This window comes from Crotalus tigris, unplaced genomic scaffold, assembly GCF_016545835.1.
Source record: "Crotalus tigris isolate CLP2741 ecotype Arizona unplaced genomic scaffold, ASM1654583v1 scf7180000020728.642097, whole genome shotgun sequence".
NCBI lineage: Eukaryota > Metazoa > Chordata > Lepidosauria > Squamata > Viperidae > Crotalus > Crotalus tigris.
Window position 1 is genome coordinate 220,357 of NW_024098154.1, and position 421,741 is coordinate 642,097.

At 41.3% G+C, this 421,741-nt stretch overlaps 8 protein-coding genes and 1 long non-coding RNA gene across 30 annotated transcripts; 5 read left to right on the top strand and 4 right to left on the bottom strand.

Moving 5' to 3' along the window:
- Positions 1–4,687: 4,687 nt before the first annotated feature.
- On the bottom strand, positions 4,688–6,530 carry LOC120319438. Its single transcript, XR_005559761.1, has 3 exons — positions 6,136–6,530; positions 5,020–5,111; positions 4,688–4,801 (listed from the first exon to the last, which is right to left on the bottom strand). It is a non-coding gene; the product is annotated as an uncharacterized LOC120319438 (long non-coding RNA).
- Positions 6,531–6,572: 42 nt separating this feature from the next.
- SLC10A4 (solute carrier family 10 member 4) lies at positions 6,573–23,395 on the top strand. Its single transcript, XM_039368273.1, has 3 exons — positions 6,573–7,596; positions 10,449–10,659; positions 22,259–23,395. The coding sequence occupies exons 1-3, from the start codon at positions 6,677–6,679 to the stop codon at positions 22,778–22,780; spliced, it is 1,653 nt and encodes a 550-aa protein (XP_039224207.1). The 5' UTR covers positions 6,573–6,676; the 3' UTR covers positions 22,781–23,395.
- A 993-nt stretch (positions 23,396–24,388) lies between these two features.
- Positions 24,389–30,562, top strand: ZAR1 (zygote arrest 1). Of its 3 annotated transcripts, none has more exons than XM_039368314.1 (4): positions 24,389–25,604; positions 27,663–27,755; positions 28,376–28,450; positions 29,669–30,562. In XM_039368314.1, exons 1-4 carry the CDS (start codon positions 24,813–24,815, stop codon positions 29,810–29,812), a joined length of 1,104 nt encoding a protein of 367 aa, XP_039224248.1. In that variant the 5' UTR covers positions 24,389–24,812; the 3' UTR covers positions 29,813–30,562. The 3 variants fall into 3 exon arrangements, with proteins under 3 accessions (XP_039224248.1, XP_039224251.1, XP_039224250.1); XM_039368317.1 differs by having other exon boundaries at positions 28,376–28,481; positions 29,669–29,716; XM_039368316.1 differs by lacking the exon at positions 28,376–28,450.
- Positions 30,563–34,056: 3,494 nt separating this feature from the next.
- Positions 34,057–221,849, bottom strand: FRYL (FRY like transcription coactivator). 11 transcript variants are annotated; one of them, XM_039368293.1, is made up of 64 exons: positions 221,594–221,849; positions 156,081–156,280; positions 154,643–154,696; positions 152,289–152,428; positions 151,230–151,326; positions 150,806–150,885; positions 148,470–148,550; positions 147,589–147,757; positions 142,984–143,076; positions 142,351–142,449; positions 141,465–141,566; positions 136,606–136,650; positions 135,843–135,946; positions 135,609–135,717; positions 134,575–134,661; positions 132,626–132,797; positions 128,856–128,988; positions 126,479–126,586; positions 124,737–124,974; positions 124,265–124,450; positions 123,691–123,777; positions 119,290–119,558; positions 118,413–118,608; positions 114,623–114,747; positions 112,755–112,812; positions 110,412–110,503; positions 107,582–107,754; positions 105,947–106,107; positions 104,420–104,530; positions 102,955–103,109; positions 101,022–101,121; positions 99,574–99,742; positions 97,346–97,605; positions 96,855–96,995; positions 93,822–93,990; positions 90,675–90,759; positions 89,671–89,783; positions 87,934–88,084; positions 84,830–84,933; positions 83,825–84,010; positions 81,017–81,218; positions 80,084–80,205; positions 79,689–79,879; positions 78,403–78,497; positions 74,492–75,099; positions 71,754–71,851; positions 69,315–69,485; positions 68,856–68,996; positions 64,641–64,838; positions 62,211–62,372; positions 62,034–62,108; positions 61,105–61,281; positions 59,517–59,525; positions 58,947–59,147; positions 57,266–57,436; positions 53,526–53,776; positions 51,964–52,168; positions 50,696–50,845; positions 49,328–49,426; positions 45,034–45,102; positions 41,815–41,832; positions 39,183–39,293; positions 37,740–37,939; positions 34,057–36,049 (listed from the first exon to the last, which is right to left on the bottom strand). In XM_039368293.1, exons 2-64 carry the CDS (start codon positions 156,198–156,200, stop codon positions 35,794–35,796), a joined length of 9,102 nt encoding a protein of 3,033 aa, XP_039224227.1. In that variant the 5' UTR covers positions 156,201–156,280; positions 221,594–221,849; the 3' UTR covers positions 34,057–35,793. The 11 variants fall into 11 exon arrangements, with proteins under 11 accessions (XP_039224227.1, XP_039224222.1, XP_039224218.1 ...); XM_039368288.1 differs by lacking the exon at positions 221,594–221,849 and adding an exon at positions 189,805–190,344 and having other exon boundaries at positions 81,017–81,197; XM_039368284.1 differs by lacking the exon at positions 221,594–221,849 and adding an exon at positions 189,805–190,343.
- A 10,136-nt stretch (positions 221,850–231,985) lies between these two features.
- OCIAD1 (OCIA domain containing 1) lies at positions 231,986–246,535 on the top strand. The gene is made up of 8 exons (XM_039368279.1): positions 231,986–232,142; positions 235,489–235,573; positions 236,544–236,597; positions 238,077–238,124; positions 239,318–239,432; positions 244,456–244,616; positions 245,709–245,846; positions 246,364–246,535. The coding sequence occupies exons 1-8, from the start codon at positions 232,077–232,079 to the stop codon at positions 246,399–246,401; spliced, it is 705 nt and encodes a 234-aa protein (XP_039224213.1). The 5' UTR covers positions 231,986–232,076; the 3' UTR covers positions 246,402–246,535.
- Positions 239,428–260,687, bottom strand: LOC120319441 (OCIA domain-containing protein 1-like). 4 transcript variants are annotated; one of them, XM_039368282.1, is made up of 7 exons: positions 260,542–260,687; positions 258,465–258,566; positions 258,002–258,089; positions 255,619–255,672; positions 254,718–254,753; positions 252,896–252,998; positions 239,428–239,908 (listed from the first exon to the last, which is right to left on the bottom strand). In XM_039368282.1, the coding sequence occupies exons 2-7, from the start codon at positions 258,516–258,518 to the stop codon at positions 239,899–239,901; spliced, it is 345 nt and encodes a 114-aa protein (XP_039224216.1). In that variant the 5' UTR covers positions 258,519–258,566; positions 260,542–260,687; the 3' UTR covers positions 239,428–239,898. The 4 variants fall into 4 exon arrangements, with proteins under 4 accessions (XP_039224216.1, XP_039224214.1, XP_039224215.1 ...); XM_039368280.1 differs by lacking the exon at positions 239,428–239,908 and adding an exon at positions 249,094–249,652; XM_039368281.1 differs by lacking the exons at positions 239,428–239,908; positions 260,542–260,687 and adding exons at positions 249,094–249,652; positions 260,038–260,138.
- Positions 260,688–269,705: 9,018 nt separating this feature from the next.
- DCUN1D4 (defective in cullin neddylation 1 domain containing 4) lies at positions 269,706–303,003 on the top strand. Of its 4 annotated transcripts, XM_039368276.1 has the most exons (12): positions 269,797–269,862; positions 281,708–281,778; positions 282,488–282,682; positions 285,442–285,481; positions 286,671–286,785; positions 288,128–288,219; positions 288,782–288,852; positions 291,259–291,350; positions 295,032–295,140; positions 296,315–296,419; positions 298,247–298,349; positions 298,470–303,003. In XM_039368276.1, exons 5-12 carry the CDS (start codon positions 286,715–286,717, stop codon positions 298,523–298,525), a joined length of 699 nt encoding a protein of 232 aa, XP_039224210.1. In that variant the 5' UTR covers positions 269,797–269,862; positions 281,708–281,778; positions 282,488–282,682; positions 285,442–285,481; positions 286,671–286,714; the 3' UTR covers positions 298,526–303,003. The 4 variants fall into 4 exon arrangements, with proteins under 4 accessions (XP_039224208.1, XP_039224209.1, XP_039224210.1 ...); XM_039368274.1 differs by lacking the exon at positions 282,488–282,682 and having other exon boundaries at positions 269,706–269,862; XM_039368277.1 differs by lacking the exons at positions 269,797–269,862; positions 282,488–282,682 and adding an exon at positions 270,366–270,431.
- A 4,501-nt stretch (positions 303,004–307,504) lies between these two features.
- Positions 307,505–322,151, bottom strand: SGCB (sarcoglycan beta). Of its 2 annotated transcripts, none has more exons than XM_039368305.1 (6): positions 321,879–322,151; positions 318,109–318,318; positions 314,044–314,229; positions 312,750–312,941; positions 311,972–312,103; positions 307,505–307,960 (listed from the first exon to the last, which is right to left on the bottom strand). In XM_039368305.1, exons 1-6 carry the CDS (start codon positions 322,134–322,136, stop codon positions 307,757–307,759), a joined length of 1,182 nt encoding a protein of 393 aa, XP_039224239.1. In that variant the 5' UTR covers positions 322,137–322,151; the 3' UTR covers positions 307,505–307,756. The 2 variants fall into 2 exon arrangements, with proteins under 2 accessions (XP_039224239.1, XP_039224240.1); XM_039368306.1 differs by having other exon boundaries at positions 318,109–318,352; positions 321,879–321,990.
- A 3,128-nt stretch (positions 322,152–325,279) lies between these two features.
- SPATA18 (spermatogenesis associated 18) lies at positions 325,280–365,303 on the top strand. Of its 3 annotated transcripts, none has more exons than XM_039368296.1 (13): positions 325,280–325,862; positions 328,339–328,444; positions 329,032–329,144; positions 330,637–330,755; positions 337,856–337,951; positions 344,702–344,836; positions 346,566–346,803; positions 350,698–350,856; positions 353,222–353,394; positions 356,266–356,389; positions 359,711–359,797; positions 363,244–363,289; positions 364,338–365,303. In XM_039368296.1, exons 1-13 carry the CDS (start codon positions 325,776–325,778, stop codon positions 364,343–364,345), a joined length of 1,491 nt encoding a protein of 496 aa, XP_039224230.1. In that variant the 5' UTR covers positions 325,280–325,775; the 3' UTR covers positions 364,346–365,303. The 3 variants fall into 3 exon arrangements, with proteins under 3 accessions (XP_039224230.1, XP_039224231.1, XP_039224232.1); XM_039368298.1 differs by lacking the exon at positions 325,280–325,862 and adding an exon at positions 326,453–326,995; XM_039368297.1 differs by lacking the exon at positions 337,856–337,951 and having other exon boundaries at positions 325,282–325,862.
- Positions 365,304–421,741: the final 56,438 nt, after the last annotated feature.

Below are 421,741 nucleotides of genomic sequence, written 5' to 3' on the forward strand. Positions count from 1 at the left end.
ACAGTGAGGACAATTAACCAGTGGAACAGCTTGCCTTCATACGTGGGTGCTTCTTCACTCAAGGTTTTTAAGAAGAGACTGGACAGCCACTTATCTGAAATGATATAGGCCAGGAGTCCTGCTTGAGCAGGGGACTGGACTAGAAGACCTCCAGAGTCCCTTCCAGCTCTATTCTAATTATTATTAAAAGGAGAATTGAAAAAAACCAGTTGAGGTAGATGCAGCAAAGCAAGGAAAGGAAGACTTAAAAGGCTAGAGGAATTTTATATTTCCTAAGAAACAATAGAGGAAGCCACTAAAAAAAGTATGACATAATTACATAAAGCACAATCAGCACAAAATGAAACTAGTAAAAGAGTTAAGGATAGTGTATAGTGTTGAGTTGAATCATTAGAAATGATCTAGAAAAATGTACAAGACTTAACTGGAATAGATATGGAAATTGAGCAAAGAAAACGTACGTTTTTAAGGTAATAGAAGAGGAAGATGAGAACTATCAAAAAACGAGAACAGGAAGCTGAACGATAACAGATGATTTTAGTATAAAATAAAGGACGTGAAAAGAACATTTGCGCTGGGTATAATCAGATGATTCTGAAATGAAAGCTCAATAATCTAAGAAGCCAAGAGATAAAGTATTGCTATTAATGGATATTAGTACCGTATTTTCCGGCATATAAGACGACTGGGCGCATAAGACAACCCCCAAGTTTTCCAGTTAAAATATAGAGTTTGGGCTATACTCGCCGTATAAGACTACCCCTCTTCCAACGCACACCAAATAAATATTAAAAAACATCAGATTTGATTTCAATATGGTACCCCCTTGACTGTTAATCATAATTGTCGCCTACTGCCCATCAGCTGTTCACCGGCTTGCCGCTCGTCAGCTGTTTGATGGCTTGTCCTTCTTCTGCGCAGGCGTGGCAGCGTATCTGCGCATGCGCAGCGTCTAATGGCATCCGGAATCGTCCTTTTGCTGCTCCAGTGCCCAGAACAGTCGCCGGAGGATCTGCAGCTCACTCTTCCTTCCAAAACGGTGAGCTGCTTAGATCCTGTGCTGGTTCTCCTCCTCCGTCACCAGGCTGTCCCCTTATACCCGGCGTATAAGACGACACTCGACTTTTGAGAAGATTTTCATGGTTTAGAAAGTCGTCTTATACGCCGGAAAATACGGTAATGAAGGAGGAGGAGGAAAAGGAGGAGAAAAATCTCAAAATCAGGAACCATAACCTGGTAGCTAATAAACCCAGAAAAACAGAAATAAACATAGAAACTGCAAAAAACCAAAAATCAGAATGAGAGCAAAATAATAACTTGAAATCTAACCACTCACAGGGAGATGTGTAAATATCAATCATTGAGAGAGAGTAGAAACTTTACTAAAGATTGAATGAAAACCAGGGAAACAAGAAATAATAATAAAATAAAATAGGATGATGAAAGATAATGAACAGACCACCTGAAACGAAAGGCAACAGTGCAGGCAGAGGAGAAGAAACAGTAGAACTTTGAATTTGCAAGGAACTGTTTGATTGTGTTCATCCTTGTGTCATTTACCTGCTGAGCACGGGATACTTTCGTTATGTAGTCAAGAAACTGACATTGAACGATACAGCCTTTCCCCCCCCCCACTTTCAAAAAAATAACTCTGGGCTGAAGGCAAAATCTCGACACGGATTTTTGAGTTTCAGCCCAATATCTTGTATGTTGTATTACATTTCTTTTGTGCCCGTATACAAGGAAGGAAATTAAAGTGCATACACACTGCAGAAAATAAATTGGATATTTTTTTTTACAAGGCTTTGGCAAGTGTTTGTTGCCCTCCTAAATCAATCTGATTTATATCTGTCACAAATGAATGAAAAATAGTTGAGCTAGAAATCCAGTATTAAAAATAAATAAATAAATCCCGGAAATAAATGGTGACTTCTCGGTTAACAAATCAACATCCTGTGTCAATTTATCAGCTTCTGACTTTCTGATCTTGAGAAAAGTTTAACAAAAATAACAGTGACTGAAGTTGATGGTTACAGATGACCTGGTCAATCAAAATCCCATGTTTGGTCTGTTGTCATACCAAAACTGCTTTTTTCAGGAGACAACTGGACTTTCTTGTTTTTCTTTGAAGACGTTTCGCTTCTCATCTAAGAAGCTTCTTCAGCTCTGACTGGATGGTGGGGAATGGGGCAACCAGCACCTGAATGACTGAGAATCTCCATAGACCAGTGATGGCGAACCTTTTAGAGACCGAGTGCCCAAACTGCAACCCAAAACCCACTTATGCATCGTCGGGTGCCAGGTGGGTGTGGCCCATTGGGTGTGACCAATTGGGTGGGCATGGCCCTTTGGGTGGGCATGGCTTTGACGGTAACAGCAGACTGGGAGGGACTAAAAAGTTCAATCAATCAATTCCAATTTTGCGAGATCTTTTTTTTCACCCGTGAGAAGTTGAAATTGATTGATTGATTGAAACTTTTTTTTTTTTTTTTTTGCACATGGCAGTGGAGGCCTAAAGCGAAAAGGTTTTATAAAACTCAGCTGAAGGCCCAGGACTGGGGCAACAGTGCGCGTGCTCACAGAGAGCGCTCTGCGTGCCACCTGTGGCACGCGTGCCATAGGTTCGCCACCACGGCCATAGACATTTGGTACTGCTTCCTACCTACTAGATTACAGTAAATCAGATGGGATATTGGTGATGAATAAATAAGGCTTATAACCACAAGAGTTCCGCATACAGAGAAAAACATTATTCCTTCTCCCGTGTAAACACATCTAATGTGGTTCTGAAGTCTGCTTGAGTGAGGATAGCTGCAGATCAACTTTCAACCTGCTTTGTGAGGAATAATTATGAAATCAAGCATCGCTATTTCATATTGCAAAAAGAAATAGTAATTACTCTCTGCGATTCCCCCCCACTACAAGAAAAATCGTAGACGTTTGGCAGTAATGCCCAGTGATTTTAGATTACTGAAATGTGGACCATGCTTAAGTCTTCACACTGCACAGAAATTGAAAGGGAAGGGCATGTGCCCTGGAGATTTTTAAGAAGGGGCTGGACAGTCACTTGTCTGGGATGGTATAGGACAGGTCCTTCTGCTTGAGCAGGGAGCTGGACTAGAGGACCTCCAAGGTCCCTTCCAGCTCTATTCTATTCCAAGTTGAGGAGTATCTGTAGTTTATCCCATGTCAGATACAACACGTTTTTAATATCTTGTGTACATTCCTATGTCAAATCTCCCTTACTCTAAGAAAGGTCCTAAAGCAGTGGTTCTCAACCTTTTTAATGCCGCGACCCCCAACCGGTCATAAGTCAAGGACTACTCAACCGGTCATAAGTCGAGGACTACTCAACTGGTGCAGCACCGTTTGCAGAATGGGACTTTTGGCGGGCTCAGCAGGGCAGAGACAGCCTGGACAATTCCTATTGGCTTTTGAAAGCCAATAGAATTAGACTCTATTCTCAACCTGTCCCGACCCACAGGTTGAGAACCACTGTCTTATAGCATTTAAAGAGAAATTAATATGTTAAATTTCTTAATTTAATGGGTGTCTGTGTGTGTGTGTGTGTGTGTTTATGATGCACTTGGTCAGCCCAAATATGGGAAGAAGAAATCTGATGAGAGCTAAGAAGCTTGAAATAGCTATACAAGCTTCCTTTTAAGTCTTTGTTAGCAATCCAGATTTAACATAGATAGACAGACAGACAGACAGATAGATAGATAGATAGACAGATAGATAGATTTTCATACTTGAATTTACTATTCTGTTTTTCAAAAAGATTTCCCTACAGTGAGCTGGAATTGCATTTATTTATTTACAGCTCCAAGAGCTTTCAAGATCTGTAGTTACATTTAATGTTTCTCAAATATCCCTCTATCTTTATTTAGCAGTTTTTGCAATTCATTATGTTGAACTTTTTCAAACCCAGTTTGTGTCTCCCCCCACCCATCCATCCCCAGGACCCATTGTCTGTTCCTCAAAACCCCTTCGCTATGCCACCTTGGAAATATTCTTGACAGAAAGATCCTTTTGTATTTTAATATAATCATTGCACAACATAAATATATGAAGGATCAGAAGAAAAAGATTACAACAATCTTGTAACATGTAACTTCATCTGTTAAGTATCAAATCTCAACCTTTTTACTGCCGCGACCCCCAACTGGTCGTAAGTCAAGGACTACTCAACCGGTCGTAAGTCGAGGACTACTCAACTGGTGCAGCACCGTTTGCAGAATGGGACTTTTGGTGGGCTCAGCAGGGCAGAGACAGCCTGGACAATTCCTATTGGCTTTTGAAAGCCAATAGAATTAGACTCTATTCAAGAATAAAAGGGAGTAGCACAGCTAAAGAAAAGGGGAAAAAATGGCGGACTGCGTTGTTTGGCGACCCCCGTGAAATGGTCGTTCGACCCCAAATGGGGTCCTGACCCACAGATTGAGAACCACTGGCCTAAAGGAAAGACCTCTCCCAAACTTCAGAGAGTTCATCCTCAGATGTGTGGAATTAAATTGCAATAAAGGGAAGACTGAAGTGTGAAGTTGCAGTCCTGACACGTGAAGCTTAAACTCTTATTACTGAAGCTCTCCACTACAGATAGTCCTTGATTTACGACAGTTCGTTTAATGGCCATTCGAAGTTACATCACTGGAAAAAGTGACTTATGGCTGGTTTTCATACTTACGACCGTTGCAGCATCCCCCGTGGTCATGTGATCAAAATTTGGATGTCTGGCAACTGACTCATATTTATGATGGCGGCAGTGTCCCGGTGTCACGTGATTCCGTTTTGTGACCTTCTGGCGAGCAAAATCAATGGGGAATCCAGATTAATTTAACAACCGTGTTACTAATTTAACAAATGAAGTGATTCACTTAACAACTGCAGCAAGAAAGGTCGTAGAACGGGACAAATTCACTTAACGAACGTCTCACTTAGCAACGGAAATTTTGGGCTCAGTTGTGGTTGTTAAGTCGAGGAATACCTGTACTTTGGGAGGGAATAAACGAAGAGTACCTTATGCAAGTTATCCATTAAGTTATCCAATTTGCTTCACCTTTTGCCTCAGTCGTTCTCCAGCACATCAGATAAAAAGTCTTCCCCATCACCTGCGAATGGAACATGCAGAGTTTAACTCCGAAACTGACAAGGATGTGGCCTTCCACCCCTAAGCTTGTCCATTTTTCAGTCTCAGCATAGGTCAAAAGCACTCATCCATTTCCATATGCTGAGCTTTTAATGTCTTTTATGCTTAAGGCTGTAGTGCCATGCATCTTTGTATAGGGACAATCGTGTTGGATATAATGGGGGGGGGAGACTTGCTGCAGAAAAATCATAGTTGACCCTTTTCCCTGTCAGTCTTAAAAAGGAAGACTCTACAAACCGCGGATAACACCTTTTAATCGGAAACATAGAATTGGAAGAACTATTTTGGCCGCCCCGTTCAACCATCCTTATTTCAAAATAATTCACATTCTTTCCAGAGTGGGATTAACATGGAGCATTGCTGATGTTTTGCAGAAGATCATTTACAACAGTGGTTCTCAACCTTTTTAATGCCCTGACCTCCCAACCAGTCGTAAGTCGAGGACTACTCAACCGTCCGAAGATGTTTCCACAGTCATATGGCCAGCATGACATAATGCCACAATGCAGAGCGTGCAGTGAAACACGGAACGCTGTTACTTCCCATCAAAGTGGTACCTGTTTATCTATTTCAGTGGTTCTCAACCTTTTTAATGCCACGACCCCCAACCGGTCGTAAGTCGAGGACTACTCAACCGGTCGTAAGTCGAGGACTACTCAACTGGTGCAGCACCATTTGCAGAATGGGACTTTTGGTGGGCTCAGCAGGGCAGAGACAGCCTGGACAATTCCTATTGGCTTTTGAAAGCCAATAGAATTAGACTCTATTCAAGAGAGTCTATTCTATGGGCTTTCAAAAGCCAATAGAATAAAAGGGAGTAGCACAGCTAAGGAAAAGGGGGGGAAAAATGGCGGACAGCCTTGTTTGGCGACCCCCGTGAAATGGTCGTTCGACCCCAAATGGGGTCCCGACCCACAGGTTGAGAACCACTGCTTTACAAGGTTTGGCCAAACCATCAAGCCCGTTTGTTCACTTCTGGAAGATACCATTAATCTGGTCCTGGAGAGTGGATCTCATTTAAAGTGAAGACGCATTTTCTGATCTTCTTTCTGCAATCCTAGTCCTTCACAATTTCTTGGAGGAAGACATTTTGTTTTTGTTTTGTTTTGTCACAGAGGATGGACCAAAAGAGGAACTTTGCATTTCTAGCATTGCCTCCCCGTGAGCAGTTGGTATTGCATTTTTTTTTTTCTTTTAACTTGACCGTTATTTGAAGTTCTTTTTATTCCTCCACCAACCTCGGTTCATTCTCAAAAAGTTCCCAATTCCGGGCTTCTTCTTTTGTCACCTTTTTGTTTTTCCAAGTCTCCCCTAAGATTTTGGGGTCGCTTCTTCTCTTCCTTTCTCCTCCATTTTCCGAACAATTGTGCTTTCAACGACTCCGACTCCCCCTCCCCACCCCACCCCGTCTCCTTTCCCCATTGTTTTCTCTTGCTACGAGGCACGCTCGGTTTAGGAAAGCCGCTTTCTGAAGCCCAAGATAGGGAGCTATCTGACACGGTCGCAGTTGCCCTTCAAATCCCGAAAATGGGCTCGCTTTGCTTCCATAAAGCTCGCCCCTTTCCCACGCGGGGCTTCGGCTGCCTCAGAAGGCGCGAGGGGCCTTGCTCCTTATCGGAGAGGCGCAGAGGGAGGCCAGAAATCCACCCTCGGACGGCGGCGGCGTCGGGGTGGGGGCAGAGCCCGGGGCTGGGCGGGTGGCGCCCAACGGCCTCCTCGGGGGCGCGCCCGTTGGAAAACGAAGGCGGCGGCGGTGAGGCGACGGACGGACGGAGGAAGACAGGCGCGGCGCTGAGGCGACGGACGGACGGAGCGGCGTCTGGCAGGACGCGGCGTTCTCCGCAGCTTCACTTCGGAGGGGACTCGCTACTCCTTCCCCGGGCGCTTCCCGTCCAGCTCTACGAAGAGCGCCCGCCCGCCTGCCCGCCCGCCCACCCCCGAACGAGGCGGACGCGCCCACGGATAAGCGCACCCACACCCACACCCGCCGCCATGGACAGCTCCGCCGCGCCAGACAACCGCACGGCCGCTTGGCGTCTCCTGCCTTTCGGCCAGGGGCGCGGGAACGCGACGTCCGGTCCCGGCCCGGCTCCGTCGTGGGTGCCGGGCTTGTCCCCTCCGGGAGGCGTCGTCGAGGCGCCCTTCTGGGACGGGCCGCTGAACCAGGGGCTGAGCGTCTTGGTGGGGCTGGCGCTGTGCGTGACCATGCTGGGCCTGGGCTGCACGGTGGAGCTGAGCCAGCTGGGCGCGCAGCTGAGGCGGCCGTTGGGCTTGCTGCTGGCGCTGCTCTGCCAGTTCGGGCTGATGCCCCTGCTGGCTTTCCTGCTGGCGCTGCTCTTCGCCCTGGACGAGGTGGCCGCCGTGGCCGTCCTGCTCTGCGGCTGCTGCCCCGGCGGGAACCTCTCCAACCTCATGACCCTCCTGGTCGACGGAGACATGAACCTCAGGTAGGCGGGTGGGCGCGGGGGGAGACCGGGAAGCAGGCGGGTGGGTTGGGGGGGGGGGAAGAACCGTCGTGGCTTTCGCTCTTCTGTCGCACCGAACGGCCGTCGGACGTGCCACAAGGTGTAGCGCCCGCCGGGCGGAAGAGAAGCCGCCCCGCGCTGGCCGATCCTGAGGGTTGCGCGGCTGCCAAAACGGGAGGCGCATCTTGCTAAGCCGCAGTGTTTCCCAAACTTGACAATTTTAAGGCATGAGGACTTCAACTCCCAGAATTCCACAGCCAGCGTTGCTGGCTGTGGAATTCTGGGAGTTGAAGTCCTCATGCCTTAAAATTGTCAAGTTTGGGAAACACTGCGCTAAGGGATCGGGAGGAGAACGGTGACGCTCCCGGGGAGTCCTCGACTTACGTTTTGGGGACCGTTGGAAGTTACAAGGAGACTGGGAAAAAAGTGGTGGCTGCATTCCCCAAGGTCCCCTGAGTTACATTTGGATGCTTTGACAAAGGCCTGGAGACTAAAGCCTATGAAGAACTGGCTGCAGGACTTGGGTTTGGCTAGTAGTCGAAAGAAAAGAAGAAATAGGGGAGACATTATAGCAGTGTCCCAGTATTTGAGGGGCTGCCACAAAAAAGAGGGGGTCACGTTATTCTCCAAAGCACCAGAGGGAAGCATGAGAAACAATGGTTGGAAACTGACCAGAGAGAGAAGCATCCTGAAATTAAGGAGAAACTTCCTGACAGTGAGCACAATTAACCAGTGGAACAGCTTGCCACCAGAAATCGTGGGCGCTCCAGCATTGGAGGATTTTAACAAGAGGCTAGACAGCCACTTGTCTGAAATGGTATAGGTCAGCGATGGCGAGCCTTTTAGAGACCGAGTGCCCAAACTGCAACCCAAAAGCCACTTATTTATCGCCGGGTACCAGGGGGGCGTGGTCCACTGGGGGGGCGTGGCTGTGGCGGTCATGGCAGATTGGGTGGGTGTGGCTAAGGTGGGTGTGATCACCTCGATGTTGCTTCGTGGGGAGGGACGCCGTGGGGGCCGGGCAGGGTTGGGGGAGATCCAGGGGGTCTCTGGCAGGTGGGGCGGTGGGCAGGAGGCTCGTCCTGCGAGGTGAGGCGAGGCAGGGTGGGGGTGCCATTGTCACAGGGCAAGGTGAGGCAGGGCGGCTGCTGCCTGACACCATCAGCCCCTGCACACAGAGGCCAGCGAGCGCATGGGTGCTGGGATGCATCCGGCCATGTCGGACCTCGGCGAGTTAGCGGGCGGCTGGTTGAAGAGGAACAGTTGCCATCTCCGGGGCATGGCGAGTGTGCCCACAGAGAGGACTCTGAATGCTGCCTCTGGCACCCGTGCCATAGGTTCACCACCACTGGTATAGGTTCTCCTGCTTGAGCAGGTTGGAGCTGGACTAGGTCTCTTCCAGCTCTATTCTATACATATGGTTCGAATTTAGGACAGTTGCAGCGTCCTGGGAGGGTGTTATGTGATTCCCCTTTGCCCCCTTCAGACAAGCAAAGTCACTGGGGAAGCCAGATCGCTTAACAACCTCATTATTTAGGCGCTTAGGCGATTCGCTTAACAAATATGGCAGCAAAAGTCATAAAATGGAGCAAAATTCAATAAATCTCACTTAACAGCATGTTTTTTTTTTGCGGGGGCTGAATTGGTCGTAAGTTGAGGACTACCTGTGAATGTCTTTCCCACATTTTTCCAGAGAGGAAATCCAGGAACAAGATGCCTAGGTACCGGGAGTTTGGGATAGGAGCTGTCTGTTCGAACAAGGATAAGGTTGATGCTTCTTTCAAAAGTGCTTTCCCACTGGAAACGCATCCCTTGTTGAATACTGGAAGCGCCCTGCCAAATATTACCCAGAACGTTATGGATTTGGGTTTTGCATATTTTACTCCTGGCCTCTTGCCTTTTCCCAAACAAATGAAATATCAGTGAAAATAGGACAAATGAGTAAGGGAGGAGATGCCTCAGATAAGAAGTCTTTCTCCTATTATCTATTTTTTGTGAATTGCTAAGCTGGTGCTTCTCTCGCCTGTTCTCTCTCTCTCTCTCTCTCTCTCTCTCTCTCTCTCTCTCTCTCTCTGTTGAAATGTTTTCTTTCTGATTGTTTGTAGTTCGCTAATGTGCTATTATTGCTCTCATCTTTTATCCTTTTGGGATGGGAAAACTAGGATTGAAATATCTTGAATGGTAAATGGTTTTTTTTTTTAAATATAAAAAAAGATTGGGAGACTTCCAGTGTGATTGTAATGGTCAACCACAGTCCTACCAGATGGAAAATAATGTTCCCAGAGCTGGTCGAAGCAAAAATATTTTCTAGGGAACAAGAGGAAGAAAAAGCGAGTACTGGAAACGGAGGCAGTGCCCCTCTGTAAAACTTTCACCAGAGACATGCAGTAGGGCAGGGGTCTTCAAACTTGGCCCTTTTATGACTTGTGGACTTCGACTCCCAGAATTCCTCAGCCAGGCATGCGTGCCTGGCTGAGGAATTCTGGGAGTTGAAGTCCACAAGTCATAAAAGGGCCAAGTTTGAAGACCCCCTGCAGTAGGGCAACTAATATTTACTATGAGGGCCAATATTAAGCATTGGTTTTGAGCAAAATACATTTTTTTTCCCCTTTTGAAAAATGGCTGCCTCCACTCCTCCTTTGCAGAGCGTACCGGAGTTGGACATAGGTGGCACAGAGGTTACGCAGAAAAGGAGAGCCTGCTTTACTAGCTCCTTCTTGCTAGTGAGAGCAACTGGGCCATTTAGAAAAAGTGGAAGGAGAGAAGCTCCTTCAGGATGCCCCTTATCCTATGTGCTCGACCCACTGCTATCTTCTTTCTTTCCTTCCTGACAGCATCATCATGACTGCCTCCTCCATCGTGCTGGCTTTGTTCCTGATGCCTCTTTGTCTGTGGATCTATAGCCGAGCTTGGATCAACACCCCATTCGTGCGCCTGTTGCCTCTGGGGGCTGTCACCCTGACCTTGTGCAGCACTCTGCTCCCTATCGGCCTTGGGGTTTTCATCCGCTACAGATACACAAGGCTGGCTGACATCCTCGTGAAGGTAAGCTAAGCAGAGACCTGTCTTTCCATTGGAAAAAGATGTGTGTAGCTCCTGGCTGAATTGTGCAGACCTTGGTGATCTTTTCTTGCAGACGTTTCATGACATGACCGGGTAACAGAGTGTAGCATTGATGGTATCTAGTTGGGTAATGAGATGTCTGCAGGCAAACAGCCAAGCTCAGGGAAGCACCAGGGACACCACAGACCTGTCCTTACCTGGTGCAAGAAAATGCTTCTGACTCTCTTATTTGAGTAACTAAAGAAGTTTTGCACATCCCACCTGTCAGATCTTGCACATCCTACCTGTCAGCATCTTTATCAGCCACTCAGAACAGATCAGGGTAGAATCTCAGAATTTTTCGAAGGGATGAAAGGCTTTAGGTATAGAATCCTGGAAAACTGGGTGTTTTAGCCACCTTTTATCATGAGTTTATTCAGGTAGCACCTCTTTGATTCTCTTTCTAAATTGCTCTTCGTGGGAGAGGATACACCCAACCTGTCAAATAATTTAGCTTGGTAAGTTCGGTGTCTGGTCTCATCATTCCAACTTCCAGGAATTGCTGTTATTTTCAAGCAGATTGAAATTTTGTCTTCAAAAATATCCACTCTTCTTCTTAGGTATCAGTGTCAGACTGATTTGAATCCTCTTATATTTTTGAAGTTAAGTACGGCAGGTGGTCTTCCCCAGTCACCCTGGCATTTTCCCCAAAATTTGTAAAGATAACAGTTAAAATGTTCAGGAGATCGTCAATGCACGGGGAATAATACTGTGTCCAGTTTTGGTCACCACGATACAAAAAAGATGTTGAGACTCTGGAAAGAGTGCAGAGAAGAGCAACAAAGATGATCAGGAGGCTAAAACATAGGAAGAACAGTTGCAGGAACTAGCTATGTCAGTGGTGGCGAACCTATGGCAGGCGGAGCCCTCTCTGTGGGCACGCGCCATCACCCCAGCACACGTGGTCTCTAAAAGTTCGCCATCACTGGTCTAAGGCCAGCCAGCCTGGAGCCGCCACTGGGGAGCCCACCATCCCACCCGGCAGAGATCCCCTGGATCTGCCCCAATCCTGCCCAGCTCCCAAAGGTGTCCCTCCCCATAAGCAATATTGAGGTGGCCACGCCCACCCAGGCCATGCCCATCTAGTCTGCCATGACTACTGCAGCCACACCCATCCAGTGGCCATGCCCACCCATCTGCCACGTCCACTGTAGCTGCACCCGAGTGGGCCACACCCACCCAGCACCCAGCGATACATAAGTGGGTTTTGGGTTGCAGTTTGGGCACTCGGTCTCTAAAAGGTTCACCATCACTGAGCTACGTCTAGTCCAGGGATAGGCAACCTTGGCTCTTTTATGACTCATGGATTTCAACTCCCAGAATTCCTGAGGCAGCATGGCTCAGTTTGGAAACCTCTCCCTTTCCCCTCAGCATGGCTGGCTCAGGAATTCTGGGAGTTGAAGTCCACGAGTCATAAAAGAGCCGAGGTTGCCTACCTTTGGCCTAGTCTAACGAAAAGAAGAACTAGGGGTGACATGATAGCAGTCTTCCAATACTTGAGAGGCTATCACAAAGAAGAAGGGGTCGGCCGATTCTCCAAAGCCCCTGAGGGCAGGATAAGTAGTAATGGGTGGAGGGTTATTAAAGAGAGATTCAACCCAGAATTAAGGAGAAATTTCCTGACACTTTGAGCTAATCACTGGAACAGCTTGCCTCCATAAGTCGTGGCTACTCCATCACTGCAGATTTTCAAGAAGAGGTTGAGCAGCCATGTGTTTGGAATGGCATATACCGGTTATTCTACGTTTTCTCAGCACCATAGAATGCAGTTCACCCTGGTCTCAGTGGTTTAAACGCATTTAAAATATATTTGTTTTCCCTGACATGTTTCTGTTAACTTAGGACTTCAAATGTGTCGCTTCATCTTATTCCTCATATGGAACACATACAGTCTTTCAGGAGAAAAATGCCAAGATAAGAGTTGAATATTTTTTGTTTTTGTTGTCAAATGTCAGGGGGTTGCAGTTATCACTGGTCACTTTTTGTTCTTCCATTTATTCAGAATATATGTAAAGTCCTTTTTGCTTCTCTGATACCTTTACCTATTTGTATTTACTTAATGGCCTGTCCTTCCTGCCATGTCCCACCCTGTGTCCTTTCCATTTTCAATTTGCCATCAAGCTTTTTGTAGTCATAATGGTGGCTTATTTTTTCCTGATTTGAATTGCTTCTAACTGAGTCTTTAGGCCATATCCTTTTTAAAGGAATGCCCACCCCCATTCCCCATTAGTTCTCATGCTATGGAATCCTTCATTTTAAAATGATTAAAATCTGATTTCTTGAAGTCCAGGATATGCGTTTGAGTATACACAGGTTTTGTTTTCTTTAAATTCTAAAATTCCAGAATTACATAGTCGTTTCCCGGTGACATTTCTGCAGTTTCCATTTTAATCTCCCTTGCTGATTAATATCAAATCAAGGACTTCTGTTTCTCTTGTGTGTCGCTTTGCTTTCTGAAGCATACAGTTGTTAACAAGGCACATTCACAATCACCTGCAGAGCTCATGCTTAGCTGAGTGCATCTCCCAGCAGATGTCAAGGTAATTAAAGATCTTGTTGTTCCATGTCCTCTTGAGTTACAAATTGATTTTGGAAAGCATTTATCTGTAGCTTCTCCCTGCTGGAGTGATTGACAGTAAACATCAGCCCTTATGACTCTTGTTCCTTTACTTACTTTAAGCCAGGAATTCTCAAAGTGTAATCAAATTAATGCCTTAAGAATTCAGGTGGATGGCCTTTTGTCCTTACCTAGTTGAGAGGTCTCCAACCTTTCTCAGTTGGCAGACCGGAGGGAAAGCATTTTATGGTTGCGCCCCCACACAAACAGGGCCGTGAGCGCGATGCAAATGGGGCTGTGTTAGCGCCCGTGTGACACTCTCTAGCACCGCCCCATTTTTGCTATGCGGTGCCCATTTTCGCCATGTGGTGCCCCGTTTTCATGGTGCTAGCACGAGTGGGGGTGAGTGCGCGTGCGCGCGGGCCAGCCTGTTCTGTTGCCCGGTGGCCGGCGGTCCACAGCCTGGCAATGGGCCGTGGCCCACAGGTTGGGGACTCCCGCCCTAATTGCTAAATTCGAATCATTAAAATGATTTGTTTTCAATCTTTCCTGTTTTCCTTTCCTCTATCCCAGCGGTTTTCCACCTGTGGGTCGGGACCCCATTTGGGGTCGAACGACCATTTCACGGGGGTCGCCAAACAACGCAGTCCGCCATTTTTTCCCCCTTTTCTTTAGCTGTGCTACTCCCTTTTATTCTATTGGCTTTTGAAAGCCAATAGAATAGACTCTCTTGAATAGAGTCTAATTCTATTGGCTTTCAAAAGCCAATAGGAATCGTCCAGGCTGTCTCTGCCCTGCTGAGCCCGCCAAAAGTCCCAGTCTGCAAACGGTGCTGCACCAGTTGAGTAGTCCTCGACTTACGACCAGTTGAGTAGTCCTCAACTTACGAGGGGTTGGGGGTCGCGGCATTAAAAAGGTTGAGAACCACTGCTCTATCCCGACTTAAAAGTTCATCTTATTTATTTCTCTTTATTTACTCTTATTTGTTATTTATTTCTTTATTATTTTATTTTATATTTCATTATATTATATTATTTATTTCTCACCGGAGGCCAAGACAAGAATGCATGGGTGGAAACTCATGAAAGAGAGATCCAGTCTGGAATTAAGGAGAAATTTCCTGACAGTGAGAAGAATTACTCAGTGGAACAAGTTTCCTCCAGAAGTTGTGGGTGCTCCGGCACTGGAAGTTTTCAAGAAAAAGATTGGACAGCCTTTTGTCTGGGGTGTTATAAGGACTCCTGCCTTGGGCAGAGGGTTCGATTAGAAGCCCCTCGTGGTCCCTTCAAGCCTTATGGATCTATAATTTATTCTGAAGGGACCTTGTGAAAAGAAAACAAAGGCAATAAACTTTAGGAGCAGATTTTCAGATTTTTCCATTCAAAAGTAACAGGTTCCAGTACAGCCACTCTTCTCCTCCTAAATAATGGACATTTTAAATCTTTACTTCAGCAGTTTAACTTCCAGCCTGTGACAGGATCTCATTTAATGATTTTGAAATCAAGTTTACCATGCTTTGACAAAACTTAAAAACTCTTCCCAGTCCTTATAACTCATCTTGATCCTGGAGTTATCCATTCAGAAAGTGCAGATCGTGCTTCCAGAAACCAAATGTCTCTTGTGAATACAATTTATTTAGCTGTGAGAACATCATTTGCTGCATCTTTCAGCTCCTTCCCAAATCTTTTAATATGCATCCAAAGAGTGGATGGAAATTATAATCCCAACTGCCGGTTCTTGAGCTTTGTTCTTAAGACCACGGAAGTCCACCATAACGTGGTTAAAGGTATTCCTGGCAATCTTATTTTCAGGATGATGTGTAGAGAAATAGGAAAGGATAATAAGGAATTTGGAATTTATTCCTAGCAAACAGCCAATTTTAAAAGCTAATGAATCCAGTAATGGATTCTATTTATTTCTGTTTATCTCATCCCCCACAAAAAATTAGCTCCTTCTTACCAGTTAACAATCCTTTTATCTTTAAAATACTTTCAAGCTCAGAAAATTAAACAAAAAAAAACCTCAATAATAAACAAATTCCATACCTTCTGCTTTCCCCCCTCCCTTCTAACTGGATTCGATGCCCTTCATCTAGACCTGACTCACGCTTATCTCATACACACTTATAGGAAACCAGAGTAGAATCTGGACGCTTCTCCTGCATTTAATGCATTTAGGCTGACATTTCCTGCTGTTCTTTGTTCAAGAGGAATGTAACGTTAGTTATGGAGCATTAATCAGGGACAAAAATTTGAATTGTGCCAGCAAGCATCCAGATTCATTGAGGGCATGTAAGGTTGTATAATTAACTTTATCTCATTAATTAGAGGTTGCTGAGAAACATGAGGACAATAATGTACTATTTATAGTCTGGCTGAGGTTTGAACAGATACTTCTTTGGATTAACGTACAGGAGAGCAAAATGTAATGTAGATCCGGATATTGGAATATATTAGAATATTACAAGTGAGAATGGCATCCCTTGGGAGGGAAATTGTTCCTCTTCCCAGTCTTATCTAAGATGTTGAGAGTCTAGAACAGTGTTTCTCAACCTTGACAATTTTAAGGCATGTGGACTTCAACTCCCAGAATTCCACAGCCAGCATTGCTGGCTGTGGAATTCTGGGAGTTGAAATCCATATGCCTTAAAATTGTCAAGGTTGAGAAACACTGGTCTAGAAAGAGTGCAGAGAAGAGCAACAAAGATGATCAGGGGACTGGAGGCTAAAACATATAAGGAACGGCTGCTGGAACTGGGTATGTCTAGTTTAATGAAGAGAAGGACGAGGGGGGACATGATAGCAGGGCTCCAATATCTCAGGGGCTGCCCCAAAGAAGAGGGAGTCAAGCTATCCTCCAAAGCGCCTGAAGGCAGGACAAGAAGCAACGGATGGAAACTAACCAAGGAGAGAAGCAACCTAGAACTAAGGAGAAATTTCCTGACAGAACAATTAATCAGTGGAACAACCTGCCTCCAGAAGCGGTGAATGCTCCAACACTGGAAGTTTTTAAGAAGAGACTGGACAGCCATCTGTCTGAATTGGTATAGGATTTCCTCCCTGAGCAGGGGGTTGAACTAGATGACCTCCAAGATCCCTTCCAACTTTATTATTATTATAAGGTCAAAACAGAGGCACAGCAAGGCTAAATGAAGAATGTAGCATGTGTAAGAATTCTGTTCCAGCTTAAAATAAGATTCGTACAACATTCCTTAACTGGGAACCTTGACAATCTAAAACAACGGATACCATTGAGATCAACTAAGAGTAGTACAAGAACCAAAGAGGTTTCCATAATATATGGTATATTTATTGGCCAAAGTATACTCTGCTAATGCTACTGGTGCTAGTGATTATAATCATTATATTGCCTTCCATAAATGTGCTGCTTTATAGAGTTTTTTTTAAAAAAAGGAAAGAGGCAAAAATGCTCACTAAAATAATTCTTCATTCCAAATATATTTTATTACATGTTGCATCATGTCATATAATAACTATCCAGAGGTGCAAAATTCTACTAATAGTCAGAAAATTATAATGCTGCTTTTTTTGAATGTGGCTTCTGGGCAAAGACTACCAGGTTTGTAATATAGTGTCCTCCCTTTCCTTTCTCCTCTGCCATCATGAAGGAAGCTTCTAGAAAACAGAGGCATCACTTAAAAGAAAGAGACCTAATGCTTGAATGATGACAAAATGCCTTCTCTCTCTAGAGAACAGGGTCTCCCAAGTAATAGATTATCCGGTTGAAGGCTCATCTTTGTCACAGGCAGAGTATCTATGCAAATACTCAGTGGATAAGTATTCGTGTTTCAGGAGAACATAGGTATTATTAGTACTACAGAGACTTAGCGGAATGAAAACAGCCCACGGCTGTCTAAGTGTAATCTTCAAATGGAAAATTAAATTACAGAGACATTAATGAAAAAATAGTCCTAATGGTGAGGAACTTCAAAGTTACAGATTGAGAAAAACATGGCCCGGCACGAAACCAAATTAAAATCAATTTCTTTCAGGAGCACTTGGATTTGTTCAATTTCACTTAATGATCAACTTCTCTAAACAACGTTGGCCAGAAATGGCCAGTAAGATGCTGATCTAAATTTGGGAGAGAAAAAAGAGGAATCTGGTGATTTCTTGAGGAGACACACACACCCCTCTTTCAAGATATGCAGTACTTCCCCTTCTGGGGGAGGCATTACTCATTCAAGTATCCTATCCATGGATTGAAGTGAGTCCACCGCTCAAGCATCTGTGAGGGAAAAAAAAACCATGAAGCTTCTATAATTCTCCATCAGGGATATAAGGGGATGTTTCACAACCCATTGAGTGGTGTCAGGCCTTGCACTTCACGGAACAGTTCCCTGAGCTGATCTTCATCAAGCCCAGGGAAGTCTATCCCTATCACAACGTAGGCTCCCCAGAGAGCTCAAAGCTAAACCTGTCTGTGTTTGCTTCTAAGTTTATGCTGTTGTCACTCTACACATTTGCCAGGATGCTCCATGCCCCACAATCCTGTGGAAAAACCAAGAAAATCCTAGGGCTCAGTGGGCAGACTGAGGGGCCAACTGATAGAGGACCTGGGAAGTTGGACATTATCATGATGGCCTTGAGTCAGGGGTAGGCAACCTCGGCTCTTTTATGACTCATGGACTTCAACTCCCAGAATTCCTGACTCAGCTATGCTGAGGAAAAAGGGAGAGGTTTCCAAGCTGAGCCATGCTGGCTCAGGAATTCTGAGAGTTGAAGTCCATGAGTCTTTTCGGAAAACCCATCAAATTCAGAAAGTGTTGCCAGCGTTCCTCAGAACTGACCCATACACCCATGGGAAGCAGCTGATGCCAACCATTGCAACCTGATCAGATCAGATAGATCTGCCCACGGCAAAGGAGATATTTCTGCCTCCCTTTAATTATAGATCACCTTTCTCGGTTCAGAAAACCAGGTCCAAATCCAATTTCCTGCTTAGTGAATGGGAGCAGAGATTACCTGATTGCTCCTGAATGAAAGCCCTCGGTATGAATATTGAATATTGAACCACGACTGAAAATAAAAGGATTTGCTGGCCAGCAAAGTTCTCCAGCAGCCAAAGAACAACAAAAGACGATGGGTGGAACAAATTGATCTTTAATTGGGCCAATTGGAGCCCTACAATGCAAACTGCTCACAAAGAGGAGACATATTCCTTTATCCTGTGGAAAACACGAGTTTCCTACCAGAACTTTTTGACCCAGCTTCAGTTTTCTTCTTCAGCAGAACCCCTATACCAGGGGTAGGCAATCTTGGCTCTTTTATGACTCATGGACTTCAACTCCCAGAATTCCTGAGCCAGCCACGCTGAGGGGAAAGGGAGAGGTTTCCAAGCTGAGCCATGCTGGCTCAGGAATTCTGGGAGTTGAAGTCCACGAGTCATAAAAGAGCCAAGGTTGCCTACCCCTGCCCTATACTCAGATGGATGCTCCACTATGAAGACGTGTCCTCAATGTATTTGAGGCAGGTATGAATGAGTTAACCAACGGCCCCAAATTATTCAGGTAGCAAAATTAAAAAGGGGCATGAACGCTTGATTTCTCTGACTACCAGAAGACCTGGATGCCCCTAGTCTTAGTCCAGCATCTTCATCACTCCACCACACTGTCTCTCATATGCACCTACACATCCACAATCAATGGAGGCCGAGTTGGAAAAATGAATAACTTAGTGAATATGCGAAACACAGTGCATGACAAGCAAATTCCATGTTAGGAATCATTCGAAAAGGGACTGTAAATCTGACATTCTAATATGACTTTTTAGATTTTTCTAGCGCAACTGTGTACCTGTGACATTTTAAAAGGGAAGAAAGGGGCAAATAAATTACGACAAGGCTAAAACATCTTCTTTACCCCAAGGAGTGTCTTTTAAACCTAGAAATGAGGACAAGGAAGAACATGAAGTATTTTCTAACTCATATTAGAATCTGGAGTAATTTAATGAAATTAACAAATTTAGGAAAGAGAAATAGGAAACATCAACTACGTTATACTAAGAAGTTAGGAAATTCCTACCCTCAAATGAGGTGATTGTCTCTAAATTAAAAGGGGACTCCATATATACAGTTATCAAAGCTTACTAATTCTTGACAGTGGCCTACTACTTCCAGAATCAAAAACCTACTAATACCATTTCTTATGAAATAATTGAAGGGACTTTGAAGAGGATGTCTTTGCCATCCAAAATATAACTTTTTAGCTATTACAGGATAGAAACAGTAGTGGCGGGATTTACTTCCTTATATCTGGGAGGCAAAACTCGATAAATAAAATTTCCCTCAGAATAGCAGAACTATACATTCACAACAATAATAAAGACACACGGTTAGAGCTACAGTTTCAACAGCAAGTTTAGGGACTGTTTTTGCCATATAGCTGTAGGACATACGTTATACACTATAATATAAAGCAGTGTTTCTCAACCTTGACCATTTTAAGGCATGTGGACTTCAACTCCCAGAATTCCACAGCCAGCATTGCTGGCTGTGGAATTCTGGGAGTTGAAGTCCACATGCCTTAAAATGGTCAAGGTTGAGAAACACTGATATAAAGTTATTTTATCTATTTCCGGTGCTACCTGTTGAGCTAGTTTCACTCTCAGATCATGGTATCTTTGCTTTAGTTAAACATTTCTCAAACTCAGAAAATTGATGTGTGGACTTCTTGGCCCAGAATTCCCCAACAAAAATTCTGAGGACTTCATAAGACTTGAAATTGACACATCTGAACGTTGCTAAGCTTGAGAAACAGAATTTTAGTTGAATATATTCAAAGAGTATTTGTCACTACCAAATGGTTTTACAGGGTAACCCAGAAATACAAATTACCAAGTTTCTATAAGACAGGAATCTTCAAACATGGCCCTGTTATGACTTGTGGACTTCAACTCCCAAAATTCCTCAGCCAGCGTGCCTAACTGAGGAATTCTGGGAGTTGAAGTCCACAAGTCATAAAAGGGCCAAGTTTGAGGACTCCTGCTATAAGAGAAGCAGAGAAAAATAAAACCTTATCTGTTGAATTTTTGCCTATTAAATTTGACCCAAGGATTTTTTTTTTTAGCTTGCTCTTTTATGTCACTTGGACGTGCAAAATAAGAAAATTTATGAATAGGCAGGACAGATCTGGGGTGGGTAGAAATTATTGATATTAGAGAACAGAGAAAAAAAACCTGGCAGTTTAGCAAAATCCTAGTTTAACATCCTGGTTATAATCACTTGACATTGCAGTGAGGAAATATGAGGCTGCCATGTCTTAAGACAGGGGTCTTCAAATTTGGCCGTTTTATGACTTGTGGACTTCAACTCCCAGAATTCCTCAGCCAGGCATGCTGGCTGAGGAATTCTGGGAGTTGAAGACCACAAGTCATAAAAGGGCCAAGTTTGAAGACCCCCATCTAGGCAAGAACGCTTTTCAAGGTTTCATCAATACGATTAATAAAATTACGCATCCATCTTCACCAAATAAAATACTAGAGTTTAGTATTTCATTTTCAGAATAAAACTGGAGATTAATGCCTCTTCTTTTTCTCCCCCCCTGCTCTCTCTTCATTGAAAATTTGTAAAGTGTTATTAAAAGATGTGGTAGTGAAACAAAGGGAGGCAATGAGTACGAGAGGAACTTAGAGCACGGTTCTGGTGGAAGTTTCTTAACTGCTGACACTTCCCAACGCTGCCCAAACTTGGGCTGTGAAACCTGGGCTACAAAAACTCCAGGTGGCATGGGACATCACCCCATCTCATCCTCTTTTACATCCCTCCCTCCCCCACAGATACCCCTCCCATCCAGAGGTACTAAAATGTTAGCTGGAACCGAACACAGTGTACCTCTTAAGATCATTTCTCTTGGCTGCGATTATCAATTATTTGGATGGTTTTATTATGTCTTCCCTTCTCTTTTCTGAACATTGCCAATGCATTTTAAGTACTCTTGTCTGATGCTAACGGATATAATAAAAAAAAATTGGAAGGGATCTTGGAGGTCATCTAGTCCAACCCACTGCTCAGGCAGGAAACCCTGTACCATTTCAGACAAACTTCCAGTGTTGGAGCATTCACTGCTTCTGGAGGCAGGTTGTTGCATTGGTTAATTGTTCTAACTGTCAGGAAGTTTCTCCTTAGTTCTAGGTTGCTTCTCTCCTTGATTAGTTTCCACCCATTGCTTCTTGTCCTGCCTTCGGGCGCTTTGGAAAATAGCTTAATTCCCTCTTCTTTGGGGCAGCCCCTGAGATATTGGAACTCTGCTATCATGTCCCCCCTCGTTCATTAAACTAGACATAACCAATTCCAGCAGCCGTTCCTTATATGTTTTAGCCTCCAGTCCCCTAATCATCTTTGTTGCCCTTCTCTGGACTCTTTCTAGAGCAGTGGTTCTCAACCTGTGGGTCGGGACCCCATTTGGGGTCGAACGACCATTTCACGGGGGTCACCAAACAACGCAGTCCGCCATTTTTCCCCCCCTTTTCCTTAGCTGTGCTACTCCCTTTTATTCTATTGGCTTTTGAAAGCCAATAGAATAGACTCTCTTGAATAGAGTCTAATTCTATTGGCTTTCAAAAGCCAATAGGAATTGTCCAGGTTGTCTCTGCCCTGCTGAGCCCGCCAAAAGTCCCATTCTGCAAACAGTGCTGCACCAGTTGAGTAGTCCTCGACTTACGACCGGTTGAGTAGTCCTTGACTTACGACTGGTTGGGGGTCACGGCATTAAAAAGGTCGAGAACCACTGTTCTAGAGTCTCAACATCTTTTTTTACATCGTGGTGACCAAAACTGGAACAGCTGTATACAGAAGATTAGTCCTTGATTTGTAATCTTAATTGTGCCAGGGTTTGTTGGTCATACATTGTTAAGCATGTCACCAAGTGACTGTGCCCAATTTTACCACCTTTTTTTTATGGCCGCCAATAAATGCCCCCAATGCAATCATGTGATTTGATTTTCATCGCCTTCTATTCTTTCCTAGATCTCTCTGTGGTCTCTCCTGGTGAGTCTGGTGGTGCTTTTCATTCTCACCGGTACCATGCTGGGTCCCGAACTTCTGGCTACTATTCCCGCCACTGTGTATGTGGTAGCGGTGCTGATGCCCTTGGCAGGTTACGGTTGTGGCTACGGGATAGCAACCTTATTTCGCTTGCCCCCGCGCTGCAAGCGGACAGTATCCTTGGAAACTGGCTGCCAGAACGTCCAACTCTGTACTGCTATTCTCAAGCTGAGCTTCCCCCCACAGTTCATTGGGAGCATGTATATGTTTCCTTTACTCTATGCCCTCTTTCAATCTGCCGAAGCCGGGCTGTTTGTATTGGCTTACAAGATATATGGAAAGGATTTCTATAAGCAAGAGCCTCTAGGCAGAGATAATGAAGAAGACACAGATATTTCTTACAAGAAACTGAAGGAAGAAGCAATCCCAGAAATTTCCTATGGCACAGTAATGGCTGAGGATCATGGTCCAGTGGTTATGGAACCGACACAGACGGTCCTCTAAGAGAAGATCTTAAAACCCTTGTTGAAATAAACTGGTCAGCCAAGTAGAAGAAACAACAGGGAACTCCCTAAGCATTTGTTGTTATGCTGGCTTTTCTCATTGTACTCGGAAATAGTTGTTTTCACAAGCTGCACAACCGTATAAATCTCTTCAACCCATTCTCAAAAAAAAGATGCCATCACCACATCAGCACACCAGAAAAGACAAAGGAACAGAAAACAATGGGACAATGTGGGGTCTTGGAAAATGGAGTAGGAAGGCGGTGGGGGGGGGAAGAGAACATATTGATAAAGCATGCTGTTAAATCTGAAGCAAAATGTCAATAAAATATAAGGGATCCCCGCAAAAACTACAGCCCAAAAAGTCATTGATTGAATGAATCCTGTTAACACCTATGATAGTTAGTATCCTTGCATATACTTAGTATACCTAGTTTCTTTTCTTAAATGCCATTGATTCAAAGCTATCTACTTCAGTTTTGTAGCCACACTTGATCAATATGGACTTCATAAAATTAACTTGATGCAATTTCTTCCTTTTTCATAAATGCCTCAGAGATTTGCAGTCTTTTCATTTTTTCATTTTAATCCATACCTACAAATGAAAGGCTTAATGGGAAATGCAAGATTATTACTTGAGACTCATCATTAACCGCCTTTTCTACTATTAACTGAGGGTATCCCAAAATAGATTGACAACAGGATCCTCCGCCTTATTTGCTCCAAAGCGGGGTTTAACTGTGTTTCCCGAAGCGAAAATCTCAGTAACTGTGGCAATCTCACTTTACCCTTTTGGGAGGAAGCCCTGTTTAAACTAAGTTACTGCTTTTAAAAAAAAAAAAACAGCTGACCCTGACGTAGAGGGGCATAGAATGGGATGGGTCCAAGCCCATGTACGTAGAATAGATTAGATTAGATAACCTTTATTATCATTTTTTCCCTGCGGGCACAACGGCCCACATTAAAAATGAAATTTAGTGGCTCCCTCTCAAAAGTGTACTCATACGTAACACACATTTTGTTGTTGTTAGTTGCGAAGCCGTGTCCGACCCATTGCGCCCCCATGGACAATGTTCCTCCTGGCCTTCCTGTCCTCTACCATCTTCTGGAGTCCACTGAAGCTCACGCCTACTGCTTCAGTGACTCCATCCAGCCACCTCATTCTCTGTCATCCCCTTCTTCTCTTGCAGCATCTTTCCCAGCATTAGGCTCTTCTCCAGTGAGTCCTTCCTTCTCATTAGGTGGCCAAAGTACTTGAGTTTCAACTTCAGGATCTGGCCTTCTAAAGAGCAGTCAGGGTTGATCTCCTCTAGGAGATCAACTAAGTTATTACTTGTTTGTTTGTTTTTTGAAACAGCCAACCCCGACGTAGAGGGGCACACAATGGGATGGGTCCAAGCCCATATACCTGGAATAGATTAGATTAGATCAGGGGTAGGCAACTTTGGCTCTTTTATGACTGGTGGACTTCAACTCCCAGAATTCCTGAGCCAGCCATGCTGAGGGGAAAGGAGGAGGTTTCCAAGCTGAGCCATTGCTGGCTCAGGAATTCTGGGAGTTGAAGTCCACCAGTCATGAGGGGGCCAAAGTTCCCCCATGCTGGCTCAGGCATTCTGGGAGTTGAAGTCCACGAGTCATTAAAAGAGCCAAGGTTGCCTACCCCTGGATTAGATCATCTTTATTGTCATTTTCCCCTGCGGGCACAACGGCCCACGCGAATTAAAAATGAAATTGAGTGGCTCCCTCTCAAAAGGGCACACATACGTTCACACACATTTCAAACATGCGATACACAACCTAGGTACGGATCTACACCCTCACGTATAAATGAACAGATTAACCAGGATTGCGGCTTCCTTCCCCGCGCGCCGGAAGACTCTCCAGCTTCCCCCACCCTCACCCCCGCCCAGCCGCGCCCAGCTGAGCCGAGTGTCTCGTTTGGGAAGCGGCGGGGCCGAGCGCAGCCGGCCCGGCCGGGCCCGGCCCGCCCCGCGGGAGATTTAAACGCCCTCGGCGGAGCGCGCGCGCGAGCGATGGCTACTTTGCTAGACGAGGCCATGGAGAGCTACGCTTACCCCTCGTACAACCCCTACTCCTACCGCTACCAGCCGCCGAAGGGCAAAGGCGGGCAGGGCGCCTGGCGGCCGCGGAGCAGCTACCTATCCAGCTACAGCGAAGCGGTGGCGGCGGCGGCGGCGGCCGAGTACTTCGACAACTACCAGCGGGCGCAGCTGAAGGCCATCCTGTCCCAGGTCAACCCCAACCTGACGCCGCGGTTGCGCAAGGCCAACACCAAGGAGGTGGGCGTCCAGGTCAACCCGCGCCAGGACGCCTCGGTGCAGTGCTCGCTCGGGCCGCGCCCGCTGCTCTTTCGCTCCCGGGCCCGCGGAGGAGGAGGAGGAGGCGGAGGAGGCGAGCAGGAACAAGGCTGCCCGGTCAGCGGCGCCCCGCGCTCCGTGCGCTTCCCCCGCACCATCGCCGTCTACTCGCCGGTGGCCTCCCGCCGCCTCACCACCTTCCTGGAGGAAGCCGAGCGCCGGGAGCCGTCGACGCTCGCCGCCGGTCCGCCCCCGGGCATCGAAGGGGACGCCGTTGCCGCCGCCCGCGCCGTCTGGCCCAAAGGCGAGGAGGAGAGCGGCGCCGAGTCCCAGGAGCGCAAGAAGAAGTCGGCCTCGGTCCCCGACGGGGCGGGAAGCTCGCCGACGAAAGGCCAGGCCGAGAAGGAGTGGAAAGGCGAAGGCGGGAAGGCCGTCGCTGTCCCCATTACCACCCCGCCACTGGCTCGGGAGGAGGCCGAGCCGAGCAAGGCCCGCGTGCGCTTCCAGGTGGGGCTCCCCCCCCCCCGGCTGTCCGTCGACGGAGGAGCTAAGGGCCGAGCCTGAGGAGAGTCCTTGTAACCAGCCCGCGCTGCTTAGCTACAACGCGGCCCAGTCAGCCAGCCACTCCACCCGTGTCCGCCCCCACTCCACCCCACCCCGTAGGGCCTGGTCAAAAACGGTGCAAACGCCCGTGAAACCGGAGTGGAACTGGGATGGTGGCAGTGGCGGCCGCCCTCCTCGCTTTTTGCCTGAAGCCAATTCTGGCTGTATAAACTAGCCAGGGGTCGTCAACCTTGGCCACTTTAAGACTTGTGGACTTCAACTCCCAGAATTCCTCAGCCAGCTTTGCTGGCTGAGGAATTCTGGGAGTTGAAGTCCACAAGTCTTAAAGTGGCCAAGGTTGGAGACCCCTGAACTAGACTCTGCAAGCCGCTTCACCCCTGAATCCTGCAAACACAGAACAGAACAGCCTGAGGGTAAAGAACAGAACAGCCTGAGGGTAAAGCTTAGGCTGCCATAAGTTGGTTATTTCTTTTGAGAACTTGGCTTAAAACCCAAAGCCACTTAGCAAAAGAAACAGTGGCTGTTTCTTCCCTCTGGCTGAGAAAAGAGGGTGACCCAAGAGTGCCTTTAGCTTCAAAACAAAATGCTTTTAAAAGGAAAACCAGAATAAGGATTCAGAGACGGGCTGGCTATTTCAAGCCCGTAATGAGACGTTTTGAACATTTCAGACAGTTAAAAAGATAGAAGCGATTATTCTCGCCTTCTAGGAGTAGTGAATTCCTTGCTACCATTCACACCTTATAAACTCCAGGTTTAGCAGACGTCCTGGTTTATTTCTAGGACTCCCGACTGGGTCTGCACATATAATAAGCCATAATATGCTTTACTTGTTTGTTTCTTAGTGTGTGGTTTGTGAATCCAGCCAATGTGGTTTGTAAACTGTTGCTCATGACATATTTAGGGCATTAAGTTAAAGCTGACAATCTGAAGCAAACTTAAAAGGATTGTTAGCTGAAATAGAGGGTTAAGACTCTTGCAGCATCTGCACAGCCATGTGAGGGCAATCTGGACATTTACAATGGTTGCCGTTTCCTAGAGTCGTGTGATCACCATTTGCCAGCTTCCCAGCAAGCTTCCGACACACACAATCTATGCAGAAGCCGGCAGGAAGATTGCAAGTCATAGTTATGTGATGTCTCACTTAACCACTGCTCTGCTTAACAACAGATTTTCCAGTTTAAATAATGGTTTGTGTTAAGCATTCCTATTGCCACAATTTGAAGATTACCTTTACTAGGTATCACTTCGGAGTGACCACCTTGTTATGTCTTAACTTACCTTGGGAACTTTGATGTCTGGACTTCAACTCCCACAATTCTGGTTGTAGAATTTTAGGAATCGAAGTCCACACATCTTAAAATTGCCCAAACTGAGGATCGTTGCTCTGTTTGGTTTATTGAAGTGTTGTGTGTGTGTGTACACTGCATAGAGCCCTTATGAGTTGGGCAGCCCTAGAAATCCAGTAAATAAAAAACGAATATAGTATCAACCTGCATAAGAACGGCAAAAATTCTGTCTGCGATTTGAAGGAGTTCCGGTCTGAGAACTTACCAGGTCATTGGGTTGAAGAAAGATGTTCTATCTAGGACAGTGGTTCTCATCCTTTTTAATGCCGCGACCCCCAACCAGTCATAAGTCGAGGACTACTCAACCGGTCGTAAGTCGAGGACTACTCAACTGGTGCAGCACCGTTTGCAGAATGGGACTTTTGGTAGGCTCAGCAGGGCAGAGACAGCCTGGACAACTCCTATTGGCTTTTGAAAGCCAATAGAATTAGACTCTATTCAAGACAGTCTATTCTATTGGCTTTCAAAAGCCAATAGAATAAAAGGGAGTAGCACAGCTAAGGAAAAGGGGGGAAAAAATGGCGGACTGCGTTTGGCGACCCCATGAAATGGTCGTTCGACCCCAAATGGGGTCCCGACCCACAGGTTGAGAACCACTGCTCTAGGATGAATATACTTAACAATAGTATTTCTTTTTAACCACTGAGTTTTCTAGTTCCTAGAGCAGAAGTATGGCTATTACCACTGCAAGGACTGCAATATTCGATGGGAGAGTGCCTATGTCTGGTGTGTACAGGGCACAAACAAGGTAGGCTTTCATGACTACAATCGGTTGGGTTAGTGTTTGGCTTCAGGGTTTAGTGACTGTGGTGTAGACCAGAGGCCCCAATCCCTGGGTTGAAGCCCTCTACCGAACTACGACCCATTGGGAACTGAGCTGCTGAAGCGGCGGGCAAGTGTGTGAAGCTTCATTTGCGCAAGCACAGGGTTTAGGTTGTGCGTGTGAAACCATTCCTCCCCACCGCTGAAGCTGCTGAACCAAAAAGGTGGGGACCCCTGGTGTAGACAACAAGTTTCCTGATGGCTGGGATCTTTAGAGGCAAGGTGATCTGCTACAGTTGCTGGCGAAATGTCAGGAAATCTCCTATTTCCTAACATTGGCCAAGGTAGACTTTATTTGCTGGAGCGGTGGAGAGGGGGGATCCTTCTACCTAAACCAGGGGTCCCCAACTCCCGGTCCGTGGACTAGTACCGGGCCGCGGCATGCCAGCAGCCGGTCCGCACAAACAAATAAAGCCCGATTTGCAGGATGCAGGTAGCACACAAAACCACGCACCCTCCAGTCCGTGGAAAAACCCTTCTCCATGGAACCGGTCCCTGGTGCCCAAAAGGTTGGGGACCTCTTACCTAAAACTTCTCTTCCCACAGGTTTACTTTAGGCAGTTCTGTCGAACTTGCCAGAAGTCTTACAACCCGTACCGTGTGGAGGATATTACCTGCCAAGTAAGCAGTGCTTTTTCGGACCTCATTTAAGGTAGAAGGTCCATTGGGCTCCACCGCATGAACTTCATGGTTCCTCTCATTATTTAAAAACAAAGGTATTGGAATCCTTTTCTTCCAACAAAGCCCCTGAAACGAAACAAAGTCCCTAGTAATCTCTCACCCAGGTACTGATCTGGTTTCATCCTGCTTAATGTTGGGAGATGAGTTGAGATTGGCTGATTGCCACCAAGCGCTGCACTTATTGGTGGAGTCAGCTGACTCAATCCAGCTGAGTGACAGTTACTATAATTGGTGGGTTCAGAGATCTGTAAAATAAAATAGATTCTGGATGCGTTTGTAGATGATGAGACAATGTTTTTCATACTTCTTTTCACTTTGATGGTGCATGGTTTGTTTGTTTTTTTGCTCTGCAACCTGTGTTAATATCTCCTTTGGTGGGACCAAGCTGAAAAGTACTCTTAAAATATTTTCGGTTTTGATTTCAGGTGATCTAAGTTTATAGAAACTATGTTTTCAATGAATTGGGAATGGATAAATTAATATATTCCCAGTTAATCAAGTTTTTTGGACTGGAATTACGAATCAAACTACTGAAAAGTGTGTATATAGATATTAATATCCCCATTTTGACCATTAGCATATCGTTGGATACTTTATAACTTTCCTACGTAATAAAATTGAGGTAAATAGAACACCTCAAGTTGGACTTCCTTTTTTGCAGGAATTCTTAAATATAGGAAGCAATCACATAGTTTATACCCTCTTTTCCATATCAGTTTGCTCTTTCTATTGTCACATCCTTGACATATAAATATAAATGTTAAGCTATCTGAGAGCAGGGAAAGATTTAGAGCTTTGTAATAACTGTCTAGATCAGTGTTTCTCGGCCTCAGCAACTTCCAGATGTGTAGATGTCAGCTCCCAGAATTCCCAGCCAGCTTTCTAGGTGTTGACATTCATACATCTTAAAGTAGCTGAGGTTGTAAAACACTGATTTGGATCACCAGAAAATAACCATGTCCTTGGAGTAGTTTTAATAATAATAATAATACTGGTAATATGCAATCTTAGTCATCCCACTTGCAACCGCACAGTATGCATAAATAACAGAAAAACCGTCGTATTGTCCCTAGTCAACATTTTGTTCCTGGGGAATTCATAGACAGATCCAAGTCGCTTTTATTTTCAATTACCCTCTTGCTGTGGTGTCAATTTCAGAACTGCAAGCAGACCAGATGTTCCTGCCCAGTGAAACTGCGCCACGTGGATCCCAAGAGACCTCATCGTCAAGATCTTTGTGGAAGATGCAAAGGCAAACGGCTTTCTTGTGATAGTACCTTTAGCTTCAAATATATTATTTAAGGGAGGACACAGAGAAGAATCCTCCGCTGTCAAATTGTACCGAGCAGAAATTTTGTTTGGAAGTGGGAGGCTGCCAGAGTGGGAAGCCTGCTAAGCTGAAAGGAAGCAACTGTAAATCAGGATGGAACCGTCTACCTCATTTGTTATAATTGCATTAAGGAGCAGGGGAATCTGGCTCGGTGCAATTTTATTTTGGTATGGAAGAAGTTCAGTCTTTGTTGTTATTTGGGAAGGAAATAGTCGTCTTAATTCCTTCATAGGAGAAGCTGCTCTAGAGGGGAATGCACTGTGAGTCAACCTCAGCCAAAATACGCAACTGTTAACGGTAATATTTCACAGTGACAATTGCCAATGCAGGCAAGCAAAGCTTACTGGAAAATGTTTTAGTTGTGATAACACATTGTTGAAAGAACTCAAGTAGGATGGAAGAAGCAAGCACAAGTTGCCAGAATTCAGTTGTACTGCAGCACTGTGTTGTCTCCCAGCTGTGTCCAGCTGAGTAAAATGACATAATTGTTTGGGGTGCCAGGTTCATAGGCATTATTGTGGAGATGGGTCAATTCAATGGGAACATGATCTCAGCAGCACACCTATGAAAGGAATTATTTTGTTGGTCAATCATGATGCATTTAATAGATGATGCCTCATCTGAAGTTTTGAAACAACTAAGACTTCCCTTGCCCAGAATCAGTATGGTAATTTCATTATTTTCCTGAGTACAGATCTCTAATAAAGTGACCATGATTATAATTGTGGCTTATTTCTACTTTGCTTTTTTCCTCTTTGCTGATATGAATGCCAAACCTAGATAAGTCAAGGACTCAAAAGCTCCATAGAATACCACTGATTCCTTCCGTGCAAAATTCTGTGAATAATGGTTTGTGTATGCATTCTATAATTTGGAACTGATAACTATTCAGATTTTGGTTTCTGGGAATGCTCAATTTAAGCATGAGCAGAGGAGATTATTAGTTACTAATCAGCAAGGCTTCTGTCATTCAGATTAGTTGTTAAGAGTGTTTATTTGTGAAATCTATACTAGGGCATAAAGAAGTAATGGGGATCAGTTTATAAGAACTGAAGAAATGCTGAAGGAAGTTATTCTGCAATAGTGAAGATGGTTTTTGGACTGTGCTAGAATAGTTTAAGCACAATAGGAAATGGGCAGTGTGTATTCCAGTTTCACTGGCTGCCGTTTGGTTGTTGACATTCAACCAGGATCTTTCAAACGGGGGAAATTATTTTGGGTTCCATCAGAGACTAAGAGGGGGAAAAGTGTTCACTTGAACACAACCAATCTCCCATCGCCAAGCTTTGCTTCTTGATCTGGGGGTTGGAAAATGTATTTTTTTAAAAACGGGTTGTACAGCTTGAGTGATTAATTTTTATGGAAAACTGCAGAGCATTTATGACGCTTAGTGTTATGTAAAGCAGTATTCCTCAACCGTGGTGACTTTGAGATGTGTGAAATTCAACTTTCAGGATTCCCCACCCAGCATGGCTGTTTAGGATTCTAGGAGCTGAAGTCCTAAAGTTGCCAAAGCTGAGAAACACGGAGATTTAAAGGTCGGGTTTGCGGTATAGATAAAAATGTACTACATCATAGATTTTTCTAGTCCAGCTACCTATTAATTCCTGCTCCTCTGACAATTCCGTTGATGGATATGGGGGACATGTGAAATAGGAAACATTTCTGATTTTGAGAAAGTAACCAAAGGGTTACACTAGGACTGGGAGGACTTGAGACGTGTGTCCTAATGGAACACAGCTTGGACCTTATTTAGTCTTTTGGCCACGGAGGACCAAATCTATGCAAGCAACAGGTGCTACTTCTGGTGGGGCCTTCAGTTGACCATTTCTGTCTGCCAACTTTAAGATGTCTGGCCTTCCAGCTCCCAGAATTCTCCAGCCAGCCATGCTATCTTAAAAGTTGCTAAGGTTGAGAAACACCTTAGATATACATTGATTGACATGATATAATCCAGTTATTGCTGGCTGAAAGGAGAGTCTTCCCTATTCGCTCTCGGCCCTGTCTGGGAACTGAGGACTATAGTTGTCCGTGGCCTTAAATAAAGTGGTAGCCTCTACCCCCTTTCAGGCAGAAAAAGTTCAACCAGAGGTTGTAAAGGAGAGTTGTTCCACTCATACATTATGCTGAATCTCTGAATTACGAGTGACGGAATAGCATAACGTCAGCTTTAGAGAACAGTTGCTTGTGTGCATTGCCAATAGATGGAGAGATTGACTCCTGGACTTGTCCAGATGGCACAGAGAAATTTGGCCGAACGGATCGCTCCTGTTTGGCAAAGCAAGAAGAAGCGGCATGCCCAAAATCCCAAATTGGCTGCCAGCGTTGGGAGCAGTTGCCATTGTCTAAAGCAGCGCTTCTCAACTTTAAGGTATGAAGATTTCAGCTCCCAGAATTCTGGCTGGGGAATTCTCGGAGTCGAATTCCATATATTAAAGCTGCCAAGGTGGAGAAACACACAGATCTAGAGGCTGCCTGAAGCGTGAATCAACTTTATGTTTGTCACCACGCTACACAAAAAAAAAAGGATGTTGAGTGCAGAAAAGAGCAGGTAACATGATTGAAGGCCTGGAGACTAAAACATAGGAAGAACGGTTGCAAGATTTGGGTTTGGCTAGTCTAGAGAAAAGGACTTAGACATGACATGATAGCAGTATTCCAGTATTTGAAGGGCTGCCACAAAGATGAGGGAGAGTTTTTGTGGCAAGTCAGTCTTGATTGTGACAATTACTTGAGGACAAGTCCCTATAGTTTTCTGGAAAGGTTTTGGGGAGAGTTTGTGACTGGGCCAAAGTCAGCCAGCTGGCTTTGTGCCTAAAGCAGGATTAGAACTCACAGTCTCCCAGGTTCTAGTCTGACGCCTTAACCACTACACCAAACTGATTCGCTTTAAAAATCACTATTTTTCCCTTGTCCTTTTAGTAAAATGAGTGCATGTTTGTTCAGTTATATTATAATTAAGCACTTTAACCAGAGATTGGCTTCAGTTTTAGAAAGTAACCATTCCAGATATAATGTGGCATTTGTTTATTTTAAAAATGGTATATAGTTTAGGTCATTTTATGTAGCACCTATGCAAATGTTTGTGAAAAACCTGTATGCTATTATGGCAACTCAAATTTTGCACACACACATGAACACACAGTGAAAGTGAGACCAGGATCTGGTTTTGAGTATTTTCAAGTTTTCATGGTAAAAGGTTGTCGTAATACTCTTAAACACTGTATAAAAATTAGGAGCCGTGAAATTAACATTCATAGGTGGCCAATACGACTCTGCCAATTAACCAAGACAAAGTCTATTTTTCACACTGTTTACAGAAGTCTCAGATAGGAAAGAGGCATTCACACGAGTCAAATCACTGATCTAGGCAGCCGATGATACACTTTTTAAGTCTTGGGGCCTGGACCCATGTCTTTCCACAAGTGGAGAATTTTCAAAGGATGTAGGACAGTGGTTCTGAACCTTTTTAATGCCGCGATCCCCCAACTGGTCGTAAGTCGAGGACTACTCAATCGGTCGTAAGTCGAGGACTACTCAACTGGTGCAGCACCGTTTGCAGAATGGGACTTTGGGCGGGCTCAGCAGGGCAGAGACAGCCTGGACAATTCCTAATGGCTTTTGAAAGCCAATAGAATTAGACTCTATTCAAGAGAGTCTATTCTATTGGCTTTCAAAAGCCAATAGAATAAAAGGGAGTAGCACAGCTAAGGAAAAGGGGAAAAAAATGGCGGACTGTGTTGTTTGGCGACCCACGTGAAATGGTCGTTCGACCCCAAATGGAGTCCCGACCCACAGGTTGAGAACCACTGATGTAGGAGATATGAAATGTAATCTGAAAACATTAGAAAATAACCATCTTGTCAGTACGAATGATCAAGCTAGGGCTGTCAAATTAAAATTTTGCTTTTTAAAAAAGTTAATTCCTAAAAGCCAAATATGATGTGATGCTCTGGAAGCACCAGCCCCCCCATTGCTTCTGGAGATGCTTCCCTCTCCACTCAAGTCCTTCAGTATCACACACAGTTTTGCAGTAGGCATGTGCAAGTCTCTTGCATGCAAATCAGGAACAGTCTGTTTATATGCATGCTCCACTGTTAAAAAGCATCCAAAGGTTTTTTAAAAAAGTATACGGCACTAAACACCATGTCATCAAGTATTCTCCATCAAACGACAACCCCCCCCCAACAAATTCTTTGAGAAAGTACACAAAAGAGTAAATTGACATTTTTATTTGAACAAGCCCCCCCCTAAAAAACAAAACACACACACACAGAAAGGAGAATGATAAAATATGAAAAAAAATATACAACTAAAAACTACATGTATACTTATAATGGGTTATTAAATAATTAAGAACGCAACCTAAAGTACCACAGAACCTTCAAAATAATTCAATTTTATCAGGCTAAAAAATGACTATGAATGTGCTGTATCTTGTTAACAGAGTTATGAAAGGAACAAAATTTTGTGTTATCAGTCCAACAGTCTATAAATGCGGTGCCTTCAAATTAATGCATTTCAGCAGAACTATATATTTAACAGAATCGGTTTCCCCAAAGAAAAAAGCCCACGCTAACTCTTTCGTGTTTTTTTTCCCTGGAAACTTGTTTTATTTTTAATCACAGTGCATGAGAGGTACATAAAATATTGGGGATTTGATTTGTTTGAACAGAGGAATTACATTCGCTCTTTTTGCTTCATTAAAATGTTTTGGTTTGAAATGGAATCCAGTTACTTTTATGCTGCATGCTTGGACAAGGAATTACAGGCTGACTTTTGGGGTCGGTAGGCTGCGTTCTCTCCCTATCATAGTCTCCGATGCCTTTGCTTAAAAGAAAAATCATGAAAAAAACATGCCTGCTTAAACGTTCTCTTGAACTCTGCAGAACAACAGATATAAACACTGTTCTATCTCCCTCCCCCCCCCCAGCCTTGAACACTATTCTCAAATAAAACATCATTGAACATTTATACAAAAAATACTGGATTTTACACTATACAATTTCTAGAATATGTACAGAATAAAATAAGTTATTTTTTTCTAGTGAGTTTTGAGGGACAGTAGGCATCTTTAATATACATTTTTAAAGTCTCTGCAAGCAGCTACCTTTTGGTTAGTTATCAGTTATTTGTTATAAGCACTGATCAGAAAACTGAGCAGTATTCCAAACCAGTTAGAGATATATTATTTCTTTTTTTAAAAAAACTGGTAATTCCAGTTTTAAATATTATTAAACTCCAGAACATTTACAGACTAGGAATTAAAGCTAAAAATATATACTTTTTTCCAAAAATAATCTTGCAGTGCTTTTTTTCGGCATGCTCAAACTTTAACAAACATCCATATCCTCAAAATATGATGATTGGATAGCCATTCATTCCTACTTGCACACATAAATTTTATCATTACAGGCAAAAATAGAATAAATTGTAAATACAATATTGATAAATCAATGGATTTTTGCAGTCTTTTATATTCCGGTATAATACAGCACATTCCTCATGACATTGTCAAAATTATGAATCAAACATTATTTGATTATTTTACTGTCTAAAAGCCAGAATGTTTTCACAGGTCTTCAGCCAAAACAACCACTGTTCCTTTGAGCCTCATTTCACCTGCTTTAATTAGCTCCAAGTTAAGAGGCTATTATTGCAACTCGTGTACTTTCTGTTTTATGATGAAAAAAAAATGCATTTTATAGGCATTGCTTTTAGCCCTTTTCTCTAATGCAATTTTTTTGAAAGAGTTCGTATTACTGATACAAGGTAAAAAAAAAGCATTAAAGGTGATGTCAGCTGTTTCGAGAACTGTTACTAAACTATGCAACTTGTTTCTAGAAAAGGTCTTCCATGGAGAATAGAACAGTTTCATTCGATATGAAAGGTGCTTGATAAAAGGGACCCACCCCCCAAACCCCCTTTCAGTGTTTTTCTGAGGAACGGTGGTTCAAAATCCTGTACTCAGATTTCTCACAGCCGTGTGTTTTGCGAGAAGCTGGTACGACTGCACCACGTGCAGGGATTCTCGAATCTCTAAATTTAGTTCCATGAGTTTGGAGCTGGCTTCTGACATATCTTGTTTGGAGCCAACTATTGCAAAACTACCAGTCTGGCCAAGGCTCTGGTGACGGAAAAATATGTGCAAGAGGGTTTGGATCGGATCTTCTTCGGAATCGCCAAATATGTCGTTGGGCCAAATGCACCTGGGGACACAGAAATTAAGGCATTCGTCATTGTTCTTATCAAGGTGGCGCAGCAGTTAGAGTGCAGTACTGCAGGCCACTTTAGCTGACTGTGTTCAGCAGGTCAGCGGTTCAAATCTCACCGGCTCAAGGTTGACTCAGCCTTCCATCCTTCCGGGATAGGTAAAATGAGGACCCAGATTGTTGGGGGCAATGTGTGTGTGTGTGTATATATATATATATATATATATATATCTTATATATAATATATATATATATATATATATATATATATATATATATATATATATATTGCTTACTGTGTACACCGCTTAGAGAGTGCTTGCACTTAAAGCGGTATATAAGTCTCATAAATAAAATAAATAAAATAAGTTGGCCATTTCTGTTCTAAATGAACACATCTAAGTTTTCCCTATGGAGATGCAACTCCCATGAATTCTGCTCAATTCTGCTAAAACCCACCCATTTCCCAAAACTAGACTCGGTGACTGCATTTCCTATTGCTTGTGAAGCACCTGGTGCACTCTTGAGTTCACTGAAAATGTAAACCTAGTTGGATGTTCAACCTAAGTTCAGGTGTCATCCAAATTATACCAATTCTTGACCAGGATTTTTGACTATTTGAATAAAAAGCGTATTGTAGTTTTTCTGGATTAATTTCCCTCCAAATATCTTGTATTCCAATTTCATCTATCATATTAAAGAATGTCTTAGGTAGTCTTTTTCTTCCAGTTTTCCCTATTTTACTGCTTTTATAGTCAATTGTCCCATCTACTATCCCATTAAAGTCTCCTACTAAACAAATATTTTGATACTCCATTTCTATTATTTTTCTATGGAGGCTTTGGTAAAATTCTTCCTGGTTGTTATTTGGTGCATAGATTATTACTAAGAGTGTTTGCTTTTGGTGTTAAGTATGTGTCTACCATCACAATTCTTCCTTCTTCATCTGAATAAACCATTTTAGAATCTACCAAGCTCAGAGAGCACCATAGTTCAGCCCATATAGCAGTGATGGCGAACTTTTTAGAGACCGAGTGCCCAAACTGCAACCCAAAACCCACTTATTTATCGCCAGGTGCCAGGTGGGCGTGGCCCACTGGGTGGGGATGGCTGTGGTGGTCATGGCAGATTGGGTGGGTGTGGCCACGGTGGGTGTGATCACCTCAATGTTGCTCGTGGGGAGGGACACCTGTGGGGGCAGGGTTGGGGGAGATCCAGGCGGTCTCTGGCAGGTGGGGCAGTGGGCAGGAGGCTCGTCCTGCGGGGAGAGGCGAGACAAGGCAAGACAGGGTGGGGGTGCCATTGTCACGGGGCAAAGTAAGGCAGGAGCCGGTCAGCTGCTGCCTGACACCATCAGCCCCTGCACACAGAGGCCAGCGAGCGCATGGGTGCTGGGATGCATCCAGCCACGTGGGACCTCGGTGAGTTAGCGGGCGGCTGGTTGAAGAGGGAAAGTTGCCATCTCCGGGGCATGTCGCGCATGCCCACAGAAAGGGCTCTGAGTGCTGCCTCTGGCACGCGTGCCCTAGGTTCGCCACCACTGCCATATCGTCTCTTCTATTGGTATTAAATGTTATCAATACTTTACAGTGCTCTTCCTTTCCACGGAAACCAGATTTACACGAGACTCACTCCCAGCTGTATCCTTTTCAAGTAAGGAATGTTAGCAAAAGCCATCTTGCAGTACCTGAACGCTTTGACCTGTGCTATAGCAGAGAAAAAATCCTTATTCCGTAAGGTTTCAATGAGCGAATGAATGGCAGTCTCGGTGCTGGCCTGCGAAGCTTCTGGGATATGAATTTCTTCAGTACTGCTATAAGAAACAGACTCGGCAGCGACTTTCAGAAAGGCTTCCAACTGAGCAAGCTCTTCCGACATGTTTATTACCTAGGAAAAAAAGAGACACCTGCATTTTTTTTTTTGGTAGCAGAGCCATTTGCCCCCTCCTGCTCTGTTACAGCCTTATGCAGAAAGCATGTTTAAATTATTTAAGGCAGTGGTTCTCAACCTTTTTAATGCCGCAACCCCCTCCCCAACCGGTCGTAAGTCGAGGACTACTCAACCGGTCGTAAGTCGAGGACTACTCAACTGGTGCAGCACCGTTTGCAGAATGGGACTTTTGGCGGGCTCAGCAGGGCAGAGACAGCCTGGACAATTCCTACTGGCTTTTGAAAGCCAATAGAATTAGACTCTATTCAAGAGAGTCTATTCTACTGGCTTTCAAAAGCCAATAGAATAAAAGGGAGTAGCACAGTTAAGGAAAAGGGGGAAAAAAAATGGCGGACTGCGTTGTTTGGCGACCCCCGTGAAATGGTCGTTCGACCCCAAATAGGGTCCCCGCCCACAGGTTGGGAACCACTGATTTAAGGCGAGATGAGAAATTAAGCTACCACAATTAAATATTGGCTTACGTTCTCATAAATACCTCAACCATTGATGGTGAATATGCCGGTGCTTAGGTGCTTCACTGAAATCTGATAAAACTGGGTGAGGATCAAGTCTCAAACTGATTTAATGTTTAGCTAATTTTAATATAAGTTTATATTTTCTAACCTTTGATGAGCTATCGAAATTTGTATTTTTATGGGTTATCAGCTGCTTTGAGTGCATCCTTGAGCACAAAAGCGGAAAGATCACAATGCATAGCCATTCTTCTTAGTCTATTTAATCTTTTAATTCAGAGATTTTAGGAGTTGCCTCTCAGGGGCTGCCCCAAAGAAGAGGGAGTCAAGCTATCCTCCAAAGGGCCTGAAGGCAGGACAAGAAGCAACGGATGGAAACTAACCAAGGAGAGAAGCAACCTAGAACTAAGGAGAAACTTCCTGACAGATAGAACAATTAACCAATGGAACAACCTGCCTCCAGAAGTGGTGAATGCTCCGACACTGGAAGTTTTTAAGAAGGGACTGGACAGCCATTTGTCTGAATTGGTATAGGATTTCCTGCCTAAGCAGGGGGTTGGACTAGAAGACCTCCAAGGTCCCTTCCATTATTATTATTATTATTATTATTATTATTATTATTATTATTGTTGTTGTTGTTGTTGTTGTTGTTATCATCAGAGATGTAATTCTTAGCGTTAAATCTTGTAGTAAAAGCAAATCTCCCATTTCATTGGCATTTTCTTTACCTCTGCCTCTTTTTTCACTACATTCACTTGGCTGATAAGTTTACAATAGGCTTGAAATAAAAGGAGCAGCTGGAAATGCAGCTTATATAGCCTCCGACACAGCTCTAATTCCTGCAAACAAACAAATAAATAAATAATGGTTATCCGAAAAAACCAATACATTAACCAAAGAAGTGACAATAGCATACAACTGGCGTCGAGCAGAATTTGCAATATAAAAATAGTTATTCGCTTACTGCAGAGGAGAAAGGTTAAGATAATGGAGGAAGAAGCTAATCAGAGAAAAACAAGTGCTTCTAAGTCATCTGTGGATTTAGCATTAAAAAAAGTAAAACATTCTCTTGCTGGCTACGTAATAAACTTTGGCTTTCAAGAAGGGCAGCCATTTCCAACAAAGAGAAAGGGGATGCTGATGACATTTCAGAAAATGCCATGCTCCAGCAGGGGAAAAAATTGTTTGTATCATTTTGGGTGATCTGTCGCTTCTAATTTTAGAACAGTGGTTCTCAACCTTTCACTGCACATCCGGTCAAGCACTCCATCAAATAATGTCCATCCTACTGATATAATCCCAATATCCTGCGGCAGTTGTTTATTTACAGGCAATTCTGGGGCACGGCAGGCAACATTTCATTCCATCAGACCAGAAACCCTAAAATGAAAACTCTTCCAGCCCTGTCAGGGGAAGAGAGGAGACAAGCTAGCCATTCCATTCAAGCACAATCACGATGCCCTTTCAAGCCTCCTTCTCATCTATCCCAGCCTCTCGTCGATCATCCTTGCCTAGGCCCCTTTTCAAAGCTACTTCCCAATGGCGCAATGGGCAAGCAGTGTCCTCCTGCGTGGGTCTTCCTTCTTTTAGGGCAGTGGTGGCGAACCTATGGCACGCGTGCCAGAGGTGGCACTCAGAGCCCTCTCTGTGGGCATGCGCGCTATCGCCCTAGCCCTGCTTCCCCTGGTGGCCCCCTCCACACCAGTAGCCCCTCCCCGGAGGAGTCACCCCCAAGCACAGCGCAGCCGGGCAGCGGGGACAAGACCCCGCCCTCGCGCCCTGTCATGTGCAGATGATGCGGGGTGCGGGCAGAGGGCGTGGCTACCATGGTGCCGCTGGGCTGCCTGGGTGATCTGCTGTGGTGGGCCATGGAGGCAGTGGGTGGCCCTGCGGGCGGGTGGAGCGTGGATGGAGCGGGCAGGGGTGGGGAGGTGGGGCGGGGCCAGGTTTTGGGCACTCGGTCTCTAAAAGGTTTGGCATCACTTGCTTTAGGGCAGTGTTTCTCAACCTTGACCATTTTAAGGCATGTGGACTTCAACTCCCAGAATTCCACAGCCAGCAATGCTGGCTGTGGAATTCTGGGAGTTGAAGTCCACATGCCTTAAAATGGTCAAGGTTGAGAAACACTGCTTTAGGGCAACTGTGGCTCCCACCCTCCCCAACCGGCTGCCTCCAATCACGGTCTCGGCCTTATGGCCCAAGCCTGAAATTGTAGCGCGCTTAGCCAAGTGAGGAACACTTCCTCAAAATGGCAAGAAGCTGCTGTCTCAGATACAACCAGCACACAGGTGCACGATCTCGTGGAGATGAGGGGATGAGGAAAAGCTTTCGTCCTGCATCTTCAAACGTTAGCGGATCTCGACCTCGCACTGTATTCGATGGACCTCTGTCCAGGTTGCAAGGTGGTGCAACGACTGAGCCCCCAACGCAGAAGGTTGAAGGCTCCATTGGGCCTGAACTCCCATCATCGCTTCATTTCGCCTGACCAATGTACCGAAGCAGATCGGATGCTGGATCCTAGATTACACAGAGAACTATAATAATTTTAAGTGAATACAAGTTAGTCCCCCAAAGGCATGGTGGCTGAAGATAGGTTGGGTCAGGACTACACATGAGCCCCTTCTTTCTCCAGCCATTAGGCAAATGGATAAAAAGGACCGGTGATATCATGAAATCAGATTTTCTGGGACTGTTGGCATATGTGGGCTCCGTCTTACTACGAAATGAATCGCATCAGTTGAGAACCACTGCCCTAATCATATTTCAATCTATTGTATTGCAAATAAAGGTATCATTTCTGTACACATACACAACATATAAACATACATACATAGAGGGTGTACCAAAAATCAGGCCCCATACACAATTTATTATATAAATTAAACAATCAAATTGGTTGCCATTTCCTTCTAAATGCTTCCTTACTCTTTTGACATGTGGCCTTTGAACATTTCTTGTGGCTGGCCGTGAAGCCTGACTTTTGATACAGTCTGTATATATATTCTTAATGTTTTGATTATTTTTAATAATATTTCAACTTCAAAGGTAATGGATTCGTGAACAGAAGCGTAGTTATCACCTCTATTTGTGTATGTAACTGTATTAGTGGATATGACTGTTAATATGGATTTAAAATAAATAAGCAAAACTAACAACGGAATAATTGGCTAGAGCTACAATATTCTGCCGTCTAAAAAGACTGCTGAAGAGTTAGAATTATAGATAAGCAAAGCAACTGTTATTTCCATAATATTTTACAATGAAACACTGTGATATCACAAATGGACAAGAGACAAAAATGAAAGCCAGCTTGGTTACTGGCATAGTTAATTATTCGATAAATCAAGAGCCATCACTTACTGCTAGAATTTCCAAATGCTAAGCAAGAAGGTGTGCGGGTCACAAAATACAAAAAGGAAAAAAAGATCAAGAATTAGTATAGAACTTTATTTTCCACGGGTCTTAGAACGTCCCAGATATAATTAAAGCGAAAACAAAAAAAACCTTCCAAAGAAGAATTTAATGCACGTATAAAAATAATACTGAGTATTTGTAGATGATAAAACAGCTGGCTGTACTACTTGCTTTGTTATCATGCAAAATGACCAAAATATATATAGTGACAAGTAAGTTTTGATAATGAATAGAGAGAGAAGAAAACGGGATAAATAGGTTTAAGCGACAACGATGAAGGCAGACATCAAACTTCATGCATTTAAAGGAACTTCGCGATAAGTACTCATAGGGCATTCCTGGATAGAGGTAACTGTAGCGGGAGCGGGAAAACAGAAAACAACATTTCTGCAAGGAATAAAGGATTATATTCTTAACAGGAAAAAAAAAGAGAGAGATTCCTTCCTGATAAACAAAAAAAAACACTGCAAACACTCAAAAGAAAGCTCACGTTCTACTCTCAACTGGTCAAAGCTGAAAGAAAGCTAGCAGGTTCACCTAGAACAGTGGTTCTCAACCTTTTTAATGCCACGACTCCCAACCGGTCGTAAGTCGAGGACTACTCAACCGGTTGTAAGTCGAGGACTACTCAACCGGTGCAGCACCGTTTGCAGAATGGGACTTTTGGCGGGCTCAGCAGGGCAGAGACAGCCTGGACAATTCCTATTGGCTTTTGAAAGCCAATAGAATTAGACTCTATTCAGAGAGTCTATTCTATTGGCTTTCAAAAGCCAATAGAATAAAAGGGAGTAGCACAGCTAAGGAAAAGGGGGAAAAAATGGCGGACTGCGTTGTTTGGCGACCCCCGTGAAATGGTCGTTCGACCCCAAATGGAGTCCCAACCCACAGGTTGAGAACCACTGACCTAGAAGACTGGGAACTGACCCTGGAGATGGCTACCGGATTCGTCTCTTCCAAGCTCACTCTGTGCTGTCTCTGGCTTTCTCTGAAGCAGCAATAGTGCTGGTCTGTTTCCTTGCCTACTAAAGGACTGTGACCCAATCAAGCAGGCCATGGCCCAGATCTTCCTAACGGTGGTTCTGTGTTCAAGCTGAACAGAAATATTGACACCTTTTAGATCTCTAGCCTGAAAACAGGGCTAGGTCAGCACGACAGAGCAGAGGTTCCCCAACCTTCTGGGCACCAGGGACTGGTTCCGTAGAGAAAAATTTTTTCCATGGACCGGGGTTTTTCTGTGTTGCCTGCATCCTACACGGATGGGGCTTTGCTCGTTTGTGCAGACTGGTTGGTGGCATGCTGCGGCCCAATACCAGTTCACGGACTAAGGATTGGGGACCCCTGCCCTAGAGGATGTCTAGCCAGCTTTCAATCTTTTTGACAGCGGGCTTCTATTTTAGCGTTAGGTGGCCGTAGCCAAGCTTGATACTCTTTTCCCAATTGATATTTCTCTCTTGGAAATAACAGGCACGGTGCAAGATAGCCTTCTGAAACAAGATCAGAATTACAGCTTCCTACTGAATTTTTTTTGCAAGTACTGCTATTTAAAAAAAAAAACAAAAACCCATTATCGGAGGGACGGGGGAAATACTTTTTATCTAGAAAATAAATATTCTAGAATCAGAGAAGTGGAACGTGCCATTTATGCCAAGTCCAACAATCTCGGATAGTGCAAGAATCCAAATGAAAGCACCGTGGACGGGTTACTGTCTAGCTTCGGCACCAACACGTAAAGTACAGGGAATCCCATTGCTTCTTCTGGATCACTAGTTTGAATGATCAAGTGCTCTTATTGCCAGAAAAGTTTCCCCCACACTCTGCCCACACAGTAGTCAGCTAGACCAGGAGTCTTCAAACTTGGTCCTTTTATGACTTGTGGACTTCAACTCCCAGAATTCCTCAGCCAGGCTGAGGAATTCTGGGAGTTGAAGTCCACAAGTCATAAAAGGGCCAAGTTTGAAGACCCCTGAGCTAGACTCTTGATTTCTTGAAACTTACATTCTTTATCTGGGAAAGAAAAAGCTACAGACTTCTGCATAATTCAGTGGTTGAAGATCACCACTACTCTCTCCGCTTCAGTCTTCTCCGTGCTAAAAATGCCCCAACTCTTTAATAGGTAGCTGGGAAAGGCAGTTGCTTAAATTTGCTACAGATTGTTACTTACTAGCATCTACATTACCAAGAAAAACCAAATCTGTTACTGTTTAAAATTTAACTCTCTCTTTGGAACCGCCTTCCAACTTCTTAATAAAGAAAGAAATGAGAGTAAATTACAACAAAATCTAAACATTTTCTAAAAAAATAATAATAATCTGTCTGCTTCTTCTCCAAGTCTGCACAAATCTTCTTAGGAGTAGTATCAGAAGATCTGAGTCTATCCACCATTCAGGATCAGTTGTTTTTCCAGATGCAAAGAAAACTCTGGTAACTCAGAATATTTTTTTTTCTGTCAGTTCTAGTAAACCAAAAAGAATATAACAGCTCCTATGGCAATGCTATAGTTGGCCACCTGTCTTCATCAAATTGTTTAAATCAAACCACCAATACCCCAGAAATAGCATGGATATATTGGATTTTTTTTCCTGTTAACAGTATTTTTATATACTTACTAATACTCTGCTGTTATTGATCCTTTCAAAAATGCTTCAACGTAATTATTGGTTTTAAGAAATCTGTGTTTTCTACGGTGGATAGCTCTTTACAAACACTTCAGATCAGATTTTCGTGATCCAACTAATTATTTTTAATATTACTTTCCAGGCAGGTCACAGGACTAATTAGATTTGAGGCAGCCTAGCTTCTGTGCCAGACAAGCTATTTATCTGATGAAGCGATATGCAGGATACCAAGTTTCTTCCTTGCAATAGCAGCTTCATAACAGACAGAGGAGTGTTTGAACAATGATTCCATCTTTCCTGGTTATCTGTTCAATGTTATTAGACCCAGACCCACAAGCTGGCTTTTTTTAAAAAAAAAATAAGAAGAATCCATTATTTCCAGGCCAATACTTAATAAGTTCTAAATTTCCCGAGAGTTATTTCTGACAGCTAAAATGAAAAAATGTTACTCTTTAACCTGCTGGGAACATGAGGACCTGTTCGTTCTGCAGCATGTATGGTTTCATATTTACGCATGACGTAAACAAAGTGACTGGAAGCAGATGCCTACCTGAGCATCTGTAGTAGCTCCGTGAATACCATCATCTGTGCTAAACGTCCTTTTGCAGTCTTTGAGCCACTGCAAAATAAAATAGAAGCAAGCTGAAAGACTCAACGCAAAATCACGGATGCCTACATGAGCCCAAAAACAGAAAACACATTTTGCTTGAATCACAGAACATTACAATATAACCTATTAATTTAAAGGACATATTCAGAAAAAAAGTAATAAAATATATGACGCATACCTTTAAAACTGTCACTTTTTATAGTATACTTTGATGTGTAGTTGAAAAGAAAAGATGATTGAAATAGCAATACATCAACAAAGAAATAAAATCGAGTCTCTTTTCTAAATACAGATCCATGTATAAAATCCGGTCCACTGATGACTAACATTATTTAACCTTAGTTCAATGAACAAGCCGTGATATTTTAATTCATAACACTAAGCCATTATGGGTGAGTTTTGATAGCTTGCTAAACCTGAAGCAAATCACATTTACATGTAGTGTTGGATGAGAACCAGGCAACCATGGATGCATATGTAGGGATAGACATAAAACCCTCTCAAATTACATACTTGTAGCACCTACTGAATTCAGTGATAGACAGTGAGGAATGTACTTTAATTCACCAACTGCAATGGAATAAAACTTAATTATGTTTTAGACCAAGTTGCAGGCAGCTCTATGCCACAGAATAATGAACCCGACTATGATTATGACTTTTTTTTAACCTTTGTATACAAGAGAACAAAAATCTAATTTTTCATTAGTATATTGAATTAGGGCTTTCGGTAAGTGAATTAGGACCATGCGTTTTCTTGAGAACAAATTGAATTTTCTAAATGCTAGCATGTCAATTAATGGCGTGGAGCCCAACACATCTTTCTTTTTGACATTTTTTTGTTTTATTTGATAGCATCCATGGCTTTTCTTCTTTTTTACTTCCTCTTTTACCACTTCAAGTGTGGAGCGGAATCGCAATAAGTAACATAACCCTGAAGCATAACCTTATCCCTGCACAAAGTGTTCCAAAAGGGTTCCACAGATTCCCCCCCCCCCATTTATTCTTGTATACTTCTAAGACAGTGGTTCTCAACCTGTGGGTCGGGACCCCATTTGGGGTCTAACGACCATTTCACGAGGGTCGCCAAACAATGCAGTCCGCCATTTTTTTCCCCTTTTCCTTAGCTGTGCTACTCCCTTTTATTCTATTGGCTTTTGAAAGGCAATAGAATAGACTCTCTTGAATAGAGTCTAATTCTATTGGCTTTCAAAAGCCAATAGGAATTGTCCAGGCTGTCTCTGCCCTGCTGAGCCCGCCAAAAGTCCCATTCTGCAAACGGTGCTGCACCAGTTGAGTAGTCCTCGACTTACGACTGGTTGACTAGTCCTCAACTTACGACTAGTTGGGGGTCGCGGCATTAAAAAGGTTGAGAACCACTGTTCTAAGAAACACATTAGGGCAGAAGGGAAGAATAGGGGCGCAGAAACATTCTCCCCTTAATCTCCTCTATAGGTGCAAGGACTGACAAGGAAGAGAGCTCAAATAGGATTCTATAAATCCTACTGTAGATTCACATTCACAATGGTGGCGCAGCAACGATCGCTCCTAATTATCTGCTTCCCATTCCCTCTAGAATAAAAATATTTTTCTTGTCTTTCACAAATAGATATTAAATGAACTGCAATTTTCCCCACATAATGTAAGCAGAAATTAATTCTTATCTGTTGATGTACAGGTAGTCCTAGACCGGGGGTAGGCCACAACCCTGGCTCTTTTATGACTGGTGGACTTCAACTCCCAGAATTCCCAAGCTAGCCACACTGAGGGGAAATGGTGAGGTTTCCATGCTGAGCCATGCTGGCTGAGGAATTCTGGGAGTTGAAGTCCACGAGTCATAAAGCGGCCTAGGCCTAGGCCAGAGGTAGGCAACCTTGGCTCTTTTATGATTCGAGGACTTCAACTCCCAGAATTCCTGAGCCAGCCACGTTGAGGGAAAAGGGAGAGGTTTCCATGCTGAGCCAGGCTGGCTCAGGAATTCTGGGAGTTGAAGTCCACCAGTCATAAAAGAGCCAAGGTTGCCTACCCCTGGCCTAGACTTACAGCAGTTCATTTAGTGACTGTTCGAAGTTACAACAGCACTTAAGTGACTTTATGACTGTTTTTCACACTTAATTACTGTTGTAGCATCCCCGTGGGTCAGATATTCAACATTCAGGCACTTGACAACTGCCTCATATTTATGACGGTCGAAGTGTCCCAGGGGGTCACGCCATCACTTTTTGCGACCCTCTGACAAGCAAAGTCAATGGGGAAGCCGGATTCACTTAACAACCGCGTTACTAAGTTAACGACTGCAGAGACTGACTTAGCAACAGTGGCAAGAAAGATTGTGAAATGGGGCAACACTCATTTAACAACCATCTCGCTTAGCAACATAAATTTGGGGCTCAATTGAGGTTGAAAGTCGAGGACTACCTGTATTAGTTTATTATTAGTCCCCAAAGTGGAATATAAAATGAAAATTAAATGTATAAGGGAGGGGAGAACATGGAAATGTAACCCAAGCAAGGTGGGGGGAAACCAATTTTGCCTAGGCCAGGGGTAGGCAACCTTGGCTCTTTTATGACTCAGGGACTTCAACTCCCAGAATTCCTGAGCCAGCCTGGCTCAGCTTGGAAACCTCTCCCTTTCCCCTCAGCATGGCTGGCTCAGGAATTCTGGGAGTTGAAGTCCACAGGTCATAAAAGAGCCAAGGTTGCCTACTCCTGCTCTAAACTAATAAAGTCTACATTAAATTAACATTAATTATGCTTTCATATATTCCTCTAGGCCAGGGGTAGGCAACCTTGGCTCTTTTATGACCTGTGGACTTCAACTCCCAGAATTCCTGAGCCAGCCATGCTGAGGGGAAAGGGAGAGGTTTCCAAGCTGAGCTGTGCTAGCTCAGGAATTCTGGGAGTTGACGTCCACGAGTCAGAAAAGAGCCAAGGCTGCCTACCCGTGGACTAGGCCTACCAGTTTCTGATAATCTACTCTTGTCAGGCTTAATATACTAGGCCAGGGGTAGGCAACCTTGGCTCTTTTATGACTCGTGGACTTCAACTCCCAGAATTCCTAAGCCAGCATGGCTCAGCTTGGAAATCTCTCCCTTCCTCTCAGCATGGCTGGCTCAGGAATTCTGGGAGTTGAAGTCCACAAGTTATAAAAGAGCCAAGGTTGCCCACCTCTGATCTAGAGAATAAGGCCAGTAGGAAGCTCCAGAAACTAATTTTGTTTTCTGAGGTTTACTGTACTTTCTTTCTGCTCTTGCACAGCATCCAATATTCAGAATACCAAAATAACACAGCATCATTATTATTTTTTTTAAAAAAATAGTTTGATGGGCAGGCACTTTATTGACCTTTGTCATTCTAATGCAACAGGAACTCTTAATACGAGTTTTCTATAATGAGGCTGTCAAATACTGTTTATGGTTATAGTTTTGTATTCAGCTTGTCGTTCCCTGCGGTATCTCTGAATGATTAGGGCAGAGCAAAGGTGTAAGGCGGTTCAGAGTGTATTTCTGAGACAAAGGAAGCTTTCAGGAGATGTCAATTACAAGTCAGTTTCCTTCCAGACAATCAAATTCTGGTTCCGAAAGCACAGTGTTCTACTATTATTATATTTGCAAAAACTCATCATTACACTAGAATTCTTTGAAGTTGCTTGAAGTTCTATTCCTTTTGAAATGCTACTTTTTAAAAGATTTTTTTTTACTGTTTTAACATTCATTTCTGAAGCAGACCTAGTGCTGGGGTAGGCCACCTTGGCTCTTTTATGACTCGTGGACTTCAACTCCCAGAATTCCTGAGCCGGCATGGCTCAGCTTGGTAACCTCTCCCTTTCCCCTCAGTGTGGCTGGCTAAGGAATTCTGGGAATTGAAGTCCACAAGTCATAAAAGAGCCAAGGTTGCCTACCTCTGGCTTAAGCCTAGGCCGCTTTATGACTCGTGGACGTCAATTCCCAGAATTCCTGAGCCGGCATGGCTCAGCTTGGTAACCTCTCCCTTTCCCCTCAGCGTGGCTGGCTCAGGAATTCTGGGAGTTGAAGTCCTCGAGTCATAAAAGAGCCAAGGTGGCCTACCCCTGATCTAGTGGATGCATTCTATTTCATATGTGAATATTTGTTACATGGTCTTTGATCTCTCTCAATTCGCACTACATGGTAGGAGAGTCCAATATATGTTATTTAAAATTCCAATGATCATTAACTTATTCAAAGCAGTGTAATACTTTACAAAAATATTAACTACCTGTTCGGCTGCCTCTCTTTTAGCATTGTAAGTGTCCAAATGTTCTTGAAGCTCCAGAACACTGAATTTCAATGTTTCTAGTAAACCACAGGACATTAACTGTAATACAAAAAAAAATGTTTTAAAACCTTAATAATTAGTTCCATGTGAAATATAATATGTACTTATTTATATTTTTAAACATGTTGCAATATCTACTAAGATTAAAGAAGTACCTCCAAATATTAAGGAAATTGCCGGAATTGTTTATACAATACAAATTATATCCCTTGTTAATATCAACTCTATACCTCTGCCAGAAATAATTATTCTACATGACACATGAAAGCACATGTACATCTAAAAAAAGAACTGTCTAGATGAGATGCACCCCTTTGTTAAGTACTGTTACTAAAGAATTATCTATTAAATGATGGATTAAAATATTTGCACACCAAATATAAAAGATGCAATTCATGTATCGCAGGGGTTCCAAACTGGGGGTGTGAGATGATATTCCAGGGGGTACAAAAACTTGGGTTTTCAAAATTATAGCATATATACATAATTCATTGCCGTTATTTCAAACTTTTGTAAGGAGTGCGAGAATATATCAGAAGCGTTCTAGGGGCGCAGGGTATAGAAAAGGTTGGGAGCCACGGATGTATTGTAATAATGCAAGATACTGAACCTGTAGGGAAGCAAATGCATAAAAATTTTGATGTAAACATTTTTCTCTCCTACAGGAAAATCACTCTGCAGAATTGAAAGTTTGCAGATGCCGTATAAACAAGCTGATAGCACAGCATGACTTGCTTGCAGTGCTAATGGGATGAGTAGCTTGGCAATGCAATGCCCGAACTGGAAATATTGCTCTATCTTTTATTTGCGAGTATTTCATTTCCCAAATGCAACTTGAGATGTGTATCTACTTTATGAAGGACAAACTTATCATTATCCTGAAGGTTACTGGAGAATACAGATTGATCTAATACCAATCAGCAAATGAGAAGAATCAAGGTCCAGAAATAATGAATAAGTAAAAGCCAGCTACTATATCTCTCTCTCTCTCACACACACACACACACAAACACACTGGATTAAGGTGCTTGTGCAAAGAATATCAAGCACTTTTGAAAGTTCATTTTCTAGATCCATTTACTTGACATCATGGGGCAATGACTTTTGTCAAAAGAGATAGAGAGAAGACAAGTCTGTTGATCTTGTGGGCTTCCAATAACATGTGTTCCCAACGGAAGAGAATATATGTGTATATATATATGATAGGAAATGTTCTTGGCAAATTCCAAAATAAAGAACTTCCTTACTTTACTAATAAGAAGGCCTAATCAGAACAGTTAGCAAGTAGACATAGATATAAGATATTACCGTTTCGGCATCCACAAAAACAGTCGGGCATTCTGAATACGTGGTCATCACTTCCAATGAACTTTTAAATTTTGTTCCAATTCGCTGCAGATTCTCACCCAGGAAACTGACTGATTCGTGTGTTATAGCTCCAAATCTCCTCTGAATCACCTAAATGCAATAAAATGGCATTTGCATGTGGGAAAAATTATAGAGGCTTTACTTATTTTACTGTAGATTCTTTCATGTTTATTCTTGGCTTGGCAGCAAGTACTTAAAATTGGTTTTTGTTTTTTTTTTGCTTTGGAGGAAACATTTAAAAGAAATGAAAATTAGAAATTGCACAAACTCCCCTCTTTTGCTCTCCCCCTCCCACAAATATTTTATTTGGGCAGGAGGCTGCCCTGTTCTATTATAACTGATGCTTTATACCCTAGACTAAATTCTCCTTTTCCATGTAACTCTATCACCTGAAAGGAAGAAGGGAAGGGAAGGGAAGGGTAAACGAAGAGATGCAAAATTACACTGAGACCCTTTAAAAAAAAATCTTCTCAAAATCTTGCAGTGAAAGAAGTCAACAGGTCAATATGAGTGTCATTCTAGACAGTGAGTTTAGAAATGAATACTGTCCTAATAAGCAGAAGAATGAAGGAGAAAAGTTTCCCATGCAATCTCCACAATGCAGAAACAGATGAGGTGAAAATAGCCATACTCAAATTGACCCTTGAGTGATGATAACAACAACAAAGTTGGAAGGGACCTTGGAGATCATCAAGTCCAACCCCCTGCTCAGGCAGGTAACCCTATACCATTTCAGACAAATGGCTGTCCAGTCTCTTCTTAAAAACCTCCAGTAGTGGAGCATTCACTGTTTCTAGAGGCTGGTTGTTCCACTGGTTAATTGTTCTAACTGTCAGGAAGTTTCTCTTTAGTTCCAGGTTGCTTCTCTCCTTGATTAGTTTCCATCCGTGATTAATATATATATTATATATAGAAGGGCCTAATGCTGGGAAAGATGGAGGGCAATAGAAGAAGGGGACGACAGAGAATGAGGTGGCTGGAGGGAGTCATTGAAGCAGGAGGCGTGAGCTTAAATGGACTCCAGAAGATGGTAGAGGACAGGAAGGCCTGGGGTCACGATGGGTCGGACACGGCTTCGCAACTAACAACAACATAACAACAACAACGTATTTATTCTAAGCAGGGCTTTTTTGAGCACTACCATTTTAACCATGATAACGGGCCAGGTAAGATAGTTAAGAACTAAACATGTGAATGAAAAGGCGTACCTGAAACAACCTAGAGAACACATGAAACGTATAGACAGCAGAAGATCCATCTGTATCTGTCAGCAGCTGATTAACATGGCAGCGCCAAGCCTCCTCTTCATCATCATATGTCTGTGGCTGAAAAGCTGCCAATATGGCAGAAAGAAAAGGTGATGGTGGCGGAGAGGTCTGTACTTCTGGGAAACCATCTTGTTCTTCATCTTGGCTGCAGGCAAAACAAATATGATCATGGCAAAATAAATGTGACTTCGGAACTTTGGTCTGATTACTTCACTCTTCACCATATAAAGATATTATCTTTCTAAGTCAGTAGTAATAAGAATACATTGAGAGATGGTGGACATGTGAAAAAGTAAAGAATTATTGGAAAAAGATACATACTTGGTTAGAAAAAATATTGGGAGAACATGTAGACTTTAAACCTGAATTTTTTTTTCACTAGGTATAATGCCAGAAAAGATTAACAAACAAAGCCTATATTTGATTTTACACGTCACAACAGCAGCAAGAATAATATTTGCGCAATATTGGAAAAATGAAGGAACACCACCAGAGGAAGAAATAATTAACAAAATACTGGAATGCGCAGAGATGGACAGATTGACTATGAGATTGAAAGAAAAAGAAGAAACAGAATATTACCAAACTTGGGACTTATTTTATCAATGGCTAGAGGAAAGAATGGAAGGATTAGGAATTAAATATGTTTTAGCGTTTTTAAATCCAGACAGCACATTGGCTGAAAAATTATTATATGTGTATAAGAAAAAAAATCAATAAAATCTTGTAAAAAAAATACACTGAGAATACGATTGCATTAACATGCCACATTTTCAGTGCAATGTAGTTTCTTTGCGGATTATTGAGGTAGATGGATGCATCCATTATGACTTATTCAACAAGCCAGGACTACAACTTTGAGATTAGTTTAACGTGTGAACTCTCTCTAGTACAGTGGTTCTCAACCTGTGGGTCGGGACCCCATTTGGAGTCAAACGCCCATTTCATGGGGGTCACCAAACAACGCAGTCCACTATTTTTTCCCCCTTTTCCTTAGCTGTGCTATTCCCTTTTATTCTATTGGCTTTTGAAAGCCAATAGAATAGACTCTCTTGAATAGAGTCTAATTCTATTGGCTTCAAAAGCCAATAGGAATTGTCCAGGCTGTCTCTGCCCTGCTGAGCCCACCAAAAGTCCCATTCTGCAAACGGTGCTGCACCAGTTGAGTAGTCCTCGACTTATGACCAGTTGAGTAGTCCTCGACTTACGACCGGTTGGGGGTCGCGGCATTAAAAAGGTTGAGAACCACTGCTCTAGTATAACAGTTTGCAAACTGGAGGTCATTATCCCCATGGGGTAATTTGGGCGTATCCTGAGTGTAATGGAGCAATTTGGGATTGCTTGCCTATGGGTTGAGCATCTGGTTTGGGACTGCAACTGGAGGTGGGCGGGCACTGACAGTATTCGAAACCAGGAAAAGGATAATTGTGTCAAACAATTTCATGATTACTGCACTAGCCCTGTTGGTGGCTTCAAATTAAATGCTAGATAAAACATTTCACCTGGATAAACCAGAAAAATCAGCTTCTTCTTCTTCACATCTTTCATCCAGCTCCTTCAATGCAAGAGTTACGTCCTCTTCAAAAATGGATTCGGTGTAACTCTCAGTAGTCGGATGCTCTTGATTTTCAGGCGCTTCTTCCAGTTCTAAGGGATCTTGGCAGACTAAGGACTCAAACTGTTCTTGCAAAGCAACTGATCCAGTATCCTCACTAGCTGTGCTTTGTTCATCTTTCACTGATGAACTGCCATCCTGGAGAAGAAGAAACAATTTTTACATTTTATTTTGAAAAATATATATCTGTTAAGTATTTGAAAAGACTTGTGCATCAGTTATTCTAAATTAACAAATTCAAAAAAGTATAAACAACGTTATTTTGCTCTGAAAACAATGTTATTTTGCTCTGAAAACAATGTTATTTTGCTCTGAAAACAAATGCCATTTAATGTTTTACAGTTTTGGGTTAAAAAGTCCTTCCTTGTTCAATATTTTAATTTTTTTAATATTAATGTTATTAAACATTACAATTATGGAGATAAAACACCAATACATATTAAAATAAAAGAATAAAATTTTAGAAATTAAATTTAGGTATCAAATTTAGAAATCATCTATTTTAATTTTGATCAAATAAACCAACATTATATTCCTTTTTAACTTTTTAACAATCTTGCTATTTAATCCTGTCATGTCCTAGAACTCAATTTTTTTTTTCATTTCTTTTTGTTTTGTTCCTTCTCACAAAGTTCTTCAAAACTTTTGAAGTCTTTTTTCGTCTCCAGTATAGGAAAATTATCCAGGCTATTCTTTTGGTATTTGTATATCTCTTTTAATTAAAACACCAGCTGGTTTTATTTGTATATCCAGTATAGCATTTTTTTGCATATTACTCTAGTAGCCTGTCATTTTGAAATCTCCTTTTCAAAATTTTAGTTTTGAAAAAAAAATACGAATATTATTTCCTTGGTCAAAATTATTCAGTTCTAACGCTGAATTCTTATACATCTATTCAGAATTAAGCTCAATTGAATTCAGGGAGATGAATTTTTGATGAAAGAATGAAAGAAAACAGCTAGAGCTTAAGGTGACTAACTGTATGTATAATTACTACCTAATCAAATTGGAGTGCTGTGCGGTAGAAATGCTAACAAACTCTAAAACAAAACAGAACACAACTTGCCAATGATTCCACAATGGGATAGAAGAAGATATGAGCAGTACTTGCTCGTTTTGGATTTTGAGATGAGTGTTAGGGGTGAGGAAAAACATTGAAATATGTCTCCCTTTCTTACTAGCCTTCTGGAAAATGATGAAGACCCCCTGGTTTGATCAGACACTGGAGTCAGAAGTTAGTAAGATCTAGGTCAGTGATTCTCAACCTGTGGGTCGGGACCCCATTTGGGGTCGAACGACCATTTCACGGGGGTCTCCAAACAAGGCTGTCTGCCATTTTTTTCCCTTTTCTTTGGCCACGCCCCTGGCACCCGGTGATGTATAAGTGGTTGGGGGTCACCACAACATGGGGAACTGTATTATGGGGTCGCGGCATTAGAAAGGTTGAGAACCACTGGTCTAGGTGATGTATTATTTTAAGGTGGTTTTTTTTTTTTCAACTTTAGGCTACCATTTCTTTTTCTTTGCTTTTATGTTGTTGTTTTTAAAGTTACCGTATTTATATTACTTTAATTTTAAATTCTGTGTGCTTTGGAGAGAGGGAAGAGGCCATATAAATAAAATAAAATTAATCCTCCTATTGCAGTCAGTGGAAGTGAATTTATTTAAAGTACGGTAGATACTGAAAGTACACATTTTCCTTTAATAAATCTTCTGCAGGTTTCCAAAGAGATTGCATTTCACAATCTCATACAAGTGACTGCAGAAGACCCAAGGAGAAAAATCCAATATTTGATTTCTCCTGCCAAAACAGAGCCTGTGGCACACTCCAGGAAATTAAAGATTGCTGGCAATCTCTCTCTCTCTCTCTCTCTCTCTCTCTCTCTCTCTCTCTCTCTCTCTCTCTCTCTCTCTCTCTCTCTCTCTCCCTCTCTCTCTCTCTCTCTCATTCATATCTCTACAACACATATATGTACTTATCATCATCATCATCTCACCGTTATTCAGTAAACGGAGGAAAATGAACTGTCTGAAGCATTAACTTTTGTGCTGAAAACTGTCTGATGTTTGATGTCGTTTCTTTAAATGGTTTGTGAATAGTAATTGGTTGAGTGCAAAGGTAACATAATAATCCTAAAAGATTTTGCATCTTTGGGCACCACACAAGTTGACCTTCCCCTGCCAGCTCTAGTTATCATAGGTAATAGTAAGGGACGACAGCAATTGAAGTCCAGTATCTGGAGGTCTGCAGATCCTCCACTTTGGTACAAGGAAATATGTTTAGTGATTACATAAAAGATCCCAAAAATGACAATATGAGTTATGTGCCTTAATGCACGTAGGTAAAATGTAACAAATGCACTCAAGGTTATTCTCCTCCCGTCTCTTCCTTCCCTGACACAGCTGACAAAGTGAGAAAGAGCCTGTGGCCTAGAGCTTAACACAGCTGCCTAAAGTGCAAGCAGCCCAGGTTCGAATCTCAGAAGGGTATGTTTGGCTGATGAGAGCTAATTAGCTCGAAATAGCTATTCCATTCTCCCTTAATTCTTTGTTAGCAATCCAAATTTTAAAATATATAATACACACACACACACACACACACACACACATTTAGAATGCATTTAGAATGATTTATATATCACATGTTGTAGCAGACATGAGTCAGGAAGGGCTGACATGTTGTTTTGGAAATTTTCAAAATTCCCACCCTTAAACTGTGCAAAATTCTACCCTAAATCTTAACAGCATGAGAGTTCTCTTGACTAGGGATTCAGACTTCAGTCCCATGGCCATGATTCTATTTCAGGAAGTGCTGATAATATCCATATTTCAAAAAGATATGAATTCAGGGAGATGAATTTTTGATGAAAGAATGTCTTCGAACAACACACATACACTTAATCTATCTCAAAACAAGAATCCAACTTAAGACAATTGTAAAGCCATGGTACTTATTTTAGACTTCAAAAGTACTAGAGAAAAGGGCTATGAATGCTTAAGAGCTGAGAGACTTAATTAGACACACACACACACACACACACACACACTTAAAAAAATGAAAAAGGAGGATCACTGCTCTGAGTTTCTGCTGGAAATGGCAAATACATACTTAACATACTCACTGATTTTTTTTTAATCAGCTGGGAATCTTGCTCATTCCATGTATGTATTTCCATTTTTAAAATCATGCCACTAGCACACCGAGGGCTTGGTCAAGACCGCTCAATTGACCAGCTGCTAACAAAGCTGGCCTGAGGTTCAAATCCCAATCAAAAGCACCAATCACAAGAGGCAAAGCGAGGCATTAGAGAAGGATCATAGAAAAGACAGCATCCCAGGAAGAAAATGGACCCAGAACCATCCAGCTTATCCAATTGTTCTTCTGCACCCCAATTCATTAAAAGAACTTCAAAACTTTCTTAACCTGTGATGTGAACATCTTTAGTCTACCAACCCCAAAAAATCATTTCCGGTAAACAATTTTTCAGCCACCACAACAGGTTAGAAATACTGAAGTTAAATTACGTAATCAGCACAATAAAAATTCTTATAGACAGAAAGCAAAGCTTTCATACAGCGCTAGAAAGAGGACAGATCAGCCATGCTTGAGCCCACATTTCTCCCCACCTCAGGCAGCGTGTTGTTAGCATTATCTAGAGAGGCAACCTCCAAACTTGGAGTCTCAGCTCTGATTTGAAGCACCTCTTCCATTCCAACACTGCTAGTGGAATCTTGAGATTGCAGCAGCAAGTTGATGTGATCTGGTGTGGCATCATCAGCAGCCGAATCACTGTTTAGCTTGAGACAAAAAAAAAAACAAAACCACATCCATTCACGTTTCAGAAAACAAATTCAACATATGTTCATACGTAAATGTAAAGCAAAATGCAGACATGAGGCTACCCTTTCTATTAAGTAGACCAGGGGTCCCCAAACCCCGGTCCGTGGACCGGCAACGGGCCACGGCATGCCACAAACTCGGCCATGCAAACAAGTGAAGCCCTATCCGTGGGATGCAGATAGCATGCAAAACCACACACTCTCTGGTCCACAGAAAAACCTTTCTCCACGGAACCGGTCCCTGGTACCCAAAAGGTTGGGGGCCTCTGAACTAGACTGTATCTTGAGTCTATCTACTATGCTTAAAAATAATATTAAGAATTGGAATTCTCATAAGGGCAATGATAATAGAATACCGATGAAGAACGTGCATTAGCTAACTCATCAGAAGTACTGTTTTAGCACAACTAGTTTTACTCAACCTATATGAACAGATGCCTTTGCTGCCCCAAATACTGATTTAACTATAGGTCACCATTCTTCTTTGATTGCAGAATCTCAGATTCCAAAAATGCAAAAAGATTTTTGTTATCAACAGTGTATTATTTAAACCCAGAATAATTTCTAAATACTTTAAAGGTATTTGTTAATCAAATTGCCTATCAGAAACAGCCAAATCATTCTCTTGTTTTAATTTAGTTTAGCTAATCCTAACCCTAATCCAACGTGATTTCAAATAAATCGGGCATTTAATTACTAATCAAATTAAATGTTATTGTATTCCACTTAAACCTTTAAATTCTATTTCTTAAGAGTTTGGGTAGATGTAAATTTTCTACAGTCAGTATGATCGTCCAGTTATAAAAATGTCAGAAGTTTACTTTGAAATACCGGATGTCTTTCCAAGACATATTGGCACATTAGCTTTACAATGACATATACACTCAAGAACCTCCTTATTTATCCTCTATCGTAAGTCGAGGACTACTCAACCGGTTGTAAGTCGAGGACTACTCAACTGCAGCACCGTTTGCAGAATGGGACTTTTGGTGGGCTCAGCAGGGCAGAGACAGCCTGGACAATTCCTATTGGCTTTTGAAAGCCAATAGAATTAGACACTATTCAAGAGAATCTATTCTATTGGCTTTCAAAAGCCAATAGAATAAAAGGGAGTAGCACAGCTAAGGAAAAGGGGGAAAAAATGGCGGACTGCGTTGTTTGGCGACCCCCGTGAAATGGTCGTTTGACCCCAAATGGGGTCCCGACCCACAGGTTGAGAACCACTGCTCTATTGATAAAACCTATTCTAAATCCCATTCTGCCATTTCTTACTTTATTAGAAGCAAGCACTTAAGACAAGTGTCACTCATATTTCGTGGGTAACCCCTATTAATAATAAATCTAGAGACAGAGGATCTAGTATTGTGCCCCAAACGCATAACATGCCCACTCTTCCTTGCAAATGAGAACCCTTGAAGTTTTTAATCCAAGGGCTGCTATTTTGATGCAAAAACAATCTGTGTTTTACCATTTGGGAGCGTGACAGTATCTGACTGGCGCTCAGGCCTTCTTCTTCTGAGGATTCATCCGTATCTTCTTGATTGGTCAGGTTCAAGCTGGGAGTGCTACCTGAATACTGATACTCTTGGAGAGAGGGCGTGTCCCCTTTCTCAATACTGTCCAGTGAACGCCTACGGACTCCCCAGTTGAAGTTGTCCATGCTCTCGCCCTGTAACGAGAAGGAAGTTTATTCCAAAGGGTTTGGGCTACTCTGAGAACTGAAATGAACCACAGCAAAACCAAGCCACACAAATACTGAACTCACTGAGAGCAGAATCTCAACCAGCCCTTCAAGCTAATTGTATATTTAAGTTTTATCAACGTGGTTTTCCCTTAAAGGGTTTAAACACATGGCAACATAATTCTGCTCAATATTTTCTTTTACAGACTCAATCTTCAGAACTAAACGGGCTTAACATTGTCTACAATCATATATTCCTTTGCAGTACTAAGATCCTCTGACTTTCAAGCACAGACAGACAAGTACACTACAGATGACAACAGATGAAACAAGCCACTGCACCAGGCTGCAACTTACCTGCAGCTCCTGGTTCGCAAAAAGAAAAACACACATAATTAGAACGAGGACAAACACTTACAGATAACTTCGTAATGGAGGCTATTTTATATTGCATATGCTTGCTGGCAGTAGAAGACCAATTCAAGCTCTGGAAAAACTTTTTTTTTTGTCAAGGCCCCCCCCCACTATTTAATTGGTTTTAGAAAAATTGGTGCAAAAACATTATGAGACAAACACTTAAAACAGATGGGCATGGCACATTTTTCAGTGTTAACATATATATATATATATATTACAACTAACTTTGAGAACGGCATGAAAGTAAACTGCAGCGAACATTTTAAATGGACTTTGTCTACATGTATCTGATGAAATGTACAGCATGTAAATTTTATTCAGTGCAAGAAAGCATAAACATTTGAGCTAATCAGTCTTGATAAGCATGTTTAGCTGTTGTAGTTTTCATTCCTCTTTGGGTGGCCTTCCCAGATGCTTAGCATTTAAATGCACTCTTGATTCACGACAGGTATTTTTATGGTCACAAAAGCAATCCTGCAGGTAGAACTGGCTTAATTAGCACTAACTCAAAGTCATCCAGAATGAGATCACTGGCTAGGGAGGGGAGAGGGATTGAAATGTGGTTTCATCATTTTCAGAACACCTAAAACACCCCACTGCCTTTGTCCCACTCTTTTATGAGCCACTGAAGCATATGGGAATTGCTTCAGAGATGTGCCAAACAGTTGGAAGTGTTGTTGATGGTGCTGAGACCAAGATGTTGAATGGATTACAGTTCTGTCACTCATTTGCATTACTGGAGATAGGAGAGAAAAGAACCAATTTCTTGGTAGAAAGAGGAACTCAAGAATTGCTAAAATTCCTTATCTTATAGGAGCTTTGTTTCCAGAGTTACCAAAAAAAATTATGTGTGAATACCCCTTCCACCTCCATAGGGATGGTGTCATTTGGAGGACTGTTCTAGCTTTCCCCAAAATCCACCCTTGGATATTTCCATGCACTGCAACTGTGTATTATAAATGACAGTTATTACATTTTACTATTTAAAAACAGAGAAAAATGCAGATAAAGATGATAAATGCACCACGAACCCAGACACAATATGAATGGCTGAAAATCAAATCAATTTCAACATACTCAGGTCAATATACATTGTGCAGTATTAGTTGAGTTTTGATGATACCATATGCTATACTTCAAGCTTGGTATAGTTTCATTTGGCTTTCTACCGTTGTATTCTCAATTATATATTGATACCCTCTTTAATTCACCAGGAAATTTCCAAAATGTCAGATAACGTTCGTTATTTCTACATATCAGATTAGTTCAAAATAAAAAGCAAAGGGAGTAGCTAGCATGAAAGAAAGAGGCTATGGTATGCTAAGCAGCACAATATAAAATTATAAATCCGGTGCTTTTTTTTCTAGGCAGGCAGTGCAAGAGATGTCACGCCTGGATTTTTTTTTTTTTTTTAGTGCTTTGATTAATTACAATACAAGCTTAGAACAAAAGGAAAGGACTGAATCTCAAAGTGGCTACTTTTTCTTGAAGCATAGACTTGAATGAAGCTACCCTTACACGGCCTTACCTCTGCATCTTCCAACTCAACATCTAAAAAGTCAAAATCCTTAAAAACTCCGAACTGTTGTTCACTTGTGCTATCTTCTACAACCACTTCTTCTTCTTGAATTACTTCCTCTGTGGCCGAAATTAGACTCGTTTGCTGGTCCCCAACTTCTAAGTCTTCATTAGAAGAAAAGATAACCTACAGTGTCATCAGTAACAGAGGTAAGCATAAGTAAAATTAGAATACCAATATGGATGTTTACAGATGTTGCATCTTAAGAGGACAGGAGCTGGTTTAGGTTTACTGCATATTCCAGCGTATAAGACGACTTTTGAGAGCACCGAACTCGGGGGTCGTCTTATACACCGGAAATAAGGTAGTTTCCGGCGTATAAGATGACTTTCTAGGCAAGCGACTCAGCGTCGATCGTCTTATACACCGGAAATACCGGTAGTTTCCGGCATATGACGACTTTCTAGGGATGCGACTCGGCGTCAATCGTCTTATACGTCGGAAATACCGGTAGTTTCCGGTGTATAAGACGACTTTCTAGGGATGCGACTCGGCGTCGATCGTCTTATACACCGGAAATACCGGTAGTTTCCGGCATATGACGACTTTCTAGGGATGCGACTCGGCGTCAATCGTCTTATACGTCGGAAATACCGGTAGTTTCCGGTGTATAAGACGACTTTCTAGGCATGCGACTTGGCGTCGATCATCTTGTGACTCGTCATCGAACTTGGGGGTTGTCTTATATGCTGGGTCACCCTATACGCCAGAATATACAGTAAATGCCATGAATCACTAACAAGAGCTTCTGTTACAATGTCAAAGCTTTCTAGTTCTTAAAATTCTTAGGACAGTGAACTAATAATTCACCAACTTTAGTATAGAAATTTCTTTCATTGATGGATACATGCTTCTTTCAGGAATTTAAAATTACTCACAGAAGGATTCTTGGGAATTCCTGATTCTGGACCACAAAGAGCTAATACATTCATTAGTTTCTCCCTTGTCCGTCGCTGGAAAAGAAATCAAAACACTTATAAATATTTCCACAGTGTTTGTTTTCTTTTGCTACAAAGAGATGCTTTCTGCATTTTAAGGTTTAAGCAATAGATCACCTGAGATAACTGTGGCCTTTTCCAGCTCACAGGAACCAAAGCGTTAGAATTTGATCCGGAGGAAGTGGAAGACGTACTTCTTGTAACAGCAATGACTTTAGCTTTGCCATTCCTACCAGTTGCACTGTGCTGATCGCCGTATTTGTTCCCAATAATTGGTGTCTATAAAACGAAGACAAAAATATATTTTTTCAGGTCCACGTATTACCCAATTCCACAAAGGTCTGTAAGACAGAGTTTGTTTACCATGCTGTGCGTACAGTGTGCAAGAACCAGAAAGGCCCATATAACATGCAAAGTCACGAACTATGATCTATAAATCATCATATCCAGGCTTATATGACATATTAATGTGGTAAATGTTTGCAGTAGTGGAGAAAGGGTTTTGGGTTTTTTGTCGTTTCCAGGGTGAGAACATTCTCCTTGCCAGGACCTTTTCATTTCTTTCACCAATCTTCTCATTTTATCAAGCAGAAAATACTGCTTTTTTTTTTTTTTTTGGACACCTAACTAATGGCAAGCTGCATAAAGGGATGTGGGGGTTGGGGGAGGTAAATCAGCTGCCGATAGCCCTTCATGGCTGGCTAGAAACAGACCTAGAAATATTAGAATACTGATGGTGAACCTTTTAGAGATCGAGTGCCCAAACCACAACCCAAAACCCACTTATTTATCACAAAGTGCCAGGGCCGCATCAGCATTATGGTGCCCTCAGGGGGGGGGCATGGGGGTGTGGCCCACTAGGTGGGCATAGCCCACTGGGTGGGCATGGCTGCAGTTTTCACGGCAGACTGGGTGGGCATGGCCACCTTGATGTTGCTCATGGGGGGGACGCCTGTGGGGGCCGGGCAGAGTTGGGGGAGATCCAGGGGATCTCTGGTGGGTGGGGCGGTGGGCAGGAGGCCCAGCATAGATGTGGGGGAGGCACACAATCCTAGCTGGGACTGGGGGACCATGGCACCGATGGGGATCTGGCTTTCCCTGCTTGGGATGGCCTTTGGCATGCTGGGTGTGGGCGTGTTCTACCACCTCTACTTGAGCTTGCTAGCTGGCCGCTTCGCCTCTTTTGTGCTGGGTGGGGCTGCCGCTCCGGGCGGCGGCCTAATGGACCTGCGCAAGCTGCTGGGAGAGGCGGCACGCGTGCCCACAGAGAGGGCTTCTGAGTGCCATCTCTGGCACACGCGCCATAGGTTCGCCACCACTGTACTAGAATTTCTCTTTTATTGACAAAGGCAATAGCAATAGAATTTTGCAAACCTGAGAGGATTTGTTCTTCTCTCACTTTTGTATCTAATTTTATTCTTGGGATCCTGAAATGAAGTGAAGGGAGCAACAAGTTTTTCCTCTGTTCTCACTCTTTCTTTGGCTGAAACCATTGTTCAAGCATTGTTTTGAAATACTGAATAGTGATATTGTTATATTTTCTTCCGTTAAAATGCAGGCAATTTAAAAGTCTTCTGGATAGGATGTTTTCTTTTGAGCTCAAAACAACCCATTTATTTTCCCTCGTATGTGCACACCCCTAATTTCAGCCTAAATATGGGTGTCTGACCTTTTGGCTAACCTGGGCTGCACTGAATGAAGAGAAATGGTTTTGAGCTGCATATTAAATACACAATCACACACACACATATATAAAAGAATAAAACACGATCACCTGGAGGGTTGAAGTAAGAATACTTTACTAAAAATATACTTATACTAAAAAATTGCCAAGCTTTCGCTGGGGGAACTCCCCAGCATCGTCAGGGCTAAAAGGCCATTGCAATAAAGGTGGTTTAAGTAGGTTCAAGTAACGTTTGCCCACGGCTCCTAGACCGTGTTACTGGCCCTGATTGGCCAGCTGATATCCAAGATGTGTCTATATCCAAGATGTGTTTTATTCTTTTATTTATAATTATGCCCGGGAGTCGCATTTTTACCAGTACTCTTGAATGAATATATGTGTGTGTGTGTGTGTGTGTGTGTGTGTGTGTGTGTTTTCTGAGGTTTTCGCGGGTGTTTGTATGTAGGTCTTTGGTTATTCGGGTTTTCTCCCACGTCAAATTGGAAGTGTCTTGGCGACGTTTCGACGAAGTCTCATTCATCATCTTCAGGCTGGTGCTTTCGGCTTCGTGCTCCTAGAAGCATGAAGCCGAAGACACCAGCCTGAAGATGACGAATGAGACTTCGTCGAAACGTCGCCAAGACACTTCCAATTTTACGTGGGAGAAAACCCGAATAACCAAAGACCTACATACATACATACATACATACATACATACATACATACATATATATATATCACACAATAAAGTTAAAAGTTTACAATCTTGTGGGGCTGCCTTACTAGCAGTCACACGTGGCCCCTGGGCCACAGGTAAGACATGCCTGACTTAGAAGAAAATTAAGTGTGCAAAAATCTGAAAGCTTACTTAAAAACTCTTTTACCTCTGATATGTCAAAATGAAAATCTAAGGTCTTCCCAGGCAGTTCTTTGGAGACGTTGTTAAAAATTTTGGTAAACGAAATTTCGGGAGAGCTTATGTCACCGCCGTAAGATTTTGGAATATCATTTGGTACAACCAGACTGGCTGAACGAGATACCACCAATTTCAAAATATTAAGTGCTTCCTTCCAGTAGGGACTCTATTAATAAAGACAGGAAAAGAGACACATGTGCTCCCATTAATCACAGTAATAACTTAAAAATACAAAAATCTACAGTATTTGAGGTATTAATATAAATCTGTTGCAGTTTTGTGAAGTCCACAAATGTCCATTTGCCAGGTCCCTCCCAGCCCTGTGATTCTACGATTCTCAAGAAAAAAAAACTTCTCCCAGAATATAAAATGCATGAAGCTCCTCTTTTTGTTGTTAAGTAACTGTGTCTCTTTTCATGTTCACAGTTGCTTAAGGAACTCCTGAGTTTTTCTGCATAGGTGTGCATGCACAGCTGCCCCATTCTTAAAGAGGTGCTTTGCATACTGTATACTCCTGCACATTCCAAAGTATGTCTTTCAAAGACGTTCCACAGGCCTGCGCTTTACTGCTAACGAGTATGAGAACGTCAATTATGCACGCTAAAGTATTTAGCGTTGTACCCTGCACTTGGAACCTAATTGCCTTTCTCCTAGTTATTTTACAGTCACTTGGTTTAAATGAATAGCAATTTCACAATAGACAACTTGAGTTAAGTTAATCTTAGGTAGAAAGGCTGCCTCGGTTGCTTAATTTCAGAGTAAGTATATGGTGTGTGTGTGTGTGTGTCAGACTCCAAGTTCTCCATTAATAATCAGAGGAAGAGGGCCACGCCACAGGAAGAGAGTGCATTCGCTTTATTTTATGATGAAATTCAAAACAATATCTCCAATTGAAAGGTCAGAAAATGGGATGAGAAGGAATTTTTTTTAAAAAAAAATGCATCAGCACAGGAGGTGTTGTTTTTAAGTTGCTGGGTGATTGGTTCCACTCGATAACATTTGAAAAAGAGTTATCATTAACTGCTCCCTTTTATCACCGCATGATTTATCCTAACAACAAAAAATAAGCCCTTTCATAATATTATATCCAGATTAAAGTTCAATAATGAGCATTTCCCCAACAAATAGCTCCTTCTTTAGAACCTTGCTCAATCAAGAAGGCTCTAATGCAGTGGTTCTCAACCTGTGGGTCGGGACCCCATTTGGGGTCGAACGACCATTTCACGGGGGTCGCCAAACAAGGCTGTCTGCCATTTTTTCCCCCTTTTCTTTGGCCATGCCCCTGGCACCCGGTGATGTATAAGTGGTTGGGGGTCACCACAACATGGGGAACTGTATTATGGGGTCGCGGCATTAGAAAGGTTGAGAACCACTGGTTTAGTCAAAATGGAAAATGATGGTTACATTTTTTTTAACAAAGTCAAAAATCTTAAAACCATGAATTGTTTAATCCTCTGCTTTTTCTTAAAAGTAAATCCAGAAGTGGATACGTTAAATATCCTTATTTCCCTTCTCACTAAAAACCTAATGGCGGCATATGGCATTTCTGCTGATTTAGATTTCATTTTAGTATCGTGACTGCGCAGACTGTCAGGAACTTCTGTAGCTGAAGTATTGATTAAGAAGCAAAAACCCCAATATAAAAGCTTCAAATAGTCTGGTTCCTTAAGTGTTCGTATGCTGTGAATTTATTGAAGCCCGGTATTCTATAAAAGGAAAAATTAACAAGTATATTGATTTAAATCCAGCACATGAACCCTTAAGAAACCAGACCATTTGAATGACCAATGAACAACGGAACCAATCAGACCCTCAGATTTTAAATAGAGCACTAAACCAGGGGTAGGCCACCTTGGCTCTTTTATGACTCATGGACTTCAACTCCCAGAATTCCTGAGCCAGCATGGCTCAGCTTGGAAACCTCTCCCTTTCCCCTCAGCATGGCTGGCTCAGGAATTCTGGGAGTTGAAGTCCATGACTCATAAAGGAGCCAAGTTTGAAGACCCCTCAGTTAGAGGAACATATGAAAGCATAATTAATGTTAATTAATGTAGATTTTATTAGTTTAGAGCAGTGGTTCTCAACCTTTCTAATGCTGCGACCCCATAATACAGTTCCCCATGTTGTGGTGACCCCCAACCACTTATACATCACCGGGTGCCAGGGGCGTGGCCAAAGGGGGGGGAAATGGCGGACAGCCTTGTTTGGCGACCCCCGTGAAATGGTCGTTCAACCCCAAATGGGGTCCCGACCCACAGGTTGAGAACCACTGGTTTAGAGCAAGGCTAGGCATCCTTGGCTCTTTTATGACTTGTGGACTTCAACTCCCAGAATTCCTGAGCCAGCCATGCTGAGGGGAAAGGGAGAGGTTTCCAAGCTGGCTCAGGAATTCTGGGAGTTGAAGTCCACGAGTCATAAAAGAGCCAAGGTTGCCTACTCCTGGCCCATTGCCTGTGGGCTTGGGTTTGTGCTTCTCAAGATTTGTACCAGTAAGTTTGTTGTTTCTTTATTGGAGGGCTCCATTTTTGAGGCAGTCTTGGTCTTCAGAGGAGGACTCTGGGAGTTGAAGTCCACAAGTCGTAAAAGAGCCAAGGTTGCCTACCCCTGCACTAAACAAATGGCCAATCACGCAACCAACTGACCACACTGGCACACAAGACATATATAAGCTAAAAAAGAACAGAACAAGATGCTTCAACCAAAGTCCCGCTGATGGTATTACCTAGTCTGGTAACGAAACATTTGGGAGCTAAATGGCAAGCTCAGAGGGCGACAAGGACTTTTCGATGAATGGTACTAAAAATGGTAATCAAACCATCTACATATGCCCCTCATCTTCAGAAAAGGCATCAGTTAACAAGCTTAAATATCTGCCAGGGATTAAATTTTCAATGAACTACTTCAAAAATGCCCTACTTAAATTCTTTTTCCCATTTCAAGCAGCACCCATAAAAATAGAGGGAAAATTCTTTGGCGATTTAATTGCCTTGGCCTGGAAAGCTATTTGGCAAAGGAAGAAAGCTAGAGTTAGACTTAAAAAACAGACGATCTAACCTACCAGAGGGGGCATTATATGATTAAATATCTGTTTGAATGTGGTTAAAAGAATAGATAACCCTTAGATATAAACAGACTTTTACAATAAGAAAGATACGATTTATAATTAGAATAGCACCTTTTTTGATATGGGAAATATGAAAACACTAGGATGGCTTGTATAAATGAAATTCTTACCTACACAAATGTAAACTAATTTTGAGAAAATAATAACTGACAAAGATATTCCAAATATTGATGGGAAACCAGACTTAAATAAGAGCTTGAAAAACAGGATATTGATTTAACAAGGAGACTTTAATTGCAAATACAACTGAAATATAAACTGATTAGGAAAGAGGTTACAAGCTGATATTATTATTTGTACAACACTAACCTACTTAAGTAGGTTAGATAAATAGAAATGTTAATGTATAAAATAGGTAGAGGAATTTAGAGAGATGCAGCTTGGGTATCTCCCCTGAACTGTATCCGAAGAGGGATGATAGGGGAGGAGGAAGGGAAGGAAGGAAGTAGGCTGGGAGGAAGGGATGAGGGGAGAGAGGTGAAGAGAGGAGAGAGGGAGGAGGGAAGTAAGGAAGGAAGATAGAGAGGGCGGATACAGTCGGGGGGGGGGAGATGGATGAGCGACATCTAAAGTTTTATGTATGAATTTATTTCAAAGGTATTTTTTTTATATAATGTATTGAATGTATCAAATGTATTGAAAAATGAAAAATATTTTTTTTTTCAAAAAAACCCACTAGAAAAAATATGATGAGGACGTGTACATCTAATTTTGTATGTATTAACAGTAGCAAGAACTGTATTTGCATAGTGTTGGGAAAATGAAAACAATATGGGAAGAAAGGAGGATCAAAAAACATTGAATTGTGTAGTATTGAACAGACTTGTATTGAAGAAGCTACGATGTAATATCGAGCAACAAATGGACCCGGACATCACGTTGTTTACTAAGCACTTATGTTTTGTAATAATAAAAAATGAATAAAACATTTTTTTTTTACAAAAATAATACGCTAGTCAAAATGTGGCAGTGGCACACCCTGGTTCAGAGGAACAACAAATCCATTTCTCTAAATGGAAAGATATGACATTTTCAAACGTGTCGCTTTAAATTACTCACCTGAACATATTTGCCAATGATCTTGATGATCTCCAAATTGAACTGCTTCACTGGTGCTCTGGACAGGTCAATGTGGCTCAAAAGGCTATAAATAATTTGCAGCAAAGACTGCTGCATGCTGGAGATCCCCTTTTCTAAGAGCTAAAAACAGATGCGTAAAATGGATTATCCAAAATATCCAATGGCATTGAATGCAAAGTAGCAAGCTATTAGATAACCTATGTCTTTTAATGGACCTGCCCTCACATGCAATAAGCTAAGTCTTATTTGATGTATAACATTAGACGTGTATATTTGGAAGTTTAAAAGCCCCTGTAGTATACTGGTTAAGGTGTCAAACTACAGTAGAACTGGGAAGATCCATTTGGTAACACTACAATATGAGAAAGCAAAATGTGCAACTTCAGAATAGTATCCAATACCTGAAAAAGATACCTAATGTACAAAAAGAATGATTACCTCTGCAAGGTATGTTATCAGATTAAAAGTGGTTTCCGAGAATGAATCATGCAAATATCTGCACACTACGTTAATCCAATTAGAGCAGTCTCTGGAGTAACTGTGCGTACTGTATAAACACATCATATGAGCCAAATTAGCAAGAGTTGGTGACTTCTCTTCTGCACAAACCTGAGAACAAAAATAATAATAATAAAAATATCAGTTAGCGGAATATCTATTTAAACATTTAATTTTAAAGTTCTGACTTTATTACAACTTATAACCACCATTATGTCTGTAGATTTTGTCTTGAGTTCAAAATCCCATTTTTGGAATAATGTGCTTTGTTTCGTTCTGCCTTAAGATTACCTATGAACCCAGCTAATATTAAATTAGTTAGTAAATTGATTACGTAAGCAAAACATGCTTTAGCAAATAACGTGCTGATCCAGTTTTAGATTAGAGCAGATTGACTGAATAGAGTTGTTCCTTTGTTAGTTATGATTGTCTTAAATCCTAGTGACTGCGGTAAATCTATTCACTTGAGTGCCCAGTTTGTGTGGCAATGTAGATTTAGAAATTTGGGCTGAAAGCTGGTGTCTTGGATAAAAGCATCAAGAATCTAGCAATACTGTTTTTTTAAGCTGTTGCTTAGCGCCAATGTAGATGCCCATTCTGGTTGTCACATCGCTCCTGCTGGAGCTCTGGGCTTATTCAAAGCACCATAAAATACAACCCACTTAGATGCCCGTGTTCTGGATTTTCTATATGCAATTCAAAATAGCCAGCTTTCTGCTTTGGTAAAGACCTTCTGGATGCCAGCACTCCAGGCTTTCCTTAGGGCAGGGGTCCCCAACCCCCGGTCTGTGGACCAGTATCGGGCCAAGGCATGCCAGCAACCGGTCCGCACAAACAAAGCAAAGCCCCATCGGTGGGATGCAGGCAGCACACAAAACCACACACTCTCCGGTCCATGGCAAAACCTTTCTCCATGGAACCGGTCCCTGGTGCCCAAAAGGTTGGGGACCTCTGCCTTAGGGGGTTTGGGCACTCGTCTTATCATCCTCAATTAATTGTCACTGCCAAACCTTAAATTGTTGCTATCACCGTCCTTCTACTACATTCCTTCCACAGTGAATCTGAATCTCCTCTTCCTACTGCTTGCTAGAACACTCAAATGTAATCTGTTGAATATATTGAATATATAAGAGCCGATTTTTTCCAGCAACATAGTTTGAAGTACCACAGTTAAGCTGGGATGGATAGTTTTGACCCTAAATAAAAAAACCAGAGATGAGCAAGATTGGACCATAGCTTGAACCTGGATTTCTGACGGACTGAAGGAGTCTTTTTATGATCCGATCTATTTATTGCTAACCTAAATAGACTTAAAGTGAACACCGCAAGTGAAACAACCCATTTTGCTGTGTCTATGGTGTAAACCAGTGGTTCTTAAGCTGGGCGATATTGCCCCCCAGGAGGCGATTTCATTTTTCAGGGGGGCAATGGAACGAAAAGAGGCGACACGGGGGCAAAGGAATGAAAAGGGGGCGATATGGGGGCGATGGAGCGAGATGATTTGGGGACAGTTTTGAGACTTTTTCGTACAGTGAATGGCTGTATATCTGTCGTACAAAAACATCAGATCGCTCGCTATTAGTGGATTGAATTGTGTTTTCAAATGTTCCTCCAGCTAGCTTCAGTACAGAACGCCGTATATATGTGAATATGCATTGCTTATCTTCATGCGCGTTGCGCAGCAGCCTCTACCCATACAGTGGCACGCCATTGGCCAGAATATGGGAGACATGGGGAAAAGACTGGAAATAAATTATTTGCATCGATATGTCCTGATGACAATTTTAAAGAAAAAAAGAGTGTTTGCATACATTGAAGAATTATTTCCTATGTTGTGATTGAGAGGTTATGTTGGGGGAGGGGGGCGATGACAACTTCCTCATTGGCTCAAGGGGGCGATTCGTTCAAAAAGGTTAAGAACCACTGGTGTAAACTATGATAGTAGGGATATTATGCACTCAGAGCCTTTCGTAACGACAGAAGAGGCTTTTGGAGTGGCTTTATTTTTTGTGAAAGTTGACTTCCTCAATTACAACATCCACAAAAGAACAGCTAAGACAGCAAAGGCTCTGTTGATGAAATACTGAGGAACTTTAAAACAAAAGGAGAAGAATGATAGATGGAGTAAAAAAAAAAGGGAAAAAAGCTTATACCAAAGGTAAACTGGATACTGTGATTCTAAGGCAGCCAGCCAAAAGAGATTTGAGGGAAAGACAATTCAGGGATAGCGTTCTGGGAAAAATATTAGTGGCGGAACTCTTTCAAAGTCTATACAGGTTCAAACCCGTGTGTGTGAATGTACAGACAACACATTTGATCAAATTGCCTTCACCATGAAAACAAACAAAAAAAAATGAATTATTTCTGCTTATTACCTACCTTTGCTATTCTGTCAGCTGTTTCTTTGCAGAACTGACTTGGACTATCAAAATGTTGTATTAAATGAGGCAATAAACATAATATGTTAAGAGGAAATCCTGCACAGAAAAAGATGAAGTTGAATTTAGAAAACTAATTTTTATCTTTTCTAGACAACTATTCCAAGGTGTACTAAGCTATAAATACTTTTAATATCAGCAAAAATAAAAATGCCTAAGAAACCTGTCGTATGGAGGGTAGGCAATCTGGCCGCCCCAATTGAACAAGTCCTAAGCAGGACCACCAGGTTATCTATTTTGTCATACGCTATCTGTTTTACAATGCCTGGTCTTTATTTTGCGCCACTACCAAAATCTCTCTTCTTTTTCAAATCGAGACAAAACTGCTTCAATTGATTGTTTTGACAGACGCTTATACCCAAATGTTTAACATCTCTTAAAACTTGCCGTGGTGTCCCTCCTGTTAATAAGCACCCAGAAAATGGATTTGGAGGGCTACTGTTCTGACATCTAGGATATTTAATAAGCTGTGCTGGCACAGTGGTTAGAATGCAGTTTTGCAGGCTAATTGTGTTGACTGGAGACTGCCAGCAGTTCGGCAGTTCGAATCTCACCGGCTCAAGGTTGACTCAGTCTTCCATCCTTCTGGGGTTGGTAAAATGAGGACCCTGATTGTTGGGGACACTGTCAACCGCTTAGAGGGGCTGTAAAGCACTGTGAAGCTATATATAAGGCTAAGTGCTCTTTACCTATAGCAGTGGTTCTCAACCTTTTTAATGCCCCGACCCCCCCCCCAACCGGTCGTAAGTTAAGGACTACTCAACCGGTCGTAAGTCGAGGACTACTCAACTGGTGCAGCACCGTTTGCAGAATGGGACTTTTGGCGGGCTCAGCAGGGCAGAGACAGCCTGGACAATTCCTATTGGCTTTTGAAAGACTCTATTCAAGAGAGTCTATTCTATTGGCTTTCAAAAGCCAATAGAATAAAAGGGAGTAGCACAGCTAAGGAAAAGGGGAAAAAAATGGCGGATTGCGTTGTTTGGCGACCCCCGTGAAATGGTCATTCGATCCCAAATGGGGTCCCGACCCACAGGTTGAGAACCACTGACCTATAGTGTCTCAGAGTTTTTATTTGGTCTCCTATTTGTTTAATGTGAAACTGCTGAGCCAGAACATGGAATGCCGATAATCCTAATTCTATTGCCTCTTAATATCTAATTCTAAGGAAGCAATCATTGCTTGTGAATGTTTCCTAAACTTAATAATGGAAATGAAACCAAACCCAGAAATGAAATCCAAACAAGACTGAGGTGCTATTGGTATGGAGAAAGTTGCATGCAGGGATTGAGGCAAAGTCCGTTTTGGATAAAGATGCATATCCCCAGAAAGAACAGGATGCCAATTTGGGAGTGCTTTTTTTGGCCCCTTGTTATTGTGAGGTTTCCAAATAATAACTACAGCAAGGAGACTCCATACAGAATTACGATTATACAAATGGCAACTCTTCATGAGCTGGACAGTCTTAGCAATGTAGCCCCGTCCATATCCTTTCTTAACTACTGCTTGGTGCATTTTAGTTAAGATTGCTCCAAAGGTGTCCAGAAATTGCAGCTGGCACAAAATGCAACAGCAAAATTGTAGGTCAGAAGCTGGTGAAATTCTAGGATGCCTATACTGAAAGTTTTGCCCTGGTACTACTAAATACAGTTTTAAGATACTGACATTGGCCTTAAAAGCCCTAAATGGCTTAGGCCAGTGGTGGTGAACCTATGGCACGGGTGCCAGAGGCGGCACTCAGAGCCCTCTCTGTGGGCACACGCGCCGTCGCCCTAGTCCTAGGCCTTCAGCTGGGTTTTATAAAACCTTTTTGCTTTAGGCCTCCGCCACCATGTGAAAAAAAAAAAAGCTTCAATCAATCAATCAATTTCAACTTCTCGTGGGGAAAAAAAAAAGATCTTGCAAAGTTGGAATTGATTGATTGAACTTTTTAGTCCCACCCAGTCTGCCGTTACCACCGCAGCCACACCCACCCAATGGGCCACGGCCACCTGGCACCCGATGATACATAAGTTGGTTTTGGGTTGCAGTTTGGGCACTCAGTCTCTAAAACAGTGGTTCTCAACCTTTTTAATGCCGCGACCACCAACCGGTCATAAGTCGAGGACTACTCAACTGGTGCAGCACCGTTTGCAGAATGGGACTTTTGACGGGCTCAGCAGGGCAGAGACAGCCTGGACAATTCCTATTGGCTTTTGAAAGCCAATAGAATTAGACTCTATTCAAGAGAGTCTATTCTATTGGCTTTCAAAAGCCAATAGAATAAAAGGGAGTAGCACAGCTAAGGAAAAGGGGGAAAAAATGGCAGACTGCGTTGTTTGGCGACCCCCGTGAAATGGTCGTTCGATCCCAAATGGGGTCCCGACCCACAAGTTGAGAACCACTGCTCTAAAAGGTTCGCCATCACTGGCTTAGGCACTATCTGAAGGAGAGGCCATTTTTAGATTCCCCCCCCCCTTTCAGAACCTCATCTATCTAATAACATTCCTGTTAGCCTCCCCGCCCCCAGGAAACAAAATGCATTTTAATTTTATCTTAATTTAAATGGGAGCATTTTTATGCTTTATACTTTCTGATTTTGGGAGCAGCCTTGAACAAAACACATAAAAAGAACCCCTACATTAACTCTTCAATTCTGGGCCATATCATTACAAAAAAAAAAAAAAAACATTTTAAAAATACCTGCTACTTGGGATGGATCCACCAACATATGCTTGGACACTGTAATGAGCTTGCTAAGTAAGTGAACGGTCATTTCCTGCGTCGACACCGAGGTAAACCCCTTCAGGAATAATTGCTGGAGGCCTGGAAAGTTGTTCCATTTTAATTTGCTCTGCATCTGCTCGATCTTTTCCCTGCTTTCGGGTTTATCCAGAGGCAAATGAACGAGAAGTTTATTGAGCAGCCTCAGAGCCAAGAGGTATTCGTATTCATAATCGGATTCCAGCAAAGAAGCTGCAATCCAGAATATGGTGGCCATCAGGTTGACGGGATCAGTAGTAGGCTGCACATCGTGCATTCCTCCCTCTTTCAGCGAGGAAAGACTTCTAGTCCTTGCTAGGCTGTTGGAGTGATTTATCCTTCCATCCATTATATCCAGCGTGTTGCTCCTCCGTCGGTCGCTCTTCCTTTCGCCTATCAAACTCAGTCGCAAAGAATTGCTTTTCGGGTGGCTGTAACAGCCGACAAAGTTGCCGCCGTTCGCACGGCTTGTGCTTAGGTTTATTTGACCGGTGCTTTTCCTGTTTGCTGCATATTTGTTCCCCAGTAATGGATCGTAATAGGACGCACTAAAACGAAAAGAGAAGACGGCACGTAAAAATTATATTCCTCGACCCAAGACACGATGGAGAAAAAAAAAAATTACTTGGATAACGTCCCTCAGTTTCAAACACATTTACTTCTTTTTTTTTTAATCAAGAATGCTACACATTAATAAGAAAGACGTACCTTTTTTCATGCATTTCATTGTTTTTTTTTTCCTTTAGACCAGGGGTTCTCAACCTTGGCAACTTTAAGACTTGTGGACTTCAACTCCCAGAATTCCTCAACCAGCAAAGCTGGCTGAGGAATTCTGGGAGTTGAAGTCCACAAGTCTTAAAGTTGCCAAGGTTGAGAACCCCTGCTTTAGACATCATTGTATTATATAACATTATCAATGCATCATGCTCCATCTGGGAGTGTTTTACAGGGCTTAGGAGAGGCTGTATTTTCAATATCTATATCATCCATTTTAAAACTATGACCCCCTAAGGCTGCTTAAGAAATAGACTAGAACATTGATAAAGCAGCATTGGTTAAAACATAATGAGCCAACTGCCACTCTTAAGGACAGGAGTTCAAAAGATGTAAAGTTAGATTAAGAATTCGGAATGTTAACAGGACTACAATTTCTCCAAATATCCTTTTACTGGCCAGTACATATTTCTTGTATCTGTTGTACAAATGAGCTGCAAGGTTTTCTTAAATACGCTTTCTCCTCATCTTGCAAAAAGTGGCTCTCCTCATTATAGGAGAGCTATGCTAACCCATGGTAGTCTAAAATCAGAAGAGTTTGGTAGCATTTTTTAAAGACTTATTAAAACACATTTACCATAAGAAAGGCTGAGTGCCGAAGAACTGAGGCCTTTGAACTATGTTGCTGGAGAAGACTCCTGCGAGTTCCCTGGACTGCAAGGCGATCAAACCGGTCAGTCTTAGAAGAGATCAACCCTGACTGCTCTTTAGAAAGTCAGATCCTGAAGTTGAAACTCAAGTACTTTGGCCACCTAATGAGAAGGAAGGACTCACTGGAGAAGAGCCTAACGCTGGGAAAGATATTATTGCTCTGATATTATTGTCTTTGAGTCCTGATGTTGAATTTGTGTCCATTAGGTTTTATATGCAAAATATTGCCTGTTTCTCCAATGTAGAATCCAGACAGGCATTGCCAGCAAACAGAGCATGTTACATCACATTAAAAGAACAGCATGTAACAGCATCTATAGTCTTATCTGTGAAGTTGTTCAGTCCCAAAATGGTGCTATGCATGTAAATGGAAGAGCGAAGCAGACACCTAGATTTGTTCCCATGCCGGCAGTTATCTTGTTGTTTGTGAGAATCGGCTTCAGTTGTGCGATTGTCTGTATGGCTTACCACCAAGTACTTAAGTAAAGTGTAGTTGTCATTGTCCAGTACAAGATGTAGCTTAATAAGTATGTGTTTGAGTGGTTGGAGCTGATTGTGGAGACAATCAGCAAGGTTTTGTTCTTCTGTTTTTGAGACCTACTGCAGTCAGGTGGCATTATTTTACAACGAATAAATATTACTAAAAATAAAAGGGCTTACAGCCCTTTGTTTGTTTAACCATTTGTTTAACGACAGTTCGTGGTTATGAGTCTCAGAAAAAGTGATTTTGTTATAAGTATCCCCGTACTTATAACCATCACACCATTCCATAGTCATGTGACTGCAATTCAGGCACTTGGCTGTTGGCTTGCATTTATGACTGGTTGCAGTGTCCTGCAGTCATGTGATCACAGTGTGCAATCTTCCCAGCTGGTTTCTGACAAAAAACCATCAATAGGAGTAGGTGGATTTGTTTTAATGACCATTGTGATTCATTTAACAGCATAGTAAACATGGCTGGATTAAAGTCGGATTATGGTCATGTGATGACTTGATTTATGACCACCCCAATTTACAAGAAAAGTTCCAGTCCTTATTGTGGTTGTGAGTGAAGGAGTACCTGTATCACCCACTAGGTACATATAGGATTGAAAATAATTTTTAGTATTCAGAAATTACTATTTTTATTAATTAAGTGGGCCCAAATAGATTTTGCTTACTTCAGAATGTATCAGTCAGAAAGAGGAAGAAAGTATACTAAGACAGGGGTCTTCCAACCTTTCTGGCACTAAGGATTAATTTTGTGGAAGATAATTTTTCCATGGACTGGGCAGGTGGTGGTTTCACATGCAGCCTAGATCGGGTGCATGCACAGATGAAGCTTCGCTTGTTTATCCATCGTTTGTATAGACTGGTTCCTAACAAGCCACAGACTGATACCAGTCCACGGCTTAGGGCAGGGGTAGGCAACCTTGGCTTTTTTATGACTCGTGGACTTCAATTCCCAGAATTCCTGAGCCAGCCATGCTGCTGGCTCAGGAATTCTGGGAGTTGAAGTCCACAGGTCCTAAAGGGGGCCATGGTTCCCCCATGCTGGCTCAGGAATTCTGGGAGCTGAAGTCCATGAGTCATAAAAGAGGCAAGGTTGCCTACCCCTGGCCTAGGGGCTGGGGATACTTGTACTAGGACACTATAAAATTTGCTTATAATAAATTTGCTTCCTAAAATTCATTAAATGCTTCGATCAAAATTTTTTATGTTTGAACTTTCAAGTAGAATAACGCAATGAAGAGCCGAGGTGGCGCAGCAGTTAGAGTGCAGTACTGCAGGCCACTTTAGCTGACTGTGTTCAGCAGGTCAGCGGTTCAAATCTCACCGGCTCAAGGTTGACTCAGCCTTCCATCCTTCCGGGGTAGGTAAAATGAGGACCCAGATTGTTGGGGGCAATGTAAATATATATATATATATATACATTGCTTACTGGTGTACACCGCTTAGAGAGTGCTTGCACTTAAAGCGGTATATAAGTCTCATAAATAAATAAATAAATAAAATGAAAATAAAAATAAAAATGGAATGTTCATGATAAGGCAACTAAACCACTGAAATCATGTACTGCGTACTTATTAAAATCACAGAAGTGTTATTTTCAGCACTGCCTGCATGACCTTGCTGCTTTCACTGTAACAAAAGTCGCATGTCAAAGTAAGTTCCATTCGAGAATAGCAGGGCATGTACAAAAGGAACATGACTTAAGTTATTGTTCCACTGTGGTTGTCATCCTGCCACTCCTTGGAACCTTACTGCACATGCTGGCATTTAAACACTTTAAATAGAGGCATATTTTTAACTTTTGTCTGAACCAATGAGTGAAAGGCTCACATATTTCCAACAATCTGAAAGTCTAGCCCAAATATTGTAAAAAAAAAAAAAAAAAAGAAAAGAATTTCAGATGCATGCTAAAGCAAGCTATCATAAAATCTTACTGGGAAAGTGCCGTGAGAAGATCATAATGCTTCATGGTGTCTGCCAATGTATCAACAGCTGACTCCAACGTCAGAAGCAGTTCTATGACAAAACCCTGTAAAAAAGCAAATCAGTACACAAGCAATTTATTATTAACCAGATATATTTAAAAGCATTACAACTCAAGTATCCATATTAATGTTTTGTTGATAAAATACAACATGCAATATACACAGAACAGGTTAGTAAATGATTCCTGGTCCTCAAAACAATCCTGCCTAGCATCCACTTGTTTCCCCTATTTTTCTACAACTGTATGCACTTGGAAAAGCATTCTTACAGATCTTATTCTATCCATCTAATAAGGTAGACGTGGTCCACAAAAAATTATGTGAAAATAAACTGATCATTTCCAGGGTGACCTAGAGCTGCTTTTAACATTTGGATGGAGAAATCACTGTCTAGAGTGGATGAAGTAACACACACATATATATAGGTGGGGCCACAGTTCTGGCAGAACTTGCTTTTTAATTTTAATATGCATAAAGTTACAGTACAATTTTCATTCATTCTCGCCTCAAAATGGAAGAAAACCATCCTATTGGTTTTTACCAATCACAAAGAGGCTCTAAGGGACAGAAAATAAAAGAGTTTGTGTCTGTATATCATTTTAGGATCATAGATTATTTTCCGACCCTAGTGTAAGAATCTTTTTGATTAGAAAAGACTAGCGATCTATAACCTTCAAAAGTTGAAAATGATTTGTTTTGATACCATGCTCTATAATGCTATAAATAATATGTCAACGTTGCTAACATTGGATGTTTTTGCATTGACAACAGATGGAAATGTAGTCATTTTTTCCCTTTTGCTTTTAGAGTTAGATGATGCTGGAAGGGGGGGATGTGAATGAGAGTCCAGCTAGATATAACAACACTAAACTTAGCGTGAGAATCAAGGTTATTGAGCCCAGAGCTGATAAAGAATTGGCGGGCTAGAGAGCAAGCCCGCTCTTAAGCTAATTGGGGAATGTGATTATGACTGTTAATTGGAGGAGGGAATTGTGCTTTGATACTTGTGCCCAGGGGAAGGGAATTCACTTTTTGGCTTCAATTATGTAAGTGCCGATATTATACTACTCAAATAAAAGATCCTTTAAGGTAAATAATGCCTCGAACTTCTTTTGAAGGGTTTCGTCTGTCGGAACCATGACATAATATTCTTCAGGCACATATCTCCATTTAACATTGAACGAAAGATAGAAATTAAATTATTACTTTGTAATTTTCTTGAAAAAGCAAAATACCTGAGCTTCTTCTCCTGCATCTCCGACAGTTTCGACAAGCCTGGAGAGAATATCAGAAAGTGTGTCTGCGGAAAGAGGCTGTTTCAGTGCCCTGAAAATCTGGAAAGATCTTCCAGCATAGTGTCGAGAAGAGCAAGAAAGGGCAGTCTGCAGAGCAACTTCGCTAAGTTGCTGCTCAAGCTGAAATCCAACTGCAAGAAACAGTGAACATTAACAGGGTGCAAAATTATAATTATTACACGACACGCATTTATTTTAGCAAAACTTACAAAAACACGTCGAACGTTTGTTTTTATTTCGGAAGAGGAAATCTAAATGAAACACGTTCCTTCCTTAAACTGCTAAATTTACAACGTGTACGGATTGTGACAAATTGAAATGTTTTCAAAACATACCTGAGCTTGACTGTTTAAATACAGAAACAACGTGCTTGAGAAATACGGTTAACAGCTCGGCACTCTTTATGCTTGGATTCTTGGCTGAAACATCTTCATGATTCCAAAGTGGTCCTCGTTTTCTACAGATAGGAAAAAATAAATAAAATATCAAACCAGAAACTCATTTGTCAGAAATAATGCGTTATCTGCATTGAAGTCTTGGATTCCTTGATTATTTGATTTATTAAACCTCTCTTTTAGAAAAGAGCTATAGCTTTTCAGATACAAAACATGTTTGCTTTTATAAACATAACAATAACCGCATATATTTAGAATTCTTTGGTAAAAGTTAAATTGTTTACATTATTTTCTAAAATGAAGTCTGCCATTAAATTTAACCACAGGATTCAAGAAACCCTAACCCAGTGGTTCTCAACCTGTGGGTCGGGACCCCATTTGGGGTCGAACGACCATTTCACGGGGGTCGCCAAACAAGGCTGTCCGCCATTTTTCCCCCTTTTCTTTGGCCATGCCCCTGGCACCCGGTGATGTATAAGTGGTTGGGGGTCACTACAACATGGGGAACTGTATTATGGGGTCGCGGCATTAGAAAGGTTGAGAACCACTGCCCTAACCCTAACTTCATCCAACACGGAAGATACGTTTTACTCCTAAAATTTACGTAGTGGGGCAATCCATTCTTAACAGAGCTCTAAAGATATCTCGTAATATATTTTAGGGCTTATCCTAACTTTACTGTGTTTCCAGCAGAAATGTTTACCCTTAAAATTCACTAATTCAGGTGCCATTTCCATGGAACCAAAAGCCCAGTAATGCTGAATATTTCACATTATTACGAAATTATGAAATCTTCCTGCAAAAGCTTAGCAGATTTTTGAAAATATATGCATTTCTATACAGCTGAGTTAAAAGCCATCATTTAAGTGTTACCTCGAAGTAATAAACTCCATAAGGGACTTCATTTTTTCATCTTGTTCTCCTGAAAGGTCAACTTCGTTGAGAATGGTGCTTTGCATCTGGGAAATGGCAGCGCTGGTATTTCCTAAACTGATGCTAGAAGAGGTAGAGCTTGAACTGAGTCCTGAGTCTGTCATTGGAGAGGGCTGGTGATCTGGTATAAAATCATTAACACCTAATTACAGAAAGACATAATTACCATTCTTGAAATCTTCACAGTGGCTTTCCCAAAAATCCCAGAAGATATCCTGATTTCTTTATACGTCATTATTTTAGTCCAGTTGGCTTGAAACTCAACATTAAGAAAACCAAAATCATGGCATGCGGCCCTCTCAATTCCTGGCAAATAGATGGGGAAGAAATGGGGGTAGTGACAGATTTTATTTTCCTGAGCTCCAAGATCACCTCAGATGGGGACTGCAGCCAAGAAATTAAAAGACGCTTGCTCCTGGGGAGGAAAGCTATGGCAAATCTAGACAGCACACTAAAAAGCAGAGACATCACCCTGCCAACAAAAGTGCATATAGTCCAGGCCATGGTTTTCCCGTTGCAATGTATGGCTGTGAAAGTTGGACCATAAGAAAGGCTGAGCGCCAAAGAATTGAGGCCTTTGAACTATGGTGCTGGAGAAGACTCCTGCGAGTCCCTTGAACTGCAAGGCGTTCAAACCGGTCAGTCCTAGAGGAGATCAACCCTGACTGCTCTTTAGAAGGCCAGATCCTGAAGTTGAAACTCAAGTACTTTGGCCACCTAATGAGAAGGAAGGACTCACTGGAGAAGAGCCTAATGCTGGGAAAGATGGAGGGCAAGAAGGGGACGACAGAGAATGAGGGGGCTGGATGGAGTCACTGAAGCAGTAGGTGTGAACTTAAATGGACTCCAGAAGATGGTAGAGGACAGGAAGACCTGGAGGAACGTTGTCCACGGGGTCACGATGGGTCAGACATGACTTCGCAGTTAACAACAACAACAACAAAATTTTAGTCCAGTGTTGGCCAGGAATCTGTATGTGTCTTTTTGCTCTGACTGGAAGCACAAGAGGGACAGCCAGTGATGTCATGGTATTAATGAAGGGGATTCATTTCATCATTTTCTTTTCAAATCATCCATATTTAATACAGTTTGGGGGAGGGGGAGGGGTTATTTCTCATTACTCAGAAATGGTTCATCCTAAATATAATCTTTGAAAAATAGAAAGTGGTAAGATCAGTCTTATTTAGTACACATGGATAATGTAACAAATGAACATGCATGATTAATAACTCTACAGAGTTATTTTAATAGTGAGGTGGTGCTGCCACCTGCTGAAAAATATTCAAGTGTCATGCACCAAACAAGGATTGAAAAATGAAACAAGGAAGAAATTTCTATCTGAACAATGTAGGAGCCCACTGCATCCCTTCCCATATTCATTACACAGAGAAAATTATAATCAAAGTTTGCAATACTATTTATTAAAAACTGACTCTGAATTCATGACTATAAATAAAATATTTTTAAAAACTGTCCTACCGGAACTAGGAATTAAGAATTCTTCAAACTATTCTATTACCAGACTGTGACAAGTTTTTGAAACAGAAAAGCCTACAATATAGCATTAGCGTACTCTTCAAAAGTAAGTTAAATATATTATTAATTCCATCTTCACAGATCTTTAAATCCTGATCTAAATAACAAATTAATGTTTAGAAAATTTCTAGATAATCAACTTAATGATTCTTATATATATACCGTAAATGCCGGCGTATAAGGCGACTTCCGCGAGCGCTGAAATCGGCGCCAAAGACGGAGATATCTTATACGCCGAGTCGTCTTATACGCCGGAAATACTGGTAGTTTCTGGTGTATAAGACGACGTTCTAGGAATGCGGCCCGGCTATAAAGACGGGGGTCGTATTATACGCCGGGTCGCCTTGTACGCCGGCATTTACGGTATTTATTACACACATCTTAAGTTGTTAGATCTGAGAGGCCTGTTACCCTTGATGAAGTTTGTTATAAAAATATTAGAAGAGGTATTGATTAATGTAGCTTTACTAGTTACCTATTCAAGAGACAGAATTTCTAGCATATGGCTGTGAGAGTGTTTACAGGTAGTCCTCGACTTACGATGATAACTGGGACTAGGATATCTGTTGTAAATCATTGCAGCCATACTTTGAGATCGTATGACAGAATCTGATTTTATTGTGGTCTTAAAAGTTGAACCACCCAGTCGTTAAATGCGAATCCAGATTAGCCAATGGCACCTTTTGCTGGAAACCGACAAAATTGCTGGAAACATCGCAAATTGTGTTCAATGACCACAGGATGCTGAAATTGGCTGTTAATGTAAGCCAGCCGCCAAGCACCCAAACTGCAATCGCATGGTTGCTGGGGTAGGGTAACAGTGGTAAAGTTTGAAGTTCGGTTGTAATTGACTTTTTTTTTTTAAAGAGATCACTGTTAATGGAAACCATTGTTAAATAGTAAGCTGAGGACTACCGTACTTTCCGGCGTATAAGATGACTTTTGAAATCGGCGCTGAAGTTGGGGGATCGTCTTATACGCGGGGTCGCCTTATACGCCGGAAATAACGGTAGTTTCCGGCGTATAAGACGACTTTCGAAAGCGTTGAAATCGGCACTGAAGTCGGGGGTCGTCTTATACGCCGGGTCACCCTATACGCCGAAAAATACGGTACCTATAGTTTTATTTTTATTATGAATACAGTGCATTTTAAGTCTTGTTGAACTGTCCCCCCCCCATCAGCATGTGTATTAATTAGAAACCTGAAAGTACCTGTGAAGATGCAATCCAAATGTGCTATTTGTTTGATCGTGAGCACCCGGGGTTCATTAAACTCCTTGTTCCTGAGAAGGATAGAAGCCACAGACTGGACACTACTGTGAGAGCCCATCACTATCAGTAAATGCAACAGGAGGCGTTTACAGTGTTCATATACTTCCGGATGGTGATGATCAAGACCTACATCCAAGGGGGAAAAAAAATGCATGTAGTCAAATTGATGTGCTTGTATGTTACTGTTGCTGATGAGTTAAACGTTCATTTAAAAGGAACATGCCTAGTCCTACTCATTATTTATTGTTGATACGCACTCAAGAGTCAAGGCCATGGTTTTCCCAGTTGCAATGTATGGCTGTGAAAGTTTGAGTGCCAAAGAATTGAGGCCTTTGATCTATGGAGCTGGAGAAGACTCCTGCGAGTCCCCTGGACTGCAAGGTAATCAAACCGGTCAGTCCTAGAGATCAACCCCAACTGCTCTTTAGAAGGCCAGATCCTGAAGTTGAAACTCAAGTACTTTGGCCACCTAATGAGAAGGAAGGACTCCCTGGAGAAGAGTGAGGGCAAGAGAAGAAGGGGACGACAGAGAATGAGGTGGCTGGATGGAGTCACTGAAGCAGTAGGTGTGAGCTTCAATGGACTCCAGAAGATGGTAGAAGACAGGAAGGCCTGGAGGAACGTTGTCCATGGGATCGCGATGGGTCAGACATGACTTCGCAACTAACAACAACAACAAATACACTCAAGAGATAAGAATTTTTACATAATTATTTTTCATTGCTTGCCATGGTATATTTATTTTTATCAAATATAAAAACAATTGTTCTTCCTGAGAGTTCAGTCTTTTAGACCATTGCTATGCTCATTGAAAATTTCGGTATCACTTGTTCTTCAAAAGTTGGGTTTATTTTACACTAACCATCACTTTGGCTGAAATGTGCAAGGCCATAAAACAATGTGGTGATTAGCGATGCTTCCCAATTTTAACAAAAACTAACTTACCTATAAAAATGGCATGAAGCAAGAGATGCAAGTAATTTCCCCAATCTACCTTCACGCTATGGTCAATTATTAGGTCAGTCAACAGAATCACCGCTATGTTACACCTATAAACCAAAGAAATATCAGTTGTGTTAATGGGGGGTCAGTGGAATTGATTACTATAACATATAATTTAAAAATCAGTATCGTAGTTACATAATTATTTACACTAGAATTGCTACTACTAAAAGCAAATTTGGTTGACAATAATATTAAAGGTTTTAGGTATTTAAGTTATACATTATGGTAACTATGACAGCAATCTGCTTCTCACTTAGGAAATAATAAATAAATGGATGGATGGATGGATAATAAAATAAATATTAGCTGTCCCAATAAAGAAATATAGATGCTTAATGCCAACATAGGTTAGATGGAGAACCTTTTAGAGACCGAGTGCCCAAACTGCAACCCAAAACCCACTTATATATCGTGGGCGTGGTCCATTAGGTGGGCGTGGCTGCAGTGGTAATGGCAGACTGGGTGGGACTAAAAAGTTCAATCAATCAATTCCAACTTTGCAAGATCCTTTTTTTTTCCCGCGAGAAGTTGAAATTGATCGATTGATTGAACCTTTTTTTTTTTTTGGGCACATGGCGGCAGAGGCCTAAAGTGAAAAAGTTTTATAAAACCCAGCTGAAGGCCTAGGACTGGGATGACAGCACGCGTGCCCACAGAGAGGGCTCTGAGTGCCACCTGTGGCACACGTGCCATACGTTCGCCACCATGGGCTTAGAACATAAAGAAATATAAAGCAAGGCTTAAACAGCAAGTCTCAAGTTACGATCCTAATTGGGACTGTAATTTCCATCGCTAAGTGAAGTGATCGTTAAATGCAACACCACACGATTTCACGGCCTAGTGAGAGCAGTCCTGGTTCCAGTCGTTAGGCGAGGACTCATACTTCTGATGATGCTGATGTTATACATTCAATCGAGCCCAAGTCTTGGTGACTTCTATGGTTCAGGTATTTCCACTTCTTCTGATCTTGCACTCTTTGAGTTTGTCTATGCTCTTGGCTGGCGTAATCTCTGATGGTGCCCAGTCACCATGTTCTCTGATAGCCTGGTTTCTTTTTACTGCTAATTCTTCCAAGTATGACTGCTTTCTCCAGTGAATTGCCCCCGCACGACACAGCCAAAGTAAGTATGATGCAATTTTGTGATTTTGCCTTCTAGTGACATATCTAGTGTTATATACTCCTGCACCTGCTTTGCTGTCCAAGGAATACATCTCCTACTCTCTGCAAATTGCTTTCGTTTCAACTCCCCCCCCCCCGTCACCCGACCAATCTCTATCTTTTGGGTTGCCTTGCATATCATGGCTGAGATGAAGAGGCCACCGTATGAAGGCAATAAGCAGGGAAAATAATTGATTCATATCTAAAGGTACAGGAGGCATAACATTCAATGTTTATACGGCCTAGATCAGCTAATAAAAGGCCAGAAAAACAAATACGCCTCTTGCGGGAAGATTCTTCCTATACCAGTGGTTCTCAACCTGTGGGTCGGGACCCCATTTGGGGTCGAACAACCATTTCACGGGGGTCGCCAAACAATGCAGTCCGCCATTTTTTTCCCCTTTTCCTTAGCTGTGCTATTCCCTTTTATTCTATTGGCTTTTGAAAGCCAATAAAATAGACTCTCTTGAACAGAGTCTAATTCTATTGGCTTTCAAAAGCCAATAGGAATTGTCCAGGCTGTCTCTGCCCTGCTGAGCCTGCCAAAAGTCCCATTCTGCAAACGGTGCTGCACCAGTTCAGTAGTCCTCGACTTACGACCGGTTGAGTAGTCCTCGACTTACGACCGGTTGGGGGTTGCGGCATTAAAAAGGTTGAGAACCACTGTCCTATACAGTAGAAGTGTGATGACTCAGGGCACAGCACAGACGCAATGGAGTCAGCTGGCAATTCAAACAGTTCTTTTATTGCTCCAAATTTTCCCCAAATGCTCCCACGTTTGGTGGCAAGCCTCCAACAAAAGAACACAGACACCCCTTCAGCCGACTCTGGCTGAAAGGAGGTTCAAATACAGTCTGATTAGCATAAGGAAGTACTCAAGGCCATAGAGACAACAAGGAAGAAACGTAAACTTAACGAGTCTGTTTGAATCCTAGCTTGCCTAAGCAGTTTCCAAAAGAGAGAATCCGAAATACAGTCCGAGGTCTTTAAACATTCAAGTAACGTGGTCAGTCAATCCAATAGTTTGAGTTTCCAAGTTTCCAAACAGAAGTCACAGACCAAGAGATCAGCAAAAATACACAACACTCCAAGAATCAGTGTTTGTTCCTGACAAATGCCTCTCCCCACAGCATCTCCTTAAACCTCAATCTCCAGGTGTTTCTTGTGGAGAAGGGGCGGGACGCTCTCCTCCCGAGTAATTGAACCTGCCTGCATTGTTCCCTCCTTCTCTCCACTCTATGATCAGGTGGGGGTGGCTCTTGCCCTCCTGTTCCAATCCTGGAGGTCCCTGGCCTGCCTTGGCCTGCTCTTCTCCACATTCCTCTGAAGCCACAGACACTTCTCCCTCGGCCTCCATAGGGTCCCATTCCAGTTCATTTTCCTCCGCAGATACAGGCTCAGACAGAGGCATGGCAAGAAGTTACCAAAACAATTAAAAGTAAAAAAAAATAAGGCTTCTGTCTTGAAAGATAAACTGTGAAGGTCCCCTTCTCAAAACACAAGGATAATCATGAAGCAGGATGAGTCGTTTCCCCACAAATCTTATACGTTTCTTGGAAGGAAGACACCCCCTTTTAATTTCTTCCTTTCTTTTCCCGAAAGGAAAGTACCGTGCTAGGATGTCTTTTCGGTACCGTATATGCCGGCGTATTAGGCGACCCGGCGTGTAAGACGACCCCCGTCTTTATAGCCGGGCCGCATTCCTAGAACGTCGTCTTATACGCCGGAAACTACCAATATTTCCGGCGTATAAGACGACTCGGCGTATAAGACGACCCCCGTCTTTGGCGCCGATTTCAGCGCTCGCGGAAGTCGTCTTATACGCCGGCATTTACGGTACTTCATATTCAGAGGGATTTGGGAGGATCTTATTTATACTGCTTACCTGTGAAGGGACATGCCTGGAGATGATGTTTCAGGCAAATAATCCACCAATGGGGACCAACAACCCCCTGAAGGTGGGAAAGGTAACGGCTCCCCTTCGTTGTGTTCCATCACTTTCAGTCGCCAGCTTGAATACAGCGGCATCGAATCGCCTGTCAAAAAGTATCATGATCTTGAATCAGAGATTTCAACTGCATAGAGTTATACTAATTGAAATATATTATTTTCAAATACCGTATTTTCCGGCGTATAAGGCGACTCGGCGTATAAGACGACCCCCTGACTTCGGCGCCGATTTCCATGCCTAGAAAGTCGACTTATACGCCAGAAACTACCGTAATTTCCGGCGTATAAGACGACTCGGCGTATAAGACGACCCCCGACTTCGGCGCCGATTTCAACGCTTTAGAAAGTCGTCTTATACGCCGGAAAATACGGTCTGTATGCTGCGTTTTCTGTATTTCCCATACTTAGTAACATTGTCTTGTATTCCAAAATTTTGGACGCATTCAGGATTCACTACCTAAAAACATTATTTACAACCAGGTAGTTCTTGACCTATGGCCACAATTGAGCCCCAAATTTCTGCTGCTAAGCGAGACATTTGTTAAGTGAATTTTCTTGCCAAAGTTGCTAAGTGAATCCCTGCAACTGATAAGGCAGTGACACTGTTGTGAAGAGAATCTGGCCTCCCCATGGACTTAGCTTGTCAGCAGGTCATAGGATCCCAGGACACTGCAACCGTGATAAATATGAGTCAGTTGCCAAGAATTCTGACCACGTGACCATGGGGATGTTGCAATGGTCATTAAGCATGACAATGGTCATAAGTCACTTCTTCAGTATTGTATCATTGTAACTTTGGAACGGTCGCTAAACACACTTTTGTAAGTTGAGGATTACTTGTATTCCTAAAAGCAACAGGCATCAAAGTCTAGTGCAGGGGTAGGCAACCTTGGCTCTTTTATGACTCGTGGACTTCAACTCCCAGAATTCCTGAGCCAGCATGGGGGAACTTTGGCCTCTTTATGACTTGTGGACTTCAACTCCCAGAATTCCTGAGCCAACATGGCTCAGCTTGGAAACCTCTCCCTTTCCCCTCAGCGTGGCTGGCTCAGGAATTCTGGGAGTTGAAGTCCACAAGTCATAAAAGAGCCAAGGTTGCTTATCCCTGGTCTAGTGCAAGACTGAGTTGAATAAAGAAAAAAACTATAACCATCAGTTCTGAAAATCAAGTAAAAACATGTGGATGTGATTGCTACATCCTCCGTGCCGCTCTTAGATTAAGGGTAGCTCAAATTGTCAAACTATCATAGAAGAAAAGTACTTTGAATATGTTATTTATGGTATGCACACAGTGCTTTTTTTCTAAAAAAAAAAAAAAAAGGTGCCGAAACTCACACATGTCATACAACCCGCCTTGCCTACCCTACAAGGTTCCATCCAAAAAACGTGCTGGAATTCTGTTCTGGGGGTTCTATGAGAAAAAAAGCCCTGTATGTACATATGCCATGTAATATGGTATATAATTACACTATTCTTCGCCAAATAACGTAGTAGTGTCACCAACGTACAGTACAAAGAAAAATGAAACAATTAAGCAAATGGGCTTCAGCTGAATGAACATAACTCTCATTGCCACAACAAAGAAAGATAATAGATTTTTCCACAAAAATTTCGTCCATGTAACTGACAGTTAAACCTTGCACTGTTGAAAGAAAATAAAAGATTGAATTACTTTTTTCCTCTTCGTATGAGCCTCCTGAACTGCTGCTGTATCGAGATTCTAGCCTATGATGCTGGCGGTTGAGATTACTGTTCAATCCACTATAGATGTCCAGGTGGATGTAACTAAAGCAATAAAGACAGGGTTATGAAAGACCACATTTCTATTCATCCATGTAGCTGTATGTTTATCCAATCAAACACGCCATTTAAAATGAGTTACACAGCCCTTTACGTCATAAAAACTATTCAGCTTAAACCACAAATAAATATACTATGAGAACACAAGCATGCTAGGAGTCAGAATCGAAGAATCCTGAACACGCTAGGAGTCAGAATTGCCTTCTGTGTCCTTCCTGTTCAGAACAGACCTGAAAATATCAGGAACCCAGAGTCTAAAAGAGAGTGGGAAACTAGTAATGTACTCTCAAATCACATGTAAACCCCTGAGACAGAAAGTCCAGAATCTGTAACTGCCCACTTGGAGGACAATTCAGCTGAAGTACATTTAATATTTATAAAAGATGGAGGGCAATAGAAGAAGGGGACGATAGAGAATGAGATGGCTGGATGGAGTCACTGAAGCAGTAGGTGTGAACTTAAATGGACTCCAGAAGATGGTAGAGGACAGGAAGACCTGGAGGAACATTGTCCATGGGGTCGCGATGGGTCGGACACGACTTCGCAATTAACAACAACAACATGAGCAAGAAAATTCAGATATATAGCTCCAGCCATTGCTGGTCCACGGACCGAGGGTTGGGGACCCCTGTCTTAAAAAGACAAGTCTCAAATTCTCTATCCTCAGAACAGAGGGTACAAAAAGTGACAAAAAGCCACGTTGACAAGCCGGCACGCAGGCTGGCATTCACAATAAAAGTACATGCAGAGTCATTATCAGCAACTACAACATGTTGTCACCAACATTTAATCCAGTATCAGTTTAGGCTTTATTAGTTAGACCTACGAAGGTTTTATGTAAGAAAACAACCAGTATTTCAAATAAATCCTTCTTACCTTTCATCAATACTATCTTTTGTAAGCTTATTGTTGTGATTACCCACTGTGGGTGCCACCATTGTATTGCTACTGGAAGTAGTTCCTGGAAATGAGAGGGGTATATTTGGAATGAGGGCAGTAATAACAGCAAAACAGAATTTCTGAAATCATCATTACCATTACCACTATTCTCAACAGAACAATAATCCTCCGAAACTAATTTAGAGATATTATACGTAATTCTAAATAAAAGGACAACGAATAAAAAAAGATCTAAGATAAATTCACAAGGCAGTGTGTAATGCAGTGTTTCTCAACCTTGACAATGTTAAGGCATGTGGACTTCAACTCCCAGAATTCCACAGCCAGCAATGCTGGCTGTGGAATTCTGGGAGTTGAGGTCCACATGCCTTAACATTGTCAAGGTTGAGAAACACTGGTGTAATGGCTGGGGAGAACAAGTGAGGCTTCTACTTGGGATTCATTTTGAATTAAAAGTATATTTTGATGTCAAAGGTTGGCAACTGACACAGATCAGAAGGCGTTCCACTTCTTTCTTTCTTTCTTTCTTTCTTTCTTTCTTTCTTTCTTTCTTTCTTTCTTTCTTTCTTTCTTTCTTTCTTTCTTTCTTTCTTACTTTCTCTTCCCTCCCTCCCTTCTTCCTTTCCTTCCTTCTTTCCTTTCCCTCTATATAGGCAGTGAAGCTATTTCCAACATAATTCAGGTGTGAGAAATACTTCTAGATCTTTCTCTTAAGAGTCTATACCCCTCCAGCTCTCCTATTGACTGCTTTACTTCCCCTCCCCCCCCCTTTCACTGTACTCCATCCACTTTCTGGGATTATCAAGAGAGTAAAAATAAAAGAATAGGCTGGATTACTCCTTACGTGTTTTGCCTGGATTTGCTCAACCTATCACTTTCTCCTGTCTTTATTTATTTATTTATGAGACTTATATACCGCTTTAAGTGCAAGCACTCTCTAAGTGGTGTACACCAGTAAGCAATGTATGTATGTATGTATGTATGTATGTATGTGTGTGTGTGTGTATATATATATATACACACACACATACATATACACATATATGCAGGAAGTTTTTCAGACAGATGTCTAATTAATTGCACCTTGACATTTTTTAACTGCTATACTGCAGTTTTACTTTTTACAATCTCTTTTGCCTTGCAGCCCCCATCTAGGGGCGTTAAGCAGGCTCAAGTCGCAACTGCGAAACATTACAAATCCAAATTTCTTTTTCTGACAAAGAGTTAAAGAATTAAATTGGGAGACTAAGATGGCCATTTCGAGCTCATTCTGCTCTCGTCAGTTAGCCACACCCTTTATGGGATTCGAACCTGGGCAGTTTACATACTAGGCAGTGATTTAACCACCAAGCCACAGGCTCTCCTCCCTCTTTGCCAGCTGAGTCAAAGGGAATATATGCAGGAAGTTTTTCAGACAGATGTCTAATTGATATATATATATATATTTACATTGCCCCCAACAATCTGGGTCCTCATTTTACCTACCCCGGAAGGATGGAAGGCTGAGTCAACCCTGAGCCGGTGAGATTTGAACCGCTGACCTGCTGAACACAGTCACCTAAAGCGGCCTGCAGTACTGCACTCTAACTGCTGCGCCACCTCTAACTGCTGCGCCACCTTCCCTGTTAAGGGAAGACCCTTTCTTAGGGTCTCCCGCCAAGTCCAACCAAAGACCAGGACTCGACAACTGATTCCTTCCCCTTCCTGTCTTAGGTGAAGATGTTGTCTCTTTGGGATTTCAGTTCCCTTCCTCCAGGGAAACCACCCGTAGACTTTTCTCCCTCTCTCACCAGGAACCTACACCTGCTCTTCACGCTCCTGTAACTTTACTCTCAATCCGCTCTTTTTCTGTCTTCTTCTCTCTCTCACCCCAATTTTGGGTTAGATTGGCAGCAGGCCCCCTAGAACTGAGAAGGTGGGTGCTCCCTTCATGGTTCCCAACACCTATATATCAGGCTGGACCAATATGACTATTATGTCTACATCTCCTTATAACACAGTGTTTCTCAACCCTTGACCATTTTAAGGCATGTGGACTTCAACTCCCAGAATTCCACAGCCAGCAATGCTGGCTGTGGAATTCTGGGAGTTGAAGTCCACATGCCTTAAAATGGTCAAGGTTGAGAAACACTGTTATAACAGCTCTGGCTAGCAGCCAGGTCAGTTTATCAGCCCTCCTGACAACACAACTGCCCTTCAAAGCCACAACTGAAACTCTTCCCTTCTCTCTGCCTTTGCTGTCTCACACCAACAAAACAGCAGTCATTCCAGGCTACTAAAAACCATGTGCCAAACATTTATATAAGATACAGAAGAAACATTATAGTCTCAAGAGTCAAACAGCCTTGCAATTTGTCCCAACTATTCCAATAAAACTTTTATTTTTCTTAAATCATCTCTTTTATGTCATCGGCTATTCTACGTAAAGCAAGCTGCAGAAAGAAAGCCTTGCTATGGCCAGCAGGAGGAGATCTCTTCAAACCTTCGAGTACAAACCAGTAGAATTATATACTACCGTACTTTCCGGCGTATAAGACGACTTTTGAGAGCGTTGAAATAGGTGCTGAACTAGGGGGTCGTCTTATACGCCGAGCTGTCTTATACGCCGGTAGTTTCCGGCGTATAAGATGACTTTCTAGGCATGCGACTCGGCGCCGATCGTCTTATACGCCGGAAATAACATAGTTTCCGGCATATAAGATGACTTTCTAGGCATGCGACTCGGCGTCAATTGTCTTATATGCTGGAAATAACGGTAGTTTCTGGCGTATAAGATGCCTTTCTAGGCATGCGACTCAGCGTCAAAGTAGGGGGTTGTCTTATACGCCGGAATATAAGGTACTACTTCCTTTTTTTCCAACCACAGAGGTTGCTAAACGTATTTGCAGCCAAGGGAATGGAACAGCTCAACGGGCAGATGGCAAAATTTCTAAATTTGAGGAGCAGGCCCACAAAAAGGCACTGCTTCTTTACCAAAGTGTTGCTGCCAGTTGCATCCAAGCCTGCTCTGAAATATTCATTCTGTTTTGCATCCAAACAACAGTGTATCCTGGGATGTTACCCAACAGTGAAGTAAATATATGTCCTGATAGGTTCAAAACAGTTTGATGTTAAGTGTCTCACCTGAAGTAACAGAAGGGATTTTGTAACTAGAAGTGATACGGTAATATGGTGGATTGTCCATATGGGTCACTCCAGAACTAACAGGATCAGTCAGCTGTAATTCGCTTACCAACTCTTCCAAAAGCTGCATAGTTTTATCTCGACCCAAGTAAACAATTACTTTCTTCACCTGCCATTCAAAGAGAAAATAAGATCATTAACAACACTATTAAGAACATATTATCTTCCTGGGCTCCAAGATCACCACAGATGGGGACGACGCTTGCTCCTGGGGAGGAAAGCTATGGCGAATCTAGACAGCATACTAAAAAGCAAAGACATCACCCTGCCAACAAAAGTACATATAGTCAAGGCCATGGTTTTCCCAGTTGCAAGGTATGGCTGTGAAAGTTGGACCATAAGAACGGCTGAGCGACAAAGAATTGAGGCCTTTGAACTATGGTGCTGGAGAAGACTCCTAGAGGAGATCAACCCTGACTGCTCTTTAGAAGGCCAGATCCTGAAGTTGAAACTCAAATATTCTGGCCATCTAATGAGAAGGAAGGACTCACTGGAGAAGAGCCTAATGCTGGGAAAGATTGAGGGCAATAGAAGAAGGGGACGACAGAGAATGAGGTGGCTGGATGGAGTCACTGAAGCAATAGGCCTGAGCTTAAATGGACTCCAGAAGATGGTAGAGGACAGGAAGGTCTGGAGGAACGTCGTCCATGGGGTCGCAATGGGTCGGACACCACTTCGAAACTAACAACAACAACATTAAGAACACTATTAAATATACTAGAAAAGTAGCTTGTATTTATTTTAAAAAACTGTAAATTTAGATAATTGAATTTTTCATTGGCAGACAAATTACCAAACCAATTCTTAAATTGTCTTATAACTAGTAACTAACCTATAACTGTCTTTTGACTTATAACTAAAGAGACTGGGCAACCATTTTGTCTGAAATGATATAGGGTCTCCTGCTTGAGCAGGGGGTTGGACTAGATGACCTCCAAGGCCTTTTCCAATTCTATGATTCCATGTTCTGTGTTAACTACTAACGGTCAAAGCGACTTGGTGGTAGATAAGAGTCAACGGAATTCACGCTGGGCGGGACTTAGATCTTATTATTCAATGTTCTAATCACGTTTCGTTACTTTTGAAGCTGCATCTGATAGAAAAACGAAACCAAGATATCCTAAATAAATCCGTTGTATATTTAAATATTTAACATTTCACCATCTGAAATGTTTGATCAAATAGAACTCTGTTAATAGATTTTTTTTCATAAAGTAAATTAACTGTATAATTTTTTAGAAATGTTTAGTACTAATGTTTAGTATTAATGCCACTCTACAATGTCTTGGTAAGGCCACACTTGGAATACTGCATCCAGTTTTGGTCACCACGATGTAAAAAAGATGTTGAGACTCTAGAAAGAGTACAGAGAAGAGCAACAAAGATGATTAGGGGACTGGAGGCTAAAACATATAAGGAACGGTTGCTAGAATTGGGTATGTCTAGTTTAACGAAGAGAAGGACAAGGGGGGACATGATAGCAGTATTCCAATATCTCAGGGGCTGCCATAAAGAAGAGGGAATCAAGCTATTTTCCAAAGCACCTGAAGGACAAGAAGCAACGGGTGGAAACTAATCAAGGAGAGAAGCAACCTAGAACTACGGAGAAACTTCCTGACAGTGAGAACAATTAATCAGTGGAACAACCTGCCTCCAGAAGCAGGAAATGCTCCAACACTGGAAGTTTATAAGAAGAGACTGGACAGCCATTTGTCCGAAATCGTATAGGGTTTCCTGCCTGAGCAGGGGGTTGGACTAGATGACCTCTAAGGTTCCTTCTAACTTTACTACTACTATTACTACTACTACTACTACTACTACTACTACTTAAGCTCCTGCTGAAAATAACGTGTTTATTAACTCAGCATAATTTGTATTTAACAGAGTAACTGAAGTAAAGCTTTGCATTTCAGCTTAAAAGTACCACGATAGTTCCTAAATATTTCCCGACATGGTATTACTTTTGTTTAGAAATTCTTACAATGTTTGTATCCTATTTTAGACGTGTTTATTTTTCCAACAAACGTTCCAACTGCTATGTAAAGTCCAACATAGGGCTAAACATAAAAAGGAATTGGCCCAGGAGCTGGAATTTTATTCCATATTATTATCTGCCTGTCCCCAATTCTTTCTCCCTTTCTCTCTCTCCTTTTTATACACCACTCAAGGTGGCGAAAATAGCTTTTTCCTTTTTCTTCCTATTTTCCCCATAACAACTCTTGTGAGGCGAGTTGGCTGAGAGACAGGGACTGGCCTAGTTGCTCAGTCAATTGTCCCAAGTCCTGTAGCCTATTTTTCACCAGATGTCCAGAAATTCAAACACCTAGTGTGGTCTTTATTGACCCAGGCAATGACTGCAATTGGGTTTCTGTATTTATGTCTCATAAATGTTTTATATATTTCCCTTTTATGGGAGAAACACCCCTTTGTCTGACTCCTCTGATGTGACCTGTCCAGCATGGTTGAATTTTGGGCATAACTCTCCTCTTCCTCAGAGCACACAAGCCCCAGAACCACGTCAAAGTAATGCTTCACTGGGAGGTAATTATTATAATAACTATTTATAATTATTATAAATAATTATTTAATTATAATAAATGGATTGTTCTACTTTCATTCTGCTTTGAGCGCAGACCACCACAAGAACATGGTCAGACTAATAGTGATTCTTAAACAAAACATCTTTGCTTATTAACAGGTGGACCTTGAGTTATAACCAGTCACTTAGTGACTGTTTGAAGTATGAAAAAGGGGACTTATGGACCCAAATCAAAGTTCTGAAGATCAGGCCCTCACATCAGCAGAAAAAATATATATATAAAATTGGGTTGGTCCATTTTACAACTGTTACAACTTATGACCTAATGGGCAGGCTCCATTATAGTCATAAGTCCAGGGCTACCTGCATTCAATAGATATGATCGCCTATCTCACCAGTGCAAGGAATAGGAAAATAAGTTCCATGTAACTTACGTAAGGCAAAAGGCTGGGTTCACTATTTACTCCGCAAATGCTGATTAAAAAATGCAGAATTATTTTCAGATTCTTTGGCCAGCTGTCTGCTAAAGTAATCCAAACATTTTCAATCTCTGACCAAGCCACTTCATCACCGTACTAGAAAACAAAGTTAAGGTGTGAATTATTTCTCATATTTAAAAATTAAATGCTCAAAAGAGATATATAATGAATTCACTGGGCATAATTTAATGTATTTTATGCAGAAGGTAATTCCGCAACACTCAATGCATTTTTCTCTCTAGTTTGCTTCAAAAAAAAACCAGTCGACTCTGGCTGCAACATTACTTTTTCCGTGTTTAGTGCAGCTTAAATATACTGGCTTTTCTTTTCTTTCTGTTCTCAAAAAATACAGTTTACGGGCATTAGCGTTCCGCTAGTGACCAACTGAGGAAACAACAAAACTCTCAAAACGATCCATCAATTGCCCTCTGCTTCATTCAACTTACCTTTGCTGTCATATACATTAGGTTGTTTAAAACTAAAGCTGTTGCCTGGGGTGACCCCCAACCTTCGCCTCTCAACCAGCGCCTGCTGTTCACCATCAATTCTCTGTCTTTTAGGAGATCCTCTTCATCTTCATCTTGCCGTCGAATCGTGGGTAAAGGTTTCACATCCATTAATTCAATATTGTTCATCCATGGCAGCAAATAGTGGAGCATCACCTGTCTTCCAGAAGGATGTGCGGTTTGAATTCTCTGGCTTACCTCTGTGTTTAAATAATTTAAAGGTAAGAAAACACACACATATACATATATGTTTTTACAAAACTAATTTGTTGGCAGCCATTTCAGCTTTTGGTCTTCCTGAAATAACTATTGCTTCCATGTGAAAAGAAGGCCAGGTTGAGGAAAGAAAGTAGGATTTCCATTACAGGGTAAAAAGGCTAGAAGGAGGTAGAGCAGTGGTGGTGAACCTATGGCACGGGTGCCAGAGGCGGCACTCAGAGCCCTCTCTGTGGGCACACGCACCGTTGCCCCAGTCCTAGGCCTTCAGCTGGGTTTTATAAAACCTTTTCGCTTTAGGCCTCCGCCGCCATGTGCAAAAAAAAAAAAAAAAAAGGTTCAATCAATCAGTCAATTTCAACTTCTCGCGGGGAAAAAAAAGATCTTGCAAAGTTGGAATTGATTGATTGAACTTTTTAGTCCCAGCCAGTCTGCCGTTACCACCATAGCCATACCCACCCAATGGGCCACACCCACCCAATTGGCCACACTCAGCCAATGGGCCACACCCAGCCAATGGGCCACACCCAACCGGCACCTGACGATGCATAAGTGGGTTTTGGGTTGCAGTTTGGGCACTCGGTCTCTAAAAGGTTCGCCATCACTGAGGTAGAAGGATGGACATTCATACAAATTTTGATATTCCAAATTTTGTGGCTGACAGAATGAGTTAAATGGGAGACTAGTATAGCTATTTCAAGCTCTTTCGCTCTCAACAGCTAGTCTTACCCTTCTGGGATTCGAACCTGCATGTTAGGCAGCTGTATTAGCCTTTAGGCCACAGGCTCCTCCTCACTTTTGTCCGTAGAGGCCAGGGAGGATATACAACTATGTGTTGGGTGGAACAACCGGCTGCCTGCAAAAGATGCTCCTAGACTGGAGTGAAACGCAGAACAGATTGCTTCACATTTGGTAGACTGGGTGTTCCACCCAACACATAAGTTAAATTCTGATATCCATATCTTTTGGATTGGAAAGTCAGTCTACAGCAGTGGTTCTCAACCTTTTTAATGCCGCGACCCCCCAACCGGTCGTAAGTCGAGGACTACTCAACCGGTCGTAAGTCGAGGACTACTCAACTGGTGCAGCACCGTTTGCAGAATGGGACTTTTGGCGGGCTCAGAAGGGCAGAGACAGCCTGGACAATTCCTATTGGCTTTTGAAAGCCAATAGAATTAGACTCTATTCAAGAGAGTCTATTCTATTGGCTTTCAAAAGCCAATAGAATAAAAGGGAGTAGCACAGCTAAGGAAAAGGGGGGGAAAAATGGCGGACTGCGTTGTTTGGCGACCCCCGTGAAATGGTCATTCGACCCCAAATGGGGTCCCGACCCACAGGTTGAGAACCACTGGTCTACAGCTTGATACCACCCCCCAGCACCACCAATGTCTACTGAAAATGGTCCCAGAGAAAAGAGAACGACTGTAACACTGTGCCTCTCACAGGGTACCATAGTTAATGGGAGTCAAAAGCCACTAAGAGATCAAGAAGAACCAGAATGGATGCACAAAAATGATCAGTGTTGTCTCAGTGCTATAAGCACGTTAGAATCCATACTGAAAGGCCTCCAGATAACCATGCACAGAGAGGAATAACCATATATTAATTGCTTTAGAACAAGGCAATATTATTAAATTGAAATGCTTTGTTCTTGGCTTGACAAGTGTAGCTTCACATTAAAATAAAAAGGCAAACTACAGTTAATTGCTGATTGGCGGGCTAAGACAGGAACGATAAGGTGATACATATCTGTACAGTGCTTATTCGTAAGATGGGTTATGATGATTAGAGAACATAATAATTAGAGATTATGGACCAACACCAGACTTCTTAATGGTAAGAGTAATAGATAGCACGTAGGCCAGTGTGAAGAGGGGGAAAAATTAGTTTTGATAGTTCAATAATTCTGAACAATAGGCATTAAGAAATATACTTTTTAAGGAAACCTATACCTGAAAATATTGCAAGGGTTAATTCTGGATATGTTCTTGCTAATTCTTCTGAGAGCTGATAATAGGACGCAGAATATAAATGTGGCAAGGGTGAAGGCTGACTCAATATTCCATCAGTTCTCTGAACCTCCAGTTTATGAGCGTAGCGAAACATCTTGGGCTCTAGGATCTAGAAAACATAAATGTATTCAATATATTCAAATTACTCAATAGTATCAAATTACGGAATCACACACAGAGAGAGAAAGAACGTTAACTATGCATTCTTTCTTACTTTTTTTTTTTTACTGTTGCTAAAAACATGATGCAGCTTCTAGGTCAGTGATGGCGAACCTTTATCGCAAAGTGCCAGGGCCGCATCAGCACTGTGGTGCCCTCAGGGGGGGCAGGGAGGCGCCTCTGAGTGCCGCCTCTGGCACGCCAAAAATGGGGGCGCAAAAATGGGCCACCATACTGCAAGGCACAAAAACGGCCGTAGCTGTGCGCCGCAGGGTGCAAATACAAGGCGCTGCACCCACGCAAGAATGGGGCAGGGCTAGTGAGTATCACACAGGCACTAGCTCCGCCCCATTTGCAGTGCGTGTGTGCTCGCGGCCCCATGCGCACATGCACTCATGTAAAATGCTTTTCCCTCCCTTTTCTTCCACCAATCGACAATGGTTGGTGATCTCTACTTGAGCTTGCTGGTTGGCTGCTTTGCCTCCTTTGTGCTGGGTGGGGCTCCTGCTCCGAGCAACGGCTTGATGGACCTGCTGCTGGCGGTGGTGGTGCGCGTGCCAACAGAGAGGGCTCCGAGTGCCGCCTCTGGCCCGTGGGCCATAGGTTCGCCACCACTGTTCTAGGTCTAACACAGCCTAAGTTTAGGATAGGGCAGTGTTTCTCAACCTTAGCAACATTAAAATGAATGGACTTCAACTTCCAGAATCTTCTAATTAACCAGTTGGGATTGAGAAACACTAAGAAAGACACTTTCCCTATGTGACCACCCTGATGATTGCAAGGGACTTGGCGGCGAACGAGAGGGAACCGTTGAGACCTTTTTTTTTTTCCTTTTGATTTAGGATGAGCTCCAGGGAAGAATTTTTTTAAAAAAATATGTTTTTTCTTGCCAGATACATCTGTTTTGTCTCTTGATTATCTCCTTCCCCACCAAGAAGAAAATGTTTATTTCTGTGAGTATTCAATTTTTAAGTTTCTGAAAGGCTGCCCATTATATTTTACTCCTTACACACAGCCCAAATAAAATACCCTAAAGGCTACGGAGAAAAAAAACAAAACTATTCCCACTGGGCCAATCGGTGGAAACTTTTCTGAAATTAATTGCAGGGATCTACAGTAGCAACATGTTAAATATTGATTTTTATCCCAAAGCTTTTAAAACGGTATTAAAATTTAAAAGCTTCAAACAAAAGTATTTTAGGTACCGATTAAAAACATTTCATACTAACTTGCAAGAGCTGCATAGCAACTTCATAGATAGCTCTGGAAGAATCAGCTGCTTTAAATAATATAAGATTGAGAAGAGTAACCGTATCACACTGGTAATCCCTATGAAGAAAAGAAAGTATTATTAACTAAGTGGCTTAAAATAGAATAAACTAAATACTTTAAAAATATACAATGTGAACCTGTATATCGTATAATAGGGTTCCCCAACCTATGGGCTGCGGGCCAGTAGTGGGCTGTGGCTTGCTGGCCACCGGGCTGCGGGACAGACTGGCCAGTGCGCACACCCCCGCCCACTCGTGCTAGCGCTGTGGCCTCAGAGCACGAAAACGGGATGCCGCCACGCTTCGGGGTGAGAAAACGGGCCATTGCTGCACTGCGGGATGTGAAAATAGGCCACCACCGCACCAAGGGGCGCAAAAACGGGGTGATGCGCCATGCAAGAATGGGGCAGAGCTAGTGAGTACATATGGGGGCTAGCCCCGCCCTGTTTGCATCGCGTGCGTGCTCGTGGGCACATGTGCACGTAAAATGCTTCCCCCTCCCTTTTCCTCCGGTCCGCCAACTGAGAAAGTTTGGTGACCTCTGCCGTATAAAGCTACTTAGAAAGTTCCTCTATTTCTAATCTGATTAGCTCTGTTCAAATGATGCATTTCATTTAGTAAATTACTAAACCAATCTAGGGCTACAAATACTAGCTCATGAATCAATGGTAGCAAAAAGATTCCGAAAATTCTCTTTGCTTCAATGTAGGGGTTACCTGGATTTTTGCATCACAGATATAATAGTCATACGCAAAGCATTATTTCCTTACCAGTGATTTTTGACACTATTCAATCACATTAATTAGGTTCAAGCTAGAATATGGGGGAATGCACAACACTCCCCCAGTTTTTTTCCAGGATATCTCATGAATCCTTGTATCAGGAGACTAACAGGGCTACTCTTCCCCACTGATTAGACTGGAAGTGGGGAACTATGGCCCCTTTTATGAGTTGTGGACTTCAACTCCCAGAATTCCTGAGCCAGCATGGCTGGCCCTGGAATTCTGAGAGTTAAAAGTCCACGGATCATGCCTGGATTAGACAGTGGGCAGCAGACACAATAGCACACAACAAGAATTTAGCACAAAGGAGGTTTATTCTGTGGCTGTCAAGATTCTGCCAATGAATTGTGCAACTCACAGCAGAATTTTGAACTGTTCCTCAGAGGAGTGATTAGACAGAGCTTTAGAATTACCCTTCTTTTGTATTCTTACAATATCCACACAAAAGAACGGAGTAAGTTAATTTAATCCTTACCTCTCCCACAGCAGATCAGATGGTGCTGGTTTATGTCACGCTTATCCCGATAGTAACCCAATTACGCATATAGATTGGTGGGGAGAATCAGAAGTTACCCACATTTTGAATTGCTGTTCTCCTCACCTTTAGCTGTGCTTTTTAAAATTGATTATCTGTAAAACGTAGAGAGCTACTGTTCCCCCACCACATACAATTGCAATTTCAATTGATTCTATTATAGCTAGTCTTTGACTTATGAGCACAATCGGGACTGGAGATCTGATTAAGCACCTACATGTACAGACCCATTTTTCTGACATTTTTTTTTGGGTGGCGATTGTTAAGGCTGAGGCTGTTAAGTGAATCAAGTGTAAGCAAATGGCATTGTCATTAAGTGAACTCGTTCTCCTGAATAATGTGTCCATGGGATGCTTCAACTGGTTGTAAATGCAAGCCGGATTGCCAAGTGCCTGAACTGCAATCACGTGATCATGGGAGGGGGGGGGGAGAGAAAATGTGTGCTGTGACATTTTACAATGGCCAAAAGTGCTTTATGGGCTAAAAAAAAGAGAACCTTTTCTGAGGCAGTCGTAACTCCGAGCAGTAGCAAAATGAGCAGTTGTTAAGTCATTCTAAATTCTTTCTCTAATACCTGTTTTGGAATACGCTGGCTATGGCTTTAAAACATCCGGCTGCTACACGCTTAGAGCCTGTATAACAACGGTCTACAGCCCAATACATGAGGTTACTCTGGTCAGGGTTGAGCTCCAACAGCAACATAACTGCTTCACAGCCAAGCTGATGCACCTGAAGAAATACAATATAAAATTCAAGTTCTACCCTGTTGCTATGGATGTACATTCTTTGTTTCTAGTATCTAAATATACATAAAGAGAAAGGGCTTAATCTATATCAGTGGTTCTCAACCTGTGGGTCGGGACCCCATTTGGGGTCGAACGACCATTTCACGGGGATCGCCAAACAACGCAGTCCGCCATTTTTTCCCCCTTTTCCTTAGCTGTGCTACTCCTTTTTATTCTATTGGCTTTTGAAAGCCAATAGAATAGACTCTCTTGAATAGAGAGTCTATTGGCTTTCAAAAGCCCAATAGGAATTGTCCAGGCTGTCTCTGCCCTGCTGAGCCCGCCAAAAGTCCCATTCTGCAAACGGTGCTGCACCAGTTGAGTAGTCCTCGACTTACGACCGGTTGAGTAGTCCTTGACTTACGACCGGTTGGGGGGTCGCGGCATTAGAAAGGTTGAGAACCACTGATCTATATAATTCCCTCAATTAAGCTGTTGTTAAATAGGGGAAGGAATCTATGGGTCACATGAATTTGCAGCCTCTAGAGCAGGGGTCCTCAACCTTGGCAACTTTAAGACTTGTGAAGACTTCAATTCCCAGAATTCCTCAGCCAGCTTTGCTGGCTGAGGAATTCTGGGAGTTGAAGTCCACAAGTCTTAAAGTCGCCAAGGTTGAGGACCCCTGCTCTAGAGTTTCCCAAGAAGCCAGAAGCAAAATTTTGAACTTTTTTTTTTAATGGGAAGGGAGATTGAACATTTTAAGAGACCCAAATATTCCAAAATCAGCCATTTTTTTTTCCTTTTCTGGAAACTGAGAAGCAAAATAGATTATAATCCCAAATTCCCTCAGTCTTCCAAATTTGAGAAAAGAGGGTTGCTAAAAGGAATATAATACGGCAATATTATTATTTGAATTATATTGTTTGTGCAGTTATTGCTTTTAACCTTGTAAGCCGTCCAGTCGCCTTGGGGCGAGATGGAAAAAAATTAATAAATAAATATCGAAATGTGGGTTTTATCCTGTCTGAACATCAGGTCACCAATGTGACAGCAGCTTGTAGGCCAAAAAAGCTGATCTACCCTTGAAATAGGCTAAATAATTTATGTCTTTCCTGAACTCAATAATTATATTTTTTTTAAAAAAAAATCCAAACCAAAGAGACAGATCTCTCATTCTATTAGGATTAGATGTCCTGATTTTAATTTATTTTTTAGTGTATAGAGAGCTATCTTTCTCTCAGTTTCTCGACATTTAACCTCCTGATTATCTAACTTCAAACAGAGATTTTAAGTTATCAGTATTTTACACAATACCTTCTTATCCTGAGAATCCAAAATATTATCTAGCCATTTGTATAGATAGCCATCCGGTGAAAGTCCTACATTATCCGCAACTGGACCGCAACAAAGCACTGCAGACATTGCCTTAAAAAAATGGATGAAAATATCAGACAAACTGGACTGTTTTTCTATTTAAATCTTTTTTAAAAGTCTATATATGTGTTTTCTGAGGTTTTTGCGGGTGTTTGTATGTAGGTCTTTGGTTATTCGGGTTTTCTCCCATGTCAAATTGGAAGTGTCTTGGCGACGTTTCGACGAAGTCTCATTCGTCATCTTCAGGCTGGTGTTTTCAGCTTTGTGCTTCTAGGAGCACAAAGCCGAAAACACCAGCCTGAAGATGACGAATAGACTTCGTCGAAACGTCGCCAAGACACTTCCAATTTGACACAGGAGAAAACCCGAATAACCAAAGACCTACATATATATCATATTTATAAAAAAACATAGTTGTACGAGGGTAATTTGGATCCGTTTGTTATCAATGACACACACTCGCAGATACAGAACTTTTATTATGCACATTAGAAAACTGCAACGTTACATTACTTTTTGACATAATCACCATTCAAACTGAGGCACTTGTCATAACATCGTACAAGATTTTAAATTCCTTAGTAGTAATCGCTCGGCGCCAAATCTGAGCTATAAGGGGGGGGGATCAAAACCATCCCAACGGAACTGCTTTAATAGTTCTTGGGTGCGTCTATCAGTGTGCGGGCGAGCATTATCGTGAACCAACACCACACCGGAAATGGTGCTGTAGAAAATCCCGCCAAATGTGAAGATGTCAAAGCGGTACTGCTAATAAAGTTCATGGAGCATGGTTCAACCATCAGTTCAGAAGTCTACTGTGAAATGTCCCCAAAACTCAAGACGAGCCATCCATAACAAGTGTCGTGGCAAGCTGACTTCCAGTGTGGTGTTGGTTCACGATAATGCTCGCCTGCACACCGCTAGACGCATCCAAGAACTTTTGAAGCAGTTCTGTTGGGATGGTTTTGATCACACACACACACACACACACACACACACACACACACACACAGCCCAGTTTCAGCGCCAAGCAACTACTAAGGAATTTGAAACTTGCGATGATGTCAAAAAGTAACATAATGTTGTAGTTTTCTAATGTGCGTAATAAAAGTTCTGTGTCTGCGAGTGTCTGTCATTGATAACCAAACAGAGGTTTATTTCCGAATTGCCCTCGTACATTATATTTATATATCATATTTATACAAAAATATATTTGTAAGTTATTTATTATTTCATTCCCCAAGAACGAAGAAAACTGAACATTCTTTTGCATTGCATGCATTTATACTATTTATCAAGGATCATAATTATCTGCAGCAGTAAAGGATTCTAGTTTTGTGCAATTACTGTCCAATTATTTGGCAACCATCACAGAATGGTTACGATCATTGCAGACAACTTGTATAATCATAGGTAAGGATATAACAAAATTCTACAAGAAAGGCTAAGCATGTGATAGCTTATTACCTTTAATGCACAGTACTGATGCCTATTTATCTGCATGTTTCTATCACTGTATCTGTCCAAAGGAGTAAACATGATGCTGAAAGGTCCCGCCCAGTGACTAAACAACATAAACAGACTGTGACGGAGGCTCTGTTGTGGAAAAACGCTCCTTCTCTGATGCACTGCACAACAGTGGAAAAATAACAGAGGAAACATTTTGTAACAATGAAACGAAGTTAAAATACCAAAAGAGACAATATTCCGACTTATTGTTTAAAAATGAACACAACAAATGTTGAGATTTTCTTCGGAAAAGTTCATGCAAGTGCAATAAAAGTCGTATCCCCCTCCCTTCCCATGTAATATTACTTTGATCTGTAATCAGATCAACCTTTGTGACCCTCGTAGATGAAAGGGAACTGTTGGTGCAAGATATTAAAACTGAGCATCCAGATCAACAGGTCAAGTATGCAAGATCTATTAGCACAACTGAGAAGAGGACTCCATCCCCTAAAAAAAAACTGGTTGGGGGGGGGGGAATCCCTCCACCAAGCATGGGATCTGTCTATTTCAGACTGGAGACGCTGCTTGTGGAATATCTCACTGATACACAGATTTGTTTATATAAATTATAGAACACATGGAATGACAACTTATTAGCTGTTCAGTCTATAAAATGTTAAACAGGATTTGGATGTGCACATGCGTGTATGTGCACGTGTGTGTGGACAGGTCCCTGCAGTTTTCTTGGCAAGAAATTTTTCAGAATTGGTTTGTTGTTGCCTCCATCATCATCTTCATCATCATCAAGTTGGATGGGACTTTGGAGGTCATCTAGTCCAGGCCCCTGCTCAGACAGGAAACCCTATACCATTTCGGACAAATGGCTGTCCAGTCTCTTCTTAAAAACTTCCAGTGTTGGAGCATTCAACACTTTTGGAGGCAGGTTGTTCCACTGGTTAATTGTTCTAACTGTCAGGAAGTTTTTCCTTAGTTCTAAGTTGCTTCTCTCCTTGATCAGTTTCCATCCGTTGCTTCTTGTTCTGCCTTCAGGTCTTTGGAGAATAGCTTCACTCCCTCTTCTTTGGGGCAGCCCCTGAGATATTGGAACACAGCTATCATGTCCTCCCTGGTCCTTCTCTTCATTAAACTAGACATACTCAATTCCAGCAACTGTTCCTTATATGTTTTAGCCTCCAGTCCCCCTAATCATCTTTGTTGCTCTTCTCTGTACTCTTTCTAGAGTCTCAACATCTTTTTTACATCGTGGTGACCAAAACTGGATGCAGCATTCCAAGTGTGGCCTTACCAAGGCATCGTAAAGTGGTATTAACACTTCACGTGATCTTGATTCTATCCCTGTTAATGCAGCCCAGCACTGTATTGGCCTTTTTGGCAGCTGCAGCACACGGCTGGCTCCTATTTAAGTGATTGTCCACTAGGACTCCAAGATCCCTCTCACAGTTACTACTATTGAGCCAGGTATCCCCTTCTTAGGGAAGAGAGAGATGACTGGAATTAAGAGGTTTTAATTCAGACCCGTAATTCATCAGCAGTTTTCAAGTTACAAGAAATAACACATTCCCACATGAGATATGTTGAACTCGAAATACCAACCAAAAAATTGGGGGGGGGAGGGAGAAATGTTGCAAATACCTGGAACGTTCTGAATAATATTTGCCACTAAGGCACTAAAATGGCAACGGATATCTTTCAGTGTGTCAGAGTCCTTTTCATTTTCTGCTTCCAGCAATTGTCTGGTAAGATCCACGTATTCCAGTAAAGTGTTGTTTAGGGAATGTGTTTCATTATCGAGGCCGCCACTTGCACTATAAAGAAAAGCACAAGCATTTGAATGTAGACTTGTAAAAAAAAAAATCACCAAATTACTACAAACTATAGGCAGATTTGAGAAGAAAAATGTTAACATTGTCAAATATATGAAAATGGTAGAATCCTGAATACAGTAGAGTAGCAGTAATTTCATAATAAAACTGTGCACATTTTTTTCAGTTTCATTTTCAAGTTTCAATGGCCCATTTTCACCTATAAATAGCTGTTTTTGTAGAAGTGTTTGCTATTGTTCCAACTATATGCCAAAAGTATTTCTGGCTAACAACATCTCCAAGCAGGTCTGTTTCAAGTCTGAGCCACTTCCAGTACAACTGAAACTATCTGTCTGAATTTGAACATTTTGGACATGCTTATCCTATAGTTAAAACTGGATACTGTATCCTGCCCTTAGTACTATGAAAATATGTCCAAACATGCTTTAATATATGGACCTCTTTGGTGAAGACCGCCAACTACCTCATAGTTCCCTTCGGCCGGTTAGATCCCACAGGCTGGGCCTCCTTCAGGTCCCATCGGCCAAGCAGTGCCATTTGGCGGGGCCGCGGAGGAGGGCTTTCTCTGTGATGGCGCCCACATTTTGGAACCAGCTCCCCCCTGGAGATTAGGACTGCCCCCACCCTGTTGGTTTTCCGTAAGCTGCTTAAGACCTGGCTTTTCCGGCAGGCCTGGGGTTTATAAAATCTGACCCCTGGATGACTGTTATTGTACTGTTTGTTTTGTCATGTTTTTATGGTGTTTTCATTGTTAGCTGCCCAGAGTCCTACGGGAGCGGGGCGGTTTATAAATTTTAAAAATAAAATAAAATAAATAAAAGATAATTGTATTATAATTCTTTTTGCCTGCGGGGGAAGAAATGTCCAAAATCCACAACTACATTCTGCCTTTGTTAAACTCAACCAAAATAAAACACAAAATAATTATTAACCAATAAATTAACAATTATTGTCCCTAACATGTTAAGAATTTTCTAAATAGGAGAAATATTTTGGGTGTTCATTTATCTCCCTCTCTTTTTAATACTACTCGTGAGAAAAGGGCCCCATTACTCAAAATGCCAACAGATTTGACATAAGATCTAACTGCTGGAGAACAGAGAGGAATTGAACTCACTGGATGAAATATTTCCTTAGATGGCCTTCCTGGATGGAAATTAGGGATGTGTATGGAAGCCAAGTTGCTTCTCGGGCTTATTTATAGTAGTTGCTTTTGGGGGTTTATTTACAGCGGGAAGCTCCATCTTCACTTCTTATAAAATAAAGTGCAATAAAGATGTTGGGCATTGCACAAAGGGGCAATGGACCATCACCAATAAGAGCTGATGAGCATCACATCCACAAGCAGCTCCTGAAATATAAATGCCTATGGGAGGCGGGCAATTGCTGTAGGAACTTACAGCAGCAATAGGTAGAGAGGAATTTTGATGAAAGACACATTAGTGTAAACAGGCTCTACATGTCTCTGTAATGTTTCTGATATGAGCCACTGTAGCAATGCTAACTGAATTAATCCATTTTTCTCAACCTTGAGGACTTTTAAGATCAGTGGACTTCAATTCACAGAATTAGCTATACTTCTTCAAGTGGCCACAGTTAAGAAACACTGAATCAGAGGAACTACTTCATAATTAGTGCTCTATAATGCTGATATAATTCTAATATAGAGGATGTGCGAGTGGATAAAAGTCATTGTAATTAATTGGACTAACATCAGGGAAATCACCCTTAGCTTGTTGGGTGACACAGGGCCAGTCAGTTTGTCTCAGTCTTACCTATATCATTGGGGAGATTTGTAGGGAAAAAACAAAGGAGGAGGAATATTTTGCATATTGCCTTAAGTACATGAAAGAAAGGTGAGATATAATAATGTCCTATGATCCTCTTCAGCATATCAGCACAGTATTTAAGGTAGTTTTCCGCAGACCACTCTTAAGATAATATAGAGTAGTGGCCAAAATTGTGGAAACTTTTTGGGAAAGGTATACAGTAGAAATGCCACCTTTGGTTAAGTTTCCACCAATTTTTCGTCTAATTTTTTTATAACTGTAGCTTTATTCACTTAATAATACTATTTTACATCGCTTTCTGGACGACCAGTCAACTCTTTGCACCATGACTTTAATTTTATTACGTTTTACAAGCTCACTAAATGAAAGAACACAAAAAACCCCAACCAACTTGATAGCGATCACATAACACACTGACAAATGTCTTCTCAGCTTCAATACATGAGATCAATCACTGAATCCTACTGTGATCTGATTGGCTCATTGCCAAAACAAGATGACACCTGATTGGCTCTCTAAACACTCACGCTCATTGGCTACAATCGGATGAAGGAAAGCTACCTGAGATCAACCTAAGCAAGTTGTGGTACCTTTTTCTGGTTATTTGGCTATCACTTTTCATAGAATACAGTACAGATAATTGAACAAACTTTGTTGCATTACATTCTTGATTAAATTATCTTTCCATTGATATATAATTTTATGGTACTACTCCCCCCCCAAAAAAGTGGTGTTATTAGCCATCAAAGCTCAAAAGTACACTTTTCCCAAAAGGTTTCCACAATTTTGGCCACTACTGTACTTACCTGTTTTTGCTGATGTATAGCTGAATAAAAATTGATTGTTTACCTGTGACTAATGACACCAGCATCTGCCAACAGTTCAAATATTCGTACAAGTTGCACACGTAATATATCTCGCCGCCTGCGTCGTTTCATATTCTGTTGAAGAAGTTAAAAGAGAACAGCATGGTAAAACTATATTGATATTTGACATCATAACACGCCAGTTTGGACCTTTAACTTCCATCTGTTTGCACAGATAAACAATATGATGCTTTGTTTTGGAAAATGGATAATTATTGCACGAATCTGGTATTTTTGCCAAAATGGGAATTTCAAAAGCTAAATCATAAACGTGTTATTTCCTGCCAGAACAATATTAAGGGTCTTTGGTGCTTTCTGAGCTTGGTTGCTTTCTTGCACTCGTTTCATTACCCAAACTAGGTAACATCATAGTTAGTGATGATGTTACCTGGTTGAGTAATGAAATGTCTGCAAGAAAACAATCATGCTCGGAAAGCACCAAGGATCGCTCTTCATCTCTCAGCTACAAATATTCTCCTTTACCAGTAGAACAATATTAGACTTGCATATATTTATACGTGATTGCAGACTATTATTACTTTAATGCAGTGGTTCTCAACCTTTTTAATGCCGCGACCCCCAACCGGTCGTAAGTCGAGAACTACTCAACTGGTGCAGCACCGTTTGCAGAATGGGACTTTTGGCGGGCTCAGCAGGGCAGAGACAGCCTGGACAATTCCTATTGGCTTTTGAAAGCCAATAGAATTAGACTCTATTCAAAAGAGTCTATTCTATTGGCTTTCAAAAGCCAATAGAATAAAAGGGAGTAGCTCAGCTAAGGAAAAGGGGGAAAAAATGGCGGACTGCGTTGTTTGGTGATCCCCGTGAAATGGTCGTTCGACCCCAAATGGGGTCCCGACCCACAGGTTGAGAACCACTGCTTTAATGTACGTAACCTCTACCAAGATAAAGGCCTTATTTTAAACACATTAGCAAAATGGACAGTAAAGGAAATATAAATCCTATGCAATTTAACTGGAGGCAGAAAAAGACTTCTTTTAGGGCAGGGGTCCTCAACCTTGGCAACTTTAAGACTTGTGGACTTCAACCTCCAGAATTCCTCAGCCACTTTTGCTGGCTGAGGAATTCTGGGAGTTGAAATCCACGTCTTAAAATTGCCAAGGTTGAGGACCCCCGTTTTAGGGCAATGCATTGAATCTTACCATATAAACAAGTACTGTGCAATTCTTTTATTGGACAACATAAATGTGTGAAAATTCAACCACGTATACATCAACATTAATTCTCACAACAGATCAAAATATGTTGGGTTTATGTGTGGCTCATAAAGAGTAAAAAAAAAGAAAAAGCTCTACTGGAAACTTCCAAATCACAAAATGTGCAAACTCCACATCATGTAATTCTGAGAATAGTTAAGGCAGAAAATTGAAACAAAAATGTGGGAATCAACATTGGGCAACCCCACCAGCCTTCTGCGATAAACTAAAACCTACTAAATCACAGCTGAGTCTGGGTCAATAAAATTGAGGCCTCCTTTATCTTTTTCTTGGACACTCCAGTCCTATAGGCTGTCACTGACTTTGACATAAAGCTGCTCTCCTGTTGTTTCCAAGGGCATATCCATGCTATTTCCTTGGCAATTATGCTAACATTGATTTGCTAGGGCTGTCTTCCTGGAGGTTTTTTTTTTTTCAGCTTCCAAACCTAGGCTTGGTATTCCTGCAGGTCTTCCACCAAAGTACCCAGTAGCCCTCGACTTACGACCACAACTGAATCCAAAATTTCCGTTGTTAGGTGAGATGTTTGTTACGTGGGTTTTGCCCCATTTTACGACCTCCCTTGCCACAGTTGTTAAGTGAATCACTGCAGCTGTTAAGTTAGTAACCTGGTGGTATGTGAGTCTGGCTTCCCCATTGACTTGGCTTGTCAAAAAATTGCAACAGGTGATCACGTGATCCTGGGACGCTGCCACTGTCGTAAGTATGAACCAGCGGCCAACACATCTGAATTTCGATCACATGATCAATGAGGAGGCTTCAATGGTCATTAATGTGAGAAATGGTCATAACTCACTTTTTCCCGTGCCGTTGTGACTTTGAACGGTCGCAAAATGGACTGTTGTAAGTCAAAGACTACCTGTGCTGATTAGGCACAATCCTGCTTAGCTTGCAATCCCCAAAGAAAGTCACCCAGCTCCTGATGCTTGCTAAATGTCCTGTTTCCTAACCAGGGACTTTACAAATACCTAAAAGGCCACTGTGTAAAATCTTCATGTGCCACAAATGTTACGGCTTTTTATTTAATAATTAAATTAGAAATGCAGAAATTACTGGATACTCAAAACAGTTTTTAAAGTCGTGATTACCTCTGGCCTTCTTTCAAGTGCTTCTTTAATTATAGGATGCAACTCTTCTATTAATTCCCTGTGTAATAATTAAAAATCAGTTTGGCAATAGTTTAATAACTGTATTTCTAAATATTACACGCATAAATAATTGTATCTCTAAATATTACACGCATATTTAGATATCAACCTCATACATTACACAAACACACACATTCACGAACGATAACTATAGAAATGTAAAATGTTAAGTACAGTTGTGGAATTTACTAATAATATATAACAGGCATTATAATCCCTGCCAATAAACAATTGAACATATTCAATGTTCCACCAAAGTGTATGTTTCTCATAAGAAGTACATAGCAGAAGAATATTTAAATAATAACTTTAAATACTAAGATTCCAGCGTTTCGGTAGAATGGGTGCGGCCATCCCCTGGTAAAGTGGTGGGATTTTGTGATGCACATTGCTTACCTTTAGTTTTCCAGACCCTTAAGACCCACTTCCTCAATTATTTGTTTATTTATTTATTTATTTATGAAACTTATATACCGCTTTAAGTGCAAGCACTAAGCGGTATACACCAGTAAGCTGTGTGTGTGTGTGTGTGTGTGTGTGTGTGTGTGTGTGTATATATATATATATATATATATATATATATATATATATATATATATATATATTTTACATTGCCCCCCAAAAATCTGGGTCCTCATTTTACCTCCCCCGGAAGGATGGAAGGCTGAGTCAACCTTGAGCCAGTGAGATTTGAACCGCTGATCTGCTGAACACAGTCAGCTAAAGTGGCCTGCAGTACTGCACTCTAACTGCTGTGCCACTTCAATACCCCTCAAGATACATCCTTGCTCCATCTAGTTTGGCGTGCAGTCCTTGATATATCACACAAAGCCTGGAGCAACCCATTAAGGCAGTGGTTCTCAACCTTTGTGTGACGGCGACCCGTCACACGGCCGCGCCGCCCCATGCGCGGCGCACATGTGCGGCGCCGCCCCCTGAGGAAAAATGGCGGATCGCATTGTTTAGCGACCCCTGTAAAATGGTCGTTCGACCCCAAATGGGGTCGCGACCCATAGGTTGAGAACCGCTGCATTAAGGGGTAGAAATTGGACACACTTCCTTTATGAAGGAAACTAGATGCTTCCTACTCTAGATTTGGGGCCACAAGCAGAGTTTGTCCCCTAGAGCAGAGATTCCCAATCTTTTGGGCACCAGGAATCGGTTCCGTGGCGAGAGGTTTTTCCGCAGACCGGAGTGTGGTTTTGTGTGCTGCCTACATCCTGCGGATAGGGCTTTGCTTGTTTGTTGCTGGCTGCAGCCCAATAGCGATCCACGCACCGGGGTTTGGGGACCCCCGCCCTAGAGGACAAATGTTTGACTTCCTTCTTCTCAGTTTTCCCAGCGCTATGCCTAGTAATATTCACTAGAAGGAAGGTTAAGATTACCATACAGGAATTCCAGAAAGAAAAAAAAAACCCGTTTTCTCCATTTTTATGATGAAAGGGATTGGAAACGTATCTCTCTTATAAAAGTGGGTAACTAAAAATATGCTGGCCGTTTTTTATAATTGCCAATATTTCTTATCAATGTGAGAAGAAACTCCCACAATGTGTAATTCTTGAACAAGAAATATCATATGACTTAACGGGGTCAAAAGGAGATAGGTTGTGTTGCCAAGCGATTTGGCTCAGCTACTAGAAAGTTCTTTCGATTATGGAGTTTTTCCCACTCACTTTATTATTTTGTTTATTTGCATATTATTTGGCACTAGGAAAAACAACATTAGTTTTACAGAAAGATGGGAATGTTGTGCTTTATTCGCTTCCGGGTCAGCAGCAAGAACAGATACTTTTAAAGCATTTATTTACCTAAAAGCTCCTGGGCTAGTTCTGCCAAGGCCCAGCACAAGGGATTCTGTAATTTCCATGCTTTCAGAGCGCATCATCGGAACAATGTGCTTAAACAAGGATGAAGGGGATGGTACACCAATTATCTGGAAACAAAAAAAGGGCATCGAAGTTCACTTAGTATCATAATCAGACTGGAGTCAGGTTAAACAGTAATAATGCTCAAGAAATTAAGGACAGGGAGGAAGAATTATAAAGCATCCTTGCACGTATGAAGATTCTGTGGTCTACAAGATTTCACAAATTATCTGAATGTTATGAACATGTCTGGTATTTCCAATGTTGGCTTTATTTCACTCGTAACATCTTGCTGAATGTTTTTCCTTTTACCATATTAATCAAGCCCAGTGAAGAAATGGTTTTCTTTCCAAAAGCTATATATTTATAGATAGAAGCCAAAAATTACATACTGACTTTGTTGATGCATATTTTATGAATAGGTGCATGGAATCATGGTGCCATAAAACATTTCAATGAACAGTTCTTCCCAAATCTTCAGCTTCAATTATTTTTCTTAAACAGCTTTTAAGGGGATTCTGAAATAGATTTAATCTATTTATTTATTGTTTTGCAGCCAGCTATACTCCTTTTCATAACATTTTACATTAAGGAGATAACATTTATACTGTACGTATTTTACTGATTCTAATTGCCTCACGTTTTTAACCACGTTTTATTGTGGAAAATAATATCCTATGAATTTGGTTTTCATTTTCATTCAGTTAAAAAAATATTTCAGAAAATGGCTTTTAGTTTATGTCTGTCTGTCTCTCTCTCTCTCTCGACCACAAATCAAATCAAAATCTGATTTTCTAAATTTACAGACAAACCATGGTTAAAAAATGTAAAACTTTGAAGAAACATAGAAAAAATCCCCTTCTTGGAAGAGAAAATAAGTGACAATTGAAATAGAGACAATACTTATTTTAAAGCACCATTTACAATTATACAGTTATTTTATCACATTATAAAATAGATGTTATACCACTTGCTTTGCTCATGAAAGTCCCTTTGAAGTATAAAACCATTCCTTCCATAAGTTTGTATATATTGATTGAAATAAGCTTCTTCATTCTTTCATATACTTGATATACGTAAACATTTGATGGAAGTCAAAAGTGCTGACAGGCAGCACCACAGATTGAGCAAATGAGACTTATTAACTTGGCAAAACATTTTGACTTCTGCTCCCCACCTCCTTTTAACTTTTTTTTCCCACGTGGCTGTGGCAAAATGATCATAACTTTTCCGATCAAATCTTGATTGCTGTCCTTTTTACCTTACACTTCTGTGAATTGTTTAGATTTAGAGCCTTGGATAGCTAAAACAAACCACATAAACCAAGTAATTGCAAAGAAACCATGTCGCGCTTGGGTTGACCTGCGTTTGTAATCGGAAAACTAGGAACAAACTATAATTTCCGTTCCGATGTACCGATATTTACCGATTCTGTTCATGTTATCATGCTGGGCCAGAAATGAAACTTTAATGATTATCAAGCATGCATACTTAACCTTGATGCCATCAAATTAATGCATCCAGCAGTCAGGCAGGGAAGGTGGGTTATGGACTCAGTCAGTTGAAGAATTTTGACTGGTGAAGTTCAGAAAGAGAGCCTTCTCTGCCATTGCCCCTGTCCTCTGGAACATTCTCCCACCAGAGGTGAAGTGGACCCCAACTCTCCTGACCTGTTTGGAAGATGTGAAGACCTGGCTCTGCTAACTCACATGGGACTTCCAGGATGGCATGCAATCCTGGGGGGGGGGGTTAGTTCTTTGAAAAAGTCCCTTTGTATTTTAACTTTTTAACTTATTCTATCTTCATGTTTTACTTGGCTCTGATATTACTGAGATATTTTTATATGGTTTATGGTTCCACCCACGCCATCAACTCTTCTAGACACCCGACTCCCCACAGTACTATCTTACACCAAAAGATGTAGTAGCAGTAGTAGTAGGGCTGTATTGCTATTATCCTTCTCATCTTTCTTGTCTTCTCATTTTTCCTACTATCTTCTCCTAGGGCAGGGGTAGGCAACCTTGGCTCTTTTATGACTCGTGGACTTCAACTCCCAGAATTCCTGAGCCAGCCACGCTGAGGGGACAGGGAGAGGTTTCCATGCTGAGCCATGCTGGCTCAGGAATTCTGGGAGTTGAAGTCCACGAATCATAAAGCGGCCTAGGCCTAGGCCAGAGGTAAGCAACCTTGGCTCTTTTATGACTCGAGGACTTCAACTCCCAGAATTCCTGAGCCAGCCATGCTGAGGGGAAAGGGAGAGGTTTCCAAGCTGAGCCATGCTGGCTCAGGAATTCTGGGAGCTGAAGTCCACAAGTCATAAAAGAGCCAAGGTTGCCTACCCCTGGCCTAGGGGTATCTTAGGATTTACCACGTGTTGTTTGTATCTGACTTATCACCTTGTTCTTTTACTCTACACTGAGAGCTTATGCACCAGAGACAAATATCTTGTGTGTCCAATCACACTTGGCCAATAAAGAATATTATATTCTATTTTATGTGCTTTTAGCTAGAAACTATCCAGAGTCTCTCTAAGTGAGATGGACAGTACCTAAATTGGATAAATAAAACAAATAAAATTATTGGATTCAGCTTTGATTATTTCCTCTGCAGACCAGCTTATTTGAGAGCTTGTGTATCCAAACAGTAACACAATCATTTCTAATACAATTTGGAGCTTCACTAACAAAACTGACAGCTTAACTGACAGTCAAATGGAATTAGCTTGAAACCAAAGCCTTAGGGATTCTTTTATTTTATAAAATAAAATGAAGTATGACAAAATGAGATTTCAGATAAGAAAAAAATTCAAGCATCATTTTACAGGAAAACTACATATAATAAATCATTTCTATGAAGAAAAATAACGGCCTTTAAAACATTGCAGCTCTATCTAAGCCAGTGGTTCTCAACCTTTCTAATGCTGCGACCCCATAATACAGTTCCCCATGATGTGGTGACCCCCAACCACTTATACATCACCGGGTGCCAGGGGCGTGGTCAAAGGGGGGGAAAATGGCGGACAGCCTTGTTTGGCGACCCCGTGAAATGGTCCTTTGACCCCAAATGGGGTCCCGACCCACAGGTTGAGAACCACTGATCTAAGCTTTCCCACGCTGACAAATACATGTTTTGATTTTCAAAAGCTACGGGAACAACACTGGATTTCTGAATTTTATTTCCAATAAATGAACAAGAAATTTAAGAAGACCGGACAGTCACTTGTCTGAAATAGTATAGGTTCTTCTGCTTGAGCAGGGGGCTGGACTAGAAGACCTCCAAGGTCTACTCTATTCTATTCTATTCTATTCTATTCTATTCTATTCTATTCTATTCTATTCTATTCTATTTTCTATCCATATTCTATTCTATCCATATTCTATTCTATCCTATTCTGTTCTATTCTATTCTACTCTACTCTATTCTATTCTCCATTCCGTATTCTATTCTATTCTATTCTATTCTCCATTCCGTATTTTATTCTACTCTACTCTACTCTACTCTACTCTACTCTACTCTATTCTATTCTCCATTCCGTATTCTATTCTATTCTATTCTATTCTATTCTATTCTATTCTATTCTATTCTATTCTATTCTGTTCTGTTCTGTTCTGTTCTGCTCTGCTCTGCTCTACTCTACTCTACTCACTGTATACACCTCATCTAGGAGAAAAGAAATCCAAACTGCTTAAGAAGAACAGAAATATAAACTGCTTAATGCACCGGATGAACATACTTTTGAATCAATGCCATAGCCACTATCTGGAGTAGACGCCAGCGTCTCAGGCGGGGAACACCTGACGGAACCTGTGGATGCAGAAGATGGTGTAGACATTGCGGCACTACAACAAAGAATCAGATAGTTTCTCCAGAGCCCAATGTAGGAATCACTGCTGATGGCAGTATTTACTTTCTTGGCATTGACAGGGCTGCTGTTAAGAGAAAGAGAAAAAAAAGAATGGAAAGTTTGAGGGAGAAGATTTTATAATGCATTGAGTATTTAAGGGTAAATGAGACTCAATGTTTAAGCAAGATATCACAACTGAGGTTTATGTGTATACTACTATAATTACTCTGGCCTAGGAGAAGATTTTAAATTAAATCTTTGTATTTCTAAAATATGGTTTCTATTGCAAGGGAACAACAGGGATGGCTTAGCGCGGTTTCTCTGAATCCTGTAAAAATTCCAACATAGGTAGTCTGTGCTAGTGCCCATTTGCATTTATGGTGGTGATGGAAAATATCTTTACAGCCAATTATCATATTTATGACCTTGGCAAGTCTGTAAAGCAAATGAAAACTAAAGCATAGTTGCTGTTTCATTTACTGACCGCTTTGCAGTTGCTGGTCCCAATTTTGGTTGCTAAATGAGATTATCTGTATTATATTCAGTTACAAATTTAGTAATTTAAGTTCAGCTATATATATATATAAACAATATTAAAATATAAATTGATAGCATTGCAAAAATAATTTTGCTTTAGCATCCCACTTTGTTTTTTTTTTTAAAGTCAATCCTACATATTTCACTGAATTAAAATATTAGCTATTTTTTTCAGCCTGTTTTCCTCCATATACATGAAAGTACTTCATTGTATTAAAGGGTGACTTACTTTATGTCAACCTGGGGAGACAACAGTTGGAGCCGGGTATAAGCAAACATCCAAGCGTAGCTCACTGCGGTGGGACAGTGCTTTGGCAGATTTTCCTGTTTCATCAAACTGGAAAGGCTAATAATCCAGGGGTCCTGGCCCTGAGACACATGTGCAAATATCCATATATGTGATGGACTGACGACATCAAATTGGTGGCTGATAGGAGAAGAGCTCCAGTCAATTAATGTTTGTAAATCTATTGAACTGGGACAGTACAATAACATAGTCTGTGTATGGAAACAAAAATAAATGCATTTAGCTCACCCAAAATGCTTTAAAATTGGTATCTGAAGCTACGGGCATACATAAACTAAGGCTATCCCCACTGCAAAACGAACATGGCTTATTTGGCAAAACAAGCACAAAGTACGGGCATACATAAACTAAGGCTATCCCCACTGCAAAACGAACATGGCTTATTTGGCAAAACAAGCACAAAGTACTATATTTGGAGAAAAAAAATGAAAATAAATATTCTTTTAGGTAAATTCAGTCAGATCACAGTTTACAGAGCAACGCACGAACTTTTCTTTTACTACTCCCTTCTCCGATACAAATGCTCCCTCTTGTTGGGATTTACTAATTCTAATCAGTAATCATATTCAACATTAGCAGAGATGACATAGGAACACAGGGATTTTCAAAGAAAAGAAGAAAAGGCTAGAAAACCTTTCACAATCTTACACAATTAAGATACTGATATCATTACATCTCTGAGGGTGAGGACACAAATAAGTGTACAAAATAAGGATTATTTCTCTTAGAAGTGGGGGGAAAGACAGTAATCTTGTAGCTGTTTCAAAACAATTGTGCTTAACGTACAGGCACTACAGAACCCGTTATCAATGCAGGTGAATGAATGTAAGTGAATTAGCTTTTCAAAAATAGCCCCACACTAAAATGGCATATACATCATTATGGATGGGGGAGGGGCTGCTCCTTGCTGGAGCGGCTGAGGGGATAAGAAGCCCTCATTCCTGTGCAGTCAGTCCCTTTCGCCTTAGCTCTGAGGTAACTCTTTTCCATTTCAATCGTTTTTATGTTTATCGTTGCATCATTTGTAGACTTCCCAAGTCATGGTGAGATGGGTTGCATATAAATGTAAAAAATAAAAATAAATAGAATCAAGAGATACGTAGCTATTGTTAGATCAGGCTAGTTCAGAAAGTTCTGTCATGATATACCGAATACCGTTTTATTAAAATGTTATCTGCTTTCTACGCCAACACAAATACCAGGGAACGCCCCTAAATTGTTAACCCGATCTTTCAAAATTAATTAAATCCCAAGTGCAAGAACCTGGCTTTCTACAGTAATACTTTGTTTAGATTTGATTTAACTTGCCCGTTCCCCTGAGCCATTCACGAGCTTAAATTTAAAAGTGTGACTGAAGCTTAAATTGCAATTTTCAAAGTATCTTCAGATTTCAGTTTAGAATGATAACAGCATACTTGAGGCATCTCATTCCAGAGCTTGGATGATCTCTGTCTACTATAGCATAAAGGTTCAAGTGGGCCGTGAGGGGATTGCAAACTGGGCCACAGAAACAGCCAGAAATCGCGTACGCGCAGTCTCACTTGTGCGAGCAGGGGGCAAGCGCGTACGCATGCACTCCATGTACGTGACTGGCAGGCCTGCATGCATGCCGCTCACGCAAAAGGAGCTGCATGTGTGCACGCTTGCCAGCCACTCGTGCACAACCATCCCTTCTTCCCTCTGTAGTCCGCAAAGCCAGAAATATTGGGAAACTCTAGTCTACAGAATACTGTCCCCCTCCCCTATTGGTAATGGCATTCTTCCTTGAATTGAGCAGCAATAGCTATTATATAGACCAGGGGTCTGCAACCTTAAACACTCAAAGAGCCACTTGGACCCATTTCCCAGAGAAAAGAAAACACTGGGAGCTGCAAAACTTGTGTGCGCGCGCACAAGGGGTGAGGACCTTGATTGAAGAATTTAATTAAAAAGAAATAGAGGCTGCTATTCATGAGTTCTTTCTCTCTCTCCATCTTTCTCTCTCTCCCCCCCCCCCTCTCTGATCTTCTGCTCACCTGGCCAGCTGGCTTCAGGCTTTCTCCAACAAGCTGACACACATTATTGGGCTGGCTCTCTCCTGCCCTTCCTGCTTCCTGCAGAGATGCAGCAAAGGGAGGAGCCCCACCTAATAAGCTTGTCAGCTCGTCAGAACAGCGTGAGGCCACTCTCTTTTACACACACACACACACACACACAGAGAGAGAGAGAGAGAGAGAGAGAGAGAGAGAGAGAGAGAGAGAGGAGGGGGGGTGAGAGAAGGGAAGCGCAAGTGCCTCTCTCTATCTCTGTCTCTGTAAATGGCAGAGGAGGCTGGGAGCCGCAGGAGAAGGCTCAAAGAGCCGCACGCAGCTCTGGAGCCGTGGGTTGCCGACCCGTGATATAGACAGAAGACATCTGAATTTTCAGTTTTAAAAAGGATTAGGGATAGCATTGAAGAAAAGCAAACATTCCAATGTCATTTGCCAAAGTAAGCTGTCCCTTACTCAAAGCGATTATTGTATTTACTAGAAAAAAAGACAACCTTAAATTTAATACTTCATCAGCATCACCCGTCGAAGAAAATACAGAAAGGAAGAAATATGAAATATGGATAAAAATCAAGTTTCCCACCTTATCCACGTACACTTGCCAACTTCTATAGTACCCCACTCCCGTGCCAATATGTGGATGTTGTACTTATATGTATACGAATATGTGCTTGAAGCTACATTTAGTAGCCATGGATTAAAATTATTAATTCTCTGTAAAATAAACTACCACGTATAACATTATTTCCCTACATGCATGTAGTAATCATTCTCTCTTACTCACAGAAGCAAAGAGACTCTTCCTTCCTTCCAGAAGAAAACCAGTAAAATATAAGGAAAAAACAGCATGTTGAGGTGGGGAAAGGGAAGGGATAGTTGCACTAGAAGGGAAATGAAGAGAAAGTGATGAACCAAACTGATGAAGTGAGAGAAAGGGGGGATGGGGGAAACAGGAGAGAAAAGGAATGAGGCTGGGCCCGGCTATTCCCATTTTTGAAGCAATGTCTGCAACTATTTGCATTTCCCACCCATTCAGTCCTTGTCAACAGCATCTGCTGTTCTCAATGTCTATGGAGATTCTCAGTCATCCAAGGTCATGGCTGTCCCAAAGGTGCTTTTTCAAAAGACAACTGGACTTTGTTTTTCTTTGAAGACGTTTCGCTTCTCATCCAAGAAGCTTCTTCAACTATATGGCTCAGGGCCAGGCTATTTGCGAGACCGCCTACTACCTCATAGTTCCCTTCGGCCGGTTAGATCCCACAGGCTGGGCCTCCTTCAGGTCCCGTCGGCCAAGCAGTGCCATTTGGCGGGGCCGCGGAGGAGGGCTTTCTCTGTGATGGCGCCCACGTCTTGGAACCAGCTCCCCCCCGGAGATTAGGACCGCTCCCACCCTGTTGGTTTTCCGTAAGCTGCTTAAGACCTGGCTTTTCCGGCAGGCCTCGGGTTTATAAAATCTGACCCCTGGATGACTGTTATTGTACTGTTTGTTTTGTCATGTTTTTATGGTGTTTTTATTGTTAGCCGCCCAGAGTCCTACGGGAGTGGGGCGGTTTTATAAATTTTAAAAATAAAAATAAAATAAATAAGCTTCTGGATGAGAAGCGAAGCGTCTTCAAGAAAAAACAAAGTCCAGTGGCCTTTTGTAAAGCACCTCTAGGGTTACAATTCTCAATGAACACGGTCTCTCCATTCATGTAATCCTGGGAAAGGGTAAATACAGCAATTAAGACTTTTATTTAGCATAGGTTTAAAGGCTTTTTCAGATTTAAGAAGTAGTGCTCAATATTTATTTTGGTGCGTACAAGGCTTGCAATATTGGTAGCTCTCAATTTACAGCCACAAGTAAGCCCAAAATTTCCACTGCTAAGCAAGACAGTTGTTAAGAGAGATGACCTTTCTTGCCACAGTTGTTAAGTCAATCACTGCAGTTGTTATGTGATTCGTTAATTGATTCGTTAAGAAAATCTGGCTTCCCCATGGACCTTGCTTGTCAGAAGCCCTCTGGGGTGGTTACAAATGGTGATCACATGACTCCAAGAAAAGTGCCACTGTCATAAACACATGCCAGTTCCCAGTTGGCTGAATTTTGATCACATGACCATGGGGATGTTGCAGTGGTTGCAAGTGTGAAACTGGTCATCGGTCACTTTTTTCAGTGCCACTGCAACTTCAAATGGTCACTAAATGAATGGTTGTAAATTGAGGACTACCTGTACATGTGTAATGTGAAGCAAAAGATTAATCAATCATTAAGCATTTGTTATTTTTTTCATGATTTCTAAAGAATGAATCTTACCTGGTCAGCACCTGTGAGGTGTATGAAACTTTCAAGGATTGATGAACTCAACCTGTCCATTACATCTATGGCCAACTCATCATCACCCTAAGAACACAAATATCTGATATGTGACAAAGTCAAAGCAGCATTAAGATAAACACAAGACACACATGACAATTTGCTTATGTCAAGACTGCCAACATCGGATGTTCTTGCTTGCCATATATGAAGAAGCAAACCTGTTTTATTTAGCCGTATAGTATTTCTAGGGTTAATACAGATAGCAGTAGTTTAAGGGGTGAGAAAGTATGTAGTTAACCATAACAATGTCTGAGCACAGTGTGGCCAAGGTCAGCTCAGCTGCAACGGGAGGGACACCTCATGCTTCACATTAATTGGAAAATGTGATTGATGACTGTAAAATGAAGGAATGAGTTATGCTTTGTTATAGACGCTTGGGGGAGGGAGGATTCAGTTTCTGGCTTAACTTTGTTAGTGCCGAAGCTATGCAGAATAATAAAAGTTTCTTTTAGAGGAAAAAGTCTCTAAATTCTTTGAAAATCTGCTTTCTTTCGAAACCATGTCAGCTTACCTTAGTCATGTCTAAAACAGTGAAGAGAGCTCTTATTTCCTTGAGACAACTGACAGCTAGTCTCCTAGTGGCAGATCTTGTGCTACAGAGGATAACCAACGCAAAGCCTTCAACCACATGGAACACACTAGAATAAGGGGTCCTTTCCAGGGAAAGGGTGGGAGCACTTCCATTGGCTATGCCACGCTAAAAGGTGAAAAACAGAAATTACTAAAATCAATGGGATCTATTCATTTGTATTTACGCCTTCTGAATATATATAGGGGCAGATAAAAGCCTCATGGGCAATTTTACCTCACGGGACAACATTTTCATCATGTTGTCCAGTGTGGTAAGGGTCAGGCACTTGCAAGAATACAACCAACAAGGATAGCTCAATCTTCCATGTATTCACATATCTAAAATAATGCACCCCATTTGTAGGAATCCATTACTCCGTTAAAACACATACATTCACACAGCATAATTATACCTGAGTTTCCTGGTTCTTGTTTTGTATCTGGACTGCTTGTTTCCACTGACTAATTAGCTGTACCAACATCTTAACTGCATTGTCCAGGAGAGTAGGATGCAAATCGGTGACTTCTCGGACAATAAAATAAACAAATCCTGACAAAACATCTTCCCGCCAATCTGGAAAATCCAGCATTAATGCTTGCAAAGTATTGAAAGCCAGTGCACGCAGTTCTTCATCCATGTGGATTGTCAGCCTGTTGACAACAATGAAGAATTAGCATATCGATTATGAAAAAGAAGTTAAGTCTGAAGATGAAAGGCAATATACAGGATTGGGGTGGTAATTTGCTAATACTTGCATTATGCACATTTAGCAGTGATACAGATACAGTACTGCAGATGATTTAATTGTGATTAAATTACTCCTGAAAGTAGAAGCAAATTATAAGACTACTCTTTTCCCAAGTTCTTCCACTCCCTGGAATGAACTCCTATCCTTTCACTATTAACTTTCAGTTAGGTTTTATTCATCCTTATTCCTTTAGAATTAAATACACTTTGTGTATCACTAGCACAAGTACTATTGATCTGCCTGCAGCCATCCTAGATTAGCAAGTCTACCAGCTCTGAGCCCCTTCTCTGCCAGACAATAGATGAAGCTGTGACTTGTTTAAATCCAATTCAAATTCCAAGGTACAATTTGAAACTATAAAACTAGAGCAGGCCCATATAAATGAAGAGTTAAAAGTGCTCCTCTATGAACCTACTCATTAATTGAGATGTACCTGAACCCAACATTAAGATTATTCGTGAATCTTTAATGAGCAGCCAGTATTTGGAGATGAGCCTTGATCGTGAAATACTCTCTGCTAACCTTTTACATTTTAAAGCAGCAAAAGGAGAATATTTTGGTTTTATCAGTCGTAGAATGTGTATTTTAGCTTGTAACGTATATTTCAGAATAGTTCCATAATTTCAAAAATCGATCTTTGGTAAATATGTGAGGAATCCCCAACCATTCGTAATTTTGATTTTCTAAGAATAATTATTTTCTGCAGTCACGACATAAGCCTAAGACTGAAAATCAGGCTTGTCAGATGCTATATTTTTTCTATCCTGCTCTATGGAGTAGAGAGTTGGTCTCTAACAGAAGGCCACCTGAAGAGACTAGAACCATTTGAAATGTGGATTTACAGGCGGCTGTTACGAATAAGCTGGGTTGATAAGATCAGAAATGAGGAGGTGATAAGCCGCCTGGGAAAGCCAAGGGAAATCATCAAAACAATTAAAAAACGAAAATTAGAATATTTCAGACACATGATGCGAGACCCAGAAAAATACGGCATACTCCATCTAATACACCAGGGAAAGATTGAAGGCAAGCGAGGTCCAGGCAGAAGAAGAACATCGTGGCTTCAAAATCTAAGGGACTGGTTTGGACAGAACTCAGCAGCACTTTTTTGTGTGGCTGCTGATAAAAACAGGATCGCCAACATGATCACCAACGTCCAATAATGGATATGGCACAAGAAGAAGAAGAAGAATTATTTTCTAATGACAACCTGGGGGCTAAAAGGAACTCTTGGAGGTGATGATGATACTGAAATATTCCAGACTCTCATTTTTAAAAATCACAATAATTTTATCTTAAAGTTTGACAAAGAGATAAAACAGAGATGTCTAAGGATACAATGCGCTGTCTAGGGAACTTACCGAGGACCATTGTTTACTCCAGAGTAAAAGCTTGGCTAATCCTACCTTGCAAGCAGTTCAATAAGGTCATTCCTGCTCATTCCATCTGGGATCAGTCTTGGGATAGCAGCGATACAAGTTCTAAACAAATCAATTTTTGGTTTTCTCTCACCCCTGTCAATGAGAACCATATTACATAGCTTATTTCACAGTGACTAGATGGATTGTACATTCACACCAACTTAAGAATTTTATTTTAATTACAACTATGAAATTATATATTTTAACTGAGCGACAGAAACAGAAAAACAATTATATATTTATAATGATTAAGCTCTGATGGAAACAATGGCTTAATACACTAAACAGTAAAACTAAAAACCACAATGACCACAGAAAAGAAAAAAAAAGTTGAAGCAATGTTTTTATTAGGTCAACTGAAAGTTTATGGAATGATTACAGATTTCTACCCTTGTTAAAACAGCTGTTATACTCACTATATCTCTGACTATCTCAGTGGTTCTCAACCTTTTTAATGCCGCGACCCCCCAACCGGTCGTAAGTCGAGGACTACTCAACCGGTCGTAAGTCAAGGACTACTCAACTGGTGCAGCACCGTTTGCAGAATGGGACTTTTGGCGGGCTCAGCAGGGCAGAGACAGCCTGGACAATTCCTATTGGCTTTGGAAAGCCAATAGAATTAGACTCTATTCAAGAGAGTCTATTCTATTGGCTTTCAAAAGCCAATAGAATAAAAGGGAGTAGCACAGCTAAGGAAAAGGGGGAAAAAATGGCGGACTGCGTTGTTTGGCGACCCCCGTGAAATGGTCGTTCGACCCCAAATGGGGTCCCGACCCACAGGTTGAGAACCACTGGACTATCTAACAAGAACTAGCATCCTAACTATGTACATAAACTGACATTGCACAAGTGAGATGTTAATTAGAAAACAGGAATTTCTTCTGTAATACAGCAACAAAAGAATAGGCAACAGGTGTGAATATCATTTTCCCTAAGATTAACTTCATTCTTGTCCCTTGTTTTCTATATGGCCTAAGAACCATCCCAGAAGAGAACCCAATCAAAGCCCAGGCAAAGATAACCACACCTGCCCAGGAAGACTGAACACAACATACAGGTCAAACCTATTATTTTGCTACCTCACTGATAGTTTTCAGTGGACTGCAGCTCCCAAAACACACTAGATGTCCCAGTGGCTAAAGTTTTTTCATAGGATCAGGCTCCGACTTCATGCTCCTGGCAGACTGAGATTGCCTGCCTTAGCTTTTTAAAGGTTGCTTTTTTAAAAAGCTATAGATCCTCTATGGCCGTGGTGGTGAACCTATGGCACGGGTGCCAGAGGCGGCACGCAGAGCCCTCTCTGTGGGCACGCATGCCGTCGCCCCAGTCCTAGGCCTTCAGCTGGGTTTTATAAAACCTTTTTGCTTTAGGCCTCCGCCACCGTGTGCAAAAAAAAAAAAAAAAGGTTCAATCAATCGATCAATTTCAGCTTCTCGCGGGGAAAAAAAATCTCGCAAAATTGGAATTGATTGATTGAACTTTTTAGTCCCACCCAGTCTGCCGTTTCCACCACAGCCACGCCCACCCAATGGGCCAGGATCACCCAACACTCAACGATACACAAGTGGGTTTTGGGTTGCAATTTGGCACTCGGTCTCTAAAAGGTTCGCCATCATTGCTCTATGGTATGAAAATCTGGTTTCGTTGTCAGATAATTCTCTAGTCAGTTTTAAACTAACGGGCAGATGATGTACCAGTTAAATGGACTTATCAAGTTGCCAGATGAATCCAGATAGTTTCTAGAACAGGGGTAGGCAACCTTGGCTCTTTTATGACTCATGGACTTCAACTCCCAGAATTCCTGAGCCAGCGGAAAAGGAGAGGTTTCCAAGCTGAGCCATGCTGGCTCAGGAATTCTGGGAGTTGAAGTACACAAGTCATAAAGCGGTCTAGGCCTAGGCCAGGAGTAGGCAACCTGGGCTCTTTTATGACTCATGGACTTCAACTCCCAGAATTCCCGAGCCAGCCATGCTGAGGGGAAAGGGAGAGGTTTCCAAGCTGAGCCATGTGGCTCAGGAATTCTGGGAGTTGAAGTCCACGAGTCATAAAAGAGCCAAGGTTGCCTACCCCTGTTCTAGAATATGCCTGGGGGAACTCTCAACTACTTTTGCGAGCAAAATGTTATGATTGCTATTGTTATTATTGTTTCATATTGTTATTTACTAAATTTATTATGGCCACCCACTTGACAAGACTCTGGATGGCTTACAACATCCAAATGTTAAATAGTTAAAATGTAACAGCAAAACATGGCAATCTAGACTAAATTTCTTTTTTTTTATTAATGAAGATATCATTCCAATTTTATTTAAAGTATAAAGTAGCTCTGCGCTGAATTAGTTGTAATTAATTGGCTACTTACGTGATCATATCTTCAGGTTCTTTATTGGTCATCTGCACGCTTGTCATACACATTGGCCTCCCAACTTCTTTGTCTAGATGCCTAAGTATGCTATCTAGTGCTCTTCTTACTTGAGGATAGTATATTGACATTCCTGAAAGGATAAGTTCAATATCGTTTGTTTCTTAAATGATTCTGGAATCTTATTAGATACAAGTGAAATCCTGTATACATTACTTAAAACGAAATACGCCGAGTTTTATTTTACAATATTTTTAAAGTCATAAATTTAAATTGGGTATCTGACCACTCAAATAATGGTTAAACATTTAAAAATATTTATTCAATTTATTCTGACATTATTACCGTACTCTCCGGCATACAAGACGACTTTCGCGTTAAAATCAGCACCGAAGTCAGGGGTCGTCTTATACGCCGGAAATAATGGTAGTTTCCGGCATATAAGACGACTTTCTAGGCATGTGACTCAGCGCCGAAGTTGGGGGTCGTCTTATACGCCGGGTTGTCTTATACGCCGGAATATACGGTAGTATCCCTGAAAACCAGCGGTATTCCTTCCCAGTTTAAAAGTTGAAATTGGGGACAGGATGAGAAATAGGTCCTGCAATTGGACTTCAGAAAAGCATTCCAGATTTAGACAGAAGATCCAGGATTCTACTTGTGACTACAAGTGCAATAAAATTGGGTGCAGGGAGCCAGCTACAAAGTCAGAAGAAAAAAGGAGTCAACGGACTTAATTCTTTCAAAAATCCTAATGAATTACTAAAACTGTAATTACTACAATTGTCAGATCCACCACCTTTGGCTTGGCGCCTTGCTGGCGTCCTGCCATCAATGAACTGGGGAAGGGAGGGGGCAACAAATGGGCAATAAAAATGTATACCTCGATGGTGGGAAATTGATAAGATAACCTTCATTGTCATTTTTTTTAATGTGGGCCCAACGGCACACATCAAAAATGAAATTTAGTTGCCTGTTCATTTTTGATGTGTGCCGTTGTGCCCACAGTAAAAAAAAAAAAAAGACAATAAAGGTTATCTTATCTTATCAATTTCCCACTATTGAGGCAATACATTTTTATTGCCCATTTGTTCCCCCCTCCCTTCACTGATGGCAGGACGACAGCAAGGCGCCAAGCCAAAGGTGGTGGGTCTGACAATTGGGAGGGGGGGGAATGACAGCGGAGGAAGAACAGAGCATTTTGGAGTACCGGCATCTTCAAGGCCGTTTACCCTGAGAGTGGAATTTCACCAGCCTGAACACCTCAGTGCAGCACCGTTTGCAGAATGGGACTTTTGGCGGGCTCAGCAGGACAGAGACAGCCTGGACAATTCCTGTTGGCTTTTGAAAGCCAATAGAATCAGACTCTATTCAAGAGAGTCTCTTCTATTGGCTTTCAAAAGCCAATAGAATAAAAGGGAGTAGCACAGCTAAGGAAAAGGGGGGAAAAATGGCGGACTGCGTTGTTTGGCGACCCCCATGAAATGGTCGTTCGACCCCAAATGGGGTCCCGACCCACAGGTTGAGAACCACTGCCTCAGTGCTTCCCAAAACAGCTTGGCGGTGCCAGATTGGCTACACATGGATGGACCATGGGGAGAAGGCTGGGGAAAGTAAGGGGTTAGTTTTGTATTGATGCATGGGAACTTCAGATTCTGCCCAACTCTACGGCAATCAGCATCTCTTAGTAAAAATACCTGTCGCTTCAATCAACTGGAATCGAGAGTTTGACTTCCATAGGGCTGGGGGTTCCCTGGTCCACGGACTAGCTCCGGACCACAGCATGCCAGAAGCCAGTCAGTGGAAAAAAGCAAAGCCCCATCCACAGGATACAGGAAACTACACCGTCTCCGCTCGTCAGAAAACCTCTCTCCACGGAACCGGTCCCTGGTGCCCAAAAGGTCGGTGGCCTCTGCCTTAGGGGATCAGACTGGGTCAGGTCTGACTACAATTCTGAATTTAACAAATCCTAAAATTTGCCTTTCCTTTCTAACTTCCAGCTATAGTAGATGGGCTTGATGGTTCGATGGGTTCTCTCCCAAATATTAACCACTCTGAGGGTCAGAAAATAACCCAATATTTCATGGATATTCCGAGTTTCTGTATGAATGAGCAGGTAAGGGAGAGCCTCCAGTCTTCCTCAAGCTTAGATAAAAGGCAGGATTTCTCACAAAGTTAAAAAATACTTATGCAAATGTTCTGTTGGTGCTGAGAATATTTATAGTATATAAATTGTGTGTGTGTGTGTATGTGTGTGTAGTGTATGTGTATATATATATTCAGATTTCTTTTTGCAAGGCAAAAGAGATTATAAAAAAAGTAGAACTGCAGTATAGCAGTCAAAATGCCAAGGTGCAATCAATCAGACCAGTCTGTCTGAAAAACTTTCTGTGTGTGTGTGTATGTGTGTGTGTGTGTGTACACACACACACACACACACACACACACACACACACACACACACACATATATATACACATACACACACACATACATATACATACATACAGGAAGTTTTTCAGACAGACTGGTCTGATTGATCACACCTTGATATTTTTAACTGTTATACTGCAGTTATACTTTTTACAATCTCTTTTGCCTTGCAGCCCCCCAACTAGGGGCATTAAGCAGGCTCAAGTTGCAACTGCGAAACATTTACAAATCCAAATTTCTTTTTCTGACAAAGAGTTAAAGAATTAAATTGGGAGAATAAGATGGCCATTTCGAGCTCATTCTGCTCTCTTCAGTTAGCCACACCCTTTATGGGATTCGAACCTGGGCAGTTTACATACTAGGCAGTGATTTAACCACCAAGCCACAGGCTTTCCTCCCCTCTTTGCCAGCCGAGTCAAGGGAGTATATACAGGAAGTTTTTCAGACAGACCGGTCTGATTGATTACACCTTGACATATATGTATGTATGTATGTATGTATGTATGTATGTATGTATATGTATATATGTATGTATATGTGTATATGTATATATGTCAATAATATCAGTAAAAACACGATTCCTGGGTATATCCACAAAGACAAACCAAACATGAACACCAGGAAGAATTCAAACTAGAAAAATTTAATAAATTACCAAGCTTTCGTCGGAAAACTACCAACATCGTCAGGGTTCAATGCTAGTCAATGTGAGAAACTTATATAGGGTTAATCAGCGCTTGCATCTGGCTCCTGGACCTCGTTACCGGTCCTAGCTGATTGGACTGCATTCTGGACGTATCCTCAGCACCGATATCCATCCTCTTCCTATTTCCCTTTCCTATATATGCATCACTGCCCGTCCCCTCATCACAAGTTCTTAGGCTAAGCAGAACCTTTCCCCCCCCCTTTTTTGGGTGATCATTACCTCCATATCTCCCCAGTTCCCCCTTACCTTGTTCTCCTCACCAGGGGTTCCTGAATACCGCTTGCTCATTCCTCCCTTTCTCCTATTGCGCACCTCGTTCTGACTCCGATCAGCTATATGTATATGTATATGTATATATTTGTATGTGTGTGTGTATACACACACACTATTCAAAAACTTTACTTTTGATCTAATTTCAACTGAAGTGAAATAAAAATAAGCATATGAAGGACAAGGTCTTTTTTCAGGACTACTTAGTGCTGCTACAAAGCACTGTACTATCCAAAATCATAAGCAAGTGATGTGGTTAATTTGACTGTGCTTAAAAAAAAAAAAAACCAGTTACTTTTCTATCATTTACTACTTTGAATAATAAACACACTATTCCTTCCCTAAGCCATAAATTACTCACCTATAACTTTTGCTTCCTCATCAGTCAGAGTTTTATTAAGAAAAACTTTCTTTACGCGCAGAGTGTTTCCTGATGGAAGTACAACGCCTGTAGTTGGCATAGGTGGCTCTCCATCCTTCTGCTGTAAACTGTCTGCTATCACAAGAAAGACTCTGAGACCTATATTCATTCTCTGCAAAAATCAGAGGAACATCATTCAGGGACCAAGCAAGGATGCAACATACTACAGGTTAATGTTGTAAAATGAGTGTAGATAACCTCTCTCCATCTAATCTTCATCTGCCCTACGCATTATTTAGCAGAATGGCGCTTTTGTTTTATAAAATATTATTCTCCCAAGAAACACAAATGGCATCTCACTTAAATTAAGCACTAAATGACTTTTTAAAAATCTGCTTTAAAATAGATCGGTTCTTGTGTTTCTATTGGCTAAATCAGGGGTGGGCAATCTTGGCTGTTTTATGACTCGTGGACTTCAACTCCCAGAATTCCTGAGCCAACCTGGCTCAGCTTGGAACCTCTCCCTTTCCCCTCAGCATGGCTGGCTCAGGAATTCTGGGAGTTGAAGTCCACGAGTCATAAAAGAGCCCAGGTTGCCTACCCCTGGCCTAGGCCTAGGCCGCTTTATGACTCGTGGACTTCAACTCCCAGAATTCCTGAGCCAGCATGGCTCAGCTTGGAAACTCTCCCTTTCCCCTCAGCATGGCTGGCTCAGGAATTCTGGGAGTTGAAGTCCAGGAGTCATAAAAGAGCCAAGGTTGCCTACCCCTGGCCTAGGCCTAGACCGCTTTATGACTCATGGACTTCAACTCCCAGAATTCCTGAGCTAGCATGGCTCAGCTTGGAAACTCTCCCTTTTCCCTCAGCGTGGCTGGCTCAGGAATTCTGGGAATTGAAGTCCACGAGTCATAAAAGAGCCAAGACTGCCTACCCCTGGGCTAAATAAATGATAAAATGCTTTAAATGTCAGGTTTTTTTTTTTCTCAGCCAACCCTACAAGGAGTCATTTATATGATTAGCAAAAGCTGGCCATGAATATCTACAAGGAGGGAACACCAAATATCATAATGCAATTTGTGCAATGATGTCAGGACGCACTACATGGTGAACTTAGATTGATTTTCGCTTTGCGCAGTATTTCAACATCTGTTATGATTTGTCAATTGCAATTTATGACTTAGTGTGTGTGACGTGACGCCAGACAATTTTAGCTTATTCAACAAATATGGGAAAAATGTATGGCTTTGGAAAGGATACTCAGATCTATCGAAAGATTTTTCAGACACATGTGCTTTTGTCCTCCTTTTGCAGAAAGAACAAACAGGGATTCTGTTTCATTTCAGCCAATTCCAAATGTGTTACTGTATTAAAATTCAGGATTTAAAACAAACCTTATTCAATTGCTAAACAGAAACATTACAAATGCTAGATCTGTGGTGGCAAACCTATAGCACGGGTGCCACAGGTGGCACACAGAGCCCTCTCTATGGGCACGCATGCCGTCGCTCCAGTCCTAGGCCTTCAGCTGGGTTTTATAAAACCTTTTCGCTTTAGGCCTCCGCCGCCATGTGCAAAAAAAAAAAAAGTTTCAATCAATCAGTCAATTTCAACTTCTCGTGGGAAAAAAAAAGATCTTGCAAAGTTGGAATTGATTGATTGAACTTTTTAGTCCCACCCAGTCTGCCGTTACCACCGCAGCCACGCCCACCCAATGGGTCACACCCACCCAATGGGCCACACCCACCCAATGGGCCACACCCAACCGGCACCTGACGATGCATAAGTGGGTTTTGGGTTGCAGTTGGGGCACTTGGTCTCTAAAAGGTTCGCCATCACTACACTAGGTCAAACTAGCTGTAGTATTTCTAGAAGACCCTCAATACAGTGCATGTGTTTATAATCTTATTAAAAAACAAATTGCAAACAATATTTTAGTTTCTTATTTTTACCTCTGGATTAATAGTGAAGGTTTTTGGGGATTTTCCCACACTGAGAAGATCAAAAATTATTTCTTTCATTGCAAAATCCAAACGTTCCTAGAAAAATAAAATCACAACTATATAAAACTTTTTATAAACCAGAGAATATTTTAGGAAAAATGCTAAACTTGACTTGCATGGTAACTGTGGCATATCTAATTATTTTTATTTATATATCTATCCAACTCACTCTCATTTTTCCCATTTATTATGGTAATTGTAAGTCATAATGTAAATTATTTAAAGATATCTGTACTATCGTACGTTGATCAAGGTCCCACAAAAAAAGGATGTATCTAAATTTAAGATTATTTTAAGCTCAAAAACCTTTCCCCTACATAGGCAGTTAGCAGCTCACAATATTTACGTCACTGGATTTCAAATTGTTGGAACTTTTTTTTTTTACCAGAGGTTTTATTAGAAATTTACCAGTGTAGAAATTAGTAGTGGCATACAAACGTATCTAAAAGACAACTATATGTCTTCACTTGATTTCTATCATTTGTACTGTATGTGCCGCTGGGTGTGTTCAAAAATGACTGAACAACAAGAATGGATGACAGGTTGATCTAAACATTAATCCAAAATCCTATAAGCCAGGGATGTCAAACTGCTGGCCCGTGGGCCGGATGTGTCATCCGGAAGCCACGCCTACCCCATTGCCGGCAATGGCAAAACCGTCCCAATACGTTACGAGTTTGACATGTCTGCTATAAGCAATTCCTGCTACATAGGGGAATATAACAACTTCAAAAATCAGAAAGCTATACTATTTGTTACGTATGGCACCTAAACTTCTGTTTAATTAACAGAAGTTAATGAATAGTAGTTTGGGCAGATTCCCGTGTTTCAATTTAATATACGTCACAGCTTTCTTAAAAGATTAAAAATATGTAACTTAAGAGTTCTTGTGGAACAGGAGGGCTTAAACATGGGAATGAGCAAAAGTTAAACATTTCAGGCATTATCATATTTGGGCTAAAGCTTTTATAAAGAGGATTTACCTGAGCAATGAACTGAATAATTTTTACAAATATGTTTAGAGGTGTGTCTCGAGGAACCACACTGCGAGAGCCTTTTGGAAAAAGTGCGGATACTATGCCCATCAGACGGCTGTAGAGGAAAGGATTTAGAAGAGAATATTGAAAAAATCCCATGGGCAACTCTACCAAAAAGCAGCAACAGCACTTTTAACATTATTAAACATTATTTTTAGTACACTGGACCAAATGGCTTACCTCTGCGTTACAGTGTTGCTTTCACATTTTATCCTAATAACGTAAACCCATAATAATCTATATAGCGATTCCAGTGCAACTCGAGACATCTTCGGATCTTTATTCTGTTAAAAACATTTTTTAAAAAACAACAACAACAACACGGTTACTATTTCACATAAGCCTCACTGCAGATACAATTATTTAGTAGTAGCTCTAAGAACTAAGGCATTCCTAAAATTATACTTCAAGTTCCTGCAATGACAAAACACTGGGCACTCAGATTAACGTAAAGACGTTAATGCTAGGTAGAAATTGATTCTCTGTATTTTTTTTCATGAACATAAGAACCACATCAATATTTGTAGTTTTAAGTGTTGTTTCGGAATGTGCTTTGTAAAACCTGTCCCAGAAATAATCCAGTATGATTCCCATCTCATTGCCGTGCTTGTTGCAGAAAAAGTCTTCCTACCCAACATACTACGTAGTCAGAAAAATCAAAGCTATTTCAGTCTTTCTATAAAATGAAAACATGCTTTCTGTGACTAGCTCGGAGGAAATATTTAAAGAAAACGCTATCAAATAGCAATGACAACGTGCTTAACACCGTGATCAAAGTATCTTTTCTCCACAAATAATATTAACTTTTATAATATTCTTTTTATAGATACAATAAGACAAAACTGCTTGTTTTAAAGAGTCAAATAAAATACACAATGAAACAACAGAAAACCACGAAAAGCAAAGCAATTTCTTACTTTACTATGACAGCATATGAACTCACCTGAAGTGTTTCTATTTGTTTTCTGATACTGTTGTTAGATGGGATCTAAATAAAGCAATGCAAGACAGCAAAACATAACAAACATGAGAATGGGAAGCACATGCATGTTAGATGAAAAAATAAAAAGGGCAAACAGAAAGCTCGTTACTGGGGCTCCATTCAACAGAAGTATTTTGACACAGAAAGACTTCCATGTTCATAAGCAATAGCAATAAGCACTTAGACTTATATACCATTCCTCAGTGCTTTACAGCCCGCTCTGAGCGGTTTACAGAGTCAGCCTATTGCCCCCAACAATCTGGGTCCTCTTTTTATTAAGCTCAGACGGACAGAAGGCTGAGTCAATCTTGAGCCTGTCAAGATCGAACTCCTGGCAGTGGGCAGAGTTAGCCTGCAATACTGCATTCTAACCACTGTACCACCATCACAGCTATAAGCATGATTTGGATGCTACAATCCTGTAATTCAGTGTTCTTAATATATTGTATGTTATTTACAATATTTCACAGTCACTGTTTAGAAACTACATGCAAGAATAGTCTACATCAGTGATGGCGAATCTTTTAGAGGCCCAGTGCCCAAACTGCAATCCAAAACCATCTTATTTATCACCGGGTGCTGGATGGGCATGGTCGCAGTGGTCATGACAGACTGGGTGGGAGGGGCCAGGGGCCAGTCCCTCGCCATCTCTGGGGCACGGCATGGGTGCCCACAGAAAGGGCTCTGAGTGCCGCCTCTGGCACGCGTGCCATAGGTTCGCCACCACTGGTCTACATCTAAAATTGGACTGTATCAATTAAGATATGAGCAATTTTGAACATTCTAGGTGCTGGAATTCCAACATAGAAAACTGATCACTCTTAAGACGATCTATAAACTATTTTTATTATTTTCTTTTACAATTCTAAAAACATGCAAAAATAATTATTTTCCTCGTTTTTCTTTCTTTCTCAGTTTACAAATATTTAAAACTATTTGTATTTCCTTTATGGCCTATGTACACACTACAATCCTATGCACCTCTCTCTAGGAACAAAATTTCCTGACTTTAGTGGGATTAACTTCTGGTAGACATGCATAGGATTACACTGCTAAATCTCTTTAATCTAAAAGTTGATCTATACACCCACAAAGTTATTATCAATTCACTTAAACCCCATGATAAGAAATGGAATCATATATCAGGTGCAATCAAATCCAAGTATTATGAAATTAATTGTATTAGGATAAAGATCCTGCATATTCAATAACTGGAAATTCCAAGTTGTTTATTCACATTTTCCTGCACTGAGGTGAGCAGGCTGATAATTAAAAAATTTCGTCAACCAGCATTCCTAGACATATCTAAAAATTCTATGATTACTTCTGAATCTTTATTTATGTAAGCTCTATATTAGTTTTATTCTGAGTTGTGATAATTTACTACTTATTGATGTTTTAAAACCATTAAAACATGTTAAGAGAAAATAGTAGAGAACTAGAGATACGTGGTAGATTTGTTAGCTAATTACAGAATTTGAGCATAATTATGTTTCGATTGTAAAATCTCAGTATTTTTCCAAATCGAATTTTTTTTAAAAAAATCTGTAATATTGCAAGTTTTTAATAAACAAATATTGTAATAGCTTTGATTGTTTCTATTGAACAGAGCCACATCATAAAATGTTATGTTGTTAGGGGAACAAAACTATATTAAAATATGTGATACATGCTATATGATTAAATAAAATCCCGGACAATGGAGATTTTTATATGCTCATTGTCAGCAGTGTGATATTTCTAAATAAGAAAATTAAAAAGATACTTGCATACCCCTTTATATTTAACACATAGCAACAGCAGGTAGACAGAGACAATAAAAGTGGAGATGTTGCAAAAGAGTTGCCATTGTGTAAAGAAATACACACAATCGTAACAAAATATATAGTAAGAGAAAGAATACTATCCTAATACATTCAACTGTTGAATTTTGTTGTTACGCAATTTAAAGCCTAGGTAGTTATGAATTCAAACATTAACAGCAATATTATTAACTAAATCAATCAAGTGCATATGTTATTCAAATGTTACAGTGACAATAATTAAAAAGTGTGTTTGGATTTTCCATTAAAATTGATGCGACTCCATACCTTATACAGATAGACCAGGGGTCCCCAACCCCTGGTCCGTGGACCAGTATCAGGCTACGGCATGCCAGCAACCAGTCCGCACAAACAAGCAAAGCCCCATCCATGAGATGCAGACAGCACACAAAACCACACACCCTCCAGTTTGTGGAAAAACCTTTCTCCTCGGAACCGGTCCCTGGTGCCCCAAAGGTTGGGGACCTCTGAGATAGACAACATCATAAACAAGGCTATGGGGCACACCACATTATTGGAATGGTGAACGCTCCACTATCCTATGACTCCCAACAGATATCGCCACAATAACAGAAACAGAACTCGCAAGAGCAGTGGTTCTCAACCTTTTTAATGTCGTGACCCCCAACCGGTTGTAAGTCAAGGACTACTCAACCGGTCGTAAGTCGAGGACTACTCAACTGGTGCAGCACCGTTTGCAGAATGGGACTTTTGACGGATTCAGCAGGGCAGAGACAGCCTGGACTATTCCTATTGGCTTTTGAAAGCCAATAGAATTAGACTCTATTCAAGAGAGTCTATTCTATTGGCTTTCAAAAGCCAATAGAATAAAAGGGAGTAGCACAGCTAAGGAAAAGGGGGAAAAAATGGTGGACTGCGTTATTTGGCGACCCCCGTGAAATTGTGGTTTGACCCCAAATGGGGTCCCGACCCACAGGTTGAGAACCGCTGCGCAAGAGAAAGCAAGGTTACATCAGAAGTACCATACAACACATAATATTCTGCTCCGATCTCTGATGCTATTATTGTTTTTCTATTTGCTCTTTCCCCCTCCTTCAGCCTTCTGTGCACTTACAGGAGAAAGGGAGATATTCCATTCAACAGATCATCTACATTAGTGATGAGCAATCTGCATTAACATAAGACTCCTCAAGCCTGCTTCTGTATTTTAGAGTACTTTTCAGATTAGGCCACTGAAGTTCAGGGTCAGCACTATTTATTTTGGAATATATGATCCTCCCACCCACTTTTTTTTTTAAAATAAGATTAAGGGGCTGAGCTAGGTAGTTGATTTAAGATTCTGTAATGTTTAAACATCACTTTTTTCCCCATTTTGTTCCATCATGTCCGATACAGTACTTGGAGGCCCAGACCAGTGCCTGCAATTTTTTCAGAAGTAGATTGCCACTGCCTCCTCCCTAGGGCAAAGACATAGTAGCCCTCGGTACCCAGCTGATTTTGTGCCTAAGGCAGGGGTAGGCAACCTCGGCTCTTTTATGACTTTCATGGACTTCAACTCCCAGAATTCCTGAGTCAGCATAGCTGAGTCAGCATAACTGACTCAGGAATTCTGGGAGTTGAAGTCCATGAGTCTTAAAAGAGCCAAGGTTGTCTACCCCTGGCCTAAGGCAAGACTCACAACTCTCCCAATTTCTAGCCTGATGCCTTAACTACTACACCGGTGATGGCGAACCTTTTAGAGACCGAGTGCCCCAAAACTGGCCCCGCCCCCTACCCCGCCCTCATTCTGCCCCCATCTCCAGCCCCGCCTGCCTGCAGGGCCACTCACCGTCTCCAGGGCCCGCCGTAGATCGCCCAGGCAGCCCAGCAGCGCTATGGTGGTCACACCCTCTGCCCGCATCCTGCAGCATCAACTGCATGATGGGGTGTGAGGGCAAAGTCTCATCTACGCTGCCTGGCTGCCATGTCCTTGGCTGCACTGCTCCGCGTGGGTCACGCTCGGGGGCGACTCTCCTTCAGGGGGGCTGCTGGAGAGGAGGGGGTCGTGGGGGGAGGGGAGGCTGGGGCAACGGCACGTGTGCCCACAGAGAGGGCTCTGAGTGCCGCCTCTGGCACCCGTGCCACAGGTTCGCCACCACTGTACTACACCAAACTGTCATTCGTTTGCCCTTAATCTCCCATGAAAATGCAAACAGCTTGATATTTTAGCATCCAACCTGGGGGTAATAAATAAATGTAGAAGCAAAAAATAATAATAATAATAAGGAGGTGCAGCTCCTGGCTGCAAAAACGTTGCTGACCTTTGGTCAACATCAGAGCTGCACTCAAGAAGGCTCTTGGATTTAGGAACCGATATCTCAAGCAGCTTCCACTGGAAAGCAATTATTAAAAAGGACTCGTGACCAACCAAGTCTAACCTCCCCAAAGTAAATTTCTACATAACTAGAACTCACAATGGATAAAAAGAGCACAGGCAATATGAAAAATCAGTTGAGAAATATGCAGGAATAGGTTACTCTGACTTGAAATCGCTTCACATTACAAGCCTTACGAAGAGGCTTGAAAACAGTCTCACAAGTTATTGTGAGCGACAAGCGTTATATTCCTGCCCAGATAATATTACCTAATTGCAATCAAACCCTTTGTTACCATCTATAAACAACAAGCTCGGAGAACACCAAGGACTCTACAGTTCGACCCTGAGTTACAGATATTCTCTTCTATTAGACCAGTGGTTCTCAACCTTTCTAATGCCGTGACCCCATAATACAGTTCCCCATGTTGTGGTGACCCCCAACCACTTATACATCACCGGGTGCCAGGGGCGTCGTCAAAGGGGGAAAAAATGGCGGACAGCCTTGTTTGGCGACCCCCGTGAAATGGTCCTTCGACCCCAAATGGGGTCCCAACCCACAGGTTGAGAACCACTGTATTAGAGCCTTACGTTTATTTTATATGGACATTATTTTTGTGGTTAATCCAGATTGAAAATATTACTTACTAAATCTGACAGGAGCATGACGAAACAGTCCTTACCTTCAAATGAGACAGACAATTTTGTAGGAAGATATGCCAGTTATTTAAAAAAAACTGCTTCTGACTGACACACAACAAACAGGTGATCAATGGATACAAAGCCTGTGAGAGAGGAATAATTTGTTACACAACTTTCAGAGAGACCAAAAATAGTATGGTTGGGTTATTTAAGCATGGAAACTCAATCACTGTATGTTCATATTAGTAAAGTTGGAAGGGACCTTGGAGGTCATCTAGTCCAACCCCCTGCTCGGGCAGGAAACCCTACACCATTTCGGACAAGTGGCTGTCCAGTCTCTTCTTAAAAACTTCCAGTGTTGGAGCATTTACTGCTTCTGGAGGCAAGCTGTTCCACTGATTAATTGTTAATGGACCAGTGAGCTGTATATATCTAACCAACTGTTGTGCATTCAATGAAATATGGTTGAACGAACTACAGTTTGATAAATACGTTTGATAAATACAAATATATGATTCATTCTTAAATTAGCCAGAATCCTGATATATGGGGAGTATAAATGAATCTAAACTATAACGCTCAGCAAACAGCCCCATTCAGGCCCGCTTTAAACCAATATGGGAAAACAGCTTTTCCCTTCAAACAAAACCTAGGTTTGGCACCTGAGAAAAGTTTTCTAAACATTAGTTTACACAAGTGAAAATGCTCCCTTCCTTCAGTTGTTACATCTATAGAGAACCAGTCCACAATATAAAACAATTGGATTAAAATACAGTAACTTCAGTTGTTTAAAGTATCCTATCAAGAAAAAAGCTTGTAGTTCTCTGTCAAATTCTGACACCCTAAATAGCTGGTGATCCCAGATATTTGCTATGTGACATACTATCAAATTGCACGTACTGTATCTTAAGACAAAAAATAAAATACCAATGAATGCTTCTTTCTTGAGCTCAGCTCAAAAGTTGTCTGATAGAGCATCTCCACAAAATTTTTCAGACATGGCACATTCACTTCATTTTTAACAGCCTAGAATCAAAAGAAACAGATCTACAGCATATCTTCAAGAATAAAGAGTCATGTAATACTTTCTCACACATTTAAATCCTGTTAATAAAAGCAATTCAGTTTTACAACATAACACTTAGTCCAAGTCCAAACACTTTAAAGATTTACTCTGAATACTGCCTATATGTCCTACCATAAATAGCAAAGAAATAACAGAGAGACAAAAAGAACAGCCATACATTTACTTTAATTCAACTGGTTCCTCTGCTGTTTGTTTTTTTTAAAAAAAAGAGGGTTTCATTGAATTGTGAGAAAGTGAATTTTGGCCTTAATATTACAAGCAAACCCCATAAAGGATTTTTTTGTTAAAAAAAAACCAACATATTTGGTTGTAAAAAAAAATAGACTACATTCATCGTTATCTGTATGACAAAGTACACTCAAATACAAAAAAAGTGGGTTTTTTAGACCTGCGAATTCCATTTGAGGAGAAAATGTCTCTACTTTGGTATGTATACCACATACTGTATTTGTGAAATAATAAATTATACTTACAGCAGCTACAGGGATGAGAATTTCTACAAACAAACCAGCAAGCGAATGCTTTACGTCTTTATCTTTTACTTCCAAAAAATACTGTGCACATTCCTGCAAGAAAACAGCTATCAAATTTCTGCTGTGCACCATCTTGTTTAGTAAGAATAAATGAAAATAACAGAAAACAAAACCCTGTAAATTGTAGTCAAAGTACTAGATACAGGCAACAAAATAGTCCAGTTTAAACTGGAATGAATTTAGAAACCTTACATTAACAGCTCTTCAATGATTTTATTCTAGAAACATGTGATTAATCGACCATAGCTATTTTACACAACTAATACATCAAATCTGTTTGCATTACTACGCTTTTGCGTTTCAGTATTTAATGATTATGGGTCTCACAGTTTAAGGATTGATATTATAGTATAGTTAGGGTTAGGCCATGCTGTGTTTTGCTGATACGTAACTGACAGATTGGACGCCAAATTGCGATTTTAATATAGATTTTATCTGTTATTTATTATTTTATTCTAGAATTTTTAATTGGATATTCCTTGAGTGTTTTTAACTTGTTCTGGTTTCTAGTCTTTGACTGTAATAAACTTGACTTGACTATATACATAAGCTGAAGCTAACTGAGATATGAACAATTTTTTCCTGTGCAAAATTCCAGGTTTTTGAAAATATTACACCACTTTTGCTAATATTTGTGACGATCCAAATGCCATTTTTTGCTAATATTTGTGATGAATCAAATGATGACAGTGTTCAACTCTTTGTGATATTCAGTTACATATATTAAGGCATATTTTTTCCAAGTCTTGAAGACCACTGCAAAATTGATATTTTGAAGCCACTGAAACAAATATTCAAAACAAAGATTCGGTTAAAAAAAAAAACTATCTGGAATTGGTACTGATTATGCTCCTGCAATGCCATATTCAAAAACAATTTTTCAGAAAAAAAATCTTTTATGGTTTCAGCATGCAAAATGTCATACACAGCCAAATGTTGCCTTCTAAAATTTTATGTAGAGATGTATGAGACGGCTTCAATACTACTATCAAAGTAGTTAATTATGTGATAAGGAAATAATTCTACTTCAGCTTGTTTACTTTCCTTTCTGACGATTAAGTAGAGTGGATCACAAAACTATTCTATTCTATACTGATTTCAGTTGTTGACAAAGAGCAAGATGTTGGGACAAATAGTTGAAGAAAGACACTGTCCCTTTTTTGGAATATCACTGAAAAGACCAAGTGCTTAAAACTTTCAAAATGATGGCTTTTTCACCATTTTTGTTCCTTATGATGTTAATTCAGTGTTTCCCAAACTTGACAATTTTAAGGCATGTGGACTTCAACTCCCAGAATTCCACAGCCAGCAATGCTGGCTGTGGAATTCTGGGAGTTGAAGTCCACATGCCTTAAAATTGTCAAGTTTGGGAAACACTGATGTAATTCAAGAATTTATACCCAATCTCTAGCAATGAATACATGCATTCAGGAAATACTTCCCAGAACTCATGAGTAAAATCCTATTTGGAAACTTATGAGAAACCAAGAGGAATTTTTTGAAGTCAACTTCGTCCACACATTCCCAGAGGATTACACATAGTTAACTTTCTTTGATTTTAGAGTTTTCATAAAGTACTTTTCTTTTCCCCTAATTTATTTCCTGTAAAGAATGTTAATGTATAACCCACTACAAATAGTAATCTAATTGTGGTGGGTTATATATTAACATTCTTTACAGGAAATAAATAATATGTAAACCACTACATAATTGAATCCCTAGCCAGCAGCTTTGTGCTGATAATCAAGTAGGGGAAAGTAACTTTTTCAATTTAGGTTTAATCTGCTGATTTTCTTTTAACTTTTTAAATGGTGAAGAAATTTCAACTATCTAGCACAGTGGTTCTCAACCTGTGGGTCGGGACCCCATTTGGGGTCGAACGACCATTTCATGGGGGTCGCCAAACAACACAGTCCGCCATTTTTTCCCCTCCCTTTTATTCTATTGGTTTTTGAAAGCCAATAGAATAGACTCTCTTAAATAGAGTCTAATTCTATTGGCTTTCAAAAGCCAATAGGAATTGTCCAGGCTGTCTCTGCCCTGCTGAGCCCGCCAAAAGTCCCATTCTGCAAACGGTGCTGCAAGTTGTCTGCAGCGAAGGCGAGCTGTCTGGAAGTTTCCATCCCTCCCTGCTGAGCAACTACTAAAAATGTAAGTAAAAGAGGACCAGGGGTGGAAGGTGGGCGGGCGCAGGGAGGGTTGCTGGCGCGCGTGGGGCCCGGCGGGTGCTTTACTTCCCTTGGGCTGGGCCAGCTGGTGGCCCAGCCAGTGGTCGCCCTGCGCCATCTCTGCCGCTTGCCAGCTACGCCTCAGCCGGCGCAGGGGGCGGCACCACGCATGTGCGGCACTCCTGGGCAGGGGAAGTCCTCGACTTACGACCGGTTAGGGTCACGGCATTAAAAAGATTGAGAACCACTGATCTAGCACGTTACACCTCTACCCCGAGTTGCACTGGTTATCAGAATGTTTCTGTGTTCAATTCAAGATGACAGTATAATTTATAACGTCCTTCATAGCATGGGACTGGGTTATTTGAGGAACAACTTTTCCTTGACCTAATTAGATACAGAAGGAGATACATGTTCTGGATCCTATCTGCTGAAGAGTGCCATCTAGTGGGGCCTAGGAAGAGAGGTTTTTCTCTATTATCCCTCTGGAGATCAGACTGGCCTCCATCCTACTGACTTTCCACAAGGCCTAAAGCAGGAGTCCCCAACCCCCAGTCCATGGACCAGTACCGGGCCGCGGCATGCCAGCAACCGGTCTGCACAAATAAGCAAAGCCTCATCTGTGGGATGCAGGCAGCACACAAAACCACGCACTCTCCGGTCTGTGGAAAAACCTTTCTCCACGGAACTGGTCCCTGGTGCCCAAATAGTTGGGGACCTCTGGCCTAAAGTCTTGGTTTTGGCATTGGGCTTGGGTATCTGGGTGTGTGGTAGAGTCTGTATAGTGGTTCTGCTGATTGCTCTTGATTTTGGTAATCTTCAGCTACTGATTTGTTTTATTGATTTTTTATTTATTTATTATGTTTTTAAGATTAGTTTGTACTGTACTTTCCGGCGTATAAGACAACTTTCACAAGCTTTAAAATTGGCGCCTAAGACGGGGGTCGTCTTATACGCCGAGTTGTCTTATACGCCGGAAATAACAGTAGTTTCCGGCGTATAAGATGACTTTCTAGGCATGCAACTCGGCGCCGAAGACAGGAGTCGTCTTATACGCCGGGTCGCCTTATACCCCGGAATATATGGTATTTGTGTATGTTCTTTTTTGTTTTGTTTTTTGTAGAATTTTAATTACTATGAACTGCCCAAGAGTCATGTATCTGAAACAGGCGGCTATATATATAGTGAGATGGGTGGCATATATAAATTTAATAAATAGATAAAACATACATAAATGCATAAAGAAAGGAATTTATCACAACTCAGCCAATAATAAACATAGCAATTACCACTCCAGATGAAATTACTTCAGCTTTTTAGGCTAAGATAAATAAACCTTCTTGCCATATCCATAGTGCCTTTTTCTTCCATTTGTATTATAATGCAATTTAATTATCATTAATTAAATTAGAAGCATGTCTGAGATGTTACATAGTTTTAAACATGGCAATCATAATTTTTCCAATTGGTGAAGCAGGGCATTAATACGTTTTCCAGTATTCTCTATATTCCTACCCACTTTGACTACTCCTAAATTTCACACAGGTCCTCCTCTTTTACACTCAAAGTCTCACACCATTTTAATAATCTTCTCTCTTTACATATATAGCTATAGCTATATATCTTTACAGCTAATTTTCATTCCTGACTCCTTAAAGACTCCATTCTTGCATATTCTTAGTAAAAGATCTGCATTATGCTACTTCTCGTACTTTCTGCAAACTCCTCTCATACATACTGTATAACTCCCACCTCAACTTGCAATTCCTATGCTTAATTGCTAAGTTACAATTAAACCTAAGAATAATATCATTTGATTATGTGCCATCAAGACATATCGGCACTTTGCAACCACATCGATTTTTTCCCAGGGTGTTCTGTTTAAAGCTTTCCAATGATACACTCATTTCCACTGTTAACTGCTTCCATCCATCTTCTTCTCTTTCTTTCTGCCTTTCCCATCATAACAGGCTTCTCCTGAGAACTAGATTTACATATATGGTGTTCAACATATGATAATATTGTCCTGAGTGTTCATGGCTTGAATAAAGATGCTAGGTTAATTTGTTTAATGAATTTCTTTTCTTGGCTACCCACAGTATTAAGATTTTTCTTCCCAACAACATAGTTCAAAAAAAATCAATGCTACTTCTATCCTGCTTCTTCAAAGTCCAACTTTCCCTTCCAACAGAATGTCACAGAAAAACCACATGCTTAAACATTTCCATGGTCTTTTATCTCTGTGTCCACTTTACTATCCTTTCTTTCTTTCTCTAGTTAATTTTAGGAAATATATAGCAACAACCTGCACTCACGCATTCTGTAAAGTATAAACTAATGAAGGATTCCCTAACTGTAATACAATGAAATAGCTTACCTGCATGAACTGAAATGATGCTTCAAAATCTTCCACAGGATACATTTTAACTCTGAAAAACTTCATCCCCATAATTAAGCTGATGATACTTTGTACCACGTGAGGACTCTGTTCTTTTTGCCTCAGTTCCTTTAATTCTGTAACAAATTTTTTTCTAACAGCTTGAAACCTAAGTCAAAGAAAGGCAGATCGCAAGCTTTTCAAAAAAGAATAGATAAAACGATTTCCCGCAAACAGTAAAATAATTGCACTCATTTTAAAAAAGATAGTTACAACCATACAAACAATACTGGCCCATATTAGATCACATTAGGATATATGAGAAAGTCGGGGTGATTCCTCCTGAAGCTAATAACCAAATTCTGCTTCTTAAATTAAAGTTTACAAAGGACTCCTTCCCAAGATGGCTGCTGAACGGTAGGAATTTTTCCTTTTCCTGCCAACAATCTGCTGATTTTGCTGCCAAAGCTGGTTCTCTGGCAGGGTTGATCCATGGATTTTAATGTGAGCACTTAGGAATGACCCAAAATGGGTTTTGAATAGCTATGGATCCACTTAGGGAGTCTTGAAGATTCCCCATGGGGGCAACTGAAAAACATTAGGCCAATCCATCCTCCTTCAAGCAGTTTGTTTTCTAAGCACACCTGGATTTTTAACTTTCACTTTTTGAATTTGTTTTACTTTGCTTTTTGTCTTTAAGTGATACTTGCAAAACAATTTATCACTGTGGCAATTGATCAGTAGATGGTATTATACGTTAACTAAATAATTATTTGTCATGCTAAAAAAGCACATTACCTATGATCATTAAGCATTTACAGTTATATATAAACATGTGTCAAAGAAGAAATTTTTGAGTGTCAAAAAAAGAAGTTGCTTACTTTGATTGGGCAAGAACCCCTATCACTTCTGCATATAAATCTGCAATGATATGGACATTTCCAGTGTTGGTCCCTGAATACCTACAATGAAAAGAAAATGTACAAAAGAAAAACCACACATTTGATATTAGGATACAATTAACACAAGGCTGCACATACAGGCAGACCTCAACTTACAACCACAACTGGGTCTTGAATTTCCATTGTAACTTCTTGTGGTTGTATAGGTCAAATCAGACTCAATTTTACATTTTTTATGATGATTGTTAAGCAAATCACAAAGGCATTAAACAAATCATGTGGTCATTCAGCAAATTTAGCTTCCCCCATCACCATTTTTCTTGCCGGAAATCGGCAAAACGGTAGCAAATTGTTATGCTGCAGGATGCTGTAACTAGTCATAAATGTAGCATGCTGCAAATGCCCTCTTTCCAAGGCAATTGTAATATTGAACCTTCACTGAATTAATGTTTGTAAGTCTAGGATTGCTTGTAAGTCTAAGCTGCACACTACCAATTCAAGAAAAAAAAAACAGATTTAAAATACATTTTAAAATGAGTTTCAAGAGTGGTATCATACTTGGGATAATGATTCCTCCTGAAGCTAATAATCAAATTCTGCTTCTTCAATTAAGGTTTACAAAGGACTCCACCCCAAGATGGATGCTGAATGGTAGGATTTTTTTCTTTTCCTGCCAACAATCTGCTGATTTTGCTGCCAAAGCTGGTTGTCTGGCAGGGCTGATCCATGGATTTTAATGTGAGCACTTACGAATGACCCAAAATGGATTCTGAATAGCTATGGATCCACCTGGGGAGTATTGAAGATCCCTGTGGGTGCAACTGAAAAATCATTGGGCCAATCCATCTTCCTTCAAGCAGTTTGTTTTCTCAGCACACTTGGATTTGTAACTTTCACTTTTTGAATGTATTGTTTTACTTTGCTTTTTGTCTTTTAAGAGTTGACTGGCTGGCTGAATGCTGATTTACTCTAACGCCCTCCACCCCGCTGAATTTTTTTTCTTTCTTCTTTTGATTTATGTTGCTGTCTTGAATAACTTCCGCTTTTCTATATGGAAACATGGTGGTGAAGTGTTTTTACTTGATTTACATCAATATTGGATTTTTACCACAGGGCTTTTGCATTTTACTAATTTGTCAATATTTGGAGCTTTTTTTATTTTCTTTTAACTTTGGATTGAAAATATCCATACAATATCTTCCCTGCCTAATTCATATAGAGCAGTGTTTCTCAATCTTGACAATTTTAAGGCATGTGGAATTCTGGGAGTTGAAGTCCACATGCCTTAAAATTGTCAAGGTTGAAAAACACTGATATAGAGCAAAAATGTATCAGATTATAGACAAGCATAGTTGGCTAAAAACACCATTCGGTAACATTCAATCTTTGGTTGAAATTTTTTTTGAAAGTTTGATGAAATGATGATGTTTGTGGAAAACATTCAGATGCATCAAGCTTTGGAAAAATCAAATTCACAAAAGGAATGTGATTTGGCATCAATCGATCTGTCACAAAGAAGTTGGGACTGTATAGACTTTCAGACCATTTGTTCTCTGCTACTGACAGCTAGCAGAACTTGAAACAATCATCCATATTGCCCTTTTAATTCACAATGGTGCAAAAATCCCTGTTGTACCAACATGTGCGAAGTTCGAATAAGATACAATTAGAGTCAGTCACTGGGACTAGAGATTTAGTGCCGGACCCATCCTCAGGGAACTTCTCTCTCTACAGTATGTGTCTGAATACCACAATCTTCTAGTAACTCCACTTTCTAGCAGGTAATTCAACAATGACTTCCAGAAATGTAACAAAATTTTGCACCAATCCTATAGCAACAAGCCCAAGAATCATGTAATCAGTACAGAAGAAATGTCGTACATTTGAAACCATCTAGGCAGAATTTTAACCGTTGATAATGTTGACTCTTAATTTTATTGTATCCATTCAGAGTTATTTATTAACTATCGTATCATTTTAGATATTCTTAAATCAGCATTTTAATACGGATACTATTATTTTGCAATATAGGATGGGAAGGGGTGCTTGCATGTTTTTTCCTCGCAGGATCCAGGCCTTTGCAGGCCTCAACTTTATACAATCTCTTTAGGAATAAATGTAGACAAACTCAGCAGGATGGGTATCTGTTAAATCATGAAGATGTTGTTTAGCAAAAAATATAAATAAAACTTAGCTAGCTTTTTATTAAGCTGAACTCAAAAAACACTTGCACCTTCTCTGAGATGCTGGAATAGTCACTACTCACTCAAAAGTCAGAAATATTTAAATATATTTGGTTTCCTACATATACTTACCCTTCCTTGTGTTTAAAGTGCTTGAAAGCCAAATTTAGAACTTCATGAACTAAAGGGTCAGGCACTGGATGAACAGGTATCTGTAACAGAGAGGACATGTACTGCTTATCCTTATGGTTTAAGACATTTTATTGGAATGTGGATTGTCACTGTTACTGGATAAACATGTGCAAATAAACAGAAGGGCGTATTTTTATTTGGGGATCTGAATAAATTAAATGACATGCTAACAATTCTGAACTCTCCTTTTCCCACAGAAATATTGATTTCATTTAAACAGAACTATATTTTGCAGTGCACAATTAAGGAAAAAAGACTAGCATGTCACAGTTTTGGGATCCATCTCTAAGCAGAATACAAAGACATTCAGCTGTTTTTGTAATTTAAAAAATAGTTTATATATAGCAGAAATTAAAGAGCTTACCTGTTTTAGAACTTCTACTAAAACTAAGCAAAAAATAAAATCTACAGCTAAGTCCCTTCGTTCAAGTAGATAATCTCTCTCTCGCTGCTGCTCATCTCTGAAACAAATACAAAATATCAGATATACTTGACATAAGACAAGCTACTTTCTCAAAACAGAAATACATGTAACTTTTTATGTACATGCATACAGTCAAAAAAGTTACACAATTATCTTTCTATACCAATGCCCAACTTTATCCTGGAATTCCATACTGCCCTTACAATCTGACAGCAGCAAAAAGAATAAAAAATAGGGAAAAAATCTATTAGGAAATTAAGTCCAGAGAAACACCCAATTGATCATTATTGCTCAAAGCAACAGTCAGGAACTGCTACTATATTTAACCAAATAAGGAATTACAGTATACCATTTCCTAATTGCTTTTGAGTATCTGAGTTTAGAGCTACTTACATTTTCCTTCTGTAGCTATAGCAATAATTGATCAGCTCTGACTAGCTATCAGCATGTACTGCTTTATTTTTTTTTAGAAAATTTACAATCTTCTTTAAATTATTTTTTTCCAAACAAATTATTTTTGCTCTTCTGTAATTTTAAGTTGCAGGCTAGAATGGTCTGCTCTTGCATGGTGAACTTTATTCATAGTATCACCACGCTTATTAATTCCATAAAACTATATTTCAATATTTGACCACTGATGAGTATTAGAAGAAGGGGACGGCAGAGAATGAGGTGGCTGGATGGAGTCACTGAAGCAATAGGCGTGAGCTTAAATGGACTCCAGAAGATGGTAGAGGACAGGAAGGCCTGGAGGAACATTGTCCATGGGGTCGCGATGGGTCGGACACGACTTCGCAACTAACAACGTGAGTATTATCTGTTATTTAAGTTTATCTATATGAAAGCATGGACTGGGGTTGAGTTTAAAGTTGACAGGTGACAAGCCTAATATGTTTAGACCATGTTAAAGCTGACATTTATGAAAAGTCTAATTAGTCTAGGAATATGTAATTAGAGGATGCAATTATCCACAGATGTTTATCACTACAATGCACTCACCCCTTAGACTTTGTGCTGGACCGAGGTCTGTATTCATAGGATTCGTCTTCAGTTCCATTTTGGCGTTTGTACCAGTCAAACAAGGTGCGTAATAAGGAGGGGAGACAGTGCTCTGCTACTGAGCTCATAGAGCTTATCAACTGTCAAGATAAAATATTACGGGTTTCTATAAAGTAATTAATCTATATCAGTGATGGCAAATCTTTTAGAGACTGAGTGCCCAAAAATGGGCCCCGCCCCCCATTCTGCTCCCTTCCCTGCCCGCTCCACCCCACCCCACATGCTCCACCCCTGCTCCGCTCCCGCGCCACCTTCCCGCAGGGCCACCCACTGCCTCCACGGCCTGCTGCAGATTGGCCAGGCAGTCCAGCAGTGCCATGGCAGCCCCGCCCTCCACACGCACCCCGCAGCATCAACTGCACGTGACAGGCCGTGAGGACGGAGTCTTGTCCCCATTGCCCAACTGTCACAGCCCAACCTTGGCTGTGCTGCTCCGCGTGGGCCACGCTTGGGGGCGACTCTCCTCCAGGGGGGCTGCTGGTGAGGAGGGGGCTGTGGGGGGAGGTGAGGCTGGGGCAACGGCGCATATGCCCACGGAGCTCTGAATGCCGCCTCTGGCACGCATGCCATGGGGTTCGCCACCACTGATCTATATAATATCTTTTCGAGAATCTTCTTAGATATTTGTGGGTGGATGCATAAACTGTAGCGCAGCTGTAACACCATGGCATCATCTGTCATTTTTATGCTGCAGCAAAAATCTCAACATGTATTTATTCAAACATAAACACCAAGCTTTGTACTAAGTTATACTAGTTCTGTGTTTTCAAACTCTGCACTGTGATCCTTAATAGATACATGAATTTGTATGACATATCACATGATTTTTTAAATAAAAAATTAATCTTCCTTTTTTCTTTTTATGACAGTGATTCATTTCTCATTCCACATTTCTCATTTTGATTGGTGTAACAGCAACTGTAGAAAAACGTGAATCACACAATACGGTGCTGCCACCTAACAAAAAAAATTACATTCTGAAAGACTCGACATTTAAAATAGTGAACCATGCTGACTTTGCAATCCTATAATATTCTAGAGATATTCCCAATATTATTAATATATTACTAGAGCAGTTTCTGCAGGTGCCAAGAGACATAAAAATATTTCTCTGAGAAGCCATATATTATATGTCTTATAAATTACAGAATATAAAATTCTTTATTGATGGTTTATAATGTAGAATTCTTTATATGTGATTTAAAGAATCCTTGTATCTAACTAAGAAAAGAAAGCATGTGGAAAAATACCATGTACAAAAGTCTGAGTTTCATTAGCCATACCTGAGGCAATTTTTAAAAAACTGTGGCTTCTTTCAAGAATTCTCACGATCTCCCAACAGATTCACAATCCACAATCTGACATTATAGGTTAACAAGTTTTCCTATTGGTGGTTAACATTTAGGCAGTGATGGTATCCCAGGTTGGTATAAAACCCAAACCTGATATAAGAAGATATAAGAAATTTTATGTACCCCTATCATTTTCTTTGCAATGTTTGGCTGTGAAAGTTGGACCATAAGAAAGGCTGAGCGCCAAAGAATTGAGGCCTTTCAACTATGGTGCTGGAGAAGATTCCTGAAAGTCCCCTGGACTGCAAGGTGATCAAACCGATCAGTCCTAGAGGAGATCAACCCTGACTACTCTCTAGAAGGCCAGATCCCGAAGTTGAAACTCAAAATACTTTGGCCACCTAATGGGAAGGAAGGACTCACTGGAGAAGAGCCTAATGCTGGGAAAGATTGAGGGCAAGAGAAGAAGGGGACGACAGAGAATGAGGTGGCTGGATGGAGTCACTGAAGCAGTAGGCCTGAGCTTCAATGGACTCCAGAAGATGATAGGAAGGTCTGGAGGAACGTTGTCCATGGGGTCGCGATGGGTCGGACACGACTTCGCAACTAACAACAATCATTTTCTCCAATAAACAATTGAATCAGTACAATGTTTTTGACCAATGTGTTTCATTGGGTTCTCTTTATCTAGTTACACGACTTGTGTGGAGAACAGATCATATTTTAAGTAATACTTGTGCAGAAATACTGAAAATTCAAAAAGGTCCACAAACCTTTAAGCACTGCTGTATCTTCTTTGATGCAACTAAATACTTCTAAACTAAGAAAAAAATCTGAAATGTTTCAATTATAAAATATTACAGAAACCTGCTTTTAATCAGCTTGTGCAACAAAATCTGTCAACCAACTTACAGTCCCTAGGAAATGTACATCTGTGATCTCTACTATTTAAACACCCTATCAAATACAGGGTTTTAAGTTTTGAAAAGAAATTTTACCAACCTGATCAAACTGAAGATCTTCACCTCTCTGAAGAGATCTAGACAAGAGTTTTTCCTAAAATAGGAATAATAAAGCACTGAATTACATATAGTGCAGTATTATACGTGTACCCAATATAATTCAAACTGATCTCTTTTCTTCTAGATTTAATTTTTGAAATATAGTTCTACGTTATATTGAAATGCATTTACTACATACAACATAAATCTTTAATTAATGGTGTTGCTAAGAATGTTTATACATACATACTTACCCATCTTATTTTGCAAGTCAAAAATAAAATTATAAATATAATACCACCAAATTTCAACAAAAAAGTGTAGTTCATACTACGAGGGAATATTTACCGTATTTTCCAGCGTATAAGACAACTTTCTAAAGCATGCAAATCGGCTCTGAAGTTGGGGGTCGTCTTATACGCTGAGTCGTCTTATACGCTGGAAATTACGGTATTTTCGGCGTATAAGACGACTTTCTAAGCATGCAAATCAACTCTGAAGTCGGGGGTCGTCTTATACGCCGAGTCATCTAATATGCCAGAAAATACGGTAATAAAAATATATGATTAAATTGATTTAGTTAACCTAAGAGTACAAATAAATTTCAGAAAAACAGATACAATTATAATATAACAATACTGATCAGATTAAAAATTTATATTATGATCCACTAGAAAACCAGGACTGGAAAACAGGGTGGGGAAAAATTAAAATTAACACATTATATGTCCGAAAAATTGTACACTGCCATCTTGAAACACCAAACAGGTCTTTGCTTTGTACTAATGTTTACTATCATTTTCATTCTATCCAACTCAATGTAGCAGTTCCACAAGTATTTTTTATTTAACTTTGGTCCCTTTCCCATTAAAAAAACAGTGAAAAAAACTCTTGCTGAAGCAAAAAACTGAACTCCAACTAATCTTTATAGCTGATCCAACAAGATACACTGTATCAATGTTATATTCAATATCATGTTCAATGTTATTAAAAGCTGTTCAGATCCTATAAGAAACAATTATCAACAGTATATTTCTATTAAAATAGCCTGAACTGCCAATATTTAAATCTAGTTAATACATGTCAGCTAAAAATATCTGGATTTAAGGTATACTCAAATTGTACTAAAATAAAGGGAATTTTAATCAGATACAAAATAAGTCTGCGCTTGGCTAATATAGTTCTGTTTTAAAGTTTTATAACTTGTAAAATCTCTAAGTACTTCCTTTGCTATACTATGTATTTTTATGTTAACACCCCTGTAACTCTGATCTTACTAAGAAATTAGCTACTTGGAATGAGAAAGGAAAGGAGAGGCTATCAACATTTCCTTGTGCTTCATTGCATATTACAGCTTTTCACCGTTTCTTTCCTTCCAAATTAAGATTAAATAATTTAAGGAAAACAAAAGCCGGAAGAAGGCTGCAAACAGAACTCACCAAAGGTTCAGCCATCACAACTTCAATTTTCTTTTCAGCTTGAATGGCAAACTCAGTAAAGAGGCTCTTGATGACATATTCACCAGGTTTGACATCCGGATCAATGGTAATATTAGACATGATGACACTTCTCTTTTCCCAGGTGGAACTGATGGCGGGAGAAATTCTGTGCTTAGCAGTGCTTCTGGCTTGTGCTGAGGCTAGAGGAATAGAAATATGGATCGTTAATAATGAAGTAAATCAAAAGTATCAGCACTTCTTACAAACAACAAAATATTTTAGAAGGTTACAATTTAAGGAAAGCCTCAAGGAGAGGAGAAAGCTCTCAGTGGGGTTCCAATGTATACAATGAAGGATAAGTATCACTGACAGATATTGGGGCCATCTGCAACTAAACCAAAGATACTGGGGATAAACATAGGCAGTTTGTGCTTCCTTGACAGTACTTACTGTGCTATCAATAGACACAGTAAAAACGGAAAAGCAATTGAAAACTACGAAGGATATAGTAATAGTAATAGTAGTAAAGTTGGAAGGGACCTTGGAGGTCATCTAGTCCAACCCCCTGGTCGGGCAGGAAACCCTACACCATTTCGGACAAATGGCTGTCCAGTCTCTTCTTAAAAACTTCCAGTGTTGGAGCATTTACTGCTTCTGGAGGCAAGCTGTTCCACTGATTAATTGTTCTCACTGTCAGGAAGTTTCTCCTTAGTTCTAGGTTGCTTCTCTCCTTGATTAGTTTCCACCCGTTGCTTCTTGTCCTGCCTTCAGGTGCTTTGGAAAATAGCTTAATTCCCTCTTCTTTATGGCAGCCCCTGAGATATTGGAATACTGCTATCATGTCCCCCCTTGTCCTTCTCTTCGTTAAACTAGACATACCCAATTCTCGCAACCGTTCCTTATATGTTTTAGCCTCCAGTCCCCTAATCATCTTTGTTGCTCTTCTCTGTAGGGATTATCTAATTATATTTCTCTGGGTTGATCTATCATTGGAGGATTTTAAGAAGAGGTTGGTCGGCCATTTGTCTGGAATGGTAGAGGGTCTCCCGTTTGAGCAGGGGGTTGGACTAGAATAGAGGTCTCCAACCTTTTGGGCATCAGGGACCGGTTCCATGGAGAAAGGTTTTTCCACGGATGGGAGAGTACGTGATTTTGTGTGCTGCCTGCATCCCACAGATGGGGTTTACTTGTTTGTGCGGACCGGTTGCTGCTATGCCGCGGCCCAGTACCGGTCCACAGACCGGAGGTTGGGGACCCCTAGACTAGAAGGTCCCTCCCAAAGCTGTTGTTCTGTATTCTGTAACTAATAATTGTTTTTTTTCCCCTTTGGGAAGTGATAGTCAAAGAAACAAAGTAACTCTCTTTATGTCTTAGTAGTTTTTATTTATTTATTTGGCTTACATCCACTGCAATCTCAGCAGCTGCTACAGATTATAACCGTGGTGGCAAACCTATGGCACGCGTGCCACAGGTAGCACGCAGAGCCCTATCTTTGGGCATGCGCGCTGTCGCCCCAGTCCTAGGCCTTCAATTGGGTTTTATAAAACCTTTTCGCTTTAGGCCTCCGCCGCCGTGTGCAAAAAAAAAAAAGGTTCAATAAATCAATTTCAACTTCTTTTGGGAAAAAAAAGATTTTGCAAAGTTGGGATTGATTGAACTTTTTAGTCCCACCCAGTCTGCCATTACCACCACAGCCACGCCCACCCAATAGGCCACGCCCACCCAATGGGCTACGCCCACCCGGCACCCAATGATACATAAGTGGGTTTTGGGTTGCAGTTTGGGCACTCGGTCTCTAAAAGGTTCGCCATCACTGGAATATAACAAATATGTTAAACATACACAGCTTAGCTAAAAGATGCCATAAAACTCTAAAAATTAAAAAATATCAAAGGAAGACAAAAATAAAGAAATATAATACAGTAGAGTTCTTAAATTAGCAGAATCCCTTCTGAAATAGCTCAATTTTCAGCGTCTTTCTGGAAACCGACGAAGAGGTCAAGTTGATCTCCAAGGGGGGGCAGTTTAAAGCATCGGCATCAAAACAGAAAAGTTGCATCTTCAAAGTCATTTCCCCCATACATCTTGAAGGCATGGGGCAAAAAAAAAAAAAAAAATGCTCCAGAGAATCCACTTTGATTCCAGTTGGAGCAGGCTAGGTGTCTTAGTCATGAAGGTTTTACAGGTGAACCTTAAACTGAAAGCCAATTGCAGGCCCTGCAAAATTAATGTTATATCTTACCAGCCCCAATAGCCAAGATACCAGCAAAATGGCCACCTGGTTACCAGAATTGGGTGATTCAACTTTAGCAAATTCTCCAGTACACCAAATCAAAGGGATAAGTACATTTTTCTGTTTACTAAATGTAGAGACCACCATCATACTCCAAGCAACAACTGATGGCAGATTGAAAAACTGAAAGGATTCAGTCTGTTGCTGATCTGCATAATTTCCTTTCCGAGTGAGCTAATCCTCATTCTCCAGAAAGCAAGACTCCAAAAGCCCAAAATATCTGTCCTCATGAACAGTATACCAAACTACAACACTGCTGCCTAGTCAACATCCATGTATAGATGAACACAGTACCTTTTGTTCAAAAAGGACAACACAAAAAACAAACAAACAAAATCCGAACTAACAATGGATGAGAAGCCTCAGAAACAGTTCCACCCATGAAAGCCATTAACAGATAAAGAGACAGTAAAGGAAATCTAAATCTTAAGAGGTAAGTACAAGAGATTCAAAATATCATAAAACACACATACCCACATACCCTTGTAATCCTGCATCCTATAAGAAAATAACAGCAGGAAACTTTGGCAGGCTCATAAGTTTATTACAGCCCTAATATATCAAGATTCTATTACATCCTATTCTACCTTATTACAAAGCAAAGTTCCAAAAAGTATCCTACTGTGAGTCAGCATTTTGCATTAGATTTTGCTGGTGAAATCCTGGATGCTCTGAAGATCACAAAAAAGGGGCCAGGGACAGCAGTCAACCCTTCACTTACGCATATTCATGGTAGTGGTGAATGCTTTTCCTCTACAGCAGTGGTTCTCAACCTGTGGGTCGGGACCCCATTTGGGGTCGAACGACCATTTCACGGGGGTCGCCAAACAACGCAGTCCACCATTTTTTCCCCCTTTTCCTTAGATGTGCTACTCCCTTTTATTCTATTGGCTTTTGAAAGCCAATAGAATAGACTCTCTTGAATAGAATCTAATTCTATTGGTTTTCAAAAGGCAATAGGAATTGTCCGGGCTGTCTCTGCCCTGCTGAGCCCGCCAAAAGTTCCATTCTGCAAACGGTGCTGCAAGTTGTCTGGAAGTTTTCACCCCTTCCTGCTGAGCAACTACTAAAAATGTAAGTAAAAGAGGGCCAGGGGTGGGAGGTGGGAGGCCGGCGGGTACAGGGAGGGTTGCTGGCATGCGTGGGGCCCGGCGAGTGCCTTACCTCCCTTGGGCTGGGCCAGCTGGTGGCCCAGCCGGTGGTCAGCCTGCGCCGTCTCTGCCTGTTGCCAGCTACATCTTGGCCGGTGCAGGGGGCAGCACCACGCATATGCGGCACTCCCGGGCAGGGAAAGTCCTCGACATACGACCGGTTGGGTAGTCCTCGACTTACAACCGGTTGGGGTCGCGGCATTAAAAAGGTTGAGAACCACTGCTTTACAGCATGCTGTGATTCGTCTGTCTTGATTAAAATAATCTAAAGAAAATTCAGATTGCGCTGGGGCAGAAAATCTGGAAATGTAATTTTTCTATCTCCAATTGAATAAATAAGCGACAACTGATAAGTGAAGTAACAGAAATTATGGACCCGCTCATTTCAAACTGAAAAGCCTTTCCTAAAGAAACAAAAAAATTTTTTCAAATAGAACAAGCTAAAAATTGTCAACTCCTTTCAAGGCCAACGTAAGCATTATTCAATATATATTTGATGAGAACCAGGAAGCATAGATGAGTAAGGGGGACTCTGCCAACCCAGATAAAAATGGTGACTGCTTCAATAACTGAGGGCCGCAATTCACCGTTGGTAACAAATTGCTGAATTAGACATGATTTTTTTAATATAAATTGTGCCTGAAATTGTTTTGCTGTCAAAATACTGAACAAGGTGCTAAATACTGCTTTGCAAGTAGTTGGGCAGATCTGTATTGACATTCTTTTAAGAACGGAGAAGATTTAATAGCTAAAAAGCAGAAGTTTTCCCCCATTGTAGTTCAGACAAACAGGCCCGTACAAATAATTTCTGCGTCAATAAAACCTAAGAAATGTTTGTGATGCTAGAATAGTGATAGCGAACTTTTTAGAGACTGAGTGCCCAAACTGCAACCCCAAACCCACTTATTTATCGCTGGGTGCCAGGTGGGCGTGTTCCACTAGATGGGCATGGTTGTGGTGGTCATGGCAGACTGGGTGTGTGTGGCCAAGGTGGATACGGTCACCTTGATGTTGCTCGTGGGGAGGGGCTCCTGTGGGGGCTGGCCAGGGATGGGGGAGATCCGGGGGGTCTCTGGCAGATGGGATGATGGGCAGGAGGCTCGTCCTGCGGGGTGAGGCAAGGCGAGGCAGGGCGGGGGTGCCATTGTTGCAGGGCAAGTTGAGGCAGGGCCCCCCGCACACAGAGGCCAGCAAACGGATGGAGGCCGACAGTGTCCATCAGCAGCCACAGCCTGCCGGCCCCTCGACCAGTGCACTCTGGGGCTCCTCAGCCCGCCGCCAGCAATTCAGAGAAGCTGTTCTGAGCTGGAAGGATAGCTGACAGCTGAGGAGGCAATGCAGTGGGTCGTGCCCGGGAAAAGGAGAACATGAGAGGCCAGGAGGGATGGGAAGGGGGGGAGGAAAACCAGCCGTGCTGGGATGCATCTGGCCACATGAGACCTTGGTGAGTTAGCGGGCGCCTGGTTGAAGAGGGATGGTTGCCATCTCCAAGGCATGGTGCGCGTACCCACAGAGAGGGCTCTGAGTGCCGCCTCTGGCACGTGTGCCATAGGTTCGCCACCACTGTGCTAGAAGTTCACTTCCTCTGTAATTACTTAATGACGCCGTTTTCATATATATATCAATACTTCAAGTCTTTAAAATGAAATGCAGAAAGCCTTTTTTAATCATAAAAGGGGTGTTGTCTTACCTGAACGCCTTTTCTCAGCATGATGATGGAGAATCCACGAATGGGATTCTCCATCCTCATGCTGGAGAAACAATAGCTTTCAAAAACACATAGTAGAGACCTGTTTTTGCTAGAGGCAACTAACCTGGACACATTAATGCTTGACAAGACCGTCTACAGTCCAAGGAGCAACTCAAGATATGAAAAATCTGATTCAAGAAGAAAGATAAGATAACCTTTATTGTAATTTTTTTTTAACTGTGGGCACAACGGCACACATCAAAAATGAAACTTAGTTGCCCGCTCTCAAAGTGAAACACATACACGACACAACCTAAACACACTATATACAACCATAAAGAAAGCACGGAGAATTATAACAATGGTGGAGATAATGGCCTTCCTGGCTACAATTCCAGAGATAGAGCCAATTCAGGGTCATTAAACAGAGAAGCAAAGCAAGAAGAATGAATTAGATCGAAGACTTGTGAATAGCAATGATATCTGAGTTTCTGCACCCTTATTCCCTTCTTGCCAATAAGATGGGGCAGTAAAAGTGATTTTCCACAAACCCGATTTAGCCGTTCTGAATGCCAATGTGCTCAGGGAAATGAATTACTGCAAATGAATCAAGGACAAGGTTCATTGCCAGCTAACTAATTTTTCTCACTGAAGAAAAACAAAATGGAAAAATGGGAGGAAAGGGAGTTATGAGATCCTAGAATAAAAGGATAAATCAAACAAGTAAACGGCCACACTTGCTTAGAATTCATTCACCAGTGTAGGATGCTGAATCTTATAAAAATGGATGGAGATGCATAGAATTCTTTAGATAAGCCTAAGACAGGGGTAGGCAACCTTGGCTCTTTTATGACTTGTGGACTGGCTCAGGAATTCTGGGAGTTGAAGTCCACGAGTCATAAAAGAGCCAAGATTGCCTACCCCTGGCCTAAGACATAAGCAACAATCACCACCACTTGTTCAGTCCCTAGATACACAAATTTAGATAACATTTGTGTATTTTTTAAAAAACTTATTAGCATAGGCTTCAAAATTAATTGAAAACCAAAACGTGAGGATTTTAAAACTGGAGAGGATTAAACTGTCCTCTTCCACATTCAGTGCTGGGCAAATTTTGACTTTAGTGAGGGAAGATGTTTTGAGAAACCGGAGCTGAGATGCAACTCCATCTTAATGAAGAGATGCAATTCTCCTCAGTGAAGAAATGCCAGGTCATGAATCTTTCGAGAAGCATAGATAATCTTGGTGAGTCAACAATAATTCACAACCATTGAGGCTGTTAAAACTGCATCAAGCGGTGATGAAGAGGCAATTGGCCAAATCCCTGCAGAACTTAAGTTTCCTTGTAGTCAGTGGATTATACCTCTCCTGACGCAAAAGAGTTGGCCTAAGACAGGGGTCCCCAACCCCGTTAGGAACCGAGCTGCCCAGCTGGAGGTGCACTGAAGGCACGTCTTTCACCTCCGGGTATGAGGCAAGACTGCAAGGGTCTGGGCAGGGGCGGGAGAGTGGCTGGGCAGAAATCGGGAGTTTCCCCAAAGCCTCATTGGAGGGGTTTATTCTGTTGCTCAGAGTAAGAGCATAGTACCAAGGCTCTGAATAAAAGTTTGATAAGGACATCCAAAAGGAACCACTGATGATCTCTGCACAAAACAGTTTGTCATCAAAAGGCAAGCCCACTGTCCTAGATCCTGCTTCCAAAGTAAGCCTAGTACTAATGGCAAAGCACAATTGAGATTGCCATGCCCTCTTGGTTAACTGAGGTGTACTATGAACAAATTTTAACTCTTCTCAGCAAAGCTTGCCACCTCCATCTGGAAAACTTGGACAATCTTTGATATATGTGTTATTTTCCATAAAAAAAAGTTATGGTGTTTGCTGTATAAATGTAATAAATAGCTATGCCGATTACGTTTTTGCAGCCAAACCATCCAATTTTCTGCTCCCGTTGTTGACCAGGCCTTGACCATGATGGAATTCGGAGGCAATGAAACAAAGCTTCTCTCGGGCGAAGACTAAATCGTGACTGGGGTTTCCTAGCTTAAGGAGAGAGGCGTGGCAAAGATTGATTGACTTAGTCTCTAGGGCAGGAAGACAAGATCAACCCATTTGTGGATTCTCCACTCGTCATGCTGGAGAACAAAGCTTTCTCAACAATGCCTGCCCAGCAACAAACAATCTATCCAACCCCTCCAGTGACCAGCCAAGAGGTCACAGCAACAGAGCGATCCCAACCCAGCAACAGCCAAAAACAGAAGACGGGGAAACGGTTCCAACCGAGCAACTGCAACAGCAATAACAGGCTCGCTATGAAACTACAGAGCCAAAAATAAAGCTGTTTTATTTCAGTATCGTGCAGTACATAACAGCAACTTGGGCCAGCTCAGTAGCAAAAGCAATCAAAGAAAAGTTGCTTGGATGCTGCTAGGGCAGGGAGTGAAAAGACTAACTTTCTCTCCTTGTCAGAAAGGAACTGTGAAAAGATGCTCTCCCCCCCCCCCAAAAAAAGTGAGGGAAAGTAATTCTGAAATAACCCCAAAGTATCATTCATCATTTGCTAGTATAAATTCTTCAGAAGTAGTGTAATTAATAGTTTAGTATTTAAATTTAATGTATTTAAAATAAATTATAAATACAGGAGCTGTGGTGGCACAGTGGTTCGAATGCAATATTACAAGCTGATTCTACCAACTGCCAGGAGTTCGGTGATCGGCTGAAGATGGACTCAGCCTTCCATCCTTCCAAGGTCAGTAAAATGAGGAGCCAGACTGGTTGGGGGCCAATAGGCTGACTCTGCAAATCACTTACAGAGGGCTATAAAGCACTATGATGCAGCATATAAGTATTCAGTGCTACTGATATACATTATAAATAGTTAAAAATTTATAGAAAAAGAATGCAGAATTACAAGTAGAGAAATCATGTAGTTTAAGTAAAACACGCTCACTAAATAGAGGTAATCCTCAATCAGGAGGACTGGGAATCCATTGCTAAGCCATGTAATCGTAAAGCAAGAAGTCATGTGACTGCCCCAACTTATGACAACAGTTCTGGCTGTGATCATTAAGTGAATGATGTGAAATGTTATGCGTGATGTCATACAATCGCAACTTGCAAACTGATTTTGCTTGTCAGAAGCCAGCACTAAAAGTTGCAAATGGGGATCAGGTGACTGTTAAAGAGTCTCTCTTGTTAAAGACAGATCCAATCTAGAAATTAAGGAGAAATTTTTTGACAGTAAGAATTAATCAGTGGAATAGCTCCTGGTGGAGCTGGAGGTGCTCCATCGCTGGAGGTCTTCAAGAAAAGATTAGATAGCCATTTGTCTGGGATGCAATAAGGTCTCTTGCTTTGGGCAGCAAATTGAATTAAAAGAGTTGAATTAAAGTCCCTTCCAATCCTATGATCCAATGATACTATGACTGTAGGATGCCACAAACACCATAGTTGTATGCCATTTGTCAGAGCATGCAGTCTTATTACGCTGAGATAACCCAGGAGTAAACACAGTAAACGGTGGTCTATGTTAAATGATGGTTTATCTTACACTATATTATACATCAGGAACAATATACATACATCTGCTAATACAGCAGGCTCCAACAAACCACAATTACAGCAGGAAACAGGAGAGAACAGAGCAGCAGAGCCTCCCCTTTTGTAAAAAGGCTCTTAAAGGGACATAGACCCTGCTGAGTCATTCCCAACATTATCATACATCTCACATTATACAAGCTGGTTAGCTTCTAAATCATTACCATGACACCATTCAACCAAGAAAAATTCTATTAGGAGCTACCAGAAGCAGCAACATATTGAAAATTTTAATCTTTAATCCCTTCAAATGACGTTCCAATTTCTTCTCTTCATCTCCTCTTAATTTTAATTCCATGGCTTACCATTTTCTCTAAAATGCAATAAAAACTCTGATCTTCCCATATCTCTAAGCAAATTTTTAAAGCCTCATCATTCAGTACTAGTCAAGGAAAAAACATTGAAATCAGCTAGAAAAAAATAATATACAGGTAGTCCTCAAACTTCCAACTGGTTGTTTAGTGACTGTTCAAAGTTCTAATGGACCTACCTGAGGGGGCTACATATGACATGGATTCAAAGTTTCAACATCGTATTCTCCCCAATCACATTACCATACTTGGGGCACTCAGAAACTGGGCCATATTTAAGGCCATTTTCAGTGACCCACAATCACATAACCACATTTTAAGATGGTTTTGCTATTAAAAAGGTTGTGAGACTGGATTGGTCCTGTGACTGACCCACTTTACAGCGGTCACAACTTGCTACTATAATAGGCAGACTCCATTATGTTCGTAACTCAAGGACTACCTGTATATTATTACCTTGATCAAATAGAGGAAACTGCTACAGAGGTTATTTGGAGAAATTATTTAATTAATTTTGTTTCACTTTTACTACTTTTACAAATCACTCAAGTTGGCAAATATACCTAAAACACCTTCTTCCTCCTATTTTCCTCACAACAACAACCTTGTCTGAGTTAGGTATTGTCAGAAACATCATTCCTCAGGAGATATTCACGTCTACTTCTTTTTCCAGAGAAGAAAAGGCACTTTTGAGCTGTGGCTACAAGTTATAATGGGATGAGGCTTACATAGAAGGGATTTTGATTAAGAAACTACAGTATTTAAAAGCTCTGTTATGGAAGCCTGTTTGGCACAAAAGGAAGGCCAGAGTTAGACTTAAAAAATGGTTTTCTTTATGTGACATTTAATGGAAGAGCCTTAAATCTCACTTAATGAGATAAGGAGATTTTAAAGGACATTAACTGATTTAATATTCAGGATTTATATCTATAAGGGAAATAAATTAGTTACTAAAATAATAGTTTTGAATTATAATATAGAAGATGGATTCAGAGGATAAAGGTTATTTTATGAGTAAGCGATGATATTAGAATGAGAAGTAGAATATGATTGTGAAATAAACTAAGAATTTATTTGAATAATTAATAAGTGTATTTTAGACATGATAACTATTCTGTAATGAACTAAAGGAACCGTGGGTTATCTGAAACCTAACCTATGGACATTAAGCCAACTGGAATACTATAATTGAAATCAGATAAAAGTTAAAACAGGATCTGGAAACATATAAGTCAAAGGTTGTTGATAAATGTTTTAAATGATTGAGTTATAACTAGCAATGTATTAATTTGAATTTGGTATAATAACTAAGGGAAACAGAGAGGAAATTTTTGATGATGTAAACTGACATACGTATGGATAAGCTTGTTATTGGATTATGTATTACCCAACCACCATGTTGCTTCCTTAATGCCCGAAGCTTTGTAAAAATGGAAAATTAATAAAACTTGTTTTAAAAAAAGAAAGAAACTACAGTATTTGCATTGAATATGAGTTTGGAATTAAGCTTAAATTGAATTTGCGCTATTCTTGAAGGATCAAGTTATACCAGTGGTTGTCAACCTGTGGGTCGGGACCCCATTTGGGGTCGAACGACCATTTCATAGGGGTCGCCAAACAAGGCTGTCCGCCATTTTTCCCCCTTTTCTTTGGCCAGGCCCCTGGCACCGGGTGATGTATAAGTGGTTGGGGGTCACCACAACATGGGGAACTGTATTATGGGGTCGCGGCATTAGAAAGGTTGAGAACCACTGAGTTATACAGTATAGGTCAGTAGTGGCAAACCTATGGCACAGGTGCCAGAGGCGGCACTCAGAGCCCTCTCTGTGGGCACTCGCACCGTCGCCCCAGTCCTAGGCCTTCAGCTGGGTTTTATAAAACCTTTTCACTTTAGGCTTCCGCCACCATGTGCAAAAAAAAAAAAAAAAGTTCTATCAGTCAATTTCAACTTCTCGTGGAAAAAAAAAAGATCTTGCAAAGTTGGAATTGATTGATTGAACTTTTTAGTCCCACCCAGTCTGCCATTACCACCACAGCCACGCCTACCCAATGGGCCACACCCACCCAGCACCCGACGATGCATAAGTGAGTTTTGGGTTGCAGTTTGGGCACTCGGTCTCTAAAAGGTTCGCCATCACTGGTATAGGAATTCTCTTAGTGTGTATTATTCAGGGAAGTTTAGCCAACTGAAAGGCCAAGAATTCCTATCAGTTTAGGCTGTTTACAAGCAAAAAAAGGCTTATGTTAAAAGCACTTGTGTTGCTTCAATAATCATATACCAGTCGTCCAGAATAAATAACTTGCAAAGAATGACTCTCCAATGGCAGTTGATGTTATGTTTAACTCAAATTATATATCTGTGGTTTTGTGCCACTTATTTTTTTAAATTTGTATCCTTCCTGTTCATACAATACTCAAACTGGCTTACAACAAATAAAAATATAAATTGTAAAACAAATACAGAAAAATACAATTGAAATATTGTTTTATTCAGTCGTATTGGTATTATTTTGTATATGTATTAATAGAATTTAGACACATTTACCAATTATAATGAATGTCAACATTACTACATATCATTTGTATATATCTATATACATCTGCACAAATGCATGCACATAAAATATTATACGTTGTATGTATATATACATGTATAACCTGTGTGCATATATAAATGCATAAAGAACTAGGAAGAGAAAGCACTTGATCTTGTAGCTTATTTAATTTTTGTTTTGGCATGGTAACAATGACTAAGGAACAAGCAGTATTCCTAAGGGTATGAATCTGCCTTTTCATTGTATATATATATAAAAAAAATTCAAGGAGAGCAAGAACGAAACAAAGTCAAGAGTCAAATGGTAAGTAAATATGCTTAGTTTTGTTGAAAGAAATGCTTACACATTTTTTAGGGCATATAATATATAGGACAGGAAATGGAAAAGCACAATAGGCATAAAATTTTCTATGAACATTTATACAACACAAGTATTTTTGAAATATAGTTAGAGATAGGTAAATAGATACACCCACATTACTGAGTTAAAATAGAAATAGCTTCTCTGTGCATTTTAGACAGCATACAAACTAACCTGGCCTTTCTCCAAATTTTTATCAATTATAGCAACAACGAGATACATCACCACGATCCTAGCTGATTTTGACTACAAGTTAATAAGCATATAGTAAATATGGTTAGCCACTAAAATAATGCCATGATTCTGTTTACTCTGAGATTTGATTTGTGGGGTTCGCTATCTTTTGCCAAGATTATACTACAATGAACACCACCACAAAATCCAGAATTTTGTAGAGTCCAGAGTGGCAAAAACAGGAACAGTAACCAGTAATTCTGAAAAACACTATTTAAAAAAAATCTAAAAAGCCATTATGAGAGATGATCTAGATCAGTGGTTCTCAACCTATGGGTCGGGACCCCTTTTGGGGTCGAACGACCATTTCATGGGGGTCGCCAAACCATGCTGTCCACCATTTTTTCCCTTTTCCCTAGCTGTCCTACTCCCTCTTATTGGTGGCCACACCCACTTGGGGGTCACCACAACATGGGGAACTGTACTATGGGGTCACGGCATTAGGAAGGTTGAGAACCACTGATCTAGATGCTATCATTTTAATTATATCTTTTCTCTTCTTTGGTCTATAGTTTTCATAGACTTTAACGTTCCCACTTTTGGTTTACTGTAAGCGTATTTCATTTAATCACATTCTTTATTCAGAATTTGATAAGATACTCTTAAATAATCTGAGCGTGCAAGCAAGATGTTTTGATTTTTTTCCCTAGACTTAAATCTCTTATGCTTTTTATATATGGAATTTTGATTTATAGCCTGCCTTTGTAACCACAAGGCAGTCAGGCAGTTTAGTTATATGTAGACACAATTATTAATATATTCTCTATTCTGTGTACATTATTTTGAACTCTAATCTATATGTTATATAATATTTAATATGCAATACAGTTGAATAAAAACTTAGCGTACTCCACAGACTATTTTCCAGCTGATACTCAAAGAATGGTTTTGAGAATAGCTTCATACGTTATGCTGAGCCTTAATGTATTTTGTTCAATTTTGACTTTGGGCATGTTACCGGTATGAATAGTGTTTTCTTCCATAACTTAGGAAATGGTTAATTCAAAAAGCAAGTCTAAAAGAGATCTGATAATAATATTTATTAGAAAGAACAATAAGGTTACAACTCAATAAATTCCTGCAAATGTTTTATTTTCAAAGAAGGTATCTGTAGATATTACGATAGCAGTAACAAATGGTGATAGTATCTGGCAATGGGTTAGGACAGGGGTAGGCAACCTTGGCTCTTTTATGACTCGTGGACTTCAACTCCCAGAATTCCTGAGCCAGCATGGCTCAGCTTGGAAACTCTCCCTTTCCCCTCAGCATGGCTGGCTCAGGAATTCTGGGAGTTGAAGTCCACGAGTCATAAAAGAGCCAAGGTTGCCTACTCCTGGGTTGGGATGTTTGCTGTTATTTTAAGGGCTGGGCAGGCTGCATTTCCTCACTGTCTTGTTAGCTGCTTGTTTCTTTGTTAATGTGAGAACTGCCTCTAGCAGTATAGTATATATAAAATTTTAAATTGTTCAACAACTCTATTTAAATTGGGAGCCAACTCCCCTGACCAAATTAAACGTTATCAGAAATGTCTAAATACACAGCGAACCATTCTTGCTGTGTAAATAGATCAATATTATCTTCTAATAAATCATGAAATGGCATAAGAGCTGAACCAGAATTACTGGATGGACTACTGTATGAGCAGCTGCAGGCAGAGGAGGTAGGGCTATCCGATAACTAGCATGCAAGCCGTTGCTGGTCCCTAAAGATGGAGAAGTTGAACTGCCATCTCTTCCCAGCGCAGGGACTTGCCACCGGGAACGGGTGAGTAGAGCAAAGGAGCTCTGTGATGTTTCCTGCAAGGAAGGATCCTCAACCTTCCACATGAGCAACATTAGAGCTTGTTCCTGTTTAAGAAAGCCTCCACTTTGCCAATTGTTGTTGTTAGTTGCAAAGTCATGTCCGACCCATCGCGACCCCATGGACAACGTTCCTCCAGGCCTTCCTGTCCTCTACCATTTTCTGGAGTCCATTGAAGCTCACGCCTACTGCTTCAGTGACTCCCTCCACTCACCTCATTCTCTGTCATCCCCTTCTTCTATTGCCCTCAGTCTTTCCCAGCATTAGGCTCTTCTCCAGGGAGTCCTTCCTTCTCATTAGGTGGCCAAAGTACTTGAGTTTCAACTTCAGGATCTGTCCTTCTAAAGAGAAGTCGGGGTTGATCTCCTCTAGGACTGACCGGTTTGATCGCCTTGCAGTCCAGGGGACTCGCAGGAGTCTTCTCCAGCACCATAGTTCAAAGGCCTCAATATTTTTGATCTCAGCCTTTCTTATGGTGATATAGATATAGATATTGCTATAGATATATAGATATAGATATTGTTGTTGTTGTTAGTTGTGAAGTCGTGTCCATTGCGACCCCATGGACAATGTTCCTCCCGACCTTCCTGTCCTCTACCATCTTCTGAAGTCCACTGAAGCTCACGCCTACTGCTTCAGTGACTACATCCAGCCACGTCATTCTCTGTCGTCCCCTTCTTCTATGGCCCTCAATCCTTCCCAGCATTAGACTCTTCTCCAGGGAGTCCTTCCTTCTCATTGGATGGCCAAAGTACTTGAGTTTCAACTTCAGGATCTGGCCTTCTAAAGAGCAGTCGGGGTTGATCTCCTCTAGGACTGACCGATTTGATCGCCTTGCAGTCCAGGGGACTCGCAGGAGTCTTCTCCAGCACCAGAGTTCAATAACCAACCATAAACTCCTACTCCATGCACCTTCACTGGACCTGCAAGCCTCCTGACCTTGACTATGGATCTGGATTGGCTGATAGATCTTCTACAACAGGGTTCCCCAACCCCCCGGTCATGGACCAGTACCGGTCCGCGGCATGCCAGCAACTGGTCCATAAAAACAAACGAAGCCCCATTCGCGAGATGCAGGCACCACACAAAACCACGCACTCTCTGGTCCGCGGAAAAACCTTTCTCCACGGAACCAGTCCCTGGTACCCAAAAGGTTGGGGACCTCTGCTCTACAAAGTTTTGACTCTTGGATGTCGCCTGACCATTCTTCTGTCCAGCATTTTAAGACTGGAACTTTTTTAAAGGAAACTTGCTAGCTTTGGGAAACTTGTTTCTCTACTGGTGGGCCTGTGTATTCGCACTGACCTTTTTCTTGCTGTTCATTTATTTTACCGTTTAGTAAAGTTTTGTAACTATCTCTTTGTAGTTTGCCCTGGGAAAGGACACCTACTTTGCTTCTTGCTGCACTCACCCAAAGTTAGCACGGTTTTTGGCATGCTACCCCAAAAGCCCCAGCCTCGCTTAGCGGCCCCATTCCCAAGTGTCTTGAACACCCTGTAGTCCACCTCAGAGGTTTTCCAAAACCTTATGAGAAGACCATGTGCAATTTGCGTAAAGGGCAGGGTGACCTCAGGAAGAAATCCTGGCCCAGTCAGCAGCTACTTCACGAAGGGCCGGGCCAGGTGTGCTTGGTCAGTAGCGGGAACAAGAAAACAACGGTCAGCAGCAGAGTGCAGGAGAGGCCAAAAGAAAAGATAGGAGGTAGGAGATGAGAGATAGACAGATTAGGAATTGTCAAATCTCTAAGTCCTTAAGATCCTAAGTGCGGGCAGGCTACCAAATATTTCAATTTTGATCACATGACCATGTAGGTGTAAGCTGTAATTTTGGGGGCCAGGGGCAAGTACAATTTGTGCAGCACTGCTGTTAACTTCAAACGGTCATTGAACAAATGGTTATAAAATGAGAAGTGCCGGTATATGGCTTGTCCGCTATAAAAATGCTTATCAAATTGTGTCATGTGGTGAAATTTCTAAGTACTCTGTTCTGTAGTGTTGAGATGAGTTGGGCCTAATGTGAAAGTGCCGGTGGAAAAATGCACAACACACTCCTCAGGACAAGGTTCCTTCCAGTAAAACAAAAGAGCAATTTTGGAAATAAAATAATCAATTTGGAAACAATACAAGATTACTTCATAGTTGGAGCCAACACATTGTTTACAATTGAAAGTATAAGGTGGTCATTTGGTGTGGCAACACACCCTTAGCATTGAGGGACTTGTTGCAGTAACACTTTAAACAAACAGAAAATAAACTGTGTATCCGCACGAACAGCAAGCATACATTTGGTACCAGTTTATTAAATGAAACTTAATGATTGATTATGTTGATTGCAAGGTAGAGAAAAAGCAATGTGTACAAGGAAATAAAACTTTACTGCCCATAAAACGATATTCAAAAGTCAACGCTTCTATATAGTTTTAGAGATTCATAAAATATCAGGCTAGAAAATACCTTATAACAAAAACCAAACTTCAAGATAAAATGCAACCGGCTGTAATGTAGTATATATACCATGTCTATTAAAATGGCCTTTAAAAGCAATCATAAAAATGTGCAGTCAAAAATATTTTTAGAATTTTCAGAAAATATATCATTTGATGTTTTTTTTTTGAAGACAATGCAAGATTCCAGATAAGCCACAATCAGGGGTTAGAGGTACAATTCTACACGTGGAAAGCTCAATCTTAAATGTTCTTTAACTGCCTGAAGTATGGCAATTAGCAAGGGCATTTAATGAAGAAGCCTCATCAAGGTGATGTAAGAAGACAATCCTAAGTGAAAACAGAGCCAGGAAAGAAAGAACTAGTCTATGCTATGCCCAGTGTTCACCTCATTAATTCTGAGTGAAACTCGGGGTGGATAATAATCGATAATTTTAAAAAAAATAAATAAACAAACAAAAATGGATTTTTTAAAATTTAAATCAGATTTTTTTTATTTTTATCAAATTTATTTTAATAAAATGCTTTTGGAGTAAAAAATATCTATCTAAATATAGTTTTCTATTTAAGAGACATTCATAATTTAGTTTATTCAGCACGAAATGGAGCTTAGTTAGGTAGCACGAGGCTGTATATTCTGCAATATTTACATTTTTTTGGTAAAACTCATTCAGTGAATCCAAGCTCTCTGCAAGATGAGATAACATGCACTGCATTGATGCATTCACAATTTCACAGTAACCATGAGAATAAATCAGGAAACAAAGTTCAGAAATATTCCTTAGTTTATCCCATTGTTTTGCAAATCTATGGACACTATAAATTTTACGATTATTTGAAGGGAAATGCATCTGTACCAGGCTCTAAGTGTTTTAATTAAATAAAAGAATTTGAATAGTTATCCAACTATGTGTGATTAGCCTATTAACCTAAAATTGGTTCTGATATCGCTGTTTTACTAACCTGACAGCTTATTATTCTAGATAGGAAACCTTCAGTTTGTTTGCAAATAATAATATTAAAGATTCTAAAGATCAGCAAGAATGAATTTAAAGAGCACCTCTGTCATTTCAGATCCATCATGGCAGCGCCTGTTAGCGGGGGTCCACTCACCTGCTGCCCGCCACATCCCTCACCTTGTGTCACTGCCGCATCACCAGCCGTCCCATTAAAGTGAATGGGACTGTTGATGAGTCAACAACGGGTCAGAGGAGGAGCTGCTGTGGGACAGCGATGACAGTTGCTCTTTAAAAAATATGATTTAAGTCGAGTTGATTTATATCAAGCCTTTTTACTAATGATTTAAATCATTTAGTAGTGATTTAAATCAAATCCACCCTGGTGAAACTGGAAGTATATTTTGATTTGAACCTGAAATGAAGATATTCTTGCTTTGGGAGTTCTGCTGAAGCAACCATGGAAGTTTTTAAGAAGAGACTGGACAGCCATTTGTCTGGAATGGTATAGGGTTTCCTGCCTGAGCAGGGGGTTGGACTAGATGGCCTCCAAGGTCCCTTCCAATTTTATTATTATCTTTTATTCATTAGACATGAACCTCAGTCAACTGAACATTCAAATTGGTTGGTGCTGATGGTTGGCACGGGTTGCTACCAGCATCCTAGGTGTCAACCAGGTACCTCCTTAAAATATAAGATGTTCTGAGTAGCGCAGTTTTTTGTAGCATTGCTGGAATTATTGCAGGAAGCTGCAGTTTCTTGATGTATTTTGCAAAGTTTTGGGACATAGTTCCTTGTGCCCCAATGACGATGGGTATCATTGTTACACGTTTCATCCATAATCGCACAGTTTCGTTGGCTGGGTCGCAATATTTCATCATTTTTTTCCAGTTCTTTTTCTTCGACTCTGGCATCTCCTGGTACAGCGATATCAATCAGCTGTATGCTTCAGTTCTCAACAACTGCGATATCTGGCGTGTTGTGTTCCAAATGGCGATCTGTCCGTATTTGAAAGTCCCAGAAGATCATCAAATTTATTATTGTTGTTGTTGTCATCGTCATCATCATCCCAAGGGAAAGCTGCAGTTCAGCAGAATCAAACACACAACATTTTGGTTCTACCTTAGGGAAGGGCTGGCATGCCATTCTCTTCTTCATGTGGCGTGTGAGCTGATAAACCCATCTTTCTAGTGCATGGGTGTCAAACTCGCCGCATCACGTGACGTATCGTGACTTTTTTCGCATTGCTGGAACTGGGGTGGACGCGGCCTCCGCATGATGCAACCGACCCACGGGCCCGCAGTTTTGACACCCCTGTTCTAGTGCCTCCCTATCTCTAGCTTCTCTTAGCTGCTGGTCCTGATGTCGTCCTTGGCTTTACTTGCTGCCTATCACTTCCAGATATAACTGGCAGAACGTTAATATCTGATCTAGACCTGGACCACTTACAACTAATTGTACCATGTTCAGAATCCTTTGTGCACAGCAGGTTTTTCTTATCCCTATAATCAACCCACAGTGGAAGTAAAACCATTATTGGGATTCTCCCCTCCTACCCAATACAGCTCTCTAACGGTAAATGTAGATATGTTGGTATATATCCATTAGACAATACAAGGCAAAAAAAAAAAAGTATTCGTTAACAGATATAAATTAAATGGAAAATAAGGCACTCTGCTTCCTAACTGACCCAATCTCTTTCTATAAACATTTTTCTCTTATACAAATACACACACAAGCACCAATTAAAAACAAAACTGACAGAAAGGGAATATGTAAAAAGAAAGGGAAGGGGGAAATAAAAGAGGGAGAAGCCTTATTTGCTTCAGAAAGGGGTCACATTCTCCAAATGAGCAGTCTCTTGGGAGCAACAACTATTTTTTAGGTTAATTTCCAAGGTATCCTTGCTTTTCAGCAGCTAATACCTATTGCATTTGTCTCTCTTATCTATTTATTTTGTAAGATTATACAATCACTTCATATGTAATTATTTTAAGGTGAAAATTAATGGTAACTTTGTGGAATACTGGCCTAAGAACTTGAATTTGGTATTTTTTGCTTCAGAATTAAAATTTAAAACCAGTCTTATATCGCCAGCCTATGAAATAGATATTCACTAGACAACATTATTGTATTCTGTAGGAATATTTATTCCTGAAAACAAACTTCTGCATGTTACACAATAATTGTGGAAGAACACATTTCATTATTTCATGAATTGTCTTGGCTCATGTGCACTCATCATATGGGCTTATATTTAACATATCAGAAGGGCATGATGTAACATTGCTGCAGCTAATCTGATACCTGCCTAAATTATATAGAAACATGATCACCTGGGAACCCTGGATATAACGTTTCAAATTCTTTCTCTAGCTAGCCTGAGAATGAAGAAAGGGATAACTGGATAGAAAAAAAAAGCAAACAGAATATAACCATTAGTCATCGATTTTTTTTTTTAAAAAAAAGATCGATGTCATTTGTTTTGTTCTAAATGAATAAAAGAATCACTAGGAAATGACATACCACAATTCTTCATGGGCTCTCGATATTATACATAGGGGATAACAGCACACGGTTTTGCATTGATAATCTTTAATATACAACAGAAGGCAATTGTTCCACCAAAGATTTTGCTCCCTTGGGCATGGATGCATAAATCAGCCACAGAAGATCAGTGAATGACCCTGGGCATACCTCACAGGATTGTTGTTATAGGCAAAAAAAAAAATGGGAACAGGAGCAACGTATAGCACTTTTAACCCCCTTAATGAAAAAATGGAATACAAATCCCTTCCCCTTCTATAGCCCTAAAATAGAATTTCAGCTTCCAGATTCATTCTTCAAATGGTTTTAGAGTTTCTCGTAGAAATATTGTTATGTAGTAAATATAAAGTCTGCATTACTTTCACATGACTCTTACAGGATATTTTAAAACATTCAGTGTCTGGGGGGGGGGAGAGCCAAAGGTAGCCTCTTACGGGCCTCATAGTTTTATTTATTTTATTTATTAAAATTTATTAAAATTTATAGACCGCCCTACTCCCGCAGGACTCCGGGCGGTTAACAATAAAAACACAGCATTACATAACAAAACAAACGATGCAATAACATTCATCCAGGGGTCAGATTTTATAAACCCCAGGCCTGCCGGAAAAGCCAGGTCTTAAGCAGCTTGCGGAAAACCAACAGATTTAATGCTGATAGAAGCACTGTTTCTCAACCTTGACAATTTTAAGGCATGTGGATTTAATGCTGATAGAAGCAGTGTTTCTCAACCTTGACAATTTTAAGGCATGTGGACTTCAACTCCCAGAATTCCACAGCCAGCAATGCTGGCTGTGGAATTCTGGGAGTTGAAGTCCACATGCCTTAAAATTGTCAAGGTTGAGAAACACTGTGATAGAGGACTGACATCAACATCAAGCCAAGAATGGAGGACTAGTAGAGAAAATTTTCTGACCAAGATTTCCTATTTGACAATGGTTACAATAAAAACTAGTTAAGACACCACCCTCTTTCAATTTTATGAATGAAATAAAGGGATAGCTTAACTGCTAAATAGCCTCAGTACTCAGCTAAGTTTAACAGAATGTTCCCGACAGAACAGAATTGTTGGCAGTGACACCGCATCCCGAATCTAGGCCTTGTGAATACCACTCCATTGTTGTAAGTGAAAGAAAAAAGTGCAACTACAATCAAACCCACAACATTCTGCCAGCTAAGCAAACTTTTTTTTCTAAAAAATGTGAGGGAACAACGCTATTGAGTATACGTGTATCTTCAGTCATCCTAGCATATATAATCGTAGAATCTGCATAAATTTATATAGCACCTTTACATTTTCAACATAACAAAAATTACTGAGATATTCTGGAAAGACTGAGATAATAAAGTCATAAAGGTATATAAGTTAAAATTAAATCATGTCTCATTTCACACCAGACTGGTCAGTGCTATTTCTTAGCAAACAAAGCTTGAATAAATAGTATGACTGCTTATTGTTATAGTTCTCAAAAGCTAATATTTTGTTTAGGGTAGACAGAATACAGGGAACAAAACACCTTAGTTAAAGGTATAAACGTTTAAGTTAAATGCATAATCAATAATCAACTGTTTTCTAATTTAAAATTAGAAGTTTAGAACACAATAATGGAGGGTGTTCATTAATCTATCGCTGGCAGGAAAACTGTCCAAATACCTTCCTTTTTGAAAAAACAGCAATTATTCTTTTTTAACAAAAGACCCAACAGAATAGACACTATTGTGGGTCATGCAGCTATTCAAACTCCTTGAGACCAATGTTACATTAAGAATTAGTAAATATTCTTATCCTAAATTCTAAATATTAAATTGCTAGTACTCCTATTAATCACAACTCTATGCAAAAAAGGACTCTTATTTTGGATTATATCAAAATCCATTCACTGTACAAAGAAACCCATATCCTTGGCCTTTGTTCCCTCCCAACTATAAGTCATAGATGGTTAAAAAAAAAAAGAAGTGGGTTTGCATAGAAAAGTTCGTATTAAAATTACTTTTAAGGAAAGACTTTTATAAATAGCTTTCCCACCAGCTGGCAATCTAAAATACATCTAAAAGTTATATGCCGTCAATATTAAGCATTAGATTCAAAAATGGAATGAACTGAATTTGTGATATGAAGAGCATCCTTGAAGTGTGGGTTGAAACCCCTCAAGGGAGTCATGAACAACTTAGAAAATTAGAAAACCAAAACCTTGAGTTTTAACAGTACTGCTTTTTCCTGTATGCCTATTTTTGTTTAGTGAATGTTTAAATACTGACTAGAAAAGATGGTACATTCTACTTTCTCTTCTGGAGTTCCAATTTTTTCTGGGGTATCTATGCTGCTCAAAGCCAATGGGGCTATTAAGGTCAAGAGGTTTTTTTTTTATTTCTTCCATTGCTTGATTTAAACAAATTAAATGCATCGCAAGAATTGGGATATAATTGTTCTTTGGAAAACGTTTAACTTCAATTATATGATTACAAACATTTTAACATTGAAAAACAGTACATTTGCTATGCCATACGTTAAGCAGCTGATTTTTGCTACAAACCTCGTTTTATCCTGAGCAGAACTATGGAATAGCATTAGACAGACACAGAACCTTGCAGAGCCAGTCACTTCCCTTTAAAAGAAACTGTGCCACATTTTTTTAAAACACAAAAATATATATACAGAAATTGTAGTGGGTTATTTTAAAAAAAGAATATACTGCAATCATTAATATTTAACTATACGTCCCATTTGCCTCTCACAACAGTCAGCCCTTTCAGCAACTTAACATTCAAAAAGAAGGAATTCTCAGGAGGTGGATGCCTCATCCAAGATAATATACTTACAGCTGCTGTTCCATAACTTTAGTAGGGATTTAATATTAATTTCAAAAAGCACAGAGTCCTGCAGGCTCAACATCATGTTTCAGAGCTGCTGCAGCTGTAATTTTGTTGGTGTATCTTGTCTACCAGTCATCCCTCTTTTGCTCACAGACCAACAGAGTTTTGGCCCATAGCATCAGTATTTCATTACCATGCAGCCTCCAAGTGACGCACAGCTATAGTAGAAATGCTGCTGAATGCAGATGACCTTCAGTAGGGAAAATAAAATTCCCATGCTTGTCACAAGAGGAGGTCTTTCAGGATACTCACATCTCTTGATGACACACACTGGTCCAAATAAGACCAAAAAAAAAAAAAAAAAATTACTTTGCTGCTCAGAACTTCAAGGGGCAACCTACTGCAATAACTCTTATTGCTACTCCGTTTGCAAACTGCAAACAAAACATTTTCACATTATGCGGCTCTAACTTTAGAATCGCTATTCTTCTGTTTCTCAAGTCCGTCCGTTCCAAAATTCTATGCAACCAGCCAATAAATAGGAATTTCTGCCTCCTCTTCAATTATCCCCCCTCCCAACCCACCTATTTCCCCATCTCTGCCCGTTTGGGTGCCCTACACAGCACCGTTCTCTCCATGTTTCAGATGCTATTTGGAGGGTGGCATAAGCCAGGGCTTTTCAACCTTTTCACCCACTGTACCACTTTTAGGATATGGCAACATCCGAGTACCACCAGTTGCCTAGCAAGGTGTCAAAAACTTGATGACCCCCCCCAAAAGGGAAAAAAGTGATAAAGTACAGGTAGTCCTCGACTTACAACCGTTCACTTAGTGACTGTTCAAAGTTACAATGGCACTGAAAAAAGTGCCCCCCAAGCCACAGCCGAGCAAGACACCTGCCTGCCCACCCGGCAGCGCTCTTCCTCCTGTCCGAGGTTTTCATTGTTGTGAGCATTTCTGCTGAGGATTGGCAGCGGAGGTGGGGTGGGGGGGTGTTTGGTTTTTATTCTCCCCTGTCTGCTGGGTGGTTGCAGCAGGTTTTGGTCACTTCACATGACCCTGGGACACTGTGACCGTCATAAATATGAATCAGTGGCCAGGCATCTGAATGTAAATCACAAGATCCTGGAGATGCTGCAACATTCCAGCTGATCAGCGCTTCTTCTGGGCTCAGCAGAAGTGCCAGGATCAGTGCCGAGCTCCAGCTGGAGCCTGGCGCTGATTCTGGCGCTTCCCCTGAGCCCTGTCAGCCCCAAAGCGCTAATCAGCTGGAAAGCGGTACTGATCCTGGGGCTTCCGCTGAGCCCTGACAGCCCTGCAGCTCCAGCCATCTCTCGCTCAGGCTTGTGGGGTGCTGCCACCAGTTCAGCTCATTCCCCTCCCCCACTACCACTTTTCTAGGATGGTCATGTACCACTTGTCAGGTGCCAATGTACCACAGGTGGTACCCGTACCACTGGTTGAAAAGCCCTGAAGTAGAGGCCCAGGCCCTTCAGCACTCTCAGCCAGCCGCCCCAGCCCCTCTACTCCAGCCCGAAACTAAAAATGGAAGGGGAGGGTGACTACTTTTTAAGACCAAACCCCAAGCATAAACCCCAAGGCAACAAATCAGACAATGAGGAAGGGAGCTTGGTCCATGGACTGGTACCGGGCCATGGCATGCCAGCAACCAGTCCGCACAAACAAGCAAAGCCCCATCTGTGGTATGCAGGCAGCACACAAAACCATGCACTCTCTGGTCCATGGAAAAATCTTTCTCCATGGAACTGGTCACTGGTTGGGGGACCTCTGCCCTATACCATTTCAGACAAATGGCTGTTCAGTCTCTTCTTTAAAACTTCCAGTGTTGGAGCATTCAGAGCTTCTGGAGGCAGGTTGTTCCACTGGTTAATTGTTCTAACTGTCAGGAAGTTTCTCCTCAGTTCTAGGTTGCTTCTCTCCTTGATTAGTTTCCATCATTGCTTTTTGTTCTGCCTTCAGGCACCTTGGAAAACAGCTTGACTCCCTCTTCTTTGTGGCAGCTCCTGAAATATTGGAAGACTGCTATCATGTCCCCCCTCGTCCTTCTCTTCATTAGACTAGACATACCCAATTCCAGCAACCGTTCGTTATATGTTTTAGTCTCCAGTCCCCTGATCATCTTTGTTGCTCTCCTCTACACTCTTTCTAGAGTCTATGTTGCTCTCCTCTACACTCTTTCTAGAGTCTCAACATCTTTTTTGCATGATGATGTTCCAGTCTTCAAAAAGGGGGAAAGGGGGAGGGGTGTTCCACGAAAAAAAACAGACCAATCAGCTTGACATCAATGACTGGAGAAAGATAATCAAGCGCCTAGAATGAACAAGATGACTACTAAAAACCAGCATGGATTTGTTAAAAAGAGGTCTTGCTAGATAAAACTTACTGCCTTCTTTGATAAAGTGACTAAATTAGTGCATCAGCAAAATGCTACGGATTTCTTTACTTGGACTTCAGTATCTATTTTTGGTTTTAATTGTAAGTTTCTGTACAAAACAACTCAATTTTTCTTACTTGTCCCCATCAAAAAGAAAGTTAGAAATGAAACTGCTATTGATATAACAAAACAGGTGCAATTATGCATTTTAGTTGGCCCACCAACTGGCAATGGCATATAATATGTTTCCTTTCCTTATTCTGCTACTACAGAGGATATAGCTAAGCATCAGTTTAAAATGTAGAAAATCAGATTTCTCTTGTTTCTACTAACATAGCTAAGGCAGCAGGGATGCAAGGGGATAGGAGAAAAAGGAAAGAAAAATCAAAATAACCATAATTCCTCACACTAGATCTTGGACTTGGGTACATACAGCTGGAAATCAAAGAACACTGTGTTAAACGAGGGCTGAAACAAAGCATCTCTTTTGCAACCATGCTATTGCAAGAAAACAATTCCCACAATAAAGCTAGAACAAAACTGCAAAGCAGGGATAGGCAATCTGCAGCTATCAAAGCATTTTCTGAAAACTGTAGGTAGTTATTCAGTTTTCAGAAATCACAGTCAGAAATATTTTTTATTTTATATTTGTATAAACCAGCAGTGCCTCCAGGATGGGAGGAGCTTTTTTTCCTCTTAATATTTTGGGACTTAGTAAAACTTTGCTATTCTGTCAAACCTAGGAGGATTGGAAGAGAATAACAAGTATGTTATCCTAGGTAAGCAAAGGGTGCTATAGCAAGCTGCATTTAATACTGAATCACTACAGGTAGTCTTCGACTTACAAAGAGTTTGTTTAGTGACTGTTCAAAGTTACAAAGGCACTGAAAAAAGAGACTTATGACCATTTTTCACATTCCCTAGTGTGGGAAGTCAGCTCCCCAGAGAAGGAAATATTAAAAGGGCAGAACAATATATTTCCTCAAAGGATCTTAAAGAGGCAGAAAAGCATGCCCAGTTTTCTTAATAGTCTCAAGTCTCCCTCCCTCAAGCAGAAACCAGCTCTGTAGAAATGCAGATGTAAATAATCCGGGAAGGTTGAAGCTAGATGATTAAGAAGACAAAGACACCTAAAATCTACATACCCCACCCAAACTCTAAGACAGGGCATAATAGGATTAACCCACAGATATCAAAGGGCACACTCAGAGTCAGGTCAAAGTTCATGCCACAGGACCAACTCCAAACAAAAGGCTCCAGAGGGTATAAAAACCCATTCCCTACATGTGCTCGCTCTCTTTTCTTCCAGAGCCATCTTCCTGTCTGGCTCTCCTCTTTAATAAACTGCAACCTTCTTTCTAAAGCAGTCGCCATGTTGTTTATTCCCGGCTTGGATTGAACCATGATGAAGACTTTTCCTTCAATACTATATTGCTAGATTCATCACTGATTATGAGGATCTCAGTGACTGTAACAGATTTCAATGACATTAATGGGAAAATAATCAAGTCTCTCTCTAGAGAAGCAGCCTACGCCGGTAACAATTATTTCTATGGCTTGGAATTCATTTGCAATGTGGGCAAGTTTCAATTATATACCCTTATCAAAAACAGACAATGAGCATCTATTGGAAGGTAGCATTTCTCCACCACATTTCAAATGTATCCCATCAAAACAAATTCTTCATATCTCCGCAAGTCTATGGAGATTCTCAGTCATCCAGGTTATGCTTGTACCAAAGAAGCTTTTTCAAGAGGCAACTGCACTTCCTTGTTTTTCTTTGTAGACGTTTCCCTTGTCATCCTAGAAGCTTCTTCAGATGAAGAAGCTTCTTGGAGGAGAAGCAAAAGGTCTTCAAAGAAAAACACGGTTTTTGCAAGGTTTCGCAATTCTGGGCAGGCGCATCACCCAGATCACGTCCAAATCATCAGAAATCTTTTCCTGTTCCAGACAATTTTAGAAAGCTTTCACCCTGAGAACAGCTGAGGGGGAAATGATTTCATCCCCAGAAAAGGCCATTTTACAACTATTTATAAAAAAGGGAATCAGATACCTAAATGGCTAGTTTACTTTCCTTTATCTAAGGCAGGGGTCTTCAAACTTGGCCCTTTCTATGACGTGTGGACTTCAACTCTCAGAATTCCTCAGCCTGCATATCTGGCTGAGGAATTCTGGGAGTTGAAGTCCACAAGTCATAAAAGGGCCACGTTTGAAGACCCCTGAAGGCTTTTTTTTTTCCTTGAGCAGTTATTTTGGTTCATTTAAAGGCTTACTTTCTTGAACAATCCATTGTTAAAACAAAGCTTCCCTTGATATTCTATGCAAAATATTTGCAGTATACTTTATAATTAATGATATATCTACCAAATAGATAATCATCATGGAAAATCTTCAAGGTATTTATTTACTGTCCTTAAAAATATGTACTGCTTTGAGCTTTTTGCACATTGCTGTCTCAGTTCTGAAGACAATTCTCAAATCATTATAATTTTTCCACATATCTATGTGAAAGAAAAACACAGGGAGAACACAATATAGAGCAGTGGTTCTCAACCTGTGGGTCGGGACCTCATTTGGGGTCGAATGATCATTTCACGGGGGTCGCCAAACAACGCAGTCCGCCATTTTTTTCCCTTTTCCTTAGCTGTGCTACTCCCTTTTATTCTATTGGCTTTTGAAAGCCAATAGAATAGACTCTCTTGAATAGAGTCTAATTCTATTGGCTTTCAAAAGCCAATTGGAATTGTCCAGGCTGTCTCTGCCCTGCTGAGCCCGCCAAAAGTCCCATTCGGCAAACGGTGCTGCACCAGTTGACTAGTCCTCGACTTACGACCGGTTGAGTAGTCCTCGACTTACAACCGGTTGGGGGTCGCGGCATTAAAAAGGTTGAGAACCACTTATATAGAGGCATTTATCTATAATAATAGATAAATATTATCTGTTTATTAATTTATAAGCAATATTCATTTATGGGGCTTGCAAGACTTCTATATTATATCCCTATCCAATATTTAATTCTCATAAAGAAAACAAAATATACAATTGCAATTACGATTTGCAATTAGGTACAACTATTTTTTTCCTACTTTAGAGAAGTTAAAACGATCATTATAAATTTCATGTATTACAAGATTTTGTTTTTCTAAATACAAAAAAAATAGTTAAAAGCTAGATAGATACTGTAAAACGGAAGCTGGTGAGGCAAAAGTTATGATACTTAGTCCAAACAGGGCTATTATATACACATGGCCAGATGTTCACAGTATTCAAGGATGGAAAACAACAACCATCCCATCTGTTGCCCTGCAAAGAAACATGATTTGGATCCTGCATTGGCTCCTTATCAGCTTCTAGGTACAATTTTAAAATGTTGGTTTTGACTTACAAAGCCCTTTGTGGTTTGGTGCTCAAATCCCTGCAGAATTATCTTTTTCAGCGTTATTTGATCTGTCAACTTGCTCTTTTTAACACAAAGTGCCTTGAATTGTCCCCTACTGCAAAGGGGGCTAAGAGTTGCAGGTAAATATTTTTAGCAGAGATGCCTGTGCTATGGAACAACCTTGTGCTTGGAAATCAGATTGTTTTCTACATTATTGGCCCCCAGTAATTTTAAAAAATGAATTGTTTTGGAAAGTATTAATTGTTTTACAGTTGCCTGAATTTTAAAAATTGAAAAATATTGGGTGTTTTACTGTATTATTACATTTTTAATTGACTATTAAAATATGACTACAGCTAAGAAACCTGTTAATATTTAAATAAAGATGGTTGTGATTTAAACCTGGGGTTGGTTCATAGATAGGGTTTGACTCAAAGGTAGATCTCTGTAGAATAACTTCTTCCTGCAATAAAGCAACTCATCTATTTGAGTTAAGACCTTGAAGTTTATACCATTACTTAGTTATAAAATCTTTGGTAACTTCCAAAGAGCTGAAAATTATTGCTATGTCCCAGAGAGAAATTTGACAAAAAATGTTATTTTTTTCATTGCTGCTATTCTACATTCAATCCTGTTTCTTTTTATCTCCACTATTTGAATAAATGCAAATTAAATATTCAAAGTTATAAGATAGTGTTTAGTACTCCATTCACACATAAAACTAATTAACTACAGTCTCACATTTAGAAAATCCTTAGAAAAGATTCTGCGTTCAATTTTATTCATTACCTGTCTCAGGTCCCCATCTTCTAGCAATATTTCATTAGTAATTCGGCAGTTTATGACTGTGTGTCTTAGGAACATTTCATTGCATCATCAGGATACGAAAATAGAAATAAGCAGATAATTTAAAGAGGATTCAGCTTCTGTCCACTATTCTAAAAAGCAGGATTGTAGGCTACAGTTTATCTATGTTTCTAAGTTCACATAGTTTTTGACTAGCAATAATGCAAACTGAATTGGAGAAATTCTAATGGCTTAAGAATTTGGCAGCATTTAAACAGCTCAAATACATGATTAATCTTCAACCAAGCAATTAGAATACTTTGTGCTTTTTATCTCAATTGCTCAACCAGCAAGATTATATCCTATATAAATGTTAAAACCTTCCTTTCACTTTACTGCTTAAGATTGTCACCTGCAGTTTTGTTATACCACCATACAGCCTGAAAATCAGAGATATCAACTATAAGATTCAAAAAGTGGAAAAGAAAGAAAGAAAAGAAACTTAACTTTTTTTCAAAGTTTTCTTGACTCTAAACTGCCAAGGGTCAAAGATATTCAGGAAAAGCTCTGCATAAATTACTATGCTTTTCACAGGCGTGCAGTAGGCACTTAGAACTAAACTAAAAGATTTTTCAGATTAACACTAAGAGCACATGCACATTAAACACAGCCATTTGTATCATGGCTAATCTACAGTGATGAGACACTGAAATGGTCGGGAGGGAGTTAAGACTTTATGTCCATGTTAGTTTCCAAGATGAAAATATTACCCTTCCTCTCCTCCCTATTATTAAGTCCTACAGAAGATTGCTATTGGAAGTAATATATTACTTCCCCTCTGAAATCAGCAACAATTAAGAAGCTGTTCTTTTGGGACTCAGAGAGACAAAACATAAAAATTGGAAATGAGAATCACCTAGTCAAGCCCAGTACAGGAATTTTCTACTAGAGCATCCCCAACAGATGGCCGCCCAGATTCTGCTTGGATGCCTCAAGCAAAAGAGAATCAACATAGCCTGTTGAACTCTATATATTTGGAAATATTTTTATATAAAATCTATTTCATTTCAATCCACTCTTCCCTTTCTGCTTTCTGGAATAGCTCTGAATAATTCTATCCTGCCTGAATTTTTTTTGATTTTTTAAAAATTCCTACATACTCAAATGTGTGGATTTCAATACTCCTGCTTCCAGAGGTCTGGCTAGTTCTTTTAAATAAGTTAAAGCAGGGGTCCCCAACCCCTGGTCCGTGGACCAATACTGGGCCTCAGCATGCCAGCAGCCGGTCCGCATAAACAAGCAAAGTCCCATCCGAGGGGTGCAGGCAGCACAAAAGAACACGTACCCTCCGGTCCGCAGAAGAACCGGTCCACGGAACCAGTCCCTGGTGCCCAAAAAGTTGGGGACCTCTGAGTTAAATCCTTTCATCCTCGCATTCCATTCAAATGTTTTGTGCCACCAAGTTATGAAAAGCTCACATGAAGACATCAAAACGCAGTCTGGATGGGGCAAAACAGACTGTGACTCCATCCTAGCAAGATGAAGTGGCTATGGGTATTTGGACTCCCCAGAGACCAGGATCTTCCATCTCTGGTTCTGGACGGGATGGCACTGCTCCAAACAGACTCAGTGCACAATCTGGAGGTCCTCCTATACTCGGTGGCTTCTGTTCGAAGAGCTGGTGGGAGCTGTGGCCTGGAGGCCTTTGCACACCTTCAGGTTGTACGTCTGTTGAACTCGTATCTGGACTAGGAATCCCTGTTCACAGTAACTCACGCCCTTGTAACCTCCAAATTAGACTACTATAATACGCTGTAGTTGAAACTCAAAGACTTTAGCCACCTAATGAGAAGGAAGGACTCACTGGAGAAGAGCCTAATGCTGGGAAAGTTTGAGAGCAATAGAAGAAGGGGATGACAGAGAATAAGGTGGCTGGATGGAGTCACTGAAGCAGTAGGCCTGAGCTTAAATGGACTCCAGAAGATGGTAGACCTGGAGGAACATTGTCCATGGGGTCACGATCGGTCGGACACGACTTCACAACTAACAACAACGTTATCAACAGACAGTTCACACCACAAATGTTTCTTTCTAGCTCAGTGGTTCTCAACCTGTGGGTCGGGACCCCATTTGGGGTCAAACGACCATTTCACGGGGGTCGCCAAACAAGGCTGTCCGCCATTTTTTCCCCCTTTTCTTTGGCCACGCCCCTGGCACCCGGTGATGTATAAGTGGTTGGGGGTCACCACAACATGGGGAACTGTATTATGGGGTCGCGGCATTAGAAAGGTTGAGAACCACTGTTCTAGCTAGTCATTTAAATCAAGAACTGTACTAAACCTATTACAATGCTCAATGATTCATCATTTCCAAGATTTATAATATATATGACTGGACCATTTTATTTTTTAAGTCCAAGCATATTTATTTCACCAAGTTACAAAATTAAAACGACTAGCCTGAGAACTTTTAAGCTCTCAATTCAAATATTATTTTGGATCAATTTCTAGATTTTAGTGCTGTTAGAATTACCGTAGGAGAATGTCAGGTGATTGTATGTTAAGGGAAATTTGCCAACATTGTATGGTTTGGATGATTCATGGCTTGGTCAGAGTTTTGTTGGACAGCTCTTTCTCAGAAAAGAGCTCAGATATAATAATTAGACTAACAGAAATGGGAATTATATTAATAGTATTACTTGGTATAATCATCTTTAAGAATGGAAAACATAATCCACACACTTTCAGAGCCAGACTCTATTTGCAATACCAGAGTCAGATGAAACATCAGGAAATAACTATTCAATGTATATTATCTACAAATGGAAAAGGAAATTGAACGTATGCTAACTGAAATAAATTAGTCATTATGAGAAACACGTTTCAAGTTGAATCCTGCAAGCATCCTTAGAATAAGAAAAGGGAGATTATATTTACCAACTTCTTCCTTCTACTATAGCTCCCAAGCACTACTTTAGAAAATTGTTCTCTTCCCCAAAATATTGACAACAATACAAATAGAAAAAAAAAAATTTCTGACTTTCATTTTCTTGTACTAAAAAGTTTTGAAAGTTCAAGGTTGTTGATAGGACAATATTGGAAGAAGGAATTTTTGCCTACTTTGGAGGAATGGTTTTTAAAAGTTTCTTACTTATCTGAAATGGCAAAAATTTCGGCTTATTTGAAAGATCAATCGCACGAGAAATACCTCTTGGTGTGGACAAGATGGATAAACTTTATACAGTATAAGTATGATATTAAAAGATGTTATTTAGCTTTTGAATAATTTATGTTTAAAGTTTAAGATAATAAGTATTTTTATTATATATATATATATATTGGACTTAAAGTACTTAAAAATTTTTTTTTTTAATGTAATATTTGTTTGAGGTTTTTAAGTTTAAATGTTTTGTATTTTTAGTTCTAGTTAACCCTGTATTCAGTTCTGGGAAGACGGGGAGAGGGTTTCTGGGAGGGTAGGGAGGCAATGGGAGAGGGATTTTATTGTAAAATTGCAAAAAATTTTAATAAAAAAAAAGTTTTGAAAGTTATAAAATATTTATTTTTAAAAAGTATATGGACATCATAATCAACTAACTGGGCAGCTAACAAAGCATAAAATAAAAAATACATATAAATAGATTAAAAAATACATTTCAAATAAAAATAACCAACTCTTTGTTTGGCACAGAACAAATGGACAAATTGGGCTTTAATGTCATCTTAGGCCCTAAAGCCTAAGGGAACAGCCAAGTTTTTAAAATCTTCTAAAATGCACCCAGGCTCTCTGAATTTTTTTTTCTATTTGAGGATAGAATATTCTGGGTCCAAACTACTAAATTTAAAAATCTTTAATTTTGTAATTGTGTAACTAGCATTGAAAAGTGCCAGTAATCTTTGAATGCGTGCCAAATAAACTGTAATATGAAAAAGAGAAGCAATGCTTGGTCTCACACAAATAATTTCATACTCTGGAAGAGAATTATGTGAATACATAAGTGCATGATTAGCCTAATGCTACTTTTAAGGACAGAACCATCACGAGGATATATTGAGAGGTATTCTGTCTAAGACAGGGCTATGAAAGATGGATCAAGCAAGAAACCTAAAATATTTCTAGTTTCTCATAGCTATTGTATCAATAAAACAAAAACAAAAAGCAGAAAAGGGATATTACATTCAGCATCAATATTACATCTTGTAATTTACAAACTGCAGGCAGATATCTTTCACAGAAGGATGTAGGATTTGGGTACCATGTAAATAAACCAGCTCTTCAGCAGATGGTACACAAATGCATTTTCAAGGCAAGAAAACCGTGGGCAGCAGCACAAAAAGCCACGGATAACAGCACCATCTTTTAAAAATTACACCGGCCCTCAAATTTCCCATAAAATCTAGGTACATCGATACATACTGTAATTGTTGGAAGGCAGAAAATGAGTGACATCTTCTTCAAAAGTCTGTCCTAAACTGATGCTTCTCACTTTCAACAGTTTTGGAGAATTTTCACAGACTGCATTTCCAACCTCTGACCTGACAGAAGGCACCATTTTTTTGAAAAAGTCCATGCTTGAGGTTTTACCATTCCTGGAAGATCTTCTGTTTGAATGGCTACAAGCAGAAGGCCAGATGCTTTGTGCAAACTTCCTTGAAGAACTTTTACAAGCCGGGTCTGTTTGTGCTACTTTACATAATGATGTCATACTAAACTTGGGTGGTGCACAGTTCAAACAGCAGCAAGCGCAACAACTAACTGAGAAAGGTTTTAAAGATGTACATTTTTCACAAACTAAAGCAGCCCAGTCGTAAGAAATACCCTGAGACTATGAACATAAACCAAAAAATAATAAAGGAATGATAACTTAAAGGACATAAACATACTACATGTATACATATAAAGTATGTTTCCTATTATAATTAGCTGGAAAATTTTAGTTTTATCTTGTAAGGGAGGAGTATATTTCTGGAGTCAAAAGATAAGAGTTATCACCGAGAAAATGTTTGTGGCCCTTGCAAATATAGTTACCAAGGTTTCCAATACTCTGTGCTAAGTATCCATTTGGTTTATAACACAAATTCACTTGTAATTATTTCTTTAAAAAAAAAAAGACCATTCTCCCTTAAAAGGGCTGTCCACAAATAGCAATTTAAGGCACAGCATTTTATACAAGGTGTTTTCTGTAATGCTGCAGCTTTTGTATATTTTTCACGGAGAAAATTGGAAAGTATGTTTGCAACTTTTTTAATTCAAAGGAATGCGCAAAGCCATGTCTACTAATGCATATAACACATTTTTTCAAATTAATAAGGCAGTTGTCTGAAAAATTTTAGCCTATGTGTATTTAGGGACTGGTTCAGACCAGTTTTTGGTTAAGTAGGCAGGCAGGCAGGCATTTCAAACAATCATATTTACCATACTTTGGCCAAAAACCATCTATTTACAGTATATTTCTAAAAATTTGAATGAGCTGAATTCTGATATACATGCCATCACATAGGAAGATGAAATCTTAGCCAAGAAAAAGTAAGCATTAATAACCACTAGACAGACATATTGGTATAAATATTTCACTTATTTTTTTCCCCAGATAAAACTTTAAACTTAACATTTAACTCATTCCGTGAGTAAACATAACACGAATCATAGCAAGATAGAAGTGGATAGTTCATATTTTCATGAGTCATTAAGAAAAGTTTGAACGTGAGAAAAATGTTTACTGTATGACTGCTTGTTTGAAAAAGCATATGACAAAAGTTAATCAAGTTTTAATTGTCGAGTGTTTTGTACAAATATGACGTTGAAGATATGCTGCTGAATGAAACAACAGTACGTGATGAAAATAAACCACATAGAAAATAAAACAAGGAAGCTTGGGAAATGGTTCAACATTAAGCAGAGAAATGTGATCTTACCTTGTGATTAATGTATTTATGGATAAATTTATAGGGGAAGTTTGTGGTATGAAGTCAGAGATATGATGGTTGGGGTCATGTGCTTTTGCATGCAGTTAATTTGCGCTGCAAAGGACTCAAAACTATTTGCAATGACTATGAAACTGCACAAGGCAACAAGGAGCTTGGATCTAAAATTAAAGTATCAAGATTAAGGTAGCTGTGTTTGTGAAGTAACAAAGTGAATTGTTCCAAGTTATTCCTAAATGGGAAAACCTAGAGCAAGCAGACAAATATATTTAAAGGTGTGCAAATGTTGGTAAAAACATAAAGGGACAATACATAATCTGCTTCAAGAATCAGTATTTGTGAAAACATATGAAAATGGGAGGTGTACATGCTTCTGCCCGTTTTGTGATGAAAGTGACAACTGGGGATGGCAAGAAAGAGAAAGCTGATTGCAAGGGGAATGGGTTACTTAAGAAGCAAAACAAGGAGGGAGAGAATGTGGACTGGATGCTACAGTGACCAGTACAATTGTCTAATACAGAAAATGAATTAATAATGATATCCCAAAACAACCATGTGAAAGAGTAAATGAAATGACAAAAGGGGGGAGATCTTCAAAAAGAGGAAATAGAGCATTTAAAAAAAAAAGAAGTGTAGGAAGTACAAGCAAAAATAGCTTCTAAGGATGGAAAAGCAGAGAGAGGTGATCGCGATCTTTGCGTAAACTAGGTTTAACTGCATTTCTCTTATCTCACATATTTAATTTCCATGTCTTACTATTTCTTATATATTTGCTTCCATTTGTTTGCAGGTCTTATAGGCCTTGTTTTCTGCATTTACTCCAGTACAGTCTAGTGGTTATGAATGTAAATAGACCAACTTCAAAATTTGTCACTACTAACGCTGATTATACTGCTTAAAGTTACATATCTTTCTGCATTTTATCAGGACAGAAATTCACACAGATATTCAATTCAAAATCTTCAGTGAAGTAAATAATTATACATATACTGGTATTTACACAAGAAGGAAGCAGAGAGAGACATCTGATGTTGGGTTGATATACTTGAATCTAGTTACTCTGACTCAAAAGAGCCTATGCAGGTGGAAAACTCTTTAGCATTCAGATTGTTCACAGATCGTCAGCAATACTCCCCAGAAAAGTAAGGTTGCTATATAATATAAATTCAATGAATGCACCATAAATTGTGATAGGAGACAGGAGACTGAAAGGGAGAGGTGGGAACGAACAAGGAGCAGGTACGTTCCACTAGAAACTATTTTCACACACAGTATTAAAGCAACAGCAATGGGTGCACAGAGGTTAGATCTGGATTTTAGAGTATTCTGAATGTGCATATATGTAAACACACACACACACACACACACACACACACACACAAAGAAAGAGAGACAGAGAGACAGAGAGACAGACAGAATAGGATACCTGAGAAAGAAAAAAATATCTACATTGCAACATATTGAGAATGCTAAGGCCATGTTTTACAATAAATTCTAGGACAGTAATTTCATGTTAGAGCATCTTTGAAATTCTATTAAATTTTTACCAATTGCTATAAAAGGCTATATATAGTACTGTAATGTAACCAATGTCACCTGAGTTTAACCTGATAAAAAGTTGTATCTTTTGTGCTGATAAAGCAATGTTCTTATTTAGCACTGGATCTAACAGCATTGTGCTGAATGCACATTTTAAATAAGAAACACAAGCGTATTCAGCAAACTTTTAGGATACTGCAAATTTTTCACTCAAGAAGTAAGAAAATACAGCACTATGAAGTTTAATAAATGAAAGTCAATGGCAAAACAAATACATAATAGATTTTGTTACGGAAACTTAAGGCACAAATCCAAACAAATCCTAAATTTAGGAATATATGCAAATTAATAATTACGTTTCCTCAAACTTAAAGAGAAACCCTTCCTACATGCCTGTAATACTAGTTTCTATTTCTTAGCATTTTTATTATCCATATTGCCAGGTCTCCTCAGTTTTGTAATACGGTTCACTAAAATAATATCCTTCAATAATGATTAATAGGCTCCAATATTTCCCTTGCGTGATGGTAAATGATAAGAAAGCTGGAACTATAAAATCGGGGAATTCTTTTTTCCTTCCTCAGAACAGAATCTTTTGATTTTAAAGGTCCTGCTTCCCTCCAAATGATAATGTACCACTTCACAAATGAGCTATTCCTTTAAAAAAAAAAACACTCTTTATTGCTACAAACTGTTTGTCCAACAATGTGTGTTTTTCCTCAAGTCTGGAGACACATTAACACAGGGATAGAATCCAGATCACGTGAAGTGTTAATACCACTTTACAATCCCTTGGTAAGGCCACACTAGGAATACTGCATCCAGTTTTGGTCACCACGATGTAAAAAAGATGTTGAGACTCTAAAAAGAGTACAGAGAAGAGGAAGAAAGATGATCAGGGGACTGGAGGCCAAAACATATAAGGAACGGTTGCTGGAATTGGGTATGTCTAGTTTAGTGAAGAGAAGGACAAGGGGGGACATGATAGCAGTGTTCCAGTATCTCAGGGGCTGCCCCAAAGAAGAGGGAGTCAAGCTATCCTCCAAAGCGCCTGAAGGCAGGACAAGAAGCAACGGGTGGAAACTAATCAAGGAGAGAAGCAACCTAGAACTAAGGAGAAATTTCCTGACAGTTAGAACAATTAACCAGTGGAACAACCTACCTCCAGAAGCGGTGAATGCTCCAACACTGGAAGTTTTAAAGAAGAGACTGGACAGCCATTTGTCCGAAATGGTATATGGCATAGGTAGGCAACCTTGGCTCTTTTATGACTCATAGACTTCAGCTCCCAGAATTCCTGAGCCAGCTAGTCACAGAAGAGCCAAGGTTGCCTACCCCTGGTATAGGGTTTCCTGTCTGAGCAGGGGCCTGGATTAGATGACCTCCAAAGTCCCATCCAACTTTGTTGTTGTTGTTATGAATCATCACACTGTCAGCCAGATGTTCAGACTGGATTTGGCATTTTGTCTACCTATCGAGTCCTTACCAAGGACCTGGGATAGGCAGATGTGGAAGTTTGATGGTATTACAGATATCGTCGCAAGATGGAAGCAGTTCCTAGTAAGGCCACCTTTTGCAATTGACTAATGGCAAATTTGTCAGTGCCAATGGTGTTCAAGTGGTGCTCCAGTTGTTTTGGGACTGCACCCAAGGCGCCTATTACTATTGGTACTACCCTTGCTTGCTTTTGCCACAGTCTTTCTATTATTATTATTATTATATATCTCATCTATGAAAATTCTGTTTCCTTCCATGAAATTACAGTCTAAAATGAGATGATTTTCACGTTTGTGTTAATTGGGTCCTGCCACCTTTGCTTTGGTTTTCTGTGTGGGCATTTGCCATCAGTGTTAAAGTGGTACGATGCTGGAAGCATCAGCCTGGTAGGGAGAAGGGATCAAGTGCATGGCTAGTCTACAGTTATTGCGCAACCACAAAAGGCCAACCCCCCCACTCCCACCCCCCACTTTCTTGAAACCTTATCTAATTGTTCCCAGAAGTAGGCTGCCAGACTGCAGAGACTCCTGTATTATAGGCAGAAGATAATAAAGGAGTTAGCTGTATTGAGCGGCATGTGTGTTTGCTCTGATCTGGATGTAAGGATTGACTGGAAATGTGCTAGGCACAAATTAAACTAAGTTTCCTATCAGGAAGCCAGAGTTGGCCTCTGGGCACCTGCAGTACTGCAGTCACAAACAGGGAACTGCTGTTAAATCTGTTAACAGAAAACTATACATATATTGTAGAGTGAATCAAACTTCATGATGAACATTTCTTTTGAGAATATAATTGTCACACCAGCATGAGCTGAAAGAGCCGAGGTGGCGCAGCAGTTAGAGTGCAATACTGCAGGTCACTTTAGCTGACTATGTTCAGCAGGTCAGCGGTTCAAATCTCACCGGCTCAAGGTTGACTCAGCCTTCCATCCTTCCGGGGTAGGTAAAATGAGGACCCAGATTGTTGGGGGCAATGTAAATATATATATACATTGCTTACTGGTGTACACCGCTTAGAGAGTGCTTGCACTTAAAGCAGTATATAAGTCTCATAAATAAATAAATAAATAAATATAAAATTGAAGGGAATTTTCTAAACAAACCTAAAGGGAGAAATATAATTATTTCAACAGAAAGGGGCATATTAAAGTATAATGCAGTTTACAGAAGTAAGACCCATACAACAGAGAGAGAAATGAGTTCAATGTATTAAAAAATATATATGTCTGCATAGGAACTGCAAAACCAACAAGGGGCAGGCAAAGAAACAGTGTTTTCACTGTGCTTTTTGTTAGTTCTCACTAAAAATTGGACATGATTTTGAATTTGAGAAGAAACCAATTTTTGCTGGATAGTGATGCATCAAGACAACATATCTGTAAAAAGGATGTGTTTGTAAGTCTTACCAAGAAAAAGTTAATTTAGTTAATGGATATTGATTGACATACATGGAAAAGGCAGTAGTGAACTAAAATACCTGATAAATCATAATGAAAACAGAAATATAATATTTCAAAAAGTGAATCATCTATCCAAATTGGATGCAAGTTACTTAAGTTTATGTTACCTTAAGTGTTGTGTTGTAAAATACTACTGAAAAATGGACTTTGGACCTCTGGAAAGGGCCATGTAATAAAAGTAACAGAAAAACACAATGAATCTAATTTGCTGGAGCTTATGCAATCTAAAACAAACAAGGGTAGCAGGACACATGAGTAATCATCCTATAAATGGCAAGATTTGATCACAGATGTCATGTCATGAAAATAGAAAATGGGGACTTAGCAATTGGCCTGAAAGTTTGTCACTGCAAGAAACAAAGGGAATTAAAATGTGATTGTGATTGTTGTCCCCATGATGTTCCACCGGGTTGTTCAGTAAATTGTTGCTCTTTTCAATTTTGCAGCTGTTTTTCCCAAGTGTTGTCGGAAGGTTAGGGATCTGTCCAATGTTACCCACCCAAATCCTTCAGAGTTATTACACTGTAAAACACGGCTCCAGAATTTTATTTATTTTATTTTATTTTTAAAATTTATAAGCCGCCCCACTCCCGAAGGACTCTGGGCGGCTAACAATAAAAAACACATAAAACATAACAAAACAAACAATGCAAAGACAGTCATCCAGGGGTCAGGTTTTATAAACCCCAGGCCTGCCGGAAAAGCCAGGTCTTAAGTAGCTTATGGAAGGCCAACAGGGTGGGAGCGGTCCTAATCTCCGGGGGGAGCTGGTTCCAAAGCGTGGGTGCCATCACAGAGAAGGCCCTCCTCCACGGCCCCGCCAAATGGCACTGCTTGGCTGACGGGGCCTGAAGGAGGCCCAGCCTGTGGGGTCTAACCGGACGTAGGGAACTATGAGGTAGTAGGCGGTCTCGCAACCTCAATGAGGGCTGATAATCAGCATGCCTATTGCTGACGTGGGATGTGTCCACTTCTATTTTTATTAGGCTTGGTTGGAGGTGCCATTCTTTGAGTAATCATCCAGTCATCCAGCTTCTGGAGATCTCAAGAAAGGATGTCCTCTGCATCCTCTGCAGTTGGTTCTTTGGGCTATGAGACTGATGTCATTGGCATAAATAAATTTCCGAGAAACAGTTTCAGGCAGGTCATGGATGTAAAAGTTAAAAAGAACAAGGGATAGCACTGATCTTTGTGGTAGTCCATTATTCAACTTATATCTGCTTCTGCTAAGTTCTTGAAATAGCCTCTAACTCAGCACGTTGCCAATCGAAGCAATGATGTTGTGACGAGGTATGACCTTGATTAGTTTCAGGAGAAGTCCTTCTCTCTCCAGAGAAGGCTGCTGAGAGGTCAAGAAAGAGACATTTTTTCATTTTCTTTTGGAATCCACTCCCACGGTAGGAAGTTCATGCAAGGACTTCCATCACTACAATCACATTTGGGACTGAGTCCAGCTTGTTCTACTTCAGTGGTTCTCAACCTTTCTAATGCCGCGACCCCATAATACAGTTCCCCATGTTGTGGTGACCCCCAAGCACTTATACATCACCGGGTGCCAGGGGTGTGGCCAACGAAAAGGGGGAAAAAATGGCGGACAGCCTTCTTTGGCCAACCCCGTGAAATGGTCGTTTGACCCCAAATGGGGTCCCGACCCACAGGTTGAGAACCACTGTTCTATTTGAATGACAGATTCTACTTCTAGCGCTGTTCCGTTAAGTGAAACATTAAGTTTTGTTGTTAAGCAAATCCAGTTTGTCCCCCCCCCCATTGACTCTGCTTGTCAGAAGCTGTCTGTAAGTTCACAAATGGGGATCATATAATGCTGAGACGCAGCAACCCTCATAAATACATGCTGATTGCCAAATGGAGACCAAATGATTAAAAGGGTACTATCATGGTCATATGCGTGAGGAACAATCTTATGTCACTTTTTTCAGCATCGCTGTAAATTTGAATGGTCATAAATGGAGGACTATCTGTTCCACGATGCACTGAGTATACATTTCTTGACAAAAATATTTGCTATATGTAAGTTGTTAGACTGACATCTTCTGGTAATAGGTTGTAACGCCTCAGAGTGAAAGAGAAATACTGAAGGAGGTAATTTACAAGGGCCAATTCTAATATAGCAATTAGGTCTGTATAAGGCAGTGGTTCTCAACCTTTTTAATGCTGCGCCCCCCCCCCAACCGGTCGTAAGTCGAGGACTACTCAACCGGTCATAAGTCGAGGACTGGTGCAGCACCGTTTGCAGAATGGGACTTTTGGCGGGCTCAGCAGGGCAGAGACAGCCTGGACAATGCCTATTGGCTTTTGAAAGCCAATAGAATTAGACTCTATGCAAGAGAGTCTATTGGCTTTCAAGGGAGTAGCACAGCTAAGGAAAAGGGGAAAAAAATGGCGGACTGCGTTGTTTGGCGACCCCCATGAAATGGTCATTCGACCCCAAATGGGGTCCCGACCCACAGGTTGAGAACCACTGACATAGAGCTTATTGACCACATCTTCAATCAAATGCCTCTTTCCAGGGAATATGCTGCTGCACAGCGCATTCACATGGTTCTTTACAGCATGAAGCTGCTTTATAAGGTGCTATCGAAACATTCCAGCTACATCTCCGCCCCATCGCGTACCTTTTTCCTTTCGCTCTCTGATGTGGTGAACAGTATCTACAGAGATACGTGTAAAGTAAGCATATTGTACAGCAAGGTTATCAAGCAATGCCATTTCACAGACCTCTTAAACCTGGTGGTATACAATGAAAGAAACAAGGGTAAATCTTGGCACTTGAATGCAACATTTTGAGATAAGAGAGCTGCAGTGTAAATTAAGCATAAAATAATTATATCTAAATATTCGTTACTTCAAGTTAGATGTAAAATCTTTTTAAAATGTCATGTCTGCTTTTCTTTCAATTGATCTGGTTAGTGGTGGGCTGCAATCCAAATGAGGGCTGCCACGATCCTGTGGATAAATTCTGTTCAAGCAAGATGAAGGACATGATGAATTGGAAGTGAGCTGATTTGACATCAAGGGGCGAATTAGACTATTATGAATTATGTGAGACTCCTACTATCTTTGAGATTTACCCCTTTTTTCTGCCTCTTTCTAGCTCTCAGCATCTGACCCATCCCTTTCCTGTAGGCTCATGGGAGCTTTGTCCAAATATTTTTGTGTCACAATACAAATACACCTCCCTGTATATTAAGACGGTTATTAAGGATTATAACCGTGCTATGTAGAAAGTCTGGCTTCAGTATGTGAAAAAGACAAGACGACAATTGAACAATTCTTTGAAGCAGCTGTGCTACAACAATTAAACATTCAGGTGGTGATTGATGCAGTCTATTTGAAAATTCTGAAAACCGTACAATTTTAAACAAGAATAATGTAAACTACAATCAGACATTCCAGCAAAAAATGTTTTGTACCACAAGCCTTATGTTGCCTGGAATACTGCAAAACAAATAAAACTGTTTAGCACCAATGAGGACCTGGTAAACCCAAAAAATATCCATTTGATGCTCTTGATCTAAGGAATGAATTATAGTTAGTTATCAGTTGTCCTAGTAGTAAACAATTGGCAATGTATGAGAAAGAAGCTCTCAATTAAGGCTCATACTGTAGTCTTTTCTACTCACAGCAAATGAAACCAGTGGAGACATAAAAAGGAAACCAGCTTCCTCTAAGCCAGTGGTTCTCAACCTTTTTATACGGCGACCCCCGGTCACACGGATGCGCCGCGGTGGTGCGCATGCGCGGCGGCGCCCCCTGAGGGGGGAAAATGGCGGATTACATTGTTTGGCGACCCCCGTGAAATGGTCGTTTGACCCCAAATGGGGTCGCGACCCATAGGTTGAGAACCGCTGCTCTAAGCTGAACAAGTCTTTGATCTGGCCTACAGCATCTCTACTTTGTCTAGTTAAATTTAAATTCAGAACCTCAATACAGTTCATCAGTTGTTTTGGCTGAACTTTCTCTGCCTTCCTTTTGTGAATGAAAAAGAAGGTTGAATGGAGAAGAAGCTAAAGAAAAGGGTGAGGGGGTAAATTCTCTGAAAGAAATGAAGCCTGTTAAGTGACTTATAATAAAGTTTTAATTGATTGAAATTATCTAACACAAATTCAGGTCACGCCACCTGTTTTCATTAACACTCTTCTAACATGGGATAGTGTTTTTAGTCAATGAAGGCAAGAAGCTTACCCAAAGTACTTCAATTCACAGTTGTGTATAGTCTATTCCTGTATCTGTATAGTTATATGGCTTTTTAAAAAGATCTTCTCTAGTAAAGGCATTAGTACATTTCCTGTAAAGGTTACTTATCGATATCCAAGAGCTTACTATAAATGTAGCCCTAAATCATAGCACAAATAAGGCTAGAGAAGTTTCAAAATTGCAAGCTACCCCACCCAATTGGCTGTACCCCATCCAAAGCCTCAATTTCTGAATAATCACATCTTGCCACCTTGTTCAAATATTAAAGTGTGTTTAACCATTTACTGTCAGCCATAACAGTACACCATTGTAGATAAATTGCTTCCTTTAGCTAGTGTTAAGATTTCCTGCAAGTTTAAAAAGCCATCACAAGCAGCATGAAATCAGCCACAGTTGTGCAACTTACATTAGAATAAAGAAATGGGAGTATCTGAATCCAAGCCCTATTATGCCTTCTCTTCACAGTAAGGTATTGAAAAGTTTTGTTAGAAAGCAAGAATCTGGCAAAAAAAGAGGTACTGTAAAGGGAAAGAGAAGGGCGAATTAAATTACACAATCACCATAGGAAATGCACAAATTTAAAGTTTAAAATGTATCATCTGCAGTTCTTCTGTGCAATGTACAATCCTTTGGATATGCAGCCAAACAGCTACTCTGCAGAGGCATGCATACTGCATCCATCAACACTTCCTTGAAAAAAACACTGCAGTTTCATACAAGTAGCTGCCTGATCATGGGTGGTCTCTGAATTATGAAATCACCAACCTAATCACTTGTGTCTTAGTCACCTCCTGATTGGATTACTGCAACATGTTCTACGTGGGGCAGCCCTCCAAGAACATCCACAACCTTCCATTGGCTCACCAACCTAATCACTCATGTCTTAGTCACCTCCTGATTGGATTACTGCAATATGTTCTACATGGGGCAGCCCTCCAAGAACATCCACAACCTTCCATTGTGGCCCTGTTATGGGAGTTCCTCATTATACCCATGTGACATCTCTACTTTCCAATGGTTCTCATTAGGCTTCTGGTTGGAATTCAAGGTAATTATCACCAATAGTGTCGCGGGTGGCATAGGACTGGGTTATTGGCAAGATTGCCTGCTTCCTAGAATATATACCTTCCCTCACACTGAGGCAATGTCATCTTATGGGACCTCAGAGGCATTCCCCGTTTTTGGAATAACCTGCCTTCTGATATATGATTGGTCTTGAGGCTCTTTTCCCAAGACTTTGGATCTGGGTGACTGGAATCTCAATTTGTTGCAGTATATTTTAGTCCAGTTGCCATTTTAAGACTTTAGTTGGCTTTTCAAGCAGAATGTTTTTTGCAGGTCATTTTTATACAATCCAGAGTCACATTGTAAATAAACAAAAATAGCACACTCACATGTGCTCCAAAGCAGAGTTTCACCTCCAGTTCCTCATGCATATATTTTCCTGGCATTATGGAGCTATTATGCACACAGAGAATGTAAAAGGCATCATATCCTATCCAGAACCAAAGACAAATAAATAACAACTCAGCCATTCAGCTAAATTATAAATGAAGATATCTTAGTGAAGGGGAGTCACTCTCAATTTCATTGAGAGCCGCATCAGCATTGCGGTTGCCCTCAGGGGCCGGGTGGGCGTGGATGGAGTGGGTGTGGCCTACTGGGTGGGCATGGCCAGCTCTACATCGTTTGCGTCAAGGGTGCCTGTGGGAACCTGGGCAGGAGTGGGACAGATCTGAGGGTCTCTGGCAGAAGGGGGTGGGACCGGGGCAAGTGCCAAGGCATGGTCCATTTCTTCATTCCTCACAAAAGGTGACACCTCCCCAGCATGCACCCAGGGGGTGGGGCCAACACGGCAGGTGCTGGTTCCTCGCTGTTTCTAGACAGCCTTGTGGAGCTAAGACTGAATGTGTTTCAGCATAGATGGCTACCACAAAATTGTACATTGGCTCCCGGCCAGCCTGGGCCAGGGCCAAGGCAGCGGGGGCCGTTCCCTCACTGTTTCCAGGATGGCTTCACGGGCCACATGAAACCACTTTGTGGGCCGCATCCGGCCCCCAGGCCTTGTGTTTGACATGTCTATCTTAGTGAATTTCTTGATGTTCATCTAACCCAAAAGGTAACAAACTATGGATAACTGCAATACGCCTATTTTTATCAGAAGCTGTTTCCTAGAAAATAATTTAAATAACATGAGTTGAGCAAAGAGTGTTTAAATGTGTATTTCATAGATTTATATGGCCACCTATCTTATGTACCATTACTCTAGTCTAGGTATGTCACACCAACAGCAATAAAAACATAGAGAATATAGAGTTGTAAAGGACCTTGGAGATCTTCTAGTCAAACCCCCTGCTCAAAAGCAGGAGACCCTATCTCATTCCAGACAAATGGCTGTCCAATCCAATCTCTTTTTAAAAAAATAAATCCAGTAATGGAGCAACACAATTTATGGAGGTAAGCCATTCCACTAATTATTCTCACTGTCAGGAAATTTCTCCTTAGTTCTAAATTGGATGAATCCTTGATAAGTTTCCACCCCTTAAGTCTTCAGGAAACAGATTGTGTGACAGGTCCTCAGATATTGGAAGATGCTATCATGTCACTCCTTGTCCTTTTTCATTAAACTAGACATATCCAGTTCCTGCAACCATTCATCATACTTTTTTTTGCCTCCAGCCCCCTAATAATCTTTATTGTTCTTCTCTGCACATCTTTTTTTTTTTTTTGTATTGTAGTGACTAAAACTGGGTGCAATATTTCAAGTGTGGTCTTACCAAGACAGTATAAAGTGGTACTAACATATCCCTCGGTTGATGCAGCCTAGAACTACATTGGCTTTTTTGGCAGATTCAGCACACTGCTGGCTCATATTTAAATAGTTAAGATATCTAGGTCCCTTTTCAGAGTTACTCTGTTGAGCCACGTAACACATGGATCTGTGGATCTGGTATTTCTGGCCTAAGGATAAAACTTTTCTCACAGCCAAATTGCACTTTGTTGGTTAAGTGTCCAGTGTTCAACTCTGTCAAGATCCTTCTGGATCCCGAGTCTATAATGCTGGCTATTCCCCCCCCCCGCTAAGTTTTGTCTTTGATGAGTTCCCTGTCTACCATTTAAATCAGTGGTTCTCAACCTGTGGGTCGGGACCCCATTTCACGAGGGTCGTCAAACAATGCAGTCCGCCATTTTTTTCCCCTTTTCCTTAGCTGTGCTACTCCCTTTTATTCTATTGGCTTTTGAAAGCCAATAGAATAGACTCTCTTGAATAGAGTCTAATTCTATTGGCTTTCAAAAGCCAATAGGAATTGTCCAGGCTGCCTCTGCCCTGCTGAGCCCGCCAAAAGTCCCATTCGGCAAACGGTGCTGCACCAGTTGAGTAGACCTCGACTTAAGACTGGTTGAGTAGTCCTTGACTTACGACCGGTTTAGGGGGGGGGGTCGCGGCATTAAAAAGGTTGAGAACCACTGATTTAAATCATTTTGATGAGTTCCCTTTCTACCATTTAAATCATTTATGAAGATGCTGAAGAGTACTGGACCGAAGACTAAAAATCTGTGGTACATAAAAGAAACCATAAAAAAGACAACATCTAAAACGCAATTAGTGGCACAGTAAACCAAATCCTCGTCAATAATTAAGCGATCACAGTCACTGAGTCCCCTAGCCTCACTTTGGCTCAGTGCCTGGAGGAAAACCAGTTATTAAAGGTCTGCTCCGTGAAATGGCTGAGGGTTTTCCACAGGGCAGAAGTTGCAACTGAAAAGCACAGCTCCCCAGGTCCTGCAACATTTAACAGAAGGGGCCCGAAGCACGTCCACCTGATCCCACCTGATCCCACATTGTAGGGAGGCCAATACCCCTCAGGGACACATGGTTGCCTGAGCAACTTGGCCCCACACATGTAGGGCTTTAAAGGGGATAATCAGCATTTTGAATTGCACCGGGAATGAAACTGGAAGCCAGGGCAGTTTGCACAGCAGTAGTGTATAATATGGACAGCGTTTGTTTTTTGTTTTTTTTTCACTCGACAATAATGCATTAAGTCGTAATACAAAGATCCAACACTGGACTTCCTGTTTTTGTCTTTAAGGAACTAAAGGGAAAGGAATGCAATCAGATAACAGCGTTCAATGAAGACAATGACTTCATCTCGCCAATGATGTCACTGCCAAACAAATGTTCGGTTGTTGAGAAACATTGGGGACAGAAAAAGAGCCGCGTTTCCTCGTCGGAGTTAACGGCAAAGGAAAGGGAGCAAGTTCAAATAAGGAAAAGTGAGTAACTCTACCACCTCCTTGATAAAACCGTCCCAAATTCTCATTTAGTTTTAAGGCACGGGCCGTTTGGCCCTGAGAATACAACACAAATAAATATCCCTGCATCTTACATTCAAGGTAGTCCTCGAGTTACGACCACAACTGAGCCCAAAACTTATGTCGCTAGCAAAAACGTGTGTTCGGTGTGTTTGCCCCATTTTACGATTTTTCCTGCCACCGCTGTTAAATGAATCATTGCATTTATTAAGTTAGTAACATGACGGTTAGGCGAATCTGGCTTCCCCCGTTGACTTTGCTTGCCAGAAAGTCGCAAAAAGTAATCACATGATCCCAGGAGACGGCAACCGTCCCAAGCATGAACCACTTGCCCAGCATCTGAATTTTGATCAGGTGACCACGGGGGTTGCTGCAACAGTTGTAAGCGTGAAAAATGGTCGTAAATCACTACTTGCCGTGCCGTTGTAACTTTGAACGGTTGCCGAATGAACTGTTGTTAAGTTGAGGGCTAGCTGTATATTCCTACATCCTATGGCAGGGGTAGACAACCTTGGCTCTTTTATGACTCGTGGACTTCAACTCCCAGAATTCCTGAGCCAGCCTGGCTCAGCTTGGAAACCTCTCCCTTTCCCCTCAGCATGGCTGGCTCAGGAATTCTGGGAGTTGAAGTCCACGAGTCATAAAAGAGCCAAGGTTGCCTGCCCCTGCCCTATGGGCTGTATTCCTTAGGATAGCTGCTAAATAAGTACTTACAGTAAGTCACTCATTAACTTTCCAAAACCTCCTACTTGCTGATGATCATCACTACTGCTGGAAATAAACTGTGCCTGGAGAGAGGCCAGTTCTCCCTGTTGGAGCAGGGATCCCAAGCCCCGGTCCATGGACTAGTACCGGGCTATGACATGCCAGCAACCGGTCCCGCACAAACAAGCGAAGGCCCATCTGTGGGATGCAGGCAGCACACAAAACCATGCACCCTCCAGTCCGTGGAAAATCCTCTCTCCACGGAACTGTTCCCTGGTGCCCAAAAGGTTGGGGACCTCTGTAGTAGAGTCCTGTCTTACTGCAGCTCCATTCTGGCAAGAAATAGAGCGGCAATTAAAGCTGCAATCCTTCACACATTTGTGCTTCGTTGAAACTAGGCACGTTCTTTTATAGACTAGAATCAGTTTACATCATAGTTCTGCTCTTGACTGAAAACATTTCCAAATCTATAGTTGGGTTTAGAGATATATACACAGTATGTTATATTTTTTAAAAGCAAAGTAAGGTTTAGACGAGCTGACTCTATAATGCAGGTGTAAAAAAAAACTGGGGGGAGGGACGTGTTAGGTTCTACATTCTTATTATTATTTTGGGCTTCAGAGACTGCAAAGGCCATAGTTAGAGACATCATGATAAAAAAAATTCCAGAAAGTTTTTCCCCTTTCTGCTGTATAGCATGTTTATAGAAAATAGATTCATTAAAGAACACTGAGACTTCTACATTTGTTTAACAAGACTGAGCAACTGAATTTTACATCCATAATCTGGGACTGTTCTGATAGCTGCAAAATAGGATCTGAAACTGCATGCAGATTCAGGTTATGCAATCCTGCTATGACATTAAAAAAAAATAATCTGTATTTAACCTATGTAATATAGCACCATATTCAATTTTACTTAGCTCAGATTCTTAATACTCTTTTTAGACAGGTAATTCTAAATCTCTCTTGTAGTGCATTTCCTTCTTACCCAGTCCTGCTAGTTTGCATTATAAAAGGGATTATATCCCAAGAAAACTTACAATGCTTGGGTGTTTGCTTTTCTCATATTAAATACTACCGTATATTCCGGCGTATAAGGCGACCCCTGTCTTTGGCGCCAAGTCACATGCCTAGAAAGTCATCTTATACGCCAGAAATTATCGTTATTTCCGGCGTATAAGACGACCCCCATCTTTGGCGCCAATTTTAAAGCTTGCGAAAGTCATCTTATACGCCGGAAAGTGCGGTAGTTTCAGAAATAATTTACTTCCATATTCCTTACTTCGTGTTCACTAGTTTTTAAAAAATCTTCCACTCTCTTCCAAACAACAAACAGTTAACCAGCAAACTATGTTAACCTTTTACAAACCAAAACTGAGCCCAACATTTACTGTTAAGTGAGACATTTGTTAAGTGAGTTTTGCTCCATTTTACAACCTTTCTTGCCACAGTGGTTAAGTGAATCACTGCAGTTGATAAGTTAATAATATGGTTGTTAAGTGAAGCTGGCTTCCCCATTGACTTTCCTTGTTAGATAGGTCGCAAAAAGGGGTTCACGTGACCGTAGGACTCAGCAACGGTCATAAGTATGAGTCAGTTGTCAAGCATCTAAATTTTGATCAGATGATCATGGGGATGCTACAAAGGTCATAAGTGTGAAAAACAGTCAGAAGTCTCTTTTTTCAGTGCCATTGTAGCTTTGAATGGTAACTAAATGAGCTGTGTTCAAGAGTGCCTGTATTTATTCCTATCTGTTCCATTGAACAGAAAGATCTCCTCATACGCAGTTCACTTTCCTGCATAAGACTGCAACAAATCAGGGTGAAGAGAAATAATTTTCATCCATTAACAATGTGCCCTGAAGCAACAGCAACTGGATTCAAGACAAACAGGATTACAGAAAGATAGGTATTTAAGATTTCTGGGTAATGTTTCTAAGATAAAAGCTTGCCTTTTACAGACATTTGTTTTTAAGGCCTTTCATTTCTCCAAAGTAAACAGTGCTGGGATCAAGACCTCATAAGGAGACTTCCAATTTTTCCTTCCCATCCATCCTTCCTATTAAGGATAGTTTTCTACCCTGTTATGCATTCTAATGTTTTTGCCAGGAAACACAGAAGCTGAATGTTCTCTCTTTTCAAAAGGCAAAGAAAGGATTACAAAAAGCAAACACTCTGAAATCAATTCATAGAAGCAGACCCCAAAGGCAAAACTCTCCATTTTTCTTCAGGTTAAACTACAATCCAATATATTCTTAAACAATTTTCCCAAAAGTGTGTATATCTACGTCTGTAGGTAATACTATAAGCAGTATCACAATTTAAAACTTGGCTTGCCTGGATCTTCAGGTGAGTAATTCTAGTTAAATTTGGAGTGAACAACCACAACTCTGGCTGTTTTTCACAGCTGGAGCAAAACCTAATTCCCAGCAAAGAGGACTATTATCTATGTACAGAAAGAGACCTGAAAGAAATCTATCCATAACATTGCTGGTCACAATATATACTTAGGCTGTATATGCTTCTGATTCAGTTTCAGAAAACATTCTTTGGAATCTAACACCTATCTGTAATTCTTTAAAGCAGTCATATCTTTGCATGACAAATGGAGCAAAGGCATATTTTCAAGAATATGAAAAAGATACCTGAACTCTTCCTAGTTCTTCCTAAAGCTGATCTTAAACATCAGTCTTTACAAAAACGACTTTGAGTCTCAAAAAAGAACCTAATATCCCAGTGAGCACTGCCTCTCTTTTTCCCCATAGACATCATAGTATTTGATAGTTTCTTTCCCAATATTAATGAAGAACTCAGAAGCTTTTCCTGAACAGGCAAACTTTTATAAGACTCATGCAGAAACTGTTAGGCAGACATTAAGGTAACAAAATGTGACATTCTTAAAATCCACCAACAGATCTGCATGTGGTGGCTCTATCCTCCATAGCAGTGATGCTAGTGCAGTGGTTCTCAACCTGTGAGTCGGGACCCCATTTGGGGTCGAACGACCATTTCACGGGGGTCGCCAAACAAGGCTGTCCCGCCATTTTTTTCCCCTTTTCTTTGGCCACGTCCCTGGCACCCGGTGATGTATAAGTGGTTGGGGGTCACCACAACATGGGGAACTGTATTATGGGGTCGTGGCATTAGAAAGGTTGAGAACCACTGTGCTAGTGGATGTGAAATAAGGCCTATAGCAGTGGTGGTGAACCTTTTAGAGAGTGCAACCCAAAATCCACTTATGCATCGTCGAGTGCTGGGTGGGTGTGGCCCATTGGGTGGGTGTGGCCCACTGGCTGGGTGTGGCTGCGGTGGTAACAGCAGACTGGGTGAGACTAAAAAGTTCAATCAATCAATTCCAACTTTGCAAGATTTTTTTTTCCCCACACAAAAAGTTGAAATTGACTGCTTGAACTTTTTTTTTTTTTTTACACGGTGGCGGAGGCCTAAAGCAAAAAGTTTTTATAAAACTCAGCTGAAGGCCTAGCACTGGGGTGACGGTGCACGTGCCCACAGAGAGGGCTCTGAGTGCCGCTTCTGGCACCTGTGCTATAGGTTCGCCACCACTGGCCTATAGAATCCTTTTGTCTTCACCAAAGTTTTGAATTTTTGGATCCCATATTTACAACCATGGCCAGCTATTCTTTTTTCTGTAGGGCAGTACTTCTTGAGGACGGTGAAGAATTGGAAGAAATTAACTATTAAATTCTGGTAGAAGAAATGTTTACTATCTTCCTAAATGCAGGAAGACTATGAGCCAAATGTGACTCCCTAAGACAGGGCTTTTCAAACTTGGCCCTTTTATGACTTGTGGACTTCAATTCCTGCCTGGCTGAGGAATTCTGGGAGTTGAAGTCCACAAGTCATAAAAGGGCCAAGTTTGAAGTAGATGCCACAGCCTGAGAGCCAAATGGCAGAAGACCCATTTCTATGTACTCAAGAATTAAACTGTAATGTTCATATAATATTGAAACTGGGGTCACTGTAAGTAGATACCCAACTGTATTTTTTCATAAGATTGCCCTATACTAGTGGTTCTCAACCTGTGGGTCGGGACCCCATTTGGGGTCGAAGGACCATTTCACGGGGGTCGCCAAACAATGCAGTCCGCCATTTCTTTCCCCTTTTCCTTAGCTGTGCTCCTCCCTTTTATTCTATTGGCTTTTGAAAGCCAATAGAATAGACTCTCTTGAACAGAGTCTAATTCTATTGGCTTTCAAAAGCCAATAGGAATTGTTCAGGCTGTCTCTGCCCTGCTGAGCCCGCCAAAAGTCCCATTCTGCAAACGGTGCTGCACCAGTTGAGTAGTCCTCGACTTACGACCGGTTGAGTAGTCCTCAACTTACGACCGGTTGAGTAGTCCTCGACTTATGACCGGTTGGGGGTCACGGCATTAAAAAGGTTGAGAACCACTGCCCCATACCCAGGGCAATTTTGATTGCTACCATAAGTCTATTTTCTGTCAAGTTCAGAAGCTTTGATTCTCATTCGGTTTATTTCAAAGAAAACAATTAGCCTAAGCTCAAAGTAAGCCAAACTCTTATTTCAGTTGGCTAGAACCGCTAAATATAAAACTGAGCTCCTTATTTCCTTCTTTTCATGGGCACAAATTGGAAAATTATGTTCTAAATTTATTATCTCCAGGGATCTTGGGGAATGCACTTGTAACATACCAAGTAACAGGGAAACAACTTCAAAGTAAATAACTGCTTGTTCCCTTAGAAGTGGAATTCAGACATTTAAAGCAGGCGGGAAAACGAAGTTCTATACTTAACTATTTTGGGCAAGCTGAGGACCACAAAAGGGGTGTGATCATATCATGAAGTTTGAGGGAGGTGTTCTGAAATTTTGAAAGTGTTATTTTGATTTTTTTTTTCCTAATTGAGATATACCTGTATTAGAACATACACTTTTTCAATTTTCTACCTTAAAATGATGTGTACTTTTTTGTAAAGCACATCAACTGGTTATTCTCGATTTTAAGGTTTTTTTTTTATATGCAGCACACATACATGCATAAATAAAACACTCTTCAAATATATGATCAATCGATGTAGAATTTGATAGAATGTTCTGGAGAAAGGTTTGTAATACTAAGTTACTGGTTCTTTACAATCCATTCTATAAATGGAAGTATAATCTCATAAGACTAATATTCCTTCATTTTGGAAGGCTTGGCCTAGGGGATTTTTCCCTTTCCAAAGGAATAGCTCTGTCTTCAGTAGGGTTCCTGTAAGAATTACATGTGGGGTTGATAGGTAGGATGTCCAGACATACTACGGTAGTAGACGTAACTGAAGAAAATATATAAGGAAAACTAACAATTTCCCGGCCAGCAGAGATGGATCTGTAATTGAATTATGACCTCAAAAGTCAGGTTTATGCAAGTATTCAATAAAATTGACAAAAGTAAAGTTTTCATGGAAATCTGGATAAAGATTACACTGAATTTATTTAGAGAACTTAGAAAAAACAGTATTAATTAAAATATATTTTGTATTTATTATTTTAAAGGTAGCTTTAATTTAATTAATCAGATTGGTCATCATAAGAACATAAATGTGTTGTCTTTCAATTATCACTTTATTCTGATAGGTCAAATTTATATGGCCATGTCACAGAAGTCATTTTGAGCAGCATACGCTTTCTTAAAAAGTAAGTCATTTGTCCTTAATGCACTCTAACAATTGTACTTAGCAAAGAGCTCATCTATTTTCTTTCCATTTAGGCAGTGCACAAAGAACACAAAACTGCCAACAAGCCTCCTTAGATTTTCAGACTTTCTTATGAGCCTATTCTAGGGAGCATTCAGTTCATAATTACACATACCACAGAATATTATTTATTTTGCATTCAAACAGTGCAAGCAAGATAGATATATTTAATTTTATTTTCAAAATGCGCTAACAGTGATCAATCAGAAAGATACACCAGATCACAGTTCAGATTCCATGGCATACATGTTTATTTGAACTGTGTCTCAGTTTTTAACTAAGTATATATAGTATTTGTAGTACTTGCTTTAATTGCTTGAACTGCAATGTACCTCCTTCGCTATTCCTCTTTTCTATTAGGAGATAAAATCACATTCATATTTAAAACACAGTAATTTCATCCTGGAGGCCCCTCAAGCATTTTGACTGTTTATAACAATTCAGGTTTCAACATGCAACAACAGGATTTACATCTTATTCAGTTTTAAGGAAACAAAACCAGAATACTGTTATTATAAAAAGGCTAAGATATAAACAAAACTATACTCAAAACACTTTTACAAGCATTCTGATATAAGAAATAACTGATTTCCTTTTAACAGTAAACAATGGGAAACAGTTAAACATGGGAAACTGACTCCGTCTTAATCATCCTCCACATTTTATGCACAATTGATTTTACTTCCTGATTGGGGATATTCAGAAAACAAGATAAAAATCTGTTTCAGAACATAGAATAGCAAAAGCTGAGAGTGTCCAAAAAATTATTGTATGTGATCCTGTATTGTTAACAGCTTTAAACTATTACTGCTGAATATAAAAATGTCAGAAAACTTCCAAAACAAAGCAGTTACAGGTGGTACTGAACAGAAAAATCAGATTTGACCAATATTCTTCAAATTAACTTTGATGTTAAAGTCACAGACACTAATTCCATCCACCACCAAACCATTCTAGAAATATTAAAGGATACAATACAATACCAACCTCATTACTGGAAATAAATCTCATTCTTGGGCTTGTGGGAAGAAATGGTGATGACTATGGCAGAATAACGTGGACTGGCTCTTTGTTATTCCTCTCCAAACAAAGAGAGGACTTGGGATCACCCATAAATGTTCCAGAGTTGTTCCCTACGAGGAAACTGCAAAACAGCAGTCTCCCATGGGTTTTGAGTTCTGGGAGATGAGGGAACAACATCTTAGCCCAGGCAAATTTTTCAAAGCACACTGCGCTTGCACACTTGCTGTTCTAATGAACGTTGGAGATTGATTATTAATTGCTTTCTGGCTATTAGGAACCCTTGGATCGACAACTTACAATAGCAATTCTTTAGCAAAAGAATTTCTAAATGTAAATTTTATATATTTTTTTAAATAAACAGGATGATTAGAACGTTTATTTTAGAAAGTTATAAAGCAGTGGTTCTCAACCTTTTTAATGCCACAACCCCCAACCGGTCGTAAGTCGAGGACTACTCAACCAGTCTTAAGTCGAGGACTACTCAACTGGTGCAGCACCGTTTGCAGAATGGGACTTTTGGTAGGCTCAGCAGGGCAGAGACAGCCTGGACAATTCCTATTGCCTTTTGAAAGCCAATAGAATTAGACACTATTCAAGAGAGTCTATTCTATTGGCTTTCAAAAGCCAATAAAATAAAAGGGAGGTAGCACAGCTAAGGAAAAGGGGGAAAAAATGGCGGACTTCATTGTTTGGCGACCCCCGTGAAATGGTCGTTCGACCCCAAATGGGGTCCCGACCCACAGGTTGAGAACCACTGTTATAAAGGGAGGAAGGGTCCAGATGGATTTGAAGCAAGAATATGAAATTATAAGAATCCTTTTCGTGGGAGAATTATTTTATTTTGAATTCTTAGGTTGGACTGTAGGGGAACCAAAAAATCCAACTCCTAGGACATTATTTGATGAGCCTTTCAGGATTTGTTTATAAAGAGATGAAATATGGGAAGAAGTGATCATTTGTTAACATTGTAAAACAAGGCAATCTATTACTAAAACTCGTGTGTTTGCTTATAACCTTAAATTGGGCACAACTGTACGTCATAGGGCAACAAGGTAGCTCAAATGGGCTAGTTTACAGAATGTGTCCACAATCTGGGACCCATGATTCCCGTGGGATTGAAATTTTGAAAAGTTGGGGCCACTTTGTTACTGCCACGCTCACCAATGGGTTTTTCCCCCCCCCCCAAAGGTCCCTACCAGCTTCCTACAAGAAAAATCAATGGGGAAGCCAGCGGGAAGTTGGAAGTCACTCTGCTCCCATTGTTCCTTTCCTGCCTGTGATAAGGAACTATCTCTAAAATAAATGACCCAATGGTCATGGGTCGGTCTAGTCCAGGGGTAGGCAACCTTGGCTCTTTTATGACTCATGGACTTCAATTCCCAGAATTCCTGAGCCAGCCTGGTCTAGTAAGTTACTAAAATTGTTTATACATGTTGTGATAATGGGAAAGCCATTTCTTCTTCTTTTAAACTATATTCTTAATGCTTCTTTAGTATATTTAGTTTGTATTCATTTTATAGCTTTTAAATTGTAATGTTTAATAAATTACTATAAAAAAAGAAACAAATCACATCCTTCGGTATGTTCGTCTATGCTACACTTTACCAGCAAACCAATCTCTATGCAAAAGAATAAATGATTGCAAACTCAATGGGAAAACATTTTAATTTGCAAAGATTTTTTTCAAAAATGTTAATTACAAAGTCTAATCAGGAAATAGTTATGCTAGAATCCAGAACTGTAAGAAATGTATTACCATGTCTCATGAATTAAACATAGATCACATTTAATGTGCATCAATGAAGGAATGCCAGTATCATAACTATTGCTCTAATTACAGTAATTCTATTCCCCTTCTCCAGAAATGGCTATGTCCATAATCTATGAAAAACTTAAAAAGTTAATAAAGTTAATAATTAATCTATAGTGTCCTACAATGGTTGTTTTCAAACAAGCATAGATTCTTTAAAAATGGGTGATTCTGAAGATGTGACATAATGCTTCAAGCATTAGCAAGGAATATGTAAAGAAATCAAGCATGCAAGGGAAAAACAGATATCCAGAGCCAAAACTATTAAAGCAATAAATCCCATCATTTTTAGGCCCATCTGCAATATCTCTGCACATTAGGAGACAGCATTCTGAATTTAATACCATGTGTGTACGAATGTATACAACTTGCATCAGAGAAAACTTAAATTACCAACAGTTTAAGACTGCTCAAATCCCATTAAACATCTTAATGCTAGTTTTGCTGGAACTGCATAGATGGCACTATCAATTGGAAGGCTGTAAAACAGTTCATACTACATAGACTGCAAGACTGTAGCTGTCACATCTGCCTTTGTAGCAGAATAAGATAACCCCAAACCTTTAGAAGCTTATTTTGGGGGGGGGGGTGACAAAATTATGTAAAACGAGGAATTTATTTACGGAATAAACAAACACTCCTCACTCAGCAATTGGCCATTTAATGACCATTCAAATTACAATACACCCCTCCAAAAATCTAGATATGTTGTGGTTCTGCAGTTCCAACAGCAGCACTAGCCCCCAGGTCACATGACCATATTTTGGTCACTTGGCTACCTGCTCACCTTTACAACGGTCACCTTTTTGGCCCATTTCTGGCAAAAAAAACTAATGGAATTAATAGATTCACTTAACAACCACTGCTTTTGTTTAACAAATGCATTTACTTTTTTAAAAAATTGTAAAATCAGGTTGGAATTTGGTGGAAATTCTCAGCTCCATTACAGTTATAAGTCAAGGACTACCTTTATATGGCTACCTATCTATATAGTGATCCTAAGCAGCTCACAACCTCCAGACCATACACCCTCTTAGCTCAACCTCACCTCTAGCAACTCTTATTCAACCACAATATTAAATCTCTCTCTCTAGAGAGAACTTTGGGCTTTTTACTGAGGACTTCTGCTTCTATTTGGCAAGGCAATTTCCAATTGCCATGACTGGAACAGAAAGTATGGGAGTATGGTAAAATTGTTCAGATTTTGTATATGGATATTTTCAAATCGATGGAGAACTGAATATATAACCAATTCATGACCGCATACCATAGGGATGGCCCAAATATCAGGAAATGAGCTTTGTAGTGAGAAAATCTCCGTGTCATTTCTTCCCTTATTTGAAAGGAAGACACAGCCACATACACAACCTTGAGCTGCTTTGAGAAAAGATGGGATATAAATACAATAAATAATCTAGTAAGTATCTGATTAGGCACATTCACTCTCCAAAATACAGAAAGCAGCTTACCAGACACAAGATAGGATGTGAGGAATGCAGACTGTTTATCCCCAATGTCTTTCAAGAAACAGCTATATTAAAAGTTACCGATTATACCTAACTGAAGTTGCTGAACATTCCATTGTAGTCTCTACATAAGGCCTCTCATCTGATCCAGTGTACCCAACAGAAAAAATGAACTTTACTGGGCTGCAGCAAAATGCTATAAGCAACAATTAGTATTTAACTGTATTGTGATGCTATAGTAGTGCTATTTTTTTTTAAAAAAAATATTAATTCTATTCATAGGCTACTGGCAAAATATGAATTTCTTATAGAGTGGTGGCGAACCTATGGTACGGGTGCCAGAGGCGGCACTCAGAGCCCTCTCTGTGGGCACACGTGCCATCGCCCCAGTCCTAAGCCTGCAGCTGGGTTTTATAAAACCTTTTCGCTTTAAGCCTCTGCTGCCGTGTGCAAAAAAAAAAAAAAAAAGGTTCAATCAATCAGTCAATTTCAACTTCTCGCGGGGAGAAAAAGATCTCGCAAAGTTGGAATTGATTGATTGAACTTTTTAGTCCCACCCAGTCTGCTGTTACCACTGCAGACACACCCACCCAATTGGCCACACCCACCCAATGGGCTACACCCACCAGGCACCTGACCATGCATAAATGGGTTTTGGGTTATAGTTTGGGCACTCGGTCTCTAAAAGGTTCGCCATCACTGTCTTGTAGTATTTTGATGCAAAATAAACATCTTATAAAATGAAAAATTTCTGCTCTAAAAGTTGGAGATACTTTATATCAGTGTTTCCCAAACTTGACCATTTTAAGGCATGTGGACTTCAACTCCCAGAATTCCACAGCCAGCGTTGCTGGCTGTGGAATTCTGGGAGTTGAAGTCCTCATGCCTTAAAATGGTCAAGTTTGGGCAACACTGCTTTATATGATCTCCCCCCAACACGAAATTTAAACTACTAACCCTTTTCTTTAGACTGCTAGAAGAGAAATCCAATGTAAGTAGGGTAGGTTACTTAAAGTAACCGGTCCCTTGTACTATACGTACACCTGTTTTGGACAATATTAGTGGGATCAAGATTATGATTAATTGATGCCTATGAAGTCAGCCATTTTAAGCACAAATCTTGCATTTTTCTATAAATCAGATTAATAGCAATAGCATGTAGACTTATGTGCCACTCCATAGTGCTTTACAGCACTCTTTGGGCAGTTTACAAATGTCAGTATACTGCCCCCCAAAATCTAGGTCCTCATTTTACTGACCTCAGAAGGATGGAAGGCTGTCAACCTTGAGCCATTCAAGATCAAACTGCTAGCAGTTGGCAGAATTAGCCTGCAATACAACATTTTAACTACTGTGCCACCACTATCTTAATCATATAGCTTAGTAGTTAAATGAAAAATCTGGAAATTAAAACAGCTCCAAAAACTACAAGCAAACCATATAAGAACTTCTGCATACACACCAAATTTATTTTCATAAATATGATGTAAGAGAAGTCAAACAATTTTCCATAGAAAGCAATGTCCAAAGGAGATACTCATTTAATAGGGAAAATGATAAATGAATTAGGTATTTTGCTTATAGTTCCCTAAGAACTATAGTTTTGCAGGAACCATTGTACTAACACAGCTAAGGTCTATTTTGCATTGCAAATCATTATTGAACAGTATTTCCTGAAACACAGCATTCTTCTATGTACACTAATGCTTTATCAAATGCCTTATTTCTCCAAACGTGTCCACTCAATATCACAGAGTAACCAGAAGTCAATATTATGATGGAATTAGCTTGGCATTTTTTAACTTTGTGAATATGGAAAAAAAACTACTAAGCATTAATACAATCAAAGGCTGCAAATAATCTCTTGATCTCACATTGTTGACTTCAAGAAAAAATAAACCCTGCTATAACTAGACACTATAGTCATTTATCATCTGTAAATGATTGTACCAATATGAATATAGGAAAAAATATAAGAAAAAGTTGATGCTAATACCTTGAGCAGACTCTAACTCTAGAACTGTTAGAGCAGTGGTTCTCAACCTTTTTAATGCCGCGACCCCCAACCGGTCGTAAGTCGAGGACTACTCAACTGCTGCAGCACAGGTTTGCAGAATGGGACTTTTGGTGGGCTCAGCAGGGCACAGCCAGCCTGGACAATTCCTATTGGCTTTTGAAAGCCAATAGAATTAAGACTCTATTCAAGAGAGTCTATTCTATTGGCTTTCAAAAGCCAATAGAATAAAAGGGAGTAGCATAGCTAAGGAAAAGGAGAAAAAATGGCGGACTGCGTTGTTTGGCGACCCCCGTGAAATGGTCGTTCGACCCCAAATGGAGTCCCGACCCACACGTTGAGAACCACTGTGTTAGAGGATCTATAAGACACAAATATTAGGAAAATAAGTATCAGGAAAATAGGATACAGGTAGTCCTTCATTCATTTAGTGACGGTTCAAAATTACAATGATACTGAAAAAAGTGACTTATGACTTATGGTTTTTCACACAACCATTGCAGCATCCCATGGTCACGTGATCAAAATTCGGATGCTTGACAACTGGCTCATATTTATGAGAGTTATGGAGTTGGGTCCTGGGGTTATATGTTCCAATAAGAAATATACAATATAGTTAATTTGAAGATAAAATATTGCCATATGTACTGCAACATGCATGAAAGTAGTATGTGTAACTTCATGATGGCAAACTAAGTTAATAAGTAATTGTGACCATAGCTCAAAGACCATTTTAAGTAGGTAGTACTCACGTTGATGGTAATTAGATGGTAATTAGATTAGATTTTTTATTGCTAAAGTAACACAGCCGTAAAACATGACATCATATGACCACATTACTTAGCAACAGCATTTTCAGTTATCATCCTTAAACAAAGTCGTTAAGTGTGATGACCCTTTGTGACCTCCCATCGGCTTCTCCACTGACTTTGTCAGAAGCCAGTAGTGAAGGTCACAAATGGCAATCACATGACTGTGGGACACTGCATTGTAATTGTGAGCCAGTCACTCAGCATCCAGATCATAATCATGTGATCCTATGGCCACTGCAATTGTTGTAAGTACAAAACCTGTCAGAAGTACCACTCATTCAGAGCCATCGCCAAGTTTAAACAAATAGTTGTTAAGTGAGGAACACCTGTACAAACAATATAAAGAGGTTTCTTCGTCCTTGTCCGATTTTCCTTTTCTACGCTATATTGTTCACATAGTTTTTTTGTCAACTGAAAAAATAATTTTTAATCGTTGGTATGTTATCACCCTAAAAATTAGAATGTCTTACCATAAATGTAATGTCTATATAGTTACATAGCTCTAAATACACTGTATCAATTGGTGTTAACAATATCCAACCAATACATTTCTGGATTTGATCCTTACTATTGTTTTTAGCACTTATGTTACTTTCTGAGATTCTGAAAGGCTGTTATATAGCTTACTGTAGTTACAACTGCAGTAAAAGCATTGTAATATAGTAACATAATGTGCAAACAAAAATCTGCCAAGTCCAAATAAATTCTTGTTTATAATACCTATTTTGTGTGTGTGTGTGTGTGTGTATGTGTGTGAAATCCACTTTAAAACAATTACCTAATGTGCAGTCTCTGATATTCGAAGTGCAGTAAATATATAGAACTCCAGATCTTATTGCACTGGAATTCAAACCTTTCTTCCCATAAGAAATAAAAGCAAAACATCAGGGCATCATTAAACTGAAGACAAGGTGGGATGGGTGGCAGGAGAAATTATTTTTCTCCTCAAAAGAAATGCATCACACAACAGCTGGCAGAGAAAACACGCCAGGTTTTCTTCCATCCCAAGCAAATCTATGAAGAAATATAAAGCACCAACTATTTCAAACATCTGCTTCTCTAGGTGAGAGAAGCAAAAACACTTCAGGGAAATACACCCTATCTCTTATTACCATTTGTTCATATATTACCACCCATATACTGTATCATTTCAATATCATAACGAGAACAGTAATGCCAATAATGGACCTCTTAAAGAGTTTCTAACCGTGAACAAGTTCTACTAGAGAGAAGAGCATCTCCACTAAATGGTAGCATCACTGATGAGAAACAAGTCTGGAAGCAAGTTTTGAGTCCATATTTGGAAATCTTCAAGTCCCTCCGAAAGGTGAGTTGCAGACAGCTGCCAGTTTGTTAGAACGCAGATATCCCTATCAAAATCTGCTCTGAAGGCCTATTGCCTATTTATGCAACAACCACAACCGATTCCTGTTTACTCAGGGAGGAATTTAAACGCTCAGTGTAGGTCAGGGGTTTCCAACCATGGGTGCTCGCCCTGGGGGTGCGAGCCGATATTCCAGGGGGTGCAAAAACTTGGGGATTTTCAAAATGGTGGTGCCTATGCATAATCCGTTGGCGTTCTTTTCAAACTTTTGTTAAGGGGTGCGAGAATAGATCAGAAGTGTTCTAGGGGTGCGGGGTGTAGAAAAGGTTGGGAGCCCCTGGTTGAGGGGGAGGAAGGTGAGCGCTTCCTCAAATGTTTCCCTTGCACTTGTCAGAATGAGCATCCTGAGGTCCCCTCGCACTCGCCACCCGGACCCAAAACAAACCGCACCCTAAAGCAGTGTTTCTCAACCTTGACCATTTTAAGGCCTGTGGACTTCAACTCCCAGAATTCCACAGCCAGCAATGCTGGCTGTGGAATTCTGGGAGTTGAAGTCCACAGGCCTTAAAATGGTCAAGGTTGAGAAACACTGCCCTAAAGGCTGTTTTCCTTCGGGAGGGCCCTGCTTCGTCCCCTTTGCCACTTTCGGAAAGGCGCTCTTCGCCTCCCAGCCAGGCCTTTTGGAAGAAGAGCCCCGGCCCTAAGAAAGCCCCATTGTCTCCGCCGTTCCGCTCGCCCCCTCCGCAGAGAGAGCGCCCTTGTTCTCGCCTCACACGTGGAGCGCGGGACCCCACGCTCCCCAAGCAGCAGCCGTTCACCCCCGAAGCCCTCCTTCCTCGGCTTCCCGGGCGCCGCCTCCTCCTCCTCCCGACCCAGCGGGGCAGGGGCGCCGCTCCGAAAGGGAAAAAAGTCGCCGTTTGGGAGTGGCCGGCCTGAGGCGAGGCGACCGCAGCCGGAACGGGCGAGGAAAGGTCACGCCCACATCCTCACGTTCCGCGTGTCTCGGCGCGGGGGAGCCCCGGCTGAGGAGGAAAGACGTCTCGCAGCCCCCCCCTCGCCCGTCAGCCTGCCTGTCCCCCCCCCCACCGGGAGGAGAAAGTTGGCGGGCGGCGTCTCCTCCTCTAGGAAAGGCAGGGAGGGGCCCGGCCCGGCAGCCCTCACGCGCTCGCGCCAGGGGAGAGGGCGCCCGCGAGGAGGACCGGCGCGCGCCCAGCAGAGGGAGGGGGGAGAGAAGGAAGGAAGGAGGGAGAGAAGGAAGGAGGGGGGAAGGAGGGAGGGAGGGGGGGGGAAGGAGGGGAGGGAGGGAGGGGGAAAGGAGGAGGAGGGAGGGGGGAGGGGAGGGGGAAAGGAGGGAAGGGATGGGGGAAGGAGGGAGAGAAGGAGGAGGGGGAAGGAGGGAGAGAAGGAGGAAAAGGAGGGGGAGGGGAAGGAGGGAGGGGGGAAGGAGGAGAGGGAGGGAGGGAGGGGGAAAGGAGGGAGGGAGGGGGAAGGAGGGGAGGGAGGGGGAAAGGAGGGAAGGGACGGGGAAGGAGGGAGAGAAGGAGGGAGGGGGAAGGAGGGAGGGGGAAGGAGGGAGAGAAGGAGGGAGGAGGGGAAGGAGGGAGGGGGGAAGGAGGGAGAGAAGGAGAGGGGGAAAGGAGGGAGAGATGGAAGGAGGGAGGAGGGGAAGGAGGGAGGGGGAAGGAGGGAGAGAAGGAGAGAGGGGGAAAGGAGGGAGAGATGGAAGGAGGAGGGAGAGAGGGAGAGGGGGAAAGGAGGGAGAGATGGAAGGAGGGGAAGGGGGGAAAGGGGAAAGGAGGGAGAGAAAGAAGGAGGGGGGAAGGAGGGAGAGAAGGAAGGAGGGGGGAAGGAGGGAAAGGAGGGAGGGAGGGGGGAAGGAGGGAGAGATGGAAGGAGGGGGGAAGGAGGGAGAGAAGGAGAGAGGGGGAAAGGAGGGAGGGGGAGGAGGGGAAGGGGGGAAAGGGGAAAGGAGGGAGAGAAAGAAGGAGGGGGGAAGGAGGGGAAGGAGGGAGGGGGGCAGCTGGCTGGACAGAGAGCCCCCCTCCTTCCTCCCCTCCCTCCCTCTCTCTCTCTCTCTCTCTCACACACACACACAAACACGCGCGGGCATTCCCATTTCCAGGGGCAACCGAGGGGCGGGGGGAGTAACGGCCTCAAGGCACACACACACACAAACACATCTTCCAAGCCGGCCCTGCGAACAAAAGCCGCGGCAGGAGGAGGAGGAAGCGGGCAGCCTCTGAGGGAGACGCGGCGGAGCGCTACTTGCCTGGCTCCTACTCGGGGGTGTTGCTCGCTCCTGAGCAGGTGGGCCGACTTCCCCATCGCGTCGCCCTCTACCTCCCCCCCCCCTTGGAAGGTGCGCTGTCCGCTGAGGTGGCGCCTTACCTGGCGGCGGCGGCGGTCCTCCCGCGAGCTGCAGAAGGCGCTTTCTCCTCCTCCTCCCCCGCCTCCTCCCGGGGTGGTGGATGCTTCGGGGACTTAGCCCAGAGACTCGCCCTCCATGTCGGCGACCAGCATCGGCCGCCCAGCCCACCCGACGCCGCCTGTTGCTGGGTCCGAGAGCGACTGAGAGGCTCGGGAGGTTTTTTTCCTTCTCTCCTCGCTCCTTCCCTCTCTCGAGAACTCGGCAGCCCCAGCGCCGTTTCCCCGCCCCCGGCGCCTTCCCAATTGGCGGGCTCCTCTCAAACAGGAACAAACCTTCCGCTCGCTCATTCGTCGAAAGCCACGCTACTCCTCTGTCGCCGCCTCCTGACTGGCTGGTGGGCCGAGGGAGCCTCGCCGCCCAGCCCGTGCGCAAAGGCGGGGACGCCTGAACCTCCAATCGTATCAAAGGGGTGGCAGTGCTCGTCGCTGATTGGGGTTTCGAGCATGTTTCGTTTCCTTTTCGTTGGCCAGCACAGAAGTCACTCCTAAACTTCACCAGCCTGTCCTCCAGCTCTTGAACCAGTAAAGGGACCACCGAGCAGCCCCTGTTGTAAAGCAGTTTTTTTCCCCACCTTGGGCAACTTTTAAAGCAGGGATCTTCAAACCTGACCCTTTTATGACTGGTGGACTTCAACTCCCAGAATTCCTCAGCCGTGCTGGCTAAGGAATTCTGGGAGTTGAAGTCCACAAGTCATAAAAGCCAAGTTTGAAGACCCGTCTTAAGGTGTGCGAATTTGAAAGTTCCAGAATTCCTTAGTCAGCAGCTGCCCAGAGAATTCTGGGAATTATATTCCAAACATCGTAAATTTGCCACTGATGTAAAAAAATGGAGATGTCTTTACTGATTTGCAGCTACCTAAACAATAGTCCCTGTTGACAGGCAATGTGTAAATTACCTAATACTGTTGGTTTTCTTTTTTCTTTTTCTTTTTTTTTTTTTTACAGATATTTATCTCCTCTTTTGCCGAATTCCTGAAGGGTAGTTGCGGTATTAGACTTTTGCAGCAAAAAACAACAAAACACTAATATACAGGCTTCCTTACAAACCTATTTATCCAACCGAACAGTTTTATCCAAAACTCTGAAAGAAATTAAAGGCAAGAGATAAGAAAATATAAACACATTTAGTTTAACTTAAACTCTTCATACTGTCTGGCAAATAATCATGACTTCCATTAAGTTTATGCACACCTTAGATTTAGAACCTTATTTCTTCCGTTCAATTACAACTTCCTCAGTCTCTCCCTCTGGAAACTGCTTGTTTTCTTCAGATATTTGTTTTGCCATTTGATATTCATTAATTCATTCTTGACTAAGCCACTTCAACATACTGTTGTATTCAAACATTTAATGAGCACTTGTTAATTCTTATCCTACCATACAAAATCCGTAAGCAATTATTTCCACTGTATTGAACTTTTAAATATTTTTCTTTATGAGTCATACCCCACTTTGATAGTTCTTTTTGTTTTGTATTGCATCAGAGAATTTGAGAATTGGACAATAACCAAAATAAAAATGGAACTGTGTATATGTTATGAAGAATGTTCCACTGTCACAATTAGAACAAGCAGTATTCCATGCCGAGTTTCTAGTTCTATTTTCCAATGGAAGGTTCACATATCATGCTAAATAAACCAAAAGCAAAGCAATCAACGTGATAGGTGAATCAAGCTGCTATAGCTTGTAAATCATGATTTATGTATTAGGGTTTTGAGCTGGTCAGCCAACTGTGGCATCTTTATTAGTTCATCAGCAGCTTAAGGTCATGTGAAAACTAAGTTGGACCTTATAAATAAGTTTTATAGCTGCCTCCCAAAATGATATAGCCATATATACATGTATACATATATATGTAGGTCTTTGGTTGTTCAGGTTTTCTCCCGCGTAAAATTGGAAGTGTCTTGGCGACGTTTCGACGAAGTCCCATTCGTCATCTTCAGGCTGGTGCACGAAGCTGAAAACACCAGCCTGAAGATGACGAATGGGACTTCGTCGAAACGTCGCCAAGACACTTCCAATTTTACGCGGGAGAAAACCCGAACAACCAAAGACCTACATGCAAATACCCACGAAAACCTCAGAAAACAAATACATATATATGTATATATATATATGAATCAGAGGACTGAACAGCTACGCAATCAGGGCAGATTAGACAATCAGGGCAGATAAGACGAGAATCCAATAATTTATATCACTGAGCATCCAAGGCAATAACTATCAATTTATTGGATTACGTTAGGGGAAATAAAATTAATGCTACATGATTCCAGGATATAGGAAAGTCTTGTCACAAAGCTTTTGTCAGTTCACTCATGAATATGGACAATTTGCTGACTTGTACTTAAGCATAGTCCCAACATGATCTGGCAACATCTTTTTTCTCTGTGTCCCCATAATGTTGCTTTCCTCTGATCACTAGTCTATGAATGAGACAGATTTAAATTAGCTATACTGGTATTGAAGTCTTGCACCTGTCTTGCATTATCTTTCAGGGAGAGAACAGGTGAACAGAAGCAAGTTGTGAAAGAACTGGGATCAGCAACGGGTACAGCTATTGATCTGTCACTAGAGTTCCTCTTCTGTCTATGAATGAAATAGTTGATGAACGTTTCGTTAGCAGTGCAGAAATTCCTGTCATGGTAGTGCCGTATTTCATTTATAAATTCAATTATAGAAGATGAATAAATAAATTGAGGAATTGCAATAATAATAAATAACCAAAATAACAGTCTTAAATGTGAAGTTTTTTTAAATAAAAGTGAAAATAAAAGAAACTAATAAATACTCTTTTTTTAAAAAAGAAAGTATTTTCTCTATAAAAGGATATATAGACAGTAGTAATACTGCAACTCACAAAAGCTTGTCTTTTAATAAAACACTTTAGTCCAAAATGTGCTACCAGATTCCTTGGTTTTTTTTAACCTTTTCTGAGATAAGACTTCTAAAACAGAGCTGACGGAAGAATTTGCCAACAATTTTATACTGCTTTCCTCGTGCTCTCATACCTGAAGCAGGTAGTTTGCCTTACTTATTTATTAGATTATTTATATAGCTACCTTAGCTGTATAAATAACTCTATAGCAATTCAGATTTAAAAACAGCAAATAATCAAAGCGCATTGCACCTTTTATATAATAAAACATATTGCCCTAGAGCAGGGCTTTTCAAGCAGTGGTACGGGTACCACCTGTGGTACATTGGCACCTGGCAGGTGGTATGCGACCATCCTAGAAAAGTGATAGTGGGGGAGGGGAATGAGCTGAACTGGTGGCAGCATCCCACAAGCCTGAGCGAGAGATGGCTGGAGCTGCAGGGCTGTCAGGGCTCAGCGGAAGCGCCAGGATCAGTACTGCTTTCCAGCTGATTGGCGCTTCGGGGCTGTCAGGGCTCAGGGGAAGCGCCAGGATCGGCGCCAGGCTCCAGCTGGAGCTCGGCACTCATCCTGGTGCTTCTGCTGAGCCCAGAAGAAGCGCCGATCAGCTGGAATGTTGCAGCCTCTCCAGGATCTTGTGATTTACATTCAGATGCTTGGCAATTGATTCATATTTATGATGGTCACAGTGTCCCAGGGTCATGTGAAGTGACCAAAACCTGCTGCAACCACCCAGCAGACGGGGGGAATAAAAACCAAACACCCCCCATCCCACCCCCACTGCCAATCCCCAACAGAAATGCTCACAACAATGAAAACCTTAGACAGGAGGAAGAGTGCCGCTGGGCGCTGTCTTGCTCGGCTGTGGCTTGGGGGGCACTTTTTTCAGTGACATTGTAACTTCAAACAGTCACTAAGCGAACTGTTGTAAGTTGAGGACTATCTGTACTTTATCACTTTTTTTCCTTTTTTGGGGGAGTCAAGTTTTTGACACCTTGCTAGGCGACTGGTGGTACTCGGATGCTGCCATATCCTAAAAGTGGTACAATGGGTGAAAAGGTTGAAAAGCCCTGCCCTAGAACAGTGGTAGGATTCAAATATATGAACAACCGGTTCTCTGTGTGGATGCTGCTTCCAGAAGTCCATTCTGGGCCTGGGCAACAAAAATTTAGCTACCGGTTCTGCCAAAGTGATGCGAACCGGCTGAATCCCACCACTGTCCTAGATGCAACTTCAAAACCTAAAAACAGTAAAAAAACAAAACAAAACACCAGTCCGTAGAAGTGTAAAACCTTCCAATCAATTTCCTGGGAGAAAAACAGTTCTTTAAGGTATTTTGAAAATAGTATGGCTTAAAATGCCTTACTGCAAAGGGTCATCAAACTTGGCCCTTTTATGACTTGCGGACTTCAACTCCCAGAATTCCTGAGCCAGCATGCCTGGCTGAGGAATTCTGGGATAAAAGGGCCAGGTTTGAAGAGCCCTGTGGCAAAGGAACAAATGTATCAAAGCAAATCAAATAAACAAACCAGCTGATTTGGTAAATGAAAGTTTAGGGAGAGTTGCTAGATGTAATGTTTTGAGGCCAGTAGCAAACAACTTCAACTGAAAAATCTCAGGATACGAATTTCATAATTAGCATGGTGAATTCACTGTTGGAAAAGGAAATTCCTTACTCATATCAGGCACATCTGTCTGCAGCTTTGTTTTTTCATACTATTTATAGGTATTCTGGAAAGTGCGTCACTAACTGGTTCCTTATTAGATTAGTATTTGTAGATGTTCTCAGGGTGATTTCAAGTAATTCTACTAGTTTAAACAGCCGGAATATTTGTAACTTCTAATTACAGCCTCAGAATTATGCTTCTGAGGAACCTGAAGGTATATTTTGCAATAGTTCATAAATAGTGAGCAGCTTTTCCCATCACCTAAATATATCTGGATGTACACATCAAAGTGTATCCTTTCGATATAATAATAATAATAATAATAATAATAATAATAATAATAATAATAATAATACAAGAAGATCACACAGACTGACTACAAGCAGCGGCATGACAAAATAGCAGCTATGGTGCATTGGACAATCTGTAAGAAATATCATTTGCCTATAAGCAAGAATTGGTGGGATCATAAGATAGAGAAAGTCATAGAAAATGATAAAGCTAAACTGCTCTGGAACTTCAGAATTCAAACAGACAAGCACCTGCAACATAACACCCCGGACTTAACAATTGTCGATAAGAAAGACAAAAAAGTCTGGAAACTGGACGTGGCAGTGCCTGGAGACAGCAGAATAAACGAGAAAGAATTGGAGAAGATAACAAAATACAAAGACCTACAAATAGAAATAGAAAGACTGTGGCAAAAGCAAGCAAGGGTAGTACCAATAGTCATAGGCGCCTTGGGTGCAATCCCAGAACAACTGGAGCACCACTTGAACACCATTGGCATTGACAAATTCGCTATTAGTCAATTGCAAATGGCGGCCTTACTAGGAACTGCTTCCATCCTGCGACGATATCTGTTATACCATCAAACATCCACATCTGCCTATTCCAGGTCCTGGGTAAGGACTCGATAGGTAGACAAAAATACCAAATCCAGTCTGAACATCTGGATGACTGTGCGATGATCAATAATAATAATAATAATAATAATAATAATAATAGTAATAGAGTTGGAAGGGACCTTGGAGGTCTTCTAGTCCAACCCCTTGCTCAGGCAGGAAACCCTATACCACGGGTGTCCAACTCGCCACGTGACGTGATGTGTCATGACATATCACGACTCTTTTTGCATTGCTGGCAATGGGGTGGGTGCGGCTTCGGTATGATGAAATCAGCCCACGGGCCGGCAGTTTGACACCCCTGTCCTATACCATTTCAGACAAATGGTTGTCCAGTCTCTTCTTAAAAACTTCCAGTGTTGGGGCATTCATGACTTCTGGAGGCAGGTTGTTCCACTGATTTAATTTAATTGAAATGTGAGGTGACTTTATTAAATTTATGTTCATACTATGATAATAGCACGAGGTAGGTTTGACACAGCTATAAGGATTTCTATTGGATCAATATGAAGAGGGATATTATACAGTCAGGAATTAACAAGTTTTGATTGGTTCTCGCTGTATAATTTGGTTCTCATTCTTCAGCTATGTAATTTCTCATTTTTAAAAAATACATTGGAGCAAAGAACTGTTGATCGCTTGTTTTTAGGCAAATCTGCTAACTGTATGCTATGTGTAATTTTTCCTATGATCCAAAGAACAGATGCTTGAAAAGGGCTTTTCTGCAGTAAACCATGATTAGTAGAGGTTATTCTGGTTTGTTTGTTTATTTAAAACATTTATATAGCTACCCATCTTATATCAAACTCTGGGCAGCTCCCAATAATCTATTGCAATAATATTTTTAATAAAGCAACATTATGAATAAATATATTTTTTAAAAGTATGTGGCATTTAAAAGTTAAACTTCCAACACACGGTTCCTCAAAAATAACTTCACCACCACCTCACCCTATCCCAGAGCTTGGAGAGGAGGGGGGGACCAGGTCTTCAGTGATTTTCAGAAGACTAGACCATGGTTAGGCAACCTTGGCTCTTTTATGACTCGTGGACTTCAACTCCCAGAATTCCTGAGCCAGCATGGCTCAGCTTAGAAACCGCTCCCTTTCCCCTCAGCATGGCTGGCTCAGGAATTCTGGGAGTTGAAGTCCACGAGTCATAAAGCAGCCTAGGCCTAGGGCAGTGGTAGGTCACCTTGGCTCTTTTATGACTCGTGGACTTCAACTCCCAGAATTCCTGAGCCAGCATGGCTCAGCTTGGAAACCTCTCCCTTTCCCCTCAGCATGGCTGGCTCAGGAATTCTGGGAGTTGAAGTCCACGAGTCATGAAAGAGCCAAGGTTGCCTGTCCCTGGACTAGACAAATAGAGGCCTACCAAACTTCAGGTGGAAGAGAGTTCCATTGAGCCCGGGCTATCATGGAAAAGGCATGTTTCCTGGCTCCCACAAGGTGGCAATGATTAAGGGAAGGGACTAGGAACACGCCCACCTTTTCTGATCTGGCAGGACAGGTAAGATAACCTTACAGGGAGGCAGTCCTGGAGATAATCTGTGCCATATAGGGCAGCGGTTCTCAACCTGTGGGTCGGGACCCCATTTGGGGTCGAACGACCATTTCACGGGGGTCGCCAAACAACACAGTCCGCCATTTTTTTCCCCCTTTTCCTTAGCTGTGCTACTCCCTTTCATTCTATTGGCTTTTGAAAGCCAATAGAAGAGACTCTCTTGAATAGAGTCTAATTCTATTGGCTTTCAAAAGCCAATAGGAATTGTCCAGGCTGTCTCTGCCCTGCTGAGCCCGCCAAAAGTCCCATTCTGCAAACGGTGCTGCACCAGTTGAGTAGTCCTCGACTTACGACCGGTTGAATAGTCCTCGACTTACGACCAGTTGGGGGGTCACGGCATTAAAAAGGTTGAGAACCACTGATATAGGGCTTTAAAGATGATAACCAGCAGCTTGAATTGCACCTGGAAGAAACTGGGAACCAGCACAACACACAACGGCGGTGTTATATGGGGCACCCATCACTGTGCGTGCTGTTGCATTCTGGACCAGTTGTAATTTCCAGGTGGTAGTCAAGGGCAGCCCCATGTAGATTACATTGCAGTAAGTGATCAAGGCATGAGTAATGGTGAGCAAGACTTTTCGGTCCAAGAAAGGGTGCAATTAACGCATCACATGAATCTGTAAAAAGATCCTCCTAGTCACAACATGGAAGATTCCCAAATGACGCACTGCTCAGGCAACCTTGGCTCTTTTATGACTTGTGGACTTATTTAGAAAATAAGAATATTTTAATGAAATAATATGTTGTTAGATAACTTTAATAAATAAAATAATTCACCACTGCAGACTACAGAATTTTGAGGAATGTTTAGTTTTAATTTGTTCATTTGTCATTTCTTCCTTTTCTAAATGCTTAAAATTAATGGTACAATAAAGTGAAAGATAAAAACTAATTATTTGTCTATGTCCTTCCTTCCGTCCGTCCTTCCTTCCTTCCTTCCTAGTTCATTCTGGCAATCAGGATCAATGAGTGGTATTCCAAAATGGTAATCAAGAATCAAAAGGGTCAGAAGCAGTGCACAGTTTAAGCCTGTACAAGGCACAGAGGCATCCTCAAATTGTATTAGATGTCCTGGTGTTAAAGTAATTTTTTTTTCATTTCTATGATGACAGGTTAGGATCTATCCAGCTGAAGTTACAAGATGCCCCTTGAGGTTTCACAAACCCATGACAATTTTAGCTTTAAGGCCAAATACTTAACTTCCACACACTTGTTTACATATTCACATATTCACTTGTCTGTTTTTCAAGCCAGCAGAAATTGGGGTGTTAATTTTAAATACAGACCTTGCCTGTTTTAGAAAAACCACCAGATTCTCTCTGGTTGTCTTAAAAAAAATATACAAGAGATTTTTCCCCATCTGTTGCCTTTTTTTTTAAAGCCCGGTGGTAGGAAGTAGGGAAAGGCATTTTTCAATACTGATATTATGGGCTTTTCAAAGACTGCACAAGGTGGCTTTGTTGGGCAAAATTGCTCACACAGATAAGATCAGAACAGCACATCTATAGAGATTCTCACTCATCCAGGTCATGAAAAGAAAAAAAAATCCTGCAGAAAGCACAGCTCCACAATACAGTCCTTTCAGCAGTTCCAAGATTCCACACCCATTTGCACTAGTCAGGTGACCCCAGGACACAGATAAATCTCCAAGTGGCCTCAACGACTCTCCAAAAGAATGCAAATGCAAAGGAGTATAAATCCTTCCATTCCCCACCATCCAGTTGGAGCTGAAGAAGCTTCTTGGATGAGAAGCAAAATGTTTTCAAGGGAAAACAAGGGAATCCAGTTGTCTCTTGAAAAAAGCACCTTTGGGACAGCACCTAATCTGCCATGTCGTTATGGTCTGCCTGGCTTAATCTGCTCTCGCAGAGGCACTAATTTTGGACCAGGTGTAGACAGGGGAGTTAGTGATTTGTCCAAACTTGCTTGGTTTCCTAGCAATTTTATTAAAGATTACAGCGATACACCCCCACCCCGAATTTTGTATTTCTGTTTCAGTAACTATTAAGGGAATGGAATGGAATAGGAGCTGGAAGGGACTTTGGAGGTCTTCTAGTCCAGTCCCCTGACTCAAGCAGGAAACCCTATAACATTTCAGACAAATGGCTGTCCAGTCTCTCCTTAAAAACTTCCAGTGTTGGAGCACCCATAACTTTTGGAGGCAGGTTGTTCCACTGGTTAATTGTTCTGTCAGGAAATTTCTCCTTAGTTCTAGGTTGCTTCTCTCTTTGATTAGTTTCCATCTGTTGCTTCTTGTCCTGCCTTCAGGTGCTTTGGAGAATGGCTTGATTGCCTCTTCTTTGGGGCAGCCCCTGAGATATTGGAAGACTGCTATCATGTCCCCCCTCGTCCTTCTCTTCCCAATTCCAGCAACCGTTCTTTATATTATTTTAGCCTCCAGTCCCCTGATCATCTTTGTTGCTCTTCTCTGACCTCTTTCTAGAGCAGGGGTCCTCAAACCTGGCCGCTTTAAGACTTGCGGACTTCAACTCCCAGAATTCCCCAGCCAGCGGCCAGGTTTGAGGATTCCTGCTCTAGAGTCTCTACATCAGTGTTTCTCAACCTTGACAATGCTGGCTGTGGAATTCTGGGAGTTGAAGTCTACATGCCTTAAAATTGTCAAGGTTGAGAAACACTGCTCTACATCTTTTTGACACCGTGGCGACCAAAACTTAAAACCATGCAATCCCCAAAACGACCATTCGGAGTCGAACGTGCACTTGACTGAAAAAGCATGCCCCCCCCCCCGCCCGCAGCAGGATGGTGGGGAATAGTAATAACAACCTACGCCGCCTCCCTAAGCTTTTACCTCTCGCGGGGGAGACTTCGCAGCGCCTCTCTTGCCCCAACCTCGATGCTCCCTGGGTCTTTCTAGCCGCCTTTTGTCTATGGCAAGGGTAGGCCACCTTGGCTCTTTGATGACTCGTGGACTTCATCTCCCAGAATTCCTGAGCCAGCCTGGCTCAGCTTGGCAACCTCTCCCTTTCCCCCCAGCATGGCTGGCTCAGGAATTCTGGGAGTTGAAGTCCACGAGTCATAAAGCAGCCTAGGCCTAGGCCAGAGTGAGGCCACCTTGGCTCTTTTATGACTCGCGGACTTCATCTCCCAGAATTCCTGAGCCAGCCTGGCTCAGCTTGGCAACCTCTCCCTTTCCCCTCAGCATGGCTGGCTGAGGAATTCTGGGAGTTGAAGTCCACGAGTCATAAAAGAGCCAAGGTTCCCCACCCCTGGTCTAGGGAAAAGCACGGCACGCGTCCTTCCTGGTGCCCTTCCGGTTTCTGAACCGGAGTTCCGGTTTCTGGGCTTCTTTTTCGTTTTGTCCTCTGGCTTGAGAGTCCTCTGAGTGGGGCTTTGGGGAGGGGAGGGAAGGGGAGGGGGCGTCTTTTTTTCTTTTTCATCCCGCTGTTTTCTGCTCCATAGACCGAGTTATGGAGCCGTCTGGTCAGCCGCGAGGTCCCGGAACCTACGGTCCCATGGACGGGGTGGTTGGCAAGGTAGCTTTTTTCCCCCCTTTCTCAATGCCCGGGAAGAAGGCGGCGGTGGGGGGAGCGAAGGATTCGAACCGTGTCTTCTCCCGCCGGGTTCTTCCATCTCGGACGAGCAATTGGAAGGTTGTCTCTGCTGAGGCTTGACGTTGAGGTTCTTGCTCTTTTGGGGGTCCCCCCTCCGCCTCCCCCCCCCGTAGGATGATAATGATTGCTCTCGATCGGACCCAGAAGGAAGGAAGAACGTTAGCGCAATCCCAGCCTTCCTAGGTTTAGAGCAATATTTAGAATAGAATAGAGCTGGAAGGGACCTTGGAGGTCTTCTAGTCCAGCCCCTGCTCAAGCAGGAGACCCTATACCAGGGGTCTTCAAACTTGGCCCTTTTAGGACTTGTGGACTTCAACTCCCAGAATTCCTGAGCGTGCCTAGCTGAGGAATTCTGGGAATTGAAGTCCACAAGTTATCAACGGGCCAAGTTTGAAGACCCCTGCTATACCATCTCAGACAGGTGACTGTCTAGTCCAGAGGTAGGCAGCCAACTTGGAAACCTCTCCCTTTCCCCTCAGCATGGCTGGCTCAGGAATTCTGGGAGTTGAAGTCCACGAGTCATAAAGCAACCTAGGCCTAGGCCAGAGGTAGGCAACCTTGGCTCTTTTATGACTCGTGGACTTCAACTCCCAGAATTCCTGAGCCAGCCATGCTGAGGGGAAAGGGAGAGGTTTCCAAGCTGAGCCATGTTGGCTCAGGAATTCTGGGAGTTGAAGTCCACAAGTCATAAAAGAGCCAAGGTTGCCTATCCCTGGTGTAGTCCAGCGGCTCCCAACCTTTTCTATACCCCGCACACCTAGAATGCTTCTAATATATTCTCACACCCCTTACAAAAGTTCGAAATAACAGCAATGAATTATGCATATATACACTATAATTTTGAAAACCCAAGTTTTCGCACTCCCTGGAATACCGTCTCGCACTCCCAGGGGGTGTGAGCACCCCTGATTGGGAACCCCTAGTCTAGTCTCTTCTTAAAAACTTCCAGTGATGGAGCATCAAATATTTCTGAAGGCTGGTTAATTGTCCTCACTGTTAGGAAGTTTCTCCTTAATTCCAAGGTTGCTTCTCTCTTTGGTCAGTTTCCAACCATTGTTTCTTGTCCTGCCCTCTGGTGCTTTGGAGAATAGTTTGACCCCCTCTTCTTTGTGGCAGCCCCTCAATACTGGAAAGCTGCTATCATGTCTCCCCTATTTCTTCTTTTCTTTAGACTAGCCAAACCCAAGCCCTGCAGTCGTTCTTCGTATGTTTTAGTCTCCAGGCCTTGGATCATCTTAGTTGGTCTTCTCTGAATTTTTTCCAAAGTCTCAACATCTTTTTTGTAGTATGGCGACCAAAATTGGTTGCAGTAAATAGCAGCTAAACTTACTGCGTTCCTGCATTGATGGATAACTTTATGCAGGCCGTTCTTTTAAAAGGGTTCAAATATCCAGCCTTACCCAGGACAGGGAATCGGTCGATCTGTCAAACATCTGGAGTGGCAATCAAGCCAGGAATAAGGATTTAAGGAATGGAATAATACATTAATATCGACCTTCTAAGGATGAGCAATATGGAATTGTGCCATTTTATAATGTTTATAACCACAGCAATTGCATTTACTGTTTATATTTTGAAGATTGAGGCAGGGCAGCACAAGATAAATCCCCCCTAAAACAGAGCGGCATGAAATAAATAGCCACCAGATCAAACAACCTTTTTATGTGACGGTAACTTTATTTGAGCAGGAATGCTATTTTATGGGTTTTAATGGAGCAATAAAATCAATGGGAATAAAATATTTTAAATATTTTTTTTTACTGAGCCAGTTTGGTTTAGTGGTTAAGGCACCAGGCTAGAAACAAGAGACAAGTCCTGCTTTAGCCGTGAAAGCCAATTAGGGCCAGGTACCTTGGGCCAGCTACCCTCTGGAGATGACCACCTGATTGCTAAACTATATATAAAATGTTGCTTAAGATGAATCTGGAAGAAAAATTTGTCAAGGATTGCATGGTAAAATGACAAAAAAAAAAAGTTTGGGTATAACATAACGCTAGCTAAATGGGAGAATGTACTTTTAAAATTTACTTTGAATTACAGATTGAAATTTTTTTTTCTTTGTTTTGTAAGAATAATAAGGGCGGGTTATAAGTAATCGGATAAATTAATATAAATAAATGTGTATAACCATTGCAAGCAATTAAAAGTGTCAACTGCTCAGCTGCATGGATGTTTTGATCAAAGAATAATTGAAAGTATTATACAGTGAGATGCCTTTCTAAGGATTTTACGAATTTCTTTGTGATAGACAATTGCAATGTCTGAAAATAACTATAATGTCCCTGGTATGTAGATTGTATTAAAATACTATTCTTGGATATTCTCTACTTTCTTTATAGTAGAGAAAAAATTACCTAAACTTTGGCTAAATCAGTATTATAGCAAGGATGGTTGCAGCTTCCGTGGCATGCTGTAAGACAGTGGTTCTCAACCTGTGGGTCGGGACCCCATTTGGGGTCGAACGACCATTTCACGGGGGTCGCCAAACAACGCAGTCCGCCATTTTTTCCTCTTTTCCTTAGCTGTGCTACTCCCTTTTATTCTATTGGCTTTTGAAAGCCAATAGAATAGACTCTCTTGAATAGAGTCTATTTCTATTGGCTTTCAAAAGCCAATAGGAATTGTCCAGGCTGTCTCTGCCCTGCTGAGCCCGCCAAAAGTCCCATTCTGCAAACGGTGCTGCACCAGTTGAGTAGTCCTCGACTTACGACAGGTTGAGTAGTCCTCGACTTACGACAAGTTGGGGGTCGCGGCATTAAAAAGGTTGAGAACCACTGCTGTAAGAGAAGAGCAGACTAAGCTAGAAGGTGGGGTTAAATGAGTCATCAGTATGGAGTCATTGTGTTGCCTCAAGATATCTAAATTCAGCCCCCCCCTGAATTCTATTGATTCTTATCTAGTACCAATTTAGCTTTGATCATTAGTTGACTAGATTCTTGTACAGGGGTAGCAATAATAAACTCTTCTGTGCTTTGAACTCAACGAATGCTTCTAGTTACTTGCGCCTGACACATAGTCACACATTTATCACAGCATGTATTTGAAAGTACACAAATCAAATAGTAAGAAATAGAAATTGTGTCCTAATTCCACACTCCAGTTTTCTCTGGCGGATACAAAGACATCTCCATGAACATGTTTTTTAAATTTTTAATTTTATATACACTATTAAAAACATTGATATATCTTGGTGCTGATATTTATTGCAGCTGAGATAGTTCAAACTCTGATGCTTAGTGTTTTATTTTTGTTTTCTTTTTAATCAAAGCACAAGCTAGATCATTCCTATGAACTCACACCAGAAGAATACAGAGTAAGCCGAGAATGCATTAGAGAGAGCTTCTTATACAGATGTAAGTAAAATGTTCCTTGTTTGTGCTTTTGTGGTTAAACAATGTCTCTTTTGCCAAATAATAATTGATATAAGTAATATAGCTTACACAGATGTATACGGTTCAGATATGTTCCTGGTGCTTGTTGGTGGGGGATAATTCCATATACTGTATTTTCCGGTGTATAAGACGACTCGGCGTATAAGACAACCCCTGACTTCAGAGAAGATTTGCATGGTTTAGAAAGTCGTCTTATACGCCAGAAAATACGGTAATTCACATATCTGTGATCTGTTGGCCTTACAAAATCTTCTTTCAAGAAGAGATAGTGAAAAAAATCTAACACCAGTTATAAAATACGTAGGTTCAACACTGTGTGAAAATATTTCTATGTCCCATATTGTAATTTAATATGTGTGTCTTAGGATTTATGCAGTAGTGGATGAAATTATTGTACAATTTTTCACGTGAAGCAGGATTCAGTTCAACTCTCCATTGCTGAAATACAGAGATTTCCGAGTTATATGTCTCCTATTCCACACTTACATATGCTGAGCCATAGACTCTCATTACTAGATTACAATGACTGGATTCCCACAAGACGATAACCTGAATTAAGCCACATTATGGCTTAGCAAGTATATGAACCCAGTTGATGTGTTGTACTTTTATTTCATCTTTATTTCACTTTCTAGAAGCTAAGAAGAAGGTAGACGCTTCCAGAAGCTTAGATTTAACAACTGTAAGATTCTTACTGTAACTCTGTGAAGTAATTTGATTGAGAGAGAAGTCATCTAATGGACTTGGTCAGAGAAATATTTGTAGTTGGGTTCCCTTGCTTTAAATCTACTATTGACTTGAAAGTTTTCTGATTTGACTGGATCCTGTTTTGTACTGTCATAAATATTATTTACAGGTTTAGTGTTTTTTGCTCAGGATGTACTGAAATTTCACCTCCCCACGAATGTTTATTTTCCCCCCCTTTTCTTAGGTTTGCCCATCTCAGGTTTTGCCATGGCGATAACTCATATGTTAATTAATAAAGGTGTGTTCCAAATACCTTTAAATTTGAAAGTCTGTCATTTTTCATGTTTATTTTGTATTATTTTGCCTTCGTATGCTGCTCTTCGTTGTAGCATTGTTTTATATAATTTTCTTTTCTTAAAACAGTGGGGAATGAAATACTATACTTTTTTAAAATGACCATATAAATCAGTGGTTCTCAACCTGTGGGTCGGGACCCCATTTGGGGTCGAACGACCATTTCACGGGGGTCGCCAAACAATACCTGTAATACCATCAAACATCCACATCTGCCTATCCCAGGTCCTGGGTAAGGACTCGATAGATAGACAAAATGCCAAATCCAGTCTGAACATCTGGCTGACTGTGCGATGATAATAATAATAGATCATCGCAGACTCAGCCAGATGTTCAGACTGGATTTGGCATTTTGTCTACCTATTGAGTCCTTACCCAGGACCTGGGATAGGCAGATGTGGATGTTTGAATTGATGATATTACAGATATCGTCGCAGGATGGAAGCAGTTCCTAGTAAGGCCGCCTTTTACAATTGACTAATGGCAAATTTGTCAGTGCCAATGGTGTTCAAGTGATGCTCCAGTTGTTTTGGGATTGCACCCAAGGCGATGATGATGATGATGATTATAGATTTAATCTTCAATTTGATTCACAGTCTGGGACTGGTATAAACTTAACCGTTCAAGTCCTAACCAAGGACCTGAGAGCTGTTAAGATAACTTGTGAGTATATAGGCAGTTCCGAATAAGGTGGTTTTTCGCAAAGTCAGAATATTCAGTTCTAATAAGTTCAAAATTTCTATGTGTCTGGGCCAGGGGTCCCCAACTTTGGCAACTTTAAGATTTGAAGTCCACAGATCTTAAAATTGACAAGGTTGGGGACCCCTGGTCCAGACAATCCTTTGGGGACAGCTCCAAGGACTCTATTACTATTGATACAACCCTTAATTTCTTCGTCCACAATCGCTCAACTTCAATTTGCAGATTGCGATATTTCAGTTATTCTTTCCAGCTGTGTTGTTTATTATTATTATTGTTATTATTATTATTACCACCTTGCAATCTGTATATCTTAACTCCGTGGTTCTCTGCCTGTGGTCCGCTGGCCCCTGGGCTGATTTCATTGCGGCGTCCGCGAAGGATTGAAAGAAATGTTATGATTTCAGTCTTAGTTAAGCCTTGGGGGTCCGTAGCCACGCTCCATAAAAGGTATTTAAAGAGGGTCTGTGGTAAAGAAAAGGTTGAGAACCACTGTCTTAACTGATATATGGTGTTTAGAAATTTTGGAAAAAAGAATCCATTCCTAAGTTAACATATTTTGCAAATCTTTAATGATGACGTTTTTATTATATATCTAATTGGGGGGGGAATGAACCTAAGTGATATAAACATGCTGAAAATGAAATAATTGCCTGGCTATTTTTCTACTTAATAGTTTTGTATAGTAACTTCCCTTTTTTTCCCTCTTAATGTTGATTATCAGGAGTCCTTACAGGTCATCCAAAGTTCGGTGCGATACCAAAAATGGCATGTGAGTTTTCATTCATATTGGAATTCAGTTGTACCTGATGGCCTAAAGTTGAGGGTGAGGGTTCTCGTTATTTAGTTAAGGAGAGAAAATATTAAGCACCTTTTAATAAATGCTATAAGAAATGTAATAGCTCAATAGTATGAAGGTTCAAAATTTAGATGCAAGTGGGCCTGTTTAAACACTGTCTATACCAGGGGTCTTCAAACCTGGCCTTTTTATGACTTGTGGACTTCAACTCCCAGAATTCCTCAGACTATATGCCAAGTAAAGTAAGGGCAGGATAGGTAGGTAGGTAGGTAGGTAGATAGGTAGATAGATAGATAGATATGAGGTAAGTAGGTAGGTAGATAGATAGATAGATAGATAGATAGAAGATACAGTACATATAGTACATAGATATAGTAAATAGATATAATGTAGGTAGGTAGGTAGGTAGGTAGATAGATAGATAGATAGATAGATAGATAGATAGATAGATAGATAGATAGATAGATAGATACAGAACATACAGTAGATAGATAGATACAATAGATAAGATGTAGATAGATAGATAGATAGATAGATAGATAGATAGATAGATAGATAGTAGATACAGTACATAGATACAGTACATAGATATGAGGTAGTTAGGTAGGTAGGTAGGTAGGTGGATAGATAGATAGATAGATAGATAGATAGATAGATAGATAGATAGATAGATAGATAGATAGATAGATAGATAGATAGATAGATAGATATTTCTCATTTTCTTCAAGTTCGGAAAAAAATAGAAATACAAATATGAAAAGTAGGAGAGCAATAATATAACCCTATCCATGTAAACTTGCCTATAAACTTAAACTATAGTAAAGATTTTGGCTCTAGACTTGTAATAGTGATCTCATCAAGAGTTTATCATCTTCTTGTTGAAAAAGAGATAGAAAATAGAAATGTGCTTAAAAGTCATTGGTAGTTTACTCTGTTGTATTGAAATAGATCTGAATGTTCTGTTGCTGACATCTTTATTTAGCAGTTGTATAAGTTCTGTCATCAAGAAATGGGGTCAAATGCTTAGACAGTTAAAAGCATGTTTTAAGCAAGGGATTGTTTTTGTGTGTGTGACTATCATGGATTCCATTTTAACTGTATTCTTTTGTTTAAAATGTCATTTTGTCAAACATCTTAAAGAGTATTTGCCTTCCTTTATAAATAAGTTGCAGGAATCTGTGGATGGTTTGCTGGGAAGATATCTTATATAAATGCATGCAAAGAGAAGTTTATGAACCTAAAGGATTCACCTTTGGGAGAAATGTTGAAGAATGAATCACGGTAAGAATTTTTATTGAGTTAGATTTTCTGTTCTAGAAAGAAAACCTGCTTTAAAATGCTGTTTACTTTTCCCATTTCAATAATACACGATATGTCCTCAGAAAATGAGTATAGTCTACATATGAGTGGTATCAGCTTGAATTCCAAGACTTTTAAAAATATTAAATTGTCATTTTCTTTTAGACTGGGACAAAATCAACTTGGTGATCATCCTGACTGTGTTTGTTTATATTTGCCTTTTCTTTAGAATCAGAAAAGAAGGTTGTGAGTTTAAAAATATATATAAATGGAAACATTGGGACGTTTATTCAAGTCTTCCAAAAGGCAGTCTTGCTTGAAAGAGAAAACAGTTGGAACACATTTAAGTGTAACATTGCCAAACTTAAGTACTTGAACTTTGTCTTCATGGAGAGATGTTTATGCAAGTACTTTGATTGAAGCTGGTGGGACTTCATATTGTTTGAATTTAACCAGAACTTGTATTTGATGATGTTGGTAGAAGAGAAGCATATGTAGAGGGGAAGAAATAAGTGCTTTTGAAAATAATAAACAAACAAATGAACAAACAAATAAAAACACAAATAGGCCTTTTAAATAATCCATTTTTCTTGAACCTTAACTATGAAAATTTAAAATCTCCATTCCTTTTAACACATATCGGGAATTTTCTTAACTGTTTCCTTTTTCTGGTATACTGTACAATTAAGGGAAAAGGATAATTCAACATGATAGGACTTGCAATAAACAATCTGCAATAGCATTGTGTAAGACTTTAATTAGGCCATGTGATTTTAAATCATTTAGTGATGGTGTCTTTTTGCACCTCACATTGCTATGAAAATAATAGTCTAGCCCAGGGGTAGGCAACCTTGGCTCTTTTATAACTCATGAACTTCAACTCCCAGAATTCCTGAGCCAGCATGGCTCAGCTTGGAAACCTCTCATTTTTCCCTCAGCATGGCTGGCTCAGGAATTCTGGGAGTTGAAGTCCACGAGTCATAAAAGAGCCGAGGTTGCCAAGCCCTGGCCTAGGCCTAGGCCGCTTTATGACTCGTGGACTTCAACTCCCAGAATTCCTGAGCCTGCATGGCTCAGCTTGGAAACCTCTCCCTTTCCCCTCAGCATGGCTGGCTCAGAAATTCTGGGAGTTGAAGTCCACGAGTCATAAAAGAGCCACGGTTGCCTACCCCTGATCTAGCCAAATCTAGTGTAATTTTTGGTCTTGATTCAGCATCTTAGTTTATATTTCTTTCTTCTTTTTCTTCAGCTTTCAAGATCCTGAAGCCCATATAACTTTCCCCAAAAAACAAAGTAACAATGAGAGCTTCTTCTGATACCCTTTCCACATAACAATTAATGTTTATTTTATTTATGATTTTTCAACCGGTCTTCTTTTTTCCCCCAAATAACCAAAGGAGGCAAACGTACCTAATATTCCTATTTCCCCCACAACAGTGGTGGCGAACCTATGGCACGGGTGCCACAGGTGGCACGCAGAGCCCTCTCTGTGGGCACGTGCACCATCACCCCAGTCCTGGGCTTTCAGCTGGGTTTTATAAAACCTTTTTGCTTTAGGCCTCCACCACTGTGTGGAAAAAAAAAAAAGATTCAATCAATCAATCAATTTCAACTTCTTGCGGAAAAAAAAATCTTGCAAAGTTGGAATTGATTGATTGAACTTTTTAGTCCCACTCAGTCTGCCGTTACCACTGCAGCCACATCCACCCAATGGGCCACGCCCACCCAATGGGCCACGCCCACCCAGCACCTGACGATACATAAGTGGGTTTTGGGTTGCAGTTTGGGCACTCGGTCTCTAAAAGGTTCGCCATCACTGCCCCACAGCAACCGATCCTATGACCTGCCACAAATTGAGTCCCAGTTGGAGGAGGATTTGATTTTTTTTTAATTTGTTTATTAGGTTTTTAATCCACAGATTGGGCAGAGTACAACAGAGTGAAAATGCCATTTTTTTTTTTTGAAAGACATAAAATTAAAATCCTCCACATGTCTGTCCTTCATGGTTAAAAGTGTGATGGAAAGAATGTTTTTAACGGTTTACGAAATGTGAGGAAGGAAAAGGGTTGTTTGAAATTTCAGAGACCAGGAGTTACAAAGCAGAGGGACCGCAACAGAGAAGGCCTACTGCTTGATCTGTGTTCCTCTCGTATCATATAGTGTGGGACTCAAGTTGTTGCAGTTTGCTTAGGACAGATTTTAAGTATGGCAAAGTGACGATGTAACCTGGTTTTAGGCACCAATGGGTTTTGTGGGTCATCGCTAACATTTTGAGTGACATTTAAATAGAAGATTACATCTAGCATTGTTCCTCACAATGGCAGGACATCCTACTGAATTCCAGCTGGGAGGACAAGATTCTTAACTGCTTTTAACTGTAAGCCATTAATAAGTATTAAAACATTGGGCTTGTTCAAACAGCAATATCATTTAGGCTTACATGCCATCCATAGTTCTCTCTGGGTGGTTTACAACGTCGTCATTATTTGCTCCCAACAATCTGGGTTCTCATTTTACTAATCCTGGAAGGATGGAAGGCTGAGTCAGCCTTGAGCCCTATCAAGATCGAACTCCAGACTGTTGGCAGAGGTGGTGGTTGTTGTTAGTTGCGAAGTCGTGTCCGACCCATCGCGACCCCATGGACAACGTTCCTCCAGGCCTTCCTGTCCTCTACCATCTTCTGGAGTCCATTTAAGCTCACGCCTACTGCTTCAGTGACTCCATCCAGCCACCTCCTTCTCTGTCGTCCCCTTCTTCTATTGTCCTCAATCTTTCCCAGCATTAGGCTCTTCTCCAGTGAGTCTTTCCTTCTCATTAGGTGGCCAAAGTACTTGAGTTTCAACTTCAGGATCTGGCCTTCTAAAGAGCAGTCAGGGTTGATCTCCTCTAGGACTGACCGGTTGGATCGCCTTGCAGTCCAGGAGACTCGCAGGAGTCTTCTCCAGCACCAGAGTTCAAAGGCCTCAGTTCTTTGGCGCTCAAACTTTCTTATGGTCCAACTTTCATAGCCATACATTGCGTCCTGGGCTTCACAATCATTTGTTCAAAGTTACAGTGGTATCGAAAGAAAGTATGAATGACTAGTCCTCGCACTTATAACTACAGTTAGTCCTCGATTTATGGCCGCCACTGAGCCCGGAATTTATGTTGCCAAATGAGAAATTGGTTAAGTGAGTTTTTGCTCCGTTTTACGACTTTTCTCGCCCCGTTTGTTAAGCGAACCCCTCCGGTTGTTAAATTAGTAACACAGTCGTTAAGCAAAGCTGGCTTGCTTCCCCATTGACTTTGCTTGTCGGAAAGTTGCCAAAGAGGATCACAAGACCTCGGGACACTGCAACCGTCATAATTGTGAGTCGTCAAGCATTCAAATGTAAATCATGCGACCAAGGTCTTAAGTGTGAAACATGGTCATAAGTCACTTTTTTCAGTGATCGCTTCAAATGGTCACTAAATGAATTGTAAGTTGAAGACTAGCTGTATTGTGGTGCTCCCAGGGTTATGTGATCAAAATTAAGGCAACTAGTATGTAATAATAATTAATAATAAATAATAATAATAATATTGAAAGGGACCTTGGAGGTCATTTAGTCCAACCCCTTGCACAGGCAAGAAACCCTATACCAGACATGTCAAACTCACGACATCACGTGACGTCACGCAACGTATCGGAACTTTTTCCCCATTGCCGGCAATGGAGTGGGCGCGGTTACCTCGTGACGCATCCCGCCTGCGGGCTGGCAATTTGATATCCCTGCCCTGTACCATTTCAGACAAATGGCTGTCCAGTCTCTTCTTAAAAACTTCCAGTGTTGGAGCATTCACAGCTTCTGGAGGCAGGCTGTTCCACTGGTTAATTGTTCTAACTGTCAGGAAGTTTCTCCTTAGTTCTTAGTTGCTTCTCTCCTTGATCAGTTTCCATCCGTTGCTTCTTGTCCTGCCTTCAGGCGCTTTGGAGAATAGCTTGACTCCCTCTTCTTTGGGGCAGCCCCTGAGATACTGGAACACTGCTAACATGTCCCCCCTCGTCCTTCTCTTCATTAAACTAGACACACCCAATTCCTGCAACCGTTCCTTATATATATATATAGCCGTTGTTTGCATATTTAACTGGCTAAACAGCACTTCCATGATATAGAAATGGAAACAGAGGATCCATAGGTGGTTCAAAAAGTCAAGCTGGAGATCACAATTGTGCAATCAAAGTACAAGTGTTATAAAACGACACAAGTTTTTTGTGTTTGAAAACACTGTTCCCGCACACAGAGTTTTCTTTTAATAATAGTATCAAAACGATGGCAGAGGATAAGAACAACCTGTTTGCTCCTGAACTACTGAGTTGAATAAAAACTTCACCCACTTCAATACTGAAATTGGCCCCATTAACTTTCCTCCCCATTTCCATGTCCGTTAAGTTCCTCCTGAGTCATGTATCTCCTTTCCTTTCTCCTTCCTTCCTTTGTTCCCGTGATTCATTTAAATCTGTTTCTCAAACTTGGCAACTTTTAAGAGGTGTGGTCTTCAACACACGGCTGGCTGGGAAATTCTGGGAAGGGAAGTCGATTAATCTTACGGTTGCCTTGTTTGAGAAATAATGATTTAAATTGTTGTCTTCATTGTTACAAATTTCCATTTGTGTTATTTTGAGGAAGAGGTTCCAACGGATATATATGTCACGGTTCCGACAGATGAAACTCTTCAAAGAACTTTGAGGCATTGTTTACCTTAATCTTTATTTGAGTAGCATGGCATCAGAGTCAAAGTCAAAAACTGGATTCCTCTCCCCTGAGCACATAGTATCAAAGCACAATTCCCTCCTCCAATTAACAGTCATAAATCACATTCTCCAATTAGTTTGAAATGCAGACTTCCCCTCCAGTTCTCCAGCCCGCCAATCCTTATCATCTCTTATTTCATTAACCTTGGTTCTCACACTAGTTTAGTATTGTTATGTCTAGCTAAACTCTCATGCACATTCCTCCCCCCCCCCATCTCTCTTTCTCCACAGATCTAAAAACCAGCGCATAGAATCTTCAAGGGGGTCCTACTTTTCCGAAAGGGCTCCAGCGACAGACACGGCACAGGCTCCGAGGTTCTACGAAACAGTCCCGTTTAGCTCTTCCATGAACGAATCTACCCCAAGTGGAATTACAGACAGTGTCCCTCAAGGTAGTTCTCCTGTAGTTATTTGAAAACTTAAGTCTTCTTTAGGTTGTTGAAAGACGAAGTATCAGTGCATGATAAGTAGCAGCACTAAAGCGTTTTACAACAGTTCATTTAGTGACCGTTCACAGTTACAACGGCCCTAAAAAAAGGGACTTAGGACCATTTTTCACCCTTACAACTGTCACAGCATCCCCGTGGTCACGTGATCAGAATGCAGATACTTGGCAACTGACTCAGGTCTATGACGGTTGCAGTGTCCCAGGGTCATGTGATCCTGTTTTGCAACCGTTTGACAAGCAAAGTCCTGCATGTATAAATATGCCAAGCTGGGAAGGGCATTAGAGCAGAGGTCTCCAACCTCTTCGGGCTTGCGAACCAGAGGGAAGGAGAGCAGCTTTAAAATTGGCATGTGCGCGCACACAGGGCCACACATACTGGCGCGGCACTAGCAGCCCCATTCGGCATGTGGCATGAGCTGGCGACATGCGCATGTGTGAATGGCCACGCACCCCCCACGGCAGCTAGCAGCCCGTTTGTGCATGCGCAAATGGGCTAGCCAACCCACCCAGGCTAACGGTGCATGCGCAAATAGGCCACGGACACCCATCCTGCACTAATGTCTCCGTTCGTGCGCATGCAAAAAATGGGGCTGCGGGCACTAGCGCGAGTGGGGGAGATGTGCGCCCATGCGTGCGCACACCAGCCAGGCATTTCCGTGGTCGGCTGGCCAAGAGCCCGCAGCCCATAGGTTGAGGTCAGAACCAGTACATACACAGATACCGTAAAAATGAAATCTGTTCCCCATCCCTATACCTCTTTGAAGTATGCTACTCTGAAAATTGATCAACATCGAAATAGACAGTACGTATGACATACTGAAAATTTTAAACCGTACACGAGAGTTAGAACATTTGAATTTACCTCAGATATCATTTCAAGACTGTCTAATTAAATTTCTCCCAAAGTCAAAGCTCTTGCTGAAATCGTGAAGGCTGCTAAAATAAATATATTTTGCAATCTATACCTTCTATCCATGTGCAGCAAGACCTATTAATTTATTTGGTGGGGGGGGTGGTATTTCTTCTTCACTTTAAGAACCTGAAACTGTGGAAGAAGCTCCTAAAAAGAAAAGAGTCACATATGAAGAACTCAGAAACAGAAACAGAGGACAGGAGGCTGGAACGGTGCAGAAACCTGAAATTCGAACGAGCTCGTTACCAATAAAGGAGAAAGGTAAATATTCAAAGGGAATATAGTTGGTAATGGCACATTACAGCCAAAAGCCAAAATTTTATATTGTGTATTTTAGTTGTGTTTGGAATACACAGCCATGAACTGGAAACAATATTTTTTGAATTTATTTTTACACTGATCGTTTCCTTCTGTTGGAAGCATTGCTTTAAGTTAGTTGTAGGATTTTAGCATTTTTTAATATATATAAAAAATCTGAGCAGCCAATAAAACAGGTATATTACCTTGCACTATTTCGTCCAGCGATCTCAAATTAAAAAAAAAAAAGGGAGCACTGAATCGCTAGCTTTCAAGGCACTTTGATTTAAATCAAGTTATTATAATGAGAAAACAACATTGTTTTGAATCATGTTTCCCAAGCAATTACTTTCATAAACAGTTATAAAATCTGACCAGTACTTACTCAAGCAGCCCACCAAGTTCTTAACTTTTGTTGGTAAAATGGGCTGCAGGATTAGATCTTCTGTATGTGACTCTTTTCTTTTTTTTCTTTTTTTAGCTAAGATTAATAAGTATGGAGATGTTTGGGAAGAGTGAAAATGCTGAACTTCCTCAATACCTGTCTTTGTTCCACTGTTTCAGCTTAATCATTGTTGGTCAAAGAGCTGAGTATTCTGTGAAATGGACATGTAATACATCTACAATAAAGATATATTTGTTTTCCATTTGCACTCATTGTTTTCATGAAAGAGTTTGTTACATGAAGGAGTTGTGTATAAAATGGAAAATGTCTTTGAACCCAGAACAGAAGTTCTGATGATCTGGTCTGGAGTGGCTGCAGTTAGACAAAAATAAAATCTGGAAAGTTTTGGTTTGCTCCAGTTTTCAGTTAAAGCAAAACTTACAGAAAGCCAGGAATAATTTTACTGGGTCACATCTCCGCTGCCGTCTCCCTCTTCCCAATGTGGCCTATACCTCCAGTCCAGTGGTGGGATTCAGAAATGTGAACAACCAGTTCTCTGTGTGGATGCTGCTTCCGGAAGTCCATTCTAAGCCTGGGCAACAAAAAATTAGCTACCGGTTCTGCCGCACTGGTGCGAACTGGCTGAATCCCACCACTGCTCCAGCCCAGTGTTTTTCAATCTTGGCAACTTTTAAGGTGTGTGAAATTCAACTCCCCGATTCCTCCAGCATGCTATCCAAATTGAGAAATACTGCTCTACAACAGGAGTTGGGCAGTCCCAACACTTCTGATTCATGAGCTCAAGTAAAGGCTGGTGAGGTTTAGAAGCGACTTCCATCTTGATTCCAAGCGATCCTTAAGCCATTTAGGGCTTTAAGAGCTATGGGGCGCAGTAACTAGAACGCAGTATTGCAGGCTGATCGGCTCCAGATTGACTCAGCCTTCCATCCTTCGGAGGTTGGTAAAATGAGGATCCAGAATTGTTGGGGGCAATAGGCTGACTCTGTAAACCACTTAAAGCAGTGGTTCTCAACCTGTGGGTCGGGACCCCATTTGGGGTTGAACGACCATTTCACGGGGGTCGCCAAACAACGCAGTCCGCCATTTTTTTCCCCTTTTCCTTAGCTGTGCTACTCCCTTTTATTCTATTGGCTTGTGAAAGCCAATATAATAGACTCTCTTGAATAGAGTCTAATTCTATTGGCTTTCAAAAGCCAATAGGAATTGTCCAGGCTGTCTCTGCCCTGCTGAGCCGGCCCATTCTGCAAACGGTGCTGCACCAGTTGAGTAGTCCTCAACTTACGACCGGTTGAGTAGTCCTCAACTAACGACCGGTTGGGGGTCGCGGCATTAAAAAGGTTGAGAACCACTGGCTTAAAGCATTTTGAAGCAGTATATAAATCTAAGCGCTATTGCTGTTGCTATTTAAAGGTCAAAGCTACCACTTTAAATTGGGTCCGGAAACAGATTGGTAATCACTGGTAGGTGGCAAAAAACTACCATAATATGTACTAACTAGTCTCAGTAAGCAGACTAGCTGCTATATTTTCAGTTAATTGACACTTCCATGCATAACAAATTGCAATAATCCAACTAGGAATTTATCAGAGCATGAATAACTTGGCAGGGCTATCACAAGTTGGTAAATAAGCCAAAACTGATAAAATGCACTCTGCCTAGTGACAGTGATGGATTTAGGACTCCAAAAAGTGAGCTTACTTTTTCAGGACAAACGTGGACCAGTCCAGATTGGCAGGGCACCAATCAGCAGGACAGATGTACAACCTACATACAGTATTTCTCACTTTTCTTGATAGAATTTCATTTTAAAATAACTTTTATTGTCATTTTTTTATACTGTGGGCACAACGGCACACATCAAAAATGAAATGTAGTTGCCCGCTCTCAAGTGAAACACATACATGACACACACCTAAACATACTATATACAACATATGTATAGACCCACACCCCTACATATACATAACATAAATACTAAATACTGTCCATCTTGAATATATAATGGAAGGAGGAAGCTTGAGAGTTCACAAGGTTAATGCTGTATGGAATGAAACTATGGCTGAATCTGGATGTTCTGCTGCGGATACCACAAAGCCTCCTCCCAGAAGGTAACAAGGAAAACAGGTCGTGAAGAGGATGTGTAGTGCCCCAGATAATCTTAAGGACCCTGCTCAAGCAATGTTTCCATCTGTCTGCTGTGCTAAATAGCAAGCTTCTGGTGCAGCCCATCAAGAAGGGTAAGGCTTTCTCCTCGCAAGTAGTTTGGCTGATGTTCTCTGCTCCTGCCTTTTTTCTGCCCTACGTGTTCCCAGATTAGGGCAGAAGGAGCAGCTCCTCCTCGTTGATCGGCTGCAGCCTCATGCTTTCCCCACCTGGAGCCTCAGCCAAATCTTTCACAGACAGCTGCTTGGAGCCATCAGGCAATTCAGCTCCTGATGTGCCAGGAACTGGTTCATCCTTCCCCGAACTGACATCCAGAGAGGCATCTGGGGAAGAGTCCGGGCAAGTCGTCACAGAATCCAGCTTATCTAAATGAGATTTTTTTGCCAGAAAATGGCAAAAAAAAAAAAGCAAAATGTGATCATGTGACCTGCAACTGGGTGTAAATGCGAGGTAGTTGCCAAGCACTTGAAATGTGATCATGCAATTGCTAGGTTGGTATGGCAATTGTAACTGTGAGGATGGGTTGTAAGTCACATTTTTTTGAGTCTGTTGCAACTTCAAATGGTTACTAAGTGACCTATTGTAAACTGAGACCTTCCTGCACGTAAATTTCTTACTCCCAAAAAATTTGTAACCACAAACTCAGTACTCACTTATACATTTATTTACAGACAAGCAGAGCAGCAAATCATTTGAATCACCTGATGCACGTATTCCCAGCTGACGCTTCAGCATTTGCTAATTCAGTATTCGCGGCAATTTTACAGAACACGAATACTGCAAGTAATGAGAATTCTCTGTATTTAGCGAAAATAAGCAGATTTTCTAACACAAAGGTCCCCAAACCTTTGGGCACTAGAGAGAGATTTTTCGGCGGACCAGAGGGTGCGTGGTTTTGTATGCTGCCTGCATCTCGTGGATGGGGCTTTGCTTGTTTGTGCAGCCCAGTTGCTGGCATGCCACGGCCCGGTACTGGTCCACAGACCGGGGGTTGGGGACCCTTGTACTAATACACAAAAATAATCATTTTATTCCAATATTCATCATAATTCTGTACAGTATATTCACACAGAGTGGAGAATACATTAACATTGAGTAAAATATTAATTTTGGTAATGTGTGCTTGTTTTAAGAATCAGAAGTATCTGTTTTTTTCATTTGAGGATTTACTTTGCCTTCTTCATCTGTAGGAGAATATTTCCTAAAAGCATTAGGAGCAGATAAAAAGACTGAATTATAGTTTATTCAAAAAAAAAAGTCACAGTGTTATAAAACCATAAAATCATAATTTTACTTCCGGAATTACAAAATGTGTGCCTTAAAATAGCAGGTTTGTGGAGCAGTGATAGGTAAAGGGGTTGTCATTCATTCATTATATAAATTTCTATTACACTGAATCTGTTCACTCTGAACAGTTTATCAGATCAGTACTATGATTGGAGTTAAAAACATACTGTACAATACAGCACAGCATAGAAATAACATTAAGGTCATCTACTCATCTCCACTCTGGCATGATGCGATTTTGTCGGGATAACAGCCACTAGTCAATTTTCCATTCTTTCTCCACCAAAGAGCCACTGTCTATATACTTATCAATTTCCTGAATGCGGTACATTGGCCTCTGTATGACACAACATGTTACACTAGGTAGGTCGCTGCCAGGCTCAAACAAGTCTGGTAAGTTATTCTCAAAAACACAAAATAAAATATAAGATAGATTCAAGATTCAGAAGGACCTTGACAGACTTGAGCAATAGGCCCTAGCCAACAAGATGCAGCTCATTGGGTTAAGGCAGTGGTTCTCAACCTGCGGGTCGGGACCCCATTTGGGGTCAAACGACCATTTCACGGGGGTCGCCAAACAACGCAGTCCGCCATTTTTTTCCCCTTTTCCTTAGCTGTGCTACTCCCTTTTATTCTATTGGCTTTTGAAAGCCAATAGAATAGACTCTCTTGAATAGAGTCTAATTCTATTGGCTTTCAAAAGCCAATAGGAATTGTCCAGGCTATCTCTGCCCTGCTGAGCCCACTAAAAGTCCCATTCTGCAAACGGTGCTGCACCAGTTGAGTACACCTCAACTTACGACCAGTTGGGGGTCGCGGCATTAAAAAGGTTGAGAACCATTGCTGTAAGAGAAGAGCAGACTAGGCTAGAAGGTGGGGTTAAATGAGTCATAAGTATGGAGTCATTGTGTTGCCTCAAGATATCTAAATTCAGCCCCCCCCCTGAATTCCATTGATTCTTATCTAGTACCAATTTAGCTTTGATCATTAGTTGACTAGATTGACTTACAACCGGTTGAGTGGTCCTCGACTTACGACTGGTTGGGTGTCGCAGCATTAAAAAGGTCGAGAACCACTGGGTTAAGGTCCTGCAGTTAGGCAGGGAAAACTAAATGCACAGGTGTAGAATAGGAGATACCTGGTTCAACAGCACTAACTGAGGGATCTAGGTGTCCTGGTAGATCACTGCTTAAGCATGAGACATCAGTGTGCTGCAGCTGCCAAAAAAGCCAATACAGTCCTGGACTGCATCAATGTAGGGATAGTCTCAAGTGATAGTATCATTCTATACTGCACTATTAAGGCCACACTTGGAATACTGCATCCAATTCTGGTCACCACGATACAAAAAAGATGCCGAGACCTTAGAAAAAGTGCAGAGGAAAGCAACAAAGATGATAAGGGATCTGGAGGCTAAACCATATGAAGAATGGTTAAGGGAATTAGGTATGTTTAGCCTAACGAAGAGAAAGCTTATGGGTGACACAATACTTGAAGGGCAGTCACAGGGAAGAGGGTATCAACTTATTCTCCAAAGCACCTGAGGGCAGGACAAGAAGCGATAGATGGAAGCTCATCAGTGGGAGATTCTGGAACTAAGGAGAAATTTCCTGACCATGAGAACAATTAATCAATGGAATAGCTGGCCTCCCAGAGTTGTAGCTGCTCCATCTCTGGAGTTTTTTGAGAAAAAACTGGATAGCTATTTGTCCAGGATGATATAAGGACTCCTGCTATGAGCAAGGAGTTGGATTAGGGGACCTCCAAGATCCTTTCCAGCCTTGTGATTCTGATTACCCTCTCTTCAATCCTGTAAAAAGTATTCAGACTAGGAACATAAACTGAGAGGATCTGAGATGGATTCAGGATCCCCTTATTGCACATCAACAGGGAGTCATCTTAATCCTTTTTCATTAGTTCCATTTTTACTTATATATTCAAGATGGACAGTATTTAATATTTATTTGCTATGTATATGTAGGGGTGTGGGTCTATACATATGTTGTACATAGTATGTTTAGCTGTGTGTCATGTATGCTTCACTTGGAGAGTATGCCATTATGCCCACAGTAAAAAAAAAAATGACAATAAAGGTTATCTTATCTTATCTTATCTTATCTTACATAAAGTAACACTTGAAAAGTTCTTTGAAAACTTACTATGGTATTATTCCGATGTAACGCTAAATCACATTTTTACAATACAAGAGCTAAGCCCAAAGCTTGGATTCATCCACTGTTTCCTCCTTTCACATACAATGGCACAAATCATAAAATATGTGATTGTTGAATTCAAAATCCCTTAATATTTATTATTAAAATAGGAAAAGGAAGAAGAGAGAGCAAGGGAGATGATGAAGACTCTTGAACCCAGGACTTTGAATGGTAATACCGTGTTTCCCCGAAAGTAAGGCCTACACCAACAATAAGCCCTAGCTTGATTTTTGGGGGTGGGCCTAATATAAGCCCTATCCCCAAATAAGCCCTAGTTTTGGGGTGAGGCACACATCTAAAACATCCAGCTAGGGCAGGGATTGGGGGGTGGAGCTGTCCCACCCGCCCCGCACCCGCTTGCCTTGCAGCCAGGCCTCTCCTTGCTGGCCCACTTCTTCTTCTGAGGCCTCTTCTGCAGCCAGGTCTGTGCAGTCAGGAATCAAGCTATGGATTCAATCCATAGCTCGGTTCTGCAAGACCTCTGCTTAGGCCTTCTGGAAAGGCCTGACTGCAAAATGCAGGCCCGAATGCAGCTGCAGAACTTTGGTCCCAGAAGAAGTGGATCAGCTGGGTGGGGCTGTCATGCCGGAGGTGAGGTAAGGCCTACCCTGAAAATAAGACTTGGTGCTTTTTTTGGAGGCAATAATAATAATAATACCCTGTCTCATTTTCGGGGAAACACGGTATTAACTATGGTCCTCTAATTTTACTGAAAGAGCACACATAATCCACATAAATATCTGAACTATCTCATTACTGTAAGGCAGTGTTTCTCAGCCTTAGCAAGTTTAAAATGTGGGATTTCAACTCCCAGAATTCCCTAGCCAGCATGCTGGCTGAAGAATTCTGGAAATTGAACCATACATCTTAAAAGCTGCTAAAATTGAGAAACGCTGCTCTAAAAAAAACCAAGTTATCATTGTAAGTACAGATTCCAAACAAACCTCTTCTGTTCTGGTCCAAATGGCACAAGAAGACTTCCATACCTCTGGATACATTTTTTAACGTATAACATTTTCCCAGCAAAAAATGCCAAAACACCAACAACTATAACGAAAAAAGTAACAGAATCAGTAACCTCTGATGAATTTTCCTCAGATTTTTTTTTGTTTTTGTTCTGCACTGATCTATAATATGGGAAATCTGCTTTAATGGTGTCTCATTGCTTGTCATTTTGAGAGTTGGTGTTAGAAATGCCTTGGGCTATTTGTCTTTTAATGTTAAATTTGGATACTTCTCACAATTAATGAACAGTTGCTGGAATTGGGTATGTCTAGTTTAATATAGAAAAGGACGAGGAGGGACATGATAGCAGTGTTCCAATCTCTCAGGGGATGCCACAAAGAAGAGGGAGTCAAGCTATTCTCCAAAGCGCCTGAAGGCAGGACAAGAAGCAACGGATGAAAACTAATCAAGGAGAGAAGCAACTTAGAACTAAGGAGAAACTTCCTGATAGTTAGAACAATTAATCAGTGGAACAACCTGCCTCCAGAAGCTGTGAATGCTCCAACACTGGAAGTTTTTAAGAAGAGACTGGACAGCCATTTGTCTGAAATGGTATAGGGTTTCCTGCCTGAGCAGGGTGTTGGACTAGATGACCTCCAAGGTCCCTTCCAACTTTATCATCATCATCATCATTATTACCTCACTGCACGAAGCAACAGGCCTCACAATGCAGAGGCCATAAATATTTTTAATGAAATAGGCAAGAAGCACGGGCTACAGATCCTTAATTTATACAAATAACAATTGTTTTAAAATTCTCAGTACAACTATAGGCAGTTCTCGACTCATAACATTTTGTAACACTTATGACCATGGCAGCATCCTCACGGTCGTGGAATCAAAATTCAGACTCTTGACAACTGACTCATAATTTATGACGATTGCAGAGTCCCGGGGTCATGTGATCCCCTTTTGCAACTTTGAGACAAGCAAAGCCAATGGGGAAGCTAGATTCATTTAACAATCATGTGACTAACTTAACAACTGCAATGCCTCGCTCAGCGACTGCGGTGAGAAAGGTCATAAAATGGGACGAAGCTCTTTTTAACAACTGTCTTGTTTAGCCACAGAAAACTGTGGTTGTTAAATGGAGGACTACTTGTATACCATCGGCTGAAATTTAAATGCTTTTAAGTTCTCTCGGAATAAAGGAATGTGTAGTAAACCTCGGAGAAAGTGTGCAGGGACAGTTTGGCAAATGAAAGACCGTTCAGTAGTGGGAAAGGAAAAAGTGAGAGAAAGTAACTTCAGATAATCTTGTCTTGGTTGTGTTTGGTGGAAGAGGGACAGAGGGAAAACTTGCTAAAGAGTCTTACTACATCCTATAATGGGTCTTCAAACTTGGCAACTTTAAGACTTGTGGACTTCAACTCCCAGAATTCCTCAGCCAGCCCTGGCTGGCTGAGGAATTCTGGGAGTTGAAGTCCACAAGTCTTAAAGTTGCCAAGTTTGAAGACCCCTGTCCTACAACAATTTTGGCATTACTGGGATCTTTGTCCTATTTCCTGACTAGGCCTTTTTTGAAGAACTGATATCTGCATTCTCCACATGCTCTATGTTTGTGTGCAAATATAGGAGCAGTGTTCCTCCACCTCAGCAACTTTCAGACTTCAACTCCCAGAATTCCCCAGCCAGCCATAGTTATCTTCTAGTTTTCCAAGGTTGAGAAACACTGCATAAAAGAGATGTTCCTTTTACTCATTATGGATTAAACCCGTGTCCTTTTTTCCTGCTGCAACTTCGCAGTCTTTCAAAACTTACCCACTACTGTATTCAAAGAAGCAGTCTTGATAATCCCTAGAGAAAGAAATCATTTTTAAGAAAAGATTTTTAGGCTCAGAGGAAATATGGACCAGGTTTGCGCATTTCATTAGAGAGAAATCTTGATCTGGTTCATGGATCAACAACTATGTTTGTATCATCAGGTTTTGTTGATTTCTGGCAAAAAACATCAATTGGATAAAAATGGATTTGCTTAGTGACCGTCAAGAAAGATAATAAAATCAGGGGCTGTCACATGGTGACTTGCTGAATGACAGCAGAATGACAACCATAATTCCATCCAATTAGATCATAAGTCAAGAACTAACTGTAAGCCACTTTAAAACATCAAAATTGCTCTAAGCCTAAATAAAAAAAAATCAAAATTGCCCGAAACTAAAACCAACCTTGCTCGGTTAATACATTTTTAAAAAAGTACATTTTACCTCTTCTAGCTGCAACAGCTGTCACAATCAAAAATCAAGACATGAGAAATATTTTCTCTTTTTCCACATGCTTTATTTTTCAGATTAAACATGAAAATGAAATAAAAAATTAAAAATCGCATATATTTTATTCCTGAAAAACCTCTTCTGCTTTCTCTACCTACTGAAGGCAATATTACAGTAGTTCAAAATCTTAAGTGACAGATTCACTGCAGAAGTCATTTTTTCACGACTGATATTAAAAAGTGCCTCTGAAAGATAAGTTTTCTCAATCATGGGAGAAAAACGCAGAGATTTCACATATTCTGCACATAAAATTTGTATATGCGTCCGGCTTTTTACAGTTCCACTGTTATATAGATTAGGGATTTTCTCCTAATACTTACTGCATGGAAATGGTAACTGATGGTTTTTGCAAAATTCACCACTTATTTTATTTAAAAAAATCTACTTACCTTTAGTAATTAGTCCTTGAGTAATAAGCATACTTCCAAAGGATAGAGGAAGCGCTGTAAACAAACATTGCAACAAACAATTTCAGCCTGGGTCTTCATTCCCACGATCCCCTACTCCCAGTGAAGCAGCAGATGGAACTTTGTAATATCCTGGCCTTTTCTGAATCTGCTAATCATAGGCGCCCAGTTTATAAAACTAATGTAGGAAACTAATATTAGAAATTTTCATCTGATTGTCTGCATCATGAAGAGAGAAAGTGGTAAGTATCTGAAAGCAATATCTCCCTCTAATTCAGTGTTACATCTGCTTCTAATTCAGTATTTCTAAACCTTAGCAACTTTTAGATGTGTGGACTTCATGCTAGCTGGGAATTCTGGGAGTTTGAAGCCCACATGTCTTCAGCGTCCCAAGGCTGAGAAACACTGCTCAACTTAGAAAAATGAAAAAGCAAAACCATCCAAATTTATCACCGATATCATTGGGGATAGTAATTGCAGCTTCCTTTTTTGGAAATGAGTTAGATAAGACCCAGAGTCATCTTTTTTTTTTTCATTTACCTTCTACAAATAGGACCAGAGACAGATTTGAAACATTTCCTTCCAGTTTGATTCTTTAATTTTTATGTTTGAACCGAGACTAGTCTTAGCTACAGCCCGCTAAAACCAATCAACTTCAAACTTTAGTCAGTGAAAAAGAGTTTGTTTAAATAAATTACCTTTTAAAGTAAGAATAAACTGTGGTTAATTAAAAATGGAAGCAAACATTTCCGATCTTGCGGTTCCACCGCAGGTGTGAAAAAATAGGTGGGGGGACCTGCGAGCATTTTTTCTGACTCACAAATGTAATTAAAAGCATAAGCTTTTGTGGGTTGCAACTCATTTCATCAGATGTACAGAGAAGCTAGACCAGTGGTGGCGAACCTATGGCACGGGTGCCAGAGACGGCACTCAGAGTCCTCTCTGTGGGCACGCGCGTCGTTGCCCCAGTCCTAGGCCTTCAGCTGGGTTTTATAGAACCTTTTCACTTTAGGCCTCCGCCGCCATGTGCAAAAAAAAAAAAAAAGGTTAAATCAATCAGTAATTTCAACTTCTCACGGAAAAAAAAGATCTTGCAAAGTTGGAATTGATTGATTGAACTTTTTAGTCCCACCCAGTCTGCCATTACCACCGCAACCACGCCCACCCAATGGGACACACCCACCCGATTGGTCATACCCAGCCAATAGGCCACACCCACCCGGCACCCGGCAATGCATAAGTGGGTTTTGGGTTGCAATTTGGGCACTTGGTCTCTAAAAGGTTTGCCATCACTGAGCTAAACTGATGTAGGATTTAAAATGGGGTGAGGTGGTGGGAAGTGGAGCAGAACAGATTCCTTAAATCTAACATCATTCCTTGTAATGATAAAGACAATATGTCTCCAAATGCAGTCACTGAAAATATCATTATGGGAATGTAATCTTGGTTTGGGATTTAAATCCTGTGAAATATGGAAGGATACTCAGATTACTAGGGATCGGGTATGGGAAGGAGACAGATGTTTATACAGGAATATGCATGTGGAGAGAAAGAGTAACTGGTTGAGTATAACATGGTTGAGTATAATAAACTAAAGTTATTATTCATCATATTTTGGGTTTTCAAATTATTTTCAGTGAGTAATTTTGGTTGTTTTAAAAAGTGCAAGGGTTATTTTAGGTACCGTATATTCCGGCGTATAAGACGACTTTTGAGAGCGTCGAAACAGCCTCCGAACTCAGAGGTCGTCTTATACTCCGAGTCATCTTATACGCCGGAAATAAGGTAGTTTCTGGCATATAAGACGACTTTCTAGGCATGCGACTCGGCATCGATTGTCTTACCCGCCGGAAATAACCTAGTTTCCAGCATATAAGATGACTTTCTAGGCATGCGACTCGGCGTCGATCGTCTTATACGCCGGAAATACCGGTAGTTTCCGGCGTATGACGACTTTCTAGGCATGCGACTCGGCGTCGATCGTCTTATATGCCGGAAATAACGTAGTTTCCGGCGTATAAGACGATTTTCTAGGCATGCAACTCGGCGTCGATCGTCTTGCAACCCGGCATCAAACTAGGGGGTCGTCTTATATGCTGGGTCGCCCTATACGCTGGAATATACGGTGTTTTCTTATTACCTGCGATACAGAGTCTTACCAGATTGTAGCAGATATCTATGGAAGAAATAAATAAAAGACATGTACATTTACAGCCCGCTAAGTAACAAATATGGGCTTTGGAGCGAACATGTTGTCAGTTCCAAAAATTAGTAATCCTCAGGTAGCCTTGACAATAGCAGAACAAAGAAATGTAGACAAAAATACAATTATATTTATTTTTGTATCTATAACAAAGGAATATACCTCTGTACCAGAAGCTTTCTTCTTTACATCGTTGACTGATATTTTCAATCTCTTCCACAGTAAGGATTCTTGCATGACTAAGTAAATTCTGGAAATAAAAAGCTAAATAAATAATAGTATGAGAACAGCATGCTGAACTACAAAGAATAAAATATTGAGGGTTTTTTTCCTATGCCAAAAAAGAAAATTCTTGAATGTGTAGAACATTACGGTCTATAATTCAGTTGATCATTTCTTCAGTTGAATGTTATTAAAATCTTATAAAACAAGTCAATTAAAAAAAAGTTAAAGTTTCGGAAAAAAATACCTCAATTTAGAGTTAACATAATAATAATTTGTGATTGTGATTATATTGCTGCTAAAATACTGAATTACAATTGTAGGACCCCACATAGCAAGAGAGGTTGATCAACCTTTGACGCAGGGCAGAAATTAATCTCTACAAAAAAGAAAAAAAAACAACCTGGGTCTTATTTTCTGTTGAAGAGAATTCGGTATTTACTGGAGTAGAATCCATGTTTCTTCAGTCAGTCCAGCAAATCTGAACACCCGAAATGTGAGTGTCCTACAAGAAAAGAATTCACAAAATAATCAAGTGCATTTCAAGAAAACATCAAATGTCCTTTTTACTATATGGTTAATATAATGCTGACTTTGAAGACCATCCAGAGGCTTTAATTGATCACACAGACAATGAAGAGCATGCCCAGACGGGAGACACCATATCACACCTCTGCTTTGGAAGTTGCACTGATCTCCAGTCTGCTTCCACGTACCATTCAAGGTGCCTGTTGCTACCTGACATGCAACCTAGTTACTTGTGGGACCACCTGTCTCCCATACAATGGATGGAAGCAATAGATGGACACTGACCAAAGAGAGAAGCAACCTAGAACTAAGGAGAAACTTCCTGACAGTTAGAACAATTAACCCAGTGGAACAACCTGCCTCCAGAAGCGGTGAATGTGCCAACACTGGAGGTTTTTAAGAAGAGACTGGACAGCCATTTGTCCGAAATGGTGTAGGGTTTCCTGCCTGAGCAGGAGGTTGGACTAGATGACCTCCAAGGTTCCTTTCAACATTATTATTATTATTATTATTATTATTATTATTATTATTATTATTATTATTGTTATTCCTGCCTGGCAGATTCCATCTTGTACAGCTGGCAGGACCTGGGTCCCTCGGATTAAATGCCATCTATCCAGGCCTGCCCTTTGAAATGTGATTGCCCTCAAGACAAAAACCATCCGGGTCTGATGGCAGGTGCAGCCATTCTGGAATCAGGACAACCTCTGGGGGGAGAGGCAGGAATCCAGGCCCCCAGCTACCATCAAATGTTCTGCTTAGAAAGCCATAGGTGCCATTTAAGCAAATGTTTTTTTTTAAATTTTATTTTTAACCCACAAAACAAAACAAAGCAAAACGTAACACACATACACACACAGTATATACTCCCCCTTTTTTTTAACAGCGATTACGTAACGGTAATCTATTATTTACATTTTCCCCCTTATTCTTCTTTAGAGTATTTGTCCTTATTGCCCCGTTGTTTCTTATTTACATTTTTCTTCCATATTCTACTTCTTACTAAGAATAATTCATATTATTATTATAATACGTTATTATACACATATTTTCACTTTTGACCTTTCCATATTTTCCTTCATATTCTACTTCTTACTAAGAATAATTCATATTATTATTATACGTTATTATACACATATTTTCACTTTGGACCTTTCCATATTTTTTTCTCCTCTATTATTTCTAGTCTCCAACCAGTCATACCACTTGTTCCATGTTATATAGTACTCAGTGTCTTCCTTTTCTTTTATCTCTTTTGTTAATTTGTCCATCTCAGCACAGTCCAGGCTTTTTCTTATCACTTCTTCCTCTGATGGTGTATTCTCATTTTTCCAGCACTGGGCATAAAGCAAATCATGTTGTTGTTGATGCCACCACATGTCTCACGCCTTTTTTTTTTTTTTCTGCAACACATTCACAAGCCAAAGGTCTTGCAATCGTTCCTGTACCTGATTTTAACGCAACAGCTGTGTTCCTCAACCCTGGCAACTTTTAACATATGCTCTACAGCAGGGGTCCTCGACCTTGGCAACTTTTAAGACTTGTGGACTTCAACTCCCAGAATTCCTCCCTGAATTCTGGGAGTTGAAGTCCACAAGTCTTCAAAGTTGCCAAGGTCGTGGACCCCTGCTCTACAGCAGCGGAGGGGAAACGATGGCGCCTTGTTGACTTGTGGACTTCAACTCCCAGAATTCCTCAGCCAGCGGGCATGGCTGGCTCAGCAGGAATGGCTGGCTCAGGAATTCTGGGAGTTGAAGTCCACAAGTCATAAAAGGGCTCTCGTTCCCCAGCCCTGCTCCACAGGGATAGATATAATATACGTCCTATATATTGGCACGTTGGGAATAAGCAGGTGCCACTCTCCAGGCGTGCAATAATGGCTCTCTCTCCACTCAAGCCTAGTCCTCGCCTCAAAGGAGGAGGCAGGAAGGACGCTCTAGGAACAGGCTTACCCGGGCGGCTGGTCAACCCCCTCGCCGTGTCTCTCCCGGCTCCCCCGCCTTCCTTCCGGGCGCCCGCCAGCTTCTCCCCGCCTCCTCCGCCCCCACCGCTCGGGGTCGGCTGGACTCGCAGCAGAGCTCTGGAAAAGGGGCGTATTTGCCACTAGGCCAGGCCCCGCCCTCCTCGTAGGGCGCGCGGGGGCGGAGGCGGGGCCGGAGAAGAAGCTTCGTCTCGGATTGGTTGAGAGGGTCGCTTGCAGCCTCTCTTTGTGAAGGGGCGGGGGGGGGTTGGCGCGGGAATTGAAGAGCGGGCTGAGGGAGTCGGGTTGCAGGTTGCAGGTGAAAATCTGCAGCTACCTATAGGTCGAGGGTAGGCAACCTTGACTCTTTTATGACTTGTGGACTTCAACTCCCAGAATTCCTGAGCCAGCATGGCTCAGCTTAGAAACCTCTCCCTTTCCCCTCAGCATGGCTGGCTCAGGAATTCTGGGAGTTGAAGTCCACGAGTTATAAAAGAGCCAAGGTTGCCTGCCCCTGCCATAGGTCTTGCAGCAGGTATTGAGCATGGGGTTGGACTAGAAGACCTCCAAGGTCCCTTCTAAGTCTGATGGTCTGTGTTCTACATCTAACCCAGGGGTGGGGAAACAATGGCCCTGGTTTTATGACTTGTGGACTTCAACTCCCAGAATTCCTGAGCCAGCCTTTCCTGCTGAGCCAGCTATCCCTGCGGGCTCAGGAATTCTGGGAGTTGAAGTCCACAAGTCATAAGGGGGCCATCGTCCCCCACCTCTGCTGTAGAGCATATCTTAAAGCGGGGGGGGGGTCTTCAAACTTGGCCCTTTTAAGACCTGTGGACTGCAACTCCCAGAATTCCTCAGCCATTGTGGCTGGTTCAGGAATTCTGGGAGTTGAAGTCCACAAGTCATAAGGGGGCCATTGTCCCCCATCTCTGCTGTAGAGCATATCTTAAAGCGGAGATCTTCAAACTTGGCCCTTTTAAGACTTGTGGACTTCAACTCCCAGAATTCCTCAGCCATCGTGGCTGGTTGAGGAATTCTGGGAGTTGAAGTCCACAGGTCTTAAAGTTGCTAAGTTTGTAGACCCCCTTGTCTTAAAGCATCTTGTGGATGTCAACTTCCAGAGTTCCTGAGACAGCTGTGCTGAGTCAGGAATTCTGGGAGTTGAAGTCCACAAGTTATAAAGGGCCCATCATTCCCCACCTCTAACCTCTCACATTTGGGATAAGTTTACCGTACAGGTAGTCCTCCACTTATGACCACAGCTGAGCCCAAAATTTCTGATATGAAGTGAGGTATTTGTGGAAGTGAGTTTTGCCCCATTTTACAACCTTGCCACAGCTGTTAAATGAATTGCTGCAGTTGTTAAGTTAGTAACTTGGTTGTGAAGTGAGTCTGGTTTCCCAATTGACTTTGCTTGTCTCAAGGTTGCAAAAGGGGATCACATGACCCCGGGACACTGCAACAAGTCAGGTGCCAAGAGTCTGAATTCCACGACCATGGGGATGCTGCCATGGTCGTAAGTGTGAAAAATGGTCATAAATCACTTTTTTTCAATGCTATTGTAACTTTGAATCATCACTAAATGAGGCTCATCCTAGTTTCCTCATTCATGCTTTAATCTGCAGTCATTAGGCCCCACACTGAACCCCAAACAAAGTGGGGGACAAAATCATCAGAACGGTGACTGTGCAGTGTGGCATTCATGCAAAAGGGACAAGGCTTTGATCATATCTCATAGCTCCCATCTTGACTTTCTTGACTTCTCTCTCTCTCCCCTCTGTGGATAACTCCAGAGCTGCTTCAAAGTGTGTTGTATTTTTCTGCACAGTTAAGTAACTTCTAATCCTGGTTCGTTGCTGATGGAGAGTTGAAGCCCAACACCTCTGGAGCACATCTGTGTTTGGGAATGCTCTCAAGAGCCTGTAACTCGATTCTAATTTGGGAATTAAATTGCAGTGGAAATTCCAGTCATTCTGCATATTTGGCATTTGAAAGAAATGGTGGTATTTTAATGATTAAATTCCAAGCACCAGTGTTCTCAAACATTTAGCCTTATTGCCAAGCTACACACCTGACGTTGGCTTTCACTCATAAAAGCCAAATTGGCAGAACCACCTCCTCAGATGTAATGTTATTTTTAATTACAGTCATGAGGTAAGTAAGTGCTAATGTCTTGAAGAAGTTTTCTCTTGAATTTAAGGGTGCTTAAATACAACAGGCCTATATAGTTAGTTGCAAAATCGTGTCCGACCCATTGCGACCCCACAGACCACATTCCTCCAGGCCTTCCTGTCCTCTACCATCTTCTGGAGTCCATTTAAGCTCATGCCTACTGCTTCAGCAACTCCATCCAGCCACCTCATTCTCTGTCGTCCCCTTCTTCTATTGCCCTCAATCTTTCCCAGCATTAGGCTCTTCTCCAGTGAGTCTTTTCTTCTCATTAGGTGGCCAAAGTATTTGATATATTAGTTGTACTGAATACAAGTAATCCTTAACTTACAACCTCGAGCTCAAGAGTTCTGTTGCTAAGTTAGACATTTGTTAAGTGAGTTTTATGACCTACCTTGCCACTGTTATGTGAAGCACTGCAGTTAAGTTGTTAAGTGAATCTGGCTTCCCTATTGACTTTGTTTGTCAGAAGGTCCCAAACAGTCATCACATGACCTTGGGACACTGCAATCGTCATAAATATGAGTCAGTTGCCAAGTGTCTGGGTCAGGATAATAATTTAATAACTAAAGAGCTTATGTAAAGAGGTAATGTAAGGGAGATGATACAATGATAAGATGATGCAATAATAGGAACGACTCAGCAGGTGTGTGTATCTCTTTAAGAGCCTGAGTATAAAAGGGAAGCTTTTTGCTGGAGTTTCTCTCTCTCATGCGTTTGACTGCTGTAACTGCTGTGTATTGGAGTTTGCTGAATTATCACGTGTATGTATTTTATTTCTAGTGTATATTTGTAGATATAGTGTAATATAAACCACTATTTAAATACAAACCACTGTGTACTGTATTTACTCCTGGGTTTCCTCAGCGCAGTAAGACTGTGCATGCTCAGACAGTGTGAATTTTGATCACACGACCCAGGGGATGCTGCAATGGTCATAAGTGTGAAAAATGGTCATAACTCACTTTTTTACTGGCACTATAACTGAATGGTCCCCGGAACCTGATTGACATCCTTCTCGGTCCTAACACTGACATATGTCCATAGGAAGTGAAAGGGGTGGGTGGGAAGTCAACCCCAGAACAGAACTACAAACATGCAACAACTTGGAATCTGTTCCTATGAAATGTTTAACCAATAGGCATCTAAATATAAAAAAAGGATGGTTCTCCCCTCACATAATGGCCTTTTTTGTTTTTCTTTTCATAAGCTCAGTAAGAGGGGTTGGTCCGTTTGGCTTACAAACATGGTAGGCAGCCATTGCTGGCAACCTTCTTGCTGTTTTTACAGTGTGCGTGTAGCTCCACACTGGAAAGGCCGATCTATTTGGATGAAGTCACAGGCTGAGTTGTTTAACATTACAGTATTTGTATCCTTGGAGAGGTAAAAAATCAAAAAGCTGGAAGTTTTTATATGCCAAACATGTCCTCTGTTGCTAAGCATTTCATTTGCTATTAGAATAACAGTTATTTCACATTAGCTGGAGGATTGAAGATGTTGCTGCAGCAAATGATAGCTGCTGTGCTGGAGCATAGTGGAAGACTATGAAGACTGCTAAAAAGCTCAGTCCTTTGTTTCAAGCAGCTAGCCTTAAACTGTATTATTTTAATTATCCTATTGCAACTGATTGCAAAATCATTTGGGATACTCCATGGGACTCCTCTAACATACAATCATGTTAATTATATATATTATTAATTGTGTGTATAATATTCATTTTAAAAATAGATTGATAATAGTCTCTGAAGAGTCAATCATCCAACTGAAATGATTTCAGAAAAATATTAACACATTTTGTTGTTTCAATATCCTTAGACTAGAGCAGTGAGGGCGAACCTTTTAGAGACCCAAACTGCAACCCAAAACCCACTTATTTATCGCCAGGTGCCAGGTGGGCATGGCCCACTGAGTGGGCGTGGCCGTCGTCATGGCAGACTGGTTGGTGTGGCCAAGGTGGGTGTGGTCACCTCGATGTTGCTCTTGGGGAGGATGCCTGTGGAGGCCGGGCACGGTTGGGGGAGATCCAGGGGGTCTCTGGCAGGTGGGGCGGTGGGCAGGAGGCTCGTTCTGCAGGTTGAGGCAAGGCAAGGCGAGATAGGGTGGGGGTGCCATTGTCACAGGGCAAGGCGAGGCAGGGGCCAGGGCGGCTGCTGCCTGACACCATCGGCCCCTGCACACACAGGCCAGCGAGCGCATGAGGGCCCCTCAACCGGGGCATTCTGGGGCTCCGCAGTCCGCCGCCAGCATTTCAGAGAAGCCGCCTCTGAACTGGACGGCCGGCCGACAGCTGAGGAGGCGATGCAGTGGGTCGTGCCTGGGAAAAGGAGAGCATGCGAGGCCAGGAGGGATTGGACGGGGGGGAGGGAAACCAGCCATGCTGGGATGCATCCAACCACGTGGGACCTCGGCAAGTTAGCGGGCAGCTGGTTGAAGAGGGACGGTTGCCATCTCCTGGGCATGGTGCGCATGCCCACAGAGATGGCTCTGAGTGCTGCCTCTGGCACGTGTGCCATAGGTTCACCACCACTGGTCTAGAGTCTAGACTCTAGCCCCGTGATGGCGAACCTATGGTACATGTGCCACAGGTGGCACGCAGAGCCCTCTCTGTGGGCATGCACGTTCTAGGCCTTCAGCTGGGTTTTATAAAACCTTTTCACTTTAGGCCTCCGCCATGTGCAAAAAAAAAAAGGTTCAATCAATCAATTTCAACTTCTCGCGGGAAAAAAAAAGATCTCGCAAAGTTGGAATTGATTAAACTTTTTAGTTCCACCCAGTCTGCCGTTACCATCACAGCTATGCCCACCAATGGGCCACGCCCACCTAATTGACCACGCCCACCCAGCACCCACAATACATAAGTGGGTTTTGGGTTGCAGTTTGGGTACTCGGTCTCTAAAAGTTTTGCCATCACTGGCCTAGGTGGCCCAGCAGCGCCCTGGTGGCCACCCCCTCCACCCACGCCCCACAGCATCTGCGTGCGACGGGGCACAAGTGGGCCATGCCCAGGGGCGTCTCTCTTCTGGGGAGGCTGCTGGTGAGACGGGGGCTACGGGGGGAGGCAGGGCTTGGGTGACGGCGTACTGCCCACAGAGAGAGCTCTGAGTGCCCCCTCTGGCACACGTGCCACAGGTTCACCACCACTGTCCTAGACCTTGTGGGACCATAGGATGCAGAAGACAATATATTTCTGTACTTAGAAATCTGTTGCATACTTGAGAAGCCAGATCATAAGCTTTGGCTCCAACCGATGAGAATGCGGCCAGCTCTCCTCACAAAATCCTTGCTGTAAGAAGAACATTTTGTTTGCTGTGTTTTCTGTTTTACTTCATTTATGCTTGTAAAAGCAAGACATTGGTGCTATGAGTGTGCAGCTGAATCTCCCAAAGATCTTCTGAAGCCATTCCAGCTGGCAGGGGTCTTTGGGAACGGTTTGCCAGCTCAACTATTCACTAACTGTTTAGATCATGTCCTAAAATGCCCTCTTCTGTCCCAGCACAACTACAGCAAAAACATTTTAAGACATGGTATCTTTTTCTTCTGGCTACACAGAAGATTCTAAACATTTGCCCTCTGCTCTGATCACACATGGTATAGAACAGAGGTCCCCAAACTTTGACCCTAGCCCAAAGCGAGCCCTGTTTACAATGTTGATGAATTTTATTTAGGTCATGAGTTTTCTTTCAAATAAGCCCTCAAAGATCATGTTGGAGTGAATCAGTGACAGAATACATTTTAACGGGTCACAGTCTTGTTGTATACATGATATTTTTTCTCAAACCTGCAGTTAATATATGCAGACCAAAGATAAATTGATAGTGGGAAGTGAGGCTATAAGTCAGACATGTCAAACACAAGGCCCGGGGGTTGGATGCGGCCTGCGAAGTGGTTTCATGTGGCCCGCGAAGCCATCCTGGAAACAGTGAGGGAACAGCCCCCACTGCCTTGGCCCTGGCCCAGGCCAGCCAGGAGCCAATGTACAATTTTGTGGTGGCCATCTTGGCACTTGCCCCAGTGGACCATGCCTTAGCACTTGCCCCGGCCTCACCCCCTTCTGCTAGAGACCCTCAGATCTGTCCCACTCCCGTCCAAGCCCCCATAGGCAACCTTGACGTGAACGATGTAGAACTGGCCACACCCACCCAGTATGCCACACCCACTCCATTCACACCCATCCAGTAGGCTGCACCCCTCTGGCCACACCCACCCGGCCCCCTAAGGGCAACCGCAATGCTGATGCAGCCCTCAGTGAAATTGAGTTTGACATCCCTGCTATAAATCATTGAAAATTTTAATTAAGAGAAACGTATTGTTTGCATGCTGTTCTTTATAAATCTTTTTTCATTTTGATGAACATGTATCACCTATCTAGAAGTATTTTTTTTTAACCTAGGATACTATCTCACACATTGCCATTAATGATTATATCGCAGTCACTATTTCCCCAACTGATATTCTCGATGTCTCAAATTGCAACTCTTTTGCCCATTCCCCATAGCCAAACGCCACACTGGCTGAAAAACTATAGGACAATGGTTCTCAACCTTTTTAATGCTGTGACCCCCAACCGGTCGTAAGCCGAGGACTACTCAACTGGTGCAGCACCGTTTGCAGAATGGGACTTTTGGCGGGCTCAGCAGGGCAGAGACAGCCTGGACAATTCCTATTGGCTTTGAAAGCCAATAGAATTAGACTCTATTCAAGAGAGTCTATTCTATTGGCTTTCAAAAGCCAATAGAATAAAAGGGAGTAGCACAGCTAAGGAAAAGGGGGAAAAAATGGCGGACTGCAATGTTTGGCGACCCCCGTGAAATGGTCGTTCGACCCCAAATGGGATCCCGACCCACAGGTTGAGAACCACTGCTATAGGAATTGGAATCTAGCTTGTGGATACCTGGATGGCAACAGCATGCGGAAGCCGTAGTACCCGTTTACAATCCACCCTAATACAGTATATTATAAAGTTAATGGTAGTTACTGCAAATGATTTTTAATTAAGCCCAATTACGTATCTTTTAGGACAGGGGTCCCCAATCCCCCGGTCCGTGGACTGGGACCAGGCTGCGGCATGCCAGCAACCGGTTCGTACAAACAAGCAAAGCCCCATCTGTGGGATGCAGGCAGCACACAAAACTACACACTCTCCGGTCCGTGGAAAAACCTTTCTCCATGGAACTGGTCCCTGGTGCCCAAAAGGGTGGGGACCTCTGTTTTAGGACATCAAACACAATTCTAAATACTAGAAGAAACCTGCAATTATATAAGCCAAGATAATCTTGTTTTGTGTATGCATCACAATTACCTGTTTTGTGTCCAGATTAAAGTCTATTATCTACATGCTTAACGATGAACATATATTTTATGCGTTATCATTTCATAACTCAACAGTTTCTTGCCAATTCTCCTCTCTTTCTTATGTCTAATTGTCTCTCTGATCTGGTGTTCAATTTCTCTCAGCTTTAGACCAAAGAAAGATTGGTTGTCCACACCCTGAGTGCCATCTACAGGACACACATTATGAATACTTAAGGTTCAGCTAGGACAGTGGTTCTCAACCTGTGGGTCGGGACCCCATTTGGGGTCGAACGACCATTTCACGGGGGTCGCCAAACAATGCAGTCCGCCATTTTTTCCCCCTTTTTCCTTAGCTGTGCTACTCCCTTTTATTCTATTGGCTTTTGAAAGCCAATAGAATAGACTCTCTTGAATAGAGTCTAATTCTATTGGCTTTCAAAAGCCAATAGGAATTGTCCATGCTGTCTCTGCCCTGCTGAGCCCGCCAAAAGTCCCATTCTGCAAAGGGTGCTGCACCAGTTGAGTAGTCCTCGACTTACGACCGGTTGAGTAGTCCTCGACTTACAACCGGTTGGGGGGTCGCGGCATTAAAAAGGTTGAGAACCACTGAACTAGGAGATCTGGTATCTCCTTTCTTCCAGCGCTTTTCCAGTACTCTTATCAGGTTCTTAGAATTTTGACAGGAATAACACATTCAGGTTCTTTTCCAGTGCTCTAACGTTCTTAGCTGGTGACAGAAATAGCACATTCCAACTTTTGATGGGGAAAAAAACCTTCATATCCTCAAATAATCCCACAATTATGCCTCTTTAATGCAAATTTTAGATGACTGTTCTTCAAAAACACAGGAAGCTGGCAACAAGCCTCCTTCAAAGCATGCTATGAGTTTTCTGGCTCCTGGGGAGTTACATGGGCCATGGAATCAACTTACAATACAATCAAATTGGTTTTTCATTATCTTTCATGTCTGAAAAGTGCTTTTTCAAAAGGCAACTAGCCTGGAAAAAAACAGTCCAATTGCAAAAGCACTTTTGAGACAACTATGATCTGGATGACTGAGAATCTCCACAGACATTATCTTTCTTTTTTTTTTAAAAAAAAAAAAATCTAAATTACCCTAAAATGCAGCAAGATTTAACTCAGGGGACTTCAAACTTGGCCCTTTATGACTTGTGGACTTCAACTCCCAGAATTCCTCAGCCAGCATGCTTGGCTGAGGAATTCTGGAAGTCCACCATAGGCTGGGGAATTCTGGGAGTTGAAGTCCACAAGTCAAAAAAGGGCCAAGTTTGAAGAGCCCTGAGCTAGCTAGAAAGTGATCCTGCGTATTCCGCCTAAATAAAGTCTTCTTCTTAATTCCATCAATGGTCTGCGGTCTTTTCTTTTTCGCCAATCAATTCACGGATTGGGCGCGGCCTCCGGTCGTCCCTGTCCAATCACAGCCGAGCTCCCCGCTCCGTGTTACGGGTCCTCTTTCGCACGCGCTTGCTCCGCTGATTGGCGGAGGCGGCTGCCCAATGGGCGAGGCGGAACCGTAGAGTCAAGAGACGCGGCTGGCTCCGCCCGACCAATCAGGAGGCGCGACATCCCTGCGGTGGGCGAGCCGGATAGCGGGAGGGCGTGGCCGCCGAGAATGCCATCGGGACGGCCGGGGCGAAAGAGGCGGGGCGAGGGAGCGGCGTCCAATGGCAGCTGGCGGGGGGCGGGGCGGACGGCCTGGCGTCTGCCTTGGGGAGAGCCGAGCGGAGTCGAGAGGCAGGCGGTTGGAAGCGGCCGCGCGGGGCAGGCTGTGTGGGTGCGCACACGCGCTACGGCCGCTGCCCAAAAATGCACTCGGATGCCGCGGCTGTCAGTAAGTGGGTCGCCGGGCGGGAGCGGCCTGGCAAACGGCGGGCGAACCGGCGTTTGCCTTTTCGGGAGGGCGGCGGAACGAGAACGGCGGCCGGGGCAGAAAGCGACGGGTGCCGACGGAGAGTCCGGGGATGCATTGCAGGGGGGGGGGAAAGGCTCCCTGTGACGCACTTCGCCCGAGGAGGCTTCCGGTTACGGCGGCCCCCTTAGTGCTCCGTTCCCCCCCCCCTTCCTGCCCTTCTCAGCGGCGGCCAGGATGAGTCGGCGAGCGGGGCAGGGATCCAGGGCCGGCGGGGATAGAATGGGGGGGGGGGTAGATGTAGAAAGAAAGGAACACCCCGCTGGCCGCCTCTCCCCTCACTGCATGGTGGGAGTTGGAGTTCCCGTCCGCCGTGGCTACGCGGCCCGGCCTGGCCCGCGGACTACAATTCCCAGAGTGCATCCCGCGGACAGCTGTCTTGCCTGTCTCCCCCCCCCCACACACGCCCCCTCCTTTCTCCACCGCTCGCTCCTGTTTGGGTCAGGGGTGCAACTGGAGCGCGAAGCCAGGCACGCCTGGCCTCTCTGCAGGTAGAGGGGGGGGGTCTCTGCAGGGACTCCCCTTGAAGGGGCAGCTGCATGGGGTCGAGGGTCCCCCCCTTTTTTTGGGGGGGAGGGAAATGAAGCTGGGGAGGCGATCCCCTAACGTGTTCTCCCCTCTTTGGCTCTTCCTTCATCACGTTTAAGCTTGGTTTGGTCTGCACTGGACAAACTTCATCATGGTTTGATTGACATTGATCAAAGAGAAAAAAAGGGGGGGGGGAAGGACGCATTAATTCTCTGTCCTTTTATACAGGAGTCCCCAACCTTGGCGACTTTTAAGACTTGTGGACTTCAACTCCCAGAATTCCCCAGCCAGCCATGCTGGCTGGGGAATTCTGGGAGTTGAAGTCCACAAGTCTTAAAAATGGCCAAGGTTGGGGATCCCTGCCTTAATACCTTTCTTGGAGGTCAACAGAAGCCGGTAATTTATTTCAAGATAAGCTTATTTATGCAAGTTGCTGTTTGCAATTTAATTTGTTGCTGGATAGCCATTTGGAAAGAAAGAAATCCTATTGGATTGTTCATGGATCGGGGCCATTCTAATAGTTGGGTAAGTTTTTCTAGGTCAGTGTGTGTGTGTGTGGGGAACTTACATTTTTGATTTTGTAAAGAGGCTTACCTGAATATGCATGGTAGCCACAGAGGAAGGGGTTTTCTCTGTAGCTGGAACAGAATAACAAGCTGCTAACGGTTATTAAAGGTTAGTCAGTGATGGAGAAGGGAACAGAGTGGCAGAGAAGAGCCAAATCCCTCTATTCCAGGGGTCTTCAAATTTGGCCCTTTTATGACTTGTGGACTTCAACTCCCAGAATTCCTCAGCCAGGCATGCTGGCTGAGGAATTCTGGGACTTGAAGTCCACAAGTCATAGAAGGGCCAAGTTTGAAGACCCCTGCTCTATTCCTCTCTGGAGTCTTGTCACTTCTTGTCTGTGGTGATCAGTGAGTTTTTAAACACAAGGCTATTACTTGAATCAAGCTTGTCTATGCAGAGTACAGCACATAAATATTCTTGCGCATTATAGTAAGTAATGGATAGTTCACACTGTAGCCCATAATGTATTTTTCAGTGTATGTGAAATTCAGAATTCTCTTTTGTTTGTTCTGGGCTGAAAACTCTTATCTGACTTTAAAGGTAAGAATGTAATTAAGCTAGTCAGCTTGGTGGCTCCCATAGAAAGATGAAAAGTTTTGCAAAAATCTCCCTAATTCTTGTTCAAAAATAATATTATTTCTCCATGACATTGCTCAGTTTATTTTTATGAATATTCTGTATTCATTTTAAAAATGTATGGAGTGACAAAAAAAAAAAAACCTTGGAAGAAAGTCCTGTAAGAACTAGCTGCTTCGAAATATGTGTGATTTAGTTACGCTTCACTAGATAATTTTGACCTATTCAAAGAAGGAACTTCTTAAATTTTGTCTGTGTATTTTATTAGTAAACAAAATTATCCACACCTATTATTAATACATTAGAGATTTATATCAAATTTCTTTAGTTTTTAAAACTAGGCCCATGTCTTCAAAAATTCAACAATAAGTAGCAGTAAACTAATTTAACTGGCATCCATTGAACAGTTGAATAAGTTTAGAAGTGCAGACAGACGTCTGAAATTATTGCTGAATGCTTGGAAATTGAGAGGACAGTAGCTATGTTGTAAGATTAGAATGCAGAATACTTGGAATTAAGGCTCACTAAAAAAAACAAAACAGATTAATTCCAAATAAATTCTCTTAAGAATTCAAGCTGCAGCCTTACAGGTTTTATGAAGGGATAACCCCTACTGAATTTCAAGGATAGACTGGAAGTAATTCTGTTGCGTGATGGTATTTTCTTCTGAGTAGGCATGTACTGTATAGAACTGCATCTTCATAGTAACATGTAAAATTGCATTTCAGTGTGTTTATTAAAAAAAACTGAACTTAAATACGACTAGAAGTAAAGTACTCTATTTAGTCTTGCTGGTCTTTAATTTGAGGTGCCATTTTTAACACATCCCATTTAAATATTTTAAGCTAATTTATTAATTTTGTTTTCTATTAAAAGAAATAGGTTGAAAACCACTTCTGCAAAAGATCTCAAGGGGGAACTTTGTTTTAGAGGGCAGGTACTGCTGTAGAGAAGGCTTACATCCAGAGTCCCAATTGATGTCATTGTTTAATGGAAGGAAAAAAATTGGTGGCTTAAAGGTATTGTAGGCTTATATGTAAGTGTGAAAATTCCCCCCCCCCAAAAAAATTCCCTGGTTATCTGGAGACTTAGCATATATAGTACTTGAATAGTTCAGTTGCTATAACAAGCTTCATGTAAAATGATAAAATGATGACAATGGGAATGGCTTTGTGGTAATTTACATTAGTCATTTCATATCTATATTGATTTGTGATTAATATATGTATGTATATATTTGTGTATATGTGCATGTGTGTGTGTGTATACACACCATATGTGTATGTATGTGTATGGTATATGTATTTTCTTTTGAGAGCGGGCATCAGAATTTCATTTTTTAATGTGTGCCAGTGTGTTTACAGTAAAAAATGATGATAAAGGTTATATGTGACCTATAAAAATTGGAAACTGATTATTTTAAACTCTATCCCTCGTAGTGGCTAGTCTCAGTTTCATTTCAAGAATTTTCAGAAGCTGCATTTCTTAAACACCATCATCCACGTTAAGTTGGAGCCTGTTCGTGGCTACTCCTAGGTTCTCAAATTGCTTGGCATAAGATGCGAGAATTTCTCCTCATTTTGCATCTTTCAGCTTTTAGTCCTTCAATTTTGCTGCAAATGGGTTTTAAACAAAAACTTTTTAAACCTTGTCTTACTGATATTTTTTGAGCCTATTTGCTATTCAGTTATATTCTTGTATTTTAATGTTATTTTACTGTAATATATTGGTTTAATAGTAACCTCTTGAGCACTGCTTGTACTGGAGCACCAAGCCATAAATATATTAAAAGTAAAATGAATAAGTGGAGTGCAAGCTTGTTGGCTCTGAAACTAATTAGGGTTTAACCTTGTTAGTATTTGGAATAGAGTCCTCCGCACAATACCAGTGCTGAAGTTCGAAGTTGAGAAAAACACCTAGAAGAAGGCAGTGGAACACCACTTTCATAATATCAGGAAATTACACAGACACAGCCAGATAGCCACCAGCTCAACTGAAAGTTTTATTTTTGTGCCTTTCTGATGCACGGGTTTGACTTTGAATCAGCACCTTTCCTGATTCATATACTGCTCAAAAAAATAAAGGGAACACAAACGTATAGGATCCTATACGTTTGTGTTCCCTTTATTTTTTTGAGCAGTATATTTTGGTTTCAGGGCTGTGAGGTGGAGGAATGTAATAGCAAACCAATTATTATTTTTTTTTTACAGCTGACAGAAAAATATCATGAACAAATCCATGAATCACCAGGGCCAAGCTCAGTTTGAAGGAGCTATGTTTAAGACTGATTGAAATAAAAAAAAAAAACCATTCCAAGCAGACATGGTTAGGCAGGTAAAGATAGATGTAGACAGCATTTCAGAGCATGTTTCAGAACTTCAATAAAATGTCAGAAAAATCTTTTCAGGAACATTTGTTGCATGTCGACGAATGAAAGTAGCTCAATATAAGAAAGCAGTGAAGCTTAACCCCAAGCGAGCTTGAACCAGATGGTAATTTCAAGCAATGGCCTTTGCAGGAAAAGTTCACCACCACCCTCAATTCCCCTAGTAGGGAATAACGGATGTTTGACTTCCTTAGGGAACTCCTGAGTCACAAGTGGGATGCTGGCGGGCCGTATATTTACTTGAACAGTATATAATGCAGGGGTCTTCCAACTTGTCCCTTTGATGACTTGTGGACCTCAACTCCCAGAATTCCTCAGCCAGGCACACTGGCTGAGGAATTCTGGGAGTTGAAGTCCACAAGTCATCAAAGGGACAAGTTTGAAGACCCCGGGTATAATGCATCGGTTGCCTCAGGAAAACTGGGAGAACTTGAATTTTAGGCTGCAACCCGCTGATCACAGAATTGATTGGATTTTTCCTTTTTGAGAGCAGAGAAAATGGCCTAGTTTTGGAGGGGCTGATGTAACATTGAATTATTTTTCTTATGCTCCTTGGAAGTAGCTGCAGCTCTCCCTCGTTGTAAAGCTCTGGTTTTAGGAGAGAGAAAAGGGGAGGAAGAAAGAGAAATCATTGAATGTGAAGTATTGAGAGGTTTCTCATCTGAGCCCATCCTTGAACAAAATGTAAATCAGTTCCTGAGGTGCTAAAGTTATTCCTTTCCTGTTGCTTGCAATTTGTCTTTCCACCTCATTTCAGCCCAGCTGGCCTGTTGGCGATGAAGCATTTAAAATGTGGAAGCCCTTTGACGGGATAGAATAGAATATAGAATAGTCTTTATTGGCCTGGCCCTAGGCCTATTTATTTATTTATGAGTTAGAGTGCAGTACTGCAGGCCACTTTAGCTGACTGTGTTCAGCAGGTCAGCGGTTCAAATCTCACCGGCTCAAGGTTGACTCAGCCTTCCATCCTTCCGGGGTAGGTAAAATGAGGACCCAGATTGTTGGGGGCAATGTAAATAAATAAATATATATATATATATATATATATATATATATATATATATATATATATATATATATATTTGTTTTCTGAGGTTTTCGCGGGTATTTGTATATAGGTCTTTGGTTGTTCGGGTTTTCTCCCGCGTAAAATTGGAAGTGTCTTGGCAACGTTTCGACGAAGTCACATTCGTCATCTTCAGGCTGGTGTTTTTAGCTTCTTGCTTTGAGCAGCTCAAAGCAAGAAGCTAAAAACACCAGCCTGAAGATGACGAATGTGACTTCGTCGAAACGTTGCCAAGACACTTCCAATTTTACGCGGGAGAAAACCCGAACAACCAAAGACCTATATATATATATATATATATATATATACACATACATACATACATACATACATACATACATACATACATACATAGCTTACTGGTGTACACCGCTTAGAGAGTGCTTTGCACTTAAAGCGGTATATAAGTCTCATAAATAAATACCCCTGGCCTAGTGTTATTGGACTCACAAGGAATTTGTCTCTGGTGCATAAGGCCTCAGTATAGGTACAAGCAGCAAAGTGACAAATAAATCATAAGATACAATCATAAATCACAAGATACAACCAACAAAGCGATAGTCACAAAATACCAACGAGTAGGTAATAGGAAAGATAAAAATAGTAATACAGGCCTGCTAACATGGTTAGATATCCTTTGGTGTAGGACAGTGCTGTGGGAATTATGTGTTTAGCAGAGTGATAGCATGGGGGGAAAACTCTTAATTGTTTTGGCATGCAATGCTCTATAGCAGCGTTCTGAGGGGAGAAGTTGAAATAGATCAGGGGTCCTCAAACTTGGTCACTTTAAGACTTGTGGACTTCAACTCCCAACTGGCTGGGGAATTCTGGGAGTTGAAGTCCACAAGTCTTCAAGTGGCCAAGTTTGAGGACCCCTGAAATAGATTATGTCCAGGATGTGAGGGATCTGTAGATATTTTTTCAGCTCTCTTTCTGGCTCCTGCAGTTATACAGGTCCTCAATGGAAGTCAGGCTGGTAGCAATTGTTTTTTTCTGCAGTCTTAATTTTCCGTGGAAGTCTGTACCTGTCCTGTTTAGTTGCTGTACCAAACCAGGCAGTTTGATTTGCCCAATAACAATTCCTGTTATAGTTGACAATTTAAGCACACAAGGAATCCTGTGTGTAAACATTGACATCTTCTGCTCCTGTTCCAGATGCCTGCAGAAACCATTTAAAAAAAATATATAGCACATTCAGGATGCTTCTGGTACCTAAACAGTGGTGGGGGAAAAAATGTCATTGGCTATGGCAGTACCTGCATTTAAAATGTGTTAATCTAATTGAAATAGATTGTATTAAGCCATCATTTTGTTTGTTTGATTCATACATCTTGCTAATCAAAACAATCCGTTTCAAATTAGACTTACGATGAACTAGGTAGGACATTTTGCTTTACTCAGTCAATTGTAGTAAAAACCCTGAATTAATCCGTATGAACATAGATGTATTAAAGACATCTTTAGCTGTGGCATCAAATCTGTAGACTCTGTAGTATCCTTATAGTGTAATCTGTTTTGGCATGATCAAAATGTCCTTCAGGGCAGAATAAATTAACACAAGTCGAGTGTTGTTCTGATTTAATCTTCCATGATTGCATTGAACTTGATGGAAAGATCTGAAGTGTGGAGTCCTTGGTGTATATGTATATGTAGCTTAGGTTGAATTGTGAGCCCTTGATGGTCTCTGAGCTTGATTGTTTGCTTGCAGACATTTCATTACTCAAATAGATAACATCATCAGTGCTAGTGAATGTAGGGTTTGTTTGTATACAGTAATTTGCCCTGCCAATGTTGGTGGGTTGATCTGAAGTTGTGGATAGTGAAAAATATCAAGGAATATGAAAAATTACACAACCACTTAAGAAGACTCTTAGATTTCCTTTCTGAAAGCATGTTTTCTTATTTGAATAAAGATTGCATTTGCATAGTGCTAGAATTTATTTTTCAATCTATTTCAGAGTTTACAATTGTTTTTATTGCACTGTATGCATTTATTATAGTTTTTACTTACACATAGTTTTCTAGTGTATAGTATAATCATACGTTGTATGCATGTGCACTCTCTGAGAATACATGTATGGGGGAAATATTCGCACTTTGTAACAAATCATGATAGATTGCCAAGTGTGATGCATAATAATGGTTTTAACATGTAAAGTTCTATGTTTCTTGGTGCCAAGGTCTTTTGAGGGCCACTTTTTTCAATCTCAATTGACCCATCCAGTACCTTCTTCACAGGAGATGGTCTTGGCCAGGGGTAGGCAACCCAAAACACTTAAAGAGCCACTTGGACCCATTTCCCACCAAAAACAAAACACTGGGAGCCGCAAAACCCTTTTGATATCTAAAATGAAGATAACACTGCATATATCCTTTTTTACCTTTATTATAGATGTGTGTGTGTGTGTTTGTGTGTGTGTGTGTGTGTGTGTACACATATATATGTATATGTATATATATATATATATAAAATATACATACATGTACACATACACACACAGGTAAAAAAAGGATATATGCAGTGTTATCTTTATTTTAGATCTCAAAAGGGTCTCTCTCTCTCTATCTTTCTCTCTCCCTCCCTCCCTCTCTATCTGCCCTTGGTCTGCCACTCCTCTTCCCCCACTCTCTTTCTCTCTCTCTCTCTCTCTCCCCCCCCTCTCCTATCTGCTGCTCACCTGACAAGCTTCAAGCTGTTGTCCAACAAGCTCAGGGGTAGGCAACCTCGTCTCTTTTATGACTCATGGACTTCAACTCCCAGAATTCCTGAGTCAACCTAGCTGGGTTAGCTAGCTCTCTCCTGCCCTTCCTGCTTCCTGCTTCCTGCAGAGATGCAGCAAAGGGAGGAGCTCCGCCCAGGAAGCTTTTCAGCTCCTCGGAGAACACTGTGAGTGCACTCTCTTTTACACATACACACAGACACACACAAAAACACAAACACAGAGAGGGGGGGGGAGAGAGAGAGAGAAGCAGGGAAGCGCAATTGCCTCTCTCTGTCTCTGTCTCTCTCTGCAAAGGCAGAGGAGGCTGGGAGCCACAGGAGAAGGCTCAAAGAGCCGCATGCGGCTCCGGAGCCGCAGGTTGCCGACCTGTGGTCTTGGCGATCCCACATTTCTAGGAGATACAGGTAGTCCTCAACTTACAACAGTTCATTTAGTAACCACTCAAAGTTACAAAGGCATTGAAAAAAGTCACTTATGACCATTTTTCAGACTTTTGACTATTGCAACATCCGCAGGGTCATGTGATCCAAATTCAGAAGCTTGGCAGCTGACTCATATTTATGATGGTCGCAACATTCTGGGATCATGTGATCACCTTTTGTAACCTTCTGACAAGCAAATCAATGGAGAAGTCAAATTCACCTAACAACCGTGATTCACTTCAGCACTGTGGCAAGAAAGGTGGTGAAATGAGGCAAAACTCATTTATCAAATGTCTCACTTAATGACAGAAATGTTGGGCTCCGTTGTGATCGTAAGCCGGGGACTACCTGTGTAAGGGCTGAAACCAAGCAACATTGGTCCTAACCCAGGGGTAGGCAACCTTGGCTCTTTTATGACTCGTGGATCTCAACTCCCAGAATTCCTGAGCCAGCGTGGAAGTCCACGAGTCATAAAAGGGCCAAGGTTGCCTACCCCTGTCCTAACCTAATGGAACTGCTTCCCTTTGGACATCAGATGAACCTCCATCGTGATGATCTTCTAGAAAGCATGGAAGGCAGAATTAATTTGGAGGGGCTCTAGTGATTTAGTGTTTTCTTTCTTACAGTTTTGGTTGGTGAACACTGGAAGTGTTAACGCAGTGGTTCTCAACCTTTTTAATGCCGCGACCCCCCAACCGGTCGTAAGTCGAGGACTACTCAACCGGTCGTAAGTCGAGGACTACTCAACTGGTGCAGCACCGTTTGCAGAATGGGACTTTTGGCGGGCTCAGCAGGGCAGAGACAGCCTGGACAATTCCTATTGGCTTTTGAAAGCCAATAGAATTAGACTCTATTCAAGAGAGTCTATTCTATTGGCTTTCAAAAGCCAATAGAATAAAAGGGAGTAGCACAGCTAAGGAAAAGGGGGGAAAAAATGGCGGACTGCGTTGTTTGGCGACCCCCGTGAAATGGTCGTTCGACCCCAAATGGGGTCCCGACCCACAGGTTGAGAGCCACTGTGTTAACGTGTTGTTTTTATAAGTGATTCTTTATAGGTAATGATTTTGTAGCTCTGTTGAAATATTGTCATTCTGTTTTGTTTCTTTCTTACTTTTCCCACCATCTACTTTGCTTTATGTTCTTACTGTGGACATTTAACTATTTATTTTGTGTCATGAGTACTATAATATTTATTGCCTTGTAAATTGCCATGAGTTTGAATTGACGACATCCTCCCTTTACAGATAGACACCTCCATATTTTTGTTTCTGTTCATTGTTTTTTATCTAATTGCATGGTGCCCAAGTTGCTTTCGATGAGATGGGTGGTTATATAAGTTTGATTAATAAATAAATGTATAAATAAAAGACTCTAAACCCAGGTTAGGGTAAACCGTGGATGAGAGCTCAACCCAAGGTTGCCATAACTTATAACCTAGGCATCATGGCTTTGTTGACCTACCAGTTTCACATAACAAGCTTCATGATTGGTTTACTTTAACCATGATTTAATATTACATATTTGAGTGTAGACTCAATGCGTAGCATATTTTGTCTACTGGATCTGTATTTGCACAATAGAGCCTTTTCTCAACATTGCTGATAATTAGGAAGTTTAATCTCTTCTAGTAATGCTTGTCATAGTTTTATCTGGCTGTGGCTTACGGTTGATTTCTGGGAGATGTGGTATTTTAGTGTTTTGTACTGTTTTGTACTGTAGGACTATTTATCATGCTTAGTTTATCTTAAAAGAATGTGAAACTGACTTGCTGAGTTAAATTAGAGTCTTCTCTAACTGGGTAGGCCTGAATTCTGTGGTTTTTAAGGGTGCTTATTTTTAATAACACTGTACTCCTTTGCAACTGCTTGTTTGTACTATCTGGAGTGAATGCTCATGTGTGTCAGTTCTTCCATATCTACCGTTAGTAAATGAAGCGGTGTAATTTTATTTTGATACAGTCTGTTAAATTTTGCCTTCCTTTGATAAAGAATGGAACTTGGGTGAAACCAATGTGTTACGTGAAATATTAATTTGTTGGTCTTGTTTTATAACAAGACTGTGAGAATTATTTCTCTTCAAGCTGATATTTTCTTGTTCAGGAAACCTCTTTGGGACTGAAAAGTATTCAGGCTAGCAAAATACTTACAAAAAGCGAATATGGCTGTTCAGTCTTTACAGAATGCAAGCTTCAGAGTGCTGGATGAAAAGAAGAACTTATGCAGTGGTGGGATTCAGCCGGTTCGCATCATTTTGGCAGAACCGGTAGCTAATTTTTTTTGTTGCCCAGGCCCAGAATGGCCTTCCAGAAGCGGCATCCATACAGAGAACCGGTTGTTCACATATTTGAATCCCACCACTGTTGCAAAAAACCCCCCTTGCTTTGGTATTTTCCCACTGTTTACTTGCAATTAAGCCGTATGCTGTTTATTCACATTAACATTTTTTTTTGTACCCAACAATTTAAGATTTTCTTATTCTGTGCAATGAGGCCATGTTTTGCTTTGCTAAGGAAATCTATTCGTGGCATAACTGGCTATTTAGAGGAGACCACGTTGGGATTAGGGCTCTTTTTGGAAATGATTCAACCGATACTTTTTGGAGTTATAGTGGGCTTTGGGGGGGGGCGGTTGTTTCAGGGAATGACTCCAAATGTATTAATGTTGCTTTTAATGTTAAGGATGTATCAATAATCCCTTTTGCTCCCAAGTTCATACTTGGCTCTAGAGCAGTGGTTCTCAACCTGTGGGTCGGGACCCCATTTGGGGTCGAACGACCATTTCACGGGGGTCGCCAAACAACGCAGTCCGCCATTTTTTCTCCCTTTCCTTAGCTGTGCTACTCCCTTTTATTCTATTGGCTTTTGAAAGCCAATAGAATAGACTCTCTTGAATAGAGTCTAATTCTATTGGCTTTCAAAAGCCAATAGGAATTGTCCAGGCTGTCTCTGCCCTGAGCCCGCCCAAAAGTCCCATTCTGCAAACGGTGCTGCACCAGTTGAGTAGTCCTCGACTTACGACCGGTTGAGTAGTCCTCGACTTACGACCGGTTGGGGGTCGTGGCATTAAAAAGGTTGAGAACCACTGATCTAGAGCTTCCTGGCTAAAGACACCAGCGCCTCTCTGGATCAAATCGGGTCAGAATCTTATGACTTTCTCTTTATGACATCAATAATAATTTGACCATTGTCCTCAGTTCTAGCTAGCCCAGGGGTAGGCAACCTTGGCTCTATTATGACTCGTGGACTTCAACCCCCAGAATTCCTGAGCCAGCATGGCTCAGCTTGGAAACCTCTCTCATTTCCCTCAGCATGGCTGGCACAGGAATTCTGGGAGTTGAAGTCCATGAGTCATAAAAGAGCCAAGGATGCCTACCCCTGAGCTAGCCTGTACATTTAAAGTAGCTGTGCAGAAAAAAAAAACCCCAATTATTCCACATATTTTTTTTGCAGAATTAATAAAATACAAATTTTATGCCATTTTTTTTTTTGTTTCATTCCTAGATTTTCAGCTGAACTCTCATCTATCAACACTGGCAAATATTCACAAGATTTACCATACTCTTAATAGGCTGGTAATTACTTACATTTTTGGAAAGTCATAGTTATTTAATGTGAAATAGACCTTTGAATATTCTTCCTTTTATTATTTTGCAATCAGCGATGAAGACCTGTGTAAATTCAGCTGTGCATACTGTCATTTGTGCTAATTCTTTTTTCTGTATTCATCTTTAGATTAATATTCAAACTTTATATGCACAAGTGGTATGTTCCTTCATTCTTCCATTAAACAAATACCCATCTGATTCTACATATCTTAGGATTCTTATCCTGCTCTTCCTATTACCTTACATAGTCTTACCCATATAATAAGCATGCTGTAGGATTATCAGAAAAGAATGAAGCCAGAACTCTTGGTACTGATTTTGAAGGGGGTCCCAAAGTTTTTCTTAGTAAGTTTTAATACTTTGGGGTTTTTGGTATAATGGGAATAGTTATATTATTTAGATATGTACTTGTTTATGTGTTTTATAATGATAACTCAATTGTATTTCTGACCATAGGACCTTAATTAGATTATTTAGAGCTGTTTATCCTTGTCAGTATAAATGTATAATTTGCAGGGCATAAATATATTAAAACACATATCAAGCTATTTCTCTGCCCCCTTCTTTCTGGAAGCATTAGGAAGCTTGCCTATCACAATGATACGGTCAATTGTTGAAGTACTTATAACAGGAACTAAGAATTAGTAAGTCGTTGATTTTTGTCATGGTTTCACAGATAGAGAAATGAAGCTAACTCACAAATTACAAATGGGAGAAGATGGCAAGGAAGTGATGAGCACAGGGAGAAAGCAGAGCTACTTAATTCATTCTTGCCCTCAGTCTTGCATGTCTTCAAGCCAGAGGGAAAAAATAGCACAACTTGCCAAAAACAGAGCCGTAAAAGACAGACTAGGAATACAATTTAAAATAGGTAAGAACATAGTAAGAGAATACCTGTCACCCTAGATCAGTGGTTCTCAACCTTTCTAATGCCGTGACCCCATAATACAGTTCCCCATGTTGTGGTGACCCCCAAATGGGTGTGGCCACCAATAAGAGGGAGTAGGACAGCTAGGGAAAAGGGAAAAAAATGGCGGACAGCATGGTTTGGCGATCCCCGTGAAATGGTCATTCGAACCCAAATGGGGTCCCGACCCACAGGTTGAGAACCACTGCCCTAGATGAATTCAAATCACCAGGACCAGATGGATTACATCCCAGAGTTCTGAAGGAGCCGTCAGAGGTGATCTTGGAACCATTGAACCAATTCTTTCAAAGATCCTGTAGCACTGGAGAATTACCAGAGGACTGGAAAAAAGCTGATATGGTTCCCATCTTCAAAAAAGGGAAAAAAATAATCCAGGAAACTATCAGCTTGACATCAAACCCTGGGAAGATCCTAGAAAAGATAAGCAATAGATCTGCGAATTACCTTAGAACAGTGGTTCTCAACCTTTTTAATGCCGCGACCCCCAACCGGTCGTAAGTCGAGGACTACTCAACCGGTCGTAAGTCGAGGACTACTCAGCTGGTGCAGCACCGTTTGCAGAATGGGACTTTTGGCGGGCTCAGCAGGGCAGAGACAGCCTGGACAATTCCTATTGGCTTTTGAAAGCCAATAGAATTAGACTCTATTCAAGAGAGTCTATTCTATTGGCTTTCAAAAGCCAATAGAATAAAAGGGAGTAGCACAGCTAAGGAAAAGGGGGAAAAAATGGCGGACTGCGTTGTTTGGCGACTCCTGTGAAATGGTCGTTCGACCCCAAATGGCGTCCCGACCCACAGGTTGAGAACCACTGCCTTAGAAGCAAGCGAAAGTTATAATCGGAAGTCAACATGGGTTTGTCAAAAATGGATCATGCCAAACAAATCTTATTTCATTCTTTGACAAAGTGACTAAATTAGGGGACCAGTGAAATGCTGTGGACATGGTATACTTGGATTTCAGTTAGGCATTTGACAAAGTAGACCACAACCTTCTCCTTAGTAAGTTAGAAAAATGTGGGATAGACAGCATCACCAGCAGGTGGGTTTGTAACTGGCTGACACACCTCACTCAACGTGTAGTCCTTAATGGAATTACATACATCTACATGGAGATAAGTAAGCAGTGGGGTATCCCAACTTCTGTCTTAGGCCCAATACTCTTCAATATCTTCATAAGCAATTTAGATGAGTGAATAAAAGGGGACTCAGTGGGCTGCACCCAAAAAAGGCAATGCAGTCCAAGGCTGCATTAACAGAGGGAGAGAATCAAGATCACATGAAGTGTTAGTACCGCTTTATAAAACCTTACTCCACACCTGGAATATTGCATTCAGTTTTGGACTCCACAATTTAAAAAAGATGTAGAGACTCTGGAAACAGTGCAGAGAAGAGCGACAAAGATGATTGGGGGGGGGGAGACTAAAACACATGAACAGTTGCAGGAATTGGCTATGTCTAGTGAAAAGTAGGCCTAGGGATGACAATGATAGCAGTGTTCCAATATTCACAAAGAAGAGAGGGTCAACCTATTCTCCGAAGCACCCGAAGGCAGGACAAGAAGCAACGGATGGAAACTAATCAAGAAGAGAACCAACCTAGAACTAAGGAGAAATTTCCTCACAGTAAGAACAATTAACCAGTGGAATGGATTGCCTTCAGAAGTTATGGGTGCTCCATCATTGGAAGTTTTTGAGAAAAGGTTGGACAGCTATTTGTCCAGAAATGCAGGGGCTTGGATGAGAAGACCTAAGCCCCATCCATCTCTGTTATTCTCTTAAGCTGCTTTTCTTACAGCCTACCCTTTGGCTAAACCACCACCAGCAGACTTTTTCCCACATGCTTCCTGCTAATGGTAATAATCTTGGACATACTCCATCTAGCTTCCAATGGGTGAACCAAGAAAGGGATTGGTTTTAAAACAAAGCTAGTTTCTTATCACAGAGAAGTAATCTGGCAAAGGAAAATCATGCACACAGGCCTTTGAGGGAAGTAAACTCCAACATTGCCGTTGCTTATTCGGTGGATCTCATATTCTACAACCCAGAGATTTTAATTCCATTTTTTCAAACAGTTAGTCTAAAATAGACTTGTAAGCACATACACAAGCTTGTTCTGGACCTTCCTTTACTTGATATAATCCAAAACAACTGGAGGGCACTTGGTTGCTTAGCATCTACTCCAAGGCTAGACTTTTTACAGTATATCCAATTCCTGTATTATTTTAATCCAAAAGTGTTTTTAATCCCACTGTTAATATCAATTACAATCAGGCTGAATTTATCTTGTGGACTTTTTGGGGGGGAGGGGGGGAAACAGGCTGCAATGTCTTATTCATTATTGGCTTATATGGAAAGGGGTTTGAAATTCTTAGAAGTGAAATGAAATCTGGAACTTTGTTGAACCCATACATTTTTCAGTAATTAAAGAGAAATAGCAAAATAAGAGTATTAATAGGACTTTTTATGATAAAACACTTAAGAATTTTCAACCAGAATAATTTAAAGCAGAAAAGTTCACATGCTTTTCCTCAGATAAGAAAGTTAGTCATATCTGTCTGTAGTCTTTGACATTTAAATCTGGTGAGGGAAATGTCAATAGCTGTCAATATCTGAACCTAGCTGTCAATATCTGATAGCTGTCAATATCTGAACCTACAACGCAATATCCAAACTCCCAGTTAATTAATTTAAATGTTTTTTTCAGAATTTGACAGAAGATACTAGTCAAGACGATCACCAGACAGGTAGAGTTCTTAACGTTTATATGCATTACACAATTTTTAACAATGTTGAGTGAAAAGGAAACCTTATTAAGTTTTTATTTGTCAGGCAAATTTGTGTCATTATTTCTATTAAAATGGAAGACAGATTTATAAAACGGAGTGATAAGATTGTTTTAAAGGTGTATTAATGTTTATTCAGTTATTTAATATTGTTATATCAGTTACTTTTTATATCTAGTAAATGTTCAATTAAAATAGTAGACTATTGCAGGCTGTGTTAAAAATCTTTGATCAATCACGGTTTGTTTAATTATCTTCAGTGAATAAATCAGAGTGGCTGAGTTCACACAACATGTAAATCATAACCACCAGTAAACAAACTGTTGTAACTGAGTTCGCAAGACATGCTAAGAAAAAGACCAAACAATTCCCACTATACATTTGTACATTATATTAGGCCTAGTGTTGGTTCCTAGCAGCTTCTGAACTAGTCTGCAAGTATCTGATTTTCAGAAACACTTTGCCATTGCCTGCTTTCTAAGACTGGGAGCAAGTATCACTGGCTAAAAAATTACCCAACTAACTTTGTGCCCTAGGTGGGATGAGAACTCGTGGTTCCCTGCTTTGTAATCTAGCGGCTGAACCATTGCGCCAAACCAGCATGTATACATCAGATAAGGGCATTATAATAATGGCAACTTTATTTTCATATCTTCACTTAGTTATAGATAATTCAGACATACATGAAATTGTGTATGTGGGGGGGGGAGAATTACCTGATTGTCATCAATTCACACTTCCATAAATTGAATTGCATTTCCAGTTGGTTGACTGCTTACTGGTTTAAAAATCTTTAAAAACAACTGGTCTTTGGGGTTTGTTTGTTTGTTTGTTTGTTTGTTTGTTTATGAGACTTATATACCGCTTTAAGTGCGAGCACTCTCTAAGCGGTGTACATCAGTAAGCAATGTATATATATATTTACATTGCCCCCAACAATCTGGGTCCTCATTTTATCTACCCGGGAAGGATGGAAGGCTGAGTCAACCTTGAGCCGGTGAGATTTGAACCGCTGACCTGCTGAACACAGTCAGCTAAAGCGGCCTGCAGTACTGCACTCTAACTGCTGCGCCACCTCGGCTCATATTTTTTTTTTTCGCCCCCTGAAATATTTCATGTTTGTCTCTTTTTTTCCTACATTCCCTTGCAGGCAACCTGAGATCTTGCAGTTCATCAGACAGCTTTAGCAAAGTGATGCCTCCGAGGAAAAAAAGGCGACCGACCGCGGGAGATGATCTGACAGCTAAAAAAAGTAGACACGATGGGTACGTAACCTTTCCTATTCGGTCATTTTTCAATTAAAAAACATGACATTTGGAAGAGCAGCAAACCAGGAGAAGATGACTGAACTTTCAACTCCCACCAGCAACTTATTTCAATGAAATTTCTAGGCTTTCTTATGCTCTGCAGGCCTGAGCACAATATAGTCTCATTACTTTAAGAGTCATCGTCAAGTCTACCTATTCTTCCCTTAAGAAATTATTTAGGTTGACTGATTTCTCCGTCAGTTTTATAATTTGACCTATGTATTGTACACACTTTGTTTCTGATGGGGGTGTGGCAAAATGCTAAAGAACCCTATAAAACAGAAATCTCACAACGATGAGCCTTAATTTATAGTAAGTAAGCGAAGTAAGATTTGTTTCCTGTTGGTTGCACATGTAAATTGTAAGGAAGAAATGTTTCGGATCACAATTAAGGACAGCGTTTGTGCTCAATTGCGATCCAATTTATGAAGGATGCGTGTATATAATGTATATTTTTACTCGTGGTTTTTACTTGTGTGTAGGGTGCACCGTGGACAGCACTTAATTTTGTTGTGAGATACACAACGATCATAAAGATATTCTATTCTATTCTATTCCATTCCATTCCATTCCACTTCACTCCACTCTACATTCTATTCTATTCTATTCTATTCTATTCCATTCCATTCCATTCCACTCCACTCCACTCCACTCCACTCCACTCTATGTTCTGTTCTATTCTATTCTATTCTATTCTATTCTATTCTATTCTATTCTATTCTATTCTATTCTATTCTATTCCACTCCACTCCACTCCACTCCACTCCACTCCACTCTATGTTCTGTTCTGTTCTATTCTATTCTATTCTATTCTATTCTATTCTATTCTATTCTATTCTATTCTATTCTATTCTATTCTATTCTATTCTATTCTTATTTTCATTAATTTCTATCCTATCCTGTCCTGTCCTGTCCTGTCCTATCCTATCCTATCCTATTCTCTGTTATTCATTAAAGCAGCCTAATTTTTTTTTCCTGGGCTTCAGTGCAAGTCTGAAAAAAATCCTTGTGCTGTAAGAATTGAGGTTGATTTGATAAAGCAGCCACCACTTTTTCCAGGATCATGCCATCCATTGCATCTGTTTAAAGCTTGTCTCGAAAGTGCTTTAAATTCCAGTGTAGAATTTGGAAGTTTATGCAACTGATCTTATAAAATTATTTATAGTGTCAGAACTCTGAAAGTGAGTGGGTTGACTAGGGACAAGAAGTTACTTCAAAAGCTTGCAATCTATCGACATTGGCATATCGTTTTATAGAATTGTGAAATACCGTGTACTTAAGCTTTTTCGCTTTTTTTCAGCGTGTACAGAAAATATGATTCTACCAGAATAAGGTCAGAAGATGATATGTTTTCAAGTAAAAGGTGTTTAGAATGGTTCTATGAATATGCAGGCAAGTACTCACGTCTGCACATCTTACTAAGCAAGAATTTGAAAGGAAAAAAATCAATTCCTATTTGAAGTATTAAAAATATCATTTTTTTAATTAAATAAGGATGACTTCAAATAATTTTACCTTTCTCCGAAAGTGCAACTTAACTTTTGATTTACCATTATAGTCAGTTTTGCAGACCCTTAATAGATCCATTTATGAAAATCCAAAGGTGGCTTTGAAGTGCTGTATTTTAAACATTTGAAGAGTATCTCTTCTTGGTTAATTGGAGCGGTGGATGTGACTCTGCAATAAAGTAAATAATAAAATTCGATTCTGTTTTGATGAACCTTTGGGCCCTTTGCATATTTGCCTGTCTTAACAGCTGTGTGTGGGACTGAGACAGAGAAAGGAGTTTTTGATCTTTGGGCCTGCACGGCCTATTGTGTGCCTAAGCAGTGTTCAAGAAGTCACATCCTTGTAAGACCTGCTCTTTTTGTACAATCCAGACAATTTGGACTTTCATAATCAAGTAAATCGTAAATTTGGAGTAGAAAATAATCTTTGTCATTTTTACTTGTAGGAACAGATGAGGTTGTGGGTCCTGAAGGAATGGAGAAGTTCTGTGAGGACATAGGGGTTGAGCCGGAAAACGTACGTTCAAGTTCATCTATAGGTAGCAGGGAACCACTTTGTGCTTCTCCCGTTTCCATTTTTTTGGGTGATTTATTTGTTCTGTCGCTCTACCCTGAACCTGATGAGGAACTTAACACATTGATAGTGCTGGCACAGTGTGCTTATCCATTGTGTAATTAAAGGGCAAATATGGTTGCTGTTACTGTCTAACACAGCGGTTCTCAACCTATGGGTCGCGACCCCATTTGGGGTCGATCGACCATTTTTCGGGGGTCGCCAAAGGCGGCGATCCGCCATTTTCTCCCCTCAGGGGGCGGCGTCGCGCATGCGTGCTGCGCATGGGGGTGGCACCACGCATGCGCACCATGCATGTGTGACCCCCACCCCCATGCGTCCGCCACCACGCATGCGCAGAACGTTTGTGTGACGGGGGTCGCCGTCACACAAACGTTGAGAAACACTGGTCTAACACGTGGGCAGCTCTATCGCGCAACTTCCGTTTGTGATTAGATAATTGTAGCAAATGGTTCCATATGTCTATGCATGCAGGATGCATGTTATAGCCCAGGGGTAGGCAACCTTGGCTCTTTTATGACTTTGTGGACTTCAGCTCCCAGAATTCCTGAGCCAGCCATGCTGAGGGGAAAGGGAGAGGTTTCCAAGCTGAGCCATGATGGCTCAGGAATTCTGGGAGTTGAGGTCCACGAGTCATAAAAGAGCCAAGGTTGCCTACCCCTGTTATAGTCCATGAATGTATACTTTCCAGTTTGTTTAGGAATACATACATCCAGAAGCAATGTTGACTCGCATTTGGATGGCATACTTAAAAATTTGCTCTGCTAACAGGCTATCACAAGAAAACCACTTCTTCACCTACCAATGAGATGGATCATTGGGCATATGTGGGGCAGAAATGATATACATTTACCATTTGACTGTTTTATGCTAATCACGATACGAATGTAGCCCATTGAAATGATTTGATGTTTTATGTTTTTGCTGAAAAGAAGAAATTACTTTTCAGCACTCATCTTTCCTTTTTATGGCTCAGATATTTTCCACACACCACTGAACGCCAACGCTGGAAATATCCCCTACGCTTTTTCAAGTCTAAATACTTGAAAAAAAATGGAGCTCGGTATCCCTTCTGCCCTATCCCTGTTTGCCAATACAAGGCTTTGAAGACTAGATGCCTTAAGAAAAGCATTGAAGAAATATAAATTCTCCCGTTTCCCCGAAAGTAAGACCTCGCTGAAAATAAACCCTAGCTTGGTTTTTGGGTGTGGGTCTAATATAAGCCCTACCTCAAAAAAAAGCCCTAGTTTTGGGGCGAGGCACATGCCTAAAAATCAAGCTAGGATGGAGGGGGGGGGTGGAGCTGCCCCACGTGCCCTGTTGTAGCCAAGCCTCCCATTAATCAACACCTGCCTCACCTCACTGGGCCACTTTTTTTGTGTCCCCCCCCCTGCATTTCACTGTCAGAGGCCTTCCAGAAAGGCCTCTGTAGCTGAGAATGGAGCTGTTGTGATTTCTCGCCAGCCAGTGGATCCGGCAGCTGATGAAGAGGAGGGGCCTGGAGTGACATCAGAGTCAGAGGAAGGCTCTGAGGAGCTCCCAGACTTACAGTTCGGACGAGGAACCTGGCCCCTCTACTCATGTTCAGGCTGAGACCTAGCTGTGCTGGGAGCCTGAGTTGGACAGTGATGAATCACAGCTGGGGAGATATCCAGGATGTGCAAAAGCGCGGGCAAGAGAAGCGAGTAGGACAGAGGAATGCAATGGGGCGACTCCAAAGGCAAAGGAGAAGGCATTAGGAAGCCACGCCTTGGCGGAATTATAAAAGGGAAGGTGTGGGAGGTGCTGGTTGCCGAAGGCAACCGTTCATGTTGAGGATCGAGTTTCCGGGGACTGTGTTTGCCTTGGACGTTAACTCAGGTCTGTGAGAATAAAAGGGATTGTTTTTTTCTTGCGGTTTCTGCCTGCTTGTTGGAAGAGGGGTTTCTCCTTGTGAGCATAATAAGGACTATCGTAGCCTGGGACAGAACAGGAGCTCCGGGTTCTCCCCCGGCCTGCATTTCACCATTAGAAGCCTTCCAGAAAGGCCTCTGCAGTGGAGAACCAAGCTTTGGATTGAATCCGTAGCTCGGTTCTCGGCTGCAGAGGCCTTTCCAGAAGGCCTCTGACGGTGAAATGCAGTCGCAATCCAGAGCTCCATTCTCAGCTGCAGCGGCATTTCCTTGGGCCACAGAAGAAGTGGGCCAGCTGGAAGTGGGGCTCTTGGTGCCACCGCTGCGAGGTTCGTCTGTGGAAAAGACACCGCCCCTCTTTTGAAGGCAAAAAATACAAACAACACCAGGTCTTATTTTCGGGGAAACACGGTAATAATAAACTTTTGGGTCTCTTGTTTGTTTATTTTTAAACCAGGTAGCCATGCTTGTGTTGGCTTGGAAATTGGATGCTCAGAACATGGGTTATTTTACATTGCAAGAGTGGCTAAAAGGAATGACATCCCTGCAGTAAGTATTATTTCTATTATCAAATGTGAAATAGCTCCATTAGTGATCTATTGTCCTCTTGCAAAATGAACCTCGCACGTCTGTATAAAGTAAAAAACAAAACAAAACCCTGTACTTTCTTAGCCAATAATTTTGTGAAGCTGCATATAATGTTTAGGAGCTGTGGGACAGTGATTAGAATTCAGTACTGCAGGTCCACTCTGCCCACTGCCAGGAGTTCGATCCTGACCGGTTCAAGGTTGACTCAGCCTTCCATCTTCTGAGGTGGATAAAATGAGGACCCAGATTGTTGGGGGCGAGACGCTGACTCTGTAAACCGCTGAGAGAGGGCTGTAAAGCAGTATGAAGCAGTATATAAGTCTCTGCAATTGCTACTGCTATCTATTTATGTGGTTTTATTTGCTGTTCATTCCACAAAACTTGAGGCAGATGACAAAGAATAAAAGAAATATATTCAATAAAATTGGGAGCATTCAGTATTAAAAAGCTTATCTTAACAGGAATACTATGAGGCCTAAAACATTGTGGAACAACTGTTTTTTAAGCTCAGGAGGCAGGTGGACAGCTACATAAAGAGATATCAGGGAGCCCAGCCCTTGAAATTGGATCTGGAAATGGCCATAGCATACCGTGTTTCCCTGAAAATAAGATTGAGTCTTTTTTTTTTTATGCTTCCAAAAGAGGCACCAGGTTTTATTTTCGGGGGATGTCTTTTATACTCACCTCCGGCACTGACAGGCCCGTCCAGCCGGTCCACTTCTTCTGCGGCCAAAGGAACATCGTCATTCTGCAGCTGCATTCCGGCCTGCATTTTGCAGTCAGGCCTTTGTGGAAGGCCTCTGCAGCCGAGTCCCGAGCTATGGATTCAATCCATAGCTCCGTCCTCGGCTGCAGAGGTCTTGCAGAACTGAGCTACGGATTGAATCCGTAGCTCAGGACTCGGCTGTGGTGGCCTTCCGGAGAAGCCTGTGACTGAAAAATGCAGGCCTGGCTGCAGAAGAGGCCTCAGAAGAAGAAGTGGGCCGGCGAGGAGAGGCCTAAGTGGGTGCGGGCAGATCCACACCCCTACTCCCACCCTAGCTTGACTTTTTAATGTGTGTCTCGCCCCAAAACCTGGGCTTATTTTTTGGGGTAGGGCTTATATTAGCCCCCTCCCCAGATCAAGCTAGGCCTTACTTTCAGGGAAACACAGTAGATGTTATGTGGCTAAATCTACCATATGCCCCATTCTGGACACATTAAAATTTCTTGGTTGTCTTCAAAAAGGCAGTCCAATGTAGAATTAATTACGCTAAACACGAAGCAACAAGGACATGTGTCACTGTACTCAGTGTTTCTCAACTGCCAGTAGATAGGTCTATAACAATTTGCCATGGCTGGCTTGCTCCAGCCTACTTGTCATGGCCAACTCACTGCAGGACAACTTTCCACGGGCCAATTCAACATGAGATTAATTCCTTTTATTATTCATCAAAGCATTACAAAAGCTGGTAGTCCCAGGAACGATTTTGACGAAAACGTGGCCAAGAAAAATAAAAGGAACCAAGTGAATCCCACAGGGAGCTGTCCCACGGCACGTTGGCCGTAACGAGTTAGCCATGGTGAATTGGCTGCAGCAAGATGGCTGCAGTGAGTTGTTTCATTCTGAGCTGGGCAAAAGCCTTCTGGCTATTTTGATGTGCTGCCAGCAGGGATTGTGAGTTCGGGAAAACACCCAAATTGCATCCGGGGGTGGGGGTGGGGGGGTGCAGCTCTGTCTAACTAAAACGGGAACTCGGGCATTGTCCTCAATGAACGGTTTTTGTTTTGTTTTGGCCTATCCAGGCCCTCACTACTTCCAGGGACTGGGTTTGGGCACAGCATTCCTGGCCCTGAAAAAATGATCAGCGTATTGAAAACGCTGCTCCTCAATCTGATGGATGACCTTTCTCAGTGGTGTCAATGTTAAATGTTCTGGAGCAGCCACCCCATTGCAGGGCTCCTTCTCGCACACGATGCCTGAGATTGCCTACTTATGAGGGAATGAAACCACTGCAAAACAGAACCAGAAAGCTTCATCCTTATAGACCAGGGGGTCTTCAAACTTGGCCCTTTTATGACTTGTGGACTTCAACTCCCAGAATTCCTCAGCCAGGCACAAATTCTGGAAGTTGAAGTCCACAAGTCATAAAAGGGCCAAGTTTGAAGACCCCTGCTCTATCCTTACTGCAGCTTTTTATTTTTAAATTGCTTTCATTATAATATTTATATATAGTTTTTGTGTTTTATGTCTATTTGCACACCATCCAGAGTCACTCTGTGAGGGAGACGGAGAGTTTTTAAATGTGATATTTAAATATAAATAAAAGGAGGTGAAACTATGATCAGCTCCTCTGATAACTACCTGATTAAAGTAAAGCTCTATCCCGGGGGTCTTCAAACTTGGCCCTTTTATGACTTGTGGACTTCAACTCCCAGAATTCTTCAGCTAGCATGCCTGGTTGAGGAATTCTGGGAGTTGAAGTCTACAAGTCATAAAAGGGCCAAGTCTGAAGACCCCTGTTATAGACGCTCCAGAGGGAGGCCATCTACCAGGAAGATCACAAAACCCTTTGGATCTAGCATGTTCAGGGAGATGGACATTCTTATAATCCAGTGTTTCTCAACCTTGACAATTTTAAGGCATGTGGACTTCATCTCCCAGAATTCCACAGCCAGCATTGCTGGCTGTGGAATTCTGGGAGTTGAAGTCCACATGCCTTAAAATTGTCACGGTTGAGAAACACTGTTATAATCAATCAAGACTGATGATGATGATGATGACCTCCATTTCTGGATCATGCTACATTTGCTTCAAAATAATTCCCAGGTCTTGCATCTGACTGCATGTGAAGGCCAAGATTTCTTGGTATGTCATGATTGTCACGGGGGAAGTAAACACTTAGGCCCACCCACCCCAAGTCAGGGAGATTCACCCTAACGCTAAAAGGCTGTGAGAATCTATTATTACCTTTCAAACAGTTCCCCTGCTGTCAGGTTCAGCATAACATGCAGACAATCCCTGTCATCTGTGTGGCAGCACTTCCAGTTGTAATCAGAGTCTCAAGAACTGTTAGCACCATGCCCTGTCTCTAGTTCAGTTGCACTCACACATACATTGTCTGCCTCCAGAACCTATACCAGCTCATGATCACCCTTTCCCTTGAAATTGTTCTCCCACTAGGTCCCAAGTAATGGGGTTGAAGCCTCTCCCCTCCTGGGGGGAACAATTTCCTGTGCCCCACATGTCTTAGGACAGAGGCCCCCAACCTTTTGGGCACCAGGGACCGATTCCGTGAAGAGAGGTTTTTCCGTGGACCGGAGGGTGTGTGGGTTTGGGTGCTGCCTGCATCCAATGGATGGGGCTTTGCTTGTTTGTGCGGACCGGTTGCTGGCCTGCTGTGGCCCGGTACCAGTCCACGGACTGGAGGTTGGGGACCCCTGTCTTAGGAGACTGGCCTAGACCTTCCCCTTTCATGTGTTGTAGATGGATTTCTCTCACATGCTAAGTGAAGAAATGCTGTTGTGTACTTTTGTGAGAGTTGTTTTGGGAAGACACTTTTCATATTTTAAAAAACACGGGATTTACAACTTGTGGGGTGATTGTAGCAATCTGTCTCATAATGTTTAAATTACTATTCACGAGAATTATTAATTTTGCAGATGTGATACAACAGAGAAGCTAAGAAATTCTTTGGATTACTTGAGATCTTTATTAAACGAGCCTATGAACTTTAAGCTTATTTATAGATACGCATTTGACTTCGCACGTGTGAGTAGCCTGAAATTCTGTTAAATCTTCCAGTAAGTTATGGTCAAAATGAGAAAACCATGTGGGGTGCTTTATTTTCTCTCCTGAATTGTTCGCTTTAAAACAATTACTCTTGATTTGAAACTGAGGGAAGAAATTAACCTTGCTAATCTGAAGGGCAAAATACATTACATTCTGGTTTGAAGCATATTGTGAGGAGGAATTGAGGTTGTTGACCCATTGCAGAATACAACCTATCCAAAGCCATGCATGTTGCCCCAGAGTCTTCCAAAATTGTATTTTTTAAGTCATGTTAATAATATCATGGAACATTCAAGCCCAAAGATGGTTTTTGCCCTGAAACCAATCTTGTATATCATGGAAGTGATGCCATTTTGAAACGTTTGCCTACCTCCAATATTTAATGGGACAGGAAGGGAAGTATTAAATATATGGGAAGTTGCCATATGGTTAGCATTTAACTTTCATTTAACACTTAAGTGTTAATTTTTAAAATGCTTTCTTTTGACTCTTCCTGCTTCTGAGATTGTGGATTGTACTCAGAGTCCCGAAGAGGCCTTCAGTCTAAAACGTTATATATCCCTGATTTTTTGAAGTTGATTATTGTAACAAAAAGCTACTATTCCTTTCTATTATTGTAATCACAGAATGGGATAGTATAACTTACGCAGATAGGAATATGTCTCTTAATATGTGAATAGGTCACTTCCTGGGGTTGTCTTCATACTGAAGATAGCATTGAATACCTTAACAAACTCTAGAAAGAGAAAAGCAACAAAGATGACAAGGGGTCTAGAGACTAAACTGTATGACGAATGGTTATGGGGACGAGGTATGTTTAATCTATTAAAGAGAAGGATTAGGTAGCTGTCTTCTAGTACTTGAGGGGAGAGTCAACTTATTCTCCAGAAAACCAGAGGGCAGGACAAGAAGCAATGGATGGAAGCTTGTTAAAGAGAAATCTGGAACAAAAGAGGAATTTTCTGAAGGACGAACAATTCATTAAATCTTTAGGAACTCTAGGTGTAGCTTGACGGCACATGCATTGATGAAAACAGAAAGCAAGGGTATGCTAGATAAAGATAAAAGTTGGATTATGCTTTTTTTGAGGATGAAACGGCTCTTAGCTCAACTAAACAATATTACAAGTATTTTTTTTGTTTCCTTCTCACAGGAAAAAGACCAGCGAAGCCTAGATATCAATACTGCCAAGTGTATGCTAGGACTCCTCTTAGGAAAAACATGGCCCCTTTTTCCAGTATTTCATCAGTTCTTAGAGGTACAAGTAGAAAATAACTTTTTAAGAATTTTTTTAAAATGCATTAAAGTTAAAAAGTGAGAATCGACAGTGAATTAGTTGAAAACGTGGCTGCCTAATATAGTTACACATTACAAAATGCAAATACTTAACATATGTTTTAATTTTTGCTTGGAATTGTTGCTCGGAGTAATGTCCCTTCACTTGAGGTTTGCTTGTTAAATTGTGTGTTTTTATTGTAACGGTGTTGTCAACGCTGCTAATATTGAATATTCTTGCTTTGACAATATATACAGAACTGTCTGGTATTTTTAGAGTTAAATCAGGTGACAGGGAAAGGGGAGGAGAATATGAGCCGAGGTGGCGCAGCAGTTAGAGTGCAGTACTGCAGGCCGCTTTAGCTGACTGTTCAGCAGGTCAGCGGTTCAAATCTCACCGGCTCAAGGTTGACTCAGCCTTCCATCCTTTCGGGGTAGGTAAAATGAGGACCCAGATTGTTGGGGGCAATGTAAATATATATATACATTGCTTACTGGTGTACACCGCTTAGAGAGTGCTTGCACTTAAAGCAGTATATAAGTCTCATAAATAAAATAAAATAAATAAGGAAAGCCCGGGGAAAAAGAAATGGAAGTGAATCTTTGCCCTCCCAGTTAATTGGAAGATGTGAATCATGATCCCAAAATAGGGGAAGGGAAATGCCTGGAATGTTATGTGCAAAGGAAGGGAAATTCAGATCTTAGCATTTCCACCATGCCGTGCTGACATCTCTGTAATACTAATAAAGGCTTTTAGGTTAAAAAAAATGCCTGAAAGTTCTTTGAAGTGTTTCGTTAATCAGACACATGACAGGTGTCTTTTACGTCAATTATGTAATTATGCAAATGCAATGGATGTAAATGATGGACATCCACATCTAACAAGATGTCCCATTCTCTAAAGCGATCCCTTATATCAGACATGTCAAACTCGCGACGTCATGTGACGTATCGGGACGGTTTTGCCATTGCCGGCAGTGGGGTGGGCGCGGCTTCCGGATGATGCGTCCAGCCCGCGGGCCGGCAGTTTGACACACCTGCCTTATATTGAGGCTGAACTAATACCCAAAGTTATCTATTTGGGATTTCTGAAAAGGAAGAACAGGCCTACTTTGAAAAAGGCAAAGATTTCTTTAAAATTCCCCATGCAATGAATGTATCCCAGAAAAATGGATTCTTGATGATGTCTTCCTTTCATCTGATTTGGTTTTGTTTGGGGGGGGAGATAATTTCTGGTGTGTTTGGTATCTTTAAATGTTATAGCTATAATATTTATATTATAGAGCAGTGGTGGCGAACCTATGGCATACGTGCCAGAGGGGGCACTCAAAGCCCTCTCTGTGGGCACGCGCACCATCGCCCCAGCCCCGCCTCCCCCTACGGCCCCCTCCTCACCAGCAACCCCCTGGAGGAGAGTCATCCCTGGGCGTGGCCCGCACAGAACAGTGCAGCCAAGGACATGGCAGCCGGGCAACAGGGACAAGACTCTGCCCTTGCACCCCGTCGCGTGCAGATGATGCTGCGGGACACGGGCAGAGGGCGTGGCTGTGCAGATGATGGTGTGGCGGAGGGCGTGGCTGCGCAGATGATGCTGCGGGGTGCGGGTGGAGGGTGTGGAGGCGGTGGGTAGCCCTGCGGTTGGGCAGGGCGAAGGTGGTTTGAGGGCACTCAGTCTCTAAAAGGTTCGCCATCACTGTTATAGAGCATTACACCTTCTATTATATTTGCAAAACTAGCTTTTGCATTTTTAGTTCCCAGTGACTTGGTTCAAAAAGCGTTTTGAATAACTGTTATTTTTTGTTTTAAGTAGCAATCTAAGTACAAAGTTATCAACAAGGACCAATGGTGCAACGTTCTGGAATTCAGCCGATCCATTAATCTTGACCTCAGCAACTATGACGAAGATGGAGCATGTACGTATTGTCAGGAAAGACAAAGAATCATTTCACATCGTAATCTCTGATCTCTATGCCTTTTTTTAAAATGTTTTTTGTAATTTTTTTTTAAAAAAAACATTTCCTTCTTTCTTTAAGGGCCAGTGTTGCTGGATGAATTTGTGGAGTGGTATAAAGAGAAACAAATGACATAGGAATTTTAACTATGCACAGCTGCTCAAGAGCTTTTGTTACTACAGTTAATGTCAACCATTAGCCATAAACTTCTCTTTGTATATAAAGCGCATGCTGCTTTTCCTGCACTGTATCCCATTTTCAGGGATTTTTTTGGTGTTTGCTGTTTAACAGGCCAGCTCAGCTTGCTGTGTACCATTGTTCTCTCCGAAGGCTGCTTTGCATTTTGTCTACACTACAGATGGCGAATTTGCCAGCATCCTCACTGTGACTAATGTGAATATTGCTGTCTAAACTTTGTATATGTGTATAAAAAAAAAAAAGCTTCATCTAGGAATGATTTCAGCAGGAAAAGTATTATAAAAATAATTATGTTGCATTCAAGTAACCATGTAACTTAATTTTTAATTGACTTGGTCTCGGGCATAGCATTTCCGGGAAAGCGACGGGGGAGGGAGGGAGGTTTGCCTATGTAGGACTATTGCTAGTTAGTTAGTAATAGTTGTTTTAGGATGCCAGTTTTTGAAGGAAAATCTTGCAGTATGATTTCTTTGCCAGTGCCCAACTTCATTTTTATTTAATAAGAAATTATTGGCTACCTTTTTAATTGAATCTCTTAATAAATTGTTACAGCTTGAACAGAGTTGTACATGCCATAGTAACTTCCATTTGGTGATCATGCTGATTTCCTAAGAGTCAGATGCTGTAGTTTGCGAAGAGATACAGGCTATCTGATTAAATATCTGATTAAAAAGGGTTTTAGACTTGTAACGTGGCACATTCTTTTATTTTACTGTTGTTCTTGTTCCCAGAGTGTGTTGATGATGTGGATAAAGACAGAATGAAGTGTTGTTTCAAAACACAGCCTAAATGTAGGCATATATTTCAGAGACTGGAATCAAAGCTTAGCCTGAAAACTCGGCATGGCTACTACATTTATTCCAGGGATTGAATTTCCAAGGCAAAATGCCAGTTACGAGCAACATCTACTCTAAGCAGCAGTATCACCACTATTTATTTGGGATCATTTTATCTGTTTGGACTGGAAAGTTCAAAGAAGTAGATGAACGAAGTAACTTCCTGTGTCACCTTTTCACCCGTCTTCATTATACAGTTCATTGTACATTTCTATACAAATTTTTACTAAGGTAGTTGTAGACTTACTGAAAAGGCATTCAAAAATCCACTGGTCTTTGTCCAATCAACCGAGAGTTCCTTGTGAAATTTGCAATAAAACATGAGCTTGCCTTCTACAGAAAGCTAAAGCTACATGAACATTCGGAATTTAGGAATGTAGTTTAAGCTTCACTTAGTACAAACCCCTTTTTTATTTTCAAAGCACTGAAGGTATTTGTAAAAAAACAAACAAACATGTATAGTAGCAACGCATACAGCCTCCTTAGGCCTGGATAGTTCTAAACAAACAAAATAAGAAAAATAAAGGACCGGAATCTAGAGAGATCCACGTACAAATGTGATTCTGCCCTTAACAGGAGCTGTGGGAATGGAGGATTTTGGGTTGGGTTTTTTTTTTTTTTTTTTTTTTTTTTTTTTTTTTTGATGCCTTCATGAGCTTGGGAAGGCTTGGAAGCAGGGATTGAATGGGGCAGAGCTACACAAGCTGTTGACCAAGTAGTAAGATTGGAAAGATCAAATGGAGGCAGTTACAATGCTTTTCCCAGGCTATCAGTTCTGTTTGTCCAAAGTACAGTTGGAAGTTGGCTGTGCTGTTCCCTTCAGCCAGTCTCTGTTGAGAACAGCCAGGGAACACCATGAGCTAGTGCTTGCTTCCTTCAATACCCCGACTTACATTCTCATATTATTTAGTATAGCCATAATCAAAACCTTATAACTGCCCATCTGGGAAGATACAAATACTGGATGGATGGATTACAGGCTAATTTGGTTGAGACATAAAAAGGAACTTTCACGTAACAAAGGTAACAGCCAAAGAACTTTATGAGATCTAGTTTTTATAAAGGGAAGTATAAGGTTAACAAACTTGTTCATTCTTGGGACTGATTCTCACCTTTTTCTATTTACATGTACACATAGCAAAAAGTATCTGATCAAGTTGTACAGAGAGCAAAGAGAGGACACACTTCAAAATTGTCCTGTCTTCCATTTAAAAATGAAGCAGCAGTTGGGTCCAGAAATCACTGTTAAACATGGCCTGTTAAAGGGCAGAAGCAACTGGCTGCAGTCTGTTGTCATTTGTCCATGAGGAGGCCTTTTTGTGGCTTCTATTACAAAGTTGATCAAGAGTCTTATCTTTTGCTCTGAACAATCATGCACCACCACAAAGAGAATTGGCCTTGCCTGTAAAAGCAGGCGCATTTAAAACATACTTTATTAAGGACACTGTGCTCACAACTTGTGTGATATACAGAAGGAAATGAGGAACAGGCCCACTTGGTATACGGATCAGAATGGTATCTTTGAATTTCTGACCTATCTATTTAAGCAATCATGCTCAGAATGGCACAGATTAGGGGGAAAAATCGCATTTTCTGGAAAACTGTTATGTAATGCTGTCAGAGTAAAGTTAATCAAAGTTGTTCATTTTTTTATTCATTTTGAATTTTTTGGCATTTTTAAAATAGTTTAATTGATTGTTGTTGTTGTTAAAGGAAAAAAAAAGCCGTACACTGAATTGGTTAAAGCTGAAAATATCTTTTCTACGGAAATGCTGGCAAGATGTGTATGCATTATTCTGATGTGAAATTCTTAAAAGATAAGCTTTTTAAATGACCAAGTGAATAAACATACATGAATGGGCAAATAGCCCATAATAAGCAGACCGTCTATATTGTCCGGTACCAAAGACTGATGAATCTTTTATGCTTTTATCTTTCAGAATCAGAAATGGTATTATCAATTCTAATACCTACTGTTATTTTTTACCATTTTCTTTTTGGGGGTCGGGTCAGATAAATTCAAATTGAATACTAAAAATGTAACCATCTGAAAGATTTTTGGTTTGTACAAACCAAATGATCTGTGCTTTTTGTAAATGTGAGGAACAAAATTGTGAAAGCGTTCCATAATTTACTATAGTATAAATTTACATAAAGCATTTAATTGAACGTGAATAGTTTCCTGCTTTCCTTTTTAAACAATTCATATTAGTCTCAGGCTGAGACTTTGCAGATACATTTTACTACATAAACACATAGTTTTAATTCTATGCTTGTAGTTAAATTTTCTCTTACGCTCCAAGTATTGGCAACTCTTTTCCCCTCTATTGCTTTTTAGAGAAACCAGCATGTAATATCAATATTGTTGAATTCATAATGGGAGGACTTCTAACAATACTTAAATATTTGGTAATATTTAATTAGCAATACTTAAATGCTTCATAATTGATAATAAAGAGTTGGTTTGTGCCTGAGTAAACGGTAAGTGTTAAATGCCTACTGATAGCCTTAAACTTTGTCCTTCTCACATGGTTGTGTAAATGCATAAAGTTACTTCACTGATTTACACTTCTGGCAAACTAAAAAAAAATGGGTTTTGTAACACCCTGTTGTGACAGAAACAATTTACCTGCTTTTTTGTCTTAAGTTTTCATACAGCATACCGTAAGCGCGCACTTTGCCTTACTGCAGCTGTGTCACCTTCTTGGAATTTGGTACAGTGTAGTTGTGTACAAATCTACTATCTTGCTAATAAAAACCTGATTCAGTCTTGATAACATGCATTAAAAAAAAAATTCTAGAGCAGCGTTTTTGAAACTTGGCAACTGTGAAGTCCTGCTGTGTGGACTTCAGTTCCCAGAATTCCTCAGCCACTTCCAGGAGTCGAAGCTCACACATGTTAAACCTTTCAAAGTCTGAAAAAACGCTGCTCTAGAGCAGGGGTAGGCAACCTTGGCTCTTTTATGACTCGTGGACTTCAACTCCCAGAATTCCTGAGCCAGCATGGCTCAGCTTGGAAACCTCTCCCTGTCCCCTCAGCTTGGCTAGCTCAGGAATTCTGGGAGTTGAAGTCCACACGTCATAAAAGAGCCAAGATTGCCTAACGCTGCTCTAGAGGTATTCAAGTTGTGCCTACAGCTGTCTGTGCCAGCCCATTTTGCCCAGGGAGAGAGCAGGAATTAGTCAATCCCAAAGTAGCTATTGGATATTATTTGTTCTCATTTGAAGATCACAGACTAAATCTACTTCATGTTCCCAAAGCTTCTGATTCATGCCGAGTTTCAGCAGCTACATAACAGACCAGTGTTGTTAGACAGGACATGGGGCAATTAGAAAAAGAGAACTGTTTTGCAGCTACATACAGCTTTGGGGACAATTCAGAGTTAAAAAAAACATAACAAAACAGATCAATTTACCTTGTTTATTTAAATGGCAATTTTACAAATGCACACCAGAACGTCCTTTGGCACTTGGAAACCCGAACCTCATAGTGATAACGACGAAATCTAAGGCATAAATGCAGTCTTTAAAAACCCTGCTTTAAAACATACACAGTGCAGCACAGTTTAACAAATATTCCATCTTATATAAATTATTCGTAGCAAACTTCAAATAAGAACAGTACCACAGTAGAAAAATAAATGGGTACCTGATGATCGTTCAGTTTGATTTTTAACTGAATATTATTTAATTATTAAATACCATTGGTATTATCTAAAAGGATTCTGAATTTTGTTTCTGTTACCAATTGTGTGCCTAGAGATGGTTTGAATAATAAAGACTGGAAGCTTTAATTGGAATATTAACTGTTATTCTACGCTGTCAGGGTAACACTGCAAAACAGCAAAAATATTCCTCTACAATTTGCTCCGAGAGTTTAAAATGAATGGTAGCAATGAGTACAATAATGTTTTAATGCCAATATTTCATTTAAAAAAAGCTGATCTCGTTAATGCCTGCCCCATATACTCCCCCGAAAGCCTGAGGAAGAATTTATCGTGCAAGGCTGTATAGTGCTCCAGATGAAATTTAGAAGAAACACCTCAGAACATATAGAACAGGGGTGTGAAAACAGCTGTATCTGTTTCCCCGTTCGCTCAGCTGCAATGTGGAAACTTCGGGGGAGACTTTTGCAATTGCCTAAATCTGGGAACAGACACAGTTGCTTTAATGAGACTCGGGACAGGTGTGGTGTTTACACTCTTCATTCTGAAACGCTGCACATTCCTATCCATTTAGTCTTCACAACAGTATCCATACTCTGCCAAGAACATTTTCAATACATGTACGGGCTTTTTATTAAAACTGCACACTAGTTTACTAAGGAGCTGATGAGTCATTGCGACTACGAATCCAGTATTCGATATTAGAAACTGGCGCAACAAACCCGTCACTTAATTCTTCCTACGTAAACATCAGGGACCCAAACGTTGAAGCCATATGACCCCAAAAATAATAATAAATAAAATCAAAAAGAATGCATTATTCTAATCAAAAGCAAACCTTAACATGTTCAGTACATATATCCGGTGAATTTTGATAGCCGACTGCTGAACTAAGTATTCCAAACATTTCATAGTCCTCGACTTACAACTGTTCATTTAGTGACCGTTCAAAGTTACAACAGCACTGAAAAAAAAAGGGACTTATGACCTTTTTTTAATGACCGCTGCAGAATCCCCGTGGTCAAGGGGATCAATATTTGGACACTTGACAACTGATTCATATTTATGACGGTTGCAGTGTCCCCTATTGTGATATGACAAGCAACATCAAATGGGAAGCCAGATTCACTTAACAGCTGTTGTTACTAATTTAACAACTGAGGCGATTCATTTAACAACGATAGCAAGAAAGGCCGTAAAATGGGGCAAAGCTCATTTAGCAACCGTTTCTTAGCAACAGAAAATTTGGCCTCAATTGTGGTCATAAGTTGAGGACTACCGGTACTCCTATTTAAAAACGCCCTTGTAAGGAAAAAATCATTATCTACATGTAGAATATGTTAATATGTAATTAGGAACAATTAAATAGAAAACGAGATGCCCAATATCAAATATTAGATTTCGTCAAAGCAGTTGCCAAAGTTTAGTGGCAGATTCCATTCTTCTTGTTAAACTTTTTGTTGTTAACCTTGTTAAACTTAACATTTCATTGTGACATTAAAGCAGTGTTTCTTAACCTTGGCAACTTTCAGATGTCTGGACTTCAACTCCCAGAATTCTCCAGCCGGTTGAGAAACCCTGCATTAAAGCATATACAGTCCAGAACAAAATACTCCACCAAATAACATTTTTTTCATATGTTATGAAATGATGAGTTAATCGTAAACTTGCTTGTAAAATGTTTTGCAAAACTATCTCAACACCATCTTTTAATAGTCTTAAAGATCGTGAGGTTTGCAATTTTTCTTGTCTTCATATTACCTACTTTTAGCCTCTGAGGTGCCTTTGAATACTTCCACAAATAAAAATGATTGCAAACCATAGAACAGAAGCACCTCTAGTGTGATGTGGATTTGAGGATTTGTTTATTTTTGTTTATTTTATTTTATCAGTTGTCATACCAATTTCTGTAACTTTTATGAAACATTTAAACAGGATGTAACGTTAAGGCATTAGCTGAGGACTAAGGACCCAATAGAACTGAACATTAATTTAAGTGCTTGCACAACATTGGAATACTATTATCTCTTCCATACATGGCATGCAAGTATATACCAGCAGTATTTTAATTAAAATTAACTCTGAAATCAAGTAAAAAAACAAACAAACACCCCGATTTCAAAATAACACTACTACAATTTCTATTCAGTGCTGCTCTTCTGGAGCAGCCCAGCAGGGTGGCTTACAATTAAATTAGGCTTAAATCAAACTACAACAGCGGAACATAGCAGATGTATTTGCCTGTGTTTATTTTTGTTTATTTAAGAAAATTTATATGACTGCCTACCCACTCTGTGATTCTGGGTGGATTACAAAAAATAAACCGGTGTTAGCTAGTGATTTCAACCCAGAGCTGCACGGCGGAATAACAACAGGGCCACAGAGCGAAGGAATCGGGCAGCGATTTGCTCACAAGACTAAATTCCAGGCCACAAAATATGTGAGGCTATAAATTAAACATTCTCTGTGAACTCTTGTTAAAACTCCAAACTGCAAATTGTCCAGCTGCATCGTTCTATTGCGCTGCCTTTCAATTTATCGCTTCTCCTTTGATGCAGGCAGACCACAATTTATTTATACTATTACTCTTAGCAATTTCTCCCTTCAAGTACCATTCAGGCATTGGAAAGTCTAGCAGCAAATGCAGCATCCGATTTCCGTGTGGACATAATCGGTTCCAAATGACCATTTCTTCAAATACGTCAACAAAAGTACCGAAGTCTAGATATCTATTCATTACCTTAACCAGCAACTTTCAATGCATTCTCAACGTATAGAAATTGATTTGGGAAAAGGAATCTTTAATATTTAACAGAACGTAGTAAACAAGACCAAGGATTTTTTTTCTACCATTTGTACCACTTGATAGAAACAAATACGAGATCCGACCCCCTACAGAAATGCATATATAAATATAGCATGAATACTTGGAATTCTACTACTTACTACGATGTCCTGCTATATTTGAGGTAACAGTAGCTTTGGTCTAGCAGTTTTAAATATTCCACATCCCTTAGAACAGTGGTTCTCAACCTGTGGGTCGGGACCCCATTTGGGGTCGAACGACCATTTCACGGGGGTTGCCAAACAACGCAGTCCACCATTTTCCCCCCTTTTCCTTAGCTGTGCTACTCTCTTGAATAGAGTCTAATTCTATTGGCTTTCAAAAGCCAATAGGAATTGTCCAGGCTGTCTCTGCCCTGCTGAGCCCGCCAAAAGTCCCATTCTGCAAACTGTGCTGCACCAGTTGAGTAGTCCTCGACTTACGACCGGTTGGGGGTCGCGGCATTAAAAAGGTTGAGAACCACGGCCTTAGAAGGATCAGGGCCTTGATGCAGCCCAATTGCTTGTGTACCCAGCTATATTAGCATACAGTCAAAGTTGCAGATGATGCTCTGTGACTAGCTTCTCATTAGTGACCTCCCATTGATAATATCCCATTTTAAAACTGAAGCTGGAGATGGAAAGATTGAGTGAAGAAGGACACAATATGAGCAGAGAAGATACCGTCAAACTGTTCAATCTCAATTAGCAATAAAGCAGAATTTTATCTGCAGTCAACCAATAAATTCCATGCACTCTCGCAAGGCAGACTTAAATGTTTTTAATCTTGTTCAGTTTTCACGGGACCTCTGCCAGAGGCATTTTCAAATGCCACGCCTAAAAAACTGATAAACCAAAAGTCTTTAAAAACATTTTAAACTGCGGGATATTTTCCAAAATGAGCCAACAGCTGTTTGGGCAGAAGCAGAGGTTGGTAATCCTATCATGAGTTTTGCCAAACTCAAATTATTCAAAGTACTACTTGGAAAAAATGGATTTTTTAATTTAGTAGGAAAAGAGAATAATAACAATAGCACTTAGACTTATATACCGCTTCACTGCCCTCTAAGCAGTTTACATAGTCAGCCTCTTGCCCCCAACAATCTGAGTCCTCATTTTACCGACCTCGGAAGGATGGAAGGCTGAGTCAACCTTGAGCCGGTGAGAGTCGAACTGCTGGCAGTCGGCTTTCAGCAGAATTAGCCTGCAGCACTGCATTCTAACCACCAGGGTTCTGATAGTCCAATGACCTATAGCTGCTCAATCATAGACATAGACTCTTTTTTCCATAATCAAGTTTCCAGAAAGATTTGAATTCTCCAGCCAAAATTAGAACATGGAATTCAATACATATAAATTTCAAAGAACAGATGCCTGAATTATAATGAGACCAAATAAGGCTCTAAGTATAATGTCTGAGAAATACACACTTGCAACGATAAAAGTACCAGAAACAAAAATGAATTATGTATTATTGTTGCAGGAGTCTTTGCCAAAAGCTCTAGGGGGCCATATTAACAAAACAGCTGAAGCGTGCTGCCCTTGGCAAATCCCAAAACAATTCTTCCAAGTTATTTTTGAAACACACACAGGCTTATTTGGCAATTTTAATTCAACAATACCTCGAAGTACATTCTGCACATCTGTTTAACTGCCTTACTAAAATGCACTTCCACCCAGCAAGGAACACGATTGGCCTAATCAGCAATGCTACCTGTGGAGATCTGTGCAGAAGAAGTGCTTCCATTTAATATTTCTACAAATAATTAAAAACATCCTCGCAAACATGCAGTGGCTTGAACTTAAATATAGTGATTTTTCTTTTCCACAGTACCCACGTTCGCCTCTAATACGTATTGCCACATGGATTCATGGTGGTTTGACAACCCATATTGTGACTCTTGACTGGAATACGGAATAAGGTCCCATCAGAACATACGCAAAGTTTGTAACGTTCCCAGTCACCATTGTTAAATTGTTCCTTGTGAGAAGAATTTGGCAGTCGCGATACGTTGATCATCATACTTCCATTCAGGATAATGGAGTTGTCCTAGGAAAGGAATATGTTGAAATCAATAAACATGTAACTATCTTCATAGTCGATACTTTAGAACAGAGGTCCACAACCTTTTGGACACCAGGGATCGGTTACGTGGAGAGAGGTTTTTCCACAGACCGGAGGGGGCATGGTTTTGTGTGCTGCCTGCATCCTATGGGTGAGGCTTTGCTTGTTTGTGCGGACTGGTTGCTGGCATGCCGCGGCCCGGTACTGGTCCTCATTTGTGGTCGTAAGTCGAGGAACACCTGTATAAAAATAGGCATGTCTCCAACTTTTCTTTATTGGAAGTGTTCAAGTGGAAGCAATCATCTGGGGTGACTAACTTAGACTCCTAAAAATGGAAGAGTTTGGATTTCATGTCCTAAAGGGGACAATCCAATATTATGTTTGTCTGAAATCACCATACCTTATTTTATACATGTTCCTTCCCTTCCTGCGATCTTATATTTGCTGTGTTTCCCCGAAAATAAGACCCAGCTGGAAAATAAAACCCAGCATGATTTTTCAGGATGTTCGTAATATAAGCCCTACCCCAAAAATAAGCCCCAGTTAAGATCATTAGCCAGACAGACACATTTAGTACTGTACTCCCTCTCCCCAAAAATAAGACCTAACAGGAAAATAAGCCCTAATGCAGGGGTAGGCTACCTTGGCTCTTTTAGGACTCGTGGACTTTAACTCCCAGAATTCCTGAGCCAACCATGCTGAGGGGAAAGGGAGAGGTTTCCAAGCTGAGCCATGCTGGCTCAGGAATTCTGGGAATTGAAGTCCATGAGTCATAAAGCGGCCTAGGCCTAGGCCAGAGGTAGGCCACCTTGGCTCTTTTATGACTCATGGACTTCAACTCCCAGAATTCCTGAGCCAGCCATGCTGAGGGGAAAGGGAGAGGTTTCCAAGCTGAGCCATTGCTGGCTCAGGAATTCTGGGAGTTGAAGTCCAGGAATCATAAAAGAGCCAAAATTGCCTACCCCTGCCCTAAGGTGTCTTTTGGAGCAAAGATTAATATAAGACCCGGTCTTATTTGGGGGGGGGAAACACGGTACCTGCATTTATTTATTTATGAGACTTACATACCGCTTTAAGTGCAAGCACTCTCTAAGCGGTGTACACCAGTAAGCAATGTATATATATATATATATATATATATATATATATATTTACATTGCCCCCAACAATCTGGGTCCTCATTTTACCTACATTGGAAGGATGGAAGGCTGAGTCAACCTTGAGCCGGTGAGATTTGAACCGCTGACCTGCTGAACACAGTCAGCTAAAGTGGCCTGCAGTACTGCACTCTAACTGCTGCGCCACCTCGGCTGCACTCCAAGTATTGTGCTTACTTACAGCTACATTACAGGTATAACTTGACTTATAACAATTTGTTTAGTGATTGTTCAACATTACAATGGCACTGTAAAAATGGACTTAAGGCCAGTTGTCACCTTTATGATTGCAGCATTCCCATGATCAAATCCAGGGGTTTGGCAACCAGCATGTACTTGTGACCACTGCAGCATCCTGGGGCCATGGGATGGCCATTTGTGACCTTCCCAACGAGCTTCTGACGAGCAAAGCCAGATTCACTAAAAAACCACATGATTCACTTAAAAACTACAGTGATTCTCTTAACCGTGGCCCAAAAAAAAGGTTGTAAAATCGGGCGCAATTCCCTTAACAACTTCCTTGCTTAGCAATGGAATTTCTGATCCGAAATGTATCATAAGTCGAGGACTATTTATACAACAGAAATTCCTTGTTTAACTGCTGTGGAATTGTGCTTTATGCTTTAAAATAAACTTCACCGAACTTCCCACAATACTGTCTACACATTAAAGCACACACACACACACAAAAACCCCTTAGTTTTAAAAAAAAGGGAAATTGTTCACTCTTTTTCATAGTCCCCTGTTCATGTACATAACAAAAGTTGTGATGGCGGGCCTGCAGTGAAACTGCACTCGGGGTCTTCCACAGCACTGTGCCTCGTTCCTGGTTTTCCCTGTTGTCATTTCAGTTGTTACCACAGCAAAATTGGATGGATTTCTCTTCATAGAGTGGGCAAAATCAGGTAGTCCTTACAGTTTGTTTAGTGTAGTGACTGAAGTTACAACGGCCCTGAAAAAAAGTCACTTATGACTGTTTTTCACACTTACAACCATTGCAGCCTCCCCATGGTCACGTGATCAAAATTTGGACGCTTGGCAACTGACTCGTATTTATGACGGTTGCAGTGTCCCGGGTTCGTGTGACCATCTTTTGTGACTTTCTGACAAGCAAAATCAATAGGAAAACCAGATTCACTTAACCTTGTTACTAATTTTAACAACGGCAGCGGTTGGCTTAACAAATGTGGCAAGAAAAGTCGTAAAATGGGACAAAGCTTACTTAAATTTCTCACTTAGCAACATAAAATCTGGGCCCAGTTGTGGCTGTTAAGTCGAGGAATACCTGTACACTTTTTGACCACAGAGCATGAAGCTCTTTCTGCTGCAAACAGGGACATCACAGTGTGCTCTTTTTTTTTTTTTTTTTTAGTTTTTATTAAGCTTTAACAACTTATTCTGATTATTACTGTAAGCAGGAACAAACACAAGTTTTGAACAAAACCTTTTCAGATGTGAACCATCTCATTCTGAGTGTTTGGTAACCGGTGCTGAATGTAAAACAGGAGTGTGCCACTATTAACTTTCACCCTTTGTGGAAGTTTTTTTTGAAATGCTCAAAATATTTCCAAAATGTTAGGAGTAACTTGTTTGAACCACTCAAAAGAAAAGATGGTTCAGAATATTTCAGAAATTCAAGAAAGATTCATTCCATGATATTTTTTGCACATTGCTAGTTCTAAACTCCCATGTGTTTTGGAAAAATAGGGTTGATGCATCATTTGTTAGCTGTGAAATGTTGCAGTTACAATACATCAAAATATGACATATTGGAAAATCTCTGCTTAAACCCCTGACATACTTCTCTTTTGAGAGAGGGTTGAACCCACTTCATTATTGACACTACAGAACTGAACTTGCTTTACATACCTTAGCAGGAGGGCAATAATTAATGTAGAAACTACAACTGGTTTTGCTATCGTTTTAAGGTAATAAAAATATTTTGATTAAATTTTTTTTCTTTTAATGGAACTGGATGATTGCTTTTATTTACACTTAGAACGAGACACTGTCTTCTTATTCTTCTGCAAAGGCACTTTGTTGTTAGTTGAGAAGTCGTGTCCGACCCATCGCGATCCCCTGGACAACGTTCCTCCAGGCCTTCCTGTCCTCTACCATCTTCTGGAGTCCATTCAAGCTCACGCCTACTGCTTCAGTGATTCCATCCAGCCCCCTCATTCTCTGTCGTCCCCTTCTTCTATTGCCCTCCATCTTTCCCAGCATTAGGCTCTTCTCCAGTGAGTCCTTCCTTTTCATTAGTTGGCCAAAGTACTTGAGTTTCAACTTCAGGATCTGGCCTTCTAAAGAGCAGTCAGGGTTGATCTCCTCTAGGATTGACCGGTTGATCGCCTTGCAGTCCAGGGGACTCGCAGGAGTCTTCTCCAGCACCAGAGTTCAAAGGCCTCAATTCTTTGGCACTCAGCCTTTCTTATGGTCCAACTTTCACAGCCATACATTGCAACTGGGAAAACCATGGCCTTGACTAAATGCACTTTTGTTGGCAGGGTGATGTCTCTGCAAAGGCACTACTTAGTTTTAATATTCAAATATCCTATATTCGCTTCAAAACACAGCTACAAGTGTATGGGTGCGCATAATTTATTCAGGAATTCAACAGAGCATTTTGTGTATGAGCTAGAAAGTGTTTATGCATGAAACAGATTTAAAGGCCAATTGAAAGATTAAAAATATAGTGTGTGTGTGTGTTGTGTGTGTGTGTGTGTGTGTGTGTGTGTGTGCATGCAAGTTTAAGTTCACAAATGACAAAGCTGAACCAAATGACATTCCTTTAGTGGAGTGACTACATTACAAAATAGCTGAAAATCCTGGAATTACTTACTGCTTTCAGTTCCAAGTTGCGTCCCATGGAAAACTTAATAGTTTTACCCGTAATAAATACTCCTTCATTTCCACGGACAATAGCACGCCCATCAACTTTTATATTGAGATCACTGGTGGCATTGCTTGTAATCTAAGAAAAGGAAAAAAAAAGAGCATGGCTATACGATGTGTTTACTAAACTAGTTATCAAATTTATAAAAATATCAAAATATCTTGTGTAAAAGACGCCTTGTGCTTAAACAGGGCTATTCACTATTTGCACTTTGATTTTAACACATAAATAACTGCTTAGGATTAGCAGATCTGGATTTTAAAAAATGCTCTCAGATCTGAATTTTAAAATTCTAGATTTCTATCTTTGTCTGTTGTCTTGTTTCGACTCTTGTTACCGAAAAACTTAGTAGCTTTATGTGAACCAGGGGTCTTCAAACTTGGCAACTTTAAGACTTGTGGACTTCAAGCTGGCTCAGGAATTCTGGGAGTTGAAGTCCACGAGTCATAAAAGAGCCAAGGTTACCTACCCCTGCTCTAACCCATGGTTTAAATGTACTATCATTGCAAGGTCTTTCTGTTAACTATGCTTAACTAGGTACATCTTAGTTATCATTTGCTTGTTTATGCTATGTGCAGAGTACAAGACCCTGCTTTTGCAAATTTATATGAATCTCAATAAAAATATAAATAAAATTATGAATTTCAGATGTCATTATTTTTAAAAAAAACCCAAACATATTACATACATTTTCAGTTGGAAATAAACCAAATATAATCCATACCCTTTCTGTAGATGCTTTTTGGACGTTTAAAATTTTTACTCCGCTTGGCAAATGAAACTCATGGGTATTGTAGTCAGTGCTAAACAAAGTGTTTTGAGTTCGTGGGTCAACAAATTCCATTCCGATATCACTGGTAATTGAAGTTTTGTTTTTCTCCACACTAAGTTTCGTTTCCCCCTGCTGAAATACAATCTTTAAAAAAAAAGAAAGAGGGTGGTGAATTTAATAACAATTTATTATACTTAAATTATTAATTGGTAGTGCTTTTGATAACCAATTTATCAATTTAATTTAAAAAGGTATACATGCAAGACAGCATCCAACAAATTGCAGTGAACAAAACAAATAAAGAAAACTGCAATATCCAGTATCATAGAAATAAAAAAGAATTTCACTAACCAGCAAAGCAAGCAAGTGACCAATAACAAAAACCCAGATTTTTGATTTATCAGAGATGAATAGAATGAGCTGGAAGGGACCTTGGAGGTCTTCTAGTCCAGCCCTCTGCTCAAGCAAGAGAACCTACACCAATGATGGCGAACCTTTTAGGACTGAGTGCCCCAAAACTGGCCCCGCCCCTGCTCCACCTCCTGCCCCGCCCCCACTCCGCCTCATCCTGCCTGCCCGCAGGGCCACTCACCGCCTCCAGGGCCCACCGCAGATCGCCCAGGCAGCCCAGCAGTGCCATGGCGGCCATGCAGCATCAACTGCATGATGGGGTGTGAGGGCAGAGTCTTGTCTACACTGCCTAGCTGCCATGTCCTTGGCTGCGCTGCTCCATGGTGAGCCACGCTCGGGGTGACTCTCCTCCAGGGAGGCTGCTGGTAAGGAGGGGGTCGTGGACGGAAGCAAGGCTGGGGCAACAACATGTGTGCCCACAGAGAGGGTTCCGAGTGCCGCCTCTGGCACCCGTGCCATAGGTTCGCCACCACTGACCTATACCATCTCAGACAAGTGACTGTCTCTAGCCTCTTCTTAAAAATCTCCAGTGATGGAGCACCCACGATTTCTGGAGGCAAGCTATTCCACTGGTTAATTGCCCTTAAGTTTCTCCTTAATTCCAGATTGCTTCTCTCTTTGTTCAGTTTCCATCCGTTGTTTCTTGTGCTGCGCTCTGGTGCTTTGGAGAATAACGTGATTGTAGCAGTACAAGGGTCTGCTAGGGGGAGGAGGTATGCCACAAGAATCATGATTAAGAAGATTTTCTTCTTGGTTAGATTCCAGCCATTCAGCCAGATAATATGAAGCCAAATCTCAGATACTGAGCATCATATGCCAGGAGGCAGACACTTACTGGCTGATTTTCTCCCACAATCACCAAATCTTCGTTCCGTCGGCCTCCCACTGTGCTCTTATACAGTGGATGTATAATCCCCATATCAGAATCTTGTTTAAACCGCAGTAATCCGCTATCGTGAAATTCCATGCTATCACAGCCATTGGGTCCAATGCGAATTACGATCCAAATTATGACGGTGATCTAAAAAAAAATAAAAATAAACATTGCTTGTTACAGTTGTGAAAGATTAATTTTGGCTGGAAAACCAATTCACCTCTGAGCCATTTGCAAATGTTTTGACGTTTTCAAAAACTTTTGAGAAATGTTTGTGGTACAGCAAGCTTGAATGATGTCCATGAAAGGCAGCTGCCTATAACAATATAGGAAACAATGTCCTCTACTTATAACCATTTGTTTAGTCCATGGGTAGGCAACCTTGGCTCTTTTATGACTGGTGGACTTCAACTCCCAGAATTCCTGAGTCAGCCTGGCTCAGCTTGGAAACCTCTCCCTGTCCCCTCAGCATGGCTGGCTCAGGAATTCTGGGAGTTGAAGTCCACGAGTCATAAAAGAGCCAAGGTTGCCTACCCCTGGTTTAGTGGCCAATGTTACAATGGCAATGAAAAAAATGACTTATGATCGTTTTTCACACTTATGACCATTGCAGCGCCCCCCTGTGGTCATATAATCAAGTTCGGGATGCTTGGCAACTGGCCTGTATTTATGACGGTCGTAGTGTCCCGTGGTCATGTGATTACTTTTTGTGACCTTCTGACAAGCAAAATTAAGGGGGAAGCCAGATTCACTTAACAACTGCAGTTGTTACTAACTTAACAACTGCAGTGGTTCACATAAAAGCTGTGTCAAGAAAAGTCGTAAAATGGGGCAAAATTCACTTAATAGCTGTCTCGCTTAGCAACAGAAATTTTGGGCTCAATTGTGGTCATAAGCCAAGGACTACCCATAAGAGGCATGGCTAAGATTCTTTCTTTTATAAAATGAAAAATAAAAGGTATATTTAAAACACGATATATTTTTTTCCCTTCTTGCATCCAATATTTTAGCTCTCAATGAGATGTAAATGTTCTAGATTAGGGGTCCCCCACCCCCTGTCCGTGGACCGGTACTGGGCCACAGCATGCCAGCAACTGGGCCACATAAAGCCTCATCCATGGGATGCAGGCAGCACACAAAACCATGCACTCTCCGGTCCATGGAAAAACTTTTCTCCACAAAACTGGTTTCTGGTGCCCAAAAGTTTGGGGACCTCTGTTCTAGATGAAATTCTGGACTACCTGTTTGGATGTGATTGTTTTGAAGTCTTGAAACGGGCATTATAATTAACCTTATACATTCTTTTTCGCTTTTTCTGTACACGTCCTTTCAAAAATCTATTATAGAGATTACTGTAATTGGGTCAAAATGCCTCTGAGGAACAGCTGCGAACATCACTCTTATTTCATAGATATTAGCTACTTATTTGGCTTGTAAATTCATAGTTTTTCTGAAGTTTTTATAACCCTATATTTAAAATCTAGAACAGTGGTTCTCAACCTTTTTAATGCTGCGACCCCCAACCGGTCATAGGTCGAGGACTACTCAACCGGTCATAAGTCGAGGACTAGTCAACTGATGCAGCACCGTTTGCAGAATGGGACTTTTGGCGGGCTCAGCAGGGCAGAGACAGCCTGGACAATTCCTACTGGCTTTTGAAAGCCAATAGAATTAGACTCTATTCAAGAGAGTCTATTCTATTGGCTCTCAAAAGCCAATAGAATAAAAGGGAGTAGCACAGCTAAGGAAAAGGGGGGAAAAATGGCGGACTGCGTTGTTTGGCGACCCCCGTGAAATGGTCGTTTGACCCCAAATGGGTCCCGACTCACAGGTTGAGAACCGCTGATCTAGAATATATCCGCAAGATCATACAATTTCATGTTGTAATTTATGCCTCGGAAGACGGGTCAGTTAACTTTCACCTAATAGGGGGGAAAAAAACTATACCTTTCTCTATAATATCCCGCCTCTTGATACAGTACCAAAATCAAAAATAGTCATGTAATAGAAGAGTTGACTGTGTGAATCCTGTGTGAATCCTGCAAACTGACAAACAGCTGTGAAATAAGAGCATTGGGTTTTACAAAATTTTGCTTGCTGTTCATAATAGTTGGGTTTTTTTTCACTTGGCAACATCCCACTGGACATGAACTTTATGCAGTAGATCTGGAGTTCCTTTTTTTTTTTTTTGCAAATAATCTTACATGTGCAATCTGAAACATAACCTGAGATTAAACAGCACATAAAATATCAAAGAATGATTTAATGGTATGTTTTGAATGGTGTGCAAGCAGTCAAGTGGGACTAGTTCACTTTCAAGTTATTTGGAGCACAGAAATGTTCTATGGAATATAGTTTAAGAATTCCCAGAATTCCCCATCTATACTGAATGAGTATTTTGAGAACTGCAGCCTCAAAATATCTGAAAGGCACCACATTTGAAAAAAAAATACTAGAGTCAAAATATCCCGTTTTTCTAGCCAGGATTGGAAACAACTTGCATGCAATTTTCAAATACTTGACAACTTTAAATGCACAAATGAGAAGCAGTCTCAAGAGCATGGAGCAAGAATCAAACATTTATTCATGCAATCTACACTTTTGCACAAGCCTCATCAAAGTGTAAGTCATATGTCACATATTAGGTGCAAAGGCCTTTGTTACTTTATAAGTAACTCAAGGCAGTGAACATATCTAATACTCCTTTATTCCCCTCCTGTTTTCTCCACAACAACAACTCTTGTAAGGAGGGCTGGGCTGAGAGAGTGACTGTCCAAAGTCACCCAGACAGTTTTTCATGTCTAAGACAGGACTAGAACTCACAGCCCACCTTATTTATCGCTTACACTTTTGTCTAAATATGCACAGTTCCAATTATACAAAGTTTGGTTGAAATCCTACCTATTAGCAACAAAAATAATTTCACTTTTAGGATTATACTGACAGTCTATTTAACCATGCTTAAGTTCCACTGCAGGGGTCTTCAAACTTGGCCCTTTTATGACTTGTGGACTTCAAATCCCAGAATTCCTCAGCCAGACACACGTGCCTGGCTAAGGAATTCTGGGAGTTGAAGTCCACAAGTCATAAAAGGGCCAAGTATGAAGACCCCTGTTCTACTGTGATTAAATACAGTAGGGCCAATTTGTTGTAGTGGTTCATACAGTATATCCGGTGTGAGAGATCTGGGGAAGCGTCAGCAGTCAAATATCCTGGATTTTTAGGATGCCTTCCCACCCAATATTTAGGGAGTATATAGTTCATTTTACACCAGGGGTCCCCAACCCCCGGTCCGTGGACCAGTACTGGGCTGCAGCATGCCAGCAACCAGTCCGTACAAACAAGCAAAGCCCCATCCTTGGGATGTAGGCAGCACACAAAACCATGCCCTCTCCGGTCCATGGAAAGACCTTTCTCCATGGAACCAATCCCTGGTGCCCAAAAGGTTGGGGACCTCTGCCTTATACTTCAAAAGTCAGATGGCAGGCTCCAGTATGGTTGAGGGAACCTCCATCTGCTGTTTTTTAGTGCATGGAATCAGCAGGTTGACTCATTCTGTCCCTTGATCAGGAAGCAACATGGAGCCTCTCCTGTTGCTAGTAAAGTTCTAACTCAGTGGTTCTCAACCTTTTTAATGCTGCGACCCCCAACCGGTCGTAAGTCGAGGACTACTCAACCGGTCATAAGTCGAGGACTACTCAACTGGTGCAGCACCGTTTGCAGAATGGGACTTTTGGTGGGCTCAGCAGGGCAGAAACAGCCTGGACAATTCCTATTGGCTTTTGAAAGCCAATAGAATTAGACTCTATTCAAGAGAGTCTATTCTATTGGCTTTCAAAAGCCAATAGAATAAAAGCGAGTAGCACAGCTAAGGAAAAGGGGGAAAAAATGGCGGACTGTGTTGTTTGGCGACCCCCGTGAAATGGTCGTTCGACCCCAAATGGGGTCCCGACCCACAGGTTGAGAACCACTGTTCTAACTGAATATTGTCAGGTAAAGAGGCATTTTATAGATTGTTATACTTACAATTAAATTAACAACAGCCAAGATAAACAGGAGGACCAGCACACAAATCGCCAAGTTGCCTTTTCTGCCTCGCAAGCCAGTTTTGTGCAGACGGCCTTCATCAATCGGTATGTATCCCGCCTTGAAATTACTGTTATGCTCTTTGTTAATATTTCTGCGTTCCACGGCTTTTTCTCGCATCGATTTCTTCACGGGGCCATTGGAGCTTTGCTAAAATTTCAGCCAAACACATCAGATGGAAACCCTATTAGACAATATTTCATTTCTGCTGTAATATGATGATCATAAAAAGAACAGCTCACTAATACTTAAAAATGTTTAAAAACGACCAGAAAGCATCTACACAAAGTATATCATTTATTTTTATTTACAAAATGATTACGTTCTGGAGAATGGGCGCAGAAGTTGAAAAAGACTTTAGTGGTCATTACAGAATAGGTATTCTTTGAATGACAACCATAACTGAGCCCAGGAATTTCAGTTGTTAGATCAGTGGTTCTCAACCTGTGGTTCGGGACACCATTTGGGGTCGAACGACCATTTCACGGGGGTCGCCAAACAACACAGTCCGCCATTTTTCCCCCCTTTTCCTTAGCTGTGCTACTCCCTTTTATTCTATTAGCTTTTGAAAGCCAATAGAAGAGACTCTCTTGAATAGAGTCTAATTCTATTGGCTTTCAAAAGCCAATAGGAATTGTCCAGGCTGTCTCTGCCCTGCTGAGCCCGCCAAAAGTCCCATTCTGCAAACGGTGCTGCACCAGTTGAGTAGTCCTTGACTTACGACCGGTTGAGTAGTCCTCGACTTACGACCGGTTGGGGGTCGCGGCATTAAAAAGGTTGAGAACCACTGTGTTAGGTCATGATGCTCATAAAATAGATCACCAAATCATCGGACTTCATTTTATAACCATTTTTTTCAGTGATCATAAAGTGATCGCCATGATTCTTAAGCGAACCCCAGAACCCATTGTTTGCCATATGGCAGTTTTTATAAAAAAAAACAAAAAACAATTTCTGGCAAAACTGTCCTAAATACACTCACATGACCATGGGGGAAGGGAAATGTCAGGATTTTGAAACTGGATCATAAGTAGCTTTGGGGGGGGGGCAGTCATAAATTCAGATGGTTGCTAAGTGCCCAGTCATTAGTCAAGAGCTGTCTATACTTTCCTGCTGGGATATATATACAGTCAGGTTCATATATATTGGTATACTTTTTTTTTTTGCATTTGGCCTCTGTACACCACCACGTTGAATTTGAAATGAAACACTCAAGACGTGAACAAAATTAAGACTTTCAGCTTTAATTCAAGGGGTTTGACAAAAGTGTTGCATTAACCATTGAGGAATTACAGCCATTTTAATACATCCATCCCAAGTTTTGGTGGCTTATACAAGATGGGACAAACTAACAGAATTATGGATATAAGGATTGTTTTTAATAGTTGGATGTCCAACCAACACTAAAAGTCCAGTAGGAGACCCTTACAGAATCACAGAATAACAGGGTTGGAAGGGATCTTGGTGGTCATCTAGTCCAGCCGCCCCCGCTCAAGCAGGAGACCCTTACAGAATCATAGAATTAGAGAGTTGGAATGGACCTCGGAGGCCATGTAATCCAACCCCGTTCACACAGGAGACCCAGAACCACACACACACACACACACGTAATACCCTAGGCTCCAAAATCTTCCCAGATGTTAAGGCTGGCCAAAACACATATCATTGTCTCAATATATCAGAACCTGACTGTATATTTTCCTCTTCTCCCCAAAGAAAATGAAAAAGAATCAAGTCATTTCTCCTCGATATTTATCTTATAACTAGATAGTGCCTATAAATCGGCTAGCTAGACCAGGGTAGGCAACCTTGGTTCTTTTATGATTCATGGACTTCAACTCCCAGAATTCCTGAGCCAGCTTGGCTTAACTTGGAACCTCTCCCTTTCCCCTCAGCATGGCTGGCTCAGGAATTCTGGGAATTGAAGTCCACGAGTTATAAAAGAGCCAAGGTTGCCTACCCCTGAGCTAGACCAACAACTCGCCAAATTTTTAGCTGCTAACCATGCTTGCCATCCTTAAAATAAATGGAACATGAATGTCTAAATTTAGGATTAGCTTGAAAAGGACAGATGTATGTTATAGTATTAACTGAATTTTTTTAAAAAAGGCCCACTGGCCAAGAAATAAGCAGACTTGAAAATACTGTATAGCTAGTCCTCAACTTACGACTACAATTGAGCCCAAAATTTCTACTGCTAAGCCAGACATTTATATTAATTTTAGCCCATTTTTACAACCTTTGTCTCCATTGTTGAGAAATCACTACAGGTTGTTCAGTTAAGTGAATCTGGCTTCCCCACTGCATGTCAGAAGATCACAAAAGGTGACCACAGGACCCCAGGACCCTGCAACCCGTCATAAACACGAACCAGTTGCGGAGCATCTGACTTTTCATCGTGTGTGCATGGGGAGGCTGCAACGGTCTTAAGTGTGAAAAATGGTATTCAGTCACTTTCTTCGGTGCCCCTGTAACTTCAAAAGGTCACTAAATGTACTGTCGTAAATCGAGGACTACCTGTAATTTATACTGAATGAACATGGGGGGCACAAGACAGTCTCTTCAAAGTAAAATCCTTAAAAAAAAATTGCACCTTCAACCATAAATATTACTCTTATTATTTTTTAATGTAGTGACAAGGAAAGATCTCTGTCTCTCTCTCTCTCACACACACACACAGCCTTTAAAAGGGAGTGTTATTCTAGGTCGGCCTTCTCGTTTTTTTGCCAATCTCTCTCTCTCTCTCTCTCTCACTCACTCACTCACACACACTGCCTTTAAAAGGGCCACACATACACACACGCACACAAAAACACACACACACAGCCTTTAAAAGGGAGCGTTATTCTAGGTCGGCCTTCTCGGTTTTTTGCCAATCTCTCTCTCTCTCTCTCACACACACACACACACACACACACACAAACATACAAACACACACACACACACACACAGCCTTAGCCTTTAAAAGGGAGCGTTATTCTAGGTCGGCCTCCTCGGTTTTTTTTTTTTTGCCAAGCTTGCCGGCCCTTTCTGTCCTCCACAATCCCCGCGCAGCGGTCCGTTTGGGCCGCCCCGGGTTTTCCCCACATCTCCTCCAGCCTCCGCGTCCTTGTTCCAGGCAGCCCAGGAGCAACAAGCCCGGTCGCGACCCGCCGGCCGCGGGCGGAGAGGCTGCCACTCGTAGCGGTCTATTTTTGCTTTGCGCGGCGGGCCGGGCGCGCGCTTACTTGGGCAGGAATCTCCCTCTCGGACGCCGCTCCGGGCGTGGTTCTCCAGCAAGGGAGCAGCCAGCCCGCGGTGCAAATCCACCCAAGCGCATGATTTATTTTATTTTATTTTATTTTATTTGGGGGGGGGAGAGGTATTTTAAAGATTCCTTCCGAAAGCGCAAATATAACGGGCGAGGATTGCTTCAAAAAAAAAAAAGAGGCGCTTGGCTATGGCGCCGCCGAAGCGAGCTTTTCTCGCCCCTGCGTCCTCCCTCCGGCCGCCGCCGGGCTCGGTCGGACGGCTCCCAGCCGCCCTTCTCCAGCTGCTGCGAGACCCGGGGAGAGCTGAGTCCCAAGGGGGAGGGGGGCGGACGGAAGGCTAGCCCCAGCCGCGGCCACCTCTGCTTTGCGCCAGGTTGCCAAAGCGCAAGAAAAGCGCCGCCGCTCCCTTCTTTTCCGCGGCGCCTGCCCGAATTCCCTCCTTCCCCGTTGCCTACCGACCTGCTCGGAAGCCGCCGCCGCCGCTGCAGAGGCTGGAAGAACCGCCATCTTCGGCTTGTTGTCCTTCCTTGGCCCGCAGGGGGAGCGAGGCTGGGCGGCGGCGGCGCTCGACGAAAAGCTGACGCGGAATCCTCTCCCCACCCCCGGTGCGCGCTTTCTGCCGGCAGACGGTGGGAACCGGAGGTCGAGAAGAGGCCGTTGGATGCCCAAGGGAAGACCCAGGAGAAAAGCAGCGCGGTCCGAAGAGAGGGAGAGCATAGAATAATAGAGTTGGAAGGGACCTTGGAGGTCATCTAGTCCAACCCCCTGCTCAAGCGGGAGACTTTATAGTACCATTGCAGCTAAAAGGCTGTCCAGTCTCTTCTTTTTTTTTCTTCATAAAAATTTTTTTTATTAATTTTTTTTTCATCAACATATGTTAATTTTTCCAATCAACAAGTTGTCTGGAGTTTGCTATACTAATACATGTTCAATTCCTAATCCTTCATTCTCTTCTCTAATCAAGAATAAAATAAATTCCAAATTTGATAGTAGTCTGTTTCTTACAACCTCATAGTTAATCTGTCCATCTCTGCACATTCCAATATTTTCCTGATTATTTCTTCCTTTGATGGCAGTCCTTCGTTCTTCCAGTATTGTGCAAAAATTATTCTCGCTGCTGTGTAAAATTAAATATAGTTTCTGCTTATTAGTCTTTTCAGGCATAATGCCTAGTAAAAAAAATATTCAGGTTTAAAGTCCACTTGTTCGCCCAATATTTTTTCTAACCACATATGTATATTTTTCCAATAGGCCTTTGCCTTACCACATGTCCACCAAATGTGGCAATACGTGCCTATGTTATGTTTACACTTCCAACATCTTCATATCCAGTCTTTTCTTTAAAGTCTCCAGTGATGAAGCACCCACAACTTCTGAAAGCAAGGCATTCCACTGGTTGATTGTTCTCGCTGTTAGGAAGTTTCTCCTGAGTTGTAGGTTGTTTCTCTCCTTGATTATTTTCCATCCATTGCTTCTTGTCTTGCCTTCAAGCGCTTTGGAAAATAGGTTGACCCTCCCACCCCCGTCCTTGTAGGAACCCCTCAAATATTGGAACGCTGGTATCATATAGTTCCTAGCCCTTCTTTTCATTAAGGTAGATATACTCAATTTCTGAAAAAGTTCTTCATATGTTTTAGCCTCCAGTCCCCTAATTATCCTTGTTGCTCTGCATTCTTTTCAACATCTTTTTTTATATTGTGGTGACCAGAACTGGATGTAGCATTCTAAGTGTGGTCTTGCAAAGGTTTTGTGTAAGAAGCTAAGAAAAAGACACAGGCATGTCTTGAGCAGAGGTTTGAAGCTGCAGGACACAGCTTGACAAACTCTTGAGTTTATTGCTTCTTATATACTTGTTTCATACATAGGCTTTACCATTAAATGCTGACAAAGGTTTCTTCATTGGAAAATGTCTTCATGTAAGCAACTATTTTCTAGTAACACATTACATGGTCAAAGACCCAGGTAAGAACAAATACAGGTAGATCAAAAGGAGAAAGAACTGACAAAGACAGGAAGAGATAGGAAGGAACTTAAGCATATTATCTGTTTAGGTAGGTGAGGCATTAAGTCAAAAGTGGATGACCTTCTGGCTGCTTCATTAGGACAAAGGGTATCAAAAGGTTATGAGGTTTGTGGGGGGGAAAGCACGGCAGTTTGCTGCACGTGCATTTTTCCCCACAGTTTTGTAAAGTGGAACTAGAACTTTGTAAAGTGGTACTAAACAAATGCTACACATATCCATTGTGATGTCTTATTCTCTCATTCTTGGGCGTAAAGGGATACGCAGCTCAAAAGGATAGCTGCAAAAATTGACATTCCATTTAATGAAAATACCCTACTCTGACACAAGAGATCCCTTCACACCTTTTAGTATTTGGCCTCCCTTTTACCTTTCCTCACAGGACATGAATAGATTTGCTAGGAGTTGCTTCCCATAAACTGGATTTCCCCAAATGTACCGCTCAGGGGATTGGAAAGGTTGTTGTCTAAGTCGCCTGGAAGGCATCAAGTTAGAGAAGGTTGAGTTATAGGATTGAAAAGATCTTAAATTCAGTGTCAGTGCAGGTGTGGATGTGAAGCCCTTATAAACAGAACAGTGATACTGACATCCCCTAAACTCGGCTGAAGATGTTACCTAGCCTGGTAATGAAACGTTCAGAGAACGAACTTTCACCCTCATCCTACACCCAAGCTACAGATATTTGCCACTATTGCAGATAGATAGATGGATGGATGGATAGATAGATAGATAAATAATAGATGGTAGTAGATAGATGGATAGATACTGTAGATAGATAGAAATAGAAGATAGATAGATAGATAGATAGATAGATAGATAGATAGACAGATAGATAGATAATACATGGTAGTAGATGGACAGATGGATGGATAAATAGAGATATAAATAATAGATGGTAGTAGATGGATAAATACTGTAGATAGATAGAAATAGAAGAGATAGATAGATAGAAAGAAATAGATAAAAATAATAGATGGTAGTAGATGGATGGATGGATGGATGGACAGATAGATATGGTAGCAGATGGATAGATAGATAAATGGATAGATAGATAGATAATAGATGGTAGTAGATGGATAGATGGATGGATAAATAGAGATATAAATAATAGATGGTAGTAGATGGATAAATACTGTAGATAGATAGAAATAGAAGAGATAGATAGATAGAAAGAAATAGATAAAAATAATAGATGGTAGTAGATGGATGGATGGATGGATAGATAGATAGATAGATAGATATGGTAGCAGATGGATGGATGGATGGATGGATAGATAGATGATAGATAGATAGATAGATAGATAGATAGATAGATAGATAGATAGATAGATAGACAGACAGACAGATACTGGTAGATGATGGATGGATGGATACTTTCAAGACGTAGGAGAATAATCTGAACAAGAGGAGGCTTCGTTTTCCACTTCCCTGTAATGTGAAGATTGTATCTGGCGATCTGAAAATTAATGCATCATTTTGAAAAAGGAAGCCCGAACTCTCGAGTCATTAGAATAAAGGTCACCTACGCGCCACACGCGCGTCCGCATCCTTCGCGGGCGGGTCGCGGTCGCGGAAGCCTCTTCGGAAGGCGGGGAGCGCCTCGTTCTCTCTTTCCAGCCGCGAGAGACCCGAGGGCGAGCGGCCTGCCCAAAGCGCGGCCTTCGCCACAATTTTGCCCATTTGCCGGAACCTCTAATAACGGGATCCCGTCTCTCCTCCCGCCCCATAGTCGTTCTGGGCGCTTCCCAGACTCCTCCTTGGAGAGCTCTCCAAGGCGAGGCGCCAGGGGTGGAAGGTGGCGGCGAAGGGAAAGATCCCGTGGGGGGGGGAGGAGGAGGGAGGGATCGAGTGGTCGGGAAAGCTGCCTTCCAACATGCTTCCTTTCCAAGCTCCCTTTCTCCTGGAAAGCCGCTTCTCCCCGCCACCCCGAGGCCGGAGAAAAAGGCGCGGAGGAAGGTGGGGTTCTCGGCCCGTTGCTACAACCAAAGCCGCGGGCTCTTTCCGCGCAGCCGTGGCGTCCCTGACATCCGAGCAAAAGGCAACGTCAGTTTGTTTAACAATCACGGAGTATAAAATGCTCCAATCACCGGGGGAGGCTCGCCAGGACAAACCCCGGGCTGAGCCTTTTTGGAGGCCACCCTCCAGTGAAAGGCCGTCTCCTTCGCCGGGACCTCCGGGCTGGCGTGAAGCGAAAGCCCCGGGAGGAAGAAAAAATAATATATATATATATATATATATAAAACCGACGCCCATTGCTTAGGTTGGGAAAGAAGCCCTTCTTCAGCCTAGACTCTCTCTCTCTCTCTTCGCCCTTTCTGTCGCCATCTCCGGGAGGCATGGCTGACACCTTGAGGAGATTGATCAACAACGAGACCTGCAGGCTTTTGCAGGAGAAGCTGGAAAGTTGGTATAAAGACTATTATGTGAGTGTGTAACACGCCGGGTTGATATAAGCAGGGTTTGTCTTTCGAGAAGGCATCTGGGGACGAGGAGGTGGCGTGTGTGTGTGTGTGTGTGTGTGTGTGTGTGTGTTGAGTGTCTAGACTAGAGCATCCTCTATTATTATTTTTTTAACGTGATGCACTTCATCACTGGAGCTTTTTAAGAAGAAACTGGACAAATCACTTGTCTGAAGTGGCATATAGGGTCTCCTGCTCGAGCCGGAGCGGGTTGGACTAGAAGACCTCCAAAGGTCCCTTCCACAGCTCTATTCTGATTGAATATTATTTTCCCTTCCGGCGAAGGGAGAGGGGCAAAATGTATGCCGGGGGGTAATTATAAGCTTCCAAGATCTTCTCCGAGGACTTTTCAACCCAAATCCTCTCCATAAAGGAAAGAAAAAACCCGCCACAATCCGATTCGCGAAGGGCGCTGAGAACCAAGTTGATGGCGGGAGGTGGATCCGGGCTTCAATGGATCTTGGAGACCTCTTAGCGATTTCCCGGGAAAACAGTAACCAAGGACGCTGGATTCCCGCGCCAAGAAGGGAGGGAATGTTGTGGTTGCCACCGTTACAGAATGTAATGGTACACTGTGCCGACAACATCTTAGACCGGCAATTATTTGTAACTATTGATTACTCAAGTTTCTTTTCTTCCTCCCACACCCCAGTTTGGCAACGGATCGCCCTTGGTCGACCTTGGCTGACCTAAAAATAAGGCTTGGGTGGGGAAAACATCGGATGAAATTCCAGAGCTCTAAGCCAGACTGGAAAATTGAAAAAAATCTCCCAGTGATACCAGTGGAAAAATCACTTTGGTACCCTTAGCAACTAGTCCACATGGAGTTGCCCCTCCAGTCACCAGATGGCAGATCCTGAGTGCAGCTTGGACCAGATTTTACATCCTTGGTTTATCGTTCCACAGGCATGCCATTCCCCTCTTAGGGTCTGCATTTCACCTGGTTGGCATGATATCCTGTAAAATCTTTTTTAAAGTGTTAGATTTTTATTCTGCTGATCTTCCAAGCTGCTCAGACCAAATGACTTGGAAACCAGCTCTTTGTTTCAGCCGGCTCTCCTTTTGTTCCTGCAATAGTCTTCTGAGGCAGACTGAAGGTAGAGAATGGAATCTGTCATGTTTTTAAATTTTATTTATATCCCATCTTTATTATTTATTTTATGCCTGAGGGGACTAGAACTCACAGTCTCCTGGTTTTTAGCCTGGCACCTTAACCACAATTCTAAACTACCCCTGGAAGTAAATAGTAAATGCTTAGCAACATCTGCAATTTCTATTACAAGTAACTGTAATCCGTCTTCAGGTCAACCTCAGAGAACGACTGTAAGAGTTTACAACAATCTGTGTTGCTCTACCAGGACCTAATCATTCTTTCCTCTTAGTAGCATTTTAATATTTTATTGAATATCAGTACCATTTCAGGCTTCTGGATTTATACTGTGCATCTAGTTTTGGAATGCGTTTGTTATTTTTTGAAATGAGTTCTCCATACACTTTCTTTAAATGCACTAAGATGAGCTGGAGGTAATTGGAAATTAAGGATATGTTTACCCCTACCCCATTGCGTCTGCAGTTGGAGAGCTCAGAGTTTGTGAAGCTTTATCTACTAAGGCTCATTTACACATGCTAGTTATCATTTGATGCTGCAGTCGGGTCTGAATGAAGCCTAACATTCTACCTCGTGAAACCATGTTCCAATAGACTGCATAGATCATAAGTCTTTTCCCAGTTTCTGTGGATGCAAAACATTATTCCTGATTTAATGTTTTATCTAAGAATATACATATGTCCCACTTCACTTGATTCCCACCAGCTTTCCTGTCCCATTTGATTGTTTAAAAATCATAGATCAGTGGGAAGAAAAGCACAAACTTTGCATCAGTAAAGCCTTTGAAATCCATAAAGTTAGTCATTTTATGAATGAGGGAGTCTCATAAAGCACCCGTTTTTGAGTATGTCTAACCCAGTTCCAAATGTGCTGGGAGCAAAAAAATTATTCTCCCTTTTTATGTATTATATAGAAGCACAAGGAGTAACTGAAAAATAACATATCGTATTTGGAAAATAGTTTTATTTACTAATGAAATTAATTAGTGTGAATGTAGATTGATTTTTTTTTCTACTGTATTCTGCTATGACAGTGTGGTTCACATCTTAATCCTTGATTTATTATGATAAACAGTGCATACAGTTCCATGTGCCAGGTAGTCTTTGAGTAACCAAGGAAAACTTCCTTACGATCAGTATGGCCAAAAGTAAGGAAAAAAAACTTTCTCCACATTTATTATAATTATACCCCTTGTCATTCCTACTCACCGGGAGTGACGTATGATGTAAAATTGTACTTCTCATTCAGATTTGTTCTATTTGTTAAGAATGACTGGTGAAGGAATAAAACGGATAAAACTGGATTAATCAAGAACATTTACCTGATTTTCAGATTAACTCATGTAATAAAAATTTGACACTGTGCTGTGAAATCATGGAACTGAACGCCATGATTCAGGGACAGCTGTTTTCGATTCTCAATCAAGCTTGTCAAGAAGGTGAGATTACTCGCTGAATATCTGGAAATGTTGAATTTGTCAGACCTGAACACCCTGCTTTTACAAAAACAAAAAACAAAACCCACCCTGCTTGGAACTGCCTATTTCCTTATGCACTACCTTAATCGTTCCTAGGTCCTTGATTAGGACTTGAATTTTCCACCAGTCTTAGACTATGAATCTTATTGTAGATCGCCCATACATAATAATGATGACCTTATAAAAGTAAGTAATATTTAAAATATAAGATCTGACATAATCTTTTTTTACTGAAATTGTTGATGTCTTTAATGGGAAGAATACATCTGATGCGTTTCATCAAAGACGCTGACATTATTTAGTAGTAAGTCATCATGCTTTTCCAGATTCAGTCTCTTCCTATTGGCCCTCCCAGTCATTTACTGCCCCCCCCTGACTCTTAGCACTTTATCAACTCTTTGGATAATCCCATCAACTCTTGGGGGTCTCTGTTAATCACTTGGGGTAACCCTATGTATCGTACATGTATGGCATGTGTTTCCGAAATGGATTCATACCCAATCATTTTAAAGCATTTTGTCATGTGTATTTTTAATTTATCAACCCAGGTGGCCATTATGAAGGTATGGAAATAATAAAATCTCGTCTCCTCCCATGGTTGGGTACTTGCTTTTCTAGTCCTTCTGGAAGCACCCTGGACACATGTTCTTCTGTATTACAGGTAATTCTTATTTTTTTTTTTTTTTTAAAATTCCCAATATAAAAATTAAACCAAAAGTTTGCATGGTTTTGATTCAGAAATTGTATCTTTTATCATCAAGTCTTTAAAAAATATGCTTGGGTGTTCAGACTTCAAATGTGTCTCAGTTCTTCATGGATTTCTCCTCCAGATTCTTGGGGGTTCCAGTCAGTTAACGCTGAAGTAGCTGGAGAGATGGAACAAAATATAGTCCATGCATACTGAATAGTACTTGGGCGTGTTCTTGCCATTAGAAATAATAATTACAACAAACCAAAAATATGATCTTCATGAAGAGGATCATGTGACCTCAGATAATTAGCTGAAATGCGCTGGGCAATCTGAGTGCAGTGTTTTTCAGCCTGATAGCTGTGCTGGCTGGAATATCTTAAATGTTATACATCATGGTGTGGTCTGCATATTTCATACAGAAGGTCCAAAACTTTAAACAGCTGAAACATTAAAGCCATTACTGAAATATTTGTTGTTGTTAATTGCGAAGTTGTGTCTGACCCATCACGACCCCATGGACAATGTTCCTCCAGGCCTTCCTCTCCTCTACGATCTTCTGGAGTCCATTTAAGCTCAGGCCTACTGCTTCAGTGACTCCATCCAGCCACCTCATTCTCTGTCGTCCCCTTCTTCTCTTGCCCTCCATCTTTCCCAACATTAGGCTCTTCTCCAGTGAGTCCTTCCTTCTCATTAGGTGGCCAAAGTACTTGTGTTTCAACTTCAGGATCTGGCCTTCTAAAGAGCAGTCAGGGTTGATCTCCTCTAGGACTGACCGGTTGGATCGCCTTGCAGTCCAGGGGACTCGCAGGAGTCTTCTCCAGCACCATAGTTCAAAGGCCTTAATTCTTTTGCGCTCAGCCTTTCTTATGGTCCAACTTTCACAGCCATACATTGCAACTGGGAAAACCATGGCCTTGACTATACACACTTTTGTTGGCAGGGTGATGTCTCTGCTTTTGAGTATGCTGTCTAGATTTGCCATAGCAAATATCCTTGCTCCGAAATTATGCTGTTGAACTTAATACATTTTGAAGAATCTGTCAGCCAGGAAAAAGCTATGTTAAAGGAGGATCGTGTGATCTAAGCATGCTATTTGTATTGCAATGAAAGCAAAAACCCCAAATATTTGCCATACAATTGGATTCCTCTCCCAAGGGTTGTCCTCTTTCTGCAGATATTTACTGTTTTAATTAAACAAGTGTATTATTAGCTCCGAGCTGTGATTGGGCAAAGATGGTGAAATGCATGCTGTGATGTTGCTATGTCAGGGGTGTTGCTGTGAGGTGGTTGTGTTGCAACCTCACAACATATGAATCTTTGCTTGACCATCCTTAAACATTAAACTCACTTAAATTAATTCAAGACATCTGCATAATTTCTCACAATATTTCTGGGATATTTTAACTTGTCGAACAAATGCTCTTTCATTTGTAATTTTTAGACTATGTATATCTGCTTGTAGGAATCCCTTGAGAAAGACCGACTGCTGAGGGAATTAAGCAGCGTTCGGAGCTTCGAAGTTGAGCAGCTGGAAAAAGAATTGAGCGCCACACGGTTGCAGCTGAGTTTGATGCAACAAGAGTAGGAAAAAAAACCTTTTTTTGTCCTTCTATAAGTTGAAAAATATTGAATCCTGCTATGTACAAAATAACTGAGCGGCATTTACAAGCAGAGGCCTTCCAGGTATGGTGGGACACAACAGGCAGGATTTTCAGCCAGCGTGGCTAGGACCTGGGAATTCTAGATGCTTTTAAATTTTTTTCTTTTTTATCCTGCCTTTATTGGTTTTTTTAAATAATTCAAGATGGCAAACATACAGGTAGTCTTTGACTTACAACCGTTCATTTAGCAACCCAGGTGACAATAGCATTGAAAAAAGTTAGTTTTAGTTGGTCCTCAAACTTAGGACCATTGCAGCATCTCCAAAGTCATGTGATCAAAATTTGGGTGCTCGGCAACTGGCATGTATTTATGACGGCTGCAGCTCTACAGGGTCATGTGATTGCCATTTGCGACCTTCCTACGATAGAGGCCTTGCAAAGTCAATGGGGAAAGCCAGATTAATAATAATAATGATAATGATAATAATAATAATGATAATGATAATAATAATAACGAAGGAAGGGACCTTGGAGGTCATCTAGTCCAACCCCCTGCTCAGGCAGGAAACCCTATACCATTTTGGACAAACAGCTGTCCAGTTTCTTCTTAAAAACTTCCATTGTTGGAGCATTCACCGCTTCTGGAGGCAGGTTGTTCCACTGGTTAATTGTTCTAACTTTCAGGAAATTTCTCCTTAGTTCTAGGTTGCTTCTCTCTTTGGTTAGTTTCCATCCATTGCTTCTTGTCCTGCCTTCAAGTGCTTTGGAGAATAGTTTGACTCCCTCTTCTTTGGGGCAGTCCCTGAGATATTGGAACACTGCTATCATGTCCCCCCTCGTCTTTCTAGACGTACCCAATTCCAGCAACTGTTCCTCATATGTTTTAGCCTCCAGTCCCCTAATCATCTTTGTTGCTCTTCTCTGTACTCTTTCTAGAGTCTCAGAATCTTTTTTACATTGTGGTGACCAAAACTGGATGCAGTATTCCAAGTGTGGCCTTACCAAGGCATTGTAAAGTGGTATTAACACTTCACGTGATCTTGATTCTATCCCTCTGTTAACGCAGCCTAGCACTGTGTTGGCTTTTTTGGCAGCTGCAGCACACGGCTGGCTCCTATTTAAGGGATTGTCCACTAGGACTCTGAGATCCCTCTCACAGTTACTACTATTGAGCCAAGTACCCCTTATACTATACCTGTACATTTGGTTTTTCTTACCTAAATGTAGAACCTTACTTTTTTTTCTTTGCTTTTCTTTGCTTTCTTTGCTTAATGTTTGGTCGATTCACTTAACAACTGCAATGGTTCGCTTAACAACCATCGCAAAAAGTCATAAAATCAAGCATTACCCACTTAACAACCAGCTTACTTAGTAACAAATTCTGCTCCGGTTATGGTTATACGTCAAGGATTATTTGTATTTAATTACTTCTCCTTCCTCTTATTTTCCTCACAACAATAAACCTGTGAGGTGAGATGGACTCAGAGAGAATGACCGGCCCAAAGTCATCCCGCCAGCTTTCGGATCGAAGGCAGAACTTGAATTCATAGTTACCTGATTTTTAGTCCAGCACCTTAACCACTAGACCAGGGGTCTTCAAACTTGGCCCTTTTATGACTTGTGGACTTCAAATCCCAGAATTCCTCAGTCGGCCATTTTGATGAAACTGCAGGCTTGGATCCAGACCAGGTTTCTTCAAACTTGGCCCTTTTATGACTTGTGGACTTCAACTCCCAGAATTCCTCAGTCGGCCATTTTGATGAAACTGCAGGCTTGGATCCAGACCAGGTTTCTTCAAACTTGGCCTTTTATGACTTGTGGACTTCAAATCCCAGAATTCCTCAGTCGGCCATTTTGATGAAACTGCAGGCTTGGATCCAGACCAGGTTTCTTCAAACTTGGCCCTTTTATGACTTGTGGACTTCAACTCCCAGAATTCCTCAGTCGGCCATTTTGATGAAACTGCAGGCTTGGATCCAGACCAGGTTTCTTCAAACTTGGCCCTTTTATGACTTGTGGACTTCAACTCCCAGAATTCCTCAGTCGGCCATTTTGATGAAACTGCAGGCTTGGATCCAGACCAGGGGTCTTCAAACTTGGCCCTTTGATGACTTGTGGACTTCAACTCCCAGAATTCCTCAGCCAGGCACGTGTGCCTGGCTGAGGAATTCTGGGAGTTGAAGTCCACAAGTCATAAAAGGGCCAAATTTGAAGACCCCTGCACTATATACCAAACTATCTCTCTTCTTCGTTTTTTGTCATCTCCATCAATGTGGAGTACATCAAATGACAAAAAGGCTGCTTAACATAAACTGGCATGTATAGATCGTATTGTTTTGTACAGTGTGAGATATTTACCATACAATTGGCGTAACTGTATTCGTTGACTGTGGAAGTTAAGGTCTTTAATAAGATTGTGATGTGTCTTTAGTCATTCTTTGTTTCTGTGGATTTTTTGGGACAAATCCCTACGATTCTCTTGGCATCCTCTTTGGAAGTGGTTTGCCATTGCCTTCCTTCTAGGGCTGAGAGAGACTGACTGGCTCAAAGTCATCCAGTTGGTTTCATGTATAAGGCAGGATTAGAATTCAAGATTGCCCAGTTTCTAGCACAGTGCTTTAACCACTACACCAAACTAGCTCTCAGCAAGTTTATACGACAGGTTTATATACCTAGAGATATAGAAAAAAAATAAGCATCTATAAAGTGGTTCTCAGATATCTTAGAAAAACACGGCTGTTTCCTTATTTTCCTTCCGATAGAAACAAAAATGTTTTTTTTAAATTTTCATATGAAGGAAGAAAAATGTTTTGTTTCCTTGCAAACCTGATAAATTATGAGTTGGACATCAACCATAATTATTAACAGTCGATTTATGTTTCTTTATGAGTAGAAGCATATTATATTCAGAATCATGCTGAATTATACATATATTGTGAGCAAAATTGACCTAAACATAAATCAATTTAAATGGGCTTAAATTCTTCTAGAGCAGTGGTTCTCAACCTTTCTAATGCCGTGACCCCATAATACAGTTCCCCATGTTGTGGTGACCCCCAAGTGGATGTGGCCACCAATAAGAGGGAGTAGGACAGCTAGGGAAAAGGGAAAAAAATGGCGGACAGCATGGTTTGGTGACCCCCATGAAATGGTCGTTTGACCCCAAATGGGGTCCCGACCCACAGGTTGAGAACCACTATTCTAGAGGTAAAACCACAAATATTTACAAGCACCTAATTTTTAAAAAAAAAATAAGTAACAAGAAATGCTTTTTTAAAAAAAAGGTGTGGTTTGTAACCTTTATTGAGCTATTTCTTTCTTTTCCAAGATATTTTTAACACAGTAGACACTGAATGGCTCAATGAATAAAATCTAAGTCAGTGGTGGCAAACCTTTGGCACGTGTGCCAGAGGTGGCACTCAGAGTCCTCTCTGTGGGCACGCGCGCCATGCCCTGGAGATGGCAACCGTCCCTCTTCAACCAGCCACTCACTAACTTGCCGAGGTCCATGTGGCTGGATGCATCCTAGCACCCATGTGCTCGCTGGCCTCTGTGTGCAGGGGCCGATGGTGTCAGGCAGTAGCCGCCCCGGCCCCTGCCTCACCTTGCCCTGTGACAATAGCTCCCCTGCCCTGCCTCGCCTTGCCTTGCCTCACCCTGCAGGACGAGCCTCCTGCCCACCGCCCCACCTGCCAGAGACCCCCTGGATTTCCCCCAACCCTGCCCGGCCCCCACAGGTGTCCCTCCCCATGAGCAACATCAAGGTGATCACGCCCACCTTGGCCACACCCACCCAATCTGCCATGACCACCACAGCCATGCCCACCCAGTGGGCCACGCCCACCTGGCACCCGGCGATAAATAAGTGAGTTTTGGGTTGCAGTTTGGGCACTCGGTCTCTAAAAGGTTCGCCATCACTGATCTAAGTGGTTTTGCCCTGTATGTAATTGAGAATTAGTTTGGTTGATCAATGGAATGTCAGCCTATATCAGTGGTTCTCAACCTTTCTAATGCCGCGACCCCATAATACAGTTCCCCATGTTGTAGTGACCCCCAACCACTTATACATCACCGGGTGCCAGGGGCGTGGCCAAAGAAAAGGGGGGAAAAATGGCGGACCGCCTTGTTTGGCGACCCCCGTGAAATGGTCGTTCGACCCCAAATGGGCTCCCGACCCACAGGTTGAGAACCATTGGCCTATATGGTATATATGAAAGATTCATAGATCTTAAAATAGTATTTTATATTAGGAAAATAAAGTAGAAATATTTCCCTTTGAAACTGTAAAAATACTCATATATTGTACTCCAAAATAAAGTACATGTGTGTGTGTGTGTGTGTGTGTGTGTGTGTGTGTGTGTGTGAAAAGTAAAGATGATCATCATGATAGATAAATTTAAAATGAGAAGTTCTGTTTACTTGAACATATAATAATTGAGATAGGTTTTTTTTTTTTTTTGTACAGTCTTCCCTCGTTTTAAACTTAGGACTGTCTTACTTTTGGATAAATACAATGAATTTTTTCTCAGCTTAGATTTATTAACACATATGTAATAAGCTGCCAAGTCTTTTTTGATTATGACAGGTACAAATGTCCATGCTGCAGTTACCTTGATATACTCTCTTTTCTTGATATGTGTTTAAAGAAATTAAAGAAATCAGTATCATGAAATAGATCTTTTATTCATGCAATGGTCCTTTCCCACCTCTTGTCCAGTCTCTGTTGTGGAGATTAACTTTCCAAAAGCTATTCTGAAGACATCTGATAAAAGGAAGCTGCAGGAGAAGGAATTGTTCTCTCTTGTTTATGTGATGGCATCTTTCCCGTAGCAAGAATGCTTTACAGACTATCTCTCCGAACAATATTATTCCCACCTTTTTAAAGTGCATTTTCATAATAGCAGAGAAAACAACTGCAATGAGCTGTCTCCGTGCAGTTTGTTTTTACTATAGTCTCTGTATGAGAGGACATAAATTACTTAACTCTAATCTGCCTACTAAATTGACACTTGGGAAAGATTCAATAATCATATGAAGGAAACTGTTTGCTGTTATATCAAAATAACTGAATGAATTGGCAATAGTGTGAGATTGTCAAACTATCAATCAGGTGTTGAAGGAAGTCTTCATCATGGTTCAGTCCAAGCCGGGAATAAACAACATGGCGACTGCATTAGAAAGAAGGTTGTAGTTTATTGAAGAGGAGAGCTAGATAGGAAGATGGCTCTGGAAGAAAAAGAGAGAGCACATGTAGGAAGTGGTTTTTTATACCCTCCGGGGCTCTTGAGGTTGTTTCCTGTTCCTGTTTGAGGCTTTGTATTTCCCGTTTCATGTATTTTGACCTGTGTACCTTTGGCATCTATGGTTAATCCTATTATGTCCGGTCTTAGAGTTTGCATGGGGTATGTAGAATTTAGGTATCTTTGTCTTTTTAATCTTCTAGCTGGGGGCTTCCAACCTTCCTGGATTATTTACATCTGCATTTCTACAGAGCTGGTTTCTGTTTGGGGGAGGGAGACTTGGGGCTATTAAGAAAAACTGGGCATGCTTTTCTGCCTCTTTAAGATCTTTTGAGGAAATATATTTTTCTGCTCTTTTAATATTTCCTTCTCTGGGGGCCTGACTTCCCACACAGGGTTGACATTTTAGGCAGAATCCATAGTTTAGCCCAGGGGTTTTCAAACTTGGCCCTTTTATGACTTGTGGACTTCAACTCCCAGAATTCCTCAGCCAGCGAGGAATAATCCTAGAGCAGTGGTGGCAAACCTATGGCACGGGTGCCAGAGGCGGCACTCAGAGCCTCTCTGTGGGCACGCGCGCCATTGCCCCAGCCCTAGGCCTTCAGCTGGGTTTTATAAAACCCTTTCACTTTAGGCCTCTGCCGCTGTGTGCAAAAAAAAAAAAGGTTCAATCAATCAGTCAATTTCAACTTCTCGTGGGGAAAAAAAAAGATCTTGCAAAGTTGGAATTGATTGATTGAACTTTTTAGTCCCACCCAGTCTGCCGTTACCACCGCAGCCACCCCCAGCCAATTGGCCACATCCAGCCAATGGACCACACCCAGCCAATGGGCCACACCCACCTGGCACCTGATGTGCGTAAGTGGGTTTTGGGTTGCAGTTTGGGCACTCGGTCTCTAAAAGGTTCGCCATCACTGTCCTAGAGTTTCCACTTAAAAGCTTCTGAGAAGCAAACAATGAATAACGTCTACATCAGTGGTTCTCAACCTGTGGGTCGGGACCCCATTTGGGGTCAAATGACCATTTCACGGGGGTCACCAAACCATGCTGTCCGCCATTTTTTTCCCTTTTCCCCAGCTGTCCTACTCCCTCTTATTGGTGGCCACACCCACTTGGGGGTCACCACAACATGGGGAACTGTATTATGGGGTCACGGCATTAGAAAGGTTGAGAATCACTGGTCTACATGGTATTTGGAAGAGCTGCTTTCAAGAAAGAGTAAATAGCACTAACCTCGACTGAGTGATGGAGGGACAGATACCTAAATTGCCTTTTGAATCTGTGATCCAACTACAGCCTCCGAAATACCCGCAAATATCATTCATTTCTGCAAAGAAAATATACGAAAGATTTTTGTAAATTATTGCGCTTTTGTTACACATTTGTTACTTTTCAAATTGTGATTTAAGTTACACTTGCCTGGGCCATTCATATATTTTCCTTGCGTCTACTTAACAATCATTTAAGGTAAAGGTGATTGTTATATTACGAAGGAAGTAGAACAGGGGTCTTCAAACTTGGCCCTTTTATGACTTGTGGACTGGCTGAGGAATTCTGGGAGTTGAAGTCCACAAGTCATAAAAGGGTCAAGTTTGAAGACCCTGAAGTAGAGGATCTGGGTTTGGATGATGGGGACTTTTGTAGTACTAGTTGTTGTGATTTTGATAAAATACTTTACCTGTTAATAAATTAAGCCAGCCTGTTCAAAACTTTCATCTTCCAAAGGGTTTATTGGAATTGCAGTTTTTCGATACACTGCACCCTATTTCATTGAACAAACTAGAAAAAGTAGTGACTTTATATTTAAAAGTATATCTTTGGGTATTAAATTCTCTTGCAGTCTGACCAAAGCTCAGCTGGCTCTGGAAGACACAAAGACCAAATCAGCCACTACTCTTTTGGCAGCAGAAGATGAAATTGTTCAGCTAAAAACAGAGTAAGGAAAAAAAAAACAACCCTTATTATGCAGGGCTATTTATAACAATCCCTATTTGTCAAAAAATTTAGATTTTTCTTAAAGGTTTTAGATTTTTCATCTTAGAATGGTCATAATTTATTGATCTGAATTGCTTTTGGACAGATATGGATGATTTTTCTTACAAGTACCTGTTTTTGAATATGTGGTATGTAAAAAGAAACATATATGATGCCTTACTTCTTGAATGAAATAAAGGGACCAACGTGTTACATTACAGTTTTAAACTAATTAAGGTGCCAGGGTTACACTAGTGGCCAAAATTGTGGAAACCTTTTGGGAAAAGTGTATTTTTGAGGTTTGGTGGCTAATCACTTTATTCTGGAGTAGTACCATAAAATTATCTATCAATGGAAAGATAATTTAATCAAGAATGTAATGCAACATAGTTTGTTCAATGATCTGTACTGTATTCTATGAAAAGTTATAGCCAAATAACCAGAAAAAGGAAGCACAACTTGCTCAGGTTGATCTCAGGTAGCTTTCCTTCACCTGATTGTAGCCAATGAGTGTGAGTGTTTAGAGAGCCAATCAGGGGTCATCTTGTTTTGGCAATGAGCCAATCAGATCACGGTAGGATTCGGTTATTGATGTCATGTATTGAAGCTGAGAGGAGGACATTTGTCAGTGTGTTATTGTGATCGCTATCAAGTTGGTTGGGTTTTTTTGTGTCCTTTCATTTAGTGAGCTTGTAAAACGTAATAAAATTAAAGTAATGGTGCAAAGAGTTGACTGGTTGCCCAGAAAGCGATGTAAAATAGTATTATTAAGTGAACAAGGCTACAGTTATAAAGAAATTAGAAGAAAAATGGATGGAAACTTAACCAAAGGTGGCATTTCTACTGTACACTTTTCCCAAAAGGTTTCCACAATTTTGGCCACTACTGTACATACACTCAATCTCAATTTTACATTCTCAGTACAATCTGCAAATCTTAGATTGATTAAAAGAAACCAGGTAAAACAAACAGTTTTTTTTGTGATCTATGGCCTTTAAGTAGAGCTAACAGAGTTTTATTAGGTTTTTATCCTAGGGTATCACATGTATTTGACTGGCCAAAAATATTTGGGCATATTCCTTACATTTATACCCCTCTGACTAAACAGATAGAAAAAACTGGTGCTGCAAGGCTCTTCATAGAATCATAGGCCTGGAAGGGATCTTAGAGGTCTTCTAGTCCAACCCCCTGCCCAGAGCAGGTATTCTTATTCCTTCATGAACAAATGGCTGCCCAATCTTTTCTTGAAAACCTCCCAGTGGTGGAGCATCCACATTGAAGATGAAGCATCTTCATTTCATCTCATTTTATCTCATTATCTCATCATCTTAATCCCAAAGTATTTCTGCATAGTTTGAGATAGAATTCTAGGTTGTTTTTTGTTTGTTTGTTTGTTTGTTTGTTTGTAAAGCATGAATAGTTAGACCAATTCTGCATTTAAGATGTAATGTTTTTGTTAACTTTTTTCTGTTTTAGCATTTACATTTAAGGCACTCGTCCGAGTTAGTTTTCACTAAAGTTCTTCAAATGTTTAATATCTACTTATTTATTCTAACATGCCTAACAGTTGGATCCTTCTGTGTTGCATTTCTAAACATCCTTTTCCTGGCAAACACATGGCGTGGTTTTTGTAATTCAGCTGCTCTGCTCTATTAATAAGGACACAGATCCTCTCCATAGCTGGACTACAAGTTCCACAATCCTTTATCATTGGCTAAGCTGGCTGAGACTGATGGGGGGTTGAAGTTTAAAACATCACATGGACAGTAGATGGCCTAAACTTTTTTCAGACGGCAAGGTGGCTTAATTTTTCCTCTGACTACTAAACTCAAAGAAATGTAACATAACTTGTAACATCACAACAACTTCAAAAGGCCTCTTTGTAATTTTAACAGTGAAAGCAGCAGTTACGAATAAAAGTTGGTGGACATATCATAACAGAAAGCAGCACATATTTTTTAAAAGTAAAGGTATGTGAATCATAGACACCGTAGATAAAATTTACAATTGGAAATGCCAATACCAAGCTTGGATTCTAAGATAAATGGCCACACTACGGATAGGCTTATCATTGCTGAGCTAAACTATGAGTATTAGCTGAATAAATTCACGTGATTGAAGTGAAAAATATCAAATTTTAGGCCTCTTTTTTTTTAAAGCGGGGCTTATAGTTCACACAACGTGAGAACTTTGAATGTTTCTGATGGTATCTGGCATTGCAAATTGACCATGTTTGAACCATTTCAGCACAGAGCAATGGTTAAAATGTTGGAGTGGCCCTGGGGATATTAAGTCCCATCCACAGCCAGAGAAGCCCACCGAATATCTTTAGCCCAGGGGTAGGCAACCTTGGCTCTTTTATGACCCGTGGACTTCAACTCCCAGAATTCCCGAGCCAGCCATGCTGAGGGGAAAGGGAGAGGTTTCCAAGCTGAGCCATGCTGACTCAGGAATTCTGGGAGTTGAAGTCCACGAGTCATAAAGTGGCCTAGGCCTAGGCCAGAGGTAGGCAACCTTGGCTCTTTTATGACTCGAGGACTTCAACTCCCAGAATTCCCGAGCCAGCCCTGCTGAGGGGAAAGGGAGAGGTTTCCAAGCTGAGCCATGCTGGCTCAGGAATTCTGGGAACTGAAGTCCATGAGTCATAAAAGAGCCAAGGATGCCTACCCCTGACTTAGCCAGTATTGCCCATGGAAATGGATGATGGGAGCTCTGTCCATCTAAACTGCTGAGATTTGCTTATGATGATTTTTATGCTGTTATTAGCATTTGGGTTCCTATAACTGCCTACAGAAGGAGATGGGCAAAATTAACTTCCTTGCCTCTGCTCTCCCATAACTGCCAAACCTACTAGCCCTCAAAGATAAGTAGATCGTTTTGAGTAGAACAAAGCATGGAGATTGAGGGGGAAAGAGATTTTGAGAAAAATAATAATAATCTTATTCGTGGAAGGTGATGTTTCTGCCTAATTCTCGAGATCAGATTCTCTCCATGTTAGGCCAAAAGCTTTACAGGTGTTGACTTGGCTTAACAAGGCTCTTCTGATTGTTGAAGGAATATTTTTTTTTTACAAGGTTTGGGTTCCTAATAGGACGGAAGTGAGTATGATAGCCAGCTTTCTTCTATGGCCTCTTCTGTAGGCAAATCTGAGAGCCACCCCATTTATGGTAAAACCTGGATCACATTGCCTCTGCTTATGCCTAAGAACTGGGGGTCTTCAGACTTGGCCCTTTTATGACTTGTGGACTTCAACTCCCAGAATTCCTCAGGCAGGTACGCTGGCTGAGGAATTCTGGGAGTTGAAGTCCACTAGTCATAAAAGGGCCAAATTTGAAGACCCCTGCCTAAGAATGTTACTGCCCTCCCCTGTAATTTCATACTATATAATTTTCAGGAAGTTAAGCAAAAAACTGAGCGAGACTTTATCTTGTACTATTAGACTGGCCTTACTTATGAAGCGCTTAATTCCAAAGATGGCGGTGCTGTATTTTTTACATATAAAAATACCCTGTATACCGCTTGAATGAAATTAAATAGGTTATTGTCTTAGAGAGCTCTGATCATTTTTCTATTATATATCTTCAGATATTTATGACTTGCAAATTTTTTAGAGGTTACGGTTAGAGTTTATTGGGGTGTGAGTTGTCAAGGAGCTGATTGCAGGCTGAAAGTTTTGACAACATTCTGTTCATGATATTCCACACTGTGATTTTAGCGGCCGTTGTACTGAATCTTCTGAACAATTTCACCTGTCTGCTTGTGTGATGTGTGCAGTATTTTATTTACTCAGTATTATATTTACTTTTTAATTTTTATAGTCAATGGTTAGTTGACTTCAAGTGGGTAGAGAAGAATCAGCAAAAGACATGTGGAAAGTTAAAACTTGTTTGCAGGACAGTGCAATTAAACAAGAGTATGATTTTTTTTTAAATGCCTTGTGTTGATTTTTAATAACGTAATCAAACTTATATCCAGAATCTTGTGCTTATTCCCACTGTGCTCATTCAGATTTATTTTCTAGTTAGGCTTATTTAAGATTGCAACCTAAATGTTTTGGGTTTTTGTGTGTTGATGCTGCAGAATGAGAGGCAACGAGCATAAGCATAGCTTAATAATAGCCAATTGTAAAATAATAAGCCCCAAGGCCACTATTGTCACGCACTTGAAAGGAATTCTAAAATGCACAGTTTCACCAGGTGTGCTGTGGGGTCTTTAGCCACTGTCTGGCTACAGTCTATACATATGTTCCCATCCTACGTCATATAAAGCATCCCATTCCATTTGAAATCAGTGGAGAAGCTACTTATACGGAGCTTCATATGATCGATAAGAGAGGAATAGAGGCTCCCTGTCCTCTATGGTAGACATGTCAAACACAAGGCCCGGGGGCCGGATGCGGCCCGCGAAGTGGTTTCATGTGGCCCGCAAAGCCATCCTGGAAACAGTGAGGGAACGGCCCCCGAGGCCGGCCGGGAGGGAGCCAATGTACAATTTTGTGGTGGCCATCTATGCTGAAACGCATTCAGTCTTAGCTCCACAAGGCTGTCCGGAAACAGTGAGGAACCAGCCCCTGCCACATCGGTCCCACCCCCTGGGTGCATGCTGGGGAGGTGTCACCCTTTGTGAGAAATGAAGAAATGCACCATTGCCTGGAAGTGGCCAACAAATGGCCCTGGTCTGCTTCACATATCTGGCTTGATGGGGTCCGGGGGAGGGGCTTCGGCAGGCAGCGGGGCGTTCTCCTCACAGCGCCAAGAGGCTGAGCCGGGTGGCACGAATCTGATGAGAAGTGCAATGCTGCCTAGCCCTCAGCCTGCCCAGTTTCAGCAGGCAGGCAGCAAGGTGCAAAGCTGGTGAGCTTCGCACCGCCCGGATCAACCTCTCGGCATTGTGAGGAGAGTGCCCCGCTGCCTGCCGAGACTGGGCAGGCTGGGGGCTGGGCGGCGTCATGCTTCTTTTCGGATTCGCACCACCTGGCTCAGCCTCTTGGAGGAGGTAAGTGCAGGTGGAGTAGGAAGTAAGTGCAGCTGGGCCCCCGTGGGAAAGTGATGCTGGGCTTGGTGCCGTGGGTGCTCAAGGGCCAGGCTTGGCATTTGACCTCTGCTGCCCAGGGCTCCGGGCAGCCCGCACTATCATCCAGCCCCCCCCCCACATGGCCTGAGAGGAACAGTGAGGCTCCTCCAGTGGACCATGCCTTGGGCCTTGTCCTGGTCCCACCCTTCTGCCAGAGACCCTCAGATCTGTCCCACTCCTGCCCAGGCCCCCACAGATGTAGAGCTGACCACGCCCACCCAGTAGGCCACATCCACACCCACCCAATAGGCTGCACCCACCCTGGCCACACCCACCCAGCCCCCCCCCCCCGAGGGCAATGCTGATGCGGCCCTTAATGAAATTGAGTTTGACACCCCTGCTCTATGGGAACCTTTATTGGATTGGAAGGTAAGGCCTATGTATAAAGAGGAGTGGGCTGGAAATTAAAACCAAGGAAAACAGGAAACACACATTTATGCAAATGAGCAGGACTGGGCAGATAGGAGTAGGAGGGCTCTAGTATTGAAAGGGATAGTATCTTTTGAGTCGACAAGACTAGCTGTTTTAAATTTACAGCCTAAATGTTGGAGATGCGGTAGTTCTGACGCAACTTATTTTCACGTTTGGCGGACTTGTAAAAATATTAAGGTTTTTTGGATTATGATTTGGTGGAACATTCAAAAGATTTTTAAAAGGAAGATAAAGTTTACTCCTCAACTATTTTTACTAGGGATTTTTGAGGATTTTGATGTTAAAGAAACTATTTTAATGTTGAATCTAGTAACAGCAGCAAGGCTATTGGTAGGTCAATATTGGAAGAAAGATTCGTTGCCTACAATAGAAGAATGGACAATTAAGGTTTCTAATTTAGCAGAAATGGCTAAAATTTCTGCTTATTTAAAGGATCATACACAAGAAAGATATATTATGGTATGGAGAAGATGGATAGATTATATTCAGATTAAATATGGAACTAAAAAGTTCCATTTATTTTATGACTAAATTTTAAATAAAAATTATTATTAATAGCATTTTATAATGGAAATTATTTAGTTTACTTACTATTATTATGGTTCTTTATAATAATTGTTTTAAAATGGATTTGTTTATAATATTATGATATTAAGGTTTAAAGGGAGTTAAGGGTTAAGTATGAATTTAGTTATTGTATAATTTGTTAAATTTAATTAGATTTTGTTTAATATGTTTGTAATAACCCTGTACTCGGCTCTGGGAAGTGGGGGGGGTAGGGGGGTGAGGGTGGGTGGGTTTGTGGGTTTAAATTTTTTTTGTTAATTGTCAATAAAACTTTTTCAATAAAAAAGACTAACTGCTTTAACTTACCACTTTGGGAACTGAAGTAGATTGGAACCCTGCGCGGATTTTTTTTATACCTCTATAAAGACCACAATATTCCTCAATGTGTATTTGTAGTCTTACAGCTAATAATAGAATGCAGAAAGTTCTATGTGGCTTTCAAGTGGCTAAGAGTTTTTTTAAAAAGTTAAGGTTTACTTTAAATGGTGAGGGTAATTGTCCTTTGTGAGTGGAAGCTCTTGAATTCCTCCTGCTTACCACTTTTTAGCTTTCCATGTAGATGTTAATGTGATACAGAAGGCAGAGCATAATTTCAATATTTCATTTTATCTGATTTTTTTTGTGTGTGTGTGTGGTTAAGCCTAAAGGCTTCTCGGGTAAAATCAGATTGCACTTTGGAGAAACTAGAACAGCTGGATGAGTACGAGAATCGGCTTCAGACGTTGAACGATGAAATTGCTATTCTTCGGGCTGAGAAGTCTCTTCTTCAAAGCAGGTAAAAAGCTCTGAAGGTACCTACTATCATATCTGGTGGGTGTGCCCCAGTGCGAAAAAAATCTGGCTTAAGATTCATACATGGTTGGAAAAGATGACTAAAATACAGATAGAATTTAAACCAGAATTGTTTCTGTTAGGAATACTATGAGCCAAATATGAGAAGGAGAATGAGTATTTAATATTGCATATATTGACAGCAGCAAGAATAGCATTTGCCCAATACTGGAAAAATGAAAATTTACCATCTGAAGAGATTATAATTAAGAAAATTCTGGAATGTGCAGAAATGAACAGATTAACTTTAGAGATTAAAGAGAAAGACAACTCAGTTTACTTTAAAACATGGGATAATTTTTATCAATGGTTAGCAAAACGAACTAGTGAGAAATGAATGTGATACTTTATTGTGAATATGTTTTAGTAAGATGAAGGATACGTTTTGATTAACTGACACTGTTTATGATTATCATTTCTCATATTTACTATAGCTACTTACTAGTATATTAATTAATCCTACTGAACATATGTACCCGGACAATAGCCTGTTTGCTAAAACTTGAAAATGTTAATGGGGGGTAACCCCATTGTTGTTCCATCCCTGTCCCAACCCTAACCCTGATTCCCATCCTGAACCCTAACTCCCATACTGACCCCACCCTTTCCCTAGCCCTATAAAACTCAATAAAACTTTATATATATATATATATATATATATATATATATATATATATATATATATATATATATATATATTTGTTTTCTGAGGTTTTTGCGGGTGTTTGTATGTAGGTCTTTGATTATTCGGGTTTTCTCCAGCGTCAAATTGAAAGTGTCTTGGCGACGTTTCGACAAAGTCTCATTCGTCATCTTCAGGCTGGTGTTTTTGGCTTCGTGCTTCTAGGAGCTCCTAGAAGCACGAAGCCAAGAACACCAGTGTGAAGATGACGAATGAGACTTCGTCGAAACGTCACCAAGACACTTCCAATCTGATGCGGGAGAAAACCCGAATAACCAAATACCTACATATATACATATACATATACATATACATATATGACAACCAAAAAGCATGCTTCTTTTCTCATGGGGTCTTCTTTAAGTAGATCTATTTCTACGTTCATTAGAGATTCTTGGTCTTCTATCTGTGATGGACTGGAGAAATGGTTACATGTTTTCTGGATAAAGAAAGAACGTTCAGATGCTCTGTGCTTGAATATTTTGCCAATCACTATCCAGTTTCCCATGCTCTGAAAAGCTCATTATAATTATTTATTTATTTATACGGGGCCCCTCTCACCATGGAGAGCGGCTCTGGGGATTATTATATTTCCTTGATCTGGGGAAAGAGACCATAAATCTCCATTAAATCTCCAATTCTGCCTGTCAATTCAATATGGAACATCTTCCCCCCAAAGAGAAAGAATTGTATCGGCTGAAACATAATTTTTTAAAAAAATTATTAAACGTTTCTTGCATTTGGGAACATTCAAGAAACTAATTGGATGTATCAGAGTGAACTAGACTTAAAAGCTGTAAAGTGCCTCATTCTGATAAAAAATGTAGAACACTAGACCTTTAACATAACTTTATAAGCAATCATAAGCAGGTGTTTTCCTAAGAACAAGAGAAACAATAATATCATATTCCATTTTTTTTAACTATTTGGAGCAAAGTATTTGTAGTGGTAAAGATTTTTGCCTTCCTGCCATTTGGCAAATCTGTTTCAGACTTGCCCGAAGTCGATCTTCTTCTCCAAGGCTTGCCCGAAGCAGATCTCCTAGTCCACTTTCAGTACAAAATTTTTCGCCCAGCCGGGGAAGACTTAACCATGCTTTACGCCATGCTCGTCTTGTGGAACGTTTCAACAACGCTTATTCTCAGGAACGCCTAAACGCTCAAACCCTCTTGCGGAGCTACACAGATGATCTGGAAACGGTGCAGAGAATAATCTATACAGCTGTTGTGGTATGATACGCAAATATTTTATTTAATACCATGCTCGTTAATTTGATAAGTGCAAACGGATCATAATCTGCTCAGAAACGTTTGAGGTGGTCAATAGTATTAAGTATCTGGGGGCACAGGTGACTAACGATCTGATTTGTTTGCTTCATACGGTATCTTTAGTGAAGCCTGCAAACCAGCGTCTGCATTTCTTGTGTCGGATGAGGAGAGCATATCTTCCTCCTTCTGTCCTGGCCACTTTCTACAGAGGCACGATTGAGAGCGTCTTAACAAACGGCATCACTGTCTGGTTTGGTGACAGCAGTGCCTCAGATAGAAGGTCCATACAGAGAGTGGTAAGGACAGCCAAGAAAATTATAGGAAGCTCGCTTCCCGTTATTCAGGATGCTGCTTATAAGTGCTAGGTGCTTAGAGCTCAAAGCCTTGTTAGAGACCTCACACAACCACTTCACTGTTTCTGTTGCTTCCCTCTGGGAGGAGGTTTCAGAGTATTTATAGCAGAAGTACTAGATTCTGTAACAGCTTTGTTCCTTATGCCACCCATCTTCCAAGTTCGCAGGATTCTTTTTTTTTTTTTGCCATATATATTGCTGACAAAGAGTTAAAGGAAGGCTAGTATAGCTATTTCGAGCTATTTAGCTCTCATTAGCTAGCCATACCCTTCTGAGATTCGAACCTGGGCAGCTTGCATGTTAGGCAGCTCTCTCTCTCTCTCTCTCTCTCTCTCTCTCTCTCTCTCTCTCTCTCTCTCTCTCTCTCTCTCTGTGTGTGTGTGTGTGTGTGTGTGTGTGTGTGTATGGTCTCTAATTATGCTAAAAATGTGAATCCTGGGTAAATAATCCAAACACCAGAATAATACTAAAAACAAAACTATTTAATTAAAAGCTGAGCCTTTCATCGGTCAACACTACCGACATCATCAGAGCGTGATGCAAGATTGCTGGGAGTCCTTATGCTGGCGGGCGACTTTGTGCTCAGCTCCTTGACCTAGTTACCAGAGAGAGAACGGATGGATCGGTAACTAGGTCAAGGAGCCGAGCGCAAAGTCGCCCGGCAGCATAAGAAGGACTCCCAGCAATCTTGCATCACGCTCTGATGATGTCGGTAGTGTTGACCGACGAAAGGCTCAGCTTTTAATTAAACAGTTTTGTTTTTAGTATTATCCTGGTGTTCAGATTATTTTATGGTGTGTGTACGTATACACACACACACACACACACACACACACACACACAGTCGAACTAGACTGATGTTTCTTTGTGTCATAATATGTGTGTGTATGTGGGTATATGCATAAGGATTTTTTTTGAGAGCTGAATGCAATTTTATTTTAATGCTAATGCTAATTAGTGTACCTTTAAAGAGACAATAAAAATTTTATTCTCCTCTCCTCCCTTGTTCCCTTCCCTTTCGCCTTCCCCCTCTCCTCTCCTCTCCTCTTCCATTCCATTTTGTGTTGGAACTCCTGGTCTCATTACTGAAATCTGAAATGCTGACATTGGTTCAACAATATGCTTAGAGATGTTTGATGAGGAACGAGTTCATTTGCACACGAAGCCTCCCACCAGATGACTTATAAATGGCCACTGCTGGCTCTTTCGGAGTTTATTTTAGCAACTTGTATTTTTTGTGCCCTTAAAAGAAGATCCGTGGTTTGTTCCTCTGATTAGTTAACTCAGAAATCATTAGCAGCTTCATGAAATCTCTGAAACAAGCTCTTAAAAAACAACAACAAATAGTTGGCATTGGCTACTAAAAAGAATAACTAGTGTGCATGCTTGGAGATGTTCATTACAAACTGTACACTACTGCAATCGGAATACCATATACTGGGTTTCCACAAAAGTAAGACTTACCCCCAAAATAAGCCGTAGCTTGATTTTTGGGGGTGGGCCTAATATAAGCCCTACCCCAAAAATAAGCTTTAGTTTTAGGGCGAGGCGCCTAAAAATAAAGCTAGGGCAGGGGTGGTGGGGTGGAGATTACGTTTGCAGCCAGGCCTCCCATGGATTGACTCTTTCCTCACCGGAAGGAGAAGCTTCATTCTGCAGCTGAGAATGGAGCTGGGCCTGCATTTCGCAGAGGCCTTTCCGGAAGGTTTCTACAGCCGAGTACCGAGCTATGGATTCAATCCGTAACTCAGTTCTTGGCTGCAGAGGCCTTTCCAGAAGGCCTCTGACTGTGAAATGCAGGTGGAGCTCCATTCTCAGCTGCAGAATGAAATTACTCCTTCAGCTGCAGAAGAAGAGGGCCAGCTGGGCAGGGCTATTGGTGCTGCTGCAAGGTGAGCGGAAAAGAACCCCCCCAAAATAAGACCTGGCGCCTCTTTTGGAGGCAAATAATAATAAGAAGAAGAAGGAGAAGGAGAAGGAGGAACTGGCAAAGGTAACAAAATACAGAGACCTACAAATAGAAATAGAAAGACTGTGGGAAAAGCAAGCAAGGATAGTACCAATAGTCATAGGCGCCTTGGGTGCAATTCCAAAACAACTGGAGCACCACTTGAACACCATTGGCATTGACAAATTCGCCATTAGTCAATTGCAAAAGACGGCCTTACTAGGAACTGCTTCCATCCTGCGACGATACCTGTAATACCATCAAACATCCACATCTGCCGATCCCAGGTCCTGGGTAAGGACTCGATAGGTAGACAAAATGCCAAATCCAGTCTGAACATCTGGCTGACTGTGCGATGATCAATAATAAAAATACCGGGACTTGTTTTCGGGGAAACATAGTAGTACCAGTATTTGGGCTGCAAAACTCAAGATGGCCATTAGCAGGCAGGAAGGAGCATTTTTGTATATGTACTGCCATCTAGTGGTTCTCCAAATTTTTGTAACCTAGACACATATTTTATCTTTAGAACAGACATGTCAAACACAAGGCCCGGGGGCCGGATGCGGCCCGCGAAGTGGTTTCATGTGGCCCGCGAAGCCATCCTGGAAACAGTGAGAGAACGGCCCCCTCTGCCTTGGTCCTGGCCCAGGCTGGCTGGGAGCCAATGTGCAATTTTGTGGTGGCCATCTATGCTGAAACGCATTCAGTCTTAGCTGCACAAGGCTGTCTGGAAACAACGAGGAAGCAGGAGAACCTTGAGCAGCAGCCTTGAGGAAGTGGGGCTGGGCTTGGTGCCGTGGGTGCTCAAGGGCCAGGCTGGGTATTTGACCTCTACTTCCCAGGGCTCCGGGCAGCCCGCACCACCATCCAGGCCCCCCCTGCATAGCCTGAGAGGAACAGTGAGGCTCCTCCAGTGGACCATGCCTTGGCACTTGCCCTGGTCCCACCCCCTTCTGCCAGAGACCCTCAGATCTGTCCCACTCCTGCCCAGGCCCCCACAGGCGCCCTTGACGCAAACGGTGTAGAGCTGGCCACACCCACCCATTAGGCCATACCCACTCCATCCACGCCCACCCAGTAGGCCACACCCACCCTGGCCACACCCACACGACCCCCTGAGGGCAACCGCAATGCTGATGTGGCCCTCAATGAAATTGAGTTTTACACCCCTGCTTTAGAAGATTTTGAAAAAACAAGAGCATGCATTGTGCTTACCTTTTGTTAATTAGATTATTTTAGTTTAATTAACTTTAATATAGATCATTCATTGTAAATATAAAGACTATCCTTATTCTTTCTCCATATACAGTATATAACATACCATCTATACTTGGTATTTTGCAGCCACTAATCCTGTTTGCATCATTCTGTAGATTTGAATATGTTTTTGTTCATTTTTCTAAAATATTATGAATTAGAATTTTTAAAGCATTGCATCAGTTTAGCAGACTTTAAAATAGCACAGATTGACAACTGGATAAGCTATTTTATCATAAGATACGGTTATCTGCCTTGTCTGGGCATCTAAATTTGCTCTTCTTTTGTTGACAGGAGTCCTTCTATGCAGCAAAGAAGGCCTTCAGACAGTTCAAAATGCGTGTTAGAAAGACATTGTCCCTCAGTTATTCAGGGCCTGAACCACTTGAAGATATGGTGATGGACTATATAATTCGTCAGGAAGATCTCTACGATGTTCAGTCCAGCGTCAGTGTAAGTCTGGGACAAAGTGATATTGCTAATGAAACACTGCTGCTTTCATAAACTGCAGCTTCCTAGTAATCTACAAAGACAATTCCATGCAGGCCATTTTACAGTATTCCAACCTTATTGTCGAGAGCACAAGTCATTGTTGCCGGGATATTTTTTCCAAGAAGAGCCACAACAGGTGTACCAGAACAAGGCTGACAAAATCTCTCCCACCCATGGCCTCCACCTGCTGATTAACTAAAAACTATGGATCCTGACCAAGCCTCTAAACCAGGGGTCTTCAAACTTGGCCCTTTTATGACTTGTGGACTTCAACTCCCAGAATTCCTCAGCCAGCGTTCCTGGCTGAGGAATTCTGGGAGTTGAAGTCCACCAGTCATAAAAGGGCCAAGTTTGAAGATCCCTGATCTAAATGCTAGAATTATGTCACTGGACATCATTAACGTTGTTATATCCATTAGCCAACTAACGGTTTTCCTTGTCCAGCAGTTCCATTTAGAGGTTGAAAAACATCAGGGCCTGTCTTACCCAACTTCAAAGTGACCAAAGGATTTTCCACAAAAGTAACTAATATTTTTTTCTGTCTTGGGTTACGTTTAAAACCAATCTAAAGGGATCCAGATTGCGTACAATCTTTAATCCAAGACTTTAGACACATTGTCCCATCATCTTCTCCAGAACGTTCTTCCATTTAGGCTAGATTCCCTCCAGCTTCATTCCTCAGAGCTCTTTTATAAGCAAAGGAGAGCTGAAGTACAGCACGGGTGTCAAGGTCGATTGTGTCAGGTGATGTATTGTGACGTATCGTGCCTTTTTTTTTTTTTTTGCCTTTGTGGAGCCGGGGTGGGCGTGACCTGTGCGTGACGCCAACGGGCCCCGAGGGCCGCCAGTTTGACACCCCTGAAGTGCAGCAACTCAGTGGAGGAGTTGTGGCAGGCGGGAGACTTAACAAAATGGTTCCTTAGACTGACCATCAGCTTGGTCTATGACAGGGGTAGGCAACCTCGGCTCTTTTATGACTTCAACTCCCAGAATTCCTGAGCCAGCCATGCTGAGGGGAAAGGGAGAGGTTTCCAAGCTGAGCCATGCTGGCTCAGGAATTCTGGGAGTTGAAGTCCACGAGTCATAAAAGAGCCAAGGTTGCCTACCCCTGGTTTCTGAGGAAGAAGTATTCACCAGCGATTATATCTCAAAGGTGTCATGAGAACTTGACAAATCCACCAAGTCTAAATGTTAGAGCAACGAGATCCTTGGGATCCGTACGCCTCGAAATTCTATTCCATTCCATTCCATTCCATGTATTCTATTCTATTCTAGTCTTAGGCAGGTAATAAAGTACTACTTAACAGGACCTCAAGGTTAATTCTGTTATCAGTGTTGCCTGCCGATACATTCCATAATGACATTCAGTATTATATGGCTCTTTGAGGCTGAGGCTTAAATAACAACGATTATACTTTTCTTCTAATAAAATACGGTTTGTGTGCCACGAGTATTTGGAAGAGGAGGGTCAAAAGAGGATGGCAGCCATAACCAAGTGATTGAAGCCCCACCCCTTTATTCATGATGTATTAGAAAGGGGGCGGGACTTCAATTCACGGCTGCCATCTTGCCTTTTTTGACCCTTCAGACACCTCTGAAAACATCTCCGTTCCTAACTATGTCTGACTTCATCGCCTCTTCAGCTGTATAGCTGTGGCAATAGGAAATCTTTAAGTCAATCCCCAAAATAAAATTTTAGTGAAGTTCCACGTAGGAAACCATTTCACTCATTTAGTTAAAAGTTAAATGGAAAGTATTACAACGTGGTTTTTTTTTTTTATTGAAAATTTTTAAAAGTTTTACAAATAAACAACAAAAACAAAACAAAACAACCCTCGCCCAATCCCTCCCAAACCCACCCCTCCCTCCCCCTTCCCCGAGCTTCCCAGAACTGAATATAGGCCCATTTAAATTTTTTTTAAAAAAAAAACCTAAACAATTTTTCACAACTTATAAAATAATTAATAATAAAATATTTATGATATAAGCATTAAAAAAATACTTAAAAAAGAGAGGAAAGAGAGAGAGAAAGAAGAAGAAAAAGAAAGAAAGATAAAAGATAAAAGAAAAAGAGAGGAAAGAAAATAAAAGACGGAAAAAGAAAAAAATATAAAATATCAAAAAAAAAAAATTTGTGATAGATGCCCGTATGTTGAGGACTTGATTTTGAAAATAATAATAAAAAAAAAACCCGTTTAGGAAGCCACTTAGTCTTAACCCGGTCATCCTGTCATTTTGTGTTCCAGTTTCAAATGGCCTATCTGCATTTGTTTTTATTTTTTGTAATTTCCAAGGAAATAACCTCACGTATTTCATATACTTTCAGGAAGTTATCCGTGCACTGAATATCAGTCCTAAGATTTCTGTTCCAGGAGTTGATTTCATCATGATTAGTAGCTTAATACGAGAGTTGTGCCGGATAGCTTTTTCCATGCAGACTCTTGATCCTCCCCTGGATGTTGCTTTTGGTACAGACGCAGAGCTGTTCAGCGAGTACAAGTAAGGGCAACAAAGTATGCGTGTTTTGCATTCCTAATCTAAAACAAAAAAGCAACAAAAAGATGCGGAGACACATTTGTCTCCCTGAATGGAGAAGAAGACTCAACACATCACACCTTAATGCAGTGGTTCTCAACCTTTTTAATGCCGCGACCTCCCAACTGGTCGTAAGTCGAGGACTACTCAACCGGTCGTAAGTCGAGGACTACTCAACTGGTGCAGCACCGTTTGCAGAATGGGACTTTTGGCGGGCTCAGCAGGGCAGAGACAGCCTGGACAATTCCAATTGGCTTTTGAAAGCCAATAGAATTAGACTCTATTCAAGCGAGTCTCTTCTATTGGCTTTCAAAAGCCAATAGAATAAAAGGGAGTAGCACAGCTAAGGAAAAGGGGGGAAAATGGCGGACTGCGTTGTTTGGCGACCCCCGTGAAATGGTCGTTCGACCCCAAATGGGGTCCCGACCCATAGGTTGAGAACCACTGCCTTAATGGAACTGCATCTACAAGGAAGGAAGTATGCAGTGGGGTACTGCGAGGTTCCGTTTTAGGCCCAGTATTCTTCAACAGCCTCAGAAGTAATTTAGGTGAGGGAACAAGAAGAACTCATCAAATTTGCAGACAACATTGGCAGGAATAGCCAACACCCCGGAAGACAGGTTCAAGATCCAGAAGGATCTCGACAGACTTGAACACTGTGCCCTGTCTAACAAACTGAAATTCAGTGGTGAGAACAATAAGGTTTTACACTTAGGCAAAGCCCCCCCCCCCAAAGGTATAGCTATAGAATAGGTGGAACCTGACTCAATAGTAGTAACAGGAAGAGGAATTTTGAAGTCCTAGTGGACAATCACTGAAAGATGAGCCGCCCGTGTGCTGCAGCTGCCAAAAAGGCCAATGCAGTCCTAGGCTGCATTAACAGAGGGATAGAATCAAGATCATTTTTTGAGAGCTGAAGGCAATGAAATTTCATTTTTAATGTATGCTGATTAGTGTACATTTAAAGTGACAATGAAGTTTCTATTCTATTCTATTCTATTCTATTCTATTCTATTCTATTCTATTCTATTCTATTCTATTCTATTCTATTCTATTCCATTCCATTCCATTCCAGGTATTCCTATTCTATTCTATTCTATTCTATTCTATTCTATTCTATTCTATTCTATTCTATTCTATTCTATTCTATTCTATTCTATTCTATTCCATTCAAGGTATTCCTATTCTATTCTATTCTATTCTATTCTATTCTATTCTATTCTATTCTATTCTATTCTATTCTATTCTATTCTATTCTATTCTATTCTATTCCATTCCATTCCATTCCATTCCAGGTATTCCTATTCTATTCTATTCTATTCTATTCTATTCTATTCTATTCTATTCTATTCTATTCTATTCTATTCTATTCTATTCTATTCTATTCCATTCCATTCCATTCCATTCCATTCCACTCCACTCCACTCCACTCCACCCCACCCCACCCCACCCCACCCCACCCTACCCTACCCTACTCTACTCTACTCTACTCTACTTTATCATGTGAAATGTTAATACCACTTTATAAGGCCTTGGTAAGACCTCGCTTGGAATATTACATCCCGTTTTGGTCGCCACAATATAAAAAAGATGTTGAGACTCTAAAAAGAGTGCAAAAAAGAACAACAAAGATGATTAGGGGGCTGGAGGCTAAAACATATGACGAACGGTGGTGGGAATTGGGTACGTCTAGTCTAGTGAAAAGAAGGACCAGGAGTGACATGATAGCAGTTTTCCAATATTTGAGGGACTGCCACAAAGAAGAGAGGGTCAACCTAGACTCCAAAGCACCAGAAGGCAGGACAAGAAACAATGGGTGGAAACTAATCAAGGAAGGAACCAAGCTAGAATTAAGGAAAAATTTCCTGACAGAACAATTAACTAGTGGAATGGTTTGCCTTCAGAAGTTGTGGGTACCCCACAACTTTAAGAAGAGTTTGGACACCCATTTGTCTGAAAGGATATCTACAAGGTCTCCCCACTCTGTTATTCTGTTACTTTTGCATGTTATCTAGAGAATGTTATCGCACCAAGAACATACAATTTTGGCATGCCATAATTCTACGTTTTTTACTTGTCGTCAGTCTAGAACAGTGGTTCTCAACCTGTGGGTCGGGACCCCATTTGGGGTCGAACGACCATTTCACAGGAGTCGCCAAACAAGCCTGTCTGCCATTTTTTCCCCCCTTTGGCCACGCCCCTGTCACCCGGTGATGTATAAGTGGTTGGGGGTCACCACAACATGGGGAACTGTATTATGGGGTCGCGGCATTAGAAAGGTTGAGAACCACTGGTCTAGAAGATAGACCAAACTAAGAAGCCAATAAAAATATATGTCTGAATTACTTTCATTGTAACAGCTATAGGAACAGAGTCTTCATGTGAACTTGTCCGAGATGTTTATCAAGTTATTGCTTTGGCCCAGGCTTAAGCTCCACTTATCTGATCACTATCTTGTTAGCAGCTCTTTCCCCTCTCCATCAAGCTATTCTTTATGCCCTTAGTGCTTGCATACATACATGAAGAGACTCGACATTTTATTGCAAGCCTCATCTGATGTCTATGGAGATTCTCAGTCATCCGGGTTCATAGTTGTTCCAAAGATGCTTTTTCACGAAGCTTCTTGGATGAGAAGCGAAGCGTCTTCAAAGAAAAAACAAGACAGTTCAGTTGCCTCATGAAAAAGCATCTTTGGGGCAAGCATCATCTGTTGCTGTTCCTTTAGTCCACATACCAGAGTAAATAAGATAATTGTTCTGAGTGCCCCGGGGAAAGACGAGATGGACGGGTGATGCAACCTCAGTTGTAACTGATTTTTCTTTTGTGTCTGATTAGATACCGTCGCAGCTATGACTCTGATTTCACAGCTCCACTGGTGGCTTACCATGTCTGGCCAGCTCTGATGGAAGAGGATTCAGTGGTTGTGAAGGGAGAAGCTGTAACTAAAAGAGGTGCTCTGGTAGGCTTTTAAAATTTTTTAAACAGAGAGCTCTCCTTTGGGGGCCACGTGCCACAGGTGGTATTAAAATAGGAGATTCTGAAAGGGATGATCAAAAAAAGTCACGATGGTTTACAGTTATGATACCAAATGTATTGTTTAACTGTATTTGCTCCAAAGGAAATCTAGGATTTAAGACAATCGCATAGTGACAAAAAGGAAGAGTTAGACTGAAAAAGATTAGAACTCACACAGAAATCCCAGCAATGCAACTTTCCTCCTTTCTAGTCTACTTTCCACTTGCTCCTGGGGAGGAAAGTTATGGCAAATCTAGACAGCATACTCAAAAGCAGAGACATCACCCTGCCAGCAAAAGTATGTCTAGTCAAGGCCATGGTTTTCCCAGTTGCAATGTATGGCTGTGAAAGTTGGACCATAAGAAAGGCTGAGCGACAAAGAAGTGAGGCCTTTGAACTATGGTGCTGGAGAAGACTCCTGCGAGTCCCCTGGACTGCAAGGCGATCAAAGCGGTCAGTCCTAGAGGAGATCAACCCTGACTGCTCTTTAGAAGGCCAGATCCTGAAGTTGAAACTCAAATACTTTGGCCACCAAATGAGAAGGAAGGACTCCCTGGAGAAGGGCCTAATGCTGGGAAAGATTGAGGGCAATAGAAGAATGGGACGACAGAGAATGAGGTGGCTGGATGGAGTCACTGAAGCAGTAGGCGTGAGCTTAAACGGAGTCCAGAAGATGGTAGAGGACAGGAAGGCCTGGAGGAACATTGTCCATGGGGTCACGATGGGTCGGACATGACTTCACAACTAACAAGAAACTAACAAGAAGTCACAACTAACAAGAAAAGTCTACTTTCATCTCCCCACTTACCATGTGTGTGTGTATACAGGTTGTCCTCGACTTACAACAGTGGCACTGAAAAAAGTGACTTATGACCGTTTTTCATAGTTATGACCTTTCCAGCCTCCCCATGATCATGTGATCTAAATTCAAATGCTTAGGAGCTGGTTCATATTTATGACCGTTGCTGTGTGCCAAGGTCATGGGGTCCCATTTTGTGACCTTCTGACAAGCAAAGTCAATGGGGAAGCCAGATTCACTTATAACAACCAGGTTACCAGCTTATCAACTGCAGTGATTCACTTAACAACCGAGGCAAGAAAAGTCGTAAAATGGGACAAAATTCACTTAACAAATGTCTCACGTAACAACGGAAATGTTGGGATCAATTGTGGCCGTAATTTGAGGACTCCCTGTACTATATAATCCTGATAGGTACCTTCAAAAAACACATACCAACAAAGACGAACCCAGAACCAAAAGACAAATGAATATTAACTGAATTAACAATGGCTATTAAAATGTTCTGTTTATAAAATTAAGGGATCCTGCAGGTATAAACCAGTCTCTAATTCCACATTAACCACTCTCACCTCAGGTAGACAGACATACATAGACTACAAACCCCAGAATTCCATGTGAGCTGGGAATCCTGGCGGTGGAAATTCAGTATATTTGGAGGGTGTCAGCTTGGAAAAGTGTAATATATGCTGAGTTCAGGCCTTATTTGCTAAGCTGCAACGCAGTTCCCTTTGGTTTTGGCTCAATGTGTTGCTTGAACTCAGATATTTGGTTTTATATCCTTTGCTTTGGTATGATCTATGAATCCAGTGAATTGTGACTTATTTAGCAAACCGTGGTGGTTAAGCAGAATTTGCCAATTGGATTACAGAGGGGATAAGATTTGTTCTGCCTTAAAACCTTAAAACATGCTCAGGAGCTGGTCTTACCTCTTGAGGGAAATGGGGGTGCAAAAGCTACCGTGAGGTAAGGCTTAGGAACCGTGAACATTTTGTGGACCTCCAGAGAAGTGTTATGGAACTTTCCTTCAGGGTCTAAATCAGCAGTACTCTGGGTTTTACTGTACATTACGCTTTGTTTTGGTTTCTGATCTGGAAGTGATCGGGAACTATGGTGCAGAATTTGGGAAGAATGGTCTGAGAAGATTACCGGTTGTGTCTGAGCTGCAAAAAACTGCCATATTGTGGCTTGATTAGGAGCAAATGGGATAGAAGGGGGATAGACAAATAAAGGCCAAAAGAAAGATACAGAAAGCCTGTATTTGCTGCTTCCCTATCCCTGGCTGAGATATATATATATAGGTATACTCTGTATATAGATATAGAGCAGGGGTCTTCAAACTTGGCCCTTTGATGACTTGTGGACTTCAACTCTCAGAATTCCTCAGCTAGGCACGCTGGCTGAGGAGTTCTGGGAGTTGAAGTCCACAAGTGATAAAAGGGGCAAGTTTGAAGACCCTTGATTTAGAATTTCAAATGGAAGGCTGAAATTTTAAAGCGTCTTGCTAAGAGAGAAATCCCAGATCATTTGCATGCTAAGATTGGGATTGAAATCTGGAATGTGTTAGAACGCTACTTCCCGACTTTCACTGCTTCCAGATGTGTGCTCAATTCCCAAGGGTGTTAGCAATGGCCAATCTGGGTGGGGACCTCTGGAAGTCGGGCTATCCAGAGAGTAGGATCAGAAAAAGTCAAGATAGCACATAAAAATAGGCAGAGCTTTGATTTCTCAGTCCAAGGTGTCATCTTGATTGTTTCGATCCCACTTTGTGGACCCTTCTGGAAACCGAAGTTGCCATTTCTGGAAATGGTCAAGATTTGCCAACTCCTGCTAGACCAGGGCTAGGCCACCTTGGCTCTTTTATGACTCGTGGACTTCAACTCCCAGAATTCCTGAGCCAGCATGGCTCAGCTTGGAAGCCTCTCCCTTTCCCCTCAGCGTGGCTGGCTCAGGAATTCTGGGAGTTGAAGTCTATGAGTCATAAAAGAGCCAAGGTTGCCTACCTCTGGCCTATGCCTAGGCCGCTTTATGACTCGTGGACTTCAACTCCCAGAATTCCTGAGCCAGTATGGCTCAGCTTGGAAGCCTCTCCCTTTCCCCTCAGCGTGGCTGGCTCAGGAATTCTGGGAGTTGAAGTCCACGAGTCATAAAAGAGTCAAGGTTGCCTACCTCTGGCCTAGGCCTAGGCCGCTTTATGACTTGTGGACTTCAACTCCCAGAATTCCTGAGCCAGCATGGCTCAGCTTGGAAACCCCTCCCTTTCCCCTCAGCATGGCTGGCTCCGGAATTCTGGGAGTTGAAGTCCACGAGTCATAAAAGAGCCAAGGTTGCCTACCCCTGGCCTAGACACTAAAACAAAATGAGTCTTTTCTTCCACAATAGTCTCCTTGCCCTTCTGCAAAGTCTACTCATTAAAAGGATCCCTGGTTAACTGAGATCTGTTTCATGGTTTGTATTTTATTTCAGTTGTCTTCCAGGAGCAGAAACAGGAGCCAGAGTCGCAGCCGTAGTGTTAGCCCTCTGCCTCGTGGTACAGGCTACTCTCGGCATTTGGTAAAGTAACACAAACCGATTAACATAGTAGTTCAAAATAAGATGCATTTCCTGTCCCATGCAGAAAGGTTGCTGGATTCCACTGAATAAACTCAATGGATAAGTCGTACAAAATTACTTTATTCCAGGCATCCTCAAGACATTAACTCACAGTTATTGTAGAAGTTCTTCCAGAATGTGGGTTGTAATATGGACCCATCTCATAGGTAAAAGAATAATGGCTAGGATTCATGGAGAGAGCTAATAGAAAACCTGGCACATAACAGGATATCTGGTAATAAACCACAGGACCTTCCCAGTGGCCAATTAGAACACAGATATAACCATGTAACAACTAAACTACATTTCCCAGAAGGCTACCCTTAAGGGGGTAGCCCTTTAACCCTTAAAATGCTACTTGCTCTACACACAGTTTCCTAAGCTAGCTCTACACTCTGGCCAGATGGTTACATACTGGTCCAACACAATGCATACCCAGGAGTTTGCACTGAAGGCCTCATTAATTATTGTTTTTAACAAGAAGAGGCAACTCAAAATATGGGGCTGAGAGATAGGGAGACGGTATGGTTAAAAACACTCTGATTATGTGCACAGAGCTATTGTACTTCCTCGGTCTCATAGCTTGTAAAACAGGTGAGAAACCCAACCCCCATTTGTGGTCCCTAACCCTAAAACCTGAGGGCTGTCAATTCAGTGGTAAGGAAAAAACAAATAGGGGAGGAAGGGGACTACCTAAAGACCACTTTAAGCTACCTCCACTAGGGTTTGGAATAAGGCCAAGGTTATGAGGACCGTTGCCTGGGAAAATGGTTGACATGAGGACGAGTCATAGGGATTTATAGAAGCCCATTAATCTCCAATACTCATTTATAGCTCAACTCTCACAGATTTTGGCAACTGATAACTCAAAGCAGGTCAGTGATCGTTTTTACAATCTTTGGTGGCCTCGTAGAAATGATTTATCTCTCCAACTAGCGCAGTGGTTCTCAACCTTTCTAATGCCGCGACCCCATAATACAGTTCCCCATGTTGTGGTGACCCCCAACCACTTATACATTACCGGGTGCCAGGGGCATAGCCAAAGAAAAGGGGAAAAAAATGGCGGACAGCCTTGTTTGGCAACCCCCGTGAAATGGTCGTTCGACCCCAAATGGGGTCCCGACCCACAGGTGGAGAACCACTGAACTAGCGGGAAGCTGTAAACTTTGGAATGAGGCCACCCAAGATTGAAAATAGTAATCCAAGCCTTACTCTCAAAGATCTCCCTCTGAGACAGGGGCATCAAACTACAAGTCCGCGGGCCGGATGCGTCATGGCGAAACCGCGCCTGACCCATTGCCGGCAATGGGAAAAAAAAGTCACGATACGTCGCGACGCATCATGTGACATTGTGAGTTGGACACCCCTGCTCTAAAAGGTCGAAGAAGCATCACCCAGGTTTGCCCCAATCCAGCCTCACATACTTTGAATCCTTCGCCCCTTCTTCAAAGTTTGTACGTGGCTGTTGGTGACCCAAGGCTGACTCTTCTTACTACAGGGCAAAGGAAAGGGGCCTTGGAAGGTGATGGTGTTATGATTCCGGCTAACAAAACACTTCAAAGAACTTCCAGGCATTGATTTCCTTAAAAGTCTTTTATTGCTTCAAAATGTCGGCACAGGCATAACGGAAGGTTTATGCTAAGATCTAAGTTCTCTCCCTCTGAGCAGTTGAATTATCAGCATGTTCCCTCCCTGTATTAGCTGTCATATATCACATTATCCAATTAGTGTGAAGGTCAAAGGTTTCCTTCCTCTTTCTTTCCCGGGCTTTACCCCCCACCCTCTTCTGCTCTGTATTAACCCCAAAAATAACAGACAGTTCTGCATATTGTCAAAGCAAAAATATACAGTATTTGCAGCGTTGATGGATGGTTTGTTCAATTCTAAGTGCAAAATTATTATTTTTTTCTTCTGGGTTCAATGGTTTGCGCAAGAGAGCTGCAGCTTCATTGGTCCAGCAGCAACTGGAAAAAATATAGGAAGCTTCTTAATGGAGAGCAACAATACACAGTGGTGTGGCCTTCTAAGCGATGTGATGATGATGTGAGGCCACTTGGGACCTGAGACTCATGATAGCACATTATTCTCCTGGCTCCAGGACTGGTAGACTGCTCTTTAACACAGCTGTCTGGTAGGGCTAATATACAGTAGTGGCCAAAATTGTGGAAACCTTTTGGGAAAAGTGTATTTTTGAGGTTTGATGGCTAATAACACCACTTTTTTTGGAGTAGTACCATAAAATTATATATCAATGGAAAGATAATGTAATCAAGAATGTAATGCAACAAAGTTTGTTCAATTATCTGTACTGCATTCTATGAAAAGTTACAACCAAATAACCAGAAAAAGGAAGTACAACTTGCTTAGGTTGATCTCAGGTAGCTTTCCTTCATCCGATTGTAGCCAATGAGCACGAGTGTTTAGAGAGCCAATCAGGTGTCATCTTGTTTTGGCAATGAGCCAATCAGATCACAGTAGAATTCAGTGATTGATGTCCTGTATTGAAGCTGAGGACATTGGTCAGTGTGTTATGTGATCGCTATCAAGTTGGTTGGTTTTTTTTGTGTTCTTTCATTGAGTGAGCTTGCAAAACATAATAAAATTAAAGTAACGGTGCAAAGAGTTGACTGGTTGCCCAGGAAGCGATGTAAAATAGTATTATTAAGTGAACAAGGCTACAGGTATAAAGAAATTAGAAGAAAAATGGGTGGAAATTTAACCAAAGGTGGCATTTCTACTGTACACTTTTCCCAAAAGATTTCCACAATTTTGGCCACTACTGTATGTGGAATGCCAATATCTAAGTCAGAGGATTTTTTTCACCCTTGCCAACTTGAAGATATGTGGATTTCAACTCCCAGAATTCCCCAGCCAGCATGGTAGTTGATGAATTCTGGAAGATTAACGCCACACTTCTTCAAGTTGCGAAGATTGAGAAACATTGATCTATACCAGTGTTTCTCAACCTTGATAATTTTAAGGCATGTGGACTTCAACTCCCAGAATTCCACAGCCAGCATTGCTGGCTGTGGAATTCTGGGAGTTGAAGTCCACATGCCTTAAAATTGTCAAGGTTGAGAAACACTGATCTATATTAATTGAGAAATGGCAGTAGAGCAGATCAACAACGTTCTAACTGACCTAATTTACTCTGGAGAATGAATAATCAAATATACCGTATATCAAATAGATGGCCCTTAAAACTAGTCTTAGCACTTAAGTCATGCGACTAAGATGTATTCCAGTTGTGGCAAGGTGGACACACTGAGGCTACCGCTATAAAATGCTACAATTTTTCATCCCAGCTAATCTGACGCTGTGTGTGTTCAATTCCGATTTATTTTTTTTCTAGAGTGAAAGGAATGGGGATGAATCAAAATATCATCTCTTTTTTTTTTGTCTTTTAGGCAACTCGAAGCAGGAGCCCTTCTCCATTAAGGAGCGGAAGCCCAAGTAAGTGGGCCTTTTCAGAATGTAGGCAGCCATGGTTTTAAAAAAATTCAAATTTAATTTAATATAAAATGATAATCAAGTAAAGAGACAATATATATCATTTTCCAGGCTGGTTTTTTTTTCTCTTTAAAACCAATGCTCTTCAGTTGCACTGTTTTAATATAAATAGTTTCCTTTAATGATATTAAGGCTTTGGGTTATGATTTATAGAATTCCTTAGGTCATTTTACATCCAATAGATCCCATATCATGATGTTCTCTTAATACAGTGGTTCTCAACTTGTGGGTCGGGACCCCATTTGGGGTCGAACGACCATTTCACGGGGGCCGCCAAACAACACAGTCCGCCATTTTTTTCCCCCTTTTCCTTAGCTGTGTTACTCCCTTTTATTCTGTTGGCTTTTGAAAGCCAATAGAATAGACTCTCTTGAATAGAGTCTAATTCTATTGGCTTTCAAAAGCCAATAGGAATTGTCCAGGCTGTCTCTGCCCTGCTGAGCCTGCCAAAAGTCCCATTCTGCAAACGGTGCTGCACCAATTGAGTAGTCCTCGACTTACGACCGGTTGAGTAGCCCTCAACTTACGACCGGTTGGGGGTCGCGGCATCAAAAAGGTTGAGAACCACTGTCTTAATATTTGCTGGAGTTCATAGTCCTTTTTGTAGAGTTACAGTAACTTTAAGGAAATAAAACAGCAAATGAGGGATCTATCCAGAAAAATTAAGAAAAATTATTAGTAAATGCAAGTAATTCTGTGCTGAATATAGGCACTCACTATACATATAAACTAATGTGTGGGCTAACTAATAGTACAATAGTAATAGTACAATCCATTTTTCTTACTCAAAAGTAACTCTTTCTGATATCAACCAAGTTTTACCCCTAGGTAATTAAGTATAGGACTGCAATTGAACAATCAATACATAAGGGAAAAGACATTTGGAAAAATATACTATCTCCTATTTGAAATAATTTACTGCAGAGTTGGGTTTTTTGGGGGGGGGAATTGTGCATAATGCTGTATCTATATACATTTTTTTCTCCAATAGGAAAGTAGACTCTTCAATAGGATATGATTTTTTTTGATTCTGTACATCTCAACCAATCTGCTTCTATGGTGCCTTCTTCCGTTCCAGCAGTACCTCAAACTACACTTACAATAATGTGAACAACTGTTTTGAATGCCTCTGACAAAGCTTAGTATGTTTTTATAACTTGGCATTTTTTAACAAAATGAATGCAATCATGATTTTAAAATTGCACATGCATTCTAAGGTTTCTTGATCTTTAAAGATTGTTTACATAGCTTGAGACGACATCACTTCCTTTGGAAAATTAGGAGGGAGAAATGGGATAGGATGCCAACATTCAATATATTATGATCAGACCATAAGGATTTATCTTGAGAACTGCAATATATTGAGGCTGCATTCGTATATTGTATGGATTTGTTTGCAACTGAGTTTTGATTAAGTACTTAAGACGTGTGTAAGATTGCATGGTATGGATGTCTTTTGAAGTATAATCACATGATGGTGCTTATTTAGAACATTTGAAGTCCAACTGTAACAAATGGAATAAAAAATGCCTAAATGTTGTTAAGATCAAGCCCAATAAAAGTATATAGCTGTATTTTCATGGAAATATGATTGTGGGTTTTTACATAATTATATAACTGTTGGTGAAAGACTTTTATTTCAGCACACAAGTCCCCAATTTCACAGTGACAATGAATAATCTTTTCCATCGTTCACGACTGTATAAATAAAACACCATCTTCATGTTTAAAACTGTGAGAATTCTAAATATAAACCAGTTAGACTTTTGAAACATATTTTCATTGAAAGAATATTTCATAGGGTCGCCTACTGGAACAATGTATTTTCTCTTCTTTAAAGAATTGACTCCCTAGCTTTCTTTAATGCCAGAATTAATGGGCCCCTAAGTCTGTATAATCAGAAGAAACCCAAATGTTCCAGACATGTTTCATTTTTTTTTGTAAAAAAACAAAGATTCCTGCAGCACCTACAATCTAATAAATTTATTCACGAATATACTTGGTATTTTACTGTCCCATTCATCGCATACGTGACATATACAGATAGTGAAGTATTATTTATACATTTGTATATGCGTGCTTCAAATCAATGTTGACTTACCTGGACAAGACCTTGCAGTTTTCTTGGCGATGTTTTTGGAAGTAGTTGATCGTGGTGTTTTTCCTTCGGCTGAGAGAGAGTGTGACTGACCCTACGTCAGGGGTGTCAAACTCAATTTCATTGAGGGCCACATCAGCATTGCGGTTGCCCTCGGGGGGGGGGCTGGGTGGGTGTGGCCAGGGTGGGTGCGGCCTACAGGGTGAGCGTGGATGGGGTGGGTGTAGCCTACTGGGTGGGCGTGGTTTCGGCAGGCAGCGGGGCGCTCTCCTCACAGTGCCGAGAGGTTGAGTCTGGCGGTGCGAAGCTCACCAGCTTTGCACCTTGCTGCCTGCTGAAACTGGGCAGACTGGGGGCTAGGCCGCATTGCACTTCTCATCAGATTCGCGCCACCCAGCTCAGCTCTTGGTGCTGTGAGGAGAGCGCCCCGCTGCCTGTTGAAACCCAGCAGGCTGGGAGCTGGGTGGCCTCGTGTTTCTTTTTGGATTCGCGCCGCCTGGCTCAGCATCTCGGCACTGTGAGGAGAGCGCCCCGCTACCTGCCGAAACCCCTCCCCCGGAGCCCATCAAGCCGGATAGGTGAAGTAGACGAGGGCCATTTGCTGGCCACTTCCAGGCAATGGTCATTTCTTCATTCCTCACAAAGGGTGACACCTCCTCAGCATGCACCCAAGGGGCGGGGCCGACATGGCAGGGGCTGGTTCGTCGCTGTTTCTAGACAGCTTTGTGGAGCTAAGACTGAATATGTTTCAGCAAAGATGGCCACCACAAAATTGTACATTGGCTCCCGGCCGGCCTGGGCCAGGGCCAAGGCAGCGGGGGCTGTTCCCTCACTGTTTCCAGGATGGCTTCGTAGGCCACATGAAACCATTTCGCGGGCCGCATCCGGCCCCCGGGCCTTGTGTTTGACATGTCTGCCCTACGTCATTCAGCTGGTTTGGTGCCTAAGGTGGGACTCGAACTCAGAGTCTTCTGATTTCTAGCCTCATGTCTCTAACCACTACACCAAGATCTACCCACCCACTCTTTTTCCCTTTCTCTCTCCATAGAAAGAAAGGTTAACTCAGCCTTCCATCCTTCCGGGGTAGGTAAAATGAGGACCCAGATTGTTGGGGGCAATGTAAATATATATATATATATATATATATATATATATATATATATATATATATATATATACACATTGCTTACTGGTGTACGCCGCTTAGAGAGTGCTTGCACTTAAAGCGGTATATAAGTCTCATAAATAAATAAATAAAATAAATAAGTTAGCAAGTCTGCAAATAATCCGAGTGATCAGATGGGAGTTATTAGAAGGAAGGAAGAAAAAAAAAAGGCTGGGGGGAATGGACGAAAGATTGAGGAGAAACCAAATTATCTTAAGTAGCAGACATAAACAAAGTGTGACAGATCTGAGCTTGCGCTGAATTGCTGGTTAAGAGACACTGTGCATTGAGTTTTACCAAGCAAACCTATTTTAGCTAAAGCAGTGATAGCTGATACTGTTACTTGTAATCTTTTGATCTTTTTTTTTTTAAAAAAAATATTTTTTTCCTATGGATATATGTGTGCGTGCTGCTGGATAACCATTTGGGTTGCTTTTTTTGATCAGCTATATAGTTCTCACTAGTGCTTTGGACCAAAGATAATTGATTTATAGGGTGTGTGTTAAATTTTTAGAAAAATATGATTACAAAATTTTTTTTTTATCAAGATGGTGTCTTTGACTTTAAAAGCAAAACATATAAACAGAACATTCTGTATCTGAACTGCAAAAATCTGGATGGCCAAGATTGTCGATGGCAGAACTGTAAAGGCTTAATTTTTTTGTATATCATTGCTGCCATCTGGTGGTGGTATGGACCTTTGTATGCCCAAAATGGTAACTTTAATGTAGGGGTCTTCAAACTTGGCCCTTTTATGACTTCAACTCCCAGAATTCCTCAGCCAGCGTGTCTGGCTGAGGAATTTTGGGAGTTGAAGTCCACAAGTCATAAAATGGCCAGGTCTGAAGACCCCGGCCTTAATGAAAGGGCAATGCGATGCATACACATTCATGAGTAAATACACAAACTAGAGCTGGGTTTATTTCTGACTAAAGATTTTTAAGATGGCAGTGGTTGCCTGGTTGGCTGGGGAAATCCAGGAGATTAAGTCCACCCATTTTAAACTTCAAGGCTGAGAAACATTGATCTAATCTTTGTAAGCTACTGGTAGCCAAAGAGTGGAATGAACTTCGAGAGCTTGACTCTCTTGTTGACTTCCATAACCACATCTGAGGAAAAATTGAGATCAGGGTAACAGCAGCAATGTCTCTGCTGAAGCAACTCTAAGAGTATCTCAACTAATTTGCTTTTTCAGACATCAGATAGTAATTTTCAGTGGTGTAGGTTGTGTAGGGAAGCAAACAGACAAAGAGAAGAAGTCAATTTAGCGTCTCTGGCCTTCGCTATGCTTCATTCTGCTGTTTTCAAAGTGACCCGGGGTAAAGCTAAGTGGAAAAAAAAATACAATGGTGATATAATTAATTTCAGATCTAATGTGAAAGTCTTTTACACACTCAAGTCAATGAATCTATCAAGTATCTTTCGAGAGATCAGGTTTGCATTTTGCCCCCCTCCTCTTTTTAAACCTGAAATTTCAAAGATCCTTGTGATCTTTGTGATTGTGATTGTAATCCTCCGACTGGGTAGACCTGAGATTTAATCTTTTCGTTCCCCCCCCCAGTAATTGGGGGATTTCTCCAGTTCTCAAACTGGCCTACCTCAAAAGGCTGACTTCTCATTTAGAAAAAAATAATGACAGTAATCTTACCACGACATCCGGAAAGAGAGGAATAATTGCAATAATGGTTGCAAGGTAACTTTGTGTAGAATCTAAAGGCATAAATAGTGTGTCTTGTTATTAAAGTTCCTTCAAAAAATACGGCATTCCAACACATCATTATATGTCAGCCACATTTTAAATACTCTTTTTAAAAAAAAATGTATTGCTCTAAACATGTAATCATATTAATCCATCAATTCTTTAAAATATATTATTCTGGATTCCTGTTGCGAGAACTCAGCTGTCGTATTTTTGTGTCTGTGTGCGTTTTAAATCTGTCACTTCTTAACGAAATCTGGTTGCTTTTCTGAAAATACGTTACCACATACCACTTGAGCAGAGCGTTAATGTCATATGTCCACAATTACATTTCATACAGTGTATAAAAATCCTGACTGTTGTTATAAAAAAGGCAATGAGAAGAATTTCTGTATAGCTTCTGAGACGCTATTAAATACGCTGATGGATAAACAGACATATTTGTAATCCTCAAAGTGCATCGCTTCAGTGTATGGCGACATAAAAATGACACTAGTGTCTGCAGAGAGTTGAAAAAAAGACAAGATGGCGGTCATAGCAATGTGATTGAGGTCACCTCTTTCTTGCCTTTTGTGACAACCCTTCCCCCAGATGCCAGTATGTGTAGACATTAGGATATTTTAGCCAGGTTATATTAAAGAGTGGCTTGTGCAAATGAGAAATAGAATCTTGTATTCTGTCCCAGTCCGTGTTGCTTAAGAGACCCTGAACCTGTCACTTGGGGTCTTGGGAGGGAACAAGACTGTTCTGTTTCAGGAAAAGAGGCATTGAGACAAAGCAACGAGTTCCAACAGTCTGCTTTATTGCAACACCAACAGAACAGCTTTTAAAATTGTGCGGCCCCCTTTTATAGCCCCCCTGCACAATACCTTGCTGGTCAATCATTGCAAAGGCTGGAAGCAGCCTTTCTTGTCCCGGGCATCCACATGGTCTGGCCGGGCCAATCGCTGCAGCCTGTGCCTGCCGGCCCAGGACATAACAAAGACAACAGCAGTTTTGCCATTGTTGCTCCAGGTGCAACTTTGCACTCTCCTGAAGATGAATGGGGGAGGAGAGACTAAAAGAATTATTCCATATTCCTAAAGCGTTCTGATAGCTGATTGGGTTTTTGCTACATTGCTTAATGAAAATCTTGGCAAATTACAGCAAGTCAGTTCAGTGGCCAGAACGAGAATGAGATTATTTGTGTGTGTGTGTGTGTGTGTGTGTGTGTGTGTGTCTGCTTTTGAGTTCTAGATTGGTTTGGTGTCATAGATGCAACCAGTGCTTTTTTTGTAAAAAAAAAAAAAAAAAAAGTGCCAGAACTCACACACGTCATACAACCTGCCTTGCCTATCCTACAAGGTTCCATCCAGAAAAGGTGCCAGAACTCTGTTCTGGGCATTCTATGATAAAAAAAAGCCTTGGATGCAACTGTATTACTGCTGCGGGTTTGTGCCTGAAATACTTTGTTGTTGTTGTTAGTTGCGAAGTCATTTCTGACCCATCGCGACCCCCTGGACAACGTTCCTCCAGGTCTTCCTGTCATCTACCATCTTCTGGAGTCCATTTAAGCTCAGGCCTGCTGCTTCAGTGACTCCATCCAGCCACCTTATTCTCTGTCGTCCCCTTCTTCTATTGCCCTCAATCTTTCCCAGCATCAAACCAGTCAGTCCTAGAAGAGATCAACCCCGACTGCTCTTTAGAAGGCCAGATCCTGAAGATGAAACTCAAATACTTTGGCCACCTAATGAGAAGGAAGGACTCACTGGAGAAGAGCCTAATGCTGGAAATACTTTGTGTGCATCAATAAACCAACTCCATTCAAAGTTTACTATACTAGCCATAGGCTCTGCGTCAGTGGCCTTAACAGTGCTGCCCACCAGATGGAGCTCCTGTTCCATACATCCAAAATTAATGAGGGTCTGCCTGCTACATATAGATTGTGTGCTATTAAAATGCTTGGAAGAAGAGCTTCATCTGAACACAACTCCTCTGCCCGGCATTAAAGCAGCTCCTCTTTTTTTCAGCCTTCCCTACAATCTGAAAAATGGCAGGCGCTTCGATGAGACACCTCATTAGGATGACTCTTAAAGCAATGCCAAAGGAGGTGGGTGCTTTAATGGAGAGCAGCGATGGGCTGTATTTGCGAGGGACAAAGCAGTTCTTGACATTTCCAGGATATGCACCTCCATTGCATTTTACTGTCAACAGCATAAACCAAAGAAACCAAGCCAAATGAAAGCATACAAGTACATGGTTTTAAACAAAAGTATACATCCTGGCAAATAGATGGGGAAGAAATGGAGGTAGTGACAGATTTTATTTTCCTGGGCTCCAAGATCACCTCAGATGGGGACTGCAGCCAAGAAATTAAAAGACGCTTGCTCCTGGGGAGGAAAGCTATGGCAAATCTAGACAGCATTCTAAAAAGCAGAGACATCACCCTGCCAACAAAAGTACGTATAGTCCAGGCCATGGTTTTCCCAGTTGCAATGTATGGCTGGGAAAGTTGGACCATAAGAAAGGCTGAGCGCCAAAGAATGGAGGCCTTTGAACTATGGTGCTGGAGAAGACTCCTGCGAGTCCCTTGGACTGCAAGGCGTTCAAACCGGTCAGTCCTAGAAGAGATCAACCCCGACTGCTCTTTGGAAGGCCAGATCCTGAAGTTGAAACTCAAATACTTTGGCCACCTAATGAGAAGGAAGGACTCACTGGAGAAGGGCTTAATGCTGGGAAAGATTGAGGGCAATAGAAGAAGGGGACGACAGAGAATGAGATGGCTGGATGGAGTCACTGAAGCAGTAGGCGTGAGCTTCAATGGACTCCAGAAGATGGTAGAGGACAGGAAGGCCTGGAGGAATGTTGTCCATGGGGTCACGATGGGTCAGACACGACTTCGCAACTAACAACAACAACAATACATGTCAAAAATGCAAATGGCTGCAGTCCTTGATCTCGCACTGATATTGATTTAATTGTATTCAGGCATAGAAGAGCCAAGATGCATAGCTTCTCAGCACCTGTATGCATTCAATGTAGTAATCCAGAATTACTAATCCTGCATTATGATTAGATGGTTGTATGGAGCATCGTTGTGTTTGACAGCTATAGAACAGAATATTTGGTCAAGGGTGATTAAACACACAAGGAATTTGTCTACAATGCAGAAGCTGTCAGCATACATTCAAAGCAACAGAGCAATACTAATTATATAATGATACTGATAAGAGAAGGTATCTCTGCTGCCATAGAGGACATACTGGAGACTCCTTTGATCTCCCCAAACAATTTTTATAAGCTCACAGAACTGTGGGGTGATGAGAACCGACACCTTGAGTGTCCTTGCCTTCCTTCCACACAGCAGAATTTGTACATACAAGAGCACAACTCTCCCATTGAAATGTGTGAAACACGCCCTTTTGGAAGGGATTCCTGACTTGGGAGTCATTGGGTGGGAATTACTCCCAAGTCAAAGGGCATCAAAATGCCAGTTTAAAAAATGGAGTAAATAAAGAAAAAGGAATAAATAAAAAGTCTTGGGATGTTTTCCCAAAATACACAGCACTAATTCTTGAGGATTGCAAGTAAACATTTCTACCTCTGCCTTTATTGTGAATCAACCCGCGCCCACACCAAGGCCGCCTCTTAGCACAGCCCAAATACACAGGGCCCTTAATCCACAATCCCATCCGGGACATGGGAATACACAAAGGACAGTACAATTTCATCGGACAACATTCTCTCCTGGTCATTGTCAACTTGGCTTTTCAGAAACAGAAAGAATACATTCTTTTCATTCTGCCTTTTAAAAAAACAGGCAAGATCCTATACCCTAGACTCACAGGGGTAGGCAACCTTGGCTCTTTTATGCCTCGTGCACTTCAACTCCCAGAATTCCTGAGCCAGCCATGCTGAGGGGAAAGGGAGAGGTTTCCAAGCTGAGCCATGCTGGCTCAGGAATTCTGGGAGTTGAAGTCCACAAGTCATAAAAGAGCCAAGGTTGCCTACCCCTGCCCTAGAATAACCGAGAATTCGATGAATTGCAAAAATTGGTTAAGAGAAACCGTTGCCTTCAGCTGCCCCTTTTAATTAAAATGCTGGTTGAAGCACTTTAGCGCTCGAGCATAATTAATAAAAGGCCGGCCGGTCTATAGTTCTTTGCGCATGTTGATTTTGCTTTTCTCAAGGAATTTAAATTTAAAATTTGGCTGTTTTTGAGACCATGCCATGCTTTAAAAGAAGAAACGAACTTCGGTTGCACTGACTAAATTGGAAGATGACCAAGGACAGCAAGATCCATACTTTATTTTAAAGATTTTACCATTGGTGGGAGTAGAATGAAAAGATGCTCTCCTTCCCAGGATTCAAATAATTAAGACAATTCCCCCTCCCTTTATTGAAAGAAAGTTTTAAGAAATATATTTGGACCAGATTCCCCCAGTGTTACTTCCTCAACTGTTTATTATCCATCCATTAAACATATTGTAAGTAGTCCTGGTCTTAACAACCGCAGCTGGGACCAGGATCTCAGCTGCTAAGAATGGCAGTTAAGTACATTGTGTCCAATTTTATGGCCTTTCCCCCCATGGTTGTTAAGTGAATCATTGCAGTTGTTAAGCACATTTGACTTCCCCACTGAGGGAAGCTGACTGGGAAGGACACAAAGGACAATCACACGATCCCAGGATGGGGCAACTATCATAAATATATTCCGATTGCCAAGAGCTTGAATTTTGACATGTGATTTTTTTTTTCATAGGAGGACCAGTGGTAGGTAATTTTTTTTTCAATGTTGTTTTTAATTTTGAGCAGTTGCTAAATCAGTGGTTCTCAACCTTTTTAATGCCGCGACCCCCAACCGGTCGTAAGTCGAAGACTACTCAATCGGTCATAAGTTGAGGACTACTCAACTGGTGCAGCACCGTTTGCAGAATGGGACTTTTGGCAGGCTCAGCAGGGCAGAGACAGCCTGGACAATTCCTATTGGCATTTGAAAGCCAATAGAATTAGACTCTATTCAAGAGAGTCTATTCTATTGGCTTTCAAAAGCCAATAGAATAAAAGGGAGTAGCACAGCTAAGGAAAAAGGGGGGGGGAATGGCGGACTGCGTTGTTTGGCGACCCCCGTGAAATGGTCGTTCGACCCCAAATGGGGTCCCGACCCACAGGATGAGAACCACTGTGCTAAATGAACAGTCGTAAATTGTGGGCTACCTGTACTGAGAGGATAACTTGTAAAAGAGAGATGCTCCGCGACACGTGCCCATTACTCAGTTGTTGTAGTTTGGAGGGATCTGTAAACATGACGAAGGTTACAAGATATCCTTCTATCTTAGTTCTGAGATGGCGAGTTATCACAGGTAGCTCTGAGAGAGCTCTCTGAATGCATCCATGTTGGTCATGGCCTGTATTCAGAGATAAGACTACGGCCCAGATCTCCCCAAATCTCTCTCTTTCTCCCTTTCTCAGTGGCCTCAACCCCATCAAGCATAGAAACATTGGCAGCTTTGAGAATCGTGTTCCTTTCTGATCTTAATTGAAGCAAGCAGTCAACAGTTTACGAGCTCTCCGAAAGTTTAATCCACAAGAGCTGATTTGGCATGTTCTGTTTTTCTGACAGCTTGCTGCCAATCTAATAAAAACCAGACGTATTCCAAATGGACAGATTTATAAGTATTTAGTAAGTCAGAAAATGTCCTGGCACCACCAAGTCTTCCTTCCTTCCTCCCTTCCTCCCTCCCTCTCTTTCCTCTATCCCTTTTTTCCTTTCTTCATCCCTCCCTCTCTCCCTCCCTTTTTTCCTTTCTTCCTTTCCTACCTCCCTTTTTTCTTCCTTCCTTCCTTTCCTCCCTTTTCCTTTCTTCATTTCTTCCTCCCTCCCTTCCTATCTTCCTTCCTTCCTCCCAACTTCCTTCCTTCCTTTCCTCCCTTTTTCCTTTCTTCATTTCTTCCTCCCTCCCTTCCTATCTTCCTCCCTTCCTCCCACCTTCGTTCCTTCCTTCGTTCCTTCCTTCCTTCCTCCTCCCCGCCATCCTTCCTTCCTTCCTTCCTTCCTTCCTTCCTTCCTTCCTTCCTTCCTTCCTTGAACCACAAATACAGATTTACTTCTCTTATCCCTTCTTTTTGGAAAATAAGTGAAGCTAGTATTGGAAGTCAAGCTTCAGTGCTGGAACTGACTGCTAGGCTTTTAGCCAAGGATCTGAAGTCTATACTGAACAGGTATCTGGGGAAGTCTAATTTTTGGAACCACAAAATCTGGCAGATATATGTCCACAAATGTGATAGGATCTGATATGATTGGTGATCTAGAGTAGACCAGCTTTCCCTAATCTGAGATCTTTCAGATTTTGGGGACGTCAAGCTCCTGCAATTTCTAGCCTTCAGCTTACCCAGATGCATTTTTTTTTTCCCTAAAGAAAAATGTGCAGTAGACATGGTTTACTACGGCAATTTTACGGAGTTTCCAGATGTCATTTTATAGTCATCAGCCCATGATTTAACTGCTTCTGTCCTGTTTCTTCTCTGAATGGAGGCGATTAATTTAAACAGAACACACCAAACTAGAAATGAAAAGTTTTAAAAGTATGGATGACCCATTATTCTGTGCCCTGTGGGTATTTTTTGAGGAAGGGAACTTTGATATCTATAGTGACACTCATTATATCTCCCCAATTCTCTTTCCCAAAGACCTGAGTTTTAAAATACGTGTACTGTCGCTTCACATACTTTTATGCATTTGTTATATGTGTGTGTCTACGGATGTGTATCAAGACACCTCTGCTCCAGAATGCCATCATTTTAAAATATTGTAACTTTGATTTTGTTACTAGAATTAAAATGTGGAAACTCCAAGATCATGGGGAAAGATAAGTAAGTCAGCTGAGACTAAGCTTTGGGGCTTTTTCTAATTTAATGAGCCAAGCTTTAGAGATCTGACCTCTGCAAAAGCAGTGGTGGGATTCAGCCACTTTGCACCACTTCGGTAGAATCGGTAGTTAATTTTTTGTTGCCCAGGCCCAGAATGGACTTCCGGAAGTGGTATCCAGACAAAGAACAGATTGTTCCCATATTTGAATCCCACCACTGTGCAAAAGCCTTCAAAATTACCCACCTTCACGCACCTGCCGTATGTCATGGCGGGAGCTTAGGTGTTCCTATAAATATTGTAGCAACATAACCCTCCTTTTTGGAGACCCGAATGTAAATAAATAAAAGGTCATTTTGTTTGGGATACACAAAAAAGCATTTCCTCTTTTATTTGTAGGCTGTCACAAACCTCTAACAAGCATTCTCTTCAGTATGTTGCTGAATTCTTTACTGAAAATGACTTTTATTTTATTTTATTTATTTTATTCATTTTTTTCCATACATACAATAGTAATTTTTCAGCCAACGTGCTGTCTGAGTTTGCATGCTAATACATATTTGATTCCTAATCTTTTCTTCTTTCCTCCAGCCAATGGTAAAATAAATCCCAGGTCTGATAATAGTCCGTTTCTTCTTTTTCTTTCAGTCTCATAGTCAATCTGTCCATCTCTGCGCATTCTAGTCTTTTTTTGAATTATTTCTTCCTCTGGTGGTATTCCTTCATTTTTCCAGTGTTGCGCAAATATAATTCTTGCCGCTGTTGTGACATGCAAAGTCAAGTATAAGCTTTGTTTATTAGTCTTTTCTGGCATTGTACCTAATAGAAAAAGTTCAGGTTTAAAATCAGCATGTGCTCCTAACACAGTGATGGTGAACCTTTTAGAGACCGAGTGCCCAAACTGCAACCCCAAAACCACTTATGCATCGTTGGGTGCCGGGTGGGCGTGGCCCATTGGGTGGGTGTGGCTGCGGTGATAATGGCAGACTGGGTGGGACTAAAAAGTTCATTCAATCAATTCCAACTTTGCAAGATCTTTTTTTTTCCTGCGAGAAGTTGAAATTGACTGATTGATTGAACCTTTTTTTTGTGTACATGGCAGCGGAGGCCTAAAGCGAAAAGGTTTTATAAAACCCAGGTGAAAGCCTAGGATGGGGCGACGGTGCGCGTGCCCACAGAGAGGGCTCTGAGTGCTGCCTCTGGCACCCGTGCCATAGGTTCGCCACCACTGTCCTAACATCTGTTCTAGCCAAATATGTATCTTTTCCCAACAATTCTTTACTTTATCACATGTCCACCAAACATGATAATACGTGCCTGACTTATGTTTACATTTCCAACATCTATCTGACATATTTTTAAACATTTTCGCTAATCTTGCTGGTGGCAAGGGCCATCTATAAAACATTTTGTATAAGGTTTCTTTACAGGAAGTTGACATTGTGAAAATGACTTTTCTATTGAATGGAAAGGCAGTTGAGCCTCTCACCCCACCTATTGGAAGTTGACCTGTACCGTTTAGTTTTAGGACTGCAGGACTACATTTGTGGCCTGCCCACTTTGACTAATTAAAAGTGAAACAAAGACTTGATTTTATTTTATATTAACCTGTGGAGTCAATCACCATTATCAAAGAGGGGGATTGCTAACATGTCTGAATGCATGAATAAATAACTTCGTTATGTTGGCCCAGTAGAGAACTTGGTGAGATTGTTCATTATCTTTTCTGTTAAGCCTCCCCTTCTGCAGAAAAAAAATGATGTCTTTTCTTTCAGGGGGCAGACTTTCAACCTGAGTGGAATTAAAATTGAATTCTTTTATTTTATTTTTTCATAAACATGCATCATTAACATCTAAATGACCAAAAAATGCAAGGAGATGCTTTGCATTTGAAAAGGGTTGTCTAATGAATCTGAACTGACCAGACTTTATTTCACAACGCAGATGCCTCCTTGCATTCTGAGTTCCCTGAATATCTAGGGAGATGCTTTATGTATTGTAAGTTGATCGGAGAACAATTCTCCAGCTGGACCCTGACGACAGCACCATATTGGCCCATTAACGGTGGAAGGCTTGCTTTTCAGAGGTTGGGTCCCAGGCCTGACGGAAGCAAAACACTCGTTGGATTAGGCATCTGATGGTCAAAAGGCCAGGTGTCAGAGCTGTTTACAGCTGCCTACATTCATATATGCACAACGGCCTGTTTGTGTTCTGTCAGCGGCTCCAGTGACAATGCCCTGAGCTGAAATTAGATTATTTGCACATAACAACAAACTTCGCTCGCTTCTACAAGTTCACTTATGCACAAGAGCTGCTGCTTGAAATTTGGCTAAAACAAAACCTCGAAATCATAGGTGTTCTTCTTCGTGAGAACCATTATAAGAAATTCGAGAAAGGCAACAGCATTTTAGAAGAGCCTACAAATGCCTCTGATTGTAATGTGTGACATTTTGCTTGAGATTGTCAGTAGATACTACCCCAAGCACGATCTCGTGTGGTTTTCTTAGAGAAACATTGTCGTGGACATTGAAGAAAGCCATGTGAATAGAGTTTGTCCAATTGTCTTTTCACAGCCCTTGGCATATATTAGTCAAGAAAAAAAAAAGTAGGGATGGAGAATAAATTAAAAGACCAAGAAAGAAAAATTAGAATCACACATCACACACAAAATGTAATTTTCCCAGAATAAGGACTGAGAAAACAGCTGGTGCCATATCTAGGACTTGCCATCAAGACACAGAATCTTTCATATCATTGAATGACTTAATGGTCCAGAACTGTCCATATTTTCCAGTAGATCTACCATACATCAACAACTGATTTGCACAGAATAGTAACAGGTCCCTGGTTGTTTACTCAGCTGTAGAATTTAACATCAGAGATAGCAGGAAACGTTCCAATGTTAGAATCCATTCAGAGCACAAAACCGATAACCATACTTTTTATAGGAACATTCAGAGTATACAGGCAAAGTACAATTAATAATTTTCTAGGAATTTTTTCAGGCATAAAAAATCAAGAAGGCAATTACAACTGTGGTATAGAAACCTCACCTCTTGTTTATATATGTTGACACATGGAAAAAAAAATAAGTAGGACTTTTGCTGAGTAGCTGTTACTGCCATCTTTACTGAGTAGCTGTTACTGCCACCTTTAAAGCCCTTCATGGCTTAGGACCAGGTTACTTACAGGACCGCATACTGCCGCATAGTTCCCAGAGACCGGTGAGGTCCCACAGATTGGGCCTCCTTCAGGTCCCGTCAGCCAGACAATGTCGGCTGGCGGGCCCTCGTGGAAGGGCCTTTTCTGTGGTGGCTCCGATGTGGTGGAATCAACTTCCCCCCGGGATTTGAACTACTCCCACCTTGCCGGCCTTCAAGAAAGCCATTAAAACTTTCCTGTTCCGGCAGGCCTGGGGTTGATGTCTCCAGAGGGGGCCGGGACATGATTGGGACATGTTGTATGAATGAATTCGTTTTTATTGTTATATTTATTGTTTTAATTTTGTACGCTGCCCTGAGTCCCTAGGGATTGGGCGGCATATAAATTTTATTAATAATAAATTAATAAATAAATCTTGACTTTTTGGATCCCCCTGAGGTTGCATCTGACTGGCTTCACCTAAAATCATTCAAATAATTATTCCACTGATTTATTTCTAACAAAGTGAATAGAATGGAATGGAATGGAATAGAATAGAATAGAGCTGGAAGGGACCTTAGAGGTCTTCTAGTCCAGCCCCATGCTCAAATAGGAGAACTATACCATCTTAGACAGGTGACTGTCTAGTCTCTTTTTAAAAATCTCCAGTGATGGAGCGCCCACAATTTCTGAATGCAAGCTGTTCCACTGGTTAATTGTCCTCACTATTAGGAAGTTTCTCCTTAATTCCAGGTTGCTTCTCTCTTCGGTCAGTTTCCAACCATTGTTTGTCTTATTCCAGCTTTGATACAAAATTCCCCTTCCTGGCTGAGTCTCACCACATACCCAACCAGGTCAGTTCAAAAACATACAACTGCTGTGCTGTCATAGGCAGAATTAATTCAATTTTAATTATAGTTTGGATGTGTGTGTGTATGTGAATGCTTCTTGGCCTGCAAGTTATAAGTTATAAGCTAACTTTTACTTAGCTTATAGGTCTATGTATTGTACGAATCCAGAAAATGAGTTAACTTAATAACCAGGTTGAATGTGGGTTAATTTTGCAAAGTCAGTTAAGTTACTGTCTCTCTTCAGTGCAATGAGATCAGCTTTCTTTCCTGGAACCCTCCAGTTATCTTTACTCAGTTGTTGACTTTTCCAACTGTTACTAAATAATGTAATACTATTGAACCCACTTTTCTTCTTCTTCTTCTTCTTCTTCTTCTTCTTCTTCTTCTTCTTCTTCTTCTTCTTCTTCTTCTTCTTCTTCTTCTTCTTCTTCTTCTTCTTCTTCTTCTTCTTCTTCCTCCTCCTCCTCTATCCATTACATTCATACAGACATTTTTTCTTCTTCTCAGTTTACAAATAGAATAGAATAATCACTTTATTGTCACTTTAAATGTACACTAATCAGCATGCATTAAAATGAAATTTCGTTGCATTCAGCTCTCAAAGGGTCACCACCTCCGATATACATTACATAAATATGACAATAAATTAATACAGAATTATGCACATACCCACATATATTATATGACACAGAGAAACAACAGTCTAGTTCGGATTACGTATACATGTGCATGGCGAGAAAAACGAATCTTACGAGTTTCCCAGATGGATGGCGTAGGGAACAAAGCTATAGTTTAAAGAAACTTTCATTGTAATGGAATCTTGATTCACATTGTCCATCAGTTAGAGATAAGCAAAGAAAAGATGGAAAGTTCTTTCCTTTATATTTCTCTTTAGGCAAAATATCACCTCTTTTTGCGCCTTTTATGAAACGATAATAATGCACGATAATTTGAAAGGTATTGATAGAATTCCTGTTGGTTGTCAGAGCATAAATAGTAGATGTAGATTTCATTTATGCCTCTTGTTCAAAAAAGGAAAAGAATGCGGGGAGGGAAGTATGAAATATTTGCCAAAAGAATTAAAGGCAAACACAGAGAGGAAAATTGAAATAGTCTGTTTCCATTTATTTTTTTGCCAAGCCTTTTCAGCTGTAAGATCCAGTTAAGGCCGAATGGTTTGAAACTTATTAGAATTGTCAGAGAATCAAGGATTCCTGTGTTTCAAATGCAGATATGAATCTACTGCGGTTTGGTGCAATGATAATATACATTTGAGAACCATCCATCTCCGTATCAATGAAGTCTTTGAAGGCAACATCTGTTTGTAATGATGGGGCATCTCCAAGCAGAGATGAGGCTAAATTTTAATATTCAGTTGTACTGTAAATTGACATTTCAACACCTTTCTGATCTTTTCAGAATATGACTCTTTCTGACTAGAATATTTAAGAAATGGCTTACGACAGCGTTTTATCCACATGTGAAAGCAAGGTCAGCCAAAGTTAACATATAGACGGAGGTTGTCTTGCTAATGGCCTTGAAACATGGCCAGGCTTAACTTTCCTAAAGCAGTTTCTTCATACAATGTGTTAACCAAGACATACAAAGCACACACAAAATCTTTGTTTCTTCAAGCTTGTCTTTTCTCTTGCGGCTGCCGTTCACGTGTTTCTTGTTATAGGAAAGGAATGTCCCTACGGATCAAACTAAGTGGAGTACATCTCCAGTATATGTTGTTTCGGGATGAGGGGGTTGTTTTAAAATAAAAACACGGAGTGAGGAAGAACTGCCTCCCAGAAAGAGGGAGGGAGGTCTAGCCTCTGCCTTCTTGATATTCTCCCCTATTAAGAAAATATACTTTTGAGAAAAATTGTGATGAAGGCAGATGGAAGAGCAAGTAAGAAAGAAGAATTTAAAGCTCATTGATCAGTCTCCACCCGCCCAAACAGGCAAGACACCAGAATATAACCAGACAGCCCACAGCAATCTTTACTAGCACTGGTGATGTTACCTAGTTAGGGTAATGAAATATCTGCAAGAAAACAAGCAAGTTCAGAGAACACCAAGGACCCCTCATTTCAATCCTAAAGATTGACATAGCTTGACTTGTTTGCCATCTCTGCTTAATTGGTAGATAAAACAATAACCAAGTAGATTAAGCGGGAGACTCTTGACAAAAATTTGTGTCTGCTTTTCTGTGCTGGATTGGCATTTGGACCATTGTTATTTCAAAAATGTGGGTAGATCACTGGATTGGGAAAGGCTGCTTTAAGACATCAACCAAACTGCATGTCAGAAACAAGGATTAATCTCAATAAAAGTTACTAGGAAATGTGGACCTTAATATCACACCAAGGTAAAACATTTACCAAGAGAGTGTATAACTTTAGGACAAAATTATACATGGAAATGTTTGTTAAAAGGGGAAGAGAAAAGTCTGAAATCTAACAGTTCTACATGGCTAAGGGAGTTTCTGAATATTTGAATCCAAAATTATACGAATGGAATTAACAAACATCCTTGGTGTTTAGATTAGAAAAATAATAATAATGTGTTTCTATTGAAAGAAGTGAGAGCCCTGGTTAACTTGTCCATATTAATTTCAAATATTTAATTAACATTTAATTAATTCAATGAATTTCCTATTCTAGTCCAGAGATAGCATCTGAGATCTTATAGGTTACAATAGATTTTCAACCCATGTAGCAATCCTGCTTAGATATTGTAAAAAATGCACTGATTTTCTGGAAATATTTTGGAAAATTTGGAAAAAAATTACAATGTGGTTTTAGGATCTTTTGAAGGATTACTTCAAAGTTTGATTACTGGATTGTTGGAATTTTTTTTATGGCCAGTGGGTAAAATTAGATGGAAAAATGATCTATGTAAAACTTGGAACTTAAGGGCAATTGTCTACTTTTTTTGAAGAAACGCATCACACCCACTTGTTTCTACATTTCTTTGTTTTGTGACATTTCGACTGAAATACTTTGAGTTTTCCTCACAGCTCAAGTATTTGCATCCGAGGTAGGTGGACAACTTTGGGGATGTCAAGAGCCCTGTGTGTGACATTGACCCCACTTTCTAGACTCTCCATTCCCAAAAATAGTGGCGTGAGGACAACAATAATATCTTATTTATTAAATTTAAACTGCATTAAAATTAGTTCAATTCAGTATAATTAGTATGATCAATCTCCGGGTAATCTTTAAAAAGTACCAAGTTGAACAGCCACTTCCAGTGTCCATCTAAAGCAGGGGTCTTCAAAGTTGGCCCTTTTATGACTTGTGGACTTCAACTCCCAGAATTCCTCAGCCAGGCACACGTGCCTGGCTGAGGAATTCTGGGAATTGAAGTCCACAAGTCATAAAAGGGCCAACTTTGAAGACCCCTGATCTAAACGATAAGCCCTAAGCTTTTGTGGAAGTGCATTTCTGAAGTAACATCTAGAACTTGCCAACCCAGATAACCAATGCATGACACTGGGTTGGACATGAAATGTCCTGACCAGCCTGTTTGTTCCTTCTTTCTCCTGTTTTGTTTCAACCTAAACATGTTTGTTTTGCTCAGAGCTGGAAATTACACTCAAGATGTCATACTGTTTATTAAGAACTTCTAACCTACTCAACATCTTGTCCCAAAGGTGCTTTTTTTTTCAAAAAAGCACTGGACTTCATTTTTCCTTGAAGACGTTTTGCTTCTCTATCTAAGAAGCTTCTTCAGTTCCCAGTTCCCTTTGGGACAACCATGACCTGGATGACTAAGAATCTCCATAGACATTTACTCAACACCTTTGCTTCTCTGTTGCTATACTTTCTTCCCTGCAATATTAGATGTGCTGGATCAATGTAACCCTGACCAGAACATATAGATCTGTATGTTAGAATGTTTGGCATGTATAGGGTTAACCGCTGTCTCCTTAAGAGATGGCTTATGGGTAATGTAGTTTAGCTATTCAGTGAATCCCATGTTAACAAGTCAGTAGGAGGGGCTACTAAGTTTATCACAGGATATCCTGGCTACGTGCCAGCTTGTGATTAATTGTCTTTGTGTGAAACCAACCATGCCGCACGCATGGACATCGTCTGTAACAAGACTAAAGTGAATATAGAGAAATTACTGATTTTAGCTACAAAGATGGACAAATGTACAACATCCAGATGAAACTACAAAACTGTGAGTTCTGCAAGTATTCCTGGAGTAAATATTTGTTTTATAACCATCTTTGTTGAGTTATCTATCTGGTCTTGAATTACAAAGCATCTTAATTCAGGATCCAGAACATTAGAGTATATTGCAAGGTGTGTGTGTGTATCATAGTTTATGTTGTGGATGTTCCTCTGGCTTTTTGTCAAACCTCGACAGAAGGTCCTCTTCAGCAGAACTCCTTATTATCAGAGGAGAATTCCAATGATTTTAAGAACAAGGCACAACATAGCAACTTGTTTATTCCACTGGGCTATCTTTCACATTACAAGAACGTCTTTATTTCTTGAGCAATGACGTTAGCTGGAATCTTTGCCAAGAGCAGACATTTGGTTTTCATTAGCTGCACTTATTCTCTCTTTCTGAGCTTATGAGGACTTGAGTTACAGTGCTCAGCATGACTTGGATATTTCTAAGGTATCTTTTCACAAGTTTTGGAAGGCTCATATTTATAGGAAAAGAGCAATGCTTTCCGGAGGTTTCTTCTATCATCAGTGGGGTATTGCTGTTTTTATTTTTTTAATATTGAAAACTCTTTGGATTTTGTGGATAGACCTCTTCAACCTCTCCTTGTCATTCCAGAACAGGGGTGTCAAACTCAATTTCATTGAGGGCCGCATCAGCACTGGGGTTGCCCTCGGGGGGCCAGGTGGGTATGGCCAGGGTGGGTGCGGCCTACTGGGTGGGCATGGATGGAGTGGGTGTGGCCTACTGGGTGGGCATGGCCAGCTCTACATCGTGTGTGTCAAGGGTGCCTGTGGGGGCCTGGGCAGGAGTGGGACAGATCTGAGGGTCTCTGACAGAAGGGGGTGGGACCGGGGCAAGTGCCAAGGCATGGTCCATTTCTTCATTCCTCACAAAGGTTGGCACCTCCCCAGCATGCACCCAGGGGGTGGGGCCGACATGGCAGGGGCTGTTCCTCGCTGTTTCTAGACGGCCTTGTAGAGCTAAGACTGAATGCGTTCCAGCATAGATGGCCACCATAAAATTGTACATTGGCTCCCAGCTGGCCTGGGCCAGGGCCTAGACAGCAGAGGCCATTCCCTCACTGTTTCCAGGATGGCTTTGTGGGCCACATGAAACCACTTTGCGGGCCGCATCTGGCCCCCAGGCCTTGTGTTTGACATGTCTGCTCCAGCAGGTTCATGGAACTGAGGGTAAACACCACAAAGCCTTCTTTAGAAGAAGCACAACCTTGAAACCAGTAAAACAGAAACAAAAATCTTCTGAACTTTTTTCTCCTTGCTCCTCATCAGTCGCAGCAAAAGTTTCACGGGCTTCAGGCTAGCTTTCCCCCAACTTCTTTGCTTACCTCTTTGCAAAAATACACTTTATTAGTGCCTCAACTTCGACAGCAAGCAGGAGATTGAATGTTGTGCGTGGGGGTATAATAGAAACATGAGGTTTCACGTGCACACACCATACAGAAATATTGGTTACGCCAAATAACAAGTGGGTGGTAGACATTATAATGTTTCAAGAATGTGGCTAGTTGGTCTTTCTTCTCTAAAGTCCCTTAGCAGAAGAAAACCGTTTTAAAACTTTTCTTTAGACAAGCAAAGATCATTTTCTGATCAGAATATCTCACGTCACCCAAGAAAGATGTTCTTTAATTTCGGAACCAGAAAACTTGGTTGTTATAATGAAAATTAAAACATAGGCTAATCCACATAGATTAAAAAAAATCAATAGAGGTTTAAGCTGAATATTTTCTTGCTGGAAGTTTTAAAAAAATGGACAATTTTTTTTAAAAAGTATTCTTCCAGAATTGATCTCAGAATTCAGATTGAGGGATGTCTGAAACATCAAATCATACCTTCTTTGTTGTTTTATTTGGTCAATTGGAAAAAAACCCAGAAACAACCACCCAATTTAAAAATCGAATAATATTACATTAATATTAGTAGAACTTAATCATTACAAGCTGCATCTTAAATGGCAAGACCAGCACAGCCAAATGCAACTTCTGAAAAAGTAAATTCCCTTTTCACGAAGGAAAGGCTTCTAGGAAAATGGTTATCTGACTGCAACACAGTTTCTTTTTTATTATTTATTTGTATTGGTTAATAATTTTCATTTTAGGAAAGATGAATCAAAGGAGAAATAAGAAAATGACAAAGGCACATAGAGATAAAGGAAGTCTACATATCATTTAAAAGAGACAATCAAAAAGCTAAAAAGGAAACAAAAAGATCAAAGCACCTCACCAGCAATCAACATCCAGATGAGCAGCGATTAACACAAGATTAACATTAGATCAGCAATCAAGAAGTAAACAACACCCCAATCCAATGAACTACCAACTCAGATAAACAAGCCAATAATAAACAATAGCACAATCAAAGAATCACCAAGACATCCCTCCCATCAACGCTGACAGAGCAAGCCCCTAGTACAGGGGTCTTCAAACTTGGGCCTTTTATGACTTGTGGACTTCAACTCCCAGAATTCCTCAGCCAGCCAGGGCTGGCTGAGGAATTCTGGGAGTTGAAGTCCACAAGTCATAAAAGACCCAAGTTTGAAGACCCCTGCCCTAGTAGATAAAATGAGAGCACTGATGAGGCATAATGTTATATCGTTATATAACATTTCATTATCTGTTTGAATGAAATAGCTGCAAGAAAATAACCAAGTTCAGAGACCACCAAGCATCCCATATGGTTTGTCAGGTCTCTCCAACGAAAAATAAATAATTGGCCTTCAGTAGGGATCACTTGCGTATGGAATCTATTTCAGAGATGAAGCCAATGTATTTGTCGTGCAGAAAGAGAACGAAGAGATGCTGATTATGGTCAGAGGGAACCAGTCGTAGACCCGGAATTAGGGGAAAACATAAAAAATGTTAATTGTGAATATGTGCAGTTGACCCCGCTGCCTTTGGGCACTTGCAGAGTCATGAAAAGACAGCAAGGAAAACAGCCAATGTCCCAGCCTACCCGAGAACATGCAGCTTCTTTAGGGAAACACCCAAAAGGAACAGGTTTAGCTACTTCTGCTTTCTCCCTTCTTATCTATGGTGTACCAGCCTTTCTGGGTGAAGTCTTTATCTTATGTGTGTCAGCTTTGCTGAGTGAATGGCTTAAGTCAGACATGTCAAACACAAGGCCTGGGGGCTGGATGCGGCCCGCGAAATGGTTTCATGTGGTCCGCGAAGCCATCCTAGAAACAGTGAGGGAACGGCCCCCAATGCCTTGGCCTTGGCCCAGGCCAGCCGGGAGCCAATGTACAATTTTGTGGTGGCCATCTTGGCACTTGCCCCAATGGACCATGCCTTGGCACTTGCCCCAGTCCCACCCCCTTCTGCCAGAGACCCTCAGATCTGTCCCACTCCTCTCCAGGCCCCCATAGGCACCCTTGACGTGAACGATGTAGAACTGGCCATGCCCACCCAGTAGGCCACACCCACTCCATCCATGCCCTCCCAGTAGGCTGCACCCACTCTGGCCACACACACCCGCCCCCCCAGGGCAACCGCAATGCTGATGCGGCCCTCAGTGAAATTGAGTTTGACACTCCTGGCTTATGTAATCAAAAAGTATAAATAGAGGGATTTTCTCCCATTTGAGGTGTCTCTCTTATAGAGGGGCCCGTCTTTGTTCAGCTGAATAAAAACATAAAGCTTAAAAAGGCAACTTCTGGTTTCCTGTATCTCTTTACCAAGGAACACCTCAGATCCTGCACAACACAGTTGCCTGTTGAAAGAGGTTTTTTACTCAGAGCTGGGACAAAGCTGGCTTCGGTTCAGCCCGTCTGATTTTTAAGATGAACTTGGTAGGAGGAAAATGTGTGGATAGAAGCTATATATATAAAGCAATCCTCAAGACTTCCTCAATGGGGCATGATTACAATAGGCGATGTTTACCCAAGGAAGTTATGGCTGTTGGGAAGCTGCAGTTCAGATTTCATTATTTTGGCTGCTAGAGAATGGGGAGGAATTCCCAGAGAAGGTTTTCAAGCATTGAAAGATGTACAGGACCTCAGTCATATTGAGCGTGGGAGGCATGCTTTCAATTAGCGCATTGTGATAGCTACCGCTAGTGTGACTGGACAGACCAGTCTCTCTCAATCCCAGCAACTTGAAGATGCTGAGGAGTTGGAAGCGGGAGCTGATCGGCTAGCTTTCCATATCAGATAAATGTGCAAGTTGACCCCAAAGCAATGTATTCTTTGTGTTTGCCAACGTAGACAAGAAGGTACAATTACAAGCTTTGGAGAACAAGAACTCATTGTGACAGGTCTACTGATACCACAGTTGATCCCAGCCCAAAATTGGAGAGAACTTTTTTAGCTTTTTTATTTTTACATTCAATATATCCTTTGGGCTTTTTTCACGTCTAGCACCGCCAACTTCGTTTGGCTGCAAGAAAGAATTGATTTGATTTGACAGGGATTCGGTTTCTCTTGGGCACACACAAAAATTAGCTGTAAAATCCAGTCTTATGAGCAAATGATTAGGAGTTTGTTTCCTATGCGAGGAATCTCTTCAATTCAGTGATCCTGACTTTTAACTGAAAGGAATTGGGAGCATCTTGGTTTTTTTTTTCTGTATCCGGGTGTTAACAAACAATTGATAGCCAGGATAAAGGAGAGTTGTTAGCTTTTAAAGCAAGAAAATATTGTTATTTAACTGGTTATTGTGAAATAAGTATTCCATCAAAAAAAATAAACTCTACTTCCTTCCTTTCTTCTCTTATTTCCTTTGAACTAATCCATCACAAACTAAAATCGGGAATCCTTTTTATTTATGAGGCCCTCTTAATTATCCATATTTCATTGTTATTCCTGGATATATATCTCATATTTTACACTTACTACTTGTACATTTGACATATATGTATATTTGTATTCACTCTTTTTTTTATTTTATATTGCTGTTTTCTGGCCTTCGGGCTGCAATAAAGTTATTTGATCTGATTTAGTTATCCAGGGTCTCCAGATTATGTGGTCAATATTCTGCTCTCAAAAGATCACAGAGCTGACTTCCCCTTCCATGCATCTTTTGTTTTCTATGAAATGAATTGTCTTTAAGTGGGATTAACTTTGGCCTAACTTCAAACAAAACTTGAAGCAATGTAAAAAAGATAATCTAATCTACATGAGTTATGTTCCACCAACTTTGCCAGCTCTAATCTAGTTTAATTGTGATTGATATTATAGCTACATTCTTCCCACCAGTGGCTTACAGAATCTTCTAGAACAGCGGTTCTCAACCTGTGGGTTGCAACCCCATTTGGGGTCGAACAACCATTTCACGGGGGTCACCAAACAACGCAATCCGCCATTTTTTTTCTCAGCCGGCGCAGGGGGCGCCGCCACGCATGCGCGCCACACAGGAGGCGATGCAGGGGTGTTGCCGCGCAGGGGGCGGCACATGGGGCGCCGCCGCGTATGTGCGCCATGCAGGGGGCAGCCCCCGCGCATGCGCACCACACAGGGGGCGGTGCATGGGGCACCAGCGCACATGCGTGCTGCGCAGGGGGCGCCGGTGCGCATGTGTGCCACGCAGGGGGCGCCGGCGCGCATACGCGCCGCCTGCTTATGACCGGGGTCGCCGGTCTAAAAAGATTGAGAACCACTGTTCTAGAATCATCCATCCATCACTGTGTCAAAACAAGGTAACGAAAATAAGCTTTATATCTCTTTAGTGAGGGATAGATGGTGCTGTGAACACTTTATAAGACATGGGGAAATCTATTTCTTCTTAAAGAGCTTCTCTGGAGCTATTTACTCCAAACTTAATTCTAAAGAGGATTATTGAGATTTTAATTAGAAGTTGTTTTCAATTTACGACCATTCATTTAATGACAGTGGTGCTGAAAACAGTGACTTACAACTGATCCTTGCACTTATGACTATCTCAGTATCCCCATGGTCACTTAATCAAAATTCAGAAACTAGCATGTGTGTGCATGCATGTGTGTATGTATTGATTGATGTATTCAATTTCTGACTCTGGCTTTTTTTTAATGACAGCTGCAGGCTCTTGGGGTCACACAATCACCATTTCCAACCTTCCCAGCTGGCTTCTAACATGCAAAGTCAATGGGGGATGCTGGATTTGCTTAATGACCATGTATTCACTTAACAACCCCAATACTTTAACAACCATGGGCAAAAAGGTTGTAAAATTGGGCATCACTCACGTAATAACTGTGATCCCAACCAGGACCAAAAGAAGAGTTTGAGACCTTAATATTGTAAAGAATTCTCATTATCCCTGTTTGATTCAAGGTCAATGATCAAAACACGGGGCCTTTCATAAATATCATGGTTTCCCATTCACTTTGTCTGCTTCTCTAGTTAACTTTTGCAAAAAAAAAAATAAAAATCAATGAATTGTCCTCTTTTGTTTATGTTCTTTATTTACTGCTTTGTTTTAAAATACAATTCAAAGCATTTTAATCCTTTTTAATTGAAAGGAGTTTGAGTTTCTCCAGAGAGAACTGTTTTGGTAATGAGGGTGGTCAGCATTAATTCAGAAGAATGTTTGTTTAATATATTAGTTTAATTTGTTTATTTAAAGCAGGGGTTCTCAACCTTGGCAACTTTAAGACTTGTGGACTTCAACTCCCAGAATTCCTCAGCCAGCTCGGTTCTGCAAGATTTCAGCAGCCCAGCACCCAGCTATGGATTGATTCCCATAGCTTGGTACTCGGCTGCTTAGGTCTTCTGGAAAGGCCTGGCTGCAAAATGCAGGCCTGAATGCAGCTGCAGAACTTCGGCCCCAGAAGAAGTGGACTGGCTGGGTGAGGCTGTCGGTGCCGGAGATGAGGTAAGGCCTACCCTGAAAATAAGACCTGGTGTCTCTTTTGGAGGCAAAAAAAGGAAAAAAGACCTGGTTTATTTATATATGTGTCTTTGGTTATTCGGGTTTTCTCCCACGTCAAATTGGAAGTGTCTTGGCGACATTTCAACGAAGTCTCATTCGTCATCTTCAGGCTGCTGTTTTCGGCTTTGTGCTCCTAGTATTGGCTGCAGTATTTCATGGTTTTACTAGGGCTTTATAAAGTGGTACTAATACCTCACGTGATCTTGATTCTATGCCTCTGTTTATACAACCCAGGATTGTATTAGCTTTTTTGGTTGCTGCTGCACACTGCTGGTTCATGGTTAAGTGATGGTCCACTAGGACTCTCTCTAGGTCCCTCTCACAGTTACTGTTTTTAAGCCAGGTCTCGCCCATTCTGTATTTGTTCCTTTGGTTTTTCCTGCCTAAGTGTAAAACTTTGCTTTTCTCCACGTTGAAACTCATTGTGTTGGATAGGGCCCATTAAAGGCACAAGGCTAGAATTTAGGAGGCTGTGCGTTCCAGTCCCGCTTTATGGACAAAGCCAGCTGGACTAGCTAGGCTAGTCACCCTCTCTGAACTCCAGGAAGCAGGTAAAGGCAAACTACTTCTGAAATCTTGCTGAGAAAACTGCAGAGACTACTCCAGAAGTCCATATGAACTTGAAGGCACGATGCTTCATTTAAAGTAACAAAGGAAACTGCAGTACCATCTCTTCTGGGCCACAAGATGGCAGTGTTTCACCAGATCACAAGATTTATCAGCCGATGACTTGGTTGATGAAGAAGTTTTGATCAGTCCCCATCAAATTCAATGCTTAACCACGATGGCAAAAAAGATGGTGAAATCAGACACGAGTCATTTAACAATTACTTTCCATATCAATGCAAATCCTGTTCCCAATTGTCGTTGTAAGTTGAGGATTACCTGTACTGGAACATGGACAGATGTCTATACACAGTCATCTTTAGAGATAGATGACCTATACGTTTACTAAATAAATTAAAAATATAGCATTCCTACCCTCCATGGAAATAACAACAACAACAACAACAACAATAATAACAACAACAATAATAATAAAGTTGAAAGGGACCTTGGAGGTCATCTAGTCCAACCCCCTGCTCAGGCAGGAAACCCTATACCATTTCAGACAAATGGCTGTCCAGTCTCTTTTTAAAAACTTCCAGTGTTGGAGCATTCACCGCTTCTGGAGGCAGGTTGTTCCACTGGTTCTAACTGTTAGGAAGTTTCTCCTTAATTCTAAGTTGCTTCTCTCCTTGGTTAGTTTCCATCCGTTGCTTCTTGTCCTGCCTTCAGGCGCTTTGGAGAATAGCTTGACTCCCTCTTCTTTGTGGCAGCCCCTGAGATATTGGAACACTGCTATCATGTCCCCCCTGGTCCTTCTCTTCATCTGTCCGTGGGATCTGAATAGCCGTCATAGATCGTTTGTCTACCAATGCCGTGTTCCCAATTCCCATGGACATCTTCTCATATGACAGTTTTGTGTCTTCCACGAATCAATGCCCCTTGTTATGAAGTATTTCTACCATTTTTTTCTTCCGTTTTCTTTATCTCTCCCATATTTTGAACCAGAAGTTCTCAATTTCACATTTTGGGTCAGCATAACTGTTATTGGTGGTCCAAGACGCCAGAACAGGTTTCAAGGAAGAGAGATATGTTTCTCAAATAATATATGAGCTCATAATTAGATTGAAAAAAAATGCAGTTGGTTGCAATGGGGATTGCAGCGACTAATATTTACAAAAGATCATTGGGTTTGCATAGGGCAAATGCTTGTAGTTCATTGGTTTTTTTTGTTTTGTTTTGTTTTATAAGTAAGGAATTCTTCTTTATTTAAATTGAAAATATCCACTTATTTGTTGGGAAAATATCTGGAGCTGCGGGAAGAAAACCCAAGGTCTCTTTTGTTGCCAAAAGGAAATCCATGGACAAGATAATTTCAATGGTGTATTTTAAGGATTACTACCAGATATTTTATACCACTAGATGTCAGGAAAGCTGCAGGTTTCAATTTAAGAGTAAGATAAACACATGTCAATAAAATGCAAATGTGTATATTTGATATTACCGGGGGGGGGGGGGGGTTGGTCTGCCTTCAAAATTTCAAATTAGCTGCTCCTAGAAAATGAAGCCTTCTCCAGCAACACATGTAAAAATTAGGTGGGGCTTCCATGATACAGTTCTAGCCATCTTGACTTTTTTGATCTCCCGTGGATGCCTCTAAGACAGTGGTTCTCAACCTGTGGGTCGGGACCCCATTTGGGGTCAAACGACCATTTCACGGGGGTCGCCAAACAACGCAGTCCACCATTTTTTCCCCCTTTTCCTTAGCTGTGCTACTCCCTTTTATTCTATTGGCTTTTGAAAGCCAATAGAATAGACTCTCTTGAATAGAGTCTAATTCTATTGGCTTTCAAAAGCCAATAGGAATTGTCCAGGCTGTCTCTGCCCTGCTGAGCCCGCCAAAAGTCCCATTCTGCAAACGGTGCTGCACCAGTTGAGTAGTCCTCGACTTACGACCGGTTGAATAGTCCTCGACTTACGACCGGTTGGGGGTCACGGCATTAAAAAGGTTGAGAACCACTGCTCTAAGAGCATTGATTCTGGACTATTTCACATGCATGCACAGAGGCCAGCCTGGGACAGAGCTAATACAGCTTTTAATGTATTGCATTTTATGCTCAGTAACCAGTCACGGAAGGTATACATACAGGATATACATGCACAACTGAGTTGTGTGTAGGAAGAAGGATGTAAAAATAAATGCTTGTCTCAGAGAGTGGAGCCACATGGTTTTATGATTTCATCCAAGTCAAATAATTCTCTTTTAGAAACGAAAGTGCAAGAAAATAAGTGGTGCTTGGGAGTTGAGGTTGCACCTGCACAATATGTTGTATTAAAAATGACATCCATCTTTTCTGTTAGCCTACAGAGTTTACTCAAGCAATTTTAGGTACATCCTGGCTACTCCTGTATTTGTCTTATATATAATGTTATATAATGTTATATATAATGTTTTGTTTTTAATATTCTTAATAATATATATATATACCCCCTACATATATATGTAGGTCTTTGGTTATTCGGGTTTTCTCCCGTGTCAAATTGGAAGTGTCTTGGCGACGTTTCGACAAAGTCTCATTTGTCATCTTCAGGCTGGTGTTTTCCGCTTTGTGCTTCTAGGAGCAATGTGTGATCGTAGCTGTTTCTTCCTTTTAACTGCCAGTGGGGGTATGAACTGATTGGATGAGAGCTTGGCTGTGTTCTGATTGGATGGAGGTGTGTTCTGATTGGTTAGGGATTTGGCTGTGCTCTGATCGGTTGGGGGAGTGTTCTGTTTGGGTGGGGGCTTTGTTGTGCTCAGGTTAGTCTGAGTTGCAGGGGGATGTGAGATGGTGAGCTGCATTGCTATTGTTTGGCTTCGCATTTGTGGTCGTGCCTCATCTTCATGGTGGGTGTCAGTTTGCTTCATATATGGATTGGAGGGACATACCATGGCTTAGAGAATAACTGAGATAAAATGCTTTATTGGAGTGTGGGAAGTCAGCCCCCACCCCAAGAAGGAAATATTAAAGAGGCAGAAAAGTATGCCCAGTTTTTCTTAATAGCCCCAAGTCTCTCTCCCCCAAGCTGAAACCAGCTCTGTAGAAATGCAGATGTAAACTATTCAGGAAGCTAGAAGCTTAGGAAGACAAAGACACCTAAAATCTACATATCCAATGCAAACTCTAAGACAGGACATAATAGGATTAACCCACAGATACCAAAGGGCACACTCAGACTCAGGTCAAAGTTCATGCCACAGGAACAACTCCAAACAAAAGGCTCCAGAGGGTATAAAAACCCACGCCCTACATGTGCTTGCTCTCTTTTCTTCCAGAGCCATCTTCCTGTCTGGCTCTTCAATAAACTACAACCTTCTTTCTAAAGGAGTCACCATGTTGTTTATTCCCGGCTTGGATTGAACCATGATGAAATTTTTCCTTCAATAGGAGCATGCACCTTCCTTAACAATAGGCTCACCATTTCCAGCTATAGATCCTTAGGCATTTCAACTCATTAAACAGCAAGAAAGTGGATTTTATTTGAGCTTAGTGGCTTGTTCACACATTAACATGTGAGCAGGAAGTCCATAGAATTCAAAGCAATACGCCTACAAATTAGGCAAATGCTGATAAGGCTTATTAAACAAAACATAACAGAAAGGAATAACTGCACAGGACCGGAAATATCCTAATATAAGACAAGAAAATGCAACAGCAGAGTCTCATGTTCAAAGGCAGCTGGAGATGTTCCCCAGATTATTCTAACTAAAGTGCTTTACTCTTTCCAGCTAGGCCTTTTTTTTTTTGAGGATTGTCTCTTAGCTGTGACTCAGAGGATATATGCCGTTCAGTCCTCATAACTTCTGTTCTTTTGAAAATATACCTTGTCAAGTGTGCCACCTGCATCCCATCATGCTGGACAGATAAAAGAAACTTGCTTGGCCATACCAGTCCTGCTCCCTACCCCAGGTGGGAAACCTTGTGATCAAAGATCTGAGCTCATTCTGTGCTAGTATCATTGATTAAGCTTTAAAGACAAACACTTACCTCACTCCAGGCTGAAATTAGGCAAAGGCCTAAAATACAGGATTAGCATCTGGTTTGCAGCCTTTATGCACTGATGATTAGGGGACTGGAGGCTAAAACATATAAGAAAAGGCTGCTGGAATTGGGTATGTCCAGTTTAATGAAGAGAAGGATGAGGGGGGACATGATAGCAGTCTTCCAATATCTCAGGGGCTGCCCCAAAGAAGAGGGAGTCAAGCTATTCTCCAAAGCGCCTGAGGGCAGGACAAGAAGCAACGGATGGAAACTCATCAAGGAGAAAAGCAACCTAGAACTAAGGAGAAACTTCCTGACAGTTAGAACAATTAACCAATGGAACAACCTGCCTCCAGAAGCGGTGAATGCTCCAATACTGGAAGTTTTTAAGAAGAGACTGGACAGCCATCTGTCTGAAATGGTGTAGGGTTTCCTGCCTGAGCAGGGGGTTGGACTCGATAACCTCCAAGGTCCCTTCCAATTTTATTATTATTATGGATCATCGCACAGTCAGCCAGATGTTCAGACTGGATTTGGCATTTTGTCTACCTATCGAGTCCTTACCCAGGACCTGGGATAGGCAGATGTGGATGTTTGATGGTATTACAGATATCGTCGCAGGATGGAAGCAGTTCCTAGTAAGGCCGCCTTTTGCAATTGACTAATAGCGAATTTGTCAATGCCAATGGTGTTCAAGTGGTTATTATTATTATTATTATTAATATTATTATTAAAGACCGGGAAAACGTGCAGAGGAAAAGAGTAGCCTTCCTGCAGCTGTTTGCCTTTGTTTCACAACTCCACTACAGAAGCCCAGTGCAAGTGATGAAGAAATGCAGAGATGCTGAATAACAGAGTAACAGTTTTGGAAAGGAATCTTGGAGGTCTTCTAGTCTAACCCTCTGCTCAGGCAAGAAACCCTATACCAGTGCAGACAAGTGGCTGTCCAGTCTCTTCTTAAAAACCTCCAGTGTTGGAGCATTCACAGCTTCTGGAGGCAGGTTGTTCCACTGGTTAATTGTTCTTACTGTCAGGAAATTTCTCCTTAGTTTTAGGTTGCTTCTCTCTTTCTAAACTCTATGCTTGTCCCCGGGATTTCTAATTATGCACTACCAAAACCTATCTCAAATTGAATCCTGATAGACTATTTTTAGTGATCCACAACTGAGATATTTTTAAATAAAAGTCTGGGTTTATTTCATCCAGATCCTCTATTGCATTGACCGTATAAGAAATGTTTTTTTTTAAAAATTCTCTAGTATAAACTATTCATTTTGTTCCATTGTTCCATTATTGTCCTTCCAATATAGCCCAATTTACTCAGGCCCAGCGTGAAAAAAGGTTCTGGAATATTTATCAGAAAAAAAAAACTTGCAAGACATTAGTAAATTTTGAATCTTAAAAATTTATAGACGAATAATACCTAAAATATATGGTTGCAGGAGGTAAATATGTCTGGTTTAACAAAGAGAAGGACTAGGGGTTACATCATGGATCTTCAAACTTGCCCCTTTTATGACTTGTGGACTTCAACTCCCAGAATTCCTCAGCCAGGCACACTGCCTGGCTGTGGAATTCTGGGAGTTGAAGTCCACAAGTCATAAAAGGGCCAAGTTTGAAGACCCCTGGGTTATATGATAGCAGTCTTCCAGTACTTGGGGGCTGTCACAGAGAGGAGTTTGACCTATTCTCCCAAACAGGGCAGGACAAGAAGTAACCTGTGGAAGATCATTAGTGATCCAACTTAGAACTAAGGAGAAATTTCCTGATTGTAAGAACAATCAGTCCAACGTCTTGCCTCCAGAAGTTTGTGGGTGCTCCATCACTGGACTTTTTCAAAAAGAGATTAACAGCCATTTGTCAGGAATGCTTGAGCAGGGGGTTGGACTATAAGACACCCAAGGTCCCTTCCAGCCCTATTATTCCACGTTTATTAAATAATTAGATGTTACTTTATTTACGTTTTGAATGGCCATTGACTAGAGCAGGGCTTTTCAACCTTTTCACCTATTGTACCACTTTTAGGATATGGCAACATTCGAGTACCACCAGTTGCCTAGCAAGGTGTCAAAAACCTGATGACCCAAAAAAAAAAAAAGGAAAAAAGTGATAAAGTACAGATAGTCCTTGACTTACAACAGTTCACGTAGTGACTGTTCGAAGTTACAATGGCACTGAAAAAAGTGCCCCCCAAGCCACAGCCGAGCAAGACACCTGCCTGCCCACCCGGCCATGCATTTCCTCCTGTCCGAGGTTTTCATTGTTGTGAGCATTTCTCTTGAGGATTGGCAGCAGAGGTGGGGTGGGAAGGTGTTTGGTTTTTATTCCCCCTATCTGCTGGATGGTTGCAGCAGGTTTTGGTCAATTCACATGACCCTGGGACACTGTGACTGTCATAAATATGAATCAGTTGCCAAGCATCTGAATGTAAATCACAAGACCCTGGAGATGCTGCAACATTCCAGCTCATCGGCGCTTCTTCTGGGCTCAGCAGAAGCGCCAGGATCAGTGCTGCTTTCCAGCTGGAGCCTGATGCTGATTCTGGCGCTTCCGCTGAGCCCTGACAGCCCTGCAACTCCAGCCATCTCTCGCTCAAGCTTGTGCGGCGCTGCCACCGGTTCAGCTCATTCCCCTCTCCCACTACCACTTTTCTAGGATGGTCGCGTGCCACCTGCCAGGTGCCAATGTACCACAGGTGGTACCCGTACCACTGGTTGAAAAGCCCTGGACTAGAGTAAAATAGAATCAAATAAACAATAACCACCTTTCCTTTTGGTATTTTGTCACCTAAATTTGCCTTCCCAAATTTCAGAAGAGGAATCATGCAGGCCTTCTCCTCCTTAGCAAAGCAGTCTGAAGGAAGTTACTCATCCCCTTGGTCATTCGTTATGGTTATACTGGGCTGGGTGAGAGAGAACAAATTAAATCCAGATAACACATGAGTACTGTCGGTAAACAAGTAAATAGAAAACAGAACTCACGGACTGGAGTTCTACTTATTTTGGACGGGGAGTAGATGGGACTCCCCCTGAAAGAAAGGGGTTGCAATATGTGATTGTTCTTTGATCCACAGCCACACTGATTTCCAAGCGGAGGCCCATATATAATTACGTCCTGAGTACCAGGTCTCTCTTTTTTTTCCCGACTTGGATGAATTGGGGAACAGTTCTTGAATCAACATTTTTTCAGTTTAGACTCTCATCTTCTCCTGGTTTGCTGTGCTCCACCTCCTGTCCCCTACCCTTACTAAATAATGGCAGAAACAATGCACGCCTCCATTTGTTGAAAAGCTAGGAAAACACAGTTACCTGGACATGCTTCAATCTCAGTTGGGTTCTTGATTACCCAGATTGCTTTGGGGGGGGGGTCAATCTGGAACAGGAGTTTTCAAACTTGGCCCTTTTATGACTTGTGGACTTCAACTCCCAGAATTCCTCAGCCAGCGTGCCTGGGAGTTGAAGTCCACGAGTCATAAAAGAGTCAAGGTTATCTCTGCGCTAGACCAAAGTGTCTTGATGATATTGATTGTATAGATTATATTGATGGATTGTTTAATTATTTCCAACTCTGAAATAAATAGCTTTGATTCAATATCTTGCATTATTAACATTTAACCACTTTGCCATTCTTCACGTCTGTCACTGAAATGTTTGTATCTACGGTGTAAGGGATTGTTGCGTTGGTTTAATGTGACTAGAAGGAAGTAAATCAGGAACATTATTCAATTTTAGTTCACAATGAGGGGGCTAGAATGAAATCAAGATCCAAGCAACAAAACAAATAGAAAACACTTACATCTGTTAAGCAGTATTGAAAACTGTTTAATACTTATGTTTGGGTTAGAAAAATTCCTTGTAGGCTCCATCTCATGAGGTTGCTATGCCGGTCTCCATTTTCCAAATGTTGATTCCAGGCTGTTTATATCTACAGGATAAAAAGCTCATCTGGATAAGGAACAGTTTTGTTTCTTTTTGGAATCCATAATGTGTTCTGGTCTTCTTTTATAACCTTGAATGCGAGTCTTTCTTCTTTTTCCAAAACAAGCATCACATTTTTTTTCCTCTGAAAGAAAGAAAGGAAATAGAAGGAACAAATGAAAAAGTAAGTCTGTTTGCTTTTTAAAAAAAGAGAGAGGCAAAATGCAAGCAAACAATTCAGGCAAGGTCTTGGGATATCATAAAACATGTCCCTGAAGGAGTTTATTTTTTAAAAAATAACTTTTATTGAAGATTTGGATTACAACTGTAGGAGTTTAACATGTGCTATGTTTTTAAAGTTTTTTATTTTATTGTACTTCCAGTGCCTGGGAATCTCCCATTGAAATTCTCACCAGGTCAGACTTTCCTCATAAACCCAGAGAAAGCAAGATTAACTTTTCTGCAATACGCACCAAAGTGAGACATGGCTGGCATTGTGTGGTCACAGCCACCATCTTGATTTTTTTTTTAAAATCCTTGCTGCAGATGCCTTGGGGCTCAGCTGAAAAGTTCACAGATCTCTGCTGCAGTGTGAAGTAGCTCACTGTAGGAACAGAGCGATCACATTATCCATGCAGACTGCCAGGCTTTGAATGTGGGAATTAATGCCCCAAATGGGGGCAAAGTAATTCTATAAATAACTTATGGTGAGATCAAAAAGTTTCTCTTAGGAAAATTGGTGGTGGATTGGAATGGAGTGATCTCCCCAAAATGGATAGAGCTTCTGAGAATAATATTAAAATCCCTCAAGGCAAATTACCAAATGTTTTCCTTTCATTTGATAGATAATTCAGGTCTGACTGATATATGGGGACAGGAAAATGGCAGTTTAAGAGATTATTCCTATGTTTCTGAAAGCACAGGTCCTTTTCAAGAATAGACATGATTTGGGACTTCCGGTTTTGCATCATAGTGATGTGGCCAAGGGATTACGGAACTGTGCACCCCATGGCTGGTTTCACCCTGCCAAGGGACCCTAAATGGGTCTAAAGTCACCCTGGAGAGGCGATGAAGAAGGAGCCCCCCCATCGATCATGGAAAGACAGTGGTCAATCTGTTTGATCTGGGGGAAGCCCTCCAACCTGACAGAAGAAAGGCTAGATGCATTTGGGTGACTGGCCCCAGCTACCGGCATCCGAAGTCCAAAAGCACCAACTAAGAACAACTGTGAACAATGTGTTGGGAACTGGATGAGAACATAGATCTTCTCTTCTCTATTTTGAAACTGATTTCCTGGAAAAGATCCCCAAGAAGCAAAAAATCCTCCAAAAGTAAGAAGGAAAGGGATTATAACCCCACCCTTCCATAGGCAGAAGTGGTGAATTAATTTTTATGGGGGACAGAAATGCATTGAAATGGATTAATATAAAGCTATAACCAGGATAAAACTGAAAACGATGAAAATTGTTAAGATTTTTCATTTGAAAGAATATTAAGGAAACTATAAAAAAGATTTTTTTATTTTAAAAGTTGGAAAATAAATAGCTACTGACATCTATGGTGGATCAGAGTATAGAACTACAGCTGCCCTACCTCAGAAATTGGCAAGATGCCCAGAAATAGAGCACAATTTGTTCCTTTTATCCTGAGAAAAGCTGGGAATAGAGGAAAGAAAATATACTGGGCTATCTTTTGCAGAATGGGAAACACAATTGTTATAAAATCTGCTGATTTTCTCAAATTCTAAATACTTACTGAACTGTGATATTTAAGAGAAAGAAAAAACCTTGACTTATTGGCCACTTTTCTAGGGGGGGAATTACTAGATATTTTTAAGTGGTTGAACATTTTGGACTGTTCATAAAGATAAGAACTATATAAGACTACGGTGTTTGGAACTCGTTAAGACTGTAGTGCTTCGTCTTCCCATATTATTATTATTATTGATCATTCGTTATTATTATTATTATTATTATTATTATTATTATTATTATTATTGATCATCGCCCAGTCAGCCAGATGTTCAGACTGGATTTGGCATTTTGTCTACCTATCGAGTCCTTACCCAGGACCTGGGATAGGCAGATGTGGATGTTTTATGGTATTACAGGTATCGTCGCAGGATGGAAGCAGTTCCTAGTAAAGCCGCCTTTTGCAATTGACTAATGGCGAATTTGTCAATGCCAATGGTGTTCAAGTGGTGCTCCAATTGTTTTGGGATTGCACCCAAGTTGTTGTTGTTGTTGTTGTTGTTGTTATTATTATCACTATTATTATTATTTGCAAATGCAATTGTAAAACAAGCTGATTAGAAAAGACGCTACATATTGATGTTATTGTTATTCGTATAAATATTAGAAAAATGTTTATATTCAACTTTATATGTATTGAAAATGCTAAGAACTATATTTGCTCAATGTTGGTAAAAGAAGAATATTATTGGAAGAAGACAGGATCAAGGAAAGGTACTTCTAGTTAGTATGTTGATTATGAAATCATAGAAATTAACTATTATTGATTGTTGTTAAATATATGAACCCAGACAACACATTGTTTTCCAAGTACTAAAGATTGTTATTGTACAAAAATCAATAAAATATATTAGAAATAAAAGAATAGACATGATTTGGATTTTTAAAAAACTTGACTATTAAGGTTTCTAAAGATATTGTAAAATATTTTGGGGGATCTTAATCCTGTGAATATTGTTTATAAAAGAAAATCAAATTCTTTTAGATGAAAAGTGAATGAAATGTTGCTACAGACAGAAGTGATAATGGAAGATTGCAAACAGAAATTAAAAATGTTTTGAAAATAATGTAGGTAAAGTTACGGATTTAAGAATGGCTTGGGATACAAGTAAAACTGTTATTGGAGCTTACTTTATACATTATAATAGTGAGCTTTAAAAAAAAGTCAAGAGAAAGACAAGCTATTTTGGAAGAAATAAAGAGGGGAAAAAAAGAATTAAAAAAATTTCTGGAGAAGATAAATATTTCTCAACAAATTAAGCTTCTACAATGACAATTAGCTGCGTTAGCAGTAAAAGAAATGGAATTAAAAATGAATTACATAAAGCAAGAAACTTTTGAGTTTGAAAATAAACCAGGAATGTGGCTTCTTTTCCTAAAAAAATATGAAAAGAAAATGAAAATGAAACGATACTGAAATTACAAGAGGGAGATACTATCTTAATGGATAATGTGGCCATACAAAAAGCATTTCATTAATCTTATTCTAATTTGTATAAAGGATGTGACATCTCTCTAGAGAAAATAGATCGCTCTCTAAACAAAATTTCCTAAGGATTACAGAGGAATAGAGACCAATAACAATAAAGAAAATTTCTGAACGTATAAAAAGACGCAACTAGGAAAAGTGCCTGGGCTTGATGGATGACCAGGTAATTATGAGGGTGAACGTTTAGAACCTTTACAAAACACAATGAACTCTATCCTGCAGGGAGTAAAGTCTTGATAATGTGGAATAATAAACAATCACTAGAATAATGATGTATCTGCATAATTACTGGAATAATGCTGTATCAGTAGTATGTGACTAACCTAATGCGCATTGCACTTGGATACAATGTATGTAGCAAACTCTCTCCATTGTATACCCGTGAGAAACGAGCCTAATGTATTACAATGTGTATTACAATGTGTATTCCTTTGTTCCTGAGAAAGGGAAAGTATAAAACTGAAGTCTGAACCTGCCCTTGGGGTTCAGAATTGCTAGTTGCTACTGCTTCTGAACCTGCGCAATAAATCTCTCTGCTAAAACCCTCTGGAATTCATAAGAGTCCTTTCATTTTCCACAAGATTGAGGCCAAGATAGTCTAATACAGAGGTCCTCAACCTTGGCGGCTTTAAGACTTGTGGATTTCAACTTCCAGAATTCCTCAGCAAAGCTGGCTGAGGAATTCTGAGAGTTGAAGTCCACAAGTCTTAAAGTCGCCAAGGTTGAGGACCCTTCGTCTAATATATAGTTCTAATATCTGAAGAGAGACAGGATTTGACTTAAAGAAAACCCTATAAACGCATATCATTATTGAATAATGAGTACAAATTGTTCATAACAATTCTAATGGAAAGACTGGAAATAATTTAGCAAGACTTTATTTATGCGGATCAATGTGGCTTTTGGACCAAATGTATTCAACATTTTGGAATATTTGGAGTAACATAATGAAAAACAAGCTGCATTTATAAAAATAATTATGAAATTATGATTTCGGCTTTCTTGAAAGATCAGTCGCAGGAGAGGTACTTCCTGGTATGGAAAAGATGGATAGATTTTATACAATATAAGTTGGATATAAAAAAATATTATTTAGTTTTTGAATAATTTATAATTAAAGTTTAAGATATTTCATAGATATTTTTTTTATTATTTTTTTTATATTTTTTCTTTCTTCTTGTATTTTTTTTACATATTGTTGTTAATTATTTTATAATTTGTTTAATTAATGTATTTAGATTTGTTTATGGTTTAAATGTGTTTTAAGATTTTTTTAAATTTTTTTTTAATTAAGCCTGTATTCAGCTCTGGGAAGATCGGGGGAGGGGAGGGGAGGGGTGGGAGGGTGTGGGGGAGGGGAATTTTTTCTTCTGTAAAACTTAAAAATTTTCAATAAAAAAAAAAGAAAAACAAGCTGCATTGATTTTCTTAGATGCCCAGCAAGCCTATTTTGTTTTTGAAGATTACTTTTAGAGAGAACTTTATGAAAGGGAGAAGGTCAATTTAACTTTACGGAAAGCACAAAAATTATTAATCGAGATCTAAGAAAACCCCGTGAGACACCAAAAGGGAACAAGACAGGATGTCTCCTGCTTGCTGTCTTGTTTATTTGGATTCTTGAAATATTGAGTAGAGATGTAAGACACAGTGAGAAGATTGTGAGAATAAAAACTGAAAAAGGAACTTATGTTAAGGGCTTTTGCACATGACTTGGGATTGTTTCTGGAAGATTCTTTAAGTGGAATTGAAATATTAATGGTAAATTAAAAGAATTTAGTGCATTAGCAGCTTTCATGATTAATAAAGAGAACATGAAGATGAGAACAAACACAAGATCAAACCGAATGGATGAATAAAATGGGTTTAAAAATTAACGTATTGATGGAATTGATAGACAAACAGTTGGAAGAAAGCCATGGAACTTTGTTTTTGTATATGATAACTGCAGTGTAGTTTATGTACAAAGATGGAAATATTTGGCATTATCCGAAATGGAGGAATGGTTGATGGAAATGGTAGAACTTGCTGAGATGGTTAAGTTGGCTTATTTTGAACAGAGAAAAGAAAATATCTATGTTTATTGGGGACCGGAAACCTTTATATACTTTTTGTGAGAAACAGAAAAAATGAACATGATTTATGATTTTGATGATTAGAGAGGCTATATTATAGAAAGAGGAGAATTATGTTGCAACCATACAGTAAGAAGCAAATTTATCATTGTACTTCGGGTGTAACTGCTATAAAAAAAATTAAAACCTACTTTTTCATATCTTTTTTCTTTTCTTTTTTCTTTCGGGTGCTTTTAGCTTCCTTTTTGTTTTCTTCCTTTATAAATTTTCTATTAGTTTTTAACTTTTTATTTTTTTAAAAAAAATGGGACAATTTAAATAGCAGCTAAAGTATCTGTATTGCAAACAGTTCAATGTTGTTGTTTTTGTTTCATATAGTCTACACATACGATGTAAAAAAGATTTTTATCCTTTGCATTAACTTTTGAACATTTGTCTGCATACTCACCATGTCACGTCACGTGATGTGTTGTGACATATCATGACTTTTCCCCCATTGCCGGAGCTGGGTTGGGCATAGTTTTAGCATGACGCATCCAGCCTGTGGGCCGACGGTTTGACACCCCTGGTCTATACCCATCTATCCACACCACTGAGTAAATTCTTATGGATTGTCCCTTCCCCAATTTAAAGTAGAAATGCAAGTGAGATTATATCTGAACATTAAATCACAGCTTAAACTGGCAGTCCAGTTAGACATGAGAGAACGCTCATAGCTGTTGTTGACCGGTGTCCCTTTTGCCCTACTCTTCCCCCGTAAAAGCCTAGTAAAAATAATGTGGGAGATACAATCACAATATTTGAAATTTCTTTGAACTTACAAGTAGCAGACAACATATTGATTTGGGGAAGATTTATCCAGATGCGCCATATATTGGATATCACCAGAGAAGAGGGGAAGGTTACGCGCATTAATAGACTCCTAATCTTTGTGCTCTACATTGCTTCATGGAACTTTCCTTGAAGACTAAAGTTCAGATTCAATAATTGGATGCATGTCTCTTTTAGTGGCATGCCATATGGAAGTGGTTAGAAGCAGATTGGAGTCTATCCTCAAATGTGGGAATTCACTTAGGCCAACTTGTCCTTTGGCAGAGAAAACAAGAGGAAGACAGAATTCTGCATATTTGATTTTCAGCTCCTGGAATAAAGGCAGGATATAAATGTAATGAAAAATAACATTCTAAAGCCAAAATCTTCAATTTCCTCCTTTTCCTTGTGAGATCTTTTCTAAAATCTCATTTGTTTCCTTTTGTTCTTGTCAAGATTGGAAGTTTTAAGTTATTTTGTGTTTTTATTTTCTTTCCTTATGGCTAGATGTTTTCTGGAGAATTGATACAGCTTTTATCATTCCCTTTCTTATGGCTATGGCCAACGTTTATGTTTATTCAATAAACTGATAGAGTTTCCAGCATTCTTCTTGCTGATCATTCATTTTGTGTTCTTAGGGCATATGAAATTGCCCTATTTTTTGCTCATCTTACTGTATCTTTTGTAAAATTTGCTTCATACAACATCTTAGATGAGATAAAGAACTGGGGACTTCAATTCCACTACATGTAAAGTTTAACAGTTTTAGGTTTGCAATTTTATGTTGTGTGTAACCAGCTCCTTTGGTTAGCACAGTGGTTCTCAACCTGTGGGTCGGGACCCCATTTGGGGTCGAACAACCATTTCACGGGGGTCGCCAAACAACACAGTCCGCCATTTTTTTTTCCTTTTCCTTAGCTGTGCTACTCCCTTTTATTCTATTGGCTTTTGAAAGCCAATAGAATAGACTCTCTTGAATAGAGTCTAATTCTATTGGCTTTCAAAAGCCAATAGGAATTGTCCAGGCTGTCTCTGCCCTGCTGAGCCCGCCAAAAGTCCCATTCTGCAAACGGTGCTGCACCAGTTGAGTAGTCCTCGACTTACGACCGGTTGCGGGTTGCGGCATTAAAAAGGTTGAGAACCACTGGGTTAGCGTATCAGTCAATGTATTATGTGAACTCTGGAAAATTAGCTAATTTGGCAACCCATTTATGGGCTGTTTCTGTTGAAGATGATAAGTCTGTTTTCACTCTGCAGAATTTATTGGATTATTTTTCTATTCTGAGAATTAAGTGTTGCACAGAAAACAGATAATATCAAAATAAATGATTTTGATATATCCCCCAACTATATTCCAGTTAATGTTGATGCTTCTTAAAGTTCTAGGTTTCTTACAGATTATTGATTAAAACAGCACATGTCTTCTAGACGTCAAGTGGCCTGGAACTTCACCAGATTTTTAATTAAAATTCCAGCAAGTGTGAACGTTTGTGGTGGGATGGGATGGTGTCAAATGTTGTAAGAATTATATATCCCTGTTTCCCTCCTTTGAAGAAGAATGCTTCGTTGGAATTGGAAAAAGACTTTTGAACAGATCGGAATCTTTTTGAAGATATAAAACAGATGATATTCTTGTCTGTTGTATTACTCATAATAGTTACTGGGGCAAATAAACAGGATCAAAGGCAAGTCATGTTTGTAGTAGCACATTCCATTTATTAAAAAATAAGTCTCCTTTCAGTGGAATTTATCTCCTGATGATTGCCTAGATATCCACAAATGGGAAGTAGTTTCTCATTGGCATCTCTGGGATGTTTTTTGATTCTCAGTCTTACATACTGAGATCATCGGCCACATCACCACCAGCCACGCTCATGAGTTCACCGAAGGCTGGCACTCCACAAGCGATTCCATCAACAGAGACATTGACCTACCCCAACTAGCCTACAAACCCTTCAGAATCCAAATCAACCTCACATTCAACCAGAGACAGCACTGCCCCCCAACCAACCCACACGAGCCCTCCTCCCACCAGCAGTTCACCTCCCAATGCCCTTGATCTGATGTAAGCTCCCCATCACAAGCCTCTCTCTGACTCATACCTGACCCATCACAAGACCCTCACTTGAAACACCCACACCTAAAGCCCTTATAAACAGAAGAACACTGACACAAGACATCCCCTAAACTCCACTGTAGATGTTACCTTGCCTGGGAGCAAAATGTTTGGAAATCAACCCACAAGCTCGGAGAACGAACCTTCACCCTCATCCTACACCCAAGCTGCAAATATTTGCCACTATTGCGAACTTACATACAAGTTTCACATCTGGATTCTAACCAGCGCCAACATAGCTTCTAAGACCAGGCAAAATCCAGCAAACAGTACTACCCGATAAAACCCTAGTCCAGTTAGAGGGAATGATTTGCTGATTTGTTTTTTTCATATTTTTCATTTCAACCACAAAAAGGCTAGTGTCAACGCTGCTAACATCACATGTTCTTGCTTTGACAACATATGGAGACACAGCCATTTCCCATCACTTTATGTTGTACTCTTAGAGTTAGAATTAGATGATACTGGGGGGAGGGAAAGGAATGCATTTGGGAGTTTAGTTAGACAAAACAATAATGTATCATGGTGGGAACCAAGGTTATTTGTAATAAGAGATGATAAGAATTGGCTGGTTATAAAACTGGTGGGAAAGCCTGCATTTCAAACTAATTGGAGAATGTGATTTATGACTGTTAGTTGGAGGAGGGAATTGTGCTTTGATACTATGTGGTTAGGGGAGGGGAAACCAGATTTTGGCTTGGACTATGTACGTGCTGATGTGTTGCTACTCGAATAAAGATTCTTTAAGGTAAGCAATGCCTCAAAGTTCTTTGAAGAGTCTCCTCTGTCGGAACCGTGACGGCTAGAGCCAACCCCATCCCCACCAAAGTCCCTGATCTAATTGTTTCCAGGAGTAGGCTGCCAAACTGGGCAGATTCCTATATTATAGGCAGAATATAATAAAGTAGCTTGAACAAAATATGTGTGGGTCTGGTTGCTCATGCCTCATAAATACAGACAAGGGAGGTGGCCAACTCACTGATAGAAGACCTTAATTTAATCATCCTGGAGTGCCATACAGGCAATCCTTGAATTATGATGGCAATTGGGGCCTGGCTATTATGATTGTAAGTCATAACTGTCATTTTTCTTGTGGCTGCTGTTAAGTGAATGTGGCAATTGTAAGCATGAACACCATGGTCATTAAGCAAGTGCTGTGGGTATCATTTGGCAGAGTTGTTATTTTGTAGAGTTCAGACTCAGAATGGGATTATTCAGTAAAGTAGAAGTATTTTAGACATTAAAAAAAATCCGACGAAACCCTGAGATGACTAAAAACAGTATTTTTGAAAAAGAATGGCTATGTTCTTTATTTTTATTGAACTATAATAATATATTACACAGTTCTAAATGTATTGTGGAATGTGGACATTTTGTATTGTGCAAAGCTAGAAGGCTTAGAAAGAGAGATCTTTCCGGAGAATACCCAAGAGTTGTCAAATGTCAACCTGCCCACGTCTAGACAGAATCAACTTTTTGCAACTTCCCTTATATTTCCCAATTTTTTCTCCCAACTTTTTTTTAGACCAGAAATAGCTCTTTAAAAAAGAGAAATGAAATAGCAGCACATACTAGACTAGATTAGACTAGACTAGATTAGACTAGACTAGATGAGGCTAGATTTAGGAATAGAATAGAATAGAATAGAATAGAATAGAATAGAATAAGAATGGCATGGTAGACTAAACTAGATTAGACTAGACTAGACTAGACGACTAGACTAGACTAGATATTGGAATATAAACTAGACTAGACAAGGCTAGACTAGAATAAGAATGGAATGGTAGACTAGACTAGACTAGACTAGAATAGAATAGAATAGATATTGGAATATAAACTAGACTAGACTAGACTAGACTAGACTAGAATAGAATAGAATAGAATAGAATAGATATTGGAATATAAACTAGACTAGACTAGACTAGACTAGATATTGGAATATAAACTAGATTAGACTAGAATAAGAATGGAATGGTAGACTAGACTAGACTAGAGTAGAGTAGACTAAAAATAGAATAGAATAGAATAGAATAGAATAGAATAGAATAGAATAGAATAGAATAGAATAGAATAGAATAGAATAGAATAGAATAGAATACCTTGGAGTCTTCTAGTTCAACCCCCAGCTCAGGCAGAAAACCCTATACCAATTCAAACCAATGGTTGTCCAGTCTCTTCTTAAAAACTTCCAGTGTTGGTGCATTCACAATTTATGGAGGCAGGTTGTTCCACTGGTCAATTGTTCTCACTGTCAGGAAATTTCTTCTTAGTTCTAGGTTGCTTCGCTCTTTGGTTAGTTTCCATCCATTGCTTCTTGTCCTGCCTTCAGGCGCTTTGGAGAATAGCTTGACTCCCTCTTCTTTGGGGCAACCCCTGAGATATTGGAACACTGCTATCATGTCATCCCTCGTTCTTCTCTTCATTAAATTAGACATACCCAAGGCCAGCAACCATTCTTCATATGTTTTTAAACAGAAGCATCCAAATATGTTTAAGTGTGTATATACACCGAGTCTTAAATATACCAAACAACCCAAAGTAATACTTATAAGTAATAAAAGTATTATATTGATTCAGTGATATTGATACAGCATTGACTACAACATATTAATATTCTATTATTTAGATATACTTTAAAGATAGAAAAAAAGAAAAAAAGGAAAGGTTTTATCAATGTTAACTATGATTTGAAATATCAATGTTAACAAACATGTATATGCAGATTCTCAGTCATCCAGGTCATGGTTGTCCCAAAAGACAACTGGACTTTGTTTTTCTTTGAAGACGTTTCGCTTCTCATCCATGCAGCTTCTTCTGCCTGTTTAAAGAATGATGTAGAAAAGGGAAATTCAGCAGGTGTAGCTACCGCAGCCACCAGCCCTTGTAAAAATTCTCACTCTCTTAAAGGGTCTATGGAGATTCTCAGTCCATCCAGGTCGTGGTTATCCCAAAGATGCTTTTTCAAGAGGCAACTGTACTTTCTTTGTTTTTCCTTGAAGATGTTTCACTTCTCATCCAAGAAGTTTCTACATTAAGACCAAACAGTCCTCGTTCAAGAGACGGGGAAGGATACTAACACCACCTATCTCCTGTCTACAACACAGTCCTTTCAGCAGTTCCAAGAAGGTTCCACACCCATTTCCACTACTGAGGTGACCCCCCAAGGGCATAGATAAACCTCAAAGTGGCCTCAACAACTCTCAGAAAGAGTGCTAACAATCGGATGGCCGCAAGGAATATGAGTCCTTCCATCTTCTGCCATTCAGTCAAAATTGAAGAAGCTTCTTGGATGACGTCTTCAAGAAAAAACAAAGTCCGGTTGTTTGTTGAAAAAACAGCTTTCGGTTAACAAACATGTTTACATTTTAAATCCAACACTCTTCTAGATATTGCTTATCTCTGACTTCAACTGCTCGGAGAAAATCTCAGTGGTATAGCCTTCCTTTCATGCTGATCTCTAGGTCATGCAATGAGGAAACCCAGAAGAGTTTATAGATTTACAGCGTTACATACAGAAAGGAAAACCTTATAAGAGGAAGTTTCCTGTCCCATCAGAGAAGGTTGCTGGATTCCTCTTGAAACAGGCAGATAAACTCAACGGATGGATTATACAAAATTACTTTTATTTCAGGTATCCTCAAGACATTAACTCACAGTTATTGTAGAAGTTCTTCCAGAATGTGGGTTGCAATCTGGACCCATCTCGTCGGTAAAAGAATAATGGATTTCCCCATTCTACGTAAATCTTACATGTTGCTACGGAGCTCCTAGCCCCATGGTGGCGAACCTATGGCATGGGTGCCACAGGTGGCACGCAGAGCCCTTTCTGTGGGCACGCGTGCTGTTGCCTCAGTCCTACGCCTTCAGCGGGGTTTTATAATACCTTTTCGCTTTAGGCCTCTGCCGCCGTGTGCAAAAAAAAAAAAAGGTTCAATCAATCAATCAATTTCAACTTCTCACAGGAAAAAAAAAGGTCTCCCAAAGTTGGAATTGATTGATTGAACTTTTTAGTCCCACCCAGTCTTCCATTACCATTGCAGCCATGCCCACTCAATAGGCCACACCCACCCAATGAGCCACGCCCACCTGGCACCCAACAATACACAAGTGTGTTTTGGGTTGCAGTTTGGGCACCCAGTCTCTAAAACAGGGGTATCAGACTCAATTTCATTGAGGGCTGTATCAACATTGTGGTTGCCCTCGGGCGGGTGGGGGGGGTGGGGCCTACTGGGTGGGTGTGGCCTACTGGGTTGGCATGGCTAGCTCTGCATCACTCGCATCAAGGGTGCCTGTGGGGGCCGGAGCAGGAGTGGGACAGATCTGAGGGTCTCTGGCAGAAAGGGGTGGGACCAGGGCAGAGCCCATCAAGCTGGATATATGAAGTAGGCGAGGGCCATTTGCTGGCCACTTCCAGGCAATGGTGCATTTCTTCATTCTTCATAAAGGGTGACACTTTCCCAGCAGGCATCCAGGGAGTGGGGTCGACGCGGCAGGGGCTGGTTCCTCGCTGTTTCCAGACGGCCTTGTGGAGCTAAGACTGAATGTATTTCAGCATAATGGCCACCACAAAATTGTACATTGGCTCCTGGCTGGCCTGGGCCAGGGCCAAGGCAGCGGGGGCCGTTCCCTCACTGTTTCCAGGATGGCTTCGCGGGCCGCATCTGGTCCCCGGGCCTTGTGTTTGACATGTCTGCTGTAAAAGCTTTGCCATCACTGTCCTAGTCTCTAGCCTCATGGCTAGGATTCATGCAGAGAGGTAGTAAAACCTTGGCACTAACAGGATGCCTGGTCATAAACCACAAGACCCTCCCAATGGCCAATTAGAACACAGATATAACCATGTAAAACTAAACTACGTTTCCCAGAAGTCCATCTCTTACGGAGACGGCTTTTTAACCCTTAAAATGCTACTTGCTCTACACACAGTTTTCTAAGCTAGATATATGATCTGGTCAGATGGCTACATACTGGTCCAGTACAGGAAGACCAACTTACTCTGTGAATTCCTTGATCATGCCAACTGATCAAGGAATTCACTTTGTTTTTTTTACAAGCCAGGAACAGAGTTGAGTGAGGCAATACACAAAGAGTAAAAGAGCATCTCCTTAGCAATTTGCAGCTGGCTAGGTACAAGTCCCTTTCCCCAAACTCCATCTTTTCCAATTGACCTGAAGCAGCAGAAGGAACCAGTCCGGAAAGCATTAAAAGAAAGAAGTCATCTTTCCTAAATGGAATTTAAATTAGTTTGAAAAGGCCAGGCTAAGAAGGATGGATGCTTTAGAGGGCTTTTTAGCAAACACTGTGTGTCTGAAAGAAAAACAAATGCGCCAGCATTCAGCTGGCCCCCCACAGATGCACCAGAAATCTCACTCCATACCTGAGGAGCTGTATGACAAGGGAAGGGCTGAAGGACCCAAAGAGGCTTTTTGCAAAAAAGTTGTCAACATGCCTTGACCCGAATAAAAGAGCAGACAGACTCGCTTTTTGACTTGGCCCCAGGCATATTGGATGACTCAAGAAAGCACATAAGTATTTTATGTATTCTTAAATAAAAAAAAATGCAGTCTAAAGTAAAACAAGTATTTATTTTAACTACCTAATCTCTGTAAGCATTTAATATACAATGTATATTAAACTCCCCTAATCTTGTTCTTGGACAGATTTTTGCTCTGCCAAGGTAGTTGTTTGGGAGTCTTCATTCCAAGCATCAATCAGAATAGAAGGGCCTTCAGGAAAGTCCATATAGCATCCCTCACAATAATTCATTATACATCCTTTGGACGTTTTCTCCAGCTATTGATGCTGAGAGGTATCTGAACATGGAACTGGTGGTGCTATACAGACAGATAGACACTATACAGACAGACAGACAGACAGCCATGGCAAACCTTGATTCCCGTGAGTCTTTCTAAGCTCCTTTATCAGCCCGGTTGGCCACCAGTAGATCTCATTGACCTAATTCAGGGTTAGGCAACCTTGGCTCTTTTATGACTCGTGGACTTCAACTCCCAGAATTCCTGAGCCAGCCATGCTGAGGGGAAAGGGAGAGGTTTCCAAACTGAGCCATGCCGGCTCAGGAATTCTGGGAGTTGAAGTCCACGAGTCACAAAAGAGCCAAGGTTGCCTATCCCTGACCTAATTCATCATGCAAAAGACTAAGGTATCCTCTCCCAACCTGATTTTTTTCAGATATCACCATACCGTAGAGAGTGAACATGCTAATAAAGCTCAACCCCTTTTGCATCGTTTTTCCTCCTTTCTGACCCAGAGACAAAGGGCAAAAAATAAGAATTATGGACAATGATTATTGCAAGTCCTTTGATATCACGCTTTGAGCATAGCCAAATGCCTACACTGCCTTGCTCCAGTGTGTCAACTCGCAAACACTGTTGTCAGCAATTGTGCAGCCTTCGTATCTGATCCCTCCGTTGCCTCACTGACAAAGTTGGTGAAGGATGTTCTTATTTTTAAAACGTAAGGCAACTCAAAGAAAGCAGCTGGTAGATTTTGTCCTGCCTTTTTGTTTCCCCACCAAAACAACCACTGATCTTTCTTCAGCAGCTGATGGGGTTAGAGAGGGGTGGGCATAGGATGGTCCTTATATTTCTTAGAGATGCCCAGCTAACAGGCTGCTCCATTCCCATTTGCCTCTGAACATTTTGGGCTATTTCTGAATGTAGGCCTCCGTTCTTCTGAAGGACTGATGAACCTGTGTTCAAAAGCTAATAGATTACATATGCAAAAGAAGGGTACAAGGGTGAAGCCGGAGGAAGCAACCAACTTTGTTCTCAAAGTTAGTGACCTTGCTTACAGCCATTCTCTCTCAGCCCAATCTTGTAGGGTTCTTGATGTGTTAGTAAACTCTGGCTATAGCTCAGTGCATTTTTGGGGACTGCAGGCTAAAACTTATCTGAAATCGAAGATGGGTTTCCTGTCTGAGCAGGGGGTTGGACTAGAAGACCTCCAAGGTCCCTTCCAACTCTGTTATTCTATTCTATTCTATTCTATTCTATTCTATTCTATTCTATTCTATTCTATTCTATTCTATTCTATTCTATTCTATTCTATTCTACTCTACTCTACTCTACTCTACTCTACGCCATGCCATACTAACGCATAGATCCCTGTTTAATCATGTTTAGGATTTCTAAGGAAGAAATGGAGAACTGAAGATGGCTCCATCAAAAGTGGAGTCAGCAACTATGATAGAATGAAGAACCAGTGAGTAGACCATCTCTTTATCATTCCTCTACAGACAAGGATCGCCCACAAGTCTCCATATAGCTTCTCCTTGACTGTTTGAATCCACCCTATAGAGGTTGCTGTACATACATTATAAAGGGTAGATCAGATTCATCTTGGGTAGAAGACCATAGGATGGCTACCAAAAGATCTGCAAAATTGGGGACATATTACAGTGATTCTCTTTTGAGCTCACTTTATAACGTTTCTTGGAGAAACCCAAGCAAGGTCTTTCTTGGCTACGATATATGCATCTTGGAGCTCAATTCTTTTGGGGTTGTGAGAATGTAGTCCACATTCCCAGGAGGGAGAGAATGCATTCAGAGGAGCAAAAGATCATTCAGTTCAGATAGTTTGCGTGAGAGAAAGAGGGTGAAGATGGCTCCTTCTTAATGGTTTCCAGAGTATATGCCTTATGTTATATGCTTTAGTTAGGCAAGATTCTGTTGATGGGTAAGAAAAAATAAAGATATCTGCTCGGAAGAATCACAAAGTATTTTTCTTGGTTTTTGGAGATTGAAAGATTGTAACCACCATCTCCTGTGGTTCAGATTGTTAAGCACAGTGGACCTCTGCAGCCAGTTCAGTTTTGTTGAGCATGGTGGACTTCTTTACCCATCAAAGTGTTTGCTGTTGGTTAATTTAGGCAAGAAAAACCAAATGTATAGATATAGTATAGGGGGTACCTTGCTCAATAGTAGTAACTGTGAGAAGGATCTCAGAGTCCTAGTGGACAATCATTTAAATAGGAGCCAGCCGTGTGCTGCAGCTGCCAAAAAAAGCCAACACAGTGCTAGGCTGCATAAACAGAGGGATAGAATCAAGATCACGTGAAGTGTTAATACCACTTTACAATGTCTTGGTAAGGCCACACTTGGAATACTGCATCCAGTTTTGGTCACCACGATGTAAAAAAGATGTTGAGACTCTAGAAAGAGTATAGAGAAGAGCAACAATGATAATTAGGGGACTGGAGACTAAAATATATAAGGAACGGTTGCTGGAATTGGGTATGTCTAATTTAATGAAGAGAAGAACGAGGGGGGACATGATAGCAGTGTTCCAATATCTCAGGGGCTGCCCCAAAGAAGAGGGAATCAAACTATTCTCCAAAGTGCCTCAAGGCAGGACAAGAAGCAATGGATGGAAACTAATCAAGGAGAGAAGCAACTAAGAACTAAGGAGAAACTTCCTGACATATAGAACAATTACCGGTAACCAGTGGAACAATCTGCCTCCAGAAGCGGTGAATGCTTCAACACTGGAAGTTTTTAAGAAGAGACTGGACAGCCATTTGTCCCAAATGGTACAGGGTTACCTGCCTGAGCAGGGGGTTGAACTAGATGACCTCTAAGGTCACTTCCAACTATTATTATTATTATTATCGATCATCGCACAGTCAGCCAGATGTTCAGACTGGATTTGGCATTTTGTCTACCTATCGAGTCCTTACCCAGGACCTGGGATAGGCAGATGTGGATGTTTGCTGGTATTACAGGTATCGTCGCAGGATGGAAGCAGTTCCTAATAAGGCCGCCTTTTGCAATTGACTAATAGCAAATTTGTCAATGCCAATGGTGTTCAAGTGGTGCTCCAGTTGTTTTGGGATTGCACCCAAGGCGCCTATGACTATTGGTACTACCCTTGCTTGTTTTTGCCACATTATTATTATTATTATTATTATTATTATTATTATTATTATTATTTCTTCAGCGGCTGGATTTTTTAAAAATTATTTTTAATTCCTTGTATTTTATGTTTTTTTTTAAATTTGATAAACTACTGTATTCTTGTTTTTAGTGAAAACATGCCTACAAAGGTAGCCACAGTAGTAATGACAACAATAATAATGTTCTGGATTTGCTTTGAGTTTAATCAGGGCTTTTTTTCTCATAGAACGCCCAGAACGGAGTTCCGGCACCTTTTTTGGATGGCACTTTGTAGGTAGGCAAGGCGGGTTGTATGACGTGTGTGAGTTCTGGCACCTTTTTTTTTTAAAGAAAAAAAGCACTAAGTTTAATCATTGTCATTTTAAATAGAATTAGAAAAAAAAGGTTTGATGTTTTACTCTGCAAGGGAAGGGGGATGGGATGTGTCAGACAAATTTCTGTGTTCCTATTAACTGTTACAAAAATCCATTTCAAACATTGGCGAGAACATTATGTGAGTTTAACTGCTGACATCAATAGCTGCAGACCTAAGGCGCATGGGATGCTTTTGATCTCATACCTAGACTTTAATATGATGTGTAGTGTGAACAGTGATTTGACAAGTACCAACATTTTCAAGAGGAAGTAGAGAGTAACCTATCACCCCAATGTGCCTGACTTTATAAAATTGTTCTTTTAACAAACTCCAGTTCCTTAAATAATTTGGAAGATGAATGATTCTTTGATGGACATGGCTTAATTTTTTTTTGAAACCTTCAGATGGAGAATTAACACAAAGAAGATTCAACATGTGACAAGGCCTTGAAAAACTCCACTGCTATCAGTTCTTGTCCCCCCCCCCCCGCCTTTTAAGATATTTTGACATTTGGAATTTCACTTCAATCTCTTGAGATTGGCAGGATTATTTTTTAGCATTTGGCTTTAGAATAAAGATTTTTTTTGTCATATCATAAAGTCAGAAATCTTAAAATATCTAAACTGCATAGAGTTGATAAAAATTCAGCTTACAGTTAGAACGGACAAAGAGTACAGAGAAGAGCAACAAAGATGATTAGGGGACTGGAGGCTAAAACATATAAGGAACGGTTGCTGGAATTGGGTATGTCTAGTTTAATGAAGAGAAGGACTAGGGTGACGTGATAGCAGTGTTCCAGTATCTCAGGGGCTGCTCCAAAGAAGAGGGGGTCAAGCTATTCTCCAAAGTGCCTGAAGGCAGGACAAGAAGCAACGGATGGAAACTAATCAAGGAGAGAAGCAACCTGGAACTAAGGAGAAACTTCCTAACAGTTAGAACAATTAACCAGTGGAACAACCTGCTTCCAGAAGCGGTGAATGCTCCAACACTGGAAGTTTTTAAGAAGAGACTGGATAGCCATTTGTCCAAAATGGTTTAGGGTTTCCTGCCTGAGCAGGGGGTTGGACTAGATGGCCTCCAAGGTCCCTTCCAACTTTATTATTATTATCGATCATCGCACAGTCAGCCAGATGTTCAGACTGGATTTGGCATTTTGTCTACCTATCGAGTCCTTACCCAGGACCTGGGATAGGCAGATGTGGATGTTTGATGGTATTACAGATATCGTCGCAGGATGGAAGCAGTTCCTATTATTATTATTATTATTATTATTATTGTGGTCAGAATGCTTCCTCTTGCAAAGATTTGATTTTTAATTCAACTCTTCAGAAGCCTGACAAAGTCCAACATTAATATAATCAAAAATCCTGCTCCTAAATTCTAATATGTGGCAAAAAGAAACAGGGATAGTTGCTATTAAAGCAGAAGTACTTCACGCATCTGATGAAGTTTCCTAAGGTAAAAAATGACCACATTTGGCTTCTGTAAAAAAAATATCCAGTTTTTCTGCCTGTCTCCCATCACAGTTATGTAATTAGGCTGCTCAAAACTTTTATTTACTCTGAAACAGTCTAAAGAATTGTGGTTAGCAAAAGTACTCTGTCTGGATTCAGAACTGATTGCTTAGCATACTAGTGAATTCTCCTAGCTAAAGACATAGAAATATGAGTGCAAGAGAGGAGGGCTTTGTAGGAAGATCTCGCATAGTCTATTTCTATTTTAGAAAATCTGCAATAAGGCTTGTGGACCACTTTAAGACTTGTGGACTACAACTCCCAGAATTCCTCAGCCAGCAAAGCTGGCTGAGGAATTCTGAGAGTTGAGATCCACAAGTCTTAAAGTTGCCAATGTTGAGGATCGGTGCAATAAGGGACAAGCTCTGTCTTCAGCAGTGGTGAAAAGAAGGAGTAGAACGAAGTTCTTTCATGTTTAAAACGAAACCCAAAACCTGTGGGCTCTTTGAAGAATTTTTCAGAATGGTCTGCTATGAAATATATTTTTCATTATCGAATGATTCTGTTTTGACTTGGTTTTTTTCAAAAGTTTTTTTTAATGATAGCCAATTGTCAGGATATTGTTGAAATAATTTTCAAACTTCTGATTTCTGGCTAGGAAATTCTGTGAAGTCCACACATCTTAAAGTTGCCAAGTCCACACATCTTAAAGTTGCCAAGTTTGATCTACACACACTGGCAAGTTCTTGCTCTCCAAGGTTCTGGAGAACCTTCTGTCCCAGCTCTGTTTACAGGAATCCAAGATAAAACCTGGATTCTAGGCCAGGGGTAGGCAACCTCAGCTCTTTTATGACTCGTGGACTTCAACTCCCAGAATTCCTGAGCCAGCCACACTGAGGGGAAAGGGAGAGTTTCCAAGCTGAGCCATGCTGGCTCAGGAATTCTGGGAGTTGAAGTCCACGAGTCATAAAAGAGCCAAGGTTGCTTACCCCTGCTCCAGGCAAAAAGTCTGCTCTGTAACTTGGTCTCTTCAAACTTGTGCAGATTCTGCAATGCACTGGTTTGAAAGCTGTGTGCCCCAAAAGTTTTTAATGGATACAAATTTAATCAGGAAAGTGCAGTTATTAAAGAGAGACCAAATACTGGATATTACTCAACCAGGAGGCATGTACATTTGTGAGAAAAGCAATGGAGAAAACATATTAAAGTGAGTGGTGTTGCGTCCTTGGCGGGAAAACAGACACGAGAAGCAGCGGGAGTTCTCAGGTTCTTTTATTCAGCGTTCAGCTTACAGGAAGATGGCTTCAGCTCAGCCCAAACGCCTCGCAGCCCCTTATATAGGCAACTCCCGGGTAAATGGGTTACTTTTCCCGCGCCAGCACCCGCGCATGCGCACGGCGCTGGCGACAGCCTGTCTGGTCCCGGGCAGCTTTGCACCTGCCCGGGACTGCCTGCAAACGCCCGAGCCGTTTGCAAAGGCTCGGGACATAACACCCCTTTCCCCCGGGCTAAAACTACTACCAACATACATCATTTATTTTATATAACATTTTGCTCCCCAGTGCTCCCACTGTTTACTGGCCTTTGCCTTGCCAGCAATGTTATGTAGTCTTCTAGGTACTTGGGAGATTTCTTTGCTCTCTGTGACCTTCTTATCTGTGGGTTACTGGCATAAGTCCCCTGACTGGAGGGAGGCGTGAGCCTATTCTCTCTATTGTGCCCTGGTGTCTTCCAAGGACTGTGCCCCGATGCTGGCCTGCTTGCTTGCCCACCGGGCTCGTCAGGCCAGGGCTTCTGTTGCTTTGTGACCTGGTTGACCTGCCTAGCTGTAGACCCTCAGGCCCCTTGAAGTGATAGCCGCTGCTGGGCGTCTCTGTAGGACCTCCTAGGTCAGTCCAAGACCTGTCAGGAGGCTGTCCATTCCCTGAACCCCATTCTGTGTTTGGGCTCATGTGGGTTTCTGTACTCTCCCAAAACTCAGGTGTCCCCTGATTTGTGCTAGGGTGTTGTAGTCGGGACTTGGTTCCTCGACTAGCTCTGTGTATGTTTGACCCCCTGTAGGATTTGGGGTAAGGTCAGGCCAACCTTGGGGATTGTGTGCCAGCTCTCTTGCGGGGAATGATTTGTTGGGATGCCCCCGGGTATCCTCCGTTGCTGGAGTGCTGTGTGATGTGTGTGGAAAGTGAGTATGCCCCCGTGGTGACTCCCTGGCTGGAGTAGGCGTGAGTGCCTGTTGTGTGGGTAAGCTCCATGACTTTCTTTTCGGAGCAATTGCAGAACCTTGGGACGAGCCGTTTGTGGCTCCCTCAGTGGATATGGGCAGTAGCTCTTGCCCTTCCCTTTGCTCCAAAGGGTCCCCCTCCCCCCCTGGAAAAGACCCAGGAGTTTCAGCAGAAAAGTCCCGCCTATAGCGGAGTTGGTCGATGTGCCGACGCAGGACACGACCGTTGTCCAGGGCAACCTCGTAGGAGAGAGGACCTGTGATCCTGGACACAGAAGCGGGGACCCATGTATTACATGCCCGTTAATTTCGAGCCCAAACCACCGGGGCCCTACAAGTGTTGTTCTAGGTGCCCTGGGGTGATTAGATGAAGTCAGTCTGTCCCGGATGCACCGGTTCATCTCATAGTAAGTTGGCAGCCCCAACGAAGTTCAGCTGGACTTTCTCCTGTAGAAGTGGACGGTGTGGTGCGATAAGAAAGGAGAAAGTCAGCCAACCTGTGATGCCAGTCCCCGTAGGTGAGTCTCTTCAAGGCGTCCTTTGCGATGCGCACCATGCGTTCAGCCATACCGTTGGTGAACGGGTGAAAAGGCGCAGACGTGGCATGACGAATCAGGTTTGCCTGTAAGAAAGCTTGGAATTCGGAGGAGGTGAATTGAGGGCCGTTGTCGGACACAATGACATCTGGCAGCCCGTGTGCAGCAAAAATCCCCCTCAGTACCTGAATAGTCTTTGCAGTGTGGTGGATGAGACAGGCACAACCTCAAGCCATTTTGAATTGCTGTCAACAGTGCCAATGAAGAACTGGCCACTGACAGGCACCAGCGTGTCAATGTGCACCCTAGACATGGGGACTGTGGTTTCCATCCCATTTATGCACAGGATCTTGGGCATCTCTGGGCGGATCGTTTGGCACATTGGGCATTCGTGACCTTAGCCTCAATATCTTTATCCTAAACCATGCACCAACCAAGTGGCTGCGTGCAAGAGCCTTCATACGAACAATGCCAGGATGACCCTCGTGGAGGGATTCTAAGACCCTAGTCCTCATTGAGGTGGAAATGACAACTCTGTTTCCCCAAAGCAGACAACCCTGAGAAAGGGACAGTTCGTTTCTTTTGGACCAGAAACTCTGAAACTCAGGACTAGGGCAGTGCTCAGGCCACACGGACAGGACCCAGGAGCGGACACGTGAAAGTGTGTGATCTGTACCTGTTTCAGCGGTAACATCCCTGGCACTAAGAGTGAACTCGGGCAAGCTTGGATTGATAGAATGTTGACAGCTGGCGCGGGGTCAGCTTCTACTACTGGCAGAGGCAACCTACTGAGGCCATCAGCATGGCCCATTTCTTTCCCAGGCTTGTGGAGTAATGAAAAATCATATGCATACAAAAAAATAGACCACCTAAGCATTCTAGGGGAAATGATGTGGGGAGTCTGCTTACGTGTGGTAAACAGTCCCAGCAGAGGCTTATGGTCAGTGAAGACCGTGAAATGCCTGCCATATAGAAAATCGTGGAATTTTTTAATTCCAGCAACAACAGCAAGAGCCTCCCTGTCTATCTGAGCGTAGTTGCGCTCGGCAGAAGACAATGTTCTGGAGTAGTATGCAATAGGAACCTGAGTTCCATCAGACCTGAGGTGACTCAGGACAGCTCCAACCCCGTAGGGGATGCATCACAAGCGATGCACACAGGGAGAGACTCGTTGAAATGTGCAAGAACACTGTTAGAAGTGAGCAAGGCCTTGACTTCTTTAAAGCACGCCTCATGTGCTTGTGACCACAGCCACACAGCTTGTTTGTCTAGTAGCCTGTGAAGAGGCTCAGCTACACTAGCTTTCTGTGGAAGAAAAGAATTGTAGAAATTCAGGAGGCCTAGGAAGGCCTGAAGTT

What these genes read in the sequence shown, in the direction of transcription:
- SLC10A4 (XM_039368273.1), top strand. Translation starts at nt 6,677, where the DNA reads ATGGGCTCGCTTTGCTTCCATAAAGCTCGCCCCTTTCCCACGCGGGGC. An exon ending in GACGGAGACATGAACCTCAG is followed by an intron (nt 7,597 to 10,448) that starts GTAGGCGGGTGG and finishes CCTTCCTGACAG; the next exon opens with CATCATCATGACTGCCTCCT. An exon ending in TGGCTGACATCCTCGTGAAG is followed by an intron (nt 10,660 to 22,258) that starts GTAAGCTAAGCA and finishes ATTCTTTCCTAG; the next exon opens with ATCTCTCTGTGGTCTCTCCT.
- ZAR1 (XM_039368314.1), top strand. Translation starts at nt 24,813, where the DNA reads ATGGCTACTTTGCTAGACGAGGCCATGGAGAGCTACGCTTACCCCTCG. An exon ending in GTGTACAGGGCACAAACAAG is followed by an intron (nt 27,756 to 28,375) that starts GTAGGCTTTCAT and finishes CTCTTCCCACAG; the next exon opens with GTTTACTTTAGGCAGTTCTG. An exon ending in TGGAGGATATTACCTGCCAA is followed by an intron (nt 28,451 to 29,668) that starts GTAAGCAGTGCT and finishes TGTCAATTTCAG; the next exon opens with AACTGCAAGCAGACCAGATG.
- FRYL (XM_039368284.1), bottom strand. Translation starts at nt 190,093, where the DNA reads ATGACATCATTATGTAAAGTAGCACAAACAGACCCGGCTTGTAAAAGT. An exon ending in CATCATTTCAGTTCATGCAG is followed by an intron (nt 143,077 to 147,588) that starts GTAAGCTATTTC and finishes GTTTTCTTGCAG; the next exon opens with GAATGTGCACAGTATTTTTT. An exon ending in AACCCAGCCTTTTGCCTTAC is followed by an intron (nt 93,991 to 96,854) that starts GTAAGTTACATG and finishes TTTGAATGGCAG; the next exon opens with GTGAAGAAAGTAATTGTTTA.
- OCIAD1 (XM_039368279.1), top strand. Translation starts at nt 232,077, where the DNA reads ATGGAGCCGTCTGGTCAGCCGCGAGGTCCCGGAACCTACGGTCCCATG. An exon ending in TGGACGGGGTGGTTGGCAAG is followed by an intron (nt 232,143 to 235,488) that starts GTAGCTTTTTTC and finishes TTTTAATCAAAG; the next exon opens with CACAAGCTAGATCATTCCTA. An exon ending in ATGTTGAAGAATGAATCACG is followed by an intron (nt 239,433 to 244,455) that starts GTAAGAATTTTT and finishes CTTTCTCCACAG; the next exon opens with ATCTAAAAACCAGCGCATAG.
- LOC120319441 (XM_039368280.1), bottom strand. Translation starts at nt 258,518, where the DNA reads ATGGATTCTACTCCAGTAAATACCGAATTCTCTTCAACAGAAAATAAG. An exon ending in CAACAGAAAATAAGACCCAG is followed by an intron (nt 258,090 to 258,464) that starts GTTGTTTTTTTT and finishes TTTTATTTCCAG; the next exon opens with AATTTACTTAGTCATGCAAG. An exon ending in TTCTTTGAATACAGTAGTGG is followed by an intron (nt 252,999 to 254,717) that starts GTAAGTTTTGAA and finishes TTTTCGTTATAG; the next exon opens with TTGTTGGTGTTTTGGCATTT.
- DCUN1D4 (XM_039368274.1), top strand. Translation starts at nt 269,838, where the DNA reads ATGCACTCGGATGCCGCGGCTGTCA. An exon ending in AAAAAAAGTAGACACGATGG is followed by an intron (nt 286,786 to 288,127) that starts GTACGTAACCTT and finishes GCTTTTTTTCAG; the next exon opens with CGTGTACAGAAAATATGATT. An exon ending in TATTTCATCAGTTCTTAGAG is followed by an intron (nt 296,420 to 298,246) that starts GTACAAGTAGAA and finishes TGTTTTAAGTAG; the next exon opens with CAATCTAAGTACAAAGTTAT.
- SGCB (XM_039368305.1), bottom strand. Translation starts at nt 322,136, where the DNA reads ATGCTCTCCCTCTCTTCGGACCGCGCTGCTTTTCTCCTGGGTCTTCCC. An exon ending in TTGTGGGAGAAAATCAGCCA is followed by an intron (nt 312,942 to 314,043) that starts GTAAGTGTCTGC and finishes TTTTTTTTAAAG; the next exon opens with ATTGTATTTCAGCAGGGGGA. An exon ending in GCAACTTGGAACTGAAAGCA is followed by an intron (nt 307,961 to 311,971) that starts GTAAGTAATTCC and finishes TTCCTTTCCTAG; the next exon opens with GACAACTCCATTATCCTGAA.
- SPATA18 (XM_039368296.1), top strand. Translation starts at nt 325,776, where the DNA reads ATGGCTGACACCTTGAGGAGATTGATCAACAACGAGACCTGCAGGCTT. An exon ending in CAATCAAGCTTGTCAAGAAG is followed by an intron (nt 328,445 to 329,031) that starts GTGAGATTACTC and finishes TTATCAACCCAG; the next exon opens with GTGGCCATTATGAAGGTATG. An exon ending in TAACTAAAAGAGGTGCTCTG is followed by an intron (nt 356,390 to 359,710) that starts GTAGGCTTTTAA and finishes ATTTTATTTCAG; the next exon opens with TTGTCTTCCAGGAGCAGAAA.